At 44.2% G+C, this 576,716-nt stretch overlaps 3 protein-coding genes and 1 non-coding gene across 9 annotated transcripts; 1 reads left to right on the top strand and 3 right to left on the bottom strand.

Moving 5' to 3' along the window:
* The first annotated feature begins 64,995 nt into the window (after positions 1 to 64,995).
* Positions 64,996 to 182,679, top strand: Jak1 (Janus kinase 1). 4 transcript variants are annotated; one of them, XM_075945519.1, is made up of 27 exons: positions 64,996 to 65,186; positions 105,969 to 106,034; positions 113,868 to 113,950; positions 138,320 to 138,401; positions 140,647 to 140,845; positions 143,393 to 143,516; positions 148,259 to 148,412; positions 150,707 to 150,870; positions 152,496 to 152,835; positions 154,480 to 154,665; positions 158,194 to 158,351; positions 160,470 to 160,593; positions 163,392 to 163,578; positions 168,416 to 168,522; positions 170,543 to 170,686; positions 171,394 to 171,481; positions 172,353 to 172,480; positions 173,420 to 173,555; positions 175,136 to 175,287; positions 176,272 to 176,422; positions 176,530 to 176,624; positions 177,355 to 177,547; positions 178,210 to 178,334; positions 178,675 to 178,847; positions 180,110 to 180,227; positions 180,664 to 180,774; positions 181,566 to 182,679. In XM_075945519.1, the coding sequence occupies exons 4-27, from the start codon at positions 138,396 to 138,398 to the stop codon at positions 181,659 to 181,661; spliced, it is 3,459 nt and encodes a 1,152-aa protein (XP_075801634.1). In that variant the 5' UTR covers positions 64,996 to 65,186; positions 105,969 to 106,034; positions 113,868 to 113,950; positions 138,320 to 138,395; the 3' UTR covers positions 181,662 to 182,679. The 4 variants fall into 4 exon arrangements, with proteins under 4 accessions (XP_075801634.1, XP_075801636.1, XP_075801633.1 ...); XM_075945521.1 differs by lacking the exon at positions 105,969 to 106,034; XM_075945520.1 differs by lacking the exon at positions 113,868 to 113,950 and having other exon boundaries at positions 65,053 to 65,186.
* Positions 145,977 to 146,083, bottom strand: LOC142834564 (U6 spliceosomal RNA). The gene has a single exon (XR_012907644.1). It is a non-coding gene; the product is annotated as a U6 spliceosomal RNA (small nuclear RNA).
* On the bottom strand, positions 182,676 to 257,081 carry Raver2 (ribonucleoprotein, PTB binding 2). Of its 3 annotated transcripts, XM_075945522.1 has the most exons (12): positions 256,735 to 257,081; positions 233,880 to 233,946; positions 226,513 to 226,982; positions 222,801 to 222,992; positions 208,158 to 208,284; positions 203,680 to 203,762; positions 200,308 to 200,412; positions 200,081 to 200,192; positions 197,679 to 197,935; positions 196,172 to 196,280; positions 194,046 to 194,182; positions 182,676 to 184,618 (listed from the first exon to the last, which is right to left on the bottom strand). In XM_075945522.1, exons 1-12 carry the CDS (start codon positions 256,948 to 256,950, stop codon positions 184,472 to 184,474), a joined length of 2,022 nt encoding a protein of 673 aa, XP_075801637.1. In that variant the 5' UTR covers positions 256,951 to 257,081; the 3' UTR covers positions 182,676 to 184,471. The 3 variants fall into 3 exon arrangements, with proteins under 3 accessions (XP_075801637.1, XP_075801638.1, XP_075801639.1); XM_075945523.1 differs by lacking the exon at positions 200,308 to 200,412 and having other exon boundaries at positions 184,326 to 184,618; XM_075945524.1 differs by lacking the exon at positions 196,172 to 196,280 and having other exon boundaries at positions 184,464 to 184,618.
* A 56,973-nt stretch (positions 257,082 to 314,054) lies between these two features.
* Positions 314,055 to 549,007, bottom strand: Cachd1 (cache domain containing 1). The gene is made up of 27 exons (XM_075945092.1): positions 548,311 to 549,007; positions 461,619 to 461,681; positions 423,618 to 423,766; positions 404,765 to 404,871; positions 375,624 to 375,750; positions 372,813 to 372,957; positions 371,854 to 372,070; positions 365,763 to 365,912; positions 361,118 to 361,351; positions 356,009 to 356,158; positions 355,288 to 355,411; positions 354,171 to 354,288; positions 349,384 to 349,552; positions 343,518 to 343,660; positions 342,701 to 342,882; positions 340,963 to 341,073; positions 336,626 to 336,748; positions 335,209 to 335,308; positions 335,007 to 335,123; positions 331,463 to 331,623; positions 331,075 to 331,161; positions 329,674 to 329,790; positions 328,477 to 328,628; positions 326,712 to 326,873; positions 325,466 to 325,543; positions 324,722 to 324,823; positions 314,055 to 315,702 (listed from the first exon to the last, which is right to left on the bottom strand). Exons 1-27 carry the CDS (start codon positions 548,548 to 548,550, stop codon positions 315,464 to 315,466), a joined length of 3,867 nt encoding a protein of 1,288 aa, XP_075801207.1. The 5' UTR covers positions 548,551 to 549,007; the 3' UTR covers positions 314,055 to 315,463.
* Between the last annotated feature and the right edge of the window lie 27,709 nt (positions 549,008 to 576,716).

The raw sequence follows: 576,716 nt of genomic DNA, 5'->3' as shown, positions 1-576,716 counted from the left end.
TCCTCCTTTTTCCCATTGGAGACATATTTATTGGCATCTGCTCTATGCTAGTCACTCTCCTAGGCCGTAGAGGTAGAGGAGCAGACAAATCCATCTGAAGTTAATTCTAATCAAAGGAGATACTTAATAAACTTAGAACCACACTCTTAAAAACAGATAGGATAAAGAAAGGTAACATCGGGAGGGGGATGAGGATTGTGAGCTGAGACATAAATAAGGAATCGAGTTCATTGGGAGGGTATGATTTTAGTTTTGTCAGGTGGCCACAATCAGGAGTTACTTGGGAAGAGTCCCAGTAAGGGACTATATAGGTCAGGTTGGCCTGGGGGTGTGTCTGTGGGGGCGTGTCTTTATTATGTTAATTGGGAAGACCCAACCCACTGTCGGTGGCCCCATTTCCTGGCTTTAGGTCCAGAACTTTGTGAGAGTAGAGAAAGTGAGCTGAGCAGCAAGCATGCATGCATTCATTTCTCTCCAATATTGACTGTGGTTGTGATGTGACTAGCTAGCTCTTCCTGCCATCTAAACTTCCCAGCTATGATAGACTGTAACCTAAGAACCCTGCACTAAAATAAAACTTTTGTCTCCTAAGTTGCTTTTTGCCAAAATTAAAAATATATATATAATTACAGCAAGTTTGAATGAAACTAGAACAAGAGTCTGATGAAAAAAAAATCCCAGGCAGAGGAACCATTTCGGAAGATGAGGTCTAAGGCACAGAACTGAGCTCTCACACAAAGACACCCTGATGGAAGTGGTCAGACAATTCCTGTGGAGCACAGCAGCTTCCAGTCTCCCTCTGAGAGCTGCAGGACAGGCAAGAGCGGGCTTTTGGAGAGTTGTGGAGTTGTGCAGTGAACACCTCTTTTCAAGAAAACCTCCTGTTGGGCAAGGTGGTTTGCACCTATAATTTGTAGCACTTGGGAGACTGAGGCAGGAGGATCATGAGTTTAAGTCCAATGTGGGTTACATAATGGGCTTACCAACCTGGGTTATAGAATTGTCTCAAAATAAAAGAAACAAACAAACCAAAGTTTCTGTTACTTAGGGTGGAGAGAGCCTGACAAACCTGCTTTTGGATCTACCTAGCCTCTGGGGTGCAACACTTTTCCCCAAGCACCCTCACACAGTGACTGAGAATGATGCGGCACTATTGTCCAGCATGGTGAACACCACTCTCTAGATGAGACTCCTTTCTTAATGAAACTACTTAGTGAAGATGTAATCCATCTCAAAAACAGCCACTCTAGAAACCTGTTAGCCAGATCACAACCCTGAGAATTTCTCACGGTGAAAATCTTTGTGAGGGCTCTTTGCTAGGCTTTCTCAGAGTTTTTATTGATGTTCCACAGCCTGAAGTTTTACCAACCTCCCTCCTATCAGCCTTTCTTCTTTTCCTCCCATGATCACAGACCTCCTTTATGTCCCTGAGAATTCTCTTAGTCTTGTTGCCCTGCTTATTTTGTTTTGAAAGGAAAAATGGGGGAAATGCTGTGGGATAATGCTCTTGTACACTGTAAAGATTTTTCACTTTATTAGTTTAATAAAATTCTGATTGGCCAGTTGCCAGGCAGGAAGTATAGGCAGGACAATCAGACTAGGAAAATTCTGGGAAGAGGAAAGGCAGAGATGCAGTCATCAGCCAGATGCAGGATGAAAATGCCTCACTGAGAAAAGGTACCAAGCCCCATGGCTAAACACAGATAAGAATTATGGGTTCATTTAAGTTGTAAGAGCTAGTTAATAATAAGCCTGAGCTAAGAGGCCAAACAGTTCATAACTTTTATAAGCATCTCTGTGTTTCTTTGGGATTGAACAGCTGTGGGACTGCTTATGCAAATCAAGTACAGGGCCATGGAGATGAGGAGAGGCCAATCCAGGTCCTGTCAGGGGATAATTAAAGCTTCCAGACAGTCCACATCTACCTGAGCCATCTCAGACAGCAGCAGCCTCAGCAGAAGGGACTTAGTAAAGATGTAACCCATGTCAAAACACCCTTTAGAATCTCATTAGCCAGATTGCTGTCCTAAGAATTTCTCACAGTGAAATTCTGGGCTGTGGTGGCCCAGTTCCCATCCTTCACTACATTCTAAGGAATAAAGGACCTGCTATGTAGATATGGATCTAGTATCCTTGGTAATGGGCAGGGCTAGTACTCACTCCCACCCCTGGAAGTCAGATCAGGGGAATAGCTCACTCCACTGACATTCTGAAGCCTCACTGATACGGTGACCTCGGTCTTCTGCTCAGACTGTGGTTGAAGGACAGTCTCTGAGTCTGGCTCACTGCACCTTAATGATGCCCCAGTAGAAGCCAGTCTGGTAGTTGGGAAGCCCATGGTAGATATTTGCTGGTTTTTGACATTCCAGCATGCATTTTCCTATTGGTAAACTTAATTTCTCCCTGGAAAATTTCCTACACCCCATTGATTTTTTTTTTATAGTTTCAATCCTGACCCATAAATCCCACTCCTCTTGGGCCCTGTAGGTGGAATTTCTATGTAAGTAGTCAGAACCAGTATTTGCCAGCAGTGCTGGCAGGGACAATTGCTCTCTCCTCTTTAGGCTGAACCTGAGAGAGAACGCAAGGTTAAAGTGGCTAGAGCTGTTTTAGCCCAGCCAAGAAAGGTGTATACTCAGCAAAAAACACAGCCAAGTGACGAGTAGGCAAAAAAAACAGGTTCTGATGGCACGCACTTCCAGCTCTGAGAACTACTCCCAGGATCATTTGGTTCTATATTACACAGTCAAAATCCATGAGCACTTAAGAGAGTGTGGTGGATTTTTGTTGCTTCTTTTGACTGAAAGGGGCTAAGATGACTACAGCAGCCCTGCCCTGTTTAACTCAAAAGACCATCTAATAAAAGATGGGCAAAGAATCTGAATATTCATCCAAAGAAGATGGACAGATTGCCAATAAACTCTTGAGAGGTGTTCAACATGATCAAGCACTAGGAGAAATGCTAATCAGGAGCACAATGAATAGAACCTCACATTCTTTAGCGTGTGTTCAATTTAGGAAATTTGTTTAAAAAAATATTGGGAAGAATGTGAGACATTGCAAGCTTTGTTCATTGCTGGCGGAGATGGAAATGAAGAACGCAGCCTGGAAATTCTCTGGACAATGAAAGAGTTACCGCGTGACTCCTAGGTACATACCCAGGGGACAGGCAAGTGCATGCCCACAAAAAGGCTTGCATGAGAGCGTGCATAAATTTACCCTACGGTAAGATGAAGTCATGTAATCCCAGCATTCAGTAGGCTGAAGCAGGAGGACAGCTACTTTAGGCTACTTAGCCACTTAGTGAGTTTCAGGCTAGTTTGGGCTGGTGCGAGCATGTCTAAAAACATAACAAATAGAATGCTCCTAGCAGTTACATTTTTTTCTTTTTGGTTTTTCGAGACAGGGTTTCTCTGTGGTTTTGGAGCCTGTCCTGGAACTAGCTCTTGTAGACCAGGCTGGTCTCGAACTCACAGAGATCCACCTGCCTCTGCCTCCCAAGTGCTGGGATTAAAGGCGTGCGCCACCACCGCCCGGCCTAGCAGTTACATTTTTAATAGCTAAGGAAATATAAATGCCCATCAGTAGCACAGATCAACACATTTTGTATTTATAGAAAGAGTATGCACAATAAGAAAAGGAAAAACTACTGACAGGCAAAGTCATGGGTGACTCTAGATGGGTGCTGAGTAAAAGGAACCAGATATAATACATATGGCATGATTTCACTTATAAGCCCAACAGCAGGCAAACTTACCATAGAGAAGAAGTTAAAACGTGGTTGTAAGTGATAACTGATGGAGGCATGAGGTTAGGAGTTTGACCAGAATGAGACAAGGGGGTGAAGGAACTTTCTAGAACTTTAATCGGCAGTTATATGGTTATGTACTATCATTAAAGCTCACTGGATCTTAACAATGGCTTATTTCACTTTTAAAATAGTGAACATTGAACTTTAGATGTTTATTGTGTTTTCATCTTAGAAGAAAGCTAAGGTAACCACTTAATTTGTATGCTTTTGGTATCAAATGTTCTCCTATCACAAAATATCTTTTCCTACCAACTTAATAAACTGGATGCCCCCACCCCCCATAATGTGGGATTCCTCTCTGTATGCTGTGAATACCATTAATGAATAAAGCAACTGCTTTGGACCCATAGCTAGGGCAAACTTAGCTAGGTGGGAAAAACTAAACTGAATGCTGGGAGAAAGGAGGTGGAGTCAAAGAGAAGCCATGGAGCCCTGCCGGGGACAGATGCTGGATGGAACTTTACATAGTAAGCCACAGCCATATGCAATACACAGATTAATAGAGATGAGTTAGTTTAGGATATGAGTTAGCCAGCAATATGTTTAAGCTACTGGCCAAACACTATTGCTAATAATATGGTTTCTGTGTGATTATGTCAGGGAAACAAATAAGCAATCTCATTACAACACCCCAGACTCATTTCTTCTTTGACATACAGCATTGAAAACCTAAAGAAAAAGCCGGGTGGTGGTGGCGCACGCCTTTAATCCTAGCACCCAGGAGGCAAAGGCAGGTGGATCTCTGTGAGTTCGAGGCCAGCCTGGTCTACAAGAGCTAGTTCCAGGACAGGAACCAAAAGCTGCGGAGAAACCCTGTCTGGAAAATTAAAAAAAAACAAAAAAACAAAAAAACCTAAAGAAAGTGTTCAACTAATTTTCTTCCTTGACCACTCTACCAAAGCACTAAGATGTAAGGCTGGCTCTCTCCTTATCAAGATATTTTAACCAACTACTGAGGGGGTAGATAGGGCCATGCAAAGCTTCCAGCATTAAGGTTTAGTGGCAGCGTTCTTTGTCTCGTTGATCCTAGCTCAGGAGAGCTGGTAATACCTACAAGTTTAGAACTGTAAAGGATAATGAAAGAGACTAAAACGTGATTAATATATTCAGTTGGTTGGAGAGCTATTAGCCTTCACAAACTGGCTTCCCTTTAGCTGACTCATTCCCATTTCTTCAGCGCATTTTTTGCCTCATCCCATCTCCCCCTCGGCCTCATCCCTTGCCACTTAGGGAGCAGCTTAATGGGCTGTGGAAAAGTTGCGGTGATCCTGAAATGTAGAATCGCTTCCCAATGTCCTAGGGCAGCTCCCAGAATCCCTCTGGTGCAGAAGGTCCGTTTTGATGGGGTGCTGTATATTGAAATGGGCCCTTAATTGCTCCCCTAACGTTGACTTCACTGTGACCAAAAGTAAAAGCCACAGCGAAGGCTCTTTGGGGGAGATGGACAGGAAATGTTACAAAAGGAAAATGGAATTATTTTTCAGTTCTAAGGAAATTTATTAGCAAATGCATTTCAGTGCTCTTAGCAGTCATCCTGCTGAGGAACTGTTTTGGAGAAGGCTTGGCTTTGGAAAATCACAGGACAGAAACAGCTCCTTTCGGTAGCTTGCCAGTTAGGCGGCAGGATGACAAATGTCTTATTATTCCCCACAACGCCTTAGTATTTACAGGACATCTGGTACTCTGTGTTTTGCCTTCTCCTGAGTCATCTTTATCGCCAGCTAACATTATGTTACCGTGGTTTCCCAGGCCTGCTTGTTTCAGTGGTAAGGACTAGATGTCAGATTAAGACATGGCTGGATCAGTGATTGGTAAGGTGCCTGCTGCCAAGCCTAACGACCCAGGTTCAATCCCCAGAACTCACATGGAAAGCACTAACTTCTTCAAGTTATCCATCCTCTGACCTTTTTGTGATCACTGTGTACTCAGCAAACACACACACACACAGAGGTACACACACAAACACCCATGTACAGATACACATACACACATAAGTGTACACACACACACACACACACACACACCTAAGCACACATAAAGCACAAACACACTCACGCACACATAGTAAATAAGTACATGTAAAAGAAAGAGGCAGATGCCTGCCTCTAGTGTGTCTAATTGTTAGTGACTGTCTGGTCCCATGCGATGTACCAATGAGGCAAACTTGGGCAGGCATCTCAAATCTGTTTGCTTCTGGTATTCTCATCTAAAACTATGAAGCATGATTGACATCATTCCAAAGAAATGAAAGCTTCGCTTCCCCCTGCTCCCCCCCCTCAGGCCATATGACTCATCTAGAGAAGTTTTGACACATCCTTGCTAGTAGTTGATTAGCCTGCCGCTACATCTGGGAGCTGGGGCTGGGCGGGTATGTGTCAACCCCTTGGCCCTGTGACCTGGTCAGTGGACAAGAACAGCTGCTCAGTAAAGCCTGACGATTCATGTCCCAATCCCATACGCAGGGGAGTTCGGGCCTCTCTTAGCCTATTGGAGAAAAGTGAAGCAGAAATACCTTCACCCTGTACAAGGATGGGGGTGGGATGCCACATCCAACTGAAATGTTGACAAAGCGGGAAAGGGAGGAAGGCACAGAGTGTCAGCTTGTCCTTGTGATGAGCTACAGAAGCAGGGCAGAGCTAGCCTGGTCCTGTGTGAGCTGGTCATCTTTTCCTCTATACCTCCTTCCTGTGTTTAGAGAGAAACCATGCAGGTGGCGACGGTTCTAGGATCAGGTAGGCCTGTTACCAACACCTCAGTACCCTATCTGTCTTCTGCACCCTGCAGCATTCTGTGTAGGTCCCCAAGAAGCCATATCAGTAGCAGCTCCGGCTGTCTAACTTCAGCTGGGCTTCAGCAACAGAAAACACATACAGCTGATCAGAGGATGGGAGAGAGGGGAGGAGGGGAAAAAATCAAATTCGCTTGTCTTCTTTATCATGGGTTGGCTCCACCCTGTCACTCACTCGTCACCAAAGCTCTTAACCAGACTCTCCGTCCACCATGGCGTGTCTCCTGGTTCTACTACTCACTTTTTCCCCTTGCCAATTCCTGCCTGTGGGTGAGAAGAGTAAGCCAGTTTACTGAAATCGGGCTATTATTTTACTGTTGCCTTTGAGTTTCTTATATCAGGCCCACACTTTCATAAATAGTTCCTATATTAAACGCTTCTCAAGTTGCCAAAGTTGTGTGAGTGATTTCTTTTCTCTTGGAGCCCTGACTAACACACAGGTTTCCAACAGGAACTGTGACCAGCAGTTGTCAAAGGACCTTGAAGGTCATTGCCATGGTTTCGAGACAGGGTCTCGCTGGGTAGACTTGGCTGTCTTAGAGGTCACCTGTGGACCAGGCTACCCTCGGGCTTGCTGTGCTCCTCCTGCCTCAGCCTCCGGAGCTCTGAGAACACAGATGCGAGTCACCACACCCAGTCCTATGCCAACTGTCAAATTAGTAATATCAAATGTGACTTTTAAAAAATGAGTGTCATGTTTCCCTGAAGAACATAAATTATCAGAGGCCAAATAAGTTACAGGTAACACATACAGAAAAGCAACAAAATAATGTATGCACAGTTTAAGGAATAACTATAAAACGCTGCCCCAAATATGCTGTGTTGTTCAGACACAGAATGCCGCCGATTGCTCAGAAGTGTCCCCTTATGTTCCCGTCTCTCCTTCACCCTCTCTGTAAAGTCTCCTTTACCTTGACTTTCATGGTAATGATTGCTGCTCTGCGGTAGTCCCCGATGACTGTGTTTTATCCATGACTCGAGCATCTTTCAAGTCATGTGATACATTGCCTCACGCTTCAGTTCTTGCGGATTTCACTCTGGGCTGTTGTAGTAAACTTTGTGATTGTCACTGCTGCTCACACTTCCTCTGGAACAACAGTCAACTCGTCCTTATTTCTTCCACTGTTGGGGCGTATCTGGATGGCTTTTTAGCTTCAGGCTATTGGGAAAATGCCTCGGAGATGAGTCTCGTGCTTCCAGAGCACACAATGCGCAGCGTTCTCCAGGACAGAGCCCTCAAACCTTAGTATGTGTGTACATGTGTGTGTTGTGTGTCTGTGTGTGTGATCTACATATGTGTGGAAGCCTGAGATGGATGCTGGATGTCTTTCCCCAGTTGCTCTCTATCATCTCTTTTCATATATGTTTCTGTGTATGCTTGATGCATGTAAGCATACTTGTATAGTTACGAATGCATATTTCTGCAAGGACGTGTGGAGGCATGAGGTTAATGTCAGGAATTATCCCTGATCTCTTTTCCACCCTATTCCTTGAGGAAGGTTTTTTCTTTTATCTTTTTTTTTTTTTTGGTTTTTCGAGGCAGGGTTTTCTTTTATCTTTTTAATTGATTTTATTGAACTATACATTTTTCTCTGCTCCCTTCCCTGCCTCTCCCCAAGGCAGGTTTTCTCACTCAATCCCAGAGTTCACCAATAAAGTTAGTCTGGCTAGCCAGCTGGCCCTAGGAATGCCCTATCTGCCTGACACTCTCTTCTGGCCTCCTCGGGCACTGTATTCATGTCATGCACAGACATACATGTAGGTAAAACATACATACACATAAAGTAAGAAAAAAGAGGGTATGAAAATAATATAATATAAAAATCTTTTATGACTTTTTTATATATAGTTCTTGAATAATATAAAATAAAAAATGAATAATAAACTGGGCTACAATAAAGAAGTTCTATTCATGGAATAATATATAGAATATATAAGTTACAGGGCTAGCAAGTCAGCTCTGTAGATAAAGGCACTTTCCACACAACCTGACAACCTGGTTTTGGTCCCTGGGACCTGCTTGATGTAAGGAGAGAACTGATTCCCTCAAGCTGTCCTCTGGCTTCCTGTACATACACACAAATAGTCAAGAAACATCATGAGAATTTAGTTATTTAAAAAAATGTTACCAAAAGATTGTGGAGAGAAGATGTATTGACATGGATACAGCCATGTCAAGGACCCCAATACCTCAGACCCATGGATCAGCAGAGCTTTCCCTTGTGAGGCTTGGAGGAACTGCAAAGCCTTCCTCCGGCTCATGTGTGCACAAAGAGGCAACCTTAGCTTCCTGAGACTGCAACACGAGATCCCTCTCCTAGAGAGATTCCTCCTACCAAGACTAGATAATGTCTGCTTCTGGTGCTGTACATAAAAAAATATGGTTGGGGTTTTTGGCCTTCATAGTAGGTGTCCTCCACTGGAGTACACACAGCCCACTCAATTCCAGCTTGTCTGTTTATGCGTCTGTCCCTTCTGTGTCATTGTTTTTTCATTCCCACGTCTCCACAGTCAGGTTTCCAAGACCAAGCCGTGTGGGATGTAGCAAAAGATGTAACTAACAAGGACTTGGATCTAAAACCTGTGAAATCTCGTGTGTCCATATGGATCTGTAACACCATATGAAAAGTCAGGAAACCCGATAGAAAACACGGTAGAAGTCCTGAAAAGGTACCACATAAAAGGACTCCATGTAGCAACAAGCACACAATGACAGGTCTCATCTCAGCTCCCTCAGTAATGAGGGGAACACAACCCAAAACACAATAAGACAATTCGTGCTAAAAATCTTGCCATGCAGCTTAAGCCAGCCTTGCTTTTGTGGTTCTTCAGCTTCGGCCTTCTGAGCGCTGGGCTTCATTCATTACTACGCCCCTTTGAACCCATTTTTAAATAAAAATATGCTACTTGCTATTTCCCTGGTGTCAGTAACTGGAGCAAATGCACTGGTAGGTGACGCTGTCTGGAGCTTAGTCAAATCTCCTATATATGTATACACATAGATGAGGTAAGAACAAACCTCCAGTCAGTTTCTATTATTAGCCTCATTTTGTATTCCTAGGGCAGTCTGGCTTGGCCATATCTTTATGTATTGTTGGGTTTAGTTTGCCTGCTTTTTGTTTTGGATTTTGTCACTTATGCCCATAGATTAACTTCCTCCGTAATATATTACCTACTGCTGTTGATGATGTGCTTTAGTATCTTAATGTGATCTTGGAGAATTGTTCCTTCTCTTATGTGCTGCTCAAACACTTTGCTTGCTCCTTAAGAGAATGGTAGCATTACACACGAAAGCTTCCAGTCCTTGCATTTCCCACCATGAACGACTCGACTCTTTTTGTAGCGTTGTAAGATTTGCAGATCTTGTGCTGTGCTTATTCTGGATAGTCTGTGTTTCCCAAGACATTGGCATGATTTCATTAACTTTATTTTATTATCTTTCCAGTCTGGCAATATATGGAATAATGTACCTGCTTTTAGTTTTGCTTTCTCTCTCTCTCTCTCTCTCTCTCTCTCTCTCTCTCTCTCTCTCTCTCTCTCTCTCTCTCTTTCTCTCTCTCTCTTTCTCTTTCTCTCTCTTTCTCTCTCTCTCTTTCTCTCTCTCTCTCTGTGTGTATGCATGTGCGGAGGCCAGAAGGACAGCCTTCAGTGACATTCCTCAGATACCACCCACCTTTCATTTTTGAGACAGGGTCCTTCCTAACTGAGCCATCTCCCCAACCCTCCTGGTTGCTCTTGTGTTTTCTCTTCTTTCTTGTCCTTCAGAATGACATCATTTGAAATTTCTTCTACCAGGGTCTGCAAGACAGCAGAATTTTCAGGTGTGCTCTCATGATTCCTTATTTTCCCATCTCTATTTTATTTAATTTGAAACAAGGTCTCTTGTGGTCCCAACCAGTCTAAGACTGACGATATAGCTGAGGCTGACTTTGAACCTCTGACCCTCCTGCCTTAGCCTCCTATGTGCTAGGCTTACTGGTATGTGCCACTGTGATTAGTTTATGTGATATCGGGGACCAAACTCAGGGCCTTCTGCATGGTAGGCAAGCATTCTATTAACTGAGCCTCAATCCTGGCCTCATTGTCATCATTGAGGAGTCGGTGCCTGACCAAAATGCTCTTCCTCTGATGATGACCTCTCTCTGCCTGCATCCTCTCCTCAGCAGCAGCATCTATGCTGTTCCTTTGTTTTCTTATAGGGGTGAGGATGTGAATTATTTTCTTTCCTACTTGAAACCTGTTTGGTTTCTTGGGCATATGGACTCCCAATTTCTATATACTATTGTTTCTTTTTTAAAAGTCTCTGCCAGGTGCTCCATGGATAAAGCGTTCATATAAACCATTAAGAGCAGAATTCAGATTCCGGGAATTCGCAGCAAAGTCTTGAAAGCTGGTGTCAGCCTGTAATCCCAGTGCTTGGGAGGTGGAGACAGGGATCCTGAGTCAAGCTGGCTAAGCAGACCAACCCAACCAGTAGGTGCAAGGTTCAAAGAGAGACCCTGACTTGGCAAATGAGGCTCTCTCAAAGACGATATCAACAGCAACCTCCCTCACACACACCCACTGGCACCTACATACATGTGGGCCCATACAAATGCATGCACACCACACACACACCAGAAAAATAAAAGCAAAGACTTCTGCTGTCTAATCTTTCTCTTCTAGACCCCTGCTTACACCTGTGTTTCCCTCTCGCATGAACCTTTTTAAAATTATTAATTGTGTGCATGTGTGTGATGTGTGTATGTGGGGATAGGTTTACTCATGGAAGTCAGAGGACAACTTTAGGAGTTCATGTTCTCCTTCCAGTGGAATCTGAGGGGGGCAACTGAGGTCATCACATTTGCTGTGCAAATGCCCTCGCCAGCCGAGCCTCCTCGCCAGCTCACTCTCATGAACTGTAATGACTTTTGTATATTCTGACTCCCTGGGTGCGTGTCTCGTGTCCTGTCGAGTCTCGTGACTGGACTCTTGTTCTCTAGTTGTTTCTGTTTGTGGCCAGGCACCACTCATGTTTGTTTTGCCTTCGTTTTCTATTGCAATGCATTTCATTTCTAGATGTTTTATTTGATTCTTCTAAAAACGTCTTGGCCCCTTCATTCTTGTCTCTTATTTCTTTAATCGTGACGATTGTGGTTATTCTATAATCCACCCAACAGCGCTAGCATCTGAACTCTTTCTGCTTCTGTTTCTGTTGCCCCTTGCGTCTTTCATACATCCCTCACCAGCGCTTGTTGCTCTGTGCCTGGTTGTGTACTCCGCTCTGCCACTGACCTTGAAAATAGATTTGTGTAAACACATGGCTGCCCAAGATAAACTTGACTTCTTCAAATGGATTTGCTACTTTCAGCCCCTAGGGCTGTCCCCGGCATGGCACCAATTGGAGTTTACGGCTTGAATATTTTTGGACCCAGTGGTTACATTGCAGTAATGTCAACAAGCAGCAACCGATGGTCAAGGATGGAGTTGTTGGCCCACGGTACTGCTCAGCAGTGCGCAGGAATGTAAAGTCGGAATTTTCAGTTCAGTTCTCTTGGGGGTTTCCTACTGGCAGAGCCTTCAGCTTTCAGTGTGCTTGTCCAGATAAATCTTTACTGTTTTGTTTGTACTTTGAAATTGTGTGTGTGTGTCCATAAGTATGTGGGTATGTGTTGCCATGGATACACATGTAGAGGCCAGAACAGATGTCCAGTGATGTCAACTGAACTCTGGTCCTCTGCGAGAGTAGTATATTCTTTTAATCACTGAGCCATGACTCTAGCCCAGTTCTTTCCTCATCTTTTACTAAGCACTAGTGGTTTTTTTTAACTGTGTTGCCCAAGCTGGCACTGAAATTGTGAACATGAAGGATCTTCCAGCTCAATCTTTCAAGCAGCTAGGACTGCAGGCATCTAAGGCATGTTCTTAACTTAGGTCTCCTCCTCTCAAATGACTGTATTTTGTGTCAAGTTGACATAAATCTAGCCAGTACATGTGTATATGTGTATTTGTACATGCCTATTACATCCTAACATACAATCTGCTAAGTCTACATAATGTTACCTGTATGCATGTTTTCAGGGCTGACCACTTGGCGTGGACAATGGATTGGAGTGCTCTTTCTTGGGGAGGACCACCTCTCCCCTCCCAGCTTTCCTTGGTTGCCTTGAGTTATTTATGTAGGATTGAGGCCTTGTGGCCTTCACCCATCCAGTTTGGCAAGTTTGTTGCTATCCTCCTTGCTGAGCTCCTGTTTGGGTGGTCATGTTGGTTGCTAGGAGACACAATCTCACAGTGAAGTCTCCAATCCTCTCCAGTTCTTTTTTTTTTTTTAAATCTCCTTTAACAGTTCTAATCCAACCTCCAACATACTGTCTTCAAATCCAAGGATGCTTTAGGTCAACTCAGGAAAATACCATATACATAGAAATTCTAATCAGAAAAACACATTAATTTTCATATGTATATCTAATATACATGTGTATATAAATTTAGTAAAAATATCCTGATACTTAGAGACTTTAAGCAATGTTTTTTTTTTTTAATTACCTCACAGTTTCTGTGACTCCTAGGTGTGGAAACAGCTCAGCTGGGGGACTCAGCTCAGGAACTGGATGCTGTAGTCCAGCTGAGAGCTGGTGGCTGTCATCTGAAGGTTTCCATGAGCACGGAGAATCAACCTCCAAGCTAGCTAACAGACCATTAGCAGGAAGCCTCAGGGCCTCTCCAGGTGTTCGCTGGAGGACTAAACTTCTCACCACAAAAGCCTTCCCTCCCGGTTTGACATCTGCTCTTCTTGGGAGTTATCAAAGGGAAAGGGGAAGGAGGTAGAGCGAGGAGGAGACAGAGACAGGGTAAAATGAAGACGGAGAGGACAGAGAGAATATAATGCTATCTGTGCCAGTGGTTATCAACTTGTGGGTTGTGACCCCCCCTCCCCCACACGTACACAACAGGGGTCAGATATCCAGCATGTCCGATGTCTCCATTACGATTCATAACAGTAGCGAAACTTCAGTTATGAAGTAACAATGAAATAATTTTATGATCGGGGGTCACCACAACTTACGGAACTGTATTAAAGGGTCACAGCCTCAGGAAGGTTGAGAACCACTGGGCTGGGACAATGTGACTTTCACATCCTGCTTCCTAAATCCACGAGCTGCCTTCATTTCATTCACTTCATTGGAAGTGAGTCACTACATCTAGTCAAGCTCTGAGAGCTCCTCAACTGAGCGTCAAAGAATTTCTCATCACTTTAAGTCACCACACAGCATTCAAAATTGCCTGCCTGTTAACAGGGGTCTATCCAGCGTAAAAGAGAGATTCTTTGCATGATGGAGCTCAGAAATCTGGCAGATACGTGAACTTGAAAACAGGGATCTCCAAGTCCTGAGAGATGAGTACCAGCTTTCTCAAAGGTGACATGAGAGGCAATAGTGTCTCTTTTGTGTGAGTGTAGTTTAGCACACGTGATCAAAGCAGACGCCGGGCATTGTGCCTGCGTCTGTGGTTCCAGCACTTAGGATGTAGAGGTAGGAAGACAAAGAGTTCAAGGTCATCTCCACTGATGTAGCAAATGAGTTTGAGGCCAACCTGGGTTACAGGAGGTCCTGACTTTAAAAAGTCATGTGACTTTAAAGGTATGTGATGGCATGAGCCTTTAATCCCAGCGCTCAGAAGGCAGAGGCAGGTGGATCTCTGTGAGTTCAAGCCTGGTCTACAGAGTGAGTTCCAGGACAGCCAGGGGCTACACAGAAAAACCCTGTCTTGGGAAGAAACAAAACAAGCCCCAAACAACAAAAACCAGAGGTCTAGGGCCAGAATCTGAACTCTGCCACGTAGCAGCAGAGTGACCACGGGCACTAACATCCTCTTTGAGCGTCAGTTCCCTGGTCAGTCAGATGTGAGAACCCAGCCCGTGGGGCCCTTTGAGTGTTGAAGGAATCAGTAAACAAAGGCTTGTGCCTGCAGCACAGCAAGTACTAGTTGTTGAATGTAAACTTCAACAACCAGTTGGTTAGGCTTGTTATTCTAATCTGAGACTCCATGGCCCTTTCCAGTGTAACTGAATACAGAATTGAATTGCTTTTTAACCGAGTTTTTAATAAGTACTTTCTTTTTCTTTTAAAGTACATAAACATGTAAAATGTTTCGTTCTTTATCTGCCTCCTCACTATTAATGCCACTTCCTTCCCCAGAGGAAACCACTTTTAACAGTTTGGTGAATGTTCTTGCAGACATGTTTCTACTTTTATTTATTTTATTCTATAGGTCTGGATGTTTTGTCTGCCGGTATGTGCCCTGTGTGTACGGTGCTCATAGAAGTCAGGAGAGGATTCTCTGGAAATCTAGTTACACACAGACAGTTGGGAGCTGCTGTGTGGGTGCTGGGAACCGGACCTGGGTGCTGTGGAACCACCAAGCCATCTCACTAACCCCTGAGCCATTATCCAGCCCCATATTTCTACGATTTTAAAATAGTGCATTTTAAATCATTTTCACATAGAATCGTGATGCTCACATCATTCTATTGCTTTGCTTACTCTTTTCGGTTTGTCCCAGATCTCTTCATGCCTGTGATTATAACTTTACATCTCTCTTTTAAAAAATCCAGTGCTTCGGTTTTGAACTCAAGCTCTTAGGCTCGGTAAATGCTGTACCGCTGATCTATGCCTCCAGCCCTATTTATTTATTTGTTTGTTTTTATTGGCTTTGAATTTATAATCCTCTTGCCTCAGTTTTCAAGTAGCTAAGATGACAGGCTTGTGTCACCAGGCCCAGAGGCATCATTCTTTTGATTGACTACGTTGAACTGTGTCGGGTGGATAGTCCATAGTTATTATAATCATTTTATCGACAGACTCTCAGGGTCTTTCCAACACACACACACACACACACACACACACACACACACACACACATTGTGTTTGCACGTGCACATACATGTATGTGTGTGTACAGTGCATCTGTGGAGGTCAGAGGACAATCCTGATAGTTTTTTCCACTGAGGGTTTTAGGGAACCAAGTGCAGGTCATCAGCTTTGGTGGCATCTCTACTCATTTGTTCCTTTGCGGGTTGTTTTGTTACTGAGATACGGTCTCACTCTCCAGCCCAGGATGAGCTGGAACTCACTACAACTTGGAGTAGCCTGCAAATCGTGGCAGTCCTGCTACCTCAACTTTGGAATGCTGAGATTGCAGGCAGGGGCCACCACGCAGAGCTGTAAATTAGATTCTCACTTGCACAGGTTTCATGAATATAATGAATATAATGATCCCCATAAAGACTCATTACACTAACCGAAACTTACATGTCTCATGGGAAAAATCTATACAACAATTGGGCCATTTATCTTGACATCCAGGAATTTCTTCAATGTAATTTTGACCCACCAATGTTATTTTGTCTATCTGTACATGGTAAATGTGTATGCATACACATATGTATGTATATGAAGGGCAGAGGTTGATGTTATGTGTTCCTTATCTTATTCTCCATTCTATCGTATATCTATCTATCCATCATCTATCTATCTATCTATCTATCTATCTATCTATCTATCTATCTATCTATCTATCGATTTATCTATCTATATCTATCTATCTATCGATTTATCTATATCTATCTATCTATCTATCTATCTATCTATCTATCTATCTATCTATCTATCTATCTATCTATATCTATCATCTATCTATCTATAATCCATCTATCACCCATCTATCTACAATCTATCTATCATCTATCTATAATCTATCTGTCATCTATCTACCTACCTACCTACCTATTATCTATCTATAATCTATAATTTATCTATCTATAATCTATCTATCGATTTCTCTATCTATATCTATCTATCGATTTCTCTATATCTATCTATCTATCTATCATCTATCTATCTATCTATCTATCTATCTATCTATCTATCTATCTATCTATATCTACCATCTATCTATCTATAATCCATCTATCATCTATCTACAATTTATCTATCATCTATCTATAATCTATCTATCATCTATCTATCTACCTATTATCTATCTATAATCTATAATTTATCTATCTATAATCTATCTATCTATCTATCGATTTATCTATCTATATCTATCTATCTATCGATTTATCTATCTATCTATATCTATCTATCTATCTATCTATCTATCTATCTATCTATCTATCTATCTCTATCATCTATCTATAATCCATCTATCATCTATCTATCTACAATCTATCTATAATCTATCTATCATCTACCTACCTACCTACCTATTATCTATCTATAATCTATAATTTATCTATCTATAATCTAATCTATCTATCTATCTATCTATCTATCTATCTATCTATCTATCTACCTATCATCTATCTATTGACAGAGTCCCTTACTGAACATGGAGCTCAATCACTCACTTGACTTGTCAGTGAGCCCCAGGGATCCTCCTGTCTCTGCTGCCAGAATAACAGGATACTCAGTTTTTTACATGGAGTGGAACCAGGTTCTCATGCTTACACAGCAAGCCCTTTAGTAACTGAGCCATTCACCTTGCCCCTGACTCCCCAGCCAAATCTCATAGGACTCTTATATGAGTCTGCATCTAACTAAATGCTTCTACTCAAATTCTCTAGTAGAGGCAGAGGCCTTTCTAGGGTTCACCCAGCTTCTCTTCTCATGGAGAGGGTCTTTTCTGCTCTCCTGAACCTTCTCCCCTACCAAGTGTTGTCACTAAACTGAGGCTGTGACCGTCATAAGCACAGTCTCTCCTCTAGGATCTTAAAGGTGGAACTAGAACAAGGGTCAGTCTCTCACCAGGAAGCCATCCCTGGGCTGATTTGGAGACTGATCCATGAGGGCCAGAAATATAATCAAAGCTGTTTAACAGAGACTTGTGGAGCTGGTAGAAATACAGATAAGAGATGGGAGGCAATCTCCAGTACGGTACCAACCTACCTTCTTCCTGGGACCATTTCACTCTTATCTTGGATTCTGCCAGATACCAAACTCCTGCCCCTAGACTATATATATTAAATCCCCCTGTGGTTCTAGGTTGTTGTAGTGGTTGGTTTAACACTGTCAGAGTAAGCATAGCTTGCATAACTCCAACTTTTCTGTAAGTGTGTCTCTGTGTCTGTGTGTCTGTACTTTATTCATTCCCTAGCTGCCCCTAGTCAGGTCAAATCCCAGCTGCACTGGAGAAGGCAAGCACCTGCCACTGAATCAGAATATAATAAGCTACCTTTAAAGGGGGAAATATGAAATCAGGTATATGGCTTTCCCTGTAAGAACAAAATTGTTAGTTACTTAAAATGTGTATTCTGCAGGGTATCTAGACACATACCCCTGGTCCCAGGGTCTGGGAAGCAAAGACAGAGGGATCTCTGTGAGTTTGAGGTCAGCCTGAGCTACTCAGTGAAATCCTGTTTTCTAGTCATCTGTCTATTTGTTTGTCTGTTTACTTGTTTGTTTATTTATTTATAGGTTTTTCAAGACAGAGTTTCTCTGTGTAACAGCCCTAGCTGTCCTGGAATTCACTCTGTAGACGAGGCTGGCCCCAAACTCAGAGAGATCCACCTGCCTCTGCCTCCCAAATGCTGTGATTAACAGTATATGACATCATACCCGGCTATCTGTTTATTTATTAAAGGTACATTATGTCTCATATACTCTTTTGTGTAGCTCTAGGTTTGATTCCCAGCACCAAATGTGTGAGTGTGTGTGTGTGTGTGTGTATGTATGTATGTGTGTGAGTGTGTGTGTGTGTGTATGTGTGTGTATGTGTGTGTGTGTGTGTGTGTATGTACGTGTGTGTTTGAAAGTACAAGTAAGCAAGTGCACATGTCTGGACATCCTTGTGGAGGTTATCGTGTTTCAGGGGGTGCTATTCTTCTCTGTGTTTTTTTGTGACTGGGGCTGTCATCTGGCTCTCACTGAGTAAGCTAGGTGGATTAGCCAGCCAGGCTCCAGATCTACCCGTCTTTACCTCGCCATACCTTGCCAGCTCACAGCACCACATCTCACTTCCTTAACTGGGGTTCTGGGATCAAAATCAGGCCCTCACACTTGTGTAGCAGGCATGGTATGGACAGAGCCATCCTCCCAGCACCCACAAAAAAGGGACACTTTCATTGACCAAAAAGCTATGAAGCAAAGCATCCAGACCCAAACATATTTTCAAATTAGAGTATTGTTATGCGAAACAGTTTAGACTGTACAGAAGAAAAGCCATGTTCATGATTCAGTACAAAGAGCTTAGGAGACTGACAATCAGTCACCAAATAGGAGCTCATTTTACCAAAAAACTTTCAGTCTCCATCCCGTGGAACTGGATAGTTTTATGGTTATATCTAACATATGAGAAGAAGGTCTCTCTTGCTCAAAAGACAAAATTTGTTGTTCGCTTTATGATGATATAGTCATAAAGGTTAGTGAAATGGACTTAATTATGGCCATGCTAACACGGATGTAGCTGCTGTCATCTTGGGAGAGCTCGTCAGTTGTATTTATTGTTAAACGTACTCAATGATTGTAAATGGTTTGGTTTGGTTAAGAATGAAACCTCCAGCTTCTAAGAGCAAAACTTCAAGAGGAAGTTGTTGTTTGTTTATTTTTAGCCAACTGCGGTTTTAAAAAATCTAATCCTACTCGGGCTGGTGAAAGGCTCAGTGGATAGAAAAAGAGCTTTGCTACCAAGTTTTGGTCTCCATGACCATGGTAGAAGGAGAGAACCAACTGTAACAGGCTGTCCTCTGACATTGTGCCCACACACATATACACACAAATAAATATAATTGCTTTTTCTTAGAAACCAACTGTAACAGGCTGTCCTCTGACATTGCGCCTATACACATATACACACAAATAAATATAAGTGCATTTTTATAGAAGAATATGTAAGGCACAAATACATATTTTAAAGAATTAAGATTAAAGTGAGCGCCGTGTCTAGCCTCTTCCTAGAACATCATCCATTGTCACAGCAAATCCCCTCAGAGACCTCAAGTGCTCATCCCTCCCACACCAAGGTAACCTGAAGCTTAAAATAATCACTTCTATGCAGTGGTGATGGCTCAAGCCTTTAATCCCAACACTCAGTAGACAGAGGCAGGCGGATCTCTGTGAGTTCGAGGCCAGCCTGGTCTACAAAGCAAGTTCCAAGACAGGCTTGTAAACTACAACAGAGAAATTCTGTCTGGAAAAAGAAAAAAAAAAGATAATCACTCCCTTCTAGGTTAATCAACACCTGCGCAAAATGTTTGGTTTTGCCTGTTTTGAACGTTGGATAAATCAGTGGTTCTCAACCTGTGGGTCTTTAACTGTTGTAGGTCACATATCAGATATCATGAGTATCCGATATTTACATTACGATTCATAACAGTCCAAAATTACAGTTAAGAAGTAGCACAAAGCCGGGCGATGGTGGCGCACGCCTTTAATCCCAGCACTTGGGAGGCAGAGGCAGGCGGATCTCTGTGAGTTCGAGACCAGCCTGGTCTACAGAGCTAGTTCCAGGACAGGTTCCAAAGCCACAGAGAAACCCTGTCTCGAAAAAAAAAAAAAAAAAAAGAAGTAGCATAAAAATAATTTTATGGTTGGGGGTCACCACAACATGAGGAACTGTATTAAAGGGTCATGGCATTAGGAAGGTTGAGAAGCACTGGATAAACAAACTCATGGCATATATTTTCTTCCGACTTGCATTTTCCAGCACTGTTTCTGTCACAGATGTTAATGCTGGTCCATTCCTTTCATACCCTGTATCAGTCCCTCTTAGGAAGATAACTTTTATAAAGTCTACTCTTGGCAGAGATTTGGATTCCCTTCAATTCTCTTATTATTAGGGACAATGGTGCTGTGAAAATTAATATGCATGTTTTCCTCTCCTCCTTCTCCTCTTCTCCTCTCTCTTCTTGTTTTTGTTGGTATTGGAAATTTAACCCAAGACTTTGTGCGTGTTAGGCAAGAACTCTGTGAGGTAACAAATCTACACCCTCAGCCTCCTATGCATGATCTTAGTGAGAGAGCTACACTGTGGTAGGTGACCTGGAGCAGGCTGTTTACATGCTGCTTGTTGTACACAAGACTAACTGTATTTCAGATTGCTTGCACAAAGTCACACGCCGCTAGCAGCATGCAAGAGTTTTCCTTGTTACACAGAACTCCTCTTCGTTTGGAATTGTGGGTTAGGCATGCAAAGACATCCCTGTGAGGCTGGACTTCGTGTTTCCCTCCTTCCTTACAAGGTTGGATATTTCTTCATCTCTTACAAGGTTGCACGATTATTTGAATTTCCTCTTTTGCAAAGAAACTGCTTTAGCTTCTAGTCCTATTATGTGTTCCATATCCATACTTATTTCTCCTTTGATGACAGGCATTTCATGAATCTGATGAGTAGATGCCCCAGTTTTAGTGTATTCCCGTTACTAATTCTTTATTGTTTGTGTTCATTTAAGAATACACAAATGTTGAAAAGTTAGAGTACTCCAGTACCACTTTCTAAAGGGCCCTTCCTTTCTTCATTCTTCATGCTCCCTTTACATATGTGTGGACCTAGGTCTCATCTCTTCAGATTCACTACTTTCTGAAGGGCCCTTCTTTTCTTCATTCTTCATGCTCCCTTTACATATGTGTGGACCTAGGTCTCATCTCTTCAGATTCACTACTTTCTGAAGGGCCCTTCCTTTCTTCATTCTTCATGCTCCCTTTACATATGTGTGGACCTAGGTCTCATCTCTTCAGATTCACTACTTTCTGAAGGGCCCTTCCTTTCTTCATTCTTCAGGCTCCCTTTACATATGTGTGGACCTAGGTCTCATCTCTTCAGATTCACTACTTTCTGAAGGGCCCTTCCTTTCTTCATTCTTCATGCTCCCTTTACATATGTGTGGACCTAGGTCTCATCTCTTCAGATTCACTACTTTCTGAAGGGCCCTTCCTTTCTTCATTCTTCATGCTCCCTTTACATATGTGTGGACCTAGGTCTCATCTCTTCAGATTCAATGATTCAATCTTTTAAAATCTTGTACCAACAAATATTATCTAAAGTTATTGTTTTATAAATGTTATTTATCTTATTATTTATTTTGGGGTGAGGGTCTTTCTCTTTATATGTCATGCTGACTGGGAACTTGCTATGTAGCTCAGGCTGATGAACTCAAAATCCTCCTGCCTCTACTTTCCAGGGCTGGCGTTATGGGCATGTGCCACGGTGCCTAGGTCAACTTTGCAAATTCTTCTCAGATTTATTTTATTACATATTTATGTATATTGGGAGCATGCCTCTTATATGTTCAGATGCCAGCAAGTCCAGAAGAGAGTGTGAGATCCCAGGGCCTGGAGTTAAGATGGTTGTGAGCTGCCATCCCATAATATGAACTTCGTGGGTAAGAGTTTGTATTTGGAGCCGGGTGGTGGTGGTGCAGACCTTTAATCCCAGCACCTGGGAGGCAGAGGTAGGAGAATCTCTGTGAGTTTATGGCCAGCTTGGTCTACATAGTGAGTTCCAGAAAAGTCAGGGCTGTTACACAAAGAAGCCCTGTAAAAAACAACAACAACAACAACTTATATTTGAATTGCATTATTATAACTGAATTATAATCATTATTGCAGAAGTTTTTACAGCCCACAAAAGATCCCTTCATCTGGTGCCTAACATTTGGTATAATTGGTCACCCTTGACATGCCAAGACAACAAGCTAGCCTGCAATCCCGCCATTTAATTCCCCAAATTTTCACAGATTGTGTTCTACAAGGTGTGCAGTCGATCTATTCCAAGCCTGAACGATACAGACCAGGCTAGAGCAACTCTTGACAATTCACTCCTGAACGGGCTAGCACACTGACAAATCGCCGAACATATTAAGGAAAGTCGGTGGGAACCTCATATTTTAGATAACGACTTTCGAGAAATAGTCGTCCGTGGCCCCTCTCTTTTTCGTGCAACTAGTGAGTGTTCTCAATTTGTGGAAATAAGTGAAGCGAGTTACTGAGTTACTGATCCCTTGCCCGGGCATTGCCAAATGTAGCCTTTTTAGGTGCTAGACTTACTGCTTTCTTTTGCGCTTCGATTCATATGTATATGAGGCGTCAGGACTAGCAGAGATTACCGCGAAAGGCAAGCCGTTTTTCATAAAAAGGAAACTGTTCTCCACTTCTTCCTTATGAATATCAGAGATTTGTATGCCTGCTGTCCACATTAGTTAGGTGACTTCGGGCACACATTTAACCTCAGGTTTCCCGTCCGTAAGGATGGCATGGTGTTATGATACAGCCTTCTGTGCCTCCAGGAAGGCATGCATCCCCCGTTGATTGGGCACCCGCAGTCGGAGTTCCAGCTGATTCCTGGAGAGTTCCAGGCTGGGTCTCCTTCTTTTATGACAGGCGCCTGCTTCTCCCTCAGTCCCCAAACACGTGCTTGCCTGAAAGTGTTCTACAGCATAGAGTCTGCTGCAGCCACCCGGCGCCAGCCCGGAGCTGGAGGGGCCTGGGCTTGCCTTCCTTTTACAAATGCGGCCCTGTCAAGATAAGGCTTGGAGGGCGCCTGGGGTTAAGGCGGAGATGCTGCGCCTCTAGTCTAGACTGGGAAACCTGGGAACCATTTCAGGCTGGGTGCGAATCACGCGGCAATTGCACGGGGATTGTGCAATGGGGCCGCGGCGGGGGACCCCGCAGGAAGTGGGGGAGGCTGCCACCGCACCAACTCTTTCCATTTAACTTCCCGGCGGCTCCCATGGGGCGCGGCCGAAACTGGGGGCTCCCGTTTTCCCTCAGGGAACTGCGCCACCTCCGCTTCCCCACCACCATCGCTTTGCTGGAGCCGCACAGCGCTCGGTGCAGGCGTAGTGACGCACGCCTGACGGCTGACGGCTCCTGGGCGCTCTTCGGGTCTTCCTGACCGTCCCGCTATTATTAGCTTCTCTTCAAAGTCAGGGGACAGGCTAGACGTGGGACAGGTTGCTGAGATGCAAATGATTGGGGCATTGGCCGCGACCAGAAACTGAGTTCTGCTTCCGGTGTCAGTACGAGTGCTTGGGGCCCTAGGTGCTAATGTGGGATTTGTGAGAAGAGCTGGACAGTAGTTTAAGTAAAATGTTGGGGTCAGGGACATCTAGTGAACCAGGTGATGGAAGGTGCGGATTGTGGTGGCGTATGCTTGTTATCCCAGCAGTAGACTGAGGCAGGAGAATTGCAGCGACGTAGACAGACCCCAGACAACCTGGGATACACAGGGAAACTGAGATACAGAGAAAAAAAGATGTTCGAAGTAGGGGGTTAAGATCACAGCGATTTTGCCCTCCTGGTGGCGGGGAGGAATTATTTACTCTCAGAAACATCTGGGCCTGGGGTTCCTGACAGTGGCACCGGGTGGAGACCTGACAGAGTTGGTCTAAATCAGCACCCTCTCTTGCAAGCCTAAGATCGAATTCAGTCCCCAGGAAAATCACGTAGCTCTATCTCACCTAAACTAACTAAAGACCGCCACAGCTAAGCGCTTTCTCCTGGTTCCACTCTAAGGCCCTTGCCAGTTCGCACGTCCACGCGCCACTGCCTCCCCTCGCGGCAGCTTCCGAGCAGTTCAGAGGCTGGAGCGTGACTTCTCAGTGGCAGGGTGGCGGTGGCGTGGGCGGGCATCTCCGGGAAAGCGAGCAGAGGAAGTGGAGTCAGCAAGCAGGCGACCTGCCAGCGTGAGCCTCGGGGACGCCGCGTGGGGCTGCAGAGCTCGGAGCTGGCCTGTCTGGGCCACTTGCAAACTACGGGAAGAGCTGCAGCCCAGGGCGCTGGTTCCAGCTGTGCAAAGTCCAGTAAATGTGAGCAGAACGCCAGCACTCTCCCTCCGAGACGCCCTCCTGGAACAGTTTCTGGGTTTGCACTAAGTTTGGAGAGGCATTTTATCTGAAAAGCAAAATAGGCTAAGTGGGAGATTTTTTTTCCCCCATCATGAAACCTTAGAAATTGCCCAGTCTGTTTGGATACTTGTTGCTCACTAAAACAGCTGTTTTTCCCTCGCTTGTTTTAGTTTAGGGAATTTAGGTTAAAAAGTACCTGTGCAGACCAGACCTCTCGGACATCCTGGAAAGTTGGGAATCTGAACATTTTGTTCATAAGATGGAGCCAAAGAAGGAAATATGAGGAAGAAAGAAAGGTCTCTCTGCTTTAGAAATAAAACCCTCCTTGAAAAAGAAACATAAAATGATGACCCCTTGCCTATAAGTAAAATCTTTCCTAATCCACAGTCCAGAAGTCTGTCTTTCGTTGAGCATCAGTCCACAGTTTTCTAGGGTATTTCACATAAATCTGCACAACGGCAAGCATTCTACCATTACTACATCCTCAGCCCCTGTGCTACGCAAAAATGCTCACTATGCAAACCTGAAGGCGCATCCAGTCCCTGGAACCTACAGAGCAAGGATAGAACTAAACTTCTGAAAGTGGCCATTGACCTCTTCGTGTAGGCATGTAGATGTTACACATGAGCATACACACCCTCACTCTTAGACACACAGTAATAATAATTTTTTATTGTTTTTATTGAGCTCTACATTTTTCTCTGCTCCACTCCCTGCCCCTCCCCTCCCCTTCAACCCTCTCCCATGGTTCCCATGCTCTCAATTTGCTCAGGAGATCTTGTCTTTTTCTATTTCCCATGTAGATTAGATCCATGTATGTCTCTCTTAGGGTCCTCATTGTTGTCTAGGTTCTCTGGGACTGTGATTTGTAGGCTGGTTTTCTTTGCTTTATGTCTAAAAGACACTTAGGAGTGAGTACATATGATAATTGTCTTTCTGGGTCTGGGTTACCTCACTCAATATGATGTTTTCTAGCTCCATCCATTTGCCTGCAAATTTCAAGATGTCATTATTTATTTTCTCCTGTGAAGTACTCCATTGTGTAAATGTACCACATTTTCCTTATCCATTCTTTGGTCGAGGAGCATTTAGGTTGTTTCCAGGTTCTGGCTATGACAAACAAAGCTGTTATGAACATAGCTGAGCACATGTCCTTATGGTATGATTGAGCATCTTTTGGGTATATACCCTAAAGTGGTATTGCTGGGTCTTGAGGAAGGTTGTTTCCTAACTTCCTGAGAAATCACCATTCTGATATCCAAAGGGGCTGTACCAGTTTGCACTCCCACCAGCAATTCAGGAGTGTTCTCTTTATCCCACATCCTCTCCAGCATAAGTTGTCATCATTGTTTTTGATCTTGGCTATTCTTACAGGTGTAAGATGGAATCTCAGAGTTTTTTGATTTGCATTTCTCTGATGACTAAGGATATTGAATATTTCCTTAGTGTCTTTCAGCCATTTGAGAGTTCTCTGTTTAGGTCTGTACCCCATTTTTTTATTGAATTATTTGTTCTTTTGATGAGCAATGTCTTGAGTTCTTTGTATATTTTAGAGATCAGACCTCTGTATAGTTGGGTTAGTGAAGATCTTTTCCCATTTTATAGGCTGTCATTTTGTCTTGTTGACCATGTCCTTTGCTTTACAGAAGCTTTTCAATTTCAGGAGGTCCCATTTATTGTTTCTTTCAGTGTCTGTGCTGCTGGGGTTATATTTAGGAAGAGGTCTCCTGTGCCAATGTGTTCAAGTGTACTCATTTTCTCTTCTGTAAGGTTCAGTGTGGCTGGCATTATGTTGAGGTCTTTGATCCATTTGCACTTGAGTTTTGTGCATGGTGATAGATATGGATCTATTTTCATTTTTCTACATGTTGATATTCAGTTATTCCAGCACCATTTGTTAAATATGTTTTCTTTTTTTTATTTGATTTTTTTTGCTTCTTTGTCAAAAATCAGGTGTTTGAAAGTGTGTGGATTAATATCCGGGTCTTTGATTTGATTCCATTGGTCCTCCTGTTTGTTTTTATGCCAATACCAGGCTATTTTAAGTACTGTAGTTCTGTAGTAGAGTTTGAAGTCAGGGGAGCCTCCAGAAGTTCCTTTATTGTACAGGATTGTTTTGGATATCCTGGGTTTTTCACTTTTCCATATGAAATTGAGTACTGTTCTTTCGAGGTCTGTGGAGAATTTTGCTGGGATTTTGGTGGGCATTGCATTGAATCTGTAGATTACTTTTGGTAAGATTGCCATTTTTTTCAGTTTCTTTTTTTTATTTTTTATTTATTTATTTTTTATTGAAAAAAAAATTCTGCCTCCTCTCAGGAGATTGCCATTTTTACTATGTTAATTCTACCTACCCAAGAGCAGGAGAGATCTTTCCACTTTCTGGTGTCTTCTTCAATTTCTTTTTTCAAAGATTTAAAGTTCTTGTCACACGAGTCTTCCACTTGTTTTGGTTAGAGTTACTCTGAGATATTTTATGCTATCTGTGGCTGTTGTTAAGGGTGATGTTTCTCTGATTTCTTTCTTGGCCCATCTATCATCTGTGTAAAGGAGGGCAACTAATTTTATTTTTTTTTTTAGTTAATCTTGTATCCTGCTACATTACTGAAAGTGTTTATGAGTCGTAGAAGTTCCTTGGTAGAATTTTTGGGGTTGCTTACATAAACTATAATATCATCAACAAATAGTGAGAGTTTGACTTTTTCTTTTCTTTTTTAAAAAAATTTTTTTATTTATTTTTTCACAGTCTCATATGTTTTTATACATATTATGAAAATTGGGAAAATTATGCTAGATATAGCTTGGTAATATATAGTTTTCAAAATGATTTTTTTTGTTGTTTTTTGTTTTTCGAGACAGGGTTTCTCTGTAGCTTTTGGTTCCTGTCCTGGAACTAGCTCTTGTAGTCCAGGCTGGCCTCGAACTCACAGAGATCCGCCTGCCTCTGCCTCCCGAGTGCTGGGATTAAAGGCGTGTGCCACCACCGCCTGGCTTGATTTTTTTTTTTAAGGAAAGAAGTAGGATCAGTCAAACTAGAAAACAGCCACATCAAAGAGCTTCGATCTTGAAGGACATCTGTTCATTTCAGTATTAAATGATTGGTGCTACTCTAGATCTATGCTGAAAAGATAAAATAGCCACTAAATAATATTACAAACTAGCTAAATATGTGATAGATGACTAAAATACTTCAAAATAGGTATGAAATCTAACAGTATATTTTTCTCCTCTTTAAAAATATCTATACATAAAAATAAATTTCATAAAGAAATAGAAATCAATGAGGAGGAAATACATGTTTACATGTTTGTGTGACACTGTGAGGTTTTTTTTTTAGATTTTGTCTTTTTTTATTGTATATTTATTTATTAAAGATTTCTGTCTCTTCCCCACAACTGCCTCCCATATCCCTCCCACAATCAACTCCCCCTCTCTCATGAGCCCAAAGAGCAGACCAGACCGGGTTCCCTGCCCTGTGGGGAGTCCAATGACCTCCCACCTCCTTCCAGGTCTAGTAAGGTGAACATCTAAACAGCTTAGGCTCCCACAAAGCCAGTACATGCAGTAGGATCAAAACCCAGTGCCATTGTTCTTGAGTTCCCAGCAGTCCTCATTGTCCGCTATGTTCAGTGAGTCCGGTTTTATCCCATGCTTTTTCAGACCCAGTCCAGCTGGCCTTGGTGAGTTCCCGATAGAACATCCCCATTGTCTCAGTGTGTGGGTGCACCCCTTGCTCTCCTGAGTTCCTTGCTCCTGCTCTCTCCCCTTCTGCTCCTGATTTGGACCTTGGGGTTTCAGTCCAGTGCTCCAATGTGGGACTCTGTCTCTATCTCCTTTCATCACCTGATAAAGGTTAATATCCAGGAGGATGCCTATATGTTTTTCTTTGGGTTCACCTTCATATTTAGCTTCTCTAGGATCATGAATTATAGGCTCAATGTTCTTTATTTATGGCTAGAAATCAAATATGAGTGAGTACATCCCATGTTCCTCTTTTTGGGTCTGGCTTACCTTACACAGGATAATATTTTCTATTTCTGTCCATTTGCATGTAAAATTCAAGAAGTCATTGTTTTTTACTGCTGAGTAGTACTCTAATATGTATATATCCCATACTTTCTTCATCCATTCTTCCATTGAAGGGCATCTAGGTTGTTTCCATGTTCTGGCTATTACAAACAATGCTGCTATGAACATAGTTGAGCATATACTTTAGTTGTATGATAGGGCCTCTCTTGGGTATATTCCCAAGAGTGGTATTGCTGGGTCCAGGGGTAGGTTGATCCCGAATTTCCTGAGAAACCGCCACACTGCTTTCCAAAGTGGTTGCACAAGTTTGCATTCCCACCAGCAATGGATGAGTGTACCCCTTTCTCCACAACCTCTCCAGCAAAGGGTATCAGTGGTGTTTTTTATTTTAGCCATTCTGGCAGGTGTAAGATGGTATCTTAAAGTTGTCTTGATTTGCATTTCCCTGATTGCTAAGGAAGTTGAGCATGACCTTAAATGTCTTTTGGCCATTTGCAATTCTTCTGTTGAGAATTTTCTGTTCAGCTCAGTGCCCCATTTTATAATTGGGTTGGTTAGCCTTTTATGGTCTAGTTTCTTGAGTTCTTTACATATTTTGCAGATCGGACCTTTGTCAGTTGCGGGGTTGGTGAAGATCTTCTCCCAGTAAGTGGGTTGCCTTTTTGTCTTAGTGACAGTGTCCTTTGCTTTACAGGAGCTTCTCAGTCTCAGGAGTCCCATTTATTCAATGAGGCCCTTAATGTCTGTGCTGCTGGGGTTATACGTAGGAAGTGGTCTCCTGTGCCCATGTGTTGTAGAGTACTTCCCACTTTCTCTTCTATCAGGTTCAGTGTATTCGGACTGATATTGAGGTCTTTAATCCATTTGGACTTGAGTTTTGTGCATGGTGATAGATATGGATCTATTTTCATTCTTCTACAGATTGACATCCAGTTTTGCCAGCACAATTTGTTGAAGATGCTCTCTTTTTTCCATTGTATACTTTTAGCTCCTTTATCGAAAATCAGGTGTTCATAGGTTTGTGGGTTAAAGTCAGGGTCTTCTATTCGATTCCATTGGTCGACTTCTCTGTTTTTATGCCAATACCAAGCTGTTTTCAATACTGTAGCTCTGTAATAGAGTTTGAAGTCAGGGATGGTAATGCCTCCAGAAGTTCCTTTATTGTATAAGATTGTTTTGGCTATCTTGGGTTTTTTGTTTTTCCATATAAAGTTGATTATTGTCTTCTCCAGATCTGTGAAGAATTTTGATGGGATTTTGATGGGGATTGCATTGAATCTATAGATTGCTTTTGGTAGAATTGCCATTTTTACTTTGTTGATCCTCCCAATCCAAGAGCAAAGGAGATCCTTCCATTTTCTGGTGTCCTTTTCAATTTCTTTCTTCAAAGACCTAAAGTTCTTGTCAAATAGATCTTTCACTTCCTTGGTCAGAGTTACCCCAAGATATTTTATGCTATTTGTGGCTATCGTGAAAAGTGATGCTTCTCTGATTTCCCTCTCTGTTTCCTTATCCTTAGTGTATAGGAAGGCAACTGATTTTTTGGAGTTGATCTTGTATCCTGCCACATTACTAAAGGTGTTTATCAGCTGTAGGAGTTCTTTGGTAGAGTTTTTGGGGTCGCTTATGTATACTATCATATCATCTGCAAATAACGAAAGCTTAACTTCTTCCTTTCCAATACGAATCCCCTTGATCTCCTTATGTTGTCTTATTGCTATTGCTAGAACTTCAAGCACTATGTTGAAGAGGTATGGAGAGAGTGGACATCCTTGTCGTGTTCCTGATTTTAGTGGGATGGCTTTGAATTTTTTCTGTTTAATTTAATGTTAGCTGTCAGCTTGCTGTAAATAGCTTTTATTATATTTAGGTATGACCCGGTATCCCTAATCTCTCCAAGACTTTTATCATAAAGGGGTGTTGGATTTTGTCGAATGCTTTTTCAATATCTAATGAAATGATCATATGGTTTTTTTTTCAGTTTATTTATATGATGGATTACATTGACAGATTTGCATATGTTGAACCAGCCCTGCATCTCTGGGATGAAGCCTACTTGATCATAATGGATAATTTTTCTAATGTGTTCTTGGATTCGGTTTGCCAGTATTTTATTGAGAATTTTTGCGTTGATGTTCATGAGTGAGATTGGCCTGTAATTCTCTTTCTTGGTTAAGTCTTTGTGAGGTTTTGGTATCAGGGTGACTGTAGCTTCATAAAAAACAATGACTCTTCTGTTTCTATATTGTGAAATACCTTAAGGAGTATAGGTATTAGCTCTTCTCAGAAGTTCTGGTAGAATTCTGCATTGAAACCATCTGGTCCTGGGCTTTTTTTGGAAGGGAGGTTTTTGATAACAGCTTCTAATTCTTCGCGACTAACAGGTCTATTTAGATTGTTCACCTGGTCTTGGTTTAACTTTGGTATATGGTACTTATCTAAAAAAATGTCCATTTATTTGCATTTTCCAGTTTTGTGGCATACAGGCTTTTGTAGTAAGATCTAATGATTCTCTGAATCTGTGTCTGTGGTTATGTCCCCCTTTTCATTTCTGATCTTATTTATTTGTGTGTTCTCTCTCTGTTGTTTAATTTGTTTGGATAGGGGTTTGTCAATCTTAGATTTTCTCCAAGAACCAACTTTTTGCTTCATTGATTCTTTGGATTGTTTTCTGTGTTTCTATTTTGTTGATTTCAGCCCTGAGTTTGATTATTTCCAGTCTTATACTACTCCTGGGCGCATCTGCTTCTTTTTCTTCTAGCACTTTCAGGTATGCTGTTAAGTCTCCAATGTATGCTTTCTCCATTTTCTTTAAGTGGGCACTTAGTGCTATAAACTTTCCTCTTAGCACTGCTTTCATTGTGTCCCATAGGTTTGAGTATGTTGTCTCTTTATTTTCATTAATTTCAAGGAAGACTTTAATTTCTTTCTTAATTTCTTCCTTGACCCAGGTGTGGTTCAGTAGTTGACTGTTCAGTTTCCATGAGTTTGTTGGCTTTCTGGGGGTAGCGTGGTTGTTGCCTTCTAACTTTAATCCGTGGTGATCTGATAAGACACAGGTGGACACTGATATTTTTTTGTATCTGTGGAGGTTTCCTTTGTTTCCGAGTATGTGGTCAATTTTCGAGAAGGTTCCATGAGCTGCAGAGAAGAAGGTATATTCTTTCCTATTTGGGTGGAGTGTTCTATAGATGTCTGTTAAATCCATTTGCTTCATTACCTCCAATAATTCTCTTAGTTCTCTATTAGGTTTCTGTCTGATTGACCTGTCCATTGGTGAAAGAGGAGTGTTGAAGTCTCCTAGTACTAGTGTGTGTGGTTTGATGTCTGCCTTAAGTTTTAGTAATATTTCTTTTACATAAGTGGGTGCTTTTATATTAGGGGCATAGATATTGAGGATTGAGACTTCATCCTGAAGAATTGTTCCTGTTATGAGTATAAAATGTCCATCTCGATCTCTTGATTGAATTTAGTTTGAAGTCAGTTTTGTTAGAAATTAGTATGGTCACTCCTGCTTGTTTCTTAGGCCTGTTTACTTGAAACACCTTTTCCCAACCCTTTACTCTGAGTAGATGCCCGTCTTTGTGGTTAAGATGTGTTTCTTATAAGCAGCAGAATGTTGGATCCTGTTTTTATATCCGATCTCTTAGCCTGTGCCTTTTTATAGGTGAATTGAATCCATTAATATTAAGTGATATTAATGACCAGTAGTTGTTTACTCCGGTTATTCTTATTGTTTTTGGTAGTAGAGTTTGTGTGTCTCCCTTCTTTGAGTTGTGCTGGTGAAGGGTCGCTAGATGCCTGAGTTATTGTAGGCAGTGTTGGCAATGTTGGATTCTTGGGTTGTGATTTTCCTTCTATTACTTTCTGTAAGGCTGGATTTGTGGCTACATATTGTTTGAATTTGTTCTTACCCTGAAATGTATTGTTTTCTCCATTGATAGTGAACGATAGCTTGGCTGGGTATAGTAGCTTGAGCTTGCATCCATGGTCTCAGTTTCTGTAGTACCTCTATCTGGGACCTTCTGGCTTTCATGGTTTCCATAGAGAAGTCAGGTGTAAGTCTGATAGGTTTACCTTTATAAGTTACTTGGCCTTTTTCCTTTGCAGCTCTTAATATTGTTTCTTTAATCTGTATGTTTTGTGTTTTGATTATTATATGGCGGGTGAATGTTTTTCTTTGATCCAGTCTATTTGCTGTTCTGTGTGCTTCTTGAATATTCAAAGGAATATCTTTCTTTATGTTGGAAAAGTTTTCTTCCATAATTTTGTTAAAAATATTTTCTGTGCCTTTGAGCTGTGACTCTTCTCCTTCTTCTATTCCTATTATTCTTAGGTTTGGTCTTTTTATTGTGCCCCATATTTCCTGAATGTTTTGTGATGAGAATTTGTTGGCTTTGCTGTTTTCTTTGATCAGTGCATTTATTTTCTCTATGGTGTCCTCAGAATCTGAGATTCTTTCTTCTATCTCTTGTATTCTATTGATTATGCTTGTTTCTGTAGTCTCCGCTCATTGACCTAGATTTTCCGTATCCAGCCGGTCCTCAGTTTGTGTTTTCTTCCTTGCTTCCATTTCAGTTTTCAATTCTTGAACTGTTTCCATTACCTGTTTGATTGTTTTTTCTTGTTTTCCCAGGGTATCATTTACGTATTTACTCATTTCTCCAAACTTTTTGTTATACTTCTCTTCCATTTCTATTAGCGCATTTTTTACATGTTGTTTGAGGGACTCTATTGATTTCATAAAGTCAATTTTTTCCACTTCTTCTGTGCTAGGGTGTTCAAGTCCTTCTGCTGTTAGATCATTGGGTTCTGGTGTTTTCATGTTGTTTTTCAGATTGTTGGGTGAATTCTTGCCTTGGCGCCTGCCCATCTCCTCCTACCAATGCTATCTAGTGGGTCTTCTAAAACAGGATCAGGTTTCCCTGCTGGCCAGGGTCCCCGCTTACAAAAAGCCCCCGCTCCGTTTCCTGGGTCCTGCCGTGGGACCCTCACACCACTCAGGGGGGTCTACAGGAACAGGAACAGGCTCCCTGATCACCAGGGACCTCGTCAACAAAAGGTCTAACACTCTGTAGGCTAGCCACCAAAACAAAGACACTCCTGCTGCCCTCTGCCCCAGCACCCAACTCAGCGCCCAAACAGGCTGAACTGGGTGATCCTGTGGCCCCGCGGATGGGAGGGAGAAGGAAGGAGGCCTCTGGGGGCAAGCTGGGATGGACCAGGGAGAAAGAGGTCGTAGCAGAGGAGGAGCAGCCCTCACAGGCTGACCGGGGAGTCAAGGGGGCCGGGGAATGCCCCTGCTCCATTTCCTGGGTCCCGCCATGGGTCAAGAACACTCTCACCACTTAGGAGGGTCTTCAGGGACAGGTCCAGGCTCCCCGTTCACCAGGGACCTCGCCAACAAAGGACCTCCCACTTTGCAGGCCAGCCACCAAAACACCTACTTGAATTAGTTGTAGTGGGACGATCTGCTCTCAGTGTGGGCTCCACTGTTTCAAGCTTGGACCATCAGAAAATATAAGTTCATGTCTGCCATGCCTCCATCTGCTGTGCCGCCGCCCGTGTCTGCGCCCGTCTGCCTGTGCCATGGCCCGCGTCTGCCAACTTCTTCTTTTCTAATTTGTGTCCCCCCCACCCTTGATCTCCCTTTGGTGTCTTATTGCTCTAGCTAGGACTTCAAGAACTATATTGAATAGATATGGAGAGAGTGGACAACCTTGTCTGATTTCAGTGGGATCGCTGTGAGTTTCTCTCTATTTAGTTTGATGTTGGCTGTTGGCTTGTTCTGTATTGCCTTTATTATGTTTAGGTATGTTCCTTGTATCCCTACTTTCTCCAAGACCTTTATCATAAAGGGATATTGTATTTTGTCAAAGCTTTTTTTCGGCATCTAATGAGATGATCATGTGGTTTTTATTTTTCAATTTGTTTACGTGGTGGATTACATTGACAAATTTTTGTATGTTGAATCATCCCTGCATCTCTGGGATGAAGCCAACTTGATCATGATGGATGATGGTTCTGATGTGTTCTTGGATTTGATTTGCCAGTGTTTTATTTAGTATTTTTGTATCTATGTGTATGAGTGAGATTGGTCTATAATGCTCTTTCTTAGTAATGTCTTTATGTGGTTTGGGTATCAGGGTAATTGTAGCCTCATAAAAAGAGTTTGGCAATGTTCCCTCTGTTTCTATTGTGTGGAACAATTTGAGTAGTATTGGTATTAGTTTTTCTTTGAAAATCTTGTAGAATTCTGAGCTGAAACCATATGATCCTGGACTTTTTTGGTTGGGAGACTTTTGATGACTATTTCTATTTCTTTAGCAGTTATAGGTCTGTTTAATTTGCTTCTCTGGTCTTGATTTAATTTTGGTAAGTGATATTTATCCAGAAGCTGTCCATTTCCTTTAATTTTTCCAATTTTGTGGAGTACAGGTTTTTGAAATATGACCTGATGATTCTCTGGATATCTTCCATGTCTGTTGTTATGTCCCCCTTTTCATTTCTGATTTTGTTAATTTGCATATTCTCTCTGCTGTTTGGTTAGTTTGAATAAAGGTTTGTCTGTTTTGTTGATTTTCTTGAAGAACCAGCTCTTTGTTTCATTGATTCTTTGTATTGTTTTCTTTGTTTCTATCTTGTTGATTTCAGCTCTCAATTTGATTATTTTCTGCCGTCTAGTCCTCTTGGGTGAGTTTGTTTCTTTTTGTTCTAAAGTTTTCAAATGTTCTGTTAATTCACTAGTATGGGATTTTTCCAGCTTCTTTATGTAGGCATTTAGTCCTATGAACTTTCCTCTTAACACTGCTTTCATTGTGTCCCATAAATTTAGGTATGTTGTGTGGTCATTTTCATTGAATTTTAGGAAGTCTTTAATTTCTCCCTTTATTTCTTCCTTGACCCATTGATGATTCAGGTGAGCATTGTTTAATTTCCATGTGTTTGTGGGATTTCTGGAATTAGTGTTGCTGTTGAATACTAGTTTTAAACCATGGTGATCTGAAAAGATACGTGGGGTTATTCCAATTTTTTTTTTATCTATTGAGGTTCGTTTTATTACAGAGTATGTGTTCAATTTTTGAGAAAGTTCCATGAGGTGCTGAGAAGAAGGTATATTCTTTTCTGTTTGGATGGAATATTCTACAGATGTCTGTTAAGCCCATTTGAGTCATAACATCTGTTAGTTTCCTTATTTCTCTGTTAATTTTTTTGTCTGACTGACCTGTCCAGTGGTGAGAGGGGAGTGTTGAAGTCTCCTACTATTAGTGTGTGGCATTTAATGTGTGGTTTAAACTTTAGAAGTGTTTCTTTTACATATGAGGGTTCCCTTGTATTCAGGGCATAGATGTTCAGTACTGAGATTTCCTCTTGATGGATTCTTCATATGACTAATTTGAAATGCCCTTCTTTGTCTCTTCTGATTGATTTTAGTTTGAAGTCTATTTTGTTAGATATTAGCATAGCTACACCTGCTTGTTTCTTAATTTTATTTGATTGGATTTTTTTCCCCCAACCCTTTACTCTGAGGCAATGTCTGTCTTTGAGGTTGAGGTGTGTTTCTTGTATGCAGCAGTAGGATAGATTCTGATTTTGTATCCAGTCTGTTAGCCTGTGCCTTTTTATAGGTGAGTTGAGTCATTTATATTAAGAGATATTAATGACCAGTGATTACTATCTCCTGCTAATTTAGTTTTCATTGTGGTAATGTTAATTTGTGTATTTTTCCCTTCTTTGGGGTTTGCTTCTGTGAGATCATCAATTGTCTTTGTTTTTGTTGACATAGCCAACTTACTTGGATTGGAGTTTTCCTTCTAGTACTTTGTGTAGGACCGGGTTTGTGGCTAGGTATTGGTTAAATCTGTTTTTTTCATGGAATATCTTATTTTGTCCTTCTATGGTGATTGAAATTTTTACTGGGCATAGTAGTCTGGGCTGGCATCCATGATATCTTAATGTCTGCATAATGCTTGACCATGACCTTCTGGCTTTCATTGTCTCCATTGAGAAGTCAAGTGTAATTCTGGTAGGTCTGCCTTTATATGTTACTTGGCCTTTTTCCTTTGCAGCTCTTAATACTCTTAATATTCTTTCTTTATTCTGTATGTTTATTGTTTTGGTTATTATTTGGTGTTCTGTAAGCTTCTTGTTTCTTCATAGGCATATCTTTCTTTAGGTTGGAAAAGTTTTCTATGATTTTATTAAATATATTTTCTGTGCTTTTGAGTTAAACTTCTCCTTCTTCTATAACTATTATTCTTAGGTTTGGTCTTTTCATGGTGTGCCATATTTCCCTGGATATTCTGTGTTAAACTTTTGTTAGATTTAATGTTTTCTTTGACTGATGAGTCTGTTTCCTCTATTGTATCTTCATTGTTTGAGATTCTGTCTTCCATCTCTTGTTTTCTGCTGTTTATGCTTGCATTTGTGGTTCCTGATCGTTTTCTCATGGTTTCTGTTTCTGTTTCTATAATTCCCTCAGCTTGTGTTTTCTTTATTGTCTCTATTTCAATTTTCAAGTCTTGATTAGTTTCTTTCATATGTTTGATTGCTTTTTCTTGGTTTTCATTAAGGAATTTGTTGATGTCTTCCAATTTTTTGTTTGTCTTTTCCTCCATTTCTTTGAATTTCCCATTTCCTCATTAAGAGTCTCAATTATTCTCCTGAAGTTATTTTTTTAGGTCATTTTCTTCTGCTTTATCTATATTTGGTTGTTCAAGTCTTGCTATTGTAGTATCACTAGATTTTACTGGTGTCATGTTGTTCTTTGTGGTGTTCTGTGTGTTCTTACCTTGTCTACTCATCTTTTCCTCTAATTGGTGTAGTTGGGACTGTCTGTGACTCTGGTGATTAGTCTTCCAGGTGCCAATGGATCCAAGACTCAGATGGTTGCTTGCTCTTCATGGTGCAGTCAGTGCCATGGTTCCAGTTACCCCATTGGTCATTCAATGTTCCTGGAGATTGCTCAGTGCTCCCAGGGTTTGCTCTACTCTCATGGAGTTTGATGTCTAGGCCTGCTCTGGCCTACATTGCTGGCTCAGACCTCTTTCTGTAAATGTCCCTGGTCTGGAACCATTCCTATGGAAGTCCCTGACTTAGGGTTGGTCTTGCAAAGGTTGCTGGCTCTGATCTACTCCCTCAGAGGTCCCAGATTTGGTGTGCCTGGACCTGTAGAGGACCTGGCTCAGGCCTACTCCCTCAAAGATCCCAGATTCATGCCTGGACTCACAGAAATCTCTGGCTCTGGCCCACTTGCTCAGTGTTTGCTCCCCTGTACCTGCTCCTGTGGAGTTCACTGTCTCACTCAGTTCTGCTCCTGTGGAGCTCACTGCCTCAGGCCTGCTCTGGCCTAGGTGGCTGTCCCAGTCCTCCTTCCGCAAATGTCCTTGGTCTGGATCTGTTCCTACTCCTGTGGAGTTCACTGTCCCAGACCCACTCCAGCCCAGGTCATTGGCTCAATCCTGCTCTACATAATAATAATTAAATAATTTTAAGAACATTTTACTTATCTTTACTTTATGTACATTGATATTTTACCTGCTTACATCTCTGCATGAGGGTGTCAGATCCCCTAGAACTGGAGTTACATACAGTTGTGAGCTGCCATGTGGGTGCTGGGAATTGAACCCCAATCCTCTGGAGGAGCAGCTAGTGGGAAATCACTCTGTAGACCAGGCTGGTCTTGAACTCACAGAGATCTGCCTCCTTCTGAATCCCAAAGGCTGGGATTAAACCAGTGTGCCTGGCTTAAATCTTCCTTCATAGTTTGTATCTCCATATAGGTTCTCTGGACTGCATTTGGGTTAGATTTAGGATCTCCTCTCCTCTTTAAAAATTCTTTCTTCAGCTGTGTAAATCTCCTTTCCAGCTTGTTTGAGTTTTTAATCTCTCTCATTCTCCCTCTCTCTTCTTCTCTTTCCTTTCTAGAAGGTCCTTTGCAGATCTGTTTGGACAGTTTTGTGTTGTCTCTTGTTTCCTGTTTGGGTTTACTGGACTTCATTTCTCACAACTGAAGTTTTCAAGGTAAGATGATCTCTCCTGATCTCTGGGTTTCCGCAAGCGGAAACAAGAGATAGCTGCGTAATCTCTGCCTCAGATAAGAACACTCTTTCCCTACTCTGGCTTGTCGGTGGTCAGGAATGAGGAGGGAGGCTACCCTCCCCGCAAGTCTCATTACTAACTCCTTGGCAAACGTATCATACTGTCATAGATTCTCCTTGTTAGTCTGCCAGACCAGACCAGACCATGTGGTTGTAAGGACATTAGATATCCTTTATTGCAGTAATCCAGCTCATTGCCCTCATCAGAATTACTTTTTGTTGGTAACTTCCTTGCCAGATCACATATTTTTATTCGTACATTTCCTCATAATCTTACAATGTAATATTCTTGAGAGCCAGGCCCTTGTATTGTTGGCTATTTTATTCTCAGGGCTCAGGAACATTCTTGGCAAATAGGAGGTGTTCAAGTATTTGCCAACTGGGTTAATATTACACACTTTCTCTTTGTATCGTGTGCCTTGTTTATTTAGAGATAGGGTCCCATGTGTATCCCAGGCTGGTCTCAAACTCAATTCTCTTCCCTTAGCTCCCAAGTGTGAGGATAACAGGTCGGTGTGTGTCACTGTTTTTCAGCCACTTGAGTTGACTTCTAAAAACACAGTGTTCATAGACTTTCAGACTTCTCTAGACAATTTGATTTTTATGTAAAACCATAAAATTTAAAATATTGGGGAATAATTTAAATTAGTGAGTTTACTTACCATTAGTTAAAAAAATCTTGCTTGATAGCCCAAGTGGACCCATAACTCACCAATTTCCTGCTTTAGCCTCTCCCAGGACTGGGACTATAAGCATGTGTTCAAATTCATTTTTATGTTCTATTTTATTTGTTATTGTGTGTATGCACATGGTGTGTGTATGTGTTTTGGGGGGAGGGTCAGAGCACTTTATGGAATTGGTTCTCTCCCTCTTCCATTCCATGTTATGCTGGTTGGTCTCTGTCAACTTGACACAAGATGGGATCATCTGGGAAGAGGGAACCTCCACTGAGAAAATGCCCCCCTAAGACTGGCCCATAGACAAGTCTATGTGACATTTTTTTAATTGGTCTAGGAGAGCCCAGCCTACTGTAGGCAGCGCTACCCCTGGGTGGGCATACCTGAGCTGTATTAAACAGCAAGCTGAGCAAGTCAGTAAGCAGTTTTATCTTGTCAGTTCCTGCCTCTGGTTTCTGTCTTGAATTCCTTCCTTGGTTTCCCTCAGTGATGGAGTATGATCAGGATGTGTATGCCAAATTAACTCTTTCCTCTCCAAGTTGCTTTTGGCCAGAATGTTTTATCGCAGCAATAGAAAACAAACTAGAGCCCATGGGTTCCAGGGATCAAATTCAGGTCTCCAGGCTTGCACAGCAAGGGCCTTACTGGCTTTTAGTTAATTTTATTTTTTCCTAACTAAAAAAAAATCACCATAGACTATATTTTTCTTAATCTACTAGTGTATGATTTGTAGTCTAGACTAACTAAGAAGAGTCAATTCAACAACCAACTCACAAGTAGTATGTCTATACCATGTACAATATAGTCTGTTCAAGCTGTAGAAAGAAAAGTCCAGCTTTTGCATCCATATATACAGATATATGTATGTATAGATCTGTATCTTTATATATGTAATCGTCAGATCATATGTCTGGGTTTCTTTTTCAAGAAATATAGTCATCGCATCTACTTCATAGGGAAATATATCTTAAACTATATAAAACATATAGCTATCTTGCCTTTAACAATTTACATTCGGTGCAATAGTAGAAGATGGATGGGAGCATCTCAGGATGAAGAGAATCAGGGCGTGGTGGTGCACACCTTTAAAAGGCAGGAGGATCATGCTCCTCAGTCTAGACTACATAGCAAGGCCCTATCTAAAGCTTAAAAACCAGGGCTGGAGAGATGGCTCAGCAATTAAGAACACCGGCTGTGCTTCCAGGGCACCCAAGTTTGGTTCTTAACGCCTTCATTATGTAACTCACAACAACCTGTTAAGGTCTGGTTTCAAGGGATCCAATGACCCCTTCTAGCATCCACACGCACACGTACACACATATTTGTACACTATGTGAAGATAAATTGCTGTGATTGATTTAATAAAAAACTGAAGGAGATAATCGAGGTGAGGTGGAGATGCCAATGAGACATGGAGAAGTCAGACATACAGAAGGAGAGAAAGGTAAAAAGCCACATGGTAAAATATAGTTTAATAAAAAGCAAGTTAATTTAAATTATAAGAGCTAGTGGGACAAGCCTAAGCTAAGGCTGAACTTTCATAATTAATAGTAAGTCTCCATATTATTATTATTTTGGAGCTGGCTGCTGGGACAGAAAAAAAACTTGTTACAGCAGTATTGTTTTGTTTTCTCTTTTCTAATTGTCACCACAGATTTCTTCCCATAGTCATAAGTCAGTTCTTAGTTTTTCGTTAGAACCTCTCCAGTCATGGGAACAGGAAATATTTGTCCGTTATTCTTGCTTGGCTGTTTGAATCAGGGTTTCTCTGTGTAACAGTCCCAGGGATTAAAGGCATGAGCCACCACCACCTGGCCTCTCCCTTATTCTTTCTTGCTTGCTTTTTTTTTTTTTTGGAGCCTGTCCTGGAACTAGCTCTTGTAGACCAGGCTGGCCTCGAACTCACAGAGATCTGCCTGCCCCTGCCTCCTGAGTACTGGAATTAAAGGCGTGCACCACCACCACCTGGCCTCTCCCTTATTCTTATCCTGCACTTCTTGTCGTTCCCTGTCACATCATCTTTTAATATTTGCTATCTGTTGCTTATCTTTTAGTGCCATCATAGCCACCATATTTAAGGCTTTTAAAAAAAATTCTACTTTAAAGCAGACCAAGACAGAGACAGTGCTTCCTAGTTGTTCTTCAAACCTCTATTGAAGATTTATTATTACATTTTATGTATGTGTATCTAACGTGTGTGTGTGTGTGTGTGTGTGTGTACAAGTGAGTGCAGATGCTCTAAGGCTAGAAGCATCAAATTCCCTCTGGAACTAGAGTTACAGATGATTGTGAACCACCCAGTGTGTGTACTGGAAACCAAATTTGGGTCCTCTGAAAGATCAATACTTACTATTTATTTATTTATTTATTTATTTATTTATTTATTTATTTGTGTGTGCGTGTGTTTGTATATGTGTATAAACCATGCCACATTATGCATGGGAAAGTCAGAGGACAACTTAAGGGAGTCTAGTTTTCTCCTTCCATTTATGTGGGTTTTGGGAATGGAACTCAGATCATCCATCAGGCTTGGTGGCAAGCACTTTTACCCAATGAGCCATCTTGTTGGCCACTGGTACATTCATTTCTCATAAATGAAAAGCAATGTGATGTATTCTCTAATGTGTAAGACAACCAATTATCCTATTACCCCCCCCCCTCGCTAAACCCAAAGGGAAGTATTTTGACTGATAAAGTCTTGTATGTTACCCTTTGCAAGTGTCTTCTCATCATTAATGGATTACCTTTCTCTTTTAAATAGCAAAGAAATAAGCACAGAGAACATCAGCTTTCGAAACATCTGTAGGTCTCTCACTTGGGCAAGCCTCATTGATGTAGACTGTCAATATTCTCCTAACTCATGCTATTAGTTCCATTTACAGCACTTTACAGGTGTCTTCTTGCTTGAAGGGGCTATAGAGAAGCTGACAGCATCGAGTAAGATAGATTACAGGTCACATTCACCTCTCCTCAGTGGGCCCAGCAGACAGCTCCCAGTGTTGCAAATGGGAGTTCAGAGTAGTTACCAGCCCATCACCCTCCGTCTCTGCAGTGGGTTGCAAATGGTATTTAGCGTTCGCTGTAATTGCTTAGCTGGTTTTGGATGATGATCTGTGCAGAAAGGGTTATCACCAGCAGGTTTGATTTCCTCCTATTCTTCCCCTACTGCATGAGAAGGACGAAGCATTTATCAACAGCCAAGAATAAAGAGGATGCTAGGAAGGCAGCGGCTACTTTTGTAAATTCAAGGCCGAGGCAGGAATACAAGTAATGTTTGTTTAGTGCATTGGAATTAGCAAGGGCTTTCAGTGTGTACGTTGTCACCCTTCAATCCCACTGCAATTGTTCCTGAGAGTAGGTAGGACAGGCCTGTTATCCCAGCAGGAAGAATTACGTCAGAGCTCCAAGTTTCCTACCCATGTCACACAGCTCACACACGAACTCGGCACCGGAACGCAAATCTTACCACACAGGTAATGTAGTCTTCGCTTCAAATTGTTTTTGCAGCCATTAGTGTAATCAGTATTCTTCTAGGACCCCTTATATGTCATCCGTCAGGCTCAGAGTGTGGCAAGAGTGTTCCATGTTGCCGCTGTTCTCGAAGGATCTGACTTTAGTTGATGAGAGTTAGCATATTGATAACATGGCTGCCGTGTGACCTGTGTTTTCAAGTATTTCAGGAATGGAAAGAGTAGAGTATAGGATTTTTGTTGGGGATATCTCCATGGTGACACCTTTTATATATTTCAGAGACTCGATCCTTAACAATTGTATGACTTACCAGTGTTTTCTCCTATTCTCTGTGCTTTAACCTTTTGTTAATAATGTTGTTTGAAGTACAAGAGTTTTTAATTTCCTAGGGTTCAACTTATTTTATTTTCTTGCTCATATTTTGGTATCATATGTATGAATGCATTGGCAAAAGTCTGGAGAGGGGCTCATGAGATAAAATGATTGCAGAGCAAGCATGAGGACCTGGCTCCAAGCCCAAAAAGCCAACAGAAAAAGTCTGGCATGATTGAATGTTTGTGTAACTCCAGCCCCCTCACTAGTGGAGACAAGAGGATCAGTGGGGCTGGCCAGTCACCAGCTTAGCTGCAAATTAGTTCCAGGCACAGTGAGAGACCCTGCCTCAAAGGACTAAGGTAGACAGTAGTGGAACAGGACACCCAACAGCCTCTGCTGGGCTCTGCACAAGGACATGCATCCACACTCACATGTGTGTGTATACCATACACACACAAACACAGAAACCAGAAGATACACGAGCTATAACAAGCAAACAAGAATCCATGGCCGTCTTAGTTAAGGTTTCTATTGCTGTGAAGAGACACCATGGCCACAGCAACTCCGATAACAAAACATTTAACTGAAGTGGTCGCTTACAGTGTTAGCGGTCCAGTCCATCATCATCATCATGACAAGGAGCATAGCAGCATGCAGACAGACATGGTGCTCACTGAATCTTGATCAGAAGCAACAGAAAATGGCCTCAGACACGGGGCATTATCTTGAGCATAGGAGTCCTCAAAGCCCGCCCCCACAGTGACACACTTCCTCCAAAAAGGCCATACCTACTCTAACAAAGCCACACCCCCTAATAGAGCCACTCCCTGTGAGCTTATGGGGCCAATTACATTCAAACTACCACAATGACCAAACTAAGTTTTCCAAGATTTATCCTATTTATTTATTTTTACTATTTTAAGGCACCATTGTCTATGGGGAAATTTAGAAAGTCATGCATGCAGCCAGAGCAAAGTACTAGATGACAAAAATCCTGGAAAAATTAAAACCCTACGTTATTCTCACAGGCGGATTATTAAATTCAGTGTAAGTCCGGCTGAGTGCTAAAGAGAGGCCCAACACAGATTGAGTCTACAGAGATGGAAAGGTGGGGTTTGTGGGGTTTGGTTTGCTTATTTAAGCCTTTGTTTTGTTGTTTAAACCTGGGTGGCTTAAACAACAGAAATTTATTTTCTTACCCTTCTGGGCAAACAATGTCTCGGCAGAGTTGGTTTTCTGTGAGGCTTTTCCTATTTGAAGAAATGTTAATTTCAACTGATGGTGTCCGAAGTTTTCGCTCACAGTTGGCTGGTTGGGTTGCTGTGGGCCTAGGTTAGTCGGAGCATGTATGTAGTGACTCAGAGTGGCTTCACTCATGACACACACACTTTTTTGATTGCCACAACTTTCCAAAGAAATTCTCTCGTCCAAGGAGGTTTGTTGCATAGCTTAACTGTGGCCTTTTGCATTCCATATTTTCTTGTTTGTTTGTTTTTTCTTCTGTAAGCATCTAGCATTATCTGCAGACACTGGTTGGTTAGCGTGAGGCAGCCTAAAGAGAGTATTCTGTGTCAGTTCTTTCAGCAATCTTTGGCAGGTCATAACGGACTTTTCAGTCACCCTCAAATAAAGTCCTTGGAGCCAGGCAGGGACCATGGTACCACACTGGCAGTGTGAGCCACTGTCTTCAAGACTTTTGTCAAGCCTGGAGCTGTGGGATAAAGGCAATCAAAAATGCTCTAAACCTCATCTCACATCTATAACATGGCGTTTCCCTGATGCATCATTCACTGGGGGCAACTGCTCTAGTTAGGATCGTCCACCATAAAATCAGTGGTGTGCTTGCTGAGGTTTAATAGCCTGCTTCAGAAGGGAAGGTGCTGGAAACCTTGACTGTATGACTGGAGTCTCCATGGTGGCAGTCCTCCTGATGTGACTGGTGTTGGATACTTACGTGAAAGCACCTAATAAGGAGTCGAGAAGACACCTTCCATTTTAGGGGGAGCCATGGGCTCGTGGGAAGCAATCCTAGTACCTCCCTTTGAAAAGAGTGCAAGATGTAAGCGATCAATTAATAAGCAGTGCCATCTTCAGTTGTCTTTACAAAAAGAATAAGATGAGGATTCATGTGTCTTGACAAGTCAAGCTCTCCATCTTCATCACTACTCCCTTGTGTTCTAGAATGCTCCATAGGTACTCCGAAGGGCTGCCTGCAGATGATCTATCTCCATAGCTGCGTTCTATCTTTAGATCTTACATCACTGGCTGTAGCAAACACGACTGCAGGGAGCATGCTCCCTGGAGCCCAGTCTCTACCACCCTGCTGGCCACAGATCAGGCATGGAAAGACTTGTTCCTAACCGGTGGCTCTGCTAACCTCATGAGCTGCGGGGGTGTATCATCTTCCCTTGGCTCCCTGATTAACAAGGTGCTTTGTCCAATGTTGGTCATGCCTGATATCACCACTAATCATGCATTTCCCTGGAAAGTTTGCAAAGGTTTCTTAACTACCCTTGACTGACTAACAATTCTGTGAACATCATGTCCCTTACCGGTCTGTTTAGATTCAGGCTTAGGTGAATCTGTAGAACAAAAGCTGCTTTGCCTAGTAATATGGGTACTTGAGCCCCATCTCTAAAGTGGTTATGTTGTCTCATTCTTAGTATCTCTCCCTTCATCCACGCACCCGTCCACCCAATGGCTGCAAACACAGCGATGAAAGCATGGGCCATGTGGTGTCTTCACTCACAGCCTGGCATGAGATCATGTCAACTGGCCAGAATCTATGTATGAAAGACAGTTCTGAGAGGTGTAAAATAATCCGAGAGACCATGCATGGGAGGCGCTCTTCCTCCTTGCGGGGTCTAAGGAAGTTTTTGTTAACTCCAAAAGATGGACATCTGGGGAGGTAAGACTAGAGGCGAAATTGTGATGTAATTTATACAGCAGATGGGTCAGTGGTTCCCCCAGCTCCAAGGGGCCCCCCTCCCTTTTCTGTATGTTAGGGCTTAAAATCCTGGTCTCTTCTGATAGTCAACTTTTTATGACTTACAACATGGCAGAGACACCAAGTGATCTCTATTCATGATTTAGCTTAAGTTTCAGGACAACCGTAGTAAACACCATGGCAGTCATTTTATAAATGAGAAAACTGATTCTTGAAGTAGCAGTGTACTAAAACTCACACACCTGGGAATAGGAACAAGAGGTGAAGCCACTGCGGATTCACTAGCAAGCCTGGGGTCTGAGTAACACAAGGTGGCATCAGGAGCGGTGTATAGCTGTAATCCTGGCACTTGAGATGCGGAAGCAGAAGGGTTGGAAGTTTGAAGGCAACTTGGGTTACAGGGCTAGAAGTAAGAGAGAATGAAGGCAAGGGAGGGAGGAAAGGAGGGAAGAAAGGAGGGAGGGAGGGAGAAAGGAAGAAAGGAAGGAAAAGATGATGGACAAGGCAATAGGACTTGGTCTAGTTGAGGGACTGGAAGAGAGGACTTTTGCCACCCTCTCTTCTCAAATGGTAGTACTTGCTATGGAGAAAAGTTCAAATGATGTTGACAGTGGTACCAATTTACCTCCCAGGATGGCGATTGCTGCTGGGTGATATTGACTCAATGGTTAATCTGCTCTTGTGTGAGTCAGCAAATACCACTCCTCAATGTAATATGTTTGCTGAATTAGAAGCACCTACTCAACTAATATGAATGTCAGCCCTGAGTATTGACTTCCATTTGACACGGTGTGAAAGGAAGAAGGATTACCACTTAACCCACGGAAGCTCCAAAGAATACAATTGGTTTGTCTTTTCAGCCAGTGGCTAGACCACTTATATCAGTGGCTGGGTATTGTGTGGCTGTTACTTCAGTGTTGATATCAACTGTGTCAAATCATGTGTGCAAATAAGATCTTGAAGTTCAGAGAAGTGAAGGCGCTTGCCTCCGCTTATAGAGTCGGTTTTCTTTCTGTTACACTGATTCATTCAACAAACCTATTTAATTTGTATCTTAGGGCATAGTGATGAGAATTTAAATATCTCTGAAAGGACCTTATTAGTGGATATGTGTAACAAAACCAGAGGAACTAGTGCTTTGAAATTTGGCAACCCTGCTCTGCCATGCTGTGACCTTTGACAAACACCTAATCTCTTCTCAGAAGTCCCTGGTGGGAATGAAAGCAGATGGTAGGTACCTTGAGTACATACTTATCCTTTCCAGCTCTTTCCTGGTAGAATGTGAATGGACATTTCTAGCTGTCTTAAGTGAATTGGTTAAAGACTCAGTCCATTGTTAGAGACATTGTCATTTATTTTCTAAAGCTCAAATAGCTGTCATGGGAAAGTTTTATGGAGGCTTAAATATGGTGAAGCTGGGCAAGTCCTACACAAAAGATTGAAAGCCATTACCCCCAGGCACAGAGTGAGGCATGGGAAGCATTGTGGAGGGAAATGAGAACAGTCAGCCATATAGGAGCTAGCTGTGAAAAACCTGGAGATAAAACACACGTGCAGAGAGAGAACGAGAAATGGAAGACGGTGAAGGAGGCGTGCGCAAGGAGTGATGTGGGCAGCGAACATGTGAATTCAGAAAAGAGTTCTATGGCTCACTTTATGTATGCTTCCTCTGGAATAAGATGGAGGCCGGCATCTCCTAGAATTCCCTATAAGGCCCAAGCTTTCAGATACTGAAAATCTGGTTGTTGGTTTGGTTTGTTTTTTGTGTGTGTGTTTGTTTGTTTGTTTGTTTCAAGTCAGGGTTTTTCTTTGTCGTCCTGGCTGTCCTGGCTGGAACTCTGTCTGTAGATCAGATCTGCCTGCCTCCTGAGTCCTGGGATTAAAGATAAGACAAGCATCAGCAGCACCACCTGGCTGAAAAGCAGGTTGGGAAGCTTTGGTGTCATTAATAAGGTTGGAAAGCACTTGGGGTGGAAAAGTAAGGTGGGGAATGTTGCGGGGGGACAGTGTAGGGGACAACTTGTCTCTACCCTACAGGGGGGCTTGGATTCTTGGGAACAATCTGCAGTGAAATCTGAGTGACAAGGAGGGAGAGCAGAGACCAGCTGGCTAGATGACAGCATTGTGAGTTCTCCCTACAGCTACCTCCCTCAGCTCAGGGTTTGCTGCCAATGCGAGCATTCCGTGGGTGCGGCTAATGGGAAAACCCAGAAGGCACACATTGCGTTTATTTTCGCTTCCACACTGTGCGAAGTAGAGTAGACGTGCGGTGTTGAAAATGCCCTGGGGAGGTGACCCCGCTTGTGAAAGGGCTTTCTTCTTCCACCGGGTTGGGGCCTCAAACCAAGTTTACTCATACCGTTGAGGAGCTCAGGTGACTGCAAGTCATTCTCTAAGTCCTTTCTTTCCCTTCTTCACTTTAAATCAGTGATTTTCAACCCTCCTAATGCTGTGACCCTTTGATATAGTTCCTCATGCTATAGTGACCCCAAACCATAACATTATTTCATTGCCACTTCATAGCTTTATTTTTGCTACTGCTGTGAATCCTCATATTAATATCTAATATTCAGGATAGCTGATATTTAACCCCCAAAGGGATCATGACCCACAAGTTGAGAACTTAACACTACTGTACCTGATGTATAGTAGGCACTCTGTAAGTATGTTTTACTGGCATAAATATGAAGATACAAGACTGTCTCAAAATCAACAAGCAAAATAAAAAAATTTTATATAGCTGCCCTTCCTTATATGCAAGTTCTACAGTGATGGAGCCAACCAAGCACAAATAAAAAAATATATTTTTCATGTAGTATTTGGGGGCTGGAGATATGGCTTAGTGGGTTAGATCCCCTTGTAGCACAAATTCTAATTGGTTTTAATAATAAAAACTCTAAGTGAGATAAGGAAGCCAGCTATTTCTGTCATTTCTCACATTTTTGGGAGTTGCTTGTTTGCACTTCCTGCTTGCTCAGTTGATACTATTTATTTCCTTCTTGGGTCTCTGAGGTAGTTGAAGAATAGACAGTTATAGTTCTCCTTGTTTATCAGACTCAGAAAAGAAACTCACCAAAGAGGTTATAGTGTATAAGGTTGAGAGACATCAAAAGACAGTTTTGGATGGTAATGCAAGTTAGGATAGAAAGTGAATTACATACAACATTTTGGACTCACCAAGATAGGATAGATAATAGAGTATTTTCTCTGAATTTGTCAAATGCTAATGAACTAAACATTGTTGATGTATTTATTGCCTGTATATATTATATATAGTTATTGTACGTATTGTATATAGTTTTTCTTATATTACTTATAATCTTTTTTATTTTAGACAAAAAATGGGAAATGTGGTGATATTTTGTTTGTGATCTAACAAATAAAGCTTGCCTTAAGATCAGAGTACAGAACTAAGTCACTAGTTAGTAGCACACACTTTAATCCTAGCTACCAGAAGGCAGAAGCAGGTAGATCTCTGTGAGTTTGAGGTCAGTCTGGTCTATAGAGTGAGTTCCAGGACAGCTAGGGTGGTTACCTAGAGAAACCCTGTCTTGTCTCTAAACTAAAAACCAAAAACCAAAAGCCCCCCCCAAAGTCCCATATAATTCTTAACCCTCTGTTTTCTATTGTTTAAAGGCATGTAACTTAAGACTTCCACTTTAGCTATCTCTCTCTGTCAGATATATTCATGATCTCTAGGCCAAGAAGTATACACAGATGCTGTCTGGATAAAAAATTAGCCCCAGAAGAGCCCACTGCAGCATGAGGAGGGGTGTGGGGAGGGAGATATGAAGAGGGGAGACCTAACTCAGCAGCCATCCAGGCCTTACTCCATTTGTGAGCTGCTGGACCTCAAGGAGGAACTGGTGCCGCAGAACCAGCTCCAGGAGCTCATCGTCATCACCAAAGATGGAAACCTGAAGCCTCATCTATGGTCTGTATTTACGGTGTTTCAGAGACTGGAGACCTTGAGCTAGACCACTGACTCCTGGCAATGAAGATTTGCATTTAGGGCTGTGTGGGCAAACACACACACACACACACACACACACACACACACACACACACGGATGAGGAACAGAGCAGTGCCTACACAGTGGAGAGAGATTGAACCTGAGGCCATGTTGATGTCTGTGGTCAGTGCTGTCAGTGGGAATGGGGCATAGCTGGGTTCATGGTCCTGCTACAGCCTGGGGTCGTATTGTTATCCAAGGTGCCTGTGGCCTGGACTGCCTGAAACCATGTTGATGTCTGTGGGCTGTGACGCCCATGGTGTGTGTGTGGAGAAGTGAGCAGTTTATGCTGCCACCTAAGGCAATGTTGATGTCCATGACCTATGCTGTGGGGGTGGGGTCATGTCTGGGGTCATGGTCCTGCTGCAATCAGGGGTCGTGTTGATGTCCATGGCCCATGCTATCACTGAAAGTCATGCTGAAGTCTGTGGCACATGCTGATGCCAGAAGCCAGGCAGATGTTCGTGGTCCATGCTGTCACTAGATACCATGTGGAGGTCCATGGTAAAGACTGTAAAAAACAGGGACACTTCTGCAATGGTTTCTACGATTGCAGCCTCACAGCTGAGAAAGAAAGACATGGGAGGCTTCTGTGACATGCCCCACCCCCTATCTCCAAAAGTAACAGCCTAGACAGGAAACCATGGAAGAGAACCCTTAAAAATTGTGATAAGGCTGGGGGAGTGGTGGGGCACAACTTTAATCCAAGCACTTGGGAGGCAGAGGCAGGCGGATCTCTGTGAGTTCGAGCCCAGCTTGGTCTACAGGGTGAGGTCCAGGACAGCTAGAGCTATTAACACAGAGAAACCCTGTCTTGAAACCACTCTCCCGCCCCCCCCCCCAATTGTGATATGGATACTGAAGTGTAGTTCTCTGCAATAGAGGCTACTGGCAGGGGTGGGTGGAGAAGGACTCACTTTTCTTTAAGGACAGGCCACCATGCTCAAGTTACTACGTGAACAACACAAAATTGTACTTGGTTTTTAAAAATATTTTTTGGGGGGAGGCTGCAAAAATTAAAAAGTTAAAGACACATCATTTTCATGCTGACGGGCATCACACAATGTAATCCAATACAAGGAGAAAGGTTCAAGGGATTGCCCTAAATTTCTGCCTACTGGCAAGCTCACCCGCATTGAGGAATGCCACACTTAGTTGTCAGAGTAGCCTAGGGTCTGAATTATTAATGCAATCTGCTAAGCCCCAAGGGCAGGATGACACTCCTTGTTAGTCGTCAGAGCAAAGCAATCTTAACATTCCTGTAAAACAAGGGGTTTCAAAGTCAAGCTTTCTGGGGTGTCCTGCCCTCAGAAAGGGCCATCATTTATAAATGTAGAAGTGAATAAGTGAGTTTTTTGTATGAAGATTCATTACATCCCGGCTTGATTGATTCTGTTACACTGCTGTTAATTACAGGAACCACAAAAGCTTTCAATTTGATTAAAGCCATAATAAATATGATTAGTAATACTTTACTCTCTCTGGTGAGTATTTTTAGAATAAACTGATATTTCTCTTTCTAGACTTTAGTACATTCATATCATGTAAAATAACTGGTTTGACTTACTGTTGGGGCCAAAAAGCCAAGTGGACTTTAAAGACTGTTGATGTTAACTATTACCAGTACTCATGACAACCCTGTAAAGTAGACAATATCATTATCCCCTCTGACAGAAGAAATTGGGTATCATGCTCAAGACCCCACCACGGAGAAACCGGGATGGCACGAGATGAGTGTGCAGTATTTAGCACAGTGTTTGGCAGGCAGAGTGTTGAGTAAATGCAAGTGAGAAAACCGCGTGACCTGAAAAGACATTTAATGAGATGGAGCCGGCGTAAAAACAGCACACAGAGTGCAGGTCATGCATTGTCACAGCTGTGATAGATGCTTGGTTAAAATTTGGTGTCGAGCTGCCCAGTAGTCAGATCAGGGGGAAACTTTGGTCACCGATAGAAATGAGAAGTCACACCAGACGTGGTAGTGCACACTTTTAATCCCAGCACTTGGGAGTCAGAGGCAGGCGAATCTCTGTGAGGTCGAGGGCAGCCTAGTCTACGAAGTGAGGTCCAAGACAGCCTAAGATACATAGAGAAACCCTGTCTCGAAAAACCAAAAACTAAAAATAAATAATTAATTAATTAATAATAATGATGATAATAGAAATGACAAGTCCCCTGACCTTTTCCAAGGACAGTATATCTACTTTTACAACAGAGGTGTAGGGTCAATTCTTCGACACAAAGACTCTAGAGGAAGAGGCAGCTTTACTATGGGTCCTCTTAGAAGTATGGAAAAAGTGATGGGAAGACCTAAAAAAAAAAAGTGGTAAATAAAGGAAGAAATGAGATTTGGAAGGAAGGCATGTTAGATGGCATTATCACATAAGACCAGATGTTTGTGTCCTATGGGAGACCCAAACATCACACTACTTACCAAAACCACTAAGAAGACGCTGCCAAAGAGGGCACTGGCATCACCAAGAAGTTAGGTGGCAGCCTCCTCTGCAGGAGCAGGATCCCAGAACTGGACTCTAAAGGACGAGGGGGCCCATCATAAGGACCAGCTACATTGGTGAACATCCGGAAGCTCAGAGCTTACGAGTAGCTAATGATAATCAGAAAGACGAGAGAAGAAACCAAGGGGCCGTGGTTGGCAGGAAGTACTGAAATGGCTAGCAGAACAACATGTCCTTCGGGGAAATGTGCAGCCGCCAAGGGTGCTACCTAAAGGGTTAGGGGTATGACTCAACGACAGAACACTCATTTAGCGTCTGGCTCAGTGGGTTAAGTGATCGCCACACAAGCCAGGAGACCTGAGTTCAATTCCCCAGCACCCATACAGTCATATGCAACTGTAATCCCAGCACACCTATAGCAAGATAGGAAGCGGAGGCAAGAGTTTCAGGAAGCTTCGAAGCTCCATCACTAGCATTTGGGGTGAGGTGGGCATCTATAAAGGAGTAGTCGGGCTAAGAAGAAGAATAGAGCCAATGGCTTATGCATTTCACATACAACACTCTGCAGAACGATTGGCTCTGTAGAAGCTGGAGTGGTTGTTTCTCTCTCTTTTTCTGGTGTGTGTATGTGTATATGGGTGTGGCTGTGGGTGCCTGTGCAGAGACAGAGGAGGGAGTCAGGTGTGCTGCTCTCTCAACACCCCCCCCCCAGTTGGTTCTCGCCTTTCATTTTCTTTGAGACAGGGTCTCTTGTTTTCTGTTAGCTATGCCAGGCTAGCTGGCCCACGAGCGTCCAGGAATTTTTGTGTCTGCTTCATATCTTGTTACAGGAGCCCTGGGGTTACAGACACATCTTACTGTATGGGTTCTAGGGACCTGAAGTCGGGTCCTCTGGCTTGCATGACAACTATTTTACTCACGCACTAGCCTGTAGATAGCCTTAAACCCAGTTTTACAATGTCATGGGACAAACAGGCTGACTAGCGTCTGGCTGCTGACACTGAAGAGGACTGGAGGAAACTGCAAGGGTACAAGGCTGTGTCAGGGCCGAGCTGAAGTTCAAGGTTTAGTCAGATCGCTCCAAAGCCACCACAATTACTCAGCTGTGGCGGTGTGTTAGACGGAGGGCATAGCCAAAGAGTGTCTTCTTAGGAGAGTTGAAGAATAACCTTCGTGTCTTACAGAGTTGGGCTGAGAAAGGCCTCCAAATTAATGCTTAGGATTTTCTCAAACAATAGTTTGATGGTTTACCCACACGTCAAATTCATAGCTATGGTGACATGCCCCAAAATATTGTGGCCCAGAAAGTTTTAATGTGAGTATTCACCGTCAGGCATTGTATGACTCATAGGCTTTTCATCTGCTCTCTTTCAATGATTTAGTCAGCAAATACCTTTAGAACTTTTATTACATGCTACACATGGTACCTTTAGGGTAAGATCTTATTAAACGTTTTTTTAGATTTATTTATTAGACAGCGGACGCACGCACACACATGCACGTCCCTGGTTTGGAACTTAGAGATATGCTTGCCTCTGCCTCCCAAATATTGGGATTAAAGGCATGTGGCGCCATGTCTGGCTCTTTAATTTTTTAATGTGTGCATGTGTGGTATGCATATATGCACAGGTGTATGGAAGGCAGAGACTACATCAGATTGTGTCTTTCTCTAGACTCTTCACCTTAGTTTTTTAAGACTGAACCAGAAGCTCTCCAAGTAACTAGATGGTTGGAGAGGTCTGGGAATCTGTCTGTTTCTCTCTCTTAAACACACACACACACACACACACACACACACACACACACACACAGGCTCTAATGAGTTATGGGGATCTGAACTCAAGTCCTCATGCTTGCACAGCAAGCATTTTACTGACAAGGCCATGCCTACCATCCCTTGACTTTTACTTTTAATCTGCCATTAATTATTTAGATGCCTACTGTTTGCATGATATTAAGTAAAAGGAAAATTCTCAGTCCAGTTATTTCTGTATTGAAGGTGAAGCTGATGTCATAGGTTAGTAAACACATTGAGGATTAGTGATTATCCAAGGTTAGTTTGGTAGTTAAGAAAAATAGCATTTAACTTTCCTTTCCTTTTGAGGTAGGAGAAAGAGGCTGCTTTTTTGGGGGAAAAGGTGAGGGCTGGGGAGATGGGTCAGTGAGTGAATAAAGTACTTGCCCTGAAAGTATGAGGAACTGAGTTCAAATCCCTGGAACCCATGTGTAGCTGCGCACAATAGTGGGCATCTGTAGTAGAAGGCTACTTGTTTGTTCCTGGCTGTTGAGCATCAAAATAATCGCACAGAAACAATATTATTTGCAATACTCTTTGCCCAATAGCTTAAGTGTAATTCTGGCTAACTCACATCTTAAATTAACCCATCTCCATTAATCTGTGTATCATCATGAGGCTGTGCCTTTCCAGGTAAAGTTCCGGCTTCTGTCTCTGGTGGGGCTCCATGGCTTCTCGCTGACTCTGCCTTCTTTCTCCCAGCATTCAGGTTAGTTTTCCCTGCCTAGCTAGGTTCTGCCTTACTATAGGCCAAAGCAGCAAAGCAGTTTCTTTATTCATTAACCAATAAAAGCAACACATAGGCAGAAGGACCTCTCACACCAGGCATCTATAATCCCAGTGTTCCTATGCCACGATGGGAGACAGACTATCACAACTTGTCAGGCCACTTAATTGTTTTCAATGATCTTCCTTGACAAGACACTTCCTGTCCTAGTTAGGGTTTCCATCGCTGGGTTAAAACATTGTGGCTAAAGCAAGTAGGGGAGAAAAGGGTTAATTTGGCTTCTACTTCCACATGGTAGTCCATCATTGAAGGAAGTCAGGACAGGGACTCTAACAGGGCGGGAACCTGAAGTCAGGGGTTTCTGCAGAAGCCATGGAAGGGTGCTGCTTACTGGCTTGCTCTTCATGGCTTGCTCAGCCTGACTTCTTCTTCTTTTTTTTTTTTTTTTTGATTTTTCGAGACAGGGTTTCTCTGTAGCTTTTGGTTCCTGTCCTGGCACTAGCTCTTGTAGACCAGGCTGGCCTCAAACTCACAGAGATCCGCCTGCCTCTGCCTCCTGAGTGCTGGGATTAAAGGCATGCGCCACCACCGCCCAGCCCTGACTTCCTTTTGAACCCAGGACCACCAGTCTAGGGATAGCCTCACCCACAGTGGGCTTAGCCCTTCCCCATCAATCACCAATGAAGGAATGTTTTACAGGCTTTTATACAGTCCAATTTTAGGAAGGAGTTTTCTTAATTGAAGTTCCCGCCTTTCCGTTGACATTAGCTTGTGTCAATTTGACATAAAACATCCAGCATACTTTCTAAAAATAGATTTTTAAAAGACTTATTTCTCTGTCTGTGAGAGTTTGCCTACAACACATATGTGCACTACAGGCATGCTTGTTGCCCATGGGGGCAGAAGAGGGTGGCAGAGTCCCTGGAACTGAGTTGTAGAGGGTTGTATATATTGCCACGTGGGTGCTAGGAACTGAACCTTGATCCTTTGTTAAGAGCATCAAGGGCTCTTAACCCTGAGCCATCTCTCCAGCTCCAAGGAAAACTTTTTGTCCTGCTGAACCTCACTGTTTATATATAGTCAGGAACAATGTGAGGCACATAGTTGGTACTTAGTATCTGTTGTATCGGTTCATCTAATCTAAGATGAGCGGACGCCTTTCTTAAGAATCCCAGCAAAAACCACAGAGCTAACAAATGAATAAGAAGCCCTAAAGAAAGCTAGACAGTCTACAACAACCCACCATACTTGACAGTAAGAAAAGGAGAACCAACCACCAAAATGTTTTAGGCAAACGGGATGCTGAAAAAGCTGAATGCCAAAATGTCACAGTCTCTTTATTAAATATTTCATTATTATAAGTTGACATGACATGCTACATCCCAGAAGGATGGGCTAAATAAATGCAGCAAGTATTCTACCAGTTCTCTCATGTAGTCTTTGATAAAGTAAACTTTTTTAGAAAGTGGACATCAGGGAGACATGCAGACAATTATCGATCTCCTTAATTACCAGCGAAACCCCACAATGGTAAAGATGCAAACGATTTTAAAAGTTACGTTTCCTCTTGCTGAACTTGATACTGCATGTGTCTTTGTAGGCATGGTGCATTTGTGAAAACTGCGTGGAAAGTAACTTGTCACTATGAACCTACGATTGCAGAAATCTAAAAATATGTATGCCATTTAACTCAGTAACCTTTCTTTCTGCGAATCTCTCTGAAAGTGACTGTGTAAATATCACATTTCATAATTGGTATTGAAATGGTACTTGCATACAGCCATGCATTACTTATGGAGATATATGGGAGCATGGACATATGCTTGTAAAGTGAAGTTTAAGGACCTATATAATTTAAGTTTAAAAACTATATAATATATAAACTATATAATGTAAGCCTGAGTATACATAAATTTAAAATATTCTTAGTGGAGCAATAATGGAGAGGTCATGTTTGTGTTAGAGTTGTGTGTCAGAAGCTTTCATTTTCTTCAGTTTCTAACTTTTTGTAATTAAATAAAAAAGGATTATTTTCAATTTATTTTTATGTGTATGGGTGTTTTGCCTACATACATGCCTGTGTGTCCTGCGTGTGCCTGGTGCTGGGGGAGGTCAGAAGAGGGCATCAGATCTCCTGGAACTGTACTCACTGATGGTTGGGAGCCAGCATGTGGCTGGGAATCTAACTTGGGGCCTGTGGAAGGACAGCCAGGGCTCTTGCTTGTTGAGCCATCTCTCTAGCCGGTTGTAATTAAATTTCGTGATTTGTACAACAGAGTCTCGGTTGTTGAGTGTTATTCAGTATGACCTTTTAATAGAAAGCGTCATTGTTGGATTATGGTTTCCCATTGTTACCTTGGTAATGATTTCAGCAGGATAACAGACTAATGAGCAAATGTTCTTTGGAGTGAAATCAGGTGTGAAATTGTGTGTGTACGTTTGGGTGATTATTATTACTGCTTTATGTTATTTCCTAGTAAAATCGATCTGGTCCTCCAATCCATCGTCCACATTATATGCCCAGTTTAGTGCCTCTTAATTAGAGGGGGAGGCAATTTTGTTCCACACAGAACATTAAGCAATCTCTGAAGATGGATTTGGTTGCTACAGCTGGGAGGAAGCTGGGAGCTAGAGGTGAGAAAGAGGGGAGGGTTTCACTCTGGATTCTAGAAAGCAGAGACCAGAAATGCTGCCAAGTATGATCCATAAAATAGTCCTATCCTGAAGAGGCATTTCCAGGCTCAGAAAACACCGAGGCTGAGAACCCTGCCCTGGATGATTCTTTAAAGACAAAAACCTGTTTAAAAACGTGTTTCTATCCCTTTACATCATTTTTTTTGGGTTAAGTTTTGCCTAAGACTCACCTTTTACCAATATTTAGCCACGCAGCGTGACAATACTAAGTTTTCCTTGGCTCCTATGACTTGTGGGAGACATGGTCTCTGACTTCTCCATGTACACCGAATTGCTGCTTGATAGTCAACTGGACAGGATCCAAAACTACCGAAGAGTTAAAACTCTGGGAGTGAGTTTCTAGATCAGTTTAACTCAGTGGTTCCTGACCTTCCTAATGCTGTACCGTTTTTCATGGTGTGATAACCCCCAGATAGAAAATTATTTTGTTGCTATGTCATAACTGTAATTTTGCTACTGTTATGAATCAATGCAAATATCTGTGTTTTATGATGGTCTAAGGTGACCCCTGTGAAAGGGGTCCTTTGAAGGGGTTATGACTCACAAGTTGAGAACCACTGATTTAAATGGTTAAAGACCCACCCTAAATGTGGGCTGTGTCATCCCAGGGTTCTGTTAAACAAAATGGAGAGAGCAAGCTGAGCACCCAGGTCCTGGCTTTCTGCTTCCTGACTGGATATCGTGTGACCAGCCACTTTCTGGCTTGTCACCTTGACTATCGCATTGTGATGAACCATCCCCTCAAACTGTGAGCCCAAACAAGCTCGTTCTTTCATAAGTGGGTTTTGTTAAGGCTTTTGCCGTAGCCAAGAGAAAAAGAAGTACTATGGCCTTTTTCTCTGAACCCTCCAAGAGCACTCAGGGGTCAGAAAGGCTGTTTTTCTTTGACTCCTGTCCGAGACAGAGGAGTGGATATCACTTTAGGGAAGCCATCTTCTCATTCTGTCTCCTGAGCAGCTAGGTCATTCCTCAGAACAGGTTTGCTGAAGAGTCTTTTTGTTCGAGGCTGTAGCCACTGGTAAGCTGCTCCTGCTCCAGTCAGCGACTTCCCCACCCAGGATCACACAAACAACACCAATTAAACTCAGCGTGTCAACAACAACAACAACAACAACAACAACAAAAACAAAGTAAAAATAAGACATAAAGATAGGAGAGTGAGTGGAGTGCACATCCTGGCACTTCAGGAAGCAGAGGAAGGCAGATCTCTGTGAGCTCAAGGTCAGCCTGGGGTACAAAGTGGCTATAGAGTGAGACCCTGTCTCAAAAACAAACAAACAAACAAACCCAAGAAAACAAGACAGAGCAAAACAAAACACCAAGTTCAATTTTTTCCCCCTTTTATTCAGGGGAGAGAGCAGTTTTATACAACCACAAATTATGCGTTTGAGTTTCCCGAATTTGGCACTGGGAGGTCAACTCAAAGGTCAAGATTTGCTTGTAGGCTGTTATGAGTAGGACTCTTTGCTCCAGTATGATCTTGTTTTAGTCAGGGCTTCTTAAACTTTTTTTTTCCATGGTAACTCCTTTTACCTGAGAAACTTTCATGCAGACTTGGATATGTAGATATATAAATCAAACATATATGGATGATAGATCATAAAGAATTTTATTTAAAAATAATTCTTTGATATATATATATATATATGCACACATATAATTTTGGTTTTTTTTTCTTTTTTTTTTGAGACAGGGTTTCTCTGTGGTTTTTTTGGAACCTGTCCTGGAACTAGCTCTTGTAGACCAGGCTGGTCTCGAACCCACAGAGATCCACCTGCTTCTGCCTCCCGAGTGCTGGGATTAAAGGCGTGTGCCACCACCGCCTGGCCACACATATAATTTTATCATTTATTAAAGAAAAAGTGAATTTTCACATAAATTAGACTGTTGTTTTCTTTGCTATGAATAAAAAAAATTGACCAAAGACAAGTTGAAGGAGGAAAGGCTTATTTTAGCTTATAGATTAGAATCCATTATTGAGGAAAGTCAACCCAGAGGCAGGAACTGAAGCAGAGAGCTGATGTGGGAGTGTCATATATCAATCTGTTGATTTCATTGTTTAAGCAATAAAGAAACTGCTAGGCCCATTTGATAGGCCCACCCTTAGGTGGGTGGAGTAAACAGAAGGGAAGGCTGGGAGGAAGAGGAAGTGAGGTCAGACTCCGCAGCTCTCCTCTCCGGAGCAGACACTTCAGAGAGACGCCATGCTACCTGCTCCAGGGAAGACGCACACCATGTCCCAGCTCCGACCCAGGATGGACTTAGGCTAGAATCTTCCCGGTAAGCGCACCTAGGGGCGCTACATAGATTATTAGAAATGGGCCAGAGCAGTGTTTAAAAGAATACAGTGTCCGTGTAATTATTTCGGGCCATAAGCTAGCCGAGCCAGGTGGCTGGGGTTTTGGGGATCCAGCCCCGCCGCTCATATTACTACAAATGACGCCCAGACGTGTGGCTAACTAAACCCCCCTTAAAAACCTGAGAAGGCTTAAAAATAAGGGAGAGAGTTTAACACAGATTTTTGCTGTTTGTTGGTGGCGTGCTGTAGAGAGATTTCCTGATTCGGCAAGAGCAGCAGAAAAACGCTGCGTCATTTCAAAGCGTGGCTTCCTGGGGCTGTGCCGTCAGTACAAACTCTGGCTTTATGTTTGTGTTCCCGCTTGGGATCGGAAGGAGAGTGCTCTGAGACCGTGACAATGTCTCTGAGCTCCCCGCCTGCTCCTGGGCAGAAGGCAGAATCAGGCTTAGGCAGGCGGAAGAGCATGGCGGATTCCTGCCGCCATACAGAGACGTGTTTTCAGACTGCGCAGTGCTCTGCGTGTCAGATTTGGATGTAACTTGGATAAAAAGAATTTCTGTGCTGCACGCTCAGTCTCAAAATTAAAGTGCTGAGTGCCGCTCCTACCTGGTAGCCCCAAGAGGCTTCCTGACTCAGCTTCAGCTGCAAAACCCTGCAGCTCATTAAGAGGTCCTGCCACGAAACACTTAAACGGTGTTGACGAAAAGCTGAACGCATGCTTTTCAGTTTTCAGCCGTAGCAGGAAAAAAGCTGTGCTGTTTAAAAATGCCAGCTTTTGGGCCATCCTGCCAGGGCAAACTCTGACTGTTTGAGGCAGGAGGGCCGGCTACCGAGAGAGGATTTGAGTGTTGTCTGTTGTAGCTTGCTGGCTGGCAGGGACCTTGAAAGGCCATGAGGCTGGAAAGTTAAGGAATGGACTGGATCTAGCTGGCAAAGCCACGCCTTCAGTCCTACTGATATTGCTTGGTAAATTAAAGGCTCTTGTGGTCAGAAAAACAGAGAGAGATACAGTAAAGAGATTCAAAGACAAAGAAAAATTTTAAATGATTTACAGTGTTAAAAATATATACAGACTAAAAGTTAAAATTCTTAAAGTAAACCTCTGTGAGTTCAAGGTGTGGTAGCACACGCCTTTAATCCCAATGCCTGGGAGGCAGAGACAGGCGGATCTCTGAGAGTTCAAAGACAGCCTGGTCTACAGATTTACGCTCAAAAAGCAAAAAGTTAACCTAGGAATGTCACAGCTTAGATTCTTAAGCGCCTAGTGATTTAAAGGCGCAAATCAAAAGTGCTCCTGGATAGTAAAAAATTGCAGATTCACAATAGGACAGATTCAGACCACTAAATGAGTCACACTGTTGGAGTACGTTGGCTTGGGAGAGAGAAGAAAAAGAATATAAAGAATAAAGTTAATGGTTTAAAAAGAAAAAAGTAAAAGTAAAGTCTTTAAAGAGACAGAGTACAGATAGTTATAGATATAAATAAAAATAAGCCGCGTAAAGATGAAAAATTCACAGAGAGTCTGGATTATGTACATTGTGTTTTCTTTAAAATTTTTGACTGTGAAGGAGCTAAGTACAGAGAGACATTTCATTATATGGGCTGCCCAGTGGAACCAGAATGGATATCATGAGGGTATGATTTCAGAATTTGGATCTAAGGATATGATACTTTGGAAAAGAGAGTCTTCTTTTGTTTTCACAGAGGATGAGACTCTATGGATTTCTTCTATTCCGATTTGGTATGATGGACCACGTCCTCCTGAAGGGTTGCTGTGAACATCTTCAGAAAATTGCCTTGCTCAACTGCCAACTGAGATAAACCTGGCACACAGGTTACACCCTAAAATCATTAACGACGCCCCCATTCAGCAGGAAGCAGTTTGGAGAGAAAAAACTGCGCCCATGTTCCCAAATATTGTTTATAAATGTTCTTTTACATTTAAAGGGGGAAATGATATAGGTATGAATAATTTGCATTGATAGAGATTTAAGGTCAATTTTGTTATATGTATAAATGTTTCTGATGTAACTTTTACTTGATAACTGTTTTGTTATATGTAATTTTGCTAGGTTGAAGTTAAAGCCTTTCTTTTTTGTTTAAACAGAAAAAGGGGAAGTGATGTGGGAGTGTCATATATCAATCTGTTGATTTCATTGTTTAAGCAATAAAGAAACTGCTAGGCCCATTTGATAGGCCCACCCTTAGGTGGGTGGAGTAAACAGAAGGGAAGGCTGGGAGGAAGAGGAAGTGAGGTCAGACTCCGCAGCTCTCCTCTCCGGAGCAGACACTTCAGAGAGACGCCATGCTACCTGCTCCAGGGAAGACGCACACCATGCCCCAGCTCCGACCCAGGATGGACTTAGGCTAGAATCTTCCCGGTAAGCGCACCTAGGGGCGCTACACAGATGATTAGAAATGGGCTAGTCCAGGTGTGAGAATTAGCCTAGAAGAGAATGGGCCAAGCAGTGTTTAAAAGAATACAGTGTCCGTGTAATTATTTGGGGCATAAGCTAGCCGGGCCGGACAGGCGGCTGGGGTGTTTGGGGACGCAACCCTGCCGCCGCTCCATACTACTACAGAGAGCATCGAAGAATACTATTTATTGGTTTGCTTTTCATGGCTTACTCAGCCTGGTTTTTTCTGCCACCCAGGACCATGAGGGGTGGTACTACCTCCAATGGGCAGGCACTCTCTCAGCAAACAGGAATCAAGAAACTGCTCCACAGACTTGCCCACAGGCCAATCTGCTGGAGGTGTTTTTCAACTGAGGCTCCTTCTTCCTAGAAGACTGTAGTTTGTAGCAAGCCGACAGGAAACGAACCAACATAGAAGTGCTTGCCTGTTTCTGCGTAAAGAGTTTAATCTTGGCCAAATATTTGATGTTGCAAACTCAGAATACCTTTGATACCTTTCAGAGTTGGCTGGTATTTGATGGTATTACCCTCAAAGCCGAGAATGCCACTTTGCACAACTATGTAGTACAAAAATCACAAGATGTATGTTAGGGTCATTTCAGAAATTGCTGGAAGTTCTGTCCTAATTGAAAGTCAAAACACAATAAACTTTTGTTTGTGTGTGTGAAGTTTGAGTGGCTGAAACAGCAATTTTATTTTTAATTTAATTCTAACATTTATTTTTTATTTTTTGTGTGTATAGGTACGAGTGTGGGAGCCACGTATGTACGATGTCACACATGTGGAGGTGAAAGGAGAACTTTTGGTGGTCAGAGCTTTCCTTCCATGACGTGGCTTCTGGGGATTAAATCAGATTGTTAGACTGGGCGACAGACAATCTTGTCATTTTGTCAGCCTCTACTCGGTCAGTTTGGAAAAATCAAGCCTTTTAGCAGGATCCAATCCAAACATATATTAATTTGATGCATGGTGTGGAACAAATGGAGACATATTCAAAGTCTTTGTCATACCAAATGTCCCTGTCAATAGCAAGGTTTCTATATACAGTTAAAAGTAATAATAGTGCCATTCATAACGGTGGATCTGAGCCAAGGCACTTCAGACACTGTTTGCCGATGTCGTGTGCGATAGCACCCACAGGCCAAAGTGCACTTGCGTGTTCAGAACCAAGGTTGCAACGACATATTTGGACACAGAATGGGCAGGCACTGCTAGAAATACCTTAGTTTCATTATATTTGATTACTAAATTTGATTATTAATTTTGGTTGTTGCACATTTTAGAAATCTTTTTACCTGATGACAATTTTGTGAGCACCCCACAGTAAATTACGAGAAGACCCACAGTTTAGAAAGCCAAAATTTGAGACACTTCAGCCACACTGTGGTGTGTGTGTATTGAATCAGACTAAACCCACTGTGTGAAAGATGATGACTAGTGAACAACCAAACACACCGGACACACGTTAGGTATCGATGGTATTATTACTCTCCGCCATCATTTGCTAGTCTCACATGCTCCTTTACTGAGACCACTTACACGGGGCATAGGCTGGGCCTGAAGAAACTTGTCAACGCCTGAGGCTTGTTATCTGGTTAACTCCTTATGATGATTAGTATTGCCAATTTGACCAGTAGAATCATGTAGGAGACCATCCAAACCTGTGAGAGAGTATAGGTGTGAGAGATTAGGTTATCTCCGGGCCATCCCCTGGAGGATTATCAAAACTAGGGTCAAGTGCAAGACAAGCCTCGTACACCGCCTGTGAGGGATTATGTAGATTAGGTTATCCTGTTGGCTGTGCCTCTGAGGATGAATTTCACTTTAATCTGTGGGCAGTACCATTCCACCTGCCGGGATCGGACGGAAAACAAAGAAGGCTAACATCAGCATTCATCCTTTCGTCTTCCTGACCGTGTGTGCAATGCGACCTTTCACCTCAAGCTTCTGTCACCTCGACTTCCTCATCTTGATGACCTGGGCCAGTATCCCTTCAATTGTGTTTTGTTCAAGGAATAAACCTTCCCTTCCTTAAATTGCTCTTTGTCACATATTTTATCGCAGCAACGGGCAAAGTGTCAGACGAAGTTCTTGCTAAACAAGTCTCTCCTGAGTCCTCTGGTGAGGTTGGGCTGGGACGTAGGCGGAGGTAAACACCGAAGGACAGCGATTAATGCCTCCAAGGGCACAGGTCACTTCAGCGGGCCAGTGCTGATAATTCTTATTCCCTGCATGAGTTCACGCCTACATCTTCTTCTCCTTCTTTCTTTCCTTCTTTCTTTTTTTTGAGTCAGGAGACCTCACAGAGATCCTCCTGCCTCTGCCTCCCGGAGTGCTGGGATTAAAGAAGTGTGCCATTACACCCGATTTGAGATCAATTCCAACGAAGTAGAAAGAAGACGCAAGCAGGGACGCTTGTGCTTGTGCGAGACCGGATGGGGGCGTGGCGAGCAGGCGGAGAAGACGCAAGGGTCCTCAGGCTCGGGTCTTGGCCCCGCCCCACTATGGGGGGGTATCTGACGTCACGGGAGGCGGGCCGGACGAGGGGCGTAGCCTACAGGGGCGGACCCGTGGGGGGCGGGGCCTGCGGTGGAGGGGCCGGGCGCCGGCGCGTCCCGTAGCGCAGGCCGCCACAGCCGCGGAGTAGCCGGCAGCTGCTGACGCGCCGCGGGCCCGCGCCCATCCCTGCTCGTCCTCTCGGGGCCTCTTCTCAGCCGCGGGGTCCACGCCTGGCCCCGGACAGCTGGCTTAATCGCCAGTCGGACGCCCGACCCGGACGGACGCTGTGCCCCGGAGCCGCGCGGCCCGGCGCACACGGAAGTGGTGAGTGTCACGGTGGGGAGGTGGAGACGGCCGGCCGCGGTCAGCTCGGGGACGGTGCGAGGGGCGCAAAGCGGGGCGACCGGGGTGACCGGCGCGGCCGGGGCGGGAATTTCCAGGCGTCGGCCGGGAGCGGAGTGGAGGAGGGCCTCTCTGCGAACAGCGGCCCGCGCCGCAGACATCCTGTTTATGGCCCCGCGGCCTGCGCGCCGACCGCCCCTTGCGCCGGGACAGCCTGACCGCAGGACTTCGCCGAGGGTCGTGGCCCGCGTCCTGCCTGGTCGGCTTTTGCCGGGGAACTTTCTGGGTTTTGGGACTGCGTGGGGCGCACCCGGGAACTCCGGACCGCAGCTTGCTGGAAAGCAGCGTGATGGAGGGCCATGGGCGAAGGGACAGGGCAGAGGGGACTGCCAGTTTCTACCCAAAGGGACTCGATTTATCGAAACTGAAGTAGTGTGGCTCCCCAACTCCGCCGCTTCCGCGCGGCCGCCCGCTTGTCTCTGATGCAGTAGACACCCGTGGAGACACTCCCAGGCTCCTGGGATGCGTGTTTACGAAGGAAGTTCTTTGGGGAGACTAGATCAGAGGTGTGGTTATCACCAGGTGCCTGTGTGCCCCCTTCGGAGGTGTGTTCTCGGTGATTTCCCGGGGGACAAGGACTGTGCCCTAATTGATAGATTTAATTCACGCCTGTGTTCTATCTTCAGCCCCTGCTTGGATACATGAGTATCCATGCTATTAAAATTCCTCCCCAACCATAGAGCTCAGTCGCTGGTACTCATGGTAGTATAAAATTGCCACTATTTCTTTCAGGGAAGAAGGCATAAAAACCTTGGGTCTTTAAATAAGTAGAACACGGAGACAATTAGATTACAATTATCAAGTCTTTGGGTGTTGCCCTCCGGAAAATAAATATTTTAAAAAAAGAAAATATTTGAGTTATGCATTGGCATACATGCAGTGTAAAAAACTTTTTTTTTTTAAAAAAAAGATGAACATTTTATATTGATTAAATCTTTGTTCCTTCTTTTCCAAAACCACATTTTATGTTGCCTATTGCTTTTGATTTCGGAGACTCTGGTGTTTTCCAAGTATTAGGATTTGGGGTGGCAACAGCACACATACCCTCACCCCCCTAAGTATGGTCTGGCTTAATCAGTTGTGCCCAATTTGAGAGATCATGTGTGGTGGTACCAGGTGAGGAATAAGATTTGGGGTGCTGTGTAGCAAGTCATTTCATTCCTGGCTTCCTTTTCCCAAGATCCAGGGGTACTTTTTATTGAAGGATCAATGTATTCTTTTGTACTCCGTGGTGAAGGTTAGTGGAGACTGCCAGCCAGCATTATAGATAGGCAGAGCTGCCTACAGATATAGCATGCTCTGTAATATGGAGTAGATGTCTCTTTTGTGTGGATCTAGATCACGTTGAAAAAAAAAAAACCAGATACATCATACTAGAGGGAGTGTGGACATTATGAACAGTAATTATAACTTACTTCGATGTATCATCTTAACCAGGCACTTAGACTGTATTTCAGTTTCTCTACACTGCTGTATTTTTTCTTTCTTTCTCAGATTTCAGTGTTGTCCTTCACGTTGAAAACAACTAGTTTAAGCTGTTTCAGTCCCATGCCAGAGTACACTGTTTACTGGCTCTGAAAATGATGCTAGAAAGTGAATATTGGTAGAGTATTCAGACATTTCCCAAAATGTAACCGTGTTCCATTTTGTTGTAACTGAGGCAAGTGTTAGTATCAGTTTGTTTTACCGGGAAGATGATTTTCTTTCTGGCTTCTTGGTGACCTCCTTTTATAAATTTAAGGTGCTAGGGGGAGTTAGGCTGTAAAATCCTTAATTTGGGCAACTGCTATAAAAAGCTAGTGAAAAATAGGAAGTTTTGAGGATAGAGTTGGCTTTTACAGGAATATGCTGGCCTTAAATTGCATGAGGGAACTTAACCTTGGGTATTCTAAAGAACGTGAAGTCTGCCAGTTTAAATAGGCTTACCTTTACAAACAGTAGTGGTTCTAAGGAAGACTGATCGCACCAGCTCACTAGCAGCTGTGGATTTTAATACTGTCCAAAAGACATCATTCTGTTCTTCTGAATAACTTGAAGAAACACATATATTTGGAGAGAAACACAAATGAAGCAACTACTGAGAATATATGTAGATTTAGAACCGTTTTTATACAGAGAACACTGTATAAATAATTGTAATAATAGAAAACATTTTACAGCTCAATGAAGACCAGGCAGGCACGTGTTTGTTGTTAGATTTTCTGTGTTTTCCCCATTAAGCACCCGTATTCTGTATCTTCTTAGTATAATCTAGTGAGATGATGTTAAGCTACTAGATTTATTGTCTGAAATATGCATATTTGTGCAAAGAATCTTTTCCTTTTGTTTCCTTGAGACAGGGTTTCTTTGTGTAGCTCTGGCTGTCCTGGAACTAGGTCTGTAGACCAGGCTGGCCTCAAACCTAGAGATCCACCTGCCTTTGCCTCGCAAGTGCTGGGAGTAAAGGTGGGCATCGCCACACCTGGCTGGAGAGATGACTCAGCACTTAATAGGACTGAGGACCTGGGTTCAATTTCCAGCACCCACATTTAAGCTCATAACTGTAACTTCAGTTCCAGCTCCAGGGGATCCAACACCCTCAAGCAGACATGCATGCAGGCAAAACACGAGTGCACATAAGATAAAAATAAATCACTTAAAAAAATGAAATAAACTAATTTTCACACAATAAATTTCAGGTGGGCAGGGAATTGGCTGTTGAAGCAGAATCTAGCTGATCAAGCACCTTCTGATGTTCTCTGATGTACTGTGGCTTAATGGTACATGGAGCCCTGCCATAGAATAGACGTGCATGAAGGAGCCTTGATGAATCCTGCAGACTAGTGGTTAACAACTTGGTAAAGTTTCATGGTCAGTGAGACATTGCCTTTCTCTAGGGCGTTTTGGAAGGTACACCCTGGGGGAAAAGGTGGCATCTAGTGGGTAGAGGCTAGGTGTACTATTAAATATCCAGCAATGCACAGGACAGCCCTTCCTATAACAAAGTATTACCTGGCTCAGAATGTCTTTAGTGCTCAGGTGGAGAGAGCATGCTTGGGGATGCCAGGTGAGAAAAGAGATATTTGGCCTCATGTTGTGACAAGTTATTTCATTCCTGGCACTGGCTCTCCTGTTCCAGAAGCAAATCAAAGGACCCAGGTTAGTTATTCTGCAGTCTTTGTAATTAATGCAGACATAATGCATGGAAGCCCAAGGACACAGAAACCAGAGCTGCTCTGAGGAAGCTGCATAAATGAATTGTTGGATACAGTGGAAGCGGGGGAGGAAGACAGGAAGTTTGTATGCTGAGTATAGAGCAGGGGGTTGATTTAATGTTAATGAATTATTTAGTATGCTTAATTTTCTGGGTAGAACTTTTTTGTTGTTTTCTTGCTTTTTTTTTTAACATAAAGCTTATTTTCTCACAACAAGGAAGAAGCTCACTGTAGAAAAATTAGAAAATGTAAGAAAGTAGTAAGTAGAGGAGACAAACGCCCTCCCATGTTCCCTTGTTTTTCCCATGTAAAGACAGTCACATTCTCACCACATTTCCTTTGAACATGGTTAAAATTGGAAGCAGACTTACCACAGAAGGGAGCAGAGCCGTTGGTGGCCGAGTGTGTGAGTGAATGCTGCTTGTTTCTATGTCCTCCCTTTTCTCTTCTTAAATAATTCCAACCAAGTGAGGTGCACATCTGGAGTCCCAAGTGTTTGGGAGGCTGGAGCAGGAGGAGTGCTTGAATTCAGGAGTTGGATCAGCCTGGGATAGACAATAACAGATCTTTCCCTAAAAAATGTTGTAATACGGAGGTCCAGAGACACGGACTAATCGCTGCTAACGTGTTTTGTGCTAAGTACCAAGTCCTTTAGTTGTTGTTTCCTCTGCTTCTTGTTCTCCTCGTCCTCAGTGAGGTATGCCACTGTAGCTTCCGGTCTCAAAAACTTTCTGGTAACATGGTTTTAAACAGCTGCCATGTTGAAGTGCTGGGGTTTCATGGGTAGGAAACAGATTCCTGTGAATGCACTTCCCTTTGAAGTACACCTACAGTTCTCACAGTTGTGGCAACCAGAAACAATAAAGCATGCAGTTCCTTCCTGTGGTACCTCCAGTTGAAGTTTTATGATGTCTGGTTCTTCACATCGTTCCCCAGTACTCGGAGTACATCCTTAGTCCCAAGGCAAGATGTGCGTTAGGAGCAAAGGGAAGAAATATTAATTGTTGTTTGGAGAGCAGGTTTTCTTCTAGCCTCGGCTGGTCTGGAACTCATTAGGTGGCCTCAGATGTGTGTGAGCCTCCTGTTCCAAGCCTTCCAAGTGCCGGGGTTAGAGATAGGAGCCAAAAGAAAAATTCTTTTAAGGGTGCTCTTGCCAGAAGACAGTTGACATTTGTTGAAATATTTTTAATCTAAGTAACTGGTTTATTTAATATCCAAATTCACATGACATTTTGTTTGTCGTTTTATTAATTCAGTAAGTATGTGTTGACCTCTTACTAATAATAGTCATAGAGAGTGAGTACATGGAATAAGATGCACAGGAATCCCTGCCCTTATAGAGTGTGCAGTATGGCAGAAAAACCTTGAGGGTGTACCCAGTTTTGGTGGCATGGATTATGCATGTAGACTGAGTAAGTCCCATCCATGGTGAGGTTGCAGAAAGGCCCTACAAACCTTCAGAGTACTCCTTTGCAATCTGAAGATTAAGGAGTCGCTTATTTTTTTTTAATATATTACAAATCAGTTTATTCTCTTTTATACATAAACATCTCCTGGTACCTACTAAGTGCTTGGCAGATGACTAAGACACATATGGAAATAAATTTGTTATCTATAAATATACATTAGCTTTTACAGTGAGTGGTGCTATGGCAGGGGTGAAAATTAAGACTGTTAGGGTCCCTCAAGAGAGCTAAACCGTGCTTAAAAATGCTTTTTAAGAAGAGACAGGTGGAGTTGGGAGGTGGCTGAGTGGATTGAGTGCTTGGAGTGCAAGCATGAGGATCTGAGTGTGATCCTCAGCACTCATATAAAAGACTAGATGCAGTGGCATGTGCTTGTAGTCCCAAAGCTGTTTGGGGAACCCTGGGGCTCACTGACCAGTTACACTAGCCAAATATGTGAGCTGCAGGTCCAAGTAAGAGGTCCTGCCTTTTTTTGCGGGGAGGGTAGGCAGAGTCTCTATGTAGCCCTGACTGTCCTGGGAACCAGCTGTAGACCAGGCTGGCCTTGAATTCAAAGAAATCTGCCTACGCCTTCTGGGATTAAGTGGTGGGATTAAAAGTGTGCCGCCAATCCTGGCCCTAGTGTTTTTTTTTTTTCGAGATATTGTCTTAAAATACAAGGTGAGTGGCTCCCAAAACACACATGAGATTTACCCATGATTCATATGGACATATCCCTATATGCATGAAAGTGTGTACACTCTCCATACAGAAAGATGGGACCAGAGTCTTGCTCCTGGGCTCAAGAAATACTCCTGCCTCAGCCTCCAAATAGCTGCTACTTAGGACACACACTACTGCACCTGGCAGCCAGTGTTTTGAAGAGGCTTCATTTGAGTAGGTTCTTGACCAGTGTGAGTTCCCTTGTTCTGAGGTCGGATGGAATGCTAGGAAGACATAGAGTATGAGCGAAGGCTTGAAGTATATATAGGAGATGGGCGGCAGACTTATGTGCACACACTGATTAGAGCCCAGCCTTCTCAGCAGAGAGCAGGAGGAGGTGAGGCAGTTTGGGGTCGGCTTGTATGCAGACTCTCGAGTCTATGAGCAGGAAGAGGTCAAGACTGTGGCCTCTGTCCTTGGATGAGGAGGAAAAATGAGAGCATTTGAGGTTTTGGGCTCAAGAATAAAACGAGCAAATGGAAGAAGTGTGAAGCACTTTGAGTTCTGTACAGGATCACCTTCTACCTTGTGCCACACCATCCTTTTCTTCTTCCCAGTACCAAAAATGCTTTATTTACTCACCATTTCTCAGTTCTTCTGAAGTCTACTAGGAAAACAGGAAAGCCTGGAGTCAAGCTAGGTGCACGAAGTCCATAATGCTTTCCCTGAAGTGCAGCAAAACCCATTTTGAGTTATTTTTAAAGCTATAAGTACTCTTGACAATTTAACTGGTTTTCATGTCAATCAAAGATTAAATACAAGAAACCTAAGAGCTAGTCATAATTAGAGAATATGTGCAGGAAGGTACATCCTTGGAGGCACAGGGCTAAGTTTTGTTCTAGTGGTTGAGGGGTAGAAGGATTATGCAAAGTGAGACCCCCAACCAGAGCGAGACAGTCTGGGGCACTTACTGGAGAGGGAACCCGTGGTGAACAGTGTAGCAATTTGAGATGTCACTATGGCCAGTGTGGCTGATAACTGGTAAAGATGAGAATGACTTCTGTTGTAGTTTGTGTGGGATGAATGGAGAGCTTAGGTTCTTCCCTTGGCCATTTCCTGCACTTTGCTCAGGGGTTGGCTGATGTGCAAGCAGGGGGCAGAGACATCAGACGCTGCTCTCAGGCTTCCTTCAGGACAGATTCGAAGGTGTTTCCTTAGAATGAAAATCCTGTGAGGAATCTCTCCTTTACTCAGGGAAGGGGTCGAGAACAGCTGCTAGGGAGGACCTCGTGCCTAGAACCCAGGCTGAGGGCGATTGACTGGGGCAATTTGTCACCTCCCCTGGAAAGTAGATCTTTTTACTGCATGCTAGTCTTGCTCTTCTTCCTTTCTTTTTCTTCCTGTTTGTTTCTGTAAAGATTTGTTTTTATTTATGTGGATGTGTGTATCTGTGTGAATGTATGGCACAGGTGCCCACAAAGACCAGAAGAGGACCTCTTAAAACTGGAGTTAATGGGGTTTGAACTGTCTGATATGGATTCTGGAAACTGAACTCTGGTCCTCTGGAAGTGCTCCTAACTAGTGAGCCATCTCTCCAACCCCCCTTTCTTGGTTTTGATAATCTGTTTTGGATGCTCTGAACCAAGACTCTGGATTTAGCTCTGAGAAAAAGTTATTGATGTTTTTATCCACGGAGTAGGGTAGAGACAGTATCTACTTCTAATATTATTTGAGAATTGACTACTACAAATTTTGGAATGGTGTCAGGCACAGTTTTTGAGGTAAAACCATCTAGCTGTTTTATTTTTTAACTTAAAAAATGATTGATATTGGCAGGGTGGTGGTGGTTCATGCCTTTAATCCCAGCATTTGGGAGGCAGAGGCAGCTGGATCTCTGTGAGTTCGAAACAACATCAACACCACCAACAAAAGATTGATATGTATGCTTTTGGGTCAATTTTTAAAAAGCTCAAGCTAAGCCAGGTGGTGGTGGCACACACCTTTAATCCCAGCACTTGAGACAGAGGCTGGTGGATCTCTGTGAGTTTGAGGCCACCCTGGTCTACAGAGCAAGTGCCAGAATAGGCTCCAAAGCTACAAAGAGAAACCCTGTCTCGAAAAACCAAAAAAAAAAAAAAAAAAAAAGACAAAACAAATAAACAACCGCTGAAGTGATCTTTAGAATACTTAAAGATAATGGCATGTCCCCAGAAGATGTTATCCATACAAAACACCTAATATATTGTATTTTTGAAAGATTTCTGTTAACAGTGGTAAATAAACAAAAACTGTTGGTGCTTAATGAAGGCAGTTAACATTGGTGACGAATTTGTTGTGCAGAAAGCATGCAAGATGGTAGGTTAGTTTTTCTTTAGTTTTTAATGAAAATGAGGAACAAAGGTGTTTTTCTGTAAGTTCTGTAGAAGCTGTCCAGGACACAGTTCGGGAGGAATGCATTGCACATCCTGGAGGGCCAGTAAAGGTGCTGGTCAGCTTTCATGACTCCGTGTGTAGCCAGTGGCAGGCTGCCAGCACAGAGACACAGGCAGACCTGTTTGTGAAATGATGTCTTTAGAGTTGTGTCAAAATTAAACATTTTATAAAGGAGATAATACTCCAGGAATCTTTGCGGCCTAAACACTTATAGAAATTTAAAGGAACTTTCAAACAAGTGTTGTTTTCTCTTCTACAGTTTCTGCTCTATGTTTATGCTCTATATCATACTTCCTGAAGTGTAAGACCTACCCAAAACAGAAAATCATAGGGAATCAGTCCTTTTTCCTAGTTCTGTGTGTATGCACATAGAGATATATGTATATTTTAAGTGTGTTTCATTCTTAGTAACATTCTTTTTGGACAAGTTTATTGAATTTAGGTATTGATTAAAAACCAATAAGCCGGGCATAGTAGTGTACTTATGTGATCTTAACACATTGCAAGTGGAGGCAGGAAGATCGGGGTCATTCTCAGCTAATGGAGTGTTTGAACCCAGCCCAGGTTGCCCGAGCCTCTGTCTCAAAAACAAACAGGCAAGCAAACAATAACAACCCCCTCCTTTTCCCTTGTCAAAAGAAAGAAGAAGATAAAAGAACAGGTGGTTGGAACAGCAGTTTTGAGACCTTTATTATTTTTAATTTTATTTATTACTATTTATGTTATATATGTTTTGCTTGCATGAACTTATGTGCACCATGTGTATGCAGGAGCCCGCAGAGGCCAGGTCCTGTTACAGGCTACTGTGAGGCATCCTATAGGCACTAAGAATTGAACCCAGGTCTTCTGAAGAGCAGCCAGTGTTCTTAACTGCTAATCCATCTCTCCATTCCTTTCTTATCCAGGTGCTTTGACAGCAAAGTACATGTAGCTGAATCTTTTCTTGTCTTCCCATTTAAGATTGAGAAAGACAACCCCCCCCCCATCTGTTCTGTGGAGGACTGTGGTGCAAAAGGGCATCCACCTGACTCTGTAGGAAGACTGCCTGGAGAGATTTGAAGAGTAAACTTAGATGTAACGTTTTCAGGAACATTGGCTGGTCTGACTACACAAAGTAGCAATAAAAACAATTTGTAATGAATGCAACTATCATTTATTTTTAATAACATCTTAAAGGGCTTAAGAGTATTAGAACTGACAGGTTCACCAATTAACCATGATTATATCTGTGGGCATGTTTACATAGTTAATGCAGTTAATTTTCTCTGAACATGATGAAGCTGTAATTTATAGCATTTTTTCAATTAGTAGAATTTAAAATAATCTTTCAGGCTGGTTGGTTGTTGGCATAGGGGCACAGGCAGACCTGTTTGTAAAATGATGGCTTTAGAGTTTGTGCTGGTGGTGTGTCTGAGACACACACACATGCACGAATCAGAGAGGGGTGGCAAGGGGGGGATAACCTGGTAAACGTATATCTTCCTGTGGAAAATCTTGGTTTTAAGTTGGTTTTTGGTCCCACACAGGAAGGCAGGCAGATGCAATTTGCGTTATAAAGAGAATATTTTTTTTTTTGCCACACACATCTACAAAGACATGTTAGGATTAATTTGCATAACTTAGACTAAAGAAAGTAGCATATACATTGCTTAAATGTTTCATACTGATTGATTTTGTTCAGTGCAGCTACTCTAAAATGCTGACTTTGCTGACCATTGTACATCTGTTACCTCATTGGGAAACTCAGGTGATGTCTGATGGTACTTCTACACAGCTCCCTCAGTCGCTTGTTCACAGAGATCTACTCAGGGTGCTTAAACATAGAAGGGACTGGCCTGAACATGATGGTAAGCCCTCTTGATGTGGCTTTAGGAAGTAGGCCATGTCTAATACACAAGCTGGCCAATATAAAAATCTGTCAGGTTTTTATACTTCATTATTTAGCAGCTCTATATAGATATATGTGAAAACAAAGTCAGCTTGACTCTGTCCTTCAGGTTTCTTGCTACTAGAAAAGAACAACTTGGCAGTTAAATAAATGTTTGTGATGTTTATGCTAAGTGTCAGAAGAGATGTCTTGTTGCTCTAAGACAAAGGTGGAGCAGTAAGAAGCGAGCAAACTCTGTGTAGTAAGTTTTTTGTATACTAAGATCTGAAAGGTGAAAGAGGCTGTGCTAAGAGGTTAAGAACTTTTCTATCTCTGAAGATGGTTCATGTTTAAAAGGCTTGCTCCATGAAGACCCCAGTCCCATTCCCAGAATCCACATGGTGGAAGAAGAAAACTCACTCCTGCAAGTTGTCCACAGACTTCATTGCATCCTTTCTTTCCACCTCTCTGCCTCTCTCTGTCTCTCTTTCTCTGTATATGTGTGTTTATAAAAAGAAAACCAAGGTGGAGAATGACTGAGGAACACATCTGATATCAGCTTCTGACCATGCACACACACATAGATGTGTACACAGACATGCAGGCATACAATATGGACATGTACACAGAAATGCAGGCACCCACATGGGCAGGTACACACATATGCAGGCACACACATGGACATGTACACAGCTACACAGGAACCCTCATGAATACACACACACACACACACACACACACACGGACATGTATACAGATACGCAGGAACCCACATGAACGTATACACACACACAGACACACACACGGATGTACACCAACATGCAGATACTCACATAGACATACACAGACACACAGGCACACACACAAATAAAGTTTTCTGGTTAGAAGAAACAATATATGCAAAGTCTTTGAGGTCGGACAGACATTCTGTACTATATACAGAGAGGAAAAAAATATCTGAGTTGTAATCTAAGTGGCCCTTAATCAGGTAGTGCACTTTGATCCATATTACTCTGGGCTTTCTGGTGTGGTGAACAGGAAGTCAGAGGTTCTAAACTGGGCAGTAACATGATGGGATGGTATCATCTCTTGAAAAAAGAAGAAGAATGTAAGACCCCACTTCTCGCTACTGCTCCGGGGGCCCTTCTCTCTCCACTTCATCAGTCTACTGCCAAATGTCTTGAATCTTTCATTTCCTTCCACCCACTCATTCTTTAACCCTTCACAGACAGACTGCTATCTTCATACTCCAGATTGCTTCCTTGAGTTCACCTTGCAGCCATGTGTTGAAACTTTTTTTTTCCTGCCTTCGCTATGTAACAGGGCTCCTTGTTGGCAGATGCCCCAGCCCCACAGTCTTCCGGTGCCTGGGGCACAGTAAGCACTCTTTTTTCTTGTGTCAGTTCTCTTTGTGGGTAGCTGTGTTCTCCTCTTCTGACTGCTCCCTCCCCCAGGGAGCTTCTCCTCAAGGTTCATGTGTTGTGTAAGCGGTACAGATGTCAATCCCATTGTTGCCTTTGCCCAGTTCTTTTTATTCCTTCCTCTCTGCTCCTTACCTTCCCACATACTGGTTGAGTGATTTTCTCTGCTGTGCAAAACATTGGAGACAAGCAGCATAGGTACTTGTGACAAGGGCTTGGGTGAAAGAGGTTTGTGTCTGCCCTGAAGGAGCAAGCATACTTAGATGTTAAACATGCCAATAAATACTTTCAGTGTGGCTTGAGATGGTGGAAAGTAGAGTTGAACATATTAATGAGGAAATAGAGGATGTGTAGGTGGGAAATGGCCACCTCTCAGAGGAAGCCATGACTATTGAGTTAGGCTTGGAAGGTGAGTATGAGAAGCTAGGCCTTGAAGAGATCTGGAGGAAACTAATAGCAGAGGGGAGAAGAAGGAGGGAGGAGCAGAAGCAGCACCTCACTGGAATTTGGGCTAATTGCCCTGCATTGTATCCCACTGGTTCTCCTGAATGTGACTTGTTGACACCTCACATTTAAGTACTCTGAAACTGATGCCAGCTCTTTCTGACACATTGTCATATTGATGGACAGTTTCCCTGCTCTTCTTCATAATGTATCTCAGCTCCTGGGGCCACATAGTATCTGCTTTTGTGGGGCAGCATATAAACTAACCTGTGTGAAGGTCCAGTGTTTCCCATTATATGTGGACACTGAAAACTATTTCTACGTGTTAGTTTCTGACTATACAAACAGTTAGCAGACCAGATGTGGCCTTTGCTCTTACTGATCTCTCCCTGCTCTTTTCCCCATCCTACCCTGGTGATGATGTTCCTTCTCAAGTTCCTTTTCCCCAGCTGTGGCTTCCCAGCTGACTGATTTCACCACAGCCTTCAAACTGGCTTTTCTTTCCTGGTTGCTCACCTCTAGCTACTCTACCTTTCCTGTCCCCAGACTTCTTGCCTAGTCTGTCTTCCATGCAGATTCCATGCTTGATGGAGGTCACAGGATTTCTGGGGCTCCAGGCTTTTGAAGCCCTGTTGCCTATGGGAAACAGCCCCAACTTTTCCATCTAAGTATGTTTTGACATGACCTCAACTTCCCTTCTCTTCCCCATTCCTACTTTTTGAGATAGGATCTCATTGCCCAGAGTGGTCTTGAGTTCCTCCTGCCTCACTCTCTACTAGTTGTTACCTGCCCCATTGTACCCAGGTTTTGTTTTTTTTTTTTTTTTTTGCACACTTATCGTTGTTGTATGGTCACAGGTTTCTGAGGAAGGGAACTGCCTCATGGAAATACCCACTTTCCTGATAGGCTCTGAGGACTTCATTGAATAAATGCTAAACTCTGTGTAGGATCATAAATATTGTGCACACTGTATGAGGCACTCCAAGCACAGGCATTTTACTGCAGGGTGTCTGGGCAAGTTCAGTGGCTCAGATTTGTGAAAATTTACAAAATATTTTATATCTTTGGCCCTTTTGGTGGCTTAAATAAATAAATTTCAGGTAAGTTATTATTATTCCTTCTGTGGAATTGATATGCTTTAGTTTTATAACCAGAAAGAAAAAAAAAAGAAAAATGTGTTTCCTTGCCATCAAGCTCAAAGTTAAAATGGGCATGTTTTGGTTGCTACAATTTTTTTACAATAATTTTTGCATCAGTATTTCTACTAAACAGTCAAATGTTAGCTCCTCTTTTTACTTTATTTTTCCAATTCTCATGTATTTATGTGTGTATGTATGTATGTGATATGTATATGTGTACATACAGTTTTTTGGCCTGTTTGTGAGTGAATATGTGTGTGAGTTGTATCATTTACATGTGTGGAGGCCCAAGGTTAATGCTGGTAATCAGTTTCTATAATTCTTTTACCTTTGTCATTGAGGCAAGGTCTCTCAATCAACACCAAAACTTAGATAGCTGGCTTGCTCTGGGAATCCTGCCTCTGTGTTCCCAGGTTAGACTTGTAGACAGGCTGTCATGCTCACCTGGCATCTCCATGAGTTTCTGGGGATCCAGTATTCATGCTTGCACAGCAAGTGCTATAACCACTGAGCCATCTCCGCAGGCCCATAAATCCTTCTTTTAATTAGTGGTTGTTTTGTACATGTCTTTTTATTAACAGAGGTATTTTCTACTCTGCTTCCCTTTCTTGATGATGGAATTATAAATAGGGCAGCATGTGTGTTGGGTCATGGGTTTGGGTGTAGGTGACTAAAATTGAGCTTTGCAGAGTTGGACAGAGGGTGCTGGCTTTTCTCGCAAGCACGTGGCTACCCTTGTAGTCCTTGGAGTAGCTAAAGGCCTTTGATGATGAAATCAGTGCTTTGTTTGACATTACGCTAGGACTGTGAGAGGTCAGAAGGCAGTTAATGTTGGACTATTGTCTTCCTAGTCTTCCTACCTTTTTCTTTGCTGTCTTTTCTCTGTGTCTAGGTAACAAACAGGTAAGAACAGACCAGTTAGCTCTTCTTCCTGAGGAATCCTCACCATGTCTAATTTCAGAGTTCACATACATGCTGGTAGAGCTCTTTTTCTCAGGTTGGGAAGGAGGCTACAACCTAGCCATGTAAGAATCTCATGAATGCAGGATATATGTGTCAGAGGTAATCCTTATAGTGAGGATGGGCTGGGAATAGACAAGAGATTCCTGTTTTAATGAACTAACTTGTCTACCAGATACCTCATTAAGATAGAAAAGGGGAAGGATTTAAGTAGTTTTTGCACCTTGGTTTCTGCCATCTGCACTACTAACATGGTGTTAAAGGGTAAATATCTTGGGTGAAATAAGCAATAAGCAGGCCAGTGAGTACTTAGGACAGGGCCTGTCTCCTAGCCTCGAGACTTGTCATGTCTTCCTAGCTGCTGAGGACAGTGGATATATGTTGCCCTGATATATATATTCATATTCATTCCTGGGCTCAGTTTGTTTCCTGAGTAGCTGGGGCTAAAGGTGTGAACTACCACCATTACTGGTACGACCCCTTTAATATTCTCTCTCTCCTCCCCCTCCTTCCTTCTTTCTCTTCCCTTCCTCCTTCATCTTCCTATTCCTCCTTCCTCTTTTTTCTTCTTCTTTTTCTATTTCTTTCTGTTTTTTTTTTTTAGCAGGATATTTGGGTTCACTTAACTGTCCTAAAATGCGATTCGTGTTTTGGTAAGTTTGAGTCTTTAATTCCAGGATTTGAGAGGCAGAGAAATTCTGAGTTCATGACAACATGTTCTATATAGTTTGAAGACAGCCAGAGCTATGTAATAGAAAGATTCTCTCTCTCTCAAAAAAAAAAAAAGGAAGGAAAGAAAAAAAGAATAGAAAAAATAGGAAATGCTTTATTGTTTGCTGATATTTCTTTCTCTGTATCATATAGTTGGAGCGCAATCATTTTTAGGATGGGTACATAGATATGTAGAAGCATTGAGCTTTACAGTGTATCAAATCTAACAGACTGACCTGACCATTAGTCTCAGTTCCTGAATTATGCCTTCTGGTCCTAAGGTACTTCCCTTAAGAGTTTGCTTACCCTTCTAGCTTATTCTCCACTGGCTTTTGAGATGATAAAATTGCTCCTAGTTTTCTGGAGCACAGCTTTCTGTTTTGGCAGGGCAGAGGTCTAGTGTCTCAGTACTTTCTGTGTTAATTTGGTCTTTTGTGTGTTGACTTGAAAACTTCACCATGTATACAGCAGTGTGTATTGGGGCAAAATGTTTTCTAACTAGCAACCACTGAGGGATGAAATTTCTAAAGAGCAGCAGTGTCCTTAAACTAAAGACTACAAGTGCGTGTGTGTGTGTGTGTGTGTGTGTGTGTGTGTGTGTGTGTGTGTAGATGGCTTAGTGATTAAGAGCACTGTCTGCTCTTCAGAGGACTCGTGTTCAATTCCCAGCACCTGCATGGCAGGTCCCAACTATCTGTAACTCCAGTTCCAGGGGATCTGACACTCTCACATAGACATGAATGCAGGCAGAACACCAGTGCACATAAAATAAAAAATAAGTTATTTAAAAAACAAAAGACTGAGCATCCAAACTGCCTAGGCTCCCCCAAAGCCAGTACGTGCAGTAGGATCAAAAACCCACTGCGATTGTTCTTGAGTTCTCAGTATTCCTCATTGTCCTCTATGTTCAGCTAGTCCGGATTTGTCCCATGCTTTTTCAGACCCAGGCCAGCTGGCCTTGGTGAGTTCCCGATAGAACATCCCCATTGTCTCAGTGTGTGGGTGCACCCCTCGCGGTCCTGAGTTCCTTGCTCGTGCTCCATCTCCTTCTGCTCCTGATTAGGAGACCTGGATAGAGATGGGCGGTCCTTGGGCTTCCCACAGGTCAGGGAACCCTTATTGCTCTTAGAGCAGATGAGGGAGGGTGACTTGATTGGGGGAGGGGGAGGGAAATGGGAGGCGGTTGCGGGGAGGAGGCAGAAATCCTTAATAAATAAATAAATTAAAATGTACAATCTGAAGTAAAAAAAAAATAAAGTAATTTTATTAATAATTTCAAAAAAAAAAAAACAAAAGACTGCAAGTGTTTTTGTGTGTGCTGCTTACCTTGGCTCACTTTTAAGATTTGGATGTCAGACAACCTAGCCATGTTCTGGAACTTATAATTGCACTGCTTAACTGTCATCTCTTGCTGGTCCATACATATATCCTGAACCAAGCCATTGTATTTGGTGTACAGTAGAAATCCTATGAAGAGGCTGTTGAGCCCTCTAAAACCAAAGGAGGCTGAGGTAGAGGGTGATGGGAACTCAGGAGTTTAAGACCAACTCAGAGAAAGAACATCTCAAGAGCTCTTTCAGAGGAAAAAACCCAAGTGCCCATTAGAGCTTTTCTTTTGCTTAATGTATTTTCTTTTCAATGTGTGTGTGTGTGTGTGTGTGTGTGTGTGTGTGTGTGTGTGTGGTCTGTATGTATATGGGCTTTGTGTGTAGCCCAGAAGTTGATGTTCAGGTTCCCTCACAGGCTGGTCACCAAATGTATGTATTTGAGACTGAGTCTCACTGACTGACTAGGCTGGCAGTATTTACCTCTCTAGTCCTGGCATTATATGCGTGTTTCACCATGCCTCCTGGAGCTCAGGTCCTCTTTCTTGTATAGCAAGTTTCTTTACCATCTGAACTATCTCACCAGCTCAGATACCTGAGAGAAGACAAAACAAAACCCCAAAATCAAGTAATAGGAATCAGGCAACACCAAAAGAAGACTATTTCTACAAATTGCCACTCAGATGAAAATACTGCTCTGCTCGGTAAAGAAGGGGACATTTTAAAGGGCCTTCACCAGGTACTCTTGAGAGTCAGGGAAGGCTGTTGCACTAGTTCTTTGTTAGCTGGGAGCCCTGTTTACTGTCCTCAGGTTAGAACTAGAGCTCTCATGGTTTTAAGAGATCATGAAGATGGTCAACCTGAGCACATTAGTTTTTAGTTCATTGGAACTATCTAAGTAGGTTTAAGGTTATTGACATACAAGACCATGACAATTGGAAGACATCATAGTGCCTCAGGAAATGGCTCATTTCCTATTTTGAGGGGAAAAAGAGAGTGGCAAGGAAGTGACCTGTGAGCCAGTACTTTGGTGGGTTCTTGCTGTTGTTTGATGCAAGTTGGCCTTGAACTTGTGATCCTCCTACCTAAGCACCCCAAGTGCTGAGATTATAACTGTGTGTTACATCATGCTTGATTTGTCATTGATTGATACTGCTGTTTATAAAATAGCCACCTGTAGAATTTATTAAATACTTGTTTGTTGAAATAATTCCAAAGAGGTCAAGATATTTTTAAAAACTTTAAATTATGTATATATGTGTATGGATGCTATGCACGCAGAAGAGGGTGTTAGATCCTTGGAGCTGGAGTTCCAGATGGCTGTGGGAGCTAAGAATTGAACTCTCATTCTATGAAAAAGCAGCAAGTGCTTTTAACTGCTGAACCATTTCTTCTACACTTAGGCTGAGACATTTTATGGGCAGAAGACTTTGAGGTGATCTAAGAGATAGTAGGATTCTTTAGGCTTTGTTTACTTGGCTATTAATAACAATGGTATCCTATAAAAGAGGAGCGATGGTGCTGTTTGTTTGGGGAGGTGTACTGGGTGCATAATCTGAAGGGCAGGCAGTGTTATGCCCAGACAAATCTCAAGTTGCTGCTAGGAATAATTAAACTTTTTAAAAAACTGTTTTAAGCATTTTAATAATGAATTTTTATCTTTAATAAAAATGTTCACTTTAGCTGGGCAGTGGTGGCACATGCCTTTAATCCCAGCATAAAGGAGGCAGAGGCAGGCTGATCTCTTGGTGTTTGCGGCCAGCCTGGTCTACGGAGTGAGTTCTAGAACAACCAGGTCTACATGAGAAAGCCTGTCTCAAAAAAAATGTTATCTTTAATGTTGACATTTACTTGTATATTGAGACTATTGTTAAACTAAAGGAAAACATATTTTTGCATAAGCAATTTTACAATAAAGAAAATTCTATCCAGTCTTTGCCACTAATGCATATATGAGTCTGCATAATGTAATTTTTGTTGCAGGGTATATATAGTCTGCTTTTTCTTACTTAAACATCTTAAAAGTTCTGTTGCAGTATAGCCTTCATAAAAATCATTTTAAATATCTTTATTTGGGCTAGGTATTTTATTTTGCTTAGACAAATCACCCATTATATAATAGTTAAGCTATCTCTGCCTTCTTGTACTATGTGTATATGTGAAGCGGCAGTCTCAGCACTGGTGATTATAAAAATCAAAACATTGATCAACCTTGAAATTTGATACTGTAGGACACAGTATCAAATGTTCTGCCAAGATTTAATTCTTGATGTAAAAATAACCAGCAAAAATTGCTTTGGTCTTTAGCAAATGGTAAATGTATATGAAGGAGTTATTTTTAAAGTTTCTGGGCATAGTGGGGAGCGCCTTTAGTTCCAGCACTTCAGAGGCAGAAGCAAACAGATCATTGTGAGTTCAAGTTCTGCCTGTCTTATATTGTGCCTTCCAGGATAATCAGGACTACATAATGAGACCCTGTCTCAAAAAAAAAATTTCTTTATGTTTTATTGTTAGTCTGTGTTTGATTTATGTATCTGGTTTATATCCCTGTATGTCCTGGATTGTGTAAATTTCCATGTGAAAGGAGTCATACATGGAAAAACTTTAAGAATCCTTGCTCTGTGGGCTGGAGAGATGGCTGAGTGCTTAAGTGCACTTACTGGCTGTTCTTGCAGAGGACCCGCGTTCAGTTTCTGGCCTCCAAATGGGACCTCATAACTGTGTTTGACTCCAGTTCCCAGGGATCTGACACCTCTTCTGGCCTCATGGGCACCATGCATACACATAGTGCACATACATACATGCAGTCAAACACTCATAAAGTAAAAATAAAGTCTTTAAAAAGGCAAGCAGCAGTAACCCTGCTCTAAAAAAGACTTCTCTTTTTGTTCCCGTCTTCCCTATTATGTCCATGCAATAGTTACCCAGTGCAGGAGCAGTAACAGTGGGAAAAGGCAATGGGCTGGGAGGTGGCTCAGTTGGTAAAGTGCTTGCTCCGAAAGCATGAGGATCAATCCCCAGCATCCATGTAAAAAACTTGGTGTGCTAGTATGTGCTTTATAATGCAGTGCTGGAGACAGAAGGATCCCTGGGGCTCACTGGCTAGCCAGCCTCAGCTAATTGACAAGCCTCAGGTTCCATTGAGAGACCCCATCTCAAAACACGCATACACTTAACTCTGACGATGACCACCAAAGTTGATGACACTCAAATTTGACCTTTGGGCTCTGCGTGCACACATGGACATGCACTTGTAGGCGGGCATCCCTGTCCCTCCCTAACATCCACTTCTCCAGAGGTTTGAAAGCTCCTGACTAATAAATGTACTTTGGTTTCATTTAATTTGAGACTTAAGGAAATTAAGTTTTAGGAGGTGAAACTATTTTACGCTCTGGCCTCAAGCTCTGTGTGCTTCTCTGTTGTGTTCTGGTTTAGGGACAGCACACCACTCTGGTGTCAGGCCTGTAATGCTGAAACTGTTGCAGTGTGCAGGGTCCCCTGGCTCTGCAGAGCCTCCAGTGGCTTGCTTGTTTTCAGTTGTGCCTATGGTCACTGTCCGTTCTAGCCATGTTTGAGTCAAAATTTACCAACCCATACCTTGTCCTTGCAGAGAGTTCTGTTGTCAGCGAATTCTCAAGGTGGGGTGCAACCGGAGCGGATAGTTCAGTGAAGTTACTTATGGCTGAAACCCTGAGGCAGAATTGTGTTGACTAAGACTTGGGCCTGAATGGGAGCTTTTGTTTTCTTTTTTTCTTCTAATAGTCTTTCCGTTTGTTTAATATATTTTTTTTTTTTTGGTTTTTCGAGACAGGGTTTCTCTGTGGTTTTGGAGCCTGTCCCGGAACTAGCTCTTGTAGACCAGGCTGGTCTCGAACTCACAGAGATCCGCCTGCCTCTGCCTCCCGAGTGCTGGGATTAAAGGCGTGCGCCACCACCGCCCGGCTTGTTTAATATTTAAAAGCTGTAGGATATGCATTTAAAATAATTATAACCTTCCTATATTGAACAAGAAAGATACATATTTTAGGAACTCTTCAATGGCAGGCATTTTGATCTCTATTGACATGACACTATGTTCTCTAAAATGTTATTTTGAATTAATTTTAGGTCATCCATGTAATAACTATATGTTTAACACATAGGTAGGGTTTAATTAGAATACTGTGCATTCATTTTTAGTATCCTTTCAGAGTTGTCAGGAGAAAAACCTAATGATTGGTTCTTTCTAGGCAATGGGATTTATCGTACTGCTGAGTTGTAAACAATAGCAAGTTTGTCTTTTAGAAAACTTAAACAGTGGGGCCAGCGAGATGGCTTAGCAGGGGAAAGCACTTCTTTCCAAAGTCTGACAGCCTGAGTTCACCTGTGGGACTCAGGGTGGAAGGAGAGATCCAACTTGCACATGTGCACAGCATGTGCACACACGCACAAATCATAAGAAATGTTAAAGTAATAATAAAAATTTATAAGAAAACTTAGAAGCCAAGTACAAAACTCCTAAGACTTGCTATTTAGGTAAATAGTTTTGTTAAGAGCCTAGTGTTTATTAATTAGTGTTTGCTGTGTTTATGAACCTGTACATTTAAAAAAGACTTTTTTGTTTGTTTGTTTGCTTTCTTTTTGAGACAAAGTCTGGATACATAACCCTGGCTGTCCTGGAAGTCACTATTGTGGGTCAGGCTGACTTTATACTCACAGATATTCCCTTGCCTCTGCCTCTGAGGTGCTAGGATTAAAGGTGCTCACCACCACACCCCTCAAGTAAAAGAAGAGTTTTTAACGGAGATTGTAGATTGTTTTATTATGAGTCTTTTTCAACAAGTGATTCCTTGCCTCAAACCCTATACTCATAACTTTTAATTGTATACCTCAACTTTTTATGATGCATAGTTTTTATTGCATGGATGAACTGGAGTTTAACCTAATTCTGGACTGTGGGGTCTGTATATTGCTTGTCTCACCTATACTGTACATACAGACATTTATACCCCCTCTCTCTATATATACATACATATTTCTGATTATTTCCTTAGAATATATATATTGTCTCAAAGTTTTTTTCCAGATTTTAGTTACATGCATTATTTTAAAAACACACATTGATCTTATTGCTCTTGGGCTAGTGGTATAGATCAGTTGGTAGAGTGCTTGTCTAGCATGCACGGAGCACTAGGTTGGAACTTGGGAGGTAGAGGTAGGAGAATAAGTTCAAGGTCATCTTCCAGTACGTACCAAGTTCAAAGCCATTTTGGGCTAGAGACTTTGGCCTTGTGTACACACAGACAGACAGACAGACAGACAGACAGACAGACACACACACACACACAGAACTTTAGTAGAAACATCAAAATCTACCTAGTTTTAATTAATTTTTTTGTAGAAATTATTTGATATGTATGAGTACCTTGCCTGTATGTATGTCTTCACAGCATGTTCCCCATGCATGCCAGAAGAGGTCATCAGATCCCCTCCAGCTGGAGTTACAAACAGTTGCAAGTCACTGTGCAGATGCTGCAGAACATCTTGTGCTCTTAACCACCGAGCTTCCATTCTTCTCATTCCTTGGTGTATATTCATTCCCGTGCACTTGGCTATCAGAGAAGTGTACCCGTGGTTTGATTTTCCCTCAGCCACCCTTAACAGTCTGAGCTTCTGGATTCTAAGGTTTGCTCTGGAAGGTTGAGTTAGAAGCCACATTAAATGGTTGACTGGAAGATATTCTCTTGTAAAGAGACGAATTTTGTATTTACCAGGTATGTTGTAGTGAGCCTCGACAGCCCTTCTAAGTAAATAAGGATAGCTATTTCCTCTCATGGTAGAAATGCTGATTGCCCAATCCTTTATGATGAACAAAGTCTTAGTACTTTCAGATGTGTCTTAAGTTATGAGTACTTATGATGAGTTATCATTTGTAGTTTTAAAAATTATTTTATTACTAATTTTTAAATTTAATTTTGTGTGTATGAATTATTTGCTAACTTGTATGTATATTCAACTTTTGTGCCTTCTTCCCTTGAAGGCTAGAAAATGTTGGCTCCTCTGGAACTGAAGTTATAGCCACTTAAGAGCTGCCTATTGGGTGCTGAGAAGTGACTTGGGTTCTCTGGATGAGGAGCTAGTGCTCTTGACCATTAAGCCATCTTTCCAGCTCATAGTTTATTTTAAATTAAAATATAGTCACACCATTCACTCCTCCTTCCTCCAGCCCCTCCTCTAAATGGCCTCATTTAATTATTACTTATATGTATTATGCAAATAAATATATAAATATAGCTTGCTAAGTCCATTTAGAGTTGCCTCTCTGTGTGTGTGTGTATGTTTTTGAGACTTGGTATTAGATAACCAATTAGAGTGAACACCAATTAGGGTGTTCATTCCAGGGGAAGACTAATGCTCCCTCTCTCAGCCGTCGCTAGTTGCCTATAGCTCTTCATTTGGGATGGGGCTCTGTGAGATTTCCCTCATCTATGTTGGCATGTCAGCTGGTATTGCCATTGTACTGGTCTTGTTTAAGCGGCCATTTTGTTGAGAGTTTATGGGTATAGCTTTTCTGTCACATCTAGAAGACACAATCTTGCAGCATACTTTCTGGTCCTCTGACTCTTACCCTCATTTCACCCCCTTCCAGGATGTTCCCTGAGTCTTAGATGTACCACTTATGTTGTGGATGTATCAGTTGGGTCTCAGTACCCCATGGTCATTTGTTCTCTGTATTGTGACCAGTTGTGACTTTCTGTGGTAGTCTCTGTCTGCTGTAAGGAGCCACTTCTTTGATGAGAGGCAAGCATTTCTAAGGGTGAGAGCTTAGATTGCAGTTAGGAATTTATACTGGTTTAGGAAAGTACTTGTAGCAGGCTTTCTGTTCAAATCTATGGCCTCACTAGCTATGGGTACTGTACCAGGCACATTCCTAGTTTTGATGTTCCTGATTGCTCAGGTTTGCTTCAGTGAAATGGAGGCTAGCTTATTTTGTAAAGACTTGTGATAACAAGTTTATAGCCACACTCCCTGGGGTGTGCAGTTCATTTTTAGTATTTTTCCTCAGGCACCTCTATGTGGTTTGATTCTTTGAACCTTTCAGATTCTAGATATAGAAGTAGTTTGATATTAATTTATAGCAGGATAGCTTTTGGATATTTCATCTGCATTAAGTCACAGTTAGCTGAGCCTAGCCTCACGTTCAGTACTGGGCCCCCTTTTCTTTCATTTGCCCCTTTCTGTGTGCCTCTTAATTCACATGAGAGTCAGTATACTTAGTAAACATTTATTAGTTGCTTGGGGTTTTATAAGATTAAACTTTGTGTATATTGAAAATCAAACCCGGGGAATACATTTAAAGAGCTGGGAAACTGCTAAGCACTTCAATGAAAGAGACATGGATACAGGGTCTGATCTCTGTACTCTGCTGCTGTGCTGTGACTTCATTGTTAGCGTTCCCTGTAACTTACCAACATTGGTATTTCTGGTTGTTTCTCTTTCTGAATGTTTTATGCATGACACCATCTTTTCCTACCTATAAAGAACATATTCAGATTGATGCTGATGAAATTTTTTTCCTTTAGCAACAAAGTAGCATTCTGAGCTAATATATTGATATTTTTGCCTAATGGAAATAAGATTACCTTAAATTTGAAATTGTATTCCTAAATTATGGAATTGTATGCTACTGTTTACATAAGATTCCAAAAGGTGCTATGGGGGAAAATTTTTGTGCCTTTCTAAAAGTTTGATGCCCAGCTTGCTTTCCTGTTCTCCCTTGGTGTTTATTTTGTGTAGCCAGAGACTCTTAAAGGGACAGACAGGCCCTATGGCCTTTTGATTTGGGGTCCTGGAGACATCTTCCTTTTTCTTGATCTCTTTTCTTACCACAGTGAGATTTTCTCCAGCTTCTCCTTATAGAGAACTGCCCCAGGATGATAAGTTTCTGGCCCGCAGTGGTCAGATAAATGTCCTGATGACTCTTCGTTTTGGTCTCCCTAGGTGCACTAGGTGGATAGTGGTTGGTTGGCCCTCAGTCATTTAGGAGTCAGGAAGGACTCTGTGATCATTTTGTTAATAGAATAGCATGGCAGGAGAGTTTTCTAGACAGGTAAACTCAAAAATGTGTACCATATCTTGATCCGGTAGTTCAAAATTTTTTAAAAAAGAAACCATGGTAAAACATAATGTAAAATTTAACAACTAACTAAAAGTGTTAGGTCAGTAGTATTAAAATGTATTGACACTGTTGTATCAATTGATAATAGATCTCCAGAATTTTTATCTTGAAAATGGAAACTCTTCACTCAGTGACAGTAACTGCACATCCCACCCCCAGCATTCCATTCCATCTTTACCTCATATAAATGGAAACAGACATTCATATTAGTCATTTTAGAAATGCTGTATTTCACTTCAATGTGAAATATGTTGTCGGGTGGTGGAGGTATATGCCTTTGAGGCCAGCATTCAGGAGGCAGAGGCAAGCGAATCTCTGCATTCAAAGACAGCCTGGCCTACAGAATGAGTTTCAGGACAGCCAGGGCTACACAGAGAGAATTTGTCTTGAAAAACAAAACAAAACAAACAAAATATCTTCTCAAGGTATATCCATGAGAAATTCTTTCATGTTTAAGAACGAATAGTATTCTACTGTGCATATTACCATGTTTTGTTCATCTGTTTGTGTATTGACAGACATTTGGATTGCTTCCATCTTAAAGCTGTTGTGAATGATACTCCTGTGAACACGGCACAAATACGAGACCTGTTTCCAACTGTTTTGACAATTCTAATGCCAACAAGTCCAAAACTATGTTCATCTTTTCCCTTTCAAATTCCCTTTCATCTTAACCCTCTGCCACACTGTTGAATACACAGTGATGCTGCTCTGGGTGTTTCTGCCTCATCCTGCTCTGTACACTGGTAACCAGATTTTGATTTGTAATTCCTAGTCATCCTGTTCATGCTTTTGTTTCCTTTCAAGGTGTTCTGGGAGTAAAGTGTTGATGCTCAAATGAGTGGGAATTGCTGTGAGCTTGCTCTGTTTCAATGCAGAATGTGTGCTGATGTGCCCACAGCTTGAGATGTCCTGTTGCCATGAAGCCTGTTTCCTCAGCCACTTACCAGTCTGTCTGGACATGGAGCCATGTTTTTAATTAACACACACTAATACCAAGTTAAGGTTGAAAGGCAACTTGAGGTGCCCCATTCTCAATTCATTCACTTGTCTGCCTAATTTATTTATTTATATTGATTTGTTGTGCTGGGGATGGAACCTGCAACCTCCTGTGAGCATTCTATCCCTGACCCACATCCCAACCATGTATCCTACCTTTTATATGCTATATCTCTTGTATAAACTGTTGTACAAACCTGAAATCAGGGATTTTCAATCTTTATTTTCTACTCTGTTTGGCAGTCAGTTGGGTAATAACATTTTGGAACACAAATTAAACCTGTGATATTATGAATCAATCATTGCCCTGCAAGAGGTTCGCTCTTCTGGTTCAGCTTCATTCTGGAAGTTGACTGGACGTGTCAAGTGCAGAGACAGTGCTATAAGGTGGAATAGCTTGGGCTTTTAGTAACAATGCTGTGGGGAGCAAGTTCTCTGACTTGTTTCAGTTCACTCACCTGTAAAATGGGGAAAACACTAGTATCTACCTGCTAGGTTTGTTGTGAGAATTGAGTCCTTGTGTTTAAAGCACAGTGTCAGGTGTATGTGTGTGTGTGTGCGCATTACTCCCCACACTTCACCCCCACCTATCTGTTGCCCTTCTTTTCCCCTACTCTGACAAGATTTTCTCTAATTAAATGATTTTGGTGTTCTAGAAAAGGAAAATACAGAAAGCAGAAATTTACTTTATTTATTAAATAGTAATTGTTAAGACCTAGAAAACAAAGAATAGAGGAAACACTGAAAGGAAGTATGGTTACAAGTGCCTGACTGACTTAGAGGATTTTAATTTTTATTGAGTCTTTAATATGTACTCCAGAAAGTCTCAGAAGTTGAGAGTGTGAGTTTCAGTCAGAGCTCTGGAACTTGGGACAAGTTACTGTAATGTCTTGCAGCCACCATTTGCTTACTTGCAGAGATGGGCCTGGTTATACACGCTGGGTCTAATTGGAATGCTAAATAAGAGCATGCAGAAGCCAGTCTGTGTTGGGCAGTCAGTAAAGGCCTTCCAGGGGAGACGATCCCTGTGTGGTCTCCTACTCAGCTCCAGGGCATCTTCTTTGTAGGTGGTGAATCTCCTTTAAGGCTTCTTCCCAAAGTTTGTGTGTGTATATGTTCTTGAATTTTTTATTTACTTATGTATGAATGTTTTGCTTGCACCGGGTGTCCATGAAGTTCAGAAAGCATGTTGGATCCCTTGGAATTAGAGTTAAGGGTGGTTATGCACTACAGTGTGGGTGCTGAGAGCTGAATCTATGTCTTCTGCAAGAGTAGCCAGTGCTCTTAAGCACTGAACTTCTGTCCAGCATATATTTTGTTTTGTTTTATTTGTCTATAATTCTTTCCTAATATAGCACACTGCCACTAATGAGTTGTAACCCCAAGATGACAGCTCTGTTAAAATTCAGTCTTCAGCAACAAATGCCTTCTTGAGCTTCAACTTCTTACCCTAAGCATCACAAAAGGGTTCTTCAGCTGGCCCAGGAACTTCCTGAGGTGCTCCAGGAGAGTTCCCACCACCATTTTCCTGACTGCTGACCTGGGCTCTTGTTAAGAGTCCAAGGGATTTCTAGAGGCCAGAAATGTACAGAACCATTGCTTTTTTCCTTGCCCAGTTCTTGGAAGTTATATCTATGACTAGAGCTTCCTTGTATAATAGAAGTTAGAGCTGTGCCAGTTTCCTTAAGAGTTCTTAGATTTTACCACTAAGAAATAATTGCTCTTTTAGGACTGGGGAATGTAGCTTAGTAAAATGCTTGCTAGCATACGTGAAGACCAGGGTTTAATTCCTCAGACTGTGTAGTAGCTCATGTCTAGAATCCCAGAAATTAGGAGGTAGAGGCAGGAAGACCAAAAGTTCTAGCTGTCTTTGGCTATATAAAAGTTTTAGGCCAAACTGGGTGGTGGCACACAACTTAATGCCAGCATTTTGGAGGCAGAGGCAGGTAGATATCTGTGAGTTTTAAGCTAGTCTGGTCTACATGGAGAACTCCAAGCCAGTCAAGAATTGTAATTCTATATACTTTTCCCCATTCTCATCACTCTTACAACAAAACAAAACAAAACAACAACAAAACCTGAGGTCAGAAAAGCCTTGAAAATATTCACCGTGATTACATATTTGGTTGGTCAAGATATCCTCATTTTGACTTTTCATTTCTGATTGTTTAATGTGAGTAAGAGAAAAGAGTTCCTAGGGACACTGTTGTATTGCATGTCTAAAGTGCTTCCCTGGAGGTAAGAGATGATTTTTTTTTTTAGATGTAGATACAAGTTACAGCAAATTCTTGGCTCCCTTAAGCCCTTAGGGATGAATTATTTTGGGAAAACATAAGTTTTCTGGATGGTGAGAATTTATTCTTATACTAGCCATATTTTTAAGACTTTGAGAAAGTTAGAAACTATTTGCTTTGTCCTTGAAGCTTATGTTTTATGCATCAAGTTCAGTTATGAACGTAAGTGGTGCTCATGGGGACATATATAGCATAACCACAGCAAGAAGACTACCCAGGAAGACCAAGACAAGGGTGATATGTACAAGAAGGACAATAGTATATGCCGAGGTTGAGTGCAGGCTTCCCAAGAGAGAATCCCAAAAGAAACTTTGTTTGGGCTGGGGTGATGGCTAAGTGGATAAAGTCCTTGCTACATAGGTCTGAGGCCTGAGTCTACATAGATGTGGGCATGTGTGCTTGTGATCTCACAGGCCATGGGGGGTGGTGGAATGCAGGGACCAAGATCCTTGGAAGCTGTGCCCACTAGCTTGGCATATGCAGTGATGGAGGGAATGAACTTTCAACCCTAAAACAAGCCTATCTGAAACAAGGTAGAAGGTGAAGATTGACATTCAAGGTTGCCTCTGACTTGCACATTTGCTCTTTCACATATGTACCCACATTCGCACACATGTGCATACAGGAGCATGTCATACACATATACAAATAGAAGACTAAAAACATCTTTGCAAGAATTTGAGGTTGGCAGAAAGTTGCTAGCGTAGTATAGGGAAAGTCTGTGTTCTAGAATAAAACTTGAACATAAGCAAAAATCTGATGTGGGATTCCCCTCTGTATGCTGTGAATACCATTGGTTAGTAAAGAAAATGTCTTAGGCCTTTGCAGGGAATAGAGGTAGGCAGGGAAAACTAAACTGAATGCTGGGAGAAAGAAGGAGGAGTCAGAGAGAAGCCATGTAGCCCCGCTGGAGACCAATGCTGGGAACTTTACCCAGTAATCCACAGCCATGTGTGATATATTGATTACTAGAAATGGGTTAAATTAAGATATCAGTGTTAGCCAATAAGAAGCTAGAGCTAATGGGTCAAGCAGTGTTTTAAATAATTTAGTTTCTGTGTGATTATTTCGGGTCTGAGCTGCTGGGTGGCTGGGAAACAAACAAGCAGCCTATCACAACAAAAATCCTAAGTTTTAAAGGCTTTAGACTTACAAGACAGGATTACAAGACTCAAGACAGGATACTCAAGGTGTAGTGTCTGAAGCATCTTTTGGAACTAGTTTCTGAAAGGCTGCAAGTATAACTGGAATAATGACTGAAATTCAGATGATACACTGTGATGTGGCATTCACGGAGGGATTTCCCTAGAAACCAGAGATGCCATGTAAGGATCTTGTGGCATTTCCCAGTGATGTGGTTTGTCCCTTGAATGCCTTTGAGCTTCTTGTGGGATGTAGGCTTTGGTGATAAATGCCTTTGAGCTTCTTGTGGGATGTAGGCTTTGGTGATAGCCCAGAAGTAATAGTTGTCAAAGTAACAAATGGTGACTGGGAACCAGCATGGTGTTTGATTAGCTCCCCCAATACTCAGGGTTACTCAGGCTTCTTCTTCTTCTTCTTCTTTTTTTTTTTTTTTTGGTTTTTCGAGACAGGGTTTCTCTGTAGCTTTGGAGCCTGTCCTGGAACTAGCTCTTGTAGACCAGGCTGGCCTCGAACTCACAGAGATCCGCCTGCCTCTGCCTCCCAAGTGCTGGGATTAAAGGTGTGCGCCACCATCTGTCCGTTTCTTTCTGCAGTGTGATCACTTGAGCCTCTCTAGGATTCTGGATTTAGAATGTGCTGCTTTACATGGTTGTTCATGTCTATTAGATTCATTCCAGTGAAACTTCTGTTTTCCTTCATAAAATGTCAAATATTGGTAATTTCATACAATTCAGTGTTGTCACATTAAGAATTTTTAAAAGGTAGAGTAGTATTTTCCAAGAAAACTGGCTCTACCTCTCATTTACTTAGGAAATAAGAGTACTTACTTGTGTTAAGTGATTAAGTAACCGAATATCTTAATGGTCCTATGAGATGTGTCCTAGCATTTTCCCATCCATCCATCCATCCATCCATCCATCCATCCATCCATCCATCCATCCATGCATCCATCCATCCATGCATCCATCCATATACTTATTTGGGACTATTTAACCCAGGCTGATTCAGAACCACTCACTGTGTAGTTCAGGCTGACCTTGAATTTGAGTCCCAAATGCTGTGATTACAAGTATGTACTGCCTGGCCTTCTTATTTTCAAAGAGCTGCTTCTCACCCCCAAGTCCAGCCCTCCTGTTTGACCCTTTGTCTCTAGTTATGCTTTTGAGAAATCTTGGGGGTCCAGATAGTGACATAAGGTGCCTCGTTTGACTGGATGGAAATATAAACTTACACAGAAATTTTATCATTAAGTATGTCCACAGGGAGGCCAAAGAAAACATGGGGTAACTTCCTCTATCACGTTTGTCTTATTGTCTTAAGGCAGAATCTTTGATGGAGCCCTTTCAGCTAGGCTGGCCAGCTGGCAAGCTCTGGATCTGCCTATCTCTGTTCCCCAGTGCTGTAATGCACAGCCATGCTTGGCCTGTCCCCCACATCTGGGGATTCAAAGTCAGGACCCTATGCTTGCAGAACAAACACTATCTTCTGAGACATCATCCAGCTGTTTTTTTTTATCTTAAATATCTAGTATTTTATCTTAAATATCTAGTTAGTATTTTTGTCTTAAATATCTACATAATATCTATGCACATGTAATTGTGTGTAGTTGAGAATAAAGGTAGAGACTTGTTGAATCTACTGGCAAAAATGGGTGCTCTTGTCTTGGGAGAGGAGGTTTGCTGTTTTCTCTCGTACTTTCTACCCTTTATGTGGTTGAACCCTGTGATGTCCAGGATGGAAAGAAAGGGGAACTGAATAACCTTATGAGCAAATCTTACTTAGATGTCACTCATCAGTCTCTTGCTTGCTGAGTCTTCTTTTGGTGCTTGTGAAGACCAGGCCCCATAGGAACTCGGTGAAACAGACAGGGTGATAGGTGTCCTTGGGCCACCCGTTTCTGGGGCAGTGTTCTGGTTCCTCTGGGTCCTGTCAGTTTTATTTGCATATCACTTTTACTCTATCCCCAACCTCCCACCCTCAGCCTTAAATACACTTTGAATAAATTGTCAGATCAGGGCATGACTGTCTACTCAGCTGAGTTGGAAGAAAAGACAGGCTATTGAGAACTTACAGCCTGTCTTTCTGGGTTCATCCTTGATTGGAGAGGAAGGAAAAGGTCAGATGAGTTACATAACTGTTTTCAACAGGCTCCTTGTCTGGAGTTTAGGTGTTGTCGCAGGACTGGACATAGTTCATTCTGTTTGTTGGCCCAGTAAAGGATGCCAGGTGTATCTTCGTTCTCATTGCCATTGCCAGAGGGTACGGAGTTCACTCTCATGTCAGATAGAGGATGGGACAAGCTGTGTAATCCATGCTGAGGATTAAATTGCTGTTATAAATGGATCGTGAAACTCCTGCCAGCTGCTGTAGCCCTGGGCACTCGAGCTCACACTGGTGGACCTTCACTCATCTGCTCACATGCACCATATTCTCGTTACTCACTCTGAGGACACAGCCTCAGCATTAAGTAGTCTGCTGGTGACATGAATGTGTGTTTGCCACATTTCTGTGGAGACACAGAGAGGAAAGTGTCCCCTATTTTTCTGGGTAAGTCAGGAGACTTCATAGGGGACAGTGAGATTTTTGACATAGACTGGTGGAGGATGAGCCAGAATTCTAAGTTCCAGTAGCTGGGAATATTTTCTGAGAAAATTCAGAAGCACAGAGCCTGGGTATCAGTCGGGTTGAAGAGATGCAGATAGATCCTTGACCTGAGATTTCTATCTTGTTTGAAATGGAGATGTCAGCTCCTCTGTTAGCAGTGGCTGTCCCTTGCTGTTCTCTGGCTTTGTTATGACTTACCACAGCCACTGTTTAGCAGGATGCCAGGTATTCCCAGTGCAAACACCACTTAGTGCTTTGCTGCTTAGTTGCTGTGTGGCTTCTTGGCCCTTGTGTCCCTTCTGGTGGAAAAGCAGGGGCACCCTAAGCAGGTTCCTACCTTGTGCCTTTGTGCCATTTATCATACTGTTTGTTGAGCGAGTTTCTGAGTCTCCACGCTAGAAAAGATTAGGAAGGTGTCTCTGAGGATCCAGTAACCTCTTCAGAGCCCTGATGGGAATTAGGAACAGGGACTGCTTTTGGTCCCCACTCTCCTCCAGGTGTTCTCTGCCTTTTAGGATACCACCCCCCACATCCACATACCTCCTCCATTCTTTGTATCCATTTTTGGGTTCTGGTCAGCATTTCATGATGTTTAGGTCACATTCTGTGAGTGTTCTAATTCCAGAGGGCTCCTGTGTTTACACTCTTGAGGGTATAGGTATGTATTTATACTACATTCAGACCATCTCTAGACAGTATGGTATGTACATCTTTCCTTCCTTCCTTCGTTCCTTCTGACAAGTGTCCTTATGTCCAGATTAGACATGGAGCTAAAATTCCTGAAAAGAAGCTACAGATTTCACTGATTTCAATTGATTAGAACATTATTGATTGTTGAGAGGTTGGACTGTTACAGTCCAGCTTATCTTGGGATGTCTTTAACCTCCTTGATCAGCATTTGTTGCCCACCACTGTGTTATGTCTGACCCAACATCCTTGTGACTATCATGTGAAACCTTTTGGGATATAGTAACAAACCACAAGCTTCTACCAACCCAAAAGCCAAGGTTGTCATCAGATAGCCTCTGCGGTCTATAGCAGAGATTTCCCTCTTGGACACAACCCGCTGTCTTGGTGTACCCACCAATGTATTCAAAAGGTTTCTTTATTTATGACTTTGTTTGTATAAAAACTTAATAAAATTATTACCGTGTTGGAACATGTAATTTGGGCTAATCTGAATCTGTGTTCTAAGACTTTAAAGTCAACTCTCAATCATAGCATTTAATATGAGAAATGTGTTATTCACATTGGAACTTGATATGTATTCCAGGCTGAGTTTGAACTCATGACCCTCTCGTTTCAGCCTCCTGATTATAGACATGTGCTACCTGCCATGCTCAGCTTCCAGCAGCATGCTCTATGAAAGAAATAGATTGTATTTTACCGTGCCAGAAATACACTATTCATGTTTTATGCTAACTCCATCTTGTAGTGGCATCCATGACATGAAGATCCTCTGGGCTAGTGTTAATCCTGCAGGCCTGTGTTCAAGTTCCTGCAGAGGGTCCAGCATCAGCATACTGCCCACATCACTGAGGGAGGTGAAGGATGGAGGATGGCCCCAGGTAGAGGTGTCATGTTCTCAGCAGTGTGAAAAAATCAAGGTGAGTGGGCTTGGTGGCCTGCTGTTACGCAGTGTGCAGATCCTCAAAGTCTCTCTTCCCTGGAGTCCTGCCCAGAGAACAATGCATCATCTTGTTTAGGCAAAACTTCTCAGGGGCTGAAAACTGCTGTGCTCAGGAATGGTTTTGCTGAGCTGTAGATTGTTCACATCTGATACCTGGATGGTGACTGTTGATGCTAAAAGTAACTTCCTGGAATCTAAGAACCTAGAAGTTCAAAGCCACACTGAGGGGAACTCTGCTCTGTGTCAGGAAAGGGGGGCGTTTTCTTTGCTGTGGGGCTTTCAGGAAGCTTGGCTTCTTTGCATCTGATTTGCTTATTTGTAAGACTGAGGTCACAGTTGTAGCCACTTTATGTGTCACTGGGTAAATGAGTAAAATATCTGGTATGGCTAGCAGTGGTGTAGTTTTAGTTATATTTATCTTTTCTTGTCGTTATTGTCTTTTCTTATTTTTTATTTTCTTAAAATTCTGTACTTATTTAAAAATTTTTAAGTTTTGGGATATAGCCAGAAGTAGAATTCTTGATTACATGAGTGAAGTCTGGGGTTCAATACTAGCACTACAAAAAGTAGAAAACACAATCTCTCCCCAAAATGACACCCCCCCCACACCCAGAAAAAAATCTGTATGTTTTTCCATGGCTGCAGGCCATATCAGCAATGACCTAAGACTTCTAATTGGCCAGGCAGTGATACCAATACTTGGGAGGCAGGATCAGGCAGATCTCTGTGAGTTCGAGTTCAGTCAGGTCTATAGAGCAAGTTCCAGGACAGTCAGGGCTGTTATACAAAGAAACCCTGTGTGTGTGTGTCTGTGTGTGTGTGTGGGGGGGGGGGACTGGCAACAAACAAACAAAAATGGACAAAAATGGAGGGATCCTCAATTGAGAAAATGCCTCCATAAGATCCAGCTATAGGATAGTACTTAATTAGTGATCAATGAGGAGGGCTGAGTTCCTTGTGGGTGGTGCCATTCTTGGGCTGGTGGTCCTGAGTTCTGTAAGAAAGCAGGCTGAGCAAGAAATGGGCAGCAAGCCAGTAAGCAACACCCCTTTATCATCTCTGCATCAGCTCCTGCCTCCAAGTTCCTGACCTTGTTGCTTTTGTTATGTGGAGCTGTGAGTGAAATAAACTCTTCTCCCCAACTTTTGACCATGGCGTTTCATTGTAGCAGTAGTAACCCTGACTAAGGTGGTGATTTTCTCTGCTTTGCCCTTGTTTTAGTGGGAGGGCAGACAGAGTAGTCGGGTCATCAGAGATGCCTTGGGGATTGTTTAATGATGATGGATAGATAATTTCATCATTGTGTAGATTTAAAAACCAAAGTAGCATTAATTAGTATTGGAAATAGCTGAGCAGCTTTGTACTGTCTTTACATCTTCTGTAAACCTTCAAAATAAATGCTGGGATAAAGCTTAGCAATCAAACTGTCTGTAGTAGCGTCATGCCTGGCTTAATTAGCTCTTGTTGGTTGCAAAGTGAGTATTTATTAGCTGTGTAAATAGCCTTGTATTAAATTGATATGAATCTTGATTTTATTATTTATGAAGTGATGTGATGTCTACCTCAAAGTGTTGGTGTGAGTAGTAGATGAGATGGAAGTGGATCCACAAAGTGCTAATAATGCATAATACTGTTCTAGTACTGTCCTAGAGTGGATTATCTGGATATCAACCTTTAAAGCCAATATCTATTTTAAAAATATTTAGTTGCTTTTAGTCTTTTTTTTTAAGGCAGGGTGTGGTGGAGGAGGAGAGAGAGGGAGAGAGTCAGAGTGTGAGTGTCTCTGGAGTCCAGAGGAGTCAGATCCCTGGAGTTGGAGTTATAGTTAGCTGTGAGTCACCTGATACGGGAGCTGGGCAAAGAACTCAGATCCTCTGCAAGAGTAGCAAGTGCTCCTAACTACTGAGTCATCTCTCCAGGCCCTGTTTACAAGGGTTTCTACTCCCATTATGAACAACATGTGATTAATACCCAGGAAGTATTCTGGATCTCTGTGTGTATATCTTAGGGTACATTTCTGGGAGTAACACTAGTAACACCAGGACTAATTTTAGTCCTTTATTATTGTTCCGTTATCAGCTTCAGATTGTCTCCAGGTAACTTTACCTCTTCCTACAGCAGTGGAAATAGGCAGCAGTGGGAGGGTGAATGTGGAATTCCTGCCTTCTGGTAAAACTAAAGAACAAGGGCTTCCTAAATTGGCCTGAGTTCCCATAGGTTAATGGCCTAGGACTTAGCCAGTCAGCCTTGTGCCGTATTGTCTGGGTATGGTGGATTCTTGTTTTTGCCTTGTAGTTTTAGGAGGTAGGGACTTGGCTGAGTCACACTGAGGTTGTATAGGTACCTGTTCAGGGTATATGAAACCTTACTGTTGACAGACAGAAAGGAAATTTAGAGTTAAAAAAGAAACTTGTATTTTTGGTTGTGAGCCTAGCCTTTAACGGCTGAGCCATCTCGCACGCCTTTAATCCCAGCACTCGGGAGGCAGAGACAGGCGGATCTCTGTGAGTTCGAGGCCAGCCTGGTCTACAAGAGCTAGTTCCAGGACAGGAACCAAAAAGCCTCGGAGAAACCCTGTCTCGAAACCCCCCCCCCCCAAAAAAAAAGAAAGAAAGAAACTTGTACTTACTATTAACTGTATGTGCATGATGTGTGTGGGAGTGTGCATGCTTGGCATACACATGAAGATGCAAGGATAGCTTTCTGGTGTTGCTTCTCCCTTCCACCTTGGGCGCTGGGTATTGAACTAAGCTTGTACAAGTGCTTTTGCCATCTCACCAGCCGGGAAAGTTTGTTTGTTTGTTTCTTCACTTTTGGTTAGGCCCTCTTTCGCTAGGAAGTGTAGACTTTGAGCAGTTGAAGTGAATGGCGTGGGCAGCTAATCCAAGCCCATTTGGAAATGCCTTCCCTTAGGAATGCTAGTACCTGCAGAGAACTCAGAGATCTGTGAGTCTCTAGACTCTAGAAACCAAGAGCTGTATTTTAAACCCAGTGGAACCTAGTGTTAGGTCTCAAAGAAACTCAGGACAAATGTCAACTGAGGTGCCTATTAACCTTTCAAAATAGATGCCTGCTGCCAAGCTCTCAGCATCCCAGGTACCTGTTAACAGAGTTCTGGCTCCTCAGCTCTTCTCACCTCTAGCCCCTACCATAAACTTCTTAGGCCCTGAGTTTCACTTCCCTTCTCCCAGCTTTCTTCCCTATATAACCCAGCTACACTCTTAGCTCCTGGTTCCCTCTCTTGCCCCCCCCCCCTTCTCAAGATCTTGTCTATTCTGCTGGCTGTGTTCATTCTGCTGGCCATGCTCAATCTATTCCCCCCCCCCCCCCCCCGCGCGCACCCTGCTGTCCCTTTTTCTGCTCTGTACTCTTCCAGATGCCTTTGGCTCGTTCTCTTACTCTCAGAGATTAAGTTTGTATGCTCATACTGAAGAACCATACCTACTGAAAATAGTCAAGTGAACAGTGCACGGCCTGTCCCAAAAGAAGTTGGGGTGGGAGTGTAGACGGTCAAATTGTGATAATGAACACTGAACTTGAGTTCTGAGAATCCCTTGTGAGTTTAGTTTTGGCTGCAGCATATAAGAAGCTGATTTGCATGTATAAGTAATTGCTTATAAAAATAGTTTAATAATTTACCTTGTAATTTTTAAAGATGCTCTTTAGCTTAAATTAACCTAGAAGCTTGAAAGACGGACGGGGGGGGGGAATGTTTGCTCTCAAAGGAGAATCACATTATTTTAAAAATACTTCCATTTTCTGTCACAAAGTGCAAAATGGATGATTACTCAGATCACTCTTTTTATTACAGTGCAACTTGTTAAAAATTTGTCTGTTGCATAATTGGCTGTTCCCTGTGATAAGAGCACAAACAGGCAAATGTGTCTGCTTTGCCTGTCGTTTGGATTGGACATGCTTCAAGTATATAGTATACCTGCTGGAGCAATTTTAAAGGAACAGTGCAGGCTAAACTGGAAAGAATAGAGATATAGCCTCCTTTAGAACCAGTGATACATTAATACAGTATTCAGACACAAGTTTAGAATTGGTCAGAAAAGCTTTGTTCTTGCGTCTACGGAAAGTGTGTGTAGGTATATAGGTGATTTTTCAGGGGATATTTTTTTCCCTATAAAATTTAATTCAGTAGAGGCTTATTTAATCTGAAAAATTGAAGAATATATACTTCAGAATGAAATTTTAATACATATGTATACAGCTATAGCACCTAGAATCCTTTAGTTCCTCAGAATACAGGTTGAAAATCCTCATGTTACATATTTATTGCCATTTGTGTGTGTGTGTGCGTGTCTGTATGCATGTGTGTGTCTATGTGCACATGCCACATACCAATGCTTCTCTAAGCAATTTTTTTCCCTCTGCTGAGCAATTAGGACTTTCTGGGGAGCTAGAAGCAAAGACACTTGACTGCTAGCTTGCTATTGGTTTTTATATGTGCTCATGTGGGAGATTTCAGCTTACCCTACTCTGTAGACACTGAGATGCTGACTTTAGGGTAAATGGCCTAAGCACACTTTGGTGGTATTTTTTGATGTGGAACTTTTCTTTTTTATTGCATGAAAACTTATCGTCCAGGTCTTAACTTTCAGGTTCCTCTGCTTTGACAAGTAATAGCACCTCATCTGATAAACGGGCTGGATTGATGAAGTGAACTGGCTGTTTCAGGGCCATCAGGAGCTTTAGAGGTGGGGTTGATTTCTTAATAGGGAGTCTTTTATGTTAATATCCCATAATGCCAAAGCCTCATGTTAAGAAACGAGAGTGACCCTGCTACTTCTGTGTATGCTGCTTCTCTGAGTATGAGAAAACAGAGCCTTGTCTGGGCATGACAGTTTGCAGCAGAGACAAACCTGGCTGATAGAAGGCTGGAGCTGCTAGATCTGGCCTCCCTAGGTTCTTACCATTGGACTTAGGTCTCATTTACTCCCATGAAAAGTAGGAATTATTATCTTGCCCTGTCATTGTTCAAGAGTCAAATGTGTAGCACTGTATACCTCAAGGCAGAACAGGCGCCCAGGTGATGGTAGTGGCGACTCTGGGATTCAAGGGTAGAGAGCTCTGCATCCTCACTGGAAGTGTTTCTGAATTTACTGACTGTCTTCTCCCATATTATTGAGGTTAGGAAGCCTAGTCAGTTGGCAGGACTCATTAGAGTCACTCTGGGGTGGATTTTAAAGCCATTTCCAAGCTTAGAGAAACCACATCACAATGTTGTACCTTTGTTTGTTTTATTATGAAGCTCTTATCCAGAGTCCATTGTTGACGTTAATACTAGTTCACTCTTGTATATTCATGTTTGGGTGAATATATCATAATGCATGCTATATCCACTATTGTAGTTTTGGACAGAGAATTTACATTACTTTCAGAGACTTTTGTGTTCTCCTATTTATCTCCCACCTCTCACGTGTATTTGCTGACCTGGTCTGATGTTCATTATTAGGAAGGTTCATTACTAGGTGTCTCTGAATGTGAGATGTCAACACTTCCACTTTCTAATCTGAGAAAAGCCATCTATCTCCCTTTTGCTTGAGAGTACTGATTTTGCAATAACTATTACTTAATTTCTCAGATCTACTGAGCACCTGCTTAGGGACGAAGCCTAATCTAAGGTTACTGCAAGACATACAAGGCAACAAGACTAAATGGCATCCTAGCAGCGCATAGCTGGTACAGTGACTGTTCTGCAAGGCCTTATTCTGTTGATAGAATTCAGTTCCCATGAACACTGAGAGAGCATGCCCAGGGATCCTATAATGTACATAGGACAGCCCTGTGAAAGGAAGCCTCCCATTAGCTTACATGACTATCAGATGTCTCTCCAAACATTCTTGCAAGGAAAGATTCCTGTTTGCAATCTTCAGAGTCTAATTCCATTTTATTTAAAGCAGTTTTTGTGCCCTCAATATCAATCTGAACTCACTGAACCTGATAGAAGAGAAAGTGGGAAGTACTCTACAACACATGGGCACAGGAGACCACTTCCTACGTATAACCCCAGCAGCACAGGCATTTAGGGCCTCATTGAATAAATGGGACCTCCTGAGACTGAGAAGCTTCTGTAAAGCAAAGGACACTGTCACTAAGACAGAAAGGCAACCCACTTACTGGGAGAAGATCTTCACCAATCCCGCAACTGACAAAGGTCTGATCTCCAAAATATATAAAGAACTCAAGAAACTAGACTGTAAAAGGCTAATCAACCCAATTATAAAATGGGGCACTGAGCTGAACAGAGAATTCTCAACAGAAGAATTGCAAATGGCCAAAAGACACTTAAGGTCATGCTCAACTTCTTTAGCGATCAGGGAAATGCAAATCAAGACAACTTTAAGATACCATCTTACACCTGTCAGAATGGCTAAAATAAAAAACACCAATGATAGCCTTTGCTGGAGAGGTTGAGGAGAAAGGGGTATCCAACCACTTTGGAAAGCAGTGTGGCGGTTTCTCAGGAAATTCGGGATCAACCTACCCCTGGACCCAGCAATACCACTTTTGGGAATATACCCAAGAGAGGCCTTATCATACAACAAAAGTATATGCTCTACTATGTTCATAGCAGCATTGTTTGTAATAGCCAGAACATGGAAACAACCTAGATGCCCTTCAATGGAAGAATGGATGAAGAAAGTATGGAATATATACATATTAGAGTACTACTCAGCAGTAAAAAACAAGGACTTTATGAATTTTGCATGCAAATGGATGGAAATAGAAAACACTATCCTGAGTGAGGTAAGCCAGACCCAAAAAGAGGAACATGGGATGTACTCACTCATATTTGGTTTCTAGCCATAAACAAAGGACATTGAGCCTTAATTAGTGATCCTAGAGAAACTAAATAAGGAGAACCCAAAGAAAAACATATAGGCATCCTCCTGAATATTAACCTTCATCAGGCGATGAAAGGAGACGGAGACAGAGACCCATATTGGAGCACCAGACAGAAATCTCAAGGTCCAAATCAGGAGCAGAAGGAGAGAGAACATGAGCAAGGAACTCAGGACCGCGAGGGGTGCACCCACACATTGAGACAATGGGGATGTTCTATCGGGAACTCACCAAGGCCAGCTGGCCTGGGTCTGAAAAAGCCTGGGATAAAACCAGACTCACTGAACATAGCGGACAATGAGGACTACTGAGAACTCAAGATCAATGGCAATGGGTTTTTGATCCTACTGCACGTACTGGCTTTGGGGGAGCCTAGGCAGTTTGGATGCTCAGCTTACTAGACCTGGATGGAGGTGGGTGGTCCTTGGACTTCCCACAGGGCAGGGAACCCTGATTGCTCTTTGGGCTGAAGAGGGAGGGGGAATTGATTGGGGGAGGGAAATGGGAAGCGGTGGTGGGGAAGAGACAGAAATCTTTAATAAATAAATAAATTTAAAAAAGAAAAAAAAAGAAAAAAATTCCATGATGTGACTATATGTGAGTGAATATACTCTATATATTTCATGTTATTTTTCTGTAACTCTGTTAAAAACTGTTGAATATTTTCATAAATAATTGTATTTTTGTCACCAAAATGGACATGCCAGGATCTGTCTGCTGTATTACAATTGCACTCACTTTCTACCATTGCTGAAAGGGAGAGACTATGATTTCTTCTGGTGTACTCACAGCAGAACATATAGGGTGGAATACATATTTTTAGAGCTTCTTTTTGTCAATTTCTCCTGTATAGTTAATTCTATTGATTTCTTTGAAATTATATGCATTGCATATAGTGCACAAATTTAATTTTCATTTCAGGGAAGTAAAGGGGAGGGTATTACAAGAATAGAAACAGGAGTTGAGGGAGCATTGGGAACCATTGGGTCTCCTGTATTGATTGTGTTAGTTAGATGTGGCCAAATGCTAAGAAGTATGTGGGAAAAATTGAAGTGATGACATGTGACCTTGGCTCTAAACTTACTTGATTGAAGGGTTGTTTTTAGCTGGTGATTTTACAGGTTTACAGAACAGGACGGTTTGAATGAATGTGAGCTGGTTCCAATGCTTAGTTACAGTACTCCAAGCTAGAAAATCTTAAAACAGGGGCTCTCCTTTGTGGCATAGGTTGCCCTTTGAGCTTCTTTGGAGAGTATTGGAATGCTTGTGTACTGTGTAACGAGTAAAGTTTTCTGTTATTTCTCCACTCACCGTTTTACCTTTTCAAGTCTCTGCAGTTCTGCTTCAGTGATATTCTAGAACTATTTGTAATTGTAGGGTAATTAAAACTTTGGTTTTGTTTGTTTTGTCTGTTTTTCACAGACATCACCTGCCTCTGCCTCCTGAGTACCACCACCACCACCTGGTCAAACACTTCTTTTTTGTGAGGTAAGAGTGGAACCCAGCATCTTACACATAGTAGGCAAGCTCTCTATGTTGAACCTCATCTCTCGCTCCTTGATGTAGTTGATAATGAGCTAAAATAGTAAGAGTTAGTGAGACTGGAATTTAGAGAATCAAAGAGAAACTTTCTCCACAAGGCTGTAAATGACTGCAGGTGATCTTGACACAGGAAAGTGTTTAATGCAGTGCTGATGATGCTGTGTTCTGTGGCCGGCTGGGGTGCCTAGGATTGTGTGGAGGAATGGATGAGAAGGGTGAGCATGGGAGTGGACAAGAGCTGGTGCCTACTGTGACCATCCATGCAATGTTTGCATTCCAAATTTATACTTTCAGTAGTTAATAGCTATCTTTTATTTAGTACTTGATGCTTTTATTTAATTTCCTATCTGTTTGGTCTTTGACAGTAATTAGATGAGAGGGACTTGGTATTAGAGATGTGCAAATAGGAGTCCTCAGAACTTAAGTGCCATGGATCACACAGCCCAAAAGACACAGAACAGCCTTTATACCAGGTTTGATTGACATCAGCTGCCATTTTTGAAGGCTTGTTCCTCTTTCTCTGGAGATGGTATTCTTGATTGGCTTGTTCACCTACCATTTTCTACACAAATCATAAGGTAGACCTCATCCGAGCTAAGACTGGGAAATTTGTTTTTAAAACTTGACAAGTGATTTCTGATTGTGTTTTAGTGATTGACTAGACAGTTCCAGCTTTCTATGAATTTAGCTACTAACAGTAGCATTTGAAAAGCATGGCTCCCAAAAACCTAACTCATATTTAGTGTTTAAAGAGTGGAGGAAGGGAGGGGAGATCTTCCTCTCTCTTAGCTTTAGTACTAGTCAGCTGTGAAATTGTTTATAAACTGAGATGAATAGATAACTGGCCTTTATGCTTCTGTCTGAGGCTTTGGAAATTCCCCCATTGTGACTTCTTGTAAATTTGGCTGGATAAACTGACAGGGGATTCCAGCCCTTTATGTATAATTAAAGGTAAGGAGACAGTAAATTTCCATATCCCCAGCTATTATCAGTTGTTGCTGCTAATGAAATGGTTAATTCAAGGAGAAATACCTTGATCCTGTATACCAGCCATTCTCAACTTTTGGGTCATGACCTCTTTGGGGGATTGAATGACCCTTTCACAGGGGTTGCCTAAGACCCTCTGCGTATGGGATATTTACATTATGATTCATAACAGTAGCAAAATTGCAGTTATGAAGTAGCAACAAAATAATTTTATGGCTGGGGGTCACCACAACATGAGGAACTGTATTAAAGGGTCGCAACATTAGGAAGGTTGAGACACACTGCAGTAGAGGAACAGTCTCCGTTAGTGGTTCTGTAGTAGTTAAGTGGGGAGAATATTTTATGGTAAGGCTTGTTTTTATATTGTATTTTCTTAGAACCAACCACATAAGGAACCTAATACCACCTTTTGATGCTTAGGTAATTTTTGTGTCTGAAGGGGCTGCAACCAGCTGTGTCTCAGGAAGGACTGTGGAATGTCTCAGGGTTTACCTCTGGAGAGAAAGCTGAGCTGTTCTGCTTTCTGCTGCCCGTGCAATCTGATGACATCATCTTCCTGGCTACACCGACTCCTTAGGCTGCAGCCAGAGATTTCTGTGTGAGAACATATGTCCAGAACTGTCTTCTTAGGCATGGAAGAGGGTGCAGTTGGTATCGAGTACTCCTGGGTAGACTGTCTCTGTCTGGCACCTCTGCACTCCTGGTCTTTCTGCCTTGCTATCTCTCTCTAGGCGTCTCGTCTGTTCTGATTCTGAGGTGGAGAAAGGTGACAGGAGGGGACTGCACTGGATTTGGCCACAGAGCTGTCACTGCATCTTGTTCCAGTTGTGACTCTCATTCTTCATTTTGAAATCAGACAGGGTTTACTCCCTAGATTTGTGTGAGATGGGAGCAAAAGAATGCTGGCATTTTTTTTATGTGCATGCTTGATTCATGCCCCTAGTATGCTCTGCTCCCCCCCCATCTCCCTCTTGTTCCCTCCCTCCCCTTGTCTTTAGTATCTGTATGTGGGAAGAGGATATGCACGTGTGGGTGTCAGAAGTGAATACCAGAAGACCAGGCTATCTTCTCGAGCCACTCTCCACCTTATGTTTTGAGAAACGGTCTCTCACTAAGAAACTGGCTTGACTGGCTGGTCTGTGAGCCCTGGGATCTGCCTGCCTCCATGTCCTGCTTCTGAACTATAGCCAAGCCTGACTTTTTAATGTTGGTGCTGGAGATCTTAATTCAGGTTCTCATACTGTACAGTTTGTTGTTTTGAGGCAGGGTCTCATTGTGAAGGCTAGATTAGCTTTGAATTTATGATGTAGCCATGCTGGCTTGAACCTTGTAATTCTTCCTCCTCAGTCTGCCAAGTGCGGGATTATAGTGGTGAGCCACCCTACTACTCAACTATATCAGCTTGTGTTAGCTGATGTTTTCTTAGAAAGTAGTGCATCCACCAGCTCAGGGTACAGAGGAGATAAGAAAAGGACAAGGAAGTCACTGTGTTTTTGAAAAGTTGAACTCCTCCTCTTAGTAAAATAACAAAAATATCAAAAGGTTAGGTTTTAACTGTTCTGCTCCTGAGCTACCCCTACTCTTATTCTTAGATCACAAACCAATTTGGTCAGAAATGGATACTTCCCAGCATTTGGCTGCTACTTACCCTGGGACAGGTCATTTAAAGTTGGAACCCCTGTTTTTCCCCTGTAACGTCAACGCAGTAGTATTTCCTAAGCACTATAACAGGTTGCTGGGGATTGATTTAGTTGATAAATGTGAGGCACTTCATAGATGTCAAAGGGCCACACAAGCTGGAGGAGTAGCTAATATGTTTCAGGTGTCTGAAATCTAAGCCACTGCTTATGGAGATGTGAAGACGGTACATTTTTGACTTGGGACCTTATAGTCCAAAGCCCAGGAATCCTCCTTTAGGCTCCTTTCCTTCCCGCAGCAGTCCTGTGCTGGTTTCTGGAGTATAGCCAGAAACAAGCTATACTTATTAAGAGCTTTGGCACTCCATAAGGTGGAATTACTGGCAGCAGAAGATGAAATGATAAAGGAGTGCCTCATTGTATTCGGATGTGTGAGTCATATACATTTATGAGTTACTTTTAACAATTGGAATCATAATAGAAGTGGGCATAGGTTCAACTTAATTTTTTTTCCTTGGCTTTAGAAGTTTTCAGGTTAAAAGTCACTGGATATGTTTAACTTTCTTTTTTCTCCTCCTCTTCCCCCTCTTTTTCCTCCCCCCTCCTTCTCCTTTTTTGTTTTTTTGAGACAGGGTTTTTCTGTGTAACATTCCTAGAACTCAAAGAGATCTGCCTCTCAAGTGCTGGCATTAAAGACTTCCGCCACCACCGCCTGGCATATTTAACTGTTTTAAAGCATAGTATTAATAAAAAGCTTTTATAACTAAAGTTGTGTATAAGGCACCTTAATTTGAAGCCATGTCTCCTGAATCTTTTTATGAGCTGGAAATTAGAGACAGTTTTGCATCGAATAGATGTGTTCTCCTCTGGTAGTCCTTACAAGTGAGAACGCATTGTAATGTGCTCCTGCTGACCTTGAGGGAGCTTCACAGTTGTTTATTCTGTCCACAGTTTCATGGGGGGGGGCAAAAATGAAGGTTAGGGGTTTTTTCTTACCTACCCAGAGCCAGAGTAGACAGGGTAGACAAGGTTAGAACTCCTTGGGCATATGCTCCTTACCCAGGGGACAAGCCCAGTAAGATTCAGTACTAGAGAAGAGGTCCCACTATCACTATTCTGCATACACTATACTTTATTTAAAGTCTGGTTTAGTTGTTTTCAAACTTGTAAATACTTTGCAAGGATTATCCTTGATAGCACACCTCCTCTTTTGCCCAACAGTTTTGTTTGGCTCAGTTAATCAGGAAATATCACAATGAATTTTCTGTATGGAGCTAGCCATTTTTCTTTGTTTCTTTTTGTTCTTTAAGTTTATCTATATTCAGCTTTATTTTGAATTAACTGCCTATCAAGAGTGCTCACCAAAAGAGTAGAAAAAATGAAAAGAGCCCTTCAAAACAATTTTGCTGACAAGTAGGAGGGAGTCCATGCTTAGAGAAAGACATGTTCTCCAGGCCGTGGATGCCATTTTTGTTAGTGACAAAGATGAAGTGCTTCTGGAGCTCCTGCAGACATTCCCTAAGAGGTCCCCTGTACTCATGTGAGATGGCTGCTTTGTAGTGTTGGTCAGGGACGCTGAGAATCAGGAGGGCTGTCACGTCGTCCATGTAGTAAAGCTCTGGTCCTTTTTGCTCATCATAGCCGCTGGAAGAAGGTTCACAGGCTACACGGTCTAACTTCAAAGGCAGCCAGCCGGTTTCAACTGGGAATCATCTACTGTGGTGGACAATTCATAATCATTCTTTATTTTATAAAGTTGCACATTTTCCAGGGTATAATCTGTAAGCTGTACAATGTTTCCAGCCTCTCCAGTACATATGATTAAGATTTATTTTTCACTATTTGTTAAAAAAAAAAAGATCTTGTCATTGTGCTTCGTCTGGATGGTACCGCTGGTTGCCACCCTGTTGGAGAGGATAAGGACATAGTTAGAGCCCTGGATGCTGGCAAAATATTCCATGGTGGCCAGAAGTGGAAAACTTCAGGCAGGTTCCATAGTGAAAGGGACTTTCTGGTCATGGGGCCACTTTTCTGCTAATCATGGAGGTCCACCTATTTCTCCTATTCTCTCCCACCCCCATGGAAGAGGACCCCAGTGAGAACTCTTCTGAGACAGTATATGTTTGTCAGACCCCATCCCAATTAGCTTAGGAGGCAATTAAAGTCTGGAGGAGGGAAACATCATTAGGAAAAGTAATGGTATTTACGTATGTATGTATGTATGTATGTATGTATGTATGTATGTATCTGTCTGTCTGTCTGTCCTAGGAAGCACACACTGTCAGTGAAGGACAAAGTGACAATTGGAAATTCTTGCTTCATCAGAGCTTTAGAAGGTTTCTACCCTTTGAGACTAGCTCTAAGTGGACACAGTGTTTTGTAATTGGAGAGGATGAGGTGATTGATGTTGAGGTGTGTCTACTTATAGAGTCCCTTACATCAGGGCTTTAACTATCTTGTTAATCTCATTGGGAGAGGCCTTTGTTATATGATTCTATTTTATGCTATTTTGTTTGAGACAGGGCCTCACTTTGTAACCCAAACTGGCTTTGGACTCATAATCCTCCTGTCTGAGCCTTCCCAGTGCTGGAATTGCAAGTTATGCTACTATGTCCAGTTCTAGTTGGGAAGAAGATTTTAAAATTTGAAAACTATATCAACATATAGAAGATTACTTGAATTATAACTATAATTAAAGAAAAATGCTTACATGTCCACCAATCAGTGTAAGAAAAAGGATGTTGCCAGTATCTTAGGAAGTCTCCAGGTATCCTTCTCTTTCACATTCCCCCAGAGATAGCAATCATACCCATTTTGCATTAGTCATTTTCTTTCATTTTTTTCTCTTTTTTAAAATTGTTTTTATTGAGCTATATATTTTTCTCTGCTCCCTCCCCTTCTTCCCCCCTCTTCTTCTACCTCCTCCTATGGTCCCCATGCTCCCAATTTACTTAGGAGATCTTGTCTTTTTCTACTACGGATGTAGATTAGATCCATGTATATCTATCTCTCTTAGGGTCCTCTTTGTTGTCTAGGTTCTCTGGGTTGTGAATTGTAGGCTGGTTGTTTTTTGTTTCTGTTTTTTGCTTTATGTCTAAAGGCCACTTATGAGTGAGTATATATTAATATTTGTCTTTCTGGGTCTGGGTTACCTCAAACCAATATGATGTTTTCTAGATCCATCCATTTACCCATAAATTTCAAGATGTCATTATCTTTTCTACTGTGTAGTACTCCATTATGTAAATGTATCACATCTTCTTTATTAATTCTTCGATCAAGGGGCATTTATGTTGTTTCCAAGTTCTGGCTATGACAAATAATAGTACTATGAATATAGTTGAGCACATGTCCATGTGGTATATACATATCCTTGGGGTATATACCCAAAAGTGGTATTGCTGGGTCTTGAGGAAGGTTGTTTCCTAATTTTCTGAGAAATCTCCACATCCAAAGAGGTTGTACCAGCTTGCATTCCCATCAGCAATGGAGGAGTGTTCCCTTTTCCCCACAACCTCTCCAGCATAAGTTGTCATCAGTGTTTTTGATCTTGGCCATTCTTACAGGTATAAGATGGAATCTCAGAGTTGTTTTGATTTGCATTTCTCTGATGACTAAGGATATTGAGTATTTCCTTAGGTGTCTTTCAGCCATTTTAGATTCTTCTGTTGAGAGTTCTCTGTTTAGGTCTGTACCCCATTGATTTTATTGGATTATTTGTTCTTTTGATGGCCAGTTTCTTGAGTTCTTTGTATATTTTGGAGATCAGTCCTCTGTTTGACTTGGGGTTGTGGAAGATCTTTTCCCATTCTGTAGGCTGCCGTTTTGTCTTTCTTGTTTACTGTGTTCTTTGCTTTATAGAAGCTTCTCAGTTTCAGGAGGTCCCATTTATTAATTGTTTCACTCAGTGTCTGTGCTACTGGAGTTATATTTAGGAAGTGGTCTCCTATGCCAATGCATTCAAGATTACTTCCCACTTTCTTTTATGAGGTTCAGTGTGGTTGGTTTTATGTTAATATCTTTGATCCATTTGGACTTGAGTTTTGTGCATGGTGATAGGATCTGTTTTTATTCTTCTACGTGTTGATATCCAGTTATGCCAGCACCATTTGTTAAATATGCCTTTTTTCCCCATTTGATATTTTTTGCTTCTTTGTCAAAAATCAGGTGTTCGTAGATGTGTGGATTGCTATCCGGGTCTTTGATTTGATTCCATTGGTCCTCCTGTCAGTTTTTATCCCCATACCAGTCTGTTTTCAGTACTGTAGCTCTGTAGTAGAGTTTGAAGTCAGGGATTGTGATGCCTCCAGAAGTTCCTTTATTGTACAGGATTGTTTTGGCTATCCTGGGAGTCATTTTCTTTCGTAAGCAAGTGCCAGCCAGGGTATGTAAGGAATGGTTTGTTTGCCCTTGTTAGCAAGAGACTCCTAGACCATCATGTCCCTGATGAAAGTCAGTATCCAGTATGTGATCAGACTTGATGTAGGGACCTTTTAATGAGTTAGTTATGGAGACAGGGCTTTTCAGAGTGCCTGGAGGCTGTAGCAGCTCCGCTATTTGGAATTGGGGAAGGAGAGTGGCTGCTTTTCTTGGCTTTTATCCAGCTCTCTATCATAGGCCAAAGCAGAATGCTTCTGGAAAATGTTCTTTGCAGAGCCAGAGAGTAGACATGGAAAGGAGAACTAGAGCCCTGATACTCTAAAATATAATAAAGGCCTTATTTAGTTAGGAATGTGACCCAGAGCTACCTAAACGTTTGGGCCCTGATACACAGTCTTCAGGGATCTTGTTGATGACAGCCTTCAGCATAATAGCCTCCTTACCCCCATTCTTTCATGGAGTCTTGTGTAGCCCAGGCTGGTTGTGAATTCTTGGTCTTCTGCTTCAGCCTCCCGAGGGCTGGGAATACATGTGTATCACTATCCTTGTCTTGGTCTCTATCTCTTGAACATCAGTGTACTAAGTGTGGCCTGGTTATAGTGGATGGCCACCACAGCCCCAGTGTTCCTGTATTCCATTTTGCTTGGTCATTTCTTGTATTGACTCTGGTTGCTTATTAGCTTCTTGGTAAATTATTTTGAGATACTCAATGAATATTCTTTGATTCCCCCTTTTTTATTCATTGTTGGTGATTTGATTGCTTATAAACTTCTAGGTTGGAAATTTTACCGTATGAATTTTGAGAGCCTTGGATGATGATGTCCTCCTCTTCTCTTCTCTGCAGCTGTTTTAAGGCCTGTAAGTATTTTAACGTCTCAGTTTCAGCATGTGGCATGCTTTATTCCCTATAGGAAGATCACAGACTTGTTCCCAGTGTTTTGTGATTCTCAGGAAAGCCCAGAGCAGACCTATCTTCCTCTCTTGTGTCAGCCTTTTCCTTCCGGCTACTTGTGGCCTTCTCTTCTGGGAAATCTTTCTTGGTTTTGCTGATGATTTTCTGTCTTCTGTTGTTTCTTGTTTTTTCTTTAGAAACTCAGATTTGTCACTGTCTGGATTGGTCCTCTTTAAATTATTTTCTTGTCTCTTTTCAAACTGTTCAAGGACAAACCTTGACTTAAATTTTTAAGTTAACCTTGTAACAACTAAGGTATAATCTTGTGTGCACTAGAGTGTACAAACCCAAGTGCTTGTGCTTTATTTTGACAGTTGTGTACAAAACAGAACATTGCATCAATTTAGAAAGTTCCATAAGGCCCCTTTCCAGTCTGCCTTTTCATTTCCATTTTTTTTCTTTTAGTGGTTGTTTTGTTCTCTGAAATGTAACTTAAGAAACTGATTTTTTCTTCTTGGTAATTTTTCTTTTATCTTTTTGAAGAATATCATACTCTCTATGGAGCCTTTGTTTATAGTGAGTTGCCTTTCTCTCTGTCTGTTTTGGAGACATTCTGCAGACAGCTGTTTACTTTAGCTGTTTGTTAGAGCTGGGTGTTGAGCTTGTGGCTTCTGAACTTTGAACTTCACTGGAGTGACTGGATTGAACTATTAGCTGTTAGTATTCTGAAGTCTCTTCTGGTGAGATGGTTATATTCCTCCAGTTTCTAGAGTTGAGTAATGACTGCCACATCTTTGAGACCATAATGAGGGTGAAACTTGGCAGCACCCAGAGTGTCTGGACGAACATTTGATGTGCTTGAGGTTCCTCTGGCTTGCCTGGTATTTCTAGTCTCTATATCTTTCCCAGAAAATAAGCCTTTATACCCACCATGATCAAGCCACAGCTACTAGCCACATAGCAATCATTTAACTTTGTTCTGGTGTTGATAGTTGAACTCCAGGCATTGTTCATAGTAAACATGTGCTTCAGTGACACCCTCAACCTTCATTTCATTTTGAATTTCTAAATATTTAATAAGTCAGGTCATTGGGCCAGTAGCCACAGTTTCAGTGTTCGGTGACTACCATAGCAGAGAGGATAGACGCATAACATTTCCGTTATTGGGGAGAAGTCTCTGGGATTGGGTGGCCTAAACTTTTGTTTAGAGACTGGGAAATGGTTCTTATTCTTAGAGATGTCTTCTCTTCTCCACTTGTCATTGGTGTTCTGGAGAGTGCATTTCAGTTGTGCACGTTGAGGTCTTGTTGCTGACATTGACTTGCTTGTTTGTTTTGCCGTTGTCAGCCTGGCCTTCTTTCTCCTATTCCCACACATCCGTTTTCTTGCTTCTTAATGGTAACTGCAGCTTCGCCTGTCATCTTTCCATCACCCATTTGTGGATTTGCTCCTTAAATAAATAAAAAAGCCTTAACTCTACTATTTTACATAAATACTTTGAATAAAGTTATAACTTCTATTTTAGTGGGATTTCAGGGACTAATATTGGAGACTGGTGTTTACTGTCATTGTAACCAGGGATCTTGACTCATTTACTCTACAAATAAGGTGAGAGATGTGATCATTTCCACTTTCCAGTGAAAAGAGGCAGGTGAAAGAATTGTCTCAAAAATCACATTGCTACTAAGTGGGATACAAATTTACATGGTTATTTATTTATTTATGTAGCTTATACTGGCCTTTAATAGAATCCAACTTACTGCTTCTAAGTCTAGAAGAGATTATAGTCTTGTGCTGTATGGTATGTTCAGAAAAGATCATTTAATTAATATAGGTGCATTTTAAATATAGCTGTGTAAATATTTTTTTGTTCATCTTTAGTAGTTCTTTCTTGGAATGACTATTCTTTCCCAACTGTTTATTTCTTTTTTTTTCCTACTGTTTATTTCTACATTAGTTCAGAACTTTATTTCTAAAGTTCTAAAGTTATGTTATGTTTCATAGATATTGAAATGTCTAACAGCAAAAGCATTCCATTGTTTAACTTAGGCCTTTTACTCCATATCTCTGGTTACCCTTGTTCCATCCTTGTCTTTTTAGTTAGATTTCAGTTTCTGTAAGGCACTGAGTGAATTCTGTTTGTCCTCTAGTGCCTAGCTCAATATCTGGGGATTTGTAAATGTTAAGTTCAGCTTAATTTCTTAAAAATCTTTAAAAAGATTTATTTTTGTGTATGAGTGTTCTATCAACATGTGTGTATATGCACCACATTATACCTGGTGTCTGCAGAAGTCAGAAGAGGTGTCGAATCCTCTAGATCTGGAGTTACATAGATGGTTGTGAGCTGCCATGTGAAAGCCGGGAACTTAACTTGGGTCCTCTGTAAGAACAGCAAGTGCTCTTGAATGCTGAGCCATCTCTCCAACCCCACAAATTTCTTTCTTTAAAAAGATTTTAGTTTATTCATTGGCCATTTCATACATGTATCCATACTCTCCTCTCCCTCTTCTCCTGGATCCCCATTCATCACATCTCCTCATCCCACTTTCATATCATTTAAACGTTTTTTTTACAACTCACTGAGTCCTCTTAGTGCTGTCTGTATGTGCAAGGGTGCAGGGCCATCTACTGGCGCTCCTCAGCTAGGGGTGGGAACCTCTCCCCCATCATCCTGGAATATTGACTGGCTTGATTTTCTGCAGGTAACTCAAGCTGCTGGGAGTTCATGTGCACAGCAGTCATGACAGGCACAGAAGACAGCAGTAACCATCTAGTATTACCTGGCAGCCAGATCAGCAGCATTGCTTATTTGGACCATTATGTTTGTTCTCTATCTTCTGTCTGCTGCTCTTCTTAAATGATTTGTGAATATGGAGGTTTCTTAAATTAGCTTTTCAGTGCCCTCCTCCACCTGTGTTTATAACATTCTATTTTCCAAGCATGACTGAGAGTCCAGTCTGGCGTGCCTCTTCCTCACTGCTTTCCTTCTGTTTCTGGCCACTACTCGCATGTGTGCCCTAGTGCACTGCTCTGAACTTCATAGGAGGGACGTTTGTGCTCTGGAGTGTATGTTTCTGGAGGTTAACTTTTACCTCCAGTCTGACCTGTTTTTCCTGTTTAATATCTATTATTTTTCTGTTCATATCAGCCCCATATTTTTTTCTGTGGAACTTTGCCTACTCAACGTTTATCTAGAATTACAGGATTGAGTCTGCTTCCATAGAGCTTCAGTACAGTACAGAATATCTACACACAGTAGGCACGCACAAATGTGTGAATGAAACTGAATGTTGTGGAATATTATTTTAACTGAGCAAATTTACATTTGTTTATGCTGAGGAATATTACTTTAACTTTATGTTACTTTTGTTTATGCTGCATTGTTTAATTATGAAAAGATGTGTTGGTTTTGTTTCATCTTGCCTCCCTAAAGGCACCTAGTTGGTCTAATAAAAAGCTGAATGGCCAATAGCTAGGCAGAGAAGGGATAGGCAGGGCTGTCAGGCAGAGAGAATAAATAGGAAGAGAAATCTAGGCTTGAGAGAGAAGGAGGAATGAAAGGAGGAGGAGGAGAGAATGAGGGACCTGTACTGGGGCAAGAAGCCAGGCAGGCATCAGCCAGCTAGGCCTAGAAAAACAAACTGTGAAGGTAAGTTATACAGAAAAAAACACAATAAACTCTGAGGCAAAAGGTAGATAAAGAGAAACCAATTAATTTAAGTTAAAAGAGCTAGTCAGAAATGAGCCTACACTAGGCTGAACATTCAAAACTAATAAGTCTCTGTGTCATGATTTGGGACCTGGGTGGTGGCCTAAAAGAAAAAAAGCCTGATACATTTTGGTACCTAGTTAAAATAATACTCTCCAAATAGTTAGAATAATACTCTCCAAAACTGAGTCCTTATGTAAGTGAGCCTATGGCAACTGACTTCCCCTTTGTTGTTTGTGAAATCTGCCACGGGCAGGGCATTCCACTCTAAGTCTACTTCCCAGCATAGTTAGGATTATCACCCAGCTTCACTTTTGTATTCCAATTTGAACAGTCTGTTATCTGTCCACCCCACTATCAAGGGTATCTGAGAGGAAGCCTGTTTTTACCTCATGCAGTGGAATAGCTGAAGACTAGGCAACACTTGGGATGCAGGGTTGTTTTTGAAACCGTTTCTCTGTAGCCAATCAATTAGGAAAGCCCCAAACTACATGCAGGAACAGCCATTTCTGAGACAACTTCAGAGACTGAAGACTTAATTTTTTAGGACTGTCCATTGCTTTTACAAAGATCTGTTTCTATTCTGGGAACTGATGTCTGCTACCTTTTCTGATGCTTGTGCTCAGCACCAGTCCAAGGAAAATCCAAGAGTGTCTTGGGTTCTTCTTCCATTGAGACCTGTGAGAGCTGTGTTTAGAAGTAGAGATGCTCAAAATGTAGGCCTGTAGGTGGTATGGTGTCACATGACTGTAAACCTGGCACAAAATGGAAGGCTGAGGCAGGAAGATCACTCATAACTTCAAGACTAGCCTGAGCTACATAGTTCCAGGTTAGCTAGGGCTACATAGGGAGATCTGTGAAGGAAGGAAGGAAGGAAGGAAGGAAGGAAGGAAGGAAGGAAGGAAGGAAGATATCACCCCCAAACAAACAAAAAAATCCTTCAGAACAAACAAAAAAATCAATATGTAAACTTAGATATATGTTTCCATTTGAAGCCTTCAGGACAGTATTTTCTCGAGACATGTAAAAGCTGATTGCTGTTATTGTAAAAGAAAGAAATTCTGTTTGCTCTCGTTGTTGTTGAGCTGATCCAGGTCATTAGATTAGTTAATAATAGGGCATTTGGCTAGGGAGCAAGCAGACCTGGCTGGAGTCTTAGCTGCAGTATTAATTACTCTTTGTAAACTTGGGTGAGTTCCTTGACTCATCTCTTTGGCATGCATTTTCTTCGCTTTTTGCTATATTGGGAGTTGAATGTAGGAGCCTTTTATATACCAGCGTGCAATTGCTACACCCTTGGTCCCTGGCACATACTTTCTTATTTGTAATGGAGATGGTGCTACCGATCTCCTCTATGTGATGATGCAGAGGTACGGTGAGGAAATCGATGAGATAAGGGTATGAAATGGTGATGAGCAGCTATGTGGCCATACGACCCTGCTTACCTGGTCATGCCTGTGATTGGGTGTTACTAATGACACCCCCTTTAACCCTCCTATCCCAGGTCAAATGAAAAATTTTATCTTCACCTTGTTCTCATGATTAATGCCACAAAAGGAAGATTTTCTGACCTAATTACTTTAGTCTTAAAACACTCACCAAATATAGTAGTGTTGCTTAGATGCTTTCTGGCAGTTTTATTCAGTTTTATTTAAGTCTCATCTCTCCAACTAAATTGATAAGTGGATGAGTATTATTTCTGTGCTCCTGAATAATTGTCTTGATTTAATGTGACCCATCTCCATCGACCCTTTAATTTCCCATTTTGGCTCGTGTGTCAGAAAGTAAATGCCAAGTACAGGAAGAGAAGGACAGAGACAGATGAAGAGAGGACAAGAGGGAGGGAGAGGAACGTGAATGTGAAGTGCATACTCACATGAGCAAGTGCAGGGGAATAACTTTGTGGAGGAAAACTGAGAACAGGGATGCAGTTTTCATCTTAGGCTGATGCCCTGAGTGCAGAATGGCCAATATTGATATTTCTAAATATCACCACAAATCTCCAAGTAGTCAGGAGGCAGCAGAAGATTGTATTTTAGGGGCTCTCCTCCTTACGAACATTCCTCAGAACAGAGGCCAGAAACATTTACATTTTCAAGGAGCAGCACCATAAACTTAAGAAAAAAAAAAAGAGCAGTGCATTGCATTTGAACACAATTCCCTTTCTTTTTAACCCGTAAGAAATTCATGGTCCATCTTTACTGTCTCTGGAAAACTGTGATCCCAACATTTAGGAGGCAGAGACAAATAGATCTCTGATTTCTAGGCCAACCTGGTCTACAGAACAAAGTCTAAGACAGCCATGGGTACACAGAGAAACCCTGTCTTAAAAAACTTAACAAACAAAAAGTATATTCTTGTTTTATTAAAGATACTTAATAAACCACTTTATAATCTTATGGGTTATAGGCCCCAAAGATGGCCCAGCAGATAAGGACTCTTGGCACCAAGCTTGAGTTTTATCCCCAGAATATACATGGTAAAAAGTGAGAGCTGAGTCCTACAAGTGATCTGCTGACCTCTACATTCATGCCATGGCATGAACCCGGCCATAAATAAATAAATATAATAGACTTTAAAAAAAAAAGAGTCTTCCACATGAACACTCCTGCTGAGGAAGCATCAGATGAGGAAAGCATTCCTATCATGTATAGGAGTTTGCCTGAATATAAAGAACTATTACGGTTTAAAAAGTTAAAGAAGCAGAAGCTCCAGCAGATGCAAGCAGAAGGTGGGTTTGTGCAGCATGTGGGCTTTAAGTGTGATAACTGTGGTGCAGAACCTACCCAGGGTGTCCGGTGGCACTGCCAGGACTGTCCTCCAGAAATGTCTCTGGATTTCTGTGACTCTTGTTCAGACTGCCCACACGAAACAGATATTCACAAGGATGACCACCAGTTAGAGCCTGTTTATAAGTCAGAGATGTTCTTAGAGACTACCGTGTGTCCCAGGGCACTAGTTGTAGTTATCTTGACCCCAACTACTTCCCAGCCAGCAGATGACTTGGAGGAGAGTGTCGGCACTAGTTCTCGTCAGCGCACAGCATGAGAGAAGTGTCCTTGTCAAGTACAGCTATGCACCGTGTGGCTGTAGATCAACAGCTGAGCGTTTCCCTGGTGAGATTCCACCACCACCATAAAGCCTTGTAGGTGGTGATCTGAGATGAGCGAGATGGAAACGAGAGCACGCGTTAACGAGAGAGTAAAGCCCAAAGGTTTCAAAGACCTCGGTCATAAGTATGGTGATGGAAGACAAGGTATTTATATTAAGTCAGTTTAGTGGCTTTCAGTTTTGTGAAAATAGTTTTCAGTGCAGAAACTGACTCATAGACGAAGTTCTAACCAATGCTGGTGTTTGCTTCTAGGATGTGTACTCTAAAAGAGCTCTGTCCGGTGGTCACTGATGGCCTATAGTAGTCTGGAGCTGCGTAATGGTTTGATACCTAACTTTTAATCACGATGAACTGTCCTTACCAAGAGCAAAGCATGAGGTGGCTGTGCTTTGCTTCTGCAACTAGCTCATGGGTATGAATGTCGTAAAGTCACGCAGATATATTTTTAAAGTCATGTTATAAAGATGATCATGTGATGTGTACAGACTGTGGTGAAGAGTGCCAGTGGTAGACTGTGTAAAGTCTGAGTCACAGCGTTAATCCCTTGAGATCCACAGCCTTCTGCCTCTGTATTCGGAGTTGTCCATACGACTCATCAAAGAAAACTGCCTAGTATAAAAATCATATAGTGACGGGGCTGGAGAGATGGCTCAGTGGTTAAGAGTATTGCCTGCTCTTCCAAAGGTCCTGAGTTCAATTCCCAGCAACCACATGGTGGCTCACAACCATCTGTAATGAGGTCTGGTGCCCTCTTCTGGCCTGCAGACATACATACGGACAGAATATTGTATACATAATAAATAAATAAATAAATAAATATTAAAAAAAATCATATAGTGATCATTTTTCCCTCTTTTGTAATCAGCACAAGATTCATAAAAGATTGTATTTTTATTACTATCTAATGAGTGCTTAAATGTAGTCTGCACAGTGAGCAAGAGTTCACAAGCATTCTTTTATGCTGCTGGATTTCTTTGTGAATCATTTGAAACATTTTGTACATTTCTTATCTATCTGCAGTATGTTCTTGAAATGTTCAATTGTTGGGATAACTGTGAGAAATAAACTATGTGGATATGTTGTTTTTTTTATAAAAAAAGAGTCTTTTGGGTTAAGTCAGATATTAAATTATACATATGGTGTAAAGAGCACTGTAGTTTCAACATTATTTTGATATAATTATCAGAAGTTCAAAAAGTAGAAACACTGGAGGCCTTTAATTTAATTAATAAAGAATATACATAGCAACTTCCAACGAGGCTTTTGATGGTAGGACTTTATGAACCCTGTGACCTTGTATGGGAATTTTGTCTGGAAATTGAGTACGTTTGCCTTCGGACTAGCGAATAGTCACATCTAATCATGCAACTTCTCTGGCTAGAGGGCATATTTACAGATAGAGTGTGCATTTAAAGATCATTTGAGCAAAGCATGTGTGTGCATTTGCTTGCTATGAACATAGGCTCAAGACTGTTTTCTAAAGATAGGGGTGTGTATATCCTTTCATTTTTAACAGACTTGCATTTGCCTAATTAAAATTACTTAAGTAGCATTTTGCTAGTATGGAGACCAGGCAAGATAAGACTCTTTACCATTTTCCCTAAATGTGGGAATTCAAGCAAAACATAGTTGATGATCCATAAGCAAATGGAATAGAAACTTGACTGTGTTGAAAGTTTGAACAGTGTCAATGGTAATTTAGTAGAATAACCTTTGTCATGTTGAGAGTAACAAGGTTATATAGTCAATTGCAAATGCTGTCTTGAGAGGTTCAGTGCCATGAGATTGAGCACAAGAAACATGAGCCCTCTGTTTGGCCTACTGAAGATTTTACATTCAAAGAATTAGTAAGAATTGTGGATTGGTATATTAAAGTTTTGACCTGGATGGTACTTACTTGACTCCTCCACATTCCTGTACTCCCTAGAGAAGATGGGTGTGTTTAAAGTGTCTGTATTGCTCTTTCAGTTAAGGGACCAAGAGACTCCATTATCACTATCCTTTCTTTACCTGTCCCATCTTTGGATATCTGATAAACACCAGATTTTTCTGAGCAGGTTTCAGGTTCCAACTGAGAAAAATCCGACCTAGAAGGATTTAGGCTAATGAGAAAAGCAAAGTAAGCTTCATAATTCTATGTTTATGAATTGGCAAATGTAATGTTGGTGTAAGCATAGTTTTGCTAGCTTTTTTTTTTTTTTGGTAGTTCTTACTACTTGGTGTTTTTTTTTTTTTTTATTAGAAGCATCTTTCAATAAAAGATCATGTTTTCATGTCACTTTTGTATTTGATTTTTCTTAGAGTAACCCTGAATTTTCAGGAGGTCAGTCTCTAAAGTCAAGAAGATCTCAACATGACAGGACTGGGAGTGTGTTCTAACACATCTTATATGTATATTCTTACTGCATTTGAAAAGTACAAAATTCAGAGCAGGTACTGTGACAGACCCTGTAATTTTGGGATCCTGAACTTTTTCTGAATTCCCTTTTACTCCAGATCTGAGGAAAGCTGAGAGGTTTATAACTGTACAGCAGTGTAATCTTTCCCACAGAACATCGCCTTTTCACTTTCGGGTAACTATTTCTTTTGTGAGGACACCAGCAGGAATGCATGAGGACATCTATATGCAACGGTTACATGTGTTTCTGCTTCCCTAAAACAACTGCTCCCATCCCTGTGTCATAATTTTTCAGTTGAGAATTGGACAAGATGACTGGCTCCTATGATCTAATCAGTGATAGCCATGTCTCAGGTTTGTCTCTTTGGTTTTGTGAAACAGGCTGGCCTGGAATTTATCTATCACCCAAGCTGGAATGGAAATCCTCTTGTCTTTTCCTGACAAGTGCTGCAGTTACAGGCATGGACTGTAACTGTAACTCCTCCTGCCTTCCCCAAGCTTTATTTATCTGTGTGTCTGAGTATCTATGTACATATGTGGAGACCAGAAGAGAGAATCAGATGTCCTTGTCTATCATTCTCTGCCTATTTTATTGAGGCAAGGTCTCTATTTGACCCTGGGGCTCACACTTTCTTGGATAGACTGGGAGCAAACAAGCCCCATAAAATTTTCTGTCTCTGTCTTCCATGGAGCTGGAGTTATAGGCATGTGCAGGATGACTGGCTTGTTATGTGGATGCTGAAACTTGAATTCTGGTCCCCATGATTACAGGGAAAGTGTGCTAAGTTTTGAACTACCTCTTCAGCCTTCCAGTCTCTCTTTTTTTAAAAATAAGATTTTCTCAGGAGTTACAGATGTGGCTCAAAAGTTAGGAGCACTTGTGGCTCTTGCAAAGAACCCAAGTTTGATCCCCAACACCCACACGGAGACTTAAAACCATCTGTAACTCCAGTTCCAGAAGACCTAGCATCCTCTACTGACCTCCTCAGGTACCAGACACACATGGATGCATAGACAGATGCAGGCAAACACTCATACACATAAAATCAAAAATAAATAAAATCTAAGAATTAGATTCTTCTCAAAAGAGAATAAATTTTCCCTCAAACAAGCCCAGTTGTAAAGGTGTTACTAGGAAGGTAGTGTGCTATGTTCCATGGATGTCCCACTTCTTCACAGTGTTTCCTCAGGGCCAGAGCAGAAGACTTAACAGGAGAAAATATCTGGATCTGTAAGGAAAACACAAGCACAAGAGTGAAAGTAGGAGCAGCCTATACCCTTTCTTCAAAGCTTCAAGAGGTAGCGTGCACACGGGAAGCAGTTTTGTTCTTAATAGCTGAAGATCTGGGTTCAAGACCTAACTTTTTCTGTTGTCTGTTCTGAGACAGTATTCATGTAGTCATCCCCATTTGTCATTTATCTAGCGTTCATTCATAGGTTATCAAGCTGTATGCAAGACCCAGCAGACCCAGCAACACAACCATCACAGCTCCTGCCCTTTTGGTGCTTCTATTGAGACAGTGATGGTGACTCACATTGCAGTGGTGAGAATTGTTGGCTCTAGGACATATTTTTAAGCTAATACTGATAGAATTAATAATAGTTAAGATGTGGGATGTGAGGACATAGATGTGCCAGACTGACCTTTGGGGGTTTGATGTAACAGTGTGGTGAACACTGGCATTTGAGATGGTGACTACTGGCGTGGAGGGAGGAGGTGCTGTTGATGCAAGCTCTAAGCAGAGATGTTGAAAAGGTGCATGTTTGAGATCAGAGTTTTGAGATAAGTGATATTTACAGCACCAATCTGGACCTGGCTGCCAGTGTAGATAGAGAAAAGGTGAAGGAAGGTGCCTGGAAGTGGGGAGGCTTCAGCCTGAACACTTGACTGACCATGAGACACCAGAACCTGACCCTTCTCTCTTTTAGCTTGTAACAGGAGTCAAAGGAGAGATCACACTGAACACTCATATGACTTGTTTCTTGCTTAATTGTATCCATAAAGACAGGAGTAGGAAGGTTGTGTACAGAAATGATTTTTTCTACTTGAAATTTCTTATGATCTGTTCTGTGATTTTGTGTAAGAATTTTGATTTTGGTAAGTATCATAGGTTTTCAGTATGTACTTTGTTTAACACTGAGGAAAGCAGGTGGGGAAACAGGAAGGTTTGGGAAATGTAACAGTATTGTAGGAGACAGTACTGTATGCTTTCAATATGACTGTATGTTAGTCTAAGAATGTACAGAGGATCTGTGAACTCTGATACTATGGGAAAGATTGTTGTACTCAGGACAATGTAAGTGTTGTGTATGGAGATAAATACATTCATAAAATATGTGTTACTAATTATGAAATTGCGTGTAGTTTGTAGCATCTGTTTTTGTGGACAGATGCATGCTTGGGCTTTCAAATCCCGGTAAGCTGTTAGAACTCGCAGAGTGGGGGCTCTGCTCTTCCCCTCTCTACCATCCTCCTGCTCTGGAAACCAGGCGGGGTTTCCTGACAAGTGGGCTCTGTTCTGGGAAGACGCTATGGCTTACTGCCAATGTGTCATATAACTCAACTAATCACGTGGTGAAAAGAGAAGACTTGCAGAAAGATAGGGGTAGAAACAGGAAAATCAAGTAGGTTGAAGGAGAAACAATGTCTAGGCTAATGGGAACTGAGATTATTTGAGAAGGGCTTTTGGAAGATCCCCAGTCCCTAGATACTTGTTCTCTCTTTCCTTGAGCTTCTTCCTTTGTGTCCACCTGCTATTGTCAGAATTGCTAGAATTTGTCCTAAGGAGTTGGATTACCGAGGAACAGATAAAATGTGAACTCCAGGCATTTGTTTCTAGAACATTTACTTGAAATAACAATATAAAAGCTTCCATTCTGCTTACTTTTGAAGTCTGATCTGATAGTATTTCAATCTTAGATTTGACCTCCCACTTCTGTCTGTATAATTTTAAGATATGTTTATATGAAAAAGAGCAGGCTAGGGGAGAGGAAAGAGATGGATGGGTGTCATTTCTGGAAATCTATATTTTGTCATCTATCCAGGAAAGAAGGCCTTTGAGGTGGTGTCTCTGATGAACACAGGAATTTGGTAAATGTAAGAGGGCACAGAGATCATCTAATGGAGAGTCATCAGAAAAAGAGGGCCCTAGCATGGTGACACATACCTATGTCCTAGTTCTCAGGAGGCTGAGGCAGGAGGATCTCAGGTTTGAAGCCATTCTAGGTTAAATAATGAGATCCTTGTCTCAATTCCTCATCTCCAGAAATAGGTCTCTTGGTCAAATAATTTAGAAAAAGTTGAACACAGTCCATGTGATGTCAATTGTTTGACTCTCTGGATGGTGGTGGCGCACACCTTTAATCCCAGCACTGGGGAGGCAGAGGCAGGTAGATCTCTGTGAGTTTGAGGCCAGCCAGGTCTACAAAGTGAGTTCCATGACAGCCAGGACTGTTACACAGAGAAATCCTGTTTCAAAAACCAAAAACAAATAAAAATAACTATTTAACTCTGTCTAATCCATGTTTTTCTGATTTATTTCACTATGGATTCCTATGTCCCCCCCCCCTTTTTTTTGAGTGCTATGCCATAGAACAGTCACCACTCCGCCCAGGGGCAAAGAGTTCCAGAAAACATGGTTTGGGATGCTTCTTTAGTTAAGCCCATTGCATGTAAATGAAGCTTGCTATGGTCACTGTCCTCATTTGTAATATAAGTAGGGTAGGATGAATTAGTCACTATTGTCCCCAATAGCTGTGACATTTTCTACTCATTTACACTTACACTGTAATTCACAGAAAACCTCTATGTTCTCATTGTATTTTATCCAAAAGTTTTGTGTGTATATGTATGTATATGTTAAGTTAGTTCATAAAGTTTGGATGTGTGCCCAAATGATTATTCAGATATTTGAGGTTAGGTTATTTGCTGAGTTCACTTTTGTTATCTTGGGGCTGTTACCTCTGGGGCTGGAGCAAGTGGGAGGCAGTGAATGGGGGTGAATGGTAGGTAGCCACCCATGCATCTGTTGGTGATATAATATTTGGAAAGAAGCATGTCATTTTCATACAATTGACCTCCAAGCATCCTGTGCATATACTTTCCCTGTTACCTTCTAAATCTCTGCCTTCACATACAGATGTGTATACATGAGATTTGCCTGTGCCTGAAGGAGTTATATGTTCTCAGGAGATATATCTGGAGAGAAGAGGCCAGGTTTCTTAGTGGGTACCTGCATTCCCCTGGTGCCCAGGCCAACCCTCTCTCTTAGTTCTGCTCTCTGTTCACCTCCATTCAGCCTCCAGGTAGGGGTTTGACCATTTGCCCTTCTGTCTTCTGCTGTCTTCCCGTTTGTCTTGTTTGGAGTATTTCCTACAGTCAGCTCCTAATCTCATTGTGTTCAAACCTCCCACCTCTAAAGTTCCCACTGACTTTCATGTCTTTTGTAGTGGTCAGAGTATTACATGCCTTCTGCAGGCCAGATGTTTTGCTAGACACATCTGTCTGTCATATGCATGTTACCTGTCTATCACTTACCTACCATTTATCCATTTATCTTTTACAGAATTAAAAAATGTATATAAATCTTAGTATTTTCCTATGTGTAGGAAAAATGTCCAGTTGCAGAAAGTTGAAAGCTCCTTGAACCTAGCTTCTAAGGTTCTTCTTAACCCGACCAAATCCACCATGCTGGTTCCTCTCAGTCTTTGTGGTCTGACTATGTTAGCGCTGTCTGTGCTCATCGACAGCGTGCTCTTTGCCTTGTTCAGCTGTGTGCCACATTTGCAATTGGTCACCTTGCCTCATTCTGAGGTACTGCTTAGGGGACTATCTTACTATTTTCTATTCTTCCCATTAAGCTGCGTGCAGACTTTACATGGCGACTTTGTGTTTGTGTTATTTAAAGATGTCTAGGAGTCAGCACGTCGTTTCTTTTGCTATATTTAGCCCAGTTAATCATTTGCATCTACCATGATGTTTCCTTTCACTAATTACTGAGTGTTCTTAGCAAATATCTTGTGTATTCTGATTTTATACCTTTACAAACAAGATGCACTATGGCTGGGGTTTGTAGCCTCTTCCTGCCCTATCCCTCACCACCAGCCAAACAGCAGAAATAGTAAATGGAGTGCCCAGCCAATTGAAGGGTTGTTTGTTAGTGTCTTTGACAAGAGCGATAGAGGTGGGCATGCTGCAGACCTGTGTGGATCCTCACTTCAAGGTCTCCATGAGTCTCATTAATGTGCTTTTACCTTTTAACGTGCAGAGTGGAAAGTGGTTTTTTTCTGATAAATGACAGTTGCCTCTGGATACCTTTTCTAGTTAGTTGATAAAGAAATAATTAGTGACCTCTAATCATGATACCTCTTGCCATCCAGAATGCAGAACTAAATGACCTTCTCATATTTCCATATTTCCTGTTGATAGCCACACACTAGATTTTTTTCTCCCTTTACAATGGAAATATGGTCAAATTTTTGACCAGATGCAAAATAAACAACTTGGAGTTTGAGCTCATTAAGTTCTGTGAAGACTGCTGGGAAGTGTGACCATAAAAGTAAAACCTGGGGCTGTGGAAATACACATGGGTAAGGGTAGGGGTAATTGGCAGATGTTAAGACGGGCCTTTGAGATGTAGTTTCTAGATTTCTGTGCAACTATGATATGACCCTAGGAGGTAACTGTCTAGGAGGGACACTAGTGAAGACAGTTCTCTCATGACCAGTCTCTGCCCATTTCTATTGGTCAGCTGTGAAATAGATTGTCAGGCTTTAGCATTTTAACCGTGTATTAGATGGAAGAAAATAGGGTACCATAGAAAATAGTGAGTGAGCCGGGCGGTGGTGGCACACGCCTTTAATCCCAGCACTCGGGAGGCAGAGGCAGGCGGATCTCTGTGAGTTCGAGACCAGCCTGGTCTACAAGAGCTAGTTCCAGGACAGGCTTTAAAACCACAGAGAAACCCTGTCTTGAAAAACCAAAAAAAAAAAAAAAATAGTGAGTGAAACCTAGTGAGGGTAAGACTTTTTTGTTTGTTTCCTTTTTGAATTTTTTAATTATTTGTTTTGTTTTGTTCATTTTTATTTTTTTTATTTGCATTGGTGTTTCGTCTGTGTGAGAGTGTTGGATCTTGGCAATTGTGGGTGCTGGGAACTGAACCTGGGTCTTCTGGAAGAGCAGTCAGTGCTCTTAATTACTGAGCCATCTCTCCAGCCCCCCCCCCGTTTGAATTTTTGAAGCAAGATCTTAATGTGTAACTCAGGTTGATCTCAAAGCTCATTGTATAAGAAAGGGAGATCTGTTGGGGGAGCCCACTCATTCATTCCCAGTTGCCCAGGCCCAAAATAATCACTCAAAAACTGTATTATTCGCAATACTGTTTGGCCAATAGCTTAAGTGTATTTCTGGTTTACTCTTATATATTACCACGTGGCTGTGGCTTACCAGCAAGATTCTGATATTTGTCTCCTGGGGACAGCTACATGGCTTCTCACTGACTCCGCCTTCTTTCTCCTCCTCTATCTGCTTGGAATTCCTGCCTTGCCCTAGTCTGCTAAGCCGCTGGCCAAAACAGATTTATTCATTAACCAATAAAAGCAACACATAGACAGAAGGACTTCCCACACCAGAGATCCTCCTGCCTCTGCCTCTTGTGTGTGGGATTGCAGGTGTGAGCCACCTCACCTGACAGTTTCTTTCTGTGAAGCACGTGGATATTGTAAGATGTATTTCTTACTGCAGTTATAGTTCCTAAAGAGTAGATGCGAGGCTGTGCTGCAGAAAATGGGGTGGGATGGGCAGAAGGGTGGTCTCTACTCTATCTGCTGGAGCATTGAATGTGTTCCGTATTGCACCAGTGCCATCTGCTCAGAGCTCTGCCAGCATTTTGGGCTACACATGTGGTTCAGTGGTTGTGTTTACTTGGATGAGTTGGTACCCTGGGCTTATCTTCAACCTTGAAGGAAAAAAGGAGAGCCCCTGTTAATCATACATATTGATCATGATTACTCGACAGAGATGTGCTCAAGTCTCTGTAGGGGAAACTTTTATCTCCTTTTTCTCTTACTTTTTTCATCCAAGTATATTTTGATGCAGTAGCCAAATTCCTTTAGAACATAGAGTGTTGTTCTATTTGGAGTTTTGCAGCACTTGTTCTGTCTGTGTTGCTTGCTTGGTCTCCCTAGTGGTCTTCCATGAGGCTGCAGGGCTGAGGGGCTCTTTCCTTCTGGGTACTGAGCTTTTAAGGAGTTGTGCCTGAAGCAGAGTCCCTACCTGGCAATGGCTTGTGACGTTGGTGGTGGTGCCAGTATGGTGCCCTTCCCCTTCCACTCTCACCCTAACTACTCAGACAAGTGACTGCGTTTTGTACCTGAGAATGCCAAGTGATTAAAGGTTAAAGATGTCTAGGATCGCCGGGCGGTGGTGGCGCACGCCTTTAATCCCAGCACTTGGGAGACAGAGGCAGGAGGATCTCTGTGAGTTCGAGACCAGCCTGGTCTACAAGAGCTAGTTCCAGGACAGGCTCCAAAACCACAGAGAAACCCTGTCTCGAAAAACCAAAAAAAAAAAAAAAAATGTCTAGGATCCATGTAGATGGGTTTTTGCCCCCAAAGTAATTTGTATAAATTTTAGGACACACAAATAAATTAGCACAAATTAGCAAGGAGCATGGGGGAACTCAGGGTCACTTCTTAATCACCAAAGTCATGGTTTCCTTCAGGCTTTGTCAAGAGGTGTGCCAGCTAGCAAGGTTCTGTGTCTTTTGTTTCATGACAGTGCCAAAATTATGTTAGTGAAAAATTGTGTCAATTTGCGACAACATAGTTTCCCACATGCTTTACCTGTTCCTCACCCCCTCCTTGTGTATGTACTGTTCATTTGTATGTGCACATGTGTGTGGAGGCGCCATTTTACCCAGGCTGGGCAGCAAACATGGTTTCAACTTTCTGCACTCCTGCTCTGCTTCTGTTGCAGCCATGCCAGTTTTGACATGGGTGCTGGAAATCTGAAACAAGACACTTTGACAGTTGAGCCACCCTTTTTAAATCGAAAATAATTTGAACCCTTGTGTAAATTTAACAAAAACTGACCTAATGGCTGTTAAGCTTTTAATTTTAGTATAAGATTAGGGAACTCTCTAATCGTTGTAACAATCTTGTAAAGCAGTGAGTTTTATAATTACTGTTTTACATTGGAAACAGAAACTCAGAGAAGTTAAGGAAGTACCTAAGGTCACACAGAAAGAAGTAGGTCTGACGATTCAACCCAGTTTGGAGTGACTAGAGGCCCAGACTTCTAACTGCCTTCATCTGTAGAGAGCCCCAATACTTTATCATTAGGCAGAACTTGAGTCCTGAGAGTTTAGGAGACCTGCTCAAGACCAGGCATGTCCTGGCCATTTGTCTTCCTGGACAGACTAGCACAGACTCTTTTGCACCCTTCTTCACTTCTCCATAATGTCTGCTCGTTCCCGTCTTTCTTTTGTGTTTGTTCCCAGTCCTCCTGCTCTCAACACCTGCTGGCACCATGCTGGTGATTCCCCTTTCTTCTGACTCTTTTCTAGACTAGCACAGCCTTCCCCCACTTTCAATCTTGATTTCTTCAGTCTGGCAGCTGCTCCTCTCCCAGATGGCTTCCCAGCCCAAGCCTCATACTCTGTGCCTTCTTGACTGCACAGTCTCTACTGCCAGTTCTTGGCATCCTACCACATCCTCCTCCAGATGCCAAGGCCCCTGTTTGTCTTAGCAGCTGGAAATAGACCCTAAGGTTTTAGTGTGCATATTTATGTATCTATTCTCTGTTTTGTGTGGGGATTCCTTGCAGCCTGTATCTTTTCCAGAAAGGAACAAAATGCCACCAAGGACACTGGACAAGGAATTGTGCCACTCACGGGCCATTGATCATGGGACTGTCCTAAGTCAGGTCTTTTCATCTGTGGAAGGGACCATGAATCCTGAATGTGGTCAAACATTTGAAAGCCCCTTTTATAGGGACAAAATAAAAGACAGGTTTCATTGTCATGGTGCAGGTGCTTCTTAAGTCCTTTAAATGGATGTTTAAGCAGCCTGACTGAAAGAAAGACAGGTGCCTGTGTCCTGCCTGTCATCTCCTCCACCCCTGTTTTAGAGACGAGACCTCATTATGTTGTCCAGGCTAGCTCTGGCTGGCTTCAACTTCATGACCCTTCTGTCTCTTTTTCCTAAGTGGTGGGATGATGGACTGCACTGCCAAGCCTGGCCAGACTTCCCCCTTCTGAGAATCCACTTTTGCCACCGTATTTTTGACTCTAAGAAAGGCAGTGGAGATGGCTTCACTAAGTCTTATCATGGCCTCTTTAATAACATTATAGGTACATTAATGGTAATTAGTTTAAAAGAAGAAAAAGTAAAGCAGAATTGAACTGCCCACTATCTTGGTACAGTGTGGCTTTTAGGAAGACACTTACTGACTTTAATTAAACAGAGTACTGCTTACTCTGGTCAGAGACCTCGTCTTGGCTAAAGCAGGCTCTTTGGGAACAAGGCAGAGTCCGACCCATTGACTTGTCATCGATCATTTTGCTCATCCCTAGAAATTTATTGTAAATGAAGCAGCATTTACTATTGTGGGCTATTCCTGGAATTGCTGCTATAGTTAGAAGTGAGTGATTTTGTGTGACAGGAATGGCATATAGAAAAGCTGTAATTCTGACTTGCTGACAGGAAAAAATGCATTTCTGTGTTTATATTATGTCATTCTTTTTGGCTGGAGTCCAGCAGCTTTACGGTATCTTGCGGTGCTCTCAGCGGAATGTTCCCAGGTCACAGCAAAGTGCTGGGGTCTCGGGAGAGACAGTCTGTGGTGCTGTTGGTGGGAGGCACTGGTGGTACGACTAGAGGACAGCAGATGGTTTTCTTGACTGTAGGAGACCTTAAAAAGTTCCATGGAACTGAATCAAAGACCCGAATAGCAATCCACACACCTACAAACACCTGATTTTTGACAAAGAAGCAGAAAATATAAAATGGAAAAAAATCATATTTAACAAATGGTGCTGGCATAACTGGATATCAGTATGTAGAAGAATGAAAATAGATCCATATCTATCACCATGCACAAAACTCACGTCCAAATGGGTCAAAGACCTCAACATAAAGCTAACTACACTGAACCTCATAGAAGAGAAAGTGGGAAGTACACTTGAACTCATTGGCATAGGAGACCACTTCCTAAAAATAACCCCAGTAGCACAGACACTGAGAGACACAATTAATAAATGGGACCTCCTGAAACTGAAAAGCTTCTGTAAAGCAAAGGACACAGTCAACAAGACAAAACGGCAGCCTACAGAATGGGGAAAGATCTTTACTAACCCCATATCAGATAGAGGTCTGATCTCCAAAATATATAAAGACCTCAAGAAATCAGTCATCAAAAGAACAAATAATCCAATAAAAAATGGAGTACAGGCCTAAACAGATCTTTCAACAGAGGAATCTAAAATGCTGAAAGACACTGAGGAAATATTCAATATCCTTAGTTATCAGAGAAATGCAAATCAAAACAACTCTGAGATTCCATCTTTCACCTGTAAGAATGGCCAAGATCAAAAACACTGATGACAACTTATGTTGGAGAGGATGTGGGACAAAGGGAACACTCCTCCATTGCTGGTGGGAGTGCAAGCTGGTACAACCCCTTTGGATGTGGCGATTTCTCAGAAAATTAGGAAACAACCTTCCTCAGGACCCAGCAATACCACTTTAGGATGCTCAACCATACCACAAGGACATTTGCTCAACTATGTTCATAGCAATACCACTTTTAGGTATATACCCAAAGGTTGCTCAATCATACTTAAAGGACATGTGCTCAACTGTGTTCACAGCGGCATTGTTTGTCATAACCAGAACCTAGAAACAACCTAAGTGTCCCTCGACTGAAGAATGGATAAGGAAAATATGGTACATTTACACAGTGGAGTACTACACAGCAGAAAAAAAATTACACCTTGAAGTTTGTGGGCAAATGGATAGATCTAGAGAACATTATATTGAGTGAGGTAACCGAGACCCAGAAAGACAATTATCATATGTATTCACTTATAAGTGTCTTTTAGACATAAAGCAAAGAAAACCAGCCAACAATTCACAACCCGAGAGAACCTAGACAACAAAGAGGACCCTAAGAGAGACAAACATGGATCTAATCTACATGAGAAGTAGAAAAAGAAATGGGAGCATGGGGACCATGGGAGAAGGTTGAAGTGGAGGGGAAAGGAAAGGAGGGGAGCAGAGAAAAATGTATAGCTCAATGAAAATCAATAACAAAAAGAGAAAGTTCTATGTCCAGGAAAGGTAGGCTTGTGCTGAATCACCGGAACACTGCTTTTCCCACTCCAGGGTGGCAGGGGTTGCTGTAGGTGTGGGCTGGAGCACAGTCAGAGTGGGCAGTTTAATGGCTTTGCTGCTCTTGTTTGTTTTAAGATAGGGTCTTGCTGTGCAGACCAGGTTGATCTCAAACTCACTTTGTAGTCTAGGCTGGTCTGGAATTTGTAATCCTCTGAGCCCCCTGGGGGCTGGATTGTAGGTCTACACAACCACACCTGGTTTAATGGCTTCCTTTCTGACAGTTTTAAAAGGTTTCTAATGAGATCAGTGTCCTGGGTGATGTTAGATGGAAAACTACTACTAGTAAAGAGCCAGAGGAAATGGGGGTAATGGTGACTGTGGAAAGAATAAGGTTCTCCAATCAAGAGCCCCACATTTGGACTCCCGTCACTCACACAGATTAGTCCAACACAACTCAGATTGAAGTGCCAGTGGTTTTCTCTGTCACAAACCATGAAGATGCTTTGGGCATTCTGGGGCTCCTCTTTGGCTGGAACTGTATCCCATTACTGTAATCAGATGAGCAGAAATTACAGTCCACATGTAAGGCCTTCCTGAGAATGCAAGTCTGTTGGATGCTTTATTTGTTGTATTTAGCTTTTGCCAGTCTGTGAGGTAAATGCTATTTTATCTCCCTCCTTCCACTAGGAATATTGAGATTCGGGGTTGCTAAGTAATTTGCCTGGGAAGCCAGATTCAAGTCCAAGTCAGTAGGATTCCAGCCTTTGTACTTAACCTTCAGCAGACTGAACTGCTGCATGGAACCAGGCCTCTGCTTATTCTGTGGCTCTTCCCGGCAGGTTCCCAGGACAGAGTACTCAAAATTATAAAGTTTTCTTTTCCTTTTCTCTGAGATTTTCAACATTTTATCAGTACTTTGTGCTTCAGAAAGGTTTTGATTTCTCAAAATAATTCATTGTGGGCTTAGTGGTGGTGGCACACGCCTTTAATCCCAGCACTTGGGAGGCAGAGGTAGGTGGATCTCTGTGAGTTTGAGGCCAACCTGGTATACAAAGTTTCAGGACAGGCTCCAATGCTACAGAGAAACCATGTCTTGAAAAACAAAACAAAAAACCAACCAACCAAACAAACAACAAACAAAAAACCAATACAATACAATAAATAAAATGAAATAAATTCATTGTAGGTAAGATAGTACCTTTTTGGTATGAAACTCAGTATGTAGAACTGGCTAGACTCTAACTCAAAGACTTTTGCCTCCAAAGTTCTAGGCTTAAAAAGCATGCACCATGGCACCTGGCAAGATGCTGTCTTTGGTGAAAATAATCAAGTACATGCATGCATTGTTTTATTTAGATTCTTATCTTTGATTTGAGCCATCACTTAGTCTTTTTGCTGCACAGTCTGCCAGTGTCTTTGTCTCAGACACTCACGCTCTGATGCTGGCATTCTGGGGCATTAGAACTGTGTAGTTCAGTTTCTGTTTTGCTCTCTCTCTAAAATTTAATCATCTGTTTATCCCTTACATAAACACCAATACTTCAGGAGCTGTCTGGATCATCATGTAGAAATTTGAGTTGGCTATGTTCTGACTCACAAGCTGTTTTGTTTGTTTTACTTGCCCATCAGTCAGAAACTATCAGAGGTGCTTACTACTTACAGAAGACTATAATAAAGAATTTGAGAAATCTGTAGAACTTCTCTTATTTCTCCCCTGCATAAACCAGCACCTACAGACTTGGGCCACACAGTAACCTTTTCTCACTTCTGTGTTGCTGGTACTGAAGACTTTGTTGTGTAATAAGAAACTTGACTTGGTTTCCAAAACCAAAGTCCTCTTGTGGGACTCCTAACAGTGGGAACAGGGCTGTCTCTGACTCTTTTACAGGCTTTTGGGACCCTGCTCCTCATACTAGGTCACTCTGTCCAGCATTAATACATGTGGAGGTGCTTAGTCTTACTGCAATTGATATGCCATGTTTTGTTGATATTCATGGGAGACCTGCCCTTTCCTAAACAGAAATGGAGGAGGAGCAGATTGGGGAGGGGTGGATGGGAACAGAGTAGAGGGGGTAGAGGAGGAGCAGAGGGAGGGGAAACTGGGACCAGGATGTAAAATTAGTATGCAAATAAATGTATTAAAAAATAAACATCTTTAAGGATTATACAGTAACTTCCATGGAAAGAACCTAGGCCTAGTGGAACTAGTAAAATCTCTTCTCTTTTAAAGGACTCTGAGTCTATGACCATTTCCAGGTTTGGGGCAAGGTTCTTTGTGTTTGAAAGCAGAGTTCCTTGATAAAGGCATGAAGCCGTGTTCTTAGCAAGTTTGCCCATGCCTGGTGTGAGAAGGAATAGTATAGGTTTTCACTCCAGGACCTTTGCACATGCTGATGCATTTGCTCACACTGTTTGCAACTGTTGGCATTTGTACCTTCCTCCCTCTCACTCCCTGTATATCTATTCCATCTCAGGTCTGTGTGACTGCCTCCCTAAGCCCCAGGCTCTATCTATCACACTTCCCAGTCTTACTGTCAGTCTCCATTTCTCTTCCTGGTTCTGCTGTTTCTGCAGGTTATAAGCTTTATGTGAGCAGGGACCACCTTGCTCTTTCCTTCAGCTAGTTCCTTTTGTAATGTGGAGAGGCAGGCAAAGTGAATGGGAAACATCTAAACATGGCTTTTGAGTTCCACTTCTGCACAAAGCGCAGCATTATTATTTAGTTATTTTCTAATGACTGTTGTCATGAGATTGTGTGTCTACTCATAAGCAGTTTCCATATATTCTTATTTATTTTAAATTGAAGGCAAAATGATTTGTTATCTGAGTATTTTTTTAAGGTATTTGTATCCCAGTTGCCAAACCAAAGTTGTCACATCAAAATTCATACTCATATTTCCTGCCTGACCTATTGTTATTCTTTTTACAAATGTTATAAGAACATTTTCCATGTATTTAATATATTTGCTTGAGTGCATATTTGAGCATTGTGTATTTCCCTTGGATCTCAGAAAAGGGTGTCAGGTCCCCAGGAACTGGAGTTAGGGATGCTTGTATGACACATGTGGGTGCTGAGAACTGCAAGATGATCCTCCTGACCACTGAACTATCTCTCCAGCTCCCACCATCATTACGTTACTACAGTCCTAACCATTGCAGAAAGGGTTCTCTCTTACTATTTCTAGCCTGTCACCAAATGAGTGAGAGGAACTTAAGAGGTCCTGTGGTACTCTTGCTTTTGAGTTTTTATTCATGCTGTCTCCCATAGGAATGATGGAAGATGATGGGGACGGCTGCTAGCCCATTTCACCTCTTGCTTCCTAGTTCATCTCTGCTGTCATGTACTGTCCAGGGCTGTACTTTTCTTCAAGAAGATTCTGATAAAATGTGTTCAATAATAAAGAGAAGCCAAATGTGAATCCATAAGTAGGTAACTGCTTGTTGCCAAAACCACTTTGTAGGGATGAACACCTTTGGGCATCTGAACTCATAGAGTCAGGAGAGAGGTATTGATAGCTGCTCTTAGGACAGGATACTCTATATCAGGCAGCAAAAGTTTTGGCTTCTTTTCTTGTAACAATGAAACATCTTTGATTTTTATACCCTATATGTTGTCTTTGCCTTCTTAATGTCTCTTTCAATGTTAATGTTCCTATTCTTTTCCTCCAAATGCATTTTCCTTCCTATGTAGGTTTTGCTGTTTGCTTAATGAAAGTATCCTCTTATTTTCTAACCTAATTACCTCTGAGTTGATTGATTGATTTTTTTTTTTTTTTGGTCTCTAGATCAGCTCCGAATGGGCTTTGGAAAGTAAAGAAGAAAATCCAGTTTGCTTTTCGGGGACATTGGACAACCGAATAAATGCAGGTATACACATTTACCTTCTGGTTATTTTCTTTTGAGTCAGGGCCTCACTTTGTGGCCCAGACTGGTTATGAACTTGAGATCCTCCTGCCTCAGCCTACCCAGTGTTGGGATTATGTGTGCACAATTGCACTAAACTGTGATCTTCAGACTATAGGACTGTCTATACTCTGTCCTCCAATTACAAAAAGGAAATCTGTATATTATTCATTCACAGTATTGTATATGCTGGTTTAAACAGTCCCTGCACACCAAAAGCTCCAGGAAGTAAAGTTAAAGTTCTCTGTAACCTCTCCTGGATAGCCACTACTGTTAACAGTTTATTGTCTGTTTTTCTGGGTGCATTACCCAGAGAACCCTAATGAACCTGTTAGGTTCTTTCACTTTGGGTCATGTAGCTGGGTGTCTACATTTTCAGCAGCTGAGGAGACACTTTGTACAGTGGCCCTCTCCTGTCAGAAGTTGTCAGTGGGCCATGTCTTGTAAATAAATGGACAGTTTTGTGTGGTACTTAATTGTTTCTTTAGAGTTAAGGAGCAACTGTCTTTGAATTTTTCCTCTTTTGTGTCTGCAAAGAATCTCTAAGGCAAAGGTTTTTTTGTTTGTTTTGTCTCACATTGTGAAGCAGACTTAGAATATTGTTGGTTTCTATCTTGGTTTTTCAATGTGATTATGTTAGGGTCTAAGTGCTGGGCCTTTGTCTGCTTATCTGAAGTGCAAGGTGAGCCATTAGCTTCATCTTTCAGCCTGATTTCTAGTAGATTCTGGTTTTTAAATTTATTTTGGATATTATAAATTAAAATTGAATGCCTTTGATTTGTAACAGTGAGACCTATTTAAATTTTCTTACTTCCTATTATCATGACAGCTAATAGTCCGAATAAATGGATTTGGTGCTGAGGGTTTTTCCTGTTTGGGACATCCTTGTATCCTCTCCCAAGTGCCCACTGTATGCAAATCTCTGTGCTTCTTACTGAGTATACAAAGACGAGTACATCTCTGTGCTCAGGGAACTCACAGCAGACAGGTGCATGCATACGGTGATGATAATACCTTGTGACTAGTGTGGTAAGTTTAGTAACACAGGCGAGATGGCCTCCAGCATAAGGGTACAACTGGATTCAGTGAAGGCTTCTTGGAGGAAGTGCTAGTCTGGACTGGTTCTGAAGAAGACTGAACTTTGCCATGAAAGCTAAGAGGTGAGTATGTTTCAGTGGAGGAGTCAGCATACGTGAAGACCTCACAGGGAGTGGAATGGGTGGGGGTGGGGAGACAGGGATACCCAGTGGCCTGAGTTTTAAGCAGCTAGAACTGAGAGGAGAGGAGTTGATGGGACCAGTTAACCAGGAGATAAAGAGCTGTTTCAGTTTGAGACTAGTCTGCAGATAATGGGCAACTAGTGGAGGATCTGATCTCTCTTGCAGAGATAATACTTGGAAACTCAAGCAAAGCTTAGATTGGCAGGCAGGAAGGAAATAGTTTGAGGACAGGAAAATGGTTGGGAGGTCATTGGTGTTGGGCAAGGGCTAAAGGATATGTGGGGTTCCCCTTGGTCTTTTTCTCCTTTGGCCTTGCCCTGGGCTCAGTGCCTGGGACTCCTTTGGTCCTGCACCACTTGTTTTGAAGGCTCTGTGAGTGATTTTCTTGGCAAAGAATTTATTTGTGTGTCTTGCCCTGTGTGAGACATCTGTCCTCCTGCTTCCCTCAGGTGATAGGGACCTGTCCCCTATCTTTCATGGCCTTCCATGTGATTTATAAGAGTACATAGTAGTAGTCACTTCGTATACTCGACCTCAGATGAGCACAGATTCAGCATGGCCCATGTTCTCACCAAGCCTTCTGTTCTGTAGGGATAGACATGAAATGGAAAGACTATGATTCTTTCTGTAGGTTATTTAGAAGTTCTGTGATCTTAGCAGGGGCAGCAATATTCTAATTAATCATCAGTCTTTAATACTATTGACTCCAAATGAGAGCTTAGTTTTTAGCTACAACTAGTATGCTAATAGAGAAAACATCCAAATCATGTCTAAGATTATTCTGTTTGTTGTGAATATAGTCTGAGTGCTTAGTTATCATGCATAATTTATCATTTCTGTGGTTTCTCCTCTTGTAATCCCTGACCTGCTTGGTATTCAGGATGGAAAAGGGTAGCAGTTCTCGTCCAACACCACAGATACCTGCTTGCTTTCCTTCATAGCGAACAGCACATGGAATGACTCCATCGTCTTCCTTTCCTCCCCTACAGTATCTAAATATAAAAGAGGACTGCAATGCCATGGCGTTCTGTGCTAAAATGAGGAGCTTCAAGAAGACTGAGGTGAAGCAGGTGGTCCCTGAGCCAGGAGTGGAAGTGACCTTCTATCTGTTGGATAGGGAGCCACTCCGCCTGGGCAATGGAGAGTACACCGCGGAGGAGCTGTGCATCAGGGCTGCCCAGGAGTGCAGTGAGTACTGGCTGCAGGGCTGGGAGGCTGCAGTGCTACACTATCCAGAAGCACATGTGGACTTTTATTTCTGCTGAGAACAAGGTGTGCGTTCTGGAAGTCAGGGTTCTGCCTTATTTCCTAATCTTGGATTTTACTTCTCACTGAGACATGAAATATTTTCCTTGTTTATCATTAATGAGCTAGCTATAGAATACCAAGGAATGACCCTAACATTCAGTGAGGCTCAGTCTTGGGGGCAGGCTCATTCGATAGTTTAGGCTGTTCTAGGACTCAGTACATAGCCCAGGCTGGCCTCAAAGCTGTATTTCTTCTGACATCCAAGTGGTTGCTGGAATCACAGGCATTCAACCATCACTTCCAACTAAAGCTCAATTATCTTTTCTTCAACATCTCTGTAATTTGAATAACATCAGCACTAGTTGAGGTGCTGTGTAAAGCACCCAGTGCAAATGTGAAAGTAAAATCAGTAATACTGTTCCCTAATGTAGCTGTGATTATTCTGACTCCTTAAATTTAAAGGCTATCATTCTGCTATCTGGGTCTGTTCTCCCATGGGTGCTGTTGAACTGAGAATCTTAGGGTTGCCCTGTGCCTTGGACATACTAGGTTGTGAAAAGGATAGTAAGGCTGTTCATCTCTTTATAAAAGTAAGATTTATTTACAAAAATACATATATATGAAAATGCCATGGTGAGGCCCTTGTATACTAACGTGAAACTTAATAAATTTTGTTTTACTTAGAGCTAACCTGTTACCTTGCTAGGGTAAGAAAGAAGAACACCTAACAAAATATTCTCCATTCATAATCTTTCTAACATGGAGATGCATAGTGTTTGCCTACCTAATTTTAGATGGAAAGTGAGACCATAAAACTATAGAAACAGCCACATATCTCACCCACTTAATTTACTGACACTCACTGGAATAAGCACTTAAAACAGGTAGATTTTATAGTTGTAAATTGTATTCCAATAAAGCTGCTTAGAAAGGATTGTAGTAACTATTTATGGTGATGAAGTAACTTGCAGTGATATTGTAGAGCCTGGTCCATTCCATACCTGTTCCCTTTGCTTTGAGAGCAACATTGTGGGGATGTTGTAGCTAGTTTAAGATCTTGTTAGTAATGCAACTTGTCTGGAGGCCCCATTTACTTCCCAGTACACATATTTCTGTCTAAAGGGCTTTATACACCAGAACACCAACAAAAGGGGAAAGGCTTATGCGATGGGAAAGAATATGTTGGCTCTTGTTTCCAAAGGAAGATGTGCTTGGAAGTAACTAAAGGAAAGACTTTCCTCTTTGTTTCTTTTTTCTTTTTTTTTTTTTTTTTTTACATTTGTGTGTGTGTGTGTGTGCGCGCACACACACACACATTCACATGAGCTCACATGTGGAGATCAGAATATAACTTGCAAGAGTTGGTTCTCTCCCTCGACCATGTGGGTTCCAGGGATTGAACTAAGGTCATCTGGCTTGGTGGCAAGTGACTTTACCTGCTGAGCTATCTTTCTAGTCCACACCTTTTTTTTTTTTTAAGTGATGGAAGAGGACTTTGAGATGCCCAAGAGCCTGTAACTTCTCAACCCAGGGTCCACACTGGAAAGAGGCTGTTGTGAGGGTCAAGAAGGCCTTGGTAATGCCACTGTTGTTTCAGGAGAAGCACTCTTTTTATGAGGGCAGGAGTGGAGATGTCAGTTTAACTTTAGCATTTCTTAACTTGAGATCTGGCTAGAACTGAAGATAACAGTGGCAACTGGGCATTGGCACTCATATTCCTTCATTCTTCTGTTTGGATACATGTGTGTGCTATCTCCTGATGGGTTCAGAAACAAGGCACTTCCTAATCTGACTTTCTCACTGTGCTGGCTGTTTTTAAAAGAGCAAGTAGTGGAGTGGGAAGGCACAGCACTATTTTTGCCAGCTTTTTAAGGAATCTTCTTGCTAGTTAATGCTAATGAATACATTTATGATATTGTAAAGAGTACTTAGGTATATTAAATTATTAATGATAATACATTTTAATCACTGACAAGATCACTTTGTTTATCCTAATATGTGGTTTGTATGGTAGCCAGGAACTTATTTGTGTATATGATGTGTAACCATGGTGTCAGAATTGTGAAAACAGATTATAGGACGCAGATTGACGGATTCCTGCATTTCTCAGATGTTTCTTCCTTGCTGTGATTTAAAAACGTGCACATTAGGTAGAATCTGTGTAACTCTGAGATGGCCCCTTTTATTTATTTTAATCAGAATTTGGTAAGACCCTTTTAATGAGAAATGTCACCAAATTTTATTTTTAAATGGCTTTAATTTGGTTGGCAAGTGGCCATAGTACATGCTCCTGAGGAACTGTGGTTCTTGATTAGTATGATGAAATATCCCTAAGTGGACATAGTTGAGAGTTACATCTGCCCTGAGAGGATGAGGTGGCCTAGATTGTTTCTGGATGAGAGAATTCCTTATCTTTGCATATGCTGGTCTCTGGAGAAAGGTGACCAATGTATGTGCCTACATCTTTCTGGTGTGCTTTCTCCCCAGACATTTCTCCTCTCTGTCACAACCTGTTCGCCCTGTATGACGAGAGTGCCAAGCTCTGGTATGCTCCGAACCGCAACATCACTGTGGATGACAAGATGTCTCTCCGGCTTCATTACCGCATGAGGTACAGTACACAGAGCTGGTGCCAGTGGGTGCCTAGGCTAGTGTTTGGCCAGAAGCCCTGAGTCACTTAGCCATTATAGTTTGTAACTTTTGTTTTTGCTTGGTATGAGAGGGACATCTTCCATGTTGGAGTGATTTAAGGTGAATTTGATCACCTCTGCCACATTGTCTAAAGTGTCTGTATAGAATCCAAGCCCTCTAGGAAAGTGTTTCACGTGTGGTGAATCATGGTTATAAGTTTAATATAGTGGGTTATGGGTTTTTGATCCTACGGCACGTACTGGCTTTGGGGGAGCCTAGGCAGTTTGGATGCTCACCTTACTAGACCTGGATGGAGGTGGGTGGTCCTTGAACTTCCCACACGTCAGGGAACCCTGATTGCTCTTCGAGCTGATGAGAGAGGAGGACTTGATCAGGAGAGGGGGAGGGAAATGGGAGGTGGTGGTGGGGAGGAGGCAGAAATCTTTAATAAAATAAATAATAAAAATAAATAAAAAAATATAGTGGGTTATAACCAGAACTTGAAAAAAAATAGAGGGAAAGAAATAAGAAATAGATATATTCTTAAGCGCATTGAATTTTAAAACTTGTGAGGTATGTGATATATACACACACTAAGAAAAGTTATAAAATATACTTCCTACTAAAGGTTGTGGCTAAGAAACATTCTGTATACCACCTGAGGAGGTGACAGAAATAAATTCCCAGTGTTACTCTCTTGAGGACTCTTGACTCTCATTGGTTTTATGCTTTTTGTTCTGATGAATTTCATTTTACTTTTTCCCATGCCACGAATTTTGTTAAATGTCCCAAGGTCATATAGGCCATTGGTGCCTTTGTTAGTGCAGACTGTTTCCTTTGTCAGTGTATCCAGAAGCCATTGTTTATCGAAAGTGTTTTAGATAGCAGTGAAGCACAAGTTAACCGTGGTTAGCCTGGGCCATTTTTGAAAAGGATCTTGATTTTTATACATCTGGTTAAATCAGTAGATTAGCTCAGATGCTAAGAAAATATCAAGCCATGCTGGAAGCACCTTCTAGAATCTTAGGAACCTCTATAATACCCCAGCTGCTACCTCCTTTGTATTTTGGTTGTGAGGTACCATTCCAGTCTGGGAGGCTGAATTCTCTTCTTCTGGTGCTCACCTAAGTTCTCTCACCTTGTGGGAGAGCTCTGTACCTCTTACCTCTGATTTAGGGTACTCTTTAGTCCTTCCAGCTGAGCCTTCTCACTGTACTTTGATTTGTTTTTCTCACTCTGATCTTACTTCCCACAGCCAGGAGTCTGGTTCTGTGATCAAAACTGGAGATAGACCTTTAGCTGGAGGTCTAGACAGGAACATGTTCTTCAGTTCTGATTCTTTCCTGGTAGGCATCCAGACTTAGGTCAGAGTCCAGTATGGCAATATGTGGCATTTTCAAAAAACCTGAGCTTACCTGACTATACTCTCCCATTTTTCCATTGGGAAGACAGGTTGCATTTACCTGCCCCCTTTGTGTTAGCTGCCAGGAAGTGCACAGAGGCTTCAGTTCTGTTATACCTGCCAGTGTGCTTCAACAGGATGTTGCCTTGTTACCACAGTCTCTTTGAAGTTGGAAAAAAGATACCACCCTAAATTCAAACATTTGCATTAGAATAGTCTATAAAAGAGCTTGACCACTGGTGATCTAACCACTGAAGAAGATGCAGCAAGAAACAAGTGCTGGCGACTGTTTAAATGGCATCCTGGGTCTATTTTAGGAAATATTCTTGTGCTTTAATTGTGGTTTTCTGTTTTTACTTAATGATTTGTTAGTTATTTATGGTATGTGTTAATATAAGGCGTTCGTATTCTTTGTTTTCAAAAAACCCTTATAAGTGAAAATCATTGACTTCAATAAAATTCTGTAGATACTTAAACTTTCATTAGGTGGTGTTTAAAAGTAAACTTAGAATGTGTAGTCGTCTCTAGTATTGTTTCTTAGGAACTTTTTTTTTTCTTGAGACAGGGTTTCTCTGTGTAGCTCTGACTGTCCTGGAACTCACTTTGTAGTCTAGGCTGGCCTTGAACTCAGAGGTCTTCCTGCCTCTGCCTCCCAAGTGCTGGGATTAAAGGTTGTGCCACCACCATCTGGCAAGGAACTTTCAAGGTGTATCTGGCTAATCATTCTGAAGAGGAGCATGGGCTATAAGAACACTGCACTTATTCCCCACCCTGTTTTAACTGTTACTGTATTATCAGGATTTATGTATGATAAGTTCAGTAAGTTGCTTGGTAATTTTTTTTATTTTACAGTAAATTAATAATTTTGGGAATTTTGTAGTTATATTGGAGTTGGCCCAGTCAATAAAATGCTTGTGAGGGCCTGAGTTTGTATCCCCACCCAGCACATACATAAAAAACCAGGCATAGTGACATGTTCTTGTTTCTAGTCTTATTAGTAATTAGAAAGTTGTTAATATTGGTAATCATCTTTTATTTTTAAGTATGGAACACTCCACAGATTTGCATGCCATGCCTGCACTAGGTCTATGCTAATATTCTCTGTATTGTTCCAGTTTTAGTATTTGTGCTGATAAATTGAGCACCACTGTATTTTTCCCCAGTGGTATCTTGCCAAATTGCCTAGGCTAGCCTTGAATTTGCAGTCTTCCTGCAGAAGCCTCCCAAATACTGGAATTGTGAGCATACCTTGCTTACCAATTTAAACATTTTTGGTCCTAGATGAAGGGTTGGATTGGTTCACAGAGTATCTGTCTTCAGTGCTCCTCTCAGGAAGCTTGCAGGGAATCTTCCATGTTGAACATAATGCTTGTGGTTCTGTCATGGTTTTATCTACCACTGGGCAGAATTTACCTGGCCCGTATGCTCCTTAGTTGGAGCCTGGGTTGCACCTTGTAGCAGGCCAGGTGGTTCACTCCTTACTTGGTGCTTATGGAAGTGTGGTGCCTCACTGACTCCTCTCTGCTGTGCCCTGTCCCTCCTGTGAAGAGTACTGTGAGGCCTGGGCCCACAGAAGCAATCACCACTGCATTGGCGGGTCCTTCTGTGCTCTTACTGTAACAAAAATCTGGTGTCCTAGAACATATATGGAAACCAAGGGGATAATCTCTCATCTGCTTTGGTGACCTGGTGTAGTTTGTGCAGATTGTGGTTTTTTTCTGTATGCAACACTAAAGCTCAGTCTTCCAGTTCCTTTCATGATCTACAGAGATTATGAGCTGTGCACAACCACCAAAAGCTACAAAATACTGATGTTTACCTTTAAAGTAATGTGTCCATCCTTTCCATGTTGATTTCTATTCCTTGAGTTTGTTCATCATTTGCTGTTTATCTGTCAAGCACATATATAGCACCTGCTATAGTATAGGTTCTGGGGACTTGGTACTGAGCAAGACAGTTGTGGCCTCTGCTGCCAGGGAGCTCTCACTTTGTCCACACTGTTTCTAGATGTACCTGCTTGTTTCTTGGCTTGTTCTTTCAGAACTGTCTTGTCTCCTCCATGTACCTGCTGGTAGTCTGTGTTCTAGAGCCAGGAATGCTTAACCTGTAGCCTGCAGGTTGTGTGCATTCCAGGATAACTTTTTATTCTGGGAAAGTTACCTATTAAACATGGGATTAACTGCTCACAGTATCATCAGGGGTCCATGAAATGTTTGCATTTTATTGAATCACAAATAACTGAGTTGTAAAATGTAGCTCTTAGCAGATATTTATAGAGGAAAAGAGAAGTATGTGGGGACTATGAAAGCTGCAGTGTAGTTCTGCTTATGACATGTGTTCCACTTCCTGTTGTTTTGTATTATTGTGGGGCAGGGAACTCCCAGAGGGCAGAGACTACGCCTGAGAGCCCTCTGTATCCTGTTCTGCCCCCCCCCCCTTTTTTTTGGTCTGACTCTAAGAGGAGCTCTCTAGGGTGGGAGTTTTTGCTTCTCAGTAACATGGTTTTCTATAAACTTATTGGCCTATTTGAGAGAGCCCTAAACAGCTGAGTTTGTAGCCTGGAGACAGCTGGGCAAGAGTAGCTCAGCCACTCTCCCACAGCTCAGAAGTGTTTCCCCAACAGGTGACAGGCCAAAGTGGTAGTGAGTCAGGCTTGGAGTGTTAGGTCACTTTGCTCCAGTAACTTCAGTTTTCCTCCTCTGCACAAGGAAGCAATGAAGTCTCCCTGGGGGTATTGTTCTGAAGATTAGGTGGTATAGAGGTACAAAGTGCTGCTCACTTCCGTCCTGTTACCACAGCTGCTGTTTTTGTATTTCTCTTTTGAAGCCTTGCTCATTGTAAAAGACATCCCCAATTTAATAACAGCCATCTGGGACCTAAGAAAGACTACCATGTTAGTTCGATTGTAGATAGGACAGAACTTGATTTCAGAAATGGTACGACCAAGAATGGAAAGGTCTTAGGTTGAGGCAGGACAGCCAAGCAGGACTAGAGCTGTGGGGTAGCAGCTAGTTGTAGCCATCAAGTGTGTTTACCTAGGGAGGTGTATCAGGATTAGCAGGTGTAAGAAGAGCTGTCCTGTGATTACCAGGGCATTCTCCTCCTGACCCAGAGGAGGTGTTGGAAGTGCACTGTGGCAGTGCACTTGGAAGAGTAAGAACGGTTTTGGCTCAGGGTGATGAGGGTTCTAGATGCAAGCAAGGCTGTTTACATTTCAAGTTCCTCAGTTCAGCGTGGGCCATCCTGGGTAGATGCCTCTCTCAGGCCAGCAGTCCAGGGACTCTCCTGCCACAGTTGACATTGTTCTTACTATCTTTTAGATTCTATTTTACAAACTGGCATGGAACCAATGACAATGAACAGTCTGTATGGCGACATTCTCCAAAGAAGCAAAAAAATGGATATGAGAAGAAAAAGGTTCCAGAAGCGACCCCACTCCTTGATGCCAGTTCACTGGAGTATTTGTTTGCCCAGGTAGGAAGCTTGAGCCAGGAGACCTGCAGTTTGTGGGGAGAGTGAGGCCAGGTGGGGCTCAGATTCCCTGTGCAGCTGTACTTAGTGGCACTTTATGGCCTGTTCTGTGATATTCTTGCCCAGGTGATTGGGAAAGGCAGGTGACTGGGGAAGGTAGTATGGTAGCCAAGGAGCTGGCTCCCAGCTTTGGATTTTCCAGGCCAAGCACTTTTCTTTCCCCTGTGTTCTGTCACTTTGCTAGCCTTATATCAATTCATTTATGTAACATTATTTACTGGGTATATCTGTCTTGTTTGCTTCATGCCAAGACACTGGGCACTTGGATGATGTATACTCAAGCTAGACAAGAAACACTGAATTTGTAAACGATACATAGATACTGCATAAGAAATCATGGGAGCCAGGTATGGGATCTGACACCTGTAACTCCAGCACTTTAAAGACTCACATGTGAGTCTGAGGTTAGCCTGAGCTACTCAGTGAGAATCTGCCTTAAAGGAACAGACTTTAGTGATAGACTATGGAGAGGATTGATTAGGAAGAACTCATGAAGAGAGGAAGACTGCCCTGCTTAAAGATGGTGTCATCCTTGCTTTAGAATCTCACCTTCAGGAAAATCAGCATCTCAGCATAGGGTTTGTTGAGTTAGTTGTGTAGAATGTTCACAGACAGTCACAGGCTCTCAGTTCTCTTCCCAAGATCTCAGGTTCAAATTTTTTCTGCTCTTCAAGCATTGTTAGCATAGGTCCTTGTTATTTCTCAAAACTTTGTGGTACTGGCCAGTGACCTTTCTTTACCTGAAAGAAAAAAGTCCTATTGTATTGGACCCATACCCCCCCCCAAAACAAAATAAAACAAAACATGAAACATGAAAGTGTCTCAGTAGAAACCTCTCTTCCAGACCCATCTCACCCAGACAGAGTAGCTGGAATGTTCACCTTCCTGGGTGTGGGAGTACCTAGCAGAGAGTTGGTAGAGCTGTTGCAGTGTTATGGGAAGGTGCCCTGGAGTCAGGATCAGGCTTTCTCTCAGCCCCCAGTTCCCATGCCACTCTTCTGTTTGAATTTACTTTTTTGTAAGCACCTAATATTAGTGACTCCTCTTTTTCTTTTTTAGAATGGTCCCTCCATGAGGTCAGAAATATAGCTTCTCCACTCCTAAATCTCTAGTGCCTAGGAGAATGTCCTGCTCATGATTCCATTTCTCCCCTATCAGCACTCTAACAGGGCTGTTGTGAGGACTAAGGTAGTAAAGTAGTGCCTCACACGTCAAGCAGGGAGGTTAGGAGTTAGTAAATGGGAACTGTCCTGGCTCGCCATTGCACTGAACAAGGCTAGTTGTGGGTACTGGTTTTTAGTCTTGTTTTTAAAGTCCCCATTGGTTTATGGAAGGCTACACTTTCCCCCCATCTGTGAAATAGTGTATTATGTTGTCACTTTTCTGTCTTGAAAATACAAATAACACGTGTGGAGCAAACTGATGGTTTGTGGTAATGATGTACTGTGGAGTGTGACTCCTTCCCCTTTCCGCAAGCCCAGCTCCATGCACACAGTCCCTATACTAGGCTGGCTAGTACACGTTTATGAAGTTAATGCTGTCCCTATACTAGTCCCTATACTAGGCTGGCTAGTACACGTTTATGAAGTTAATGCTGTCCCTATACTAGTCCCTATACTAGGCTGGCTAGTACACGTTTATGAAGTTAATGCTGTCCCTATACTAGTCCCTATACTAGGCTGGCTAGTACACGTTTATGAAGTTAATGCTGTCCCTATACTAGTCCCTATACTAGGCTGGCTAGTACACGTTTATGAAGTTAATGCTGTCCCTATACTAGTCCCTATACTAGGCTGGCTGGTACACGTTTATGAAGTTAATGCTGTCCCTATACTAGTCCCTATACTAGGCTGGCTAGTACACGTTTATGAAGTTAATGCTGTCAGCCTGGTGTCATCTGTCAGACCTAATGCCTATGTCTAGGCATTGTTTACATAGAAAGCCCCATGATAGGGCTTTGTGAATTCGTGGTCTTCACCAGCACCTCGACAAGCACTCAGTAAATCCTCGCTGAATGAATGAATGAATGAATGAATGAATGAATGATGTAATCTAGGGAGAACATACTCTTAACTGCTTTGTGCCCCATTTCAGTGGACATAGCCTTAATATCAGAGACACTCTGATTCCTTTCCTTGCTGTGTGACATTTTGGCCATCTTGATCCTCTCCAGGTCAACATGGGTGGCTCCGAAAGCTTAGGTGGTGGCTCATTTTTTTCTCTTCTCTGCCCCTAAGGGACAGTATGATTTGATCAAATGCCTGGCTCCCATTCGGGACCCCAAGACAGAGCAGGATGGACATGACATTGAGAATGAGTGCCTGGGGATGGCTGTCCTGGCCATTTCACACTATGCCATGATGAAGAAAATGCAGTTGCCAGAACTCCCTAAAGACATCAGGTAAGCCTTCTTGCTAGCCCGAGTGGATAGTGGAGTCAGGTTACTGATTTGGCTCATTAGTTTTGAAGCAGGGCCTTGCTTCATCTAGTCCAAGCTGGCCTCAAACTCATGATCTTCCTACGTCAGCCTCCCAAGTACTGATATTACAGACATGTTCCACATCACCTAGCTGTAATGTTATTTTACATGTGCTCATGCATCTTTCAACATGATTCAAATCTTTGGATATTTGTACAAAGTAGCATACTTAAAATTGTGGCCTAATTTTTTTTATGCTAGCAAGTAATCTCAGAAACATGAACTAGAGTGAAGTGTCCAGGCAGGTTAGTGACCTGCGTGCTCTCCATGCTTCCTATCTTTCCCATGGTGGCATTGCTGTCTGTCGGGGCTGCCTTCTATAGCCTGTACTCTGTGACCTGGGAGCTGGTACCTCTGATGTGAGGGATGGTCAGTTATTAGTTATAGAAAATTGTATTAAGATGTGGTTTGAGATTAATATTCAGTCTATGTAATTTCAGCCCATTTGTGAAATTGAATTGCCATTTCTCTTACCAGTGAGCCATGAAAGACAATCCCAGCCGGGCATGGTGGTACATGCCTTTAGTCCGAGCACTTGGGAGGCAAGGACAAAGGCATCTCTGTGAGTTTGAGGCCAGCCTAATCTCTATAGCAAGTTCCATGGCAACCAATGCTACATAGTGAGACACTGTCTCAAATAAAACTAGAACAACAACAAAAAGAACAATCCCAAGTTTTAAGAGCTTATTTGCAAGAAATATAGCTCAGTGCTAGAGTCTCTTGCCTAGCAGTGTGAGCCCCTAGGTTCATCCCAAGTACCATAAAAGAAGGGCTAACCTTCAACTGTACCCTTCCAATATGAAGGGATGGTTCTTTGTGGCTAAATTGTTTATGATGGTAGCATACATCTCATGAGATTACTTCTGTTTCTATCTCTTTTTTCATTATTTATTTTTATTTTATGTACATTGGTATTTTGCCTGCATGTATGTCTGTGTGAGGGTGTTGTGTCCCCTAGCAATGGAGTTACAGAAGTTGTGAGCCACTATGTGGGTGCTGGGAATTGAACCTGGGTCCTTTGGAAGAGCAGTGATAACCACTGAGCTGTAGGCGGAGACTGCTCTTTGATTTCTTGGCTACCCAGACCCAAAATAATCACACAGAAACTGTATTAATTAAAACACTGGTTTGTCTATTAGCTTAGGCTTCTTATTAACTAACTCTTAAATCAACCCATTTCTATTATTCTGTGTATCGCCACAAGGCTTTGGCTTACTGGGTAAAGTTCTGGCATCTGTCTCCTTCAGCAGCTATATGGTATCTCTTTGACTCCCCCTACTTTTTCTCTATATCTCTGTTCTGATTCTGCCCTACCAATAGTACTAAAACATATTTACAACAGAAGGGAATCCCACATCACTGAGCAGAGTTAACCACTGAGCCTTCTCTCCAGCCTGTGTCTCTCTCTTTGTAATTGTTAACATCTGTGGTCCTTTGGGATTAGATCCTGTTTTTTCATTTGCCTGTACATACAAGGAAAGTCATAGAGGCATATTTATAGTCATTCTTTGCTAACTTGTATATATATTTTTTTAATTTTCTCTTAGTTATAAGCGATATATTCCAGAAACGTTGAATAAATCCATCAGACAGAGGAACCTTCTTACCAGGATGAGAATAAATAATGTTTTCAAGGATTTCCTTAAGGAATTTAATAACAAGACCATCTGTGACAGCAGTGTGTCCACACATGACCTGAAGGTGAAATACCTGGCTACCTTGGAAACTTTGACAAAACATTATGGAGCTGAAATATTTGAGACTTCTATGCTACTGATTTCATCAGAAAATGAATTGAGTCGTTTCCATTCGAATGACAGTGGCAATGTTCTCTATGAAGTCATGGTGACTGGGAATCTTGGAATCCAGTGGCGGCAGAAACCAAATGTAAGTGGCTGTGGGTATCTGATAAAGAAGAAAAGATCCTGTGTCACTGGAGTGTGCTATTGAGCCTGTCAGAATCACCTGTTTGCATTACCTCACCACGTAGGCTAAATTGAATCAGCTGGGCTGGAGGCCATGTATTACTCATCCCTCACATCCTAACTGAGCCTCGGCAGGCTTTTGGCTTCACAAAATAGATAATTGTGATTGTATTATGAAGCTTTATTGAGGTGTTTGTTTTGTTGTACTGGGTATTGATTGACTCAAGGTCCTGGAGCGTGCTACATACCCCTCCCCCACTTTTGCTTATTATCATTACAGTGCTGGAATCAAATCATGTTTAGGCAAGTGCTCTACTGCTGAACTGTATCCAAAGTTGTTTGTCTTTGTCAAATGAGGCAATAACACAAGTTTAAACCTAAGGAAGACATGTTCAAATTCCAGTTCCACTCCCTATAGTTATATGGCTTTAGGGGGGTTATTGAACCCATATAGGTACATAGGACTCATCTGTTAAGTTGTTCCTTAGTACCTAGAGGCAGGTATTATCTCATGATTCTGTGCAGGCACCTAAATATGTCGATGCTCATGTCTCATAGCTAATGATATAGTATTTTTATGCAACCTATACATTAGCCTTCTGTATACATTTATTATATCTAGATTGCCATAGAATACCTAATATTATGTAAATACTATGTAAATAGTTATATTGTACTCTTTATGGAATGGTGGCAAGAAAAGAGTGCATGTGGTTCAGACACAACATTACAGGCCTGACATTTTGGCCATTGGCTGTTATATCTGTGTACACAGAATTGGTGGATATAGAACCCTTGAAATCAGTGGGCTGACTGCAGTTACTGTTGTTGAGAGAACTAAACGGCATATGGGCACAGAACCTGATTGGTAATAACTGTTGACTGAATTGCTGTAACTATATAGTAATTACTACAAGTAATAATATTAAATGTAAGATTCATTTTTTCTCCCTGACTATTTTCTTGCTAAAATAACAATACCAAATTATGAAGGGCTTTCTGCATAGTAGTTAAAGTTTAGATAGGCATCTCATGAAGATTAAAAGTTGATATTTTATGGCTGGGGGAATGGTGACTCAGAGATGACTAGTTAAGTAACCGGAACAGACAGGAAGTTAATGTGGAATCTGTTCTGCAGAGCTCATGCTAGTCAACTAGATAAACTCATGCAGCTATGTTCTTCGGTGCATCAGTTGTTGACATATGGACTCATACCATCTCTTGAAAAGCTTCACTATTACAAAGTCAAAACATAGGTGGCAGGAGGAACTTGGGTTTTTCCCATTCGTGTTTGGGAAAATCTGTTCTCTGCCTGTGCTGAAGCACACTCTCCGTCTGTGGTTGGTACATGCCCATTATGTCCCCTCCAACATCAACATGCATGTTGTAGATTGGGTGATTATTGGAGAATGAAATCCAAGAGTCTCTGGTAGGGCTCCATCATTTGTTTATAAGCCAGTGGTTCTCGGAGCTGCTCTGACTTTAGGTACGCTGACTTTCTCTTCCCTGGGCCTTGACCTTTTACAAAATTGTTGGAAGCACTGACCTTTTACCAACAGAAAATGAGAAAGCCAACTAAATCGTGTCACTTTTGTTATCTTATCAGGTTGTTCCTGTTGAAAAGGAAAAAAATAAACTGAAGCGGAAAAAACTGGAACATAAACAGAAGAAGGATGAGGAGAAAAATAAACTCCGGGAAGATTGGAACAATTTTTCCTATTTCCCTGAAATCACCCACATTGTAATAAAGGAGTCTGTGGTCAGCATTAACAAGCAGGACAACAGAAACATGGTAAGCCTGCTTAGGAGCTGCTCAGTCTAGATGTGATGATGAGAGAGAGACACACACACTGCTGAGGATGTTCTGTGACACATGATTTCCAGACTTCCATCCCCACTTAAAGGTTCCTTTTAAACCAGAAGTCCCATTGCTAGGGTCTGTCAGTGTCTGCTTCAGAGTTATGCTGGCACATCCCAGTACTGTGCTTAGTTTTTGCAAATGCCCACATGCTTTAGGGTTTTTAACCACCTAAAGGTATCTCAATGTCAACATTTAGTTAATAAAAATAAGTGAACAGTGGACCAGAGAGATGGCTCAGCTGTTAAGAGCAATTGCTATTCTTTTAAAAGACCCTAGTTTGGACGGCAGCATTCATGTCCTGTGATTCAAAACCAGATCTAGAAAATCTGATGTCTTTTTCTGGTCTCTGTGGGCACATGAACACTTAAGGCACATGCAAACACACACACAAATGTGGCTATGAAAGAAAAGGAGTTAAATTAGCCCTTTATTTATTGTACCATGTTGGTGTGGCATACAAAGATGCATGGAGGTCTCTCCTAGACAAAAGCCTGCTGTGTGGTGACCCTGTCCCAGGACTGGTACCTGAATTCTTCTCTTAGATTGCTTCTGCCAATCTAATGCCTCCCAGTCTCCACCTCCCAAAAGTCTCTTAAGAGCCTGATCCACTGCACAACCAGACCAACATTCTCAAACCCAGGAAATACCAATTTCCCACCTTCTCAGCACACTGGACAAGGAGCAATACGGGGTAAGGAGAGGGGCGTCCACAAGGACCAAGGTCCCTACTTGCCCGGCTCATACACTAGACCTCACAGGAGAGCTGGATCCAACACCTGGCCTCTTCTCTTTATTCTGTTTTCTGGTCTTTCTGCTGTATGGGCCACTCTTGTGTGTTGTAGGTCTGTTCCTAAAGTTTATTACTGTAGACTCCCATCTATCTCATAATGTAAACCATAAATTAATCTCTAGTTTTAAAAGAAAAAGATGGAGGCTGCAAGTCTGCTCCTTTGCTGAGCTGGGTGGGTCATCTGAGATGAAATAGTTGGAAGCCACATTTGACACATGATTAGACTTCAGGCAAGTGGCAGGCCACAGAACAGCCCCATCCGCGTGTCAGGCACACCCAGGGACTCTGGGACAGCAGGGAGAATGTCACCTCATTTGAGGACACAGCCTAGACAAGCAGCACAGTTTGGCAGGGAAAGTGGTAACTCTGCCAGATAAACATGTTTTTGTTGTGGGAAGTCACCCCTAATACCACCTGTTGAGGACAGGCTAGTGTGACAGGCTCACTTACAAAGTGAAGGGCGTCAGCACCAGGGAAATACCTTGTTTTGTCTAAAACAATGTCAGAAAGATAATGCACCACTCAAAGGTAGAGCATGGTGAGATCAGGACACACACAGTCACATTCTCATCTCTAGAAGCTGCCTTTCTGACAGCCTTCTGGAAAGCAGTTTGACAACAGATGCAAAAACCTTGAAAATACTCCAGTGGGTCCCTGTTTAGGAACCCAAGGAACATGTTTTCCAGAAACCATGTGAGATGCAGACAGTGGCTTGTAAGTAAGTGTTCAGTTCAGCAGTATTTACAGTGTCAAATGCTGCGGACACCCTAGGTGTGCAGAAAGAAGGCTGAAAAAATGGTGAGTTCACACAAGTAGTAGAATATTACATAACCAAACTGTTAAAAGAAGAAACAAGCTCTGTAAATGGAATAAAAACAGAATGTAAATATTGATCTATAAGCTAGTACTGATGTACTTTACCAAGTTTTTGGAGGTTAGCATGCATGTGTACATGCCCTTAGACCAAATGTTCCATCTTCACAGCCATTTGTTTGTGCTAAGATTGTGAGTGGCTTTCATTTTCTTAGTCTACCTTCCCTGCTTTTGGACATTAAAACAAATAACTTTATCCGGATAAAAAATGTAGCTAAAGTGAATGGCTGGTGAGATGGTCCAGCAGGTATAGACACTTAGCCACCAAGCCTGATGATGCGCTGAGTTCAGTCCCCAGGAGCCACATACGGGTAGAAGGAGAGAACCGACTCAAGAAAGTTGTCCTCTGACCGCCACATGTGCACTGTGGCATGCATGTGTTCCTGCGCACACACATAAATCCAATAAAAAATTAAAAAGTAAAGAGAGAAATAGAATGTTGAGAGATGTTGGTGGAAAGTGGGAAAAGGAGGGAGAAGCATATTACTGATCCCTCAGCATGGGTTGTAGGTTGTGGTGAGGAGCCTGCGTTGGGTCTTTAGAAAAATGATTCTCAACTTGTGGGTCATGACCCCTTTGGAGGTTGAAGAACCCTTTCACAGGGGTTGCCTAAGACCATCTGCATATCAGATGTTATGATTCATAAAGGTAGCAAAATTATAGTTAGAAAATAGCAATGAAAATGATTTTATGGTTGGGAGTCACCACAGCATGAGGTATTAAGGGGTCTCAGCATTAGGAAGGTTGAGAAGCATTGCTTTAGAAGAACTGTAAGATGTAGGGTATCAGCTCAGTTTCAAATGGGGGACCTGAGACTACAATGGAGAGCCATAGGGACTTGTACTTCATATTGAGAAAGTGGCAGAATTTGTCTGAGGCTGCCTGGCTGTAGGCCACACTTTCTGCCAGTGTTGTTAGGGCTTCTAAGGAGTTACCATCCCCCAGGGAATCTGAGGGGGTGGGAGTGGCAATGACGGCAGGCCAGTGGTCTGCTTCTTCACTGTGGGAACCCTTGTAACAACAAAGGAAGAAAAGCAGTAAGTGGGGTTTACATTTTATGAGCAGCTCCATCCTATCTGAGCTGCCAGTGACATCTGGCACCCAGTTAGTGCTCCCATATTGAAGGCAGAGTTCACACTAGGCACTCAGGCCTCTGTTTCTGCCAGGCTACTGTGCTGCAAAGGGAGCTATAACAAGGAAAGACTAGAAATACCTGTCTCTTGTAACTTCACCAACACCAGCACTGAGATTGTGCCAGGTGTTTCCTCCTCTAAGGCCCTGACAAGTGCCAGCTGTTTTAATTATCATGTCAACTCTGTGGTGGTGGTATTCCCTATTTTACAGAGGCATGGAGAGGTTAAGTAACCTGTTAAGGACACACTGATTCTAGTTGACCATTTTGACCCATAGAAACAGTGAGTTGACTATGTTTGGGCCCAGTGGCAGGTGGAGATGCTCTAAAGCTGAAGAGGCAGGCTGCAGAGCTTGTGATTCACTGGTGTGCCCTCCTCCCACCCGAGAACATTCTTGCTCTCTGTATCTCCACTCTTTGAGCAGGCAGTACTTGGCTGCTGGTCCTTCCTGAGAGCAGAACACCAACAGGTTGCCAAGTCTTGCTTTGATTATCAGTTCTCTGCATCTCCCACACACCTCTCGTGCTTAGGTTTCTGCTGTCAGCAAATGAATTCCTTTGTATGCCAGGTGGGCCCTGCTTTAAAATTGGCTTTTCAAAGGTGTCTGTAGGTGCGAGCCACATCAGAATAGTGATGTAACTGTGCTATGTCTTCTCTCTCCAGGAACTGAAGCTCTCTTCTCACGAGGAGGCCTTGTCCTTTGTGTCCCTGATAGATGGCTACTTCCGGCTTACAGCAGATGCCCACCATTTTCTCTGTACTGATGTGGCTCCCCCACTGATCGTCCACAATATACAGAATGGCTGTCATGGACCAATCTGGTTAGTTCCAGAATGCTCTTAATGACCTTTGGTGTGAAAAGAGCCTAGGTTGTAGAGGTAGACCGTCTAGTTCCCATAGCTCCACGGGTGCCTGTTGTTGAGAATGGGGCAGTTGGCCAGCAGCTAGTGCTTGGAGGCACCTTCTTTGCTCACTGATCTTCTATCAGCCCTTCCTGTCATTTTCTGATGGCCCAACTACTCCCTTAATTTGGTATCTGCTTTTCATAGTTCAACCTCTTCACTTCTCCATAGCCAACTCTTCTTATCCTGTCCAATACTGAGCACTTCAAAGGAGACAGGATTCAGATCTTAAATCTTAGGAATTGTCTTCATCTGTATTCCATTGCTTTCCCCCTTCTTCTCATCTTGATTACCCGAGAAACAGGTAGTTTGGTGGTGTGTGGTCACTGAAAGAGCTCACAGCCTTGGGAGATAGGCACATGCACTGCAGAGCGAGGAGTTGGCCACCCTGAAAGCATTTTTTTCTGGTGCTCCAGTTTCAGTTGAGCCTCCAGACATTGGCACTGGCTTTTCTCCATGTGTAGAATGCCCTTCCTCTAGGGCAGTGGTTTTAACCTTCCTAATGCTACAACCCTTTAATACAGGGTTTATGTGACTCATGTTTATGGTGACCCCCAGCCCTAAAATTATTTTGTTGATACTTCATAACTGTAATTTTGCTACTGTTATAAATCAAAATGTAAATATCTGATATGTGAACTCCCAAATTATTCAGGATCCACAGGTTGAGAACCACTGCTCTAGGGTCTCCACAGCCCTCCCTTCCTCCCTTCCTCCAGGTGTTGGCTCCTGCCTTGTCTGAGAAGTCTTCTCTAATCACTTCTATAAAGTGACAACATTCTGAACCCTCCCTGTGCCTCGTCCCTGAATACTGTGTTCTGCTTTGCTTTCCTTCAGTGGTGTTCGTTACCTCCTTACCACCGATGTTTAGTTTATGTCCATGTTTCCTGTTTGACTTGCCTTTCTTCCCAGAGAATGAGCCTCCTAAAGGCAGAACCATGTCTGCATTGCTTACTGCTATTTCAGCTTGTACAGCAAGGACATTGAGTGCACGTGAAGGAATAAATGTTGCGTGTTTGTGGGAGGCTGAAATCTACTACTTGGGAGTAGGTAGCATTCATATAAGATTAAGCACTGAAGAGTGAATGATAGCTTCCCAGGTCTCAAAGAGGAGACAGCTATGTGTTCAACATGAGCAAGGGTATGACCATATGGCACAGTTGGAAAGTTCTTGAAGTCTCTATTTTTCTTCTTCTTTATTTTTGTATGTGTAGGAGGAGGGTTGGTTTCTAAGATAGGGTTTCCCTATGTAGCCTTGGCTGTCCTGGAACCACTCTGTAAACCAGGCTGGCCTTGAACTCAGAGATCCACCTACTTCTGCCTCCCAAGTGCTGAGATTAAAGGCTTGTGCCACCGCTGCTCGGCAAGTCTCTGCTTTTCTAAAGCACACTGACCACACCAGTCCTCTTTCACCAACACTTGTCAGCATGTTTACCAAGCACTGGTAACCATTTAGCCAGTGTTCTGTGCCCTCTGCACATCATGACTCTCTGCATTGTGGAATGCAAAGGAGTATAAGACCTGTTCTCCTCTAATGCTCTTTTGCTCATCACTGAGGTATTTATTCAGCTTGTTACTGATTAAGCACTTACTGTGAGCCAGGCCTGTTGGGGTCACTGAGGACACAGTAAACAAATTGGACCAAATTGCCCTCCTCAATGGGGCTCCTTTTTCAGTTAGAATGAGGGGCTGGAGAGGCCCAGTATGGGACTCCTGGTGCTGTATCCTTGGCAACCTTCACTCACCAGTATTATGAGATGTTATTCTGGTGAGACATGGAGATAGTGTCTTTGTAGAACTTGGGGATAATCAAGCAGGTCTCTATGTCTTGGGGTGCAGTAGGTGAGTTCTTTTCTAGGTATTGGATATTCAGGGTGTCTCAAGTTCCTCCATATTGTCAAATGCTTCATGCCATTCAGGGTCCTGGCAGGTAACAATATGGGACTGGAAGTTTGCACTAGTGCATGAAGTAGATGTTGCTGGTATTTGAAGTGCTGTGGTGTGAGCCTTTGTCTATTGCCCATTTTCTCTCTCCAGCACAGAATATGCCATCAATAAGTTGCGGCAAGAAGGGAGTGAGGAGGGAATGTACGTGCTGAGGTGGAGCTGCACTGACTTCGACAACATCCTCATGACTGTCACCTGCTTTGAAAAATCTGAGGTTAGTCAGGACACAGGAGTGGGCCAAGAGATGCAGCCACAAGGTATCTGTTCATTGCTACCCAGCCCAGGAGCTATGGCAGAGAAGAACACCTGGGTCTATGAGCAAGTCCCTGGTAATCTGGAAAGAATGTCCTGTCTGATAGGACACTCAGTAGCCAAGACCTCGTATCCTTCCTTATGGCCAGTCTCCCTCCCTCTATCCCTTCCTCCTTCCTTCTTGTCTCTCCTCTTTTCTTTCTTTTTCCCTTCTTCCTTCTCTCTTTCCTGCTTTCCACCCTCTTTTCCTTCTTTTCTGCCATCTCTTGGCAGAAGGGCTATAGCTTTGGAAGGTGGAACATGACCAGATAATTGCCTCCCATCAGGCACAGGTGAATTTTAGCATAATTATCTAGAGTGGCTTACTTTATACCCAGTGGCAGGATCATCAGACATACAACTGTGTTTGCCTGTGGCATTCTCTGGTATATGTAGACTAGTGTCAGAAAGCCACCTTATCAACATGGCCTCTTTTCCCCAGCAGTAGCTTTGGTCATTTTAACATAAATTGCTGTCCCAAGGTGTCTGCTACATAAACATCCAGATGTGGATTCAAGCCAAGAATAAAGTGAGAGAAATGAAGATGATGTGTGGTTTTAAGATTGCTGCCTCATGATCTCTCGAGTGTCTTTGCTAGTCATGCAGCTTTTTAAAATGCTAAGTGGAGTATGTTAGAGAATAATGAGGGTGATTAGTTAAGAGTATTTGTTTGGGGTTGATTTATTTTATTGCTTGTTTATTTGGTTTTTTGTTACAAGAATACCTTTATGTAGTTCTCACTGTCCAGGTTGGCCTTGAACTTGTGGAGATTGGTGACCTTTACCTCCTGAGTGCTGGAATTAAACGTGTGTGTACCACCATGCTTGATGAAGATAGTGAGTTTTACAGTGTTAGTCTACATTAAGTCTACCAGGAATAGTGAGACTCACCTAGACTGGAAAAATGAGAGGGTAGAGCCTACTAGATGGAGGCCAGACATTAGCATATGGTAGAAATCAGACACAGGAACGAAGTACCAGAGAACCCTAGTATTGGGCTCTGTGAAGAGTGGAAGGAGGAAGTCACATAAGGAACCCAATACTGCCAGGCGTCCTGGATAAAGCTGCAGGAGTATTCCTGAACAGCTGGGCCTTAGGGCTGAATGGAGCTCAGAATTTGTCAGGCTTGTTACCTTCACAGGATGCCTGTTTTCATTTCTCTTCAATCTTTGGAGGAAGTTTAATAGAATGGATGTCTGTGTAAGATAGCCCCACCTCCTGAGGTAGAGTCAGCCTAATTCAGTGTCTGAGTAACACAGCCGTGGTCAAGTTACCGTGGGAAAAGAAACAGTCACAAAGAGGATTGTCTATTTCATCCAACATTTTACATACATGCAGTTGGTTAAAGCTTACCATATGATAGAGGTGGTGCTATCCCATTGCAAAGATTTTTATGGATAAGTAACCTTGCCGACATGGGTATTTTAAATATCCTTTCCCACTTTATACCATAAGGAGATCTTTCTGACCTAAATTCTTGATATCTTTATTTGTAAAAGAAGATCCCATGGAATAAAGCTGCTCAGACTCTTTTTGTGGGATTGTGGACTGGATGGACAGCCAGACACCAGCTCTGGGCTGGTTCATGGTGTGCCGGGTGATTTTAGCAACCAGAATTCTTACTCCATACACAGTATAGGATAATCTTTAGGATGTGCTAAGGCTTTTATCTTCTTCTAAAGTTAGCATATACTATACATAATAATGAGTTTATTATATTTTCATGTATGCATATTTTGATCATATTTACCCTTTATAACCAACCCTTTCTTTCTCTCTTGCCACCTCCAACTCTGACCAATCTCTTTCCTCTTCCCAGAAAGTCCTTCTTCCATCGTCTTGTCTTTATTTGGATGACCAACTGATCTTAATTAGAATTGCTTATAGGATCATAGGCATTAGTAGCTATACCATGAAGTTATACCACATAGCTATACTGTACTAGTATCTATATCATGGAATACAGTGCCCCTTCCTTCCCCAGCAGCTGTTAACTGTGTTCGTATGCTCAGAAGGATGGAGTCTCCCAATCCCTCCTCCACGATAAGATGTTAACCAGCTAGCCTAGTTCACATGCAGTGGCTGTGTTGTGCCAGGAAAAAGGGTTCTGTAACACTGCATCTTTCCCTCCTCCTCTTACATTTTTTCAGCCTCTTCTTCCATCATGTTCTGTGAGCCTGAGAGGACATGGCACAGATAGCCATTTAGGGGTCAGCTTTCAACAACTGGTATTCTAAGCCGAGCTGTGGTGGCGCAAGCCTTTAATCCCAGCACTTGGGACGCAGAGGCAGGTGGATCTCTGTGAGTTCAAGGCCAGCCCGGTCTAGAAGAGCTAGTTCCAGGACAGGAACCAAAAAGCTGTGGAGAAACCCTGTCTCAAAAAAAAAAAAAAAACCAACTGGTATTCTAAAATGTGTCTAGTTTTCTTAAAATATTCAACAGTCCTATGACATTTTCATGGCCTTCATCTTATATGCCATTTCTGTAAGATTTAACAACACTTCTGCAGCTATAAGATCTCTGTATGCTAATATAGTAACTCCCTTTATCAGTGCCTTTTTCTGGCACTGTCCATTATTGACTTACTGCTTGGTTGGTTTGTTGGTGGAGTTTATTTGGGGATATTTTTAGATGTACAGTTTCTACACCCTCTTACTCAGTGCTCTCTAACATTAACATTGCCTGACTCCATTCTAAACAGGGTTGTTTTTCTGAATGGCAGGTGTTGGGTGGCCAGAAGCAGTTCAAGAACTTTCAGATTGAGGTACAGAAGGGCCGCTACAGCCTGCATGGTTCTGTTGACCACTTCCCCAGCCTGAGAGACCTCATGAACCACCTCAAGAAGCAGATCCTGCGCACAGACAACATAAGCTTTGTATTAAAGCGCTGCTGTCAGCCTAAGCCCCGAGGTTTGTCTCTGCCAGAGCCAGGTTGTGTCGCTTGGAGATGCCCTTGCCACTTTGTGATGCTTTACATGTGGAACAAAGGTTGCTGTCTCAGTTAAAGCAGCTGTAGTTCCACGTGTTTTTCTTTGAGTTCTGTCGCAGGTCTGTCCTTATGTCAAGTCTCATCCCTCTAGTGAAGCAGTTCTCAACCTGTGCGGGATTGAGATGTGACCCTTTAGGGGATTGAATGGACCCTTTCACAGAGGTTGAATATCATCCTGCATATCAGATACTTACTTTACAATTTATAACAGTAGCAAAATTACAGTTACGAAGTAGCAATAATTTTATAGTTGGATGTCCCTACAACATGATGAACTGTACTAAAGGGTCACAGCCTTAGGAAGGTTGAGAACCACTGCTCTAGTGCCAGTGCTGTCTATAGAATAGATACACACCTCTTCTCACCACCCTAGTGAAATTGCAGGAAAGACAGTGTTTGGGATTAATTAGCAGGGATTTCTTTGTTCTTTGAAGTGGCTTGATAGCTCACCTGTTTATGTATTAGACAGATGTTCCTGGCATGTCTGTGGGCCAAAGAACTGTTAGATGGGAAGACCCAGGCCCTGTTCTCTGAGGTTGTGTAGTCTAGTGCAGAAAATGTTACAGATCACTGAGACTACTTCAGTATTCGATGGGTGATAGATATAATACCCTTGGGTGAAAAGAAATAGTTAAGATCTCTGAATCATGAGGCATGGCAGCAGGAGACAGATCTTGAGCTAAGTGTTGGGTGATGAGAGGGAGGAGTTAGGCAAAGTCATGCCCAGCACTGCTACAAATACGCATGAAACAGTGTGGCAGGCCAGGGCAGGGACTGCAAAAAGCTTCTAGAGGGAGAGGAGAAGAAATGGGACTAAAGAGAGAAGATTTGGGATTATAGGACGCCTTGGCTGCTATACCAAGGAGCTGAGACCTCCTGCAAGCAGAGGGCTAGATAGAATGATCAGGAAGTAAAACCCAGGCTAGTGACTAGGGCATCACCTGCTTTTGGCCACACACTGAAATTAGAATGACTAATACCCTTGAGGTATACGTCTTGCCTCAGAATGTGAGTGTGAAAGTGTGCTTTGGGGGATACCTGGCCAAGGACTCGTCTTACATAATGATATGAGTTATAGTAAATTGGGAGTCAAAGCTAACCTGAATTCTAGATCCCCATATATTGGGATTTTTGTTTCTTCACCCCAAGGTGCTGCTTTGCCTTTGCCAGATCCGCCCTTGGAAGTCTCAGGCCTTGACTAAAGAGAATGCGGCTCAACTCTTGACACTAGCCTTGGACCAGGCTCTTGTTCTTCAAGAGTCACCTGGAAAGATAGAAAGGGCCCGGGTTCTCTTTCCAGAACTGCTAGAGATTGAACTCAGAGCCTCATGCACACAAGTCATGTGCCTGTCCTTCAGCTGAGCTATACTTCAGCCCAGTGTGAAATATGTTTTAGCCTCAGCAAAAGGCAAGATCCTGAATTTGGTGAAAGAGGAAGGACTTGTGTTCTTGTTTATCAGATAGGGTTACCTGCCAGCCTCAGAGAATAACTGCAGCCTTTGTTTTTATGCTAGATGATGTTCCACAACGGGCAAAAACACATCTGCCTCTTGCCCATGAGACCTCAGAGCTCCATAGGGCCTTGAGGCCCAGCGGTCCTATTTACTCATATGACCTCTCTTCTGGATGTTAAAACAGATCTTATTTCCCTAGGGATCATGGTCCATGGGAGAACACAGAATCCACAGGAATGGAGAAGACTGGATACTGAAATGTGCTTTCCTTGTCAGGTCCCTCCCTGTACAGAGTTCTGATGTCGATATCACCCCCTAGCAGCACAGATCTAGAAGCCAGTAGCTGTGGAGGGAGGAATGTAGGAACAGAGCTGAACAGCTCTTGTGTGGCTTCTCCTGCGGCCCTTCGGACACTGAGCACTGACGGTGTCTTCTGACTCCTTTTCTCGCTTGCTTATGAGCTTTCAAGACAAGCTTTGGATTTCACTCGCTGCTCTGGGACTCATGGGAAGCATGGGGTACACACTGAATTGTATGCAGTACTGTCCATAAGGTGATAATGTTGGGATAGCTTCCACTGTAGCATAGCTACTATGTCCAGGTAGTTTAGTGACTATTTCATTGTTTTTCCCCCCACATAGGAAGTTGGTTTCAGAGGTATTTAATGATTTGCTTAAGACTCCACAGCTAATGGCATCAGTAGTCATTAGAGTAGTGAGTGGCAGTGGATAATAATAATGGCTACTAACACTTAGTGTTTGATCTGCCAGTTAAAAGGCTTTACATGATTTTTACCATTTAATTGTCAGAATAATTCAGGATGCCATTGTCCCTATTGTATTTGGCCAACACCCTACATGGAGAAAGAGTACAGATTTGAACACACACTATCTCACCCCAACCCTCTCCATTCCATCTACATACACTTTGCAGAGGGGCAGGTACCATGGTGAGCCAAGTCTGTGGAGGAGGGAAGGCTGAGGGAACCCAGTGTGGAGTTTCCTCATGTTGGTTCTCAGAGCCTGCTTTCTTGCCTCTGACACCTGCAAATTAAAGAAGTGCTGAAATTGGGAGCCTGGGACACAAGAGTATCCTTTCAGGTTGCTCAGTTTCTCTGTTCTCCTAACTGTAGGATTCAGAGTCAGACACCTTGATCTGGGTTTCATACTGCTTATACTAGAACATACAACTCTTCATGTAATAAAGCCAGGGGAAAGACAGGAGGCCAGCCAGAAGCACATGATAGGTAAATCCTTGATTAGGCCCGGTGCCCAGCTCCACACTCCATGGAACCTGTCAGTGCTCAGTACAGGCATGCATGCTCCTTATTTCCACTCAGTTGCTCCTTGTGGAGGACAGCTCTTCAGGCCCACAAGGCTGGAACACTGGTGAAAGACAAGGATAGTGGTTGATCGTGATGACAGTTGTTGCCAGTGGTGGAGCCTTTACTGCACACTAAAGATCTTCTAGGCATGGTCTCATCTGTCTCACTTAGCAACCTGAGGAGGGCACAGTTTTCTCATACAAAACATGCTCATGGTGGTTAAATGTGCCCCCTTCCCCCTACATCAACCCTAGTGCAGGTGCCTTGAGGCACACACCCAGATAATCAAGCCATGAGCCGCTTTGGATCCGTGCTTCTCTCTTAACTTCCAGATGGTGTGCCGCCAGCCTGTGTCATTACATCTGACACCACCTCTTCTTTCTAGGACAGCTCCTGTTTAATCTGCATTTTCCCAGGGAATAGGCTAGAGTCGAGATAAACAGTGGAAGGAATAGCTCAGAAGAAAAGGAGCACCCAGAAGATGCCTGAATCCAGTTTCTGGTACTTATATCGCACCTCTGGGTCCTGAGCATTCTGTAAATCCTTCCTCTCCGACTTAGAAAGCCCTGTGGTTAGGTTGCTGATTGTCTTTGAGCCTTTGTTCTGAACTGGAGTTCAGATGAGGATACTGACAATTCCTACCACTTGGGCTTGTCCTGAGGGCCCAGAAGTTAACCGTATTAATCATTGCTTGTAGAACTGTACCCGGCATAGCATAAACAAAGTGTGAATGTAAACAGAAAAAAAGCAGGGAGCCCTATTCTGAGGGAGAAGATTTGAGGAACCTGATTGTGGCGAGGTAACCAATGTGGTAACTAGTGCTTACTAGTTTATTGCCACTATGGACTGTGCCTCATAGTTTTTATAGATCTTTTGGGAACATCCTTATCAGAAACTAAGAATCAGGACTCCCATGGGAGACTATTTCTCCCTGAACTCATTACTATCTTCCAGTGCAAGAACTTCCCCAATGGTTCTGGTCCAGCTGAAGGAAGTATGTGATGTGTTCAGGGACTATGACAGGTCTGCCTGTTTCCCAGAGGATTCTGCACTGTATCTGTATTTGGAAGGTTATGTTGCATCATTATTACTTTGCAGCTTGCCAGAGGATAAATTCCCTGTTGCCCATGTAACCCTGACCTGACAGACCTGGTCATGTGTTGCATTTGCTGTTTAACTTCGTGGGGCTCGGGGAATGGTTCACTCCTAACCCACATGCTTAGAGGTTGTAGCTTCATCCAGCAAGATTACTAGGACACTCAACCTAGATTGCCTTTTCCCCACTATCTGCATAAAGCTGTGTTTCCCCTTTCCAAAGGGTTCCCTAGACTCAGAGCATCAGCCTCTCCTCAATGCTCCTCCTTCAGTGTTGAGGACTGAATGAGTGCTCCTACATTTAACAATTTCTTTTCTGGAGCTGGCGAATAGAGTGCGTGCCTAGCATGTATAAGACCCTGGTTTTAATTCCCAGTACCACAAAGTAAACATAAAACCAAGTAACTTGTTGAACATTCCTTATGTTTCAGGCTGTAGAAATAGAGCAGAAAATGAGGCAGACATGGTCCCCAGCTTCTTGAAATTTAGTTCTGAGATTCTCTAACTCACTAGTTGAGTCTGACTTTGAATTTCTGATTCTTTTGTTACTGTCTCTCAAGTGCTGGGACTACAGGCATGTGCTGCCACACCTAGCCAGTTTTAGATTTAAATGTTCATTTCCTAAGGGAAACTTTGTTACCAAGACAGATCCTGCTGTGTGACCCTTGGATAAATCAACTCTCTTTGGGATTGCTAATTCATGCTGACTCTGCCATTAGCCTGTAAGCTCCTAGAGGGTATGAAATAAGCATTTACCTAATACAAATTTATTCAATGTCAGAACTAGCAAACACATGTTCGGTGAGCCCCATGGCTCAGTATACATTGGATGGCCAGGATCTAGGACCTAGAATGGTGCTCAGAATTCTCTGATCTCTTCCACAGAAATCTCCAATCTGCTAGTAGCCACTAAGAAAGCCCAGGAGTGGCAGCCCGTCTACCCCATGAGCCAGCTGAGTTTTGATCGGATCCTTAAGAAAGATATTATACAAGTAAGTCTCCACTGTGGGCCTTTGTCTAGCATTGGTCTCGACTCCCCATCAGGAACCCCTGGAGATTTGAGGGGGAAATAAAGTCTGCTTTGGGGAAATACTAGTGGGAAAAGAACTAGGAGGTTCACTTAACAGGTAAGGGCACTCAGCCACACCCTCCCTTTTACCCAATCTTGCCTGTTGGCCACCCCCTGAAATACTAGTCCTTGATGGATATGTATGAATAGGCTATGGGGCTACTTGGGGTAGAGGTATGGGAGCACAGACATGGGAACTGAGATTGGTCTCTGTGGTAAGAGTCTGGGAATGATGATCCCCACCCATAGAGGGCTCTGTATTGGTACCTCTGGGGCTCAGGCCTGCTTTTTCAGAGGGTACTTCCAAAAGGAATAGAAGAGAACAAAGACTACAGGGCAGGGCAGGACAAGAACTAGCTTCAGAAAAGAATCGTGCTGGTGAGTCAGACCATTGCCCCAGCCTTTGCTGGGGTAGCCTTTGCTACCTACAATCCCCAGGCTTAGCCAGGCCCAGAGAGGTAAGTACTTGCACTGGCCAGTGTAGTTGCCACCCTCAGTGGCATGTGTGGCTATGCAAGATCTGGTCTTGGAAGGGCTGACATGGTTTCCTGAGGAAGGACACCAAAGCAGAGTCCCAGAAGGTGAGTTGCCAAGTCTCTGCCCAGACAGGGAACTGCATGGGAGGAAGCTGGAGTGGACACTGGCCTTTGTGGGTTCTGTTAACTAGCCCCTGGAATTAAGTCCTCCTCCTGGGGAAGAGTAATTGTCCTGAAAGCATATGCCTTTTATGGACTGTTCTGGGAACTCAGCTTCCCACAATGTTGATGGATCACTTCATAATAGCTGTAGCTCTAATGAATAGTTGGAGGACCTTGCCAGAATGCAGCAGACAGGGAAGATAAATGGCCATTCTGCTGTGACTGATGACAAATGCTGGTATTTGTGTAAATTAATATATCTGATTAGCAGTGGTGTGTCTTTCTGTAGGGAACAAGACTGGCTCCCTAGGTATCCACCAAAATCCATTTTCTGTATTTGCAAAAGCTTATATAAGAGCTCTCAGAATCATGGAATAATACACTCCAATTTACAAGTTTTGTGGGGCCAGTGTTAGCTGCTCATTGTGTTTTATGAATCATGTTTTGATTTCCAAATGTGAAGATTTAAAAATTAGAAGTACTGAAAATCAATTGGGAAGGGTCCTTAGAAACAGATGGATCATTCTGTACATGGTGGTCTTATCTGGTAATATGGTCTCCTTTCTTCCCATGGGGAAAAACCAGCTCAGTCCTCAGCTTAGACGGATACTGATGGGATTTGTGCTTCTTGAGCTTCTCATGCATGTCCTTGTGGGTGTTGTAAAGTGGTGGGGTGGGCTATGTGGGTAGAGGTCCAGTGTGAAAAGAGTGTGGACTGAAAGTCTCAGAAACAGAACCCAGGGCTCATCAGTGGAGTTTCTGCACACTGTGTGCCAGTCTATACCAGAAGCCTTTACACCTAGGCTCCTTGCTCGATTCGTACTACATTATGCTGCAGGTGCAGGTACCATTATGACCCCAGTTATAGAGGCAGACTGAGGTTAAGCACCATGAAGGAATGCATCTTAATTAAATGACCAGTAAGCATTCGACTGAGGAGTTAAAGGTCCCTCTGTCTCCTAGCCTAAGAATAAAGAAGCCACCTGGCAGAGCCCTCTTTGAGTCTGCTCTGGAGATCTGGGTGACATTGACATACCTGGCTGTTGGACATTGTTCACAGGTTTGTCATAGATACTGGGATACAGGCTAACCCTGGAGGTGGAAAAGAAGCTGCTTTTCAGGAATGGGGCTATCGCTGGGGTCCAGGAAATCACTGCTGTGCATGCTTAGTTCTGTGTGTTTCTGGAGACCTGACGAGGACAAGGCCATTTGCCATTGTGTTCAGTGTCGCATCGAGTCAGCCCTGACTCGAGCCATCATGAAGCTGCAGAGAGAGCCCAGCCATCTTTCTGCTTCCTCTCCCAGGGTGAGCACCTCGGCAGAGGCACAAGAACACACATCTACTCTGGGACCCTGCTGGACTACAAGGACGATGAAGGGATTGCTGAAGAGAAGAAGATAAAAGTGATCCTCAAAGTCCTAGACCCTAGCCACAGGGACATTTCTCTTGTAAGTGCCCCCATTTCTAGAGCTGGTAGTGAGCTGGTTGGGGAAACCTCTGTGCTCTGGCCACGTGGTTTCCAGCCTTGTCTTTTAGTCAGAATTCCTCCCTTTACTGCTGTCCTCGGCAGACAGGCTGTGTGAAAGCAGTGAGGAAAGACTGATGTGAGTGAGGTGAGAGGAGGGCAGGAGTCCTGTCCGGTCTACCAAGGGCCCCTGTGTGAGGCTGTGGATCTCTGCAGTAAGCAGAGCCATCTCAAAGCTCTGAAGGGATTTCCCAGGCTCCCACACATTTGGGAACACGAAAGCCCAAAGGAGTCAAATGACTTGAACAGGAGGACCTTTCAGTCTGTTATAGAGGAACTAAGTGTAGAACAGGAACTGTGGCTTCCTGCTTATTCTAACAGTAATAAACCTTGAATTTCATGGCATTTAGAGGATAATAATAAGGTGGGCCTGAGGGGTTGATGGGGGAAAATGGTAGGTAGTTCATCCCACCAGTCTTACTCTGCATTGTTGGATTTTCTAAACAAATCCTGTACCTTAGCTAGAGGTGCTCAGAGGTCAAGGTGTATTTCGTGCTACTAGACAACCAGGAGGGCAGTTTTCAGGGCTGGGAATGACAGTGGTGAGTTTTTCTGGGATCTATTGGTGGTCTCTTAGCTAGTTCTTTTTCAGGCTGAGCCTAGTCATCCTTTTGTTCTTTTTATTCACAGGCCTTCTTTGAGGCAGCAAGCATGATGAGACAGGTTTCCCACAAACACATTGTGTACCTCTATGGCGTCTGTGTCCGAGATGTGGAAAGTAAGTTTGTTCTCTCTAGCAGAGGACAGCTGCCCGCTGGGGTGGGTTGGTTCTGTGAAGGCTCTTGGGTTTCTTTACTTTTGTTTACAATGAAAAAAAATCAAGGTATTTTTCAGGTCATTTGCAGAAGTCAATTGTGGCCATGGTTTGTTTTTTACTTATTTCTTTAAAATTTCCTTCTTGTTACTCCGGGCCCATGTGGTTAGAATTGAGGCAATCCAATGAGGAACCTCAGGGCTCAAGGAAGTGATTTGTGTGAATCCTGAGCTAGGGCTGACCTGCTGAAGAGACTCCTGCCAGTAAACTGGAGCTGACAGGTTGGGCCTTTAGCTGCTCGGAGAGGTGGCTTTTACTCTGAATTTGTGATATGAATATCTAGAAAGAAGAGGTTTTTGTATGTTTTTGGCTTTTTGGTTTTTTTTTTTTTTAACCCTAAGCTGATTGATTTATGAACTTTGTAGTGCTGAGTACCCTTGTGATCACATGGGAGACTTGCTGAAAGGAAGTTTTGTCCTATGGGTGGCCTAAACTCTGAGCTGCAGTGTATGGTGCTAGAAAGTAGCAGTGGTGATGGCTACTGTTCTGCACCCTTGTTGTGTTAGACACTCTGCCAAGGCCTCTTGTTTAGGAAATCCCCCTCCTCCTACGGCCCCCAGGAGAGGTGAGCATTGCTATTTGTATATATACAGATGAAGGCTGAGGCTCAGGAGAGGCCAGCCCTTGCTTAGGGTCATCTAGATTAGAAGTGGAAGAACCTGGGGTTAAGCCAACTCGACCACTGAGCAGTGTCTATAAAAGAGTGCTCTTGTAAGGGAGAAAGAATTTCTCCCTAGACAGAAGGTTCCAGATATGGCTGTTTCTGTATCTGCAGATATCATGGTTGAAGAGTTTGTGGAGGGGGGACCGTTGGATCTCTTCATGCACCGGAAAAGTGATGAACTTACCACCCCCTGGAAGTTCAAAGTTGCCAAACAGCTGGCCAGCGCCTTGAGTTACTTGGTAAGAATATTTTTACATTAGTAGTGAGCCCCATTAGGGCCTAGGGTATTCTCTTGGGCTGGGGTGAGTATGATGGAGGTATGGTGGGGAGGTGCTGGTAAGCAGGTCTAAGGGGCTTCTAGCAGCTTCCAGGTGCAGAAGAAAGAGTTCCGTGTTGTTGCATGGGTGTGCGTAGTGGCACTTGGTGTAAATAGTAACTGGGCTTACTATTTAAGTGTAGGCTTACCTAGGACTACTGTCTAGAGGAAAATGGTATCATGTTGGAGGACCAAGAGGGGAACAAGACCGGTTTAGTTTGTTTTTCTGTTGCTGTGATAAAACACAGAAACTACCTTGAGGAAGGGAAGGGTTTATTTCTTATAGGTACATCATTAAGGGAAACCAAGACAGGAACTGAAGCAGAGACTACAGAGGAAAGCTGCTTACTGGCTTGCTTTCCCTGGGTCACTCAGCTACCTTTATAATACCTGGATAGAGATGGTACAGCCCACAGTGGTACCATCAATTAGCAAATAAGAAAATGCCCCACCGACATGACCACAGGCCAGGATAATGGAGGCAATCTTCAATTGAAGTTCCCTCTTTGCTGTGACAATCAAGATCAGCTGTCACTCAGCACACTGAATGAATAAGGGAAAATCCCTGTGTCCATCAGGGCTAACATCGTGGAGCACATTACTAGGGGCCAGCTGTTGCAGAACTTTGCAGAGTCCAGTGTGTAGAGTGTGTGAGCTGCTCTGCTGTTACCTATTTCACTGATCAAGAACCTGGAGCTAAGAGACATAGGATATATACACATCAAACAGAATATCATGAGTGGACCAGGCTGTTGGGGTCTGCTGTGGCTGAACTGGAGAGAGCTGGTCTGTGGGGCCAGGGTTGGAAACAGAGGGTGTGGGCAGAGAAGACAAGAACATGTGGACCTCTTTTATTCTGCAGGAAGATAAAGACCTAGTCCATGGAAACGTGTGCACTAAAAACCTCCTTCTAGCCCGTGAGGGCATTGACAGTGAGATTGGCCCATTCATCAAGCTTAGTGATCCTGGCATCCCAGTCTCTGTGCTGTCCAGGCAAGGTGAGTGTACTGTCCCCTCTCCATCTTCAACCATCTCCTTTGTCTCTCTGCACCAGACACTCACCACCAGCAGCAAGAAGGTGCTGCACTGTTGTGCCTTCCTTTAGAAAGGTATACACAGTGCTGCTGCTGTGAATTGGTAGGCTGTAGTACAGACGGAGGGTAGTTCCCTGACAGCCCAGTCGATGCTTTTTAGTCATATGACAAAGGTGCTGTGTTCGGTGGTGCTGGGATAGCAGGGTCCATGAGCTCTGGGAAATGGTCAGATAGATGCTGGGAAGAAGTTGGATATCCTGGATCCTCCACTGCCATGTTCTGGAAGCCTGCTGTAGTCACTGGGCAGTTTGAAAGTACATTACCTTTAACAAGGAGATTGCTGAGACCTCCACCCTTGCAGTGGATTAAGTTATGCAGAGTTCTTGGCTCCAGAAGAAACAGCAGCTAAGACTATGCTCAGTACCCACATAGCCACACAGGAGGACCAGCATGCCTCAGGACCTGGTGCTAGTGATCTGTTAAAGCCTGTACTACCTTCAGCACTGAGTTTTAGTCAACTCAGCATAGTAAATTTAACTAAATAATGTTAGTAAAAGAGTGGAAACTACGAAGAAAAATAAATCCTGAAATGGCCCTACATACCCAGTTCTTGGAGGAGGAGGAGCAGAAATTGTTCTTTGGAGCCTGATTTATGGCCATCATATGGCAATCATTCAGTAGTCCTTGTACAGACACCCCTGTAAATCTTGTCCACGATGAGTCACTGATAACTACAGTATAAGCAGAGAAACCTGGAATCCAGTGATGCCCATGATACACAATGGATTTGAGGGTGAGACTGGTGGCAGGGCACCGATGCATATGCCATGCAGAAGGACAGATTGAGGGGGTTAGGGAGGTTAGGTGAGCTTGAGTCCAGTGCTAGACTTGGGATCAACACTGCTGTTCCACTTTCCTTGACAGCTAGGAGGCTGCTCTGTGGAGGCCAGTGCTTTAGTCAAGGGCATTTCCAGGGGACTTGGCAGAGGTATCTTTGAGATTGCTGGCTCTGGCCTTAGTTAGAAGCCAGAAAAAGAAGCCTGAGAGGTCACCAGGAGAAAGAGATATGTGGCTTTTGTTTAACCTGTTCTTTCCTTCTGTCCTGTTGAAAAGAAGAAAACCTACACAAAATTGATACTAGCTGCATGGAACCATAGAGTAGGTATGTGTTTGGGCAGTTGACTGTCTCTGCATATGTGGGACTTCCTCCCCACTCCTTCCTTTCTCTTCCCTAGCCTTGTTCACATGACTCCTGCCCTTCCACGGTGGCTCTGTCCTGTGGTGCCCTCCTGCTTTTGACACCAGGTTTTAGAAGGTGGCCTTCCTGGGGACTTTATGGAATAGGGCCTCTGTGCTAAGCAGGCCCTGATCAGAAGCACCCTGTCAGGAACTGGAAAATTGCTGTCTAATGGGCTAACCACAGGACTTCCGTGGCCAGGAATTTTGCAGGCTGCTGGCCCACTGTTCTGGCTGCAGTGGCAGTGCTTGGCATACTTGGTAGTCCCAGGAGCCAATCTATAGGCAGGTCTGTTTCCTTTCTCTAGAGTGCATAGAGCGAATCCCCTGGATCGCTCCCGAGTGCGTTGAAGACTCCAAGAACCTGAGTGTGGCTGCCGATAAGTGGAGCTTTGGAACCACACTCTGGGAAATCTGCTACAATGGCGAGATCCCCCTCAAAGATAAGACCCTGGTTGAGGTGAGCAGTTTTTTTCCAGGCGGGTGAGATCTCAGATGTTCATGGGCTTTGCACAATGGGAAGAAATGGGCATGAGCTTGAATGTGAATCTCTCCACTGGTCTGCGAGCTCTGTCATCCTACAAATGTAACTAACCTCCTTAAGTCTCGGCTCCATTGTCTATAAAATGGGAATAATGACTCCTTAGTGGGGTTCTTAGGCATCTAACTGTTGCAGTATTATCCTGAGATTTTAAAGGACCATTGCGGGTGGCCTGGAGATAAACTCAGTGAGGCAATAATGACCACGCTTCCGGGCCTTTGCAGTCCAGCTCCAGCATAGAAACTGGAAGGCAGGGATTTCACTTAGTTTTAAAAAGTGATATTAGTTATGTCTGATCTTAAAATTTTTTAAGGTCATTACTATGTCATCCCTGACTGCTACTAATACCCCAGCATGGTGTGCAAGTAGTTTTTAAACTTAATGTTGTGGGCACTTCCCCATGAGACTCTTAAACCTTAAACTTTGTATAAACTTACTGAGTTAACTGTCTTGTTCAGCTCTGACTTACTTAACTAATCTTACATTTGGTATTACTGTTTGCACTGTCTGATTCTGCAGAGAAAACATTTGCATGTTAAGCCTAGGCTCGTTTGATTTATTTCTGAGTCATGAAGTAATTGAATTAATGAGTCAGAATTTGTAGAATCAGAAAGCTGTTGCGCAAGTAGCCACACTCTTCCAGAAAAGCTGCCGGACTTCCCTAGAACACAGCATCTTAGAAGTGAGATGTGCTACCTATTCCCCTTGATTTGGGTTGTTTCACTATGGGGACTGAGATTTTTCTCATGTTGGAATAAGGGCATAGAAACCCCATCTGATGAAATCTACCTTTAGACAGAGATATTGGGGATTAAAGCAGGGATTGGCAATTGATTCTGATGGTGGGGAGTAGAAGGTCTGAAGGTGAGTACTTGGTCTCTCAAGTGCCATTCATCTTCACAGAAGGAGAGATTTTATGAAAGCCGCTGCAGGCCAGTGACTCCATCGTGCAAGGAGCTAGCTGACCTTATGACTCGCTGCATGAACTATGATCCCAACCAGAGACCCTTCTTCCGAGCCATAATGAGGGACATTAACAAGCTGGAAGAGCAGAGTACGTCTGAGCCAGGATGAGTCCCAGCCTCAGAGTGGTGGGGCAGGGAGAATGGCCTTCCTGATTATTGCTTGCTGGCTAATCTGTTTTCTTGTCTCTTTGGTTAGATCCAGACATTGTTTCAGAAAAGAAGCCAACAACAGAGGTGGATCCCACTCATTTTGAAAAGCGTTTCCTAAAGAGGATCCGTGACTTGGGAGAGGCAAGTTATACTCAGGCTCTTGCCTTCTGTTTGCATGCCACCTGTCTGCATGGCAGGCCATATTCCCCTCGTCCTGCATCAGAGTAGATAAAAGCACCTTCGTGTGTGGGGGACATTTACCCTGCTCTACCTGACACTGTGCCAGGTTATGTGCACTTGCACATGACATCATATGTACCCAGGACCTATGACAGCTCATTCAAAAGCCTGAGCTCTCTATGGTAGAGAAGGTCAAGTACAGATGTGGTCAAAATAGGAAAATATCTGACTCTTCCAAGATGATACTGTGTGACTCCATAGACAAGGAGAGTGCCAAAATAAGTCACAGCTTTTCCTGTGGATAACAACTAATGTGACCACGCAGTTCCCAGGATTTGTGTTTTCATATAGAGCATCCCTCATAGTTCACTTAACATCGTAACTGTCCTGGGCATTTTTGTAAGCACAGCCAGTATGTAGTCCTAATACTGTTTAAATTAGGCTTATCTGGGATTTGAACAGGAAGAATGCCTCAGTTGTCCTCCGGACCCAGAGATAGACTTATTGCTTCTGAAGTATGCTGTCTTGGAAACACCATAGATACGTGGTCTCTTAGTCACCTACTGCTTTCTGAGTCTTGGCTCAGCAGCAGCAGTTAGTAAGGTCAAGTGAGGATGAGCTGAGGTGAGTAGGAAGTCAGTGAAACTAGCTTGTCTGGGCCTCTCTGATAGCAGGGACACCTTCCTTCCAGGGCCACTTTGGGAAGGTCGAGCTCTGCAGATATGATCCCGAGGGAGACAACACAGGGGAACAGGTGGCTGTCAAGTCCCTGAAGCCTGAGAGTGGAGGTAACCACATAGCTGATTTGAAGAAGGAGATAGAGATCTTACGGAACCTCTACCATGAGAACATTGTCAAGTACAAAGGGATCTGCATGGAAGACGGTATGTGGTTGCACCAAGCCTTGGTGGTTCTCTGAGTCCTAAGGGCCACTGGTGGCAGACAGTCCTCACAATGATGTGGCCCTCAACAGCTGCAGATCTCCGGGAGGCTGCCTAGATTCTTTCTCAGCCACAGGTTGGTTCAGCTGTCTTTCTAGGGATGGACACATAATGCTGAGGATAGGACTTTACCAATCCAGACAGTCAGGCTGATGCTAAAAAGAAGCGACAGCTAACTACTCCCTCACTTTCTCTGTTCTGACCATTACCAACTAGGGCATTTTGCTTTGTCTTTACCTAAGCCAAGGCAACAAGTAATATTTAATAGGAGTAGTCACTAATACTTGTGCCTTGTTTGCAAGGCAGTGCATTATTCATGTGTGTGCTTTAAGCTGGTAGTGAAAGGGTATGGACTCTAATTTTAAACGGATCATTTGCCTAGTAGTGGTGCACAGAGCACTAGGGCTGCATTATCCTGCAAAGGTTTGTGCTTGAGGCAGGACCTGGGGATGTGACTCCTTGTCACGGTGGAAGTGTCTATGCCAGTGGGTAGACTCTTCCCCATCCTTCAGAGGCTAGGCTGAAACCCCTCCAGGCCCTCTCCGCAGAGCTCCCTGCTCCCCTCTGTTTTCAGCCTCATCCTCATGCCAGTTTCTCCTGAACAGGGGGGAATGGTATCAAGCTCATCATGGAGTTTCTGCCTTCGGGAAGCCTAAAGGAATATCTGCCAAAGAATAAGAACAAAATTAACCTCAAACAGCAGCTAAACTATGCCATCCAGATCTGTAAGGTAAAAACACACAAACAGAAAGGCAGCATGTTTACAAAAACAAAACAGATATATACAAAATATACTGTGTAATTGGTTAGTAATTATACCTCAGTGGGAGACTGTAATAAGACTGGGTTTTTTTATTCTACACCATTCACATGAAATATAAGCCTCCACTACACAAGCAAGTGGGTTTGTCTGGTCCAACAGCTTCAGATTGGACTTTTTAATCTTAGAGCAACAAAAACTGTTAGTGATGTGGGAACAAAATGACTTCCTTTCTCATTGTGAAGCAGAATATAGGAAACACAATCTGAAGTGACTTTTGCAATGGGCTTGACCCATGCTTCTCTCTTAGGGGATGGACTATCTGGGTTCTCGACAGTACGTTCACCGGGACTTAGCAGCAAGAAATGTCCTTGTAGAGAGTGAACACCAGGTGAAGATTGGAGACTTTGGTTTAACTAAAGCAATTGAAACCGATAAGGAGTACTACACAGTCAAGGATGACCGCGACAGCCCAGTGTTCTGGTATGTGAATCATCTTAACTGTGCCTATGGGTTCTAACCACTGCTGAAGGGCTCTGTCTAGCCATGCTTGGATGTCCACCAGCTGCTCTGCTGAAAGCTGAAGTTTGATAGCACCAGCTTTGCCAAGAGTGGGAGAGTTTTGGCCATCAGCAGCTTCTCTCTCTGTAGCTTCACGTGTGCAACAGCACCCACCACAGTGCTCATAACTGTGAGCAGGTGGAGGAGGCTGGCTCTTTGATAATGCATCATGTAGAAGGCCTGGTGGGGTCACAGGGCCACAAGGTACACAGGCCAGAGTCAAGGAGATGCTGGAGAAGGGAGACTTGGCTAGATTTTAGGAACCACACATCTACCATATCTCAGCCCGGAACACCAGCTGCCCACACTCTAAGACTCATTCTGGTGTCTCTCTGCAGACACGTAGCCCCCTCAACCTGCAAGGCCTTTTCTCGTTTGAAAACCAAGTGTTTTAAGGCCCTTATTTGTGCCAAATGCTGGAGATATGGTGACCTAGTCAGTGATGTCTGAGTTATGGGTGTGGTGGCCAGCCTTCAGGCGTGGTTTTTGAAAAACCATGCATATTTAGGGAAAAGTGGGAAGATTCACACAGGTTGGGTGGAAGGAGGCCTGTGCTGTGTGGCTGATAGGAATCAGAACTGAAACAGAGGGTCATTGGAAAGGTTTATAGTGGGTGGCTACAGACTCAGAGTTGAGGAACCTGCGTTTGGGAGCCAGGAATTCATCTGAGTAAAAGCCACCAGAGACTTGAAGAGTTTGTGCTGAAGGTCACCATGAAAGGGAAAAAAAGGAGCAAGGGAACCTGGGTTACCTGCTTCACCAGCCCATGTAGGAGCCACACGCCTGGGGAGTAGTGGTTGGGACAGTGGCAAGTGAATTTGGAGTATTCAAGAAACTAGTTCTGGGATGCCTTGACACCTGGGCATCATTCACCAGTAGTGACAAGGATGCTAGCTCTGAGCTTACGGGGCTGTAACCTGGGGTTAGTCTTTAAGGACCTGTTTCCTCCCCCAGAAGATTGTCTCCTGTGACAAGAGGAGCACAAATCTTTCATCTGAAGACAGCTGTGAGCCTCTAGGTTGCCGCTTCATGTCAGATGTGCACTGTGGCAGCAGGAGGGACTGGTACTCCATTCACTCAGATGCATGTGTAGTCTGAATTCGACAAACCAGAGAAATGGCTTTCCTGAGGTATTCTGTCATTTTTTGGAGGAAATAAAGGTTTATTCCCTGCATCCCTTTCAGGTACGCTCCGGAATGTTTAATCCAGTGTAAATTTTACATCGCCTCTGACGTCTGGTCCTTTGGAGTGACACTGCACGAGCTGCTGACTTACTGCGACTCAGACTTCAGTCCTATGGCCGTAAGTGCCAACTGCCACCTCACCCGAGGCCAGCACCCAATGGAAAAAGCACCTGTTCTTCTAAGTTTTGCTCTTAAATGGAGTTCATCAGTGTGCCACACAAAGAGGGTTATTATGGCCATGTTCTTTTTAGCCTGGCTTGTCATGGTCAGGAAGAGTTTACCTTCACAAGTCCAGAATCTCTTAAGATGATCCAGATCTTTAGGGTGAGGGCCACCTTGAGAGAATGAATGCTTTGAACATTGGGTAGAGCTTTGCTTTCACTTAACTGTAGCTGTGATTGCTCCCCACAGATGTCGATCATAGACTGATCCTCAAGAGCAAATGAGGATTTTAGATTTTCATTTTGAAGTTTTTGAGGAGAGAAGCTTTGTGGCTTTAATTTCTAGTTAGGCTGGGATCTTCACTTTATTTTGTTTGGTTTTATTTTACATAGTTGTTCCTGAAAATGATAGGCCCAACTCACGGTCAGATGACAGTAACACGGCTTGTGAATACTCTGAAAGAAGGGAAGCGCCTGCCATGTCCACCCAACTGTCCTGACGAGGTACCTATGTCCCCTTCATGGGAAAGAAACTTGCTTTGTAATGTTTTACAGCTTGACTTAGCCAGCAGGAATGGGGGAGGGGGTAGGATATGGAGAGAAGACCCATAACCTGCACTGGGGAGTTGGTTCTTGGTTATATGAGTACTTGCTGCTCTTTCAGATGACTGTTTCCATCATCCACATAAGATATTAGAGAAATCTCTCTTGGGGTAGGCAATAGTGATGCTCAAGCAAGGCTCCCCTCATGGAGCTGTCCCCTCCATCCACCTTCCTTACTTGTGTAAACACATCTCACTAGCATTTAAGTTTTCTGTATTCTAAACTGGATTGAGCCTTTCAGCCCTAGGCTCTCTAGATGGTCAGAGTGAGGCGCTATGGTGGTGAAAGGGTTATATAGCTTATCATTTTCTGTACTTTAAATTATCTAAATATTCCATTCTGTAGTCATATTAAGTTTGAAACCGCCTTTCCTTATTTTCAATAATTCGGGGGGGGGTGTCTTTGTGTGGTATGCACACAGGTATACATGTTTTCAAATATGTGGGTGCATATAGATGCTAGAAACTGATGCTGTGACCTCTTGACTGCTCTGGTTTTGGTTTACTGAGGCAGGGTCTCCTTGAAGCTAGCCCTCCTGATTCTGCTCTCTAAATGTGTGTCGTGGCTCTGAACTTTAGTTACATACTTGTGGGGCAAGTACTTCATCCACTGAGCCATCTCTCCAGCATCTCTTTTTATAAATCTCACAAATCTGACATTATTTGTACTGCTCTTGCTTTTATTTTTCATAGGTTTATCAGCTTATGAGAAAATGCTGGGAATTCCAGCCATCTAATCGGACAACCTTTCAGAGCCTGATCGAAGGATTTGAAGCACTTTTAAAATAAGAAGCATGAGTAACATTTAAATTCCCACTTATCAAGTCCTTCTCTCCCAAGCCATTAAAAAACTTTTTTTAAAATGAAAAAGTTTATATTCTGCCGAGAAAGCCACTCAACAAATATCTGAGTACATGCATATGTCACAGCTTAAATTTAATGAAAAGTAATGACAACCAAACTAGAATGTGCCTAAGCACTCCTTTTGGAAAGATTAGATGATCTTTTGGCGCTGTTTTGCTGGCATATTGATCTTAGATAAAAACTGGTGGACTTGGCTGAAAATTTCCCTTGCCCTGAAATCTCAGTATCTACACAGTGATAGTCCAATTGAGTAAGTACCACTTAATGAGTCTATTCCTGCTCTCCAATAGGACTGCAATTTCAAGCTGTTTGTGCAGTGGCCCAGCTGCTGTTCTCTTGGCTAAGCACTGGTACCCATTGTGGGGAGAACCTGGCATAGACACTCTGCATGTTATTCTTCAACTAGGCCTGTGCTCTTCTGCACAGCCTGCTTTCCTCTGACCCAGATGCTATGACACCTGCCTTTAAGAAATGTCAGTGCATACCCCTTCATAACTATCCCTGCCGGCAAGCTATCACAGTACCACAAACAGAAGACAATACCATCTACAAAGGCTAATCACTGTTCTGACCATCACCCCATACTGCAAAACTACTAAGAGAAGACTCAGCCTGGGGAACAACAGACTGGAGTTCAGAATTCACTAGGCAGTTCTCAGTTTGCTTGGAGATAGGTAGGTAATCAATAATGTCCAGTTTCTGATTCAATGTGAAACCGTGAAGTTCTTCATGACCAAGAGTCTGGCAAACTTATTAATGCTGTTTAATACTTGTTTGATATTTTTTCACCTTTTGAGCCCCCCCCCAAGGATTCAAGATCACTTTCGAAGCAACAGTACAGTTGCCATTTAAATTTATTTAGTTGCTGTCCATGTCAAACCTGTGGCCTGCTCCATATGCACTTTGTTTACTCTTTATACAAATAAACATACTAAAGCCTTCACATGCATATGCCTTTTAATTTTAAGTCTGCAATTTGAAAGCATTTCAAACCATTAGCTTAACATAGAAAAATAACAGCATAGACTTTGGGGGTTGGTTGTAATGACCTTGTACTAACATCATTTGGGTTGCACATCTCTTCTGTCAGGGATAATGGGCAGACCCACATGTGCTGTGATGCAGAGCATCTTTCAGTTCTCAGTTTCCTCACCTTACAGCTCCACTGTAGCAGCTGCTATCCTTCCTGTACTGTAAGTGCTGAAGAAACTAAATGCAGCAGCAAAAGGAAGGGGCTGTGCAGGCTTGGAGAAGCCATTAGTCTGCTGTGTGCCTCTTCCTGGGAAGCCATAGGTAGTCTGCTTAGGATTGTCTTAACTTCTTAGCTGTCATTTTTCAATGAAAGCTGGTATATGCAATAAATTAGACCAAGTAAAATTTTTATAAAGCATATAACATGTACCAGTTTTAGACTTATTAATGCTGGAGATCTGTATCATAGTCAAAAATGATAAATCCCGAGTAAAATATTTTAATGATCTGATCCTATATAGTAGGATCATTGAGATCCCAAACTCCATCAGCTGTAGTCTCTTAACAAACTTCTAGATGGAAAGAGGTTTCTAATTTATACCAAGATCTTCAGAAAATGGTGAGATCCAAAGTCACATTAATAAAGACAAACACTCTTTCTGAAGTAACCTGGATTAAATAGATGTATCTTTCAACTTCACTACCAGAGAATGAAAAACCAGTGAGGTAGAGCTTTATCAGCTCAGAATTGTCCCACACACTGTCCCACAGAGCCCCTTAGAAACGTCAGTGGGAGCTGTGTTGCCGAGTCTCAGCCTTGTCTTCACTCCTGTATGCTATGAAATGGCACACAAACCTTGGCTCCTTGCCATGTGACCATAAGATAAAAGCAATAGGGAGACAAGCCACAAACCTATGTATGCAGGATGGGAGAGTAATGTCCCAGGCTTTGCAGGCTCTGTGCTTCTCTGGAGGCTACTCAGTTCCCACTGTGATACAAAAGTACACAGTGTGTAAATGAGTGAGCTTCGCTGTGTTCCAAATAAAGTCATGGGGACATTAAAATTGCAGTTTCTTGTTTCTCTACCCCAGGCATTTTGAAATGCAGTCACTGATTCATGGGCAGCATGGACTACACATGGCCCTGGTGTGTACTTCACTAACCTTGTAGTACTGTTTTCCACAAAAGGTGTAAGTGGTAAATGACACCTTGGAAGTCAAGCATCTGAAGTGACGTCACTCTGCCACTGGGTTGGTATTTTGTGACTGGTGTCGAGCTAATGGGGTTTGCATGACAAGCATCTGTCTGGCTGTACCAGCACCCTTGCAGTTTGAGGAAAGGTCCTTCAAGACTGTGGATGAGATTGTTCTTAGGGAGAGTAAGGTAAAGCACATTGGCTTTTAAGAAATTCATTCTAAGGCTAAGGAAACAAAACACTGTTTCCCATTTATTGCTTCAGACTTTATGATGTCAAAATTGTTCCCAGGCCCAAAACAAGGACTATTGGAATGCTGATTCTCCAGTGAGCTGAGCTGTTGTCACAGGGATTAAGACACATCTAATGCTAGGGGAAAATGCCCTCCGACCAGTGACGTTTCTTATTGCTAGTTGCGTATTTGGCTGATCTGCCTGCTGCATGACAGTTCATTCTGGGAAGTCAGAAACCCGTATCGAAAGGATATGGCTAGTGTGAATGAAGTTAAGGCAGCGATGAGCAGCAGACACTGCAGAGGACCGCAGCAGTGGGCAGGAGACACAGAGCTCAGTACACACGCTTCTTTTTCAAGTAGGTTTCGGTGTAGCTCACTCCTGTGTCCTGAGGGTGCTGGCCAGCGAGTTCTACTGGACCCCCTTCTGGGACAGAGATGAGATAGGAGGAGCCTCGCTTCTCATTTCTCAAAGAAGATACCTATGAGAAAGTAAGAATGTCTGTAAGGAAAGCATTCTGAGTTGGCGTCACTATAGATTATTATTATACAGAATACCAAAATTCAAGAAATACAAAAACACCTTTGATACAGGAAATCAGACTTTCAAATCTTTATAGAAATCACCTGCAGAGAGCTGGGGGTATGGTTCAGTTGAAGAGCAGAAACCTAACATGCGAGAGACCGTATTCCATCCTAGCACCACAATCTGCCACATCTAGGGCCTTTACAAACTACAAGCAGACCTGAGTCCTCACCTTGGTCAGGGGACGTGGGAGAAGGAAACTGGCCCTGCTCACACCTGAGTCCGAAGAGCAACATCAAGTGTCAGGGTTCCTGATGGAGGTCAAAAATGGACCTGTGTGAGGAATCCGCAAGTCTGCCTAGCAACTGGGAAGGAGAACTGGCTGAGTGATGTCAGGGAAAATGATGGCAATGAGAGTAATGAGATCTCAAAACTTTGGTGCCCCAAGTAATCGGATTTCCAAGATCCCTTCCAGAGACTCTGGTCCAGAAAGGGCCTAATGTTTCCCATCATAGGCGTCGGAATCGGTACAGTGAGATTGTATAGCACAGCCTGTGACCTTTCCCTACACATAAAGTGTGAGATGCTTGCTGAGGCAGGTACACAGCGTGAGAACAGCCGATGAGGAAGTAGGCAGCTCTCTAACTCTGGAGACTTCGCACATGCTGTGTCTTGGAATCTTAGAAGAGAGGCTGCTTCACAGGGCTCTATTCCTCTATCGTTCTGTCAAGAAAAGGCGTGAGAGCTCACGAGCCACTCAGTGGCACAGCAGTTGTCTTGGGTTTGATCTTGAATGACAGAATACTGAAAAGCCGGGCTCCCTCTGTTGGTACTTACTCTTAGAACCTCGTCTAAGGGAGTATTCAGAGTCAAATGCTGATTTGCATTTGCTTGGAAGTTATGGGGTGTGTGTGGCAGGGAGGAACACAGGTGAAACCAGACTGGTCTCCACATGTTGACAGCTGGCAATGCATGCAGCTCTTCCCTGGCTGTCTGCCATTGAGCCTCAGCATCTTCCAATACCATTGTCCAAAGATGCTTGCTGGACCTTAGCCACTAACAGTTAACCCTTCATGTAGAATCAACCTTTTCCTCCTCCAAACCATCAACCCATTCTATAAGATTTCCCTAAAGATACGAGGCAAGACACACTCTCACAGTGGGCAGAACTCTGTTGCTCCTCCCTCCCTCCCTCCACGCTGCATGGTATCCCATGTGTCATCCTTTCCAGAAAGCAAGGGCCTCAAGTATCCCCTTCCAGATCATCTTACTCTCCCAAACCAGCTAGACACTGGGTGTTCTTATTCAGATAGTTCTGTATCATCCGGAGAATCAACAGAGATCAAAGAGATGAGCACGAATGTCAGAGCTGCACAGAAAATCACTGGTAAGAATGGGAAGTGACCTCCATAGCAGTGTGAGAAGGATCATTCCGTACAGTACATCAAAGATGGCTAGCTTTGTAAGGACTGCTGAATTGGGGAATAACAGCTGAGGTTTTTGAAGCAAATCTCAGTATTCTGGGAAAAAATCAACTAAAAACGAGTAAGAAAAATAAAATAGCCACAAAGAGGGAAAGTGTATGAAGCAACTTTCTGTTGTCTGTCCCCAGCATTCACACCTCCATTCGTTCACCACACCCTTCACTCCGAGGACCTGGGCCCTGGGCTTTACCTACACTTCACTCTCCCCAAGCAGACTCTGGAGAGGGGCCAGTGGGATGGCCCAATGGGAAAAGACACTTGCCATCATGACTCATGACATCTTATAAAATGTCAAATGCACTTTAAACAGCTCAGTCTGGTCCAGTGACGCTGCACAAGCTGCAGCCTTGGGAGCCAGTAGCTCACCCTGAAGATGCAGTACATCCAGGCACTTTCTACACATTAGCTCATTAGGGTTAGAATAGCATCCCAGGGCAGCAGGGAATTTATGATGTAACCTGCTACCGACTGGTATGGTGTTAATACCTTCAATCCCACCACTCAGGAGGCAGAGGCAGGAGGATGTCTGAATTTATGGCTAGCCAGAGCTACATGGTAAGATCTTGTGTCAACAAACCACTGTGGGCTGGAAAGATGGTTCCATGGTAAGGGCTCCCAGAACCACACTAGTGAGCTCACAAACCATCGGAGACCAGTTCCAAGGGATCGGGCACCCTCTTCTGGCCTCCAAAGCTCCTGCATCCATTTGGTATATATAAAGACAAGTAGCCCCCCCCCACACACACATGCACTCGCGCACACACATACACGCACACGTACAACCTTCTACTTTGGTGAAATTACACTAGGATGTATACATTCCCTATCAAGATGCCCCACAACGCTTCTCCAAAGAATCATTGCCCATCAGTGTGGATACTTTCAAGAAGATATTCACCTTCAGCACGGCCCTCCCCTCTTGTTCTCTCATGTTGCTTCCCAGGACTCTGATCTTTGGAATTACAATGCTGAGACTTTCAGAGCACTGTGGTTATGACTTCATGGAGGTCCCCTAGGGCTTGGGTAGTCCCGGGTGGAATTACTCGCCACCCCCCCCCCCGACCTCCCATGGGGGAACCCACCATCTTCACTCTTAGATGGTTCATCTATTTCACCAAGACAATGAGCAATCCAGAGTGATGACGGCTGGGCTCTTCCTTTCCCCTCACTCCTTGTTGATCTCAACCAACCACACATTTGTAACGACACCAATCTGGCACTTCCCCAGTGTCCTCCTCCCACCACGACCAGACTTGCATGATGACCAACCAGTAGCAATATTATCCCGGACCGTTCATGCAAACCAACCCTCCCCCAGCCCTCTGGAGCCATCCCACCCACAGTCCCACCCATCTCAGCCAGTGACAGTTCTAGTTTTCCAGGTCGCAAAGCTCGGGCCATCCAGACTACCCTCAGCATCCCGTTTCCTCAACCTCCCCAAACTGCTTTGCTCCCAGTCAGCCACTGTGCTCTGAGAGCCATCCAGCAGCATTTCTATTTGCACTGCACCGAACTGCACTGCATTGCACTGCCTCCTCGCTGACCTTGCTATGTTCTGCAGTTACATATTAGAATACAGCTCTAAGTAAATACATGGGTCTAGTAAGGTCCTAACCTGTCCTGTCCCCACCCACTGTGACTTCATTTTCCATGTTGCTCAGGCCTCTCCTGCCAGGGCACTCTCCCTCTCTCTCTCTCTCGTTCCTTTAACATGGCAAGCATGTTTGCCTCGCACATCTCTGCATTTGCTAGTCCTACTTTGGGGACTTTGTATGACATGCAGGCATCCGTGTGACACGTTGTCTATAAACTTCTCATCTTTGCCCCAAAGTTCACCTGCCAAAAGTCATTGTGCCACATTTTTAAAATCATTGGACAAGTCTCAGTGCCCACAAGCTGTAAGCTATGCACCTTAAGTTCATTTAATTGTACAAATGAATGAGTTGTCTCTCAAAGATCTATCTATATGGGTCTGCAGATGGTGGTGGTGTCATGGGCTATACAGTGTGATATGCCGTTGCATGATTTGGCCACTAGGTGGCAGCGTTATGCTCTCTACAGAGAGACCCAGCCTCTTCCAAGCCTTTGTTTATTCTTGGGTTTGTGCCACCCCAACTCATCATACATTCTGTGGCTGATTCCCTAGGCTGGGCAGCCAGCTTCGCGGCAGCAAAGATCCCTGTAGCTAGGGAAACCCAAGACTGCAGCTCGCAGTGCAGCAAGCCAAGTGTGGAAAGAAAAACCCCCATCACTGAGAACAGTGAAGGAATTCCTAAATTATCCTTCGTATTACTGAAACTAGGGACTATGTCATGCTGAAAAGTCATAGATAAATGTTGGCCTGTTTTTTCTACTTGAGTACAAGGGAGCAGGAAGGAATATTCTATTTGTTGTTTGTCAGATTATAATTAGAAGTTACACTAAAGTATTAAATATTTAATAAGCTGGCTCAGTCTTCTGTAACAGGGGCTCTAACAGCCATCTGATGCAGACAGACCTGTTCATCTTTACCTCAGAATCTGAAATTTCAAACTGTATATACCTAAATTAAGAAGATACTTCAGATGATAATGCCATTAGATTCTAAATTAACATTCATTTTTCATGGTCTGCTTCAAAAACCTCCAAAATACTAAGTAAATATGTATCCTTATTTAGTATAGTAAACATGCATCCTCTGTTTAGTAAATATGTATCCCCTATTTAGTATAGTAAATATGCATCCCCTATTTAGTATAGTAAACATGCATCCCCTGCTTAGTATAGTAAATATGCATCTCTATTTAGTAAATATGCATCCCCTGTTTAGTATAGTAAATATGCATCCCCTGTTTAGTATAGTAAATATGCATCCCCTGTTTAGTATAGTAAATATGCATCCCCTGGTTAGTATAGTAAATATGCATCCCCTGTTTAGTATAGTAAATATGCATCCCCTGTTTAGTGTAGTAAATATGCATCCCTTGTTTAGTAAATATGCATCCTCTGTTTAGTATAGTAAATATGCATCTCTATTTAGTAAATATGCATCCTCTGTTTAGTATAGTAAATATGCATCCTCTGTTTAGTATAGTAAATATGCATCCTCTGTTTAGTATAATAAATATGCATCTCTATTTAGTACACTTAAGCTTTGTTTCTAAAACACCGGAGTCCACGGGCTGGCAGGACGGCTCAACAGTCAGGAGTGCCTATTGCTCTTCAGAGCACCTAAGTTCAGTTCCCAGCACCCACTCTGGACGGCTCCCCCTGCCCAGAACTCCAGCTCCGGGAGATCCGACACACCTTGCAGGCACCCGCTCTCATGCATACAACTTCAAATAGTCATCTAAACGTATGTCCAGAGTCCAGTATTCTCTATGCACAGAGCTGGACGAACTGAGTCTGACTCTAGAGCGCCCTCTCACTGTGCCAGCAACATCCCCACTGGTTCTTCCTCTGCGCTCCCCAAACATTAATCTACTGACTTTTTGTACAGATTACTTATTCTGGACATTTCACACAAACCCTCATAAACAAGGCCTCCGTAACTAACTTCTCTCTGCACACTTTCAAGGTCCATCCATTGAACAATATTCTACTGTTCATCTGCTGGCTAACTGGTGGACAATTGGGCTTTCCCCTTTTGGCTGTTAGCAGATAATCTGCCATGAACACCAGTGCATACACTGGTGTGTGGACACATTCAAATTCTCCTGAGCATATATATTTTGAGTGAAACTATTAGAGAGCAATTTGGGATTTCTGAGCCATGCTAATTTTTCCTGATGCTTCAGCATGCCCTTGCCCACACAGCTAAGGTTCTTTTTCCTCCCCGTTTGTTGGCTGGGATCATCTCAAGTGACCTGCATGCCATCCTTGTCACCCTTCTCCCTGTTGACATCGACTGCTGTCCCCTAACCAAGTTTTTACTTTGCTTTATTATAATTTTCAAACTGAAAATTTCCATCTGACTGTTTTATCCTCTCCTCTGTGGACACCATGTTTGGAGCAACATGGCTCCCACACGACCTAAGGTCTTTCTTTACGTGTGATTCGCTTTAGCTCTTCGGGATTGTTTTATACCATTGCCTCCTAAGTCCAACATCAAAGATACTTTATGAGCAGTCTTCTGTATCGCCTGCTTTCCCTATACGGGTGTTTTAGTCAATGTTCCATTACTGTGAAGAGACACCATGACCACAGCAACTCTTATAAAGGAAAACATTTACCTGGGGCTAGCTTACAGTTTTCGTGGCTTAGTCCATTACTGTCATGGTGGGAAGCAGGGCAGCAGGCAGGCAGGCATTTTGCTGGAAAAGGAGCTGAGAGTTCTACATCTGGATCAGCAGACAGCAGAAGAGGGAGATACCGGGCCTGGCTTGAGCTTAGAAAACCCTAATGCTCACCCCCAGTGGCACACTTCCTCCTACAAGGCCACACCTCCTAATCCCCATCAAGTAGTGTGCTTCCTAAAGACGAAGCATTTAAATTTATGATTTCTTTACATTTCTATTGATTTTTGTTGTTGTTGAAATGAAAATCATTTGAAATAAAACAATACGACGGCAATGAGTCTATAAGCCCCTCGTTTGTTTTTATTAGCTTGAACTTGTGAAAAGTCCAAACTCGTTAGGCATGGCTGTTACAAACTGTACTCTGTTAGCTCACGTGGTCAGTTAATGTCTAGAGAGAGTTCCTTCAACACCTACATCTTCTTTCTAAAGTTTAATTAAAATTTTTTCATACAATATACTTTGAACAAATGTTTTTAGGACTTATCAGATTAAACTACTGCCATATTTCCACAGTTCTCTGAGCAGTCTGCTAACGCTACCCGATGGATGGCAATGCACACTCAAGTAAAACGTAATGCCATCATCACCACACAGTTCAGGATCAGCCAAGTGCGTCTGGGCCCCTTTCCATGATGACTTCGGGCTGCGCTCATGGGTGCTCCTACCCATGCGCTTCCCTGTTCCAGGACCTCTCACTCCACAACTTACCCAAGAGTCCTAAGGCTTACTCTGTAACTCCGCAGGCCAGTGAGACTGCAGAGTTTGCACAGAAAAAGAAGTCAAGCAAAGAGTCACAGAAACATGGCTGTCATCAAGGGAATTCCCCTCTCTCAGGATCTAACTCCCTTCAGTTTCTACCGGTTATTCTCCAATACTTCCAACAAAGGCTACTTTGTTCAAATCTACTCCAGACTTTTGTTGTTTTTTTGAGAAGGGCTTCTCTGTGTAACAGCCCTACCTGTCCCAGAACTTGCTTTGTACACCAGGCTGGCATTGAACTCACCTGCCTGGATCTCCCCAGTATCTACTCCAGATTTTATCAGGGGTTTATGACAATAACTTCATATACACCAAATATTAAATTCTTAAATGTGATAGCTTTACTTAAAGGAGAAATTATTTTATCTAGTATCTGACACAACCATCTCTCCCAGTCCTTATGTATAAAAGCTTAAACAGTTTCTGGAAGCAACTAGAGCAACACGGACTTTGCAGTCTGAGAAATCCTTCGCAAACTGCAGAAATACAGAGCGGAAGTTACGCCTTTGTGCTCTTCCACGTGCAAAAGGCCGGGGGGTCGTTTAGAACTCATGGGCATGGGAGAAAGATGAAATGTTTACATAGTCTAACATATATAAGTGCAATCCCCCACTATTTTTAAAAGATGTTTAAAAACTGAGTTGGGATATAGCTCAAGAGTAGTGTGCTTGCCTAATATGCACAGAACCTTTGGCTCAATCCCTCGTCCATGCTGGTGATAATGATAAATGCTCACCACTGTGTCCTGTCTAGCTTGGAGTGGGGGTGGCTGGTTTGCTTGGTTTTTTGAGACAGAGGTTCTCTGTGTAGTCTTGGCTGCCCTGGAACTAGATCTGGCTGGTCCAGAACACGTAGAGATCCACCTGCCTCTGCCTCCCAAGTACTAGGATTAAAGGTGTGCGCCACCAACTGCCCAGCCTAGTTAGTTTTTATTGTCAATTTGACAAAAACCTAGAGTCACTTGGGGAGAAGGAACCTCAACTGAAGAGCTGCCTACGTCAAGATTGGCCGGTGGCCAAGTTTGTAAGAGACTGTCTTTACTAATAATTAATTTGGGAGGGTCCAGTATACTGTGGACAGCACTATCCCTAAGCAGGTGGGTCTGAGCTATAGAAAACACCTAGCTGAGCTAGCCAAAGAGTGAACAGCATTCCTCCCCGCTTCCTGCTCCCAGGTCCCTCCATCCTGACTTTCCTCCAGGCTTTCTGATCCCAGGTCCCTCTGCCCTGACTTCCGTCAACGATGGATTCTGATCTGGAAGTACCAGCCAAGAAGACCCTTTCTTCCCCACGTCACTTTTGGTCTTGGTGATTATCGCAGTGACAGAAAAGCAGACTAGGCCACGCTGCAAAGGAAGTGGCAAGTGTTCAAAGCATGGAGATGCAAGCTCCGCCCAGAGCCTCTCCACAGGAGAGTAACCGACTCCATGCAGACCCCACACAGCACATATCGGCTTCACCGCCACCGTCTAAGAACCGAGTTAGCAGAGTTGAAGACGAATTTCAAATGTCACACTCCAATGAAAAGCTCAGTACAGACCAGTGGGAACTTCCTTTGATGCTTAAAATGCACACCTTTGCTAGATTCTTAAAAATGTATTGTTTCTTCTGCTTTGAAAAGTACACCTTGTTCTCCTATACAAACCACATTTTGTGACTATTAATGACGATTTTAGGATATGTTTACACGTTATTTTACATCATTTTAAATTTCCAAATTATATTTATGGTAAAAACAACATAATTTGCTTACTCAGTCTTAGCTGAATATTTTGGTTGTTTCTAATCTTCACAACTGTATATTCATAATAACTTTACCTCCAATCATTTAACTTTTGCCGCTTACGTATAATCAATCTCCAGTGTGCTTATCTGCATCATTACTGTATCCATGAACAAAGATAGAACCTGAGGAAGTGAGAATGTCTTCCTCATGACTTCAGCTCTGACCCCGTTTTTTTTTTTTTTTTAAGTTAAGCAGGCCACTACCTCATCATATTAACTTATCTTTAGGACATAATTTAGAATCATACTCCACGTTCACAGGTTCTGTAACCATTCATTTAACCAACTGTATGTTGGAAATATTTGAAAAACTGCACCCGCACCAAAACTGTGCAGCTTTTTCTGTTATTATTCCCTAAGCAACACAGTGTATTTGCATCGCATTTCCAACACATTAACTATCATATGTGATCTACAGAGCTCCAATGTGTGAAGGAGATTTGCCCAGAAAGACTGCATACGTGACACCGTAGATATGAACTAAGCATCCACAGGTGGGGTATCCCCAGGAGCCCTGGAACAAACCTAAAGATCCTGTGGCTTTGGCATACAGCTGGGTGCAGGGGTATACACAGATAAGGCCAGAACTCCAGAGGCTGAGCATTGAGTTAAGGTCAGCCCGGGCTGCCAAACATTTCCTCCACCTCAGCAATGATGAAGGATGAAGGCTGCTTTCTCCCCTTTGGGTTCTTAAGGTTTATACTCTCGTAAAACAGAGGTCAGAAGAATTTTCAGGAGAGAGTCCGGTAGCATAAATATTTAACCTTGTAAGCTGTGCAAGTCTGTTCCATTGGGTACGGCTGCATCATAGGAAATATGTAAATGAATGGATGTGGCTACGTCCACCGAAAAACAGGTGACAGGCTGGGTGTGGCATAAGGGCTGTAGTTTCAAGACTAAAACCATAAGAGGTAAATATTTGGTTTAAAATAATATTAAATAGTTTCTTGAACCTATTCCCAGATTTTAAGTGATGGGAAAGAGATAACTATCCCGTTTCTCATAGTGCTAGAGTAGACCTATTCCCACACTCAGTGGTGTCAGGTTTCTCTCCCTATCATGTCCTGCGCGTCCTTTACCTGGGCATAATCCTCGAAAGGTGGCGAGTAAGTGATGCATTTCTCCAGGACATGCTGGGACTCGCTTCCCTGAGAGATTGCATCCAGAATGTTGCTTGCGATTCCAGTCTTGTGTGGCGTGCCTTTACTTGCCGTGGCTAAAGACAAAAGCAAGACCAAACAGCGTAAAACACATTACAAACAGCATAAAACACATTAACACAGCCTGTTTCAGATAGGTTACTAATGTATATTTATATTTATTTTCTCTAGGAGGTATTACACACTGCTTCATCTACTTCACTAACTGAAAATGGAAGCTTGCCATATAGGCAAAATAATAAATTTTTTTTTCTATTCTTTTTCTGTACTGGGAATCGAAGCCATGGCTTCAGGGATGCTAGGCAAGCACTCTACCACTGAGCTCTACACCCGACCCTCAGACAGATACTGTACACATCAGTGGCTCTCAGCCTTCCGAATGCTGTGACCCTTTAATACAGTTCCTCACGTTGTGGTGGCCCCACACCGTAAAATTAATTCATTGCTACTTCATAACTAATTTTGCTGCTGTTATGAATCATAGTGTAAACATCTGATATATAACCACAAAGGTGTTATGACCCACAAGTTAAAAACCGCTGTTCTACACCAATGCATACGAAATGCAAATTAAACAACCTTATTAAGGCAAAAGTTGTCTTTGTCGATTTTATGTGAGAAGAGTGTGCTGCAGAGAGATACATTAGAAGAACACTTTCCTAATTCAGAAAAATGATAATTAATGCTCAAGAGGATACTTTGTAAAATGCCAAAAATGTATATTAAATCCTTTCCTTGCAGTTTACACTTTCCTAGCTACACTCTGCATCTGCACAAGTGCATGTCTCTAAGAGCACAGTTTACACTTTCCTAGCTACACTCTGCATCTGCACAAGCGCGTGCCTCTAAGAGCACAGTTTACACTTTCCTAGCTACACTCTGCATCTGCACAAGCGCGTGCCTCTAAGAGCACAGTTTACACTTTCCTAGCTACACTCTGCATTTGCACAAGCGCGTGCCTGTTAGAGCTCAGTTTACACTTTCCTAGCTACACTCTGCATCTGCACAAGCGCGTGCCTCTAAGAGCACAGTTTACACTTTCCTAGCTACACTCTGCATTTGCACAAGCGCGTGCCTCTAAGAGCACAGTTTACACTTTCCTAGCTACACTCTGCATCTGCACAAGCGCGTGCCTCTAAGAGCACAGTTTACACTTTCCTAGCTACAGTCTGCATCTGCACAAGCGCGTGCCTGTTAGAGCTCAGTTTACACTTTCCTAGCTACAGTCTGCATCTGCACAAGCGCGTGCCTCTAAGAGCACAGTTTACACTTTCCTAGCTACAGTCTGCATCTGCACAAGCGCGTGCCTGTTAGAGCTCAGTTTACACTTTCCTAGCTACAGTCTGCATCTGCACAAGCGCATGCCTCTAAGAGCACAGGTTTGGCAGCAGGACTGCAATCGTGCAAGGCTCACCCTCCCTTTTTCCATTTAAAATCATCTTTACGGACGACCTCCTACAAGAGCGATGTGGACGACTTCTGATTAGTGCTATTACTGGTTTTTAAAAGTCACAAGGTTCCTTCTGTGTACCCAGCCTCTTCCCTCCCGGACGACATGAATGTGTTCTTCGGTTTCCCAAGACTGACTTTTTGTAGCACTGTGTTTGAGTAAGGGTTGCTCCACGCTAAGGAAGCCCTGGACGACTCCATTTCTGCTGAGCGGCAGTCCTTTATCTAGGGCACACTGATGCACTGCTAGGCCATTCAGAGGCTGTAAGCTCTGGTTTAGACCCATGTTTCTACCCACATGGCAAATGACCGCAGGGCTTCAAACAACCCACCGCCTTCATTATCTTCACTAATAGTGCAGTAAAAATGGAATAGGATTATTTTGCCTAAATAAAAATACTGTTGTGAAAAAAATTTTTTAAAGTTTTTTAATTTTCTTTTTTATCCAAATAATGGGATTATCGCGAAAGAATAAGTTCGTGATTTAGAGCTTAGTTTTGTCAATAAAGCATCGTGACTGTCAACTAAGATGAAAGGAAAAGTCATCACAGATCATCTCCAGGGACCCTTAGAGCTGACGCAGAGGCCCTGCTTACCTAGGCACATACTGGGTAACACACTCGCCAGATTCAAATACGGATTTTTACTGAGCCGAATTTCTCTGGGTGGTTCTCCCAAGAGTGAAGTCTGATTCTTAGAGGCAGCCTATTCGCCAGAAACAGAGGATGGGGTGGTGAATGAGCGGTGGAAAAAGAATGAGGACCGTCACAGAACATCACACACACACACACACACACACACGAGAGAAGTCACAGAAGTCCTCAACAGCGTCTTACATGCCACACAACTAATACATGCTTATTTAAATTATTTACTAAAATTAAAAGTACAAAAAGATTTGTTTTTTCAATATATCTTGTACAGTGTGACCATTTGTGGGCTCTAGTTGCCTTTAATCCCAGAACTCGGGAGGCAGAGGCAGGCGGATCTCTGTGAGTTCGAGGCCAGCCTGGTCTACACAGCAAGCTCCAGGACAGCCAGGACTACACAGAGAGACTCTGTCTCAACAATCCCAATAAAAAATAAATAAATAAACAGAATTCTGAAAGTGGAAAACAACCTGAGGCATCCTGTATCTTCTCACTTGATCTTAGAGAATTCATCTTTGCAAGAAACAACAACCAGTTCTGTATCTGGTATCTCGAAATCCAGGTATTCACATTAATTAGAAGATTTAAATTTTCATCATGTGGCTAAAACCAAATGACACAAGCAGAGCTTGCTCGTCTCTAGTCCTGAGAGTAATGCCAAGCTGGAGAGAATGAGAAGGCGAGTTCATGAGCCCTCTCAGACGACAATGTCGAACAGGACCACCGCTTCCATATTCCTCTGAGAAGCAAGGACTTCATCCATTTAACAGAAAAGGAAGGGGTGGGGGCTGGGCCTTCACTATGCTCCACATTCTCCCGAGAGATGGCTTTACTCTTTACTCTCTGGTCAAGACTTTTAAAACCACAGTTCTGGTTAGATATGGAAGATAAAGCTAGTAGCTTAGTTTTCTTTGCATACTGATCTCTCATTTTATTTTTTTTTAAGCACAATGAAGAAATGCAATCCTGAGTGTTCGTTTCTGTCTGGGAAAGCCACAGACTTTTCATGTTCCTGATGCTTTCCTGGCCAATGCTGCTGTGTCTGGGAGAGCCACAGACTTTTCATGTTTCTGATGCTTTCCTGGCCAACGCTGCTGTGTCTGGACAGTAAAACCTGTCTCAGACACCTTTGTAAGCCTCAGAGAAATCGGGGTTTGCGTGTGGCATGCCTATCACATGGCCGCATGTTCGCTCACTCAGTGCGTGGCTGCTGAATGCTTGCTATGCTCCAGGGATTGGTAACATTCAAATGAGCATGAAATTCAACCCTTAACAAATTCACAGCAGCTCCACAAGTTAACCTGGAGCTGCCCCTTAGATGTGGAAATCAGGCAGTGGGGACAATCACCACACACAAGCCATTGGCTGTGGCAGAACAATGCCACAGTTTGGGGACAAAAGAGGAGAGGAAAGGCAGCCTGGGGGATATCCATTTCCCTGTGAGCTTCCTCACCTCCGGGCCTTTTGCTGGGCTCTGCTGTGTCTTCTGGTGGCCTGTCAGTGGGCCTCCAGTGGGCAGGCCTGGAAAGGTCTGCAGATACTGCTGCGACCCTGAGAAACTAGCTTCAGTGATGCTCGCTGAGGCAGACTGCTTCTCCTGAGTGGTCCCACGGCCCGGCCCGGCTTGTCCAGCAGTGAGCTGGTGTGGGAAGAACGGGAGCATGCCCAGGCCGGCTGCCAGTGTTGTTTGCGTTGGAATCAGAGTAGATGCTGGAATGAAACACAGAGGCAAAGGAACCTAGTTACACGAGGCTCCGGAGCCCTTCTGCACTGATCAGAGAGCTGTGGGGTCCAGCGGGTGACACTAATAATGCTGTTAAAACACAGAGGCAAAGGAACCTAGTTACACGAGGCTCCGGAGCCCTTCTGCACTGATCAGAGAGCTGTGGGGTCCAGCGGGTGACACTAATAATGCTGTTAAAATTCTCAATAATTTCTAAGATAATTATTATTATATTATTTTTAATGATATATTTTAATTATTATTTTAAAAGCTTATGATTCTTTTTTTTTGACAGTTAAATTATATCAGTACTTTAAAATGCCCAATCATTGCAATGTGGTTGCTTCTATACTGGAAGAGAATAACTGAGTCTCAGGTTTTAAGAATTCAGTATTTCCTCAGTTGATGTGGACTCAACAGCAAGCCTGGTTAGCAAGCCTTTGGCAGCTGTTAAGAGCTGGCTGCACCCATGTCTTCGCAGCTTGAGTTTGCGGTCTTTATGCTGGCAACTTGGCCTTGGCAGCGGTTGAAGATTTACACATGGAAATTCACAAATACTATAAATCAACACTATTTTTAAGTGGAAAGATCTGGTACTTAAACCCCAGACTGCCACTGTTGTCCTTGAAGTCAATGCTCAGGAACAGACAAACACTAAATCAACAAAAGTTATATATTTTTACTTATAGGAAGTAAAATCTTGGAAAGAATAAAAATTTTCATAGGAAATTAGGGCTCACTTTTATTTAAAAAAAAAAAATCTGTAAGTCAGGGCTGGTGGGATGGCTCAGCAGAAAAAGGCAGCTGGCCCTGGGCAGGGTTTAAATCCCATGACCCTGGGATAGGAGAGAACCAACTCCCACAAGCTGCTCCGCCCAATCCACGTGTATGCCATAGCACATGTGTGCGCTTCTCCCAACAAACAAAAAATAAATGAAATGAATTTCAAATTTAAAAATAAACAAAGACGCACAGATCAGCCAGGCATGGATGCGCATCTCCCAAATATTCAGGGGCCAAGGCAAGATCATGTGACCTCGCAAGTTCAAGACCAGCCTGGGCAATATAATGAGACCCTGCCTCAAAATAAATAAATAAATAAATAAATAGATAAATAAATAGATAAATAAATAAATAAAAAGCAGACAAAACAAGAGGCCAAAAAGAAATTAAAACAGTTCATTTTGATGACTAGATCAAAATTCCATTCTACAAATTCACTAATGAGGTTTGTTAGCTGGTGGAGGACTCGCTTTGGCTCCTCCGTCTCTCAGAATATGTTTGCTTAGACGGTGAACTGTCAGCATTCTTAAGACAGCACATGAGAGAGAGCTGTGTATCCGCTAGCATTAACATGAGGAATAAACATTCTCATAGCTCGTAATCATGGAAAGTCAAAGCTTTTAGGACGACAGACTCTGATCATAGCAAGAAATCCCTTGGCAATTTAACCTTGGTCAATTTCCGCAGTCAGAATAGGCTGAATTATCTGGCCGGTTTTATGTGGAGGAGACTAAGTGTGTTACTTATGTGCACGAAACTTCAACGGCCACTGGTCCCTCCGCATGATCACATCGGACCCTTCAATCAAGCTTCCAACTGGAAACATTTCTCTAAATTACAATAAAATAAGAAACCCTGATGTATTTCTAGTTTTCTAAAACAAAAATGCTCTGCCTGTCACGTGCCCAGAGCATGTGGATCAGTTGTCTTTCAAGTCATCATTTTAAGACGTAATTTAAAAATGACTCAAGTCAACAGGGCTTAAATTGACAAACTCTAGCGATTCCCTTTATAAGGGCTGAGGCTCCTTCAGTGCAACTGAAATGGAGACACGGGGACTCTGCCGTGAGCCCAGTGGGCAGCATGTCAGCGTCAAAGGGAAGCCATGTCTTCGCCTGGCACTGCTGTGAACCTGCATGAAATATTAAAGGCCATCCAGCAGGGACCGTCTCATCTTGGCATGGAGGCAAGCCCATTAATAACATATCAGACGCGGCAACGGGGCTCTTGAAATTTTAAATCACCAAGATTTAAATTTAATCATCCTATAAATAAGAGAGGGATGGAGGTAAACTATCAAGTCTCAAAGCTGACTGCACAGGAACTTCCCAGCAAAAAAGGTCACTTACTTTTGTGCGTGTCTCCATGGTGTCCCAGGTCCGTCTTCAGGGAGAGTGGTGGCCCTATTGCCAGTGCGGGCTGCAGCACCATGGCGGGGGGCTCTCCAAGCAAGCCAGGCTTCTACAGCAGGGGTGAGGAGAGACGGTTTCCCATGGGGGAGAAACAGAGAGCCCAGGGAAGACGGATACATGTGTGAAATCGTACCCCCGCCCCCATCAGTGGGCAGAGAACTCACATTATTAGTGTGGGCACTATCAAACTTCATCAGCTGCTGCTGGACCAAAGGGAGGTGAGACAGAGCCTGGAGGAGCAAGGGGGACGCACTACCCACAGCCGAGCTCTGCAGAGTTAAAGCCACATGAAGTTAAGGAAGAATGGGAGAACTATTTGTTAGATAATCAACTCAGCTTCAAGTTCAGTGCTCAAGTTAGTCTGAAAAAAAGAAACCACACTTTAGGCAGGTGTGCTGAGCGCACACCTTTAATCCCAGCACTCGGGAGATGGTGGCAGGTCGGTCTCTGAGTTCAAGGCCAGCCTGGTCTGCAGACTGGGTTCCAGAATAGCCAGGGCTACATAGAGAAACCCTAGAAAACACTTAATTCATAAATAATCTACCTTTGTCCTCAGGTAATATTACCTAACACAGAAGAGATGACCGTGCAGCTTTGAAATGTGATTCCACATTCTTTCCTTTGTCATCCTCTCCACCCCTTATCCCTACCCCCGCTTTAATGATGATGAAATATGAATTTACGGATAAATCATTTGACAATATTTCTTGCATGCTTTTTAATGAAGAGAATAGTGTGCCACCTAGTGAGAAATGTAATATGATGGCCCCTATATATCGTATTCCTAACAAGATTACAAATGGCAGTTCTATGAGGAAAAATACAAGCAGATACATGATCAACCACTGGGGAATCTTACTCAAGGCTGGCAGATTCCAGGAGGCATTCTTGAGGACCTAACATGTGTGCTGAAATCCGAAGGCTGTTTAGGGAAAGACTAGGCCAGTTAGGTGGTACTCAGGGAGGACATTCCTGGCCAAGGAGACAGACAGACACTTGGAGGAGTGAGCAGGTCCTTTGGGGACAGTGAGTTCAGGAGATAGAGCGACTTACAGGCTTTAACAGCAAATACTGCGTTTCTGGTCTTTCTACAAACACAGTTCTTGACCTTCCTAATGCTGCAACCCTTTAATACAATTCCTCACATTGCGGTGACTCCAAGCATCAAATTATTCTCATTGCTACTTCCTGACTGTAACTTTGGTAGTTATGAACTGTAATATAAATATCTGATACACAGGATATCTGATACGGGACCCCATGAAAGGATCATTTAATACTACCCAGAAGGGTTGGAACCCCCAGGTTGAGATCCGCTGTCCTACCACGAAGGGGATATTATCCATGCTCTGACTCTCCCTTTCACACGTGTTCATACGTGTTCATACCTGATTGTAAGTAACGTCTGCCTGCCCCACTGTTCTGTTGTTGGGTTTTTATTGTTGTTTGGAGACAGAATCTGACTCTGTCGCGCCGGGCCGGCCCAGAATTTACTATGTAGCTGGTCTGACCTTAAATACAGTAGTCCTCCAGTCTTGCCCTCCCCCAGTATTGAGATTAGAGGTACAAGCTATCACATCTGACTTCTCATGCTCCCTGAAACAACGGTGACTATGAGAATGTGCTGTTCAGAGCTGGAGCCATAACAGGGCAGCACCGAGCACATGTGGCTGGCTACTCAACAGAGCGCGTGGACGAGTAAAACGCACCTCAACGTACAGGAGTCCTGAAGGGAAAAGACAAGAAAGATGGTGTGGTGTTTTGAATAATTGGTGGCATGGACTGGAACCTTTAGAAGGTGGCCCAATGCTGGAGTAAGTCCCTAGCGACGGGATTTAAGAGTTTATAGCCTTGCTCTACTTCCTGTCCTTTTCTTTCTCTCTACTTCCGGTACCTGGGTGAATGTGAGCGTCAGCTTCCTGTTCCTGCCACCACACCTCCTCTGACAGATGACCTCACATATTCACAATGGATGAGTTTGATCCCTTTGGACCCAGAAGCCAAAACAAAACCTCCCAAGTGGCTCTTACCAGGGCCTTCTATCTCAGCAACAGAATAACTACTGTGGGTGGGGGAGGGGCTTTTCTCCCTTCTCTCCCTTCAGAAAGCTAATTTTACAACTAGTAGCGGTATACACCTTTAACCCCAGTGCCTGTGAGGCAGAAGCAGGGGGATTCTGAGGTGAAGGCCTGCCTGGGCTTCTCAGCAAGACCCTATCTCAAAATAACGAAACAGCTGTCTTTAGCATCACACATTTCTTCCATCCTCTGTGTAAGAAAATAACTGGTTTGTGCATAGGTCTGTGTATCTTTAACTATATTCTGAAATTAATGAGTAATGTCTATTTCTAATATGGCAAACACTTATATCAGCTACTTATGTCTAAGTGCATATTTAAAACACTTATCTGAAAACATAAAATATTCTTTGCTCTCACAAACATATGAACTATTTTATAACACTGATTAAAATTTAAATATTAGGATTTACTGCTCATTTCTTTCTATAAACTTGTTTTGAATTAAGACTGTGTAAACTGCTTTGTTCTAAAACTATTGCTTTCGGGCTGGGAAATGATTCAGTGGGCAAAGTGCTTGTTGTGCAAACATGAAGACCAGAGTTCGAATCCCATAAACCCACAAGAAACAAACATCCTAGCACTCCTATGGGAAGATGGAAGGTGGAGAAGGGAGAATTCCCAGAAACCTGAGCCTGCTAGCCTAGCATATGCAGCAGCAAACAGCGACAGCCTGCCCCAAACAGGGTAGAAGGCAAGACCGACGCCAAGGTTGTCCTCTGACTTCCACACCCAAGGCACACATTCCGTCTATATCCCTATACCCCACCACACAGAGAAAAAACTACTGACACGTTATCTAGCAAAGATTACCACTAAATTCTGTTCTTAATATTCTACAAGTGGGAATCAGTAAGTTAAGCTCTCTAGGCTGTCCCCATCAGCACTGGATCTCTCTCTCTCTCTCTCTCTCTCTCTCTCTCTCTCTCTCTCTCTCTCTCTCTCTCTCTCTCACACACACACATACACACACACACACACACACACACACACACTCATCTTGTTCTCTGGGCTGTCCCCATCAGCACTGGATCACACACACTCATTCTGTGATTTTACGCAGCTATCCTTATTAAAGGTTGTTCTCTACCAGATCCAGCTGCACGAGCCTATAATTCCAGCTCCTCAGGAGGCTGATGCAGGAGGATGACAAGTTCATAGAATGCGTTAAAGGCCAGCCTCGGCAACTATGGTAAGATTCTGTGTCAAAACCAAAAGTCAAAATAAAGCTGGGGCTGTCAAGTCAGCAGCGAAGCTCTGGCCGGCATCAGTAAACTCCAGGACAATCCCTAGTAACACAAAGGGCAAAGGGCAGGCAGATATTTTTAAAATGCAAAATGCTTGACAAGGTCTGGCACGCTTACTGTAATCCCAGTCCTTGGGAGATGGAGGCAGGAGGATTTAGGGGGGCCGGGGGAGGGGGAGTCTCCACTCTGAATCTTCAGTGCTGTGTACAAACCTGTTGTGCTTTACTGAAGGGCAGTGGCGCGGAGGGGAGGGATGGGCTCAGCAGATGAGACAAGCTGGGTGCGACTCCGAGAACTGTTTTGAGAAGATCAGAGTCAGTCAAAGTAAAACCGTAACCACATGACTTAAATTAAAAATTCAGCATGTTCCAAAAGCATTTCTTTCACAACCTTTAACCTGCATAGGGAGTTTCATCTACTGGTTAAGAGGGACAGACTTCTTTCCTTGTGATTCGATCCTGGAAGCCGCTTTAGAATCCCCACACTTTCTGTCTTTAAGCACCAAACGCAGGCTTGCCTGTCTCCAGCACCCAGCACAGCTTGTGCTGGCAGCATGGTACTAACAGAGGCCTTGGTAGTAGCTCAGCACCTTTATCCATGCTTGCACATAAGTGCAGAGTGCCTGACGCCCAAGGAGGCGAGAAGAGAGGATTCCCTGGAACACAGTTACCACCATGTGGGCGCTGGGACCAAACCTTGGTCCCCAGCAAGAACAACACAAGCTCTTAATTGCTGAGCCATCTCTCCAGTCCCTCAATACCTTATCAGGTGTTTGGGAGAATTTTGTCAGAAGGTAGGTCATGGGGAAAGATGCAACCCTCATCCTTAAAGATCTTATGGAAAATCCTTTACTGAAGATAATATATATGCACAGAAATTCTTACATCATAGAACCTGAAAGGCTACAACGTGACTACACATAACCGGACACGGTGATGTATGGTTGAATTCCAGTACTCAAAGCCAGAGCCAGGCAGATCTCTGGGTCTGAGGCCAGTCCCGTCTACCCAGCAAGTTCCAGAAATACACAGTGAGACCTCATCTCTAAAGAAATCAACTGTATATCTAGATATAAGGAATAAAGAGTAACTACATTCTTAATTCTGAGTCCAAATACCACATACATGTCAGAAGAGGTAATTCTGAAATAGATACTATAAAGAGAAAAAAGAACTATAAAATAGAAAACACATGATTAATTTCATCTAAGTATGCATATATATATCACAATATATCATAAAGTAGCATTCAGAAAAGGTCCTGGCAATAGCTGTTCATAATGTGCATGCAACAGAAAAAATACTAAGTCATTCCCAGTTAGGTAGGGAGTCCGTATCCAAAAACAAGAATGGTAACATACCAAGTTAACATCAACATGGCTCAAATCTACAACCAGCTGTTTACCCAAGGTCATAAAAGTATAGGTGTAAATAAAAACAAATCCTCATTGCAATTTTACCTCAATCTGCAAAGGACCTAGATGTTCATCGGGTCTGCCACGAGGCCTGCAGGTGCAGCTCAGCAGTGTGGTGCACACTTGGGCTCCCAGCACCCACCCACTACCCAAGAAAACACCAAAGTGCAACTGGAATGCAGGATCAGCTTGGCCTGTGCTCACTGGAGACTTACTCTTCTTCCCTGACCAGCCCGAACAAAGACAAAGAAAAACGTCTCCACCCATTTAAATAGTAAGACATCTTAAAATAGAGACAGTAACATTAATATTAAAACGCATACTTCTGGGAGTGGAGAAATGGCTCAGTGATGGGGGACACATTGCTTTTGCAGAGGACTGGAGTTTGATTCCCAGCACCCATGTCAGCTGCCTGCAACTCCAGCTCTAGAAATCTGAATTATGTACACATACTCATCCTATAGAAATAATTTTCAAATTAAAAAATCAAGTCAAATCTAAAAAGCAAAGCAAAACCAAACCACATTCTTATGTGGCCACAAACCAAATCAAACAGAGAAGTGGGGGTGGAAATATATAGTGTTGGTGGAAGGGGCAGAATTATCAAGGTGTGGACAATGTTCTCCTACACGACCTGAGAGCACAGTAGAGCCACCTTGGACTGCATCAGGAGAAGCGCTGTGGAGTGACAGGAATGCAGGACTCCTGCCCGGTGCCAATCAATAACCAACCAGCAGGAGGCTGTCATGTGTGAACGCCATGTTTTAGGACAATCCAGAAAATCTAGATGTAATATATTTGTGTGTGGGGGGGGGGGTCCGCATACAATGAAACTGCCACAAAGTTCCAATTCCTAAAAAGACCCTGTATGGCTGGGAACAGCTGCTCTAGGAAGCTGTGAGTTATTAATCAACACCTTCAATGCCAAGGATGAGGTATCGCCTTGTGCTAGTTAGTGGGTTTTGTTTTTATTTTCGTCAACTTGACACAGACTGGAGTCATCTGGGAGAGGGATTCTCAACTGAGAAAATGTGGGCAAGCCTATGGAACATTTCCTTGATCAATGACTGGTGTGGGAGGGCCCAGCCTAGTGTGGGCGGTGCTACCTCTGGGCAAGTAGTCCTGCCTCTGCTCATGCTTGAGTTCCTGCCCTGACTTCCCTCAACGATCAACTGTGAGAGGAACTGGCAAACCCTTTCCTTCTCTAGTTGCTTTTGCTCATGGTGTTGATCCTAACACAGAAAGCAAACCGTATACACTACATACCCTAGATACATAATATAAAAAAAGAAAGCCAAGCTAGAACTGAGCTGCACCTCTGTGCCTGCTGGTGGTTTTCACAGTTCTGGGAAAGCCATGCAGGCTGCTGGGGGAGAGAAGGAATCAATGGTCTTACCCAAAGATAACCTCTGTGAGCTACAAGACCAGCCTGGCAGGCCAGCCACGTCCTGTGCACCAGCGGCACTCCTGTTACATGGGTAACCAATGGTTCTGACTGGATCTGAGACTTGATCCACGTGCCTGATTCTATAAACCTGGTTCAAAGCCTATGGCCACGGAGACGATGAACCCTAAAATGGAAACTGAGCACTGTTTTTTAGCAGCTGACATAGTGGCAAGCTACCCTCTAAATATTCATGTTTGTACCTCTGGAAAAACACTGCTCTCAGCCTTCATTAGAGAAACTTGTCTTTCCAGTGAATGGTGGTGAACGCAATTCAGAGACTCATGGCCCCACAAGGTACATAGAATAAGTAACTGACCAAAGATTGGCCCTAAACAAGACATTGATACCATTCCCTCAAGGTTCAGGGGACACCGTGTGGAAAGGGGGAGCCAGAAGACAGAGAAGATGGCTGTGAAATATCTCTTGGGTAAAACACAGCCATTACAATTACAATCTCATAGCAGCTGCAGATGCCTGCACTGGGTGGGCAAAAGAACGGGCCACCAACAGTCAGGCATAGACAAAGATGGGCTCAGGAGGCCCTCTCTACCCCTCACTGATGAACTGTCAATTCTACTGGTCAATTCAGGAAGGAGACTCGTCAGCTTACGCTGTTGGACCCACTGGTTACCCCACCAGGCTCCAACGGATAGTCAATTCAATGGCCCCACAGGGCCCGATTAAACTCAACGGGTCATAAAGCAAAACCGAAAGTCATGAGTTTGGGAAAAAGACTGGTATGACGGATGTGTGTGACAGGGATGGGAGGGAGATGAAGGGAAGCAAAGAGCTATCAGAATACTTTATACACACAAATGAAGTTGTCAACATCAATACTTTTTCTAAAAAAAAAAAATCCCCTACTAATCGCATGCTGGAAAGTGTCACGCCTGCACACTAAGTGTCTTCATTTGCATATTTCTGCTCAGTCCTTTCTAGTAAAATTATAATCATACATATGGTTCTTTCCAGAACCCTACAAAACATTCTAGAGGATTATCAAATGGAAGGGTTCTGGCAACTCCCAAATTTGTATCGCTAGTTGGTCAGAAGTTCAGACAGCCGAGAGTTAGCTTGTAGCCAGGGACTTAGGGGACAGCCACACAGAGGCAGTGACCTTAACTTGTGGGTCTGTGTTGCCTCGGGTGGGAGTCGGCATTAGGCCAGCTGGGACTGAACTGGAATAAACACACCGAGCACGCTTAAGCTAAATGTATTTACTCTAAACGTCCGCATTTCCTCATAACGCTAACACAGAAAGCTTGTGTATGTAAAGTTGTTTGTTTCAAAGGAAATACCAGAAAAAGAATACCGAATACTCTGACAATCAAAGTACAGCGACCATACACAGATCTGGGTAACTGGAGGATGATGCTTTTGTCATCTGGTCCAGAGGGAAACTACTTCGTCCTTTACGACAGAGAAAGACGGACACAGAGAAACAAATCAGCACATTCCACAAGATAAGTCGCCGCAATGATTACAAAGGGATGTTCCACACCTGGCTCACCCAGGTGGCAGAGTACTGGCGTGCCACTGTTACTGGGTTTAGAAGTTCACCGCAACAGAAGGTTTGATAGTCAAAACCTCACTAACGGCACAGAAAACGGACACAAAAGTAAATTGTACTTAGAAAATAACCAAGACATAGAACCATCTCAGATAACCATCTTAGACAGCCAATTGATGATTGTTAATAGTTCTTAGGAAAGAGCTGGACAAGTGTTAGGTGTGCTTCAACCCGTAAAGTATTTCCTACATCCCGCAGACAGGAATGCAGCAGGATAACCATGCCAACGCCTGCACTCAAGCAGGCCGTGCGTGCTCACCTGGTTTAACTGCTCGTCCGCACAGCTGGGGCTGCAGAAGAACTTGGAGCATGGCAGGATTGTTCAAACTTTTCATAATCTGTACCGGATTCGGCTCTGGCAGCAATCCCTTTTGGCTGCTGTTCATCTTCAGCATGGGCAGAAACAAACATCAGAAGAAGCATAAGCACAAAAAAAGAAAAAGACAAAAACCCTAAAGTGGTCCTCCTGCCTAGGAAGAAACCAAAGACTTATTTTCTGACAAACACAATTGGCTTTAATTCATGAATTGACCCGTGCTTTCTACCACAGCTCTCAACTACAATGTTCCATGTCCTACCGTACACGATGCATCTAACATCTAAAGCACCTAACATCTGTCCAGCGCCAGCTGCCTTCGGATGAACTAACAGTTTAATAGAACAAGTCTCGTTAGAAAACACAAACAAAATGATGACGAGGTAGAATTCCTAGCAAAGTGATAATTTGCCAACACAATGTCAGCACCCCCACGCTACAGGAAGTCTTATTACACTGTTGGTCCAAGGTGGGAGAATGAAGGCTGACGTTCAAACACAATTTTCTCTTCAAGTCTATTTCATTCCCTTAATCCTTCAGGGTGAAACAAAGATGAACCAACCTGCAGAGCTACCAAAAAACCATGAACCATTTTTTAGTTTTAAAAAGCATCCTGACAGGTAGGTGGATGCTCAGTAGATAAAGAACTCGCCACTTCAGTGTGAGGACTGGAGCTCAGAACCCCCAGAACCTGCAGGAGAAAAGCTGGATGGGGGCCAAAGAAATGGCTTAAGCAAGAATTGAGGCTTGCAGCCAAGCCCGACAGCCTGAGTTTGTTCCCTAAGACCCACATGGTAGCCAGAACTAGCTCATTAAAATTGTCCTCTGACCTCTATAATATGCACAGTGGTAGGCACAAACCCCCAGACGAACACAGACTCTCTGTGTTTCGATGGATGGATGGATGGATGGATGGATGGATGGATGGATGGATGGATGGATGGATGGAAGCCAGGTGGACATGCAGTCTGCCTATAATCTAAGCACAGGGAAGGTAGATAGGTGGTTCCCAGAGCAGCCTGGCTAGCCAGACTAGCTGAATGGCTGCGTTCTGAGTTCAAGTCTGAGACCACGCTTCAATACATAAGGTGGAGAGTGATCAAGGAAGACAGGTACCTGACAGTAATCTCAGGCTTTCACACACACGAGCATGTGCACCCTCATACACATATGAACACATGTACATACATACATGAGTACCATGTTCATATATGCAAAAAGCCCAATATATGTGGATTTCAGTATAGAAACAATGTGTATCTATATCTATCTGTATGTATATTCAGATAGGTAGGTAAGTAGGTAGGTAGGTAGATAGATAGAACCATAAGAAAGGGGAGAATTGACATGGACAATTGGGCTCCTCTCCTAACCCAGATTCTATAAAGTTGAGAGGGAAAGAAATATGGACTTAAACAGATATGGCGCTGGCAAGAAACTCTGTCGGGATAGAAGGTGTGTAGGCAGACATGCTCAGAGAGCAAGAAAGTCTAGGTCCACAAGAGAATTTGGGGAAGGCTTTGGCAGGCGGCACTGCGTAGTTTCCTCCATCATTCCTTCAGGGGAGCTGGGCTCTCCTGGCAGCAAAAGCTATGCAGAAAAAGGGCACCATGGGCCATGGATGCCCGCAGAATCAAAGATTGGCAGCAGGTGGTACGTAAGCACATGGTGGAGGGCAGAGACCAGACAGTGTTGGTATGGGCAGGACACTGGTCACTGGCCAGCATCGTGAGGCAGCACCACCGAGGAGAGCAAAGCCCAGAAAACACAGGCCTGGGTGCCAGATGCAGAGAGAGGCACTGCGAGGCAGAGTCCAGTGTGGTAAGGAAAGCCCAGAGGATGGCAGGCTGGAGCTCTCCCGGCCCATCTTCTGTAAATCCTAGCAAAGACCAGGCCTCCCTTTATCTCCCCATCATTGCTTTCCCTGTCAAGTTCTTATGGCAGCTGTGTGTGTGTGTGTGTGTGTGTGTGTGTGTGTGTGTGTGTGAGTGTGTGAGTGTGTGTGTGTGTGAGTGTGTGAGAGTGTGAGAGTGTGAGAGTGTGTGAGAGTGTGTGAGAGTGTGTGAGTGTGTGAGAGTGTGTGAGAGTGTGTGAGTGTGTGTGAGAGTGTGAGTGTGTGTGTGAGTGTGTGAGAGTGTGAGTGTGTGTGTGTGAGTGTGAGTGTGTGAGTGTGAGTGTGTGAGTGTGAGTGTGTGAGTGTGAGTGTGTGAGTGTGAGTGTGAGTGTGTGAGTGTGAGTGTGTGAGTGTGAGTGTGTGAGTGTGAGTGTGTGAGTGTGTGAGTGTGAGTGTGTGAGTGTGTGAGTGTGAGTGTGTGAGTGTGTGAGAGTGTGTGAGTGTGTGAGAGTGTGTGAGTGTGTGAGAGTGTGTGGTGTGTGTGAGTGTGTGGTGACTGTGTGAGTGTGTGGTGAGTGTGAGTGTGTGGTGACTGTGAGTGTGTGGTGTCTGTGTGAGTGTGTGGTGTCTGTGTGAGTGTGTGGTGTCTGTGTGAGTGTGTGGTGTCTGTGTGAGTGTGTGGTGTCTGTGTGAGTGTGTGGTGTCTGTGTGAGTGTGTGGTGTCTGTGTGAGTGTGTGGTGTCTGTGTGGTGTCTGTGTGGTGTCTGTGTGGTGTCTGTGTGGTGTCTGTGTGGTGTCTGTGTGGTGTCTGTGTGGTGTCTGTGTGGTGTCTGTGTGGTGTCTGTGTGGTGTCTGTGTGGTGTCTGTGTGGTGTCTGTGTGGTGTCTGTGTGGTGTCTGTGTGGTGTCTGTGTGGTGTCTGTGTGGTGTCTGTGTGGTGTCTGTGTGGTGTCTGTGTGGTGTCTGTGGTGTCTGTGTGGTGTCTGTGGTGTCTGTGTGGTGTCTGTGGTGTCTGTCTGTGTGTGTGGTGTCTGTCTGTGTGTGTGGTGTCTGTCTGTGTGTGTGGTGTCTGTCTGTGTGTGTGGTGTCTGTCTGTGTGTGTGGTGTCTGTCTGTGTGTGTGGTGTCTGTCTGTGTGTGTGGTGTGTGTCTGTGTGTGGTGTGTGTCTGTGTGTGGTGTGTGTCTGTGTGTGGTGTGTGTCTGTGTGTGGTGTGTGTCTGTGTGTGGTGTGTGTCTGTGTGTGGTGTGTGAGTGTGTGGTGTGTGAGTGTGTGTGGTGTGTGAGTGTGTGTGATGTGTGAGTGTGTGTGATGTGTGGTGTGAGTGTGTGTGATGTGTGGTGTGAGTGTGTGTGATGTGTGGTGTGAGTGTGTGTGATGTGTGGTGTGATGTGTGGTGTGATGTGTGGTGTGATGTGGTGTCTGTGTGTGATGTGGTGTCTGTGTGTGATGTGGTGTCTGTGTGTGATGTGGTGTCTGTGTGTGATGTGGTGTCTGTGTGTGATGTGGTGTCTGTGTGTGATGTGGTGTCTGTGTGTGATGTGGTGTCTGTGTGTGATGTGGTGTCTGTGTGTGATGTGGTGTCTGTGTGTGATGTGGTGTCTGTGTGTGATGTGGTGTCTGTGTGTGATGTGGTGTCTGTGTGTGATGTGTGTCTGTGTGTCTGTGTGTGATGTGTGTCTGTGTGTCTGTGTGTCGTGTGTCTGTGTGTCTGTGTGTCGTGTGTCTGTGTGTGTCGTGTGTCTGTGTGTCTCGTGTGTGTCTGTGTGTCTCGTGTGTGTCTGTGTGTCTGTGTGTCTCGTGTGTGTCGTGTGTGAGCGTGTCGTGTGTGAGCGTGTCGTGTGTGAGCGTGTCGTGTGTGAGCGTGTCGTGTGTGAGCGTGTCGTGTGTGAGTGTGTCGTGTGTGAGCGTGTCGTGTGTGAGCGTGTCGTGTGTGTGTGAGACGTGTGGTGTGTGAGACGTGTGGTGTGTGTGAGACGTGTGGTGTGTGTGAGACGTGTGGTGTGTGTGTGACGTGTGGTGTGTGTGTGACGTGTGGTGTGTGTGTGACGTGTGGTGTGTGTGTGACGTGTGGTGTGTGTGTGACGTGTGGTGTGTGTGTGACGTGTGGTGTGTGTGTGACGTGTGGTGTGTGTGTGACGTGTGGTGTGTGTGTGACGTGTGGTGTGTGTGTGACGTGTGGTGTGTGTGTGACGTGTGGTGTGTGTGTGACGTGTGGTGTGTGTGTGACGTGTGGTGTGTGTGTGACGTGTGGTGTGTGTGTGACGTGTGGTGTGTGTGTGACGTGTGGTGTGTGTGTGACGTGTGGTGTGTGTGACGTGTGGTGTGTGTGACGTGTGTCTGTGTGTGACGTGTGGTGTGTGTGACGTGTGGTGTGTGTGACGTGTGGTGTGTGTGACGTGTGGTGTGTGTGACGTGTGGTGTGTGTGACGTGTGGTGTGTGTGACGTGTGGTGTGTGTGATGTGTGTGTGTGCATCTGTGAATGGGGGACTGACCCCAGGGCTTTTGAGCACCACACCACTCTACCACTGAGCTGTACAGCAACTCTTTCACTAACCTACAGGCACTGGCACACAAGAAGCTGAGATCCCCCCACCCCGAAAATAGATAGTCAAAGAAAACAATTTGACATCAGAGACTAGAGCCGCTCAAACCAGGGCAACAGGCTGGACTGCCCGTGACAGTGACAGAGAAAGCAGAGGCACCAGACAGGAAACTAAGAGCACCAACAATACGACAGACGTCCCCAAAAGGTGAGAGCCTTAAAAGAGCAAAGACGTCCCCAAAAAGGTGAGAAGCCTTAAAAGAGCAAAGACGTCCCCAAAAAGGTGAGAAGCCTTAAAAGAGCAAAGACATCCCCAAAAAGGTGAGAAGCCTTAAAAGAGCAAAGACGTCCCCCAAAAGGTGAGAAGCCTTAAAAGAGCAAAGACAGTTACTAAGGGCAGGGGAGGGGCTGGCATGAAGAACAAACATACAAAGAGAGAATCAGCCCTTCTTCCTCTAAACAGTCCTGCTGTAAACACATCACGTGGATTAGATCCTCAACTCTTAAAAGCAAGTCCACAAACTGGCAGGGATACACCCAGTCTACGGAGAAAAGCTGCAGAAACTCATAATGCATTCCTCTTCATCTCTATTCTGTTTTAACAGGCAGGTTCAACAGTAAGACAAATATTACTCAAAACAAATCAGTGATCTAAAGGATCAGGTTAAAAAAAAAAACAGAAAAGGCAAGCAAAATTAATAAGAGCATGGTGTGGGTAATGGGGGCAGCAAGATGACAGGGACACAGGCCAAGGTGACAGGGACTCAGGCCAGAGGACCAGAACCTGCTCAACAGAAGTCCCCGCAGGAGAATAAAAGGTGAGAGGCGTCTTTGGAAAGGCAATAGCTGAGAAATGTACATTATTAAAGAGCTCAGAAACAACAATCAACCACCTGGTGTTCCGAACACGCAGCTAAAGAAAACACACACCCACTCGTAGCTGTCATAAACATTATAAACACCAAAGCAAAAAAAAAAAATTGGAAAGAAAAGAAAATAACCACCATTAAAGCCTCCAGTGAGAACATGTCTCCTAAGGAGCGAGGAGCCCATTGCAGCCAGTGTCTTCCTAGAAACACCAGACTAGGGGACAAGGAGTGAATATTTCCAACACGGTGAGGGAAAACCTCTGAAGACAGATTTATATATTCAGGCAGGCTAGTGCTTCACATGAGAAAGGAGAAAACTGTTCCTGACTGCCCATATTCTGAAAAGCTCTCTACCACATAAATGCCTTCATTCAAAACTCCCTCGGAGGAAACACTTCAGTGAGGACACAGGCAAATAAATGCAAGACAGTGCTGTGTGACATGGGATAAAGAATACTATTATAACTTTATAATAGCCAGGCCCATGGCACAGATAATATCCAGGGTAATTCTAAAGGAAAGAATTGGATATAATTATCATGGTAAGGAAGGTAGGGAAGAACAAACAGAACGGCAGTGAATGAGTTAACTGAGAAGCCTGGTACTAAGAAAGGAAAGAGTGTTGATGACTTAGGGACACTCCCACCCAAGTAAGAAATGTTCATCCAGCCAAAGCACTTGACACAAAACCCTGAAGACCCGAGTTCAAACCCCAGATGTCACATAGAAAGCTAAATGCAGACACATGCGTCTGTAAGGCAGGCCCAGAGTAGACGGGAGGCAGAGACAGGAGGATCGGCCAAATGCACAGGCCACCTAGCTTGGAGCACGCGGCATGATGGCAGAAATAAAGGCAACTCCCTCAAAACAAGGAGGAAGGAGAAAGGACTGGAAAAAGTTGGCCTCTGACCTCCACTGCACACTGTGGTGCAAATGTGTGCTTGCCCCCTCAGCACCTGAGCTCACTCTTAAAATATAAGGGGCTGAGAGGTGACTATCGGAAGAGCAGAGAACCTGGGTTGGAGCCCTGGCACCCACATGGCAGCTCACAAGGTCCGAACTCTATTTCCAGAGGACCCGATGCCCCCTCTTCTGGCGTCCACAAGCACTGCACACATGTGGTTCACAGACAACATGCAAAACACCTGTACACACACAATTTCTAAAAATGAAAAACATTGCTGGACAGTAATGACACACATCTTTAATCCTAGCAATTGGGAGGCAGAGGCAGGAGAATCTGAGTTTGTGGCCAGCCTGGACTACATAATGAGTTTCCAGGCAGCCAGGGCTAGCTACATAGCGAGACCTTATCTCGCAAAACAAACAAAAACAAAACAGGAAAGAAATGAATTGAAAGATAAGATGCATAGCTGGCAAGTCCACATCTATCCAACAGTTAGAAATATAGAAAAAGATGAAAACATTTCGTTAAAAGAAAGTGTAAGGGAACAGACTGTCAAAACGCCAACTGGATGAAACATACATACACTAAAAGGTGTTTAAAATGCACCAATAAAAAGACATGGACATTCATACGTGGTTCTTTAAAATAACACATACAGAAAGACAGAGATGAGGGGGTAGCAATTATAGAGCAACGGCTACAGAATAAGCAGAAATAGAAAAACTGACTATAATAGAGAAATTCTTCTGCTCTAAGACACTAACAGATGAAGACGATGAAGAAAGAAAAAAGCGAAGATAAGAAGGATGACTAAAAGATCAGACTATATTCCTACACATGCGCATTCATGTGTGCATATGACTTTATAACTCTCAAGCACAGCGCCAAGGCCATCTCCAAGCGCATACGGCGCACTCAGAGAAATCGGCCACATAAGACACAAAGTTCACAACGTTGTCCTACCTCCAGACCAGACGCACAGGTTAAGTTTTCCAACCATAAAACCATTAGGAACCAACAGAAAAATAAGTTTTGAAAATTGGTGGCAATACAGCAGGCTAGAAGCTGACCGTGGGAGTACTGACGAAGAAATGTCAGGGAACCTGAAATGATCCTATCCTATAGCCATACTGATGAATATTTTGCATATCACCATAGAACCTTCATCTGGCGATGGATGGAGATAGAGACAGAGACCCACACTGGAGCACTGGACTGAGCTCCCAAAGTCGCAGTGAGGAACAGAAGGAGGGAGAACATGAGCAAAGAAGTCGGGACCCCAAGGGGTGCACCCACCCACGGAGACAGTGGGGCTGATCTATTGGGAACTCACCAAGGCCAGCTGGACTGTGACTGAAAAAGCATGGGATAAAACCGGACTCTCTGAACATGGCGGACAATGAGGGCTGCTGAGAAGCCAAGGACAATGGCACTGGGTTTTGATCCTACTTCATGTTCTGGCTTTGTGGGAGCCTAGCCAGTTTGGATGTTCTCCTTCCTAGACCAGGATGGAGGGGGGAGGACTTTGGACTTTCCACAGGGCAGGGAACCCTGACTGCTCTTCAGACTGGAGAGGGAGGGGGAGAGGAGTGGGGGGAGGGGGAGAGGAGTGGGGGAGAGGAGTGAGGGGAGGAGGGGAGGAGTTGGGGGAGGGGGAGAGGAGTGGGAGGCTAGGAGGAGGCGGAAATTTTTTTTCTCAATAAAAAATAAATTAAAAAAAAAAAGAAGAAATGTCAGGACAGGAAAAATAGACACTCTATCCAAAGAGAAAGAGAATGCAAGATGCAGGGAAGATAGGGCATTGGAGGAGCGTGGAGAAACACAGGGAAAAGCAAAACAGAAAGACAGCAAGCCAAGCTCAGTACAAAGTCAGCCCGGTGGCTCCTGGTGGGCAGAAGCAAAACAGAAGCCTCATCCTACAGGTTGGACGGGAGGCCTGAGTGAAGAGACACCTGCAGTCCTACCCATGGGTCATGATGCCCCAGGCCACAAATTCCAACTGCCAGTAGGGCTGAGACAGCAACTTTTCAAAAGAGAACACAGAGGAGCTCCCCCAGTTCCGGGGGTTAAGGCCAGGTGCTACCCTGAGAGTGAATCTGCTACCTAAAACTGAATTACCCTTGGGGCCTGGGAACAGTCTACATAAGGGACCCGCCGTAGTTCCCCAGAGAACAGCTGTGAAGAGCAGGAGTCTGGCAGCAAAGGGTGAGCAGTCTAGTTCATGTCCTGAACACCCAGAACTGTCGACCAAGATTGCAACAAGCAGCAATGGTATCTTTTAAAAAGTGACAAAGAAGTAAGGACAATCCAAGACCAGCACAAACTGTGACGGTTTGTGACCATCAGGATGGCACTGCAGAGGGTACTTAAAGGGATTCTACACACGGAAGAGGAAAAAAGCTCAATCACAAGAGCTCAGGAGTGGACAAGTTTCACAAGAAAAGATGAAGCGTTAGAAAAGGATGTCTCTGCCCAGCATAAGCAAACAAGCAAACTGTACTCTGAGAGGGAGAAACAGAATAACCCAGCCAACACAGCTACATCTCTCAACAATGACCCTGGATGTAAACAGCCTCACCTCACCTCAAAGACAAGAAGATTAGCTGACTGCTGCAGAACAAGAGCCAAGGAGCTGTTGTCACCAAGAAACTCACCTCCCTGGCAAAGACACCAACAGACTAAGAGCCAAAAGCTGAAGAAAAAGAAGTGGAAGATAGGCTGGGCAGCGGTGGCACACGCCTTTAATCTCAGCACTCGGGACGGACGCAGAGACATGCGAATCCCAGTGAGTCTGAGGCCAGCCTGGTCTACGAAGTAAGTTCCAGCAAAAAACAAACAACAACAAAAACAAAATGTGGAAGATAAGCCGTCATAGTTACTGTGATGCCTGATAAAAATGACTGAAAACCAAAATAAGAACAGATAAAGAAGGCCACCGCACACTAATAACAGCAATTCACGGAGACAATTGCAAATACATGTGCATCGGACACTGGGACTCCCAATTTCTCTCATGCAGTAACAGCGTGGGGTTTCTGTACCCCATTCTCATCTTTAGCTAGCTCATTCGAACTGAAAAGTGTAGGGAGAAACCTCAGAGTTAAACTACATCACAGAGCGAATGGACTTAGCAGATCTACAGATCGGCCGATTCAGCAGCTAAGGCGGCTCTCTTCTCCGCAGTCTGTGAAGTGTTTCCTAAAACTGACCACAATCTGGTCTACAAAGCCATCTTCAACAGATACAAAGGAACTGAAACAATTTCTTGCATTTTATATGGTAGTAAAATAAAGCTAGAAATCAATAGTAAGAGACAACACAGATGCTACAGTAATACTTGGTAAAAAAAAAAAAATCAGGAAGAAAATTTATAAGCTTCTAGAAAAATAATGAAAATAAGAACATAACCTCCCAGAGCCTCTGGGCTACAGCTAGGAGAGTTTATAGCTAGAAGTCTCTACACTGAAAAGGAGCAGACCGGATTAGACAGGAGTCGGTGCCTCAGTCAGATGACAGGATTATGTACCTTGAGGTCTAAGGAAAAACAGAACAAGGTAAACTCCAAAGCAGTATATCACAGGAATAACGATCAGGGCAGAAGTAGTGAATAAACTTCACTGATCAAAAGCATTATACAAGCTGGTCGGGATGCAGAGAGGGAGTGAGAAGACGCTGAAACCATCCAATGACAGTGAGGTCGGTGTCTTAATTCCAAAATTACTGATCATGTTTTTAAAAAATTAGGTGCCTGCCACTTCTGGGGACATCTCCAAAAGTGTGTCAAAGAAAAATATTATTAAATCAAATTAAATAATGCCTCTGGAAAAAGCTGTGATCAACTAGGGCTAGAGAAAACTCTGAGATGAGCATAGAAGGGGACCATGGGAGGAGAAAGGCAACCAAGAAAAAACACTGCATGTTTTCTTTCATACAGAGAATCCAGATTTAAACACACATGAATGAATGGAAGGAAGGGAGGGAGGGAGGGAGGGAGGGAGGGAGGGAGGGAGGGAGGGAGGGAGGAGAGGGGGGGACCGTGTAGGGGACCCATGATGAGGGACATGAACAGATGTGGAAGGTGAGCAAAATACAATGACATGTATAAGAAAATGTCATAATGAAACCAATTAACTTTCTAACACTGAAAATTTTGACTAAAAAAATGGCTTCCACCAAACAAATCAGCAATGTGATTCCCATCTGTGTTGGTTTTCTGTCAGCTTGACACAATCTGGAGCCTTTTGAGAAGAGGAACCTCAATTAAGAAGACACCTCCATCTTCTAGCCCGTGGGCAAGGCTGGAGGGCAGTTTCTTGATTAGCAATTTATGTGGGAGGCTGGGCAGGTGGGCCTGTGTGTCTAAGAAAGCAGGCTGAACACGCCATGCAGGGCAAGCCAGAAAGCAGCAATACGCACGGTTCCTGCCTCCGGGTTCCTGCCTCCGGGTTCCTGCCTCCGGGTTCCTGCCTCCGGGTTCCTGCCGTGAGCTCCCAACCCTGATGTCCCTTGGTGATGGATGTAAGCAGTAAGCCAAAGAAACCCTTCCCTCCCCAAGTCTGCTTTTGATTGTGATATTTATCATGAAAGCAAAATGTATCAGTCAACTTGTATAAGTCACATGTTTATTTCAACTGTCACAGAAATACTTTAAAAGTTTTTAGTGCCTGCTTGCTTTTTTATTAAAATCTCAGAAACTTGGTAACAGATAAACCATTATCCATAAAAAGTGACTTTTAAGATTTGAAGAAAAAAAAAAGCTTTCTCACTATTCCTCTTGCCCGCCCATGGGGTCCCACATGTCACACTGAGATACACGTCCAGTGTGCACCATTAAAGGACAAAAAGGAGAGCGAGACAATCTAGGTTAAGGGGAAAGGGCTCTTGAGCCCCATGGATTAGAAAGACATGACAAATGGCCTGGGGATCGTGGGGGACATCACTGTGATCGCACAGGTGAAGGCACAGCTGTATTTGGGGACTTGCTAATGGAGGCCAGTGGCGAACAACTGGGTTCACGGATTGCTTTATTCCATATCCAGTTATTACAGAACACTGAAGAGTGAACCTAAGAGAAAGGCAATCTTCCTCAGAAACGCTGAAACTGAGCGACTGATTTAATGTGGTGGGAAGTCACCATCTCAATTCTTGTCAATCACCCGAAATACAGATTTACTGACCCACCATATGCATAAGATTTACCATTAATAAAGTAGTAACTGGAGTCTATGAGAGAAGAAAGCGAGGAAAACTGAATATATAACCCTCTGATCCCCACCTTCAGGGGCAGAATCAAGCTGGGCACAAACAGACGGGACAAAAGAATGCTGTGCCAGGGTTCACGGCAGAAGAAAAGTTTTTTTTGTTTTTTTTGGTTTTTTGTTTGTTTGTTTGTTTTTCGAGGCAGGGTTTCTCTGTGGTTTTGGAGCCTGTCCTGGAACTAGCTCTTGTAGACCAGGCTGGTCTCGAACTCACAGAGATCCGCCTGCCTCTGCCTCCCAAGTGCTGGGATTAAAGGTGTGCACCACCACCGCCCGGCTCAGAAGAAAAGTTTTAAATGTTGCAGGGATCTCACCAAACATTAGAGAGTACTTAGCAGATATGGATATTAAGAAGCCCCTGTTGGGGCTTGCAAAATGGTTTCGGTGGTCAAGTGTCTGTCATGTATGAGGACCAAGAAAAGGCAGGCACAATGGCATACATCTGTAATCCCAGTCCTGGGACGGAGGAAGACAGGACACCATGGGGCTTGCTAGCCAAGCAGTCTAGCTCAGTGGGCAAGGCCCAGGTCCAGTGAGATCCCGCTCAAAAGACAAGGTGGAGAGTAATTGAGGAAGATGCCTGCTGTCAACCTTTGACCTCCACATGCGTGCTCACACATGGACACACATGAACCCGTATACACACAGAGAAATCCTTCATGAGAGCAGCTTAAAGAAGGAGATGGACACTCTCCTGCATTAGGCTGAGAGGAGATGGAACATTAGGAACTGGAGGCAATGGCCCTGTTAGAAACAGTAGCTGTAACGGCAGCTGTCTAAGGCTTTGCCTAAGAAAAGGACAGACATTTGTGGAACAAGTCAAGTCAGGTAGAAAAGAGGATCAAGAGTACCCAGCTGGGGACACTGTCAGCAAGAGGTATGGCAGTTCCTACGAACAGGGAAGGGGTAGACTTTACATCACTGACCATGTACATCCTGAGCACAAGTTACCATGAGAAGGAGGCAAGCCATGATGGGGAGGATGGATGACTGAATCTAACACCTGGTCCTCCCCAGAACCATGGTCATCTGGCAGAAAGAATGACAAAAGCAAGCACAAGGCACAAGTACAGGTTGGTTTTTCCCATATTTTTTTTTTTTTATTTTTGCTGTTGTTACTCTGCTTTTTGAGAAAGGGTTTCTCTGTGTAGCCCTGGCTGACCTAAAACTCACTCTGTAGACCAGGCTGGCCTCGAACTCACAGAGATCATTTCATCTGCGTCTGCCTCCCAAGTGCAGGGATTAAAGGCATGTGCCACCTTTAGATACCTGCAGGAGGAAGCAGGAAACAACAGATAAAGGACAAATTGAAGACTTGTGGGGATCAGCGAAGCCTCTCATTTGCAGGGGCACCAAGCCACCCAGCTGCCCATTTCATATCCACGATGACAGTGTCCTGGCTTCAAAAATCAGTGGCTGCTAGACCGGTTCAGAATTGTAAGCTTGGCAATTCCAATTGAGCAGAGGAAAGGGAACTGATAGTGAACAAAAGGCTAAAGCAGTGGCTTTTGGGAGTGAAAACCCAAGGATGCTAACTCACCCTGGAGACAGAACAGATCCAGGGCCAGGAGTGAACTCACTAACAGGAGGTGCAGTAGGGGTGTGGGGGTGAGAGGAACAACAGACGCCTTCCCACCCAGCTCCACCTCCTCCTCTGCTTTTCTCTCTCTGCTGATCTCTAATCTACCCAGGGCTGACTTTCCCATGGCCTGACTGGCACCTGTCACTTCCTCATTTACTTATCTACGAGTTCTCCGGTGCTGAATTCAATCTGAGTCCTTTGTCTATGCCATACTCTTCAGCATCAATGCGCCTCTCTACATCGGCGGCTCAACCTGAACATTTACCCCTCTCCGAACAGCTAATCCAGCTCAGACTATTGCTCAGCCCGCCTCCTTAGGGTCACCAGATTTAATGAAGAACACAGGATGTTCAGCGAAACTTGGAGTTCAGAATATGAATAATTTTTAATAGGAGTATGTCTCATGCAAAATCTGTATTTATTTGGCAATCCTATCCTCCACCCCCATCAACACATGCCATTACCTCACCCATTCCTTAATGTCACACTCAAATGTCATCTTCATCATGAAGTTTGTCCCGACTCTTTTCAAAGGAGTATCCCTTCCTTTACTAAACCATCAAAATCCATGCTGGGCTGAATGAAAACTCTGAAGGCACAGGACACATCTAAGGGACTCTCAGGCGAGAGAAAGTCATAGGAAAGGGGTGAGTGTTTGGTGCCACGAAGCAATAAGGAGACAGATATCTTTTGCAGCCCAGACTGAGGGTACTACACTGTGGGCACTACATTGTGGGGCGCCACACACCGTGGGTGCCACACACCATGGTGGCACTTATGACAACTTCTGGAAAAAATAAGTTTGGCATTCAAAACTTACAGCAGAGAGTAACTCAACCACTTGCTGGATGAATGAAATTCCTTTAAAAACTAGTCCAGATAGAGGCTGGAGGGAAGGCTTGGGAGCTAAGGCACCTGCACTGTAAAGACTGAAGTCTGGGTCCCTAGAACACATACAAAAGCTGGGCAGATGTCATCCCAGCACTTGAGAACCAGACAGGGAGCCCCAGGACAAGCTGGCTAGCCAGGCTGGCTGGCATGGGTGCAACGGGAATATTCTGGATTCAGCGAGAGCCTTTGCCGCAATAAAGGGGAGAGCCATCAAGAGAAAAACCTGACATCAGCCTTGGACTTACACACCCACACAGACTGTGCACACCTGCACACACACAAATTATTCAAGATGAATACGTTTTCATGAACTATTTCTTTTTCTCTCTTAACTTCCAGCTTAGTTTTACAGACACCACTTGGCCAGCTTTTTCAAAAACACATTTCTTACTTTAAAAACATGCACTAGGCCGGGCGGTGGTGGCGCACGCCTTTAATCCCAGCACTCGGGAGGCAGAGGCAGGCGGATCTCTGTGAGTTCGAGACCAGCCTGGTCTACAAGAGCTAGTTCCAGGACAGGAACCAAAACCACAGAGAAACCCTGTCTCGAAAAATCAAAAAAAAAAAAAAAAAAAAAAACCATGCACTATCTCCAAAATAAGGGAAACAATGAGAGCCCAGGGAATCAACACTAACTGCAGACAGACTTGGGAGGTTAAGATAGCGGCTGCCTGTGGAGGCAGCACGCCACTCGCCACTCACCACGCGCTGAGCCGCTATGAGGGCTGCCAGAGTGCTTCGTCCCGGCGCTCCCGGGGCACAGAAGGATAGCTGGACTTGGCTCCCCTTGATGGTAATGCCATCTGCCACCTGCTGAACCTCTTCGGCATGCTCCGCTGTGCTATATTCAACCACTGCAAAGCTACCACCATGACCGCCTTCATCCTGTGCAAGCTGACACCACACAGCACATTAAAAAGAGATTCTAAAATTGATTTATGAACATTCGTTTGCAGTAATCGTTTCCAAAGTCAACATCCAGTTCCTCAGGCTGTACTGGTGACAATACTAAATTTCTTCCCCAACTTACTTAGACACAGTTGTTCCCTGAAGACAGGAATGTCAACCCAATGTTTTCATTTTCTAATTTAATAGTCACCAGTCTCCTACTTATTAGGAAATAGACACACACAATTAGTAATTAATTAATAAGAAATACAATTAAATAATTACATTAAAACTTTCTTTAAAACAAGTCATCAGATTCATGGATAATGAGACACTGGTTATTTGACTACATATCAATGAAAACCGGTGTTATCAAAAGAAGATGGGTGGGAGGAGCCACAGTCAACTTTTATTTCAACATACTAAACGAATTCCAGGATTCTGGTAAAGGATACAAAAAAAAAAAATCTTACTTAGGAAACGTATGCCTATCACCCATCATCCACAACACAGCCTTCACTTCCGAGAGTGGGCTCACCAGCTACTGCCCACTTGTGGGCGTATGCAGAGCGACAGTAAAGGCCTGGCTCTATATACTTCCGTGGAGAATGCAGGGAAGAAGGATGTGTCACTACAGTTCCAGGACTCGGGCACATATGAATGATCTTAACAAATACGCTTACACGCCAACGTGACAGGCGTGACAAAATCAAGCTCGTGTCTTTGAGAAGCCACAAACACACAACCCTATGATGTGTTTTTTTTTCTATCACATGCTAGTATTACAACTAATACTTCATAATATTTTTTTCTTATTTTAAAACTTAACTTTTGCTTTCTTCTTATACTCAGGCCAATTTTCCATTTTTCCCTCTTCAAGATCTTTACTCCTCTAAACTATCCTAAAATTTGTTTTGCTTCACGAAGCTTTTCCCAAATGTGGAAGGCAGAGGAAAAACACCCACCTCTTCCAAATATTCCTCCGAGAGCTCAAGTCCTCCTCTAATTCAAACCAGATCTTGAGACCAGAGCTGTAAAAGCCAGCAGGCCCTTTGGTCTCCGGGCTGCAAGAGTCCGTCTCCCGCCATTCTCTGCTGACTGCCGTGGACGGGAGGAGCCTGACCTCAGCATCCATGGAGAAGAAGCGATGTCAATGTTGCCTGAGTGGATCTCTGAGGCTTTAAGCCTACTACTGCCGCGCTTGTTTCAGTGGGATGACTTGGTTTTGTTTTTGTTTTGTTTTCTGAGAAAGGGTTTCTCTGTGTAACAGCCTTGGCTGTCCTAGAACTTGCTCTGTAGACCAAGCTCTCCTCGAACTCACAAAGATCCGCCTGACTCTGCCTCCCAAGTGTTGGGATTAAAGGCGTGAACCACTGCTGCCTGGCATTCATTCTCATCTAAGACATAGCACCTGAAGGCTTCCAAAATAAGTCTCTTTAAAACCGCATCAGCAGTGTGAGAGTGGGCCAGGCAGTTCAATGCCAGAACTATTTAAAGACACTTCCGTTATTCTGAAGCATCATTCCGTTATTCTGAAGCATTTTAGCAGAAGCTAAGGGTCACTCAACAAAACACTAGCAAACAGATTCTACAGCATACAGCTAAACATGGTGACCTGTAAGGTTCCTGCCAACGCCTGCATTCACAGTTCAGATCATGTATCACATCTATCAGTGTGACAGATGGCTCTGTCCCCCACATTTGCTCCAAAGGTCTACCCCCACAGAGAACTAAGGACACAAGCAGGCTGGACAACACTCAGGACGACAGCTCTATATGACTCTTGGTACTCAACAATGTCAGCATATCACGAGGCAATCCTCTCCAAGAATTGAGCAAAGACTGGGTCAAAGGTTTGTCACAAAATACTCTCATTTTCTACAAGTCTTAGATGGTTTCTTTAATGCTTTGCTGGGACAGGGGAACAACAATGTAAGAAAAAGCAAGATGGGGCCATTTGTCTCAACTGTGCATACTGCTGCATAATCTACTCAACGTGCAGAAGCCAAAAGGGCCAATCTCGTAGAGAGGAGGAAATAGACTGGCAGTCACCGGTGGAGAATGGATCACCAGTAGAGAAGTTGTGGGTACCAAGGCATGAAATTTGAGTTAGTTAGTAATGCGTCAGTGCAGGCAATCTATTATAAAATATGCTGCATCACCATTAACAATACACTGCATTCCTGGAAAACTCTGAGAGTAGGTACTGAGCTCTCTCATCACAGAAGATGGTAACTGTGGGTGATGCATGGTCAGTCGGCTGGCTTTAGGCTCCCCACCATGTGTGCATACTTCAGAGTGTCACGCTAGACATGACAAATGCATACAGCGTTATCTGTTCATTTAAACACACACACATGTGCACAGCCAACTCTTAAAAATTTCATTGCGCTATAGGAATTTGGCAAATGCTGGGTGAGGAAAAAAAAGAAAGGGGAGGAAGGAAGAGAGTTGGGACAGGAAACATGGAAGTGAAGGGAGGGGGCAGAAAGGGGGAAACGCAGGGAACAGAAGAAGAACTGGCCGGTTGCCATCAGGAAGTTGCTGGGGAGGCGTCACATAGTGCTGAGCTCCAGGCAGTTATGAGGATGTGTTTACTACAATAAGGTGCTCGGAACCGCTCCCCAGCACAGCCAGGATCTTCTCCTCATGCCTCACCTACCACAACCCCATATTCAGACAGAAAGAAGGGCCTGCCTTACACTTTCTCCAAGTTTTCCAGCCTCCCTTAGGTCATTCTTCATGGAGGATGTGTAAGTACCAGTTCTCCTGTCAGTCAGCTACAAAACCGTGCAGCACGGAGACAGAGTTCTACTCTCTTCATTTCTGACACAGCCTAGCACTGGCCCAGAGAAAACAGTCAACCTGAGTCGGAGAGGCAAATGGCTTAATGGAAAAATGGCTGGACAACTGGGTGGAAAGAGAGGGGAATGAGTAAGCAATGGATTTGCTACGACACAATGAACCAAAGCAGCAGAGCTTGGCCCATCAGCAAAAGGGAATGTGTTGGGGGCTGCAGACCCTTAGACCCTTTGACCCCTGACTTAACCCTTTGCCTGCCGGAGTGAACGGCTTGTTTTCCTGTGCCTGCAGCTGCTCTGAGCACGAGACCCTCATGAGTTCCTGATGGCAGGGGAATGGTTTCTGGTGGGTTTACAGCTGAAAAATCCCAAGAGCTGGGGCGTGGCTATCAGTTAAGGATCCCTATATTAGCTTCCCTAGAGCACAATAAAATTGGCATTTTTGTTTCAAGGATGACCCATGTCCCTGTGTCCCTGTCTGTCTGTGTATGTATATGTCTCAATCTCCAGCCCCTTGCCCAGCTTGTGAACCGTACCATAGTGCACACACTACAGGAATGACTTAACATGTTTTTAGAGTCCTCATTACAGACTAGAGAAGAAATCAAAATCGCCCCTGTGATATTGCATGGATACAACAGATAAACAGGTGTACATACAGACACCGATGAGCAATGCATGCAGCTATTTTTAAATCCCTCAAATGAAGTCTTAGCAACACATACCTGGCAAAACACAGGCCTATGGATGCCAGAGAAAAGTTGCAAGAGCTCTTCGGAATCCCTGTAGTCACTGGGCAGTTTATCTATACAAAGGCACTTAGAATGGATGAGCTCCGAGGCCAAGAGGTTAACATCCATCCACTGTGCGAAGAGTGCCGAGGCCCCCATCTGCCGGCCCAGCAGCTCCAGTCTGGCCTTGGCAGCGAAGTCCTTTTTCATGTACTCCACAAACCCGTAGCCCTTGGAGTGGCCGGTAACTTCGCTGTAGACCAAAAAACACCTCTCGATGTTCCCGTACGCACGGACGAGTTCTTCAAACTCTTCCAGCGTGAAAGAGATGGGCAGGTTGGTGATGCACAGGAGGGCGTCTGTGGGCTGCAGCTGCACTGTCAGCTCTCGGCCTCGAAAGGAAAACTGATGGAACCTCTGAATCGCGCTCTGCGCCTGCTCCCCGTTCAATAAGGTCACAAAAGCTACAGGATAACAAAGGGAATTGAGAGGATTGCTGTCACCCACAGTAAAACAGGCATCTTATGCCTCGGGCTCAGTATATACAAAAATACATACCTTTCTATGAAGCAAAATTATCACAAAATATACCTCTTTTAAGTTTCGCTACCTAGCGCTTGCTGGCCCGGAACTCAGTGTATAAACCAAGCTGAGCTGAAACCCAGAGATGCAGCTGCCTGTGTCCCCGCCTCCCCAGTGCACCACCGAATCTGACCTCAGTGCTGATTTTGCTGCTGTTGTTTAGAAACTGCTTTTCTAGTGTGTGTGCAGGGGGTAGCTGCACTTATATATGTGCAGATGTATAGGGAGGCAGGCCTGTGAGTGCACACGGACGTCAGAGGGGGGCGCCAGTGTCCTCTGCCACCTTATCCCTCTGAGGTGGAGCCTATTCCTCAGCCCACACAGAGCTCTTGTTGTTGCTGCTGTGTTTCAGCAAGCCCACATAGGGCTATGGTGACGGTTATGGGAGCTTGTGAACCCATGCTTGGCTAGTGATGTAGGTGCTGGGATTCAAACTCAGGTCCTAATGATTTCTCAGAAAATGTCCTTAACCCCTGAGCCATCTCTCCATCCCTGATTTTTTCAATTCTAATTTATTTTGTTAAAAAAACGTCTTTTTTTTTAATGCTGAGCTTCAACTCAACAAATCGCATGGCTCAAATAAAAAAACGGAGTAATTCTACTAGGAATTCCACCATTAGATCCATACTCTGATGGATTTTGCATGGGGCATTTTCTAACCCCTCAACAACAACGCAATGTTTTATGAAGCCTTTATAAAATCCCTCAATTGAAAATGAGGCCTCTTCCCCAGAAAGAGCTAATAGGAAGGACCTGAAAAACTGAAAGTACAGTAAAAGATGCCAAAATGCCTGAAGAAAACCAGGTTTTCCCACATCCTTCTCAGAGCACCAAAATCATGAAGACAGTGAGCGGCTTGGAATGAGCTCACTCCCAGCCCCCGAATGACAGAAGAGAACCAACTGCCACAGCTGTCCTCAGCTCACATGTGCGTTTGTGTGCACACACACACACACACACACACACACACACACACACGCAGGGTCATTTTTAAACAGATGATAAAACATCAGACTGGCTAGCTTCAAAGAACCTATGTGTACCACGATTTTCTTTCAGGCCACCAACCAGCTCCCAAATCATGACTCAGAGACTTATTAGTTATGATGCTCGGCCTATCTTAGACTCATTTCTGGCTATCTCTTTTAACTTAAATTAATCTGCTTCTCTTTATCTACCCTTTGTCTCGAGGCTTTTTACTTTTCTTTCCTTCTGGAGATCTGACTTTCACTGCTTCTCGTGTCTGGCTGGCAGTTGCATGGCTCTGGCCCCTCATTCTCTTCTCTTTCTCCTCCCCTACTTACTCTGCCTGCTAGCCCCGCCTATCCTTTTTCTGCCTAGCTATTGGCCATTCATCTCTTTATTAGACCAATCAGGTGCCTTAGGCAGGCAAGATGAAAATGCAACACATGTATCAAATAAAATGCATGAAATAAAAGACAGGACATAGCCTGGCTGGTGACACACACCTAGAATCTCAGCACATGTGAGACAGAGACAGGAGCACCATAAATTCAGGGCAATCCTGGGCTACACAGTTCCAACAGGGAGACCTTGCCTCAAAGAAACAAGCGTAACACCTGTGAGCTGCAAATCAATGAACTCCACAGGTTCTGGTTTGTTAAAATGAGGGTGTGAGGGTGATCATCCCACTGATGACCAGGGGTGATTCGGCTGACCTGGCTGGCTAGGAGAGTGTCTTCTTCCTCCCTCACTGTTCCACGTGTCCCTCCTGAAGCTGTGCACTCGGTCAAAGAGGACAACCTTCCCCTATTAGGGGAGGGCTGGTCTCCGGTCGAGGATATACAAGCAGCTGAGCTCCCCTGCTAGGACCTCCAAATGAGCTCTCAAAGTCTATGTTTTTAAAATTAAAATTTAATTATATCAAATTTATCTGTCATCACTAACGGATATAAATATTTTTAAGAACTTTTGCAAGAAATCCTGAAAGCCTCCAGTTAAAATACCACAGAGCCATGCGCAAATAAAGGAGCTGCTTTCTAGAACTGCCTCGTCTTCTTAACGAGCACTGTGGAAGAGTCCCACAAACACTTAACTCTTCAAACAGAACACTGTAGAAGAACTGCCTCGTCTTCTCCTCCTTAACAGCACTGTGGAAGAGTCCCACAAACACCTGACTCTTCAAACAGAACACTGTAGTATGTGCTTCAGAGCAAAGACAAGGGGCTGGGGGCAATCTCGCAGCAGGGGCAATTCTGTCCTTCAGTTGGTCCTAATGCCCAGGGGCAGCTCTTGGAGTGTTAGCATTTTACCACACAGAGTGATGTTAACATTTAAAGCAACACGTTTTTCATTGGGCAAGCTCTCAAAATGCCAAGGACAACACAACAGCTAACTCTTCCAACAGGAGAGCAAAAACAGCCCTTAGAAGAATTAACTCGGTTTCCAAAACAATTTTTTAAAAAGCTTGAGTTGTTTTTTTTACTAGTTACTTTTCTTATTGGCACAATGACATGACAGGTGCACCTGTCTTAGGGTTACTAGAGTTACAATGAAACACCATGAAAGAAGTCAGGGCAGGAACTAAAACAAGACAGGAACCTGGAGGTAGGAGCTGACAGACCATGGAGGGTGCGGCTTACACTGGCTTGCTCAGACTGTTTTCTTACAGGCCCAGGGATGGCAACACCCATTCCCTATCAATCATTAAGAAAATGCTCTACAGGTTTGCCTACAGCCTGAGCTTATGGAGGCATTTTCTCAGCTGAGGTTTCCTCCTCTCCGATGGCTCTAGTTTGTGTAAGGTTGACGAACTATCCAGCACAATTGACCCCTTGTCAATTTGACACACCAACGTATCATTGCTGAGCCACAGCCTTGCCTTTCCTGTCCATCAAGATCACACATTAATAAAGACATCACAGCATCACTAATCCCAGCACTCAGGAGGCAGAGGCAGGCATTTGAGGTCAGACCAGTCTACAGAGCAAGTTCCAGGACAACTAGGGCTACACAGAGAAACCCTGTCTCCAAAAACAAAAACAAAGCAGATTAAAAAAAATCACAGTATAAAACATTTTATGTGCTTAAAAAGTCCCACAGCCTTACAAGTTCAAACACTTTAGAAGTTGTTTCTTAAATAGCCAGACTCTTTCAAAATCCAAAGTCTCTGCACACCAAAATCTCTTTAAAAATTTGAAGTCTCTCAACTCCCTAGGGCCTCCTGTAAAATCAAAAATAAATTACGTGCTTTCTTACTTCAGGAGGTTAGAACGAGGGCACGGTCACAATCTGAACAAAGCAAAGCCAAACTCCAACAGTGTGAATAACTGGTTCACTATCTGGGATTCACTCGGGATCTTCTGGGCGCCTTCAAGGGCTTCTGTTACTTCTGTGGCCCCGCCCCTGAGGCTCCGCCCCCTGCGGCACACAGCTTGAGTTCTCAGGTCCGGCAGGCTCCATTTCACCTCTGCTGTTCTTGGGTGGCCGTCCCCTGGTACTGGCATCTCCAAAACCCTGGGGTTCCTTGCTGCAACTGGGCTGCACTTTTCAGCCTCTCCAGGGGTCTCTTCGTGGTACCAAGCTTCAACTTCTCTGCATGATGACCCCCTCAGTCCTGGGCCTTCAACTCTAATGAGGCCGCACCTTCGCCAATGCCCTCTCACTGCACCGAGCCTCAGCTGCTGTCCATGACCCCTTCATGCCTTCAAAACCAGCTCCACCTGGATGGCTCTTACACTATACCAAGTCTGGCTGCCAGCCCTCGGCACAACCTTGGTCGCCTCTGGAAAACAAGTTTTGTGTGTTGACTCTCAGTAAACACTTCACGGAAGATTTCACCTCAAAGATGCGAGTCTCTCCGTTCATCTCGGCTAATTCCCCAGCCCCAGGCGACAGGCACCAATTGTCTCAGCCAAGCAAAGGTTTCACTTCAATGATGCTAGTCTCTCTAGTCTCTCGTTCATTGCCACTGATTCTTCTGCCCCAGCTTCCAGAGCCACAGAACCTTAATTCAAAGGAGCAAATAGGCCACGACCCTGACAGTCTGTAGGTAATTTTTAAACTTCCCTCTTGAACATCGCAAGCCAGGCCTCCATCCTCCACACTGCTTTCAACATCCTTATCTTCCAGAGTCCCACAGAACTGCTCACCAGGCTTTGAACACTCAATGGCTTTTCTAGCCCAACATCCCAGGATCCTCTCATAATCCTCCCCCAAACAACACGGTCAGGTCTGTCACAGCAGTATCTTACTAGCCTGGTACCAATTTCTGTTTCAGGTAGGGTTGCTATTGCTATGGTGAAACCCCACAACCAAAAGAAAGATGGAGAGGAAAGGGTTTATTTGGATTACACTTCCATACCATAGTCCATCACTGTAGGAAGTCAGGACAGGAACTAAAACAGGGAAGGACCTGAAGGCAGGAGCTGATGCAGAGGCAATGGAGGGATGTTGCTTACTTAATGAAGTAAGTCACAAAACAATCCCACAACAGTTTGGAATTATGATTAATAAAAAAGTTATTTAAAGGGAAAAGACTTACAGATCACCGTCCTAGACAACAGCCTCCTGCATGACCAGGAAAAGCAAGCGGAATCAATCCGAAGCAAGAGAGCGTGCGGAGGGCTGCCACCACTTTTTAAAAGCGAAAGACACCACACCCCAGTGGGCTGGTATCTCAAAGGCTATTGGCTGAGGGAGCAAAAGTAGCTCCCACAGCACTTACTGGCTTGCTCACCCTGGCTTGCTCACTCCGCCTTTCTGTAGAAGCCAGGACCACCTGAGTAGGGTGCTACCACCCATATAAGGCTGAGCCCACCCCCATCAATCACTAATTAAGAAAATGCCCTACAGGTTTGCCTACAGTCCAATCTTATGGAGGCATTTTCTCAATAGAGGGTCTCTCCTCTAAGATTATAGGTGGATCAAGTAGACATAAAACCAGCCAGCAGGCACCCTAAGGAAAGGACATTTATCATGGCTCACAGTTTAGGGGTATAGATCATCATGGCGAGGAAGTCCTGGTGGCTGGACCTGAGGCAGCTGGTTACACGGCATTCGGTCAGGAAGCAGACAAAAGCTGGCGCTCAGCTAACTCTCTCCTTTTTGTACAGCCCAGGACCCCTGGTCATGTGCTACCTCAGTTAAACTAGATATTCCCCCACAGACACGCCCTTACAGCTCTAGGCCTTCCCAGCCCAGTCAGGCAGCCCTATAGCATCATATAACCCTTTTTCCCTAAAACACACAAACACCGGTTTGTTAGATACTGGCTATGTTCTCTATCAGCCCATAAAACTGTGAGCTTAGGCTGGAGGGCCGGGGACTTGAAGTCTCTGACCATCCCTTTATGTTCCCTACGCACTCGTTCCCGACTCTGCACACCTGTGTGAGCACGCTTGCCCGAGTCTACACACCTGCCTGTGCAATGAGTCTACACACCTGTGTGAGCACTCTTGCCTGAGTCTGCACACCTGTCTGAGCACTTTCCTTTTGCCACATCTTCCTCTGCTCACAAATGAAAGATAGCAATCTCCAGGGTCTTTCCTGGTAGAATACTCATGAGACCCAAATTCAAATACCTAGAAGCGCCAAGCCACTGAATCCCTGCTTTCACTCTACCCTCCTGCCCTGGGCAATGAAATCCTTATTTATTCAGTAGTATGTCTAGTTACAGACTAGGCACTGGAAGAGCACTGTAATTCAGCACTGAGTTCATATTCCAATTGGGGAATAAGACATTCAGCTGGGAGTTACATATGTGGGGTTTCCAAAGGGGAAGTGGAAAGGGCTGTGAGACCAATCACACTGGACCAAGTACTCTAGTCTGAGGGCATAGAGCCACATGCTGGCTCTGAAATCTTCACCTGAAGGAACACACGTTATGTCCATATCCTTTTATTTATGAAAAGACACATCTGTCCTCTCAAGATCCCTAGGAACAAAAGAGTGTCTCGTGCCCAAGAGAACCCCCAACAATCTAGGGATGATCATGCCACATTCCACAGACTGGGAACAGATTCCTATGTGTTTCCCCCAGGGGGAGATGCAGTTAGGGTGCTGGGAACTGGGGTTCCTCTGTATCTGGGAGTCTTCTGCTGTTTTTGTTTTTGAGGGGCCGGGGGGTGTTTTCAATTTGGCAATACACATTAAACTATACACTTTGGGGGAAATGCTGGGATCAAGCCCATTTCCTTGCACAAGCTAGGCAAGTGTTCCACATCAAGTTGTAATATATGTAATAAATAAATGTATCAGTTCTAGATAAATGATTTGCATTAGAATACACGTGTATACAGTGGTCTTACCATCAACTGTACTGTATTTTATCATCGAAAAAATGTTCACAAATATTTATAGATCATTGCCCAAACAAGAACAGAGCTCTGATCTCAAAAACATGAAACTAGTACTCAGAAAATCTAAGCAAGTTTTCCTAATTTGTCCAGCTGAAGGTCAAGCTACACACCGTGTGTGTTCGCAGAACCTGGTAACATTATCAGATGGAAGCACCCACAGCACGCTCCGAAGAACACACACCATTCAATGTTCATTGTTAAAATCAAACCTGCAGTTACACTGTATTTGTTTACTGGTTAAAGTTCGGGACATTAATATTGCCCTCAGGAAGAAGCCGGTGAGTCACACCCATAGTATTTCACACTTAGAAACTCCACAGCTGGCAACGAATGGAGCCCAGCGGCTGGATGCTTGCCATCACCCGCAAAGGCCTTAAGTTCAATTCCCAGCATAGGAAGAAGACAGGTAAGCAAAAGACAGCAAGCTTCAAGATTACGTGCTTGGAACAGAACGCTCACCTGTTCGCTTATTCCTGTCCACATAGCAGTACTTTAGCTCGTAGTCCTGGAATAGCTCATGAACCTCCTGAAAGACACAAAGCCATGAAAAGTCAGTATTGATATCAGTTGGGTTAGTGCTTAGCAGTTGACCCAGCTTGACTGCCACCCTCTCCGGTCACACTGCCACTCCCCCTGTCTCTGGCATGCTGCCATCTCCCTTCCACACTGCTATCTTCCTACACACCCATCTAACGCTCAAACTGCGCACTTACTGCCCGCGTGAACCCGCACCTCACTGGCACCTCTGCTCAAACGCGCACTGGCATCTAGCACGCCTGAACTGAACTAGTCACCAAAGCTGCACAGGTCGCCTAAGGTCACGGGAAATCCCACCTCCAGTGCTCTGGGGAAGCTTTTCCTGACAATTTCCCACAGAATGTGCCCTCATAAGCCAATCGCCATCATGTCCTGACCTATGCCTCTCTGGTGGAAATAAATATATATTAAATTATTCCGCATGCTCCAGTTCAGGCAGGAAATATACCTGTAAATGTTTGTAACAAACAGAGAAAAAAAACCAAATGTATATGGTATATACTGTGATAAGCAAGTTGTAGATTTTTTAAATTATAAACTAAATTTAAATTAAATGGTTTTATAAAAACAGTGTAACAGAAACAGTAAAAGCTGACGTCAGCTCCTCATGCTCCTCACAGCAAACAAGGTATAAGATTACTTTCTGTTTTTATATTTTGCCCGCATCACTTTGCATGAGGCAAGCATCTGAATACATATCAAAGTGAATAGGTTTTGAATTAGCATCTGGTATTGAAAAACTTCTGCATCTTTTTCTTTCTTTCTTTCATTCTTTCTTTCTCTTTCTTTCGACAGGATCTCACCATGTAACTCTGACCAGGGTGGTGTTCCTGGGTGGGCACAAATCACACAATTCTTTTTTTTTTTTTGGTTGTTTTCGAGACAGGGTTTCTCTGTGGCTTTGGAGCCTGTCCTGGAACTAGCTCTTGTAGACCAGGCTGGTCTCGAACTCACAGAGATCCGCCTGCCTCTGCCTCCTGAGTGCTGGGATTAAAGGCGTGCGCCACATTCTAACGTCTATAACCGTAAGTTGTAAAACTTAAAATGTAATATGACTTTAAGCCTGACCTCAAGATTGTAAGTTCTTCCAGCCACACCTGGTGCTTGATTTTACAATAAGAGGAGGCCAGAACCAGCCCCCAATTGCCGCAGCTACAGAAGCCCAATCTCTGGCTATGGTCATAGCCACAGCTGATAAGCTTTGTGAGCCCCATGGTGATTTTTTTTCCTTTTTCTGAAATAAAGTTTCCTTCTGGTTTAATAAAAAAAAAAAATCACACAATTCTTAACAGATACAAAGGACTGAAGATATCACTGGTGGGGATCTTTGACCCCACACTAGAAGACTGACACGCAACCCACTGGAGGGGACAAACGCCTGTGAAGAAAACACAGGTGTCAGCACTGAAGTGTTGAATCCCGTGAGTTCTTACCACGGCGACTGTTATAATTAGTGCTCGTCTAGCTTTTAGTGGGTAGAAGGTACCAGACTTCCTTATACAAAACATCAGAAAACCGGGGGCGAAGAGGATGATTCCAGGGATAAAGTGCTAGTTAGACAACTGTGAGGGCCAGAGTTTGGATCCCCAGAACCCACATAAAAGATGGGTAGATGGCAGACAACTTTAATTCCAGCATCCGGGAAGCAGAGGCGGGATCCCTGGGGCAAACTGGCTAGAGTAAACTCTGTGTTCAGCGAAGAAATGAGAGACCCTGTCTTAATAAGTAGAGTGGAGAGGGATCAAGGGAGACACCTGATACCAACTCTGGGCCTCCAGACAGACATACATACAGACAGACAGACAGACAGACAGACAGACACACACACACACACACACACACACACACACACACACACACACAATGAATATGTATACACATACAAATAAATGCTAAAAAATAAAAATAAATTAAAAAAAAAGCCAAGAAACCCTGAGCAGCAGGAACTCAAGTAGAGTGAGTGATCTCAGCAACCTCCGAGTGTGGTCCTGAAAGGTTCCAGGAAACACGCCCTTACATTTTCAAAAGAGTACATCATCAAGTAACCATTAATAGTTAAAAATGACCACAATTATAATTTTTATATTTAAGAGCAACTTAGAAAAGGAAGATAAAGAAGAGGATAGCCACACATTAGAAAGGTTCCCTAGGGCTGTGGAGATGGCTTAGGATTCCTTCCCCAAGCTTGGTTCCCAGAACCTTCATGGCAGCTCATAACCATCAGGAGCTCCAGTTTTAGGGGCTCAGCTCCCCTCTTCTGACCTCTGAGGGCACTATGAACACACGGTGCCCAGACATATACACATGAAGGCAAAACACCAATCTACAAAAAATTTAAAAATCTAAAAGAGAAAAATTTTAAGTTTTGAATCCAGTGCAAAAGGGAGAGAAGAGTATAGGTAAAATGGCCAAATTATAAAAACATAAACCTTTAATCCCAGCACTCGGGAGGCAGAGAAAGGTGGATCTTTGTGAGGACGAGGCCAGCCTGGTCTACAGAGACAGAGAAACCCTGTCATGAAAAACAAAACAAAACATAAATTGGGTGAAAATACAACAATCATTGGTCACACAAAACAGACAGGTGAAGTTAAGCATCTCATACTGCTTATTAGTAAGTTTATTACAAATGCCTAAAAACACACAACAGTTTTGTGAACCAGTCAGCAAACTAGAGCCGGTCAGATGCCAATGTGGTTTATCTTAAATGCTGTGTTTTCTCAGACTTTGAAAACCTCGACTGTGGTCCTAAGAAAATCCTAACTTCTCCAATGCACAACCACACTCCTTGCCAAGGGACTAGCTTAACGCTTCACAGAGAAGACTTTATTGGAGGGATCAAGTGTGTTCTTTTGGTAGCACAAAATCTAATCTTTCATTTGGCTGGTGAGCAGCTGTTGAGTGCTAGATAAAGAAAAAGCAATAGCACTCACCACGTTATCAAGTGTCTGTAAACAAATGGTGTGCCCTGCCTTCCCTTTAGCTCAGGGCGTTACCTGAGGAAATCTTCAGGACCAAAGGCCCATTTTGCAACTTAGAAATCTTATCTTCACAACATCTGTGCCTCTAACCACAGCTTTCTGTGTCTAGGGTGTGCCTGGGAAGTCCTCCAAAGCTTCCAGGAGAGAAAGAACCAATGACCTTTCTCTTTGCCCGGTCCCTCCCTCTGTGCAAGGAGACCAAAGGAGAAATTTCAGACCTGACAGAGTCCTAGGAGGCATTTGCCAGCTTTTCCCTGGGCTCTGCCACACAGACCTTTAGGGGCTAAACTGATGGCATCCAGGAGCTGACCCGACTGCATGAGTTTCCGTCTCATACACACTTTGAAAGCACTCTGATCAGCAACACCATTTACAAATTAATCCCTTATGGCAAAGGAGTGTGTCAACCTGGCAGTTTCGATCAACGTTAGTGGTTCAGGTCAGATTCACTAACATTCCCTGAAGCTTTAGGAAAGCTTCCCAAGTTTCGGCCAAGGATAAACAACTTTGATTACAGTGGCACCCTCACCAACTGGGGTAGTCTGAACATAACTGGCCCCCATAATGTCCTAGGGAGCGGTACTACTAGAAGGTGTGACTTTGTTGGAGTGGGTACGGCCTTGTTAGAGGAAGAGTGTCACTGTGAGGGTGGGCTTTGTGGTTTCCTAGGCTCGGGATACTCTGCCCAGTAAGTCAGACCACTTCCTATTGCCTGCAAGATGTAGGACTCTCAGCTACTTCTCCAGCACCATGTCTGCCTGCACACCTCCATGTCCCACCGTGATGGTCATGGACTGAAGTTCTGTGTAACGGGTCTTTCTTTGGACTACCAGCTCCCAAATGGAGATTCTTATTAATTATGAAGGCTTAGCCTTAGCTTAGGTTTGTTCCCAGTCAGCTCTAAAAACTTAAATCATTTATATTAATCTATGTTCTGCCATGCAGCTCAATGACTCTCCTCCATATTGTACATCCAACTTATTCCACATCTCACTAGCAAATTCTGCCTCTCTTCTTCCCAGAGTTCCTATCTCTGCCCAGAAGTACCGCCTATCCTTTCCTGCCCAGCTACTGGCCATTCAGCTCTTTATTAAACCATTCAGAAAGTGCCTTGGCAGAGACACATCTTCACAGTATACAAAAAGATTATCCCACAACACCTCTGAACTGTAAGCGAGCCAACCTAACTTAACGTTCTCCTTTACAAAAGTTGCTGTGATCACGGTGTCTTCACAGCAATAGAAACCCTACCTAAGACATCAACCAGCCACAGCTGCTCTGCACTTCTTCCCACGTGGAGGGCACAAACCTGGAGCACAGCTTTCCTAAGCTCTTGGCAGGTGTAATTTTGCTTGTCTGCTTCAAAATGTTTCAAGAAAGGCTTTTGGGCCAGGCAGATGGCTGAGTAAGAAAGATGCCCACCACCAAGCCTGAGGACCTGAGATGGATCTGTGGGACCAATATGTATGGAAGGAGAGAGCTCACTGCCAAAAGTTGTCCTCTGACTTCCACATGCATATCATGGCACACAGGCCTACACACACACACACACACGCCTACACACACACACACACACACACACACACACACACACACACACACAGTAACTTTTTAAAGAAAGACTTTCACAGATTGAAACATACCACAATAAAACACAGTGTTTAAAAAGATAAATAAATAAACTACAATTTTTTTTTTTTGAGACAGGGTTTCTCTGTGTATCTTTGGCTGTCCTGGAACTCAAGCTGTAGATCAAGCTGGCCTCAACACACAGAGATCCACCTGCCTCTGCCTCTGGTATTAAAGGCATGCGCTACCACGCCCGACTAAGTACACTATTTTTAAATCCCACTAATTTGGATTAAAAGAAAAGAGCAAGGGGCCTGTGAGAGGGCTCAGTAGGTAAGAGCACTTGCTGCGAAGCCTGACTACCTAAATTCAATCCCAGGGCTCTGATGATGGAAGGGGAGAACCAACCTCTCAGGTTATCTTCTGACCTCTACATGCACAGCATGGCACGTACATGCGCACACACACACACACACACACACAAATAAATGTAAAAATAAAGATAACAAATGTGTCACTTTAAACTGTAAGCAATTGGAAAATACCAGTATTATCTATAAAACAAGTCTAGACAGCCCTCTGCCCCTTTCTATAGGTGTCTCTCTGAACAGGACAGGCCCAACGATAGGTTACTGTGTACTATCATGGGCTTTTACAAGTGACGCTCAAACTCAGGACTCCATTTCTAACGCCTGGTCTGCTTCCAGCTAATGTTATTTTAACTTTCATAAACTATTACATTCTTGTAAATGCTACACATCTACTGGCATTCAGACACTAGAGGTCCTACAGGAGAGAACTCTCACGCATGCCTGCCTGCACAACGGTGACACAGGGCCTCCCTGCACAGCCCTGGCTGACCTGGGGCCTGCAGCTATCCTCCTGCCTCTGCCTCCCAAGTGTTGTTAGTTCAGGCTTGTGTTGCCATGGCCAGCTGCAAGTGATTAACTTCAGAAGGAACTGAAACTCGTGTGGAAGAATGGGGTGACAGTGACATCCTAGTCCCAGGATACCTAGGTCCTGCTGAGCTGAGCCACATTCTTACAGCGCTTGTGTTATCTGAGACTAAAGTGTTGTCGATTTGTGGATATAAAACTGTGCCTCTTTGTGGTCTTAATCTGTATCCTCTTAATAAGGGGTGGGGGCACCACAACTGCTAATTTCAGATCAATTTAGCTGCAACACTCGGTGATACAGGTAAACATGAACCTGGTGTTGCTAAGAATGATTTTATACATGTAGTATATCTCTGGCTGACTTCAGAAAAGGAGCCTTTCCAGGCAGTATCTGGACCTCATTCAAGCAGTGAAGTGTTAACAGCCAACCCTGTAGCTTCCTGATGAAGACTCCAGCTGAGGACCACAGCATTCACCTTGTCCAAGTCCCCAGCCTTGGGGCACGCAGGCTCACAATCACGAATTAAATAATTCAAATCTTATTTTTTTTGCTGTTGTTCATCATTTCTTCTTTTATTGAAAATAGATCTTTTTCATATATTACACTATATTCTTACTACCATTTCCCCTCCTCCCCATTCCTCCCAGTTCCTCCCCACTTCTCCTCACACTGTCATCCATACCCCCTCTGTCTCTCCTTACAAAACAAACAGGCACCTAAGGGATAATAAAAAAAAATAATAATAATAAGATGAAACAAAACCAAACAAATCAGAGAAGAACAAAACAACCAGAAAAGGAAAGGGACTGAAGAAAAAAAGCACAAGAAACTCATGTAGATGCAGAGACACACCTGTTTGCACACACAGGCATCCCATAAAAGCATAAAACTGGAAGGCATAATATATAATATAAAGGACCTGTCAGGTTAAAAAAAAATGCCCTGACTCACCATTAGAAGACAAAGAAAAGCTCCAGAGATGACGTGGAGTTAGTTTTGTGCTGGCATCTACGCCGAGCATGGGGTCTGCCCTTAAGAGAAGTTTGTTGATCCAGTGAAACTTCCTTGGGAAAGACAAATTTTCCATCTGATAGCAGGTGGCTTCTGCTGGAGATGGTGTCAGGGTCAAGGATGGGGGTTCCCTTGGTGCATGCTGCCTGTCCCCGTGAGCTCACGCGTGCCGTCCCTGTGGAGTCTTCCTCGGTGTCCTCATCCCCTCTGGCTCCTACACTCTTTCTGCCTCCTCCTCTTTAGCGTTCCCAGAGCCCTGAGGGGAGGGACTTGGTGGAGACATCCCTTTTGGGCTGACTGTTCCACGGTCTGTCACTCTCTGAATTTTGTCTGGCTGTGGGTCTCTGATTCGTTCCCACCTGCTGCAGAAGGAAGCTTCTCTGCTGACGGCCGAGCAAGGCAGGGATCTATGGGTGCAGCAGAACGTCCTTAGGAGTCATACTACTATTGTGTGTCTTTAGCAGAAGAGCAATATTGGTTTTCTCTTAGATCCTTCGCTGATCTTGGCTACTCAAGCAGTGTTAGGTACGGTTCCATCTCATGGAGTAGACCTTAAGTCAGTCCTATCAGATGCTGGCTGGTGACTCCCACAGTCTTTGCACCACAATTGCACCAATGTATCTTACAGGCAGGTCACCAATGTAGACTGAAGGGTTTGTAGCTGGGCTGGAGTTTACCTTTCTCCTTTGGTAGCATGCAGCATGCAGAATACCTTCCGGTACTGTGAACACCAGTCCATAGGGTGAAGGCACTAGGCAAGCACCAGCTCCACCTCTCTGTGCCCAGCGAGTCATGTAGGCACTGTCTTCAGCTACAGGCCCTTACTGTCAATTTGCAGAGAACCACCTAGCCTTGGCAACTGCCTAAGCTGTTTGGGGGTTCCATGGGAACAAGTTCTTAGACAAGAACTTGATTAGATGTAACCCATTCCTGGTACTGGAAGCTTCATTTGATGCGGAGAGATGGCCAGTTGGGACTCTGTCTGCCCTGTTATTTGGTGATTTCATTTAGACCACCTTCCTATACGTGTTTATTTTAGGAGGCTTCTACTGAAGCTTTCCTGGGTTTCATATAATCCCTAGAATGGCTCTTAGTTTTAGCTGTCCTTCCCCATTTAGGAATTAGTCAAATCTTTACACTCACATGTTCTATTACACACCGGTATGTATATGCATTCTACTGTACTTGTTCTCTCTGCAGCCCTGGCTGGTCAAGGCACCTCCTTACACTTCCCTGACATTTAGTTCTCCTTCTGAACTTCTTTCTCCTTCTGTACTTATTTCTACTGCTTGTTTTTTTTTCTTCTGTAGGTGGCTTTAAAAACACTGTGAATACTAGTCCTTTGGCATTAACAACTTTACAAATGTATTCCCTTAGTACATGGTCTGCTGCTCTGTTTAAATTGAGATTTTCAGTGGCTTTTCATTTTATTTATTTATTTATTTTGGGTTTCTCTGTGGTTTTGGAGCCTGTCCTGGAACTAGCTCTTGTAGACCAGGCTGGTCTCGAACTCACAGAGATCTGCCTGCCTCTGCCTTCCGAGTGCTGAGATTAAAGGTGTGCGCCACCACCGCCTGGCAGGCTTTTCATTTTAACAAAGCGGCTCCTTCCCCCATGAAACTGTGGAGTCTGTGTCTTAGGAAGTCTCTTCTAAGAGGGTATGCAAGTGCACACCTGCAATCCTAGCATTCAGGAGGTGGAGACAGAAAGGTTGCGAGTTCTAGGTCATCCTCAGCTACATGGTGAGTTCAGTCAAAGCCACTGGGTTACATAAGACCCTGTCTTTAAACAAGGAAAGAGCAGGAGTAGGAGGTAGAGAAGGAGGGGGAGGGTGGGAGGAAAAGAGGGGAAGGGGGAAGGGAGGCTGAGGAGGATCCTTCCTAATTATAAAATATAAAAATGATCTTGTTTTCCCATAGCTTTCTTCTTTTTACACTTCAGTTTTTTTTGTCTGTTTATTATTTTGTTTGGTTAGTATTTGAGATGGGAGGTCTCAGCGCTGAGTCTAGTCTTGAACTCCTGATCCTCCTGCCTCAGTTTCCAAAGTGAGCTTTCAAGCATGCACTTGCAGTTTAAACACAGTGTGAAGTAGGAATTTGGCTTCTCTCAAATTTCATTTTCTTTCCAGCAGGATGACCTGCTGTCAGGCCACCACTGAGCCACTGCAGAAGTTAGCAGGAAAAACTTAGGAGAGGAACTCTTTGCTTTGGGGCTCATGGTTTCGGAGGGTTCCCCTCAGTCATGGTGGGGAAGGCTCTTGGGGACAGCTCAGTCTACAATATTGAGACTGTATGGTTGAGGTCACTCCCACTGAGGTAGAACAGGAGATAGCATCGCAGCAGGAACCAAGGGCTGGACATAAACATCAAGGTCTGCCCATCACGATCTATTTCTGCCAGCGAAGCCAAGTCCCAACTTCCAGTTTCCAGAACCTCCCAAAATTACGCCATGAGCTGGGGACAGGATGTTTAAAACATGAATCTGTGGGGGCATTTCAGATGCAAACCATAACACTACCTCTCTGAGACAACGGCCTCCAGATAGACACAAATCATTGTGTAAGCCCATGCTTCTGTCCCATTGGACATTTGTCTAGCCTGTGCTAACAATACGCTACCTTAAATATGTATAAATCTTTGGTTTTGGGGGGGGAAGATTCCCCTTATTATTCTTGCTTCCAGTTTGGGGCTTTTGAAAATAAAACTAGGAAAAAAATTTCTGAGTAAACTATAGATGAGAATAAAGCAGTCTGAAGGTTTTGTCCCTCTAAAGCTCTGCCGGAGTTTAATTGCCACTCAAGTATTAAGAGGGCAGAAACTTAATCTGATTGTGTCTGGAGGTTGACTGGGGTTATATAAGGTCATCACGGTGGAGCCCCAGCCATTGACTACGGATGGATTTGTCAGACATCAACAGAGACACGGGGGACACACCACCCGATGGCCTGCGCTGCAGTGGACCACTGCAGCCCAGCTATCACCATACATGGGTCCTTGACCTTGGACCAGACTGTGAAACGAGTAACTTTATAACTTGGCCAGACTCCTGTATTTCTTTCTTTCTTTAAGAAAGAACTATATTTAGCTTATGTTTGTCCTTTGTAGAATCTGCCAGTTTCAGGGACCTTTGAAGCACCTGACACATTCACTAGCGGATCATGGCTGTCAAGTGTCCTACCCGAGCCAACTTGGGAGAGTCACCTGGCATTTTATTTTTACCCATTCTGGTAGGCACACAGGTAGTCAACTGTGGTTTTCATCTGGTTCCCTATCATGAGTAACCAAGTCACAGACCCTGATTTTTACCTGATCATCTCTTCTAACTTTCTGGCCATTTTTAAACTGGTTAATTTAGGTTTTGGGTTGTTTTTTTTTTGCATTTGTTTACTTTGTGGGAAGGAGAGGGAACACACTAAACTGAATGTGTAGAGGCCAGAGAAGGACTTGTGGAAGTCAGTTCCCTCCTTCCACCATGGAGGGTCTGGGAAGTGAACTCAGGTTCACTCAAGTGCTTCTATCCACAAAGCCATCTGGTCAGTTCATGAATCTTTCTAACTTCTTATAAAATATCTGTGGTTTTCTCCCCACCACCACCACCACTTTTTCTTTCTTTTAAGAGAGTCTCTATGCAGGGCATGGTGGCCCACACCTTTAATTCTAGGACTCCAGGAGACAGAAAGAGGAGGATCTCTGTGAGTTAGAGGACAGCCTGGTCTACATAATGGGTTCCAAGACAGTCAAGACTACATAACAGAGAACCCCCGCCTTCGGATCAACTACAACAACAAGACAGTCTTACTGTGTAGCCCAGGTTATATCACTGTGTAACTAAGGTTGGTCTCAAACCCTCACTTCCTTCTATCTCATCATCTCAAATGCTAAGATTACGGGGGTGAGCTCCCATGTCCAACTTAGAATTTCTTTAAAAATTCTGCCTATAAGTCCTTTGTCAAATATGAAGGATTTTCTTCTAGTCTATGATATACCTTTTTAAAAATTATGTCTTCCTGATGAAGTCATTCATTTTATCCAAGTTTCACCTATCATTTTTCTCTTCTGGAGGATGTGTTGTGTCCTATTTGGGAACTCTTTACCTACCGAAGGTCATAAAGAGATCACTATTTCCTAACATTCGCCCTCGGGTTATGACACACCTCTAAGGAACTGCTGAGTGGTGTTAGGTAGGGGCCAACTTTGTGCAGAAGAATTTCCCACTTCCCTGGGGATCCTCTACTGGAAAATGTGAGTCTTGGACTCACTGGCTGCTTCAATACATGTGGGTGAATACTTGGATGTTCTACTCTGCTTTGCTGAGCTATTCATCTGTTCTTTTTTTTTTTTAAATCAATATCACACTATTAAGTCATTACAGATTTAGAATAACTATTGAAATCTGGTAGTGTTGGTCTATGAGCCTTCTCTTCACAATTACCCTGGCTATTCAAAGTCCTCTGCACTTTTGTTTAAATTGTGGATCACAACGTCAACTTCCAAGAATAAGACCTTCAAGTGAGACTGTTTCAAAGGATCATGCAGGTGTTGAAGGCCTGGTTCCCAGATGGTGCAGCTGTCCGTAGCTAGTGGGGCTCAGGGGGAAGGGGGAGGCTACTTGTGAGAGAGGTTGCTGGGGACTTTGGAAGGTAAATCTTATCCCTGGTCCCTTCTCTGTCTCTCTGCTACTTGGTCAGCAGCCTCCTTCATCAAGCTTTTCCACAATGACTCTCCCTGGGCCCAGAAGCAATGGGGCCAAGCAAAACCAGGCTTAGACCTCTGAAACATGAGCCAAGGCAGCTCTACTCTTTGAAGCTATTTCTCTTAGGTACCCTGTGGCAGCAATGGAAGCCCGGCTGGTACAGACTGCAATCACACTACAGACATGGGTACAGAAATCAAGGCTTCTTCAACTTTTCCCACTCGTGTCTTCTCACCCCGTAAATGTTTACATAATACTGGGTAAGCTGGTCTATAAAATGCCAACACACGAGTGTGTGTGTGTGTGTGTGTGTGTGTGTGTGTGTATGAATTTATGTGTACCACACGTGTGTAGGAGCCCAAGGGGAACAGAAGGTGACAACTAAAGTCACAGACAGTTGTGAGTTACCTTGTAGATGCTGAGAATAGAACCCAGGTCTTCTGCAAAAGTAGAAAGCAGTCCTAACTGCTAGGCTGTCTCTCTAGCCCCTCCACCTCTTTTTATTTTTAATGGTGAAAAAAAATTGTGTATTTTAGAATTAGCTCCTGGACTCAGTTTAGATGATCCCAGTCACACTGGCAATATCCAGAGCATGATAAACAGGACGAAGCCATGAAGGCCTATTCAGGGTGTTGACTTTAGCTGCATCAATGCCTAAGAGTTTCTTCACAGTCTGTTTAATTGGTGTTTCTTGGCCTTGACCTCCATGATGAATACATGTGTGTTTGTTTCTTCTACCTTTTCTGTGGCTGACTCAGTGGTCAGGTGGTACCTGATGATGTTTAGTGGTCAACTTGCTTCTCCCGGGCACACTCTTGCGGGGGTATCTGCGCTACCTCCGGAGTAGCGGAGTCTTTGGCTGCCAGATGAGACTGGTGGACCAGCAAGTCATAGGGATCCTCCTGCCTCGGTACACTGCTAGGATTACAGCTTCATGTCATCACAACTAGCTTTTCACCCACGCGCTGGGGACCCAATCTCAGGACCTAATGCTTCTGCAACAAGCACTTATTCACCGAATCATCTCCACAGCTCGCAATCAGCAACTCTTAAAAAATAAACATCCCATCCATGCAATCCCCATATCTGCTAGTCTGACACTTAGATGCTGAGAAAGGATGGCAGGAAAACAATGAAAGTCCTCCAGGGAGAGACTGAGCAAAATTTTTAAGATAAGTAGGTGCATTACTCCAGAGCTGTCCACCTTGGTTTTCTGTTCATTATTTTGTTTTTTAGGCATATTTTATTCAGTTCATTTATTTGTGAGTGTGTGAGGGGGTGCCACAGCACGGGAGGAGAGGTCAGAGGACAACCTGTGGGAGCTGGTTCTCTCCCGTCATGTGGATCACGTCACCAGTCCTGGCAGCAAGCACATCCCTGCTGAATCACTGCCCCACAACTGGCTCGAATTTGAAGCAGAGTCTCTCTCTAGAACCTGGGGCTCAGTGATGGGCTACACTGCCCAACCATGAGCCTCAGGGGTCTTCCTGTCTGGACTTCCCCAGTGAAGGGATTATCATCAAATGCCACCATGCCTGGCTTTAGAAATATTTTTTTTTTTAAAAAAAAGGGGGGGGGGGTGCTGGGATTGAGCACAATCCGCACAGCAAGTATTTTACTAATTGAGCTATCTCCCAAGCCCTGGATTCCGGGACTCGGCCTAAAGAAACTCATGAGGTTTCAGCATTTGTCTTAGCAGTCGACTAACGGGAACCATTGGTTGTTTACTTCAGCCCAAGCACTGTGCGGACAGTGTTTTGTTTAGTCCTCACGCCACAGCGGCAGGATTTTTATATCTAGAGCTTAAAGTGGGCCCTATTTTAAGTGAGGCCTAGATGTAAATGACTCGCCCAGAGAGCACGAGACGACGGGGCTGTGTTTTCCTTCTGGCTGGCAGAGAGCGCGGCAAACACAGATTTACTACACCACAGCATCTTAAGGGTCTCTGTGACAAGGTAACGTCCACTCCCATCACACCCCTGGAGCCGCATCCCTGACCCGCTAACCTCAGACTGGGAGCAAGGTCAGGATGTTCGCCATGCAAATTCCTTGGAGGCAAAACTAAAACAGAGTCACTTGGTTCTGGCAGCTAAATGTCTGGTCATGTCACTCCCTTAAAATAAACACCCACTGCTTAATTTGGCTGATAAACTCTTAATCATCTAGCCATGCCTACTAAAGGCCTCAGCCTGGCATTTTATTGGGACCAACTCTAGCCTGTTTTTCCATTTGTCTTTAGGAAACTCAGGTACACATGCTCTTTTTGACTTTGGGGGGATTTTGGAGGGGTGGTAATGTGGTGTGTGAGTGTGCAAGCTTGTGAATGTGGAGGTGTGCACACCCATGGGCATGCTGTGGAGGCCAGAGCGGGCTCCTAGGAATCTCCCTCTCCATCTTACTGCCTAGACAGGGTCTCTCACTGAACCAGAAGTTCACCTTCTAGCGAGTCACCTGTCCTCAGTCTCCGATGTTGGGGTTACCTCCAAGGCCAGATTTCCACATGGGTGCTAGAGATTTGAACTCAGGTCCTTATGCTTGCAGAACAGCGCGGGTACATCCCAAGCCTTCTCCTTATCCCTGCAAAGTTTACTATAAATCTATAACATTTCCAAAACAAAAGAGGAGTCATTTGGAACTCCCATTACCCAAACCCAAGACAACTGAAACATCAAAGTAATTATAGTAGTGGAATACCACCCTCTGAACAGAACAGAACACTTGCGTCTGTACTGATGCGAATTGGTAACCGAATACATCTGAATGCTTCAAAAAGGACAGGATGGTTGATCTCAAAAAGTATCTCCCTGAACATCTTTATCATTCTGAAAGGAACACTTTCATGGCCTGGCACCCTCTACTTTAGCCAAAAGTGATTCAAACTGGAGAACATCAATGGGGGAGGGAGGCGGGACTTACAGTGCATCACCTGGGACTTACTGCCAACGATACACAGCCCCTGCCAAAGTCACGCAGCTCTAACTGTGAGGGAACACCACGCACACCCAAACTGGAGAACATTCTGCCAAGTACCTGGCCTGCAATCTCCAAAAAGGTCCTGGACAGACTCGAGCAGTCATTTCAGGCTGACGGAGGCCAAAGAGGCAGGGCGATGAAGCACACCAAGTGTCGGAACTGAATGAACCCTTTCACTGCAAAGCGTGTGATGGGCAACCGGCCAGAATAGGCACAACCTCAGGTTAAGAGGCACCAGGGGGACCTTGATGGTGGGATGTGGTTACACCAGATGGTACCCCGGTTTAAAAGGAACACGTGATAAAGTACAGTCACATGCCACACAATGATATTGTCAAATACAGTCTAGATATAGAAAGGCCACGGTCCCGTAAGACAGCAGGGAGCGTATGTGAAAGTTTCTATCACATACCAGCCCCATAGCTGTGGTAAGGTTGAATTATGGGGCAACACTCACACATCCATGGTGATCCTGGTACAAACAACCCACAGCACTGTCACTCATACTAAAGTAGACAGACAGTAAAATTAACGGCTGTAGAGGACACAACACAGCTGACCCTCAGCAACAATGCTGCCGGGCTATGCATCCACCATAGCATTCTTTAGAAGCCTTTCACAGATCGCCCTGCTGATAAAAACAGTTCACTGTAAAACAACATGTCATCTCGGACCAGGAGAAGTCTCGTGTGTGCCCCCCAACTCCTGACTGCAGGGGGGCATCGGCAGTCACCGACGGCCATCATGCAGGTCTGTGTGAGTGCACGCTATGATACCCACACCACGGCAAAAGGCAAAACTGCCAAACCGGATCTCTCTGTGCACACCCCTCATTAATTAATACGTGACTGTATGGGGGAGGTGTGCACTGGGGAGGTGCGTGGCAGCAGTTCTGGGGAAGGAAAACTCACTGGGCCATATTGACCATTTCTCTGGAAGCTTGGAACTTTGTTTGAGAATCTAAAGCACCCCAGCATCACAGGCTCTTGGACGTCGACACTTTCCCTGTAGCTCAGGCCGCCAAAACTCCCAAAGTCAGGGAAGTGGAGACTAATTTGAATCTTTTTTTAAAATAGTTAAACAGGCAGGATAATAGAAGATCCAAAGTCCAGGAAATAGAAAGCAAACACAGGGGAGATAATCAGAGTCGCTGGTGGGGGTGGAGTGGGAGGCACTGGAGGAAGAAGGAGTGGATATGGGCACAAATACAGGTTCAAGCAACTCCTGGCGGGTTCAGATGGCATTCTGGTATCCAGGTAGAAACAAACATTTAACAAAGAAAATGACAAGTAAGGTTGAGGAGGGAACAGTTCATAATCTGCAGTAACTGCACACAAGAGCACAGTGCCCACAAAAGCAGTGCAGCGGCCCCAGAAAGTTGTCCCTGAATTCAACACAAGAAAAACCATTTTTCTTATAAAGAAATGCCAAGATAAGGTTCTTGACACACTTTTAAAAACTATCTTTAAAGTCACATAGTGGTGGAGCATGCCTTTAATCCCAGCACCAGGGGAGACAGAAGCAGGCAAATCTCAGAGTTTGAGACCAACTGATACAGAGTGAGTTCCAGGACAGCCAAGGCTACACAGAGAAATCCTGTCTCAAAAGAGATAAAGAAAGAGAGGAAGAGAGAGTACAGAGAGGGGAGGGGAGGAAAAAATCTCTAAGGCCAGGCAGTGGTGGAGTACGTCTTTAATCCCGGCACTGGGGTGGGGTGGGTGTTGGGCAGAGGCAGGTGGATCTCTGTGAGTTTGAGGTCAACCTATACAGAGTGAGTTCCAGGACAGTCAAGGCTACACAAAGAAACCCTGTTTAAACAACAACTACAAAAAAGGAAGGGAGGGAGGGATCTTTAATCAATCTGTGTATTTGTCAATGGGTACATAAGTGTGTGCCGGTGTATATGCATGTGTGTGCAGGTGTGCCAGCCCCGTGCATGGACATGCATGTGGAGGCCAGCGGGATGGTACAAGGTGTCTTCCTTGGTTGCTGTCCATTTTATTATTTTATTTTATTTTGCCAGTGTCTTCCAGTCAACCTAGATCTTACTTCAGCTAAGCAGGCTGGCCAGAAGGCCCTGGGATCCTCCTGTCTCTGTCTCCAAGGCATTCAGACAACAAGCTAACAAGCGCACACCATATTCCGCTTTATGTGGGTGCTGAGCTGCAAGCCTCAGGTCCCCACAGTTACATGGCGGGAACTACACTGGCTGAGCCATCGCTCATCTTCCCAGCTCCTCATCTCCTTTCTTCATCTGACATGTTCTCATGTATGCAGCCTCAAGTAGGCCTCTTCTTCCTCACCTTCCGAGTTCTGGGCTTACAGACATGTGCCACTACACCCAGCCCCCTAAAAGCCCTCTTAAAAGAAAACACTGGCAACTACCTACTCTGTGCCGGCTACCACAGGGCCCGGGAGTGATAAACCAATGGCAAATACGAAGTGCTTCACGGTAGCACAGGCTTGTCACGCCACGGAGGCTGAAGTGGGAAGGTTGTAAATCTGAGGCCAGCCTGAGCTACTCAGTGAAACCATTCTGTTTAAAGGTAAAAGGAGACAGGCAAAAGGAAGTACTGTGGCTTCAGGTCACTACAGGGTCTGTGTTTACTGTGGCTCATGATGTGGGAGTCCAGGTCATCATGGAGAAGGAAGTGCAGAGGCGGAGACCAGACAGGAGGCAGGGCACACTACAAACCGTAAGGGCTAGTCCTGAGAGAGGTTCCACCTTCTAAAGGCTCCACAACCTTCCAAAGCAGTACTGTGAGCTGGAGGACCAAGAGTCCCAACACATGAGCCCCTGGGAGGCATCTTACAATGGTGATGTCCCGAGACATAATGAGAACAGCACTGGCCACCAACAGCAAGTTTCAACCTGGTCTACAATCCTCTAGTGAGATCGAGGATAAGCCACAAGAGATGCAAAACCCCTTGAAATTAAACGGTGATTTCCATGGCTATGAATACGAGCACTTTTGGAGAAAAGATACCGCTTTCAGCAGACACAAAATTGAATAACTTTAAGAGAAGGGGGCACTCTCACTGCCAAGAGCTAATACAATCACACACGGCAGCACATCTCCATCCAGCCCACAGTGTGAGCTTGTCCGGCACACTGACAGACAGAATAAAGCAGGTAGGCAGCCTCTTTCCACTCTGCGTCTCTTGGCAGCTTCTAGGTTAAGCAGTGCTGACACAGAGGTACATATGATATGATCCCTGTGATATGGGAGGTCCCTCTGTATGCTCTGAATATGTTTTATTACCATTGGTTAATTGAGAAGCTGATTTGGCCAATAGCCAGGCAAATAGAGCCAGGTGGTGTTGCGGGAGGTCCTCCCGCTCCTCCAACCTATAGCTGCTGAGATACCAGCCCATTGGGGCATGGTCTCTCTCCCTTTAAAAAAGCAGCCACTTCCCTCTTCTCTCTCTCTTCACTTCCTACTCCGCCGGCAACTAGACTCCTTTCCTGGTTGCGGAGAGGGCTGTTGCCTGGGACAGTGATCTGTAAGTTTTTTCCCCTTTAAATAAATACCACCCTATTAATCATAATCCCAAATTGGTGTAACATTGTTTGTGACTTACACCTTCAAGGTGGGAAATCCAAACAGAGGCCAAACAGAGATACAGGGGCAAAGAAGATGGGGTTGAGGGAAACCCCAGCTGGCCCCAGAGAAGCAAGAAGTGAGGTAACAAGTCATGAGCCTCGTGGTAAAATACAGAGTAGTAGAAATGGGCTAGTTATAAGAGCTTGTTAAGAATAAGCCTGAGCTAATAAGCCAAACAGTTTGTACTTAATGTTAAGCCTCAGAGTGGTTATTTGGGAACTGGCTGGTGGGAGAGAAACATCCAGTGACATCCCTGTCCTGTGAGACACTTACAGTAGAGCTCGTGGGAGAGGATTTGTAGGTGTATCCCTGGGTGAGACAAGAACACAAGCTTTGGAAGCAAACAAGATGCTAGCTCTCCACGCTACCCCTAATAAGTTCAATGGTCTTGGGCAACTTGTTCAATGTTAAATTTATATTTGTTTCCTCATCAATAAAAATGGGAGTAAGAAATTTTGGTTATACAGCCTCAAAATGACATTTATAGCCAAACTAAATCTGTGACCCAGATGATGGGAAGCACACAAAAATTTTTAACCTATTATTATCACAGATACCCAGAGGAAAGGGAACTCAAGCTGGGGAGCTACATCTTAAGAGACACCACGGCAAAGGGGTGATGGTGTGTGCTCAGAGAAAATAACTAAGATGATTGGGAAACCTGGAATTGTCCTAAAGACAGTGAGCTGAAGGGCGCTAAGCTACTAGTCAAAAAGGGATCAATGATCACAGGTCAAGGAAACAAATTTTATTCACTCAATATGATCAAGACGGCTGTAATAAAGGGGCAGAGTGGGACTCCTCATTGTACTACCTATGAAACAAAAGGTGTTGACAATGTGCTAGACTCAGGACCAGCAGATGGCTCAGCAGGGAAAGGTACTTACTGCTCCATGCTAGTAAAGACAGGAAGCAGAGCTGTCCTCTGACCTCCACATTCACATACACAATAATTAACAAAAGTTACTTTCTGTTAGCACTAGAGAGACAACTCAGCAATGAAAAGCACGTGCTGCTCTTCCAGAGGACTAAGAGTTCAGTTCCCTGAACTGAAGCGACTCACAACCTTCTGGAACTCTAGCTCCAGGCCTCCAGCACCTACAGTCGCACGCATGTGTGTGCATGCAGACACACACCGACACACAATTAAAAATAAACTTTAAAAAAGCGTGCTAGAATCCCTTGTGGTAAATGACAGATGTCCTCTACAGCCCCGGAGGGAGGGAAAGTGCCAAGACTTTATAGCTCAGCTTTTCGGTCTTCTGTCGGTTCTCCTGACATCCACTCTGTTCTCCACCAATACATTCTGCAACTTGTGCCCCAGGGAGGAGAAAGATTCTTTTCCCTAAAATACAACTGCTATGGCTTCTTTAGTTTTTACATTTTTATTACATTTATTTATTTATTCTGCGTGTGTGCACATGAGCACAACTTCTTCCCTTCCACCATGTGGGTCCAGGCTTAAGAGCAAACACCTTTACCCAATGATCCACCCGGGCAGCCTGTCATCTATGTTGTACCCGGATGAGATGCTCACTCTGGGGAGGGCACTACTGTGCAGAGATGGGCTGAGGTCCAGTTACTGCCTGGTTTTAACCAATTCCTCAGGTAGAGGGGAAGGATTGGGTTCTTTGCTTTTGTCACTTCTATAAGGTGAACACAAAGGAAGCTCATCCACACTACAGTGAGGTAGGGCTGGGTCTTCAGAGGGAAAGCTGGTGCTACTTAGACCAGCAAGAGGGAGTCTGCTTAGACAGCATCCTGATCTCAGCAAGAAACAGTGCATTTAAAAGCTAGTGACTGTACAAGGTATGGAAGAAGGGGGCCTATTGGGAAGAGGAAGGGGCCAGTGGAAGGGCCAAGCAGGGAAGGATGGTGGGCATTTGGTTCAATGACTACATACTAATAAAAATGAAAAGTAAAGAAATGGAGATTTTTTATTTTAAGAGACAACCTCCAAAGGATTACTGAAATCCTGTGGCTTGCCACCACGGGAGGTGCCACTCCTGGTTAGGTGGTCCTGAGATGTGTAAGAGAGCAGACTGAGCATGCCACAAAAAACAAGAAGCAGCATTCCCAAGGCGTCGGGTTCAGCTCCTGCCTCCAGATCCCGCCTTGAGTTCCTGCCCTGGCTTCCCTTGATGATGAGTAATAAGCTAGAAACTGAAATAACCCTTTTGGTCATGGTTTTCAATCACAGTACTAGGAAGTCAACTGAGTCAGCCCTTAATGTGATATTTTAAAATAAAGAAATGGATAACCAAACTCATCCATAAATAGAGAATTTCAAACACATGGTTAATAATTAAACACAATGGTGTATAACAGTTAAGCACGCAGTTCCAGTTCAGGTTATATAATATAGTCTTTCCTGATGAAAAACATATAAGAACTTTGATTAGTATATTGAAAACAAAATATAGGCAGGCAGTGGTGGCGCACGCCTCTAATCCCAGCACTGGAAAGGCAGAGGCAAATGGATTTTTTTTTTTTTGGACAGAGAAACCCTGTCCAAAAAAAAAAAGAAAAAAGAAAGAAAAGAAGAATAAGGAGGAGGAAGAAGAGGAGAAAGAAAAGAAAAAATATAGTCACTAGGAAAGAAAACAAAATTGTTAAAAAAAATCATACTGAACATATTCATAAAAATACAAAAATTATCTATTGGACTTTCTTTTCAATTATTTTTTTTTTGAAGTTAACACTTAAGCCTATTTTACTTCCTTATGTAACACTGGCCAGTGTTAGCTCTGAACATGAACAGAATATGGACAAAGCTAATACAGTACTGAGGATGAGGGGACTCACGGTGAGCATGGGGGTAGGACAAAGAACATGCTCCAACGTACTTTACACGTAATCTAACACTGATCTGTTTAGATTTCAAACCTGTGTATCAGAGCTATCTACACATTTTATGATACACAGTACTAGAGAAAAGATTGATGCCAGGACAAGTCAGGAAACCTTTGCTTAACCACTGACTGGCGGCAGCTCTGTTTTGACTTTCAGGTGAATCTCCAGTTCAGGGGGGAAAAAAAGTGGCATATGAATTGAGTTTGGTGTAAGCATTTAAATTTTACTTCACTGAGACATCTTAGCTTACACCATTTTTTTTTTGCTAGTTTATGCTTGCTAGTTTTACAGAAATCCTGAGACTAGGAGTAGTCATAAGTTTATAACAGAGAAAGAAATTATGTCCCCCCGCCCCCAAACAGTCACAGATGTAAGTCTCCAAAAGCCTTCTGTCATCATAGATCCGAGGTAGGACTGAAATAGTTCCTAGGACCCTTGGGTTTATTTTCCACCTCTTTTGGGAACACAAATGCAAAAGATAACAACGAAGCAGGAACAGGCAGAACTGACTCGAATTTGCATTAAGTATTTTTAGACTTCATGCAGGGAAATGTTAGAACAGAAATAGTTGCCATTCTACAGAGGAAATCCAGACACTTCTCCATCTTCTGCTAGGTTGTCATCAGAGTCGATACTCGTCTAATTTGTTTTGTAGAAATGCCATCTGCCTCTCCCAAGCCCCCTCTCACTGAGCTCCATGGAGACCTTCGCTACTCATGAACAGAAAGGCTGCCTCCCCATCGTTGAGGTCCTTCAGGTAGCGACACAAAACACCACCTGCCAGGAGAGCAGGCACTGTGTTCCCACCTATGTTATGAAGTTGTGGGCTCGTGTTTATTGTTTCTACATAAGGTCTACCAACGGTAATGAGGTAAGCTTTTGTCATAATCTATGACTCACAGAGAACATGTACTGTCACTAGCCAGTCCTCTTACAACTCTGAATATGGATCACAAAAGGAATTTCGTAAATCAGCCCTATTGGGATTTATGGAATTCCTTCTGTGGTCCTATCTACCAGGGCAGCTCACCACAGTTAGTGTTTATAGTCAAATACCTATAGATGGAATGTGCAAGCATCTGTACATGTAAGAAACCTAAAGAATAGTAAATTGTTATGTGTTTTTGATAGAAAAAACAAATGCATGTGCATACATGTGCACAAGAAAGGAGAGAAAGATAACGTCCTGGGGGACGTAACTCCGTTGGCAGAGTGCTCTTTGCATTCAGGAAGCCTTAGGAGACGGGGACACATGCACACGCACACACACACACGCACACACACACTATTTTGCTGAGTGTGTGATGCACACCTGAAATTTCAGCACGTGGTAGGTAGAGGAAAGAGGATCAGGAATTCAAGGCCTGCCTGGGATACGTGAGATGCTGTCTCAAAAAAAGAAAGGAGAGAAACTGAGGGGAAAACAGAGAGGAAATGGAGTGTGGGGGTGAAACATGAATGAAAATGAATGAGTATGAACCCCAGGTAAATCCTCCAAATTCTTCCGCTCTCCTACAATAAGCCTTTAACGTTCACAGTGAGAAAATAAAAGTTAAAACGGTCCAGGCTTTCTAATCAAGAAGCAACAGTTAATCTGGATTAAAGACACCAAGCAGCTTAACTTTAAACTCCGCGCAAGCCATTGAGGAACAAATCCTGCCATACTTGGTTTGGCAGAAGGCTGCAAGACTCTCCCGGCGCTGTATCAACCTCCGTTTCTCTGCGGCCTTAGCAAGCGGAGCAAAGTTGTTTCATACAAACTTGGTCAAGTGCTCCTGCAGCAGAACTCTCCCAGCTTTCCCTTGACCCCGCCCCCGTGGCAATTCAAGTTCCCAACACCCTACGAGGGACCCCTTCCTTCTCGGGAGAGCCTCCGGAAGCCAGACCCCTAAATCTGAGCTCCCCAGCTCTCCTCCACGCGCCTTCACCTACAACAGCCGCGGTGGGCTAGAGGGAACACAAAGTCCCGGCCAGACGTGGCGGCACCCGCCCCGGATTCCCCTGTCCTTGCACGAGTGGCTCCGCCTTTCCCAGCCTCAGTTTCCCTCACTGGCTGCAGAAGGGTTTTGTCGAGGCAAAGGGTCCTGTGCTGGGTGTGCATACCTTCCTCCTCTCCTGCTTCTCTCCGGCACCGGGACCAGCGTGGACTCCTCTGGGTTGCAGTGACCCAACCCCGGCCCCAGCCCGTACCCCTACCTGGGAGCTGCTGTCCTGGGGCAGGTTTTTCACCAGGATTTTCCGCCGGTTGCTCAGCTCCCTCCGCATCCGCTGCAGCCGCGCGGCCACCTCCTGGGGGTGCAGCGCGGCCACCTCTCCCGGGCGCAGCGCGGGCTCCGCGGCCTCCCCCGCCGTCCCAGCAGAGGGTCCGGATCCCAGGCCCGTGCCCCCCGCGCTGCCTCCCCGCGCCGCCATCTTCCCGGCGCCCCGCTGCAGACTCGGCGAGGCCGGAGCGAAGCGGGAGAGAAAGCGGAGAGGCCGCGCGGGGGCGAGGCGGGCCGGACGCGGAGCAAGGGCGCGCGGGCGGGGGAGGCGCCGCAGCCGCCGACGCGGGGAGAGAGGGGGCGGAGTCCGGAGACACGCCCATCCCAGACACGCCCCCGATGCTCCGCCCCTACCCCATGACACCTGCTAGAGCTAGAATGTGGTGGCGGGACTCGAACCCCTAACGGACTCTGCCCTGGCTCCCCGTGTTTGGTCTCGCGCTCCAAATTCGGGGGCCCCTAGGCACCACTATGCAACCTGGAGAACTCCCGGCCTCAATTCTAAAATATCAAGATGTGTGTTATTTGGCAAAGTTTAAGTCATCAACGAACAAAAAAGCAAAAAAAGAGGTTTATCTAAGAAGAAAAGATTCTGGGGAAAGATGTAGTACATCTGGTAAGATCTGAGCATAAATTTCCTAATTGTGTGTAAGAAATCATTGTCTTTCATTGGTCCCTATGCCCCCTACGATGGACAACCTGGCAGCTTGTGTTTGTAATACATATTGAAGCAGAAGCAAAGACTGGGAGAGTTATGGCAGAGAGCAGGAGAGCAAGCTCCTTGGTTATATGAAACTTGGAAGGAGAAGTGTAGAGATATACCTAGTCAGGGAGATCTTTGACTGGCTCCAGCTGGAATGACCATTAGTAAACGGGAGCATGGACCTGAAGGGTGCCCCATGAAAACACACTCAAAAATTGCCTGCATAACACCAGCCTGCAATGCATTAAAGAGAAATGCTTTAAACATAACCAACGTATACGAATAAGGGGTTTTAACTCTCATTAAGGGCCTGGAGAGATGATTCAGGCCTTATAGGAACTTACAGCTCTTGCAGAGACCTACAGTACCTCTCCCAGGACTCAAGTCAGGTGACTCACAACCACCTGTCATTCCAGCTCCTGGATCTGATGTGCTTTTCTGGCTTATACACATGCACACACACACACACACACAGGATCATGAATTCAGTACTTACCATGGGCCACCCACATATGTCTAAGTATGTTACAGTATTTCACTTAAAAATACAAATAGGCTGCCGGGAGGTAGTGGTGCACACCTTTAATCCCAGCACTCAGGAGGCAGAGGCAAGTGGATCTCTGTGAGATCGAGGCCAGCCTGGTCTACAAGAGCTAGTTCCAGGACAGCTAGGACTGTTACACAGAGAAACTCTGTCTCAAAAGGCAAACAAACAGATCCAATTAGGCAAGGTTTACTTTTTTTCACATAACACATGAAGAAATGGAATCTAGTCTGATTAGGCTCAATGTTCTAAATAATAAAAGTCATCTGTAATCACTCTACTCCCAGATTATGGTTACTAATTCTCAAACTGTTCTCAAATACTTATTATCATTAAAATTATTCAGGGCAGTACCCCAGTATTTACTCAGCCCTATTTCCATAGACAGACCCAGTGTGAAGAACCGATAGCCTATTGCAGTCTGCACATACAGAGGAATATTTTCCTGCCATCAAAGGAAGGCAACTACTGCCAAAAGGTAGGTGAACCTCCAAGTCATCTAGTGAGGAAAACTAGAGACAATGGCTACATACTGCATGATTCCATTCATAGAAGCAACAGGGAAATCCAGAGAGCAAAACCCAGAGTTGGGTAGACATGAGCCGAGAAGAGCATGTCACTGAACAGTGCTGCCCCACAGTAATGCGAGAATTCTCAAATGTCTTTATTACGGGGATTCAACGGGAAATACACGAATACAAGACAAGGTGGAAACGACCGTGGGTCCAGCTGCCAGGTTCCACAGTTCTGCTCAGGGGAAGTGTGAACAACCACAAGGCTTGCTTCTGCTCCGACATGCCAAATAGGGGTGAGAGAGACCCTTCCTCTTCCTCAGGAGAGATCACATCTGCACATAGAAGTCTCACCCTAAGACCGGTACCCCGGAACTATCCGCAGAATGAATTCCCACAACACTGCAGGCTCACACATCCCTTTGAAGCAATGTTTTGGGGCTAGAGAGAGGAGGCCAGTTCTGTGAATGTATTCAGTATTGCCTCAGTTCACTTTTAACTGGTTAATAATGTGAAGCTCACCTTATAAACACTTTGCTTCTTTTCCTGTTGCTGTGACTATAAAATACTCTGACAAAAGCAATTTAAGGGAGAAGAGGCTTGTTTCAGTCCACGGTTCAAGGACAGGGTCCACCCTAGCAGAACAGTCAGTGTGGTAGAAGCTTGAAGCAGCCAATCACACTGCATCCACAATCAGGAGCAGAAAGCAGTGATTGCATGCTGCTTAGCTCTTTCTCACTTATACACTCCAGGATCCCAGTCAGGGGGAGTAGCTATGCCCACTGGAGAAGGGTGTAGACAGAAGTTTCTGTTCTGCCTCATCCCACAGCTGTTCAGTCCCAAAGTAACACACAGAGGTTTATATTAATTATAAACTGTTTGGCCTATTAGCTCAGGCTTATTACTAACTACTCTTACAACTTAAATCAACCCATAATTCTTGTCTTTGGTTAACCACATGGCTTGGTACTTTTTCTCAGTAAGTTATTCTCATCTTGCTTCTTCTGCATCTGGCTGGTGACTGCATCTCTGTCTTTCCTCTTCCCAGAATTCTCTTAGTCTGGTTGCCAGGCCTATACTTCCTGCCTGGCTACTGGCTGATCAGTGTTTTGTTAAACCAATATGAGTGACAAATCTTTACAGTGTACAAGAACATGATCCCACAGCATTTCCCCTTTTTTCTTTCCAAAACAAAAACCCTGAATCTAATCTCCTTTGTTTAGCTTTTTTTTTTTCCTGACCATTAGCCATAACAACGTGCCACCAACATGCTAGATAAAAACAAACATCCATAATCCATCTTTGGGAATGTGGGGATAGTTTTCTAGGCTACTTCCTGCTGGCTGGGGGCACTGATAATCTTATGGGGACCCAACGAAAATTTAGGATTATGGTCACGTCCTCACTGGAGTATTCTGTGAGACTGGATCATCTCAGGCAGCAGTCTTGAGGCTGTTCTGGATGTAGAACCCAGAGATAACTGCAACAGATCTGGACCATCCACTCCTATCAAAGATTTTTCATGGGGTCTTCTTTGATCAAACCTTATTTTCTTAACCCAGAATGAATCCACAGCATCTCATTTCCTATGGAAACAAAAGAAGAACATACTTTTTGACTTATATTTTGAAGTCAAGATATTTTTAAAATATATAGGTTGATTTAATCCAGCAGCATTTATAATCAAACGTCTTTTAGCAGCTGTGGTTCCTTCCTCAAAATTCAAACAATTCAAAGACAATACAATAACATATTATATCCAGATTGTCTGTTATTTTCCATCTTTATGTGGCTGTTTTTTTACTCTATTTCTTTTTTTTTAATCTTTGATTTTTTTTTTAGACAGGGTTTCTTTTTTTTTTTCTTCTCAGATCACGCTTTACTGGAGTGCCCTTGGTTGAGGGGAGCAGGAAGCGAAGGGGCAGGAAACGAGGGGCAGGAGACGAGAGAGAGAGAGAGAGAGAGAGAGAGAGAGAGAGAGAGAGAGAGAGGGAGAGGGAGAGGGAGAGGGAGAGGGAGAGGGAGAGGGAGAGGGAGAGAGGGAGAGAGAGAGAGAGAGAGAGAGAGAGAGAGAGAGAGAGAGAGCTAGACAGGGTTTCTCTGTGTATCTTTGACTTTCCTTGAACTTACTCTGTAGACCAGGTTGGCCTTGAACTCATAGAGATTCAGCTGCCTCCCTACCAAGTATTGAGATTGAAGGTGTGTGCCACCACACTTGACTACTCTATTTCTTTTCTTAAGGACTTTCTCTATCCTTTTTCTTTTCTCTCCCAAGCCTATGTATATTTTTAAACATACTGTAAACTGTTTGGAATTTTTCTTTTAATTTGAATCTGTCTTTACTGTATAACTCTATCTTTCTCTGATCATATGCATCTTTAATCTGCTAAGTGATATGGCTAGGATTAAAGCTTCAGCTTTGGCAGATAGTTCCTCCCCACTCCTTGGCTTCCTGAGAGCCTAGCTTCATGGCGGAGGTACTGACTGAAGTCATGTTTTTTGTCACAACTCTGTGGAGTTTCTAGGTCCATGTCTCCACCAAGAAGCATGCCACTAACTGCTCCTAAATGCCATTTAAGTGTTTGGTGGCAGAGCCCCTTTAAAGAGTTGCAAGGTTTTTGCTGTTAACTTTGAGTCAGGAAGCCTTTCTTAAAGGAGCTGAGCCTCTGCTTGCCGCCAGCACACAGAGTCTACCAGAGTAAAGATGGTCACCAAGAAGCTACGCTTGACTCCGTTCTTGTTTGTCTAGAATCCTTTTTTTAAAAAAAAAAAAATGCTTTCTCATGCTTTATGTGGAAATTCTTGCCAAACGTTTGGGCACCAGTATGTAAACGGAGACAAAGCTTTCATTTCCTGGCCACCCAGACCCAAATAATCATGCAGAAACTATATTAATTACAACCCTGTTTAGTCAATGGTTTAGATGACTCCTAGCTAACTCTTACATCTTAAACTAATCCATTTCTATTCATCTATGTGTCGCCATGAGGCTGCAGCTTACTGGTAGTGTTCTGGCATCTTTCTCCTTCAACAGCTACATGGCATCTCCCTGACATCACCTATTCTCTCTTTCTATTTCTATTCAGATTTCCTGCCTGGCTTTATTCTTCTAAGCCATCGGCCAAAATAGCTTTATTCATTAACCAATAAAAGCAACACATATATAGAAGGACAGCCCTCGTCAGAAGAGTGGGCTGGTTACTAATTTTTAGTAATTTTGTCAACTTGACACAAACTAAAGTCATCTGGAAAGAGGGAACCTCAACTGAGGAATTGCCTCCATCAGGCTGGGAACTCTTCTTGATGAAAGACTGAAATGGGAAGGCACAACACACTGTTGGTAGTACCAGCCTTGGGCAGGTGAGCTGAGCAAGTCATGGAGTGCAAGTCAGTAAGTAGTGTTCCTCTGTGGTTCTGCTTAGTTCCTGCCTCCAGGCTCCTGCCCTGACTTCCTGTCAGGATAGACTGTAAGCTACAAGATGAAATAAGCCCTTTTTTTTTTCCCTCCAAAGACTCTTTGGTCAAGATGTTTATCACAACAACAGAAAGCAAATTAAGACATAGTTTTCCCACCTTCCTTTACAGAATCAGGATAAACCCCATAGGTATGTTGTGGGGGTTTGAATGAAAATGGCCCCCATAGGCTCATAGGGAATGGCATGCTTATGAGGTGTGACCTTGTTAGAGAAGATCCTGGTTTTGTTAGAGGAAGTGTCACTGTGGGTGGTCTTCGAAGGCCGGTGTCTTTCTCTCTTCCTGCTGCCTGTAGATCCAGATGTAGAACTCTTAGCTACAACTCCAGTACCATGTCATGGCACCATGCTTCCCACCATGAAGATAATGTACTAAAACTCTGAACTGTAAGCCAGCCTAATTACATGTTTTCCTTTATAAGAGTTGCCATGGTCATGATGTTTCTTCACAGCAATAGAACAGTATCCATCCAGCACATATACCTACAGGCTAACCTAATTTACATAATCCCTCGTAAGTATGCTTGGAAGCTTGTCTTCTAGGTATCTCAGGTCCTGCCAAGTTGGCAACACCAACCACAGTCTATCCTATGAAATCTTTTCTTTCCCAATATTTTAAAAATTATTATCGTTTGGGTCTGTATATTGCTCTATAATGAAAATGACTATATGTACTTCACTAATTTTGATATAGTAGACTTTTTAATCTACTGCAGTCTGCACTGCTTTAATATCCTTGTGTCTATATTCGGAGACCTTTGCCTTTTCGGAGACCGAAGGATAGAAATGACTTCTGGCCTAGGAGCAAGCATAGTTTAAAGACATGGAATTGTAACTCAGAAGTGTTTTCTTCAATTTCTCCCATCACGAGCCCTGCAAGAAAGTGCTTCTCTCTCAGCTCACACCCACAGTGTTCCGATGTCAAAACCATCTCACTTTTATTTTAAACTTTATTCCTTTGATTTAAATTTCATGCATCTTTAACTTAAATGGAGGCTGGTTTCCTAGAACCGAGGGACTTTGAAAGGGATATTCTTCAAAGTGGGCAAGAACCAGGAATAGCCTCAGTGAGCGCTGTATCCAGACTCCTTCATTAAGGTTCAGAACATATATTTATCCAAATGAATACCGTCTCCTTGACAAACATCTGTTAAAGGCCGGTTATGTTCCAGACAATAGATATATAAATGCATTGGGAATACAGAAAAAAAAAACACAATAAACGTCCTGATAGATAAGGACCAGGTCTCACTAGGAGAGAATTATGTAATGATTATAATTAATTGTAATTTATAAGTATGCAAGCAGACCTTCAGGGACAGCCCTAGGAAGCAGGGAGCTGACCCAGCTTCAACAGACACTGCATATGCTTGAAGCCTTTTCCCAAAGGCAGGTTCAAACCCTACAGCAAATTATTCTTAGTGAAATGTTTGAAGTCAAGTCTGGTGAATGAATCAGGTCTCTCTGCTCTCTGACACACACACACACACACACACACACACACACAAAACTGTGATGACAGTTGTCCAGGTTTCAGATCATCAATCCTTTCTTGTTACTTTTCCTCTACTGTTTTTAGAGAATTTGGAAAAAAAATAACGGTGCCCTGATTAAACTTTTAAAAATTGAATTGATTGTCCTTGCCACATGAGAGAGAGAGAGAGAGAGAGAGAGAGATGAAAGCTACAAGGATTTGCGAATTCTAGTCTTTATGATTCCAAAGAGGTCCTTTCATTGCAGGTTTTTAAACCGACTCTAAATTGTAGCTTCTATAGAAAAAAAACAAGGAACACTCTAATCTCAACTCACCATGGGGTGTAATTACAAGCTGCAACGGACTTACCAATATCCATGGGCCATTATCATGATCTACATAATTACCTTGTTCTTAAAATATGAACCATGCGTTCACCTTAGCCCTTTTAAAAAAAATACATGGATGGTTGCGCTGCAATTCTTGCAGAGGTGTAATAAGCCTTACTACTCCTAATAAAAACAGCCTCTTGTATTCAAACATTGTAATCATACATTATGATAATAGGATTAAAATAAGTTAAGTAGGGCTGGGGAAGTACTTAGTTGGTGGAGGACTTGGTTTCGATCCTCAGTTCTGCATAAACCAGGTATGGAGGTGCACACCTTTAACCACATAGCTCAGGAAGAGAATCAAAGGCTGACATTTTTCTTGGCTACCTCGTGCATTTGAGGCCATTGTGGTACAAATGTGACTGCCAGGAAAAAGGAAAGAGACCAGAAAAGAGAAAGGGGGAAAAGTTAAAGTGTGTTAATTATAGGAGCATTACATTTGACTATCCCACAGTATATAACAGGTGTCCTCAATGTACCAGACATAGCACAGGGCACTGGGTTTGAGTGTTATTCAGAAGTGGATCTTTCCCTAGAATAATTACATCTCAGGAATTTTGAGCTCTGTTTGGTTAATGCTGTTAATAAAGTGCTCCATAGCTTGGGCTATGGCTTGATTCTGACTTGAGAACACCCTGAGAAGTCGGGTCTTGACAGACAAGCGGTTTTATGCGTGAGGTGAGTCCCGAGACAGAGCACACAGGCATGGGTAGCATCAGGAGCATCAAAGTGTAGTGGGCATGATTCCGTTTTCGGGGTGGCATCAGTGCCAAGTCCAAAGGGAACAGGAAGGCAGAGACTTTTCAGTAGAGAAATGGCCCCGTAAATTTAGCTTGTTGGAAAACAGCTCTGAAAACAATGGAGGAAGTTCATGTCTCCTGTGTTAGGAACCTTGTGAGGTGCAGTGAAAACGTTTCACTGGAGTTCCTACCGGGAGGAATAAGGACAAGAGAGCCACGGATCCATACACTTTATGTAGGTTAGCCGAGCCTTTCTTCTCTCTCTCTTTAATGTGATGCTGTTTGAACCCTATAACTGACCTGCCTGCCATAGAGCTGAAATGGACCGTTTTACCAGTGAGAACGCCGGACAGGGAAGGCTGGGTACATTGTCAGGGACGCAGTGGGGGAGCCATCAGGCCCCAGTGTAAAATTTATACTCTACTTTTATACTCCGATATAATAATAGTGTAAAGCAGTAGCCACAGGAAGGGTTGGATTTGTGAGAGTTTCCTGAGATGGGTGGAATAGAGCTAAGTTCTACAGAAGCAAGAGCGCAGGATCCAGAGTCCGCTGACCTCAGGGCAATTTTGGGTGACTGGAAGAACTGCTCAAAACATGAGAAACAGCCAGATGTGGTAGTCCATGCCTGTCATCCAGCATTTGGGAGGCGGAGGCAGGACAAATCAGAAATATTAGTCTGGCCTAAGCTACACAGAGACCCTATCTTTAAAAAAAAAAAAGCATGAGAGATTTTTTTTTAAGAAAAATTAAACATCTATTTCATTGTGTGCGTATGTGTTTGAATGCTACAGAAGGCATGTGGAGGCCAGAGGACAGCTTGCGGGAGTCAGTTCTCTCCTACCATGTGGGTCTCAGGCACGGAACTTACGTGGTCAAGCTTGGCACCAAGCGCCTTTACCTACTGAGCAATCACGGACTGTGAGGTGATAGTTTAATGTGTCTCTAGACACAGAAGTATGTTATTTAAGGCTATTGGGAGGATTTGCTGAGGTCACACACACAAATACACTTAGCGGAGGGCTTGGCCCGAGGGCTGTATCAGTGTTAATAATGCTAAGGAATGCTTCTTATTCTTCACTCCTGGTACTAGGTTCAGTTGCCAACAGAGAGAATGGTATTCCTAATCTAATGTGAGACGGGGGGGGGGGGGTGAGGTGAGGATGCTACAAGCGAAAGAGGCATCCGTTCAGCTGGGAAAGACTAGCGACTCAACTCCAGCAGCTGAATTTCACACCATGCAGGGCACATGGGATAAGTACTTACAAAAGACAGTCTAGAAAGTGTGGGCTCAAAAATCATATCCAAAGATCATGGAGGCTGCATGTATAGATTAAAAGAGAAGTTCAAGAACCCCACCAAATAACTCAAGGTCCCCGATAAAAAGGAAGCGCAAAGTGTTTGGTTGGCTCTGTGTTCGGACGTCTGTGCTTTGTGAGCCTAGCTCCTGGGACAGAGCAGGTGAAAATGGGGAAACACCAGGCAAAAGTAATTGGACAACATCATGCCTTCCCAGGAGCTGGGGTAGGGAAGCAGTGATCTCCAGCCTTGCTCCTAACTCAGCTCCTCCTGGGTTTATAAGTCTTTATAGATTTGGTCTCGGCTGTTCCTGGCATCCATCTTGGATCACCAACTGAACCAGCGTCTGGGTCGTGGAGCTCTGTCCTCCTGATACGACACACTCCTGTTTCCCACAGTCAGAGAGCCTGTGATTGCCTGCAGGAGACCTTCACAAGGCTGGGCTCAGTGATATTTTTTTGTGGAAGGGAATTATGTATCCCAAGATACATAATTGATTAAGTATTGATACAATTGGTACAGTTGCTGGGGGCGGGGATTCTAAAGAGGTGTCACACTTGAAGGTTGGCAGTCTTCCTGTAGGTAACCCCTCACGCATGCTTCTATAAATAACACCCATTAAACTGCTCCATTCACCGAACTGGATTCGGTACCACAGGCCTCAGCCCTGTCTATCCGAGGGGAATAGAAATCGCCTCCCCAGGAAACCTAGCCGCAGCATCAGCACTTGCTGTTCTCACATCCCACGTCAGTTCAGCTATGACAATGAATAGGGAAATAAATTTAAATACTCCGGGAAAGATGAAAGATTGGACACGAGCTAGGAAAAAGGGGCTTCAGAGAAAAATCAATGAAGCAAAGTCTGTCTACATGTTGGCCATTGTCTTCCTTGAGACACACCCCAGAGTGTAGGGTGTGTGTGTGTGTGAGAGAGAGAGAGAGAGACAGAGAGAGAGAGAGAGAGAGAGAGAGAGAGAGAGAGAGAGAGAGAGAGAGAGAGAGAGGAGAGAGAGGGGGAGGGAGGGGAAAGGGAGAGAGAGAGGGATTCTTGTTGGGCTGGCCTTGACTTCTGAATTCTTTACCCAGGCTGGGACTATAGGCATGTGTCACTGTGACTGGCGGCCCTGACCACTTTTAAATAGCATATCTCCTCCTTCAGACTTGTTCATGCCAATCATGTCATTAAACCAGCTATCTACACCCATACACTCAAAACTAAAGGCGAAATGTACACATGCCTTTGCCTTATATTTGTTATTGATGCACAATAACTACACACACAATAACTATATACACACACACACAGGACATAATATGATTAATTGGTACCTGTAAATGTTACATAAGAATTAAATCATACTGATACTCTGTGGTGAAGACACTATTTTGAAGTATGCAATGCATTATTGCTAGGTAGTCACCCCACAGTGCATCAGAATACTGAAGTCTATACATCCTGTCTAATTGAGTGTCCTTGCTTATTACCCATGACGCTTCTTGGCCGGCTCCCCTTCCATTGTGCATTCGGCCCTGAAACCTTGGCTTCTTTTCTTTCCGCTTCTGTACTTATATCTGCTTGTGGAAGTGTTTCTTGGATCTCTGTCCAAGAGAACATGCTCTATGAAGTGTTGCTGGCTAGCAACCTCTGACGGGCAGCTATCCTCCAGATCCGCACTTTCACACTCAGGCTGTTCCCTCCCCACCCCACCCACTCTGTTCTCAGCATTGCCTGAATGCAGTGCAGAGGAGATCTCTACCAGGCACAATGTTCCTCTAATGGGCAGCCTTTGCCAATTGCCCAGCCAAGACATTCCCAGAGTGCCACTGCAGCCTGAGCTCTTCCTACATCCTCCTCTCTTCTCCTCTCCCCTCCTTCCCTTCCCCTTCCCTCTCCTATCCCCTCCCATCCCTCCCTTCCCAGTCCCCTCTGCTCTCCCCCCTCTTTTGTTTTGATCTGATTCATGGTGTCCTTCCCTCTTCCTCTCGTTTTCATCTTTGCCTTCACTCAGAATTTCTCCATAACTTTTTTTACACATTTTATTTGGGTTTCATATCGACTACTCGGAGGCTAAAAACGGACACAGTAAGGAAACAGAAACAACAAAATAAAACAAAAAAAAAACACGGGAAAAATGAAAAGAGGCAGTAAAAGTAGATGTGAAGCCTGGTCATCAGATTCCACAGTGGAGAAGAGGTCCCTGGCATGAGGTTTGACACACTGTTGCTGACGATTTAACTGCTGGGAACTGAACAAAAGAAGAAGGGAAGGGAAGGGAGGGGAGAGGAAGGGAGGGGAGGGAAGGGGAGAGGAGGGGAGGAGACGGAAGATGTAAAAGAGTCTTGTTATACTGAGGTATTTGGAGAGAGTGACTGCTATTGCAGAGGATTGGGGTTCGGATCCCAGCACCTACATGGTGACTCACAACTCTCAGACGCCTTCTTCTGACCTCTGTATGCTCCTGCACACATAGAGTACACATAAATGCACACACGCATGTACACATAATACATAAAAAAGCAGACAACATGTTCCTCTAGGGGTTATAGAGGTGGCTGAGTGCTAAAGTGTTTTTGCTGGTCTACCAGAGGGCTCAAGTCTGGTACCCAGCATCCACATCCGCAGTTTGCAACCACCTGTAACTTCAGCACCTGTGAGCTGCCATGTGCATGCTGGATGCAAATGCCCTCGTCTGTCCTCTGTGGGAACACAAACACACACACAAACACACACACGACATACACTCACATGGACATATACACATAAGTAAAAAAAGTAAGTAAAATATTTTTTAAAAAGGAATAACTAAATTGGCTTATTTTAAAGTTCTTGCCTTTTTAAGATGGTTTGTGTATATACGCATGCGTTATACACCTGTGTACATGTGTGTGGGCGTGTTTGTACACATGCATGTGGAACCCAGATGTTGATGTTGGGTATCTACCTCAAATATTTTCTAGCTTGTGCTTTGAGACAGGGTCTCTCGCTGATAATGGCACTCACTGATTTGACAAGACCGACTGGTCAGGAAGCTCCAGGAAGTCCCATCTCCACCTCTCCAAAGCTGGGGTTAGGAGCACACACTGCCACAGCTCACTTTCCACAAGGCTGTGGTGGTCAAAGCTCCGGTCCTCACGCTTGCAGGGCCAATGCTTAACCTCCTGAACAATCCCCTAGGCCCCTATTTTTATTTTTCAAGGATTTATTTGTTTGTTTGTTTATTATGAGTAAGTCTACCACACACATGCTACGACTGGTCCTTGAGAAGGCTATAAACGGGCACTGGATCTCTTGGAATTGAATGTGAGGCAGGTGTGAACTGCCATGTGGATGCTGGGTACCAACCCCAGGTCCTCTGCAAGAGCAGCAAGTGTTCTTAACTGCTGACCCATCTCTCCAGCTCCTATTTTTACTTTTATTTTGTTTTCAGTTCTGGGGACCAAACTCATGTTAGACAAGTGCCCTGCCTCTGAGTCATGTCCCCATTTTCACGTCAGAGTTCTACAAGGTTTTACAGAAGGATGGGAAAGAGGAATCAGGTGAAGCAATAAGAAGCAAAGTGTGAGAGACAGAGAGAGCCTATTTGTCTTGAAGCATCTTCTGGGGCTACAGGATTTACCCTGGTTGGAAGGATGCTGTCACCTTCTCCCTTGGAACTGGGTTAAATCAACTGTATCATGTCTCCCATGTGCCCAGGGAAAGTGATGGACCATGGTGGAGGAAGGAAAACTCTGGAGCTCTCATGGCAGGTAGCAAAAAAATCTAGAACAGATTCCTCACATAATGTCAGAGAGCCCAGCGGAGGTTTACATCCACTGCAAGGAAGAGGCCATTCTGCAGGGCCATTTAGTAAGCGTTGGTGAGAGGGGCCCCAGCATCCCAGTGGTGGCTCTCCTTATGGCGCAGGGATGATGCTGTCACAGAGCCAGAGGGGTGACAAACCGTCATAATGACAGAGGCCAGGCAACTACGCTTAACACCCAAAAGTCAGGCCCATTACTATAACAACCGAATGATACAGAGACGGTTAATAGAATTTTGTGTCCCTAGGGGAGAAATAAAAGGCCAGGTACTGAGTGGGTACATCATTTAACTAGAACCAAAAACATGCAGAAGGGGAAAACAGGGGGATGAAAGTGGTTCCTCAAATAAAAGTGCATGTCTCGTGTTTCAGTTTCTGCATCTGAGGAAACAGACCTAGGAGGCAGTGACTGAGCAATGGCCATGTCCAAAAGAGAAGACACCTGCAGTCCCAGGCTTGTCCCAAAAGGGTGTTCGGAAGTAACCATTCCGAGTGAGAGCGTTTTGACAACTTCCTGAGCTAATATTGTTACCAGATGTCCTACGATGCCCTTGTGGTCCCCTGGTAGGGTTAGGATTTGGACCTATGGTTTGTCTAAGTCCAATTCATAGAGGATTCGCTGTCCATGAGGCCAATCCATCCTTAGCAAGAAAAAGATTGACCTGTTTAGACCCTTAGCTAGCTCGGTAAGAGGAGTCTCTCCATGGAGGCCAAGACATTGCATCTGCCACTATGACTTCCTGAGCGAGGACAGTGACTCAAAAATAAAATCCCATCCCAGAAATGACGTCAGCTACTGTGAAGGTTAGCTCATGCGTCAGCTTTGCTGGCCCACAGTGCCCAGATTCTCAGTTAAATATTATTCTGGTGTTCCTGTGAAGCCTCTTTCATATGACTTATATTTTAAGCAGGGACCTTTTATTAAGGCAAACTGCCCAGCATAATGTGGGTGCCTCAACCAATCAGTTGAAAACTTGAGTGGAACAGAAAGCACATTTCCCCCAGCCAGAGGGATGCTACCAGAAGACTTCTAACTTCCCCGCAATTTCTGCTCTCCTGGATTACCAGCAGACTGCCTCTGCCCTTGAACTAGTCTCCACCCCACCTCTCTCATCATCCATGTTGGGCTTACCGAATTTCCAGAGTCATGTGAGTTAAGGGCAAAGCCTTAAAAGTTGTCTTCATCTCTGTCTCTTTGTGTTCTCGCCACTGCCACATACATACCCCATGGTTTGTTTTTCTGAAAAACCCTAACTAAATGACCGCCATCAAAGACCTTAAGGATGACTGGATGACTATCCCATCCTGTCTCTGTTGAAGTCACCAGTTTGTCAAATAGATTCCAGAGACGGATGGCAGATTCCTGCAAACTCAACCAAGAAAAGTAACTCCAGTCATAACTGTGCTGGGAATGAGAGTCATGGAAAAAATGTATCCGTATGGTTCTCACCCTGCAATATTACACAGTGACTGGCTTGGTAATTACCTTATTTTTTACTCCGGGGGTGGGGGAGAGGTGAGAAAGAGAATGAGAGAGAAACAGGAAATCACATGCAATCACATGGAATGGACAGCAAAACCTACACAGCTTTGGACTCAGGGCAACACTAACTCTTTAAAAGCGCTTTTTTTTTCTTCTTCAGTTTTTGCTTTTTTCTTTTTGTGTGCATTTCTGGAGGTCAGAGGACAACTTCTGGGAGTTGGTTCCCTTCTTCCACCGTGTGGGTTCTGAGGACTGAACGTGGTTGTCTGTCTTGGCAGGAAGTGCACGTACCTGCTCAGCCATCTCACCCAGCCCTATGGTAAGTCTTTAGTTAGAATATCGCTTGAAGATCCCTGTCATTCAACTGATGCTCTGAGAGTCCTAGGAAGGGGGATCTTAATGCTGGAGGCCACAGGAACCCACATACTTGTGGGGGGTAAAACCTGCATAGATCTGGGACCTGCCACTTCAGTCAAGTTTTTAGAAACTCAGTGACCAGGGCCAGGCCAGGATGCCTTCAGAGTGAAAGAAAAATCGTCCCATCCTGTACCTGATCAGAGGAGCAGGAGAGCAGGAGACCTGGGGAACGTCTTTGTTCAGGAAACGACCCCATCACACTTAAAGCCACTGCAGATGCAGCTTCCGCTTGTCGGCCCCCAGCACTGAGTAGAAACTGCAGAACAAGAACTCTGAGGGGCCAGGTTGCAGCCCAAACGCTACAACCATGGTGATGAGGAGGTTGGTAGTAGAAGCACAGCTAGACACAAAGGAGTAGGCATGAAGTGTGACTATTTTCTTTTTTGTCTTATATACTAACAACACCAGCCAATATCTAATTTGGGAAGGCAGAAAAAATCCAAACAGTCAAAATGATAAAGCCTTGATGATTGCCAGCTGTCACCATTTCCCATGCCAAAACGGGTACAATGAGTACATAAACGCATGGCCTGATGACAAAGACCGCATCTTCCTGTGGGTCCTATATACATGAGTACCTATATAAATAGGCTCATCTCTGCCAACCTTTCAATGCTAGGAACTGGCATGGAGACCCGAGAGGAGACATTCCCCAAAGGGGACACAAAGTCACGTTTGTTACTAAGTTCTGTCTTGGAAGGGTTGGTAATTCATCCTACAGGGGTGGATATTTATCCTAAGAGTGGATTTTTCCTTTGCGCATACCCTTCCTCCAGGATTTAAAGCAAACTCAGTTCATGGATGTGGCATTCATACATCATGGCGCTGGACCCAGTTCCCATTTGAAGGGAAGGGGATTTGAGAGAAGGCCCGTGGCTGTGGGTTTCACTGATCCCTCGCTATCCTAGAGAAAGGAGCCTAAGAAAGGATTGTGATGGCTTACTGAGAGAACTGAAATGCCAGTTCAAAGGCAATGCTCTGAAGGGTGACATCAATTAGGCGATTGTAAACACATGAGACCAGAGACCTCTGCGTGACTCTAATTTTCCAAATGAAAGAAAAGATGGCTATCGAAACCAAAAGTGGAGTAGCTATGCTTTACTCGTGATATCTCCCAAGAACCTATTAGGGGTCATTTTTGCTTCTTGTCCCCAGAACTCTGAGCCTAGAGAGAGTGAGGTCCTAATTCTCAAAGTACCATGATCGGGTCTGGTAACAAATGTTGCACTTAATTATGAACTATGGCTATGGTTGAGTATTTTGGGTTCTTTGTTTTCATTGACGTGTGGAAAAGCTGCTCTCAAAGCCAGGGCAATACATCCAGGACAGCAGGAAAAGGCAGGGTTGTATTCACCTGTATTGATCTACCTGGGCACCCCAGTTTGTAATGGTCCCATTATAACCATGAGAAGATGTGTGGTCTTGAGAAGGTATGGTTGCTAAGTAATCAGATTCCCTCAGAAATGAAGGGTTGGGTCATGCTGGTGTGTGTCGGGCACCAGTGTCAGCTGAGGTGATGGTGGAGAACGAGAGGGATGGAGAATGAAGAGTGGAGGGAGGAGATGATCGTTTCCAACTACAGTTCTGAGATCAGCTATAGCAGCTGGGGTACTGTTTAGCCTACTGACCTTCCTCTTTAAAGTATCCTTTCAGGAACAGAGAACCACAGGAGCCGTGAGGGAACTGTCCTCTAAAGGTTCCCGGGTAAACATACCTGTGGGACACAAGAGAAGATCACATAGGTCATTGGACGTGCCACCGAGATCTCCCACGCCAAGACCCTGCTGACTGAACATGCCCAACTACTTCATATTCTGATCTACTACAAGATTTATGCATAGCTATGTTGCTCCCAGCCAATGACTGGGCAGCAAGTGTACCAGAGCTACTCTCAACAAAAGGCCGCTCTTCCACACTGAAGTATAGGGCATGTGCATTGGCCTTGCTGTGCTGTAGTTGAGAAGGTCTTCTCTTCTTCCCGGGGGCTGGTACTGTGGGTCCGTTTCTATTCCTGCCTTTGTAGGCATTTCATTCCATGAATTTCTTGTCCTTTACATTTTTAGTGGGTATCTTTCTTCTTGGAGGACTGAACCGAAAAGAATCAACAGTACTGAGGTTTCGGCAAATGTTGACACACGCTCCTTCTTCTGTTTCTTCTGCCATCTTAGACAATGCCCATCAGTTTACCACTTTAGTGAACACTCAGACGCTGGCATATTTCCTGGCTATGTGAATCTATACTGAAGAACGGCAGTTGAGCACACATTTAGATCAATTACCTGAGTCCCGATGGCAGTCTCAGTATTGATTGGTAGTGAATTATGGTCAATTATATTGACTATTATAGGCAATTGTCGTATTTGAAGCCAAGCTAGCAAGTGACGCCTATCATCAATACACAAATTATCTAGACTCATAGGCAATTAAAAAATATTAGGTTTCTCGTCTTAGACTTTCTCATTGCCATGACCAAACACCTAAGAGAAACAACTTAAAAGGAAGAGTTACTGCGTGACTCCAAGTTTCAGTTCCTAGTGCTTCTCTCCACTGGTTCCAAGCCCACAGTGGGGCACAGCATCCTGATAGCAAGAGCATGTGGCAGAGGCTACTTAATTCACGGATCATAGGAAGCAGAAAGAAAGTGACCGAGATGGCCCTGGACAAGATATTGGCTACCTAGGACACTATTTCCTCCAGGTAGGCTTCTCCTTTTAAAGTTTTCAGAACTGCGCACAGTAGCCCCAGCAGCTGGGGATCAAACCTTCGTGAGCCTTTGAGGGCCCTTCACACTCAAACCAGCACATTTGAGCTCAGCCCCCTCCCCAAGGCTCCTGTCCATCTTACGACAGCAGATACATTCAGTCCAAGAGCCCCAGGGCCTTAATGGTTCCAGCATTGTTCAAAAGTTCCAGTTTAAAGTCTCCTCGGGGACAAACTCTTAGCCATGAGGTCCTGTAAAGTAGAAAGCTAACTACTCCCCCATTGCAGCGTCACAGAGTAAACGTTCTTATTTGAAAAGGGTGGAATCAGTAGGGGCGGGGTGGCAGAGAGGAAGGTTTAGACAAAAGTGAGCCCTAGATTCATCAAAGCAAACCTTAAATCCTATGTCCAGCATTGAGGGCACACGGTGTGATGCCACTACTGGACCACTTAGGCAACCAACCGTGCTGGTTGCAGCCCACAGACTTTTCTGTTGGGCCGGTTCTGCTCATTACCTACGGCTTTATTCCTGAGACGCCATGTTCTCAGCATCTCCACCTTCCTCGGCTCCATATGAAAGAGAAGGCCTCACAGCTTCATGCACCAACCTCAGGGACAGCCGAGAAGGACTCAGAGTCCGTCTTACGCTGCTGGACCTCCCCTTTGAAATTTGGGGGAGGCTCACCGGCTTCAGTGGCAGCGGCCCCCTCACAGCTCTGAGTCACAGTTGTACTGGCCTCTGCAAGCCGGGGCAGCTGAGAATGGCAAAGCAAACCCTGGCAAACCAACTTCTTGCTAGGCAGATCTGTGGAGGTCGAGCGCTCAGTACTGTTTTCTTTCCTGCTTACGGAAAGTCTTTTAAATGAGTTCGCTTTTTCAAATATTTGAACCTCCCACAGGTGAGGTCTAGTCAGTTCTTGAGATGTCCCAAGGCATCTTTCTTGTCCTCCTGATGAAGATTCCTTGGATCCTTTTTTGTAATGCCTTCATCTCTTTAACACGCACACCCCCTATGCTATAACTTTAAATGAGTTATTTTCTGACCAAACAAACAAAAAGAAAATTAAGACAAAGTCTCATGTGGCCCAGGTTGATTCAGAACTCCTTATGCAGCTAAAAACGACTTTGAACTTCTGATTCTTCTGCCTTCACCTGCTGAGTGCTAGGACTGCAGGTGTGTCCTATGACCTTTCCCATGCCCTCCTTCCACGAGGTAAGGTCAGCAGCCAACAATTCCAGCTGAGATGATCTTTGGCAAGCAGGCACAGGTGAACTCCTAAAGATGGCAGCAGTTTGGCTTAGACGACAGTCCTGTATAGCACTAACACATGGGGCTGGAGAGATGGTTCAGTGGCTTAGAGTACTTACTACTCTTGCAGAGGACACATGTTTGGTTCCCAGCCTCCATATTGGACAGCTAACGACTGCCCGCAGGTCTAGCTCCATAGGGCCAGATACTTTCTTCTCATTTCTATTGGGCACCTACATACAAGTGCCCATACCTACACAAAGACACATAGAGACACTGAACCTTCAAAATTTGCCCACAAACTCCTTTGACAGACCCTACGTTAGTATGTACCCTCTGAACCAACTTGGAGATAAGTTTTCAACTTAATTCTTTTCCGTTTCCCCCCCCCTCCCAGATACATTGCTGGATGTATCTATCCCCTCTCCAGCCAATGTATCTGTGATCCTAGAATTCTCTAGTTGAATCGTGTAGGATATTACCGTTTGAGCTGCTCCATCAGAAAGGTGTGTTCCTACAACCGCCTCTGACTTTAGCTAATTCTGCATTTCTTCATTCTGCCGTACGTGTGTCCGCACCAGCTTTTCCAGCTTCTTTTCTGGCTGTAATATTCCATTACTTCTGCTTTGGTGCTCAATTGACCATTTACGGGCAACACTTTGCTTTTATTCAGCCGGTAACAGGAACCCGAGCTTTGAAAGTCGATGATTCGAGAATAGTTTTCATATGAGCAACAAGTCCTTCTTTTGATATACTTTCAAGCTGCTGAACTTACTTCAAAAACAGAAAAGGATTCCAAGGCTGGGTATGACAAAGGGCTTCAGTGAGTCGGGCTAATGGGAATTCCATACATACTGCTGAAACTTTTCCTGGTGCCATAACCGTAGGACTCTGTATGGCTCAGGCAGATGCACACGTGGTACTTCTGTAAATATTTTCTTTGTACTCGTTCACAAGGCCCAACCAAGTTTCCACTGGATTGAGTCTTAAGAGGCTAAATCATCTCAAGCATTAATAGCTCCTCTCTAATGATACCCTAAACCATCAGATGCCTGGATGGAGCTTTGCCGTGTCCTCCTGCCTCCGGACAGAACAGGCATAGATAATACAGAGTGGGCAAAAAAAAATTAACAAACTCACCTAGACTTTAACAATGGTCAGTCAGGAATTTCTTCTTTAAATCTTCATGTTGTAGCTCAAATGCATTTTACAGTAAGTCTGATAAAGAAGTTAAAATCCTAATTATGTGTATTTTCCACAGCAAGTGAAGATATTTCCAACATTTCAACTATTTATTTCGTGTGAAATTTCATTTTTTATTTTTATTGAAATAGAGCTCATTTATTCAACACTTTTGGTCTCAAAGAAGCACTTAACATTTTTTTTAGCATCTCCGATTTAGAAGTCACTTACTAACCCACACAGCTCCTTTGACAGGACTAACATCCTCTGATTATTTTGCTCACTTTTTAACTGAATTTATTTTTATTTATGTGTATGTGTGTACGCCTATGTGAATTTATGTTCATCATGCGTATTCAGGAGCTGCTGAGGCTGGAAGATCTCAAGTGACCTTGAACTGGAGTTACAGGGGGTGTAGCTTCCATGGACAAAGGGAACTGTTCTAAGTTCTAAGCACTTTTAACCTCTGGGTCATCTCTCCAGCCCCTACTTTGAATTTATACTCTCCGTGGGCTGGATTCCCTTTTTTTTTTAATTTTTTGATTTTGATACAGGGTTTCTCTGTATAACAGTCCCACCTATCCTGGAACTTCCTATGTAGACCAAACCAGGCTGGCTTCGATCCACCTACCTCTGCTTCCTGAGCGCTGGGATTAAAGGTGGGTACTACCACCTCTCGACTGAACTCTTATTGTTAACACTTATTTTCTAAAAACCTTTACTTTTTTGTTTGTTTGTTTTTACAATAAGATGTATTGAGGTCTTCTTGCATTGCTGGTTTAGTTACTTTCAATTGCTGGGACAAGATACCATGACCAAGGCAACTTATAAAAGAAAGCTTTAATTTAGTGGCTCACGGTTCTAGAAGGCATGACAATCATGGCAGGGAGCATGGCAGCAGGTAGTCAGACATGGCGCTGGAGCAGGAGCTGAGAGCTCGCTCATCTCTGTTCCACAAGCATGGGGCAGAAGGAGAGAGGGAGGGAGAGATAGATAGATAGATAGATAGATAGATAGATAGATAGATAGATAGATAGATAGATATAGAACCTCAAAGCCCACCCCCAGTGACATAGTTCCTCCAACAAGGCCACACCTCCTAACCTTCCTCAGGTAGCTCTGCCAACTGGGGACCAAGCATTAAAAAATATGAGCCCATGGGATCCCATTCTCATTTAAACTCTGGCCCACATAGATTTATGGCCACATCATAATGTGAAATGCATTTAGTACAACTTCAGAAGTCCCCACAGGCAGCTTCAACAGTTCAAAAGTCTAAAGTCTCTTCTAGGGCGTTGGGCAATCTCTTAATTGTAACCTTCTATAAGTCAAAAAGCAGATTTTATACTCCCAGTATAAAGCACCACAGAACATACATTCCAAAAGTGAGGACTAGGGGCAGAGCGAGGAAATACTGGGCAAAAACAAGAACGAAACCCAGCAGGCCAGACTCCAAATCCTGTAGCTTAGACAGCAGCTGTCTGCAGCTCTCCTGGGCAGGTGGCTCCAGTATCTTGGGGTCCTCAACACAATTCAGCATCACTTTCAGCGCTTTACGCAGTGGCCTTGCTGGGTGTCCAGGAAGGGACTCCCCTGCTACATGCCAGGCCTCAGTAGCTTCCTCAGCAGCTTTCCTTCACTGCGGAGGAAGATTCCAAACGCCTTTACTCCTGTCTCCTTCATGGTTCTGAAGCTAGAACCACATAGCTGAAGTCACCTGCTTGGAATGGAACCTTGGCCCCATCTTTGAATTACGCTTGCATATGCTTTGATTGTTGATGCCTTTTAGGATGGGAAACCCTCTTAGGCCTCTTCCTTTCACAAATTACACGATTAGCTAGGTGGAACCTTGCAGTTAGGGTATCACTCTGTATATTTCCATTTCTCCTCATCCTTTTGCAGCACAAACCAAGGCTCCAACACAAAATTTCCTGGGATTCTTTTCCCCTCCAACTGTACATTTTGTATTTCTTTTTGCCCCCGCTTGCTTTTTTTCATTGTAGATCCGCCTAAGAGTGTTACTAGTAGCCAAGTGATATTAGGTTGTCTTAAATCTTCTCTACTAACAAAAGAAATTCCAAACTCATCCATTGAGCATCATGCAGATTCTTAGGACAAGGGTAAAAACTGGCTACATTCTTTTTCCAAAATATCATGAGGATGGTCTCTAGTCCAGTTGCTAATATTGGGCCCTCTGAAACCTCTTGAGCTGAGCCTCCACAGTTTGCTTTGCTCTCAGTACTATGGCCTTCCAAGCGCCTACTAGGACTGCCTGTTAAGCTCCGCTTACAGCATTCAACAGTTTTCCCAACCCAAAGTTCCAAAAATCTTTCACACTGCTCAAAAAATCCCGGCACGGTCAGGTCAGGCCTATCACAGCAGTTGTCCATGTCCTAGTGACAGCTCCTCTTAGTCACTTTCCTATCGCTGTGACAAAACACCATGATCAAGGCAACTTATAAAAAAAAGCATTTGATTTGGAGGCATTCCGTTTCAGTGGGTTAGAGTCCGTGACCATCACGAGAGGGAATATGGCAGCAGCTGGGTCAGCACAGCCTGGAGCAGTAGTTGAGACCTTACATCTGACCCACAAATACGAGGCAGTGGGAGAGCTAACTGGCAGTGGCGTGGGATGCTGCCCTCAAAGCTCATTTTTGGGCTTTGTGAAACATCTCCTCCAACAAAGCCACACCTCCTAATCCTTACCAAACAGTTAGGTCAACTGGACATCAGGTATTCAAATATAAGGGCCTATGGTAGGTCTTCTCATTCAAATCATAGTTGCCTTTCTTAACATGTCTGACTTCACAGGGCTCCTATGGAGCCCTGGTGCTCTTACAGAAGAACAGTGAATAGAGAAAGCCAGGAGATCTGGAGTTCATAGCAGTGATTACTGCTCATGAGTACTGAAAGGAAATAGAACTCTATAAGGGAAATAGAAGTTAGCTAGGTGATGTAGAAAGAGGGCCAAGGGAGTTTTAGGCATAGAGAAGACCCAGGAAGGTTAGGCAATGATTAATTAAGCATAATAATGTGTGCAATATGACACAGAAGAGGTAGACATTGACCAAGGAAGCATGTCACGGTAACACTTACCGAGACTGGGGCACAAGGGGTATTGGCGAAGCAGGCTTCCTGAACAAAGGGCCTAATGATTTAGGTATTTAGCATTCCTTTCTGCCCATTGCCATCTCCTGACTAATCTAGGCCATGTAGCTAGCTGGTAAATGGAGCAGAAGTGACATGTCACTTTCTGGCCGAGGCGATGAAAGACTCTAATTGTCCATTTCCTCCCTCTTCCTCTGATGAAGTATGTGTCAACATTTCAAGTGATGCCAGCTCTGACATGTGGATCTCTGGCTGACTCGCAAAGGCACAGGACCTCTCTGCTTACCCGCAACCACTGGGGATAATAATACGTCATAATGCTCGGAGAGATGGCCCAGTGGGTAAAAGCACTTGACTGTTCTTCCAGTGGTCCTGAGTTCAATTCCCAGCAACCACATGAGGGCTCTCAACCATCTGTAATGAAATAAGATTCCTTCTTCTGGTGTGCATAAACACAGAGCACCCATACATATTAAAATACATGAATAAATAAACCTTTAAAAATTAAGAAGCCATAGTTTGTTGTTTCCCACTGCCACTTGAGGACACCGCTGATTGCAGGAGTAAACCCATCATTTTTACAATGAAGGCAGCCTCATTTTTGCCTTATCATTATTTGCTAAGGGCGGAAGAGCAGTCAACCATCAAGATACTCTCTTCCTACCCAAGCAAACTCAAAAAGCTACCAGAAAAGAAACCTCTCATGTGATCTGATCAAGGATGCGATCTGCTAAGACAAAACCAGTGAATTAAAAACTACCTGTGCTGGGGACGTAGCCCGGGGAGAGAGCACTTGCTTAGCATGCAGTAGACTGTGAGTCTGAATTCCAGCACCACCACAAGGTTGGTGTCGGCACTGGTTGCAGGTCTGTGGCTGATATATGGAGACATACATGGTTTTCATTCCTCAGAAAGCTCTGAGGTTATTCTATTCCTTAGAACAGTGAATTTTGTTTGCACATGATCCTTCTAAGGGCATCACTAATACGGAAGGAGGATGGGAGGCAGGTAGCATGGACATGGGAGTGTCACCTGTACAACCCAGCCGAGGCAGAGTGTTCCAATAACACAAACAGATTATAGTCTACTTATCTTTGCAATTTTCTGTGTTGGGGATCAAGCCCGGAGCCTCAAGCCTTCTAGGCAGGCATTCTATCATTAAGCTATTACTCTGACCCATCTGTTTTCTCATTACTGAGCAAAGCACATTCCCCTAATCCTACTGAATGACTATACTGTTTCTCTACTAATGCAACACAGACAGACCCTGAATGCACACACACACAAATTCTGTGAGTATTTTACTGAAAACCTAAAGCTTTTGAGTCCTTTAACTCCTGGTGTGGAACCTGCTCTTGGTTTGATAGCTGCTTCCTGCCCACTGAATGTAAATTTCATAAGGAAGACTCTGGTTTTGTGGGTCTAGGTTTTTGTTTACTTGTTTGTTTTGTGTTTATTTTTTTAATGGGGGTGGATATTGAACCCTGAGCCTTAGCACGGTAGGTAAGTGCTCTACCCTTGAGCTACATCCTTAGTCCTAGGATTTTGTTTTGTAATTGGATACTATCCCCAGAGTTTAGTGTTAAGTTCTGGCACCCAGAATACATACTACACGTTTGCTTGTTAACTTTTTAAAATAAGGATACTGAGAAAAAGAATCCATAAATTGTCTCACTAACAAGAAGAATCAACAAGTTATCCCAGAAGCAAAGAATCCAGGTGGAGACCACTGTAGTCCTTCGAATGAGAGGGAGGTAAGCTTTGGCCAGTGAGCCAGTGCAGGGAGGATGGAGGAAGATGAACTAATGTGAGACAAACTCAGCAATCAAGTCAGGCCTCTGAGGTGCCTTGGCCAGTAAAAGGAACTCGCTGCCAAGCCTCATGACCTGAGTTCAATTCCCAGGCTCCATATGATGGAAGGAAAATGCTGTGTTTTTTTTTTAATTGTCCTCTGACTTCCTCACATGCAGACACACACAAAGTAAAAAAAAAATGTACTTTTAAAATATAGTTAGAGGACCAGGGGTGGTGTCCCACACCTTTAATCCCAGCACCCAGGAGGCAGAGGCAGGTGGATCTCTGTGCGTTTGAGACCAGCTTGGGCTACATAGTGAGTTTCAGGACAGACAGAACTACATAGTGACATTTGTCTCAAAAAAACCAAAACCAAACAAACAACCCAAATGAAACAAAACAACAACAACAAAAATAATTAGAAAGCAAGGTAGACAGAACTTGGTTGCTTCAATGTTTTGAGCCAAGTGACAAAAGCCAAATTTTCCTCCTTGGATGTGAAATAAGCAGGCAACCCTTAAGAGGGATAGGTTTAGAAGCTGGTATAGAGTCCCATGTTTCATGAGCTCCTCAAGTATCAGTGCCTAGTTTTTTCTTCCTCAACTCAGAGCAGGAGACAATGGCCGTGCCTGACAAACAGGTTTGGGAATGAACACCACACAGAAACCTGAAGCCAGCATGCAAGAAGATGAAAGCAAGCAGCCCGTGCGCTGGGAGTCTTGGAGAAGGCTTACCAGTTACATGAAGGTAAGTCCCTAGCTCGCTCCCTTCCTTCCTCCCTTCTTCCTTCCCTCCCTCCCTCCCTTTCTGCTTTTCTTTTTTATTTTCTCCTTAAGAATCAGAGCTTGCTTATTACATTGATTGGACATTTAATAAACAAACCAGTTTCATTCTTCCACCATCTCATTCAAACCACTCCTCCTGGGACAGCATAGCTACTCAGATTTTCTATTGTCATATATAGAAATATCCAGTCCAATGTAAATTAAAATTTCCATGTCACATGGAGTCTATATCTTCTGCTTTCGATCACCAAGTAGAGGGGTTTGTCAACTTTTTTTTTTTTACACTCTGTATTTCTATCTATTTCCTCTCTGGTTCATGGATCGTTCAGGTTAAGGTATGAATGTAGGAGTAAAGAAAGCACAGACAAAGTGTGTATTTGGGAACTGGCTTTCAAATGTGCCCTGCGTGACAGACAACAAAATGGTCTACCTTCTGCAGGGGACCTGGGTAGCTCTCCAGAGACATCTGTACAAACCGCGATCAAGACTCAGAAGAAATTATCTAACCAACTTCTCAGAATTACCCTCAACTCCCATCTTTTTCCCTAGCTGGGGAAATTAGCCCCAGCTATTCTACTTCTTGGATAAGGTCCTTGCAAGACCACGTTGCCTCCCTGCAGTAGTCAGGGTGAGGCCCTGCCACAGTGGTTCCTGAATGTCCATAGTTTTCTCTCACCTGTGTTCCAGGCCCATGGAGTGAGCATCAAGGCTCAGCTTAGCATTGTCTATTAGATCTCGGGGCTGGCTGAGAATTAAGCTCTTGCCCAGATCCTGTGATGTCTACTGCATGTAGGAAATGAGAAGCCCTATACCGCTTCGATCTCTTGACCTGAAGGGGTGCCTCCCTTTGTGTCCAGACCCCTGGACTAAGAACTGGCTGCATACTTGATTTAGTGTAAAAGGTGAGAGTATGCAATCCACACATCGGGTGGAAAGGACTAGAATCTTTTGGACAGCCCTATAGACAGACTCCTGGTGACCCAAGGGAACATTCTAGACTCTTGGGACTAGGCTGTTCTACCATTTCTCCCCTTTAGCCAGCTTCTGTCTTCAGATCATGGACTTTTCGGCTCCTGGAACATTTCAGGTGCTCTAAAGGCTTGTGTTTGTCTCTGGCCAAAGACATTGCTCAAGCTTTCAGTTGGGGTCAGAGGTCAGTGCCATTAGCCCTTTGTGACCCTGAGTACTGTCTTAATTTTATCTCCTGGGAAACAGGATAAAGTGCTGACTTCCTTTACTCAGTGAAAAGCCAAAGCCTTTCCTGATTGGCTAGCAGCAGCCTATCACAGTGGCTCTAGTGACGCCTCAGATGACCAAGGGGTACAAGAGATTGGTCCTTCCCTAGCAAGTCACAGTTTTCCTGAATAGGGGCTACTTACCTTTCCTTCTAGTTTTAGGTTCCAACTTAAATTTGAGCCACCAGGCCAAGTTCCATTTAACATTTTATTCCATCTTTAAATAGCCCAGACCAATTACCAAAGAGGTAGAAGAAAATGCTTGGCCTGAATGCGTGGTCTAAGCGCCAAAGGGAATGTTTTCACAATCTGCTAAAGGCAATAAAAATAAGGACAGAATGTCCATTGAGTATTGGGGAAAAGTGATGGCCTTGCCATGAAGGCTTCAGTATGAGGAAAGATCTGGAGGTTACCAATAGTTGCTAAGGAGTGAATGGAAGACAGGGATGCCAGGTCAGTGGCCTCAGCATCACACACGGAACAGTGTGGCAATGAGGGAAAAAGAGGGTTCAGGCGACATCAGGGGATGTAAGGCAAAGAGGAAGGCTATTTTTTTTAAATGAAAGAATTAATTATGCTGAACCGCTAACATAGTCTTTTTTTAAGGAGAGAATGAGAGATAATTGGAAGAGGGTTTTCGTCTTTTTTTTTTCTTCCTTCATCTCAGAAGGAAAACACACCTACATAACTGATGTTAAAATTCACAGCGGAGATGCTGGCTGGCAACAGGAGCCAGTGCTGGGGTGGGGGTGAGGAAGGGGGAGGAGGAGGAGAAAGAGGGGAGGAATCTGGACGTTGCCAGTGTGGATCCTATGGGCACTTAGACAGCTGTGGTTTTCCTTTCAACTGAATGGCTATGTTCACTGGGCTCTGAAGTTTTATAAACATCTTTGTGCCTTCGAGTGAATACCTCTGTGTTCTTAGTGGGGAACAAGAGGCTTGTAGTTTGTCCTCCGGTGCCAGTCACACAGCTGATTAAGGTAAATGTGGCTGACTTCCTCGTTCATCACAGCAACATCCGTGATGGTGCTGGTTGGCACTTAGGTATCAGGAACCAACCGCTAGGTGCCATGCCTCCTCCAGATGCCACCCAAGGACCTGCTGCTGTCTCCCTCCTGCAGATGCAAACCTTCTGAGTTCTACACATTTTAAATTATTTTATATTTGGATTATTTTATGAAAACCTGCTTCCTGTGGTATGTGTGAAAAAGATGTGTCTCCACACCTCCACGGTGCTTCCAAATTTAGACATGTGACCTACTAAGTCGGATCCAGAAACATGGGAGCCTATCATCCTTTAAAGCAGGTCACTGTTTCCATACGTGATCCTGCCAGCCTTCTTCTTCTGTTTGCTTTTTGGGTTTTGTTTTGAGACAGGATTTCTCTGTGTTACCCTGGCTGTCCCGGAACTCTGTAGACCAGGCTGGCCTCAATCTCAGAGAGCCACCTGCCTTTGCCTCCCAAGTGCTGGAATTGAAGGTGTGTGCCACCATCACCCAGCTTCTGCCAGTCTTTTATTTTTTTAACTTTTTATTGATTCTTTGTCAATTTCACATCATGCACTCCAATCCCACTGATTTTCCTGCCCCTCCATCTCTGCCCCTCACCCTTGCAGTGTGTCATGATGTGACTGACACTCTCAGTCTACCCTTTTTCCCAAGCAGCTTTACTTACAAATCTTCATTGCAATGAGTTATGGTCTGGTTCGAGGCTTCTGCTATGCCCTCGATGGATCCTCACGGGGACACCTCTCGGCTATCCTGTTGTTGCCCTGTGTCATGAAGCTCTGCCGTCTGCCAATTTTCTTCATAGATATAAAGGCCCTAGACATGGTGAGAGCTCCTCACTGTCAGGTGAAAGAACAGAAGAAATGGTGGCTGGAAGATGGTGTGTGTGATAGAAAAGCTGTCCTTTTTTGTTTGTTTGTTTCATTCTGACCCCCAAGTCATGTCATACTGAGCTACCAAATCAGACAGGCAGCCAGCATAAAACCCATAACATCTCCACACCCTGGCTAAAAGCAATGTTCCTGAAAGTGGCTGTTCCCTTCATGTGGATAAGAATGCCGTGGGATGGAATCCCAAGCAGTCCACGTGCTCACAGGGCTGATGTAAGAGGTCAACCTTCACTAGTTTATGAAGGTGGGGCTTGGGGGCTGCTGACTACTGCATACAGACCGGCCACCTCACGCCCCTTGCTTAAGACCCTTGAGAGACTCTGTCATACAGTTTAAAACCTGGCCACTATGGACTTCTCAAGATCATTCTACTCCTAAAACGAGTGATCCTCTTCTGTCTCTTTTGTTTTTTGTTTTTTAATACATGTGGGTCTGGGCTTGCAGGGGCATCACCCTAGAGGCTACACTGTGAATGATATATCCTGGATTGGCAATGTCCTGGCTCAGCCAACCAGAGACCGAGGAACCTTGCTGGAAAATTATCTTATTCAGTTTGTCTCATAAAGAAGTTATAAGTACATATAATAATGAAGCATAATATAAACTCTTAATACACTATGAATACTGTTAATTCAGTTATAATGGTAAGATTTTGATATGGGAGACTTGCTTTTTGGAACCACCATGATTTTTATTAAAATGTTCAATATATCTATATATCTTTATCTATCTATCTATCTATCTATCTATCTATCTATCTATCTATCTATCTATATGCTTTAAATTCTGAGATCCTCAGTGACCTCAGATCCATCAGGGGACAGAAGATGGAACATTTGTTAGGATCAGGTCCTGTTGTGAGATATTTGCACACTGTGTGAGGATGTGTTGCTGTGACTAACTGTAATAAAAAGCTGAACGGCCAGTAGTTAGGCAGGAGGTATAGGCAGGACTTCCGGGCAGAGAGAAGAAGTAGGAGAAGGAAGAGACACCAGAGGATAAAGAGGAGAAACAGGGAAACAGGAGGTACAAAATAGAAGAGAGATAAAAAGACATGAGGCAAAACATAGATGAATATAAATGGGTTAATTGAAGTTATAAGAGCTAGTGGGGGGGTGGGATGGGGGTAAGGGGAGAAGGGGAGAGAAAAGTGGGAAGGGGAGGATGAGGGGAACTTGGGGAAACGGGATGATTGGGAATAAAACAAGGTTGGATAGAGGAGCAGGGAATCACATAACTTAATTAAGGGAACCACCTTAGGGTTGGTAAGAGACTTGAACCTAGAGTGGCTCCCAGGTGCCCAGGGCAATGTCCCCAGTTAGTTCCTTGGGCAGCTGGGGATAGGGAACCTGAAATGACCCTATCCTATAGCCATACTGATGAATATCTTGCATATCACCATAGAACCTTCATCTAGCGATGGATGGAGATAGAGACAGAGACCCACACTGGAGCATCGGACTAAGCTCCCAAAGTCCCAATGAGGAGCACATGAGCATGGAAGTCAGGACCAAGAGAGGTGCACCCACCCACTGAGACAGTGGGGCTGATCTATTGGGAGCTCACCAAGGCCAGCTGGACTGTGACTGAAAAAGCATGGGATAAAACCAGACTCTCTGAACATGGCGAACAATGAGGACTGATGAGAAGCCAAGGACAATGGCACGGGGTTTTGACCCTACTTCATGTTCTGGCTTTGTGGGAGCCTAGCCAGTTTGGATGTTCACCTTCCTAGATATGGACGGAGGGGGGAGGACCTTGGACTTTCCACAGGGCAGGGAACCCTGACTGCTCTTCGGACTGGAGAGGGAGGGGGAGAGGAGTGGGGGGAGGGGAGAAGGGTGGGAGGAGGGGGAGAGAAATGGGAGGCTGGGAGGAGGCAGAAATTTTTTTTTTCAATAAAAAAAAAAGAGCTAGTGGGACAAGCCTAAACTAGGCCGAACTTTCCTAATTAATAAGAAGTTTCTGTGGCTGGTGGGAAAGAGAAAGACGAATGCTAAATAACAATGGCGTATGAAATCAGAGTTCACTTCTGCTACACAGGCTTAGTAAGAGTGAGCCAGGAGAGCACAGCTCTCGGGAGCAGCCAAAAACTCAGGTCTTATTGACTCTTAGTCTGTGCCTTCACACTGTGGTCCAGAGTAGATGTTTAGGTTAAGCTATTACATCTATTTCATTTCATAGAACATGTGTGTGTGTGTGTGTGTGTGTGTGTGTGTGTGTGTGAGAGAGAGAGAGAGAGAGAGAGAGAGAGAGAGAGAGAGAGAGAGAGAGTGAGAGAGAGACTGTCTGCTATTTAAGGAAGTCACACTACATTTCTGACTGTAGTTTGTTGGCTAGGACTTGGTCATGTGAGCATACTCTTAGTTGCCCTGATCTTCTTAAATCAAAGATAGTATTATTCAGGGATGAATACAGAACAGACCCTGGGATATTTCACAATCTGAATCATAGTTAGTGTAGTGGGTTGAATAGTGTGCCCCCCACCCCGTTTGTGTCTACCCCAAACTTCAGAACCTAACACAATCTGGAGACAGTGTCTGCATGTGTACTTAGTTAAGACTCCTGAGACGAGGTCCTTCTGGATATAGAATGGAACTTCTGTCCAGTGACTGGTACCCTAGAGCAGAGGACACTGAGATCAGAGAGGAGGCCATACGAAGACGGAAACAGACACAGCAGCTATGCCGCCAGCTTCTGGAAAAGGCCAGGAGAGGTTGCTCTCTAGAGCCTTCAGAGAGAGTACCCAGCTGCCACCTTCCTTCTTGAGCTCTGAGAGAGTGTGTCCTCAGGGTTTCCAGCCACCAAATGTGTGACAATGTGTTCCAGCAGTTTGTTCTCTGCCGCTTGCTTACTTGTGCTCATTCCTAAAGCCAAGGACCAGCACAGAGTCACCACGACAAGGCACTGGTTGGTGCTTCATTTCGGCTGTCGTTCTTGTGGTAACCCAGAGGCTGGCCGGGTTTGGGGCAGGATATCTGTGGTTCAGAATCTGGCTTCTCATGTTCTCACCACACAGCCACGCTCTCCAACTCTGAATGGAGAAAATGGAGACGGCGATGCAGATAATTTTCATGATCAGCCCCTTCCATGTGGCAAGAGCCTTGCATACGTTTTCCCGCTTAATCTTTACAGTTATCTTAAATGGGTGACAACTTCTCCACAAAATCAGTAGGGAAGAGGCATGAAAAGAGGTGGGGTGTTTGTTTGTGGAGGGCAGAGACAGTGTCTAGACCTGGGTCTGTCTGGCTCTCCAGTTCAATTTCTCCCGCACAGCAGTGATCCGGCTCAGGATAACCACGCTGTTTATCAAGCCGAGCACTTTGGGCCAGAGGTCAGTTCATTTACAGAGGGAACGAAATTTTCCCACTTCCCCAGGGTCAGGTGATTCAGTGAGGATAAACTCAACATCCTTTCTGTGCTGGGCAATGAGAAGGAGATGAGCTATATGAAACCACCCTCCTCGGATTGCTTGCCATTGTTAATTGTCTGCATCGGCTAGGGATGAGGAGACTCTAGGGGACAGGATGAGTGTCTGTGACCACTGGCTCCTACACATGCCCCGTAACACAATCAGTCGGGGAAATTTCTAGAGATTAAGATCCCCTAGACTCCACCCGAGGCTTTGGGAGAAGAATTTTGAAGAATGTGCCCCAAGGCTGCATTTTAAAAAAAGATTTATTTATTTTTATTTTATTGTATGGATGGGTGTTCTGCTTGTTTGTATATCTGTGTATGAAATGCATGTAATGCCCACAGGGGCTAGAAGAGAACTGAAATCCCCTGGAGATGGAGTTAGAGATGGTTGTGAGCTATTACGTAGGTGTTGGGAATTGAACCCAGGTCCATCTGGAAGAACAACAGGGGCTCTTAACCACTGAGCTATCTCTCCAGACCCATGGACTACATTCTTTAAAAAGATCTGTAGGTGATACTCATGCTGAGCTACTAACTAGGTGACTACATCCAGTGTTTTACTTCTTTTATATAGTGTTGGGAGCTGTGAACCCCCAGATCCTGAATTTCTTGTAAACAACGTGTTATGCTTGCAGCTGCTCTGAGCTGAGACCCTCAGGAGTTCCTGATGGCAGGAGAGTGGTTTCTGGTGGGTTTGGCTGGGGCATGGCTATCAGTTAAGAATCCCTAATAAGCTGCCCCTGGACACAATAAAGGGGGCATTCCTGTTTCAAGGATGACCCGTGTCTCTGTGTGTCTTTGTGTGTTTAAATCTCCCTTGCCCGGCTCACGAATGGTCCTATAGCGTAGGTGCTGCAATACAGGAGTAGTACCGTACTGTCACATAGTACAGGCGGGCGGTACAATATAGCACCTTAGAATTAGTGATGAATGAAAATACTAGCTACGTGGAATAATAAGGTTTAATGTTTTCTTAATGGTGTTGTATAGTATGTTTAATTGAGGAGCCCATTATAGGAATGCTATTTAGACAGGGCCCATGTCCGTACATTGTCCTTCTGGAGAAAGAACAATGCCTTCTATTCTTCTGATAAATATGACAACAGATGACAAAGAAGCCATATAATGTCATTTCTGTCACTATTCTGTTTCTTCAGCAGCTGCACACAATCCATCTTGGGCCCTGCCGTTAGCTGCCTCTTTAGACTGGAAGGCCTGTCTCTGAGGTTCCTAAATAGAGTTTTTTTTCAGAGCTCTCCTGCTCAGTGAGGCTACTCGGACACCCTGTTCCTACAGTTTCCCTGCAGCGCCCACCATGTCTTCATCCTATGGCCTTCCTAGCTCCCTCTCTCCTCCACCAGGAAGGAGCTTCACATACCCGAGACCAACATTGTGTCCAAAGCACCAAGACACAGAACGCCCAACAAGTGACTAAGCTCCACACTCCCTGTGAAGTGTGGAATTAATGTCGAAGCCTTTTGAAAGTTTACACAAAAAAATATTTTAGCGGTATACTTGCAAATACTTCTCAGCAATATTTATCCTGATAGTATTTCTTCATTTTGGTAACAGGTTGAGCTAGGTCTGCTCTAAGAAGCGTCTCACATTGGAAAAAGAAGAAGAAATTCTGCAGTTAAGAGCCACAAACCAAAGCACAGCATTTTACATTGCTCCTCCGTTTGTTAAAGATGCTTTGGAAACTTTGCACCACCACAGTTTAATGCAGACCGACTAGAGATTTCTGTTTGGAAATAAAGCTGACAGATTTAAGAGAGAGAGAGAGAGGTGTTGGAGATCTTCTTTACGGCAAGGCCAACTGCTGAGAAAATGCAGGCTCCTATAAAGAAAGCTTGCTCTTCCCAGCTCCTAAGAGAGAAACTAGGCCCCATCTGATGAGACGGCACAGATGGGCCTGGTGTCAGGGGTCAAGGCAAAGCATGGGCAGGGGCTTTAATAGGGATACAGTGGGAAATGAAAGGCAAGGTGGGATAAGCAAACTCAGAGCTGTCTGGTTATTTTTTTTAATATTTGGACAGACTCTTCAATAGAGGACTGACCCTCCTTGTCCTGTACATGGTCTTGGCCTGACTTAGAGCAGGGGGATGGGAACCTAGATGCCTGGTGCAAAGAGTTGGTTAGGAATATGATTCCAGATCAGTTGGACCACCTTACAAAGGCCTGCTCACAGGCACATGGTTTGCAACTTTCAGAGATTTGTTTAGCGCCAAGAGATGTCAAAACGTCATCCCCCATAGAAAATAACAGCCCAAAGGGACAGGCAATGTGTTTAAGCTGTAGCTCAAGCAGCTGCCTCATCTGGACGTTTTTATAGACTTTCGCTTACCTGGAACACCTGTCTCCCCCTTCCTTTTCCTGTTCTGTGTGACTGTGACTTACCCTTCCGGCCCCAATTCGAAGGTCACCCATCATGGAAATCTATGTGGGCACGGACTCTGTCCTCTTACCACCTGGCATGTAGCCAAGGCTCTGTGAATATCTGCGTGGTTCTAGAGAGAAATAGGACATGAAGACTAGCTTACACCTTATAAAGCTCAGTTTGAGCAAAAATTAGAAGTCTGTGCCCTGAGTGTTAAACATGTGTGTCCTACACACATGGTGGCTACGTTTGCAAGGTCTCTGCTTTCCTGCCATGGAGGCTTCACTGAGGTCTCAAGACAGGGTCACGGTAGAGGTGCTACAGATCAGTAGTCTAATCCATTAGTTAAGAGCCTGACATTGTACTCTGAAGGCAGTCGGCGGCACAGTTTCCCGAGAGGCCTTGCAATCTCTGATTAGATTTTGTAGGTCAGACAACTCCTGGTGAAGATTTCACGCCGATACAACATTGAGGGATGCTGTTTTGTCAAGTGGCTTCACGACTACAAAACATATGTTCCCGTTTCCACAGTCAGACCGTGGTGTTGTTGAAAACTCTAGCGACTGACCTGATTTCATCGCTGTAAAAAACAGCCGGAGCTTTTCTAAGTGACCCTATTTATACACCATACACGCTTGGTGTCGTGGCCTTGCGGGAAGTGACTCTGCACTTTCCTCTAACTCTAGATGACGGTTAAGGTAGAGAAATGGCCTGGCAGCACCTGGTATGTTATGGCTGCTTTGGGGCACCCAAACTAAGGAATAATCACAGTAGGAAGTAGCTTTGATGACACCCAGATACCATCTGCAATTAAGGTCCACAAACTAAACCAGAGATAGGCAAATCAGTGAGCTCCAGGTTGGGTAAGAGAGACCCTGTCTCAAAATATAGAGTAGAAGGGAATCGAGGAAGATACAAAAAATATTTATTTTTCTTTTATGTGTGTGACTGTTTTGTCTGCATGTATATGTGTGTGTGTATGGTGCTCATAGAAGCCAGAAGTGGGGTGTGGATCTCCTGGAACTGGAGTTCCAGACATTTTGAGCCTCCATGTGTATAGTGGTTCATTTTTTGTAAATTTGACACAAATCTAGATCTATCTGAAAAGAGGGAATCGCAATTGTGAAAATGTCTGTACATGATCAGTCTGCAGGCAAGCCTGTACGGATTTTTCTTGATTAATGATTGATGTGGGAGGGCCTAGCCCACTGTGAGTGGTACCACCATTGGGCAGGTGGTCCCCAGTTGTGTAAGAAAGCAGACTGTGTAAGCCATGGGGAGCAAGCGCATAAGCAGCATCTTCCCCCCTCTCTGCTTTAGTTCCTGCCTCCTGCCATAAATTCCTTACTTGGCTTCTCTTGGTGACAGAGACACCACCCGAGAGTTGTAAGCCAAAATAAACTCTCTCCTTCCAAGTTGCTTTTAGTCATGGTGTTTTATGATTGTAATAGAAACCCCAAGACAATATGGATGATGGATACCGAGCCTAGGTTTGCTGCTCTCTACAAGAGCAACGAGTATACTTAGCTGTCTCTTGACTCCCCCAATTCTTTTCCCTCAGGGAGAAACTGTGTGTTCCAATGAAGCCTTTAAGCAGGGAAGAGGTTTCCAGCCACATTTAAACTGTCCTTAATTACAAGTGCATCTGAGGGCCAATGAGATGACTGTGGAATTTCCAGCCACCTGTATTGAGTCCTTTTCCTATAAAAGGAAATGGAGGGAGGATTAGAAATGTCCTTCTCATCAATGCTGATGAGAGGGCAAGCTTAAAAGCAAAGGTAGGGTAGACCCTCACTCACTTCTTCTTGCATATCAAACAACAGGCTCTGTAGTTAGCACCAGCCGTCGGCTCCAAGGTTGGCCAGGTGATTGGAGCTAAGTTGGGATATACTATCCTTGTTCTCACAGATCAGTACCGTTCTGTAAGTCTCTTAGGAAACCAGGCGCCTACTTTTATCTACCTAAAGATGTTTGCATGCGTAGTATTCTTGGTTTCAATTAACAAAAGCTCAGGTTGGGTATTTTGGTGCATGCCTATAATCTCGGCGCTAGGGAAGCTAAAGGCAGGAAGATTGCCCGAGTTTCAGAGTTGCCTAGGCTACATGTTAAGTTACAGGCCAGCCCGGGCTACAGAATGAGAAAAGGCTTCATAAAATAAAATATTTTTTTAAAATATTTATTTATTTATTATGTATACAATATTCTGTCTGCAGGCCAGGAGAGGGCACCAGACCTCATTACAGATGGTTGTGAGCCACCATGTGGTTGCTGGGATTTGAACTCAGGACCTTTGGAAGAACAAGCAATGCTCTTAACCACTGAGCCATCTCTCCAGCCCCAATAAAATATTTTTTAAAGGAAATAAACAGCTGGGTGATGGTGGAAAACACCTTTAATCCCAGCACTTGGGAGGCAGAGGCAGGTAGATTTCTCTGAGTTTGAGGCCAGCCTGGTCTACAGAGCAAGTTCCAAACAGCCACGGTTGTTACACAGAGAAATCCTGAAGATATATTTCATTTGTGTTTTAATAAATAAAGCATGCCTGAAGATCAGAGAGTAAAATAGCCACACTGGTCAGCCTTACAGACTAGGCAGTGGTGGCATACATCTTTAATCCTAGTAGCCATACTAGTTCGCCCCCGATGCCAGGACTATAAGACAGGAGGAGACAGCTCTCAGCTCAGCCTTATCCTGAGGATTTGTGGAGGTAGGATTGCTCTTTCAGTCTGAGGATTTCTTAGAGGTGAGAGCTCTCTAGTGACTTGGCTGCTTTGCTTTTCTGATCTTCAGGCTGAACCCCAATGTCTGTCTCTGGGTTTTTATTATTCATGCTACAGAACCCTATCTCAAAAACAAAAACAACAAAAAAGGAGATAAACAAAAACTAATTGATTCAGATTAAACCCAAAATTTTGTTCCTTTTTTATATATGTGTATATAAACACAGAGTGTCAGAGGTACAGTGCGTATCTTCCTCAATTCCCCTCTTACCCTCTATTTTGAGACAGCATCTTTCACTGAACCTGGAACTTACTGACTTGCCTAGCCTGGTTGGACAGCAAGTCTCAGGGAGCCTCCTTGTCCCCAACGCTGGAGCTATAGGGGGCTTGCCACCACGCCCAGCTCTTACACGGGTACTGGGATCTGTGCAGCAAGCACTGTACCAACTAAGGAAGTTCCAGCCCCAAACTATATGACATAAATATTCAGATTTAAGTGTAGGGATTCACGACTTCATCAAGGACAGAGGGAGCGCATATAGTTGTCATGGAAACTCAGCTGTGTCTTGGTCCCTTCTCTCATTTTATTTTATTTTATGTGCATTGGTGTTTTGCCTGCATGTATGTCTATGTGAGGGTGTCCGATCTTGGAGTTACAGATAGTTGTGAGCTGCCATGTGGGGTGCTGGGAATTGAACCTGGATCCTTTAGAAGAACAATCAGTGCTCTTAACCTCTGAGCCATCTCTTCATTTTTCACATCAGCACCTTCCCTCTCCCCTCGGAGTCTACTGTACTTCTTTGTCTACAAGGCAGGGAATATGGCTGCTCTATGGCCCTCTGTTTACTTGTTCTGTTCAAAGGGATTTTTCATTGGGAAACCATTTCACTCTCCAAATTGTCAGGGATTGTAATTGATTGGTCTAGGCGGGGTCAAATGCCTGGTACGGACCAATGGACTATAGCCAAGGGGATGGGCTTGTTTTGAACTCTCATGGGGGCACAGATGTCTTTCTGCTCACAGACATGCACTAGGGGAGCCTCAGAAGTTAGTCACACAGGGTTATTCCTTCAAGGGAGGGAAGGCAAAACCTGTTTTCCACCCAGAGGGCTGGGGCAGACATGTTAACTAGCCTGGTGACCTTTGCGCCATCTGTGGAGTCAAAGATCTCTCGACACTGGATATTCTTCTAGACTCATTGTCATGGACTTGTTTTTCTCAGTCAATCTGTAGAAGCTATCTTGATGGGAAGTGTCACATGGACTTTACAAAAAGTTTTGATGTTGCCATGTCTCATTGGTATTTCACTCACCGTGTTTCTCAAAGAGGTTCAGTTATGCTTTGTTCTGCACATGGGACTGAGTTAATTATCACAAGAATAGTTTCCACCAGATTGTGCTGTCTTTAAACACACCTAAAATAAACAACTCAGAGTCAGGCTTCTGAAGTTTGAATCAACACTCGCTACTGAGTCCCCTTGTGCCCAACTGCCTTCTGGCCTCCTGCAGCTCATTCTGCTGCCCGTGAAAACTGCCGAGACGGCCACGGGTACCAACAGTCAGTTCCATGATGCTGTGGATTTAGGGATAAAGTTTAGGGACACTTTTAGGCAAGTTGTCTAGATGGCAAGATAAGCAATATGCATTTCAAATAACATGACAAAATATCTTCTTTGTTTATTAAACTAAGAAAGAAAGAACCAGTATGGAAAATAAAGACATGTAGATATGATGGTTACTTTAAAATTTTTAACTTATTATTTATGTATTCAGGTGTTCTGCCCACTTGCAAGTCTATACACCACGGTCATGCAGGGCATGTAGAAGCTAGAAGAGCTTGCTAGGACTGGAGTAACAGATGGGTGCTGGGAATTGAACTTGAGTCTTCTGGAAGAGGAGCCAATGCTCTTAACTGCTGAGTCATCTCTCTAGCCCAGTGATAGTTACTTTTAATTATCAACCTGAATCAACTAGGAAAGGAGTCTCAATGAGGGATTGTCTAGATCTGTTTGGCCTATGGGCATGTGTGCTGGGGCTGGTCTCGATTGCCTCAAGTGATGTATGAAGACATGCCCACTGGGAAGAGCATCATCACTTGGGAAGAAGATCCTGGACAAGGCACGTGTAGAGAGGGCGCTGGGTGGGAGGCAGCACGCACATGTTCATCCTCTTTCTGCTCTTGACTGCGGGGATGATGCGACAGCTGTCTTAAACTCTTTGCCCTATGACAGCCCTACGGTGACAGACTGTAACCTGGAATGATGAGCTGATAAATTTTTTCTGCCTTGGAAGTGCTCTCATGAAGGTGTTTTATCACAGCAACAAAAACAAAACCAAGACAGTAGAGAGAACATTAAATATCTGTAACGTAGCCGGGCGGTGGTGGCGCACGCCTTTAATCCCAGCACTCGGGAGGCAGAGGCAGGTGGATCTCTGTGAATTTGAGGCCAGCCTGGTCTACAAGAGCTAGTTCCAGGACAGGAACCAAAAGCTACAGAGAAATCCTGTCTCGAAAAATCAAAAAAAAAATATCTGTAACATTCATGATACAATTTTAAAAGCCACCGGTAACACGCACAGGCATTTCACGTATTTGTCTACACCACCTGCACTCTCTCACTCTCTTCTCTCTCTCTCTCTCTCTCTCTCTATATATATATATATATATATACATATATATACACACATATATATGTATATTATAATATATATGTTAACTCTGACATTGAACATATAATATTTTTCACACTTGCGCATTCCCCCACATAAGTACATATGTTCTTTAGAAGAAATTGAAATATCTATAAGATATTTCATCGACATGTTCCCACTGTACCGTTCTAGCTTACCTGCATGAGGCACCGTCTTTCTGGGAACAGTTACGATACTGTTGTACACATGTTCTCTGTATTCATGTTTTTCATGTATTTAATGCCCAAGAGCTGCTTGGTAGACGGTATACAATTAACATACCACTGCATTAAATGATTTCATGGGCCATTGCCCAATTTCCCACCACACACCATGTGTTTTTTTCTATAGGATTTTCTTCAATAGTGTCAATATTCTAGGCTGTGGAGGAAATATAATGAAGAAAATTCATGATGTATTGTAGCTGGAAGATTGTTTCCCGCCTGTTCCTACAGCCATTCAGTCCCAAAGAAACATACAGAGGCTTATATTAATTATAAATTGTTTGGTCTATTAGCTCAGGCTTATTATTAACTAGCTCTTATAATTTAAATTAACCCATAATTCTTGTTTATGATTAGCCACGTGGTTTGGTCCCTTTGCTCAGTAAGGCATTCTCATCTTGCTTCCTCTGCATCTGGCTGATGACTGTGTCTCTGCCTTTTCTCTTCCCAGAATTCTCTTCATCTGGTTGCCACACCTAGACTTCCTACCTGGCTATTGGCCAATTAGCATTTTATTAAGCCAATATGAGTGACAAATCTTTACATTGTACAAGAGCATTATCCCACAGCAATGTATTCTATTGCTTATGTGATAAAACCTCTATGCATTATCTGTTACATATCAGGTACCACGATAGGTGCCAAGGACACAGTCTTCAATGGTTCTCACATACATATGTTCATGGAGGGTTATCAGAAGGAGTGGCCCACGCCAGTAAATCTACAGGTCAGTCAGCAAACTGGAACTCCGAAGAGCCAAAGGTTTAGTTCTAGTACATGCCTCAAGAGTGCCGGGAGAGCCAGGAAGCTCAAGACCCAGAAAAAGCCAATGTTCTGGTTCCAGTCTAAAGCCAGAAACAAAAAAAATCAAATACAGTCCAGTTTGAATGGGGTCATGAAGGTAGAATTCTGTCTTCAAGAGTTGATCTATCCAGGTTTTTAACCAAAAAATGTCCTCACAGACACACCCAGTATAACATTTGATCAATATATGGCTACCCTAAAGCCCAGTTAAACCAACACATAAAATTAAGCAGCATTGTCTCCAAACCTGTTCCATCCCCCATATCTAATAGATAACACTTCACTTACAATTCCATTTTTTTTTAACTTGTGACTATATGACAGTAATAAGCGAAACTCGGCTTTCCTTGTTTATGTCAGGCTTGGATATTGACCCATTCACCCACGAAACACTGATAGCATGTCTGCCCTGTACCTTAGGCCTTGGTAGGCATATGACATCTATATTCTACTAATCCATCCGGATATCTGGAAAAGGTCAGGAAAGGATGAGACGGGAGCACAGCAGAACCAGTTCTCCCGCTGCCCAAACTCTCCATTAAGGGTCAAGGGGCCTGGATTTGAGCTCCAGCCGTGCCAGCATCTAGCTAGGTGACTTTGAGCAAAACCTTTCTGAATGTCATCAGTTTCCTTATTTATCCACGTTTGGATGAGATCTCCAAATTCTTCCTGGCTCTCACACTTAATTATGGAATTATTTTGCAAGTCGGGGAAGTGAAAAGTATCTGGAAACTGGAATGCAGAGCAAGTCTCAGAAATAAGTAGGGGTGGTGGTTGCACAACCCTGCAGATCTTCCCAGCTCCATGGAACTGCACGCTTAGAAAGGTTTAAGTGGCAAAGTTTACGTTATAGTCATGTGTTCCTGAGCAATGGGAATACATTCTGAGGAAGACATCTTTCGATGGTTTTGTCAGTGGTGTGGATGTCAAGGGATATACTCACATAAACTGAGATGGCTATGACATCATTGGGGTATATAATTTGATGGGATCACGGTCATCTGTGTGGCCATCATTGTGTGGCATATGACTGTTTATACCTCTCTGTCTCTCTCTGTCTCTCTCTCTGTCTCTCTCTCTGTCTCTCTGTCTCTCTCTCTCCTTTAAGTACTCACATAGGTTTAGACACTATCTGACATTAGAGTCATCCACAAATAAATGAGGTTTACGGAATGGGGGAGGATTAGAGAGAACCGCCCAAGTTAGAGTAACTGTAAGCTGGGAATGATTGGGCTACAGTGCAGGACACAGGATAGTCCTCATACTCTAACCTGGATGCTGACTTCCTGACTGCCCCAGCTTCTGTCATCACAGGGATAGGCTGGGTCCCCAGCCTGTTCCTACCAGCTACCTCTCATTCAAAGGAGGAAACACTAACATGACGGCATTGTACAAACATATTCTTTTTCTCTCTTTGCCTGCTGAAAAAGAATGGTCTCTTGGAAAAGTAAAATTAACTTAAAAATATTTGGAAAGCTTTTGCTCTGAAACCCAGCTTGGTCCTGTTCCCATCTCATCCTCTGCCGCTGCCGCTTCTGGGGCGTGGCTCCCTGCAGGCTGTTTAATGCCAGGCACTGTTAATGCATGAATTCATGAGCTCCTTGTAACTCTGCCAAGTGTTTACAATTCCAACCTTACACTTCACTTGGCTGAAAGTTCCTATCCCTTGTTTGGAATTCCAGTTGTCAGCCTGGGATGAGGGCTGCTAACCCTGCTCTTCTCCCCACCTCCTGCCTGGCTTCTGCCCTTGCCAAACATCTCGTATTTGCATCACAGTTTCTTACATGATGAGAAGGAGAGACTCGATCTGGAAAAGCCATTGCCTTCCGGAGGCCATGGAGACCACGGTGCGGAGGCTGTGCCATTCCTTCCCAAGCTGCGTGCCGGTTTGCTGTGTTGCTATGCCCTTTCCATCCTTTCCATAATTAAAGGGCTGAGCTGGTGCCCTTCTCCTGTTCTGCTCTGCTTCCTGGCTCTGTAAACTGACTCCTGATGGCTGAACATATGCCCACCGGTTAGCCAGCGGGTAATGCATGTCCTGTGGGTGGGGTCGACCTTGGGCATACCAACTCCTTCTCCTGCAAAGAAAACTCCAGCCAGTGCCCGCATTGAACATATTTTGCATATTTTTTCTTTTCCTACTACTGTGTTCAGTAAGGAGATGGAGACTTGAGTGAAGAAAGAGGAGATGCAGAGATGGGAAGTACAGGATGAGAAGTTTCATTAAGAACAGTTAGGTTAGTTTAGGGCAAAATTGATTTCTAAAACATTTAATCATGAAACACCACTAGTCACTTTAACTTGATTATTTTTTTTTTAAGACAGGGTCTTACTATGTAGTCTTCTCTGGCCTAAAACTCTCTCTGCAAGCCAGGCTGGCTTTGAACTCACAGAGGTCCACCTGCTTATGCCTCCCAAGTGCTAAGATTAAAGGCGTGTGTCACCAGACTGAGCTCAATTTGTTTTTTATTTTATTCATGTAGGGTATTCTGGGACAGCCATGGGTTTTGAGTGAGTGACATTGACATGTATAGATCATAACTGGACATTTTGTTTTTGTTGTACTGGGAAGTAAACCTAAAGTCTCTTGCATGCTGGGCAAGCTATTTAACCCCGGGATGAACGTCCAGGCTCCAGAACTAGATGATAAACGGCTTCATGCCTATGACCCACATCGTTCTATCCCCCAGTGACTCTCAATAATTGGTCCATCCCTCTCCTACCCACACCGTAGAAAGATGAACTTAAATGTTTAGTGTTGTGCCATGAATAAGTGCTTTAAGAACAAATTTTGTCCCAAATTAACCTAACCATTCCCACAACACAGCTCACCCTGTAATTCCCATCTCTGGGTCTCCTCACCCACATCTCCGAGGGCGGGTAGTCAGGTGGCCCTAGCCATGCGCCTGAACACGGCTCAAGAAAGAGAAAAAGTATGCAAAGAAACCAGCTTGCATCGTTTGTTCTACAGATTCACCTTGCATCTTCTAGAAGTTTAACTACATGGATTTATTCTGAGGCCCGGCCCCTCCTGCTTTTGGTGCTGGCTTCTGTTATTCAGCCTCTGGGGGATCCATCATGACTGTTGTATGTATCAGTTCTTCATTACTGCTATTATATTTAATAAGAGGCATTTAATATTTTCAATTTAAATTCATTTTTAAACTTGTACATAAATATGTATATATATATTAATTGCAAATAAAATTACATCAACACCCTTAATGGTAAGAGCACTAATGTGTTGTTTAACTGCATTAATTGTATGAATATGCATGTTAATAGGGGTTTGTGTGGAGTTTCTTATAAGCATGCATTGTGTAATGCCGAAGTCAGGTTAAGCCTATCTGTCTCCTCCAATGTTTATGGTTCCTTTCTGATTAAAACATCCCAAATTCTTTCAAGCTCCCCAGCTCACTTTTTTGAGACAGACAGGGTTTCCCTGTGTAGTTCTGGCTGTCCAGGTACTCACTTTGTAGACCAGGCTAGCCTCAAATTTGCCTGCCTCCGCCTCCCACGTGCTGGGACTAAAGGCATGTACCACTATGCCCGCCTTTGTTCTAGATTTTAAACCATTAAATCTCTTCCCCTCCTCTGTGTATGTGTGTGTGTATGTGTGTGTGTGTGTGTGTGTGTGCGTGCGTGTGTAGGTGTATGTACTTTATGTAGTAAGCACCTTTATCCATCTTGCTGGCCCCAGAACTTCTCATTCCTGGTGAATTATAAATCAGTACCCATCTACTTGTCTCCCCACCTTTATTTACACTACTGCCTCCTGTCTCTGGGAAAGACCAATCTCCTCCAGCTTCTCTGAGACCCCCTGGTTTAGATTCCACATGCTAGTGAAATCACAAACTACATCTATTCTGTATCTGGACATTTTTGTCAGGCTTTCTTTGGGACTGTCAGGCCCGAAATAATGATATGGAGACTTATTGTTAATTATAAAAGTTTGGCTTTGAGGTTAGGTTTGATCCCAGTTCTTATGACTTAAATTAACCTGTCTCTATTAACCTATATTCTGCCACGTGGCTTTTTACCTCTCTTCCATGGCTCTGCATCTTCCTGGCATCTCTCCTGAGCCTAGATCATAATTCTAAGTTCTTCTCCTTGCTCAGAAGTCCCACCTATTTTCTCCTGCCTAGCAATTGGCCATTCAGCTCTTTATTAAAATAGTCAGAAGGTGCCTTTTGCTAATCAAATATCCTGCAACAGTGTTCTGTAGCAGGCTTTTCCTTTCAGCCACAAATCAGATTCCAAATCACGACACGGAGACTCGTTCTTAGTTATGAGTGCTTGACCTTATCTTAACTCTTATTTATCTGTTTCTACATTTTGCCTTGATTTTTTTTATTGTTGTTTGTTTGCCTTATTTACCGTCTTTCTGTCTGTATGTCTTACTTTCGTGCTTTCTATATCTGGTTGGCTGGTGGCTGCCTAGCTTCTGGTCCCATGTGTTTCCCTCTCTTTCTTCTCCTCTCTTATTCTTACATTCTCTCATTCTCCCATGCATTCTCTCTGCCTTCCAGCCCCGCCTATCCTTTTCCTGTCTAGATATTGGCCATTCAGCTTTTTATTAGACCAATCAGGTGCCTTAAGCAAGCAAGGTGAAACAAATCTAACACATTTTTTCATACCTGAACAAATGCAGCAGAAACAAATGTAACACACCTTAACACAGTTAAAGTAATATTCCATAGCATAAACAAATGTAACACATCTTTGCATAGCTAAAATAATATTCTATGATAGAATTCTGTAATGGTAAGCATTTTTTCCTCACCTTTTTATAAAATGTTCTCTTTTTTAATGTCTGGGATAAAGATGTCAAACTGGATAAAAAGCTACATCCATACAAGTACACAATATATAAAATATAAATATAGTCATTAGACTTGTAGATCTGTGAATGTTTTGGAACACATCCTATTGCTACATGATATATACAGCAAGCCAGAGAAAAAAAACACATAATTCCGTTTTATAGGCATATATACATATGCTAAGATCATAAAGCATTAGCCTTCATGGAAAATACTATAGCCTACTGACTATTCATAAGTAGCACAGGATTAAACTTACATATATGTATAAATTCTCACAGGTCTACTTAGAACAGTGGTCTTCATTTGAGGAATTTTTTAAAGGTTTTTTTTTTTTTTTGAGGCAGGGTTTCTCAGTGTAGTCCTGGTTAATTCTGGAACTTGCTCTGTAGACCAGGCAGGCCCCTTGAACTCACAGAGATCTGCCTGCCTTTGCCACCCAAGTAATGGGATTAAAGATATATACCACCACTGCCAGCTAGGAATTCTTAACTCAGTCCTCGCTTTCTTTGCTGTGGCTGAACCCAAACAAAACTGAAATGATAAATTACAAAATGTAATTTTGTAATTACATTACTATGTCGGGGTCCAGCCTTGATGGGGTTTGCACGTTCCAGAGTAGGGGTGTGTGGATTAGAAAGATTAGGTAGGAGTAACAGAGATAGAAAGAACTACAGAGACATAGCATAGAACCAGGAGGGCAATCCAGTAAATACGGAATATGCATTATTTTCCATAACTCATATACCCCAATCCAAAGGAAGGGAGGCAAAAGGCTGCTTTAGCATGACACAAAGAACAGAGCAATTACCTCGTCAACACTTGAAACATCAAGCCACTGTATCCTGAGTTAAGCATTCTGTTGTTTAGGCAGGACATGCACCGACCACACCTTAGACCAAGTATTCTTGTTTTGTTTTTTCTTTTTTTGGTTTTTCGAGACAGGGTTTCTCTGTGGACCTGGGACTAGCTCTTGTAGACCAGGCTGGTCTCGAACTCACAGAGATCCACCTGCCTCTGCCTCCCAAGTGCTGGGATTAAAGGCGTGCGCCACCACCGCCCAGCAAGACCAAGTATTCTTGTGCCTGTGTTGCTGGAGGTGTGGATACGCGGAATTTCTGAGTCAAAGTGTACATCTAAGTCTCCATTGAGTTGCCAAAATGCCCACATAAATTTATAGACTCCCATTGATGTTTCGAATGTCCTCACACTTCTGGAATTGTGCTCACTCAATATTTTATATATATAAAGTTTTTTTTTCCCCTGAGGCAGTGTCTCACTATGTACCTCAGGCCGATCTCGAACTCCTGACCTTGTCTCAGCCTCATGAGTGCAAGGGTTGCAAGCATGAACCCCAATCCACGGCACAGAAGACTAATCCTGCCTCATTTTTCTGTGCTTGTCAGTAATGTAAAAGGTTGACCTTCTGTGTCATCAGGAAAGTTTGTATCTCCCTCTCACTGCGGAGACCTCTCAGCCCAGTTTTCTTGCTGGATTACTTTCCCTTGCTTGACAGGCTATGGTCATTGTGTGACCTTCACGTGACTGTCATCGTCAGCCTTTTTCCCTCCCCCCCAATTTGGGTAACTATTTTTGTAGTATCAGAATTTTAACTTATACCAGTCTCTAAGTTATGCCTATTAAAGAAATTCTTCTTTAGTCCAAGGTCATAAACACAGGGATTTATTTCCTTCTGCTGTTCATGTAGGTTCATGCTGATTTGCTTCTGGAACATTCTGATAAGTAGGCAATTCTCACCTCTTCCAGCCTTTTAATAAGAAAATGTCTCCTTACTGCTTTAGGCATCTTGACGTTTCTGCTAAGTCTTTCACCCAGTGTGTGTGTAGTAGGCTAAATAAGCATTGAGATGGTCTCATTTTGGTATTTTGTATTTTTGTGTGTGTATGTATATATGTGTATATATGTATGTATATATACACACATAGACATACATGCCCACATGTATGTATGCTTATATGTATATATGCATTTTGTATTGAAATCCAACTGTAAATGTCAGTCAGGAAAAATGTAGTCAATTCTCATTGGGTGCTTTCCTGGATAAACACCGACACCTGGCGAGCAGACAGGCAGCAGCAAACATCAGCTCGCCGATGGGGAAGGACACATGAGTTCACTGGTGCTGCCCTGTGTCCAGATGTTGCTGGAGACAAGCTGCCTACTCTTGGTGGCTTGGAAGTAACTTTTGCCATCTTTGGTCCAGTTTGGCTCTCTTTAGGCACTGCCTTGTGCTCTTGCCCTGCAGCTGTTCCCTTTGGTCACCCACTCTAGGGTCTTGTTTATGAGATTTAAGGGAATTTTGGGCAGATATGGCATTTACATATCAGCCAGACATGGGCATATAGAGCAATCCTGGAGTCACTGACACCAGTACCTGCCTGTATTTCCTGTCTCACCTTTCTCTGACAGCCATATTCAGGTTTGAATTTTAGCATTTTTTTCCCCTCTCGGGGGGAAACAGTGGAAGTTAAATGAGGTGTGGGCAGGCACAGAAGCAGCTCGGCACTGAACTCTGAAGGAAAAGGGATTGTATCCAGAAGAGGGCAGGATGTGGAGGAGTCATTCCGGGTACTGTGAATAGCACATGTAAAGGCCCTGAGGTATATCAGAGTCGGACTCATTCAATCAATTAGAACACAGCACGAAAGAAGAGGTTGATGGACTGAATGGTGTGTGGGGATTGGGGAGAGATTTCATTTTAAGAAAAATGATTAAACATTAAAGTATGCTAGGCAAATTAGGTTTTACCTTCACATTTTTCAGTTGATTACTGTAAACTGAGGTAGGGCTCAGTAGAAGAATGTACCTTTAGCACACACGAGGCCCTGGGTTCAGCTCACAGCACCAATAACTCAGAAAACAGATAGACTTTTTTTTTCGAAACAGGGCTTCTCTGTAGCTTTGGAGCCTGTCCTGGAACTAGCTCTTGTAGACCAGGCTGGCCTCGAACTCCCAGAGATCCGCCTGCCTCTGCCTCCCGAGTACTGGGATTAAAGGCGTGCGCCACCACCGCCCGGCCCAGAAAGACATTTTTAACACAATAGGTAAGTAGTAATTTTGGGGGTTGTTGTTTATTTGTTTTTTGGGGGACAGGGTGTCACTATACAGCCCTGGCTAGCCAAGAATTCAAGAATATAGCCCTACCTGACTTCAGCTGAGTGCTGAGACTAAGGGCCTGTACCACCACATGTAAGGAGATCTGTCTGTGATTTAAACAAAAGAAAGAAAGGAGTGTTGGCTAGCAAAGGGAGAGAACGGATTCTTCCGCGCAGCTGTCGGGAAAGTGGAGAGGGTTAGCCAGCCTGGAAAGTGCCCTGCAGGGCCCTCCCAATACTGCACGGGGAATCCCTCCATGGCTGAGCAGCTGGAAAAGAATTAAGAACCATATTCAGACACACGGCACACAAATACCCATGGCTCATTGCTTAGCGAGGTAGAGACAGCCACGGCCCATGAACAGATGGCTGGATTAGCAGGATACAAAGCACGGAGTCAGCCTAGAACAGGGATTGAACTCGTAAACTTTATACCAACAGAAAGAAGCCAAACAGGAACAGTCAAGTATCTGTTTACAAAGAACGTATCAGTTAGGTCCATGAAGACAGTAAGTAGATTGGCAGTGTGGGGGCGTGGGAGAGGGGCAGTTGGACACTATTGCTTGCTAGGTATGGAGCTTCTGTTAAGGTGGCAAAAATGTTTCGAAGTGGGTAGAGGGGATGGATGTACAGCATTCTGAACACACACAATAGATTTTAGTCATTAATTTTAGATGTGACACACCATAGTGCTGGAGGAAATCCGTCCGCCAGTAGCCTTTAAGTTACCTGCCCACTTGGGCATGGCCTCTTATACTATAAATGCCCATGTAAAGCATGTTCCCTCTCTCTTCCAGCTGCTGGATCCAGTTCCTGTTCTCATTCATGCAGAGGACTGTGATCTGTGAGTCTACCCCTAAATAAATAACCCTTTATTATACTCAATTCTGAGCTGGTGTGGGATTTCTTTTTAGCATCCTTCATCACCATAGTTACAAAGTATCAGAGTGGTGCCTCTAATTAAAAAAAAAAACCAACTTGGATTTGCATGTGAAAATGAATTAGGAGAGGGACGAATGAAGAGGACAATGCAGAGGCTGCTATAGCATGGGGCGGGGACAATGACTGACTTGGAGTAAGGCAGAGACAATGGAATGTCTGATACTGAAGCTGTCTGGGAAATGTCCCTGCCATTTAGGTCAACTTGTGGCCCTCAGGCACCCACACTGCTGGGAGTAGCTATGGATGCCACTCAACACAACATTGTAAACTTCCTGAACATCATGAATTAAGACAAACAAAAAAAATCTATTGAGAGTTTCTACCATGTGATCTTTGTGGATAACAATGTGTCATCATGACAAAAGCTTGGGGACACCTGGCTGTTGAGTATCACATAGGTCGGGGAAAGGAGCCGGGAAGGAGCTCAGGGCTTCTGGGAAAAAGGGAATGTGGGAGACTCGAGGGATGGTGTAGCCTCCAGCTTCCGGCTGAGGTCTGCAGGCAGAGGATGAGTTGTACGCCCTGCAGGTACCAGAAATGCCGCATGGGTCCCTGACGAATGAAGTGTGGCGAGGGCCTAGTCATTCTGAGGCTTTAAAGAATGGCCTCAGAGGGGCTGGAAAGACACTCAGAGGTTAAGAACACTGGCTGCTCTTCCAGAGGTCCTGAGTTCAATTCGCAGCAATCACATGGTGGCTCGCAACCATCTGTAATGAGATCTGGTGCCCTCTTTTTGGAGAGCAGGGATACATGCAGGCAGAACACCGTATACACAATAGATAAATCTAAGAAAAGAAAAAAAGAATGGCACCCCTCAGAAGGGTGAAGAGACTGAACACTGTATACATAATAAATAAATAAATCTGGTAGCAGCATAAGGTGCCGCTGGGAAGTGAACGGGAGGGTGCAGAGAGCCACCGGGTTGGCTCTGTACCTTTAGAGCATCATGGTGAGGCTGTGGGGCTTCTATACAGATGTGATGCAGCTGTGGAGCAACTAGGCGAGTCAATCAACACACAGCTGGGCCTGTGCTATCACAAATGTCCTTGGAGACATGGGCCCCAGGGTGGCTGGGGGTGTAGCTTTGAAGGCTACTATGGGGTTCTACCCAATCCTCATTCTCTTTCCTGTTTCTTGGCTAAGCAACAACGCTCTATATACCCTCTCCATTACTGTGTCAGAGGCCAGAAGCTACAGGGATGTCTGACTAGGTATTGGGACTCCCAGAATTGTGCTATAGAAACCTTTTTTCTTGCCGGGCGGTGGTGGCACACGCTTTTAATCCCAGCACTGGGGAGGCAGAGGCAGGCGGATCTCTGTGAGTTCGAGACCAGCCTGGTCTACAAGAGCTAGTTCCAGGAGAGGCTCCAAAGCCACAGAGAAACCCTGTCTCGAAAAAAAAAAAAAAGAAACCTTTTTTCTTATAAGTCAGGTACCTCAGGTATTTTGTTATAGTGATAGAAACTAGCTGCTATGCTAGAAAGTGGGCCTGGATAGAATCTTGCCAAGGAACACTGAAAGACGGGAACACATTTGTGTAGTGAGGCCTGGCTAATGGCTAGAGCAATACGGTAGGGACAAAACCCAGAGGCAGTCACACTGACTGACTATGTATGTATTTTGGAGAAGTCAGCTGGCTGATTCATTGCCACAGGCCCTGTGTGCTATTACAGTTTGTAAATAATTATGGCTGCCGTGGACACTCCAGGGGTCTTCAAAAACACTAAATCTCTTCACAGATAGCAAATTGCATAATGCATACTGTGAAGAATAAGAGCGAGCCTGTCGGGGCCAGCGAAATGGCTCAGTGGTTAAAGAAGCTTGCTGCCAAGCCCAAAATCTGAGTTCAATTCCTGGGACCCATATGGGGAAGGAGAGCACCAACTCCCTCAGGTTATCCTCTGACCTCCACACTCACCATCGTATGCATACACCCGTTTCCCACATGAATAAATAAAATACGGTAATAAAAAAGGAAGAAAGAGCCTGGTTTAGAAGGCTGAAGTCTAGGGCTGGACGGGTGCTCAGTAGGGAAAGCATTTGTCGCTTAAACAAGAGGAACTAAGTTTGGGTCCCCAGCACCCACCAGCATGGGAGTCAGAGATGGGAGATCCCCGGGCAAGCTGGATAGACTAGCACACGCTGGCATGCTCTAGACTCAGTGAGAGACCCTGACTCATAGACAAGGTGGAGCGGGACCAAGAAAGACATCTAATGTCAACCTCTGGCTTCCACATGTATGAGCACACATGCACACCACACACACATACCAGAAAAAAAAGCAACCAACCAAAAAAACAAAAACAAACAAACAAAAAAAACAACAGAAAAGCTGGAGTCCAGCTGGATTACAGACAGTTCCCATGTGACTGCATCCATCAGGATGAGGTAAACACTCACAACTGGGGTTCAAGAAAGATCTTCAGAAGACCAAGGGGGGAGGGATCAGAGTGCCTTTTCAGGCATGGGCTGGGCAAGTAGAGCTGCTAAGAAACCTGGCCCACCCTGGGGGTAGGGAAGTGATTACCGTCTTTACAAGTAGAAGAGAACATTACAAATATGTCGAAACGGAAGCAAAGACATACTTCACACCGTGAGAGTCGGGGCATCGGCCGCTAGGGCAGCTGAAGCATGTGAGGGCCACGTGGGTGACTGGGGGAGCGCGGAGAGGGTGGGTGGTCAGAATGACTCTGCACAGCAGGGCACCAGGGGAGTCAGGGCAGCAGCAGCCCTGAAAGTACATGCATCGCGTTGACTGACTGCTCACCACAAAGCAAGTGTTCCGTGTGCCAACCAATGTTTCGTTCAGTTACGGCTACTGGGAGAGCCGTCCAGGGCACAGGTCAGCTCCAGTCACCTTACTGACGGTACCGTCGAACACGGACTCATTACTCGTTCTTCACCCTCCTCTTCACACTGGTTCTGTCCTTGTCGCCCCAGAGCAGAAGGCAACAGCGTGTGTCACGCAGTTGTTCAAGGCAGGAACGCTTGGGGTCTCTGCTTCCATGACATATTCTCCACTGTGCTCTTTGAAAAAAAAATTCTGAAATAGTCTTCAACCTTGTGATTCTCCTGACCAAGCCTGAGTGTGTCACTGTCCCCTGCCTGTGTTCCTCCATCTTCACTGCCATTGTCTTGTGTTCACATAGACCTCTGCAACAGTTTTCTATCCACGTTTCCCAGCCTTGTTAGCCTATGATCTTTCAACTCAGACTGGCACACACACACACCATATACATACAGATACACACACACATGTGTGCACACACCCACACATACACACACCCACATTCCAACTGTAACCTCTCCCCACCCCCTCCCTTTTAAACAATCTGGCACATTTTCTCACTATAGCACCCAGGACCTCATTTCTTCCTCATCATACGCTACCACCCTTTGCTGAGTAAGTAAGCTTTAGCTTTAGAGGCCCTGCCTCACTTGGGTCCCGGCCTGCTCTGCATCCTACCACCCTGAAAAGCTCGCCTTCCCCACCATTCCTGCACCCATGTGACTCTCGGTCGGCAGGTAGCCACCTCCAAGACGTCACATCTGGCCATGTTCTGTGAGCATCAATCCCAAAGCAGATTCCTTCCCCACATCTCCCATTCCCTTCTTTTACTTCATAACAAGCAGCCCTAACAGAAACTGTATTCGGGTTTTGTATTTGTTTGTTCAAATGCCTTTATTAGATGCTTTCAAGTGCAGTTGCTAAAAGTCCAATTTAAACAGTCTCAAATAATACGGCCTTCTGTCTCCCATAAGCTGGTTGAAGCAGCAGTTTGTGTGCCCTGTGTTTTCTTTCTCCTGCCCCCACTACCCACAGATCAGTACCACCCTGAGGCTGAGGATGTGAACATGGACAGGACGGCAGTCGGTAGGTATAGATGCCACCTTTAACTTCACATCGCTCTGAGACAGACATCCCCAAGACCAGTCTTGTGAGACTGGATGAGGTCCCAGCACACCTTCCGAGGCCACCACTAGGAAGAAATGCTTTATTCTGGTTGGGTGACTCTAGGCTTCTGATTAAATAAGTTGGGGGGTGGGGAGTTGCTAACCATTTTGTAGGCCGGATATGACATCTAAAGCCAAGCTTGAAGTCCTGGAATAACAACGGAATCACACTGAAGAGGGGGATGGGGTAGGCACGGGGCAGCCGGCCTCACCCATTCCCCTGCTCCGGCTATGGAGGAAAGGGTTGTGCTTGTGGTTCATCGCTGTGTGCTTGCTTCTGATGTGTAAATAGGAGGCCCTGAACCGAGCCTGGTGACCTGGTCTCACAAAAGGAGAGAAACAACGTGAGAGCGGCCTGCTTTAATCAGAGACTCTGCAGATTTAAGCCTGGGATCAGAGACGCTGGGATTAACTTTCAGGCCACCCTGCTTCCCATTCAGTGCTGTCAGGGGAGCTAGGAGAGGAGGCCCAGGGCAGGTCAGAGGAGATTGGGTAGCATTACTGACAGAGGCGCTGGGGTCAGGGTGGGGGTGCCTTTATTTAGGGTTCATATCCTCAGTGGGAAAGACACTGCCCACAAAGGCTTCCGCGGGGATCAAATGGAGATCAGATGTTACAGTGGTTTCTGTTACCCCCAAAGTGTGACTCTAGCCAATAAAGCGCATCTCCTCTCATTTCTTAAGGAGAATTGGAGCAAAATTAAGTCTCCTTAGGGGGAGGGAGCACTCATGAATAAAAACTGAGAAACACTGAATTAAAGGATCAGAGAAGTATGATACCCCGATGAGCAATTCTGAATTGACAGAGGTTGGAAAAAAACAAACAAGAAAACCCAAAAAGGCTGCAGGATCTCAATCCATGTGCATGTAGACATATGCGTTAGTTACTAAACAGACCATCATATACAGTTATGAGGAGCTTTCAACGGAACGCTCTTTTAAAGGGATCTTAGAAAACAATCTTTTAAAGCATTCTACTCCAGCCTGGAAAATCCGCATACCTTTGTTCAGACCAAAAAGACACAGAGTGACTTGGCCGGCATGGTTAAGAATATGATTCTCCCAGATGTACATTTTCACAAAATCATAGGAGTAGTCACTGCTACAGGAGGAAGCCAGTCCTCCAGGCTTGCCACGTGTCAGTCACTGGGTGGCAATAGAAGTTGGTGCGAGGGGAATTGATGGTTATCTAGTAAATGTATTAGTGAGGTCTAGCTGATTCTTCAAGTCAAATGAAGCAATGGAAGGCAAATGGTCAGGCTCAAACATTTCTAAAACTTATCAAAAATTATTCATTCAAGATTATCTGGCAGACTTATGGGCATATTCTCGGAGGACCACTGAGTCTGGGCCCTGCTGGATGTCAGTCTCAGCCTGGAAGTTTCCTCCTGCATCAAGTGACCTGGAATATTCTGAGCTACTGATGCTGTTCACTGGAAAGGGCTGGGTACAGGCACAGGAGTCCCGGTGAATGGACTGGTGAGAACGTTTGGGGTTTCTAGACACCTTCTGTGAAAGCCACGGTGGTGTCTGAGGAGCCTAAGGAACTGCCATTGGCCATGACAATGTTTCCAACACCACGGTTTTCTTTCTAAACAATGTGAACATCACTCACCGCCACCACATGGATGAACGATGTCACACACACTGCTTGGGGATCATCAGTCTGTATGGGACCTGTAAAACTCAGCCACAGGGGCTGGAGAAATGGTGCAGAGATTAAGGACTCTTGCTGAAGACCTAGGTTTGGTTCCCAGCACCCAAATTCTGCTCACAACCTCGCTCCACTCCAGGTCCAGGGGATCTGACACCCTCTTCTGACCTCCGTGGGCCCTCGTCATATATGAGTTTAAAACACTCACACATATAAAATAAAATAAACCTAAACTGGCAAGCAAACAAACAACAAATAACAGTAGCAAAAAACCAACCAACTAAAAACTCAAAGCTAACCCCTGTGATGGTCTCTTGCTCGGGTTATAAACATTCAATTACTTCAGCCCTGACTTCAGGGCAATCTTTCTGCAAAAGATACAAAATAATTTCCATTAATGTCTTTTTTTTTTTGAAATAGTCTTACATGGCATACACTGATCTTGAATTTACAATCCTCCTGTCTTTCCCCAGGGCTGGAAGTCTGAGTATATGCCACCATGATGTCTGACTTGCTGTTGTGTTTGAGTGGACTGTACTAATTGGTTTCAGTTCTTAGCTTTGTGCACCTATTGTCTAGATCTATCCTCTGAGCTGGGCACGTAGCATCCTCAGGAATTCGCCCAGCTCTGCTTGCAAAAGATCATCACAGCTGAGCTTGTCAACTGTGTTGCCCTTCCCTCAGGAAAATACTGAGTGTCCACCCACCCGCTCAGTGACTGCATGCGACTCTGTCTAACTGGATGTGGTCTGGGGGTCTTGGGAGTGATTGGAGTATATAAGTTGGAAAAGACTGAATTCAGAAAGAGGCCTCCATCTATCTACAAAGCTACCAGGAGGATTCATGCTGGGTAGAGACCTTCCCATGTTGCCTGTGACCTGTTACCCATGAACTGTAAATAACCCTAATAAAATAGTTGGCAAACTTCAGTGGATTGAACTTTGAGACCTTATGGGGAAGCTGTGAAGCTCCCCTCAATGGCCCCATCCCCACCAAACGACAATCTTATGACAGCATCTTCCTTGGAGACACCATCTTTCTGTTCTGGACCTTTCCCCTCCTCAGCTGGGAAGCTGGTTTTTAAAAAAAGATTGATTTTGAATTTTGATTATGCTTGGTGTGTCTGTTGTGACTATAGGCTATGAGTGTGCAGGTACTGGGATGTTAGAACCTCTTGAGCTGGACTTACAAGCGGTGTGAGCCACCTAACATGTATGGTAGGAAATGAATTTGGGCCCTCTGGAAGAGGAGCAGGTACTTTTAACCAATGAGCCATCTCTCCAGCTCAGAGAAGCCGGTTTCTTAACAGAGTCTCACTATCGCAGAAAAACTAGACTCCCTCGGAGAAGGGGTCTTTTCAGGGAAGACAAGAAACCCATGCAATCTCAGCAAGACAGAGTTGACCATCTTACACTAAGGAAATGGATCTGACTGTGTAGGAAGGGGGAGATATATACACTTTTATTTATTCGTTGGCTTTTTGAGACACAGTCTCACTATGTAGCCCAGGCTGCCCTAAAACAATTAACCCCCCTGCTGAGTTTAGCTTGAAAAGCCTAAAACACCAAGCTTGGTAATCTTACTTATTTTTAACCATTTGTTCTTTATTTTATTTAGCCTACGAATACCCTCACTTTTCTTTGTGTGTTTGAGATGGTCAAGAGGCCTGAAGCTGTTCGAAGCACAGAAAGGATGTCTAGGTCACGTGGTGAGAGACAGCCCATCAAGTAACAGGAGCCACTCACCCGTTTATTGCATACAGTTTATTTCACTAGACTGCAATTTTATACACAGTATGAAGGGGTTTCTGGGTAGCACATATAGAGTTTACTTCCTGTAGTGCTGAGGACCCAATTTTTATTTTATTCTTTACAGTATATCATGATACCCTATCATTAAAACATTGTTTGGTGAATTTTTCCAACTACATATAAACGGAGATTTACCACACACACGGTGCAAAGAATGTCTTCATAACATATTGGAATCACAAAGCGTGAATCTAAAATACACCACTGTAATTAGAACGCTACTTTCAAATCACAATGCCCCACGCCAAAGCAGCCATGTGCTGAATCCCCGGAGAAGTCAAAAGCGGTTTGGTGGACTCAGTGGCAGAGGCTTTGAGCTACGATTTCAAAGGAAATCTTTTAAGAACCACAAGTTCACAATTTCAAAATGTCTTCCGTTAAGTGTTTAATATTCTCAGAGTAAAAAAAACGAGACATTTTAAAATTTATAGTCTTTAAACAAAGCGAATAAACCCAAGCCTCCCTAAACTGAAAGGCTAGGTCTGTAATACTAGATTTCGTAGAAACCTAAGGAAAACCTTATATATGGGAGGTGGAAATAATTCTAAAGGGAATGACATTTCTTTGAGACCATCTTGGATCATTGCCCCTCCAGAAAGGGAATACTATCACAGATGACATATTTCAGCAAAGTGATGTAACAAGCCAAAGAAAGATTGCTCCTTCCTTCCTTCCTTCCTTCCTTCCTTCCTTCCTTCCTTCCTTCCTTCCTTCCTTTTTTTGTGGATCAGGGTGGTGGGAAGATCACCAGTTAAATAAGAAACACAACTTCTTAATCAAAGAACCACGTCATCACACACAACAGCCAGGGGTACAGCTGAGAACCTCTCGCTTCCTTCCCCCCCAAGTTTGAAAGTTCAATAAATAGTAGAAAAATAATCCTTTACTTAGAAATCTTGAGATGCATCATTTAGAGCTCAAGGTGAGTTCAGTACAATAACGGTGGCGTCCAGGCACCGCTGGGAAACAGGAGTGTCTGCCAGCAGTTGGAGGCTCTGGTGTGCTGCGTCCCGCCATCGGTTCCAGCTCTCTTCCAGGTCAGGGGTCGAGTGCTTCTGGTGCTGGGAACATTCCCCTGACTCAGTTTCCTTTACAAGTGTCTCTGTTGCAGCTCCATTGGGTCGGTTCATCAGCAGACCCCACCCCCTCCGTTTCAGAACCGGCCTCAGCTTCTCAGGGACTTTGCGGTTTCAGTTTAAACACGCCCCCAGGGGGCAGCAAACCGCCCGGGACAAAGCACAGACACTCAGGGTGTCTTGTGTGGCAGGGTTTTACACCGGCTCATTTCTTCTCGGGGCACTCCGCACCACCCGGTGCCCTTCTGCTTGGGGAGGTGAGGGGACCCGTTAGCATTCGGCATCCACGGTGTGCACTGTCACGGCGGCCTGAAGGTGGTGGCTGTGATGGAGGGTTGGATGTTGGGAGCGGTAGTGGTAGAACTTGTGACTCAGGAGGGCTGCAGTCTGAGGTGGGGTGTCCAGGTCCAAGTCCTCGTCGTGGTTGCCTACATCCACCCCTGCTGACAAGGGGTCGTTGTTGCAGGGAGGGTTCTCGCTGTCTTCCTGCGGGCTCATGGTGCTGTAACCTAGGAAAGGAACAGCATAGCCTCAGGACACAGAGCAGACTGTCTAGGAGGCTGGGGTGTACTCCTGTGCTAGTGACACTTAGGTGCCAAAATCTGCACGTGACCAGATGTTGACCAGCGGATGCTGAGGTATTTTAATTTGAAGGCGATCTAGAGGAAACCAGGGTTGGTTTGTATTTTTCTAAAAACAATTGATCACATATACACAACCATGTTAAATAACCGAGAAAGCTGGGGGGAAACGAACGAGAGTCATCGCTCCACCCTAAACCCCCTGGCTAGTGACTGCCCCTCGGTGAAATCACCCCACAGACCCCATTATATGCAGGTACCCATTTTGGTGTCCTGGGGTTCATTTTCCTATGCTCCTAAAAACTACAATGGTAATTTCCCCTGCATCATACAAACCACTAAAGCATGCGATGGGCAGCTTCAGGGGGTGTGAATAAGATGCACGCTGGTTGGGCTAGTGGGTGATACTGAAGGGCGAAATGCTCATGGGACGTCAGGGAGGGTCTAACACATTATTATTATGAGATGTCAGTAAGGGTCCAATCCGCTATCACCATGGAGTGTCAGTGAAGGTCCAATCCGCTATCACTACGGGATGTCAGTGAGGATCCAACTTATTATCACCAGCACAGACATCGACGGCAAAACACAGGTCAGTGATTCCTGTCTAACGGGCTCTTTCTTAATCCCCACTGCAGAAGGGACGCAGCCAGAGAAGGGAACCTCGTCTAAGGTTCTAGGGCTCAATGAAACATCCAATTCCCATCTAACCCAGAGCAACTAGAAAGGAATCCACTCCTCTCTGTGGAAGCCGGCCCGCGGTGTTTAAACATTGATTCCTTTCAGCATCCTAAGGAATACATGTTTCAAAAGCAAATACCCTAGTTGATCAAAGGATATCTCTCTAAGAACCTTGGCATATTTTTAAATATTGCAAGAAAAAAAAACCCACCAAAAAACTCCATGTCTTCTAAACGTTTTGAGAAGTGACAGCTCATGAATAGCTTCCTTGCTCCTCACTGTCAATCAGCCCTCCCCCATGGGTAAGCACTAGTCACATTTGGGACTGAAAAATTGATATGCTTGCATTCAGCCGAGCAGGAACAGTGTATGGTTAGAAAGGTATGCTCCGTGCAGAAGTGAGAAAGGCAATCTATGTCCCCAGTAAAACAACCCAACCAAAGGACTATTTAACAGCAGGTTCAAAGCAAAGAATATATAGTAGGCGCCTCCTCGGTACAAGCCGCTCTGCTAGGCTCCAGAGGTGCAAAACCCTGGTCCTAGCGGAGCTAAGAAGCCAGTGTTTGAGACAAGCGAGAACACAGGGCGCTGGATCACTCTTTTACTGTGGACTGTATGGGGGTGGGGTGGGGGTGAGGTGACAAATCAAATCGCCTTGTTTCCCTCCGTTAATGACTAAAATTGAGGGTAGACAGTAGTGAGAACTAGAGCTGAGGTTCAGCTGAAGCCCAGAAGGAGGACTAACTCATTCTGGCTAAAGGAATGAGGAGGTCATCACACGTCCACTCGGGCGTGGTCAAGTGTAGCCAAGTGGTGGCGGCACACACTTTTAATCCCAGTACTCTGTAGGCAGAGGCAGGTGGGTCTGAGTTGGAGGCCAGCCTGGTCTACAGAGTGAGCTCCAGGACAGCCACGGCTACACAGAGAAACCCTGTCTCGGGAAGCAAAACAACAGAGTTTGATAAAGGTGATATATGCAAACAGGAGAGCAGCCCCAGAGGTATGGTGCCGGGAAGCGATGCCTCCATGACGTGGCTTGGATGTGTGCTAGCAGGGACCTGAGAGCAGACAAGCGGGAAGTGGAGAGGAAGAGCCCGAGCACGGAACACATGCTAGAGTAGACCACAGGTGCAAAGGTTCCCTACGAATGGATGGCTCTGGTCAGAGATCCACTGACAGTTTGGGAGATGGAAGAAAGGGTCTTACAACATAGCCCAGGCTAGCCTGGAACTCACTAAATAGCCCAGGCTTGCTTCAAACTTGAGATCGTCCTGCTCTGCTTTGCCGGAGTTAAGAGAGGTTCACCACCTTGTCTGACTAGCCAACTCTTCCTTACTTGCTGCCTTTGCACTCCTAACACTGAGCACAATGTCTCCCATAGAGGGGGCTCTTCATAGCAAAACCAGCCAGGTCCGTAGGTACTGGCCCGTAAATGAGGCAGGAAGATTGCTGGTTCAAGCTGGCTGAACTATAGAACAAAGTCAAGGCCGACACGAGCAGCTTAGATCCTGTTTCAAAATAAAAACTGAAAAAGGGTTCCCTCAGGGGGAAACCACTTGCTTAGCATGTAAGATGCCTTGGGGTCAATCCCCCAAACTATAAAAACAAGCAAGTGAGCTTCCAAACACTAGTCACGCTATAATTCCCCCAAGTACTGGCATCACTGAGTTTTCTGTTACCTGTGGCTTCGCATGTCATGTCTCATATAATTAGGAAGACTTGGAAATCCAATTTTCCCGACCCAGTGGTTTCCAGCGTCTAGTGATACTCTGTAATTATTTGCCTCATTGTGATACCATTGCGTCTGGATCCGAAAAGGCTCCTGTGTTGGGGGTTTGGAGATCGTCTGCCGTGCTTTGGGAAGGGGACTTCAAGATGGCTTCACCCTCATTAGTGAATCAATCCCTTGATACCATCAGAGGGAGGGGGTGGAATGGAGGCAGTGGGGTCTAGTAGAGGAAGCATGTGACTGGAGGCTTGTCCTGGAAAGCTGTACCTCGCTGGGCACCGCGAGGAGGCAACCTCACACCACCCTGTCCTCAACCATCACTGTCTGCCTTGCCATGGCCCAGAAAGAACACGGCCAGCCAGACACGAACAGAGACTCATGAAACCGTGAGCCAAAACGCAGCTTCACTCTCTGAAACGACTCCTCTAACTCTCTGCAAATGACGAACAACCGGCACAGGCGCTATCACCCTTCACGCTACACTGCCTATTTTCTAGCATGGGAGTAGAAATCCCAAGGGGCCAGCGAGTTGTAGAGAAGCAGGTGGAACAAACGTGTTCTCTTTTCTTTCTTTGCAAGTCTTTCTTGTGGGTGTGTGTGGTAGGAGTGTGAGTGTGGGCATGCTTGTATAGAGGTCAAAGGACAATCGCCAGTGTCCGTCCTTGCTGTCCACTTTGCTAGAGGCAGGGTCTCTTGTTTGCTGCTGTGGATATCAGGCTAGCCCTCACACAAGCTCCCCAGGGAATCTGATGTCTTCATCTCCTACCTCATCCCAGGGACTCCCGTCTTACAGACCGGGCTAATGTACCTGGCTTAGTGGGGGTTCTGGGTATGGAAACTCAGGTGCCCCTGGCTTTGCAAACCACGAATCCCTCTCCCAGGCCATAGACACTTTCTCATTCAACAAACAAACCGTGTGTCTGGTGCAAGGCAGTTGTGCTCAGCACCGAGAGCTGGGAGGAATCATGAGGATGGACAGGATCCCTGGCCACGGAGCACAGTAGAAATGCTATTTAAATACAAAGGACCTCTGGCAGCACTTGTAAGCGTATGCTGAAAAGCATTTATGAAGATAACCTCAAGTAAGACACTTGTTTTAGGAATGAGGCCAGGCACCCATGAGGAACAGAAGCCCCAAATTGGCATTCTGTTTATGTGTTTACAGTCTATGGTTCCTGAGAAACTATTTGTGAGACGGCTAGGCTCCTCCAGGGGCTCATGCGCCATCTTGTGGTCACAAAGAGTAACTGTAGGAGGGTGTCTCCAGGATACGGTCTGCTTTTGATTAGGTTTTCGTTCATTTGTCTTAAAAAAGGTTCCTTGAAATTGCCAAGGATGAGGAAGAAACCCCGTTTTCAAAAAGAAAATGTTGCTTGCTATATACATATATGCAAACATATCAGTCTAAAGGTGGCTGTAAAGTTTCTAATGAGGACGGAACTGCAATATAAACTCACAAGGAGCAAATAAACATATGCTGGCATTTTTAAACTTAAAAATAAGCCAGTGAATATTAGACAGAACATGCTATTTTCTAGAGAAACACGAGACGAAGCAGACACATGGCTACAAAGGTATTTAGTCTCTCAACCTGTGAGGCTTACCTTTCGCTGAAAAAAAAAAAAACACTTTAAATTGTCTTAGACTATTGAGAAAAGTGTGGCTGGGGTGTTTGCAAGACAGAGTTCTTGCCTAGCATGCATCAGATCCTGGTTTTGATTTCCAGCAGCAAAGGAAAACCACTTTTGTTATATTTTAAAACACGACCTTGCGAGCGATTCCTAAATCAATAAGCAGCCTTGGGCTTCCAAGTTTAGTAACAGCAGTTTTTATCTCTAGGAACGTCACTATGCAGCTTCCCAGGGGCCTAGGCTTTTACCAGTCACTCATATGCACACACGTGTGCATCTGCACACACACTCGCACATGTACGCATAGCACAACCCAGAACCCCGGTACTACCGCCTCACCCGCTCAGCCCTTCCTTGGAACACGAACTACTTTCCCTGCCCCCTTTGTTCACTCCAGAAATCTGTCTCATTCCACCTGGGTCTCATGAACACGTGCCTGCATTTCTGGGTTCCCCTAGAACATAACCAGGGAGGACAACACCCATAGGGTCAGCCTGAGCCCCAGCGCCTATCACGCTCTCCCCTTTAACCTTCATGAGAACTTTACCAGGTAGAAAAACTGGATCCTAGTATTCAGTTACGTATTTGTTTTTTTTTTTGGGGGGGGGGGCAGAGTGTCGTTATGTAGCATTGGCTGGCCTGGAACTTGCTGTATAGATCAGCTTACCCTGTACTTTACAGAGATCCACCTGCTTTTGCATGCCAAGTGCCGGGATTAGAGATGTGTGCTCCCACACCTGGCTATTCTACTTTAAGGACTAAAACATCTCACTAAACTCTAAGCAGCTTGTTGTAAAAACAAAAGAGGTGGTGGACTCTAGAGTGAACGTGTTGCTGTCTTGAGGGGGTTCCTCTTGCTCACCCCCACCCCCACCGCCCCACACACGACAGTACAAGCATGATACAGGAGAATATCATTCAGAACCAAGTTGACAAAACACTCGATTCTATTTCCTCCTTAACGCACATGTAGATTTTATCCTGCTGGCATAACAGGGTCATTCAACTGATGGGTCACTTTTTCTTAGTGACCTGCTGTATTGGTTCAGGAATACAACAGCTTACAGCTAGGCTCCGTTCATTTAATGATGTATTTGGGCTATGGGGACTCTCAACACCCTCTTCCTCTAGTGGTTTATTCTGTCTGCATGAGAAACTTTTTTTTTTCTTATTCCTCGGGGATAATAGGGATCCAATTAGTGAGAGAAAAGAGAGACAGTGAGCCTTGCCGCGTTCCTGGCTTCAGGTACTCATCCTCTCCGCTTTATCTAAGCTGCTGCTTCAGACACCATCTCAGTCAGACAGGGGAAGAGGCTGGGGAACATTTTGTCACTCCAGATTCTAATTTGGTATGAATGCTACAAGAGAGGGAGAGCTGAGATTCAGCGTTTCCGCTGAATAAGAAATTATTTCTGCTGAACTTTAGTAGCCTCAAACCTGTGTTAGTATTCAAAAGAGAAGGCGCAGACTTGCCAAGCAGAAGAACTTACACAGGTTCAAAGGATTATTTGGGGGGGTGTAAGGGGGGAGGTGTAGAAGAGGCAGGAAGCCAAGAAACTGAAAAATTTAAGTTCTGCTTTGGCTCTCCATAGAAACCCGGAGCTTCTATTTAGTCGGTGGGAACAAGGTCATTCAGAGCCCGATCCACAGTCCCTGGTTTACCAGGCTGGGCTGCAGAATCTCACGTTTTCCAATGGGAGACTGCATCCCTGTGGTGGGGTCAGAGGGATGCCCTTTGCTTGGAGGGATGTCAGTTCCTGTGCTTTTTGCATACAAATAGAAACACTGTTTGAAGGCTTTTTTTTTCTTTCAGGATAGGTGTGGGAAAAGCCGAGGTGGAGAAAAAAGAAAGTTTAAAATAATTATCTAGGCATATACAAAGACTCAGCTCTGTGGAAACTAGACAGCAAGCTTCAAAAATGAAACATTCTTTCACTCCGGCTCTGTTTCTGAGTAACACTGGCGGTGATGATCTCAGACCAGGACTTATCTGCTGTTCCTATGACAAGCAATGAGAGAGACATCAAGAACGTGAGAGGCTCTATGGTGTGGCTGGTCTTTGGGACAGGACATGGGACTTCCTAGGACATGGATTTGCTTGGCACTTCATACCCCCTCAGTCTTGACTTTTCCTGAAATTAATGTAAACTTTGTACACACTCATTCTTTTCTTAGTCATCCTTCCAAGGCTCGGTTGCAAAGGTTTCTGCATCAAAGCTTTTGAGCCTGGCAGTCACGGCCAGAGCTGGGGGAGGACAGAGGACAGTTTGTCTCTGATCCAAGAAAATATGTTGACGATGCTGACACTGGCCCACTAGCAACATTAGGGCCTAAAGTACATGGGGGTTCCATGCCCCAAGTATGACCCTTTAGTAACAGTATGATTTTGAAATGTTCCCCACACCCTCATGTTTTGAGTACTTGGTCCCTTAATAACACTATTTTGGAAAGTTCTGGAAAGTCTGGGAGTTGGGCCTTGGCTGAAGGAAGTGGGTCAGTGGTGATTGGTTCTTCATTTATATGTTCCCCCTTCACCTCACCTGCCCCTGGCCATGATGGTCACAGCTGTCTTCTGCCGCATGTCCCTGCCACTATGATGCTTTACTCTCAAGATACCAGCTCAACTAACCAGCAACCCAATTGAATCTTTTGTTGTTGTTGTTGAGACAAGGTTTCTCCATGTAACCCTGGCCATCCTGGAAACTGCTCTGTAGATCAGGCTGGTCTTGAAGTCCGAGGTCTGCCTGCTTTGCCTCCCAAAGGCTGGGATTAAAGGTGTGTGCCGCCGCCGCCACCTGGCAAACTGAACCCTCTTAAACTAGGAGCCAAAAGGAATAATTCCTCCCTGAAGCTGCTTTGTCAGGTATTGGGTCACAGCTATGCAAAAGGGTCAAAAACACACTTTAAAGATGTGTGTGTGTGTGTGTGTGTGTGTGTCTGCTTGTGCATTGTGATGTGTGTGTGTGTGCTTGTGCACTGTGATGTGTGTGTGCGTGTGCACTGTGATGTGTGTCTGCTTGTGCATTGTGATGTGTGTGTGTGTGCTTGTGCACTGTGATGTGTGTGTGTGCGTGTGCACTGTGATGTGTGTGTGTGCGTGTGCACTGTGATGTGTGTGTGTGTGTGCGCGCTTGTGCACTGTGATGTGTGTGTGTGTGCTTGTGCACTGTGATGTGTGTGTCTGCTTGTGCATTGTGATGTGTGTGTGTGTGCTTGTGCACTGTGATGTGTGTGTGTGCGTGTGCACTGTGATGTGTGTGTGTGTGTGCGCGCTTGTGCACTGTGATGTGTGTGTGTGTGCTTGTGCACTGTGATGTGTGTGTGTGTGTGTGCATGTGCACTGTGATGTGTGTGTGCTTGTGCACTGTGATGTGTGTGTGTGTGCTTGTGCACTGTGATGTGTGTGTGCGTGTGCACTGTGATGTGTGTGTGTGTGCGTGTGCACTGTGATGTGTGTGTGTGTGCGTGTGCACTGTGATGTGTGTGTGTGTGCGTGTGCACTGTGATGTGTGTGTGTGTGCGTGTGCACTGTGATGTGTGTGTGTGTGCTTGTGCACTGTGATGTGTGTGTGCGTGTGCACTGTGATGTGTGTCTGCTTGTGCATTGTGATGTGTGTGTGTGTGCTTGTGCACTGTGATGTGTGTGTGTGTGTGCGCGCTTGTGCACTGTGATGTGTGTGTGTGTGCTTGTGCACTGTGATGTGTGTGTGTGTGTGTGCATGTGCACTGTGATGTGTGTGTGCTTGTGCACTGTGATGTGTGTGTGTGTGCTTGTGCACTGTGATGTGTGTGTGCGTGTGCACTGTGATGTGTGTGTGTGTGTGCGCGCTTGTGCACTGTGATGTGTGTGTGCGTGTGCACTGTGATGTGTGTGTGTGTGTGTGCACTGTGATGTGTGTGTGTGTGCTTGTGCACTGTGATGTGTGTGTGTGCGTGTGCACTGTGATGTGTGTGTGTGTGTGTATGTGTGTGTGTGCGCGCTTGTGCACTGTGATGTGTGTGTGTGTGCTTGTGCACTGTGATGTGTGTGTGTGTGTGCTTGTGCACTGTGATGTGTGTGTGCGTGTGCACTGTGATGTGTGTGTGTGTGCGTGTGCACTGTGATGTGTGTGTGTGCGTGTGCACTGTGATGTGTGTGTGTGTGCTTGTGCACTGTGATGTGTGTGTGTGATGTGTGTGTGTGTGTGTGCGTGTGCACTGTGATGTGTGTGTGTGTGTGCTTGTGCACTGTGATGTGTGTGTGTGTGCGTGTGCACTGTGATGTGTGTGTGTGTGCGCGCGCTTGTGCACTGTGATGTGTGTGTGTGTGTGCGCGCGCTTGTGCACTGTGATGTGTGTGTGTGTGCTTGTGCACTGTGATGTGTGTGTGTGTGTGTGCTTGTGCACTGTGATGTGTGTGTGTGTGTGTGCTTGTGCACTGTGATGTGTGTGTGTGTGTGCGCGCGCTTGTGCACTGTGATGTGTGTGTGTGTGTGTATGTGCGCGCGCTTGTGCACTCTGATGTGTGGGGACCAGAGGGTAACTTGTGGGAATCAGCTTCTTCCTCTCCCACCACATGGGTCCCATGGATGAAACTTAAGTCACCAGACTTGGATGCAAGAATCTTTACCCATTGAGCTATCTCACCAACCCCCACTGGCTTTATGGAGAAAAACTTGAAAGCAGTTTGTGTGGCCAGGGCCATCTAGCTTGAGCCTGGAGTATTGGGACGCAAGAAAACTGTCTAAGCGGTTTCCTCAATGCCATGCTCGATTGCATCCTTTAGGGAGACTATGTCAAAATAAGTAAGTACGGAACTGGAGAAAGGGAGAGAAAGAGTGCGTTCCAGCCCCCCACAGGAGTAGCCCAAGCTCCCGGGGAGGGGGGAGGGGGGAGAGGGCTTCTAGCACAGAGGACCAGGCCTTACCGTGATCACTTTCAGTCCCCGAGCGGCCCCAGTAGCGTCGTCTCCTTTCTGGACTGTGTGCGTGTCGCTCCATGACCGCGGCGATGAACCGAGTGTTGCTGACTACGGGAAGCCAAGGACAGTTAGCGTCACTCTTGGGTCAGTACCTTTATTGTTTCCACCCCCTTGTTCTGAGCACGCTCGCTCACATGCTGGAGGAGTTATTCTTTGAAGAGTTAGAACAGAGAATTTTTATAAGAATTTTAAGGCTGAGGGGAGCTGGCTTGGAGCTCTCCAGTGTGGGGGGAGAGGGGGGGAGGGCACTTACCCTCCCATCTCCAGCCTGCATCAGCAGGCCGAGGGCTAGGCAGCTAAAGGCCAAGGGGGCTGGACGACAGAAGTCTCTCTTTATAAAGGAAGCACGTTTCCCTTACCCCGAGTTGTGTATACCAATTAAGGGGCTATAGAAAAAAAAACCTATTCAAAGAAACTTCCCTTTCTAAAACACCACGTTGGAGAAGTAATGAGAAGAGGGGGCTTTAGGCCAGAGCAAATGCAAAAGATCACATCAAAAAAGGCTTCTGAGGTATTCTGAAACAAAGCAGAGAGCCACACTTATTCGTAAGGAAGAAGGGAGGGGGGAAAAAAACCCCGCCATGTCAAAGCTTCTTAAATTTTAATACAAGCCAAAAGGACATAAGAAAGAATATTTATTTTGGATTAGCCTCCCGCTGACACCAGCTGCAGGAGGCGGCAGATACTCACTGATGCCCCTGTCTTCGTGGCTGTCATCGTCCCTTTCATCTCTGTCATTCTCCAGGTTGGACATACGCACTGACATTTCTGTCCATCATTAGAAAGAGAGAAACATGACTATTTAATCAAACAAAATCACTGGCTTTAATATCCTGCCGAGCACAGGTTTGACGGCCGGGTGACAGCATTCCATCAAGAGTGAGTTCAAGGTGTGTGGGGGGGAGTGGGGGGGATGGATAGAGAGGTATGGTAGGATGCTCGCCTCGAATGTGCTGGGGTCTATTCCCAGGTGCTCTCTCTCTCTCTCTCTAAGAAAAAAAATAGTGAGCTTACGAGAGAATGAATGGATGTCCCTGTCTGTTACATCTTTCTAGTAAGAGACGGATGGAAGAACAAGAAGAGAATAAAAACGAGCAACCCCTAGAATTGAGTTCTGAAAAGGGAAATGAAACTGATGGAGGTCAACTCATCTTTAATCCTCTACCAAAGGACTTAAGCAGAAGTGGGGTCCAAACCATCACTGGCTTGTGTGTAAAAACGCTACAGGACGGTCAGGTGCTAGGCAACACTGGACGCCAGCTGCCCTCACCTAAGACAGGTGTGGGCGGTACCCCTGTTACCATGCCCTATCAGGGTTGTTGTCATAGCAACATCTAACACCAATTTGTCACTAGTGCTGCAAGCTGAGTTAAGTGGCCACAATGACTGTGACTTGAGTTTACTTTCATAAAGACCAGGCTAACACATCTCTGGGGACTTCGGAGAGGGTGGGGAGGGTTTTGAGTAGAGATGGCAGACTTAAAACCCTGGCAACTAAGCCATGGCTACAGACGAACTCTTTCATAGCGGGCTTCGATGATGGATCTTGTCTCAAAAGATCAGATTATTCAAATGGACCATTTTACTCTGTACAGGGAGGGACGCAATAGAACTAATTTATATTCTTGACCATACAGATCGGGGGGGTCCCTGATTTGCTTAGGTTCAGACCTGCAAGGGAGCATGTTGACAGAGTCTCTGTCAGCACTCCAGTTCCCCAGCTCAGCTTACGGTAGAAGTAGGCCACGGAGTGGGGTAGGGATGAGGATGTTGGTAGCATCTGGAAAGAACCTAGGACTTTCTGGGTAGTCAAAATAGGGCATGCAGGGTTTAGGCACTGAAGAAGGCATCAGACTTTGGGGGACTGCAGATGTCACGCTGCCCTTACTTACAGTCGAAGAGGCTGGACCACTTAGAAGAGGCTCTCTGCACTCACCTTGAGCTGCAAGAGGAGACATGTGCTGGTGGCTGCGGCGATGGATCTGGTGGCGGTAAGCATACACGGCAAGGACCAGTACCATGATACAGCCCATGATCCCTCCGGCCACAGGGCCCACGGGGGCGCTCTTGATCATGTTTAGCGTGATCACCTCGTCACCTTCAGAGGATACAGGAACAGATGCACCTTGTCAAGATCCCCCAAGTGCAGGAGGGAGGTAGGGATGGGGAGGGCAGTGAGGTAGGAAGGACCAAAGTGGGATGGGGTGGGGTGGCGAGCTCTGCTGCACTCCCAACTTCTCAGTGACACACGAGAGGGTGGGAGTGGAGGCTTCATGGGATTCCCGGTTCTCAAATGTTGGCAGCTACACAGAGCCTGAGCACAGATACTGAGCATTGCTGCAAAGAGTAAGCAGAGAAAACTGCTTCCACACAGGCGCTGCCTGGTGCTGACGGAATCCTGGCTGCTCTCCGAAGGGGAAATCTCACCTAGCAGAGGAAGATGAGACGAGGCGTGCGTCTCTGGGGGACAGATGAACTACCCACTCAAATGAGAAACAGGAAGTACAGTGTGTCTGTGTCTCACAGACCAGGTTGCGGGGTGGGGGGTCTCCTTGTAAGCACAGAAAGTAACCTTTGGAGTATCAACTATGTGTCAACTATGCCCCTGCCTGGTTCACTTGTAACACAACAGTTCAACTCCTCTTCCCCACAGAAGGGATTCTCTCTCTTTAGTCAAGTTAGATGTGAAGATATTAAAAAGCAAGACATAGATGATCCCTAATTTGCGATGATTGTAATCAGCTGTCAACTCTGTGACACTATAAAAGCAATAAAGAAATCAGTAGAAGTGACACAGACTTTGGAATCTTGATCTTTCCTTGGGCTTGTGAAATGCAGGATAGTCTCTTGATACAGGCTATGGCAGTTCCTGGCCAACCATGGGCTCGCAAAGGTTAAATAACCAGCATTGTGTTATTGAACTGTGCTGTTAGGTTATATAACATTCAGCAGTCTGAGGCAATAAACACAATTTGACTTTTTTTTTTCCAACCCATGATAGGTTTATGGGGCCATAACTGTATCCCAGGCTGAGAAACATCTACATTAACTAGTGGTTTGAATATGGTGACTCAGTTTGCCAGCTAAGAGTGAGTGAAGACGTGGTACAGATTCTGGGAAGAGACGGAAAAGAAGAGTCTTAATGAGAAATACAGACTCTTCAGTAGTAGTAGTATCAAGGACCTGTGTCCTGATCCCAGGGTCTCATCTCTTTGGGGTATCCCTGCCCCTCCCTAAGCTGCTGTCGCAGCCCTGAGTAGCTCTGGTGTCTGCTGAGCCCAATGTCCTCAACAGTGATGCGTGGCAGAAGATGCCTACCCTGTATAGGTGGTAAGGAAAGGAAGGGAAAAGGGACCGCTGTGGGACGGAACAGCCCGCTGCAGGCCCCACGCTTCCGACAGCTGGGATGCACATTCAAGCGGACTCCGGAGTTCAGTCATGTGGAAATCAGGCCCGAGTTTCTCAGAACAAGCTTTATGGGAATGCATTCCAGGCTTGCAAAATTTGGCAGCGTGGTTGGCTCTCTGCACAGTGTGTGTAGCCAGCTCTGAAGGTGATTATCTGCCCTGGTTTTGTAACTAAGGATGACTGGCCAACGAAGCAGGGGAGCTGGGCAGAAGATTATTAAGATCTTTGTCCCAGTAGACAGGCGGAAGATGGCATTCACGAGTCAAACCAGCGTGGGCTCCTAATCAACATACCGATGGCCCCCATATCATCCACGTAGGGACTTTTGGCTCCCACGATCCCCCCGAAGCATTCTTTCTGAGGCGCACAGTAGGATTTGTCCAGGTGAGTCTTCCCGTCGCTGTCCACCACACACCACTCACAGTCCAGCACCCCGAAACAGTCCCTGCCGAACAGACGGGGTTTCAGAAAGCTGCGCGGGCAGGAGAGCAGGCCAGCTGGCCTTCAGCTGGACCTCGGGGCTCACCTGCTTACTCCTGCTCTGAGCGGCTGTGTGCCAAGTCCCTTTCCTTGTCAAGTGGGGACAGCGGTCATTTACCCGGGGATGGCTACTGGATGGCCTCTTGGCCACTTGGAAATGAGAGAAGGCCAAGTATTCCCTGAGTGACCTTACAACCTCCCCACGTGGCTTAGTGTGGTCTTGTTCAAAATCATCTCAAAGCATCAAAGGCAGGTAGAGTCTACGTTTGTTTGCTTTTGGTCTAACACACCCATGTCATTATTATTTTTTTTTAAAGGAAGGAAATAACAGTCAAATACATTCAGGAAACAGTCTGTTTAAAAGAGATTTGCTCACTGCTGGTCTCTTAGGCTGGGTGCATGGTGATGCTCCGAGAAAATGACCTGGGTGACAGTCTGCCTGCACCCGAATGCAGCGTAATAGCCCACGTTAATCAGTTCAAGGGTAGCCCTTTCCTCCACTCAACCAACACAAGGCCAACTGTGCCCTCACGTCACCCGATCACATGGCAAACAGCAGCTAGCTTCCCCTTCCCCTATCTGCCATAGCCACAGCTCCATCTTAGTTCAAACCCTCTATGGGGAGCAGCCCATAGCAGGGGACACAGGGTGTTTAGTTCTCAAAACTGCCCTGGAGCAGATTTGCTCTCTATGAAGGGAAGTTCTGAAACCTTGTTGGCTGCTGGCTCCAGTTGGGAATCTCAGGAGATCCTACTCCCTTGTAACATCTGCATTTTGCTTATTCAAACAAACAAACAAACAACAAAACACTTTCCACCCCACAGCAGAAACCTTAATTTTTTTTTTTTTAAAGCCTATAGCACAAATGCCAAATCCCTGTAACCAGTGGGAATGGAACATTTAATCCGGGAGACAAAAGGCTTATGGCATAAGACTCATCCTCCCTCTCCGAAAGGCCAGGCAGCAGGAGCTCGGTGGACCTGGGCACTGCTCTCAGGGAGGTCTCTTACCCGCTTTCCAGTCTCTGGTTGCACCTGCTGTTGACACACTGGTGCAGGGCGTCCTGCAGGCCGGGGTCGATAGCTGTGTAGGTCACTGGTTCCTGGTGCACCTCACAGCTTGGGTTTCTATGGAGGAATCCAGCATGGAGGTTAGAAGCAATGACACCCATATTCCAAACCCCTAGTCTTAGATAAGGTTAGCAAAATCTGAGGTTTTATTATTTGGACGGCTGGCTTTGCCACTCAATGAAACCTTGGGCCAATCCATTTAAATACTCTGTTGTTTAATTTGTATACAATAGAAATCATATGTGCTTCTATGTGCATACCCACACACACTGAAATCATAAACTCTCAACATAACAGGAATGTATAAAACCAAAATGTGTTCAACCTTCCGTGTTTGCAATCCTCAACCTTACTTTTCTGGGGTAACATTGTGAATAGGATTTAATGAGGACCCCTTTCAGACACCCTTTTTTATGTTTTAACAAATGTGTATTATATTAATAGACATACACACACAATACCATGTGTTTCCTTTCAGTTCTAGGAGAGGAATATAGTATAGTCATTAAGAGCTTATCAATAATATTAATAACACCGTTTCATGCATCAGTACAGGTATGTGCACATATGAAAAGCATCTGTATACTTACACAGTTAATTAAAAAAACTGACTCAAGCCAGGTGGTGGTGGCTCACGCCTTTTAGCCCAGCACTTGGGAGGCAGAGGCAGGCGGATCTCTGTGAGTTCGAAGCCAGCCTGGTCTACAAGAGCTAGTTCCAGGACAGGAACCAAAAAACTACAGAGAAACCCTGTCTCGGAAACAACAACAACAACAACAACAAAACCAAAAATAACCTGACTAAATATGTATCAGGTACTTGACACACGGCAGAAGTGTAGAAAATACTTGCACGAATCTCCTGTGACTATTTACTTTTACTCTGTTGGGAGTCTTTCTCTATTACTCTCTTATTTTTTGAGGCAGGGTCTCTCACTGAATCTAGAGCTCAATGATTTGGCCAGATTGCTCAGCTAGTAAGCCCTTGGGATCAGCCTGTCTGTTCCCTGGATTGCTGGGGCTATAGGCATACGCTACAAGACCTCATGTTTGTGTGAACTTTACCCACTGACCCATCTCAGCGGTCCTCATACGGCTTTAATACAGCATATATACTTTTGGTATTTCACAACATGTATATTTAAACAGCAAATCGGGCATTATTTAAAATTTGGCTTACTGATTATGATTCTTATTAGAACAAAGCACTTTTGTACACTCTTAGCCCACAACAAACTTATAGAAAATACCATAGTATAGAGACTATACATATGTGTACATATGTATACAAGAACATATATAAATAACATACACACACATACAAGTGTATATATTTTTTTACCTGTTCTCGGCATTTGTGAGGTTGCCAGTGCACTCATTGACCTCCAGGGGGCACTCACAAGGGCATTCACATTCATTTTGTTCCATTCTGAAACAAACAGAATCACTAGTTAAGAGGTAGGTGCCAGCAGGATATCATACACACACCAGGGAATTGAGATTTAAAAAAGAAAAAAAAAATCCTTTGCCAGTTACACTTGACAGTGAAAATGAAGCTGTGGCCAAAAACTTAAATTGCATTTGGCCTGAATCCGCAGCTGTGGTGATGGTGTCGTGGGAACAGATACTAAAGGCTTCTGTAAACCTGGACTTCCCTCCTCCCCACCTCTTCTGCCAGTGCCTGGCATCGGTTAAAATGTTAAAGAGTCCATGAATGGAACCCAGCCCACCGGTGGCAGTTGAGACACAGACGGTCCACCATGCTGCAAGCGCAGAAGGCAAGGGAGTCGCAGGTCTCGTTGACGATGCCGACAAACGCGTTGGTGCCTGGGATCCTTGCCAAGCGGTACTTAGAACAGTGGCTGCCATGCACAAGGTTTGTCAAGTCCCCCTGCAGGAGAGAGGAGGAGGGTCAAGACCCACAGACAGCAGTGTGAAGACTCGGCCCTCTCAGGCAGAAAAGACAGGATAGCTTGGATTGTGATTACAAAAAGCAGCACACAGCCACTATTCAAGACTTTTAGTATTTGTGGAAGACGGAATAGGGTGTTGGAGGCCCTGGTGCTGGAGTTACAGGTGGCTGTGAGCTACCTGACATGGCTGCTGAGAACTTGGGACTTCTATAAGAGCATCGTGAGTTCATGTCACTGAGATATCTTTCCAGCCCCTACAGACACTGTTTAAAATGTGGCCCAGAGAACACCGCTTGTTAAAAAATTTGCTTTTCTTGCTTTGGTGAGAGAAGAAAAACCTACAGATAAGTCTATCAGTCAAATATGATTTCCATTTAGTAGCTGGTATATGTTATGGAAGTCAGCTTCCAGGAAAATTTCTTTCAAAGCAAACATGATTAGCTACAAACCACATGCTTCTTTCCTTTTAACACACCTTTCTGCTTCCTAAAATAATATGCATAAAAACCAAAGGTTCTTTAGAGACCAGTTGATTTCCTGCTTCTGAAACATTGAAACTGAACTAAGTATTCTCTCTCTTCATTCCGTAACTGGCAGATGTGATGAGTAGCTTCTAGAAGTGCCACGAAAAACTCAAAGGCTGTACCATGAGGTCGTGCAATAACTGTTTTTCTGCATTTCTATCAAATTCCCTGGGCAAATTATTCCAAGTCACACTGATGTCCATGTCACTCATCTCTTAATATGTCAACTAAAAATGACCACGGTTGTGGCAGAGTAGGTTCTTAGATTCTGGACAAGTTCTGCACAGCTTGGACATGCAGTGACATAGCTTATTATGCAAAAAGCTCCATTATCAGAATGTCCCAATTTCATATAGAGTGGAAATTTCAGCTGTTAAGAAATTTTCTATCCCTGACCTGGTGAGATAGTTCAGTGGGAGAAGATACCTGCCACCAAGACTCACAGCCTGAGTTCCATCTGGGGGACCAACATGGCGGAAGGGAAGACCTGACACGGTGCAAGTTGTTTGTTATTTGTTTAACTACGCAAAGGTGTGTTGCATTTGTTTAAATATGTAAAGATGTGATGCATTTGTTTAACTACGCAAAGATGTGTTGCTGTTTTTGCCTTGCCTGCCTAAGGCACCTGATTGGTCTAATAAAAAAACAGAACTGCCAATAGTGCGGGGAGGAGGTATAAGTGGAACTTTCAGGCAAAGAGAGTAAGCAGGAGGAGGAATTTAGGATGAAGGAAGAAGAAAGAAGAGGAGATGGCAGGGAGACACCAGGGGTGAGTCAGCTAGACACAGAGGACACAGGAAAGCAGGACATATAGGAAAAAAGGTAGAATGCCCCAAGGCAAAATGTTGATGAGGAGAAATAGATTAAGTAAAAAGCGCTAGTGGGACAAGCCTAAGCTAAACATTCATAATTAATAATGTCTTCGTGTCTTTATTTGGGAGCTGGTTGGTGGCCCAAAGAACATGCCAACTAGAGTTATCCTCTAACTTCCACACATGTGCTATATGTACATCTGTGTATCCATACAAATGCAGGGTGCAATTTTAAATTAAAACTTAAATCAATTACATTATTCTAATTCCCATTCAACTAGAATGTGCTTTTCAGAAGTGTTTCTACTCCAGCCTTGTGGTTTTGCCTGCAGAGGACTCTGGAAACCACTGAAGAAAAAAACCAGATGCATAGAAAGAGGCAGACTTTCGTATAATAACTATCCCAGCTCTCCTGCAACAGTGCTGCTCACAATGGAGCGGGGTGGAGCAGGGTGGAGCAGGGCGCAAGATGATGTTGTGGACACCATAAAGATTTTCGATTTAATCCAGCACATTAAAATAATCAATTTATTTGTTAAATATTTACTTATTGATAGGGTATGTTCATCGGTGTCCTGCCTGCATGTATGTCTGTGTGAGGGTGCTAGATCTCCTGAGATAGACAGTCATAGGTAGTTGTGAGCTGCCATGTAGATGCCGGGTATTGAACCCATCTGGAAGAGCAGACAGTGCTCTTAATTGCTGAGCCATCTCTCTCCAGCCCCCAAATTAGTTTTCAACTGCACATTTAATGACTAACATACATAAATGCCTAGGTAAATTAAAAATTTGCTTCTTGTAAGTTTTCAAATGTTTAGCTCTGTTGCCATGCCCCCATTTTGTTCCTTCCTAGAATCATTCCAAAATGGGTAAGAGCAGAGTTAGATATTTAGTCATGGAAACTTTGCAGCAATTCAAATTACGTAGAATGCTCTCAGCTACAAAAACAAACAAATGCTTTCAGGATGACAGCCACAAAACTCCCCACCTAGTGCGGTGGGAGACCAAGGACTGACTGAGGCTGGCAGCTAAGTCATCGCTAGGAGACAGGCACACACAGAACCATACAACATTTGTACAGAGTATGGGAACAGCCCTAAGCAGACACTTCAAAGGGATAAGGGATGGCTATTCTCAGTCGTCAACTTGCCTACATCTGGAATTAACAAATTAGCTAGAACCCAAATGACTGGGCACACCTGTGAGGGATTTTTTTTTTCTTAATTAAATCATTTGAAGTGGGAAGACCCACTTCTAAGCTGGATTTATGAGGTGGGAAGATATACATTCAATCCAGATCTTCTGAGGTGAGCAAGTCATGTTGAATCCGGGCCACACCTTGATAAAGGACATGGAAGAAGAAAGCTGGCTCGCTCCGCTTGTTCTCCCTAGCAAGTCTATGCCGTCAGTGGTATTAGAGCCTACTTCTGTGGATTCCAGTGTATACTGAAGACAGCCGAGACATCCACCTTAGTGAATTGAACAACTACTGGATTCTTGGACCTTCTATTGGTAGATAGTCATTGTTGGACTAGCTGGACCAAGCCTGTAAGCCATTCTAATCAAATAAATCATATATATATAGATAGTGGTCTTCAACCTTCCTAACACTATGACCCTTTAACAGTTCCTCATGTTGTAGTGACCCCCAATCATAAAATTATTTTTGTTACTACTTCATAACTGTAATTTTGCTACTGTTATAAATTGTAAGGTACATATCTGATATGTGACTCCTGTGATAGGGTCATTGGGCTCCCAAAGGGATCACAACCCACAGGTTGAGAACCACTGCTCTGGGGGAACCATAACTAATACAGTTGGCATATTAATCAAAGCAGAGTACCAACCCTGTGACCTTCAGACAGTCCCTGTCCCATCCTGGCTTTCTGTCCTCCAGTTACCATGGTGGGAGCTGTGCTAAGGTCTTTCCCCACTCCTGGGATCCTGTGACTCTAGGGCCATGAAGTAGGCACGGGCATTATTCCATTCACTGTTCATGAAGAAGTGGGAACATGGGCTTACCACCAGGCTGGTATTGAATTTGTAAGATCTCTGCACTGTCCGGTCGCTGAAGCTGTTGCACAGGTTCTTCTTCACAAAGTTTGGGTGGTTCAGGATGTCGTTTGCCACCAGGGGCTCCTGTCAAGGCCACAGAAGACAAGTGTCATTGAACACGCTTCAGGCTGCTGCAGAGTGGAGCCGACAGGCTTTGGCCAAAGAATACCTTGTGGGTGATGTGTTGCTGCTCCAGAGGTGCATGGCCTTTGGGGTCAACGAGCGTTGGATGAGCCACCAGATAACCCCTGTCCTCCATTATGAAGCACCTGTACCAAAACAAGTGATGACCTTCATTCGTGAGTGGCTGCCATGCTTTCAAAGAACTCTTGACCGCACTAGCCTTAAAACAAACTTATCTAGATGTTTGGGGGACGAAAAAGGAAGGAATCTTGCTAGCCAAGTAGAAACCCTTCTCTTGAGGTGATGGACTACCTGGCCTCCAGGTTATGGTCAGAGCCACATATTGCTCTGCGGTCAGCTGTACAGTTCATAGAGAATATGCCCACCCAATCCAAGTTCGAGGGATGTGAAATTCATTGGAAGGATATTAGAAGGAGGTGGTTTGCTCTTTAGCTCTTTTTTTTTTTTTAAATTTTAAGAGGAAGGAAGCAGAGGAACATACACAGATACAAACATAAACAAAACACCATGCTTGGTGCATATACAAAGATACTTGCAGGAACACTAAAAATGGCTAGAGCTACTTTAATCAAGACTATGTTCCTGCCCTGAGCATTGGTCATAGCAGTAGCCAGGGGCCTAGCACGTGCCCACTAAATGCCATTGCAAAATTCAACGGCGACACGAAGCATGGAGCATAAGACTGAACCGAGAAGCTATTTTTAAAAGCAAGTCTGCGCTGAATCAAGGGACTGCCCTTGCTTTGATCAGACATTTTCTTTTGAAATTCGGGAGGCAAAGTCTCGTGGTTCTGTGAGCCTCTTTCTGGGAAAAATGTAAGAGCGGCAGCCTAAGCAGCTGAAATTTCACAGAGACTGACTTAATGACTAAGTTAACATCAAAAGTGCAGCCCAAGAGAAAAGTGCCCCCCTGGTCTTCCCAATACCAAAGTTGAGGGATGCTTCTAATCACTGGCTTCTAGAGAAATAAGACTTTGGGGCACGATGCTATTCCTCTTGCTAGGCACTGTGTCTGTTTGTCTAAATAATAAACAGCTTGCGCCTTTGAAAAAGGGAAGAAGGGCCGGGCTGGGGAGAAGCCTTGGTGGGAAAAACGTTCACCTTGCTATCATCTACACCCATACAAAGCTTAATGCAGTAACACACATCTGTAATGAGAATCCTTAAAGGCTCATTGGTCAGGGAACCTGGGGTTTACGGTCATGAATGAGGGACCTTGTCTCAAAGAAGGTAGAAGGTGATGGCACCCAAAGTTGTCCTCTGACCTCTGCATACACACATGTGACCCCCTTCCCCTCCGATTTGGAAACAAAAGGGGAGAAGACAACAATAAAAACCTGTCTTAACAGGACACCCAGGCCATGAACTCAATATTTGGTACTGACTATAAGTATGCAGTCAACATCTGGTGTAGACAGGAAACGGTGTCCCTATAGGGCTTACCTTATTTTGTTGCCACCGTCCTGGTTACAAACTGGTAAGAGGTCCAGCAGAACTTTGTAGAAGTACCTCAAGGTGAAGTCAATGCCCATCACGGCCACAGTGTGCCCGGAAGACAGCTGTGTACTTCATGGGAAAGAGGCCGAAGAGTAAGAGGCAGAGCAGACATGGTCTAGGGTCAGAAAGGCAAGCCCTCCCCATTTCCCGTGCCTATATCTGCTGAATGACTGACTAGAACATGAAGATGACTTGGGAGAAAACATTAGTAACTCTTTGGTTACGGCTTTCTGAATAAGACCGGCACCAAACACGAACGGCTGTGGAATATGTCCAGCCCTTCCAACACCCACACATGCTCAGAGTGGTTTCAGTCAGAGGCCTAAGAGTGAGAGGTTGTAGGTCTGGCTGCCTAACACAAAATTTAACAAGACTATGTGTGTGGGTATGCACGTGTGTGTTTGTAGATGTATGTAGGGGCATGCTTGCCACAGCGTGTGTGCAGAAAAGGACTTGTAGAAATCAGTTCTCTCCTTCCACCATGCAGTCCCGGCGATCAAAGCCTGTCAGTCAGGCTTGGCAGCAGGTGCCTTTACCCACTGGGCCATCTCATAAGCCCTACAGTTTCTTTCAGCAAACTTCTGGAAAAGCAACCTGAATGACTTCCTTTATTTCGGAACAGGTCTCACAGAGACTGAGCAACCACAGCAAGGCCACATAAAACTTACCAGGAGCCCTGAACAGTTTTCTTTCCACAACGCCATGACGGACTCACTCAAAGCACAGTTTCTATTTAAGAATGAGTCCTCCGCGCTGCAGGCCGGTCCCCCCTCTATCCCATAACACCACTACTCTCAACAGAGGACGCGCTGTCGGTACAGCTAGGTGGTAAAGCCTGGCGCTACTCGCTCACTCTGTGGCAGTTATGGGGTCAAGTCCTGGCATAGCTGGTTTTATTTATGCTGTTCCTGGATGCTATTTGGCCTTTTAAAAGCTTTGGTTTTTCATGAAGATGGAGATGATAGTAATACCTTAAAAAAAAAAAAAGTAAGCCTGCTATTGTAATTAAATGTGATAATGTTGATAATGTTTGGTAAACTGCCTCACCAACAGATGGTAAACACCCCAAAAGCAGAAGTGACTCAGTGAAATACAGCAGGACTTGCCCAAAATGGACTGTTATCATATACCTGCCTGATTACCAAAGAAATACCAGGAGAAGAAAAATGACATCATTCTTAACTATTTCAGGACGGTCCTTTCCATCCCTCTCCATAGCACTGGGCTTTACAACTCGGGGCCAACTGCATGCTAGGCAGGTTCTCTATGAACTGAGAGACTGTCCCAGCCCTTTCTCATGGTAATCTTTATCTTCATGTGTATGTGTGTCTACATGTGGTATATATGTGCATCGTATGTGTGGCTGGTATTCTTGAGGTCAGAAAAGGACATTGCACCCCCTGGAGCTGGTGCTAGCAACCAAATTGGGTCTTCTGCAAGACCAGCCAGTGCTCTTAACTGCCGAGCCATCTCTCTAGCCCCCTTTGGAGGGAGTCTTTGGAGGCTTTATCAGGTTAGGAACACCGAAGCTTGCAAGAGTGGGGCATTTTGGCGAGCATCATGGAGTCACTAGTGTATATATGGACAGAAACTCACTGCCTGATTCTAAAAGCATATTGTCTTAGTCGTACGTCAGACCTGTGGGACTAGAAACAATTGTAAATTATTTAATTTCTGTGGAAGAAGCTAAGAAAGACTTGTAGATTGTATTCTATGAATGAAAAAAGTTAGCCTGGGTATGGTTAAAAGACCTAACTATGACCTTTTCCCCATATCTGGAGCAGCACCGAGTTGGCTCTTCTCGACAGTACGTATCTGCTAACGTGGAAAGTACTGCTCAGGTGTCCTGGGATACGCTCATTTTACTTCTAAAGCTCCTCTGGGTGGCAGTTATCTGCTCAGTATGAATCACGCCGAAGCAATAGTGTGCATCTTGCCCATAGAAGCCTAGCTTTGTATTTTATCTGAATTGCAACGAGGCGCACTGTTACCATAGCAACTCACAGGATTTTATAGAACTATCCAGCCAAATCTGCATTTCTAAACATAATGGACCAGGTTGATGGTAACACACATATGTGACTGTCATTGTTGAGTCACGTGACTAGGTTCTTTCTCTCCAGCAGTGTTATCCTATGGGAAGGAAGTCCAGCTAGATTGACAGGCCACTGGAAATGCTCATGGAAGAAGCAGACAGAGAACTCCCATGAGTGACCAGCGAGCACTGAGTTAGAAAGCCCTTCCCAGCTCTCCACCAGAGCATGTCTGAAACCAGGGTAAGTGGGTGTGCTTTAGACAAAGGGAATATCCACATCGGCTTTCTTCTGACCAGTCTGAATGCCACACGTTCAAAGCCTAAAGAGCACGACAATAAAATAACTGCTATTGTCTGAATCACTTCACCTGTCAAGTTCAGTGCTAAGCATTTTCTGAGGTGTCACCTCGAATACCTTGCCCCTTTCCCTTGTTCCGGGCACTGTTCTATGAGCCTTATGTATTATTTAACTTAATCATTACAATAATTATTTGAGATGGGCTCTAATGAGGAAACAAAAGCAAAAAAGGATTTGTTTACCATCACATAACTCCTACTTTTACATATATGGGGGGGGGGAGTAGGTTCCAAAGCTGGCACCTTCGCCAAGCCTGTCTAGCAGTGCAAGTCACGCACACACGCACATGCATGTGTATGTGTGCGCGCGCGTGCATGTTGGTGTTCTGCTGAGCAACAGGAGAGGCTGTTGGTGTGGCTCTCAGCTGTGATGAAGGAAACAGTCACAGCTCTAAATAGTTAAACTGCACTCAGCTAAGCAAAACCGTCGCATGGGGGTCCATGGGCTACACTGAGCAGGGCCAAGGCATATGCTTCCTCTGGCGGATCTGTATTCACAGTGACTTCCGCTCTACAACGGAAGCTGTGGATTTCTGTGGCTGTTAAACAGGAAGCTCTCAAGTTGTCTTCATTGGAAAAGTCAGGTGTTACCAGTATTCTTCATTTGAACAGGCCTCATAAGGGCTGGCAAACAAGCCAGATTAAAATTCGTAGACTCATCTAATCCTCAACAAAATGCTTACATGCGCACACATAATAAACTCACACACTGGCCTCGACCCACTCACCAGAAGCACACAATGGAAGGCAAGGCTGAGGGCCCCTGACACGAGCTGACAGTGATGGTACCCCTCACGGCTAGCTTAGAAAGCCCAACCCAGGCCCCTTTTACTGTTGTCAAAGATGAGGTGGACTCTGTCCCTGGAAGAAACAGTCTGTGTCCTTTTCCTTCCCAAGACTATATGTAGGGAACGTTGAGTGCAGGTGTGCCCACACCAGATGGCATGTCAGCAGAAACCCTGAAGGATGCACTCTGTGTGAGGGTTACTTGCTTATGTATGCAATCTGTGTTAGGGGAGAAGCGGACAAACAGATACCACTGCGCACGAATCAGCATTTGATTGGCAGCAGGTATAGCTTTCCATAGAGACATAGGCCTGGTGCTGGAATTCCACCTGGCTCTGCTTCCCAATTATTATCTCAATGAACTTGTGGCAGGGGAATTCTAACTAGTACCAGTCATTTGATGAGTAATGAGCACCGCTGAAAAGCAAAGAAAGCTGCTCTCCTCTAAATTCTAAGGCATCCTGCCAGGTATCAGTCAAAAACATGGTCTTTCTTGGTTGCTTTGAGACAACAGCTGTTTGTATAACGAAGGGATTAAAGCAGTGAGCCTTCCCATCCAAACTTTCGCGAATGTTTGGAGAGTCAGAGCTGAGGCTTTACGTCATAGGAAACAACACATCCTAATATATGTCCCGTGGTACTGACATTAATCAGCTCTCCGGCAACATCGGTTTTCAAAACTACCAAACAGAAAACCAAAGCAAACAACTCATGTCATTCTAAAGAGTCAGACACAAAGAGAACTCCAGATGCCCTGGTAACATCTTTCCTCATTAAAAAAAATGCTCCTTTGCTTGCAAACGAAGCAATTCTAGTGATGAGAGCTGTCACGTTCCAGCTGGTACTTCTCCCTTTTACATGTGTATGTATGTGGCTGCAAAGGTGGGTGGGCTGGCTCGGTGGGCAAAAGCGATTGCCACCAAAACTGACGACCTCGTTCCTGGGACCTGCATGGTTAGAGACTCAATCCTCTCTTACAAGTTGTCTGTCCTCTGGCCTCCACATGTGTCCTGTGCATGCATGCGTGCCCATAAACACACGTTAGCTAGGTTAGTAAATGTAAGCTAAAAGATTTTACATGACTAAAAATGAATTAAAAAGTTACCTGGATGAGTGAATTGTGTGACTGATTGTCACAACATAGCCAGCTCCGCCAACATCTAGGTAAGGACCAGTCAAAGAAATCAGCCCTGGATTAGCTACCGCGTGAAGATACCTAAGAGAGACCCAAGAGAGACCATGTGACTTTATGCATAAACCACTCTAAGTTTTAAGGAGCAGTGAGTTTGTAGCTCTAAAATACTTTTTATAAACTGTGCTGGTATTACGTTAAAGCCCAAAGTGAATCTTGCTTAAATTTTTAAAAACGCTTTTATGTGTGTTTTTCCTGCTTATTATGTATGTGCACCATGTACATGCTTGGTGCCTGCAGAGGCCAGAAGAAGGTGCCAAACCCCCTGGAACTGGAGTTACAGATGTTTGTGAGCCGCCAGATGGGGCTGTGAATTGAACCTAGGTCTTCTGCAAGAACAACAGTGCTCTTAACCACCGAGCAATCTCCCTACATCTTACTTCGTTTTGCAGAGCTGGGTTTTTATTTTTATTTTTTTTAATTTATTTATTTATTAACGATTTCTGTCTCTTCCCCGCCACCGCCTCCCATTTCCCTCCCCCTCTCCCAATTAAGTCCCCCCCCCAGCCCGAAAAGCAATCAGGGTTCCCTGTCCTGTGGGAAGTCCAAAGAACCCCCACCTCCATCCAGGTCTAGTAAGGTGAGCATCCAAACTGCCTAGGCTCCCCCAAAGCCAGTATGTGCAGTAGGATCAAAAACCCATTGCCATTGATCTTGAGTTCTCAGTAGTCCTCATTGTCCGCTATGTTCAGCAAGTCCGGTTTTATCCCAGGCTTTTTCAGACCCAGGCCAGCTGGCCTTGGTGGGTTCCCGATAGAACATCCCCATTGTTTCAATGTGTGGGTGCACCCCTCGCGGTCCTGAGTTTCTTGCTCGTGCTCTCTCTCCTTCTGCTCCTGATTTGGACCTTGAGATTTCAGTCCGGTGCTCCAATGCGGGTCTCTGTCTCTGGGGTTTTGAACTCATGGCTAACCCATGCTAGGCAAGCGCTCTGCTACTGAGCTGCAGACCCAGCTCAGAGTCTCGCCTTTCTGTCTGATTGTAGTATCAACACCAAGAGTTGAGAAACTGAGATTCCCTGGTCTAATGTGTGTTCGACTCTGAGCTTTTACTAAGACCTGTAGTGCAGACAGTTCAGAGGGGAATATAGAAAAGGACCAATGAAGGAAGAGAAATAAACAAACATAAAGAAACCATCCAGGACTATTATGGGTCGGCAGAGAGCTCAAAGAACTGACTCCTGAGAATGTGTTGGTTGCTACCCAACACAGGATAAGAGATTCTGCTCTTGGCTTGTGCTGTCTCCCCCTACAGTGCCTGGCTAGCACTGGTGTAAAAATAACGCTTAGAAGTAAAAGAATATTCCTGAATTTACATGTGTTCATTCTCTATAGGTCATACATGATGCCATAATTACATGGAGTGAAAAAGTATTTCATTCAAGATGACCCTCCAGTTATGAGATAGAATCAAGCAAGACCTTAGGAGCCAAAATGGATAAACGCACATTATTTTACTCTCAAAATAGAGAGATAAGGGCACTGCAGTCAAAAAACAATACACAAACCATTCTTAAGAAAACATACTGAAAATAATATACCCCTCTGAACGTGTCTTCTCCAGTGATGGCCCCAAATGGCTTTACTGTTATCATTACCATGTCTCCCCAGGCCTAGGAGGAACTGGAACCTGAAGGCCCCCACAGACTCACCACTGTCTCCTAGTGGGATCAAATGCTTTGTCCATGAGGGAGCCAGGATAGATTCTGAGGACGCCATTGGGTGTTGCTATGTAACGGCGGACAATGTATGTGTTCAGGCTGCTCATTTCCATTTGTGTCATCCATTCATCTGTGACGTGGCTGGTCGCCATTACTTCATTCCTGACAGAGAACTAAGAGACAAAGGAAGACATTGCAGGGCCCCCTCAAAGAAAAAACTCCCATGAAAAGAACGTGGGCTGCTGCCAGGGCTCCCCAAGGTTCCCTTGCAGAGAAGCCAAGCCCAGTGAAAACCTTTCCACAGCACATGGGTGCAACCAAACTTGGTGAAAACAAAAGTTCACAGAATAGAGTCAGGGGAGGTGCGGTGACTCAGTGGTTCACCTAGCTAGCCTGTCTTAGTTTAAGAAAATTCCTATGGTGAAGCTTTTGGATGCACAAGGCCTCTTTGGGGCTTGAATCTCATATTTATCTCGACAGACAGCAGAACACTTCTATTCCAAGGGAAACATAGAATGTGAGGCTTTCTCTGGTCTCTTCATCACACCCCCTACTTGGAAACCCCCAAGTTGTATATGAGACCTGAAGTAGATTCTTCCTGTGGCTCACTGGGCTCCTTAATCCATCAAAAGGGTCACAGCTGACTAGCCTCCCCCGGGGCACACACTCTGCCTTTTTGGCTCCTGGATGCAGAGGCCCAGATGCAAGCAGGGTTTGATACTTCAAAGATTCCTGGCCAGCAACTCCTCTCTGCTCCCCCGGGTCTGTGGAAAGGGGCCCCAGAGATGTGTCCTGTGCCAATACTTACTTTGAGTCCTGGGTTAGCAATGAGGCGAGTGTTGTCACTGAGATAGGCCGTGTAATGCTCCACCATGCGCTTGGTCTCCGGCTGGCTGAGGTGCTCGTAGGGGGAGGAAAAGCTGCCGGCAGACAGCATGACGGTTGGACTTTCTGAAAGAGACCCCGACAAAGCTGGTCTAAGAACACAGAGGCTTCATCTGGGGCCCACACAAAAGCATCACCCAGGCTCTGCCAACATGTCTGCTACGGTGGTTTAATGTCTTCCACAAGGACACAAAGAGCCTGACAATGAGAGCAAAGAAAAAAGGGAGGAAAAACACCCCCCACATTCTCTCCCTTCAGGGAGCTTATGGTCCTCTGAGAGGAGGAGGAGGGGGCTGTGCCCGGAGAGGCACAAATGCTGAAGCAGAAATCAGAAGACTCTAGCTCTGCTTGCTGTGGATTTCTTAGGACAGAGGGCAGAGCACAAACATGGAGCCAGACTGGGCAGACTCTGGGCTCCACCATTTTCTGGCTGTTTGTTGGGCAAGCATTTGCACGTGGGGAACACTATTATTGATGACAGTATCTCTAGTGTGACCTGAAGGGTGCTCTACGGGCGTGCGCACAACCGCACACATCAGCAAATACGCATTAGCATTCACACCAGTACTGTTCTTCAGGCAGAAGGCAGAGGAAGTGTTGACAACAAGGCAACAACCAAATTAAAAAATTATTATCACAGGTGTCAGGCAAACGTGCCATGAGCAGAGCTTATAGTTTCTGAAAGACGATTTCTAACGTGAAAACCCGTTTCCTATTTGAGGCAAAATCCCTGTGGTGAATCACAGTATCAAACAAGATTTTCTATTTAAAATGTCTGTCGTTCAACCTTACCCCATTTTTATTTTATTTCCTCTGAAAGGGGTCTCACGGTGAAGCCCTGGCTGGCCTGGAACTCTCTTTGTAGACCAGGCTAGCCTCAAAGTCACAGAGCTCACCTGCCTTTGCTTCCAGAGTCCTGAAAAGCATGGACCACTATACCAAGCCTCGGCACAGTTTAAAATGTGTCATAAGATACTATCATGTGACATAAAGCACATGATGATGCTCGATGACGTCATCATATCTCATTAAAATCTCTCTGTGTGTAACTTCTTTTGATAGCCCTCATACATGATGTCTCAGTTTCTTGCAACCTGGTGGGTAGTGGGTAAAACAACACCAAACCAGTTTTGAGCTGAGGATATAGAAAGAGTCTTTGCCCTGTATGTGCCAGGTCCTGAGTCAACAGATAGAAAGGGCACATAATACCAAGAAGCAAACTAAACTGTAGGAAGAGCTTTCTGCCTAGAGAAAGGGAATCTCTTCTAGAGAGCACAGCCTGCTGCGTGGTTTTGCCCTGCAGACCACATGGGGAGACAGTAGGGAGGCAAAAGCATTTCCAGTAAGGAGCCAGGACAGTCTCACCACATAGTGACTTCACTTCCACCTCAAGAACGCAATGGGTTTGTTCTGGGGGATAGTGGAGGCCATTTCATTTATTAGAAACTCCACCCATTGGGGACATTGAATTTCACTTTTCCCCCTTCAGCCCCAGGAAGCTACTTAAAGCAGTTAAGCCTCCTCCTCCTCTAGTTTGGTAAATACTTGCACCAAATGCAGGATATCTTCTATGAGTCTTTAATCTTCCATCCCTCACCATCGTGTAAGTTTCCAATGTCTCCCCAAAGACATAACTCCAGGATGATGTTTGCATCTAGAATTGTCAGTTAGAAACTGGCAGGAGGCCACTCTCAGGAACTGTTGCTTCCCATGATGTGACTTATTTCTCAGGATATCTTCATAGGATGGCCTGGGAGATTGTGATTGCATTCATCTCAAGTAATCAAGGAGAGAGAGATACAAAGTAGAGAGTTGTGAAGGCTGACCCCACAACTCCCTGTTGATGTGTGTTCATAGACTCAGCTGTCCATTCCTGAAAGAGTGTGCCTGTGTGTGCAAAGGAAAAAGTCGGGTCGTGTGACCTGGACTTAGAGAGATTTGGATCTAATCAGAGAGAGCAGGCAGAAGGAATCGAGAAGAAAACAATGTAAGACAAATACATTTCAGAGTTGAGAATGTCGCAAGAGGGCCGGGGTAAGACAAGTAGCAATGGTTCCGGGAGTGGGCCTTTCTTACAGAGACAGAGACTGGCTAGCATTTCAGAAAAGGTTGATGCAGTAAGACAGCTTGGGGGTAAAGGAGAGAAACCAGTACCATATCAAATGTAAACCTTTGCATCTAAGAGGTAGACGTGTATGCTTATACATTTATACATACACACAAAGCTGCCTTAGGAAAAAAAAATTTTTCTTCCTCTTTTTGCACACCAAGAGATGGTATCTTTCCATCACATTCCCTCCCTCTTAGTTCTAGGGATGGAAGCCAGAGCCTCTGGGTGTGAGGCAAGTGTGTAATGTCTACTCCTGAGACCTCCGTGCCTCTTTGGAAGACAGTTGACACATATTTTCATGCCTTGCATCAGAACCCTCACCGTGAAGTCGGAGAGCAGCCACTTAAAATTCTCGTTTCTCATTCCTTTCTTGGTGCATTTTAAGGGTCTTGTGTTCCTTTCACTGAAACTGAACAAGATTGTTCCTGCTGAACCTTCCACATTGCCACAGGGTCCCATCACCCATGGGAGCAGGGATGGCAAGGTGGAAAAGGCTCCTTGGGAAAATGCGCACAGGCCCAAGGTCTGCCCATGCGACCTGCGATCAGCCACTCAGACTGTGTCTGAGTTAGCAAGTGTCACCCTGTCTGAGTACGCTCATGAGCGATGCTGTCCAACTGTAATATTAAAACAATGCCATCTGTAAATGTAATTAATTTTTTCCCTGATAGCCAGAAAAGGAAAATAAATTCTGATAGTATACTTATAGACTATTAAAAATATGACAGTTTCAGGATCTAATTAATATATAAAAATCTAGCATACATATGACATTTCCCATACATCTTGATGCTGCCCTAACCCCCTTTCAAGTGCCCAACAGCCAAGAGTAGCCAATAGCTAACACTGGACAGTGTGGATATGAGGAAGTTTGGAAATAAATTTAATATGTGGGCTGGAGCTTCTTTCTCATCAACTACCTTGACCTCGACCCCCGTTCTCGCCGTCTCAGGACAGCGCTTCATCTCTGCCTGCAGTTCTGTGCATCTTGTTGGCCCAGAACTTAGAAGTCTTGCTCTTCAGTACAGCATTTCGTGTTTCATAGGAAACAGAGACTATAAACCCCAAAGCCCAAATCAAAGCAAATAAACAAATGCAAGACACAGCCTTTTCTGATTAACATCACAGGCTTTCTCTAAATTGTTGACATTTTTGAAATGTGCCACAGAAAAGATCACTTAGCCTCGCCTGGTCTTTTGATCTCAGATCCAGGAAGGACTTTGGAGAGAGGAATGTAAAGAAGGAACTCAATTCCAGGGTTCACATTTGGAACCCAGAGATGGAGACTCTGACTTGATCTCCTTCCAGCCTGTGTCCCTCTGCTCGGTTGCTAACTGCAGTGATCCTTCACTTTTTTGAATCCTAAGTGTTTTCAAGAGGGAAAAAGAGGTAGCTGTTGATCTCAACAGCGCGCAGCCTGTCGGGTACTGACTACGTAGGCTATAAAGGCCTCCTGTGTATCTGGCACACATCAGCATGGCCAACCAAGTGGGTATGACTTAAATATCAGCTTGGCCAACAGGTATACATGGACCATTCACTAGCTCTAATCATCAGGGAAATGCAGATCAAAACCACAATGCAGCATCACTTGATCCCCCACCAGAATGACTCTTACGCAAAGATGAAGCACACTGCTTTTTGATGAAGGTGTGGAAAAAAAAGGGAAACCTTGTATACCATTGGTGGAAATGTAAGTTAGTACAGTAAGCCAGTGTGGAAAACACTATTGAGGTTCCTTAAGAAAGTAAAACTAGGATTATCATGCTGTTTAGCAATTCCACTCCCATATTCAAAGAAATGATGTCAAGCCATAGAAGAGACATTTGGTACCCCATGCTCAGTGTGGCACGATTCAAAACAGCCCCAAACATAAACAACGCAAGTGTCAACTAAGAATTAAGAAAACATGGTACAGAATTATAAGGTAATAGTTTACACCCATAAACTACTGAAGTCTTGTATAGAATTGGAGGTCATTGTGTTAAATGAAATAAGCCAGGCAGAGAAGGAAAAATATGACATGATCTCCCTCAGGTGGCATCTGAGAAGCTGAAGCTGAAAGTAGAATGGTGACCATAGCTTCGTGAGTGTGGGGAGACTGGGAAGCAATGGTCCACAATGTCAGATTGAGCAAGAGGCACTGGTGAGCCACGCACATGGTGGAGTGATGCACTGGAAGGAAAGGTTCTGAAAACAATTTCCATGAGTTTTTTTATGGGTGGCTGAGGAGACAAGTACGTTTAAGCCGGTTCAGACATTATACGATGTACAGGTATGTATGAAATACTAAATGGCACTCATTAACATCTAAATTTTTTTTAAAGTTTTTATGTGTCAGAAATAAAATCTAGGAACACTATAAAAGCAGAAAATAAAGTAGAAAATAAAGACACAACAGTAACAAAGAACAAGAAATTAACAGGAAATAGTAACAAATACAGAAAGCGCTAATCCAACTATAGACACAATCACTTTAAAGATCAACAGTTTATATAAATCCATCAAAAAATAAAGACTAACTAAGCATGGTGGCACACACCCATAATTCCAGCACCTGGAAGGCTAAGGCATGAAGAAAGTGAGTTTGAGACCACCCTGAAGTATATAGTGTTACTTATGTAAAACTAACAATCAGCATAAAACAACAAAGGTTGCCAAAGATGGATACAAACCTACACTATAAGTTTGTCTACAAGAAACTCGCTTACTCTATAAAGATATACAGAAACTAGAAATAAGCTGGTAGACAGTGGAGTTGCAACATTAATTTCAGAAGAAACTGACTTCAAAGCATCTAAGCTGTGTTACCTTCTTTACCTTAGTCTGAGGGAATTATTTTTCTTTTGGTAGATCCAAATGTCTTCCTTTACCACAGACCAACCAAGGCACTGAACACTAAACACCTGGTTCATTGCAATGGTAAACCCCACCAGCAGCCTTTGGAGGTGCTGCCTATGGCTAAACCCTTGTGAGGCAGCGTCCTGTGGAAGATGTTATCAGTGCCTTCAGCAGATTCCCTCTTACTATTTTCAACACCCTTCACCCCACACCTGCACATCCTCTTATCTGTGGCTGTCCTTTACTGGTAGGACACCTCGCTGTGGCCTCTGGACAACCAAAACACACCTAGCACTGGCTGCAGGCTAAGAGGGGCTGAGGGCAACAAAAACTGAACTCTTCCTTTGTCTGTGGTCCATGTTGGGCCATGGCCACTCTGAGCCTGAGACCACGGAGGCTGGAGCATCATCCGGAGTCAACTTTATTCTGTCTTTCCTCCCTATTGACTGTCTTCCCCTCTTCCCTGGTCTCTTATCTATAAATCACCAGCATAGAAATTCTCACCTAAGCCTCTTCTAGGCAACTCGACCAAGGCAAGGAATACAACTGCTTCACAAAGTATATTTTGTTGTTATTATTATTGTTACTATTATTTTCTTGAGACAGGTTCCCACTCAATAGCCCAGGCTGTCTGGAAACTCACCATGCAGCTCATGCTGGCTTTCCACCCACAGCCTAATGACTACCGGAACTGTGGGTGTGAACGACTGTACCTGGCTGCTTCACATTCTCTAGAACAGCGAATATGAAGTATTTGGGGCTGAACAGAGCAGGAATCAGACAGATGTTTCTGAAGAACTCTTTGATTAAGACCATGCAGAAAGCACGTGGGCTTTACCTAGGGTTGCCAGCTGCTTGAAGTGGAGGCAAGCGCTTGGTTGGCCCAGGAGATCTAGTCGGTGGTACAGCAGCTTGCTGCTGGGCACGGTGTTAAGGTTTTTCAATTGTTTGACAGGTATTTCTGGTTGTATCACCACAATACACAGAATGAAGGAAGTGTCCTGTACCTGTAAAGGAAAAAAAAATTTCAGCAGGGAATTCCTAACACAGAAAATGAAGGTTCCATTGCAAACATTAGTTTCTGATGTCTGGCTTCTCTCTGGGAAGGTGTTAATGCAATGTCAGATGAACTCGCATGAATGATATAAGGGTTTACCAGAGATCTTTCTGTTTTTCTTTCTTGTGGAAAGGAGCTTGTATGTAACACAGCATCCTACAGCTAATGAGTGACCAAATAAGAGCCCCCTGGGAACTGTGACCTTGGTTTGTCATGTTTAGATAGGCTAACAGAGAGGTGCAAGTGTGTGAGTGTGAGCGTGTGTGTGTGTGAGTGTGTGTGTGTGTGTGTGTGTGTGTGCGTGTGTGTGTGTACAGTGTTTATTTCTACTCTGGCTTGAAATGCATTTAAAATGCACAAGCGGAGCCTGGGGTGTGGCTCACTGACTAGTCTGCCCTAGGTATATCCTCTAGCCTTAGGAGAAAAAAAAGCATTATTGGTTTTTATAGAAGCATTCTGGGAGTTGACCGTTCTAAATCAATTGTGAGTCCTCACTGAGAGAAGGGCTCAGGAGCAGTCATTACAAAATATAGTGATTCTTTTTATGTTTTAATAAATAAAGCTTGCCTGAAGATAAGCAGGTAAAACTAAACCACTAGGGGCCAGGCAGTGGTGGTACACAGCTTTAATCCCAGGATTTGGGAGACAGAGGCAGGTGGCTCTCTTGTGAATTCAAGGTCACCCTAGGCTACACTAAATCAGTGCGGAAACAGATCCAGGTGGTGGTGGTTCACACTTTTAATCCCAGTACTAGGGAGTCACACACCTTTGATCCCAGCACTAGAGGGGAATATAAGACGGGAGGAAACAGAGGCTCAGGGTTCAGTCTACAGTCGCTTTCTCTAGAGGTTGGCTGTCTTGCTTTTCTGATCTTCAGCCTGAACCCCAACACCTGTCTCTGGGCTTTTATTATTCTTGCTACAACAAAATCCAGCATATTTACTTCATCACCAACAAAAACTGTCTCTCCTGCCCCCAGGTTTGAAATGAGCACCATCACTGTTTAAACTCATAGGAAGCACCAATTCTATAATATTCTTGCCCAGTCTATCTGGGTCAACATTTTTGTTCCAGGATAGGCGGGTACTGTTGTAGTCTACCACAATAAACTCTATGTACTTCCAGAACTGCTTTCTCTTAGGAATGGGTGTTTGAACAAAATTTAGTGAGGAAAATGTCTTCCCAAGCATCACAAGCCAGTGACTGACTTACCACCAACAGTGGTGGCCCCATCATACTAGAATGGAGCAATAAAATGCCTGTTATCTCCGGATGCCTCTGTAAGATCACAATGCAACTCATGATTCATGGTGCCGCCTGGGTGAGGTTGCCTAGCGTGCTGTCTGTCGGCCACATAAATGTGCAGCACAGACTATCAGCTGCAGCACTGCAAGGAAGTACACTTTATGTCTTCTCTCTGCCATAAATTTAATTATTATTTTAGGCTATGTATTTCTACCTATACAAATACTTACTGAAAAACAGTGTGCTGAGTCATTCTGGCATCAGCCACATATAGAAATATGTGAATACCTTGCACTTCGATTGCATCAAGCATCTGGGTATAGTTGACTGACCCATAGCATTCACACACAATGATGTCGTGATGTTTTTCTTGGGCTGTCATTAAACAGCGCATAAGCGTCTAAGTCTGATATATTGCAAGGTGCAAAGAGCCTGTTTATTATTATGAGTGTGCGTGTATGTGTGCTCACGTGCACGTGCGTGGTGTATGCATGCCTTCAAGAGTGTGAGACTGTGCTAGCAGGCATATGGAAAGATCAGAGGTTGCTGACGTTGGAATGCCTTCCTTGGTCGCTTCTCTAATTCTTGAGACAGGATCTCTCAGTGACCTTGAAGCTTGCAGATTTGAAACTAGCTTGCCTAGAAGCCTCTGGGTGTTCTCCTGTCTCCCACAGTGCTGGGGTTAGAGATGCACATCTGGATTCATAGGATGCTGCAGTTCCAACTCAAGACATCACAACAAGCGCTTTCCCTCCTCTCCTGGACAGAAACATTGACCCAGGTAGACTTGGTGTGCCACCACACCTGGCTGACAGATGGCTCAACCCCACAGAGTCCATTTAAAAGATGGCTTGTAGATTAATCAGAGAGTGAGACAGCTACATCAGAACTAAAAATCAATGCTGCCTTATAAAAAGGGCTCCGATGATGTAGGGATGGAGAAATTTTAAACCAGGCAGGTTAGTGTTAAATTAAACTCAGGGTCTGTGAGAATGGCTTCAGAATCTTTAAACAGAAGCAATTTACATCTTCCTGGAATTGCTTTCAAGTACGGCTGGCAAACATCCTCAATTAGATTAGCAAATTTAATCCTCTTCCCTCATGCCCTGAATTAGAAAGTTGATGGCGTGTTCTAAATGGCATCCACTCTTTCCTCACTGCTCAGTCTGACATAGGCGTCCTTGAAGTTGAGCTTTTCTTATGCTGCAAGTTCCACTGACCCAAAAAAGGGAACCCTATTGGAATAACTGGAACCTAACTTTATAGACTGTAGCTTATTCAGTAAGAGAAAAATACCCAAGTTCCAAAAGTAGCTGGTTAACTATGAAGAGCCATCTCTTTCAAAGAGCTAACTTAATCTCAAGTTATATTCAGACAAATTTGGTAAAAGAATTCATCATTCTGCCATGTCTGTGGATGCTAAGCTGTTTGACTAGATTTTTTTCAGGAACCGCTGACTTTTCTTAGATTAGTAGAATGATCCATTTTACCCCTTGGGACAAGGTGAAAAGCTAAACCCCCAACCCAAATAAAGAAGCTTAGGGATATTTTTTCCTCACTGCTGGGTCAAAGCTTCATTTGCTTTGAATCTCATTCCCTTCTTAGTTTTTCACCTGTTTTAACAAATTTAGCTCTCAGAGAGGCGATGCATCTCCTTGATGTGATTGCTTGAATTATAGAACTTAGGATACAGTTTAGGATTTACCAACATGGAAAGAGAAATTCTTTCCAAAAAAACGTTGACACCAAGTTCTCTTTACCACCCAAAGGCCACACAGACGCTGGCATTTCCTTTGAAAATATCAACAATTATTAATGCAGATAGCATTCAGGATGTAACTTAAAAGCTTTTTATCAGAATGTACTAGAAAATATGCTAGAAGAAAGGAATCTCTGAATTCAAACACCAAAGTCTGGTTTTATGTTGAATATTTAAGTGTGTGTGTAGGGGGGGGGCGTTATTCGCAGGTGAGTTACAAGCAGTTGCAAGCAGCCCAGAGTGGATGCTGGGAATTATACTTAGGTCATTTTCAAGTGTTGCTCCTGCTCTCACCTGCTGAGCCATCTCTCTACCTGTTTATCACTTCCTTTTTAAAAAGATTTATTTATTATGTATACCATGTTCTGTCTGCATGTATGTCTGCACACCAGAAGAGGGCACTAGACCTCATTATAGAAGTTGTGAGCCACAGTGTGGTTCCTGGAGATTGAACTCAGAACCCCTGGAAGAGCAGCTAATGCTCTTAGCCTCTGAGCCATCTCTCCAGCTCCCTGTACCACTCTTATTTATCCCTCTTACGTGCACTAAATGACCAATGAGAAGTTCTTAAAGGAACAAATGAACAACAGACTGAGCATCAGACACCTCCATCTAGCAAGCGTGACTGCATTTTTAAGTTCAGTAATTAAAATTTGGGGATAAAAATGAACATCCATCCTTTTGGTTATAGAACCTTGGGTCTTATAACAATACTGTTTTGCCATGTTGAGAAAGGAAAGGAGAGAAACAGAGTGTTGTCCTCGGTTTCTCTATGATCCTGAGGCCCAGTGTCTGAGCAGGGCTCATAGCACAAAGCAGCCCTGGGTGCCCTAGTCATGGCTATACTGCCAATCCACTTGTGCTGAGGATAGACACCCCACACTCTAACCTAAGGCCTCATTTCTTTGGAGCATCTCAGAGGGCATTTATGTTTTTATATCTTCCTTTTAAACTCCTAATTTCCACAATCTGTGTTCAAATTATCAAACAACGACAATAAAAAAGAAGAGCAATCAAACTGCTGGGATGATCTATATTTTAAAATAATGAGCTCAGTAGCTAGCTCACATGTCCTGTGATGCCCCGTGGGCTATCCTGGTGGAGATAGAGAATTGGCCATCTTGTGCCCACACATGCACAAATAGGTAAATGAAGGTTAAAAAAAAAATCATGTAAAGAGCTTTGGTCTATCTATGTGAACCCACACAGTCAATAATGCACTTCGTGCACGTGTACACAGAGAGACTTGTTTGTGCAGAAAAAAATCCTGGAAACGGGTTGAAGTGGTTACTGATGGGAAATGGGTCAAGGGCAGGAAGGAGCGGATCTGTTTTCTCCCCTTTATATCCTTTTATATGATTTGATCTCTTTGTCATGAACAATTAACTGGTTTTAGAAACAAGAAAGGGGGAAAAATATGAACCATCTGTGGAATTTCTTCTTTCCCAGTCCCTTCAAATCGGACTAGTCACATAGTCTGACCCAGGTTCTCCAGGGTTGCCGGGAGAAGAGCATTGAATTAGACTTCAGGGCCGCCAAATCCAAACGACTCCCTTCTACTCACCATCTTCCAGGCGTAGCTCACATTGTAGGCCTCCTTTCCAGTCTCCCTCAGCTTGTTTATGTGCCAAGACAGAGACGAGTTCACAGGGACCGTGATAATCCGGCTGCCTAGAGGGAGGCTGTGTGGAAAACCAGAATTAAATGCCTCTGGCAAGAAAGAAAAATTAAGCACTTAATTAAAGGCAAGCGAGAAGCTGTGCGTCAGTGGCCACCCCCTGCTCCTGAACAGCACAGAAACTCATCCCCTTTGAAAGCCATGATGTGAGATTTTCAGCTGTGGGAACACGCTATGTCAACTCTGCCTTAAACGCCATCCTTCGCCTCTACCCTGCCCCCAAAGTTAATTCTTTCCAGAGACTGACTTGTCTCAAATCACTCACTTATTAATTTTCAACCAATGGGCACAAAGATTCATTTCTCCATAGGTTGCCATCTGGCAAAATAACATATCACAGTTGGAAAACATCCAATCTGTCTTTATCTTGAGAGCGCAGCACAAACCGTGCCGCCGGACACGACACTGACAACCTATTTACCGGTCCTCACCTCAACCTTTTATTTTGCTAACACGTCTCAGTTTGGTCTACACAGAGTGCTTTCTGGACGTGAGTTAACACGCGCCTTATTTTACAATTAAACTCAATGGAAAGGTAGAATTTGATTGATAAGACATTGCCTCCAAATAATTTTGAGAGGCTTTCCCTATTATAACAAGCAATCAAAATCCTAGCTATCCTTCTTTAAAAACTGTTTTGTAATTTAATTTTATTTATTGTTATTGTATATGTATTCACCATGTGTATGCGTGTGTGTGTGTGGTTACCATGGTGCGGGTATGTAGATTAGAAGACAACTATGGAGTCAATTCTCTCCTACTTTTACGTGATTTTGGGGGATCAAACTTGGATTGCCAAACCTGCATGGTAAGCACTTTTGCCTACGGAGCCACCTCCCAGCCCTTGGCTCCTACCAGTATGCAAACTTACTCAGAAAACTTTTGGTAACAAGAAAATAACTTGTATGCTAGTCTTATATTCTATGGCAAACACTCACATTTGATTGCAAAAGGTCCCCCTCTCAAAACACATAAAATCTTGTAACCCTCACCTCTTTCTTACCTTAGGATATTTTGCCGAACCAATTCAAACTTGGGGATATTTTCGTAGTGTATGATGTCGGTATGGAGGGGGGGTTCTGAGAGTAAGTATGGCCTGGTAAGAGACGGATGCATAAGTGTATACCCTGAAATCACAGAACAAGACATGTCAGGAGGAAGATGCCGGCTGCTGGTTCTAAGCAACGTGCCCATTACTGGTCTGAACTGTGGACTGTCTGGGATGGCTGCCCAGTGCTCAAAACCTCATCTGTACCTTAGCAATCCAATAAAACCTCAACCGTTTTATGTGAGCTCTCATAAAACTCCTGAAGTGTTGAAAGAGCTCTTAAATTACTGAACATATGTCTAATTGAGGCTATTTAGGTGGCATTCGTTTTTCTGGTTTTTGTTTTATTAAATGTTATTAAATGTTATATATAAACCTTCCTGCCAGGGAATCTAAAGATAAGGATACTAACAAAAAGTGATTTAAACCCCATTCTAGGCATTATTCACCCCCAAATCTAACTTCTTGATGTTATTAAAAACCTACGATCTCACAACCCAGCATAGTGTGAGCTCATGCATTATGAATTCGCTCTGCCATCTCCATGATCCATTTCCACTGCCCCATGATCCTAGTGGCATAACTTCCCTGAAAACTGTCTTTATTTTACTTTATTAGTACAAAAATATCCACAGACTATGTTTTTTAAGTTGCAAAAGAAAATGTTCTTTCTTACCTTTGTCATCTATGAGAAAAGTATAGGAAGCCAAAGAGTCTTGGTAATACGTCACGTCTTCAAGAATGTAAGCCAGATTCACGTCCACACCTACGATCCCCAGGAGGAGGTTTCCAAAGTAACAGGGTTTACTCACAGTCATGATCAAACCTGTGGGTTAAAAAACAGAACCAAAGGATAGCACGGAAACACTGGACCAAGGCTGGGGCCATGCTCAGGGGAAGCATGAGGGCTGATAGTGGTCTCAGGCCCTGTGATCCAGGTCCTGACCACTGCCCTTGCAGCCTGTATGGAAAGTGAGACAAAGGAAGGGAAGACAGTCCTTTGGGATGGCATAGTTAATTTAAACAGGGGTCATCTCCCTGCCCCCCCCTCCAGCACCTCCAACCTTCCTATCTAAGCCACAATATGTGCTGTGGTAGTTTAAATGTATTTTATCCCTCATAATTTCATAGGGAGTGGCAATTATTAGGAGGTGTGGCTTTGCTGGAGTGGGTGTGACCTTGTGGGAGGAAGTGTGGGGGTAGGCTTTGAGATTTTCTATGCTCAGTGTCTCAGTTCACTTCCTGTTGCCACCATGCTTGCTGTTATGATGATAATGGATTAAACCTTTGAAAATGTTTCCCTTTGGAAGAGTAGCCATGGCCATGGTGTCTCTTCCCAACAACAGGAACCCTAACTAACACACTTGGGATCAACAGAAAACAGTACAGTGCCAAATCTGTGTGAATGGGAAGACTCAGCAGCATGTAAAAAAAAAAAAAACAAAAAAAAACAAAACCGAAAACAAACAACAAACAAAAAACCCACTGCATAAGGAGTCTGAAGAATTGTGTTCCATTCCAGCTGTACTCCTTTTGTACATACGTGTGACACTGGACATAATATCCGTCACCCGCCCATGCTGACAGGATACGGAGGAAAGGACCTGTTTTACTGATTTCTAGGGGATGCTGAACCAAGACATTTGGGGAAAGGGATTTTTAAAAAACAGAGACATTACAACTCGTCAATGTATCGAAAACCCTGAAGACGGCGGAGGGGAAGAGTTAGAAAGGCACAGAAACTGATCACGTGGAATTCTGAGTAGTTGAAATAAATGAAATTTCCATAGGAATGCCTTTCTATCCATGGAGGCCAGGCCCCACGCTGTAGACTTTGTCAGCCATATCCTCTCAGATACCCACTCTTTCCTACTTCCTTTCCAGAAACAAATGTTCAAACTATACCTAGCTCACAGGATGCATGAAACAACAGGATAATTAGGGAGAGGGAACAACACGCAGGAGGAAAGTATCCAGGAGAGTCAGGGTGTGGAGTGGAGCAGGTGGGCACCAAACTGTCCTGCCTCCACCGCGAGGCAGAGGAAGTCACGCTGCCTCACTGATGGCTTCATGAAGCTGAGACAAGGCAATGGCTCTGATCTGTAGCCATGCTGCAGTCTCGGGACTCTACAGAAATCCCAAAACGCAAGAATGATGTGCTTTTCTCTATCTTGTTATACTTTCTTGTACCTGGAAGCATGTTCCCTCTCCGGGGGCCTATCACAAATCCCTTCTCGAACATTTTGGAAAAGGATTTGGAAACTCCAAAGGTGTCTACGAAAAAGAATGGACTGCTAAACGGAGAACTGTGGGTGGTGACGATACTCCGGGTATGTTGGATTGCTGCGGTTGCAGAGACCAACTAAGTGGATCAGCAGGAAGAAGGAGACATGACCCTGGAAGAATTTGTAAAAAGTCATTCCATAGGGGTAGGAGGTCTCTTCTGATCTTCCCAGTACCCTCTACTCGGTTCACATTAAAAATGCTTCTCAGCAACAACAGATATTGAAAACAGTCTTGACTGCGTACTTCACAGGAAGTTTGGGTTCAGGCCTCCTTGGACAAAAGGGTTATGTATGGTAGAAGCAGCAAAATGAGGGCTAGTTTAGAGACAAAGGTCCCAACATAGGTCATATTCATATTCCCTGGGCTTTTGTCTAAGATGCAAGTCATTTTCATAGACTAGTAAAGATCAACAGCAATGCTCCATGACCGCGATGCAAAAGTATTCTAACCTCTCCGGCTATGATGAAAAAAACTGTCTTAAAAAGGAGCCTCATCAACTCTAGCAGGACTGGGAAGGAACCAGCATAGGACCAAACTAGTCCCTCTGAATGTGGGTGACAGTTGCATGGCTGGGGCAGACTGAGGGGCCACTGGCAGTGGCACCAGGATTTATTCCTAGTGCTTGCACTGGCTTTTTGGGAACCTATTCTCTTTGGATGGATACCTTGCTCAGCCTAGATATAGTAGGGAGGGCCTTGAACATTCTCCAAAGCAATGTGCCTTACCCTCTCCGAGGAGTGAATGGGGGCTGGGAGGTTAGGTGGAGGGAATGAGAGGGGAGGGAATGGGAACTTGGATTGGTATATATAATGAATAAAGCCTGTTTTCTTTTTAACAAAAACAAATTAAAGAAAAAAATGAGCCTCAAATTTACTTTTCCATTATTAGCTTGTACAGGAGACTCTTTGTATTAAATCAATTAGTTACCAATTAATTGGTCTGTGTGTGCATGTGTGTGTGTACCTGTTTGGGTGTTTGTACACGTGTGTACACATGTTCTCACTCAGAAGTCAAGGGTAATGTCAGGTATCTTTCTCAGACAAGGTCTTTCACAGAACTGGGAGCTCACCGATTCGGCTAGATTAGCTAGATGCTTATCTCTGCTCGCACCAGCACCAAGGTTATAGATTCGATTTCACATTTGGGCATTGTACATGAGTTCTAGGGGACCTGAACTCAGGTAAGCACTTTGCTGGGTCATTTCCCAGCCTCTGGAGAGAAGACTCTGGATCCCAAAGAGGCAAATGAAATATGTTAAGCTATGCTCACAATGACAGAATCTCCAAACACTACCCTCTCTACATGAACCTCAAACAGATAGGTAAGGTTTTTTTTTTAAAAAACAGAAATGCATGTTCAGCAAATACATACACATATTGCACCCCCACCCCATACCCCATGATATTCATCAAATGATAGTCGGTCTACAGTGGTTTTTCAGTTAGAGCTGCACCGATTTCTCTGCATTCAAGTTCTCGAGTCATGGAGCCAGATGAGTCACCTAGTAAGCTGTAGGAGCTGAATGCACGACGGAAGAAGTGACAGGAGTGACACGCTGGTACGGAAATCCACCAGATGTGCAAACCAATGGCTGACGTCCACTGTACAGGCTTCATGAAATGAGACCCGCAGATTCACATCTGGATGACATCAACAAGCAGGTGGCTCAAGATTTTCATGGAAAATACAGATTTCAGGAGGGGCCCCCACTCTACCTGCTTGGCATTAGTAAGCTAATTGACTTATTTCACTGAGTTCTTAAAGAATTGCATTTCCACATCTGTCTTTATTCCTTTCACACAGCGCATAGTATGAACAGGATTTCTTGATGGTCTCTTATCAGCAAAATTTTACTGAGGGGGTTTGGGTACCTTGCCCCCCTTGGCTGGCATACACACACACACACACACACACACACACACACACACACACACACACTCATTTAAGTTTCTGTCACTATCAAGAGGACTAGCCTACCTATGGGTTGTGACCCCCTTGGGGGTTGAATGACCCTTTGACAGGGGTCACCTAAGACCATTGGAAGACATAGATATTCACATTGTGATTCTTAATAGCGAAATTACAGTTATGAAGTACCAACAAAAATAATTTTATGGTTGGGGTGCCCACAACATGGGGAGCTGTAGTATTCGCAGTATCAGGAAGGTTGAGAAGCACTGCCCTAGACTATACACATGTGTGGACCCATTCAGAATGAAAAAGGAGGGTTCAACAGGAACACCAGACTCAGGTTCGGGATGCCATCTGTCTGCTTAGTGATTATCTGCCTCTTCCAACCTTCTTCATCAAGAATGTGGGAGGAAGGAGGAGTAATAAAATGAAGAATAAGCCAAGGGTGGTGGTGCACACCTTTAATCCCAGTACTCAGGAGGCAGAGGCAGGTGGATCTCTGAGTTTAAGGGTACCTGGTCTACAGAGCAAGTTTTAAGACAGGCAGGGCTACATAGAGAAACCCTTACTCGGAAAAAAGAAAGAAAGAAGGGATAAAGGGGAGAGAGAGAGAAGATAGAGGAGAGAGAGAAGAGAGAAACCGGGCCTGGAAAGATGGCTCAGTAGTTAAAAGTACTTGTTCTTGCGGAGGACCCAGGTTCAAGTCTCAACACTCACATGGCGACTCACAATAAAGTTTATCACTCTAGTTCCAGAATGTTCATGCTGTAGACATGCATGCAGTCAAAAACACTCATAGAAATAAAATCTTAAAAAAAACATTAAAAAAGTGAAGATTAAAAAATAATTATCTTTCCTGAGAAGCAACCTACTATTGGCCAGGCATATTGTATAGACACTTTATATACATTACTGCTATTACTATTCATGATCACCCGGACAAAAAGTATTCCCATTTCCTAAATCTGGTGAATGAATCACGTGACCGTTAAACCACTTCGCTCAACATTGTGTCCTGGGTACTTGTGGCATCGGGATGATGGTGTAGAAAAGAGCGAAGGAAAATGGTGTATTAAAAAGGGGACATGAGCATCACTCATAACTGGGTGGCATGCCAGCCACTGGTTATATGTATGCGTGTATGTGTACACGTAGGTGTCCATCTTCATCTGTATGTATTCACGTGTGTGTATGAATTCATCCTAAGAAACTCACTGACTTATCCCTTCTTGAAGATGGCCAAGATGGAGAATTAATGAGGTGGCACACACTACTGAGGACAAGGACTTAAGGAGTGTGGGATCTAAGAACCCACACAGTTCTTTGTGTTTCACTGCGCACTGTGATGCACAGCAACGCTTTAGCGCCACTCACTAAGGGAGCTTCCTCAGGAAGCTGCATCAGAAACTATGCCGTTACATCCTTGGAGGCTGGAGCAGGGAGGAAACTGCACTGGGTTTACGCGTTAACGCGTGTTGTAGGTTAGATGGCAGGCATACGTCTTTGTGGGGTTGGAGCAGGAGGGGTGTACCTTTCTGCCTGCTCCTTCCTCTCCTCTTCCATAGTAGGACATTCTTGTGACACTTACCATCCCCCATCTCGTCGGAGAAGGGGAGGCTGAAGACGGCCTCGTCAATCATCCGGTTGGGAAGGTTGGTGTAGAACCTGCCAACTGTGGTCTCCAGGTTGCTAAGCTGGTTCAGCACCATCATGCTGCCCTTAATCACAGGCAAGGCTGTCCGGTCTGGGATGCCATACTTCCCAGAGTTCTGTTCAGCCAGATCCCTAAGGAACGCCAACTCCTTCAAACCAGTCACCCCATCTGTAATCGAAAACAAGGGAAAAACTTGGTTATTGTTAGGCAGCAGTTTGCCATTTAGATCCACTATGAATACAAATGAAGTCTTGCACAGGGCATGGTGGTGCAGGCCTTTAATCCCAGCACTTGGAGGTAGGGGTGAGGGTGGGAGGGTAAGGGCAGGGTGTGCTGGAATTATCAAGATGAGCTTCATCTACATAGTGACTTCCAGGATAGCCAGAGCTACATAGGGAGGCTCTGTCTTGAAAAAAACAAAACCCAAAACCAAACAGACAAAGTCTTGAATGTCCATGGGGTCTATGTGGGGATACTGTCTATGGACCCAGGAAGATACCAGTTCCTACTGCAAACCAAAAGCCAAAACAGAAAATTTCTTCAGTCAAAAGCACAAAGGGATTCTTCAAAAGGCAGTGATGAAAACCACATGGGAAACGAAGGATGTGCTCGTCCTAAACATTTAATTATAATAAGATTTAAATGCTTTGCTGCACTCAATATCTGAAAGCAAAAGTAATAGTTAACAAGTCTGCGTTTAATTTACAGCAGTGGCCGACCTCTGGAGGGCTTTAAGGCCTTTACCATTCATTCCTGCTTTGCCTGTAAAACCACTTGCCAAAAACTCAAGAACTAAATGAAAGAATTATGGCCTGCATTTAGCAATGCTTCTAAACCCTCTTCTCCAAGCTCATTTAATTACAGATGTCTTTATGCTTGATATTGTTAGGATAATACTAAATTTGATTTATTTAATGTGTATCTTTTATATTTATGGGGTATTGAAAACTTTGTAAAAAGATTTAGGCATAGTGGGATGTATTGTTCTACAACATCTGCGTTCCATAGTACAAAAATAAATTTAATAAACCAATTTTTTTTCAGTCTGTTATTGTTGGCATGCAGTCAAAAGGATTAGTAACTGATCTCACATGGGCACCACTATAAACAAGTTCAAGAGCTTTCAGTTGTTGGTGAGACTCTACCACTGCCCTTCCAGGAGATTCTGTCTCCTGTTCTTGAAGACTTAGACAGCAAACTATAAGCTATTTATTTCATTGTTAAAAGAACCTGAAGTGTTCACGGATCACCTACTATAAATATGCCACGCTGTTTTCATCTGTGGAGTGAGTGTATTTCTAACATTCAAAGTTCATTACTAGTTACGAAGTAGCAGCAACATCTAACATATCATCTCTAATTATTCCTTTTTTTTCTGAGACTGGGTCTTACTATGTAACTCCGACTGTGTAGAGCAAGGCTGGCCTTCAACTCAGAGATGTCTCTGCTTCTGCCTGCTGAGAGCTGGGCTTAAAGGCATGTGCCACCATGACTGGCTGATTTCTTTTAAAGACATTATGATCTAGACAAACTTGAATTTCACTCTATACCTTCAAGGCGATAAGAAAGAAATAAAGTTCCTGGGGCAAATCATTTGAGAACCAGATCACTGTTTCCTTTGCTTGGCATAGACTGGTTAAGGGGTGAAGGGGTCTCTTTTAGAGTAAAAGACATGGCTGATTTCTGCCCTCATCTCAAGGGACGCTCGCAGAGGTAAAACGATGCAAGCAGACAACTTGGGCACTAGATGTATTTCCTTTTTGTCCAGTACTGCTCCACTCCCAAAGTGTTAACAAGTGACCAACCTGAATATTTGCTAGGTCTAGAAAGACAGCGTGGGATGGAGGGTTAGAATGTCGACACTATCGGCAATTTTGGATCAACCCATGGCAGATTAGTAAACACACAGGATAGTAAATCCACCAAGACAGACATGCTAGAAACCACATTTCCCAGAGTCCTCTCTGCTGTGTGCTCATAAATTAAAGATGCCAAAAATCAAGTTTTATGGAGTGAACTGAGAGATGGTGAGAGACAGACAGAGATATCAGAATGTTCCAGTTTGAGCCACTTTCTACAGTCTTCAGTAAGCTTCCTTCCTAAACTTCTAGCTTGCTCACCAACATCAACCCGAGGTAAGATGTCCAGCTATTTCCCTGACAGCAATGGCCATGAAAAGTCAACAACCTTCTAGAGATTTCTATATCCCAACTTATGAATTGTCTCCAACATTCCCCGCTTTCAGCTTTCCCTGCAAGCCTGATGACTGAACTCTGAGTTGCTAGCTTTCTTTTTTATATTTTTCTAGTCACTCCAACCATGGTGATCTGCCTCATCCAAATCCCTCAGGCCTTTCTAACTTTCACACACCTGCAATCAAAAGCCATGGGAAGACCACAGTGAGGAAAATGGTTCCAGGGAGTGGGGGAATGTCTTTCAGAGTCTCATAATGGCCCTGCTTCACTATGTGAGCTCTTGGCGGGTCTAGTGAGGGAGTGTCTGCCCCAGGAACAGTAGTCAAAGAACTAGCAGTGACCAGATGTATCTGGTAAGGCAGACGAGAGAGAAACTGAAGAGCTACAGGTAGGTGAACAGAGTTAGCCAGAGGGTTTAAAGTGTGGAGTTGTCATGGGGATGGAAGTGTAGCTAAGACTCTGAAGGACTGGTTCCTGGACAGGTGATAACTGGGGCTTTGACTCAGTGTCTGCCACAGCGATTACTGGCTGTGGGTCTGTCTCCCCATCCTCTCCTGCCTTTAACTCAGCTGTCCTCCTTAGTGGGAGAGCTCTCTGAAGACTAGGAAGCTCATGCAGGTGGTGGACGCCACAGAGGCTTGGGGAATTTCATTTTCCTCCCTTCTCACTCATGAGAGAGAGAAGTTAAGCCATGGCAGGAAGAGTATCTATCAGGCCACCTAAAATGACCCCGATGGGTCAGTGCTCAAGCAAAAAGCGGCTGTCTTCACCCGGCCCTCTTCACCCACCCTAAGTAGACCGCTCCTCTGCTCAGAACACAATGCAAACAGTAAGATGCCTCACACTTGTAAGGGTCATACTCTTGGAAACGTGAAGGTACAGGAGGGAGAGGACACCCTCTGCCCACAGAGGAGGGAACACGAGGGGGAGAGCGGGTACCCACATCTACACAGTGGGGGAGTCATGAGTATCAGGATGCCCTGCTGTGAACACTGCTGAATGAGACTGACCCCAGATGGTAGAGATGCTCTCAGTTGTCAGCTATGCTGTGTGTGACAGGAAACATCATCACTGGCCACCCCTTCCTAGGATCTCTTAGGCACTAGGCTCTATGCTAACTTAAAATTCTTCATTTATGTACATATGTATATGTCTGTAGGTTCATGTGTGCAGGTGGCCACAGAAGCCAGAATAGGCCATCAGATCATTTGGAGCTAGAGTTCCAGGTGTTGGGAGCCGCCTACTGTGGGTGCTGGGATCAGAACTCAGGTCCTTTGCAAGAGTAGCAATCACTCTTGACCTCAGCGCCTTCCCTCCAGCCCTTCTCTGTTAATTTTCAACCGAGGCCATACCGTTGCTTTTATACTCTCCCTGGGCAGTAGAGCTTGTTATTCTCACCTCACAGATAAAAGAGAGGTCTGGAGCTGGCAAACATGGGCCAGCTCCGCACTCAGGAGGCTGAGGCAGGGTCTCAGGTTTGAGACTAGCCCGGGCTATATCATGAGATGTTGCCAAGAAAGATAAAAAGTTGAGGTCTAAAGAGATGAGGAGTCCTGCCATGAGTCTATGCTGGTGGATGGTGACGGTGACCGTGGCAGCTGGATGGTGCGCCTGCACTCCCTCAGGGTGGTCCATAAGGCACTAGATTCAGAATAACAGACTCCTGGCTCCCTCCTGAGAGGGTCTGAGTAAGAACCTGGGGACCATATCTAGAATTTGCATGTTGGGGACACTCTCCACATAATTCTTAGCACATCAAACTGATGGTCATTGTCCCTAAATGAGTGGGGGGGGGCGTGGGTTTCACACAGCTCATACGTGGGACTGGCTACAGGATGAAAACTTTGCCTCTCAGCCACAAGGGAAGACATCACCCAAGGGCTCAGGGTTGATTCCCCGAGGGGGAAGAGCCACGGAAGGAAAGGCCATATACTAATAGGTGTGGTGGCACCAGACGACAGAGGCTATCTGCAGGTGACAGCTGAGGATGCCGGTGGAAGCTCGGGCGTGGGATGGATATCGGGATGCTGCAGAATGGAAAGAACCTAGGCCAGCACTATGGCTTCCTGCGATTCACGGGAGCCGTGAGCATCAACCTCCCTATAGTATCGAAACCTCTGATGACCTAGGTTACGGAGGAGAACTGAAAAAACAGGAGAGAGATGTAAAACTCGGCCAGACCACAGAAGCAGAGGAGAGTCAGGAACTTGTGGTTGGTTAGGCAGAGTCCCGCATCCCAGCACCGGGTATGAGAGAGCTGCTGGTTCCTCCCTCTCCCGACAGCTCTATCAAAGCTCGGGCACAAGTCTGTTTCCCTCTTTGTAAAGCAGATCCTGCCTAGAGGGAACTTTCATCTGAAAGGGAAATCTCGAAACACTGCCTACCGTTCATGAGGGCGTAGGTAAGAATCATTACGGAGTTGTTCAGAAAGCCATTCTCTTCATTGATGACGCGGAGGGTTGCCTTTTTATCTTCTTCTGAGGAGTCCTTTGATGTGATGCCCGCCGACAGGTAAATAATGGCCATGTCTGTATCTAAACAAAAATACACAAACCGGGGTTACATTCGTATTCCGGTGAGAGCCAGCTGTGCCGTCTTCCTTCCCGTTTTCCCGGACTTGCCCACTCGGAGGACCCGGCTGGCCCCTGGTGTCCCGCGTCTTTCCCGCGTGATGGATGTACTGCTGGCTTTCATCTTGCTAATTCCTTTTCCCTTCCATCCTGCGCTCTCTGCACGGCAAGGCCTCACTTATCCAGCGCAAGACGCTCCTGACACATTTACCAGATGAAAGACGGAGATTTCCTCCGGGCACCCACGCTGAGTTCATTTAAGACAGCCTAAAAGGAACCCCCCCCCACCCCACCCCCAGCTTCTGCAATGAGGATTCAGAACACAGCTTATCCCTCCCTCAGACACACAGGGCTAGTAACAGGAGCCACACTTTGGGGTGTGGGGGGGGACTTGGCTTCTTCTAGGGTTCTGCAGACATGGAAAATAACTTGCCAGATCCTAACTACTGTCAAATACATTTGGATTTTGAAGGTTTATCAGTGTGGCAAAATAAAACTATGGACGTAGACGCACCATGTGCTCCAAACTGCTACTGTATGCTTTGTGCGTTTGGGTCATGTAGGCTAAGGGAGTAACCTCTTCATATGTATAACTGGAGAAACAGCTAGAAAACGGGACAGATACCAGTACCAAGTTCACAGAAGCTGCTGGGAGGAAAGGTTGGCCAACTGGAGTAATGGGCAGACAAACTATGTTGGCACAAGAAGGAACGTTAACAAGAAGCCCCAATACACATGTGTGCATTACTTCAATAGGCCTGAAGACGACTTGCCATTTCAATTCAAACCACCCTCTAAAGCAGGCCAAGGAGTAAGTGAGAGGTAAGTGTAACTCAGAAGACCTTCCCCAACGTAGACTGACTCAAGAGTAAGAGTGGCGGGGTCTGGGGAAGACAGCTCAAGGGTTAAAATGATTTTCAAAGGCAACACTTAACAGCTAGATGGGGTAATAGATAACCAGAATCCCAGGGCTGGCAGGGAAGTAGGAATGGATACTGGTTAGCCATTCTGGTCAGGGGGACAAGCTCTAAGTTCACTGAGAGACTCTGTCACCACAATAAGGTAAAGGAGTGACTGAGGAGGAGGAGGCATCCTGGCATCAAACCCTGGCATGGGTGTCCCCAACTTCCTGCAGTGTTGCTGTACTGCGCAGTGTTCTTGCAGAGCTGCTGCATGGGTTACACAGAGTGCAGTTCTGCTGCAGCTTGGCTGCACATTGCTGTGTTGTCCAGAATGCCACAGTCTGTTTGCAGAGTGCAGACAGAGCTGTTTGCTGCCCACACACAGACACAGAGAACTGAGGAGGAAGAAAGCGCCATGGGGATGGGGACAATGAACTGCCAACTACTAAAGATAACAAGGCAGGGATGGAAAGAAGCTGGGCTTCTGTATTTCTTTCTAACGCAAAGGCCTTTGAGTCAATAGATAGCTTTTGGACATGCTGTAGGGAATCGTGCCTTGTGTAGTGAAATGCTTGTATACACCTTCATTTCTACAGGTCCCGCTGCTGGCATTTCACTGGGGCTATGAGTAACCACGGCAGGCAGTCTAGCTGCTTCATGACCCATCTCATAATGAGGGTGGGTGGGATGGAATGACCCACCCTGTGTAGAACGCATCAAAGGTGATGGTGTTACGGTTATGTGGTACAAAGTAATATGTAACGAATGCAAGTGCCATTAACATTATTCTAAGAGACATCCACAATTCTTGCAGTTTGTGAACTTGCATTTTAGATTCTGAAGTATTCATTGCTATCTTTGCATAGATTAATAGTTTATGTAGTATCAATGCTACAGACAGTCAGACTGAATTTAGTAAAGTTGGGCTAACAATAAATATATCCATCCTTTACTGCTAGTGAAGCCAGTTGAGATGCTCGGGATGTACTGCCTGCAAATGCGTCTTTATGCACTCACTGGAGATCAGGAAGAGAAAGCTGATGAAAGAAGAGAAATCCCTAAGTCTTAGGAAGACTCCCACATTAGTCCCAGATGTCAATATTTTCTCAGTTGTAACTATATTCCTGCATGCCACTTTACTAGAGTCTGAGATAGCTCATTTAAGCTTTACACTAAAAATAAGTGTCCAACAAACCACAGAATAAAATAGTTCCACGTCCCACCAGAGAGGGCACAGCTGTGTCACAGGGTCACAGAAAGAAAGAAAGAAAGAAAGAAAGAAAGAAAGAAAGAAAGAAAGAAACGATCATTAAGACAAAAAATTCCCAAAGGACCATGAGACAAAAAGTCAACAAAAATACCATTGGTTTTGTGTTAGCCAGCTACTGCTGGGCATGAGGCCCACCCTTAAGTGCTTAATCTACCCGGTAGAGAAAATTATTTTTTTCTTTTACAAGCAGGTGTCAAATGGAGATAGTGTCTCGGATAGGCATGATGAAGACATCCCATTTAGGACTGAGTGTTCCGAGGTCTCTCACCCTTTGCACATTGTCTAGTTGTGGGTCTCTGTGTCTGTGCCCATCTTCTGCAGGAGGAAGCCTCTCTGACAATGGTGGAGCCAGGCACCGATCTGTGTCCCCGGTCTGGGGTGCTCACTCAGCAGTTTTACTAAGTTTGGTCTTTGCTCACTGGATTCTCTCCTGAGTCACCCACTGGTGGGAATGTATAACACTGGTAAACTTAGAGGTGGCTAATTTTAGGGATCTGGGGACTCAGAGACTCTCTAAGTAACCAGCATGTACTAGAATCAATATCAGGGGAAAAGCAATTCAGATTGAGCCCTGCCCACACAATCAGATCTATACTTGAAACCATTTTCCTTCTATGAGATGATCTCGCAAACAACCACACCCAAACACCGAAGAAACACCCTAAAAGGGTAATGGGGTTCCTTATGGATCTCCCAAGGGACTGAAAAGAGAACCCTACTTTGGATAAACATTTTAGGTTCTGAATGGTACAAGATAAATTAATACAAAACTAGAAAACCTGATAAAGCCTGGCTTCGGTTTATGGTCCTGATGTGGGGAGATGCTTCCCTTTTGTCTACGGGTCACCCTGACAGTAATCCTACAGGGTGGGTCCCACTGCTGTAAATGAGCTGCGACTAGAAGGCTCATAGGGAATGGAGCAGAGTAACGACAGCCAACATTGCTGAACAGTTATGAAATAGTCCAGGGACTTGTCATCCCCACCTCACAGGTTAGGCCAATTATGGATCATTCAATCAATATTCCCATGCTTACAAAGTCAGAAAAGGTTCAGCAGAGTTGAAACCCAAGATCCAAATACTGAACCACTAGGTCATGTTGTCTGGGACACTACAAAACCTGTCACCATGATAGGGAAAGTAGGCATTCCTAAAGCAGATCCTTAAACCCAGTTGGGTTCTTTTGCCTCTGAATTGCCAATAGAGACAGCAAAGATGGGGACTACAAGCCAATCTTTGGAAATATCTCATTTGAACTAAAAAAAAAAAAAAAAAACTTCTCTGAGCACTCTGGACCTGCGCTATCAAAAGCCGTCCAACTTTCTGATGGCCAGTCTTCTTGTCATTTTTTGTTTACCAGGATAAGAAACCAAATCCAAAACAAACAAAAGCAAGGAGAAAGCCTCCCATGAGACCAGGCTTGCTGCCAATGAGTAGTACAAAGAGGTCCGTGAGAAGAGGGTTAATAAGGTTTTCAAGTAGGAGGAGCAATAACATTTGACAGTTCACAGAGAAAAATCCAGATCTCTGCCTTCTCTCAGATCAGAGGATACAACCATGCTGGTGCCGCCCGCCCTGCCAAAGCAAGCTCCGCTACCATCCCCGCATCTCCAGGGGGTGCCCACCATCACCTCTCTAGGTGTCTAGGTGCTGCAGGCATCTGGGTTTGCCACTGCTAGTTTAACACCTCCCTCCTTTATCTGAGCAAGACAGCAACTAACACTGGGCAGAAACTCCCAGGACAGGTGGCTAACTCAAGAGTGGAGCAGAGACCACTTCTGGCGAGGGCCTGTGACAGCCTGGTCCGATCACTAGTTTGCTTTCTGTTGTTTCATGTGGGAAACAGGATCGACTTCGGAGGAAAGGGTGGATCTTATAGCAGGAACCTGCAGGCAGGAAGTAAAGTCATGGCGGAACATGGCTTACTGGCTGGCTTGTTCTACTTGCTTTGATCCTACCCCAAGGGTGAGGACTTCCCCTCCAGAGAGCTGGCTTTATCAATTATTAATCAAGAAAATGCCCTACTGACATGAACAGGTCAATCTGATGGTGATAATTCCTTAAATGAGGCTCCCTCTTCCTAGATAATACTAGTTTATGCAAAGTTGACAAGAACTAACTGGCACTCCCTGTCTCAGGAGGTAAGCACTGACCACTAGCCTCATGGAACTATGTGTGGACGGCTGAACACTAAGTCCATAATATTGGCCTGTGTGTGGCTGGTGCTTGCTCTTGCTGGTAGGCAAGATTCTGAGAAGGCGCGCTCAGAGTATCCATTGTCCTTCATTTCCCCATCTGTGCTTGGGCCTAAGCTGTAACTTAGGTCTAACACTGGAAGACAGCAGCAGGTCGCTCCCGTGACCCGACAGAGAGAGGGTGAATCTTGAAGATAAAACTGGTTAAGAGCAACTTGATTAAATGAAAATGGGGCATGATTCTGAGTCCGTGAGAAGACAGTATTTAGGGTCCCAATACCAGGGACCTGAAGTAGAAGAGACATTTCCTCATAGGCCTTCAAGAAGCAAAGTGATCCTAGTTTTAGACTCAGAAGGAAATGGAATCTCCCACTAAAGTCACGCGCTCACAAGAGAACTGGGAACCTCAGTTGAGCCTACAGCCCTGGTTACAGGGAGTTTCCACCTCATGAGGCTCTGAACAGAAGACCTAGCTAAGCTATAGTGACCCAGGGAAATGGTGAGATCATAAATGTACATTGTTTCTGAAGTGCATGTGGCGGCCCTCGGCTACATCTTGAGGCTACGTGAGACCCTATCTCCAATAAGATAAATAAAATATTTTAACTACTAACCTTATAAGTTTTAAGCAAATAAAGGCAAAACCAATATGCTATCTCCCAACACCAGCTATGCTTGCGACAGTTACTTCATCAGCCAGCGTGCAGGCACAAGACTTTTCAGCACAGTCTGACTTTAAATCTTTAGATTAGACACACAGAACAGCTTAAAATATATTCTTTAAATTTATTTTAATAGTGTATATTAAACTGGGTTATACCAGCACTCTGGAAGCAGAGGCAAGAGGATAAGAGAGCTGGAGGCCAGGCTGGGCGACATAGTGAAACCTTATCTCAAGAAGAAGAAGAAGAAGAAAAAAGAAAGAACACAAAACCCAACTCAAAACAGGATGCACTAAATTTTTAAATGAAGAAAAACGGCTACAGATTTTCAATTATAAAAGGAGAAATAGAAGACTCCTTTGAGACGCTTTAAAACAGAGTCCTATTTCAACTACCCCTTCCCTTCTTTTAGCATGTATCCGCATTCCAAATTTTCCTCTAATACACAGAAATTAAATTAGAGTACCTTTGTACATGGGAAGGGTATGCATATCTAAGTGACAGCTGGTCAGGAAAGAGAGGATCCAGGCAAGAATCCCTGTGGCTCCCCCAGAGCCCATGCGCACCAGCACAGAACTGCCCCAAGCCCTCAGAGAGGCAAAGCCAACAATTAACATTAAAGAGGATGTGGGTATTCCCTGGGGAAATAAGTGAGGATGTGTTCTTAATAAAGGGGTAGGAGGAGGAGGCCCCGGGAGTCTAGAAGTCCCACAGACTGACCATGGTAAAATGGAAAAGATGAGACCATCGCATTATGGAGATGCTGTGAAGATAGCAGATGATAATTTTATCTGGGATCAACTGGAAAGTTTCCCCTCTAGTTCTGAACTCGGTGCACAGCACATCACTGTGGCCGTCTCTCAGAAACGCACTTACTTGCTTGGAACCGAGTGTTATTGCTGGTGCTCCGAATCAGCTGGAACGCCCTGCGGAACCCCACTGCATGCTGGGTCGGGCTGTCAGAGGGCTTGACACTGCTAACAAAGGTGGACATTTTCCTTTTTGTCTCACTGGTGGCTGGGGACAGGTAAGTCTTATAGCACTGGTCCAGTGAACAGGTCCTGACGGTGTCTGCCACAGTCAACACAGAAATCTGGAGGACAGGAAAAAACAAAAACCAAAACACTCAATTTCTTCTACCATTTAAAGATTCCCTTCCTTCCCTCCTTCCTTCCTTCCTTCCTTCCTTCCTTCCTTCCTTCCTTCCTTCCTTCCTTCCTTTTTGAGGCAAAGTCTTCCTCACGTTATTAAGGTTGACCTCAAACTTCGAGTTCAAATAGTCTTCCTGCCTCAGCCACAGGGACTAGGCTTGGATGTTTAGGTAACAGGAGAGCTTAACTAGGAAGAAGGCCTGTAGAACAGGTTCTGAGTTTAAAAACAAACGTCTGACGTTATCAGCCTGTCAAATTTGAAAGGAATTTGTAAAGGAGAGAACCCAAAAATTTGGCCTTTGAACCAAATTGAAGTAGCCGAACAGTGTCGGCATAACGGAAACAAATCAACAACGAAAGCATCCCTAAATTCACGCAGAAAAGCATGTTGGCAAAAACTACCCATCTTGGGTTTTCAAACTGGAGAGCAGCGTAGAGGTTGGGTGTGGTCTCTGTGTATTTTCAGCAATGAGGTCAATAGGAAAAAGTCTCTGGTGATGGAAAAGTCAAAACATTCAGGCTACATGATAATTGTCTGGGAACACTGGTGCTATCTGGTCCGCTGATGACTGAGATGTCACTATGACGAATCACACTGAACATAATAAAACAAAATAAAAAATAAGTGTTGCAAACACTCAAGAAAGGTTTCATGCCCCCCAGGGACTGCGGGATAACAGTCACCTTATCGTGTTCATCAATGGCTCGGAGGATGACCTGAGCAGCATCCTTGGCAATCTGGAGCTGGGTGTCCGTGACTGAGGCCCCATGGTCCAGGATCACGACTATGTGCTTGGACTGTGGTCGGACCGTAGAGACGTAGATGGGCCTAGAGAAAGGAAAAGGGTCTTAACACAGCTGTGAGCGCTACAGATGGGGGCAGGGCAGGTTGGAGTGAGAGTTCAGATGGGGGGGGGGGTCACTGAAAAGAACAGGACTGTGAAATTACGACTTTAGAGATGAGAGTGCATCTCCTGAGAGGCTGACTTCTTCCACACACTACAAAGTCCCAACTCACTTCTGCAGGGCCAAACTCTCCACTTACTATAAAGACTTGGCCCAAAGGGAGAACAAGGCCCACTTGCCAGTGTTGGCTTCTGTTTTGCAGACACGCAGGCAGACACACACACACACACACACACACACACACACACACACACACACACAGCGTTTTACTAACAGTAAGAAAGCTAGTGACCTGGGCGTGTGCTGGGCAGTTCTGGGTGGTAGGCTCCCCTTTCTCTTTCCATACATACACCCCTGGTTAAGAGACCCTCTTTCCTCTCTGTCTTAGCAACTCAAACCACCCAATCACGAAAGGCTTGGCAGCTGAGCGTTTCAAACCATGCCATGAAAATTTGTCTAAACCTGCACCAGCCATTCTTCCCGCCAGGTGCTTGTTTGCCAACGTGAAGAAAGAGGGGGAGCTGCAGAGACCATGGAGGAAAAGAATCACCTCTGATCAAAGCGGCCTCCGCCCCTGCGTGCATCAGGAGGGGCTGGAAGAAGGGGTTTAATGAGCGCTCTATTCATTTTCAACCTGGAACAAATTAGGGGTGACTTAAAGCAAATCGGCCTCCAGAGAATCCCGTCCTTTGTTGACACCTCTAACACGAGACTTTTCTGTGAACTGTGAGCTACCAGTGAGTCACAAAAGCCTGGGCACAAATTAAGAACACTAGTTGTTGGCAAGTCAAAACCCTTGTACGGAGACTACTTTAGCAGGTCACCGGTCAGAATCACCAAGCCAGCAGAGAAACGAGAAGAAAGAAACCCAGGAGAGGCAGCCTCAGGATGAACTGGGAATAGAACAGTAGGGACTCCTGCCCAGCCCTATACTGACACAAGGTCAAATGTTCCTCGTGTGTGTGTGTGTGTGTGTGTGTGTGTGTGCGCATACGCACACGCATGCATGTTCTAACTAGGGGAGAGGATTTTTCTTAAAATGATGTACCAGCTTCATTCTAACTGAATTCACCCATTTTAAAAGCCCTGCAGCTTTATCTTAAAAACTGGACGTATAAACAGCCCTGTGAATTACTAGGTAGACGGGGAAGCAACCCGAGAGCCTGACTGGTCCTTTCTCACGGTGCTGTGCTCTGAAACCCACTGGAGTCTTCAGTGGGTTGTAGAGAGTTTGCAATGGCAACTAGTTAAGACAAGTTAAGAGGCAGAGCTGGCAACCTCTGAGGAGGGAAAAACGGTCAGGCAGCCAAAGCGGCAGCTTGATGATAGGTAGGCTCGAGCTGGAACTTGTGGGCGAAGGTTGAATAGTGATGAGGCCCCACCCTCCCTCCTACGAGCTGGGTTTCCTTAGGGGCAAATGCCAGTCTTGGCTTCCCCAATGAGTCCAGTGGTTCTCCACCTGTGGATCACGAGCCTTTTGAGGGGGGAGGGTTGATTGACCCTTTCAAAGGGGTCACCTAAGCCCATTGGAAGCCAAGATATTTGCATTACAATTCAAAACAGTAGCAAAATTACAGTTCTTAAGTAGCAACAAAAATAGTTTTATAGCTGGGGGGCAGGTCACCACAACCTAAGGAACAATATTAAAGGGTCCAGCATTATTAGGAAGGTTGAGAACCAATGAACTAGATACCAAAGTCAAGATTTCTGGTCCAGTCTCCATGGCATTGTAACTGTAGCAGAGTCTCTAGGAAGAGGATGTGGAAAAACAGAAACAAAAAAAACCCCATACAAATAGTAACAATTTTCTTCCTTCCTCTTCCCCCTTGGGAAAAGTTCTGGATACAATTTGAAAGACGGATAAAGGGATACTATGGCATTGTTTTGAGAATGTCATGGAGAATGGGTATCTCCCACTTCCTCCAGGCTCTGAGCACCAGACTCCGCAGAAGGGAACCTGCTGGGGCTCAGAGGAGGTACATCTTTGACTAGGGGCTTCTGTAAATGATGAGCCTTGTTTTACAAATGATTTCACCGCTCCTTTCCCACTGGCTACCAAGTCCTTTTGGTGCGAGAAAGGCAATAGTGGCCTTTAAAATCCAAAGCTTTGCGAACAGCCTTATAGCTTGCAGTAGCTGAAATGTGCCTGTACACTTCAAAAGTGTAAAACCAAACCCATTATCTCAGGGAGGAAAGTCAGCCACAAAGAGCAACGTTATGCTCTAAGGTAGAGCTGTGGAGGAGGTGGGCTCATGTCTATTTCCACAAAGATGTTCATAGCACAGAACAGCCAGTGCAGCAAGCAATCACAGCTTTGGCTGCTGTGATAGGGAGCATTGGAAAGCTCTGGGCTTTCCCACTGCCCTCCCCTAGTGCAGGCACATCTATAGGTATCAAAGACAAACATTACTTCCAAGCAAGGAAAAGTTTCTGAACTGCTTGGGGCAGACCCGAGTGTGCAATTCACTGCTGACATTGAAATCCGGGGTCGTGCCGAGATCGGGCAAGACCTCTCGACCCCGAGTCCCAGCCCACCCCACATGCAGATTGTCACCAGCAACAAATGACCTTGGAAGGAAGTCAGCATACCGACTGCGGTGCTCATAGCTGCCCTTACACCGGAACTTGTGTGCTGGGAAGACAGTGAAAATTCCTTCTTCTGAGCTGAAATACTGCCACTTGATTCCAGGGTTGGATTTCAGGTTGTCGGCAAGCACTGGAAGAGGAAGAAAAGGAAATATCACCACAGAGCCCACAGGTGTGTGCATGCACGGCTCTTCAGGCATCTGTTTTGCATAAATTGCTTGTAGCATGAAGAAATCCCACCAGATAGAAGGTTGTAAATTTTCTGCAAAAAGTATTCCTTCTGCCCCTTAAAAAAACATCCTGCGAATAGGAAACGTGACATTTCGGTCACGGAAAGCCATTATTCTTCACATGGTAGGGTGACATTCTATGTCCTGGGTTATGTCTCCAGCACAAAGGATTCATTTGCACTAATCTTTCTGCTCATGGGGCTGGTCCGTGTTGGGCTAGTGTACACTCGCTGGCGTGAGGTCCATTCTCTAACTATGGATGCTGGTAACAGACCTTGTCTCTAGGGACTAGGTCTCTGATGTTGACTTTGCCTCCACGAGCCTCACTTCACAGTAATGGAAACAGCACAGATGGGATTCGAAGGGCCAGAACCGTATCCTTGAGGAACTCTGTTACTCAGTGAATGGGAAAATGGATCCCACATCTCCAGAGCTGACACAGAGGCTCGCTTTTACTTTATGACGTCTCATTCACAAGAACCTAGCATGTGGGTGATATTACTATTCTTGCTTTGGAGTTGAGAAATATGCTTAGGCCATGAGACCAAAAACCCCAGTTGGGGCTAGAGAGATGGTTAAGAGCACTGACTGCTCTTTCGGAGGTCCTGAGTTCAATTCCCAGCAATCACATGGTGGCTCACAACCATCTATAGTGAGATCTGGTGCCCTCTTCTGGCCTGCAGGCATATGTGCAGACACAACACTGTCTACATAATAAATAAGTCTTCTTTAAAAAGAAAAAACAGTTGGGACAGAGACCTTGGTGTCATGGCTGCTGTGCTTACATCATGCTCTACTCGCTGACTTCCTGCACAGCTGTGTCATGGATCAGACCTGGCATTCCCTCAGCCCCAGTGCTACCCACCTGTGTACACCCCGCCTCACAACCTCTTGAATTTTCAAATTTTGTTCTACTTTTTAAAATCCATCTGTGGATGCCAGGCCATGGTGGTGCACACCTTTAATACCAGCACTCAGAAAGCAGAGGCAGGCAAATCTCTTGAGTTCAAGGCTAGCCCAGTCTATAGAAAGAGTTCCTGTGCAGCCAGGACTTCAGAGAAACCCTGACTCAAAAAAAAAAATCAATCTGTGGGTTTGTGAGTGTGCATGTCCATGTATATGATATATTATCAATGTGTGGGTTTGTGAGTGTGCATGTCCATGTATATGATATATTATCAATCTGTGGGTTTGTGAGTGTGCATGTCCATGTATATGATATATTATCAATGTGTGGGTTTGTGAGTGTGCATGTACATGTATATGATATATTATGCCCACATGCCAGGGCGCCTGTGTAGATGTCAGAAAACAACCTTGGGTCTTGGTCCTTGCCTTCTGTCTTGTTTTGAAACAAGGTTCCCTGTCTGTTTGCCACTGTGTACACCAGGCTAGCTGGTCTGAGAGCTCCCAGGGGTTCCAATTCACCTCTCTTCACACCAGGATTATAGGTTCATGTGTTCGGGGTATTGTGGGCTCTGGGGATTCTGCCTCCAGTCCTCATGGGTTTTTGTTTTTTTAATACAGCCAAGTGCATTTTTCACTGATCTATCTTCTAGATCTTCTAGCTCTTATTTTGGGCAAGATCCTGCTAAGAAATCTAGGCTGTCATCAAATTCACCACATAGTTCAGGCTGTCCTCAAACTCCCCCCCCCCCTCGCCCCCAGGGCCTCAGTTCCTAAAGGCTGGGATTACCAGAGTGCATCACAATGTGTACCTTCCAGAAGTGTTCTGCTCTTCTCACAACCAGAAGCCCCTCCCTTTTTGGAGCCACTGGGCCTTTTCAGTCTCTTCCACAACAACTCAAAACTCCACTACACATTTAGCTATGCATAAATCACGGCTTCAGGCGCTGGAGCAGCCCTCAAGATGAGCAAAACCCCATCTTGCTGTAGGTACCAATCTGCCAGCAGAATGAGAGAGGGAAGCAGAGCTCAAAGCAGGGCAATGGAGGGAGAAGCGTGGGAAAAGGGAGAGAGCAGGAAACCTGAGGTGTTATCTATCCGGCACACACACAGCTCCGAGTCCACACTGCTCTGAATGCCCACGTGGCCCAGAGAAGGATTTGTTTCTCTAGTTGAGATGTGGCCGCGACAACAATGGGCGGCGTCACGGCTTCAGGAGCTCAGAGTTCCCAGGGTATTGCCTTTAACAAGGGCATGATCAAACAGAACCTGTGGTCTAATTTCCACGCTGCAAATGAGGAAGTGAGCTAACGGATGGTTCACAGCACTTTCGTAAGTCCAGCACATTTTGTTTTTACTACCACACTGTACCTATGTGTGTAAGCACAACTCTGGCTTTTCCCTCCAGTTACCATTTCCAGTGCAGACCAGCAGTAAGGTGGCCTCACCCCTCCTGAGCCTGGAGTCATGAATACACAGCATCTCCTGAGTATTTCCTGAACCTATGTAAAGCCACACCTGGCAGGTAGAAAGGTGTCTCACACACAGCTCTTCCAACTCTCGGACTTGCCAGTCAACAATTCAGTATCAAACACAGAAGGGTGAGGGAATAATAATATTATGCTTGAATGCCATGTTTACTATCAAGGACTATGAACATTCTCAAATGGATCTGTGAAGACCGGCAGGACAGTGTGTGTGGGGGGGCAGTCTAAAAGTATAACAAGGCAACCACACGGAGGCTTGCCTTCTTCCAGAGCTTCATGGAGAAGGCAAGTTGCTGATCTGCTCTGTCTCTTTAGCACTCAGCCCTGTGGCTGACTTGCCAGGATGCTTCAATATGCTGGCTGGACTGAATTCCTATCTGACACAGGACGCTCTTGCTTCGGTTCTCAAGTGCCTGTTGTATCTATGCTCCTGATGGCCACTAGACTTTGATCAGTTCTTCTCCGTTTGTTCTTGGCCTGTCAGGAGAATGGAATTGCTTGGCGGAATGGAAGACAAGAGATCAAAGGAACCAATCTGTGCTTTGCCTTGGACAAAGTTGTTGCGGGAGATGAGAAGTATACACTGAACCCTTTACTAACTAATCAGCACAATATCTGACGAGCAGCTTAGATGAGGTTTTGGGGTGCTATCCAAAGATAGGGAAGATCTACCAGGTTATGAGATGGAGCTGGCAACAGGCACCGGATGGGAGTACCTCCTATCTACCACATGTAATGCAAGGTGTCCTGCACACACCACAGGAGATCTTTGCATTTGGGCTGGCTTACAATGGTATCCCAAGATGCAACCTGTGTGGAAGGATGGGGACGTGAGAGCAGTGGAGTATCATCACCTTGCAAATGGTGACTTAGAAAGACAGGAAGCCAAAGGCTCTCCAATGTATCACAGGAATCAGTATATAAGCATATACCTGTGCACAGGGTAATTATATAAGCACGTATCATCTATGCATAAGGGAGAGTATATAAGCACATATCATCTGTGCATATGGTAATCATATAAGCGTGTATCATCTGTGCACAAGGTAGAGTACATAAGGGCATATCATCTGTGCACAGGGTGATTATATAAGCACACATGACCTGTGCCTACGGTAGAGTACGTAAGCACATACCGTCTGTGGTTGCAACGAGCAAAGTAGAACCCAGGGTAAAATCTATTTGGCTTTTAAAATCACTCTTTCTGAGTGAGGCTTATCATGCTTGGAGTTTTATCTATTTTGCATACATCCTCCTGCCACTGGCAGTATGTTCTCCGAGGACTGAGTTAACAAACAAGACAGCAATTAAAATACACAATCAGTGTTAAAATGTCCGTTGCATCTTTCTTCCTGGCGTGCCGTCTGGCATCAGAGCTGTTCCCAACTGTCACTGGAAGCACTCAAAACACAAAGGGAGGATCACGGCGTCAGTCAGTCAACTTCTCATTTGACTCTGAAATCCACTTTTGATGACCGTTGATGGGACAACATGTGATTGTGCTTTTAAAAAGCCACACAGTGCTGCTGGCCAGCTAGCCTCCTCCCAGGAATACATGCCCAGGGATACTAGGACCATTTTTATGTAAAGGAAAATAAGGTTCCAGTCTAACAACATGAAGCAGGGGTTGCCCAACACAAGCTCCGTGCTGATAAATTTTTGCCCTTTAATTCCAACTTCAGCAAGTCAACCTTAACATGCACAGGATTTCAGGTATTGGAATTAAACCAGAACGGCAGAAACCCACAGACACGCAGGAGAAGTGTTAAAATTCCTGCACAAGCCTGTTCTACTTTCCCATGCTATGAAGGACCACCTCCCAGTACCAGCACTGCTTTTCCAGTTTGGAACAGAGATGTCAAACTTCTGCTGAAGGACACATAGGAGAAATTCTGGCCTTTCAGATCATACCATTGGATAAAACTACTTACTTCTGCTAACATAGCAGGAAGGCAGCCACTGGCATGTACTTGATCAAGTGTGGACGTGAGCCAAGGAAAGAATATCTACAGAAATTGGTGTCGGTGGTTCTTCCCCAAAGCCATGCAAAATATACCATTGCAGGATTTGATGCATTTCCAGACATGTATAGTTTTAGCAATGTAGGGTTAAGCCAGCCCCCTGTAGGGGGCGGGTTTACCTCGGGAGAATGCGTACTGATAAATGGGCGCGCGGGAGGCGGCTCCTCCCTTTCTTTCCTACCTCCTGTGCTACGTGGGAACCTCGGTTCTGTAAGTTTAATTTAATCATTAAATTTGTATATATTCTTTAATATTTGCCTGCGTTTATTCACGCCGATACATAGCAATTACCATCTTTTCATTCCTCCATCACTTCTACATACTTGCTGAAGAGCCATAAGGCAGGCCCCCAAATCCAAGCAATGAAAGTTATTATCTCTAAGGCACATGAGGAAATGGGCTTAGAGAGCTTTTGCGACAGCCTGAGGTTTTCCTCTGAAAGAGAAGGGCGCGTGACTCAAGCCAATCTGAGATCGTGACGTCTGTCTCCTGCCTCCTGCCAGGCAATTTGCCCTTGTTAAGGTCACATCCGGGATGGAGTGAGCATGCTCTCTGGTGGTGTCAGGCTGATGTGGTGTGTGTGCAGACACAGAAGGGCCTCTTCTCTTCTTGTCTCCTGGGGTCTGAAGCCTTAACCTTGATCTCATATTTGCACTGTTCTCCAGGCAAGCCCTGCCAACCCTTGCAATAAAAAGGCAAACACTGCCTTTGGAAGTAAAGGAAAGCTCGATGACCTCATTTAAAAGTAACATCTGTAACAATAAACAGGCTCTAGGAAACTATTAAAAGGGAGCCAATAGGACCGGGAATGTTTTAAAAATAAATCAGAAGTCATACAGTGCGTGATCCATTTAGTCTCACCACAAAAGATCATTCTGGATCCTCACCATCATTCTTGAACTGACTGCAGCAGGCAAGGAGTCTCAAATTCCCCTTCTTGGGAGTCCTCTGGCATAAGATTAAATTTCATCCATTATCTGGCACTAGCAGCGGAAGATGAATATGAAGGTAATGAGACCCCCAGGTCCTAGGAGTCATCCATCAAGACAGAGCATCTAGGGCCAAGCAGGCCCCTCTCTGGCCTAGACGCAGAGGCGAAGAGAGCCTTACTAACTGTGGAGGCAACCCAGAGGGGCTTTCCACCATTCTGATATCAGTTACATGCTCTGGCCACTTGAGGTGGTGCCTAACTCAACACAGGGCCATAACATACACACACACACACACACACACACACACACACACACACACACACACACACACACACTTCTTTCTTTCTTCAAGGGTGTTGGAAAATGTTCAGGAAAAAGCTGGGTGCAAACTATTGGCCCAGGATGCATGGTATTTGGCTCCAAACCATTAACAGGTATGTTTGTATCTGTCTATATCACTCCAGAAACCTAACACACACACACACATACACACACACACATACACACACACACATACACACACACACACACACACACACACACACACACACACACACACACACAGCAAAAAAATCAATATTCCTCACTGAAGTTGGTAGCCAAACTTGAAGATACAGTGTGCTGTGAAAGTCCTGGGATTGGGGGAAGGGGCAGTCCTCTTGACACATGGTTAAGGTAAACTGCAGACTCCAGATCCCTAGACCTAAGATCTTGGAGGGCTGGCCCCCCATTCCATCCACATTCAGGCGCATGTTCTCTGAGAACTCCCTGTAGCACACAGGTTGATGTGATCTACACATCTGTTGCATAAATTCTAAAAGCTCACTCTCTCCTAATGCTAAAGCCAAAATAAATGAAATAGTCTGACTAAATCAGTATGGAAGCATTGGCCATCTTAAATAGGCTTTACAAAGTCAGCGACTCCCTCCCTCCATGCACGACTGCTTTGTTGAGAAAGTCTGCAAATAACACCACCTCATACTGTTAACTATGTCTTAAAAATAAATAAACAACCCAAAATATATGTAGTTTTCTGTGCAAATACACATATAGAGTTTAAAGAAAAATCTCTCATCTGGGTTGAAAGTATTTCCTCAAAGACCCCCTAAGAAAAACCAATAATGGGCATGAGAAGCCCTCTTTTGAGTTTTGGTCAGGGCTATCTAAGAGAATCTCCAAATATAAAGCCTATGGGGGTTGCTCTTGGTTATCCCCTGGGCTGGCCAGTTTTATGTCAACTTGACACAAGCTAGAGTTACCTGAAAGGAGGGCACCTCAACTGAGAAAATGCCTCCATAAGATCTGGCTGAAAGGAATTTTCTTAATGAGTGATTAGTGGGGGAGGCCCCTGGGTTAGAGGTTCTGGGATCTATAAGAAAGCACACAGAGTAATCCACTGTGAGAAAGACAGTAAGCAGTAATCCATGGCCTCTGCATTAGCCCCTGCCTCTAGGTTCCTGCCCTGTTTGAGTTCCTGTCCTGACTTCCTTAGATGATAAACAGCGATATGGAAGTATAAGTCAAATAAACCCTTTCCTCCTCCCCAGTTTGCTTTGGCCATGGTTGTTTTATCTCAGTAATAGTAACCTTAAGTAAGACACCCTCAGAAGTAGAAAGTAAGTTTCTATTGCTGAAGATATCATGCAAACCAGAGGGCTGTGAGCTGGAACGAATGCCTCTTTTCTGAGGACTAGCTCTCATGGTACCAGATGGGCAATACAACTTCCAAGGGAGAGAAGCAACCAACAATCCCACTCAGCTAAGACACTGACAAATCACAGCGCCGACGACAGCGTGGCCCTGTGTCCCTTAGGATGCAGTAGTGGCATACATACCATAGCAGTAACCAGCAGCTCTCAAATTGTCCTGAAGACAAGGACAATTAACAAGAGAGAAACCATGCCTGGAACTAGAAACCTGGTTAATTAATCAGGGCTAGTGAAGCCATGGATCTCGAGGAGACCTACAGCAATCTCTTAAGCCGGCACCATCTCCAACTACTTTCTAAACGTTCCTCTTATACTCAAAGATAAGCGTAATCGACCTTCATCAAGGAAATGTCTCTGCAACAGATGGAGACCACTACAGAAAAGCACAACCAATCAAAATGCAGGGTTGTGGAACACACTCCTAATGGATACACCTTGAGAATACTATCACATCTAAGGCTCAGGGAACATTTTGGAAGAAGAGCAGAAAGAGTGTAAGAGCCTGAGGGTTAGGGAGTCTGCTGTGAGACTGTGTCTCCTAGTATTATCAGAAGCTACACCCATGAAGTCTCACCATCATGCCTGCTTAAACATGAGCCGAACAAGAACAACAAGAGACAGACATGCTAAGTGGGCAGAGGAAAGCCCACACAGCCTCCAGACTACATCAAGGAGTACAGGTGACTCATGAAGGCTGAGAGTGGGAAAAATCGTCTTCCTTGGGAAGAGCTCATCAAATTGTTATCTAATACCAAATGGTCGGCCCTGGCAGCATAAATACAAGTCATATTCAGAGTTTCAGACTGAGCAGTTATATTTAGGAATTCTCTCTCTCTCTCTCTCTCTCTCTCTCTCTCTCTCTCTCTCTCTCTCTCTCTCTCTCTGCCAGCACAAAAAAAGTTTTTTAAAAAAGAGGCCATGACTCTGGAAGAGCGCAAGCAGGAGTACATGGGAGGGTTTGGAGGCATAGGAGAAATGATGAAATTACATTGAATCTCAAAAACAAGAGAAAAAAGTTTTGTCGACAACAAGCAAACAAAAAGCCCCAAAAGAAACAAGCAAACTAAATGCAAAAACTACAAATTAGAAACGGACAGGTAAATGGCGAGATTAAAAGCCTATTCCTGGGCTAACTTTAGGGGGTGGGGGTGCTTAGTCATGTCAGATATATACATTGAACACGAGATTTATTGGATGCCAATTACACTTCAGCCAAGCCATTGTGCTGACAGAACAGTGAAAGGCTTGGCACTTCATCCAGAAGTTTCCCAGATTGTGTGCCAGTTTCTATCATCAACCTGCGAGCATGACTTTTATCACCATCTTACGGAGGCAACATTAATTGACTCAGGATCCATGGTTAAGATTGTTACTTGATCTGGAAAATACTTGGGTTTAAAACCTTTGCTCTTTCCGGGACACCACAGCACTTGTGTAAATCAAGAACTACAAGATTGACCTTGGCATGTGGGAAGTGGAGGCAATAAGAACCTGAGCTCTAGGCTAGCCTGGGCTACACAGTGACACAATCACAAAAATAAAACAAATTAAAACAGGGGCTGGAGAGATGACTCAGAGAAGAGCATGTCCTGTTTCCCCCAAAAGACCTGAGTTGGGTTCCCAGCATACACTTTGGTGGCTCACAACTGCCTGTAATGATAGCTCCACGGGATGTGGTATTCTGGACTCTGATGGCACCTCTGCGCGCTCTCTCTCTCTCTCTCTCTCTCTCTCTCTCTCTCTCTCTCTCTCTCTCTCTCTCTCTCTCTCTCTCTCACACACACACACACACACACACACACACACACACACACACACACAGAGAGAGACTTAAAAATAAAACAAACAAAGAGAAGTAAAGATAGGCGAAGCTAAAGGAAGCATGCATGAATTAGCACTCATGCTGGGTATGACTCTAGAGGCAGAAGAAATACATACATGCGAGGTCTTTCTTAAAATACTAAGTTGCACTTGTTGGAAAATGTAGGATGTAAATAAATTGACGGGGCATGAGAAAAATGATTTTATAACTGATATAAGAAGAAAGACAAGAAGAAACCAACCATTGAACTGTTACAGCTGACATGTACTAGCTGGAAGCCGAAGTCCCTGTGTTTATCACTGACCCACAGGCTGGCTTAGCTGGAAGATGGCACAGACTTGAGCTGTGGCCTGGGAGAGCTTGATAAACAACCGCAGCACAAATGGCTCTAGGCAACGCTAGACAATACTGAGAGTAGTTAAGACAGGGAGTTTTTACATGACTGAGAAGCTATTCAGTAGACAGATTGTAATCCTTCTGGGGTTTACCACAGGTTAGTGATGTGAGCCTTAACTCCTTCCTATATCACTAACTTGGGGAAGACTAAGAAAGCTGTTTGGACATGGGCCCAGCCCTCTGCTGTACTCCTACTTAGTTCATGCTGGCACTTACTTCTTCTAAGACTTAGCTACCACAGAACGGATGCAGAATGAGGAACCTCAGGATCTTTTAAGTCTGGCAAGTCATCTGACCTTAAAATTCTTCTCCAGGGAGTCTCCAAAAACATCTTTCTGAGATCTACAACACACCTGGCTGTCTTGTAGCTTTTGTTAAATCCAAACTCTGCAAGGCCCCAGCTAGCCTGGCCCTCCCTTCTCTCCAGCCTCCTCCTGCCTTCCCGGAGCTGCACTGTCCGTCAAGAGCCGATGCTTTCACTCCCACAGACCCGCATTGCCCTCTTCCAAGGTCATCCTTAGCTCTGGATAACAGGCCTCCAGCCAGCCAGTCAGCTCTTCCTTACCCTCCAAATTTTGCTTTAAATTTCAACTTCTCAGCGGTTATTCCTGGATGACCTCCAATCAATAGCCTCACAGCCAACATTGTGTTTCTCAGCAAAACCTGATAATATTTTGTGCGTCATTTTTATAGCTGGTCTTTTAACATTTGCCCACTCGGAAGAGCTGTGAGTGACACCAGAACAGTTTGTCTGTCAGACTGTCACATTCCCAGAGCTTACCTTGAGCCAGCTTTTTTTCCTTTTTTTTTTTAAAAGTAAACATGGCTAGAATATGTAATCTGTGGCTTGGCTAAGTGCCTCACTTCTGTCCCTTGTGAGATTCCAGCTTTTTCAACTGCAAAGTGATGGATTTGGAAAAGGTGTTCACAAATTCCCTTGAGAAACCCAAAGAGGAAAGAGACAAATCATGATGGTCAACAGGAGGGAAATCCCGGTGCTCGACTTACAATCGGGTTAGCTCACAAACGTGCCACGAACGTTTGTGAAAATATCCTAAACTAAAAGTCCATTCGTGACCTACAATAAAGTTTAGCCTAGCTTGAATGTACTTCGAACACTTGTCTTAACTTATTGTCGGGCGAAATCAAGATAAAGCTCGTCTTACAATAAAGTGTTGAAAATATCACAGATATGCACCGCATGGAAACGAGATGGAATGTGAAGACCCTGGCAATACAGTACACTCTACAGCATGTGGACTCTGTGCTCTCGGGCGCGTCAGCTGACGGAGCATCTGCCCGCCCCTGCGGCCCAGTATCATGCTTTATTCTACATATCCACAGCACAGGGAAAGACACCAATTTAAAGTTCAAGGTATGATTTCTTCAGAATGGAGAGCCTTTCTGTACCACCATACAGTCAAGAGCCAGCAAGTTGGACCACGGTAAGCTGGAGACTGTGAACTTACAAAAGAACAAATTTATAGTTGGGGGTGATGGCACATAACTATAACACTAGCCCTGGGGAGGCAGAAGTAAGCAGATGTCTACATGGTCCGGGACAGGCAGGGCTACAGGGTGAGAGCCTGTCACCAAAAATAAATAAAATAAGTGAATAAATTAAAAAAAAATGAATTCCAGCTAGTTTTCAAAAAGTATGTAGAAAATGGGGAGAAATGAAAAAGGGGAGATTCGGATTTTTACTTTCCATCAGGATCCGTGGACACTGCACCAGCCAGATGAAAATAGCTAATTAAAATATTTAGATGAGCAAGATGGAGACAACTCAACCCCAGCTGTTAGACTGTGGGAGCCATTGCAGGCTGTGGTCTCACGTGAGGAAGTGTATTCCCATCTCATCAAGAAATAAAGTAATTACGGAAGTAATACCCCAAGCCTGGAAGAGCAGGGACCAAGCCTAACAGAAGCGTTTGGATGAAGCCCTGGAGAAGAGCAGGAGGCAAGTACTAGTTATACTTACTCCTAACATTGTTGTCTTTTGTCTTTTAATGTTGCCCTGGACTGTGTGTTGGGAACTTCTGGGAGGAGCTGGAGAGATATTTCTGTTACTCTTTCAGAACCTGGGTTCAATTCCCAGCACTCACGGGGCTGCCTACAACTCTAACTCCAGTCTCGAGGACTCGGCACCTTCTTCTGGCCTCTGAGAGCCCTGAACAAATATGCTACAGAGACAAATATGCAGGCAAACACTCAGATGTATAAAAAATAATAAAAATTACATTTCTAAAATAAAAATTATAAGTTCAGGGTTGGACAGTCACCTTCAAGGTAGACAGAAATTCACATGTCTATACCAATGAGACAGTTTTCAAAACACAGGCTCAGAGCATCGGAGACTCTTCTTTACTCATGATTAAGAAGGGTTTAGTAGTAGGTCTTTGTTACAACTTGGAGGCAGTTTTGTTAGCATAGTTAAGGTCAAAGTCTAGGCTCTGATGGCTGTAATAAACTAGGTTTAGTCACTCTACCGCAAATAGACAAATTAAATAACATAGAATTAGCAAAAGACAGAATAGGAGTCTCAGTGTGGTCCTATGGGAAGAGGAACAGAGAAGCCAGTGACTGTCCCCGGTTCATGGCTCACCTTCCAGATCCTAACAGAACATTTAGGTTTAAATGGAAGGCAAGGGATGTGCACGGTTAAGCAGTCCTTGTCCAGGTGTGGGCCTGCATCGTCTTCATCTGGATTCAGCTCTTCAGCAAACTGTCAGATCAGTTGTTGGTGCTGTGTGGTATCTTGTTCCAGGAGACAAACTCTCGTTCTGGCTGACACCAGGAGCCCAGCATGAGATTACCGGGGAAAATTCAATTTCTTGGGGCCTATTGCTTCAATAGTCTTCGAGTCAAAAGGGGGGCAGGAGTGCCTCTTTACAATAGCCTCTGCCCCGCATGACAGTGTGAGTAACTCTCCCCAGAGTTCATGTGTAGAAATTCAATCCCCATCGTGCCACGTGAAGACGGAAATTCAACCCGACTACGGGGTTCAAGAGTGGAGCCTTCGGAGGTAACTGGGATTAGCTCAGATCCTTAGGGGAGAGCACTATGACGGAATATTGGTGGCTGTGTAAAGAGGAGAGGGAAGAGACACTAGCAGACACAGACACAGACAAGTGCTCCTGTCCCTTGTCATGCGTCACCCTGTGCTGCTTTAGGACTTTGCTGAGGGAAGGCCAGCACTGTGAACCAAAACAAAATATTTTTTTTTTTCTATTGGGCCTGTCTTGAGTATTAGCTACAGTAACAAAGTAGGTTACCACAGCCCAATGCTTTCCATAATCCATCTTCATCAACCCAGGATTTCTTTGGTGACTGTTAATTCACCAGTATGACAAACAAAGCTGGACTTCAATGTAATATTAAATTAGAAGCCAATAAAAATAAAGTTGACTTGACCTCCAGACTCACGAATGCCATACTTCTATCCAAGAGTGTCTTTAGTGGGGATAGGGTGTGTGAGAACAACAGATTAGAAGTCCCGACTCTAAGACAAAATATGTTCTGATTCCTTCAGGGACTACTATTATGAAAGTGCACTTCTACACTAGTTTGTTTTGTCCTATAGCTGTGGGGGTAAAGACCTGCGCAGGAAAGGGTTTCTTTGTGTTACATACAAAGATCACAGCACATTCCTGAGTCAAGCCAAAGCAGAAACTTGCAGGCAGGACCTGAAGCAGAACCAGAAGGAATGCTGCTTCCTGGCTTGCTCTCCCTGGCTTGCTCAGCCTGCTTTCTTGTAGCACCCAGGACTATCCAGCCAAGGGTGGCACCACCCACAGTGGGCTGGACCCTTCCGGATCAATCTCTATCAAGAAAGTGCCTCAGGCTTGCCTACAGGTTACTCTTAGAGAAGTAGTTCTCCCCTACCCCCCATGCGCCTTCCCAGAATGGTTCTAACCTCTAGCTTGCATCAAGCTGAGAAAACTAAACAAACAAAAAAATGAAACACATTCTGAATAGTGACATATATGGGCAGGAACACATCAGGGTTTGCATTGCTTCCTAAATTAGTATTGGTCTTCATTTAGGTTGACAAGAGATTACGGCATCTCTGAGAAGATCAAAAAAGAATGCTTCTAAAAATTAACCAGTTGAAAGCTCATAATAGAAGACTGATAAGATGTGGCATCTGTTAGTCCATCTCCAAGTGACAATCAGTGACAAGAGAGAGAGGATAAAAAATACAATTCTGGGTTGGACAACGTTCTAAACATTTGTAGTCAGAACAAAGCAATGTCCTTTTCTGAGGAGAAAATTAAATCAGTGGCAGGTGAGATGGCTTTACCGGTCACCCAGTTCTGAAATCTAGGAGTCGAGTTCTGATCAGTGGATTTACTAGTCAGTCTCCTTACTTTCTTCCCTCCCTCCTGCCTTTCAAACAGTCACTGAATCTTGCTCATGTGAGTCACACGAAGGGCAGCTTTTCTGCTTGCAGTCGCGCGAACACAAGTGAGAGGGCTCAGTGGTGAGATGCACCCTGGGTGGGGTCTCCAGCCCTCCCTGTGCTAGCACATCCTTGCCCAAGACATCCTACCCGGTATAGACCGTGAATGCAGAAACAACTTGATTTATTTCTGTACTACAAATGCAAACAAAAAAGATCATAAAATAGAAACACGTCTTGTGGGAAACTATTGACTCTGTCACTGGCTGTGCAAGGACTCCTACAAAGTTGGTGTCTTGCTTCTATAGAGGTCTATGCAATTCTAAGCAAAGAAAAACCATTTTGAAATAGCCAATGGTTTGTTCTTCTGTTTTGGCCTTTTGAGACAGGGTCTCTCTATTATGCAGCTCTGCCTGTTCTTGAACTCAGTCTGTAGATCAGGCTGGCCTCCAACTCACAGAGATCAGCCTGCCTCTGCCTCCTGAGTGCTGGGATTAGAGGTGTGCACCTCCGCACCGTCTTAAATCACAGCATATAAACTATTGTCAGATAAGCAGTGAAAAATTGCACCTTTCCCTTTTCATGTGTTCCTTATTTCCCATTTACCGAGTCTCAAGGGTCACCAGCATACACAGCAGTAACGTTCTAGAAATCACTGTAACATGGAGGGCCCCAGATTCTCTGGTCCTCAACTACATTTTTCATATTTGACTGGGTCTTCTACCATCAGTCTCTGCAGCTAAAGCAAAACCAACCCTGCCCTAATCAGTGTTCAATGGGTTAGAAAGGACATGGATTACAAACCACTCGCGTTAGGCTGTTAACTTTTGTCTTTTAATGATACGACCCAAAAGCGAGAAGTATAAAAAGAAAGTACACCTAGTGACAAGCTTGTCTCCACCTAAAGAACAACAGGTTTTCTGATACTTATTCAATACCACCCAGTCAAATACACCAAGCACCTACTTCCCATAGCCTGCCAAATAGAAAACAGACTCCAAACAAAGCTTCTGGCCTTGTCATTAACCCCAATCATACCTCTCAGCTCCCACTCCTGACACCCGAGCACTGTTTGACTATGTACTCTGCATGGTCTATGTCCAGGGACCCAGGGGTAAGAAGATTAAGTGCCTGGCCCTGTACGGGTACTTAGTAATTCTTTTGCATAAGATACCTAAGTTTGTTCATCCAATAACCTCAGCTAGGTTTTATTTATCATTCCATAAAACAAAACATAGAGAAGTTAAAGTTCCAAGTATATAATTCTAGAAAGAGACAGAATATTGAGGTTGACTAAACAGATTTCTTTACATTCATTTATAGCAGAATGGTTCAGGAAGTGAAGGGTGACTTCAGTCTTGAACTCTGACCATGGAGCCCAACAATCTTGCCACTCCACAGATCATTCTAACTAAAGGTCAATTAATGTTGGCTGGCAAGCGTGCAACTCTGTGATCCTTCCCTCTCTCCTCCCAGATATTTTAGCTCTATACGCAAACCTGATTCTGTTTCAAGTTTGGGATTTTTTTATAGTTAACCATATAATGAAAGAAACAACAACCACAGAACAGTCTGTCCTCAACACATCTGAGACTTGGAGAACTATAATAAGACTTGGGGGGGGGGGGTCAGTCCAAAATCAGTAATGTCTATTCTTCTTCCTTATGGACTCCCCAAGGGACCCAAAGTCGGGGTGTTCTCCATGCATTCATAGGAGTAATAACAGGGGAGCAACAGAAACACAGTTCTCAAGTCTGGTTGACTGCCACAGTCAATCCCTGAAGCCTCCAGGGTCCCAACCTTTACCATGCCAATGTTCTGAATCCGTAGGGTTGGGGAGCTCACAACAGTTAGTGTTTGTTTCAAACAAACTACCTCTTGGTGACTCTAGGGGTTAGCTATTCTTGGGGAAAAAATTCAACATTATACTCTGTTATCTCATCTGGTTCCTTAGTTTTCCTAGACTGATTACCTTAAAAAAAAAACCCTAAAAAAAACCCAGCAAACAACAACAACAACAACAAAATACACTCACTAGTTAGAATTAGTGGGACCTTCCTGTGTCTTCTGTTGTCCTGGATTCTACTTTCCTCAGTCAAGCAACCCTCTGCTGAGTCTGTTTATCTTCCAGCACGGCCCAGTTCTTTCCAAGGTCAGTTTAATTGCCTAGACCTAGCTTTTTCTTAATATTTTTCACAAAGCTCCCATCTTCCCCTACTTAAGTCTGTGAGTTGCTTGGCTTCAGAGTTAAATTAATTATTATTAATAATAATAATCTTAACCCAAACTCTTCTCATATAATCTATTAAAATATGGCTCAGCCAACCCCAGAAACAATGAGACATCTTGGCTGCACATGTTTTAGCTTCCAGAAGGTGCCATGCGCTGTTCACCATCACCTGGATAATTCCTGTTATCTTTTAAGACACTGGTCAGAGCTGGGTCCTGGATCACATGCCCCAGCCTTTGTTCTTGACTGCTGGTTTTTCTCCTGTCCTCTTTCCCAACAACAATATTAACACAGACACGAGAATGTGAGTTCTGAGGCCACAAACTTGGATGTCTAGTACTGTACCTAACATAAAACTGTCACCCAGGAGAAGTCTTTACAAAGGGGCAGGGAGAGGTGGGGGCTGAGGCTATTTCTGGATCTCAGGCTTAGGCAAGGAAGCTGCTCTTAGCTGAGTTTTGAAAAACAGACCACAGAAACTAGGACAAGTAGGGAGATCACAGGCTTGGTTTTACACGCAAGGAATTTCAAAAGTCAGGCCACGGGGAGAGAGGGAGAAACATCTCAACATAGACATTCTAGGGCAGGAAGGCCATTAGCTGGGATACAATGGTTCGTCACTTGCTATTTCAGTTACAGGAGCCGACCTCTCTGGACTGTTGTCTACTGAATGGGATCTGTACTAAGAGTAAGATAAAGAAACAATGTATTGTTTCGAGTACATTTTGTGAAGGCGGTTACTTGTCTGTGTAATTTGGGTCACTTTTATATAGATAGTGGGGACACTTCTCTGTGCAGATTCTCTGGTAAGTCCTGGAGACCAGTGCTATCTGACAGGAAATCATAGTCTTTTTCTATTGAGGTTTTTCAAAAGCCTTGGTTATCCCACCATGGCAGTTGAATAAGAATGACCTCCCATAGGCTCATATATTTGAATGTTTGGTTACCAGTTGGTGCACTGTTTAGGAAGGTATAGGAGGTGTGGCCTTGTGGGAGGAGGAGTTGGGGGTGGGATTTGAGATTCAAAAAGTCAAGCCAGTCTCCTTCTCCCTCTCTCTCTGCCTGTTGCCAGGATGTAAGCTCTTAACTATTGGTCCAGTGTCATGCCTGCCTGTCATAATAACTATGGATTCACCCTCTGAAACTGGAATCAAACCCCAATTAATACTTCTATAAACTGCCTTGGTCATGGTGTCCCTTTATAGCAATAGAAAAGTAACTATGATTCCTACTATAAAGATGAGGAAACAAGGACACAGATAAATCTGGCTCCTTCCATTGAGCAAGGATTAATTTGTGTATCTGTTATAGGAAAGAAGGTATTGCACTGGGTCCTAGGATACACAAAGAACAGCCAGGGAGATGTCCATCATAACAACTTCATATTTTATAGTAAGAACAAGCATTAGAGCGAAGCCATAACAAAAAGTGGCAACTGAAGCCACGGAATTTTGAAAGGGCTCCCTGACTTCCAAGGTGCCCTGGGGTTGGCAAAAGTCACTGCTGTGACTATAAAGAAGCCTACCTTCCCACACACCACAATTCTGCGTCCCTTCTTTCCTCATCAGCTGCTCCTGTCTACCTCCAGTTGGCTTCCTGGGAAACCAAACATCTACAGCTACACAGACCTCACGCATCCAGGAGTGGCACACGAGGCGGCAAAGAAGCGGGTCCTTCAGAACCAAGGGCTGTTTTACATATGACAGAGGGCACACCTTGTCTTGTGGGCAGAACTAGTATCACGAACAAAAGCACCGAGGAGTGATGCAGACTGAAGGGGCTGAAAGGCTTAAAGACTTATGAATTCGCTAAGGCTGGAGCTCACAGGTCCCAGGAAGAAGGGGCTGAAGATGAGGGCCAAAGGCTCCCACCCAGCTCAGAGGAAGGCGGAGCATCTAAGAAGTCTGAGAAGGGGAACGTTAGTCAGTGTTTTCAAAACGTTCAGAATGTGTGCAAGACATCTTGAAAGAAGAAACAGAACCCCAAACATTTTGGAGGCTTTAATTATTACCGGTAGTCATTCCTCTTGAGATGAGGTCTTCACCTATGACGGGAGCAATAGAAAAGAGACGAGAGGAGAAGGAGATTACAGACACCCAGAGGAGAGAGAGGGGAAGGAGAGTGAAGATGCTCAGATTCAGAGCCACTTTCCCTCAATGAAAAGAGGACAATGGGAGGTGTGTCACTGTCAGTGTGGCGATGAAGAGGACTAAACATGGAAGGGGTGCTTAGCATCCTTATCCAGCCGGGAATTGCAAATTAAAACTGCTTTTAAATTATGCCTTACTCCACTTAGAAGAGCTGTCATCAAGATAACAAAACAAATGCTGGTTAGGATGTTGGGAAAGAACATTTTTTTTTTTTTATTGAAGAGATCTCATAATCTTTTCTTTTTAGATTTATTTAATTTTATGTACATGAAAGTTTTGTTTGGACACATGTCTGTTCACTACACGTGGGCCTGCTGCCCTCAAAGTTCAGACGAGGGAGTCAGAGCCCCTGGAACTGGAGTTACAGATGGTTGTAAGGTGCCATGTGGGTGCTGGGAATTGAACCTAGGTCCTCTGGAAGAGCATCGCATCATCTCTCCATCCCCACTCTATTGACTGATCCTGGGAATACACTCTGTTGCACTCAGCATTCGCATTTCTTCATGGAAGTCATGTGACCCAGTTATAACCACTTCTCGATATACACCTGAAGTATTGCAGGTCAGCCTTCCACAGGGACACTTGCACATCCACAGTGACCACTGTTATTACAATACCTAGGGAATGGAACAGCATGGGCATCTAGCAGATGAGCAGGGGAAACGTGTATACACACAGACACACATACACAGCAGAACTTTATTCAGCCATAAGGAATGAAATCATATGTTCAGGAAGTCAAAGGTAACTGGAGATCATTATATGAAGTGAAATAAGCTAACTCCCCTGAAACATCTGTGTGTGTGTGTGTGTGTGTGCGTGTGTGTAGCATGACAGTCATGAGGGGACCATGAAGAGACAATCTTCCAGAGATGAAGTGAAGATTGTTCAGTAAGTAATCTCAGCAGTGGACTGGGGCTGGAGGTTGGAGCTAACCTCAGAACTCATGAGGAACCGAGGATGTGGAACCAGGAGCCAGGGATGCTGAACAGTCAAGGAGGAAGAACTTCGGGAGAAAAGTGCCAAGACTGCAGCAGTGGCGGTGAACAGTGCAGTGACGGTGAACGGTGCAGTGAGGGTGAACGGTGCAGTGACGGTGAACGGTGCAGTGGCGGTGAACAGTGCAGTGACGGTGAACGGTGCAGTGAGGGTGAACGGTGCAGTGACGGTGAACGGTGCAGTGACGGTGAACGGTGCAGTGACGGTGAACGGTGCAGTGACGGTGAACAGTGCAGTGACGGTGAACGGTGCAGTTAGGGTAAACAGTGGAGTTAGGGTGAACAGTGGAGTTAGGGTGAACAGTGCAGTTAGGGTAAACAGTGCAGTGAGGGTAAACAGTGCAGTTAGGGTGAACAGTGCAGTTAGGGTGAACAGTGCAGTTAGGGTGAACAGTGCAGTTAGGGTAAACAGTGGAGTTAGGGTAAACAGTGGAGTTAGGGTAAACAGTGCAGTGAGGGTAAACAGTGCAGTGAGGGTGAACAGTGCAGTTAGGGTGAACAGTGCAGTTAGGGTGAACAGTGCAGTTAGGGTGAACAGTGCAGTTAGGGTAAACAGTGCAGTTAGGGTGAACAGTGCAGTGAGGGTGAACAGTGCAGTGACAGTGAACAGTGCAGTTAGGGTAAACAGTGGAGTTAGGGTAAACAGTGCAGTTAGGGTAAACAGTGCAGTGAGGGTGAACAGTGGAGTGAGGGTAAACAGTGCAGTTAGGGTGAACAGTGCAGTGACGGTGAACGGTGCAGTGACGGTGAACGGTGCAGTGGCGGTGAACAGTGCAGTGACGGTGAACGGTGCAGTGAGGGTGAACGGTGCAGTGACGGTGAACGGTGCAGTGACGGTGAACGGTGCAGTGACGGTGAACGGTGCAGTGACGGTGAACAGTGCAGTGACGGTGAACGGTGCAGTTAGGGTAAACAGTGGAGTTAGGGTGAACAGTGGAGTTAGGGTGAACAGTGCAGTTAGGGTAAACAGTGCAGTGAGGGTAAACAGTGCAGTTAGGGTGAACAGTGCAGTTAGGGTGAACAGTGCAGTTAGGGTGAACAGTGCAGTTAGGGTAAACAGTGGAGTTAGGGTAAACAGTGGAGTTAGGGTAAACAGTGCAGTGAGGGTAAACAGTGCAGTGAGGGTGAACAGTGCAGTTAGGGTGAACAGTGCAGTTAGGGTGAACAGTGCAGTTAGGGTGAACAGTGCAGTTAGGGTAAACAGTGCAGTTAGGGTGAACAGTGCAGTGAGGGTGAACAGTGCAGTGACAGTGAACAGTGCAGTTAGGGTAAACAGTGGAGTTAGGGTGAACAGTGGAGTTAGGGTGAACAGTGCAGTTAGGGTGAACAGTGCAGTTAGGGTGAACAGTGCAGTGACGGTGAACAGTGCAGTGACGGTGAACAGTGCAGTGACGGTGAACAGTGCAGTGACGGTGAACAGTGCAGTTAGGGTGAACAGTGCAGTGAAGGTGAAAAGTGCAGTTAGGGTGAACAGTGCAGTTAGGGTAAACAGTGCAGTGAGGGTGAACAGTGCAGTGAGGGTGAACAGTGCAGTTAGGGTGAACAGTGCAGTGAGGGTGAACAGTGCAGTTAGGGTGAACAGTGCAGTTAGGGTAAACAGTGCAGTGACAGTGAACAGTGCAGTTAGGGTAAACAGTGCAGTGAGGGTGAACAGTGCAGTTAGGGTAAACAGTGCAGTTAGGGTGAACAGTGCAGTTAGGGTGAACAGTGCAGTGAAGGTGAACAGTGCAGTGACGGTGAACAGTGCAGTTAGGGTAAACAGTGCAGTTAGGGTAAACAGTGCAGTGAGGGTGAACAGTGCAGTTAGGGTAAACAGTGCAGTTAGGGTAAACAGTGCAGTGAGGGTGAACAGTGCAGTTAGGGTGAACAGTGCAGTTAGGGTAAACAGTGCAGTGAGGGTGAACAGTGCAGTGACGGTGAACAGTGCAGTGACGGTGAACAGTGCAGTGACGGTAAACAACACAGACCCCAGCAGTGATGGTAAACAGTGCAGAGATGGTAAACAATATAGACCACAGCAGTGATGGTAAACCATGCAGAGATGGTAAACAATATAGACCACAGCAGTGATGGTAAACAGTGCAGAGATGGTAAACAATATAGACCACAGCAGTGATGGTAAACAGTGCAGAGATGGTAAACAATATAGACCACAGCAGTGATGGTAAACCATGCAGAGATGGTAAACAATATAGACCACAGCAGTGATGGTAAACCATGCAGAGATGGTAAACAATATAGACCACAGCAGTGATGGTAAACAGTGCAGAGATGGTAAACAATATAGACCACAGCAGTGATGGTAAACAGTGCAGAGATGGTAAACAATATAGACCACAGCAGTGATGGTAAACAGTGCAGAGATGGTAAACAATATAGACCACAGCAGTGATGGTAAACAGTGCAGAGATGGTAAACAATATAGACCACAGCAGTGATGGTAAACAGTGCAGAGATGGTAAACAATATAGACCACAGCAGTGATGGTAAACCATGCAGTGATGGCAAACCGTGCAGTATGATTTTAGAGAAACCGAAGGCTAACTTTAAAGATAAGGTTTACATGCCAACTGCTACAGGGTGGTCAAGTCAAACACTTCAGTGCCACCCAGCACTTTAGATGCAGTGATAAAGTAGAACAATCTAAGTGTTGACTTGGAGTGGACTGGCTAGTTCAACAATGTTAAATAACCATCACTACGGCATTATAAAAGTATATATACATGTGCATAAGAGTTTTCAGTTACATTTGCTAAGTTAAAAATGTAGGTTTTGTCTATTAATCAAATCCACACATAAACATATATTATACCACAGCAGGCTCTGCTCTTCAGTTATATTTTTAAAAGTCAGCTAATGGCTCACAAAGCATCCTAGCTGGGCATGGTGGCGCACACCTTTAATCTCAGCACTGGAGAGGCAGAGGTGAATCTGTGAGTTTGAGGACAGTCAGGGCTACAAGTGAGGCCCTGTCTCAAAAAAAACCAATAGAAAATGAACATTCCAAAGTGAGTATAATAGATATTATGGCTTGGATTTGAAATATCCTCTAAAATGGTTTCAGCCAGTTACTTGGTTAAAATGACATGCAAAGAACAGAGGTTTACTATGAAAGGCTGTAAAATGTAGGCTTGAAGGGAAAATTAGGGTTAAGAAAAGAAACCCTGTGTTTGGCACCTAATTTTGTGTGTATGTATTCATATTAACAGATGCATAAAAACCAAATCATAGAATCTCAGAAAACTTTCTCAGAAATTTAATAAATTTTAGAAATTTTATTGTATAAACATTCCATCTTTTGACCGAAATGCAATCACAAAAGACGTAAAAAGGAACCAAGATCCTTAGCTTTTGCTCGTTTTTTTTTTTTCCAGAAAGAATGCAGTGTGTTCTTTCCACTGTTAACAGGAGAAATCTACCAACAATTGATTGATGATTGATTGATTGTAGTGGAGACTAAACTCAGGATCTTGTGAATGCTAAACAAGCTACCAGTCTGGCTAAAAGTTATCTAACAGGCAATTTTTTATGGTGCAGATGCTTCTTGATTTATGATGGTGGGATGTCTCAACAAACCCACCATAAGCTCACAGAATACCAAAAATGCAATTAATATACCTACCCTACTAAACACCCTAGCTCAGGAACCCTGTAAAAGGCAGAATTTATGCTGTTTGCTTCTGAGAGCAAGCTGGTAGTGGAAATTCTTTGGCACTGTCCAGCATGAGGAGAGACCATTGCATTACACACTGCTACTGGAGAAAAGACCCTGATTCAAAGGATGGTTTCTACTGAATGCATTTAGACTCGGTAGTATCATCAAGTTAAAAAATGAATGTAAGTCAAGTCATGGGGAACCAGGGGCCTTCATATTGGAAAAGCCAGAGAAAAGACCACAGGACGCTTGGAGTCATGGCCATTGGCCATTAAAAGAAGCATAGAAGTCAACAAAGTGAGAACAATCTATAGCCTCTTGGGCTCATCTGAACCTCCTGCAGCATTTACCTCTACTGACTTCTCAATGCCCCTCCCACCCTGGGAATCCTGTATCTCAAGGAAGACCACAGAGTTAACAAGAGGGGAGTTTGCAATTTTAGATGCTCTTTAAATCAAACACAACAAAGCCTAGACACTTTTCCATTCAGTAAGAAAGGCCAACACCTACTTCTGCTATTGGCTCAGTTGCATAATTCAAGATAGCAAGAAGCAACTTTGCTCAGACTCTTCAAATCAACTCTCTATAGGGATCAGGCCATGCACAAGAAAATAGCTCAGCAGGAATTTAAAAGAAAAAAAAAGAGTGAGAAGCTAAAGATAAAAGCAGGAAAACACCATAATCTAACACGTGTGCTGTCAAACTTCAGTTATTTGGATGGAATCGGGGACAAGCAGTCAATTTAGAGAGTAGAGATCTGGCAAGGGTTGTTTGAAGGAAAAGAATGCACATGTGTGTTGGATGGAGGGATATATGACCTAGTTTTTGGATAAATAAATCTAAGAATGGTTTATAATTTATGTGCGTCTACTTCCAGCTAGTCCGAAAGGCAATCTGAAACTGTGTTATCAATTAGGGGCCCATTGATGGATTATATACAGTCTGAAAGGGCCTGGGGCTGGACATCTTACAGATGTAAATATCAGACATGTGATAGCCTACAGAGCACATTCATTCTGCTCTGAAAAGGGGCAGGGGCTGCAGCAGGAGGAAAGGGGGGAACTTGGAGGTCGCCCTTCACCCTCTGCTACACCTCTCACGTTACAAATAAGTGCTCAAGGATGTGGACTTTGGGACTCAGCCACCGCCTGGTAGAATGTCACACAACTTCAAATGTAGGCAAGCCAGCGCTTATAGACTTAAATATTGCCAAAAGCTGCTTGTAAATTGAGCTGTGCCAACCATACTGAGAACTGCTCTTGCCAGGCAGTAGGTTCTACTTGAGAAACACTCAAAGAATGACCAGAGTTCAAGATCTGGTCTTTAGCTAGCTTCAATTTACTTCATCCATCTCTATCTTGATTTTTCAGGCCCTTTTCCCTATCCCTTAACAGCAAATAGTGAAATGAAACAGCATTTTGTAGAATCCTTTTTCCTAAAAAAATGTTTATAACGCTGAGGCTCCACCCAGTGCCTTGAACATGGCAAGCACTGGGCTACTGAGTTATGCCCCCAGGCCTTGCAGGGATGGCTGGATGATTTATATAGCTGAGTTTTAATTCTAACCCCAGTCAAAGGAGGTAATCACAGAACAACAGACGAGCTCGCCACTCCCTGATTCCCACTCAGTGGTCCAGCTTCATAGTAAAAAGAATCACTTGGAAGGGAACTCCCTGAAGTTCCACAGCCTCTGATAATCTGTCGTTCTATCCATTTTCTTTTCTTCCTTCACCCTCCTTTCTACAGCGAAATCTTTACTTCCCCCATATCTTGCCTCACACAGAGGAGACTGACTGCCACCTCTTCTTTGCCACACCAGACCCCAAAACGCTAAAAATTTCCCTCAACTTAAAATATCCTTGTGATGCTTAAAATCCTCCACCATTTTTCCTAAGCAAACCTTGGGAGTTCATATACTCAACTGTCTCCAGTCCCTCTGCCTCAATCCCGAAAGCCTGAGGCCTTCAGGTCCAGCCTTTCAGCTTGTTCTGCCAATCTTCCCCCACAAACTCCTGGCCTGTCATTAAATACTACGTCTGTCTTTCTAACCCTTGACCTGCTGGGGGAAGCTCAACACAGCTGCTCTCTCTTCTGTCTTGAAACACACAACCACTTACTTCAGGAAGATATCCTCTTGATTTCCAACCCCGCCTACTACTGGACCGACTGTCCCTCTTCTACTTCCTTTCCCGATTGCTTCTTGCTCAGAGTCCTCTAAGTGACAAGAGACCCCAAGACTCCCCATCTCTGGAGCTCTTTTCTACCCTAACAGCCTGCTACAAGATTATAGTCCCATGCCCAGGACACAAGTGCCACAAAGATATGATGAATTCCAAATTTAAGTCTCTATTCTGTCTTGTCCCTAGATTCGAAACTTGCATATCCAGCTACCAAGGAGGTTTTCCTACTTGGGTGTCTGCTAAGCACCTCAGACTTTATTCTTATAGAAGATCCCATTTCATTCCTGTGTGATACTCCCATATCTTATCCCCCCCCCCCCTATGGGCCCTCTGCTGCATTCAGAGCAATAGATGGAGTCCTTATAATGGCTGGTTAAGCCAGGAGACCAGGGATTTGACCCAGAACTATTTGAACTAATATCCAAATCTATTCCCTAGGTCCCTTTCACCCTACCACAGCCACACTGACTTTTTTCTTTCGTTTTGTAGTTTTTGAGTATCAACAAAGTCCAAAGCCTTTGCCTTGCATACCTTTCCTTCAATTACGCCCACGATCTTCAAGCCCCACTTATTCAGATCTCACCAAAGAGCCCCTGTATAAACGGGTGAAGTCCTGGAACCCCAAACATCGGAGATTCCTATGCCTCATCTCCATCTCACTTTTGCATGGTCACATGTGCTCTCGCCTGTTCTGTGCTCCTGTCACACACTGAGTAACTCAGAAGCAACAGGACGCCAGGCATGAAAGGCTGCATCTGCTACGGGATTTCTTGCTATACTGCAGCATGGCAGACGGTGTCACATGGGTGAGACGGCCCGAGATTGAACGCAAACTCTTGGAGAACTGGCATTAATCTATTTATGAAGGTAGAGTCTCATGACCTAAGGTTTGTGGGGATGTGTGTGTGTGTGTGTGGGGGGGGGCACAGCCAGATCGAAGCAGCATTTACCATCACTTGATGTACGTTTCTTGTTTATCTGTTCACCACCAGTAACTCTCCGTTTCTAAATAAGCTCTTTGTTCTGTTGATAACTTCTGGCCAAGTATTTATCATGTGGCAGGGTGTTTAATAAGTACTTATTGAATAAATTCTAGTTATGTGTATTTATTCTAGTTAGTGACTAGGTGGTGATGACTTGGGAAAATGGCTTCTATATTCAATCAGAAAAAGGTATGGTGCTCTTATCATTAATTATTATTATTATTATTATTATTATTTTAGGGTTAAACCAGCCCCTTTAGGGGGCGGGTTTGCCTCGGGCGAATGCATACGGATAAATCAGGCATGCGGGAGGCGGCTAGTCCCTTTTCCTGCCTCCTGTGAAACAGCTACGCGGGAACCTTGGTTCTGTAAGTTTATTTAAACATTAAAGCTGTATATATTCTTTAATATCTGCCTTGCATTTATTTACGCGATACAATTATTATTATTATTATTATTATTATCATTATTAATGATGGCGCTAGATCCCAGCAATGAGCTCGCTGTCAAAAACCTGGAGTAAACACCAGACGGTAAAGAAATAGGAATGAGGCCCTGGCTGCAGCTGTGCCCAGATCTAAGGCCTGGTCCTTCCCCGAGGTAGGAGGTCCTAGAGGCAAGAGAGTGTCATGCTAGACTCCATGTGTGCATACACCACCCTCGTTCTGCCTCCGTCTGCCCTTGGATATGGACATAGATAGTATGTGTAGGTATGTGTGTATGCATGCATGTAAGTGTAGACAGGTATGCACGAGTCACAGCACATGTACAGAAGTCACAAGGACAACCTTAGGTGTCGGTCCTGACCTTCTTTATAGAAGGGGGTACCCTTCTGTTGTTTGCTGCTGTGTATGCCAGGCTAGCTGACCTGTGAACTTCAAGAGATACTCCTGTTCCCACTAACCATCTAGCTCAGGATTACAGATAGGCACTACCACACTCAGCTGTATGCGGGTCTGGGGATTTGAACGCAGGTCCTACTGCTCTGTGGTGAGCATTTTCCCGAATGAGCCACCTAGTGATGCAGGAGGTAATCCCAGCATCAGCCGTCCTTTCTTATTGTCCCAGTTGCAGAAGCAGGAGTTAATGGAACCCTCCTCTGAACCTCGACATCTGCAGAAACATGTGAACAAAGGCACTGTCTTCCCAGAGAAAGTGAAAAACAGTCTTCCACATCTGTGCACTCAACCAACATCAGCTTGAAAATGTGCAGAAACACCTCAGTGCACCGAACCGTGGAGACCTTTCCCTGTCATTCCCTAAAGCATACAGTGTGGGTGTGGCAGCCATTGACATGACATTTGCACGATGTTTGGCATTATAATCTGGAGATGATTTTAAAATATGAAAGGGAGCACAAACTTTGCATGCAAATATCACACTATTTCACATAAGGACTTGAGCTTCTGCGGGTTTGTGTGTCCACAGAGGATAGCCCAGAACCAAACCGAGGAGCTACTAGAGACTGCAATCCCCTTGCTTTATCTTTTCCTGATTCTAAAAGCAACTTCTGCTTAGCTTGCAATGAATAATACTTCGGCATTCTTAAAAGATAACTATCAAAATTATGAAATGGGTCTCTAGATCTTATGTAAATGAACACTGCACTAGTTTTTTCTTCAGCAATTCAAGTGGAAACCTCTGAAGTCAGCGTGACTTTTAAGGCTGAACCACAGACAGCGCTGAGTTGCCCTGTGTGTGTGGGAAACACTCACACCCGATTCTACTCACAGGACATCGCAGCAACATGTCTTGTGTTCCCGAGCGTTTCTGAGGAAAAGCACTAAGCTTGAGAACCCAGTGTCAACTCTGAGGCCTGTGCCAACTGTGGAATCTTCCATAATTAGCCTGCTTTTCATATTCCATGCATATACTCTCTTTTGATGAAAACTGTTCTCATGTAACTTCTTGTGTAGCAGTAAACCTCACCTGCTCTAGAGAACTCAGCCTCTCTGACCGAATAAAAATGATTGGGTATGTACGTGGCGCACCTCGGCTCAGAGCATGTGCCGGCGGCCGAAGGCTGGACCATTTATCTAGTGGTTACAGTTTCATTATCCCCCAAGAAGCTTCAGACTCACACTCTTTCTTTCTGGACCCAACAGGCTCCCTGGTTTGTATATACAATTCCCAAAGACTGCAATCTCTCCCCGAGGCAGAGCCTGGATGGGGTCCTGGAAGTAAATATTCCGCTCTTCTGGCTTCTCTCTTGAGTTTTATGTGTCTATAAGAGTTCTGGGGTTTAGGAAATACAGACCTTCATGTTTAAGGATTAGATCTTTCAACTTCCCAGCATGTGAAGGCTTAAGATCTTTCCGGGTCTTGGTAAAACCTGAAACTTGAGGCTGGTGTTATTTCTGAAAGTCCTCCCAGCTCTTAAATGGGGAAGCCTCCAGGTTTTGAGATCTCAACCAGCAAGTACAAGTATACACAAGACAGTGCCGGAGAGGAACTTGGAACAGAACCTCCAGGGCAAGAAAGGAGAGAGGGCGGAGGACTTTGAAATTGGAAGCTGCTGTGTAAGCAAAGGTCCCGACGAGTTATTACCACTGCATATAATGGCGTTCCAATGAGATAAAGAAGCAAATGCAATCTCAGCCTATAGTGTAATGGTGCCAACTCCACTATAGAAAACCCTCTCAATGTTTGTCTGGAAACTCCTAAAATGAATTTAAAGATTATTGATAGAAAAAATAAAATGCAAATTAACACCTCCTATTATAACAATATAGCTGCGTCTCTGACATAGCCTATAAAATAAAGAATATACAAGTCCTATGGAATAAAAAGCTGTATTGAGGAGCCGGGTGTAGTACTTGGCAGGGGCCATAAATACAGTTATGTAATACATGCTTAACACACACCGACTTGATAGTCTTCCCTTCTTTCTTATAGAGTTTACTTTCCCAAGAAACACATACAATTTTAAGTACGTAATATTGTCTTTTAAAATGGAAACAAAAACATTTGAGGCATTGCATTTGTTCAGTGTGACTATGTGGGATGTACTTCACCTTTAGGAAATGAAAAACCAAATGCTGACCTGAATTTAAGTCTCGTCCTGGGTTGAAAGCTCTGCTGTTCACAGTAGTAGAAAGTCGATCACAACTCACTGTTCTCGATACATTGGTGTTAAAGTTCCCATCAAACCTGAAACAACGGGAAAGGATTAGCAGTGCATAACTGGCGGGTTTCCCATCTAGAAGAAACCACCAACAAAAATAATCATACATTCATGTATGAATAGGCTAGCCCATAAAGAGTCTGTTGTTGTGAATTAACAACAGAAAGACAGTAAACCAGCCTGGTCTACAAGAGCTAGTTCCAGGACAGGCTCCAACACCACAGAGAAACCCTGTCTTGAAAACCAAAAAAAAAACAAAAAAAAAAGATTTCTAAATAATGTGTGAGGAAAAGGAGTACCAGGTACAAGAGAACTGTCTGTATTCTGTCAATCATGTTTTAAATAAATGCTGATTGGCCAGGCAGGAAGTATAGGCGGGGCGATGAGAACAGGAGTATTCTGGGAAGAAGGAAGGTCTTACCTGAATCCTGCCCAGACCACCGAAGAAGCAGGATGTGACCTGCTTTGCTGAAAAAGGTACTGGGCCATGTGGCTAAAATAGACTAGAATAATGGGCTAACATAAGTTATAAGAGCTACTACGAAGCCTGAGCTCATGGGCCAATCAGTTTATAATCTTATGGAGACCTCTGTGTGATTTTCTCTGGGACTAAACAGCTGCGGGACCGGGCGGGACAGAAACCCCAATGAGCAGGCCTTCATGTTACAAGTACCTGCATCTAGAAGGCTTGGAAATCATGTTCAAATGCCAGGAGATGAAAAGAAAACTGAACTTTAAAGACAATTTTTCCTCAAGGAACTTGAGTTACTACTGTTGATAAAAGCACATGCGAAGTCACTGACAAGATTCAGGTTTGAGCAACGCTGTAGCTGTGGAATGGAGTTTACCACTATACTGCAACTGAGCAGCAGAGGCCAAGTCTTAGAACTGTAGCAAAAGGAAAGTGCCAACTTGTAGTGATGAGGTGAGCAGGCCTGCTTTTCGTCCCGCCCGGCTCCCGCACGTCTGGCTTTACACCCGAAATAACAACACACAAATTGTACTCATTTAAACACTGCCTGGCCCACTAGCTCTAGCTTCTTACTGGCTAACTCTCACATTACCCATTTCTATTAATGTGTGTTTACCACAAGGCAGTGATTTACAGGGAAGACTCTAACCTACGTCCATCTCGAGCAGGAGCTATCATCTCTGTCCCGTCACTACTGGATGTCTGACCTTGAGAAACTTAGTTTTCTTATCTGAAAATAAATAAATAACTTAGCTTCTTTTCTCCCCCACCCCAACATTTTCAAAAGGGTTAAGAGTAATGTGTACGTAAGCTTCTCTAGGAACCTGCCTGAGAACTGACCCTGCCCTGCTGCCATGCATAGAAAGCTGAAGTTTCTGGATTTTTTTGTAGTAGTTCAATGTTAGTACCGAAGCAGATCGCAGGTGGAGCCAGTGGACCATCTGCTCAAGGTAAACAACCATTTGAAAGAATCCACCAGGACACACATTGATATAGTCAGTAAGAAAGGACAAAAAGCTTCAGTTTCCATATATTCTATTTCAGATTTCAGATTTCTGAGGCAGAGGGAGCCTCCAGAGACTCCAGAAGGTGGTCACAAAACTCAACCCAACACCAGGTTTTTAAATCTTCAATACATAGAGTATATATCTCATCAATTAACCTGTGAATAGATGAGATTCCATTACTATATATTAGGAGGGACAGCCCTAAACTCAAGATCCATCTATCTAATCGTTCATGACCTTGGATTATCTGCTGGTCATCTCATAAAACCTAAGAACTGCTGAACCAGATTTATCAAAGGGAGCTATGTTTTCACATCAGTTTCAACTCCTAAAAAGAGAGGAATAATTTTTAAGCATCATCTCAAAGGTGAATGAGGTAACTGGGTTTTAAGAGCCCTTTATTCTAGTCAGCAGCCCAGCTGAGAATTCTATCAACAATGTTGGCTTCACATCAAAGGACAATGTTGCTCCCCCCACACAGTGGCTCTATCTTGTTCCAATTTGTCAGGATGAGAAGACGGCTTCCTTCGAAGCCATGGATGAGGAGAAAGGAGAGATCAGCACAGTACCATCTACCTAAGTCCATGCTGCTGGCATGACCATCCACAATCTTATTGTCCTTGTGTACTAGCAGGCAGAAGTCATTGCCTTCACAAACGCTCTCATAGAAGACCAGACGATAAATATTTGGGGTCTTACAGGTCATAAGTTTTGTTGGGACACTTCCTTTCTGTCACTAGAGTGCACAAGCAGCCACAGATGAGTGTAGCTGTCTTCTAATAATAAAGTGTAGTTTTCTAAAAATAAAACAAAACAAAAGGTGATGTGCAGCCGAGCATGGTGGACATGCCTTTCCAGAGGCAGAGGCAGGCGGATCTCTGTGAGTAAAAGGGCAGCCAGAACTACAAAGTGAATTCCAGGAGAGCCAGGACTGTTACACAGAGAAACTCTCTCTTGAAAAAAACAAACAAACAAACAAACAAAACAAACAAAAAACCAAAAAGGATGGCGTGTCAAACTGTTTCTTCAAGTTGGACGAGACCAAGGTGGTCTAGAAAAATCTTAGATGAAGAATACATATAGCTTTTGTTCTGTCCAGTATGGTAATATATAGCTACTGAGCATTTGAAATATGACCAGTCTAATGGAGATACTACCTTTCCTATTTATTTAAGATCAAGTGTGAACAGTCACTGAACTGTGGTGGTCATATCAGTCAACTGAAGAAGTCTAGAAGGCTCTCCTATCTGCCTGGCCATCTCTCAGGTCCCTATTTGCATGTCACTTCCCAAGAAAGGTCTATCCTGATGTGGGATGGCTTCTCAACTAAGCCAAGGGCCTCTACATTCTCCCAAAAGTTTGTCTCGTATGTTAAATTTATGGTTCTATTTATGGAGAGACAGGATGGGGGAGAGGTGTCAGCTATGTGGTTTGTGGTTTGTGGTTCTGTGAGGGGCCAGAGGTTGACATTAGGTGTTTTCCTCTATCACATTCTACTTTATTGTTATAGACAGGCTCTTTCCCCAAGCCTGAAGCTTGCTTTTGGCTACACAGTTCCACCAGAAAGCCCCCAGGATCTTTCTGTCTCTGCCCTTTCCAGTATGGGGTTTAAAGGCCCAGGTTGCTGTGCTTGGCTTTCACATGGGTCTGGGAATCTGAACTCAGGTCACTGTGCTTGTGTGGCAAGCTCTTCACTCACTGGGCCACCTCCTCAGCCCCGTGTGTGTGTGTGTGTGTGTGTGTGTGTGTGTGTGTGTGTTTTGATGGATTTTGTGAACTAAACTTCATTAATAGATAAGAAAGGATAAAACATATAGCTAGTTTTATTCTATGGTGTAGTCATAATATTTAGCATTGTTTTTGTCAAATAGGCACTCATTTGAACAGACTTGTTATAAATATTCATGTGCCCAGTCACATTCTGAGCTGCCCAGAAGGTTCCTGATGTTTTGATGAAAACTGACTCGTTTGAATGGTTGTAAAATATTCACTATCTAGCTACACCAGAATCACCCAGGGTGGATGCTGGGCTTTGCCTCTGGAGGGATCCATTTATGGATTTGGGGACACAGAATCTGAGTTTGGCTGTTTCTGAGGACCAAGAAAGCCCTTCAATGTTGTCACACAAACTTTTGAAAATAAATTAAGAGAATGGCTTTCTGTATGAGCACAGGTAATCCTTATTATATCTTAAAGACTCTAAGGACAAAGGGTCTTTGGATTTAGTTCATTAAGGTTAGAGAGTCTTTGGGTTTGGTTTGGGTCAAGAGAATGGAACAGAATGGAATACAGGGATGCCTGCGGCTCATAGCTAGACTCTGCTATGCAAATTACGAAGCCCCTTTAGACCTACCCATTTCAGAGTGGAGAAAAACCTAGGATACATGGCAAGGGAAGGCAATGAGGAAGACTCGAAATCTGCACCCAACTCTTGCTAAGAGACCCACACATTCTGCTTCTAGATGACAAAGAAGAAATTGCTCACTGCAAAGGGCAATGCAGGAAGGTGCCTGACACACCCCACCAGGGAAATTTCAGCTCAGATACAGTCCATGTGTGCCCAGATAAGGCATCTGTCCACAGCCAGGATCTCTCTGCAGTTGTTCCCCAAAGGCCTCACTTTCTAATAGGGTCACAGTGGTGGCTGTGTTTCAAGACCGTAAGTTTCAGGGTAAAGGGACCATTAACACTGAAACAATATCATCAATAAAAATCCAAACATAAGATGAGCAATTTATCTTTCCTTTCTACCAACTAAAGCTTTGTTAGTGGGGGTGAGGCGGCAGTCAGCAGTTAGGGAAGCCCTGGTAGGCAACCAGTCCCCAGAAACCCTTGAGCTCTCATCTCTCTCCCTCCAGTGAGTTTCCTCATTTCTACTGTGCCTTAGCATGGGGGGGGGGGGGCGCGGCATGCACCTGTTTACTTGCAAATTCACGTAAAGCCTGGAAACATGCCAGCCCTGATGCTTTCATCACTACTTAGTGATGGCCCGGAAGTGTCAGTCAGGTAAGGAAGAAATGTCATCGGAGGGCATAAAGCAAGAGAAGGGGAGGAGAGTGTCTGGGCTAGTGGGGCAGCTAGGTAAGCATCAGTAACTGCTAGAAGCAAAAACAAAAGGGGATTATCTCTCAGCCCTCCCATTGCACGCATTGAATGCATGCACGCGCGCGCACGCCATACTACCGCGCGCTGTTGTCTGGACTCCCGACCTGCTGAACTCCAAACATGAGAAGGGAACCCGCTTAGTCATCTTGGTACACTATGGAAACTAGCCTAGGGAGAATGGTCAACCGCCCAATGGCAGGAGCTCATTTAATGCCCATGCGCCACCAAGAAAAGCAATTTCTAAAAAACAGCACGCTCCTCACTCAGATCTGGGGCCTATGGAAACAAAGTTTATGGTTGAGATTCTTTATAAAAACATGTCAGTTACTCTTAGGACTTATCTAAACCATTTTGCATTGAGGGGTGCATTAGCTGCCAATCATACACTTAAGTCCAGGTTTATAGAGAGGTCAAGAACTAGAAAAACAACACATTTTCATATAAGATGAGTAAGCGATCAGTTTAAAAGGCTTGAGTCATTTCATTCTTTATATTAAGCTTTTAGAAAGTTAGCAATAGCAAAATCCTCTTAAATCTCCTTTAGACCTTGAGTCTTAAAAAGAAGATAATGGATTAAATCCAACTTCTCTACTTATTTTCATATGATAAAACCGTTGCTTCAAATTCAGTTTCTAGAGGAATAACTCCATCTCTCCTACCCCCTTAAGAAAGAAAGAAAGAAAGAAAGAAAGAAAGAAAGAAAGAAAGAGAAAACCTTCCTTTTGGATTTACTTTCATGAACAACTGGTCGAAACTGCGTCCCGAGGGAGAAAACAGGGCTGTGACTCCCACTTTGATCTCTTCCCCATGGAGAAATTCACTCCCTGCTTGCCTTGCAAGATGTTCATTTGATTGACGCTTGCTCTGATGTGCAAACTGCTTTGAACTTCAGACATTTAATTCCCATCAGGCTGCAGTCATTTTTATTCTCCTTCAACAGGATTTACAAGCAGGAGATCAGCAAATGTAGAAGATAAAATAAATTTGCAGAAGCTTTGAATCTTACATCAAAACCGTGTTCAAGTGACTTCCAATTGGATTCCATTCAGCCTCGATCCGCAGTGTAAGTCAACTTTCCAGGGGTGTCCCGATTTAGAAAGAAAAAGATATAAAGGGAAGACAGACGCACACGCCCCGTTTGGGGTTTACTTCCTGAATCTGTTCCTTGGTCTTTGTTTAAATTCTCTAGGGAAGGTGATTTGCCAGGCAAATCATCCAGAATCCTGGGTTTTTCTGAACATTTCCAGGAAAGCCGGCCCAATTTATCATAGCGCACACACCAAAACCAAACCCCTGGTGTGGGTTCCCAGAGCGGCGGTGAAATGTGGTATTGTTCATGGATACATTTTTAAGGCAATGATTTAAGAAGCAAATCCTGGGGGATTTCTCAGAAGAGCAAGGCTTAGAGTGTTCACGAGTCCATACACAAAGCCAGCGTGAAGGCAGCCGAGGCGGTCGGGGATATGGTTTTCATTTGTTAGCTTCTTTTTAATCACTCCGCTAAACTGCAGAGACAAGTGTAAGAGTCTCTCAGTCAGTCTCTCTCTCTCCCTCTCTCCCTCCTTCTCTCCCTTCCCTGCCTCTCTCTCCCCCTCCTTCCCCCACTTCTCTCTTTCTCTCTCTCTTCCTCCCTCCCTCCCTGCCTCCCCTTTCTCTCTCTTTCCTCTTACTGCCTCTCTCCTCTCTCTCTCTCTCTCTCTCTCTCTCTCTCTCTCTCTCTCTCTCTCTCTCTCTTCCTTTCTTCTGAAGCAAAGCTGGTATCAGTTCCGAATGGAGTGGGGAGCAAATGCTGACAAGACTCCCAGCGGAGCTCCCAGGTCAAACCGGCCCTGGCAGAATGTAGCACTGCTGCTTTAAGAACCATACACAAAAGAAACCACAGCTCTCACCAGTAGCTTCAGGAGCCTCTAGGGAAGGGAATAGACAAAAACTCCAGCGCCTCACACACCCCCTGGCCCTAGTGACAGCCCATCTAGTGCCTGGCTCACTTTAGTTCTTCATCTCCGTACAGCCAGGTTCCTGATTGCTCATTCCCTACTTGGATCGGGCTGCTTTCCAAATATTTGAGCAACACCCGTTGAAAAGAATTAAACAAGAACTCCTTATCTTCCACTTAACGACCCACGAGAATAAAGTTAAACAGAGGAAGAGCTAAGATAAAAATCGAACATCTGCATTGGCAAATATTTAAACTCCGAATGACGGAGGAAAGGGGTAAGAAGAACATCACTTCAAAAAGGAGCCATCGCATTCATAAAGTCAATGATCCTCAAACCCCCACAACCGAGCATACTTATCCAAACACCTAAATTAGCGGGCAAATGGAAAAGCTGTCAAATAGCATGTAATCACATTGCAAGAAATAGGCTTTCCTTCCATCACCACAGAGATCGGGGAGATAAGTCACATTCCTTTTGTTCTTATCAGCAATAAGGATTATATCTCCAGGGTTCAACAACGCCAGGCTGGAAACAAGAGCTGGTTTCCAGTGTCCTTGGAAGGTGAGGCACTCAGAGCACAAGGCACCAACCTAAGCGCCCTGGAGAACAACATACTCCCTCCAGCCATTTCCTCCTAACACATCACCACACTGTGGGACTGGAGAGGTGACATCTGGGGAATTGGGAGAGAACATATAACCACATCAAACACTTATTTATCCTTATCTCCCTCATCAGTAGGCTAAGTGTGAGAAGGCTGGACACAATAAGAAGAGAAAAACATAACACAAAAGGGAACTGTGGCCTGGCAGTATCCTTTATAGACCACCATAAGGATGGTCTCACTTCACCGTTATTTACTGAAACACTCTTTTTGTTTAGAAGACACAAAGAGGGGGTGACCCTTCCCTCTATTCCTTTATCCTTGGGCTCTTGGCCAGACTCAGACTTGTAAAGGACTGGTCATTATTGCCAAATGAAGAAATGCAGGAAGCCTAGAGGCTCACATCCCACGCTAGGCCAGAGACTACAAATTGTGAATTTCCTCTTTGAGTCAATAGCAGACAGCGGGTGAGCTGCACCATAGAGACATCCAAAACAGCTAGCAGGTGACCACGGAGATGAGCTGGTCCAGCTTCCAGCTCAGGCTGCACTAAGGAGCTAGACCTGCCCATGCAGGCCATGCAAGGCCCAGAGCGCAATGCCTGATGTGCCTGAGAAAGGTTACTAGAGGTACGGGTGAAGACAGATGCTCACACCATCACACTAGCTAAGACATCACAGCCAGAATGGTTCTCAAACTGCAACCTTTAAAACGGTTTTGCAAGTTCAGTACCATAAAGCATATGACAAGCTTAAGGATGGCTTTTCAGCTAAGACAAGGTCTACTCTTTGGAGCTAGGATAGCCCTTTACTGCATTCTACTTCTCCCAACCAGACTTTAAAAGGAAAAGCACAAGACAAATTCCACTCCAAATTCATAAAATGCAAGTGGTGAAATCCAATACTGGAAAGCATTGAGGTGGCTCTCACCCTTCGGTCAGTACAGGTGACATAGGAAAATCAAGAAAGTGGGGACCTCACTCAGCTCCCCTCAAGCAGGTGCCTCTGAAGCGAAGAAGCTTCTTGTCAATAATAGTCTCACAGATGCAGCTACCTAGCCAGCCAGCCCCCTCCCCCACCCCCGAAATCGCACATACTGTTGCAGGAACATGACTTGGGTTTTAGTCTAGGTAACAAAATCTAGACGGTTAGGACTTTATATTCTGCTACTTTATCATTTAATGTGTCTCTTGGTATTCTTAAACAACAGTCTAAGATGGAACATAATTTAGCACCTCAAGGGACAGGGGATCCATCCTTACTTCTAATTTCACGTTTGGTCAAATTATTTTGTCATTATAAGAAAAATTCATTTGAGCCAGGCATGAAGGTGCATGTCTATAATTAACACTTGGGAGAGAGAGGCAAGAGGGCAGGAGGACAGGAGGCCAGTGAGGCCAGTGAGGACAAAGCCAGTCTGTGCTACACAGTGAGAGCCCGCCTCGTACAAGAGAACAAAATACACAGCAATAAAATCCCCAACTCATTGGAATCAGGAACCCAGATTCTAAACCCACTTCCCCGGGCCCTGTTACATCTCTCTACACTGTCTTCTTCTCTGGAAATCAGAGGGAGACATGGCTAAAAATTAGGCAGACACGGTTCCTGCCCCACTAATCCTGTTCACAGGACTCGAGGGGTGTTGTTGCTGAATTACAAAAGCATGCAGCCCCTTTTCTGTAAATTTCATAACATAACCGAGTCACTTCTAATGCAAATGTTCTGTAAAATCCTTGGTGGATTCTTAGCTCAGCTCGAGGCCTGCTGGTACCAATATCTGCAGAGCCTGGACGGGTGGTGAGCAGGCTTGCAGGTAATAACTGCTCAGGGAAGCGAAGATGGGAGGGCCCGATAAGGCACACAGAGAGTGACACGAAAGGGAAGGATTTCCATCCGGGGCTCTGTGAGCAAAAGGCATCTTCCTGGAGAAGGAACAAGGCTAGAAAGAAAATTAAACACAAAGGACCAAGCTTGTCTTTCTCTTTTGGCCTTGTGACACAGAGAAAATGAAAGAACAGAAGTCACCATCACAAAAGCACCTCAGTCACAATGTTTCATTCAGCAGAAAAAAGCATAGTAACAAAAACTTGAACAGAGAGAGGGTCAAAAATCTTATGTCATCATTTCTACGTGTACTATCTTGATTAGACTTGGAAAAAAATGTAGGTTAGATGTTAAGTCTAGAAATACAAATTTTATGGAAAAATTAACACTAGAGCTAAACATTTCTGAAGTAATCTGGCCACTACACAGTATATACGCACATTAAACATATCAGTGTCTCCTATAAATATTAACAATTACATGTGTTAGATAAAAAGTATCTTGAAAATAAATTGACACATTTCTTGAACCACTATGCACGTTCTATAATGATATAAAAAGGTTTGTGGACCCAGAAAAGAAGTTAACAAGGGTTAACCCCAATGGCTTTTCCAACATCACCAGTGACTGATAAGCATGCACTCTATCACCCAAATTAGCAATTCAGTCAACCCATTTTCCCCGCAAATCTTTTGCCTCTATTTTCACCCTTCACAGATTTCCAAGATACTCAATTTAAAAATTAGAAGTATCTTTTAAAATCTTCCTTGAGGTTGGAGAGATGGTTCAGTGGCCAAGAGCACTGGGTGATCTTGGCGAGGACATTGTTTTGATTCCCAGCACCTGCATGGCAACTCACAACTACCTGAAACTTCAGATCCAGGGGACCTGAACCCTGCTTCAGGCCTCCACAGGCACCACGCGCATATGTGGTTCACATACATACTTGCAGGCCAAACACACATACACATCAGCTGAAAATAAATCTTACAAAGTCTGTTTAAAAACCTTCCTCCTCACCAAACCCTCTAGGAAGCCTTATTGGTAACACCTCTACACCATGGTTCCAGAGCTGGCATTTTATTCTGTTACTTACACTTCTTTTGTGTACTCATTATTGCGTCTCAGGTATAATCTGGGGTTTTAACTATTGTTGGAGGCAAGGGCATGCCACAGTGTACACATAAAGGTCGAAGGACAATTTTGTGGAGTAAGGTCTTTCCTCCCATCTCACACGGTTCTGAAACTTAAATTCGGGTGGTCAGGTTTGCTGGCCTGATACCTTTCATCTCTTTGTGATTAACAAATTAGCCCAAATGATGGACAGCTAGTTCATCTCTTCACCAGAGCTGGTCTTCATTTGTCAACTAGTTCTCCTAGGCAAACTGTGGGCCACATTGAAGCCTTTCTTGTCTGAGAACTTAGTGCTTACAGAAAGCAATCTCTCTAGGCATCCTGGAATCTCCAGGCCCCAGAGCATCTCCCTTGGTCACGATTGAGGCTCAAACTTCCACTCACCACACAGGATTATTCTATGGACACTTACTGGTTTTTCTGGTCTGAAATAGTCATCTCCTAGACCAGTGTTCCTCACCCTGTGGGCTGTGACCCCTTGACAACCCTCTATCTCCCAAAATTTTACATTATGATTCCTAACAGTAGCAAAATGACAGTTATGAAGTAGCAACAAAAATAATGGTATCATTGGGGTCACCCCAATGATAAAACTGTATTCAAGGGTTGCAGCATTAGGAAGGTTGAGAGCCACTGTCCTAGACCAACCTGCAAAGGTACCATTCAAAGCCGCGCCTACTTTTTGCACTAAGCCTATTATCAGAGGCCTCTGACTATGACCTCTCTCTTGAAACAGCCTTTGTGTTTCCACACCCACTGGCTACAGTTGGCCTGTTCTCAAGCAGTGAGGCTTTTCCCCCACCTTGATCTATCAGAAAGTAGCCATGATAATGCCTTGTGTATTGACTACCTTTGGTACGACATAGGCAAGTTTAGCTAAAAGTGGTTTAGCAATTCTGTCTATTCTCAGGTCTATCGTGCACATAATAAACTTACTAAATAAAGATGGTAGCTGGGATAACCAAGCATCAACTCATGCTTCACATGAGAGTTTATAACATGGAATGATGTCCAGAAAAAAGCAATGTAGTATGAAACGACTTGAGACAACTTCCTAACAGCGGTCACTGACCGCCTAGGAATAGTGGATTGGGAATTACGACATCCGCATTACCACCAGACCTATCATATCTTAGGCCAACGTTTACCGAAGGCCCTCCCCGAACACAAGGTTGAATTTGACAGAGTCCTTGAGATTGTAGCTTAAAAAAGATGAGAGGGTACACAAAGTGCAAACACTCCTCGGCACCAGGCATGATCACACTCACACCTCCCTAGAGTTACATCCAGCCAGCTCTGACTCCTCCCTCTCCCAAAAGCCCAGACGACGGGCACCAGCAGCCATGGGCAGGTCTTTCTAGTTCCTTGCTTACATAGATGAAACCAGCCTAGGTCTTCCAGTTCTTCACACAGTTAACAAGCAAAATCATCTCAAGTTTGTCTCATTCTTTCATTCCCTTTCTCAAAAATCTTAATCCCCCCATTTAAGTAAGAGCATTTGAGTGTCTGCTCTGGGTCATGCACAGTGGTATGCGACAGAGAAGCATCAGTACCGGTCTTGCCCTCATTGGTGGAACCTACAGCCCACTGCTCTGGTTAGTTGGCAGTTGTGCCCCTGTGTAATACAGTGAAGATTTCCCTTAGCTGCTTCTGCCGTCACTGGCACCAAGTACCAGTCTTCGTCTACACTGCTGGTCACGTGTGGCCATGAGTGTTCTTCATTTCCTTCTTTGCCTGGAAAGCTCCTCCGTAACTCAGTATAGTTAAATCCTTTTTCCACTCAATACCCATGCAAAGGATTTCATTATTTTTATCTGATTTTTCTTCCAAACACATGAATGGGTGCTTTTAGCTCTGTAATTATTATTTACCTAGGTAATGCTTCAAAAAAAAATGAATATAGAATCCAGAACTTGAACAATATGAAAAGCCTATTATGTAAAATGGCTCTAATTAAAGAGCCACCCTTGTCTATAACCCCTGCATTGAAAGAGGGAGGGTAGCAGAGAGAAGAGGATGATACCAGCCCGTCGGCCCAGAGAAACAGCAAGCTTCTGGTTCACCGAGAGGCTCTGTGTCAAAAAAACAAGGAAGAGCGTGACAGAGGAAGATGTCCTCCTCTGGTCTCCACATGTGTGTGCTGACAGACACAGCAACACATGCATGGGTAAATCTATCAGAGACGACATAAATATCTTTTAAGAAGCTAAAGGGAAACGAAAGTGATTTGGAGAATCAGAAGTGTTTCTGGAGTATAGATGAGGCCTCTCATTTTCCAGAGGAGCAGAGTGAGGACCCTTCCACTTCATACAGAAAGGTAGAGAAGGGGACAGCCAGCCTCACTACTGTGGCACAATCTGGCAAAGCTAAGCTTAATAGGAAAGAACTGTCTTAATAGCTTAAGCTATTTCTTCTGTGGTGAAGGGGAGCAGATTGAGTAAGGGCAGGGACACAGTCCAGTTCATATACCTAGAGTGTGTGAGGATCTGGGTTCAATCCTGGTGTTACAATAAACAAACAAGCAAAAAGAATTGTCTCTACTATGAAAGAGTTGAGTAAAAGCAAACCCCTGGCTTGAAGCTAAGTCTAAGAAGAACAGAGATCACGTCTTCTATATCTACTAGAAATGTCTGAAGAGCCTGCTCTAGGGAAGTCAACTATGATGAGTCAGAATGCTATTGGTAAAAGACAAGTCTCTAGCACACAGCACAGCAGTGACCTCAGATTTAAACCCGCTGCTAGAGAAACTGACACAGCATCTAAGTCAGGCCACTTTGTGTAGAAAACCAACTTCCTTCATGCAGAGACGCCATTCCAGGTGGCTCTAAACTTTTGAAAAATAAAATGTCTGTGAGAACACAGCGGCAAGGTATATAAGAATGGGTACTCGCTGTCAAAATCTGTAGTTTCATAAAAAATTAACATCAATGGTTGCCCATTTATCCTTTCTCTCAGGGAACCATGGTTGGTTGGATATATCAATGTGGCCAGGCCATGGTATCCAAATACAATGTCAAACACCACTCTGAATCTTCCTATGAAGGACAAACAGCTAAAGAATGGATTCAGAGAAAGGCAGATTGCTTCCTATAACACAAAGCCTCATGGGGTCCAAGATGAAGATCTTCTTAGAACACTGGCCTCTTTCACCAAAAAGGATCCCCCTACCACACTGCCTACAGACTTCAGCTGCGACTCTTCTTTGGCTCTGCAACCTGCCAGCCCACCCAGCAGGCTTTGGACTTGTACCGACATCATCACATCTGTCAATTCCTAAAGGTAAGCCACGATCCCTCCCACACCCCCAGCCTACACTCGCATACCCACCCTGTGGATTCTGCTGCTTTGCAGGACCCTGGCAATACAGGGTATTGTAACAGTGGCTGATGCTGAGAACTGTAACCAAGAGCCACGGTTCTTGCATGAGAATCTGAGCTAAGTGCTTGGTCTACAACACAAAGCCACAAGACGCTGAATGGTACGGTTTGCTTCCCGCCACCATGGAGCTCTCCTGAGACCACATTACATTGGGCTTAGAAATGGGATGGGTTCCATCGCCTTCTCTGGTGACTCACTGACTGCACCCTCAGTAGATGCCCCAACTTAAAGGGCTCCTGAAAAATAGCAGGGACCCAATTTAAAAGTGCTTCTAAGAGTTTCTTCACTTTTGAGATTGTTTCCCTGGAAGAGCTTGAGGGAATTATCTATTCGGCTAAAGCCACTCAGCTGTAGGGGGCGAGGTGACGTGCCCTGGAAAGAAACTCCTTATTGACTCACAATAAGCACTGTTTGGCTGATGACGCCAATCCCTACAATGATCAGCCAATTAGCTGACATGAGATGAGGGAGTCCCAATGGCACAGACTCCCCTCATGGAGATATAAAGAAACATACAGGCTAGGCTTAGCTTAGAGTTATTCTCTATTTTTTTTTCCTTCTTATAAAATAAAGACACCAAAGGGGGGGGGGGAATGACAATGGACAATGATCTCTATAAAAGGAATTGGCAACAGAAGAAATTCACTCTGAAATGTGGAAGGTAAAATTATTGATTCGGCTATATAAAAAAGCACAGGGGCAGCAGGGCTTGTCAGCAGATAGGTAGTTCTTGACACATAAAATAAAAGCATCTAAGCTCAAGCTATGTCTCAATGAAGTGCACTTGATGGCTGGATTCCCAAAAGCCTGAGAGAACAAGAAGGGACGCTGAGGTTGGTGTGGAAGGCAATGCACGTGGACAAGACACATTCCTAGGTCAAGCCTATGACGTAGCACAGTGCTCTTTAAAAGGGCAGAGTTGAAAACTTCAATGACAGTGTGGGCCAACCAGGAGCGAAGAGAACAAGTGGCAAGACTCATGCACGGAGAATCTCTAAAGGGAGAACGGTTTTTCATGAAAGCAGGGGCTGCCATGTGGATATCGGGGACTTCCTATGACCAGGAAGAAGAGACAACGACCACCCCCCACAAAACCAACCAACCTCAGAATCGTCAAAGTGTGTCTTAGAAAGCTTCATACTGATAATGAATTGAGAAAGATACAGAAGGAGGAAAATCATTTTAAATATCCATGGGGGTCAAAAAGGGCACCTAAAGGTCAGACATGATGACGGATATGATGTCATGTCCGCAGCTCTTTGTACCTTAGCACTGGGCCAATATGAGGCATGCAGGTGCTGAAGGTCATGAGCAGAGGACCCTGCTTCTCGAGACTGTTGTTTTTAGCATGTATAAGGGCACAGGTTAGATCCCCAGCCCTGCTAAACCAACACCAACAAAACCAGAAATAAAGGACTCCCTCTACCTGTTACCGCAAGGTAGCCCACTGACAAGGAGCTTGTCTTAGATTAAAGCCTCAACCTGTTTGTTTTTCCAAAGTATCGAATGTTAAGACGTCGGATCATCCCTTCGATAAACACAGACAGAGGGTCTAATCGCTCTGCAAGGCCCCATGAAAAACCATTAACTCCCAGGGCTCCTGAGTGGGAACTGTAAGAGCTGGCTAATCCGAGAGCGGAAGCAACAAACTCATCGGCAGAATCCATTTTCGGCCACTTTGCAGCTTTCTTCCCATGTGGTCACAATGTCACCTCAGGTGTACCGTGCAGGGGACTTTACATAATATTTTCTCCTTCCTACCTTCCTTCTCTAGGGTCTTATTCTTCTCCCCAGGGCTCAGATTGCCTGTGAAGTCACAATCCTCCTGCTTCAGCGGTCCTGCAGCTGATTTGGTAAGCATGTATTTCATGCTTCCTTTTTAAAGCTTATTAATCATCCGTTTACTAGTGTGCGTGGTGTGTGTGTATGTGTGTGGAGGTGTGTGTGTGTGTGTGTGTATGTGTGAGGGTGTGTACCACAGCATACATGGCGGTAAATGGAAAACTTTGTGGAGTTGGTTTTCTCCTTCCACCTTTACGTGGATCCAGGGATAAGCTTGGGTTATCAGGTTCCATGACAAACACGTGTGCTAGCTAAGTGATCTCACCAGCCTATCACTATACTCCTTAGAGCTCCTTTCCAGAACTGACCAGTTTACATTTTTAAAAATATATATGCTAGTAAGTCTTGGGGGGAGAACCCAAACATAGATTGTAAGTCAGTAGAACTGAAAAGTCTGGCCTGAAACAAAAAGTGAAGATATGCCATTGGTTAGAATTATTTATGAAACGCTGTCCTAATTCTAGATCATCCTTTAAAATATGTGAGCAAAGATCAGGCGGCCAGAGACACTGACACGGGCATAACCAATAGTTATTGTAGTTTTGAGTCTGAGTTTCGCTAAAAACAAAACAGAAGAAAAACAAGATGCTTACAGGGTCCTGATGCTTTAGGAATGGGCACGATTGAGAACAAAGTACAGACTCTTTATCTGGGGTCTCATTGATTATATTTATCATAAAACAACATTAACAAACTTGTATGTGGCTAGTTATAGGCCATGGGCACAAAAAACTTGAAGAGTTTGCTTCTTAGTACTATTTAATTCATAGCCTAGAAGAGCGGTTCTTAACTTTCCTAATGCTGTGACCCTTTAATACAGTTCCTCATGCTGTGGTGACCCCTAACCATAAAATTATTTTCATTGCTACTTTGTAACTCTAATTTTGCTACTGTTAATACATATCATTAATATCAGTAACTGTTAATATATTAATATCAATAACTGTTAATATAAATATCTGTTTTCTGATGGTCTTAAGCTACCCTCTGCCCGATGGTTCCAACCAGAGGTTTAGAATCACTGCTGTAAAAAAAATCAATCGACTGTAATAATTTTGGGCAATATCTGCTTCTGTCCTTTTGTCTCTGTGCTGGGTACTGAGTTCAGAATATTGCCCATGCGAGGCTATATTGCTGAGCTACACCCCAATTTCCTTAAGTCCACATTCCCAAAATTTCAATCATTACCAAGCCTATCCTCTTCAAAATTTTGGTCATATTCACTTAATATCTTCACTTAAATTAGTTCAAGCTTTATTTGTTGCATTTACTTAAACTGTGATATTGTCATAGCAAGGAAAAGAACCTAGTGCCCTTCACAGAAGGTGACATTGAAATAAACACACACAGATCTATAAAAACGCCCATGTGGGTGTGGTGCCACAGGTCTGTGGTCTTAGCACTTGGACTGTAGAAGCAGGAGGTGCAGGACTTCAAAGCTGCATTGCAGGTTCAAGGCCAGGGGGAGGTACAGGAGAGGCCCTGCCTCACCTCCCCACTTCAAGCTGAAAGCGTCTCCTCTGCTGCAACCCTGGGAGGTAGGTACCCTCGCTATTCTCAGCTCACAGGGAGAGAAGCAGAGGCTCAGGATTTAAAGGACTTTCCAAGATCAACCTGGGAGTCACAGAGTTGACCTAAAACGAGAGTTGACCTAAAACGCAAACACTTTCGTCATGCCTTCAGCTGCCTGGTGGGACTGGGTGTTCCTCCCTTCTGTACTGAGCTCCATTGGGACTGCCCTGAGATTCAAGATGTAGACATCTGTGAAATGGGACATGGGGCAAGAGTGAACTGAGTGTGCTTGACAAGATGCTCCCACAGACAGCAGGTCCATGAAAGCCTGTTGTAAGGGAGTCGAACAAGAGCTAAGGCTTCCAACCAACAACTCGCTACCATTTCCACCTTGAATCTTTGTTTAAAAACAGGAATCCTTGCAATTTTAAAGAAGTACTTGTGTCTTGCCAAAGGCTTGGGCATCATCAATCCAAAAATCTCTACACACACTCCTCTGGAAGGAAATGGAAATCTAAGCCAGGTAGACTGAGTGCAAGGAAAAGTCGGTCCCTGCTTGGTCCTGCCTGCTGCAAACAGCAGCCACCAGATATCAGTTCAATGCTTCACCAGAGGTCCCTGCTTTAAACTCTGTACATCTTTTGACTACTCAGTTTTATCCCCAGAACTGCCTGGTTGGACGCAACGGCATGTCTTGGCTCAGTCGTCTACCCTGAATTAGAGTATCACATATCGTCAGAAATTTCCCATCTCCGAGAGAGCATAGATTTATACTAAGTCATTGATGGACTCTATGTGAATCTTCCTAGAGCAGCGAAGGTTTCTTGAAGCTTTAACTACACAAGAAACTCCTAGAGAAGAAACTGTATTCTCTGATTCATTACATTAACTAAAAAGAACATTGGCTTTGTTGGCATCTCAGCCCTGAAACATAGCCATCATGTTGAAAATGGGCATCACAGTCCTTATGTGAGAACACTTTAGGTAGCCGCCTCCCCAGATCCTTTGTTTTTTTTCTAGACAGGGTTTCTTTGTGCAGCCCTGGCTGTCCTGGAACTCGCTGTTGACCAGGCTGGCCTCCAACTCAGAGATCTGCCTGCCTCTGCCTCCCAAGTGCTAGGATTAAAGGTGTGCGCCACCACCTCCTGGCACCTTCCCAAGCTTTTCATGCATGCATGTGTGTGTACGTGTGCACGGACAGTTTTCACAAACTAGCTTCTACAGCGTGGCTGCAGCTCACTACCTCACAAGCATGGGTGTCATTCACTTTTCCAAACTAAACCCCTACTGGGAGATGTTTGCAATATTTGTATGTTTCTGTTCTAAGTGGTACTCTACGAACTTTCCTCATGTGCCTTCATGAACAAGTCTAATATATCATGCCCGGTGAGGCTCTTTGCTGTGGGGAATTCCAACATGGCTCTGGGTCACGTTTTTGCCCTGCCTGGTGGTTAGCATCTGCGCCATAATTCCACAATGTTTTCTACAATTCTTGAGGGTTGAAAGCCCTTTACTCTCCCCTAGCTTCATTCAAATCAGCTCAGACATTAGTACACAGTTAAAACCAAGGGCCAAGTGCGGAGGTGTAATGCCTGCATTGGGCAGCAGGAGAGGCAAGGAAGGCTCAACCAGCAAGGTGTGGGACCTTAAGTATAGGAAGAAGAGACACAAAGTAACTATGGAAACAGACCTGAGGGAATTATGACTTCTTTGGGAGATAAAAAAGAAGCTTAAAAGAACATTAACTGAAGTTCTCTAGGCAAGCAAGTGTTATGGGAGATTTATGGACAGAAGCCAACAAATTTAAATATACAGCTGTTAAAGGGCTTGCATTACATAACATAAAGCTACTATGTCCTTGGCAATAATCAAACATGGGCACTTTGATTACTGCAGTTTAAGCAATCCAGCTCTTAGTCTATCAACGACAGCAGCAGAGAATGCTTAAGTCTTACTCCATCATGGAAGGCGGGATCGTGCAGCAGTCCTGGATGGCGGTCAGTGGGGATGTCAGGTGAGCTGTATACGATGCTTCAACAACTTGCTTGTTCCGATTGACCACGTCCAGGTAACGGTTGAACTTCTCACGGATTTTTTTGGCTAGCTGTGGATGACAGTGAGCAAAATAAATCACCTATTTATTCCACCTTTTCTGATAAACTAATAATTGTATCACGAGATGCAGCCACTAAGTTTTAGATGATGCAAAACTACACCCAAGTCGACTTTACTTGGTGGTCTGAACAAATGTTGCGAAACACCTGGACATCAAACATGGCAGGAAATTTAGACAGCAACAAAGTATTATTTTCTATCTATGAGAGGAAGCTGTATTTCCAACCTCTTGTGTGTCCAGATTCAGGAATGATGCATAGCCGCAAGCGACCTGCCAGAAAAGTCGAAATGAGGACTCCAGGCTTTAGTACTGCCAGCCAGCGTGACAGAATGCACTGTGGCCAAGAGAGCGAACGAGGATAGGAGAAAAAGAACGAGAGAGCTTTTCTGATTCTGGAGTCACAGAGATGGGATCAGGAGTGCAGGAAGGAAAGGAAGTGACACTCAGGGCCGTTTATGCAGCCCTTGGGGATGCCATTCACTGTATTCCATGTGAATAGCAATTCTCTAAGGAGGCACAATGTAGATACTCGCGTAAAACAAAACGTATAATTAGAAGCATGCTTGGCTGTGACCCATTACACCGGTAAGATGGACACATGCTTAACGAATGTGAAGAGAACACGTTATCATGATCTGCTTTCATGTGGGAATAAGGAAAGCAAATTGGTCCGCACACTGCCTTTCCCTCCGCTGTTCCTATCAAATACCACAGCCTAATTATACATCTCCAAGGAAAACCGTGTTGTTTGTCTTTCCCTTCAACAAAATGTCACCCAAATGAGATGACTGATAGAATTATGGCTAATTGGTTTTGCAGAGCTATTCATTAACAGCATGCCAGAGGGGAACTAATCATGCCCTTTGGGTCACGCGGCTCATACGATCAAGTGTGCCTACAGGCAGGACCATGGAAGCCATCAGAATATTGCCTTTTGTTTTTAAGACAATATTTTTCTCAGTGAAGTTTGTAAAGTTTCCTAAAAATTATACTAATAAAGCTTGGAAATTTTCTGGACATAGGAAAAGAATAAGAAAGCAATTTGAATTCTGGATGGCTGGAAATTCTCACATCCACCTACAATTCTACTCCCTGAGCTTGAATTCTAGCTGTACCAAGATGTGGGTTTTCTTTGTGAAGGTCATGGAGGCAATACGTACAGTCAATTTTAGGTTTCACACCTCAAGTTAGACCACTGACTATGTTGTCCTATGTGGCAATGTTTAGAGACAATCTTGGTTGTGAGAACTTGGTAAAAACTGCTATCAAGTAAACAGTAGGAGCCAGGAATGCACCTAAACATTCTGTAGTGCGTAGGAGAGTTTCTCATGACCACAAATCATCTAGCCCCTAAATTTACTCCTAAAAATTACCAACATTATTATTATTGTTATTATTTGGGTTTTTTGGCAATGCTGAAGCATGCATGGGCAGCCTGTATATGGTGGTTCTATTGAACTTGTCCATATTGGGCTTCATGGTCTAAGTTGATGAGGATGACTGACCAGGTCTCTTCTTCAAGAGAGCACCAGATCTCATTACAGATGGTTGTGACCCACCATGTGGTTGCTGGGAATTGAACGCGTGACTTTTGGAAAAGCAGGCAGTGCTCTTAATTGCTGAGCCATCTCTCCAGCACCCCCACCTATTTATCTATCAATAAATCATCAGGCTGCCAGGATCAAACTCAGCTGCATGCTAGTTCAAAGGTTCAGAAGGGTTTCTGGTCTATGGGGACTTGGCAAGAACATCATGGAGGAATATATGGTGGGGAAAGAGTTTCACCTCAGGATACAAAGGAAGCAGACACTGTGTTGTAAGTCAGGACTCTAACACACCACTAGAAGCAAACACGATCCTAGTGGTGTGTAAAAATCGGGATCTACCACGTCCTCTACTCCAGCGCTGGGATCTGAATGGTCTTATGATGGCTTCCATCCATAGAACATACACAAAGTGATGCTATATGACTTTCAAACCTGGGTTACAAAAGATCATATGGCTTCTGTCTGCTCAACTCTCATGGTGGCCCCCAGCTACCATTCTATAAGAAGCCACAGACACAAGGAAAGGCCATGTTATGGGCTTAGTTGTCATTCTAATCAAGGGCTTGAGCATGTCCTGGAGGAATCCTAACTGGGCACAAGTAAAGAAGCATCTAAAAGGGCTAGAGAGATGGCTGAGTGGTTAGGAGTACTTGCTGTTCTCGTGGAGGACCCGAGTTCAATTCCTAGCATCCACATGGTGGCTCACAACTATCCCTATCTGCAGGTCCAAGGGGTCAGACACCTCAGTGAACTCTGAGGGCACTAGTTGTATGCACGGTGCACATACATACATACATACATACATACATACATACATGTAGGCAGAATACTCACACATAACTAATTCTTGCAAAAGAAGAGGCCTCTAGAAAACTGTAACCCTAGAGGCTATCATATTGTCTGTGCAGATATCACAGAACAGAGATGAGCCACCCTTGCAAGGTCTGGTCCAAACTCTTCACTCACACAGTCCATAAGCATAAACACATAGGTTTATGCCACTGTGTTATAGGTAATTCCCCTTTCCCCTCCAATAGTTAAATGAAGCATCTAATAAATTGAATCCCCATCCTAGGACAAGCCTGTTGAAGGCAAGTTACATAAAGCTGCACAAATATAGGTGCCGCATCTGAATGGTCAACATTTGAGCTTGTAGCCTGCAAACGTACTGTAGAGAGATGACGTCAGGTGCTCATTAGAAAATTCTAACAGTTGCTATATGAAAGAATTTGCTATGTGCTAGACATGGGATCTACAGTGTAGACACTCCTGTGTTGTGGGACTCTACAGTGTAGACCTTCTTGTCTTCTGTCAGTGAGGTTAAGTGGTTCGCATGAAGCCACAGAGCAACAGGAAGATCCACTTATTCTAATTCAAAGCTATCTTGTCCATAAAGCCCGTGTTCCCCTGTTCAGACAAAGCTAACCTAAAGGAGCTTCAAATGTAACCTGAAAGGGTTAAGCATCTTCTGAGCATAAGAAGTCAAGGCTTGGCTTAGAATGGTAGAGCGTCCTTGGCCTGGACTGGCTGCTGAACTCACTGTTAGGGTGGGGCAGTTAGAGTGTCTGGCTGATAAAAGCCCTGGGTGGTGGTGGTGGGGGGGGATGTCTGCCTTTGGCTGCCCGGTGAGCACTGGCTTCAATCTAGAGCCTGGTAGTGTTACCAGTTAACAGGAGGTACACCCCGCTCCCCGAGCTGCATTCCTCAACAGTGGGCACAGCACCTACACACAGGGTTCAGCTATCCAAGACAGTTACAAGAACTCAACCACATGCTTTTCCTGTCTCTATAGCAGCTTCCCCAGTTTTCCATGTGACACCCTATCTTGTTTCGTTATAAAAAAGAAAATGCCAGCCTTTGCTGAATGCTTTGTCAAGTTTCAGCACTAAGCATTTCACATGTATAGCTTAAATTTAATCCTTCAAAGCCCCCTTTAGTTGGGTCAGGAGACTCGTGACTGTAATTCCAGGTTCTCAAGGCTGGGGTTAGGGATCAAGGACTGTTTGAACCTGTTTTAAGCAACAAACAAACACAAACACAAAACAAAAAACCCTAGAGGGTACAAAAGCTTTTATTTCCTAGAGGCACAAGGTGGTAGGAACCTTCAGAGTCCAAGCTTCTAACTTCTAAGCAGCACTTCTCTTGGCCCTTGACAATGCAACCTCTCCGCTCTACATTTTCTATCTTTTCTTTTTCTAGGTGAGAGGGTCTTACATAACGCAGACTGGTCTGGAAAACCCTGTGCAGCCGAGGATGCCTTTGAACTTCTGATCCTTCTATCTCCACCTCCAGAAAGCTGGACGATGGTACAGGCATGCACCACCACATCTGGTTTACATAGTGTTGGGGAATGAAGCCAGGACTTCCTATATGCTAGGCAAGCAGTCTACCGAGTGAGCAACATGGCCGGCATCCCCGGCTCCTTTTTAAATCCACTTTAACACGAAATTCTTGGCAGGATAGCATACGCCACGCAACCTCTTACTTCACAGCAGAAATTGGGATTTTTAAAAATACAATTTCATCCAGAACTCTTCACAATTCCAATGAAACTATCCACATTAAAGATGTTAGGGTTATATGTATCATAATATAGTCCCCGCAAAAACAAAACCCCACAATCCCTTGCTAACATTACCGGACTATGTTAACTGAGGCATTAAATGGTGTCAGACTAAATTATAATTGTTCTGATAACTCAGGCATCTTTAATTGTTCACTGTTTTATAGCCTGAACAGAGAACACAGGGGACAAATGGTTCCTTTCCCTTAGGGAGTACGTTCCAGAATTCAGTATTTCGTTCAAGTTATTTTTTTTTAAACCTTAACAAACTTCATTATAACACTCTATGGTGTATGAGAAAATAGCGGTTATCCCTTTCTAGCTGGAGAAACGGAGGCGGAGGACAGCCGAAGAGCATGACACGGGCTCTCCATTTCCCCCGCCAAGGAATGTGCTGGTGGCTCACTATGGAAACCTCAGCTAATAATCCATTTCTCCCCTTCCGAAAAGCAATCTCTCTTAGCATGCTAACCAAGCCCAGGTTGCTGGGCAAGCATAACAGAATCTCTCCGAGCAAAGATAGCCCACAGAGAGATTAAAGCCTGAACGTATCTGTTAAACTGAAGGGGGAATGCTCTGCCGCAGACCCTTCCAAGAGGCCACACAGAAACCGGGGCCCTATCCTGCCACGATCTTGGCGGATGGGCGAAAACAAAGGACATTCTCAACAAAAAGCTACAGGTGGACCCACAATCCTCCTCAGCATAATTAAAAACATTTTTCTTTCCACAGCTCGGCTTTCATCTTTTATCCTTCTTTATCCTCTGCCCTCTATCCCCCTAAGGGGCTCCTGCATGCTGATGAGACAACGGGACTAAAACCATCTTGTCATCTTTTGGGTCAATTCTTTGGCCCGCCAACATCCAGCCATGGGTCAAATGATCAGGAAGGTAGTGTGTGGTCCCCATGGGAACCGACTCTAATTTGTCATCATCTCCAGTGACGACGTTTCATCACAACATCAATGGATTGCCTTCGTGCTGAATCTCCCCTCCCTTAATTTTCGCATAGACACTTGTGTCATTTGCACGCTTCCCCAGAGCTCCTCTCAAAGGGACTTTTTTTCCTTTTTTTTTTTTTTTTACCTTAGCTTTACACTTCTGAGGATGAAGAGCAGGGGGGATGGGCACACAGTTAAAAAAGGTAAAAGAAACCCAACTGCAAAGGCCCAGTACACATTTTATTTATGACTGCTTCCTAAAAGGAAGGGCTGGCTGGAAGGAGTTTTTATGTTAGGGAAAGCTTTATTTAAGACATCTAACAATGAGGCTGACAGGCACGGGCAGGAAGCCTCCCCCGGGGGACTGAAAATTCGCAGGAAAATTCATATAGAATGTAGAAGAGTTTAACATTTGACATCCAGAAACCTTTGTGCCGTGATAAGAACTGAACAGCTCACACCTCTCTCCTCCAATGCCAGTCTTTTCATCCAAGAGAAAACCTTCCATTTCCTTTTCTACCAAGTTTCAGGATTTAGTTGTATAAACAGGTGACCCAGAAATAATGTTAAGTGTAAACCAAGCAGGTATATATCCACTTTCCTGGCACCTGGCCTGGAGCTTCTCCACTAGGTTAGATTGGTTGGCCAACGAGCCCCGGGTCCTCCTGTCACCACACCCAGCACTTTTGTGTGGATTCTGGGCATTGACCTTAGGTCCTCATATTACCACTGAGCCATCTTCCCCAGTCCTTTATCTTAACTGTTTGAAGTTGGGTCTTGCTATGGAGTTCTTGATGTCCTATTGCTTTCTGTGTAGCCTAGGCTGGTCTTGAAATTGCTGCAATCTTCCTGCCTCTCTACCAGAATTAAAGACATACACCACCACTTTGGGGTTTAATTACCTCTAAATTGAGAATAATAACATTTGCATTCTGGTGTCAAGATTTAAATTGGATAAGGTCTATAAAGCACTTAACAGTGTCAAACATATCAAAACTACTAAATACATGGTAGCAGCAAGTGTTTTACTATTGCTGCCGCTGTTTGTTATTATTGTAATTGTTATTGTTTGGGGGACTTAATGAGTGGTCTCGGGTACTGGAACCTAAAGAACACTCTCTGCACCTGGGGAAAGGAAAGAGGGAAGCTCAGCTAGGATGGACGTGTTGGCACTGGGCTCCAGCCTCTGCCAGCTATTAGGGATTCTAAAACACTGTGTACAGAGAGTAGAACACAGTCTTGGACAGCTAAAAATTTTTTCAGAGATCCTGCATTATTTTTTTATCTAATCATAATTTTACTCTTGCTTGTACGTTCCATGTTTAATGCATTTTATGTGGGTTGTCCCTTTTGTAACAAAGAACATAGGTATTTTCCGTGTTGTTATTATAGTCAAGGAAATCAAGACTCAGGGCTGCCCGAGCTGAGGCTGAGTAGGTGGCAGGAAACATACCTAATCTCTGTTCATTTCCCCTTTCTTTTCTCTTTTGATTTTTGTTTTTCGAGACAGGGTTTCTCAGTAGTTCTGGAGCCTGTCCTGGAACTAGCTCTTGTAGACTAGGCTGGCTTCGAACTCATAGAGATCTGCCTGCCTCTGCCTCCTGAGTGCTGGGATTAAAAGCATACACCACCACTGCCTGGTTCTCAATTCCCCTTTCTTAAGAAGAAAAGAAAATGATAAAATCACATAGGCCAGATCATGGAACTTCTGTCTCTACTTGCCCTAGCTCAACTCTGTCCTCCTTGAAGCCTTATTGGGTTCCCTCCTTCCACAATTGCCGGACTCACCAGAGGCTTCACTCATGTCCCACTTCACACTGTTGGGCTTTCATCACCCGAGGATCCCGTTTCCCCAGCAAAATGGTAATGCAACAATAATTAGGGCTAACTGATTGCCTCCTATCAGTTATACAGTGTGCAAAACACGCTTTTACCTGGGGCCGTTTCTCCTTCATAACAGCATTGTGTCTTCACATCTATTATATGCTATTGTTGCACTGGACTGACTTGCCCGGGGTCATCCAACTAACAAACAAAAATAATTCTATCAAATCTATATTCTTGTATGGCTGCCTCGTGAATTTTATTCAAGCGCTTAGAAATGGCTTACCAGGGTTAATTGTTTACCTTCACAAAACTGCCCACACATCAAGCTGAACAGAAAGCTTGGGCCTTGCCGATTTTCTAATCTGACTGTTTTCCAGGAAGCACAGCTACCGCAGACAGAGCCTTGTTATCTTAGCTTTGGCGGCTGAAGCAAATGCTGCATATAGTGTCAATCATGGGCCATTTATTTCTGTAGGCTGAGAAATCTGAGATGAAGGTGCTGGCGGGGTCTACTGAGGCCCCTTCCCAGCTTGCCAATGACCACCCTCTTACCAACTCACATGGAACCAGCTCTGGTTCTTTTGGGGAAGGCATTAACCTCATCATTTCTCTATACTCACAAGGTCATCTAAACCTACTCACTCCCCAAATAACCTACCTTTTAATGTTATTACAACAGGGATCAGGTCTTCAGGATTTATATAAATAGGGGGCATAAACATTCAGTCCATGACACCCCAAAGCGGATGCCTATCCAGAAAGACAGCCAGTTGCTCATTACGCTGTTTGAACATCCTTTCTAAAAATGTTTTTTAAAATTTTGAGATAGGATTTCTCTGTGTAACAACCCTGGCTGTCCTGGAACTCTGTAGCCCAGGCTGGCCTCGAGCACACAGAGATCCGCCTGCCTCTGCCTCCTGAGTGCTGGCATTAAAGGCATGCGCTACCCACCCCCACCTCCTTTCTAAAACTCTTAATATTAAAATTTCTTCACCATTTGTCCTTCTCTGCTTTCCTGCTGTGGTGCTAAATACCAGGACCCAAAACAACTCAAGGCAGCAATGCTGCTGACTGGCTTGTCCTCGGGCTCACGGTCAGCTATCTTTCTTCTACAGCCCAGGCCCACCTGCCCAGAGATGGCATCACCCATAGTAGACTGGGACGTCCTGTGACAATGAAGAAGGAAGAAAGGGCCCCACAGACATGCCCGCAGTCCGATCTGATGGAGTCAGTTGAGGCTTCTTCTTCCCAGGTATGTCAACCACGATTAGCCACCACGCCGTCGTAACAGTGTGAGGAGTTAGGATCCACTTAGCAGGCACCAAGTGCTGCTGGTAGAGCGGCTGCCCGGTGAGGGTAATGAATTCGGGGTTCTCTCTCTTTGCTAACTTGCAGCACACGATTTCTTGCTCCTCCATGTAATGAAACCACACTAAGGGCCTCCCCAGATGCCGGGGACACCTATCCAGACCCGAGCCTCTAGAACAGTGGTCCTCAACCTTCCTCACACTGTGACCCTTTAATACAGTTCCTCATGTTGTGGTGACCCCCAACCATAAAATTATTTCCTTGCCACTTCATTACTGTAACTTTGCTACTGTTATGAATCATTATGCAAATATCGGTGTTTTCCGGTCATCTTAAGTGTCCCAAATGGAAGGGTAGGTCACCCAAATGGGTCGTGACCCACAGGCTGAAAACCATTGCTCTAGAACCACAGGCCTGCTGTTTATAAATGCATTCAGCCTGTGGCCTCCTCCTACAGCAGCAGAAAATGGACTGAGACACTGAGCAATGACATGGTCAATCGTTACTACTTTGGGGCTCATGAAATTACCCAATTGAGCAGAGCCTGGCTGGGACGACACAGAGAAAGACAGAGACAGGGTCAGCCTCCATTTCTCCATTTCCAGAGGCCTATGTCTGTCGGACGTGTGAGAATAGCCTAACCGGGGGAGAAGCAGAGGAGCTGCTGACAGACGATCTGCAGGTGGACCTGGAAGATTTATGTGTGAGGCTGTCTGGGTTCCAGGGTCACATATGCAGATCTTGGGAGAGGCAGGCCCCTGCACTGAGCTGGATGGAGTACAATGGAAAAACCAGAAGACAAGCACCGACATGCTGGAGAGCCAGAGGCGTCTGTACCCTGGGAAGAGCTGAGAGTAACGGCTTTTCTCTTTAAGCACAGCACAAGGTTACTTGAGAGGTCATGATGGGTTTGGTGTAGGCAGCAGCCTGTGCTAGGCTTCCTAGGAGAGCCACTGCAGCACACACCCGCGCCTCCTGAGAGCCAAGGTTATCAACCCAAGGGCTCTCTGGGCTCTTGCCCCGCTGTTCACCCCACTCTACTCCTAACGACCACGTTACAACAGAGGAAGCAGGGAGAAGGACAGGCTTCAGCCCACTCCTCTCTGTAACAGGAACCCCCGAGCTCCTTTAAACCTGAAGGAAGCAAGCCACTATGGCGTGGAGGTTTACAGCCTGCTTCTTCCCAAGGAAAAAGGCGATTTTACAAAGGATGGAGAGGCTGAGAAACGGGGAGGAAGAAACCACCACACACACAGGGATCGTACAACTTCTGGAATAAGTCTGTAAAGGACATTAAGCATGGAGGAAGGAGGAAAACGCTGGTGGAAGAAGAAGGCATGTTTGCTCAGCCTTCTCATCCTCACTAGAAGCACACTTTGTTTCAAGCAGGCGCTGTTACTCTTTCCCCCTCAAGACTCCTTTCCACCCAAAAATTCCACTATAAAAAGCCATAAAACACAGGTATGCAAACCAAATAGTGACTGACAAAGGATAAAGAAATTTATTTTAAAACTTTTTTATATAAATACAATTTTGATACAGATATAAATTTAACAATTATTAAAGATGAAAGCAAACTTGTATGCTAGGAAGATGCTTATTTTTACCTAATAAAATGTATATAATTAAATACTGACTAAATTCTTTTCTTTTATTTCGAGACAGGGTTTGTCTGTGTAGCTTTGGTGCCTGCCCTGGAACTCGCTCTTATAGACCAGGCTGGCCTCAAACTCACTAAGATCGCTTGCCTCTGCCTCCCGAGTGCTGGCTGGGATTAAAGGTATGTGCCACCACTGCCTGGCCGGCTAAATTCTTAATATGCTGAATGTAGAACACCGTCAATGTTTTTCAGCCAACTGCTCTATTTATTTTATAATCATTAGCTGAGAATGGTACTTCATTTAAATACAGGTACGTAATTGTAGAAGTGTGTTTAGGAATACTTAGAAATTGCTGGAAATTCTATCCTAATTTTGAGAAAATTCAAGTCACAATTTGTGTGTGTGTGTGTGCATGCATATGTGCATATGTGTGTGTGAGAGAGAGAGACAGAAAGAGAGACAGACAGACAGATATCGGGTGTCCTGCTTTAGCGCTCTCTACCTTATTTCATTGAGACAGGGTCTCTCCCTGAACATCTCATCCCAGCTAGGCTGGAAGCCAGCAGGCTCCCAGGAACATGCTGTCTCCTTCCCACACATGGCCACGCCCAGACTTTAAGTGGGTACTAGAGACCTAAATTCAAATCCTCATGTTTGCACAGCCAGTGCTCTTCTTACCCACTGAGTTATCTTCCAGTCTGCTGGCAGCAATTTTTAAAATCAAATATTCCGCAACGCACTGCAGAGATAACTATTTCAGTACTTACATACTGAAGAACGAAGGTCAGTAGCAAGATACTAAGTCTCTGTTTCCCATAATGAAACCATAATGTTTCTAAAAGAGCAGACTGGACATACAATAGTCTTGAATCTGGGCATCCACTGGCACCGCATGGCACAGCAACATGTGCCATGCAGAGAATGCCTGTCACGTGTTCAGACCCAAGGCTGCACAGAACTGAAACATTTCGGGCAAGCGCTGCCAAAAAAACACCCTGGAATCATTCAGGGTTTGGTTTTGAATTAATGTTTGGTCATTGTGCATTCAGAAACAGCGTAGTGTTGCCAAACTTTTCACAGCCCCCACATTGAGTTGCATGACCTGCAGGTTAAGAAGCTGGGGCTTTGTGAACAAATATATGTGCATAATTACACACACCAAGTGCAACACGGGCGAATTCTAAGTACGAAAGGGCCACTAAAGGAGCTGGGGGTGGTGGAGAGGTTGAGAATACTGTGAGAACCTGAAATTTCACACCAGCCCAGCCCTTCTCCAACCAATGCAACAATTTCAGTTTTACCAGTCTTACAACCTAGGCCAAAGCCCACGTTCTGCGAGGACCGTATAGAAAATGTTTACTGCCTAAAAATGAAGGGTGATAACGAGGGTATTTTAAGGTTCCTCCTGGACTTGCGAGCACCCTGATCAAACACTGGTCAGCAAATGTTTAAAGGAACAAAAGCCTGCTGCTACTGGACATTTCTTCACCCTCACATTGGCTAACAATCTAAGAAATCCAACTCATAGGTAGATGGTCTTAAGGTCTCTGAAAATCTTAAGAATCTACATGTTCCCAGTTCACCTCTCCTGACTGTCAGGTACAAATGGAACCCCATTTCCCCCAATTCTGGTGGTCAGACAAAAGCCAGTATTCTGGGGGAACTTGTAAAGTCCATTCCTCTCTACCAAAGGAGCCTTTTCCTGATCTCTTCTGCCTGCCTGCCTGCCTTCCTTCCTTCCTTCCTTCCTTCCTTCCTTCCTTCCTTCCTTCCTTCCTTCCTTCCTTCCTTCTTCTTTTGCCCTCTCTTCTGCCCACTGTCTTTGTCTTTCCCTAGGTCTCCTCCTCCTCCTCCTCCTTCTCCTCTCTCTCTCTCTCTCTCTCTCTCTCTCTCTCTCTCTCTCTCTCTCTCTCTCTCTCTGCATCCCCTCCCCCCACCCCAGTCCGGTCATGTTCAGCCTAGCACATTCTTCCTCTGGACACTTCCAGATGCCTCTGGCTGTTCTCTCACTTTTATCTACAATAAAAACCTTCTCCTTCACTGTGGCACAGAGATGTCATGTCATCAGTTTACACGCTGACCTGCTTCCCCACGGAATTGATGCTGTGGTTCTTTAGGGCTTGAGTGATGCTTGGCCTCTAAGAGTAGCTGGGCTCCATTAAGTTAGGATCTGGTCTCTTCTAGTTCCCTTGACACAAAAGATGAGTGAATGCCAGTCCCAGGCCAGCCCAGGCTGTATCTGCATTTAAAGGAGCACTGTCATAGTGAATAATCTTTTTTAAACAAAACAAGTAAAAAATTGCTGCAAACAGAGCTTCTTATAAACATCTGATTTCTTCAGTTGCAGAAGACCAGGCTTGACTATTCTTATTACCCAAGTCCTTAGTATGCTGTGTCCACCTTAAAAGTTAGGAACTCTGTCCCACCTGTTTGTACCTTTAAATAATGAAGTCAGTTGGTAGTGTGCTTATGCCATTCAAGAAAGAAAAGATCACTTCCAGGCCTTTGGCTTTTAAAAATATATTTTGAGAGTATGAATATTTTGCCTGGATACAGGTATATCCACCACACACATATCATGTGTCCATGGAGGTCAGAAGAAGGCATAGGTTACAGATGGCTGTGAGCCACAAAGAGGGAGGGAGGGATCTAAGCCATGTCCTCTGTAAGAGCAGGAAGATGCTGAACTGCTAAGCCTTCTCCTCAGCCCCAGGTGGTTAGCTTTAAGATACCTTAGCAGTAGCAAGCAGCTCCTGAGCGGCAGGGGCCCTTACAGGGCAGGCAGGTATCTACAAGAGCTGATTCAGAGCTTCATGTTGATTTATTATAATAATTAAGTCAACAGCACCCCCCCACACACTGCCACTTAAATGAGGTACCAATGTTGACTGTCCCTATAAAGACACGTTAGAATCAACAACAGAAAGAAACCTTCCCCGCGTGGATCCCAAACCAGAAGAATTAGGACCATTGCCTGAACCACAGACATTTTATTACAGCCTCTCAACTATTCTGTGGGTTTCCTTGGCAACTGCATCTAATATCGCCCTCTGATCCACGCACTTAGGAGGGTCTCATGCCCTGGCTAATGACAGAGAGTGGGTAGGAAACAGAAGAACTGGGTGTATCTGCTCTCCATTGGCATACCCCGAAAGGATACACTGCTCACACCTTAGAGGCCTATGTGGGGTGGGCTGGCGAGATGTTAGTAGATAAGACAGTGTCCCTTTGCAGAAGTATCTTGTGGGCTTTGCAACAGAGCAAAGGACTAAAGGTCACAAAAGGGACAGTGAAGGCAATGCCCAGAAGAGGTATTTCTATATGATCCCTGGCTGTCCCATCTTCTAATAGTCAAATAAAGCTGTAGATTCTGGTTATGGCCAATTTTATTATACCACACCTTATTTCAGGGGTCCAAAGTTGAAAAACATTAAGCTGGCTTAGTGGTCTCCGGTACTTGCAACAATTAACCCCCTTGCATTACTACCAAAGTGTTTCCTATTGCACCAAGAAATGTTAGGGACAGAAATGGCCCCTGTTTTTAAGTCATTCCCCAAGTTTCAGAGTATGTTCGGATCTGCATTTGTTTATATATTCTTCTGCATAAATGATTTGAGGTTATGTTTATATATTCTTCTGCATAAATGATTTGAGGTTACTCTTGCCTGAGGAAGCAGCATTTCGGTAACGGATGAATGAATAATGGTGAGGTTATTTTATTTTTCTAGAAGGGGAGACAGTTTGGGGTGGAGGATGGAGTTAGAATTAGAAGGCGGGGAACTGGAGACCATTCAACATTTCCTAATTAGTATTTCATCCCTGGGACGTTAGAATTGTGCACAAAATGAGTTTGTTTTCTGTTTTTCTCATGGCAAAAAAATTATGGACTTTGGAATGAAAACGATGGCTCGATTTATCACTTTCAGTCCAGTGGTTCTCAACATCTGGGTCACAACCCCACAGGGCGCACACATCACATATTTGTATTATGATTCATAATAGTAGCAAAATTATGGTTTGGAGCAGTAATGAAATAGTTTTATGGTGTGTGTGTGTGGGGGGGTCACCACAACATGAAGAACTGTAGTCAAGAGTCACAGCAGTCCGAAGGTTGAGAACCCCTGCTCTAGCTAAATGGAACTCTGAATGAGGTGAAGCCAGGGCCCCTGCTCTAGGAGAAGGCACCCACACATGTGTACACAGGGACAGGGCTCGGTCAAAAGCTCAAGTCCCAGCCAGAGCCCAGAGGTACACACTGGAGCAGAGCTGAGGCTTAGGCATCTTTTCTCAGTCTAACTCAAAGGCTTCGCTCTCCTCTGTCCTGACTGCAGCCTGTTTCCTGCGTCTGTGCCTGCCTGGAACCACGAGCTCCCAGTACTGCTGGGGCAATCATACAGCCCTTTCTTCTACTTCCTTGCAGTAAGGATTCAAGGAGAGGGAATAAGGTGAATGGGAAGTGCACTCATTTGTGTTTCTGCCAAAACAGTATATCATGCAAAATCTAAAACAAGAATTTTAAGATTTTAAATTATACCCGTGGTAGTAGCGGTAGTGTTTATAAAGAACGTATTTCCTGGAATTGGGATAGGAGGTATTTATGGGTGTAGTGGTAGTGTTTATAAAGAAAGTATTTCCTAGAGTTGGTATAGGTGGTACCTATGGGTGTTGCGGGATATTTAAACAAACGGTATAAAGATGCGTCGCTCTTTTACCTTGCCTGCCTAAGGCACCTGCTTGGTTTACTAAAGAGCTGAATGGCCAATAGCTAGGCAGGACAGGTTAGAGGGGACTTCTGGGCAGAGATAGAAACTCTAGGAAGAAGAGAGGTGGATTTCACCAAAGAGATGCAGAGGGAGGCAGAGATACATGGTGGAGGAGAGGTTAAAAAAAAAAACACATGGCGGAATATAGATTAATATGAATGGACTGATTTAACTTATAGAAGCTAGTTTTTAATAAGTTTACGCTAAAGGCAAACTTTTGTAGTTAGTAAAATGTCTCCGTGTCATTATTTGGGAGCTGGTGCTCCCAAAGAGAAAGTCTGACAACATATGGGAACTGGGAGTATGGCTTAGTTATGAAACTCATGCTTAGCTGGCCTGAATTCCTGGGTCCCATCCCCAGGAACAGTCATCCAAGAGAATATTCATCACTGTAACAATAAATACTATGTATGTAATGAGTATAAATATGATCTACTATATTCAAATGTGTAAATAACATAAATATATTATATATAGTATATACACACATATAAATGTACATAAATATATACACATATATGTAAATATATTTACAGGGTGCTTTTTTTTTATGTCCCAGGAGAAACATAAAAGGAATGAATGCCCACAAGCATGAGTCAGTATAAACAGGCTTATCAGAGCTTAGCTCAACAGCAGACACACACACCGGCTAATGTACAATGTGTACCCTCGAAGTCAACTGATCTAAATTTAGGACAGGAATTTAACCTTTCGCACATGCATCCGAACATATTTTAACTTCCAAATATATACAAGGTTACGGGAAGTGGGTTTCAAATACACTTTCCTTTATACATCAACAGATTGCTGGCCGCTCTTACTTCACAATCGCCAGCTCTTACACGCGACATGGGCAGCCGACTCTTCCTTCCTCTCCTGAGAGGCTGGAAGAGCTGCAGCCCCAAGTGATCTTGATTATTGCCAAAGCTGAAGATAGGGAAGCCCTCTGGGAGTGCTGAGCAATATTTACAGACTGCCTCATCCTCAAAGGAAGCTCCTAACAAAAGCCATGCTAACCATAGCTAAGCACCCAGAATGCAAAGCAGTCTCCACCTCCTAGCAGGAGACAGAGAGAAGCCTTCTTCCATTGTCCTTTAATCCTGCCTCTGGGGCCAACAGCTGTAGGCTTTCACTCTCCCAATTAGTTAAAAGTTCTTATTTAGAAGATATTTATTTTAAAACAAAATGAAACCCCAACAGCCCAATAGAAATTCCACAATGACAGAAATTATAACCAACTGTCCTAAGGTTATGTTAATAATGGAATAATGATGGATTGTTAAGAAAGGCAAAAAAGCCATCAAGAACTTCCTTCGGTTTTATATCTTGTTTACGTTCCTGCAGAACAACCCATTAGTAATATCGGCTTCTTCCTAAGGGCCCAGTCCATCCTTGTGATTTATGAGAGTGAAAAGCCTGTGGCTAGCAGTATGGACGGCACTGGCCACCATGGTGTTTTACCCTTGTCAACTGAGCATTTAAACTCGGTCTTTCCCTCATTTAGCAGCTAAGTTTCATCACAGCACTTACAATGTTTAGACGTGGTATTTATCTTACGTTGCTTGATGGGCGAGACCCTCAGGAGAGAGTGAACTCTTGCTCTTCAAAAGAAAATTGGAAAGCATATCAAGAAATTTACATGCGAAGCGAGTCAGCAAGCCTTCTGGTAATGTGGGCTTCAGCAACATGCCACTCTGGCTAAAATCTGGTGCCTACTGCCTAATTTAGGTGTGGCGCTGGGAAACTGCTTAGAGCTTTTGTCTTAACCCTTGTCAGCTCTAATGGAGAAGAAGCATTTCTATCTTAAGATTGTGTAAGACTTTAATAACTCAAATGAAGTATGTAGGATGCTGTGAACAATTATCATGCTAAATAAGCAATCTTTTCTAATACGTCACACAGTTAACCCTAGTAGTCGATTACTGTATTCATTACCCCTTTATTGGGAGTCTAGAAAAACATCATTTTCCAAAAGAGAATCTGTCTTCTGGGATGCCACTTTTGAGGTTAGCAAGAGCTATCGCAGGCATGACTGAATGTCTGGGATTCAATTTTTGTGTCTCTTCCTACAATATCAAGTGTCTGGGTCCCCAACAAATGTTTGCTGAATTTCTCACCTACCTGTGACCTAGCAGTGGTATGCCTAGAATCTGCCTCTTAGGCATCGGTCTCCTCTCAAGTCACCCATCACACTCTTCCCTAACCACCATTATCTTCCTTATAGTCGTACATAGAGACATTATTTTGACAGGGGCCCTAGACACAAGGGCTTAACTTCTAGAGGACACTTATTTTTTTTTTCCTCCAATAAAACATCATCCAGGACTGACAAGACAGACTGGTGGGTAAAGGCATTACTGCCAAGTCTGGCAACTGGAATTCAATCCTCAGAGCTCACATGGTGGAAAGAAAGAATTGACTTCCCCCAGCTGTTAGCTTCCTGTGGCTTATGTGAATCCACTTGCCTACATAAAATAAACAAGTATACAACTATATAACCCACCCAAACTTTCATGAGAGTCCTCTGATCACAATTTGTATTACTCACAAACCAAACGAAGCCCATCTTGGCTATAACACTAGTGACATAAAAAGCCGAGGAAGGAAGGTGGCAGGTTCAAGACCTGCCTGGGTAACTCAGGGAGACCTTGTCTCAAAATAAAAAGGTAAAAAGAGCTGGACAGTGGTGGCACCACGCCTTTCATCCAGCACTTAGGAGGCAGAGAAAGGCAGAGCCTTGTAAGTTCGAGGCCAGCCTGGTCTACAAGAGCTAGGTTCAAGGCAGATACCCAAAACTACAGAGAAACCCTGTCTTGGGGAAAAAAAAGTTGGTCACGTCAGGGTAGCATCAGGTGGCGATGAACTTCAGGAGTTTAACCATCAGAATGCAAGGCACGGATGGGAGAACCTCAGCTAGGCCAGGCTCTGAGGGCTTTGGGTCCAGAATGTGTCTTGTTATCCCTAGGCCTTTACATATTTGCCGCTGCCATTTTTCTCTGGTATCTGGCTTGGTGTGAATGGGAGTGGGGAAATCCCACTGCCTTTGATGTAGTACACTATCTCATGAAAACGTCCTTTTCTACTGGGTATTTTTTCAAAGATTTATTTGTTTATTATATGTACAGTGTTCTGCCCGCATGTATCCCAGCATGTCAGAAGAGGGCTCCAGATCTCATTATAGATGGTTGTGAGCCACCATGTGGCAAATGAGAACCTGAGAACTCAGGACCTCTGAAGAGCAGCCAGTGCTCTTAACCCCTGGGCCATCACTTCAGCCCTTTCCTGGGCATTTTTACCTGTGGATTATTATGAAGATGATTTCCTCTTACTCTGTACTGTCTAACCGAAGTGATTATTTTATGCAATAGTAGTGTTAGTTTAAATAGAACTTTAATGATTAAGGGTTTTTAACAGATATAGTAAGGCATTATGATAGAGGTTAGTTTCCTGGGAAAATTAATATAGGTAAAGGCAGGATGTGATGTTGCTCCATCCCTGAGAAAGCAGAGGCTGCAGAGGATAGAAAATAAGAAAAAAAGAAAATGTCACGCAGGAAGGACTTACGCATTTCTCTTGAGAAGCCATGTAGACCGTGGTTTAGGTTAATGATAAAGGAAAACAATCAAGTCCCGGGAGTTAGCTCCAGTTCTTTACGATGCTGGGAAATGTGTTCATGGCTTTCAGTGTGCATCATAGCTAAAATGGAGTTTGAAATGATGACTCATGTAACTAAAAACCAAAGAACTGCGCTGGGCGGTGGTGGTGCACACCTTTAATCCCAGTACTCATGAGGCAGAGGCAGGCGGGTCTCTGTGAATTTGAGGCCAACCTGGTCTACAAAAACTAGTTCCAGGACAGGCTCCAAAGCTACAGAGAAACCCTGTCTCAAAAAACAAAAAGCAAAATAAACAAACAAACAAAAAAACAAAAACAAAACAAAACAAAGAACTGGATGGTTAGTTAAGACAAATGGATAGGACTTTAAAATATTAAAAATGAAACTAGCAACCTGGTTTTCTAGCAATTATAAAAACTACTGCCTACATAAATTGTTATGGCAGAAAGGCTCCTGATCTATGAGGAGTCTCACAGATATAAATGTTTAACTGTATGAAGGTTTTTGGAATAATTTGTTTTTCACCCATAACATATAAAGGAGAAGCTTTTCCCCCTCAGAAAAAAAGTCTGTATGTTTTTCTAGCTGATTCTGCACCTCATCCCAGTCTCCCTGACCTGCAGAAGGTCAGGGCCCCTGCAGGGGTGATTCAATGGGTAAAGGTGCCTGCTACCAGAGTTCAATCTCTAGGACCTACATTGTGAAAGGAGAGAACCGACTTCTGTACATTAGTCTCTGACATCTATGCAATACATATAAAGATAAATAAATGTAAGGGAAAGATACTTTTAAGGGGAACTTGAGCTGGGACTATAGCTCAGTTGGCAGAGTTCTGATGTTGCACGCTAGAGATTCTACATTCACGGTATCTATCAAGGTAAGTACCTAGATAGAGGGATTGAGAGGTGAATAGAGAAATTTAATCTTGCATGATTTTGGCATAGTGTAATTGCCCATAAACCTTTTCTGTTTCAAAAATGGTATATCATTAAAAAAAATTCAACCTCATAAAACTCTAACATAGGGAACAAGTTAAGTGAATTGCAGGAGAAAGGAGAGGGAGGATACAAGGTAGGTCACTGTGCTCTGTATCAGTAGCTACAGGACTCCCCCTAAGCCCTGGATAAATTTGAAGACGTAAGAGAACATCTAAACAACATGATTAGGGTTCCCTAATCTCTTAGCTGGGTAGTTCCGGATGGGAACTTTCTTTTGAAAATAGTTTTAATTCTTGGAGAATTTCATTCAAAGCATTTGGTCTCATTCATGCCAACTTCTAGTGCTTGTGGTTTTACAACAACCCAGTAAATCAAATCTGTGCTGACCATCTACTCCTGGATGCAGGGCCGCCCACTGGCATGTGGTCAGCCTGCTAGGGATCACATGCTTACAGAACAATGATGCGATCAATTGTCCATCACTCCCCAGTTAGGGGTAGGAGCTCATGAACTGCCCTCTCCATGGTAGAATGATAACACTGTGCAGACAATGGGAGCTGTGATGTTAAAGGGCAGTGGCCCTGTCATGTCCAGATGATACTGTTTACTGCCAGTCCCTCACAGCCTCTGGCTCTTAAAATCCTGCTACACCTCTTTACTCCAGTTTCTAAGCTTAGGGAGTGTATGTTACGGACGTCCCATTTGTGGATGAGCACTCCAATGACATTTGATTCTCTGCACTTGGACCAGATCTGAGTTTCTGCATTAGCCACTGTCCACTGCACAAAGAAACTTCCTCTGATGAGATATGACATGCGCACTAATCTACAGGTGGAGGGAAAGAAATGCACACAGTAGTTTGATGCTATAGCCATTTAGCACCCATTGGTTCTCAACCTATGGGTCGTGACCCCTGTGGGGTCAAATGACCCTTTTACAGTAGTTGCCTATCGGTTATCTTGCATATCTTATATTTACATTATAATTAATAAGAATAGCAAAATTACAGTCATGAATGAGTCACAAAAATAATTCTATGGTTGAGGGTCAACACCATCCGAGGAACTGTATCAAAGTGTCACAGCATTCGCAAGGCAGAGGACCACTGCTCTAGTGAAATAGTGATAGGTTCACTTCCTATTCTTGGCCAGATGTCCACTAACAGGCTTGTGTCTTCTGCTGCGAAGCAAGTCTTCCAGCCAACCAGAAAGCAAGTGGTTGTGTCACTAACATTTGTGCCACTGCTGCAAACACGGGCATATCTGGCCTTGTTGGTCATTATACGTCACAGAATTCACAACCCCCTCATCGGCCTACACGGTGATATTGTAGGACTACGAGATCTAGTCAGCAGAGAAAACACTTCCTAGTCACCATGATTTGTCCATGTTGTGGGACCAAAGTATGAGATGACATCAGCAATAGGGTCTTACATCAAACTGTTGTGCACCAAAGAGTCTGTATTTGGGGGGGGGGGGGGTTTCTCTTGGATACCTCTAACCAAATATTGGAGGCACGGTATCCTCTATCTGGCACTATCTGGCACGGAGCTTTTAATTTGAAAATCTATAGATTTGGGGATTAGCATAATCCTCTGTAGGAGCAGCCTAATTAAGCATGTGCACATACGTGTGTGTGTGTGTGTGTGTGTGTGTGTATGTGTGTGTGTGTGTGTGTGGACCATAACACAGGTTTCCATAACACTTCTTCAAACATCCTGTTAGTTATCCCTTCTCACCTCTTTCCTTTTCCCTACATATCTCCTGTTCCCTATCCCTTAAGATTTTCTCCTTCTTCTGCCCCTGCCCCTGGTTTCCTGGATTTGACGGTTACTTCAAGTTAAATACACAAATCTAAAGATTCAAGACTAAGATCCACACGAGTGAAAACACACAATGTTTGTCTTTCTGGGTCTGGGTTATCTCACTCATACATTTTCTAGCTCCATCCCCTGTTGGAGCCTGTTTGAAAGTCACATGTAGGCTGCTACAATCCACTCACCTGCAAAGAGAATAATTCAGTTTCTCATTATGTCCAAATAAAATCCCACTGTGTATAGGTAACACATTTTCCTTTTTAAAGCTTTTATTTTCTGTGTGTTCTGCCTGCATGGTGGTCTGTGTATCATCTGTGAGACTGGTGCCCATAGAGCCCAGAAGAGGACAACATTGGATACACTAGAACTGGAGTTACAGACAGTTAGTTATGGGTGCTGGGAATTGAACCTAGGTCCTCTAAAAGAGCAGTCAGTGCTCATAACTGCTGAACCATAGCTTCTGTTCTCTACCTTGTTCTCTGAAGAGTCAGACCAAGAAGAGAGGAGGTTAAAAAAGACCCAGAAACCCAAGCACTAGCTAACCAGGCACAGGTGCAGGACTCAGGCTGGCAGGAAACCATCTATTTGCTCTGGCCTTCCGTTGATTCACTGTTAATTCCCATCTCAATGGCTTTGGTACCTCTCAGCTTTTGTAGACTTCCTACAGATATGGTGTTTTTCATTCACACATTCAACCAACTTTCAGCGACTGCTTACCTTCACCACACAGCTGGTTGAATAGAGTGAACGACACAATCCCCAGGGGACAATGGTGTGGTGGGGGCCTAGAAAAAAAATGGAATCCATCTACCCCTACCTCTGGGTTTCCTCCAGTCTGGACAAGTCTCAATCTCAAGAATACTTTACTAAGGTATCACACCCAAATCCAGAGCCTGCAAGCTACCAGATTTTGGAAACATGAATATTAAGATGTGTTGATGGAAGCTGCTCATTCGTTTCCCAACGGCCCAGACTTGTTTCCCCGGCTGCCCAGACTCCCGAAATAACCACACAGAAACTGTATTAATTAAATCACTATTTGGTCTATTAGCTCTAGCTTTTTATTGGCTAGCGCTTATATCTAAATTTAACCCATTTCTATTAATCTGTGTATTGCCACGTGGATGTGGCTTACTGGCAAGGTTCCATTAGGTGGTGGGGCTCCATGGCTTCTCCTGACTCTGCCTTCTTTCTCCCAGCATTCAGTTTAGTTTCCCCAGTGGCTCTATTCTGCTAAGCCACTGGCTGAAATGGCTTTATTCATTAACCAATAAAAGCAAAACAGCATCTTTCCACAGCAAAGATGTAAGACTATCTCGAGTCATTTTTCTTTTTTTTTCTTATTTCTATTTTTTAAAACAATCTTTTTTTATCTTACATACCAATACTAGTTCCCTATCCCTCCCCTTCTCCCACTCCCTCCACCTTCGCTCTATTCCTCAGACAGGGTGAGGCCTCCCATGGGGAGTCAAAATCTGTTATATCATTTGAGGCAGGACTAAGCCCCTCCTTTCTATCGCTAGGCTAAGCAAGGTATCCCTCCATAGAGAATGGGCTCCAAAAATGCTAGTTCATGCATTAGGGATAAATACTGGTTCCATGGCTAGGGACCCCAAAACTGCCCAAGTCATACAACTGTCACCTACATTCAGAGGGTCTAGTTCTGTCCTATGTGGGTTCCTCAGCTGTCAGTCCAGAGCCAGTGAGCTCCCACTAGCTCGGGTCAGCTCTTTCTGTGGGGTTTTAGTCATTTTTCAATGCATATTTATTAGCTAACAGCAGGATTCAAAAACAACAATGTCATTCTTCTGCAGGACCTCCTAATTTTATTTTTAGACAGGGTATTATGTAGCCCAGACTGACCGTGGATTTACTATGTAATCAAGGACAACCATGAATACCTAATCTTCCTCTTCCTGTTTCTACTACCTGAGTGCTGAGATTATAGGTACCTTCCGCCAAACCCCCATTATATGAAACTGGTGATAAGAGTCCAGGGCTTCATGCCTACCAGGCAAGCATTTCTGAAACTAAGCTACCCTCCGAGCCTTGTCTCTTCCTGAGTTACAATACATAGTTTGGCAACATAAGCAAACTTCCAACGTACTTCCCCCCTCAGTACTACCTAACTTGTTCTTATATAGTCCAGCACATGCTTTAACAGCATAATCAAGCTTTCTGATGCTGGACTATCTCTTGGAATTGAAATAAGAAATAGAAATGAAAAAACTAATATACCCTGGGTCCGGTTTTATAATCCCAGTTAGTAGGGCTTCTATTTAAGACTTCCCCAAGTCCCTTTCAGGGCCTTTCTGTGATCAACTTCTTTTGAAAATTCTCCTTTCGATGTATGCAGATCTTTCCTCCTATGCTTCACCCAAAAGAATTCATCTTCCAGAAAAAAATAAGGGATCTTCTCACTCCTTCCCCCTTATACCAACCCTCATTACCTTTTGCTATCTGGAAGCAGAATACTGAATGCCCACTCTGTGGCAACTGCATTCTTCAACACATGGCACAACAGACCTTTACCTCTGTGTTACAAAGTGCAAACAGATACTGAAATGTTAAACATTCCATTAAAACCAGACAGTAAGTGACAGAGTTCCAAGTTCTCTACCTCAAACCGTGAGGACCTTTTGGTCTTCACCTCCGACAGGGGATGTCCAAAGGCCCATAACCTTCCTGGTCTGTCTCCATGGTCTCTGAAGTTCCTTCCTGCTCTAGAATTGTGAGGCGTCACACTTGTCAGGGCTGACTACTGACAGTTTAGCACAGAGAGTGCTGACTGGGGCAGGTTGCCTCTTAGTTAACTACTCTCTAAGGGAAGACATTCCTGGAGTGGGAGGCAGCATGGAACCCCCTCTTGAGCATCTCCCCTGTGGAAGGTGAAGTGCAAACATCTGGGCTGCATCCTGCTTGCAGGTGGGACAAGTTCACTGCCTCGATGTTTCAGTCATGACTGCACTCAGAGAAGAATTTGGAGTGGTAATATCAAGCTAAATATGTATTTCTTATGAAGCCACTATGTTTCTTTTTAAGTATGTTCCAGTGAATGACATCTTTCAGATAAAATTTCCTAATAATTTAGAAAACTAAGAAAAATTACGAGAATAGATATAAGTCGTTTATTAAAAAAAAATGTGTTGAGATACCTTCGGGACCAGAAACATATTTAGACCCCTATCTTTAGGAGTGAATTAAACTGAGCTGACACAGAAACTGCTGTCCGTGAAACATACTGAACTTGAGCCCTAGCAAGCCAATTTCCTATTAAAACAAAGAAACACACACAAACAAAAATCCTCAGAGGAACAGAATCCAAGTTTTTTCATAATAATCAAGATGAAACTTGTATATTTTTTGACATATAAAGAAAAGTGTAAGTGTGATATCAGAAAAAGATGCTATGCATAATGGATTTCGCAAGTTCAGGGGTAGGCAAGATGGCACAGCAGTAAAAGGCACCACGAAAGCCTTTTGACTAGAGTTTGAGCTCAGAAAGCCTTGTGAATGCAAGAAGGAAAAGCAACTCCAGAAGGTTGTCTCTTCTGACCTCTACGTGTGCCGCCACCACCACTCCAAACAATATTAAGAAATGACTTTTCAATTTTTGAGACAGTGTCTTACTATGCAGGCTGGCCTGGAATTCACTAGGCAAACCATGTTGGCCTTGACCGCAGAGATCAGCTTCTGTCTGTAGAGTGCTGTGATTAAAGGTGTGAGCCACCACGCTCAGCCAAATGTTTTAGAGGTCAGACTCATTTAAAGACCCTAAAGGTAGCTATTATAATTGTGCTCAAGTTTGCAAAAATAAATAGACTTATGAATTGTGAAAACAGAAACAGCAGAAAAATTTAAAAGAAATGGAAATCTTGGTACTGAAAAGTACAAAATCTAAAATTTATAAATATATGTACTGGAGATTTAATACATAATTAATTGAGCTAAGGGCAAACTTAAATATAGATCAATAAAAGTGGTGTAATCTGAAGATTAGAAAGGGAAAAAGGAAACAGGCGGAGAGGGAGACGGGGTCATGTGGTTCTGGTAAAGAGCAGAACAGCACGTGTCCATGTAATCAGGGACTCAGGGAAGCAGAAACACATAGTGAAAAGATAGCTGAAGAAATAATGGCCCCCAGATGCCTGCATTTGATGAATGACATACATACACAGGTCCAGAAAGCTCAGCACAAGTAAACAAAAACAAAACCAAACACCCCACCATACCCAAACCCCAAGCAAAAGAAATGTAAAAACTGTTGTGCCTAGTCAGTCATAATAAAGTTTCTAAACGGAAGAGAGAGAGAGAGAGAGAGAGAGAGAGAGAGAGAGAGAGAGAGAGAGAGAGAGAGAGAGAGAGAGAAACCTGGAGATCAGCCAGAGGAAAGAAAAAATAAAACAAAAAACATATGTAAATAACAATTTTCACTGATTCATGATTAGAAGCTAAGGCATCTGGCAAAGAGCACAAAGCTTCCAAAAACATTAAAAGAAAAATGAGGAGAGAGCCGAAGAGATGGCTCAACTGTGGAGAGCACTTGCTGTTCTCGCGGAGGGCCAGGATTCCGTTTCTAAGACCCAGGCTTACAAGAGCCTTTACCTCTGGCTCCAGGGGCTCTGAGGCCCTCTTCTGGCCTGTTTGGGCACCTGCACACATGTGACATACACATATTCTCAGGTACAGACACATAAAATAAAACATTTTTTAAAAGGAAAAAAAAGTCAAACCAGAGTTTGGTTTGTTGTCTCCCACCCACTGTGGACGTCCTTCTGGTGTCCAGATGCAGGTCACAGAGTCAGAAGAACAGGTGAGTGACCCGCCTACCAGCTGAACTGCCTCACTCCCCAGAATTTGGTTTGAGTCAAAAACATCTGGGGGGGGGGGGGCTGGAGAGATGTCTCAGAGGTTAAGAGCATTGCCTGTTCTTCCAAAGGTCCTGAGTTCAATTCCCAGCATCCACATGGTGGCTCACAACCATATGTAATGAGGTTTGGTGCCTTCTCTGGCCTGCAGGCATACAAGTAGGCAGATATTGAATACATAATAAATGAATAAATATTTTAAAAAAAATCTGAGGGAAAAGATGAGGTGGGAAATTCTCAGGATGCATGCAGGAAAGCAATCAGGATTTGTCTCCTGGATGTCCGCACTCGAGGAAAAACAAGACGCGCTCTGGACGCCATTGGTCCGTGCCTTTACAGAGAATGGAGGGCACTGGCCATGTGAGTATGTAAGTTAGACAAGAGCTTCTCCTCTTGACGTCAACACTTGCGAAGACAGCAGCTTAAAGGAAACATAGCAGCCACGTCTTCTGCAGTTTGTAATGCAAAACAGCATTCGTATAAAGGGCAGAGCTGTGGAACCGGCCTATACAATTACAAGGGTAAAAGTTATGGTGAGTGGCAGAATACAAACTTTTAGCAGACAAAAAATTAAAGAGTATTCATTATAATCTCTAGAGCATTTCCTCTCAAAATAGATAAGAAATGTAGCTGAAAAGATGAAGTGGATTGACTTTATTTTAACTTAACAATTTGGGGCTACAAGTTTAGCTCAGTGGTAATGTACCTAACTATCATGCCTGAGGCTCTGGGTTTCATCCCCAACATCACATACAAATTAATTAATTAAAAGTCAAAAAAGAGGGTGGAGGTGCTAAGGAGCAAAAGGGAGGATAATGAAAGAAAATTGCTCACCCAAATCCAATAATCTCACTATCACATTAAATGTGAAGTGGTTAAAGACCCCCAGAAACTCTCAGTTTGAAGGAGAAATGCGAGCAGACTTGGTGGTATATACCTATAATTCCAGCAAGCTGGAGGCTGGGGTGTGATGATCCCCTGAGCTCCAGGCCGGCTTGGGATACATCGTGATGACAAACATTTTGTGTCTAAAACCAAAAGAGCAAACTGAAAAAAAATGTTTTAAGTTAGATTTTTTAAAGGTCAATATCACCTACAAGTTCTAATAGATACATTTATTTGTATCCATTAGACATCAAAAGAAAATGCTTGTCATTATGATGTTCTAAAAGAAAAAAAAAAGCCAAATAAAAAGGAAAAGGAAATGTCCCTGAAAGGGCATTACAAGCAAAGGGCAAGTAACTTGGCGCTGCAAGGAGGGGTCAGCATGAACATCAGGTAATAGACTTCAAGGATGATCCCACCCTAGAATAGAAACAGCACATTTCCCAGTGCCATGATTTATAATTTAAGAAGATATAATAACACACACTGTGTATATGCTAGTAATGAAACTATCCATCACCCAAAAATCAAAGACACGCATCTTTGATCCAAGAACTTGGGATGACTTAGAGGCAGGAGGACCTGTGACTTTACACCAACCTGGTCTACATAGCGATTCCACGGGACCCTGTGTCAAAAACAAAACAAAACTGAAAACCATAACAGCGAAAATAATCTAGGGAGCAAGGCAGGCCAAGCTCCAAGGACGAAGACAGGCTCAGACCAACAAGGTAGCAACCGTGCTGTCCTGCAGATTCACAGTAACCCTAAAGGTCAACCAAGAAGATGAAAGGGGAGGGGCTAGAGCTGGTTCAGGCAGTCAAGAGCACCTGCTGCTTTGGCAGAGGACCCAGGTTTGGTTCCCAGCTCCCATATGGGTTCACAAATACCCATAACTCCAAGGCTAGGGAATCTGTGACTCTTCTGAATTCTACAAGCATAGAACATATACAAAGCAAACAAACACTCATACACATAAAATAAGAACTAGTAATATATTTTTAAAAGATGAAAATCACTGTTTCCATATTCCTGTTAGTTATATAAATAAAGATCACAAAATCAGCAACATGGAGGCCATGGGTGGCCTTGAATAGGGCCAATTTTAGGACTAGGAAATTGTTTGGATGGGCTATGCTGTCAAGAAAGAAATGGGAGTGTAGGTGGAAAGTGATTCTCTCTCTCTCTCTCTCTCTCTCTCTCTCTCTCTCTCTCTCTCTGTGTGTGTGTGTGTCTCTGTGTGTGTGTGTGTGTCTGTGTGTGTGTGTGTGTGCATGCACGTGCACGTCTTTGTTTTAATGCAGAAGAGCAGGCTGTTTTCATCTGATGGGGAAGATCCCGAGGGCAAAGTGAACTGCAGAAGGGAGAGCAACATGCAGACAGCCTTGACCAACATCAGGTTTGCTTCCTGAACCCTTGGCTCACTCCTCACAGTTGCACATTTAAATGATCTCCACAGCGCTCTAAAGCCGCCGCTGCCGGCAACTGACAGCGCCTGAATCATTAATAACGAAGAGATTATTTGCCATTTTGTTAGGTCGATTATTAATATAAATAATTACAGAAGCAATTAAAAAAAAAGACAGATGTCTTAGGGGATGGAGCCAGGGCCTCAGAAGTTCTGCCTCCGTTTGTTTCTTCTTCCCTGCTTTGCCCCAAGGGAACGTGTTTTGCTACTTTTGGGGCCACTTGCTCAAAAAAATGTTTTTCTTGACTCAGATTCAACTTCACATAATGCCCTTGTGTGTGCATGCAACTTAATGGCTTGAATTACTCAAAGTATGCAATCTATGGGACGGGTCCCTCACAAGAATGTGTGGGGTAAAATTTTCTCCTGAGGCTGCTGCCACTGTCTCTTGGCAAGAACACTGCAGACAACAAACTAATCAAAGACTTAAAACACACACTGTTAAGCAATTTAGACCCAGGCTCTGAGGGTTAATGCAAAGTCATAATGGGTAAAAGCAGGAAAAACAGTGCACCATAGAGAATTTTGTGGTCAGAGTCAAGAATCATGAAATGCTTTTTTTATTAGTGTTAATTACTTTGCTCCCTTAACCGAAGATATTAACAATGCATTAGATTTCCTGCCAAGTTCCATGACGTGCACAAATAAGATATGACTCTCAAGAAGATCTTATTAGCAAAAACAGACGGCAAGAACCCATGGGCTCTAGTTTTCTTACAGGAAAAGTGATAGAGAACTCATGGCAGGATTTTAGACAGGAGTATACGTGTATTTGCACTTGCACATGTCTGCATATGTGTGTGCAAACATCATTGTGCCCTAAATAGCTCTTCTAAATAGCTCTTCTAAAGATTCTGAGTTAAAACTGAGAGCAAAGGAGCTGGGGATACAGCTCAGCTGGTGAAGTGCTTGTGCAGTGTACATGGAGCCCTGGGTTCCACTCCTAGTACTGCCTAACAATGAGTGTAGGGACATACTCCTGTGATCCCAGCACTCAGGCGGCAAAGGAATCATTAGTTCAAAGTCATCCTCCGTCACATAGCACATTTGTAACTCCATTTCCAGGGGACCTGGTACCCTCTTCTGGCCTTAAAGCACACATACGGTATACAGAAAAACACTCATGCACATAAAATACGTGTTTAAAAGTTCTTTTAGATATACTCAGGGGTGGGAGAAATGACTCAGTAGTTAAGAATGAGTACTGCTTCCACATCAGACCTAAGCTTGGCTCCAAGCGCCCATGTCAGGTAGCTCCAAACCACCTATAACTCTAGCTGAATGGAACATGATGCCCCTGGCTTCCACAGACACTACATTCTTGTCTGCTTGCTCGCTCTCCCTCTCCCTCACACACGCATGCAAGAAAAAAATTAAATTTAATAACAACTGTTGTGGAATAATCTTTTTGCAAACTGTGAAGATGTGTCACCCTGATTAATTTACTAACAGCTAAATGTCCAATAGCTAGGCAGGATTTCAGGGTACAGAGGAGGTTGGGAAGAGGAAGGCGGAGATGCCAGGAGAGACACAGAGTCAGCAGTATGGGTAATACAGAGATGAGGTAATAAAGCCACAAAGCAGAATATAAATAAATAGAAATGGTTTAAGCTATAAGAGATAGTTAGAAAGAAGCCTAAGCTACCAGCCAAGCTTTCATAATTAACAATAAGTGTCCATGTTATTATTGAGGAGCTGATGGTCCCAATGAGAAGTCCAGCTACAAATGGTGTCCAACATGGGGACACACATTTCCACATAAGACCTGAAAAAACAGAGTCAAACGAAGCTTCCTACTCCCGCAGTCTCTCATGTGGTCAGTGGTACAGAGACACATCTCCTGGTCACTGCCTGCAGGCTTGAGTCACCAATGCACAGTGGTTTAAAGTTTTGCTCATGCAGACAGAAGAGACTGCAGAGAGGCAACAAAGCAGGTTCTGATGGAAAAAAAAAAGTCTAAACATGTTGTTTAGCAATGTGCTAGGCTTAAGAAAAAGGATATAGACAGTCATAAAAAAAATCCAATAGTTTAAAGACAATAAAGTAGACTCTTCGAAGAGAAGTATTTTTTTTTAAAGAAGAATAAGCCATACAAGGATGGGAAATATTATAATACAGGGAGTTTGGACCTTATATGGTGCTTTGCTAATTTTAAATTCTTTGAATGCTAATGGACAGACAAAAGTCGCTGAGAGACACTGGATTGTGGAAGGGACTGCTGAGTTAAACCAACCTATATTCATTAGAAATGCCTTAACTTTACAATGAAAGGGAAAATGCATTACATTGGGAAAGAGGTTATGCTTTTGTTTCCATGGGAAATAAAAGGCTGTGGTTTCCTTCAAGGTTAATAGCGATCAGATTTGACTAGTGGGGATCTCCTGAGGATCTTGGCTGCAGACATGGGGAGAGGAAGCCAAGAAAGACTACAGGACAGGTGACATGTAAGCTGATCCCTCTGCATGGGAGCAGCTCAGAGATGAGATGAGACATGTTAAGCCTTGTTGGCTACAGAGTCCTCATGACTTATTACAGGTCATCCTTTCATATAGCATGGATAGAGATGTATATTACAGTTTCACTGTACAGTCCAAATAAACTGATGATGTTGACAGATGCCTTTTACCTGCTCAAACATAAAAAAAAAATCATCTTTGACTGACTTGTGCATACCACACATTCCACACTTGTGGTAATGCAGATATGTTTGTTACTTTTGAAAGTTTGGGTGTTTTCAGTGATAGGGGACCAGATAGCAATGAAAATGGATGGCCCAGGTGATCCAGCATCTCGGAATGCTTCTCTGTTGCAGTTGCCTCAGAGTTTTACATTCAGAACAGTGTCAAGGCTGCTGGCTGAGATAGTCCAGCCTCACACAATACTCCAGCCAGACTTCCAATAAGCCCCACGTTTTCCCATCATACCAAGACAACAGCTAGCTCTCCCAGGACTTGACCATTATCTTAATTTCTCAGGATTCCCCTAAAGATGTTATTGCCCCCAGACAACAAGAAGCAGACTGGAAGACATGATGCTCACATTCCCAAGAGGTGGGGCAGATGGTTTTGGATGTTATCATCATGTAAGGGAGTTGGTTACAAGTTGTTATTGGTCATAGTCAGGAAAAAAGCTGGACAAAGGAGATTAGATTCAGGGATCTCTTTCTGAAGGGAAAAAGGGGGTATAGTATGGACATGGTGGGATAAAAGGGTGGATTTTTGAATCTACTTTTGAACAACCATGAGTCTCAAATATTTTAGATTGATATGGATTTTTATATGAGTAGGATTTTAAAGTTATTTTATTATACTGTATATATGCTTCTATCTCTTGTTTAAGATATTGTACGTATACAGTTCATTTAAAAATGTAAAGTTTTAGTCCTTGAAAGTCATTTAGGATAATAAAGAAATACAGGATAAAAGTTATCTATAACAATTAAACTTGTAGTCATGTTAGGTATGTTTTCAAGGTCATACAAATACATATTTTAGAAAGGTGATCCTTAAACACTTCAAAGGCCTACAGAATATGGCATCTAAATGTTTTAATAACATAAGACTCTTCATGACAATGAGACATCTGCTTCTGGCAACACCGATCTACTTCAGAAAAGACGATGGGCATTGAAGAATTTCCATATAGAATTTACTTTCTTTGTGTCAAAAGGTAGTTACTGGGCAAGAAACTGCCCTTGCCTTGACTGCTGACAGTATGTTGTCCAAACTGGAAATGTAGGACACAAAAGAAAGCAATTGCTGAACTTCACCAAGACAAGCTGGGACAGTCCTTCAAAAATTTCCTGCTTCAAAAAAAGTCTGTCAGGTATTACAGGCCCATAGGCCAAATATTGAAGCCCCAACATTGCAGAGGAACCTTGGTTGACTGTCCAGGCAGCAAGTTGTTTGTGTAATATCTATAGTTTTGGAAGTTGCTTATGCTGCACTTCCTGTTTACTCAAGTAATATTCTATCATTTTTTGAGTTTTGGAGGGAGTTTAAAGATTAGCTAGTTATACTTTTATAGTCTCCCTTGTTACAAAATTCAAAAAAAAACTTACATAAGAGACAAAGTTTATAAGGTTGAGAGGCATAAAAGCTAAATTATCTTTAAAAAATGCTTTCAGGTCTAAAAAGATGGTTTTAATATGGTAATACAAGTCATAATAGAAAATGGTTTAGGTATAAAACTTTAAATTCATCAAGATAAGATAGATAATAGAGAATTTTCTCCAAATATGTCAAATATAAATGGACTGGACATTGTGAATATAATTCTTTTTTTATTTATTTTTATTTTATTTTTTTAATTTATTTATTTAATCTCTCTTATTATAGATAGCTTCATTTGTTAATATCTTTCATTTCTATTTAGATAATACCTGACAATTGTTCTTATTATATATAGTTTACTATGTTAAAGTTAAAACCTTTCCTTTTTATTTAGACAAAAAGGGGAAATGTTGTGGAATAATCTTTTTGTACACTGTGAAGATGTCCCACCCTGATTGGTCTTGGGGATGGAACTCTAGCTGTAAGACCTGGCAGCAAACACTTTTACCTTCTGAGCATTAAAAAGTGACTCAAAATCCCAGCACTTGGGAGGTAGAGGCAGGCGGATCTCCGTGAGGTCAAGGCTGGCCTGGTATACAAAGCGAGTTCCAGGACAGTCAGAACTGTTACACAGAGAAACCCTGTTTCGATGCCCCCCCCCAAAAAAAACAGGAAAAAACCCCACAAACAAAAAACCCTGACTTAAATTTTTACTTCTTTAAAAGATATATTAAAGTGAAAGGACAAGTTGAAACATGAGCGAAGATACAAACTCTGAATACACAAGGTACAGCCAACATAGCTATATTAAAAAGAAGTAAAATTTTAAATCTGATCATTAGAATGTCTGGACACATTTCAGGTGAGTTAGAGTCACATGTGGCTAGTGGATGGTTGACCAGATAGCATGGATATGCAGTATCTTTATCTTCTCAGAGTCTTCTCTTTGGATGTGGCTGGTTTGGAATACATAGTACAGAGTTTACAACTCAATGAATCACGCCAGAAAGGTATAAGTGGACTAGCAACGACAACAGCCATTACCAAAAGGGGACCCTGCACTTGCCTAGCATGCATGAGATCATGAACTCAAAATGAAAACAATCGTAAGCACGCACTGTAAACATGCAAAAGTTCACTTCAACTAACTTCTCAGATACCCTTTCTAGATACCTCAACTTGGCAAAAGATAAAAAGACAGAAATGACCAAGTATTGAACAGGACGTACCTCAGTAAATCTGCAACTCTGTTGTAGGAGAGTAACCCAAGGCCATCACTGTGAGGGCAGCTTGTCAATTCTCCAGGCATCTTCAACACTGGGCTTGCTGAGTGGCCACCCAGTGAAGCCAAACAGTCCCTCCTCCCTGCCTCCATTCAGGGCTGAGAATTACATGGAGACACAGACAAAACACATGGTCCTAACTTCTAGCAATGAAATGGCAGCAGGAATAGGTCCCTGGGATTAAAGGAATTTAGCCTATCCAAACTGTATGGAACTGCCAACAAAAGTGAGCAGTATAACAATCAAAAAAAAAAAAAAACCCATTATAAAGTAGATCTGTAAAGGACAAGCTCTGCAATACCATAGAATTAGAAATTATAATGAACCCAACTGTAGATGTATGTCATCAGTGCTCCTAAAAAAACGAGGGAGCAAAGGCAGCAAGACACATGAACAGAAACAATACACTTAGAATTCGTGTCAAGAACATATGCAACAAATCTAAAAATTAATTTGAGGGCATGCATGATAGTTTTATGAAAACGTGACATAAACTAGAGTCAGCGAGGAGGGAGCCTCAAGTGAGAAAATGCCTCCATAAGATCTGGATGAAGCCAGGAACGCTGGCACACCCCTTCATTACCAGCACTTGGGAGGCAGAGGCAAGCAGATCTCTGTGAGTCTAAGACCAGCCTGGTCTACAGGAGAAGTTCCTGGACAGCCAGGGCTAAATAGAGTAACCGTGTCTCAGAAAACAAACAAACAAACCACCACAAAAGAAGAAAGAAAGAAAGGAAGGAAGGAAGGAAGGAAGGAAGGAAGGAAGGAAGGAAGGAAGGAAGGAAGGAAGGAGAAAGAAAGAGGGAGGGAGGAAGGGAGAGAGGAAGAGAGAGAGAGAGAGAGAGAGAGAGAGAGAGAAAAGAAAAGAAAAGTAGATCCTGCTGAAAGGAATTTTCTTAATGAGCCATCTATGGGGAAGGGCCCAACCCATTGTGGGTGGTTCCTCCCTGGGCTGGTGGGTCTTAAGTTCTATGTGAAGGCAGGTTGAGAAAGCCACGAGGAACAACCCAATAAGCAGCATCTCTCCATGACTTCTGCATCTGCTCCTGCCTCCAGATTTGAGTTCCTGTCCTTATTTCTTTCAATGATAAGAGGCTATCTGAAAGTGTGAGCCAAATAAACCCTTCTGTCCCCAACTTGTTTTTTGTTCATGGTGTTTTGCTTCATCAGTAGAAACTCTAAGACAGGGGGTAATATGTATATAACAAACCAAAACATCAAACAAAGCAAGGGAATGATAGATAAAAATGGGAATAGCAGGGTGTAGTGATGCACCCCTTTAATTCCAAGAATGGGAGGCAAAGGCAGGCAGATCTCTGTGAGTCTGAGGCCAGCCTGGTCTACACAGTGAGTTCCAGGCTAGCCACGGTTGTGTAGTGAATAATAATCTCTGAGAGAAAGGGTAGGGCCTCCTCTTTGGCAGGTCATTCAAAAGCCTCCAAAGTCCAGGTTGATGTATTTATTTTAATGTATTTCCTTAGAATGCACCTTTTAGGCTTTACAACTTCTTTACATATTAGATACATTTTTACAAGTTTTTGGAAAAACAGATTATTTAGTTACTAGTGATTTATTAGTTACTAGTGGCCGGGTGATGGTGGTGCATGCCTTTAATCCCAGCACTTGGGAGGCAGAGACAGGTAGATCTTAGTGAGCTCGAGCTCAGCCTGGTCTACAAATTGAGTTGAAGACCCTGTCTCAAAAAGTCAACAAAACAAGACAAAAATAAAAATAAAAATTAGTTCCTAGTGTTCTGAAGCTCACAGGAGATACAAGTGCAAATGACCGTGGTAGGAAGGTTTTACAGAAGTGGATTCATGAGAGATGAACACGTTCCTGCAGATATTTTCCTGGGCATTGTCTAGTATCATAGGGTCCAGAGTTTTTAATTGCTTAAAATTATTTTAATTATTAATACTGTAAATGGGCGGGGGCGGCTTGGAGGTGTTGGTTTGTGTCATAGCCCATCTGTAAAGGTGAGAAGACAATTCCATGCAGTTGGTTTTCTCCTCCCTTTATGTGGGTTCTGGGGATCAAACTCAAAGGGTCAGGCTAACAGGGCAGGGCAAATGCCTTTGCCTGCTGTGCTGTCTTATCAGTCACTATGTATAGTTCTTAATCAGGAGTCTTTTTCGCTATGAAATGGGGGACGCTATAGGTGAATCATCTCAGGGAAGTGACAGATGGTTCAGCAAACACGCAACCTTAGACTTTTATTAACAGTTTTGAAATGATCTAGAACTCATGATACAGAAGAAAATTTTCAGGACTTGTGTATAGTATAGGTGGAACAATAATGATGAAATTTTCTTCTGTCTAGAGAGAAGACATAAAACCCTAAGGCCATCTTTGCTCGGGGTGCTCTGGCAGGCAGTGGGGTGTGTGTGCGCTGCATTGGAGCAGTTAAAGATAAGTACATCTTGGTTCAGTCTAGGAAAGAACAATGGGACAGTCAGAGAGAAGGCAGGTGGGACAGACGGGGACTTCTCTGTCAGGTGGACTTTTCAGGGGAAGGCGGTTTAGCAGAGATGTCTGTTTTGAGTGAAAGTATACAGTAAAGTAAGCAGTCAAAAAGAAAAGTCAGCATGTGTTTGTGTCTCGCAGATTTTTAAAAACTTACCCTCCTACTTAATAGTCATGAGTACAGGTGACTTCTTTTACCTCTTGAGGCCCCAGTTCCCTCCCCTTTGGCAGGACAGACTGCTCCTGAAGGTTACCCGGCCACAATATACTGAAATGGCCTCCCACCAGTGTTCTGTGAGTGCTCCAACAGTTACTATAATTTCTAGCAATTATACTGAAGGCTTCCAAGCTTGCTCATAGCCGGGTTAGCAATGATGTCAGCCCCAAACACAAAACAGCTGCACGTTCGGAAACAGCCCGTGTAAGAACCTGTATCTGTTACTTCAAGAGAAGAGGCTCAACCTGATACCCCAGATCGCATTCTTTAAAGGGTTATCAAATAGCAGTGTCTACCAGAAACAGCTCCTCTAGCGAGCAGGCTTTGTGTAGAAAACGTAGTCCATAACAACCCTTCTAGATTGAATGATTCTGAAGTGCCTTCTAGTTCTCGGGAAGCCGGGACTCAGGAAGACAAGACTCAGTGTGGTACACCAACAGCAATTTCCGGCTATTCATCCTGAACAGTATCCAAACTAGGAAAAACGAGCCCCGCATCGCCACTTAAAAGTGACTACCACCGGCCCCCCACCTATAAACAGGAAATGCTGAGCTTAGCCCACAGCACTTGATTGTAAATAAATACCTAGCCCTAAGAACTTCACCCTGACGCAAAGCCTTTCTTCTGAGAGCGCGCTTTAAAAGCTCAGATTGGATCAAGCTGTCTCCATGAATAAAAGAACAGAAAAAAAAACCCTCAGAATTTACATCATGATGCATTTTGTTATATTTGTCTTTTTGTCCTGGGCAAGCCCTCTGCTGCACCCTGGTTTGGAGCCTGGTTCAGTTTCTCACTGGAGTTTTAAACCTAGCTTCAAGTTACTTGTCGACGGTCAGGCTGGGACGAAGTCGGTGGATCACCTGAAATTAAAGCCTCCTCCTCTTGTACCAATCTTCTCAACCCGTGCTAATTATTTATGTTCAAGCTCACCAATACCATGTCTTCATGCAGGAGGCATTGCCAGCAATGCCAGCTAGCTATAAACAAACAGGATCTGGCCTTTAAGTAGTTTGACTGCACAGAGCACTGAAAGAAGATAAAGAAGGGAAAGGGGAAAAAAGGGGGTGGGGAAGAATTCTAGAAAGAGGAAAGAAAAAGCACATGAAGCCCACTTGCAGGAGCTTCTGCAATGCCAGAGCCTTCTTCCACCAAGATGAGCTAGCTCTGATCTCACTGGTCTGACCACTTACTTCACTGTCAGAACTTCACGAGGAAGCTATTAGGATTCTCTTACATAAAACTGACAATCTAAAACGTGTGTATGTGGTGTGCGTGCGTGCGTGTGTGTGTGTGGTGTGTGTGTGTGTGTGTTAGGGGGCGGAGGATGGGGCCGCGACACGGTGTTTGCCATGGCCAAAGAGTGAGCGCATACAGATGCCAGAATGGGAGTCTATTTCAAAGCCTCAATGCCTATTTTCGACATCAGATGAAACATATTTCATTAGTTTCAGATCTGGCAAGTTCACAGATGTTCATGGCAAAAGGAAAAGCTTCCAAGGTACCCCAGGAATGGCTGACAATCAGCCACGGTGTCTAAGCCCCTGAAATGTCAGGGTCACCATTATCCAGAAAGACTCCATGTAAGTAGGAGAGTGGAAGAGGTAAGCCTCTAGTGGAGGCTACCAGGAAGGAGCCCCACAAAAAACCAAGACAAAGCCAAGGTGCCCTGACCCACAGCATCTTACCTGCTGGACTTCGCTCTCTCCATTTGAGATTTTCTCCGTGTAAACCAAGGAGTTGAAGATCCGCTGCAACGAGAAAGAAAATGAATGTTAGATTTTCTACCACTCACTTTCTATATGTGTGTGGATGATCTGTTGCCTGCAACATCGACAGATTCAAATAGAAACGAGTTTAATTAAAATACAGCGATTTTTACAGAGAGTAACGTAAATATCAGCCAAAGTCAGTCAGACTTATTTATTTAAGCATTACCCAAGCACTGTAGTGAAATAAACCAGATGTTACACTATATTTTTCATTTTCAAAAATACATTTAATTACAGATTTCCGGAGCCCATGCCATTTTATCCGGCTGCCGTAATCTGGCAAAGCTGTGCTTCTCATTTAAATCCTGCACTCCCTGAATGCTGTAATTGTTTACAGGCTCCGACATCTAATGTAATAAAACTCTTTGAAAAGAATTCTTTCCATATCCTCTCATGTGCCCATCGGGCCAGTAACCCACCCCATATTATCTATCACCTCCATTCCCCAAGCAAGCCCCTCAGGAGAGTAACAAAGACACTTGCCAACTATGTGTGGCCTCAGGAGAAGACACCGGGCCAGGCTGTGGCCCACTGGCACCTTCTGCAGGGTCCTGCCTCGCCTACCTCACACAGCACCTGAAGTTAAAATATCTCTGTAGATTTGAGACTCAACTGGAATACCTAACAAACTCGAAGATGAAAAGCCAAGCTGTGTACATAGCTGGGGGGGGGGGGGTGGTGGTGGTAGGGATGGAGAAGGGGTGGGGCCTCATCATTTGCCTTAAAGTTTCAAAGGTGCCACGGAGCTCTCTAGATGAATCAGGGGTCATATCTGAAGATGCCAGCCAACGTTTTGTTTCTCCTCTCCAACCGGCTGCCAAGCATTTGTCAGCATCTGGGAAAGCATCCCAGACAGCCCAACACACCTGTGTGGCTGTGGCGGGAAGGCAAGTGCCAAGTTCATCAAGTCCCAGTGCAACCTAAACAGAATGCAAATGAAGGAAGGACCTAGGGCCTGGGGCTGGGGGTGGGGGGCGGGTAGGTGGGAGCAGAGAGTGGGGAGCGCAAGCACCCAGAAGGACAGCCATGGAATTTCAGCTTGAAAAAAAAGAATTAATAAATGATCACGATACCACCCATCCTACCCCACGTGCTATGCTCATGCATTCCGCAGGTGCTGCCACGCCTGCCTATCCTCAAAATAATGCTGCAAAAGGAATGTTGTCTTTTCAAACTTTTAAATTATGTTTGTTTTATTTATCCCGTGAGCGTGCTTGCGTGCTTGTGTGTGTGTGTGTGTGTGTGTGTGTGTGTGTGTGTGTGTGTGTAGAACTTTTGGGAGTTAGTCCTCTCCTTGTACCAAGTAGGTCCCAGGGATAAAAGCTGGTTCTCTGGGCTTGTCGGGAGGAGACTTTACACACTGAGCAGTCTTATCAGTTTTCATGGAATGTTTTCATGGCTCCTTGTAGGGCTCATAATAACAACACTGGTTAAGATTTACAGAACGCTTACAATGGGATGAATATCTGAGCCTATTCCATGTGTTCATATTTCTTTTTGATGTGTCTTAAGACAGGGTTTCACTGTGTGCACCAGAACGTAGCATGTAGCCCAAGCTGGCCTTGACCTCTGCCTTGAATTCTCACCTTGGCCTCTCTAACACCCTTTTCATCCAGCTTTAATGGTAATAAAAACTCCTTCGTGACAGACACTATAATTTGAATTTTTTTTTTCAGTGCACGTTTGTGTGCCTGTGTGAAGGCAGGTGGGCCTGAGTGCAGGTGTTCCCGGAGTCCAGGTGTTGGATCCCCTGACTCTGGAAGGAACCCCTGTCTTCGTTTGAGCACTCTTAACTGCTGAGCCACCTCTCCAGCCCTGACCAATAAATACCACTGTTATCCCAACACATAGATATAAAAACCTAGTGCAATGCACACATGGAATCTTGTGTGCCTATTTTTTTTTAAACGACTCTATGTATAAAGATGAAAACCCAAGAGCTTTGGAGGGTTAAAGTGTGGATCAAAAACCACTCACAGCAAGGCTGGGGCTTGAAGCCAGGCCATGTGGCTCCAGAGTTCACACTCCTAGCCTTTCCTCTCCTTAGGATTCCCTGGCTGTTTAAGTTTTGCATAACAAATTTATTACCAAGATATATCACGTCTGGAACTTAATTGGCGGCAAGCCTTAACTAGAATTTATTAATCCATTAATTAGTCATTTCTCGTACATATTAATTCGGCTCCAGATTCGCTGGAGCATCACGGGGCATCAGGGTTCTGAATCCCAAAACGTGTCTCATTTTTGAAAGAGAATTATGGGGCTGGCAATGTGGAATAACGACAGCAGACCAGCCTGGCACGAGCCCTAGATTCCATCCCAGTTGAGTGGAGAGATAACAGGATTTGTGTGTGTGTGTGTGTGTGTGTGTGTGTGTGTGTGTGTATGGGTGTGTGTGTGTGTATGGGTGTGGGGTGTGTGGGGGTGTGGGGGCTTGTGTGTATGGGGGTGTGTGTGTGTGTATGGCTGTGTGTGTATGTATGTATGTGTGTGTGTAGGGGTTCAGGTGGAAGGAAATTACAGCCCTAAATTTCTAGTTCTGCAGAGCCTAAAATGACATCATCACTCACCACGATCCCAGATTATATTCCAGACTTTTCTATAATTTCCTTTTCAAAAAGATACTCAGTTCATTTTTCATTAAGAATGAACCTGACTGAAGCAGTGATGCCAGGTCGTGGTGAGTGTACTTACTGTCTTCTCATGGCAGGGGTTCTCCAGCGGGAGACTCCCAGGAAGCCAACCAGCCCCACTGTGCCCAAGTCAACACCTGCCAGGGACCAAATGTGATGTGCCCATGTTTTCTTAAGAGGAAGGAGCATTACTCAATAGTTCAAGGGTGTGTGTGTGCCAGCGCCAGCCCATGAAGTTGCTTCAATCCCTGTCGTGCACATGATCGTGACAGTAATAAGGCTAATGTTTTTTGTAGTTCATTCCTATACTGTCTATACCTAATCGATTTAGGTTGATAAGACAAACATTTTAAATTAACAAGCCCTAGATATATACAGTAGTGATCAGTGAATTCTTTATTGAGTACACCCCTCTAAGCACCCAGCACGGGGGTGACAGTGCTATCACCAAAGGAAACAGTCTTTGCCGGGCACCCTTCCCCTGGTACTGATGTTGGAGAGAGGCCAGCAGAACTTACACGCGTTGTGACTGGCAGCAGGTCTAAAAGTTGGCTTATGTGTGCACATCAAGTCACATGATGCCGAGTAATTCCTACCAGGCTCTAAAAGAGCTGGTCAGCTCCCTAAAGCTTACAATTTTTATAGCTTACAATTTCACATCACTTACTGCACTTCATCTTCATAATTGCCTGTGTAGGCAAAAGCAAGTATCTGAAACAACATTTCACAGTGTGAAAGTTAGGAGCTACGGCCAGGTGCAAAACTTTAGTGCTGAGGCCTGAACCTAGGTCTTGAACTAAGTAGAGGCAGAGCTTTTAGCTGAACTAGCAAACAAACTGGTACTTACCACCTTGCAGTTCAGGATGGTCTAGAAATCCTGTATAGAATTTGGTATGGGAAACGGAGTGGAGGGAGTGGAGGAGGGCTGGCAGCTCGACACACAGTGATTGAGATTTGAGCTTTTCCTACTTTATTTTAAGCAAGATGTAAAATTTGGGGACAATCAGAGTCTCACAGTTTCATTTTGAACTTTGTACTGCATGTGAAATTTGCAGAAGAAACAAAATACAACTTTGCTAATGGGAGAGTGAGGAGTGGTGGTCTGTAGGTCATGTGACAGTAATTCAAAATTATGGAACCTAGCTGACATTTTGGTGACCTTAGGGTAAATGTTTCCTGGTTATTAGAGGACATGGAAAATGGAAGTGTCTCCTGAAAACACGAAATCGATGAGTATTCTTGACAGGACAAAACCTTCATTCTGTCCTTTGGATGAATTACTAGACTAACAAATTAGGGCCGGGGGACTAGGAGCTAAGGCCACCGTTCTGCTCTGTGCTCTAAATTGCCACTTTCCCTTAACCTGATTTCCTGAAGAACCAAAGGAATTCCAGAATTTGAATTTTGTTTTGTTTTGTTTTCCAAGACAGGGTTTCTCTGTGTCCTGGAACTCGTTCTGTAGACCAGGCTGGCCTTGAACTCAGAGATTCACTGGCCTCTACCTCCCACGTGCTGAGATGAAGCCACTCATTGCCATGCCTGGCTCATGAACACCAACCAAGGGAGCAAAACTTCTCTGCAGTTTGCAAGGCCCCAAAAGTGAAGACCAAAGACACTGCCTGCTAACTCTCATTACTCTTTCCTGTTCTAGAAAGTTCTCAGATACTAAAAGTAAAAATATTCTTTAATAGGTATGGAGGCGTAAAGTTATTTTTAAATAAAAATATTTTTGCTAAATCCTTTCATTAAGTTTATTTCCATAATTAAAAAAACAATAAAATGTCTTATTCTTTTGCTCACGGGATCTGCATTATGTACAATTTGGAAAACTCGCTCCATGTTCTAAAGCCAACCACATGTTCATCCTATGACTCAGCAGCTCCCACCTCTGACAGAAGCGTGGGGATATGCTCATGCTCACTAAGATATAAGGATATAAGTACAAGGATGCGCATAGCCACGCTGCTCCTAAAGCACAAACCCAGAAGCGGCCTACATGTGGATCCACAGGAACTGAACTGACAACACGCCCTCAGAATGTCTGCACTCTGAGAAACTCCTCAAGAATGGGCACATGGCAGCAGCAAAGCTTCTTACCGTGGGACATCACCACGGCACATCACCATAGCACCACGGCACATCACCACGGCACATCACCACCATGACACATCAGAACAGGAGATGACAGGGACTTATGGAATGTGGAAATGTTCTGGTTGTCATCCTAATGCTACATTTATTTATTTAGTTGGTTTGTGTGTGTGTGTGTGTGTGTGTGTGTGTGTGTGTGAGAGAGAGAGAGAGAGAGAGAGAGAGAGAGAGAGAGAGAGAGAGAGAGAGAGAGAGAGAGAGACCCATACATGCCATGGAGCATGTATAGAGGTCAAAGGATAACTTCTGTTTATTCTCTCCTACCATATGGGTCCTTGATCATCAGGCAAACACCTTGTGAGCCAGTCTTAACTGTTCTACACTCTGGTTTGCACTCTGAGTGCTGATTGTTGGATTTTATGAGGACTTATCAAGCTGTGCTCTCTTAAATAAATATTTCAAACTATTTAAATAAATAGTTTGTGCACCAGTGTTTGTGTGCATGCAAGGGTCCACGTGCACGCACGTGAATAGCATCCAGAGGACAACCCCAGGTGCCAACCCCAAGAGCACCACCCCTCTCCTCCTGAGACAGGGTCTCATGGGACCGGAGCTCACCAATTAGACTAGGCCGGCTGGCTAGCAAGTCTCAAGAATCTCTTGTCTTCACTCCCTCCAGCACCAAAATGTAGTTCCAAGCTAGTACCAGCATTGCTGGCTTTTCACATGAGTGCTGAGGATGTAACTCAGGTTCTCACACCTGTGAATCAAGCACTTTACTGACCAGGGGATCGGTTCAGTCCTTAAAGCTGTGCACTTTTTCCCAATATGTTGTACTTCATTAAAACTAAGCTCAGCATGCATTCCAGGCAGTCTCTTTGAAACACAACCCCCCCCCCCCAAAATGTGCTCCTATGTATTCAAAACTGTATTTATAAAAGGAGAAGTGTTTACTGGACTACCATAAATACCTAACAAGACAAACATAAATTCAGTCCCTTAAGTGGATGATCCTGGGCTGCCCCAATGAGAAACACCTCACAATCCGCCTGGCCCGTCTCCTGAGCCCACCCTGATGCGCTATAGGAATCACACCACGGCATTTTAAGCATGTAATAATTTTCAATTCTTTTTTTAAATGACTCTTAATTCTTCCGATTCACACCCAATAGTGCTATATAAACCTAAATTTTCTGCAATTAAAAAGGTATCTTCACTCGAGTTTCATTGGACCGCATATTCTAAACATAACACAATTTAATACAACCTACCTTTTACACATTCTACTCTTAAGCACTGCCTGTCTCCTTCCTTCCCGGTTAAACGATGTTCCGTGCAAGGTTAAGAATGAAAAAGATACAGCCGGGTGGGCACATGCCTGGGAGGCAGAGGCAGGAGGATCTCTGTGTGTTTGAGGTCAGCCTGGGCTGCAAGTTCCAGGTCTGCTAGGGTTGTTACACAGAGAAACTCTTGTCTCGGAACGATGTAGATAGATAGATAGATAGATAGATAGATAGATAGATAGATAGATAGATAGATAGATAGATAGATATAAATAGACAGACAGACAGACAGACAGACAGATATACAGAGTATCAGTTGAATGCAGTTAATCCTATGGATTGTCTGATAGAAGGGGGGAAAAAATCAAACATATCCCTTTTCATATTCTCTCCATCCTTCCTCCCTCCAAAGCCTAGCTACAGCCTTGACCTTCCATGGTTCTACTAACTCCAGAGTCTGCTGATCCCTAGTCTTAACTCACAGCTGCCCCCACCCCCCTCAACTCTATTTAATTAACCTTAACAGATGGCAAGAGAGTTGGTTTGTTGGAAGAGGAACAATTACAAGGGTGTTTAATAAGACGGTCAGTCCAGACAGCGGGCCCCACCTTTGCTCCACTACCTGCCTCGCCAAATTTTAACAAGTCATTTAAACGAAAGCTACAGCACCATGCCACAGGGAAGAAATAAATACCCCATCAAGCCTAATGAGATGCTGCCGCTCTCCTTCCCTGCTCTTTGTTGAGAAACTAAGGGCTGTGTTTTCACTGCAAACCTTAGTCCCATGCTGTTTTATGGGTCTCTGTGGCCAGTCCATATGGCCGACAGCTCACTAACAGCTTCATCCCGCTCTGGATCTGTTGCTGTGATTCTGGGGATGGTGGACAAAGAGGAGGAAAATAAAGACTAACATTGTCATCTCCGCAAGCAGACCACCAGGAACCACTGAAGCCCCAGTACCACCAGTTTTAAAAAAAAAATTCCAAAATCACTGGGAAATGAATCAGGGGTGACTCAACGGAGTGCTTTGGGGGAATGGAGTGTAGGTGTACTCCAAGAATAATCTTCTCCCAGATTCGGGTCCCTTCAGCCCGGGATCAGTGTCTGATTTTGGTCAGACTGTTTGACATCACAGTTACACACCTGGAAGGCCCAGGAGAAAGGCGTTCTTGGAGGAGACTGATGATCATTCTGAGCCCTAAGGTCACAAGCCTGCTGCTGCAAAAACAGTCCCTTCTTTAATCCCTGAACTTGCTCATTTTGGACATGTGACTTGAAAAAGTTTGCTGAGCATATTGGGAAGGCTACCCCCTAAAATAAAACTTTAAAGTCAACAAAATGTCCAACAACAAGGAACAAACCGGAAACAAGGCCTGTGGCTGTCAAAAGCATGTTTATAATAACTTGTGTTACTGTGTCTTTAAAATAGCATTTAAATAAACAATATCATTCCGTGTGTGGGGGTGTGTTACGGACAATGTTATGATCTGGATGACAAGGGACTGGAGGGCCTTCAGCTATTTTACAACACATAATTTCAAAATATTCACAATGTTTACCACAGCCCTTCAGAGTGACGACAACAGGAACAGAAACTGGTCGGGACCTCCAATTCTGACTCTTGTCCTTTGCTAGAAGCCAAAAATTCCTTAGTTCTTTCCTGGCTGGAAGCGAAGAATGCCAGAAGGGTTCTGCTCTGACTTCGTGTTACCTTTCTTCTCGCTTTACGCCCCCTAGACGAAAACCATTGCCTGGAAGCTATTCACAAGGACATGATCAAGTCTGAGAGGCACTTGGACATCCTATGGGTGGGGTGACCGGACTGACCAATCCATCTCTCTCTGCCTCATCCCAGCTTCTGCCAAATGTCTCATCAAAAACCCCTAGAATAGCAATTTGCTTGGGACTCAAGTCTATGTAGGACCTCTGCTTCTCGTCTCTTTAGTGGTCACCCATAATCTCACAATCAAATCCCATTCTAAATGCTCCCTCTTATTGTCTGAGAAAGTCATTCTAGGACCTTGGGAGACAAAGGAGTGGGAAGCCATTGTCTTTGGGTGGCTCTGCTAGCTGCTTTGTCCACTATTCCAGCCCTCTGAATGATGCTCACTGCGGCTGAGAGAGAAATCCTTTGCCATTCAAGGGGTCCCAGCTTTTCCTGTATTGTTCCCTCATTTTATAGATGAAGAAAGTAAGGTCCTGAGGTTTAATTCGCCTCAAATTGACCATTAGGAAACGTGCGGTCAAATCCATCTGCAAAGCAAGACTCACTCCAAAGTGCATATAAAAAGAGACAGCTTGTGTAAAACTGAGGCGCAATCAAATTAGAGTAGGGCTCGCCTGTGACCGGCGAATTTACATACATTTTCTTCCCTCCCCCTTCTCCTCTCATATTTCCTTTGTAACAAAGAAAATTACACACTTTGTTTTTTCAAAGACAAGTCAAACTCAGAGTAGGGTTTGCATTCAGAGATTCAACCAGAACCCACAAAAAGAAAAAGAAAAAAAAAGTTCATCTTCACTAGATCATCGCAGTTAAGAGCATGCACGGGAGAAAATAAAACACGGGGGCTCACACTTGACCCCTTGCCATAAAAACTCGATCCTAACACCACAGTGCCTGGCAGGAGCCAGACAAAGCTGCTGTCGTTTCCTAACAAAGGGGAAGGCCTAGTGACTAAAAACTGTTGGAGAAAGAAACTCTGCGCTGGAAAATTTAAAACACAAGAGAAGGGGGCCCCAGCAGATGGCCTTGCACAAATCAATTACACCCCAGGTACAGCCCCGCAGACTGACTTTGCTTTCTTGCAAACTTGCTATAAGCAATGAAAATGGCTAAAGCATGAATGAGGCTCACAGTAGTCAGGGGCTAGCACCTTGCAGAAATGAACACTTCCAGCTCAAGATGCAAACGAACTGGGAGTGCACTCAGAATATCGTGACTATGCGGTGCTCACCACCATGCCGACCTCTCTGTGCTTAATCTTCTCAAAACATGAGAAATTTTGTCTTGCTGGCAGCTATTCCATGCTAGTTGTAAAGCAAAAAACCCTCTTTGGAGCTATCTACCCACTCTGCCCACATACTGTTGGTAGAATGGGGAGGTGACGGGAGTGTTCACTTCTGTATTATTCCTGTAGCCGAGTTAACAGTTAAATACTCTTCCTGTAGAAAACTTGAATCCACTTAAAGGAGGAAGAAAGAAATCTGTCGGGCTGCCCAGGGAAAACCAATGTTGTTTATATTTTACTTCATTTCCTTCCAGGCTTCTTGAGTGTCTAGCTCCAAAGCTAATTCTCTAGAAATTAGTTTAGGCCATGACTCCTGGTCACACTACAGTACACCTACATGGGAAGCATCAATGATTCGTGTCCCTGGTAATCTAACTTATCAAACCACACAGATGGTTACTGTAGTTTGGTTGTTTGCTCAACCAGCTAGCAAAAAAGAAGTTATTTTATCCTTAAGATTAAAAAAAATTAATCTGTTATTGTCTTATAAATCTGTAAACTCTCTGAGCAATCTAACAACATAGTCTTTGAACCTCAATTTCTTTTTCTTCTGGTACCTTTAAGCTCAGTTCCAACACACACAACAACAACAACAACAACAACAACAACAACACCATCATAATAGACCACACAAACGATCAATCCCTTGGTCTGATGCCTTTCACATTCATACCCTTCAAACCAACAAGAACTCTGAATAGTGAAATATGTGGGTGAGTCACAAGCTGGTGGTAAGTGCCACCTTCACAAAGGGCTGCCTGTTTAGGGCCACTCAGAGGGAATTACAGGGAAAGAGAAAACATCAGGCACTCTGACTTAGCAGGGAAACTAGAAAGCAGTTGCAGCTAGCAAACTTTCCAGTTGTGATCCTTTGATTTCCTGTTGGAGTATTCCAAACCAAGAGGGCTGGCGGGTGAAGGACCCTGAGAACAAAGGGGACAGAAGGAGCTGCAAACACTTCCTGAAGTGCAAAAAAGGTTCCCAGGGGTCCCTGGGCTTGTTTTTGTTATTTGGGCTTTCACAGGGAATAAAGGAGAACAAATCAAGTCCACGTGTTGGACAGATTCAGCCCGCGGTCGGTGTAACTTGCTGTAAGTAATATTCATGACAACATGCATGGCAGCCCAGCCGCTTGGAGATGGGAAACAGAGGTGCCCAAATGCTCTGCAAAGGTGCCAGCGTCCACTCCCCTCACCCAGCTGGCACCATGGACCCCTACAGCTCCATGTTGCTTCACCTTGAAAGGCGAGGGTATTTAATAACCACATGTTTATTCTTGAGCGTAGCATTTTAATAGTTCATAAACCTTCCATTTTCTGTCTGTGAAAAACCAAACCAAACCATAAAGGCATAGATTTCCATAAAGGATAATAGGAATGGCAAACTGAAGTGCTTAACCTTCCAGATTTAGATGCTGGTGCTTAACCAAATCCTAGCCAACCAAGTCCTTTTTTGAAGAATCAGAAGTCATTGGATGGGGATGGGGGCTGGGGACTGGGGGGTGGGGGTGTCCTGTGCTGTCTGGGAACTCCCACCCTCAGTGTGAGGGGAATTTAATTTAAAAGAGGTGGGGGAGGGAAGAGAGGGGAGCAATGTCACACCGACTGCTTGGCTGTGTGCTGTTGGAGTTCACAGAGGGGAAGATCGCTGAAGAAAACCACGTGGGGGCTTGACTTTGGTGTGGGATTTCAAGAGGAAAAGAGCTTAAGAAAAAGTCATTTCCGAGCATTTGCTGGGAATGTCTGTCACACAGTAGGAATCACTAAAGAAAGTATGGACTAAGCCCCGCTTTCAGGCTGGGAGCTGTCTCTGACCCTAGGGGAGCATCCCTACTGTGTGGAGTCTGTTTCAGGCCCCTGGGCCTCAGGAAAACCCTTCTAAAGGGCCAGATCATTGTGGGCCTGTATTCAAAGAACGGGGCAGTATTTCCGCCCTGGGAAGGCTTATATTCTAGAAAGAAGCCCAGAACCAACAATGACCAAAGACACATATGGTAACAACAGCCTCATTTCACAGGGCAGACTGGACACGAAACCAAACTAAATGGAACAGAAAAGACATTTAGACTGGAAGGTTGAAAGCCAGGTAGAAGAGCTAGAAATTATGCAAAAGAATGGGCACTTAGTGAGGTTTTTGAGTGGAGAATCGAACCAATGTGTATCTGCCAAGAAAAAAAGAGCTATAAAAAGGATTTTAACTGGGGAGGGAAATGGTGAAATGGGTGTTTTAAGAATCTTTACAGTCCACATACTTAGAGCCAGAGACCCACTTCCTGAAGCTGATATTGAGTCTTCTCATAAACACAGAATATATGTGGTCCATTTAGAAACCCAAGAGTTAGCATCCCCCAGGGCCTTCGACAACTCCAGGACTCAAGTGATCTGAATCATCGGTTAGTGAGCTTCAAAACATGGATCTGCAGCTTCCCAAGTGCCTTGTCTCCTCCGTAAGGTTATATGGCCCTCTATGGAATCTGCCTTATTAGTTTTGCTGTCCCGACAGTGCTTGCAGGAGGTTGCAGTATGGAAAAAGACTGAGAAACAGTGTTTTTTAAAAAAAATTTTAAATAACAGAAAACTGTTGGAATTTAAACAAAGTTGCAATATTGCGTTATGACATGAATGAGATTGAGGTTTTTTTATTTAAAAAGCCACTTATCTATCTATCTGTCTGTCTGTCTGTGTGCGTGCACATATGTGGAAGTCAGAGTTGGCCAACTCGTTGGGGTTGGTTCTCACCTCCCACTACGTGGGTTCTGGTAATTAAACTCAAGTCCTTTAGCCACTGAGCCATCTTGCCAGCCCTAAATACTGTATTATTTGTGTATTTTTTAAATGTCCATTAATTTAGTATCCAAAAAGAAAATTCTTACATGTGTGATTCTGATACCTATGTTCTGTAAATAGATGCTTTAGGCTGACCATGGTGGTCCAGGAAGCAATCTCAACACTCAGAACGATGCAGCGGGATAATGAGTTCTGGGTTAAGTCTAGGCTACACGGGTGAGACTCTGTCTCAAAAGAAGGCTAAATAGGTGTTCTTCCAATACAACCATCCTGCAAAACTCACACAAATCCTAAAGAACAGTGACAGCGTGTGGTTCTATCCACACTAGTCCTATGGTCAGGACAGTCTCTTCGCCCCCACTTGGCTGGTTTCCAGGGAGTGGTGGTACAAATCTGCAATCCCAGCACCTGCAAGGCTGAAGCAGGCAGATAAGAGTTCAAGGCCACCTGGCCTACACAGGGAGACCATCTCAAGAAACTAGTCACATTGAGAAGCTGAGTTAGAGTCTACAAAACACTAGGAGTCTAAAATGTCCACTCTACAGCTGCACTGGAATTCTATTGAAATTCCACCTGAGACGTGTGAGCCCAGTCTCCCTGTCATGAAAATCTTTCAGGAAATGCCACTTGCTCGTGAATTCTGCACCACTACCACTCCACGCCCTGTACTAGGGAGTAAACCAGGAACGTGAGCATACCAGGCAAGTGCTCTAACCACTGAGCTCATCTCCCACCCTTCATTTCTAATTTTTAAAGAGATTTATTTTTATTTTCTGTGTATGTGTGTTATGCCTGCATATAAGTATGTGCTCCACATATGTTCTTGGTACCCAAGGAGTTGAGAAGAGGGTGGCAGACTCCCTGGGACTGGAGTTACCATGTAGGTACTAGAAATCAAACCAGGGTCCTCTGAAAGAGCAGCCAGTGCTCTTAACCACTGAGCTATCTCTCCAGGCTAGACCTTCACTTTTTTGAGATGGATCTCACCATTGAGCTCAAGACTAGCCTTGAACTCCAAAGCCTGCACTGATGTAGGAGGGTCTTCTATCTCTGTTGTTTCATTGGTTAATTAATAAAGAAAACTGCTTGGCCGGATAGGTTAGAACATAGGTAGGCGGAGAAGACAGAACAGAATGCTGGGAGAAAGAAAGCAGAGTCAGGAAGACGCCATGAAGCTCCGGCCTGAGAGAGACATGGGTTAGAATCTTCCCGGTAAGCCACAACCCCGTGGTGATACACAGATTACTAGATATGGGTTAATCAGGATGTGAGAGCTAGCCAGTAAGAGGTTAGAAGTAATGGGCCAGGCAGTGTTTAAATGAATAGTTTCCATGTAATTATTTCGGGTAAAGCTAGCCGGGCAGCAGGATGCAGGCTTCTCATCACTACACTGCACCCTGTGCCTCCAAGTGTTGGAGCTATAGGCATGTCCTAATATACTTGGCTTTAATTGATTTAAAAAATTATAAATATATCTCTGCACTGTTCACTGCAAGGGGAGTGGTCAGGTATGGGTGCAATTAAGTTTTTAAGATGAAGATCTGAATGGAGAATAATTCTCACAAATGTTGAGTTTAAATGTGAAACTTTAAGACAATATTCCAAAGCAGTTAGCCATTATAGAATTAATGTGATGCCAATGATTACATACATGCCTCCTATGCTCCTTCCCCTCACCCCGCCCCGCCCCATGTTTTGTTCTTCAGGCTCCCATAGCCAGGGTAGTTGTCACACACAACAAATGTCATAGTAAGTGCTCTTACCTGTCCCAGGTCTATGCTACGATTGTCAGCCATAATTATTAACTAACATCTTGGCTGAACGATGGCTCCCTGGGCTGGAATTTATAATATAATTTTAATGAATAAATAAATTATGGGTAGAATATTTCTTCCAGATCGTAGGATTCAAAACAGAGATGGGAAGGGAGTGGTGGGATCCCGTGGTGGCCCCCTAGAAATCAGTAGTCACGGACCATTCAGATCTGCCTGGTTCCACGTTTATAAAGTAGATGTCAGGATGGCTCCTACCTACAGGGATTGGTGGATTTATCTCTTGAATATGGTAAGATCTCAATAAATAGTACTTTTAAAAGTCCTTTAAAGCCAGGCAGTGGAGCACCCAGAAGGCAGAGGCAGGTAGAGCTCTGTGAGTTCAAGGCCAGCCTGGTCTACAGAGCTAGTTCTAGGACAGGCTCCAAAGCTACAGAGAAACCGTGTTTCGAAAAACAAATAAGTCTTTGAAAAGGAATCCTTCCTACTGGTGTGATGGAGGAAGGTCATTGGTTAAATTGCTTGGCCCTCACAGGTTAAAACATAGGTGGGAGGAGTAAACAGAACAGAATGCTGGGAGGAAGAGGAAGTGAGCTCAGAGGCCATGTTCCCCTCTCCCGGGGAGATGCCATGAAGCAAGCTGTCAGGTCAGACATGCTGAATCTTTCCTGGTAAGACTGATGCTACACAGATTATTAGAGATGGGTTGATCGGGATATGAGAATTAGCCGGTAAGGGCTAGAGTTAATGGGCCAAGCAGTGTTTAAAAGAATACAGTTTCTGTGTAATTATTTCGGGTAAAGCTAACTGGTAGCGGGAGCTGGGTGGCAGAATGCAACCCACAGCTCCTTCAACACTGGTGGTGGCACACCTTTAATCCCAGCACTGGGGAGGCAGAGGCAGGCAAGATCTCTGTGAGTTCGAGGCCACCCCCAAAAAAAGTCATTTGAGACTAACTGGGACCCAATCCCAGCATTAGAAACTTTCCCAAATTAACATAGCTGAAGCTTTCCAAAGAGACAAAGCACTTAACAAAATCACATTTTTGGTACAGGGCTTAGGTGATACCATCAACTCCAAAGGTGACACGATCAACTCCAAAGGTCTTTAGAAGGTTGGCTCTAGTCCCAGAAAACCACCTTCTTTCCTTTGTTCAGAAACCTGCTTGTAGTTGGGACCCTCTCAGTGATTTCCACACCTTGACAGTAAAAGTACCTGGAAGAGAGCGGTTGACTAGAAAACAACTCAGGCTCTGGTTTCACCTGACCCAAAGCTTTGGACACTAAGAGGTCAGGGAAGTACACTGCCTTTTTGGGTCATACGCTCCAGGGTTGGTCCCTCCCAGGCTAGTGTTCTCAGTAAACAAGGCTCCTGGCTCTGGTATGAGTGAATGGTTCTCCCACAGTCCCCCCTGTACGAAGTCCAGCTAGGCAGAGTACTGGTGGTGGGAGAAGAGATTCTTTCCCACCCGACTCCACCTATTCCGTAAGCAGCATCCTTGGCAGGAGGCATCTGAACTGCCCGAGATGACTTCCCAGGTCCACCCCAGCAGAGCAAAGCTGATCTCCTCCTGGCACGACTGCCACTAGAGCTTCACCTTCACGTTTTATTGCACAGATTTCTTCATGAGCATTCGCAGTGACCCTGAGAGAGGGGCAAAACCTTTCCTGCTCACCCACACAGGCTGTCTGACACGGGAAATGAGATCTGGGCTTTGGAGTAATCCAGATTGCAATGATCTCTGTGCAGGTTTCAAGGAGCAGGCCTCCCAACCCAAAGAAGTGGGGCAAGATAGTCAGAGTAGTCTCCTAGGTATGCTACCGGCATTATGGGATCCACTGCCTAGATCAGAGAGGGTCCAGCTAATCGTGGCAATATGAAGATTGTTGTTAGTGTCTCTGACTAGTCAGCATTTGGCACAATCACTGATAGATATATAAAACAAATGTTTAATGAATAAGATGTGGTATGACTTTCATTTGACATAGAAGGAAGATATGTGAAGGTATATGAAGTCACCAATCAAACAGAACCCAATATTTGCCCAGCTTTCAGTCTGCCATTACTCAATTTTATACCAAGCAAATTTCTCATGTAATTTAAAAAACCTGGTTGTACTGTTTACCAGATTCAAAACGAAACCATATTTATTTACTCCACAATGCCAGTTGGAACAGGAAGGGAAATTATCTAAAACTCCTGAACAGGGAGAAACCAGAACATCAAATTATTCTCCCCACCAAGTAAATATTGAATTTGGCATGCATTCTTGGAAAGGAGGACGGTAGGGCAGAGTAAGCATGGATTCTGGAAGCCAGGAGGCTAGACTCTGGCTCCTGGTGTGTACTTATTGTGCCATTTAAGACACATGCTTAAATGCCCAGCAGCTCCGTTTCCCTTTCTATTGGAAAGGCTTCCCAGTATAGGACTCTTGAGGGTTTAGCAGGCACATTGCTTAGGACCACCTCGATGGATGTTCTCGCATCAGCAGGTCTCCTCCAGACTTGTGGACTGATGTCTATGGAGATGAGAGCCATAGAGCAGCATTTTATACAACCAAACTCAAGATTTGGTTTCTGCCTGAGTCTGATAACCACCTAGTGAGAGAAAACCAGTCTTTATAGCTGTTCTTGAACTAACTCCCAGACACTTTCTTTGGGAAGTGACCGCTAAAGGAACCAACATTTCTTTGTATGTTGTTGAAGCACTACACAATTAGATCATTTGCACAAACCTGGGAATGTACTAAACCTGTCAAGCCCACTTTAAGGGGGTGAAAGCTATTTCAATACCTACGTTTTTGCTGTTGTGGTGAAGGCTTGGTTATCACTGGGGAATGTGGTGCGAACACACAGACCCCCCAAGCACGGCACGCCGCATCTGTGTTGGTTTTCTGTCACTCACTGTTGTTCATATTCTAACAGGCAAGGGATCTTAGGTTTACTTTACTGACTCCTTGCCCTCCTCGGTCAACAATTGGTTCACATTGGGCCACAGGCCCAGGGCAGGCCACCTTATGCAAGAGTCATTAAGGCACCTGGGCCTATTAACCAGTTTGGGAAGTCCTGTACCGGGGAACTTTTCCAATCAGCATTTGTATTGGGAATCCCCAGAAGTGTCAGTCATGGTAGCCTTGTACTGAGTTTTGTTTCAGTCCAAAATTCCCAGTACCCTTTCAGTTCTAGGTAAAACAGGGTTTGAGGGAAGAGGAGAAGGTGGAAATATGTTTGGTCACTAGTCTACTTGGGAAGGAGGGCGTTTTCTAAACCTTCAGTCACCACAGAAATGACTCTCCATGTGCATCTCCCAGTTCAAGTTTAAAGATAAAAGGAGAAGGGGAAGGAAGAGGAAAAGCCACTCTTGTTTGTAATGTCACTGGGAGAGGTTTGGGTTCATCCTTGACTTACGAATGAGAAGACTAAGAGCGGGCATATGTGTGACAAACTTCCATTGTCTGACATCCAATACTGGCAGTGAAAATATGTTCCTCTTACAACAAGAGTCTTCCCAAAGTCAATGTCATAGACTCTGGGATCAAGGTCCTTGGGTATCTCAAGCAGCTGGAGAAGGCCTTGAGAAACTCCTTGTGTTCCAGGGTTAGCGCTCACCATCTCAATGTTCCAGAAATATTTGCCTGACATTTATGACCCAGCTCTGCTTTCTGTTACTGACACAGATCGAAGTCCAGCTGCGAGGGAGACTGTGTGAAGTAAGAATCAGGACAACCTCATCCTTAAAGAACACAAAAAGGCAGAGGTGGGGGAGGCACAAGCAAACACCACAGCAGATGCCCTACAGCAAGCCCAAAGAAGGGACATGCCACCAAAACAACCCAAAATAACCAGGAGCCCAGTCTCGGCATTCAACAGAGACCATGGAGAAGCAGCGACAGCAGGCAGGCACTCTGTTCCTTTGCCTGGGACACACCAGTTCTTAAGAACCCCAAACCTATGCCTTTTCATTGTCTCTCTCAATGAGATTTTATGTAGACACAGCGATCGAGTAACACAAAAGGGAGGAAAAGATATCTGCTGTAAAACTTTCAACTTATAGTCCACTGAAAGAACACACTGAATCTAGCAGATAGATCAGTGGATGAAGACGCTTCCTGTGTGATGGTTCAAACCTGATCAATTCACCCCCCGAAACAATTAACAACTCCACAAGGTTGTCCTCTGCCCTCTGCACACACACACATCTCTTACACATAAGAAATTTAAGAACAGATACAAATAAAGGACCGCCATGATATGTGTAGTCTTTGAATGTGACCCTTTAAGACCAACGCTGGGCTGAGGGCACACCTACATGACGTGACCATGTAAGACTCTCATTGTCAGGTAGAAACACTGAAAATGTAGTAGTACTGATAGCTCTGTCTAATATGTCTTCATTCCTTAATACCCCAGAAGCCCAAGGCTGTAGCGCTCAGCCTCAGAGAAGTCGACTCTGACGGTACATGAATGGATGAATCCTGAGGACCCAAGCTCTCACAGGATTTCAACCTGTAGCCACCACAGCTGAGTCTGGTAGGCTTCTCTCTGGGGCTCTGCTGGGAACTTGAGCTTCATGTAATCAAGACACTGATGATGTACACAATTTGTCTCGCTCATGGCCATGCTTCCAAGAAAGAACCTAAAGCCTCATGCTGCCCAGGAAGACTCACCAGTCCCTGCAGGTAGAGCATGCACTTGTCTGGGTATGGATAGCAAGGAGACAAGAGGGAGTAATGAGTATGTTAAGGAACTGGGTATGCTCAACACACATCTCGAGTAGAGACAGTTTTGCCAGAGTTCAATCAATTCCTTGTTGACCTTTTCCAGGATGGTTCTTCAAAGTGAGCGCTCTCTGTCTCTGTCTGTCTGTCTGTCTGTCTGTCTGTCTGTCTGTCTGTCTGTCTCTCTCTCTCTCTCTCTCTCTCTCTCTCTCTCTCTCTCACACACACACACACACACACACACACACACACACACACACACACACACACACACCATTACCCCAACTAGACACATTCATCCAGAGTCACTAACCTAATGGAAATCAAAGGGACACTGCAGAGTCATTTGCCATGGTCAAGAGTTTAGAGATTTCACTCATGTTCAGTTTTTGCTTTGACTCCACCCTTTTTTAAAATTATTTTTATTGAGCTATGTATTTTTTTTCTCTGCTCCCCTCCCTTCCTGCACCCTCTCCTTCTACCCTCTCCCATGGTCCCCATGCTCCCGATTTACTCAGGAGATTTTATCTTTTTCTACTTCCCATGTAGATTAGGTTCATGTATGTCTCTCTTAGGGTCCTCTTTTTGTCTAGGTTCTCTGGGATTGTGAATTAGTCACTTATGAGTGAGTACATATGATATTTGTCTTTCTGGGTCTGGGTTAACCTCACTCAATATGATGTTTTCTAGATCCATCCATTTGCCTGCAAATTTCAAGATGTCATTTTTTTCTGCTGTGTAGTACTCCACTGTGTTGAGGTAGGCTGTTTCCTAATTTTCTGAGAAATCGCCACACTGATATCCAAAGGGGCTGTATCAGTTTGCACTCCCACCAGCAATGCAGAAGTGTTCCCTTTTCCCCACAACCTCTCCAGCATAAGTTGTCATCAGTTTTTTTTTTTGATCTTGGCCATTCTTACAGGTGTAAGATAGAATCTCAGAGTTGTTTTGATTTGCATTTCTCTAATGGCTAAGGATGTTGAACATTTCCTTAAGTGTCTTTCAGACATTTTTTTTATTTCTCTGTTCTCTGTTTAGGTCTGTACTCCATTTTTTTATTGGATTATTTGTTCTTTTGATGACCAATTTCTTGAGTTCTTTGTATATTTTGGAGATCAGTCCTCTGATGTGGGGTTAGTGAAGATCTTTTCCCATTCTGTAGGCTGCCATTTTGTTTGTTGACTGTGTCCTTTGCTTTACAGAAGCTTTTCAGTTTCAGGAGGTCCCATTTCTCTCAATGTCTGTGCTACTGTGGTTATATTTAGGAAGTAGTCTCCTGTGCCAATGCGTTCAAGTGTACTTCCCACTTTCTCTTCTATGAGGTTCAGTGTGGTTGGTTTTTTTTTGTTGATCCATTTGGACTTGTGTTTTGTGCATGGCAATAGATATGGATTTTCATTCTTCTACATGTTGATATATAGTTTTGCCAGTACCATTTGTTGAAAATGCTTTCTTTTTTCCATTTTATATTTTTTGCTTCTTTGTCAGACTCTACACTTCTTAATATCTTCAAGTTGAAGCAATAACTGAGGGTCCTGGGAGAACCTATATACTGAAGGTAACTGGCATGGGTTTTAAGGTCAGCAGAGGAGAAAGACTGCATTCAACCGCAGGGGAGCTGCTTCCCTATAGCTGGCTGATCTACTGACTTCTGAAGTGTGCTACCACAGACTGCTTTGGCAGGCAGAAAGCAAGGATGCTTTCATGACAGTCACAGAGGTCTCAACCCCAAACTTAAGGAATGGAGCCAGCACAAATTTTATGCAACAAACGGAAGTGTCTGCATTACAGGACTGGCTAAATTTAATATGGAGCTGTCAAGTTTTCGTTTTTAAAAAAATAAATAAATAAAACACTCCTGCTGGTAAGATTGAGGCTTAAAATTTTTTCCCATTTTAATTCACCCCCCCCCACACACACACACAGAGAGAGAGAGAGAGAGAGAGAGAGAGAGAGAGAGAGAGAGAGAGAGAGAGACAGAAATTGTTTTCAATTAAACACTCCAGAATAACCCATTAAGAATGGCAAGACCAGAGCAAACAACGAAAATAACTTCTACAGCATAGTCTCCCTGAGCAGGTAAATAAATGTTCATCTCACTTTTCAGTTCTACTATTTTTAAGGGCTGTCTTTCTCTAACCCCACCCACCACCAACACCTTGAATACACAAAATCTCTAAGATCTTGACAATGGTTTTGATTTTCAAACCAACTGTTTACAGGTGAACACTTAGGTTGCTATTCTTCACCCTCCATCAAGGGATGAGACAGAAAAAGGCAAATGGTCCCAGGTATTGCTAAATTGCTCAGGCCCAGGGAATCAGCACTAAAACAAGTACCTTGTTCTTTCTTATCATTAAAATGGGGGGATGGTAAGCTGGGTATAGTGGCACACACCTTTAATCTCAGCACTCAGGAGGTAGAAGTAGGTGGGTCTCTGAATTAGAGGCCAGCCTGGTCTACAGAGTGAATTTCAGGACAGTCAGGAATACATGGGGAAACCTCGTCTTGAAAATCAATAAACAAACAAAAAATAAGCAATCCAACCAACCATAGAGTAGAAGCTGAATGTAATTTTCAATTGGTGTGGGGTGTGTGTGTGTTTGAGAGAGAGAGAGAGAGAGAGAGACAGAGACAGAGAGAGAGAGAGACAGAGAGAGAGACAGAGAGAGAGACAGAGAGAGAGACAGAGAGACAGACAGAGAGACAGACAGGGGAGTTAATTACTTGCATGCTGTCAAATTGTGATCATACAGAAACTGTATTAATTGCAATACTGTTTGGCCAATAGCTTAAGCGTATTTCTAGCTAGCTCTTATATCCTAAAATAACCCATCTCTATTATATTATATTTTACCACGAAGCTCATGGCTTATCGGCAAGGTTCCAACTGACAGCTCGTGTCTTTCTCCTCTGGCAGCTATTTGGCGTCTCTTGTCCTCTATCTGCTTGGAACTCCCACCTTGCCCAATTCTCCTAAGCCACTGGTCCAAACAGATTTATTTATTAACCAATAAAAGCAACACATGGACAGAAGGACTTCCCACACCAATGGAGAGCATCTGATTTTGCTGCCAGGCACCGTGTAGGTCCAGTGGCACCGATGATTCCCAACAGCAGAATCACCCGTCAGTCTTGAGAGCATCTTTTGAATGTATTGTTGTAGCTAACTTTTACCACTTACAAACAATGGCAGGGATGAAAACGTGATAAAGTGATGGAATATCTAGAATCAAAACTTGGAAGGCTTGGAAGCAACGTCACAGAGAAGCCGAGTGAATTGCTCTGACCTGGGCTGCAGCTGAGTAACTTGCCAACAACACACAGAAGGAAGGTCAATTTGCAATAACCGAGTTGTCACTGTGGATACTAGGGCCAAAGGCTATTGTGGCTCAAACCCTAGCTTCCTGAATTACTAGCCAAGTGGCCCAGGACACCTCCTGTCCCCAATCTCCTATAAAGTTCATCCCCATCAATAAGATAAATTATCTATCACAGTGACTAGCACATTATGTGTCCATTGAATGATGACTTTACTATTTCTATTGTAATGAAGCTGAGATTTTATATATATATATATATGAGAGAGAGAGAGAGAGAGAGAGAGAGAGAGAGAGAGAGAGAGAGAGAGAGGGAGGGGGGAGGGAGGGAGGGGGAGGGAGGGAGGGAGGGAGGGAGAGAGAGAGGGAGGGAGGGAAGGAGAGAGGGAGGGAGAGAGAGAGAGAGGGAGAGAGGGAAGGAGGGAGGGAGAGAGAGAGGGAGAGAGAGAGGGAGGGAGGGAGGGAGGGAGGGAGGGAAGGAGGGAGAGAGGGAGAGAGAGAGGGAGAGAGAGAGGGAGGGAGGGAGGGAAGGAGGGAGGGAGGGAGAGAGAGGGAGGGAGGGAGGGAGGGAGGGAAGGAGGGAAGGAGGGAGGGAGAGAGAGAGGGAGGGAGGGAGGGAGGGAGGGAGGGAGGGAGAGAGAGAGAGAGAGAGAGAGAGAGAGAGAGAGAGAGAGAGAGAGAGAGAGCGCTGTGGGTGTGAGGGTATATGTTAGTGGGCTAGAGTGAGGTGACAGGTACAGAGTTAGAGGAAAAGATATAAGGGGTGCTACCTTGCAGCTAGCTCCCTGTGTACTGAGCAAAGAATGGAAAATGCCAGAAACATCTCAAAGCTGGGTAACTACTGGGCCAGCCATGGTAGGTTCTATTTTGAACGAGTTCGATTTACCTCGCCAAAAACGCAAGCAATGAGAGAGCAAAGCAATGTCCTCTTCAATCTGCAAAGGCAGAAACACCACTTACAGCACAGCCATGGAGGTTGCTCTATCCTTTCCTGGTTAGCAAGGTACAAGGCATTAAAGCCATCCCTTTCAGAAAGGGAGTTTCTCAAGAAAAATTCATAGATACATGAATTAACAAGATACATTTTTGAAACACATTAACTTATACCCTTTTATAAAAGCAAATATCAGACTCTGGTGTCATGAGTTCCATTTTCCCAGATCAAAACACATATCTAACATATTATGCAACATCAATGGACTATAGCCAATGAAAATTAGGACAGTATGATAAGAAAATATAGGTATGATTTTCCAGATGTCAGTTTTGTAATACAAAGTCAAGAATTTTCGATTTAATGCCAATGCCACTAGAGGAATGTCATAGTTATTAGAATATTTTTAAAAGAAAAAAATGTGTCCACAAAACACAAGGTCACAAAGCTGTTCTTAGATAATACTAATGGTTTTTGGAGAAAACTCATTAAAAATGGCTTTAATGGTCTAAATCTACGAGCCTGTAAATGTAAACAACACTTTAAGGAAAACGACAGATGGACAATTGTCTCCAAACACAGGAGCTTGCTCTTTCTGCTCATTCATTTTACTCTCGACTTTAAATAAAACAAAAGAACAACTAACCTCCAGCCACAAAACTAATCGCCTATTCCAAGTGAATCTCCACTATGATAGTATTCAGAAGGACCCTCTTGACTTGACTTGGCATTTTTTTAGGATGTCCCCTGTTGATCAAATACATGCCATCTTCATTAAAAATAATTAAGATTCCCAGGGCAGACATACTTGAAATGGGGAACAGGAGAGGAAAAAAAAATCTCAATTTTATATCACTGCAAGCTTTTTCTAAAACTCATTCATATTTCATTTTTAAGAATGCTTTGCAGCGCATTAAATATTTAATAGTCAGAGGGTTTTCAAACCAGAATGCTAAATGTCAACCTAGTCTTCCAAAAATACTTCTTCATTTGCAGGAAATTAGCTGGACCTCCCTTCAGAAACAGGAGAGTGGGGTGGGAGTCTTTAAACTGAACTCACATTAGGACTTTGAGATCATATCGATCTACATAATTAGACCATGTAAGAGATTTCATTTTAAATACCAGGCTTATTTAAGATTGCAGAATTCTAAAGTAGTGCTGCTCACATGATGAATGGAGATAACGCCTTCAAAAACACATCCCCCCTCTCCTTTCCAGAATTCATCCTGCATTGTGCGGCATACACAGAGGATGAGTGACGGAAGTCAGTGAGCTCCACAAGCAATGGCTGGGCAAATTAGCAATACAAAATGACAGCTAGAAACACAGCTCCTGTTAGACCCCAGGTAAGAGGGGACCTGAGAAAGCCCTTTTTGATTTTTTGCATGCCAGTGTTAACATTACAGAATCACCAAAGGGCGGAAGGTGTTCATCCACTCTCAGAGCTTGCTAACCACTGTCATTTAAAGTGAAGCACAACAATTTGTAGCATCTCCCCCGCCAAGACCGGGTTTCTCTGTGTGGCCCTGGTTGACCTAGAACTCACTCTGTAGACCAGGCTGGCCTCACACTCACAGAGATCCCCCTGCCTCTCTGCCTTGGTATGTGCCACCATCAGCAACAGAAGCACAACATTTTATAGAGTTGGACAGTCATTTCGGTGCTATATATGGAAGGAAAATCTACTTTTAAACAGGGGGAAACTGTTTCTAAGCCCTGATAATAAGGAGATTAGAACAGACAGAGAAGATCCAAGACCTAGAACATCAGTGGGACACTGGCCCACCTGAGGGCAAAGTTCAATTCATACAGATAGATCCTAAACCCCTGGGAAATGGTTAAGACACAAAATGGTTTCCCAGGAGGACTGTGGGTGCTCAGGATACACACAAGACACGTGCTCACATCGCAAGGCCTCTACAAAGACAAAAGGCTTCTCATCTCACCTCAGGCCAGGGCCTGACGTGCAATTTGGTGGTGATTGTTTAAATCAAAAACAATGTAGTGGCTTCCCATGTCTTTGTAACAAAACATAAGTAAGGCCCTTTGAAAATGCCTAAAGGGGGCAGTTGTCATCTGGGTTACACTCAGAGAGTGCAATGTGGGCTACCCTGACCTACGTCTTTATTCTCTCAGAAAGTACAATGTGGGCTACCCTGACCTACGTCTTTATTCTCTCAGAAAGTACAATGTGGGCTACCCTGACCTACGACTTTATTACCCTGACCTACGTCTTTATTCTCTCAGAAAGTACAATGTGGGCTACCCTGACCCCCTGCTCACAAGGGCCAAAAAGGTGTGTAAGGAAGCAACACCCATCTCTGCAGAAAAGGTGTCTACACCTGCCCTGCCTCACTCCCCAATTTTTTTCAGTCACCTGTTCTAGCCATTTGAGTCAAGCTATTTTTCTTGCTGGTTTTATCAAGGCTGTCCTCTAAGACAAAACTGTCTCCAACTCTCCCAGCCCACCCTTCACACATCATACACACACACACATCATACACACACACCATACACACAGAGAAGTCAGGCAGGTTTACTGACTTGAGACAGTGTGCTACAGACCAAAGGTTTACAAGACGTCTGGAAAGGTTCCATGGGTTAATGCACTCGGCTCGTGGCCCTCTGGCTAAACACAAGGGAAAAGAGGGACCAGATGATGGGAGAAACATGGGAGCAACACTCTCAGCCAGAGCCAAGGACCCCATATAGTGGGCTCCAGGCGCTTACAAGAAAAAGAAAGTCTCTGACTTATTTGAGGAAAAAAAAAATGTGGAGAGCTTTCTGTACATTAGCAGGCCCTGGACGTCGCTTCACTTCATCAATTTTAAAACTTTAACTTAATTGCTTCTTTCTCCAACACCACTCACCCACGGCCTCTTTAAACTTGAACCTAAAAGAAACCTTGTTACAGGAGAGGCAGCCTCTTAGGGCTCCACAGATTCCAAAGCAAGTTAAGGCAGGCCACAACTTTCTTTTCTTCTAGGAATTACGTTTTCTTATTAACTACTATTTATCTCTTTCTCCAACTTTTTCCTTTTTGAGGCGCTTGTAGTCTTCACACTGGACGGGTTTGTGTAGATAGGAGTCACTGATTAAACAGTCTTCCATAAACAAAAGGTGACTGAGAAGAAAAGAAGGAAGCAGAGAGGACAAACAGCATGCAGTAGGACTCCGTCACCCCCACCACACAGAAAGCCTTAAACTGAGGTGACTCACAGGTGGCACATGACCAGTCCTCACACTTGGGGCTCTGTGGCTTGTTCTGAGCGAGTTGAGCTGAGACTCCAGTTCCCGTCTTCAGAATCAGAATCTCAGCATCAGGAAGTTAACCCATAGCGCATACATCTGACCACGCGATGCTGAGACAGGTTTTCATTTGGCCCTCACAGCACCTAATGAAGAGACGCAGAGATGCGGTGTTTTCCAGCTCTTGGATCATCGGGCCGCTTCAAGACAAAGCTAATTTTAAGAATAAACTCATACGCCAAACAAACCCCCAACATTGTTGCACACCTTCCTGAGACTTCATCCTTCATTTAACCACTTCTGAGATGGTAACAGTGGCCAGGATCTCCCTTGCAGCGCTTCCTTCTCTGGCTGCCCAGCCTTACCCACAGCCTCACAGGGAGTCAGGGAATGTAGTGTTGACACTGCCTACGGGAACTGCAAGCACCGAGAGCAAAATTGGTTCATCAGGGCACACTGTACGCTGGGACCAGTGGGCTGGGGTGACTTTATATGTGGGGAGGTACTGAAACGCCGACCAGCTCCTCTTCAGGGCCGACTGGTGGAGAGCTTTGGAGTATCCAATGTGCCAGCTGCCGTATGGGGAACAAAGAGAATGTCTCAGGGGTTTGCTTAAAATCTTCAGTAATTTCAAGTCGACTTTCTTGGACTATATGTTAATCACTGGGAAATTCTTCACCATTGCGGTCATTTTAAACCCTGGGAGGAATCTACACACACACACACACACACACACACACACACACACACACACACACACACCACACACGTGTGATTACCCTGTTCCTGACCTTGAATACTAAGTTTCTCAATGCCATTCCTGGCAGGTCTAATGCCAAACATTTTCTTATCTAGAAGACAACGGCTCACAAGGTTATATTATTGACGCTCTGACATAGGAGAATGAGTCCATGAGACACATAGTTGGTAGGCGCAGGGCTGTGAATTTACTAAGACGTAGTGAAGGCTCTTACCTCTCAAAAGCTTTAAGATTTTTATTTTTTTATTAGTGTGTGTGACTTGTGTGCAGGGGTCCACAGAGGCCAGAAGAGGAGATCGGATTTCTAGAGCTGGAGTTCCAGCCACCTGATGTGGGTGCTAGCAACCGGACTAGGGGCCCATGTAGGAGTCTTAACTGCTGAGCCAGCTCTTCAGCCCTGCCAAGTCTCAATCTTAACTCTCACTTTCAGCAGTGTCTCCCAGCCTGGATACTCGGTGAAGCTCCCAATAAGGAAAAGAACAAGGTCTCTGCTGCCTGTGGGCCCCACCACCATCACTAGCTCCACCTTTGCGGTCAGAGTTAGTTTGGAATTTACAGGGACTATCAGAATCATTGCAAGGAGCCGCACGCGTGATGGCTGTAATCCCAATTACTTGAAGGCCAGGCAAGAGGATTGCTTGACCTCAGCCAGGGGCTACAGTGGCAACATAATGAGGTGGGGGGAGGGGCAGCATCTACAACGCAAAGGAAAAATATCCCAAGGATAAAGTCTCCCTCCCCCCATTTTGCAGTCATTACCTGATCAGTCCTGTTCCGGAACTCCTCCTTGGCTCATACTAACATCCTGCCAGCTACTACCAATGAGGTACACGGGTAATTACATTATTTGAAAGGGCCATTTACAAAATCCAGTGATCAGTACTTTATAGATATTTTCCTACCCACATCCCAGGAGCAAAAAAAAAAAAAACAAAAAAACCCCCAAAAAAACCGAGGCACAGAACAAACCAGTAATTTGGGTAATGTCACACAGATCATGACTCAAACCATGATCTTAAGCCAAAATGCATAAAAACAGATGTGGAGCCGACAAAGAAAATAGATTAGCTCACTTCTGGAAAAAAAAACAAACAAACAAACCAGAATCCTTCCACGTAATAGTTATCTGCACAGAAATCAATATTTATTCACAGATAAAATGTATTCACATTTTCACCCACAGTGAAACGCTGCTTCCAGCCTCCTCCCAGGGAGAGCAGTGCAGACCTAATCATTGAGAAAGGCAAAACAAAAACACAGGTGAGCCTGGCACCATTTCCGGGGTATATACTGGTATTGTGTTTTAATAAATAAAGCTTGCCTGAAGATCAGGGCAAAGCAGCCACACTAGTCAACCATACAGGCCAGGCAGTGGTGGCACACACCTTGAATCCCAGCAGCCACACTAGGTAGCCATACAGGCTGGGTGGTGGTGGTGTATGCCTTTAATCCCAGCACTAGAGAGGAATATGAGACTGGAGGAGACAGCTCTCACACACAGTCTCAGGCTGAGATTCCTGGAGGCAGCAGGATCGCCATTTCTGTCTGAGGTAGAGGGAGGAGCCAGTGGCTGGCCGCTTTGCTTTTCTGATCTTCAGCTTGAACCCCTATATCTGTCTCTGGGTTTTTATTATCCATGCTACAGGGGTGCTCACGTCACATTATTTTATCAAAACCCTGAATCAATGAAGAACCATTTCCACATGGTGTCCTTTTTTCTGCAATTTTTTTTCAGTTCCCCATCATTCTGAAAGCTTTAGCCATCCGAATACAGAGTTCTGCAGCAGATGTGTACCTGGGGAAAGAGTCATTTACTGTATTCACCGAGGCTCTTGGCCATTGGAGAGAAGAGCACGGAAACACAGGGCACATGAAAGTCTTCTACAAACTGCACAATCATGACTGGAAAAAAATACAGTTCAACCTCCATGGACCAGTCTAGACATGATTTCTGATGTTTTCAAATTCTCTCTCTCTCTCTCTCTCTCTCTCTCTCTCTCTCTCTCTCTCTCACACACACACACACACACACACACACACACACCTATTTCTGACACAAACAGCATGAGCAGCAACAAAAACAAACACAGCATACTTTGTCCAAATTTTTAAAGCTTTTGTGTTTCAGAATAACCATCAAGAGAGTGAAGGAGCAACCTATAGAATTAGAGAAAGCATCTGGGCGGATCTCTGTGAGCTTGAGGCCAGCCTGGTCTACAGAGCGAGTGCCAGGGCTAAGCAGAGAAACCCTGTCTCAGAAAAACAAAAACAATAACAACAACAAAAAAAAATTAGAGAAGCACTTATACATTAGACAAAGGACTTATACTAGCATATAATCTTACAACTAAATAATAAAAGATAAATAATCTAAAATAAAAGATGGAGGTGGAAAGAAGGCTCAGTGTTAGGAGTGAATCGTGATTTTGCAGAGGACAGGTTACAACTGCCTTTGAACCCAGCTCCAGCAGGATCCACACCTCTGGCCTCTGAGCACCTGCCCTCACATATACACATACACCTCTCAGAACACAGTTAAAAACAATAAAAATAAAATCTATTTTAAAAAACAAGCATATACCTCTTTCTTCGGGGAAGGCATATAAACAGCCAACAGACACAAGAAGATGTCTATTCACCACCACCTGATGTGGGATTCCCATCTGTATGCTGTGAATACCATTGGTTAATAAAGAAACTGTCTTGGGCCTGTGCAGGGAATAGAGGTAGGCGGGGAAAACTAAACCGAATGCTGGGAGAAAGGAGGCAAAGTCAGAGAGAATCCATGGAGCCCCTACCAGAGACAGGCACCGGACAGAACTTTGCTGGTAAGCCACGACCTGGTGGTGATGCACAGATTAATGGAGATGGGTTAAATTAAGATGTAAGAGTTAGCCAATAAGAAGTTAAAGCTAATGGGCCAAGCAGTGATTTAAATAATATGGTTTCTGTGTGATTATTTCGGGGCTGAGCAGGCAGGAACCAACAAACGGCCTCCTCCAGCCACCACCAGTCATTAAAGAAATGCAAATCAAATCCATAATGAGATACTATATCACCACCTCAAGAATGGTTAGAATAAAACAGTAGGTAACAAGCACTGGTGTGGATGGTGAGAAGTTCGAACCCTTATCCACTGTGGGAATGCAAAATTGTCATAGTTAGTGCCATCTGGCAGCCTGACACAAATTAGGCTCACATGGGACGAGGGAAGGACCCTCACTTGAAGAGCTACTTCTAGCAGATAGGCCTTTGGGAATATCTCTGGAGCATTTTCCTTGGTTACTAATTGATGTTGAAGGGAGCAGCCCAGAGTCGGCAGGGTCATCCCTAAGCAGGTGGGTCTGTGCTGTCTCAGAAAGGAAGATGGAAGGTGAGCCTGGGAGCAGGCCCCCCAACAATGTTCTCCATGGTCTTTGTTGTAGTTCCTGACTCTGGCTTCCTGCACTGGCTGCCCTTGAGGACGGACCATAGCTGAAATCAACTTTTCCCTCCCGCAAGTTGCATTTGGTCATGGTGTTTATCGCAGCAACCAAACTCAAACTGGGACAGAAGTGGCGTGCCCACTGTGGGAAAGCCTGACTGGGCCTCGGAGGGAAATGGTTACCATATGACCCCGCCACTCACAAGCACATGCTCGTGAGAAATGAAAACATGTGTGTGTGAAAAAGAAGAAGTCTACAAATGCTAAGTAACTTCATTCCTAAGAGTCCAAGGTGGAAAGAACTAGAATATTTATTCTTAGAACAACGGATAAATTAAATGTGGTAAGTATAGGTAATGGGGTCAGTTATAAAGGGGAATTAAGTATTGATCTATGCTGCACCATGAGAAAAACCTTGAAAGTATTAGGTTAAATTAAAGAAGTTAGATACAAAAGACCCCACAGATAGGACTATCCAAAGGGAGTTTACAGAACAGGCAAATCTCTAGAGCAGAGACTAGATTCCTGGTTGGTTATGACAGAAGGAGGTGAAGGAGGGGGTGATGGATAAATTGTAGTGTTTTCTTTTGAACTTAAGGGGAAAAGTCTAAAACTGACTGACATGTTAGCCCCTGTGCCTTTACTATACTAAAAACCAATGAAATATTTAGTGTGGGCAGACCAACTGTACGGTATGTGAATATACCTTGATAAAGCTGTCCAACGTCTAGAAAAATCTGCACATGGGTTTTTAAAAACTACCCATCGCTTTCAGGTAAAATGCTGCTGCTTGACCAGACTTTCTGAATGGTGATGCAGTCCCCTGTACAATAGGGGATGAGGGATCAGTAGCTTGAAGATGGCGGTAGTTTTCACAAGTTCTAAAGCCAGCAAAAGGACAGCACCAGAAGGTTCTTCTCATCACCTCTGAAGGAGAGACCTGACCACCAGATATTAACAAAGGCTGCAGAGAGGAGACCCTGTGCTCCTCACCTGCACTCGGCTCTCCTCTGGGAGTCGCGTATATATAAACGTGCTCAACATCACACAGCCTCCACGTGATCTGTGGCCACACACCCTGCAAAACCCTGGATAGGACACAATCACCACCAGGTGCTTCAGATTTCTGCACAAGACGTCACCTTTGGGCCTAGTGCCATCTGGAATGAACTATCACGAGACTTTCGGTCCAAGGTATGCCATCTCTAAGAAAGAAGCATCAGAGCTCTCCTGGCAGTGCAGATAACAAACCACAGGCCCCCCTCCTCTCTTTCCCTTTTCTTTCTGTGAAGGTGGTACCTCAAGGATTATATCTGCAATACAACTGGGAACCTTCAAATGGGCTAGAAATCCCACTGGTATTAAAACAGACACTAGACAGTGTAGCTATATGCATTCGTAATGCACCAAGCTACACAGGAAGATTTGTGTTCTCCACTGCCTCATAACTCAACGGAAGTAAGAAAAACGGCTTCATGAAAGTACTTTCTAAATTATCAGGTCTATACACCTGACAGAGACTGAGATTTTTTTTTAAGGGGTTATTTTAAAATCTAAGGCAGGCTAGTGCAACACCCATGTCAGAAACTAAGAGCTAGCTACAACCCCAAGTCCAGGGGATCTGATGCCATCTTCTGGTGTCCACACGTACCTGCATTTACATGGTACACACACACACTACACACACACACATGCGCCTACACATACACACATAAATAAAATATTAATATTTTTTTCTTTTATTAAAAAAGCAGGTCTCTAGGGCAAAATACAAACCACAGGGATGAATAGGCCACACGCTGGCAATCATACTCATCAGGCAAAGGCGGTGCCGTGACTTCCTGACAGGAGGCTGGTGCTCACAAACACTAGCCATGCCTATGCTGTGAAGCCTTCAAGCTCTTACTGACCGCTGGGGAAAGCAAAAGTCATATTCTGGAAGGAAGACATTATTAAGTCCTTCCATCCCAAGAAGACTCATTTGGTTCTTATCTAAACAATGTTCTAAAGGTGGCTACTACATGCTGGTTCGGGAGGTCAGCTCTCGGCAAAAGGGGGAAGCAAAGTTTCCTGGTGTGGAGTTCTTTCATATTGGTTCCTCTGTCCTTTGTCACCAGAGGTCTTCACAGTGACACCAGCCTTGGGTAGTCCTCCACACGCTCCTTTCCTCTTGACTCCAGAGTCAAAACTTCTGAGGAGGGTTGACAGACGAAATTATAAGAATTCTGGGTTACCAGCACCTGTTCATGCAGGCACATAAACTCTAGGACTGAGATTTGTAATTTTGGGGGAGGGGCACAGGAGGAGATGAGAGTGAAGTACAGAGTCTTAGTAGTTAGCCTAGGCTAGCCTTGAATTTCCTAAGTATCCCAGACAGGCCTCAAACTCACAAGCCTGTGAATCTTGGCGCCTGAGTACTGGGATTGGGGGGACTGGAGGCATGTGTGGTCACACCTGGCTCTTTACTCCCATCTTTATGGTATGACCTATGGCCCAGCTGGCTCCCTAAGGGCCTTTGTAGAACAGTCTAGTCTTTGTGTCTAGTGACAGAGTAGAATCGCACGCAAACACACCCCAGCTAGCCTCTAAGAGGGTAACAGTTTATAATGGATCCTTGGAGGTCATACAGCAAGAATAACCAGCCTCTGGGAACTGAGAACAGTGCCCTTCCTATAGCTAGAAGAGAAATGGGATGCCATTCTAGAACCGCCTGGGTAAACATCCTACCTACAGCCAGTGAGCTTGGACGAGGACTACTCCAAGTCTGCCTGGATACCGAAGCGCCTACCTCCACCTAGATTTCACTTCCGGTGAGACCCTGCACAGAAAATCCAGCCACACCGTTCCCAGATTTCTGCTGTAAAGAAACTCTAAAGACCAGCTTAAGTTCACATTGTTTTAAGCCCTCTAAGTGAGGGTAATTTGTCATGGAGCAAGAGGAAACCAGTGCAGCACCAAAGGCAGAGATGGGCCTATGCTTAGATATGGGCTCCATCACATTGCTCTCGGCCTCATTTTCCTCATCTGTGAAATGGAGCCAAGTCTCCACTTCCCAGGACAGATAAGAAGGGAAGAAGAACCAGTGTGCATCAAGTACTAGTAGACAGAAAACATGCTCAGCAAACGGCCGCATGACTTCACAGTTAGTGACCAGAGGTAGATCAGAATATAGAAAAGTGAGGTGACGGTCACCTCTTTATTTATTGTTATTATGTGTGTCTCTGTGCACGATGCATGTGTAGGGCGGAACAAGGAAGCCAGAGGACCCCTTTCTCGTGCCGTTTCTCTCTCCACCTCCCAGGCTTGCACAGCATGCACCTTTATCCACTGAGCCTTCACACCCAAACTGTGCCAAATCACTTCTAAATCTGTCCGCATAGAGTGCCATTAGTAGGCGTGGTTGCTACAACTGGGTCCCAGAGGCAGTGGTGGGGTGCCTGATCAACCCAGCTGATTCTCTGAAGGTCACGTCTTATCACGTGTTGAGTTTATAGGGTTAAACAGCTCAAATGTGGTTGGCACTGCATTCAGGTCGATGCTCTGGGAGGGGAGGCAGTTCCCGGTCCAAGCAGGCAGCCCACACTCCAGAAGGAGGCACTGCCAAGGTTTCCTCAACCCATGCTCATCAACGCGAGAGCCTCTGCCAGTTCGCGAGCCCAATGTCGGAAGTGGATTTCTGCCTGTGTAACAGGCAGCTTATCTGCCAGCATTGTAAATGTTCTAGTGAAACAGAAGACACACTGGAGAAACGACAATTGGTCAGAGCGCTTCACAGGCACACTAGTCTACCCTTGGTGTGAATCAGGTGCAACCCTGACAGGCTCGTCCCCGAAGAGGCCCCAAGTCCAGTTTGGTTGGAAGCGTTCCAATTGTTAAGTGCTATTAAGGATAGCACAAGTGTCCTCTGGGCTGCCGCCGTGTCTGCGAGGAACGCTGTTCCGATAAAGCGGTGACCAGGTTGACTAGAAAAGACAGCTGGGGCTTGACCAAGCACAGAGGTGAACCAGGAACCATGCTGTGCTCGCTTGCTGAGATATGGCCCTGAATCGAAATCTGGGGGGAGAGTAGAAACCGGTCTCTGGCTTGCTTTAGTTATGCCCAGGTGCCCAGGCTGTGGGACAGTAGCTGAACCTCCCTCAACCTCAGAATCATGTGGCTGCTATCAAAACTGGCGCCCAAATCCTCTGGGATTTATACAGAGTGAAGGGACTGAGGGTGACAACAGGAGGTAATGATTGTGAGATTTTTGTGACAAGAAAAAAAGAAATGGTTGAGATTATCATATTATTTTACTATAGAATATATTATCTTGTTTCATTATAATACATATATAAGATTATTATTAGTCTTTATAAGATTAACCTAAAACATCAAGATTTGGGTTTGAGCTTGGAATTCTGCTAATTTACTAATTGTAATTCTGGTTACCCCGAGCTACTTGGAAGATCTGACAGATGTGTGAACCAGGCCGCTGGAAGGAACAGTTAATTCGGACTCACCAGATAGCTAGGGAGGTATGTTTTTAAAGCATCGGAATAAAATAATGAGCTCCTATGGCCGACTCTGCTGGACCCTTCACTTTGGAGATAAGGGAACCGAGGCCTGGAGCGGGTGGATAATGTTTGCAAGGTGCTCCACGTGTTTCCATTTCTGCACTCAGACTTCCTGCGGGTATTTAATGTGACTCTCCTGCTGCAGACCCTGGCTGTGCCTCAATCAAACGGTTCCAGCATGCCTTAACCTGCTGGCCCCAAGCCAGATTATTTATTTAGCGTCTGGAACGCGCCTACATTTCCATTGCTGAAGGCAGAAAGTTTATCATCCGGGCCCAAGAAGCTATGTCTGCCAGCGGTTTCTTAGCAAAATTCCTTTACGTCTTTGTTATCCAATGGGCAACAAGGGGCTAATGAGATTTAAAAACAAAAAGACCCACAGTTCCCGCTAAGGAGTAGCCTGTCCACTATGAGACTTTTAACATAGTTAAGGGGTCCCTATCTCGAATGCGGGAAAGACACTGTGGGGAACAGAAAGATGCTCTCAGAGCTACCAGACAGGATGGTAGCTCTGTATATTAGAAGGCACAGGCTGGAGGAGAAAGCAGGGGAAGGGTAGGTGTTTAGTAAAGGCCCCTCAATGTCTCTGAGGCCCTTAGCTATGACTTTTACCTCTCTGTAGGGTCTTAGAGACAATAGGAAATTTAAGAGCTCCAACTCCCAGGGCAGCCAGGAGGTGGGTATGGCCTCATCCTCAACAAAAGGCTAGACAAGAACCATCCCATTCTTTGTCCAATCTTTAAAATGTTTGTCTCCAGAAATTTAGTTCCCAGTAATCAGAAAGCTAGTAAGTTGTTAACACAATTAAATGGCCCATGGGGTGCGACCCGTTCTGTAGATGAGAAAACTTGGAAGCTGGGGCAGATGGGACACAGTCCCCAGGCTCCACCGGCCAAGATGACAGGGGCTACCTGCTCTGCACCCACCCCCGTAGCAATGCTGCCTCCTGTGAGACCTGCTCCTGTCTTCTCCATGCCTCCTAGTATCATCCTAACTTCGCCGGATAAGGAGTTATTTAACTTAGCTGAAAAGACAGGACACAAAGGGAACAGGGGCAATCCATCCTGGATGGAGACATCAGGTTCAGGGCCACTATCTTTCACGGGAGACAGAGCACACAAGTGCTTCCCGCCCAGGGGGTGTGCAGCTCTCTGCTATCTTGGCAGAAGAAGCCAAGCCAGAGTCAGGGGCTGACAAATGATTGCACTTAAGCTCTTCCCCCCCCCCCCCCCGCCCGCATAATGAATCCTCCTTCCTGTAAGGAGATACAAACATTTTAAAACACTGAACCAAACCAACACCTCCCAGGATCTACAAAGGCGCCCCGCCTCAGTCAGGGAAGCCTGCAGGAGATCAAGTCCTGTTCAAAAAGGATGGCAAGCTGTGCCACCACAGGGGTCCACCACCCTTCTCTCTCTTTAGATCTAATCGCGTTCTTTGTTTCCCAAGCAATACAACCTGGTTGGCCACAGGACTTCCACGTTCAATCAATGGCACACTGAAGGCAGGACAGCTACCCCAGGGTGGTGGGATACTCTGTCCTATCTCCTTCCCCACACACATTTTCAAAGAGTAAAAAGTTAATGAACTAACAGGAGAAACAAGATCAGCCAGGTAAAGGATGACCCTATCTAGATCTCTCCTGTGGATGCAAATGGTCACAGTGCTGCCAATTTAAATCTAAAATTGATTGTCTATGTCATCTGCTCAAGACCCCCCCCACCTCCACTCCCAGTTACTTTTACAATGGCCTTGAAAACCCTACTGATCCTTCCTGCCCTTTTCCTGCAATGGGGCTACCCCCCCCCATCTCGCCAGGCTGGACCCAGGGATAAACTGGCACGTGTGTGAAACTCTCTCCTCTCTTATTTACTCAAATATCAGTTTCTCAGTGAGGCCTATAATGAATATCCTATTTAACTACAACCCCACAGCCTCCTTTAGTCATTCCCCCACAGTAAGCCAGTCCTCTTTCCCGTCCCCTTCCTCCGCTTCTTTTTGTTGAACAGCACAATCCACCCTCCAACATATAATTTACTTCCCAGTGTTTGGGCTGCATATTGCCGGATGGAATGTAGCTGGAATGTAGGTCCCTGGGGAGAGGGATTTCTACATGGCTTGCTGCAATGAATTAACAAGACCGAAAAGTGCGTATCAGATAGTGCATACTCACAAAAATAGTTGTTGGGGCGGGGACCATAAGTTGAGGCTTACAGCATGCATGAGACCCTGGCTGTGATTCCTAGCTGCCCCCACCCACCTTCAAAAAAGGAAAAAAAATCATTAGTCAGCTTTTTAGCTAAGATAAAGTACAATAAATACTGAATGACTGGATAGATGAGATGTCCTCTCTTTTTACTCACAATGACAACAGAGAATGCTTCCTGAGCACCCTTGAGTCTCCGGCCCAGCAAAATCTTTACTGCATTCTAGTCTGTGATACTCAAAAGCCTAGCTACCTCAGGCTGGTGTTGGTTATGCTAAGTTCTTGGGATCAGAAGTATTCTGTGGTTTTGGGGATGGGAGTATTTATATATACATATATGTTTTGGGCTGGAACCAAAGTCTAAACACAAAATTCATTCATGTCTCACACACAAAGCCCGAGGTAGTTTCATAAAATATTTTTAGTGTATTTGTATTGTTACAGTAATCCAACAGGAGTTCAGGTGTGGAATTTTCTGCATGTACTATCATGTATCAGGTTCAAAATGTTTTGGGCCTTGGGACATTTGGGGTTTTCCAAACCTGTAATAGTATCCCAAATTTACATGACAAATTAGGCCTTAAGTTACTTGGTCCCAATCACATCACAGAAGTCAGAATGGAATGGGTTCACACGCCTCCATCCTGTATGTATGCCTATGCTCGAGCTCCTATTACACCTTCTGTCGGTCAGCTGTGTGGCTTTGTTTACTGGAAAGGAAGGGTCTTAGATATGAAAAAGAATTGCTCCATAAATCCAACCAGAGAAAAAGCTCTCCATAAAAAAATATTCCCTATAAATAGTTCCACATAGTAGACTAGCCTCTATGGGAAAGTGGAAAGGACAGCAATCAGAAAACTGGGTTCAAACCCATACTCCTCCTCCTAAACTCTGCCATGGACAAGAGGGCTCCTAAAAACTATAGGGGCCGGGCGGTGGTGGCGCACACCTTTAATCCCAGCACTTGGGAGGCAGAGGCAGGCGGATCTCTGTGAGTTCGAGGCCAGCCTGGTCTACAAGAGCTAGTTCCAGGACAGGCTCCAAAGCTACAGAGAAACCCTGTCTCGAAACAAAACAACAATAAACAAACTATAGGGGTAATAATGTTCACCACGAAGGATTACTTTAAGGATCACACGAAACATGCTTGTGCAGATGCACCACACAGTGTCTGCCTCTTTATTTGGTCCTATGTCACGACCTCTGTGGATGAATGAGCAAACAGTTGTTAAGCACTAATATGGACCAGGCACCATGCCTGGCACTATTTTTACAGACACAGTAAGATGGTCTGCTACACAGTAGGTTATACAGGTTCCTAGTCTACAGCAAGTCAGATCAGCCAAGCAGGGCACTCCAGGACCACATTGAGAAATGACAATCGGACTGGAGACCCAGCTCAGCAGTTAAGAGAGCTTGCTGCTTTTGCAGAGGACCCAGGTTCAATTCCCAGGACTCACGTGGACGCTCATAATCCCCTATAAATCCAGTTCCAGGGTTCCAACACCCTCTTCTGGCCTCCCTGGATACCCAGGGATACACATGGTGTACACACGCACGCACACACACACTTAAAAATAATTAAAGGGAAAACAAAACAAAACAAAAAACTGGGGCTCATCTTTTCAGATCTTTAAAAGGAGGAAAGGACATTGCAATGTGCAGTTATGTAGTGGACCCCATAGAATACATAATACTAACTGTTCTAACATGAGCACGGGAGGGAAGAGGTATCAAAAAGCATTGGCATATTAGCAATTAGGACTACATTGCTGGAGAAGGGGTCATCTTATATGTTGTTTGCAGTTACAGGTTACCTGCCAAGAAATAAACCACCCAAATAAACACATCCTTCCATAGACGCTTGGTGCCTACACTCGAGGAGTCTATGAATAATCTCTCCCATCACCTCTTCTCCAACTTCCGTTCTAAAATCCCAAACATGTCAAAACCTCAAGCCATATTCATTTGAGTTTAGGAAGTAGAGTAGGCAAGAGAAAGAACAAAATCTCTTCCTCACCTTCCCCCACCCCCACTTTTTGAGACAGGGTCTCTCTATGCAGTCCTGGCTGTCCTAGAACTCATTATGTAGACCAGACTGACTTCAAATCCTCCTGGGATTCAAGGCATGCACCATCATGCCGGGGGTGGGGGGTTCCCCATTTTAATAACAGAAAGAGCAGGGGCCTGAATCACATACACTTTTCACTACACAGATGTACTGACATGTTAGTTTTCAGTGCCCCACATGGGATCACCTGCATTGCCTAGACAGTATCAGGTCACAGGCCTTTCTTCATATATCAACTTCCCATCGCCCCCTCTCCTGGGCAGCTATGGAGCTAACAGCAGTCTCTGTGGCTCACTCTGAGCGGGGTAGGCATGCATTGTGGATAGTATGACTATGGCTGGAGCTAATAGTGTTTTTCACATGAGGAGGCCAGATTGCTCAGACACAACAGTCAAGATGATTTCAGCAGGGAAAATGCTCGAGATAATTCGGGCTTGCAAGGCTAGAAACCTATTTTCCTTGTTAATTGCATGAGCTTATTATATTCTGGAGGTCCCAAAAAAATGTCAGTCCAGTCAGACTGGAAACATGCCTTGGTTGAAGAGATTGTTAAATTTAATCTTTCACACAAAGTGATAGGGTTTTCGGTATTTCCTGTTTTCAGTTTAATCTGAAAGCCTGACGCTTCCCAGCTTCCCAAGCCTATTTCCTAATACATCCTAAAGATGCATCTAGTTTGGTTAAGATGAGGAGAAATGGTTAAATTATTTAGTGATTTGCATTAGTGGGAATTCAGGATTCACTAGGAAGCAAAAATCTAAGAAAATTGCCATTTCAACACTATAGAAACCTAACTTATGCTTTTCTATGGAATTGAGTACGTATGTGTGTTATACATAAAATTAGAAATTAGACATATATGCTCGTTTGTGAGTATTTCATTTTCCTTTCAAATGATCTAATAATATAACATGCCAAAAGTCATAGATTATCAATATAGTAATGAGTTCTAAAGAGTTTGGGTGTGGGGAACGGTCTCCATTTGACCAAGAAAGAAAGTAGGAACTATTTGATTTCATGTTCTTTCTCTTAAATAATTACAGATTCTTCAAGTGTAATTACTAAGATAAATAAGGAGTCTATAAGAACAAATCAAGCCAAACTGCTTTCCTTTCAGACAGAAAACTGTGCAATCAATACATATATCAATTTCATTGGGCCATGGGCATGCATGCATTTTCTGCTCGATCCTTGAGAAGACGGTGTGTGCGCATCATCTTCCTCCCAACTCCAATACCATTACAGAACTGCTCACCAGTTGCTGGAGGCTAAGATAGACGGGGGCTATCCCAGAGCTTCACTGCTAAAGCAAATATCAACAGTCCTGTGGCTACCCCTGAATCAGCTCAGCGACCTCCCCATTATCCTGTTGCATTTCTTAAACCCCAGGAGTAAAAGAAGCAGAAATGGGAGCTAAAAGGCTCTTAAGCGGAGCTACAGAAAAGAAAACTCACAGTCCAGCAAGCAAGAGCCCTTCCAGCTAGATAGTCACACGGACACGTCTTGAAAAATACCATATGGTTATGGCTGTTATTTTTGGCCTTTCTACCTTGAACTCACTTCTTGTGTATAAAAGTTATTACCACCAAGTGATAAATCACTTTGAATGTCCAAGGCTACAAAAGGCATTTACTGGCGGCCATTCCAGCTTTCACTTTCTGCCGGAGGACCCTGGAGAATTCGTAAGTGAGAGATGCTCGTGTTCTCCAAAAGTGCCGTTTTATATTCGCTCGGCCAACACTGATCTACACTTGTTCTTGATAGCCAAGTTTCCCATGAAGAAAATCAAGCAGGAGTAGAAAGGGGAGATGCACACAAAGACAGGGACACAGCGACTGAACCTGGGCTCTGGAAGCTCATGAGGAGAAGGGATAAGAGAGAGGGCTCCCCTCAAAGCACAACCTGGAACTGATACTGCAAACCAGCAAATTAATTTGACATCTTAAAAAAAATCTTATTTTTGGTTTGGCCAAATCAGGAAAGAGTCTGGAAGTTGCTTACAGGGTGATGGTGCTGGTGGGGCTGGGGACGGTGGGAAGAGGACACTATGCCTCACGCCAAGTTTACCATATGCTCATTGGAAAAGATTATCTCTCTCCCCATCTCCTCTAAGCACCTCTTATGTAGGCTATTTATAAGGCAAATATATGAAAAGACACCTCATCCATTAGCTGAGAAGAAGTCTACAAATGACCAAAATAATAGTTTCAAGAGGAAAAGCCCTTTTTAGGATACTAAAGACGAGAGGACGGTGTAGCCATCTTAAGGCTGGAAATGTTTAATTTAGTCTAGCACACCCCTGCGGACTCCGGTTGGCTTGCTATTACTCAGAGCAGGGAGCAAGAATAAATGCTATAATTAGGAAAGCACGGGGGTTCGGGTCATGCACCCTCGATCTCCAGGGCACGCTGGCTTTATCTGTGACCATAAGGCAACCTCCTTAGTTTCTCGCATATCTGGGGAAGGGGAAAAATCACTTCTACTTCATTAAATTACAGGAAACAATAACAAGCAGTAAGTTTATTTTTAAAAACCATATGAGAACATTAAATATGTGCCCAGTGAGAATGCCAAATGCTTTATTGCATTTAATTATTGTAACATCACTGATGTGGTGTTTTAGTTAGGGTTTCTATTGCTCTGAAGAGACAAGATGACCAAGGCAATTCTTATAAAGGAAAACATTTAACTGGGGCTGGCTTACAGCTCAGAGACTGACATGGGGCTAGAGAAAGAGCCAAGAGTTCTACATCCGGATCTGCAGGCAGCAGGAAGAGAGTGAGACCCTGGGCCAGGCTTGACAGTTGAGACCTCAAAGGCTATCTCCTAGTGACATACTTTGTCCAGTAAGGCCACACCTCCTGAGGGTGTCACTCCCGTGAGCTTGGGGGGGGGGGCATTTTTATTCAAACCACCACACATGGTCACTCACCATTTACAACTGAGGAGACCTGGGCTGGAAAGGGGTCTGGGATTTGGCCAAGGCTGTTTTTGCCATATCCTGACGGCCACTTGGTTTTCCCGTTCAGAGTGGCAGTGACTGCTCTGTCAACATGGACTCTGTGCCAGAGCTATCAAGAGATGGGAGAGACTACCCTCTAAGGAAGGCATTGTGGGCCGAGTGGCCACCTGTCAGAGATACAGGAGAGCCACTGTGGGCTGAGTGGCCATCTGTCAGAGATGCAGGAGAGCCAGGATCAGCAGGAGAGAGTGGTGGACTCCGTGCCTTTCAATCCATCCCTCTCAACCCTTGATTTCCCAACAACCCATTTCTAGCACCTAGGATTACTTGTTTTCCCAGGCAGTCTCAACTCCTTTCCCGTTTTCTCCTTCGCTGTACTCTACAGTACAGGCATGTATAAAGGAAAGAGCCTGGGCTTTGAAATTCAGAGTCGCTGGATGTGAATATTTGATCTCTCACGTGTAATAGTCAATCAATACTGGGCAAGACACTATGACTTCCTCTCACTGAGGATTTCCTCATCTATGAAATAAGGGTGGTTAGATCAAAGGAGGGGACAGATTAAAGCCCCACAACAGAAGCAGCTGTGGTCACCTTCGTAGGACACGCTCTGTCCCGTGGCTGTGCTGTCTGATTCTCGCTGTCTGCCTCCGGTCCTATAGTGCTTGCAAAGATCTTAGGTCCGCTAAAAATAGGTCCCCAAATACTCATTATCTCAGGCACTATACCAGCCACACAGATATGGGCAAAAGGAACTGAGATTCTCCACTGGAAACCGCATTCTAGAGCCTTGCTTCCACACTCTGGACCCCGGGCATGCCAAGTCACACAGTAAGCCCACAGTCTTCTGGCTCCTTCAGCCTTCCGGGAATAACAAATGATGAACGAGGTCACGGCACTCCGGCACAGAACATCTCACTCAGATCACAGAATAATCAAGCGTGAGGTTGACAAGGGCACCCACCATTATCTGAACTCATCGTCTTTATATTGGACCCACTGCTCTACCCTCTCCGCCAATTTCTGTTTCTAGCCATTTAAAAATTGTAGGGCTGGATGATGATGATCAGAAAAACAACATATCAGATACAGCTAAAGGAGGGAAGTGATTTATTAGACACTAGAAGTAACCAGAGACCAACCCGGGGCTAGACGGAGAAGGACACTGTGGACCCCTGGCTGTGATTGGCATCTCCTTTTCTTTTCTTAAATTTAAGGCCACTGCTTGTCCCTTCTCTATTGCTGCCTAAATGTCCAAAGTCCCAGGCTCAGTCTCTGATTGTCGACTGTAGTGAACACACCCACCGATCTAGAGTTCTGGGGAACCTAGCCTCCACAGGCTCCCAAAGGAAACAGAACCCACTGCCTCTCGCAGCCCTGGCATGGTTCACCCATCTCCTTTCTAAACAAGAGAACTATAGGCTTGCTCAGACTCAGGCAGATAAGAACCCAACCCAGAACACCCAGCTCAATCTCCCAGGAAGAATTCCATTCAAACGCAGTTTTTACTGGCAGCCTTAGTCACCCAAAGTGCAGGTTTTATGTCAACGCTGCTACCCTCCCCGCACTGTTGTCGTGACAGAGAGAGTGACGTGTGTATCACCGTGGCGGTGGGGCTGCCTGAGACGTCAAGTCATCAATGTTTCAAAATAATGTATTAATTGTTTCCCCCTTCCCAGCGAAAGCTGTCATTTCTTCATAGTCCTGAACTGAGAATCAGAACAGTAGCTGTGGGAGACAAAATACATCTGAGCGTGCATGAGGATCAGTCTCGGCTACACATGCACCTCATTATTAATAAATCAAGAGGGGAATATGAATGTCACTCACATTAAGATAGGTGGAGAATTAGACTTTTTAAAAATTCAGAAAATTCACCTAATGGCTTCAACTTGAATTTATATGTAATACTGTTTTCCTGTCTATACTTGGGAATTTAACAAAAGGCCCCTTAGGGCAAATTTTGTGGTCAAAAAATAAATAAAACAAAGACTTAAAACAACAACAATAATAAAAAATAAAAACTTCAGTATTTCACCCTCAGACACCTTTCCATCCTATCTACTTTTTAAGTCAAAAAAAGAAAAAAAAAGGATAGACGAACTAAAACTTTCCATTTTTAGTTGACTTAAGGCTGCCTTTTTAATGTCAAGTTGCTGAAGCCAAAGAGGATTAAAGATGGTGGCCTTCAACAATCCCTTATTACAGCCTGGGATTTACTTTGCAATTATTCCCTCCTGGGCAGAACCAAGGCCCAGAGAACTTGTTATTAGCCAGCCTAGAGATTTCTGAAAAATGAAAACTCCACACCTGCTACGAGGGGTGGGTACCACAGGCATGAAAGATGGAGGAAGTGGCAGGGCCTCTGCAATGACAGTTCAAAGAGATGCTGAGACCCAACCCCGAGAAACAAATGAAAGCAGGGGGCGTCTCCCCTCCACCGTTACGGTTAGGAACATGAACTTAATCATTAAAATTTGAGCTCGATGTGTGTCTCAGTATCATCTTTCTACAGGGTCCTATTGCTTTCTCTTCTTTATAATCAGAGATAAAAGCCCTAAAGGGAGGAGGGGGTGTTTCTCCTGTGCCCGCGTTCTGAGCATCACAGTTGAGGGGGCGGTCACCAGTCACCATGGAGGGGAAATATGTGGGAGGCAAAGAGAAAATGAAAGGGAGAAAGGGCAGGAGAAGAAGAGAGGAGGCTGTGTGGGTAAAAGCACTTGTCACACAAGCCTCAGGACCTAAGTTCAAATTCTCAGTGGGCAAGTAAAACGGTGTGTGTCTACACAAAGTCCCAGTACTTAACAAAACAGTAAGTCCAGCAGAATGGTGGATTCTGTCTTAGTGAAACAGGGTAGAATACGACAGAGGAAAATGCCAGACTTCCTTCCCTGTCCTCCCTGTGCATGCACCTTCATGCACATGTAACACAAAACATGTGTGTCCATCTTACGCATGAGGAAACGGGTTTGCAGGTTCACTTGCTGGTCTGAGGCCACAGGAGGGTTATAGTGCTTCAAGTCCTCTCAAATCTGGGACCACCTCCTCCTCACTTTCTGGATGGAGTTCTCACTCATCCACATCATTTTGGTTTATTATGATTTATACTTAATAACAGGAATGATTCTGTGGGCGTACTTACATAGGAAGCAGGTGGTACATTATATTATTTTTCCACCTTAGAGACATAGAGGTCTAGACCATAAATGACCCTGCCCAAATCTACACATGACCAGCCTCTTGACTCCGAAAGGCATGTTCTTTCCTCTAAGTACCATAAGTATAACATGTAAGAAATAAACTCTTTTCTCTCTGGAGTTCAAATTCCATTCTTCCTCCTCCTCTCTTGAAAAGCTCATTCTTCCCACCTCTGGCTTCTCCTCCTAATTCTGCCTGTTTCTGTATTCCCTGGCCTGGGGGCTCAGCTGACTCTTCCTCCAGATTCCAACCATCCTGCCCCACTTTCTGCCTGGAGCCTTAAAGGCTCTGCCTAGGCAAGGGCTCCCTTCTGGCCCAGAGAGTAAGAGTATAGCTACAAAGAACAAGCCATGAGGAGCTAGAGGGACGACTCTTCCAGAAAACCTAGGTAAGTTCCCAGCACCCACATGAAGATTCAGAGCCATCTGTAACTCCAGTTCCAGGAGATCTGATACCGTCTTCTGGCCTCCACAGGTGCTAAGCATACACAATACACAGACGTAGATAAACAAATATTTTTAGAGGGGTAAATCATCAATGCCATGGTTTAGGCCTTAAATGGCCCTCACAGGCTGTAGTGCTGGGTCTGCTCCCTAGCTAACAGTACTGTTGGGAAAGAGTGGAAATGTTAGCACTCGGGGTAGGGATAGGGGTTGAAGGAGGTGAGCTTTTGAGGGCACCCCTCACAAAGCATTATTAGGACCCGGAGGCTCTTCCTCCTTTGTTTACTTCCTGGCCAGCACAAAGTAAGTGGTTTCCTTAGTTTGTTCCATGACATTCTGCATCACCATAGAAGCAAAAGCAGCCCCGCCAAATGACCGGGAATGGGAACCTCTAAAGCCCTGAGTCACACACTTTTCACCCCCCTGTAAACTGCTAATCTCAGGCATCTGCCACAGCGGCAGAAAGTTGACCACCACGCTTTCCTCCCATCCCACTTTATCAGACAGCTAGCCTATTAGTTCAATTCCACTGACAGCTACTAAATTCTTAGCTAGGATCACAACCAAACCAAAGGTGAATTAGGCTGGCTCAGGGGGGCTGGCAGAAGCAGACACAACCCCATGCGAGACTGTGGGTAAGTATCAAAGAGGAGGCTAACAGGAAGCATTTCCGGTTGGAGAAAATGAAGTCTATGCCCTAGCCAGGTCCTTGAACCTCAAAGGCCTCCCAAACAATATGCGTGGAACATATGCTATCAGCACATCCTAGCCTTCCAGCACCTTCTCCATCTCCACAGGAGATGGCAGTGGCTAAGTCAAAACCTGGCCTAACAACTTGCCAGGAAAAGGACAGACAAGCACATTTGGCCTCCGTCTACCGGCTGACCTCAAGCAGTTTACAATGATCATTTTCCTCCAAGACAGTGATGCCAGGGGAGTTCATTGAAAAGAGCGCAACCAGTCCACAATCCAGGAAGAGGCACACCAAATACTAAACGCTTTTTCCCCATTGAAGACAACTTCATAGTCACCCTTTGGACAGCTGCCATTAGCAGTCAGAGTCACCTCCTCTCTGAGCCTGGATCACATCGACACACCTCCAACCAACGAGAAAAATCACTTCTTCCCTGAGAGCTACTACATGCCTTAGGCTGTTGTCACTAGCAAGTGGCTTTGAGTAGAGTCATTCTACTTTGTGTGTGTGTGTGTGTGTGTGTGTGTGTGTGTGTGTGTGCACGCCTGTATGAGGGATGTAGTGTACTTGTGTGTGGAAATGTAGCACAACCTCTGACTTTGTTTTTGTTTGTTTGTTTTGAGTCAGAGTTTCTCACTGACCTGAAACTTGCCACTTAAGCTGGACTGGTTGGCTGCTCAGTGAGCCCCAGGGATCCACTTGTCCCTGCCTCCCCAGGGCTGGGATTAACCTCAGATCCCTAAACCTATGAGCAAGCACTTTACAAACCAAACTACCTCCCCAGGCCCAGCCATCCCATCTCTGAGGTTACATGGCCTCCTATGTCAAACAACCCTAGCAGGACTCATGCTGCCGATGACTGGAGAAGCTTACGTCAACCAGGTCACACAGACTGTCTAAGGCAGTCCAGTGCATGGTAAGGCTCGCTCTGTTGTGACACTCGTCTGCTCTCGTTGGGTGCAGTGTTTCGGGTCCAGGAGTTTAAATGCTGGCCCTTCTAATCATTAACTATAACTGTCTCCCTCCAAGAAATGCTACTAAGGATTTGGAAAGATAATTTGGACAAGCACACGCAACACTTAGCCAGCACTACTCAGGGAAGAGCAACCGAGTGTGACGGGTCTGCAACTCTGAAACAAGAAAACCTTGGCTTCATTGACAAGTTTCCCTAAATCTCTGTAATCCTCGTAATGCTGAGTGTGCCCAGCTCTGACTACTTGTTCTATGACTGGGTGGTAGCAAGGCCACAGGTTAGCCACTGATCGCAGGGACGTCCGCCATCCCCTCACTTTATAGGAGTGCAGGAAACACACTGGAAGGACCATGAGAACCAGACAGTACCTCGCTTTACATTTTGCACAGGACTCCTTCCCCATTTAATTAAAAAAAAAAAGGCTAATTGGGACTAGAGAGATGGCCCAGTGATTAACAGCACTGTTCTTCCCGAGGACCCAAGTTCCCCTTCTAACTCCTATATCAGATGACTCACAACCACTTGTAACTCCCACTCAGGGGATCTAAAGTCCATTTCTGGCCTCCACAGACACCCCCCCACACACACACACAAATAAATACATCTTTTAAAATAACTAAATGTCTATTTTCTGATAGCATTAGGTGAATCAAAGTGGACAGGGGTGTAAGAGATGCAGCCGGCTCACCATTGCCCCCATTAGCCTCTCAGAGTTTATTGGGCAGGTAAGGTACCTACCTACAAGGAAAAGAAAGGACTGAGTACCAAGGGGACACAGCTGGCAGCCAGCACAGAATGGCTAAGTAAGGGAGGACCCACATGAGGTATGGGGGGAACAAAGAGCTGGGCCAGTGGATAGGTGCAGCTCTGGTCGCCAGGGCACAGCCTCAGGCGGGGGATCCTAGAAAAGGGGGTACAGAGAGGGCATCTGAAAGGAGACTGAGCTAAGGCAAGCAGAGGCAGTAGGGACCTGCTGCAAGGTATGACAGTTAAGGTATAGCTCACAGACATGAATCTTGAGCACCTGGCCAGGTTACTCAGCCAACCTGAGGCCTCTTGGAGCCACCGTAGCTAGGATAACTGCAGGAGAGGGAATATACACCTGTCCACAATGGGTTTCCCTCAATCCCCAGGCCATAGGGTAAGTCAAATGCCCAGACAGAAACGTCCATGGCTTGGCCAACAGTACTTGACTATCTTTCTCCACTGAGGATGATGACATAAAACAGGGTTTTGCTAAAAAGAAAAAGGAATTTCCAAAGGATGCAGACCAAAAAGGGTATCTTTGGGCTGGACACGGTGACAGGATGGAGTACTCAGGAGGCAGAGGCAGGTGGATCTCTGGGAATTGGAAGTCAGCCTGGTCTAGATACGAGTTTCAGACCAGAAAGTCCTTTGTGATGGATGAGACCTTTGTTTTCAACCAGAAAGAAATGCTCTTGCAGCTTGGGGGTAGGAGGGAAGTCAGAGAAAACTTTTAAGTTGTGATTTCAAGAATCACTTTAAAACACCAATGCGTGAGCTTTAGGTAGGCGCTGCCTCTTGAACAAAAACCTGGTGTGCATCACCCCCCTGTCTTCGCCATCCTTCAAACATCCATGGTGTCCAGGGGCAGGCACAGCATCAGGAGGCTGCAAGGCTCAAGCAACTTGCAGTCCACCCAAAAGTGGGAATCAACTGGCAAGGAGGAGGTCAGCAACAGTGATCTGTCCCCAGGCATGCCCTGGTCAGTCTGTATCTCTACTGTGCCACCTGTCACCTAAGCACAGTGATCTCAGTGTGGACACCTGTTTCTATTCCTTTGTTTAGGAAAGCAAAAAGAAACTAGGCAGTCCCCTTCCTACACAAAATGAAAGATTTAAGCCCAACAAATACATTTAACTGATGGAAAACAGACAGAGATAGGATTCTGGTCCATCCACCAGAGGGGTGGAGTTACAAGAAAATTCAAGACGATTTCCTTATTTTGCAGCGCGGTGGCTGATGTGCCCGCAAGGGCGCGTTCTCTGCCACCAAGCCCCAACATACAGAAAATCCGTTAGGTCAAAGACTGTGTTCTTCAGGATTCAAATGTAAGGAAACATGATTCTTATGCATGCCATCGGTGAACCTGGAGAAGACACCATCTCTCCTTTCAAGGAAAATAGATGTCCTTCCTCTGTTCAAAATTTTTTGAAGTTTCCCGTATTGGTGTCTTTGTGGTCAGTGGAGCCAGCGTGGCAGTTGGAGGCGGGCATTTCTGAAGTGGGAGAGCAGCAGGGTTGTGCTCTGAGGACCGCAACCAATTCTTCATTTACAAGAGAAAGGGAAACACAGGGGCAGGGGCTCAGTTCGCTCAGCTCTCCCAGTCAGCCCTGGCAGAAACAACATAAACACACACACTAGTCAGCCAGGCTCTTACCACCTGCAGGATGGGAACTCAGACCACGCATAAACAAAGACCACTCTTAAAAAGGCATCACCTGGTATCTTAGCTCTGATTTTTCCCTTTATTCTTTTCGCTTTTTAACATAAATACGTTCAGTCCTTTGGCAGATACGGAACCAATCCCCTCCCCCCAAAGGCACTACTCAGCTCCAATGTCCTTGGAGTGTTTTATCTGGGGATTAGACAACTGTACCAAAACACAGCTGTTCTAGTTTTTTTCACCTTTATTTTTCACATTAAAAAAAAAACCCTCCCACTATCAGCCAGTCCAATTAGTTCCTCACTATCAAAAGGCGGCTTTGGTCTTTCATCTTTAGGGAAAACTGGATCCAAGTGACAGGGTGTCATGGAAACTGTATCTTGGGTCATTTCCTGTTTCAATTGTTTAGCCACAAAAAAAAAAAGTTCTGCCCTATCAGATGGAAATTAATGACTACTTGCTGCTGCCTTCTGCAGAGAAGGCGACTAAATGAGAGATCTCTTTTCCCACCAGCACTAGACGGTGCAGAGAGAACGGTATGCCCCAAAGGGGAAGACACTGACCAACGCAATGAACGAGGTTGTATTCGACTCACTATCTGTAACCCAGTGATCGGTCTGAAGTCTGTCGCTTGTGTTTGGGAAACAGGGTGAGTGATTTTAATCGTGCTTCTCTTTATCCATGCTCTCCCACTTACAGCAAATTCTCCAGCTCCCCTCAGGTGATTCTGCTTCCAGTTTGGACATCAGCTAGGCAAAGCTGGGATTTTCCTTTTCAACCTGAACTGCCTTCAATATATATATAACCCATACAATTGGAAGAGAGACAAGCAAAGCCCATGCGTGCAAAAGGGAAGGCAGTACGAGGTAGGCATGTGTGTTCAGGAAACAAAGTCCTGAGTGATCTAACACACACCAGCATGGATGTACATTGGTGGAAGGCGGAAACAACGTCAGGCAGGACAATGGAGAACTCAATCACAGTTAATATATAGTTCGGCTCTGACTGCATAGCCGCTGGCAACAAAACGAGAATGCCAAACAACAAGTCAATTTCAGGGCACAGGAGGATTTGCTTCCTGCATTAGGCAGCCTTGAAGTGAACCAAACCCAGGGCCTCCCGCATGCTAGGCGGTTCCTGGACCAACTGAGCTCTGTCCCCCAGGCCAAAGTCTCTGGCTTTAGTTAATCAGTTGGCACTGGGGGCAATCTTGCTCACAGTTTCTCCTCTACGTGGCACCTCTTCTTAAAACCCACACTTGGACCATGTCAAGAGGGCTCTATTGTTACCAATAAAATAAGGTGGGAATGGTGTTCTCTAACTGGAAAGCGCCATCGGTGCTCTTCCATCATCTATCAAAGGAAGACCATTCACCCTTTGACACCTTCCAAAGCAATGTCCCTGATTTACCAAAAAATTGAAAAAAAGAGAGAAAGAAGAAAGAAAGGTGCAGGCAGGCAGTGGTCAGCTCATTTCACCCACAGAACCTGAGACGCTGAAGCGGTGTATAAGAACTATTCAGATGCTACTTTCTTAAAGAAAAAGTAGTTAAAATGTGGCATTAACGGCCAAAGGCATCAACACAGAAAAATATAAATCTGCTCAAAGAGACAGTGAACTCAACTAAGGAAAATCCAAGAGGACAGCTACCTCCAGACCTGAGGCCTCTGGCCAGGAGCACTGAAACTGGGTTCTTCCCGAGAGACAATACAAGACAAAGATGGAGCTGTGGGGAGGAGAGCTGCAAATGGAAGAGAGGCCGGGAGCAGAGCAGAGCAGCAAGCAGGACAACGCAATATTCTGGCCATAAATCACTACTTCTCATCCTTAGCCCAGAAAATGCAACAGCAGTGTGCCTCACGGGCTATCCTCCCCACTAGTCAAATGAGGGGGAGGAACGGAGAGCCAAAATTAGCAAGCTCAGTTTCATTACAGGCAAACAACTCTTGTAAAACTCTTAGACTAGTCTTACTATCAGGGCATGAACCTTACTTAATGTTGGATTTTTTATAAAGATTTCTGTGTACGACTTCTTGCTTGTGTATTCACACATGTATACCATAGTGTGGTACCCATGGAAGCTAGAAGAAGGTGTTGATTGCCCTGGAGCTGGAACAGATGGTTGTTAGCTGCCATGTGGGTGCTGGAAATTGAACATGGGTCCTCTGGAAGAGCAATCAGTGCTCTTGCCATCTCTCTAAATTCCTTCTTATTAGATTTTATGAAATTTCCCTAGATGTTTGTTTTCCTTATATGTCTACTCGAAGACATAAATAATACAGATATTTATCAGGTGCTGTCAGTGTTGAAGGCAAATACTGAACATTGTTGATCCACGAGCACCACACCACTATGAACACGTCCAGATGTTGCCACTGGTTTTCCCAAGAACTCTCCCACACTCTTCAGCTTGCTACAGGTAAGTGGGGAAAAGTGACCAAAGTCCCATGGGTCACCATCCAACCAAAGCCTACAAGGAAATGGGTCAGCTCCTCCAGTCTTTCTTGCCCCCTGGAGCCAAATGCAGAAGTCACAAGATGAGATGCTAACACTGTCTCAAGACATAGGAAAGTCACAGACCCCTAAAAGGCATTAACTAACCAAGAAACAGGTTCAGAAACTCTGTGCTCTACCTGCAGCCTACTCTGGAAAGGAGGAGTTACTGAGTTTTGTGTGCCACAAGGACTTGCAGACAATGAAGGGAAATGCACAAATCCCTTTGCAGGTAAATGCAGGGGGGAAGAAAAGCATACGAAGGGCAGAGGGCTGAGGGCTGGGGAATGTGGCTCAGTTAGTGAGTGCTTGCCTATGAGGAGACCCCGGGGTTCCCCGCATTGTACAAAGCACAAACCAGGTACAGAGGCACAGCACACAGGACCAGCACTTGGGAGGTTGAAGCAGGAGGATCCAGAGTTCAAGGTGATCAGCTACAGGCATAGTCATTCTCAGGCCAGCCTGGGTATGAGACCCTGCCTCAAAAAGAAACCAAGGGGTACCAAGTACAAAATATTTTTAAATTGTGATATTATAATTATGCTTTTTTATTAACGTATTCATCAACAACACGGCAGAGGCTGGAGAAACTCAGCAGTTAAGAACACTTGCTGTTTTTGCGGAGGACCAGAGTTCAGTTCCCAGTACCCACATCACAATGGCTCACAACTCCAGTTCCAGGGAATCTGGCGCCCTCTTCTGGTCTCCGTGGGGACCCACATAGGTACACTGGCATATGTCCCTCCATTATAATACATAAAGAAAAAACCTCTAAAACACAAGATTTAGCAATGGGTCTAACAACTACTGTAATTTCAGAGGCATGGATTGCTATCCTAGTTATTTGAGATACATAATGAAATATGAAATATTTGTTCCAGTGCTGAAATCCCAGAATATGCCAATACTATGATAGCTCCATCATAATGAGAAAGAGCTGGGAAATTTCCCAGAGTATTGCAGTATAATTTTAAAAATTTTATGTATGTTCAGTGTTTTGCCTGCATGCATGTCTGGGCACCACATGCGTGTCTGGTGCCTGGGGAGGTCAGAAGGTGGTGTCTGAGCTCCTGGAACTGGAGGTACAGACAGTTGTGACCTGCCATGTGGGTGCTGGGAGTTGAGCTAAGTCCCCTGAATAAGCAGCCATGTTCATAACTATGGTACCACCTCTCCAGCCTGTGTGTGTTATGTTTCCTCAGCAAGTTTATTCCCCAGATTTTTGTGAAGTCTGTATAACAAACAAACACTCCCAAGTTTTTAAGACTCCTCTGATTCATACTAATATTTAGAAATTCTCAGGCACAGAGTCTCCGGGAATCAGGAAGTAGAGGCTACCCAGCGTGAGATGCTCCCCTCTGGCACTGAGTCTGCCTTTAATTGTATGCACTCACCAGTGGTTTTGAACATGACAACTGACCAGTGAAGAGTATCACTCGGGTTGTTAGCTGTAATTTTATGAAACCTTAGGTACTTTCAAGGCAATGGTTATAAAATTTACAAGAACAGTATATAACAACAGACTAGTCATGTCCTTTGACTTCACAATAGTCTGTAAAGACACAGCTGGCAAAACCCAGCTCATAGTCTTCTCACGACTTAGAAACATAGAGTGGGGAGACTGCAGAGATGCTACAGTAGTTAGGAGCACTTGCTGCTCTTCCAGGACCCCTGTTCCACTCCCAGCATTCACGCCAAGAGGCTCATGACTGCCTATACCTCCGCCTCCAGGGGATCCTGCTTTCTCTCCTGGCTTCTTCAGGATTATACACACGTGACATAAACTCTACAGACACAAACAAAGTAGTATCTTTTCACATGTGAAGGCGCCTGGAGATGTCCACCAAGGAGCTGGCCCAGCCCTCAGCTGATCAGTACCACTAACAGAAGGGTGTGCCCCAAACTAACTGAGAGCTCAGACCAATTTACTAAGCTCGTAAAGGTTGGATGAAACAGGGCTGAGGCACTGGAGACAGTGGTAGCCCAGTACTCTGGAGGATGAGTCTGGGAAACTCAAAGTCTCCATTAGCGTGGGCTACAGAGTGAGTTTTCAGGTCAACCAGGAATAGACAGCAAGAGTCTGTCAGATAGATGACAGACAGAGAGACAGACAGTGGATGGTAGGTAGATGATATCTACATCAAACAAATAAAAATAAAAGCAAAGAAAAAAGAACTGATGCAATCCATACTTCTTGCTAATTCTCCCCTATACAAGTCGCAGAAGGAAGGAAAACAGTGCAAACCATCGTGACCCTTTCTTTCTGCTCTCTCAGCAGGTGAAAGAGTCCAATCAATCCAGCAGGACGGTCAACATCTGCCTCAAAGGATCCGAGCCACAGAGACCAGTGAATAATGCTCAGTCTGAGCAAGCAGACAAGAAATCTGGGGATCAAGAGCATAATTGGCCAGGTGGTGGTGGTGCACACCTTTAGTCCCAGGACTGGGGAGGCAGAGGCAGGCAGATCTCTCTCTGTGAGTTCAAGGCCAGCTGGTCTACAGAGTGAGTTCCAGGACAGTCACAGCTACATGGAGAAACAGAGAGAAAGAGAGAGAATAACTGAAATGAAGTGATAAACTGTAGGCCAAACTTGAGATCCAAGAAGCTAGGACCTGGAACTAAACCTTGCCTTGCACCTCAAATCCTGCTAACTGGGACAGAGCAGAGGGACATTTTCCCTTTGGCTCTATTACACTTATCTCCTGGCCTATTTACTAACTTTTGTACTGTACTGATTTTTTCTATATATCATTTTTTGGCACTGTGACTGAACACCTGATAGGAACGAAGGAGGAAGAACTTATTTTGACTCAGATTTGAGTCCATTTTGGCAGCGAAGACAGAAATGGGAGCAGCGCCTGCCATGGCGGCAGAGGCATATATGTGGCTGTTTTCTCACATCTCCAGGATCAGGAAGCAGAGAGCTTAGTTCGGAATGGGGCTCTCAGAGTCCGCTCTCCAGCAAACCACTTCCTACAGCTAGGTTCTATGACCTCAAGCTCCATAACCTCCCCAAACAGGGCCTCACTAGGAGACTAAGTGTGTACACACATAAGCCAGGGAGGAGGGAGAGCCACATTCAAACCGTAACTCACGAGGAGGAGCAGAGGCTGTACAAATCAGCAAAGAACAGGACAGGCTTAGCATCTGCTGCTTCCAGCTCTTTCCTCAATGACATGATTCCACATAGCTGAGCACACGCTAACCTCACCTGGCTTTGAAGCCTCTTTATACTTTGCCGAGGGCCAACATTACTGCTGTTTCTTGACTTCTTTGCTAACAATATCTGGCTATAATTAATTGGAAATTTCAAAAGTAGGAATAACTCGTAAAATACTCCCCTCCGAAAGCCGTTTGGACAATGAGCAGATACAGGACTTGGTTGGCTGCTTGTCTTTTGATCTGCCCAAGGTCTCTCTGAGGCACTGTGGAGCACATAGCAGGTGCGAGGGAAACGTGCTGGCCCATCACTACTGAAGTCTTCAGAGTCAGAGACACGGAAGCAAGACAAAGCCGCCTGACCATTTTCTCACCGCCTGCCTTTACTACAAAGCTAATAAATTCAGTAGCCAACGGGCTGACTACTTCAACTTGCAGCATTTTTTAGAAGAAAAATATGATTTTGCCCAAACGTGTATGATTTAAAAATAAATAAATGAACTAAATCCCCACTTTGAAAAATAAATCATAAGATAGCCTTCAGGTTAAAAGTGATGGCTGTGTCCTTTAATCTCAGAAATGATCTCCACGGAAACCTTAAGGACAGGAAACCACCAAGCATTTTTTTTAAAGGCAGCTTCTAAGGAAAATCTATGTTTGGGGAAGTCGGGCTTCTGCACATGACGACCCTGAAGGACAGCAGTCTGCGGCTTCTTTCACTGACCCAGAAATTAACCCTAAATATAGTTTCCCTGTCATGTTGAGCTGGGTCTGGCTCTTGTCCCCCAGCAGGCTCCAGTCCAGGTCCCAGCACACCCACCACCTCTGTCACTGAGATTCGCACGGGGTGGAGATTAGGCCTCTCCTCTGCGGCCATTTTATTTCCACCCAAAGTCATTCAGCTTTGGGCACTGCGATGTTTTCTGTGCAATAAGCATCCTAATGCGGATGCTGCCTTAAGATTAAGACAACACATAATCCTAGAGTGTGAGTGTTTCTAGAAGATTGAAGTGTGCGACATTGAGAGGCTGTTGAGAGAGCTGTGTGGCAGCCGTGTGTCCTATAGAAAGATGTCTAACGTTGCCTGCTCTCTAGTCTATCTCCAGGCAGGGAAGCGGCCTGACTAAGCTTAAGGGGACTATGCAGCAGCTTTTTCCACACGCGTAATTTTTACAGCTCCTTTGAGAACTTTCTGCAGTGTGTTTCGATCGCATCCTTTCCCCACTTCCCCCTTCACTCACCTCAAAGCCAGCCACCCCCTCCTTGCCCCTTCCACGTTCAGTCTGTTGGGACCATTTGGAGTCCTGGCCTCCAGCTGCTCTTCCCTGCTAGGGATCTTTACTTTCCTTCTGATTTGAGTTACTAAAGGCTGTGTCAGAGTTGTTTACCAGCTCTGCTTCATGAGAGCACATGGTGCCTTGGCCTTGAGGATCAGAGGATAAGGTTTTCACCTGTTGGCCCACCTGACTGTGGGGTATATAAGCCTCCGTGGCGCTATTGGCCCTAAGCTAGCGAACTGTATGATAGTGCATAGAGCGCAGACAGGCGTTGTGCGCTGCAGTCTTTTTTTTTTTTATAATGGAAGAAAGATTTATTTGTGTGTGTGTGTGTGTGTGTGTGTGTGTATGAAAGTTCATTCTGCATGTTTGTCTACCATGTGCATGTAGTGCCCATGGAAACCAGAAGAAGCCACTGTGTCCCGGGAACAGATGGTTGTTAAGTCGCCAACTCATCTGGGTCTCATCTGAGAACTGAACCTGGGTCCTCTGCAATAGCACAAAGCTTTCTTAATGGCTGAGCCATCTCCCCTACTCTCCTTTTCTTTTCCCTCTCCCTCCCCTGTCTCTCAACAGCCCACTGAATCCTTTCAGGACCTCACATATACTCATAGGTCTACAGCCATCAACTGGAGCTTGATGGACCTGTCAGGAAACACACCCTTAAAAAAGTGACTTTCCCTCCCGCAGAAGCCATCAGCTGTCAATAACTCATCAGGCTGGGGCTCTCGATCACCGCCACCCCCAAAGTCCCCACCACGTAGAATGTTGGTTGGCTTGATCCCATGCAGGTAACTCCAGCTGTGTTGAGCTTGTGTATACGGTGGTCCTGTCACATCCAAAAGACACTGGTTCCAGTCCTCCCTGACCTCTGGAGCTTAACCATCTTTCCACCCACTCCTCCATAACGGTCCCTGAGCTTATGGTAGGAGGGTATGACACAGAACTTCTTTTGTGGTAACACTCCATTGACCCCCGCTGCAGCGTGACCAGCTGTGAGCTTCTGTGCTAACCACCAGCCACCACACAGAGAAATGTCTCTGATGAGGACAGAGTCCTGCACTGATCGCTAGGCATCCAGGTACAGGTGTTTTGGCTACATAGATGTCTGTACACTGTTTGTATTCCTGGTGCCTGTTATAGATAATTGTGAGCTGCCATATAAGCTCCGGGAACCAAGCTCAGGTCTGCAAGAGCAAAAGTCCTCCGAACTACCGAGCTATCTTTTCTTCCCCAGAGACAAGGATTTAGAGAGCAGTTTGATATGATACTCATTTAGCAAAAGGGTAGTAGGTTATAGGCCAGGGCCTGTGGAGTTCCTCAACCATGGATTCTTGGCCAGATTTATAGCACCAAGCACTACTTTCAGACTTCAACTTACTCCAGGCAGAACGGCTAAGATTAAGACAACAAATGCCGTTGAGGGTGTGGGGTAAAAAGGCAGCCCTTACGCACTGTTTGCGGAATGCAAATTAACGCAGCAACCATGGGCATCAGTGTGGCGATTCCTCAGAAAACTAGAAATAGTTTTTCTCCCCTATGACCCAGCTATGCCACTCCCTGGCACACACTTCGTGATTCTTTTTCCTACCAAAGCGACACACGCTCATCCCTGTTCATTGCTGGTCTAGTCTCGATAGCTAAGACATGGAAACAGTGCATCAACTGATGGACATCTGAAAACAGGGTTCATTTTTATTCAGTTATAAAGAAAAAATCAATTTGACAGGGAAACGAGTGGAGCTGGAAAATGAATGAAGTAACACAGAAGCAGAAAAATAAATATTTCATGTTCTTAACTCAAATGCATCGCAGTGTTGGATTTTTAGATTGATGTGTTCAACTTAGACTACCTGTAGAATCCGGGAAAGTAAAGAAGGGCTATTGGTGGGGAAGGTCTCAAGGGAGGGGTGACGGCAAAACACAGGGGCTGTGAAAGGCAAAGGGGGAACAAGGAGGAGGGAGGTTTAGGTGAGAAGAGGGATAAGACAGTAGGGTAGGAGAGGACTTGGGGGAGGGGTAACACTAAGAATTTTAGGAAAAACCATGTGGAAACCCACTATTTTATAATCCATACTATAAACCACACTGACATGGCATGTGTATATGTGTGCACATATACATATTATATGTGTAATATATATATATATTAGAGTTTAAGTGGTGTTACTCGATCCAAGGTATGATAACTCCTCCTAGATGCCACAGGTTGCCCAGTAAAAAACCCAGTGCGCATCCCAGAAACCTCCAAAACAGTACAGGTTATTGCCACTGCTCTTGGTTGCCCACCAGAATTTGATGATAAAACAGTAATCAAGACATTGTGTGTTTAATCCCAGAACCTGGAGAAATCACATTGGTACTGACCTAAAAAGTTCTTCTCTGCTAGCTATCTCTCATAGGAATGGAAGACGCTATATGTAGGCTGCTGGGGGCAAAAGCCATCAACGGTCTTGCCCTCTGTGAACCTGTGAATGGCAATAACGACAGGTGTAGCAAGATTGTGTCCACGAGTTCAAAATAGTGGTGCAATCATTATGGAGGGAACCCAGTAGGTCTTTAAAAAGCAATCTGGGTTCATTTTCAACGAGACAGAGGTGGGGCAACTTTGCCCTGTCCTGGACTGTGTAGGGTCTTGAACTGAGGAGCAAGAGAACTATCCCACATCCTCTAACAGCCTCAAGGTGGTTCAAACAAATACAAAATATCAAGTTGCATTCACCACCAACTGGCTTCTAGGAGGCACTGCCTGGGACGTGAGCCAGGTTGGTAAACAAATTACAAAACGAAGGTTTTAAGTACCCTCTTGCCTTTGGCAGAACACTCAAAGCCATTCACATTCGTTATAGCAAAACTGAAACGCAGCTACCAAGTCCCGACAGACAAAGAGGGTGAGAAGTCCATTTTTTTTTTTTAATTTAAGCCCTGCCTGAATTCCCTCTTCTAACTTTTGTTTGATTTCCCTGTGAACAAAAAAACTGGGGGGTGGAGGGGTGCAAACAAAGAGGGAAATAGAATTGTAAAACTGTAGGGGGTGGGAGGAACAGAGAAAAGGAAGGTGGCTGGAGAAAAGATCTCTGGTTCAGAGCTGTACTGTGAGAGCCAAAGTTACATTTTAAGTTTTAATTACTATGCCTCAGAGATCCATGAAACAAAAATGCCTCTGATCTGCAAGACCCGAGAACAGATAGCTCCTGAAATGCTGGAGGCTATTGTTTGTGGGAGATAATAAGCCACATGTTCTCACTCCCCTAAGCAAGTTTGTTTGACCCTTCTACAGCGGATGTGCTTGATCACATGTGGGTGGGAGGTTCACAGGCAGGAAAACGCCAGATGTAGCTTGCCCCTGATTGGACCTGATGGGAACTACTTAAGATGCTGCAAACTCAGGGCCATTCTTCTGGAAAACCAGAGGACTTGGCCAGAGCCCATCCACCTGGCCAGTATTTAATTAAAGCTTGCTTCAATGTTGGCTTCAAATTGTGGTGGTGGTCTTATGCTCAACCAGTGGGATTAACGGTATCGAACTTGTGGAGTACCCATGTTCGCACCTAGCACCCCCGTAGTAACCCCTGCTCCAGGAGATCCAACACCTTATCCTGGCCTCTTCAGGCACTGGCATATACCTGCACATGCCACACGTGAACACACAGACACACACAAAATGGGGCTGGGGGTTGGCTCTGCAGTTCAGAGTGCACAGCGCTCTTGCAGGACAGGAGTTTGACTTCCAGCAACCCAGCAGGTGGCTCACAACTGCCAGTAATCCAGCTCCAGGGGATCCAGCGCCCTCTCCTCCAGCTTCCGCAGGCACTTGGGCTCATGCGTACATGCCCACCTACACTCACCCACAAACACACGTCATTTAATTTTTTTTATTTAAAATTTTTTTTAAATAAAGTCTTTATTAAAAGAGAAAACAAGTGGGTCTATATGAAGAAATCTCCAAACTTCAGTTTGAGCTGCGCTTTGAAACTCTTCAACAAAGAGGCTTTTAAAAAGTAATTTCCTTATCTCTTGTCAGATAGAAAGCACGGTTTCTGGCTTCTTTTTCTGTTCATGCCTGTCTCTCTATCTCTCTCCTAACCAGAGGCCAAAGTTCATTCACCATGCTCAGTTCAGGTAAAGAGATCAAATGCGGTGGAGATGCACCCTTTCGCATTGCGCTGGCTGGAAGATAAGGGACAAGTGAGGCCTTTCACGAATCTGAAGTGGCCACTTCATGTGCCTCAACAGAGAAGGTCAAGAAATGAACTGTGCCTGGAGAGGAAAGCCTTTCTCATTTCCCTAACGTAGGGTGACGCTGTTTACAATAAACCTAACCTGAGACTAAAACACAGCAGTCTGCCATTTCTCCCCTTTCCTAAGGAGGGCGTCCCTTTTCATATGCATTCGTTTCCAGTCTCCAAATGACTTTGGCTACATTCTTTGAGGCGATGTGTATTGTGGTGGTGATGATGGAGAAGGAGGCTACCAAACATGCCTACTTGGAACAGAGAAATGAACTAAAATAAATAAATAAACAAAAGATAGATAGATAGATGATAGACAAAGAACAAGTGACTTCAATCATTAGATCTGTAAATTATTTCCTGTTTTGTTTAATTGTTTTTATTGAGCTTTATGTTTTCTCCACTCCCCTACCTTCCTCTCCCCCCTCCACTTCTACCCTCTCCCATGGTCCCCTTGCTCCCAATTTACTCAGGAGATCTTGTCTTTTTCTACTTCCCATGTAGATTAGATCCATGTATATCTCTCTTAGGGTCCTCTTTGTTGTCTAGATTCTATGGGATTGTGAATTATAGGCTTTTGTTTTTCTTTATGTCTAAAAGCCACTTATGAGTGAGTACATATGATATTTGTCTTTCTGGGTCTGGGTTACCTTACTCAATATGATGTTTTCTAGATCCATTCACTTGCCTGCAAACTTCAAGATGTCATTGTCTTTTTCTGCTGTGTAGTACTCCATTATGTAAATGTATCATATTTTCCTTATCCAGTCTACGATCGAGGGGCATTTAGGTTGTTTCCAGGTTCTGGCTGTGATAAACAATGCTGCTATGAACATAGTTGAGCACATGTCCTTGTAGTACAATTGAGCATCCTTTGGGTATATACCCAAAAATGATATTGCTGGGTCTTGAGGTAGGTTGTTTCCTAATTTTCTGAGAAATTGCCATACTGATATCCAAAGAGGTTGTACCAGTTTGTCCTCCCACCAGCAATGGAGGAGTGTTCCCTTTACCCCACAATGTCTCCAGCATAAGTTGTTTTTGCTCTTGGCCATTCTTTCAGGGATAAGATGGAATCTCAGAGTTGTTGATTTGCATTTCTCTGATGACTAAGGATGTTGAACATTTCCTTAAGTGTCTTTCAGCAATTTTTGATTCCTCTGTTGAGAGCTCTCTGTTTAGGTCTGTACTCCATTTTTTTTTATTGGATTATTTGTTTTTTGACTACCAATTTCTTGAGTTCTTTGTATATTTTGGAGACCAGCCCTTCTGTCTGATATTATAAACTATTTCCTGTTGATTGAGCCTCTCAGATCAGTTTCTCTCATAAGCTATACCTGTATTCCCTGGAGCGTCCTGCATAAATTAACATGCTTTGAGGAGATAGCAAACATCATGGGACCCATTGCAGGCTGATGCTCTTAATATTATCAAGCCAGTTGTTCTAGCAGAAGTTGACATTGGTGTGAATTCCACCTCAACCACTTTGTGACTTTCGGGTCTTGGATGAAGCCTGTAATCTTTCGGAAGTCATCAGCTGCCTGCTTTTAATATAGAACTCAAATCCATAGCCTGATATCTAGTACATAACAGGTGTCTAAAAATACGAGCGGTGCTGTTGTCTGCCAGTAACATACTAAGAGCCTTATCAAACATAATCCTTGTGGTTTCATTGGTACAGAAGTAAAAAGCCATGTTCTAGTTGGGCAAATTCTAGACTGGAGCTTAGAAATGAAATGTCAAGAAAGAGAAAGTGACCATGTTTTGTCTATCAGCGCTTTGGGGTACTACTGGGGATGTGAGAATCGCTCCCCATTATACAGAAATCTCTTTCACAATGGTCTGCGATATGCCCCTAAGGTAGCCTATCTTTCCATGTATTATTTGAATTAAAAGATTTCTTTGGGGTGGGGAGGATGGCGAGTGGGGGAAGGGGATGGTTAGAAGGGATGGGAAGATGTCCTGTGTCTTATACAGCAAGACCAGAGCCACAGTCTCACGTTACAAAGCCTCTCTACCTGGTCTAAAAGAAAGCCATCCAAAGAGTTAACTAAGAGGATCAGAACCCACTATTGTTACAGGCTTAAAGAGATTCCACTTTCACTAGAGCCCGGGTTAGTGGGGCCCTTATTGAAAATGCAAAGTCCCTGGCTGGGGGTAAGAAGCAGAGGAAACATTAAGATGCTCAGCTCTGGAGAGCCAATATCATGGTCTGAGTTCCAATGCTAGCCTCCTCCCCGACTGCCAACCCCCAACCCCCACCCAACAGCTTCCTCCCATTATTCCGGAGTAGGATCCTTCCCAGCTCTGCCATTTAGTGTCAGGGAGACCTGGGAAGTGCCCAGGGACTGCTGGGATGCAAGGAGATATACAAAGAGTTCCTTCCACAAAGGATACTTTCACAGAGGGGCCTTGTGGACTCATCCACTTCTCTAAGGCGATTATGAGGACCACGGGCTCACAGAACAGCCCCACAAAAGTGTTGATGCCTACTGCAGAAAGGAGAAAAGGGGTGTGTGGCTGGGGGTGTGGGTTTTAAATTAACAACAGGTGACCTTCCACTCCTTGGAAATTCCCAGGGGAAAAGATCTAGAGAAAATGCTCTGGGAATGGGCTCCGGCAACTGAGGTCCAGGGAGGTGTCTTCAGTACTGCGCCCCTACGCTTTGTTCTTCTATATGTCAGGAAGAGAGGCATAACCGTCTCCTGTACACACTGCCTCACAGCTATGGATAGTCAGGTTCTAATAAAATGCACCCTGCACCCTCCACGGATTCAGAAATACGTGCGGTAATACACGATCTACTTAAATTATTAAGCCACTCACAGGTTGCTGCTGGTTAATGAATGATTAAACTCTTCACCGTATTTTCTTCAGGTTTGTTTTCCTCCTGAAGTTATAGAAGTGCAAGCACACTCACAGTCATGGAGCCTCTTGTGTACCATAGATAGGAAATAGAACAGCAAGTCATTCAAGAAGCATGTATTTCAGCTCTCGTAAGATGGGTAAATTGCTCCATAGTTCACGAAGGGATTATTGTGTAATTCACAAAAGGATTTCAGAGGCCTTTCACTTAACAACTCTGTGAAGACAGCATTCTAGATCCCCATGTTATTGGTAAGGAATCGGGTGGAGGCTCAGGGCTTCGCTTCCAAATTCCCTCATCCATTCCTTCCTGAGGCACATTCCGAGAACCTACCCTTGTCCTGGGCACTATTACAGTTTGGAGTATTCGTGGAAAGTGGACTGTCTCAATCACAAAGGATCTTGTAAGGGCAAGTCTAGAGTTCCAAATGGTCACAAATTAACAGCACCCAAGCTGAACTTGGGAGCAAAGTCTGAGGCAGCTGTCTGGGGACTGTCTAGAGAAGACAACCCCACGATAAAATCAAGAACAAACCCACAACTTCCCTCTCCTAACACTGCCTTCTGTGACTTCCCCGCATCAAGTCAGGCTAAAGGAACATGGGATCGATGATGCATTTCTGCTAGAGATAAAGAAGAGGACAGTGTGCTCAAGAAGCCAGCAGCAGGTGTGGTCTTTACATCTACAGCTACTCTGGTGATGTGGAGACCAGCCCCTTGGCACTAGTTCTCAATAAAAGGCATCCCACTGCGGCTTAGCAGCAGGATGAGGCACTACAGAGCACCCTGGTACAGGTACCTCTGGGAGAGTGTGATAAATGAGGTCAAGCTGAACCTACCCCTATGTATGGACCATATACATAGGCCAAGGCTGGAAGGAGGAAGGGGGCACCTAAGACCAAAGACTTGTTCTGCAATGGCCATGGCAGTATCCGGGCCCAGGGTAGCCGAATACGGGCTGGCTTTCCTTCCTTATACTGTGCTGATGGTAGTAAAACAAATTCTTGTTCTTAAGCAACAAAGAGTGCTAGTGGGGTTTCACTAAAAAAAAATCCCAAGTATTGGTAAAATATCTTCAACATCCACCAAATGCACGATGCTAACTAGATGGAAAAAACCCAAACAAATCATTTTCTTCATCTTTTGTTTCAAATGGCTGCATCCCTTTCACACACACACACACTTTAACTTACAGGCAAGTTAGCAGAGCTTCAAATAAAAGTTTTTCAAGGAAATCAAGTGTACCACACGGGCTATGATCCTAATGCAACAAAAGATGTCACACTGTTAAATAAAAATTAAAAACAAAAACAATAAAAGTTATTTACATGCATGGGTGTTTTGCCTACATGCGTGTTTATACACCATATGCGTGCCTGGTGCCTTCAGAGGCCAGAAGAAGGCGTATGATTCCCTGGGGCTGGGGTTATAAACAACTGTGAGCCATCATGTGGGGGCTGAGACTAGAACCCAGGACCTCTGAAAAGCAGACAGTGATGGCTGAGCCACCTCTCTAGGCCTTTATTAATTTTGGTTAATAAAATGGCAGTCCTTGACAGGTCCTTAAAAAACAGAGGAGCTACTATTGTACACTAGATAGAAGGACCATGGCATTCACATGTTGAGCATCTTGTCTGGACTACTGAGAGCTCCGTCCACTTAAGACCTGAATTTCCAGCCTATTGTCCTGTCTCCATTCCCTTCTTGCCTTTGGATGGCTGGGCCTGCAGATGTATGCAGTTGGATATAGCTCTTTGTCACCAAGCATGTGCTGCAACGTAACCCACCTAGCTACCTCTAGGGTCCCAAAATGAACTCTGAAGTGCATTCTTTCCTATGATTTTCACTTCTAGCCGTTGAGGTGGAGTAAGTCCTCATTTCACAGATAAAGAAATGGAGTTAAGACAAAGCTAAGACATTGGCAAGACTCAGTTACTCTGTAACAGTTCCTAAAAGACAAAGGAGGCTGAATCTCACTGCCTGGAACACGGTACCTCCTCTCAAGAACGCCGGCTCCCCTCAGACTTCCGAGGAACTGCATACCTTCTGAAGGGGAAGCTCGTCAGCTGGAGGAGAAAATAAGTTGAAAATCAGGCTGGCTGGAGAGGGTGCTATCACAACTCACTAATTTAGCCGTCTCTCTCCCGGGCAGCGTTTGAAGTAAATGGCAAGGGTTCAGAGGTCAGACAGGAGGAAGTATGTGCTTTAATTTCTTCCCCCTAGAGGTGCATGAGTGTTTTCTATTAACAAAAACCCTGTGGCCAACAAATTCTGGGCTTGGATCAAAGGGCCCTCCATAGTTTAAGTCATAACATCACAGGGAGACATTTCAAGAGGAAGTCAGGCCCAGTCAGACCTGTGGGACCAGGGAGAGGGTTGTTTTTGTCCTTCAAGTGTTTTAAACATACCTTCTTTCCCACTCCCCCCCCCCCAAAAAAAAACTACTGAGTGCCAAACAAAAATGTCTCCTAATAGTTACTCATCACTAATGGGCTGAGGCTAAGCCAAAAGGACAGAAAGCAGTGAGCAGAAGCTGAGGTACGGTGGTCTGTGTCTAAGGACAAGGCCACTGGGAACTGACATTTGGCGTCAGCATGGTCCACTGGGCCACATCAATTCATGTAACAGCTAGCTATTGCTTAGCGTGAAGGGGAAGACACAGTAAGCTAGCTGCGGGGTTATGAGACTGCCCTCCCCAGCCCTTCACCACCAGGATGCTCACTCTCTTGATTGCTTCTCAGCAACACACCCAGGATGCTTCCATCCGTCAAGACCTGCAAGCAAGGTGCAGAACACTGAGTTTCTGAAAAACCAGCACTGCCTGCCCAGGAAAATGAGGCTTGCACTTCCTGAGACGTCTAGCATGGGGCACTATGTTCAGTGTTATCATAAACCTTCTCATTCGGCCCTACACGAACCCTGGGCATACACATCCCTTTCCCTCCAGCCTCTATTTTTCAGACAGGCCCTGAACTTGAATAGTGTTGCTCTTACTGGCACTGTGACACAATACCTGCCAGAAGCCACTTAAGGCAGGGAGTTTACTGTGGCTCATGGTTTGAGGATAAAGTCCATCACGACACGCAGGCAAGGCGGTAGGAATGGTGAGAGAGCTGGTTATACTGCATCTCCAGTCAGAATTGAGAGAGATGATTGCTGATGCTTGGCTCACTGCCTAGCAGTCCAGGACCTCTGTCCACACTCGGGGTGGGTCTCTCTTCCTCAGCTACACCTTTCTGGAGCCCTTCTCACAGACACACACAAAGGAACACTTCCGGTACTTTTAAATCTGTTGAGTGGACAAGCAAAACAAGTCCACCCACTCGTTAACATGATCCTCAAGTGCATCATTTTCAAATTAAGATACTGAGGGTTAGCAAGAGGGATCTGCAGGTGAAGGCCCTTGCTGCCAAAGCTGCTGACTTGAGTTGAAACCCAGGAGCCCACACGGTAGGAGAGAAAACAGCTGCCTTCCTACCTCCGTACACGCGCTATAGCATATGCATGCACATGAGCACACAGACACATACACACAAACTAAATGCAAAAAATTCTTTAGTAAAATATTCTACCCTTCCCTCTTAAGGTTTCATTTTCATCTCAAATACAAAATGCACGGTCCTTGTCTAAAAATCCCTGAGAATTTTTAACAGTCCCAACACTGTTTAAAATTCCAAAGCCCAAATTTACTTATCAGACACAAAGCAAGCTTTTAACTCAATGTCCATTAAGAAGAAGAGGAGGAGGAGGAGGAAGAGGAAGAAGAAAAGGAGGAGGAGGACTAGAAAGAAAAGAAGAAAGAGAAGAAAAGAAAGAAAGGAAGGAAGGAAGGAAGGAGCTACATAAGAGAAAACATTGGCACAAAGTCAACAGTCTCATTCTAATGAGAAGAATAAAGGCACAGCAGGTAAAATGGGACCAAAAACCCTGTAGCATCTTGGGGTCATGATAGACTCGTCTGGGCTCCACGAGCTTGGATAGCAGCATCCTTCCAGATCTACGAACTGCAGCACACTTAACTTTTCTCTAGGTCAGGCTCCATTTCACGCCTGCAACTGTCCCCGGTGTTATGTCCCACGGTCCTGGCATGTCCAACATTCTGGGGCCCGGATTGCAACTTGGGCTTCCAGCTTCGCAGATTCACACAAGGGCCAGTCGGACCCTCCTTGCAGAGACACTGACCCTGCCACGTATCTCCTGGCTTTAACAGCTCTCTGGAATCTTCGTGCAAGTTTCCATGACCGCCTTTTCTATCCTTACATCTTTCACACCCCTAAAACGGGTGCCACACGAACCATGCGAAGTTCTGCTGTCAGTTCGAGATGTAGTATAGCGCCCTTGGACCACGCGGCCATAATGGCTTCTCTAAGTCTTGGTGGTTGAGGCTGCACAAGTTTCTCTGGCGGTTGTATTCAAGCAGGGGATCCAGCTTAGAATCTTTTCAAGTGAATTTGCATTTTTTATAAGCTGGAGCCTTAGGTGGGTGGGGTCTTGCCCTACTGGGACCTTCCCTATTGTCCTAGTGCCGAACATTAGATTTCCCTTGAATAAGGCTAATCCCCTTCAACAATTGCAGCTGCTGTTCCCATCTGCCTTATCTGTACCTTTTAAATCAGCTCCAGCTACTTGCCTCTCCAAAGTGTATACTTTTCATATCCCTTGGCTCTCTCTGCGTGCTGCTCTCTCTCACTGTAGGCCTGGATCAGAGCTGGGAGCAGTCACCATGACACAGACTGGGCCCAATTCTGTCTTGAGATTTCTCCAAACAAATTAGTCTCTTACTATTAAATCAGCCTTATTCATGCCCACAGGATATAGGCAAAATGTGACTGGATCCTTTGCCAGAATGTGACATGAATAGCCTCCATCCCAGTTCCTGGTCCTGAAGCCTCATGAGCTAGGCCTTCCCCGCTGAGGTTCTCCATTCTTCCAAATTCCCACCAGAATGGCTCTGTAACCCCTTTTTACAGTATTCTAGGGCCTGTCTGGCCCAAAGTTCCAAATTCTTCCACAATCCCCGCCCCACCCCCGCCGGAAATCAGTTCCAAGTCCTAAGAACCACGTGATCAGGTTTAGCGTAGCAGCAACCCTAATCCTGGAACCCATTTTTCTATGTTAGCATCTTTCCTCGTTGCTATAGCAAAACGCAAGACAAAAGCAACTGAAGGAAGGGTTTATGGAGACTCATCATTTAAGGGTGCAGCCCATCAGGGCAAGAAGGGCAGCAGGAGGAGGAGTTGGCTGGTTACATGCATTCACTATTAGAAAGCCGACGGTGATGGTTCTGACGCTCAGCCCACTGTCTCCTTGTTTACAACCCCACGGATGTCACACACATCTAATGTGCACTTCCGACCTTTAACCCAATTTAGAAATCCCCTCACAGATATGCCCAGGTGTTTGTATCCTAGGTGACTCCAGAACCTGTCGAATGAACAATAAAAAATTAATTATTGCGACTTTTAAAAACATATTTACTACATTTCTACTTATGTGTGTGTGTGTTTCCATGTGGGTATGTGAAGGAGTATGTAGGTACCCTAGGACTCCAGAGGCCTCCAGAGGAGGTAGTAGAGTCACAGGCAGTCGTGAGCTGCCCAGTGTGACTTCTGGGACCTTCAGAACAACAATCCTTGCTCTTAACTGCTGAGCCATCTCATGGGTCCCACCTCCCACCCCCATCACAACTTCTGATTCTCCTGCCACAGCCTCCAGAGTGCCAGGATTGTAGATATGTGCCACCATGCCTGGGCTTGCCCGATTTTTAGAACAAGGAGCCTGAGGTTCCTAGGGACAGTGAAAGAGTTTGGACTAAAGTCCAAGCTTCTCTATCCTAGCTTTTGTGAGCTGTTCTGAGAACAAGATCTGCTTTCATAACTTCTGAATGTCTCTGAAAGCTGACTTCAGAATGCGCGTTGAAAGTCAGCGTGCTAGAAACTGGGCTTGCTTTAGCAGGGAAGCCCTCTGAATTACTAAACTATGGCTTTCAGCTTGCAGGACTTATGCCTTCAAAAGCACATCCACAGAGCTACCAGGTCAGCCTTCCTGGCAGGGCTGGGGGTGTATAGGAGAGGGAGTCTCAAGAAAATGGCAGGCAGCTTGACTATAAAAAAAAAAATAAGAAACCAAGTTACAGGTTTTTAAGAAGCACAGAAGAAGACTAGAGCACAGTAATTGCTCACAGGCTACTTGTGAGTCACCTGAAGATGCCTGTACTAAGAGACACAGTTTAAGGAGACTAGTATGAACCAGTTAAATCCTCAGAATTGTCCTCCAAGGCACATGACCCATTAACATCCACGAAGTCAGAGTCTTTGCATATAAATAATCTCCCTGAACTGACCCTTGATCCCTGCTGTTCACAGCCTGCTTACCAGCTAACCTCAGCAGAATGTGTGCCCCAGCCCAAGCAGAAACCAGGCTATATTTGATCAACTACTCTACATCGGGGTTCCCAAGTACTGTTTGGCTAGAAGCAGACATTAATACATACTAAATGAAGCATTACTTACTTCATTATTTACTCATTTTTTCCTGGCTAATTTGATTCAATACAAAAATTTAAGAGTTACTGTGAAAAATAGCTGGTCCAAAAACAAAAAAAAAAAAAACAAAAAACAAAAAAAAACACAAAAATTTAAGAGTTTGCAAGGATATATGTAGTAAGGTGAACACTGTGTGGAGAAAAACATTTCGAATTCTCATGTGATAATAATAGCTATTGTACTAATAGCTATATAATTTTAACACTTATAACTGAGGGAGCCAACTACAAAAGATCAAATTCTAATGAAATGGTAGATATGGTCAGCTCTATCTGCAGGGTCCACACTTTTGGGGTCTGCTGTGCGATTAACGTTCTCATACACTGTAAAGATTTGTCACTCATATTAGTTCCATGAAACACTGATTGGCCAGTAGGAAGTATAGGCAGGGAGACCAGACTAAGAGATTTCTGGGAAGAGGAAAGGCAGAGAGATGCAGTCACCAGCCAGACGCAGAGGAAGCAAGATAAAAATGTCTCACTGAGAAAAGGTACCAAGCCATGTGGCTAAACATAGACAAGAATTATGGGTTAATTTAAGTTGTAAGAGCTAGTTAATAATAAGCCTGAACTAATAGGCCCAACAGTTTATAATTAATATAAGTTTCTGAGTGTTTCTTTAGGACTGAATGACTGCAGGACCAGGTAGGACAGAAACTTCAGTCTACAGGGGTCAACAAACGAGAATAGAATATATTGGGAAAACTGGTATCTGTATTGAACATGTGTGGAATTTTTTTTTCTCATTGCTATTCCCTAAGCAATGTTGTACTGTGGGTTGTTAATAACCTAGACATCTCTAAAGTCTTTAAAGTCTACAGGAGATGTGCAGGGATCACCTATAAATGCCCAGGTTTGGGTTGTAGGTTCTGCCATCTCCTAGGAGCACAGATCCAGGATGGATACGTCTCAACTCACTGAATGAGGTGCATGTGTTTATGAACATGTTGGTATGCTGAAGGAAAAATCATGGCGTGACACAGTCTTTGCAGCAGGCTGCCCAAATGCCCATTCAGTATTGTGGATTTTGGGAAGCAGCAATGTAATACCTTCACTTCAACAACTGATGACCAAGACACCAAATCAAAATTACATAAGAAATTCACCATGGTCCTAAAATAATGAGTCTTAACTCACATCAGATAGAAGACAAATTTGGAGGTGGGTATAACTAAAGATAAGCTTTAAAAAGGTAATTCTCACATGTCATCTCCTTAATAACAATTTACTATGTCAGGATGAGAGACCTCATAAAAAGAATCTTGAGTGTTTGAAGCAGACACCAACTGCCTTGTAAATGTCTCAAAACTAACTGACTGCATTTGGGTTTGTGTTCATTTGAATACCTACTCATTACGATTAGTTCTGATAGCTCAATGAATTACTACAGACTGTTTGAAACACACACCTTAAAGTCATAATTCTATTTATAACTCCTCTGATATACTTATGACATGCACACAGCCGAGGAAGAAACTAGAGATGGGAAAGAGAGAGATTGACTGGCCAAAAAGTGGAAACTAGAATTCACAAATTATAAAAATATTTGCCACTTGATGTTTTAAAAACATATTCATCTACAAAATGTTTGTACAGTGTTACTATATCTGTGGTAATATTTTTCAAACATAAATGTCTTAGCAATTCCGAAGCACAAACACATCACAAAAAAGTTAGACTTATGTTTTAATATAAGAAATGAAGCGTCGTTACCTACTGACCTGGGGCTTTTCCAACAGCTACTTGGATTAAAACTTCCCAGATACCCACGTTGACTCAGCACCATCCTTAGTCTATGATCTCTGAGATTTCTCAACAGGTGCTTGAGAAATAGGGATGATCGTCAACTTACACGTGAGTTATATCCCAATCAATCCAGCATGAGAGGGAGATACAATATCAAAAGCGGTCTTAGTATTTTATTTTCTAAATGTGCTCAGAATATTTTTTTTTTTGCCATACAATTGGGTGAAACTACTGACACAAAGCAACAGTGTGTGAGAGCGTGGATGCACAGGTCCACACCTGTGCACACATAGCTGGGGAAGAGTGTTTTGTCAACATGATGGGATGTGACACAGAAAATACCACGATGGAGTTTTTGAGCAAGCCAGAACACTGTGGGTCCATACTGGCTTCCCTTATCCCTTATAGTGAGGCTCACAGCTGCTGCCCAGCATGGCTAGAAGGTATCCTCCCAAACATCACGGAATGCAGGGAGCTACAATGCTAAAAGATGTATGGTTCCCATTGAATGCTCGCCACTTTGCACCACCCTGATGTGAACTCATCCAAGCTGACTGGGAATTCACAATCCTCCTGACTCATCTAACCCACTGCTAGGATGGGTTAGAGGTGTGTAAGCACTACCAGAGCTAGCATTCATAGATATAAAGAAGAAAATCCAGGACAACTAAGATGCTAGTCAAAAATGATCCAAAGTACTGAGGCGGTGGTGGTGCATACCTTTAATCCCAGCACTCGGGAGGCAGAGGCTGGCAGTTCTCTGTGAGTGTGTGGCCAGCCTGGTCTACAGAATGAGTTCCAGGGGCTGGAGAGATGGCTCAGTGGTTAAGAGCACTGGCTGCTCTTCCAGAGGTCCTGAGTTCAATTCCCAGCAACCACATGGTGGCTCACAACCATCTGTAATGAGATCTGGCGCCCTCTTCTGGCATGTGGGTATACATGGAGGCAGAACGTTGTATACATAATAAATAAACTCTTTAAAAAAAAAAAAAAAAAAAAAAAAGAATGAGTTCCAGGACAGCCAGGACTATCACACAGAGAAACCCTGTCTTGAAAAACCAAAATCCAAAAAAAAAAAAAAGGATAAAAACTTTCCCTTATTTTATTGCCCTCCCCAAGGCTGACAATAGCTATTACAGTGGCCACTTGCATCCCCGCTTTTTGCCCAAATGAATGGATTATGCAGCAATCTTAAAATATAGATTGAATCCACCCAGTTCCAAGATAGGATCTGGTTGGTGCATCTTTTTGTTTGTTTGTTTATTGTGTGTGTGTTTTCTAGACAGGGTTTTTCTGCGTATTAGTCATAGCTGTCTTGGCATCTGCTTTGTAGACCAGGCTGGCCCCAAATTCACAGAGATCCGCCTGCCTCTGCCTCCCAAGTGCTGGGATCAAAGGCGTGAGCCACCACCACCTAGCTATTTTTTGGTTTTTGAGACAGTTTCACTATGTAGCCCTGGCTTGCTTGGAACTCATTTTGTAGACCAGGCTAGCCTTGAACTCAGAGATCCTCCTGCCTCTGCCGCCTGAGTGCTGGGGTTAAAAGCATTTACCACCATGACCAGCATAACTGGGATATGTTTATGGAAACAGAACTCCTAATGTCCAAAGAGAGTGTGTTTAGCAGGATTTCGCTGGGGGCATCTTTCAGTGAGCAGGGAAGACGGGCCTTCTGCAGGAGGGTGTAACCTCTGGAGGCCTGTAATTACTGGATTCATTTTATTACAGCCTGAGCTTACATTAACAACCAGAGGTTGGGGAAGTCAAAATAGAAAGGCAAGATGAACCAGTCAGGCAAAATGACTCTAAAGCAGAAGTCAGTTCAACAATCTTGTGCTTCAAACCTTCAAGGCTCCCCATACTGGCCAGGATAAAGTTCAGACAAGGACCTCCATAGAGATGCAGCTGGCTTCCATTGGCTCCCATTCCCATCCTGGTTTGCTGCCTTCCCCCAGTTCTCCCTCTGGAGATCTCTAGGCCCTCGCTCCCCTCACACAACTGCCCAGATTCTCCAGCCACTTTTCATCAACACCCCAAGGACTGTTTGTGAAGGCTGTCTTAACCGGCTCTATCTGCACACGAAGTGGTCAGTCCTGGTCTCTCATCTTTCTTTAGCTCTGCATGTTTAAATGTTGACTTTTCCCCTCTAAGGTCTACAGGCCCCTCCAAGGCAGGGCCTCTGTTCTGGCTGCTTCCTAGAATCCTTAGAAGTGTGCTGCTACATGCCCAGGGCTGAACCGCAGACCATAACAGACTGGCTGACTCACACAACCTAGAGACCTGCACAGGCTCTGGTAACCTCTAATCCTATACAACGCTGTCTTGATCAGATAAGGACTGCAAATTTCACAGCTCTCTGACGAAGACTGTATATGTATCCCAATTATCACTCTTTCTTTTTAATCCTGGATGTCATGATGTTTTCTAAATAATGAAAGGAAGTTTCCTGGGGAGGACAACATCACTCAGAAACACCCACCTGTAGCAGCAGAACGGGCACATATGGGAAGAATAAAAAGCACATCTGAGTGAACATACAAACACTCCCGGAGCTGGCAAGGTGGCTCCGTGGGGAAAGGCACTTGCCAGCAAGCCTGACAACCTGGGTTCGATACTTGGGACCCACATGGTGAAAGGAGAGAAGCGTCTGACCGCCACACTCACGCCATGGCACAGAAATGCCTGCCTTTACACTAAATAAATGCAAACAAAAGTGTAAATGGTAACAGAAAAGTTTATATTATAATAATAAAAATGAAAATTTTATTTTTAACTATAAAATGAAATCAGGTTTACTTTTAATTGTAAAAATAAAATAAAAAATTATATACGTATCTGTATTTATATCTATATTTGTATTTATAAAAATTAAATTAGATCAAATGCTTGATGTTCACACAGAGATCTATGGTAAACTGTCAAAGCTTCAGTAAAAAGTGAAAACTGTCCTCCTCTATGAAGAACACATGTAATCCCAGCACTGGGAGGCTGAGGCAGGAGGATTCCCTAGTCTAGGCCAGCCTGAGCTATATAGTGAGAACCTCCCTCAAAAAAAAAAAAAAAACACATTTCAATATGCATAAGCCAAAAACTACAGGTAGGTGGAACAGGCGGGTGGAAGTAGGCCTGAGTCACTATGGCAGGATTCTATTACCGCTGTCAGGGTCGGTCCTGGAAGGTTTTCATTTTAATAAGAAAAAGAATTACACAGGGAATGAGAGTTCGCCTTTTTAATTCCAGCCTAAGAACCAAGTGGCCACATTTGTATTATGTTTCCTGGAAGCCACGGGATTGTTTACATTGGAAGAGAGAAACAAGTGGCCTGCCAGGGATTTGCTCCAATCTTAAGAGCTGGTCACCTTCCCACACACCTTCCCGGTTCTCACAGGCAGCATCAGTAAACAAGGCCGAGAACTAAACACTGACTAACACAAGGCTTGCCTGTGAGAAGTCAATAGAGAAACAGCAGAAGAGTTCCTGGCGCACAATCTGTGTTCAGTACGCACTCCACAGATCAATCAATACGGAATGAGTTCTAACCTTGTGAGAAAAGAGTTCAAACGTACAGAAATGTCTCCCGCTCTTAAATATAGCCAGCTCTCGCCACCACGAAGAAGCCAAACATCAAATCCCACTAATACTCGGAAATTCGTATCCTGGGCACTGTTCTGGATCATGGAGATATTTGAGGTATTTTCAATCTTTTTGTAGCAAGATCTCAACCATTTCCCAGTAAGTCTAGAAGGGTTAATGAAACCGACATAAACACAATGGGGAAAGCTAATTTGGACTAGTAACTACTAGAGAGATACAAAGTCTACCATTCAAAGGCCCTGGGCAGTTCTTGCAGTCCAGACCTCATTTCTGGGATCCTCAAGGTAGGTCGCAGACAGTGCTTACCACCCTAAGACTCCCCAGATCAGTGAGTCTGGGCTCTATCTTGTGGGTGATTGCTTTCCAGCAATCCCCCTCGTCATTCTATAACAGTTTACCAGGCTTATCTAACTTCAATATGAGAGACAGGTATGCAAATAAAAATGCCACCTCTGTTTTTAGTTCATTTATTTACTGACATATTATTAATTATTATTACTATTAATCAATATTTTGGAGATATGGTCTATGCTGGCCTACAACTCACCATGTAGATAAGGATGACCTAGAACTCTTGATCCATCTCTCCTCTTCCTGAGTGCTGGGATTTCAGGCCTGGGCTACTATACGCTGCTTTCATGATCATCTGCATTTACACATAACTCCAGAAAGGTTAAAGGCCTATAACAGGTGTTTACAATCAGCAGACAGGTTCATCTTGCCTAAGACTCATGAAAGGCTACCATTTCTTCCTATCAAGGGAGGAACAATGAGATCAACTCTGAATAGCCAAGACTGTCTCGCTCCAAAAATTCCTCGGACTTCGCAGGGTATTTTCTTTCTTTCTTTTTTTCTTTCTTTCTTTCTTCCTTCCTTCCCTTCCTTCCTTCCTTCCTTCCTTCCTTCCTTCCTTCCTTCTTTTTTCTTTCTTTCATTCTTTTTTTCTGATAGTTTCTGGGAAGGGAACAGAACAGTCCAAAGACTGTACACCGCCACTTCCTGCAGCAGCCGCAGCCACGGGCCTCTCACCCAAAGAAACTGCTGAGGGCATTTGACCCAATCCAGCATATCCTCTGTCAAGCTGCACCTTAGACAGAAGACAGCAAAAGCAAACAGCACAGGAGGCCAGCAGTGTCCTGCAGAGGCACCAAGTGGGCCATCAGCCCACGGTGCTCTGATGAGTTAGTGAGGACTAAGGATAGACAAGATCCCATAGGCCTTTCTATGCTTTTGATATTCAGAGATCAGGGAGTGGGGAGAAGCGAAATATTTAAAACACACAATCTCACCTCTAGCAGGCACACAAGTATCCTGAGACACTTTATAAACAGCTCACATTTATAACAAAGAGACAACATAGCCAGCCAGATGCTTATTTCTCAGTCATTCAGTCAGTAACTGCCGAGGTGTGATGATTTCTCGGTGATGTTTTAAACTCAACATAGTGACGTGGAACTATAAAGACTATTTAAACTAATTATATCTGGAATGGAGTTGGAGCAGATTGATGAATCAGTGTATTTGTGGGTGGTCACTTCTGGCCATTCTTGGGAGGGAGGGAAGGAGGGGAGATGGAAGGAGGGGAAAATAAAGAAGATGTCGGCCAGCATACAGTAGAGTCTGCCTGCCTTGCTTCCTAGGATGGGCCTTATCAGTTCCACCACAGCTGAAGAGATTCCAAATTGCTTCCTGACACACTTGGATTTTCTCCTCTTAGGAATTCCTCCCTTCCCGCCTTGACTGGCAGGCCTCTTCCACACCGTAGCAATGCGGGACAGCTAATTATCTCCCGATCCACCTTGCTCTGCCGCACTTGGCGACTTTTATCTGCACAGGACAGCTGCACCCTGCGCGTTTGAAGTGGCACGTCAGTCTCTGCTAATGCAACAAGACTTACATCCCTAATGAGGCCTCCGCACTTTGAAGGAACAACTCAAAGCCTAATTAAAAATTCACATTCGTTCTCACCGGCTTGCTGATTTTTTTTTTAAAAAAACTGTCCTTCCACCAGAGCCTCGAAGTATCTTTTAAATATTCCATGCAAAATAATATAACTTATAATTCTAAAAATCCAAAGGAAGTCAAGAAAATAGGGGCCATAGTCTTGGGCTCTGTGTGTCTTCTAAACATGGCGCTGGTTGGAAGAGAACGAAAACACCACTGTAGATAAGAATGTAGGGCATGGGCTTCTACTGTGCATGCAACCCAGGGCAATGGGGACCACAGCCACTCTGCAGTTGGAGCCATGAGGGATTTGGAGGCAGGAGCTTTCAGACTGTAATGAACTCAGTTGGCTGTAGAAAGTTTAAGGAGGAATCCATCTTTGAACTCAGAAAAAGAAAGCAGGGTTAAAAAAGATGTTCCAATAATAAATGTCATTTAGGCTGTGTCACTACCGAGTCAAACTCCTCCACAGAAGCACTGCAAGGTCCACTAAAAACACGCGGAAGGACTTCATATTCCCGATAACTAGGGGAAAGATCTAAGTAAGTCCTTTAGTTCATTTCCTTCTGTGGCTCTTACATAAACAAACACTAAGGGACCAAAGTTGTTCTTCCCCTAACCCTTTTTTAATGCTTTGCCTTTTTGTTGTTGCATTTATGTTTTGTTGGTTTATTTGTATATGTCTTTACTTTTGCGGTGCTGGGAATTGAACTAAGGACCTCGTGAATGCCAGACAATGGCCCTACAGCTGAGCCCTATTCCCAGTCCTGCTTTCTCCTTTGAATAAAAGGGTTAATTTAGTAGCAATGGTAATCAGCAAGTAATCAATTACATTTGCTCCTTGAAAACAGTAGCTAGCATTCTGTAAATCTCAGCACCTCTGAACTTCCTTTAGTGGCTCATTGACTTCTAAGCACTAAGTGACAACTTAAAATTATCTAATCAGCACCAAGGCTAAACCATCACCTTCATGATCTCAACCATAAAGGAGTTCAACAGTTTCTAAAGGAGGAATGTTTGGGGTTGAGTCAAACTTCCTTTCCCCATTCAAGGCAAGGGGAAATGGGACTCCCATAGTATTGGGCCGTGAGAATGATCAGAAGCTACAACGTATCCCTAGCAGAATCTCCAGTGAGCTAGCCTCTCATTGGTCTGTAGCTTCCAGGTAACAAGTCACTTACAAATAAGAGCAATTTATTTGACTGTCTCAGCCTTGGTACCCAACGATCAGACAGTGTGTGCAACAGAACATTTGTTCTGGAAAGAAGCAGGCTGGCTCTCCTTGAACTGAACCTGGGGATATGGGAAACAGAATTGGAGCAGGCCCTGGCAGGTGGTGTTGGCCACCACAGTTTGAGTCTTAAACCTCTTCGTTGAGTTTCCTATGTTCTAGGCTTGCTCCAGATTCTGGATTCCTTTCCCCAGAGCACACCATCTCCAACCCAAGGGGTTCAGGCACATGAAGCAACTGGTTCTGAACTAGACAGTAAGATGCTGCCAGCTATGTTGAAAGAGCAGGAGGCTCTACTTGGAAAGACGAGCATTAGGAGATATACGGTGCTAGCCACATTCTTTAGGCCGTCATCTATCCCGGCATGAAGATCTACCCTAGGCGGCACAACTGCAAAGGCAGTAGGTTCCCTTCTCACTCAGGCTAGTATGAGTAAGGGATGCTGGCACCTGTCGAAAACAAAGTCTTGACCGCTAAAAAGATCTAGGGGGTTCCACAACCAGATCTCTCCCTCCTTGCCCAACCTATCCCATGCCCTTTCTTCCCTTCTCACTAAACTTCAAATCCCAATGCCATCTTTCCATTCTTCAACAGGAGCTTTCTGGGAAGGCCACCCTTGGACTTCCCAACTTCCATTAATCCCAGGCTAGACCCTTTCCCCACCAGACACATAAACACCCCTGACACCCTTTCTTCAAGCATCCAGAAGGCGTCTTAGAATTGGGTCACTTTGTAAATTAACTGATATCTCAAGCCTAACAGAGCGGCTGGCACAAAAGAGACACTGAATAAGTATCTGAAGTCATCTCTCAAGGCAACGTACTTTAGCACATGTCATCAGAAACTTGTGCTCTGGGACTGCACAGAAGTTCTCTTCCAGCAAGGATAAGAACACAGGCTGCTCTTACAGATACCGCAAGTTCAGTTCCCAGAACCCAGGCCACAACTCTAACTCCAGCTTCAAGGGCTCCAATGGCCTCTTCCGGCTTCCAGTGGTACCCACATGCAAATGTGACACAAACATAAATGAATATTTAAAAAAAGGAAGAAGGAAAGAAATCATCTTCCCCATACCCTGCACACAGAACTGCCTTTATCGTCCAGAACACGCTGATAATTCTATCCCAGACACTAACCAGTGAATGGCCTCTGGCTCAATCTTGCCTGCAATGAGTTTGTCTTGGCCCTGTTTTACTATTACAATTCATCCAAACCAATTGCCATCACTTTAAGAAGCAAGGCTTTTCCACATCTCCTGAAAAACAAAGCGAAGATAATGCTACCAGCCTGGACAGTGTCCCCAGATTGCCTCTGGGCAACCAGAGTGGGCACAGAGTAGCTCCACCCTCCTGCAGCCCTGGCAATTCCTCCCAAGTGCAGTGCCCCACTCCCTCCTACTGACCTATACCCAGCCCACTTCCTTCCTTCTGCCCAGCTGACCTTGGGAAACATGAGATGTGGCAACCCTGAAAGGGCCGTAAATCACAATCAGGGCAATTCTTTCCATTCTGTCTGGACAGCCTAAGATGGTGTAGCCTTCCTAAGGAGAGGGGAACTCACGATGGAAGATGCTAGACACGCCCCTTACTCCTGCATCTTGCAGCCCCCAATTGTTCAATGGGGCATGCAGTCACAGACTACTCAGAACACACAGGTGAATGGAGAAGCTCTTCCTCTTTGGCTCTCAAAGGTCTCCCACTTAACAATTTGTTCTTATCCCCCAATCACTCGGGCACAGAACTGGGCAGATGTCGTTCGCACATGTGCCTACACTAAATCCCAACCACAAGAAAACAAGAACCATCACAGCCTCGTGGGAAAATACGCAGGAAAACAAGGGACAGAAAATGTTACTAGGGGGAGATCTAGAGGTTTTCTATCCTCAGGGCTGGTCGCTGGGCAAAAGGACTAACTATTTAAAATCCTACAAAACAGGAAGTCCAAAGAAAGAAAGCACTTCCAAACACTCACGACGATAATAAATTAAATTATAATGCGACTTGAAATGCTACAAAGAAAACGGCAGCATGTGGAGTTGGTTTCCTATCACCTGGCGGAAAGGAAGAGCAAGTGGAGGCAGCAGCAGACCCAGCCTGGTCGGCCACTAGTGATCAGCAGCGGTTTCAGTTGGAGAGAGATGTGTGTACTCTAACACTATTTTCTTTGGTTTTGTACATGAAAAAAAAAAGACAACTATTCAACAAGTTTAAGAGTAAATAAGTACAAATTGCACACTTAGTACTTTCTTCAGACACTCCAGAGGGCGGTTGGCCGGCACAAGCTTGAGATCTGTACATGATCCCCAAGAAACTCCGGAACAGAAGCATGGCCGCTTTAAAAACCTGGTATCCGAGGGTGAGATGGGCATTTGGCTCTGGCGGGAGCTGCATGCTTCTACATTCTATTTTCTAACCTCACACTGGGCAGACCACGCCCATTTTTACATATTTATATTTCTGCTTATTAAATGCTCTTCTGCAGGGCCTTGGGCTAGTCTGGCTTTGGCTTCATTGGAGTTTTTGTGTGTTTTTTTCTTCTTCTTTTTGAAAATACACCTCCTCCTGTGAACCACATGAATGAGAAGTTCAGATGGGTTTAAAAACGTTTGGGAAGAAGTTACACAACTAATAACTGGCTGAGTCAAAACTGCTGTCACCGGTGCCCCCATGATACTCTGAGGTTCAGCAGATTCTTACAGAGTCCAGAAAGAGCCACAGTGAGTTTCACTCCACCTCCCAGCAAAAGGCGAGTTTTAGAAGGCTCTCACCTAACCTACCCACTTAGGCTAAGGAGTCAACTTGGCAAGCAGCAACCAGAAATAGCACCGACGTGTTATGAAGTGTGAAACCATGGCCTTCCCCTTCCCAAGCCCAAGTACAACTCAAGCAGGGCTGGCAGGGAAACTAATGAGCGCAAGGCACGAAGCCAGCCAAGGCAGGCTTTAGTGCGGAGGAAGTCCAGCCAGCACTAAGACAACAGCAGTCAGCAAAAGTCATTCAATCTGTTTTTCCTTGGGTCCATTCTTAAGTTCAACTCGGAGTCACCGATAATGGCTCTGCTTTCTTCTACTCCAAGTATTCAATTCCAGGAGGAAGAAATAACAATTTTCCCACTAAGATTTTACAACAACATACAAACTAACCCACACTATTTGCAAACATTGTTTTTCCTCTAAAACAGTCCATAGTGCATCAATATATATTTAAATCAATCCAAACCAGGTTATGCCTTGGATGGTACACAATTCAGAGGAAAATATAAGCCTCACCTAAGTCTGACTGAATCAGCTGACGGTTGCAGTCCGGCCCCTGAAACATCTATGACCAACCAGTCACCACAGATACGTGAGGGTAGCCAAAGAGATGAGATACCACACAGGATCTATAGGGGAGGTGGAGTCGGAGCCAGCCTTCTGGGAAAAGCTCGAGCTACATCAGCCTCCTCATCCGATGCCAGCAAAGAGATGATCAGTGCCTCAGGATGGCTGATCTGCTCACAGCTGAGGCTGCTGCTTCCGCTTTCAGGGCCAGACTCTGTATATGAACATTCCACTAAAGAGGCCCAAGCAGCTAACTTCCTAGATCACCACAGAATAGAGGGCTATTCTGTGGGCCCTGTGAAACCCTGTTCCTTACCCCTGTCTCTCTGCTACAGTGCTCACCAGTACCTTCTGACTCCTCTAGGCCTTGTCACTCATCCTGTGTACCATTCTGCTTCCTTTTGGGTCTATTTCCACCACTCACAGACAAAGGGGTAGGAGTGGGGACCAGGCCTTGGCCACCTTTTAGTACCAACAGAGTCTACCTCAAGCCTCTCGGAGAAGAAGCCCTCCACTCCAAATGTGTTAGAGATGTACCAAAATGAGCAATGGTTTGTGTGGCTTGTTGCACAGGAAGGCTATTTACAACATTGCTGTCTTCAGCAGACACCTCTGCCTACCCAGGCCCTTCTATGCCTGAAGTCACCTCATCCTGGTGGCTGCTCTAACTGAGATGAAGCTCCACCTTGCACTCTTTCTGAAAGGAATCCCCTCCTCTTTTCTCTCCCTAGGCCCCATACAGCAGCTGTCTGACCAACCTGCTGCTGTGTCTGCCAAGTTCACAGCAAGCGCGCCCAGCATAGCAGAGCTCACACCAAGGCGGGCACACTGGCACCAAGCCAGACCCTTGCTGTTAGGAAGCCTCAATTGTCACATAATGTTAAGTGGGCTTATAAAATGCCTGGTGAAATAGCTCCCAGGGTAGATAAGCCTTCTAACAAGCAGGCATTGGGGAATTAAGCATTTTACCTGTGCAATCCTACCTCTTCTTCAAGGCCAGTGGTTCTCAACTTTCCTAATGCTGCAACCCTTTAATACAGTTCCTCATGTTGTAGTGACCCCAACCATAAAACTATTTTCGTTGCTACTTCATAACTATAATTTTGCTACTTATGAATCATAATGTAAATATATGTGTTTCCGGATGGTGTTTAGCGAATCCCTGTGAAGGGGTCATTAGGAAACCCCACCAAAGGGTCGCGACCCACAGGTTGAGAACCAGTGTTTAAGGCAAACCCCTTAAAAGGCAATGTAGGGGAGCTGGAGAGATGGCTCAGTGGTTAAGAGCACTGACTGCTCTTCCAGAGGACCTGGGTTCAATTCCCAGCACCCACATGGCAGCTCACAACTGTCTGAAGATCCAATTGCAGGGGATCTGACACCTTCACACCAATGCACATAAAATAAAGTTAAATAAACCATAAAAAATATTTTTTTTTAAAAAAAGGCAACGTAGGAATATCTTCTTGTAATTCCCCAAACACCTAGCACCGAGCTAAAAACTATCACATCCATGACCATTTCTCAGCCACCGCTTCAGAGTGGCATGTGTTATAATATACACAGTGATAGCCTTCCTGTGTTGGGAAGTCACACAGCACATCTTAAAAGAATTGCCACCAACCACTGGACAAATGAAATCACCCAGCTAGCAAGAGATTTCTCTGGAATCCAGATCTCAGGGATACCCCTGGGGCTCTTTCCACATCCATCCAAAGCTTGTTGCATAAAAGAGTAAGCGGAAACACATCTCCCTGACACCATCCCTTTCTGCTCCCCACACCCCAGCATCATGGCTTTAGGTCACCAGACTCCTGAGGAGACAATGATTAGGTTTCTGACTTTAACTCATGATCTATGACGTCTGCCACCAGGGAGGCAGTCTTCAGTGGCAGCTTTCCCAGGAAAACTGATTAGTGCAAACCTCACTGCTTAAAAATGGGGGTCTTTATTTTTAAAAAGAACAACAAAAACATCAAAACAAAAACATGAGCAGGCAACCTCAATTGGAAAACTTTTCCAAGACAATTTGTAAGACAGATTGCCTTTCAGTCTTCTCGAGGAGCAAGCACAAGAACGGTGTCACGGAAAGGCTGCTTTGCCTTTGCGAGTTTCCTTGCTCAGTCTCCGGTGAGCAGTGTTTGCAGCTACTGGGAGCTCCAGCAAAGCAACGGGCCTCACTGGGAAGCTACTCTACCGTTTCTCCAAATGAAGAGCTGCTTTTGGAAAATTTCCGCAGCAAAACGACTTAAAAGGCCTGGAAACTGGCTTTAAAAATTAACAGGTCTACTGATAGTTTCTCATAAAATGCCAAGGTTAAATAAAACAAGTCAATCCCTTCACTGGGGGCGGGGTGGGGGGGCAGACACTCTCTTCCTGCAAAAGGGCAAAGTCTTGATGTCTGTCTCAACCGTGTGTGTGTGTGTGTGTGTGTGTGTGTGTGTGTGTGTGCGCGCGCGCGCGTGTGTGTGTGGAAGTCATCCAGCTCCACTTAATAGCCACATGGGCTATTTGTCCCTGAAGTACCAAATCCACATTCCAGAACAGAGGGCACGTCATCTTCATTTTGGGCAAAGGGCCCACATTCATTTCAGACTCACTGAACAAACCCCAAAGTTCACATGCTCTATGCTAAAAGCCATTAGTCTAACAGGCACTGGATTTGTTATGCACAAGTACTTCTCCCAAAGCTGGCAAATCTAGCTCCTTTGCAATAAGGAGACTCTCCCAGCAATTTCCCAGATAGGAGCAAGTGGCAGCTCCACGCTCCAGAAGAGGAATTTAAATACAGTAAGCACCTCCCTTTCAAAAAAGGAGAGAAGCCACTTTACATTTTGCCAGACAAAACCCTGTCCACAGGAGGTCCCTTTCCACAGTGAGGTTGCAGAGGTGTTAGAGAGACCCCAGTTGGGAGGAGATAAAGGGCCATTTGGGCACACACACCCCCTACGTAGACAGGAGGTTTTTTCCTAAGTGTCTCCCTACCTGAATGATAATGTCTCAGGATCAGATTTCACCTTTTGTCAAGGACTAGGGTGAGAAACAGTAAAAACTGCTGCCAGAATCTTAGAAACAGCAAGCCTTCAGCTTACAGGAAGGGGAGGGGGTGCCATCCCTCATCCTGCCCTAGAGGTGGGGTGAAGGTGGCAAAGGCCGCCTAATCCCGAAAGCAAAATTTCAAATTGCCACACATGAAATCCCTTTTGCTAAAAGAGGATCCTCTGTGGGGAAACACAATTCTGTGTCTAAATTAACGCATTCACCAATGCAAAGCAAATCTGGAAGTCTTTCCTTGCCTCCAAAAGCCCTTCTGGTCAGGAACCAGAAAATGCACATGGAAGAAATTAAAACTGAGCCTAAATGTAAAAAAGGTGACAGGAAGTAACCAGAGATGCACTTTCAAAGAGTAGCTGTTATGGTGGAAATAAAGAAAATCCCACTCCATTGAATGTCAGGCCCGGGTTTCTGCAAGTAAGTGAAAATTTACCTCCCAGCAATTATCACACCACCTTAGAAAAGCCAGCGTGGAGAAGAGCTGTGGAACTTGCTTTAAGCAAACTGCAACCTTTTAGGGGGCCAGGGAGGGAGGAGGTTTTAAAAAGAAAGCCGTCAGAAACCTGAATCCCAAAGAGACGCAAAAACACCTCGCCCGTGGGAGGTGGAATGGTCAGTCTAGGTTAGAAATCAGAAACCTATTGAGACCACATTCCTGAAAACTTCGGTCTTTCGAAGACCAATCCCGACACCATTACTGCAGAAATGCAGAGTCCACAGAACTAGTCTGTTTCGCTGGTTTCGTACTCAGAATGTCATCTCATCAGTTCTTAAAGGAGTGGGCCTTCTCCGCCAAGATGAGAATAACGGCGCGATAGGATCTCCAGGTGGTTGCTGTCTAGCAATTTTTACAACTGTGGGTTATTAGTAGCATTGTCAGAAATCCTTATCAGCCGAAGGCAATTAATCTACAACCTTGGAAAGGCCGAACCGGTAAACACGCTGGGAAAAATGGAAGCCCTTCACCTTGTCCTTCCCCCTCCCAGCAAAGGCACACACAAACCAAAAATTACACAGCAGACAGCACGCGACCGAGGGCCGCAAGAACGGTAAGCAACAAAAAGAGTCCCCACAGGGACTGGAGCTGGGGATCTTCCAGGCCAGCCCGTCCCCTCCCCCAAAGCGGCGGGGTAGGGAGTGCAAACCCCGGCTGCTAGGCAGCCCGGACCCTGGCCGTCCTGCGGCTCGGCGGACGCTCTGCCTTCCCTCCCTGGCCAACTCCTGCACCAGGGACCTCTAGGACGCTGGAAGGTTTCTAGGGGGGCGGAGTGGTGGGGCCTTGGAGAATGCCTGGAGTCGGGCGGGACGCTCTGCCCTGGGATGGGGACACAAAGAGGGAAAAGGAGTTTGCAGGAATGCCGGGTGAAAACAAATCTGCGAAGGGAGAGAGTGCAAACTGGGGAAGGAGCTGCGGGTAGAGCGGAGAATCCCTTGCCTACATAATGGGGCCAGGGCTACGGAGTGGGGGCTGTGCTAGGCAAAGTGGGTGAGCTCTGCAGAGGAGGGCAGCGGTAGATGAGTACACGGGACAGAGAGGATTCGATGTGAAGGAGTGCAAGAGACGAAGGGTCCCGCAGCCTGCAAGAGAACTCATTGCAGCCCAGAGGCTCAGTGCAGCCGGAGAGCGCTGCAAGTGGGGCGGCGCAAGAGGGTCCCTTACCTGCATGGTGACCACCCCCAGCTCCTCGGCCGCCAGCCTCCGCATCTGACTCGCCAACACTTGTGCCTCGTCCAGGATGGAGAAATCGGCGTCGGCCACGGCTCCCAGGATCCAGCATGCCACTACGCAGAGCAGCCAGACGGGTGGCCGCGGGGCCCCAGACCAGTCAGGGCAGCGGGGACAGCGGCGGACCAGAGCAGTCGGCCTCACGGTCTCCTCTTCCTTGGGCTCGCGGGCCATGCCGCCTCCGGCCACTCCCCGCCGACCGGCTCCAGGCGCTGGCCGTGGGAGGCGCAGCCCGCCAAACTTTCCCGTCTCCTGCGCTCCCGGCTCCGCGGCGCGGCGGCGGTGGCTGGCAAACTTAGGGGGCGCCCGGCTGCAGCGCGGGCGCGCGGGCGGCCACCATCGCCCGGCGGCGGCGGCTCCGAGACCGCGTCGCCCACAGGCCGGGCCGGCTGGGAGCACAGGCTGAGCAGCGCCGCCTTCGCTTCCCCGAGTCTCGGCGCAGCCGGGAGAAGGCGGCGGCGCCACCAGTGCTTGCGCGAAGGCGCGGCAGGGGCGGACTCCGGGCGAGGAAGGAGAGGGAGGTTTAAAAGATCCAAGTGAGAGAAGAGAAAGGAAAGAAAGCAGCGGGGGGAAAGGGAGGTGTCTGGTGCCACCACGCTGCGCTCCGACTCCGTACACTTCCCGGCTCTGCTGCCGCCGCGGCTGCGGTGATTTATGGAAAGAGGAGGGAGGCGGGGAAAGTCCCGCGCCCGCCCCTCCTCTCCCTCGCAAGCACGGGGCGACGCCCTGGGACGCTGGGGGCCCGGGACGCTGGGGACCTGGCTTCCACAGGACCCGCCTGACCTGGGAAGAAGACTACTGGGACCTTCTCATGGCTGGTCAGGCATTCTTTTGCCATTCTCCCCACCTCGGCCCACTCAGGCGATCTCTGGTCTCACGCGTTACAGGTTCCACCCACCCACCACCCAAAGTCCCTTTTAAGTTCGAGAACTGTGACTTTCCGCCTGACAGAGATCTGGGAAGGAGGCAACTGCCTTTTGAGCCTAACTCTCTCTCCTCGATGTTATTAGTAACAATAGCTCGACCTCGTGGGCGCAGCGGACTTGGTTTGTAACCAGCTATTGTGTGCCCAGCACCGTACTCTGAGGTCTACCTTCAGTCTGTGTGACTCATTATCCTTTAATCTCAGGACATCCGTAGGAGATAGTATCTTAATACCGAATTTTAGGTAACAAACACTGAGGCTTAGGGAATTGCAACAAATAGCTGAAGGTCACCCAGAGATGAGCGACGACCCAGAGTTTAAGTGCAAGTATTACTTTCAGGCCTTTGCTCTGACCTCCCACAGGGTTCTGTCTGTCTCTCTATGGAAATCCCTCTGACTCCATTACAAGCAAAAATAAAAACGAAAAGAAAGCAGAAGCAGAGTCCTTAGCACTCACCTGCCTTCCTAAATATGGCTAGGCACGGCTAACTTTCCTGTTGCTCCTGCCTCCTAAATGCGGCTCTCTGAGAACCATCGTATGGAAACAAGTGGGTGGCATTGTGTGTGCTGGAGGGCTGATCCAAGTGTCTGTGTGTAAAGCATCCATTGTCTTTTTCACAGACTGAATTTGCTCCTAGGGTTCTAGAAATTAGAGCCATGGGTAGGCAGATATGGTGGTTTAAATGAGAATGCCCCCCCATGCTCCTATGTTTGAATACTTGGTCCCCAATTCTATCAACTATTTGGAAACGATTAGAAGGTGTAGCCTTGTTGGAGGAGGTGAAGCCATTCCCAGTTCTCTCTCTGTATCTCTCTCTCTCTGTGTATCTCTCTCTCTGTGTATCTCTCTCTCTGTGTCTCTCTCTCTCTCTCTCTCTCTCTCTCTCTCTCTCTCTCTCTCTCTCTCTCTCTGCCTCAAGCTTGTGTCTCAAGATGTGAGCTCTTGGCTACTGATCCAGCGCCAGGCTCTCCACCACTACTCTAACTCTCTGGAACTATGAGCCCCCAATTAAATGTTTTCTTTTCTAAGTTGTCTTGGTCATGGTGTCTTATCTCAGCAATGGAAAAGTAACAGACAGCCGGTTATAGGACTTGCCTAGGACTAACTACCAGAGGCAATGCAGGAAAAAGAGATCATATTTAGTGTTTGTTTTACTTGATGGTAACATCTTCCAGCTTCTCTTTGGTTATAAAAACTCAGTATTAAGAACTGACCTTCTGGGCTAAAGAGAGAACTCAGTAAGTTGTCTCCTAGGTGCAAGCATGAGGACCCCAGTTTAGATGTTCAGTACCCAAGCAAAAACCAGGTGTTGTGGTGTTTCTTTGTAACAAGGTGTGGTGAGGGGATGGCAGAGATAGGTGGATCCAGCATAGCCAATCAACTCTGGGCTCAGGGAGAGACCCTGTTACAAAAAATTAAGTGGAGAGTTGATGTGGGATTCCCCTCTGTATGCTGTGAATACCACTGGTTAATAGAAACTGTCTTAGGCCTGTGATAGGGTCGAATTGAGCTAGGCAGGGAAAACTAAACTGAATGCTGGGAGAAAGGAGGCAGAGTCAAGGAGAAGCCATGGAGCCACCACCAGAGACAGACATGTTGACACTTTGCTGGTAAGCCACGGCCACGTGGCAATACACGGATTAATGGAGATGGGTTAAATTAAGATATGAGTTAACCAGAAATACACCTAAGCTATTGACCAAACAATATTGCAAATAATATGGTTTCTGTGTGATTATTTCAGGAAACAAACAAGTGGCCTCCTACAACGTAGAGATATTGAGGACAGCACCCAAGGGCAACCTCTAGTGTCCTCTACCCCTTTTACCACCTCCCTCGAGCACAAGAATACATATGTGGGTGACTTCTCTTAGAAGCACCCTTAGACCCATCTTACCTCACTGGAATCAGTTCTCTAACTCCAAATCCCCCAATTTGTATGGTTTTTGTCATTTTAGCATATACTTTCATTATGTGGCTGTCATGATAGTCACCTCCCAGTCTTGGCAAGACCATCACTTACTGTGATATTTATGATGCTTGTTTTACTAGGGTGGGCTTCTTGAGTGCAGGATCCTGTCCCCTCTATACCATCTACATAGACACATAGTATGTTCTGGGACCTGGGGTCAAGGGGCTGTGTGTTTTAAGCTGCTGTTGAGTCCTGGGATATGCATATTACACTCTCATCCCTGCGAGTCTTAGGTACCAGTGCTAGTTACAAGGAAGCTACAGAGAGGATGACTTTTGTTCTCTTAAGTTCTAACATTTAGCTCAGTAGGTTAGCAAGATGCAGGAAAGAACGTGAGACTGTTCTTATCTAAGCAGCAGGAGAAACCCAATAGTTATTTGCTCAAGGTAAAAAAAAAGTTTTAAATGGAAGTGTCAGGTGCACCCTAAGTCTCAGGTCTTCAAATATCAAATCTGTTTCTAAACTCGTAATTTGATGGCAGAGAGAACATGCGTGTATACACATTGTCTTCATTGCATGTCTAGTGCTGCAATGAACTCCACAATCCGAAGCAATCTGAAGAGGAAAGGATTTATGTGGCTTCCATATCTAAAGTCACAGTCCATTGTGGTAAGCCAAGACAGGAACCGAGAGGCAGAAACCAAAGCAGAAGCCATAAAGGCGAGCTGCTTACTTGTTTGTTCCCCATGGTATCCTCAGTTTGCTTTTTTAGGGGAGGGAGTTTTGAGACAGGGTTTCTCTGTGTAGCTTTGGCTGTCCTATAACTCACTGTAGACCAGGCTAGCCTCAAACTTATAGAGATCACCCGTCTCTGCCTCCCAAATGTTGGGATTAAAGGTGTATGCCACCACTGCTCAGCTTAGCTTGCTTTTCTTAATGTGTTTATTTATTTGTTTTTGTGTATTATGTGCATTGGTATTTTGCCGTGGGTGTCCGGACCCCTGGAACTGGAGTTACAGACAGTTGTGAGCTGCCACATGAGTGTTGGGAATTGAACCTGGATCTTCTGGAAGAGCACCCAGTGCCCTTAACCACTGAGCCAGCCCTTAGTTTGTTTTGAATATACCGTAGGGCCACCTTCCCAGGGGTAGCCCCGCTCCTTCCTTATCAATCAATCATTAATCAAAGAAACACCTCCATAGACTTGTCTGCAGGCCAGTCTAATGAAGGCATTTTTCTTTGAAAATTCTTTTTCGATTAAGATTTCCTCTTCCCAGGAGCATTTAGGTTTGTGACACATTGACAATAGACAAATCAAAAACAAACCAGTACACATACATATCCATCAAAGTGTATCACTTAATAAGCAACTGCTCCTCGATGTTTTCAGTCTTTATTAGAGAAGTCATTTATGTATTGACCCCACATCAGCCTTAAGAATCATTTTCTGACAAGGCAACAGATTAGAACAAGATGGGCAGGTGACATCAAGGTAGTCAGTCAATGACATCTGTAGCAAAATGTTTGTTGGAACAAATCTTTATTCTCAAACATTTTGTTATGATATGCCAGGAGGGGGCCAGGTGTGGTGGCATGTCATATACCTTTAATTCTACTACTCCAGGAACAGATAGCAGTAATCTGCATAGCAAGACCTTGCATCAAAACTACTACAACCGCAGCAATGATGGGGGCGGGGCATGGTAACCATCATTTCCTATATATGTATATAAAATATCAGAGAACACATAGTTGTATGTATGAACGTACAATGCAGGTATGGGTGACACTAGATCACAGATATGCATCTCTGTACATTTTTATATGTGTATATTTAGTCATACAATATATACATGTATTGTGTGTGTATGTGATATGTGTGAATGCACCTCTATATATCAAGTGTATGAATCAAAACATGGATTTGAATCCCAAGGGCTATTTTTACTACACAAGTCACCCGTGCAAAGCATAATTTCTCTGAGCCTGTGTTTCTGTATCTACACAATGTAAACTGTACAACCTAGAGTTTCTGTGTTCAGGCACATGTGGTCCCATAGCACAGCCCATAGGAGATGTGAGGGAGGAAATAGCACAGGTAAGCTCAGAAAGGCAACTGGAAGGAAGCACGAGGGAAATGCACAGAATCCGTGTCCTGACGGAACACCACCCCAATCCCGATTAACCTCAGGATGTTGTTGTTTCAGATTCGGGGGAGATGTTCTTCCCTTCCGTCCTGCTGTAACACGAAGGATCAAAGTCCTTTCGTTCCATCTCTACAAAGAAGATACCGTTAGCTGTGTAGCTGTTTTAAATAATGAAAAAGAAAGAAAAAGATATAAGAGGGCCATACCTGTTTGGAGAAGAATGTAGATCCCCGTGGGCTTTGTCTGGTGGCTTTATCTCCTCTCCAGAGGGTCCCAGTAGTGTTTACTCGTCACCAGGTTGGAACTGCTTCACCACCTCTCCAGAGCAATAACAGGCAACATGCTACTTCATGCGTGTCCGCCAGCAAACATTTTTTCTCATTGTTTCTCCAAGTGTGCATGATTAGCCACCTGCCAGGAATTGTGACTGCCTTGCTTACTGTGACAGAGCCCAGGAGAGGTTCATACACAGAGCCAAACCCCAGGAAATGTTACCCCCAAGATATTACCCCTCCCAAAAAAAGGAAGAAAATATGAGAAAAGGTTATGGAAGGTGGGAAGACAGGAATGTGGCTGGGTTGGTTTAGTACTTGCCTAACATAGCTGAAGCTCTGGACTCAAGCCCAGTACCACATAAACTGGGCATGGCGGGGCCACATGCTTGTGACCCCAGCGAGGTAGAGCAGGATGATTTGAGGTTCACCCTAAAATATGTGATTTCTAGCCCAGCCGAGGCTGGGAGAAATCCTGCCTCAAATTAAGTAAAAAGAAGGAGTGAAAGAACAAGGGAATGAGGAGAGGGAGGAGCAAGAAGCTTCACCTACAGTTCTATCCTTAGAGGGAAACTGATAGAACCAGAAGTTCTCATCCAGCTGGCCCCTCATCTGTACTGAGGAGGTGCAAAGCCATTTCTTGGAGCTCATTGGCCAGGAGGCTCCCTCCAAAGACCTCTGCTGAACTCTCATGGGAATCACTTGTTCAGATTTCCACAAATGAGATGCGGCATCTCCAAGTCACCACGAGTCCCCTTTGCATGTGCTAAGGTTACAGTGAGGCCTCACATTCAAAACAATACCTGGCCACAACGGCATTGAGCGGCAAACTCATGAAACAGAACTGAGTCTCCAAGCATAGAAGTGAGTGCTTGCTTCTTAAGATCTACATGGCAGCAGATCTCAGCAAGTGTGGCTCACTGTGCAGAAGAAACACTTAATCTTGGAGCATAGACATTCCTCGCTTTCTATTGGATGGCAAAATCATCTGTCTAGGGACCAGTAAAGATGGAGCAGTGGTGGCAGGCAGGAGCGTCTGAGGTCCCACCATGGCAAACAGCATATCATTTGTGAGCACTTAATATGCATCCTCTGCCCTATCATTTGACATCAAAACAGAGAAAACAAGACCATCGGGGCTTTAAACAGAGGAAACTGAAGCTCCAAAGGTTTACTGACGTTGACCCAGTTTCCAGCTAGTAGGCCGCAGAGCTGAGATGGAAACTCAAGTCTCTGGGTTCTCCCTTCTCCTGCCACTCTTACTGTGTATTTCTCAGAAATAGGAAGAGAGAGGGGAGACACACACACAGAGAGAGAGAGAGAGAGAGAGAGAGAGACAGAGAGAGAGAGAGACAGAGACAGACAGACAGAGAGATAGAGACAGAGACAGACAGACAGACAGAGAGATAGAGACAGAGACAGACACACACACACAGAGACAGAGACAGACAGAGAGAGACGGACACACACACACACACAGAGATAGAGAGAGAGAATCACAGAAAGTACCTTGGAGCCTCTCTCTCTGCTATTTACTGCCTCAAATGTTCCGTTTTTGAAAGCCTGTTGTCATAACCAGAAAAGATCTAGGACTTTACCCCGTTTACAAGCCAACAAAGCCAGCTTCCCACACCTTCACGAATACTGGCCAAATACAGGAGACTCCTGGCTTAACGAGGAAGGAGTTTATTGCTCACAGCAACTGCAGGAGGCAGAGGGAGAGCCTGTAGCCTGCAAGGCTTGCTTCCCACGCCACAGTGTGAAGAGGGCCAGGTGCCACCTTCATGTCACACTGAATGAGAGAAACTTCAACCTTAGATACGGACCCCAATCTTTCTTAATGAGATGCAAACAAAAATACTCTTTACCGGAGGAGAGATTTGTAAAATACTGGACCGAAAGCCAGGTTTTCTTTTCCTTCAAAGGGAAACTACCTGTACCTGGCAAGGCTGCTGGCTGAACAGATTCAAAAGTACAATCCACAGCAAAAACAAAGTTCGATTCTTACCCCCAGGCATGCAGATCCAAGAAACTCACTGAAAAATGGTCACTTCCCATCACCTCTTCTGGTCTGTGCACAGGTAGACAAAGAGGTCTTCCCTAACCATCCGATTTGGGGGTCCTGCTTCTTATTTCCCCTTCTCTAGACATTCCGTCCCACCAGATTTCTGTTGTTTCTGTACTAATTAACCCAGTGAGAATTTGGCTCCTTCGTTTGCAAATGTTCTGAAAAGGCAAGGAATTTAGCGGACTTTGTCAACTCATTCTCAGTACCTAACACAGTACCTGGAACACAGTACATCTTCAGAAATTAATTGTCAAGTTAATGAAGAGGTGTGGAAAGGCCTAGAGAAGCTACTAGGAACCTGGTACCGTGGAAAGGGGGTTTACTCTACCTTAGAAGGAAGACTACAGAAGGCTTTCAAGAAGACTTGGCAACAGAAGAACCAAGGATAAAAGGTTGTCATGGAGAGAAGGGGTGGATGAGAAAAGAGCTAACCATCCAGTAAGAGAGAAAAACATTCTGAAAAATGTTAACAGCATACAGTGTGAAGAACGCAGCTAGAAGTTTGAGGAGTTTCTAGATGATGCTGAAGATAAAGGCTCACCGCTTCCTCAGGAGCTGCTGAAGGACTTTAAGTGGGAAGTGACATTTTCACAGTTTCACTGTAGTTCCCCACAGATGGATTTAAGACAAGGACTCTTTTCCTGACAGATTCATTGTCTGAACTGAGTAGCAGCTCAAATGTATACAAATATTTTTTAAAGGCTAATATATTTAAATTTGTGGTCCCCAGTTGGTGGAACTCTTTGGAAAGGATGTAGAAGGTGTGGCCTTGTTGGAGGAGATGTGTTGTTGAGGGTCAGCTTTGAATTTTCAAAAGCCCACCATCCTCTGCCCCTTTTCCCCTCCTCCCCATGGGCCCTCTGCCTCTTGCTGGTGGGTGAGACTTGAGGTCTCAGCTACCGCTTGGCTTCTTCCTGCCATGCCTTCACTGCGTGTCTCTTCATTCTATGATCACAGACTCTAACCCTCTGGAACCATAAACCCAATTAAATACTTTTTTTCATAAGTTGCCTTGATCGTGGTGTCTTATCACAGCAACAGAAAGCAATTAACACAAAATCAAAATTTCTACATCAAAATATAAAGTAGGTTTTTGCTTAAAATAAAACATAGCCAGTCACCCCCTCCCCCGCAAAGTTTAAAAACATGGGCATGGTAGCACATGCCTTTAATTGCAGCCCAGCACTTGCTAGGCAGAGACTGGCTGATCTCTGTGAGTTTAAGGCCATCCTGGTCTACATAGGGAGTTCCAGAACAACCACGGCTTCATAGTGAGACCCTTCTCAAAATAGATAGATAGATAGATAGATAGATAGATAGATAGATAGATAGATACAGACAGACAAATAAATAGACCATATTCAGAGTTATAGCCAGAATCCTCATGTTCATGTAATAAATATTAATACTAATAACCTAATCATGACTTAGAGCCAGAGAGGTTCTATATTAGTCACTTTTCTGTGGTTATGATAAAACTCTGATCAAAAGCAACTTAAGGTAGAAACTTCATGTTGTCTGACAGTTTCAGACAGCTGTAGTATTTTTTATTTATTTTAAATATTTATTTATTTATTTATTTATTTATTTTGATTTTTGAGACACGGTTTCTCCATAGCTTTTTTGGTTCCTGTCCTGGAACTAGACCAGGCTGGCCTCGAACTCACAGAGATCGGCCTGCCTCTGCCTCCTGAGTGCTGGGATTAAAGGCGTGCACCACCACCGCCCGGCTTTAATTTATTTTATAGAGGCAGGATATTCATGTAGCCCTGGCTGTCTTGGAACTCACTATGTTGGTCACACTGGCCTCAAACTCGCAGAGATCCACCTGTCTTGGCCTCCCAAGTGCTGGAACTGAAGGCAGACATGACCATGCCTGAATGACTGTGGTTCTAAATGGTGGGGAAATCATGGCAGCAGGCAGCAGATGCAGGAAGCTGCGAGATCACTTCTCACCTGTAATGAAAAGTAGAGACAGCAAGCAGAAAGCAGGGTAAGTTATAAACCCTGAAAACCCACCCCCAGGTACACTCCTTCAACAAGGCTGGACTTTTTTTTGAGGTTGGATATTTATTCAGTAGGTTATGGAGAGAAAAGGGAGAAGGGGAGAAGAGCAGAGAGAGAGAAGGGAAAGAGAAGGGAGAGACAGAAAGGGGAGGGGGAGAAGTGGGGAGAGGGAGATGGAAAAGAGAGAGAATTCAGGCTGGAAGCTGAAGATCAGCCTGTCTCAGCAGGGGGGAGTGGACGTGGCTTGTCTCTTAAAGAGATAGAACAGATCATTACATTCCCATCTCTTTTTTTTGTAATAAAAAGGTAGGAGGTTAGGCACCACAGGTTAAAGAAATTGGGGTGGTGGATTCTCAAAACTGCTTCCTGCTTATTTGTGGCCATCGTCTTTGGGGGGAACCTGAGAAGGCTGGGTGTTGGTCACATCCTGGCATAGCTGGTCTGTTTGTTCCTGTCTGGCATTTGTGGTACAGAACTGTCTGGTGTCTCTTACAGCTGATTAAAGTATTGGCAGTACTTATTAAAGGCTCCATAACCTCTTACAGCAGTGCCATACCAAAGACCAAAGTGTTCCAATAGATGGTGCTATTGGGGGGCATTTCTCATTCAAAATTAAGCTATCTTTCCATGGTCTTGGTGACCTCTTGACTAGATGATGAAAGGTGCATAATTATTTCCATTTCACCAATGCCTCAATGTTTTCTAAAAATGGGCAACAGAGTGATATAATGTAGACGAAAGTCTCTGTCCTGTCCAGTCCCACAGATGTTCAGTCCCAAAGGAACACACAGAGGCTTACATTAATTATAAACTGGCTGGCCTATTGTAACTAGCTCTTACAATTTAAATTAACCCATAATTCTTGTCTATGTTTTGCCATGTGACTTGGTACCTTTTCTCAGTAAGGCATTCTCATCTTGCTTTCTTTGCATCTGGCTGGTGACTGCATCTCTGCCTTTCCTCTTTCCAGAATTCTTCTGGTCTGATCACCCCGCCTATACTTCCTGCCTGGCTACTTGGCCAATCAGAGTTTTATTAAACCAATACAAGTGACAAATCTTTACAGTGCACAAAAGCATTATTCCACAGCAATAGAATTATCAGAAAATCAAGTCCAAAGAACCATAGAGGAGGGATGGCGCTATGCAGAGAAGCACAGTGCTCACTGGGTAGGGAGGCGAGACGTGGAGCACACAAAGGGGGTAAGGCCACCTGCAGGCTGCAACAGCAAAGAAGGATGAAACAGAGGAGCTCACAGTCAATGCTGTATCAGGAAATAGAGACTGTGTGTGAGATACCAGGCCTAGCATTTGGGGAGTGGGTACTCAGTTCTAGTGCAGGATGATCTTATGTGGTCTCTAAATAGCCTGTGCGGCGTCATAATGGCAGCTAGCTTCCAGCACCCTCGCTGGGTGTTGGCATTGTGCTAAGTGATTACAATGAACTTCATTTTCTCCTTGAAAAGAATCTATTACTGGATAGAAATCATCATCATTTTTCAGATTAGGAAACTGTGGTTTAGCAAGCTTGAGCTTTGCCCAGATTTTCAGTAGGAAAATATGAAATTGTCTTTAGTTAAAGCCAGGTCATCTCTCTAAATGACAGTGCCATCCTGCCTTGGGATAGCACAAACTATTGTGATAAAATCCATTTTTCCAAAAGAAGAAACAGTTATAAAAGTGAAGCCATGAGGCTACCCCCCATGTAGAGTCAGACTCAGGGACTTAACCACAAACAGCCTCAAGGATTAGAAACTGTAGTAGTCCCTTCTCATCTGAACTGGCAGCCCGCAAATAATGCCATGGATGTTTGTTACTAATAAAAAGCCTGGCCTTAGCTTAGCTTGTTACCAACTAGCTCTTATAACTTAAATTAACTCATATTTTTTAATCTATGTTCTGTCACATGGCTCATTACCTCATCTCCATACTGCATGTCTTGCTTCCCTTGAATCTTTCTGTCAAAACCCGCCTTTCTTCCCAGAGTTCTTTCTCTGCCTGGAAGCCCCGCCTATCCTCTCCTGCCTAGCCATTGGCCATTCAGCTCTTTATTACACCAATCACAGCAACAACACATCTTCACAGAGTTTGTAAATATCCTGCAACAAGAAACACTAATGGTGTAAGTTTTATGTTTTATCAATGTCACCTGGATGAGTTAAACATGAATAATAATAATTTTTATAAAGTTAATATTATTATTTGTTTTTGATACAAGGTTTCCCTGTGTAGCCCTGGCTATCCTGGAACTCACTCTGTAGACCAGGTTGGCCTTGAATTCAGAGACTTGCCTGCCTTTGCCTCCTGAGTGGAGCGCTGGGATTAAAGGCGTGCACCACCACCACCTGACTCTTGAACTTGAATTATTAACGGATGACTTAGTAGCAAGTGAGAAAACCAGATTACAGTTTTAAAGTTCTTCGCTCTGCACGCACACCAGTGACATTGCTTCACACCGGCAAACATACACCACAGGCTCACGCCCTGTCTGGTGCAGCCTACTGCTTAGTGCCCAGGCTGGACACTGAGTGACCTGCTGTAAAAACGCATAACTCCAGGTGAGGAATTTTCCACAAAGGCGACACCTCACAGGGTGCTTCCAGAACAATGTTCCTTTTGCGCTGCTGTCCCACAACGCTGGAGAATACTAGATTCTTTACTGTAAGGGCTGTATATACAGAGCATTGTACTCTGACCAGGGGTCAAGGCTTTTTTTTTTGAGTTTTTTTTTATTATTTATTTATTTATTAAAGATTTCTGTCTCTTCCCTGCCACCGCCTCCCATATCCTTCCCCCTCCCCCAATCAAGTCCCCCTCTCTCATCAGCCCGAAGAGCAGACCCGGTTCCCTGCTCTGTGGGAGTCCAAGGACCTCCCACCTCCTTCCAGGTCTAGTAAGATGAACATTCAAACAGCCTAGGCTCCCACAAAGCCATACGTGCGGTAGGATCAAAAACCCATTGCCACTGTTCTTGAGTTCTCAGTAGTCCTCATTGTCCGCTATGTTCAACGAGTCCGGTTTTATCCCAGGCTTTTTCAGACCCAGGCCAGCTGGCCTTGGTAAGTTCCCGATAGAACAACCCCATGTCTCAGTGTGTGGGTGCGCCCCTCGCGGTCCTGAGTTCCTTGCTCGTTCTCTCTCTCCTTCTGCTCCTGATTTGGACCTTGAGATAGTATATGCTCAACTATGTTCATAGCAGCACTGTTTGTAATAGCCAGAACCTGGAAACAACCTAGATGCCCTTCAATGGAAGAATGGATGAAGAAAGTATGGAATATATACATATTAGAGTACTACTCAGCAGTAAAAAACAAGGACTTCTTGAATTTTGCATGCAAATGGACGGAAAGAGAAAACACTATCCTGAGTGAGGTATCCTAGACCCAAAAAGAGGAACATGGGATGTACTCACTCATATTTGGTTTCTAGCCATAAATAAAGGACATTGAGCCTATAATTTGTGATCCTAGAGAAGCTAAATAAGAAGGTGAACCCAAAGAAAAACATATACGCATCCTCCTGGATATTAACCTTCAGCAAGCGATGAAAGGAGACAGAGACAGAGACCTACATTGGAGCACCGGGTCAAGGCTTTTTAAGTGCTTGTGTAACCTCTTGCTAACTACATTAATCTCATGAGACGGAAGCCTCTAGAACAAGCACAAAGGGCCTTCCTTACGCTGCCATTTGTCAGTCTAGTTTTCCCTGGCCTGTTTCAGGTTACCTTTGACCCCAGATTCCCAACTTCAGTATTCCTGGGTTTGGTGAGCCTAGTTAGACTCATTTCTTCAGTAAACCACCTCCTGCACATGTGGGTATCTTAATGTTGGCATCCTTACCCTTAGCCCACAGCACTGACTAGGCAGAACTGCTCCTGCCTGGCCACTCTCAAGGAAGGAGATATATAAAGGCAACCTGAGGATGTCAAAGATGCAATTGGAGTCACTTTTGAATTATCTCGTTTAATCTGAATGTCATTTCATCCCTCTAATGTTGAACAGGATGCTATGTGTTTTGTTGTTTCTGAGGATAACACAGAAAATCTTAACCATACAAGTGCTTTTGAGCCCAGATCCAGACATACTTCCTGATTTTCTTCCCTGTCCTCCCTCCAGTGTGAAGCTCCATCCTGTGCCCAGCCCAGCTCCTCCAATGTCTGGGTCTCCCCCAGATCCTCCCCTGACCTGTCTCAGCCCAGTTGCTCCACCTGACCGCTTAGGCCCTCTGAGTTTGGAAGATTCAGCTAGAATAGCTTCCCCCTTGGGAACTGGGTACGGCTGATGTGGCGTAGGCTCGGATGGCCATCACCTTTTTATTCTCTGTTGCTTGTCTCAGCCACAGCTATCTTCCTAAACTGCAGTCTCTTGCTTAAGGGGAAAACAAGTTGGTTTTTTGCCCTTCAATACCTTACTTCTAAGCGGCAAGGGGGAAATTAATACACATTTGTTGAATTAAGGAATTTATCCAGGAGTAAATGAACATATTCTAGAGAGCAGCAAGAGCAGCAAGTGTTTTCAGAGATCCGCAGTCAGTACTCACAGGGAGCAACACATGATTTATAGGTATTTTGTAGCCAGGTCCTAGGGCCAGAGACCTCTTGTTTACGTGTGCAACGGTCCTTGGAGATAAGGAAGGACCCTAGACAAGCCGTCCGCTTTCTCCTTCAGTAGATGCAGTTGTAATTCTGCTTTGATATTTCCAACTTAGAAACCTTTCCAGCTCTCCCTGGAAGTAGTACGTCAGTAAGATTAATACTAAAACCTCAAGTTCTTCACCTTTCCCCTTGAGATTGTCCTTGAGTTTTCTGCCCAGCGCTGTGAGAGCCAACCCTGTCTATCCACATGCTCTGCTTACCACTTAGCACATGGTGGGTGTTTAATTGGTGTGAAAAAAAAAGAGAGAGTAATCATAGTATGCCGGAGGTGGAAAAAATAGCCATGCAATTTTAATGAGACTATGCATTCGACTTAAATGTAATTTCTTACCGATAAAAAAACCCGTTCTGCCTCTGAAGTATTAACAACAGGATAAAAATAAGTTTATGTCATAATGAAGAAGTTCTTTAAGTTCACCGTCCTTGTTCTTTTGATCATTCATTGATCTAAGAGCCAGTGAATGAACGTGGGGGCCCACCAAGCCCTGTGCACAACTCTACGTCTATTCCAACCCTTTCAGTGTCTCTCAGTTAGCTTCCTCCAAACTTCTAGGTCATTCTTCATTGTTCCTCACTGATGGTTAGCATTGTGCTTCTCACTCCGGTCTTTTTTCCCTAAGATTTATTCTTATTTACACATATGTGCATCTGTGTATATATGTCACCTATATGAAGGTCCCCTGGAGGCTAGAGGAGAGCATGGGATCTCCTGGAGCTGGAGTTACAGGCAGTTGTCAGCCACCTGATGTGGGTGCTGGGAATCGAACTTGGTTCCCTCAAACTGCAGCAAGTGCTCTTAAGCACCAAGGCCTCTCTCCAGCCCTGGCTCTGGTCTTGCTGCTACTATGAAGAAGCTTCAGATTTAGTGCCTACTCCGGCATCAGAACAGACATAGCTAAGAGCAGCATCCTTCCACACTGCCTCTCTCTTTTACAGGTTTCCTCAGGTCTCAGCTGATGGCCACAGCCAGCAGTGTCAATGAGCTTTTCCTGTGAAACAGATGGGTCTGTGACCCCTCCGAACTCTCACCCTCATCAGTCCTTACAAAAACACCATGAAGAAGACGCTGTTAGTAGCCCCATCTTACTGATAAGACAATCGAAAGACAACGCAGGATTCACAGACCTCGTGGGGCCAGGCACCGACTTGTCATCACTGCGCAGGACTACGGAAGACTTCCCTACTGAATGAGAGGGCTCACAGTCGGTAATAACCATCGGTGGTGACAGCAGCAACGGTCATGTGGTCGAGGAACTCTGACTGTCCTTAAATACCGAGGGTTCACCCTTCAGTTTTGGTGCTGAGGACTGATCCTAGAGTCTGGCACTGGGCTTCTTAGCTGTGCCCCGAGATGCCTCTGTCTGTTCTCAACTTTTCAAGTAATGAACTTTTTTCCCCCCTCAGGTGAAATGACTGCCTCTAACAGAGAGAAAAACATTGCCTGGTCATTTGCAGTTTGGATAGCCATGTAACTAACATCTATCTGAAGGATGAAACAGAAGTAGGCAGTTACTAGAAACTTTCCTTATGACGGTGGATTTGAATTTCTGACACACACACACACACACACATATATATTCGAATCAATTTTTTATGGAGAAATGTTTTTGGTACATGGCTTGCTCAGGTATCTTCTACTTAATTCCATTTTCTGGAAATTATCTCCAATTATGGCTTTATAATACCTTAGTGAGTTATAAGCCACTGCTCAAAATGTATTGCTTGTTCAAACTGCATCTAGCGCCTTTCTTCTTTCTTTGTTCACTCCCCCATCCCATACCTTGAAGCACAGGGGCACCCATTCTGGTCCATGGGCTCAAAAGCACAAACAAAGAGTATAGAGGGGATGACACCAGGGGCTCTGACAGGCCCAAGGCTGGGGTCTTCTGTCTGGGATCCTTATGTGGCAGAGACACAAATCTGTATCTTATTTAAGAGACTGTGGTGGTTTGAACGAGAATGGTCTTCTTTGGTTCATAGTTGGTGAAACTGTTTGGGAAGGATTAGGGGGTGTGGCCTTATTGGAGAATGTGTGTCACTGGGCGTGAACTTTAAGGTTTCAAAAGCCCATGCCATGTCTAGTTAGCTCTCTGTCCCTACACTTCCATCTCTAGAATGAGCTCTCAGCTACTACTGCCAGCACCATGCTTACCTGTGTGTTGCCAAGCTTCCTCCCATGACAGTCATGGTCTCTAACCTAAAACTGTAAGCCCCATATAAACTCTTCCTTCTATGAGTTGCCTTCCTTGGTCATGGCATTTGATCACAGAAATAGACAAGTAGCTAAGACAGCCATTGTTATTTTAAATTTCCTGTGACTCATGGCCAAAATGAATTCTTGCCGATGGTGATGGTGAGTTGTGTGGTTCTGAGGTCTATTTCTATATTCTGTTGCTTTTCTTTTCTTTTCTTTTCTTTTCTTTTCTTTTCTTTGTGTGTGTGTGTGTGTGTGTGTGTGTGTGTGTGTGTGTGTGTAGTACAGGTGTCTGTGTCTATGCATTGAGAGACCAGAGGATGAAATCACATGTTTTCCTATATCTCTCTATACATTTTCTGTTGTTTTTGTTGTTGTTGGGGGAAGGCATTGTATGAACAGGGTGACTCACTGAGCTTGAATCTCACTGTTTCTGCTATCCTAGCTAAGCAGTCTGTGTCTGGGATCTACCCATCTTCATCCCCAAACACAACTTGAGGGTTACAGGCATCACAGCCATGCACAGCTTGGGGTACTGGGAGAGAGGAGACAAAGTGTGCCCTGGGGGCTTCCCCTTTGTCTCTACTGTAGTTGGCACCTGCTCAGCACTGAAGTGTTTCCAGGTGTTGTTGGATGTGTTCTCCTTAAGCCAAAAGAGTCCAGCTCATCTCTGTCATACCCTCCTCTCTCCTGGGGTTAGTAGTCACTGCTGTTGAAATCTGGATTTCCTCTCTATATTTTTATGGCTTTCTATTCCTCTAGATCCCGTCCTGTTCATTGAATTTCTCCAATATGAAATACTTGAAAATAGATGGAATTGTTCTGGTCAGACCCTGGCTCATATCAGGTAAACATTCTCACAACCTCTTCACAACATAAGGTGGCCAGGATTCATTTTCCCCTATCTCCTTAGACATGATAAAGCTGAGGCCCAGAAAAGTGGTATGGCCTGCCAAGATCACGTGGCAAGTGAAGCAACCAACTGCCCAACCTTTACCCACATAACTAACTTTAAAGGACAATGACCTCTTTTGTATCTTCCTGTCAAAGAGTAATGACTTTATCATGCCCACTTCTAAAGGTTTAGACACAAAAACCCCTCACATGAGGTGACTCCATGCTACCTACTTAGATGTCTTCCATCTTTAAGACACCTCCCCAAAGCAGACTGATGTTCCTTAGATTCCATCTGCCTTGGGAAGGGGGACCTTCCTCAAGGTCCCTTCCCACTCTGGGCTAGGAGACTCCTTCAACATCCTTCACAGCTAAATCTTAGTTATTATTTAAGGACCACATTTACTCATTCATAAAATGTTTACTGAGTGCGTAGTATGTGCCCGGGGGCAGGGTCTGGCGCACAGACAACATGAATGAGAACCTGTTCTTGAACTCAAAGAGCTTATTGTCTGGGAGGGGAGACAGGTATATAAAATAATGAAAGCAGACATGCAAGAAACGCTTTCATGAGATCCAGGAGCTTTGAAGTACAGTGAAGAGGCAGGTTTGGGAGCTGGGTCTTGAAGAGTAACTAGGAGTTTGGCAGGTGAAAGGGGTTGGCAGAAGACTTCAGACTGAAGGAAGAGGTTCACACAGTAGATCGATGACACAAAGCCTTGGGCTTATCAAGTGCGGGATCCAGCTTACACCAGGAATGAGTCTTGGAACTTTTTTATTTACACAAATATTTGCCTATTTTTTTTATCTGTTCATAAGCATACTTAATTACATTTCTGTGTTTTATTGATTTTCACTCTTTGAGACCATGTCTCACTATGTAGCTTAGGCTAGCCTCAAATTCATGATCCTTTTGCTTTAGCTTCACAAGTGCTAGGGTTTCAGGTGTGGGCCACCATGCCTAGCCATACCTATATCTTATAAAGACACTGTATCTGCTGTATAAATATACACAGATCTATATACATATAATGTCATACGTGTTCTATGTGTGAACATGAGAACATGCATGTCTCCTTCATTTTTTTCTATTTTTGATATTATATTAAACTAGCCCACTAAATAAAAGAAGAAAAAGATAAACAGAAAGCAAGGAAATCAAACTCCCCAGATCACATTTGGAACCTGAGACTGTGTAATAGCATACACCTAGGGGGAAATGATTGAAAAATGAGTCACAGGCACATAGCTCTCTGTACATGGACATTCCTTCACCAAGAAAAGCCTAAATGGACCTTGAAGGCTCAAGTTCCTTTCTGGAAAGCCATTAAAGAACATTTCCCATACTAGTTAGTGTTTTGACTGAGAGCTGAGGGTAATAGGGCTGGAGAGATGGCTCAACCATTAAAGGCTAGGCTAACATCCAAAAAAAAATGGGTAATAAAGGTGATTTTCGCATCTATCAGTTTGCGGAATGACCACTGGGGCAGAACCCCTTTCACTCCAGGCGGGAGTACTCGGTGAGGAAAAAGGAATCAGTTTCCTAGCATGCTGTTCAGGGTTCTCAGGAAGCCCAAGCTCATGCAAGTGCATTGCGGCATCCCTCCCTTTCTGTAAGGCTGTTGCTCTGTCTCAGAGGATTGTAGGACTCCATCCTCTGGATAGGAAGAGTTTGTTGCCCTCTTGAATTGTCATTGTCAGTAGCTGGTATTGCTTGCAGGAGACCTGCACAAGATTGGGCTCGTTAACTTTCCATCATGAGAAGGGGAGGGCTCACAAGGCCTCCACCCTAGCCCAGTGTTTAGACAGTTAATGGTTGCTAGGTGTGAATGGCATACAAGGCACCCGTCAAGATTTGTGAGCAGTTAATGGATGCTGGGAGAAATTCTTTTCTTCAGTGGTACAGTCACTCATAAGCTGCTCATGTTTTTATAGGTAATCCCCACCCCCCCAGTCATACTGCGGTAGGAAATTCTACAGCCACTAGCCTTTAAGTTACCGGCCCACTTGGGCATGGCCTCTTATACTATAAATGCCCATATAAAGCATGCGGTCCCTCTCTCTTCCTGCAGCTGGATTCAGTTCCTGTTCCCCGTTCATGCATTGTGATATGTGAGTTTACTTCTAAATAAAAAACCCTTTATTATACTCAATTCAGAGCTAGTGTAAAATTTCTTTTTAGCATCCACATTTATCGTACTTCTCTACGTAACCCCAGCTAAACTCATTGGTTCACTAAGCTACACTTAGGTAGAACCTTTTCTTTGTGTCTGCCAGCGGTGGTACTTTATCCAGGGTGAGTAGACCCTGTTCACACCTCCTCAAAAAAAGTTCCCACAACATAGGTGCTCAACGGGACTTCTTGTCCTGCCTCCACATCCCCCTCGAGTCACCCAACTAGCTCTCTGATAAGCTAGGGTGACCTTGGGACAGACCATAGCATCACTTGTAAGGTCACTGAAGACAAGCCATCCCTACATACTCAGTCCCTGGGAAATAAGTACAATATTAACTTTCAGTAGTCAGTGGTGGCACACACCTTTAACCCCAGGACTCAGGAGGAAGAGATGGATCTCTCTGAGTTCAAGACCAGCATGGTCTACAAAGCAAGTTCCAGAAACAGCCAGGGCTACACAGAGAAATCCTGTCTTGAAAAAAACAAAACAACAATATTTTCTTTCTAAAAATATCCCCTGGCCTTTTTCTTCTTGTTTTCCTAATTTTCTGTGACCACTGTGACCTCATGAAAAGGGACACAGAAGTCATCTTGTCAAGGGGGAGTTTATGGTGTGGGAAGTCCAGGTGGAGGAGAAAGAGCCTATTGGAACCAAGACGTTGGACCTGGAAGAAGGTGAGTTCTTGAGAAAGAGAAACAAGGCACCTTGTGTCTATAGCCTGGAGTTCCAGGGGATAAAGGAAGAGAGTTCCTGGACCACAGCAGGTGAGTTTGAGGAGACAAAGAGGCTGTTTTTGTTTTTCTGAGATGATCAGAACACGAGTGAGAGCAAGGTAGAGGGGGCAACTTGCCAGGCAAGGTGCTGTGATTAGTCTTGATTGACAAGGAAAGAATTCCTGGCTTTCTGTGTTCCTAGAAAAGGCAGCGGGAGAGAGACAGGGATATGAGATATATCAACTAACTTCCCTAAAACGTGGTGAGTCAGACCTACCGGGAGGAGTCAGAGGTTTCCTGGCTCTGCCTCTGTAGAATTCCTAATGCCTAGAGGTTGAGAAGAGAGGTTGCCAGAGGCCCTTTTACTGAACCAGCCACTGGAAGGAACTGGAAGCAGGGTATCCCAGTTACAGAGACATGCTACCAGCAGTTGAAGCCATCACAAGTTAAAGAGATTTTTTTTTAAGCTGGAAACCATAGCCATGGTTGTTAGCCAGAGACACAAGATCAGAACAGTCATGTAGCATCCCAGGCTGGCAAGGGACAAGAGGTCCTGATGGGGACCCTCCAAATCCTAGGATAGCCTGTTATCTTCCAGCCAACATTAACCTTGGAGGAAGAGGGAAGGAGGCTAGGCCTGACAGGGGAATATCCCAAAGAGGACAGGTTGAAGCTAAACAGACTCATTAAAAGTGTTGTTGCTCGATGTTTTCAAGTGCATGCCTTACCTTGTAGGGTTGGCTCAGATCGCCATATACAGAGTAGACATACAACTTTTTTTTTTCCTTTGGCATGAGGTCTCCCTTTAGCATGCTGGTCTCAAACTTGCAGGTCCAAGTAATCCTCTTATCTCAGTTTCTTGAGTAACTGGGAATCCAAACACCACTGTGCCTTTGTCTCAATAATAATCTCAAGAAATTATTTAGATGGATCAATGATCTATAGTTTATGTTGACCTAAACTGGTGATCACATTACTAGTCTACCAAGAGATTCAATAGTTTTCTGATTAGCCAAATCTTAATGAAAGCTTGAAGATAACAAATTATTGGTAGTCTATACTTTGACCTACAAATGCTCAATTCTTTCATTTACGTGGGCCTCAATTCCACTTCAAAGATCCGCTTATCAACTACCGGAAGAAACTTTATGTTTGTGTCCTTCTTGTGGTCTTAGGATTTTCCTCTGCTCTGACCTGCCTGTTATCAGCTTTTGATCTATGAATCACTGTTAGCAATACTAGGGATAAATAATTCTTACCACAGAGAGCAGTTGAACCCAGTTTCTCATTGTCTGTATGCCGTGTTATATAGTTCCTAGAAACCGTTTGACATTTCATCTCTTCTCAGGTTAGCAGCTCCAGATCTCTTTATAACTAATGCCAATCAAGTCTTTTCAGCTACTTCTTTTCAGATAACACAAGTTGGAGCTAAGTAGGGTAAAAAAAATAATAAAAGTTGTATATTTGCTCTGTATTTATCTTTGCCAAAATAGTCAATGACCTTCACCTTGTAAACACCAAGTAAATGTTCAGCCTTTAATTGACCTTTCAATATCACCCCAAACATTTCCTGTTTTTCTTTACTTTGTTTCACATTACCAACTGTTGACGATTTTCTAATTTAAAGCCTCCTCACTTATATCCAAATTCTCGGCTTTTCCTTCTCTTTTCACCCTGACATATTGAAGTGCCTGCATTTCTCTTTTCTATCTCACGTACCAAGAATTCTTATTCAGGACCAAGCTTTTAGCTACCAGGCTGTAAGCCCTAAATTCACGTCTCCCATTTTCAGCTTCTGTAGTTTAGATTATCCAAGTCTCCTTCGATAGTCAATGGGTATCTCCAACTAAACACACTCTTTTTAATCGGTCTTCCTGGTGCCTGAGTGTCCTCCCAGTTTGGGTCCTAATGACAACTCTCCCAGTTTGGGTCCTAAAGACAACTCTCCTAGTTTGGCTACCATTGCTGTGGTAAAGACTATGTCTGAGTAAACACGACTCGAGAAGGAAAGAGTTCATTTGATTTACATGTTCCAACGACAGTCCGTCATCAAGGGAAGCCGAGGCAGGAACTCAGGTAGAGACAGGAACCACAAAGGAAAGTGCTTACTGCATTGTTTCCCACAGCTTGCTCAGCTTGCTTTTTATAGAACCAGGGTACCACTTGCCCAGGGATGGACCCTCCCACATCAACCATTAATCAAAAAATGCCTCACATACTTTCCTACAGACCAATCTGATGGAGGTATTTTCTGGATTGAGGATCCCTCTTCCCAGATGACTCCAGCTGTGTTGACACCAGCACAACAGCCCCTTACTTGGATCTTTTCATGCCTTCGTTCTAGCTTGGCTTCCTCTTCTAGCGATAGCCTTAAGGTGACCTTGGCTCACTGGTCTTCATCTTGCTTTCAGCCACTAGAGATCTGTGGTCTTGCTTTGCCCAGAGTTCAGATTCTGCCCTATGTTTGCTGGTTTTGCATTGTGAGCTCTACTTAGCTCCAGCTACTGTAAACCACAACAGACCCTTTGCAAAGGCTCTGTTTGCTCATTATCCAATGTCACCGTCTACTTGATGGTTTAGGTTTACTTTTTCATTCTTCTTACATTTATTTATTGTGTGTGGGTGAGTATGTGTGTGTGTGCGCACACACGTGCACGCGCATGCACTTGGTCACATTTGTGAGGACAAATCTTGGAAGCCTCTTCTTTGCTCTACCATTTGGGTCCCAAGAATTGAACTCAGGCCATCAGGCTTGCTGACAAGTGCCTTAACCACTAACCCATCTCCCTAGCCTGCTGCCTTCATTCTAATGAAAGCCTTAAGTCATTAAATTATGGTTCCTGTCCTTTACTGACTGTTCATAATTGAATGCTCCTGTGAAGCAGTCTGTTAGTTTTATGGTTTGTGGAGTCCCCGTCATCAGAAAAAACTTGTCAAGGATTCACTATTGCCCTGGTCTGTCATCCAGTGTTGGCTGAGAGTTTATTCAACCCTTGATTGGCCTTACCTGTTTGCAGTATGTTTTGGGCAAGATTTTGAGTCCTTAAACACAGAAGAAAGGAATTCTGTTACCAGTTGGCCATGGACACCATATGGGCACCATATCCATGTTGGGGAGACCTTGCTTCATGTGTTGGCCATGCTGCTGGTTTGTACAGAGGTGGTCTGTTGGAAACAAAAGGTCATAGGGACCAGTTTATGTTTAGAAAAGATGGTATTGGTTTGGATATCTGGTATGAATTAGCTAAAACATGGCTGATGCTAGATATCCTGGGGGCTGTGAGTCAGCACAAAATGGCGAACTCTAGATCTCCAGGGAACCCCAAAGTAAATAGTGAGGTAATCATTTATATAACTATTTTTGGCCTGATGCCTCTTTTGTGTGAGTTTTGTATGCATATAACCTTAAAGTCAGAGACATTAACACTAATTGGGCCCAGAGTCTTTGACTTCACCAGCCTACCTGTGTGTGTCTGTCTGCGGGCCTATAAACTTAGGGTAGCCCAGTCTACACAGATGCCTATACCTGCTTGTGTGTGGCCTGTGTGTGTCAGCGTATTCCCAGGTGCTTGCTGGAGGCTGCCTGCCTGGCAGCCTGCGAGCCAATGAATAAAACATGTCTTGCCTGCCCACGGCTTCTCAAAATCTCTCTGACTCCTGGCCTCCCGTGACTGTCCTCCTTTCCTGGTATCAGAGCTCGGACCTCACACCTCCTTGGGCTCTAGGGACATGCGTACTGGTGTGCTGTGAGATCCAGGTCTACTTAGCAGCTAAGATCAGGGTCTCCTTAGCAGTCCACGGTGAGCAGTTTTCCTCTATCGCTTGCCGTGAGTCTGGTTTCTTCTGGTTTCCAGAAAACAGCATTTTGCCATTTGTTTTTATTTGCAGGTTTTAGGCTTTATTTTCAGCCGAAATTTTAAGTGAGTATATCTTTTTTTGTCTGTTTGTCACAGATAAACTGTTCTCCCCTCTGACACCCAGTGACAGTGTGAACGTTCTCGTCACATCCAGCCACGAGAGAGTGGGTATTGCAGCAATAACTCTGCCTTCTCTGTTTCTCTGTCCTCTTAGACTTTCTCTTCTCCACATTTCCTCCCACGGTTGTTTCTTCTTGATGTGCAGGCCTAATTGTCAACAAATGCGAACAAATGTGAGCATGGATTTCTGCCTTTGGATTGGAGCGCTAGCGCAGCAGTGTTTGGGCTAGTGTGATACGCACGCTGATGGGCACCAAGCCTTTGCTGAAAAAAAAAAAATCTCACGGAAATCTTTCCAGTGGAACAACTGACTCATAGCAAGAGCAATGCAAAAGGCTCCAAGACATATATTCACAGAGACACTAAGTCAACTGCCCCCCACCTTTCCTAGCCTTAAGATGCCCAACATCTATCTCAAACGAAGAACTGAATTGAGGTGGCAATTCTAACGTTGTAGTAAAAACAAAATTTTAGGAAAGTTATACAAATTATTTAACAGGAAAAGAATCTACTTTTCTTTTGCTGTGATAAGATACAACGATCAACGCCATTTATGAAAAAAGGTAAGTATTTAATTGGGGCTCACAGTTCCAGAGGGTTAGAATCTGTGACCATCATGGTGGGGAGCACGGCAGCAGGCAGCCAGACAGGTGCAGTGCTGGAGCAGTAGCTGAGACCTCACGTCTTGAGACACAATCCTGAGACCGAGAGAGCTAACAGGAAATAAAGTAGGCTTTGGAAACCGCAAAGGCAGCTCCCAGTGACACATCTCCTCCAATAAGGGTCCACGTCCTCATCCTCCCAAGCAGTTCTGCCATTAGGTACCAAGTACTTCGCAGGAGCCTATGGGGGATGCATTCTCATTCAAATCATCGTACAACTTTTGAGGCTCGTATATCATAATGTATTAGACTGTGTCCTCTACGATTAGGCTGAAGTTGGGGGACTGTCCTCTCTGTACTGGAGATATCTGCTACTTGTATGGGGGAAGGTCACCAGTGGTTATGCCAGCCTGGGGGACACCTCCACACATACCAGCTCTCCTTTCTGCTGGCCTGCTACTGCCCTGAGTTTCATCCCCCTGACCCCTGACCCCTGACACGTCTTTACAGCTTAAGCCCTTTCTCTCACAGATTTATTGACTCTCTTTACCAATTTTCTTTATCATTCTTGTGTTTTTCCTGGCTTGGCTTCCCTTCCCATAAGCCAGACTCTAAGAAGGATTGCTATGTATATCTGATGGATGGGTATGGATTACCAGTTCTTGTTCCGAGTCAGGACCTTTTAGGTGGGGTGTGCGTTCATGGGACATGTTGGAAGGGCCTGTTTTTGCTCTCAAAATGTGGGCAAGAAGACAGACTGAAATTTTGGCTGCTAGTTAGGAAAACAAACAAACAAAAAACCAAAATAGCAATCCAAAAGAAAAGAACATTTGGGAGACAGCTGAAAAGGGTGATGGCATACATCATGAGGTATAAGAGCCCGTCCAGCTGTGACCATTACATTGATTGCCTTCACGTCACGCCACTCCGGCTTCCCTGCTTCCCACGGTATTCCATGGGCAGCCTTTCCAGCTTCTTATGACCTAGACTAGGATGAGGAATTCTTCTTACTGTAGTAGCTGGTACCATAATTCCTTTTAGGAAGGGGGACATCATTCAAAAACAACAATAAATGTAGTCATAGTGGTGTACACCTTTAATCCCAGCACTCTGAAAGCAGAGGCAGGATGTTTTCTGTGAGTTCAAGGCCTGCCTGGTCTATATAGAGAATTACAGAACAGTCAGGGATACAGAGACTCTGTCTCAAACGCTTAAAAAAATGATAAAAATGAGCTGGGTGGTGGTGGTGTATGCCACTTGGGAGGTAGAGTCAGGTGGATCTCTGTGAGTTTGAGGCCAGCCTGGTCTACAAAAGCTAGTTCCAGGACAGGCTCCAAAGCTACAGAGAAACCATGTCTCAAAAAACAAAAAACAAACAAAAAGATAAAAAAAAAATATCTCAACAAGCCAAAAAGCCAAAGTAGAACCTGAAGTGCTCTGTGTAACATGAGAGATATGGGGGGAGAGAGATTCTGTCTGTGTGTGTGTGTGTTCTCCTGAACACAAGGAAGGAGAAATAAAGGCAGTAGAGGGAGAATCTACCAAGATAAGAGAGTGCAGAACTTGGTATGTGGAGAATCTAAATGCCTGAGGGAGGCTTTGAGGTTCTTTTAAGTGGGGAAACATAGTACTCTATCTAAGAGCAATTGTAATTTTATATGTCTCCCCAAGATGTTATAAATGTCCTCTATGTCCAAAACCTTCTTCCTGAGGTCTGAGCCTGGCTGCCACACTGTGGGAAGACAGGATATAGAGAAGCAGGTGCCTTAGCCAAGGTAGCTGAGAGAACACAGAATCCCTGGGACCAGAGATCCACCAGGAGAGCCCAGTGGACTTCCTTGGCTGAATGAGCTGTGGATATGCTCAGCCAGATCTTAAGGAGCTGGAGGAGCTTGTGAGGAATTCTGGTTAAATGCTTTCACCAGATGGTAGGAAATCATTAGAGACAGATTTTGTCATGGTTGAGCCTGTCACCTCTTATTACCACATTGGATGTTTAGTGCCTTTGTTAAGCTACCCATTTATCTATCTGGTCCTCCTATACTTGATCAAGTCTCACCCCTTCTCGCTGTCTTCCCCCCACTCTACTTTTCCAACTCATATATGTATATATGTATTATATGTATATAATAATTTCTTAAGAAATTTCCTGGGTCTGTCTAGATTTCATTATTCCATCCTCTGTTCCATCCACAGTAAACTGTGTTTGAAGAGTTAATTCAGTTTAGTATGCAAACACAAATAACTAACATTTCCTGGTGTTCTTATGGGTTGGAGTCAGCCAAGTCTGTTTACTCCTCATCCCTCTCTATGGGGTGGTGTAATGGAGGTACACAATGGCACACATCAATGGAAACATCAGTTTCCTCCTTCTGGTAAACCTTACAATTCCAGGAAGGCAAGAAATCACCAACCGCACTCGGCAGATGAGCATCTGCTGGGGTTCTGCATGAGAATCTTCTTTGTGAGATGTATGCTCCAGAAATGTGGAAGGTGGAGGAGACAGAGCCTCTTGTGCTACACAGAGTTTGTGAAGATACTGAGACTTTCACAGTCAACCCCCACAGTCCAGTGTCCAGTTTGGGTGGTGGGAGGAGGCAGTGGCATTATGTTATGGGCAACAGCAACTTTATTGACTCTGTATTGTTGAGTCCGTACTCTAGAGTGTATAGTTTTAACTGACTGAATCTAGGAGAGTAGTCCTAACATCCCTCCTAAGCTGATCTTCTAGATATTTTGATCATGATGCTCAACGCTTTTGGAAGCCTTTGCTGCTCTGAACCTTCCAGTGAATTCTGTGAATATCCAACTCTGTGCATTAAATTCCGTTATCTTTGGGCTAAGGACGGAGCTTAGTGATAGTGTTATCCTAGCACGCTTGAGGCTTCTTTTCTTTCCTTCCTTCCTTCCTTTCTTCCTTCCTAATTTACCGGGAGTAGCCTTTGAAGGTCTGCATCATGTCTAGGACTAAGTTACTAGAGGGCTGAAATATATAGCTAGGAGTAAAGATGTGTCTTGGGAAGTAACTGCTGTGATTAGGGCTGAAGAGACAGTCAAGGAGCCGGCTAATGTCTCCAGAAAGATTGGTTTTGACTGGGGGAGGGGAGGTTAGCCAATAAGTACATGGAAGATAATGGGAGCTTTGTTTCTCATTATGAGTGAAGTGAAGAAACCACACGGGGGGGGGGGGATGGGCTAGAGTAATCTGGTAGCAGCTGATTAGAACTGGAGTGTGGCCAAGAATTCAGAAGTTATTACAGGTATAGATACAGATGTGTATAGCACACAATATATATGTATATATATGTAAACATATGTATGTATGTATTATATGCATGTGCCATACACACTCACACATAGAAAAATACATGTGTATACATATATATATATATACACATATACATACATGTGCGTGCATGTATGCATTAGTGTGTGTGTGTGTGTGTGTGTGTGTGTGTATGTCCTTATATTTCTGTTTTCCAGTGTTGCCTGCTAGCAAGGCTTATACTTGGTGATACTCACCAAATAAAGCAGGGAAATGCCATGTGTGCCTGGAGTATTTCTGTTGTGGCAGAGAGCAATGCAACATATCTAAGGGACATAGGAACCAGCTTAAAGGAGCTCCCTGAGTGAAGCCTGGGACAACTGAAGCACCTATAGGGTTGGTAATAGCCCTTAGGCCACCAACAAAGCAAGAATCAGGTGCCCACACTGACATCATTAAAGAGTAGTATGTGACCGTGACACATAGGGACCTTGTCTTACAACCAAGATACGGTAGGGTTGAAAAGCTTAGAA

This window comes from Microtus pennsylvanicus, chromosome 13 (genome assembly GCF_037038515.1).
Source record: "Microtus pennsylvanicus isolate mMicPen1 chromosome 13, mMicPen1.hap1, whole genome shotgun sequence".
Taxonomy (NCBI): domain Eukaryota; kingdom Metazoa; phylum Chordata; class Mammalia; order Rodentia; family Cricetidae; genus Microtus; species Microtus pennsylvanicus.
This window is presented reverse-complemented; position numbering and strand designations above follow the sequence as displayed.

Bases quoted from the DNA above. Each gene is read 5' to 3' on its own strand.
- Cachd1 (XM_075945092.1), bottom strand. From the start codon at position 548,550: ATGGCCCGCGAGCCCAAGGAAGAGGAGACCGTGAGGCCGACTGCTCTG. The intron at 355,412-356,008 runs GTAAGAAAGAAC...CTGTGATTTCAG, and splicing joins TTTTCTCATAGATGACAAAG to GGTATACACTTATGCATCCG. The intron at 335,124-335,208 runs GTATTCTTTGGC...TGGCCTTGACAG, and splicing joins AGCAACACATCACCCACAAG to GAGCCCCTGGTGGCAAACGA.
- Raver2 (XM_075945522.1), bottom strand. From the start codon at position 256,950: ATGGCGGCGCGGGGAGGCAGCGCGGGGGGCACGGGCCTGGGATCCGGA. The intron at 226,983-233,879 runs GTGAGCGTTCTG...GTTATCCTGTAG, and splicing joins GGACAGGAATAAGCGAACAG to CTTTTGTGACCTTATTGAAC. The intron at 194,183-196,171 runs GTAAGCAGGGCC...TTTTGTCTTTAG, and splicing joins GTTACCCAGTATGTGCCTAG to CCACGGCAAGTAAAGGCACG.
- Jak1 (XM_075945518.1), top strand. The intron at 158,352-160,469 runs GTTAGTTCCAGA...TTCTCTCTCCAG, and splicing joins GGCTGTCATGGACCAATCTG to CACAGAATATGCCATCAATA. The intron at 160,594-163,391 runs GTTAGTCAGGAC...TCTGAATGGCAG, and splicing joins CCTGCTTTGAAAAATCTGAG to GTGTTGGGTGGCCAGAAGCA.